The 481895-nt window shown below is 42.7% G+C and overlaps 7 protein-coding genes and 3 long non-coding RNA genes across 28 annotated transcripts; 7 read left to right on the top strand and 3 right to left on the bottom strand.

Moving 5' to 3' along the window:
* The first annotated feature begins 21687 nt into the window (after window positions 1–21687).
* fosl2 (FOS like 2, AP-1 transcription factor subunit) lies at window positions 21688–41085 on the top strand. Of its 4 annotated transcripts, none has more exons than XM_015357473.2 (5): window positions 21688–21866; window positions 22470–22589; window positions 34001–34255; window positions 35103–35210; window positions 37666–41085. In XM_015357473.2, the coding sequence occupies exons 3-5, from the start codon at window positions 34016–34018 to the stop codon at window positions 38215–38217; spliced, it is 900 nt and encodes a 299-aa protein (XP_015212959.1). In that variant the 5' UTR covers window positions 21688–21866; window positions 22470–22589; window positions 34001–34015; the 3' UTR covers window positions 38218–41085. The 4 variants fall into 4 exon arrangements, with proteins under 4 accessions (XP_015212959.1, XP_015212943.1, XP_015212966.1 ...); XM_015357480.2 differs by lacking the exon at window positions 21688–21866 and adding an exon at window positions 21878–21973; XM_015357457.2 differs by lacking the exon at window positions 21688–21866 and having other exon boundaries at window positions 21873–22589.
* Window positions 41086–56452: 15367 nt separating this feature from the next.
* On the top strand, window positions 56453–85982 carry mocs1 (molybdenum cofactor synthesis 1). 2 transcript variants are annotated; one of them, XM_006626337.3, is made up of 11 exons: window positions 56453–56746; window positions 66223–66358; window positions 67206–67373; window positions 72435–72599; window positions 74934–74995; window positions 76080–76191; window positions 76598–76710; window positions 77167–77277; window positions 77435–77555; window positions 79053–79100; window positions 80838–85982. In XM_006626337.3, exons 1-11 carry the CDS (start codon window positions 56456–56458, stop codon window positions 82148–82150), a joined length of 2640 nt encoding a protein of 879 aa, XP_006626400.2. In that variant the 5' UTR covers window positions 56453–56455; the 3' UTR covers window positions 82151–85982. The 2 variants fall into 2 exon arrangements, with proteins under 2 accessions (XP_006626400.2, XP_015212616.1); XM_015357130.2 differs by having other exon boundaries at window positions 79053–79115; window positions 80838–80928.
* Window positions 85983–95311: 9329 nt separating this feature from the next.
* On the bottom strand, window positions 95312–232464 carry daam2 (dishevelled associated activator of morphogenesis 2). 5 transcript variants are annotated; one of them, XM_015357407.2, is made up of 26 exons: window positions 232275–232464; window positions 171810–172012; window positions 157914–158003; window positions 145956–146030; window positions 141507–141601; window positions 131087–131420; window positions 129705–129815; window positions 129116–129219; window positions 128332–128398; window positions 127754–127871; window positions 127154–127292; window positions 124928–124986; window positions 123712–123896; window positions 122994–123326; window positions 121670–121777; window positions 120165–120194; window positions 116768–116874; window positions 114573–114657; window positions 114042–114148; window positions 113291–113379; window positions 110649–110817; window positions 109307–109414; window positions 108908–108968; window positions 105617–105748; window positions 99765–99935; window positions 95312–98253 (listed from the first exon to the last, which is right to left on the bottom strand). In XM_015357407.2, exons 2-26 carry the CDS (start codon window positions 171975–171977, stop codon window positions 98035–98037), a joined length of 3264 nt encoding a protein of 1087 aa, XP_015212893.1. In that variant the 5' UTR covers window positions 171978–172012; window positions 232275–232464; the 3' UTR covers window positions 95312–98034. The 5 variants fall into 5 exon arrangements, with proteins under 5 accessions (XP_015212893.1, XP_015212886.1, XP_015212899.1 ...); XM_015357400.2 differs by lacking the exon at window positions 232275–232464 and adding an exon at window positions 215013–215192; XM_015357413.2 differs by lacking the exon at window positions 232275–232464 and adding an exon at window positions 215013–215192 and having other exon boundaries at window positions 122994–123323.
* Window positions 232465–235144: 2680 nt separating this feature from the next.
* Window positions 235145–358112, top strand: kif6 (kinesin family member 6). Of its 8 annotated transcripts, none has more exons than XM_069199127.1 (23): window positions 235145–235336; window positions 239176–239285; window positions 239719–239793; window positions 252618–252765; window positions 254337–254441; window positions 260616–260745; window positions 263043–263249; window positions 263795–263938; window positions 265278–265364; window positions 275009–275112; window positions 277566–277671; window positions 280875–281025; window positions 287024–287242; window positions 310913–311015; window positions 312952–313007; window positions 333824–333874; window positions 338313–338397; window positions 339753–339888; window positions 343650–343741; window positions 346029–346118; window positions 347783–347875; window positions 349729–349835; window positions 357140–358112. In XM_069199127.1, the coding sequence occupies exons 2-23, from the start codon at window positions 239192–239194 to the stop codon at window positions 357154–357156; spliced, it is 2400 nt and encodes a 799-aa protein (XP_069055228.1). In that variant the 5' UTR covers window positions 235145–235336; window positions 239176–239191; the 3' UTR covers window positions 357157–358112. The 8 variants fall into 8 exon arrangements, with proteins under 8 accessions (XP_069055228.1, XP_015212225.2, XP_015212216.2 ...); XM_015356739.2 differs by having other exon boundaries at window positions 254332–254441; window positions 343653–343741; XM_015356730.2 differs by having other exon boundaries at window positions 254332–254441.
* Window positions 358113–361985: 3873 nt separating this feature from the next.
* Window positions 361986–368988, top strand: LOC102684048 (potassium channel subfamily K member 16-like). 2 transcript variants are annotated; one of them, XM_006626361.3, is made up of 5 exons: window positions 361986–362780; window positions 364827–364941; window positions 366335–366501; window positions 366628–366796; window positions 367606–368988. In XM_006626361.3, the coding sequence occupies exons 1-5, from the start codon at window positions 362571–362573 to the stop codon at window positions 367827–367829; spliced, it is 885 nt and encodes a 294-aa protein (XP_006626424.1). In that variant the 5' UTR covers window positions 361986–362570; the 3' UTR covers window positions 367830–368988. The 2 variants fall into 2 exon arrangements, with proteins under 2 accessions (XP_006626424.1, XP_015212319.1); XM_015356833.2 differs by having other exon boundaries at window positions 361988–362780; window positions 366631–366796.
* Window positions 368989–371413: 2425 nt separating this feature from the next.
* On the top strand, window positions 371414–382882 carry kcnk17 (potassium channel, subfamily K, member 17). The gene is made up of 6 exons (XM_006626362.3): window positions 371414–371647; window positions 375643–375757; window positions 376328–376494; window positions 377942–378110; window positions 380111–380357; window positions 382006–382882. Exons 1-6 carry the CDS (start codon window positions 371414–371416, stop codon window positions 382049–382051), a joined length of 978 nt encoding a protein of 325 aa, XP_006626425.3. The 3' UTR covers window positions 382052–382882.
* Window positions 382883–388934: 6052 nt separating this feature from the next.
* Window positions 388935–412713, bottom strand: LOC138244445 (uncharacterized). 3 transcript variants are annotated; one of them, XR_011193074.1, is made up of 6 exons: window positions 412427–412713; window positions 405170–405194; window positions 399574–399790; window positions 398401–398621; window positions 394454–394593; window positions 388935–392946 (listed from the first exon to the last, which is right to left on the bottom strand). It is a non-coding gene; the product is annotated as an uncharacterized lncRNA (long non-coding RNA). The 3 variants fall into 3 exon arrangements; XR_011193068.1 differs by lacking the exons at window positions 399574–399790; window positions 405170–405194 and having other exon boundaries at window positions 394454–395734; XR_011193062.1 differs by lacking the exons at window positions 399574–399790; window positions 405170–405194.
* Window positions 412714–420789: 8076 nt separating this feature from the next.
* kcnk5a (potassium channel, subfamily K, member 5a) lies at window positions 420790–446740 on the top strand. The gene is made up of 5 exons (XM_006626363.3): window positions 420790–421351; window positions 438614–438725; window positions 439507–439673; window positions 439980–440148; window positions 441566–446740. Exons 1-5 carry the CDS (start codon window positions 421166–421168, stop codon window positions 442408–442410), a joined length of 1479 nt encoding a protein of 492 aa, XP_006626426.1. The 5' UTR covers window positions 420790–421165; the 3' UTR covers window positions 442411–446740.
* Window positions 446741–453358: 6618 nt separating this feature from the next.
* On the top strand, window positions 453359–455342 carry LOC138225593 (uncharacterized). Its single transcript, XR_011184055.1, has 2 exons — window positions 453359–453446; window positions 453690–455342. It is a non-coding gene; the product is annotated as an uncharacterized lncRNA (long non-coding RNA).
* Window positions 455343–470034: 14692 nt separating this feature from the next.
* Window positions 470035–474288, bottom strand: LOC107078571 (uncharacterized). Its single transcript, XR_011184053.1, has 3 exons — window positions 474234–474288; window positions 471688–471817; window positions 470035–470906 (listed from the first exon to the last, which is right to left on the bottom strand). It is a non-coding gene; the product is annotated as an uncharacterized lncRNA (long non-coding RNA).
* Between the last annotated feature and the right edge of the window lie 7607 nt (window positions 474289–481895).

The following is a 481895-nucleotide window of genomic DNA, read 5'->3' as shown; positions in this document are numbered from 1 at the left end:
TGCTGTAGCTGCGCAGGACAAGTGCTTAGTGATAAGTAACATACCATGTGGGTGTGTTAGACATGCAGAACTCCACCAAGAGTCCGTAGCTTTTCAATGTGAAATATCGGTTATCTGTCTAGAAGCTCGAGGGCATAACAAAATTCAGCTGTGCCATAGAAAGAGTAGTAAGTCTTTCTCTGAATGGGTAGCCAGTTAGGAACTTACGACAGGGGCTGTGTGTTTGTGCTGTTGTGCACATGGGTGTGTGCGTGCCGATTTCCATCATTAAGAAAGAGGGTCACTCTCAGAGGTCTTGCTTGGCCTTTGGGCCTGCCCTGTGCTGTATTTATTGTTCACAATGCAGGAACTGTCATGTTTAATTGGGAAGTAAAGGGTGAATGTTTCTGGGGCATTTGTTAGCATCAAGTCTTTTAATAAAATAATTAAAAACAAGATTTTTTTTGTCTTTTTTATTATGCTACATTTCTCATTGTGACCTTTCCCAACCTGCCATCAAAACATTCTTAGCAGCAGTTTTGATTCCATCTGTCTTTTGCTATGAAAAACTCCACTCTCTGCATAAGTCTGCACGCCTTTCATACACAGATAATTCTTACGAGTATTTCTGCACTGCTGTGGTGCACTGATGTCCCATCCTGAGTGAATTCCCCCAGGCACCCCAGATTCCTGATGTCCCATCCTGAGTGTATCCCTCCTGGCACCCCAGATTCCTGATGTCCCATCCTGAGTGTATCCCTCCTGGCGCCCCAGATTCCTGATGTCCATTCCTGAGTGTATCCCTCCTGGCGCCCCAGGTTCCTGATGTCCCATCCTGAGTGTATTCCTCCTGACACTCCAGGTATATAACAAGTATATACTGATAAAGCACGTTTGGTCTTGCTTCCTGTGCTGGTGTTGCATTAGTTAATCTGAAATCACCAAGGTCTGCCTTCCCCAGCCTGTCTCAAAAGTTGAAACACAGGACAGCACAGCATACCAAAACTAACCATCAGGAAAAACAGAAAATCTGAAATACCTGAACCTGCCAACTGCAATGCCTACTTGCTTTTCATTTGATTTTTTATCCAAATTCTGCAAGTTGTCAACGTGTGCTATTTTTTGCATCTCTTTTTATTTTTACAATTCCTTGGAGAAGGGAAAGCTTTCTTCCATATTGACGACTGGGGGGACTTGCTGTGCTCACAAATAAAGACTGACACGCTAGAAGAAATGGGGGAAAATGAATGCAAGGCGATTGTCATGGCATTTGGTATTCAGAGGAGCTGATGCTGCAATGCTGAGGATAAAGAGCCCAGAGGCTTAGCGAATTTGGGAGATGAGGAGAAAGAGATTCATGTTTTTGTTGCCATCAATCTAGGGGAAATTAGCCAGAGATGTCCAGGAAGAATTAAAGATTTCTGCCAGACAGAGATGGACAATCATCTTCATAATGACTTAATCATAATGACAGTAATAACCACAATATGTAGAAATTCTGCCACGAGAGCAATTCTCTCAACGCTTCTTTTAGGAGGTATACAGATTTGATTTTAAGTTTGATATTAATATCAAAATTTGAAATGTTTTAATGCTGAAATCTGATCCCACCACGATAATGCCCCTCTTGTATCGAACATTTGCATACATTTTTGTTTTTCCTCAAAAATATCGTCATATTTTAAAAATATTATTTTTTTGTGCCGGAGCTGCTTTTAAACAGTTGGGATTCTAATGGCTTTCCAGACACAGCATTCACTCGCTACGCTATAGAGTGTCTTTCTACCCCAAACCCCAAAAGGTAGCTTTTGTCAGTCAGAACTTCCTTGTGGACGATTTAGAGGGAGAATCTCTCTGATTTTGTGCATGATATTACTGCTGGTGTTTTCTGCATTGTTCGGAACACCACACTCACGTAACAGAAAAACAAGCGATTACAAAGTGGAAGAAAGTGGTTGCACAACCATTATCATAGCGAATGTCTTGGTTTAGTTGATGTAATGGAGGGCCTGAGATATCCGAGGCAGAAGGGGGGGGGGGTGTACTTTAAACAGAATAATGCCAACTGAAATTGTTGCACAATGCCTTTCAATGGACATGCATTTGGGTGAAGTTAATAGGAAAACGCCTTCTATGTCATTGAACAGCGATGATCTATATTAACTCCCACTGCCTCTGACTCAGTACTGACAGACACTGGAAATGTACTGAGTGTGTCTTAAAATTTCTAAATTGCCTAATCGGCAGTAGCAAGACCCCATTTCCCCCAACAAACACACACCCTATATGGAAAAATGTGCTCTACACTAGGGCACAAAAGTATAGGGGCTGTTATTTATATAGGCTGATTCATGACACACATGCCATAGAGCAGAGAGGGGAAGAACCTCAGCCCTTAATTTAACTCCAGTGGCCTGGGCTCACAATCCTCTCTGGACATAAAAGGGCCACCAACCTTCCATACGTTTCTGTTAAAAAAGTCAGATTTTAACACTGTTTTTAAGGACAGCAGCCATTGGGGTTTGAAGAAGTTGACCGTTTTGTTTCAGGTGTTGAGCTTGTTGCTCAAAGCAAAGAAAAAGAGCCACAAGAGAATACTGCCATCCTCCTCCCCAGCAGAACCGCAGTCTTCAAGAAGACAGAGACGAAAAATAGAAGAGTCAGAGAAGCAGAGATGTCCGTAATTCAATAGACAGAATTACATTTCATTCTTGTCTGACTGTAATTTACAGTGCAAACATTTACAATAGGTGGCACAGTAAAAGTTTGGAATGGTCAACCATTATTCTGATATATTGGTACATGAAGGGAAGCCATTTCCTGATGAATATGTACTGGATTCCTGCGAGGGTGTTGTGTTTTTGGAACACATCCCACAGGAGCTCATGCTGGTGGTGTCACAGGACAGCATTTTAGCATTGCTAAAGAGTTTAGCATTGCTGCCTCAGCACTGGGGCTCTGGTTCAGTCCCTGACCTGGGGTGCTGTCTGTGTGCGAGTCTGTATGTTCTCCCCATGTTCAAATGGGTTTCCACCAGTCACTCTGGTTTCCTCACACAGGCCAAAGAAATCTGGTACATTCATGAAATGCCCAGGTGTGAGTGTGTTTGTGACTGTGCCTGCCTCTCCATGGACAGGCCTCCATGGACACCCTAAATTGGATAAAGCAGTTAGAAAGTGGATGGATGTCGATATCCCTGGAATTGTGATGTTGTGATGTATCTGATAGTAAACAACTTGTGCAAATTGTGTGATGATCCTCAACAATGTTTGTCACATCAGGCATCCCACAGGGTACTGTGCTTGGTCCTATTCTTATTACCTATGTTTACTTGGATTTGATCATTTGTAAGTGTAGCAAAGTTTTCATTTCCATGTTGCTGACACATTTTTGAAGTGTCAGTTCTCACTGTTTGGATCAAATGTGAGAGCCTCATTGCCTCTGGGATTTTTTCCAACATTAATTAACCATTTAATGTTCCTAGACATGTCCAGGAGTTTGGGAGGCATGGTGGCAAAGTGGTCAGCATTGCTGCCTCGCAGCGCTAGGCCCCTGAGTTCAACACCAGGCTAGTGGTGCTATCTTCATGGAGTCTGCATGTTCCCCCATGTTTGTGTGGGTTTCCTCCAGGTGCTGTGGTTTCCTCTCACAGTCCAAAGATTTACAGGCTGCTTCATTGGCTTCTAGGAAAATTGGCCCTGGTGTGCATGTGTGTTTGTGTCTGTGTGTGCCCCGTGATGGATGAGTGTCCTGTCCAGGGTGTATCCTGCCTTGTGCCTGTTCCTTGCCAGGATAGGTTTCAGCTCCCCCAGGTCACTGGGTTGAAAGAAGCAGACAGAAAATGGGTGGATGGATGTACTGGATTGTATTTAATGTCTTTTATACCTAATTACTCAAAACACTGATTTCATTAAAGACACTATTACTAAAACACCTCAGAGCCAATTGGCAGGTATTAAACATATCCAGGTAATTGCACCGCTATGAGGCTCTGAGCTCAAGTTGGAACAAACCCCAGAGGACACGAGTCCTTCCAGGAAGAGAGTCTGACACTCCTGGCTCAGACAATGCTAAAATGGATGAGTGCGACTTTTTTATTTCACAGCTCAACTCTAACAAGACAAAGCTATGCAGGCTGGATCTTTATATTAACTCACAACTGTGCCAACTTTAATCTGACTATTGATGGTTCTGGATTCAGTGCAAGTACACAGGTCTGGAAAGCAGGTCTCTTCTTTGATCTGAGCTTTGCATTTGCAGCTCTTGTAGCACTGTGGTGAAGGTGCTTTTATCTCATTTCGTAACATTGTTTGTATCTGTTCTTGTCTCCTCCAGGAGGATGCAGGAATGCTACTGCCTGCTTTTGTCTTTTACAGGATTGATCACTGTAACACAGTGCTTGCTGCTGTTTCCAAAATGTGTTGAAGCAAATAACCTAAAATGCAAGAGTATACCTCACTTGTTCTAGCTCCTCAAACTGACACTCTTCATTTCAGCATCACATTCAAACCTGCTCATCCTTAAACAGTTTACTCCATTTGCACTCTTTGGACTCTGGCCTTCTGTCAATTCAAAACAATCCCTGGAGACATAGGTGACCCTGAGAGACATTGCAAGATACAGAGAGCCCCTGATACATACTGGGTAACCCTTGGAGACAATGGACAACACTAAGAGACATTAGGAGATGCTGGGAGATACCAGGAGACACTGATATACATTGGGTTACCTTCTCAGACATGGGAGACACTAGGAGACCCTATTGGTGGCACTGGTGACTTCATGGGATCATGGAGTTTCTTCTCTGTCTTCACTGAATTACTGATGGTCTGTTTTTGATATTGTACAGGCTGCCATCTACACAGCCGGTAATTTCCTTTGAATTGTTCCTGTGTGCAATGGCATTTTTGTGGTAAATTCTTGTTGTGTTTGTGAAACCTCTTGCTAGACTAAGGTTGTGATGGATGTGGTATTATAAAAATCAGGCCCATAAAACAGGAGTTGAAGGAGATTTACCACTACTGGCAAGTGCGTAGACTTCAGAAAGCTGGGTTTGGGAGACGCAGAATGAATCACCACCATGGCACAGTGAATCAGCAGCTAAAGAAAGAGGTGGTGCAGTGTTTCCTTCCTCACACGACCACCACAAGACCGGTCACAGTCGATCCTGTCCCCCGTGTTAAAGACTCTGTCTGCGTCTTCATTCCAGGGCCCGTCACTGGCCTGATAGACCTGTCAGCAGGAATCAGGCAACCAGCTTACAAGCCTGACAAACTGGGCACAAACTCCAGCGCTTCACCCTGCAGGTGCCGGGGCCATGTTTCCGCACGGCTTCAGAAAGACCAGCGCCACCCTGATTCCCTCTGTGGAAGGATGTACTTCCTGCTTCGGAGACCCTTTCAGCTGCGGAGGTTTTGCCATCACTGCCCTCTCTGGGCCACTTGTACAGAAACCGCTACCCACACGCTCCGCGTCCACCTGTTTCTTCCTGTGAAGAAAACCACACAATGAAGTTGGGAAGTGTCACAGGAATGTTTTAGAGTAGTCACGAGTTCCTGTAGGTAGTTTAAATGCGTACCTGTTGGTTTTATCACTTTAAGAAGATTTCACCCCTGCTTTGAGAGAAACCTGGGGAAGCTCCCATTGGGAGAGACTGGGTGGAATACTCCCTTATGATCACTTCTGCCAAGTATTTCCCTACACTGTTGTAAACAGCTCTGCGGGGGCTGTTAGAACTGAGCTATTTCAGAAAAGATTTCCTTGCGGGATGGGAAGAGGGTTAGAATGAAAAACTGGAGACAAGGCAGCTCAGGTGGCTCACCCTCTCTAACAGTTCGAAGCTTTGGTGAGGGGAAATGATTGCTTGAGTCGAAATGAAATAAAATGTCTCTTTTTACCACTGCAGGACTCACTTGGAGTTGAGGGGAAATTGATTTTTATCTAGGGCTAGGCTAGGGCTAAAAAACCTATGTGTGTTGTCATTGGTACATTATCATAGGTGTTTTGCACCTCTACAATCGACAACAATACCTCTACAGTTCCCTTCCCTTCCACCCCTGACTAGACTCTCTTCTTCCTCTTCGTCCACCTGTAAACAGGAGCGGAAATCTCTGTTCTGTGTGGCTTTGTCCTTGTGTCCGTCCTGCAGGTGATCTGAGTGTCTCTCTCCCAGTCGGCCCAGTGGCACATGCTTCCCTCTGTAAATAACAGGGCAATAAACCTGCAGGAGTTGGATCACCTGTATTTCCATACCTCCATTACTAGGGAACAGCACAGCACACCACAATATCTGATTTCTCTTTGTTGGCATTAAAAATATGAGGGGCGGTTGCCGAGCGATTGGTTTGGTCTGTTTGGTTTGGTCTGCATGCTAAAAAGTTACGGTGAATTCAAGTCACACACACACACACACACACACACACACACACACACACACACAGGCTGCAGTGTGCAAACAGGCATCTGCGCTTCCGAGACGAGTTAATTATAAAGACGTGCACACTAAAGCCAGCGGAGATAGCAGAATTTGAGCACTACCAGTCGGCTTACATTGATCCCCGCCATGGGCGTCTCCCTTCATGACTGTACGACACGAGATCAAAGAGAAAAACGTCTGTCGGGGCACAGAAGGATTGCAGTACTGAATGAGGGAAAGGGCTCCAGCTACAATTACATAGAACAATTAAAGGAGCTTTAGATGCCTGATAACCAGAAATACTATTTAACTGGAGACAGAAGGCCAATCACCCTCGAATGGCCTGTGTCCCAGTTTTGTGGATACAAAACTCCAGCGTCCTTCAGATGTATTTTACCCCAGTTTTGGTCGCAATGCTGAAAGAAACAATTGTTTCAGCGCACATAAATGCCATCGTGCATACATAATGTAATAATTAAAACACTGCCTTTTTTATACATGCCCTACAGCCTACCTTGAAGGGAGCGAATCCAAACAATTTATCCAATTATGATCATCATTAAGGCAGAGCGATACAAAATAACTCTGGGCACCAAGACTTTCAGCCCAGTTTGCAGCTAAACAGGGATGTCAATACTGGGCGGTGGGTCTCGGCTGGTGAAATGGGGCGCTCCAGCAGGCAGCAGCCTGCTACAATGAGACCTCCACCTCCACGTGGTCACCTCATAGCACTGCAGCCTGAGGACACCAGAGCAAGCAGGGTACCCCGAGACAGCCTGCCTTGTTATTTCACATTCCCCTGACATCTCAGGGATCCCCGGTTTGTGGCACTGCGACTTCAGGGGGACTTGAGTTCCTCTGGGATCTCGCAGCTCCGAGGTGGTTTCCTGTGAGGACAAAGCCATGGAGCGACACAGCTTGTGCGGGAGCTTCTGGGAGGATCCGTCCTCTTTGCCCACTCGGGTGCACAGAGACCAGGAGAAGAAAAGCCAGTGACATCGGGGTGCTACAGGGGACTCTGGGACACATGGATAGAGGAGATGTTGGGCCCTGTCTGGCCCTTACAAACATGACTTGTGCTGCAGTCTGGCAAAAGCACATTAAACGACAGTGAACGTGCTGGAAACCTGATTAATGACCGAGCTCTATTGGGAAAGGATGGATACGAGCAATGGGAACCTAAAGCAGAGAAGGAGAAAGGTCTGTCCTACAGTAAGTGTGGGATTAGTATGATAACCTGTACATCTGCCATGCAAATTTACTGTGGTCATCTTTAAAATCGGCCAGTTCCACACTCCACCTCCTGCAGCTCTGCTCAGAGCGCCGCACGGCACAGACCCCCCTTGGCAGCCTAATTAAATTTTCCACTTTTCCACACTCACATCAAAAATCCATCCAGCTGGAAGCAACAGATGTCCCAGAGGAGCAGGCCTCAAGAGGAACAGTTTGTCTCTCCTCTTCACTGTGGTCTCTCTTGTCCAGTTTTCAAACTGCAGTTCTTGCAGAGGGTGAGACAGTATACCATATCAGAAATGAAACACGCGATGCTTGGAACTTAACAGGGGATGGATTTAGCAAATTTACCGGAAACAGGAGTTTTTAGGTTCTTCAAATAAAAAAAAAACAGTAAGCATGTCCCCACAACTAAGGCATGCGTTTTTATTTTTTATTTGTATTAATTATATACTGTGTAGTACCCTGCCTTGCACCTGCTCCATATCCTCCACGACCCTGTAATGGATAAAGACGTTCAGAAAATCGAGGGACGGATATACACCCGCACTTGTTACAAACGTACAGTAATTTGTTCCTAGAAACCCTTCCGTATAACGAAAATCCGTTTAAAAAATTCCATTATTTCTTATGGTAAAAAACTACAGTCCGTTTCGGACCCCAAAAATGTTACCCCTTCTTTAACATTTTCACCAAAAACTGACAAAAGAAACAACAATAACTAACATCATATTGTGGTTTTACGTAATAAAAAACACTGTTTACCTCAGACATCATTAACCGTACCTACAGTAAGTTCTGTACCACACAGTTACCACTTTATTTGGTTTTTGGGTAATTACACGCACACACATAATTTTCTTAATATCTTTAGGGTGAACAATGAAGTCTAAACCTCAGAATTCCTCACGCAAAAAGTAAGAGCGCACACAATTGCGAACAACGCATGAAGCAAGACGCGGTGAACTGTATCACCCACGTCTCTCCTTCAACTCTGTGGGCTCTGTGCTCTCTCACCCAGACTACTTAGTGGAATGTGATCTGTACTCTCAATATGAAATGAGTCGTATGACGCCTTCCTCTTCATCCTCTACATTGGGCGGAGGTTTCGAAACTTGTCTTTGTATCGCTTCTTCGTAGTTTCCACGTGTTCGTTAGTTTTCGTTACGCGGAATGAGGGTAACAATTCACAAGCCTCATGGTATCGAATTATCAAGCAAAGGACATTCGTAAAAAGGGGTACTGGTGTACCGTGTGGTCCGCATCGGTGTAGCAACACATCCATGTACATGAGTAATACCTATTGTTCTCAACACCTGCAATGAGGGGTGATTAAGGACCAGTGAATGCAGCAGTGGTTATTGATAGGTAATGCTACCATTGCAGCAGTCAGAACACTTACCATCACTGAGATAGGGTGTACTGAAAATAAGTGAAGACACGTGGCACAGGACTCTGGCATTGTTCTCTCGACAAACATGCGGAAACCGCTCGCTGTCACGTTCCATTTTATGACTTCTTTCCGGGAAGTAGCCGTCTGGAGGACTACCTCGCTGTAGATGGAGCTGATGGGAGTTGTCTCTGGCTGGGCGCCTGCTTGTTGCAGGCCGGTGGCAGTGCTTGGACCCACAGCTCCAGTCAATGCCTTCTCCTAGAACATAGAAACAGCGACAGAGCAGAGGAGGCTGTTCTGTCCATCTGGCCCATTTGGTACTGTAGTTACTAACTGAGAATCTGAGAATCTCGTTCAGCCGTTTCTTGAAAGAAGCCAGGGTCACAACCCTTTGTGTAGAGAAGAGCTTCCTGTTCTGTTGTAAATGCAAATGTAGCTCCCACTTGTGTCTTCTGATTTGTGTTTCACTGCTGATTCCGAATCAACATTTTCTAATCACTGTGGATAGAATCGTAAATGTACAATGTAAAATGAGAAAACCTGCGCACAGTCAACACTGTGGAGGCTGAACTCGGCCTGAAAAGCCATATAGGTGCTCTGAACACCAGTGCTGGCACTAACCCGCAGTGCAGGCGGCAGTGCTGTTCAGATGTCAGTGTTAAAGCTAAAGTCACGCAACTTGTTTTCTCCTTTCTTGCTTCTGTCTTCACTGTAGATCAGCTTTGTGTGTTTAAGGGCAAAATCTAAACTTATCTTTTCTTGACTTTCACTGGGAAAGCAACTTCCAAGAGTAGTGTCCTGAAAGGATTATGGAGTGTTCAGTGGACATTTGTCTTATCCTGCTGGGCTGAGGGCCAACCTCCTGGCCAGAGGAAGAGGAGGCCAGGACCCCCCTGCGGAGTGAGGAGTGACCAGGGGGCAGCTGCAGAGGTGAGATGGGGTGGAGATGGGATGCAGAAAGATGTACATGATGAGAAAGGGATCACATACTGTATGGTATTTACTGTATAGTGTTTAAGGAGAGGAAGTGGTATCAGGAGCAATTTGTACAGTAATTACTGACAGCTGAGGCTGATTGAACTTGGTTGCCGGAGGAAAACGGTTAAGTCTTTCCTCACCATCACAGATGACAGAGGAGGTGCTGGTTGGTTGTGTTCCATGCAGCAGAGGGGCGTTCATTTCCACCCGCTGGGGGCTGCCGGTCCTATGGGGGTGCTCCCTATTTTGAATACTCCAACCCTAATTTTGAATACTTGTGTGTCTAGTCCCCCTTGTAGTCTTCTCTGTTCGAGACAAGACAAACTCTGTTAACACACGTCAGGATGGGCCATATGAAACACAACACTGTGCATGTGCAGTTGGTGAGGAGTGTACTGCTCTTGCAAAGCCTGGTCGATAGAAACCCACTCTGGAAGACCACTTTGAACTAAGAGGACTCAAAACTCACACACCACAGCTATTACATCCAACTTCACAAAGCTGCTTATCCCTGGGAATTATGTTGGCAATCTGGAGCCAATCCAGAAAGCACAGGGCACAAGGCAGGACCACGCCTTGGACAGGATGCGAGTCTACCACAGGGCACACACAAATACTCACACAGGCACACGGAAGCACAAAGCAGCACATTAGAGACACCATTTAACTTCAACAGAATGTCTTTAACATGGTGGAGAAATGCAGGATGCTGGAGAAAACCCACACAGTGCAAGTGCAGGGAGAACATGCAAACTCCACACAGACACGTGCCCCAGATTTCCCAAGAGCTGCAAGGCAGTGACGCTAACTGACACACCACCAGTGAGCCTAATCCTCAGCAAATTCTGTCACACATTGTAGAGGGTGCCACCAACCCTGACAGAAACAAAAAGAGAGATGCTTCTCAATTACACAGTGAATGAAACTATTATTGTCATTTTTCCTCTATCCTTCTTCCAATCCGTTCTTCCAGTGCAGGGTCATGGGGGAGCCGGAACACAGCCAAGGCAGGAGACATCTTGCACACAGACACAGACGCACACGGAACAAGGAGAGTATATAACTCCACACGTAAAGCACCCCAGGGCCCCAGCGCCACTGCACATAATAATAATAATAATAATAATAATAATAATAATAATAATAATAATAATAATAATAATTATTATTATTATTATTATTATTATTATTATTATTATTATTATTATTGTTCTTGTTATTATTATTACTGTTATTATTGTTGTTCTTGTTCTTGTTTTTGTTATTATTATTAGACTGCCCTGGTCTGTGAGCGCTACACCAAAGCCTATCGAGCTCACTTGTTTATTCCATTCCTCTACCACACACGCTTGCTGTTTTCCTTTAATATTTCCTTTCTTTTGTGCGCTGCCATAGTAGTTTTCCACTTCTTTTCAGAGGGTTTTTGTCTTAAAGTGTACTGTGACGCACTTCCTTCCATTGTAACAGGCGCAGGGATATTCACGTCTCAGCCACATGTCACGGGCGGGGGGGAGGGGGGGGACGGGGTGGGCTCCTCTTGCTGCAACATGCCACTCTGATCTGCCAGGGGAGAACGCGGGGGTCTAGAAGGCACCACTGTGTCAGGCTGTTGTGGAATGTGAATGGTGTCTCCCAGTGGAGAACTGGCACAAATAACCTCATGCTCTCCTGAGCACCATGCCATCGCAGGACGAGGTACAGGGGTTGCCCATGACCAACAGGGGACTGGGAATCTTCTAGAAAGGGGAATGCCAGGTTGAATGTACATGGCTGTCCGATAATATTCTATATGGAAAAGTCTGATCCAGAAGGCAAGGTCACGCTGGGCAAGGCAACATGTCAGAAACATCCCCACAAGGGGAAGCGACTATGATGTCACTGTCAAGAACTGGATGGATTTGTCCACAGTGTGCCAAAGCTGAGACCTCTCCCAGACCGTAATGGACATGGGGCTTGGTTTCATGTGCCGTAAGCATGACATCACCTCCTCTGGCGAGGAATACTGGGGAGCCGTTTGGGATTATTGGTTTTCTGTCACCGCTCCCTACAGATTAATTGTGTCTTCCTGTTACTAGCCAGAACTGGATGGGCAATGACAGGAATTTCTGCAGAACTGAAAGCAACATGGGTTACAGGAAGAAAGTTCCATTCTAAACATAGAATTCTTCTTAATTGTCATAGTACACCTCTTATCATCATGGATGACTCTTAACTGTAATTGAATTCTTATTCTGAAGTACTGGCAAGGGGGTCATGCTAAACCTAATGTGTAGCAACGTTGTTATTACCACACAGTCACTGTGCAGCCCTTTGTGTCTCCCTGGCCTCAGCTGGTTTTCCTAGGGGTTGGAGTGCAAACACTATACTATTTTATGCAGGTCTTACTGTCCTAAATGCAACGGAATTCAGATTCCCAGTCTCAGTTCTATATATAGCAGGCACCTCTCGTGATTGAAAAGCCAACTCTGCACTGCTTTGTGAATTTCCACAGGCCTTTCACACGCATGGTTGCTAATGGTGCTTCTGTGTCACACACCTCGGGAGGGCTGTGTTTGCTCTGTTAGCTTGTGCCCTGCAGTGCACACGCACACACGTAGGGACGCCTCAGTCTATAACCCATCAGGTTAGCCTGTAAGACTACGCCTGACATTGTCTGGCTGGGAGGGGCAAAAGTCTGTTGTGTGTCAAAGATCGTCAGGAGTGCTGAAGCTTTTTCAAACTTCAGTAGGAAATATTCAGAGGAAAACGAGAAAGAAAGCCTGGGAAGTATTTTCAGTATAGTAAATCCCCCATCCCCCATCCCCCATTTGACTTTCTGGACTTTCTGCAGTAATGAAAAATGCCTCTGCTTCAGTAAAAAAGAAACAGAGATGCATCCTGCACACAGTTTGTAATTGCAAGGTGTGGTGTAATTCCTGGTGGTTTAGGCTCCCGACTGTAGTATTGCCAAAGAGCCCTGGTGCAGGCTGACATCATGGCTAGGTAAACACACCAATCCTGCGCTGGACTGGCTCCAGTGTTAGTACTCCTGGCGCTGGGACAGCTGGCAAATTGCTGGGTGGATATCTTCACCCCTCTCCACACAGAGCACTCGACGCTTCGGCAGAGAAATCTGTTTTCTGCTGGGTATTGATTTTTCGAGCGGCGGAGCATTTTATTTGTTTACAGCCCTGACCTGATTAGAGGCCCCGAAGCGGGGCTCCTGACGGGGCTTGACGGGGGTGGCCTGATAGCGATGGTGCCTCGGTGTCCAGCTCCAGGGCGAGGGGAGCGGCAGAGCCGGATGTGCACAGGCCCGGGGCGGATCAGGGGTGGAGTGGAAGCAGCCGGAGAGTGTTCTTCCAGACCAATCTGTGTGCTGGTCCTAGCAAAGCTTTAGTCCTTGAGAGCTGGTTATCCTAAGGAACTTTGTAAAAGTAATCAGTATAATATGAATTATTATTATTATTATTTGATAATCAAAGGTACCGTCACTCTCTAAGCAATTTGACTGCCCGCATAGCAGCAAGAGAGCAGGAAACCAGCAGTGTAGTTGGTTCAGCTGGGACTGCTCAGTCCCCTTGCCTTCCATTTTTTGCTTTTTGTTGCCATGTGTCGCTTTGCTTCCTTCTGCTCTTCCTTAACTGCAGTTGCAGTCCGTTATCCCTGCTCTTGGTTCCAAGAGGTTCTGCGGCATTCTGGGAATATTATGAGCTATAGAACACCTCCGGCGCGATACTGACGCTGTGCACAGCTACCCCAGCTGCTCTCTCTCTCAGCAGATCCTCCTGTGCTGTCCGGTGACTCCCTGCATCCTGGCCTCTCCCTCATGGCAGGACAGGGCGGTCAAGCATGCGTGACCGTGCACAGCTCTGCTGCTCTGGGAATCAGCAGAGTCTTCTGGGGGAGTGTGCCTGAGCCATTGATCTCCACTGATGAGGAAGCCCCACAGAAGCTTCTCCATGCTGGCCAGATCATGACAGGGTTTCACCCTGCCCTCATCGGCCATGGCACCCCAGCCTGGCACTGACAAACTGCCAGGGTGGAATGAAGTACATGGGCAGCTGTCATCGCCCTCCTGTGTGCCGGCAGTGCAGGAGAAAAGCCTCAGAATAATTGCTTGTCTGTCAGCCATCGTCCCCTAACCTCCACCTCAACAATAAAGCAGTACAGACCAATCTAGCACTGGAACAAGTAAAGGTTTATTCCATGCTGAAGAGAGAAGAAAAGAAACGCAACATTTTGGCTATGGAGAGTCTCTCATACCCGAATAAACCTTCACTGGTTCCTTTACAGCCTAGGCGTGCTGACGCAGCTCCCTATTGAACTACTTGAATCTTCGCATGCTCCTGCCACGGGGGTCACCGACACAGTGAGGAACACTGGCCAGTATGAAGCACCCCTGCAACAAACTGAAGCTGAGCAACTCCCTCCAGAGCAGAAAAGAACATTAAAATAGACAAGGAGAAGAAAGAGGAAGGGGTTTTCATTTTCCTCAAGAAGATGAGCAACACCTCTTTACTTTGTCGTTACCTGTGCCGATTGTAAACAATTGATTATCACCAATACCTGCTGTCCAAGAGCTGGTTCTTAGACTTAGAGAGGTGGGCTTGTACAGCGGCCTCAATCTGGCTGTGTCTCGCACAGCAGGGCTCTGTCCTGGAGCAGGATGACCAAGGGGCATTAGGCCTGCCCAGTCCTCCCAGGGTTAGGGGCCTCAGTTCCAGAGCTCCAACCACTCCTCCGTGCAGCAGGACTACTCTGTGACCCAGGCCCATCTCTTCACCTCTGAACCAGGCAGTGGTTTTTCATGGAACACCCCCAAACAAAATTGCACAGAAGATCAAAGGCACGCGTTGTGTTTCTTTTCTTCTCTTTTCAGCATTGGAATATACCTTAAAAAATAATAATGCATGATGTACAAAAACTGCTGCAATCCTGTCGGCCACCTTTATTTATGTGGTGGATTTCTATACACAGCTTCTCTTTCTGCAGTTTTCCTTATTGCATTGCTTCTTGAAATATTCCTAACAATCCCTGTATTGTGAACTTGAACTTGAACTTTATTGCCATATGTAACCGGTGCTGGTACAATGGAATTCTTACTTACAGAAAGTCTCTCGATTGTAAAACAAGTGTAAAAAACAAAACAAGGTGCAAACAGTGCATCAAGACAATGTACAAACAAACAATAGACAATGTGCAAGTAAACATGCAGACAGTTTGAATGTAAACAATACAGACGTGTAAACAATGACTGGAGACGTACAATAAATAAATTACAATGAGGTAGATGGTGATGGTGTATGTGTGGTCCGAGGGGGATGGCTAAATGTGTTCACCAGTCTCACTGCTTGTGGATAGAAGCTATTGAAGAATCTAGTGGTAAGTGTCCGTATGCTCTTATATCTCTTGCCTGAGGGCAGTGGGGTGAAGAGCTCATGCCCGGGGTGGTGACTGTCCTCTGTGATGGCCAGAATTCTACCACGGCAGCGGTCCTCATAGAGCTCATAGAGCTGTTTGTCCCTGTATCCCTGAGTGTACCTTGTTTTGTTCACCGGTCTGGATTTTCTGCTGGATGGACTGGGGGGTTGGAGGCTGTGAAAGGAAATTCCACTTAATGTTACTGGGCAAATTCTAATGGCAAGTTTAAAACGGCACTGGGTTCAATCTCGAGCGTGTGGTGTCGGTGTCTGGCCGTCTCGGGCTCCATGCTGCCTGAAAAGAGGGATCAGAGGCATATTTATATACTGCGAATATGTGTGTCACTAATGGCTGCCTATTAATATGTATGCTGCAAGTTGTTCACGGAAAATGCACAGGACATCCACGCGCTTAAGCCTATTTGTCAGTAAAAATAGCTCCCGTGCGTATCAGTCCAAGGAGTAATTTCCGATGATCACGGGTCTCTCTTTTTCCAGGATCTTTATTTAGGTGGCGATCGATAATAGATAATAGCGTCTATATCGGAACTAATTCGTCTCACATCCTGCGCTAATTCAGTTTTCCAACTTGGGAGATCATTCCCAGCCAGACGCGGCTGTGACGTTCGAGGTAGCGAGAGACCCGCGTCAGTCCCTGCCCTGAGTGACTCCTCCGTCCCCAGCCCCCCCTGCAACCCTGATGCTAATCCGATCGCAAGCAGCCGCACGACGGGATATGCTGAACTGTACAGGCCACTACTCTACCGTTACTGCTCCGGCGAATAGGCCACACTGTCGTGGCTGAAACAACAAATTATATTAATGATGATAATCTAATACGATAAGATAGGCTTGAACAACATTTTCTATTTCTTTTAACTAAATCTAAATTACAATGTATAGAACTACTAATTTAAGAGCTATTAAAAAGCGTTTAAACTATTGGAAAGCGGGTTTGAAAAATAAACAGCAGTAAGACGAGGGCAGAAAAATCTGGAGTTTGGGGACCTCCTGTCTGCGTCCAAAACTGAAATGGGGTGACAGACGCTAAGTGGTCTTTGAATTGTATTAACAGTGCGTGACATTGCGGTACTGCGCCAAGCCGTGCCGGCACTCCTGATGTCCAAGTAGAGACAGCCATTAGCCGGCGCGCTCTGTCCATTTATCAGTGCGCATTCCTCGCATAGCGCGCGTTCCGATCATTGTTGGTAATGAGTGGGCGACCCCTCATCTGTTCATCAGGCCGGAACTTGACACCGGCCTGGCTCAGCTGCAAGGCTCACCCGGAAGCGCCGATCAAAGAGGCCCGAGGCGTTAAAACAAATGTCGGAGGTTAACCCGCAGGTTAAGCTTTGCTCACCTCCAACGACCCGAATCCAAATTCCGATGTGAGTTTCCAGATAGAGGTCCGAGAACACCTATGTACTATCGATGTGAGCAGTAGAAAACAACTGTTACCAACCGATCAACGAGGAATCAACCAGTCGGTCAATCAGTCGTTTTTGCAGACCACCTAAAAAACACTTTCTCAGTGTGTATGAGTGGCGTTACAACAGGAGATGCTGTAATATAAAAGCGCAATGACGCATAGAAAGTTTAAAACAGAAGCAGCTTTTAAATGAATATTTTGTGTAGTATTTTGAACAGACGAATATATCAAAGACATCAAATGGAATAGTGTTAAAAAATACGGACATCCTCAACCCCTGTCCAAGATGGCGTCCTAAGGTTAACTGATCTGGTTTGATTTTCTACACATTTTTTAGAAATGTTTAGAGAAAAGAAAATGAAAAAAGAAAAAACTATGCTTCCGCCACCAGTCATATCACCCTGCAACTCACAACTGATAATGATAACCTGAAGCTCAGCAGGTGTGAGCCTGGCCAGTACCTGGATGAGAGACCTCTGGGAAAAACCTAAGGTTGCTGCTGGAAGAGGTGTTAGCAGGGGGTTGGACCTCACCCCGAGGTCCACATGGGTCCATATCATTTGTGTTTACCAATCATGGCCTCCTAATAATCCCCATCTATGAATTGGCTTCATTACTCTGCTCTCCTCCCCACTGATAACTATTGTGTGGTGAGCGTTCTGGCGCAGTATGGCTCCCGTCGCATCATCCAGGTGGGGCTGCACATTGGTGGTGGTGGAGGGGAGTCCCCATTACCTGTAAAGCGCTTTGAGTGGAGTGTCCAGATAAGCTCAATATAAGTGTAAGCAATTATTATTATGCATTTTTTCTATAAAGTTCTGGATTCAATCAGACTCCGTTATCTGACGTCCTGATTTGAGCATCAACTGAAATGGGACGAATCCGGTTTTCCTGGGCGGAGGTGCCTCGAAATCTCAGTGGTCGCCCGTCCTCGCGGCCATCGCCAGGGGACCCCTTACAAAAGATATGGTCTTGCCAGCATTGCACAGGCTCGATCTGCGTCATCCCTCACATCATGCATACTTAAGAGTTACCAGCAAGGATGACACGTGTCTGCACAAGACGCCTGTTTTTATTTACAGAAACGTTAATGCATGGAAACGACAACATGAACATTTATTTGAAGAATGAGTCATAATTAACACGAGGGGGCAAGTGGAGTAGGGCAAATTCGAAGTTGGAAATGACTGTTGGAGTGATCGCTTTTATCGGCCGTCTCTCGCAGACGTGCCGGTAACTGTTCCTTCCTCAATTAATTTCTAATTAATAACTTTACTCCTATTACATGCATGAGGATCACACACTTTCACAGTTAACTTTATATTGGAGCCTGGAGTTCCCTAACTCAAGTATCACATTTCTGTGCAGTCACTTTACGTGACTGTATTATCGATACCTAATGAAAAAAAAAACACTCTACTAGGTAAAGAAGATGTGAAGGAAACGCCCAAGCACACCTACTGTTATACCTGAGAAAGCAAGTCTTTCTTTTCAAAGAACAGAAGTTCCTTTAGTTGTGGGATTTATCGAGAATTCGTATCTGCGGGATGTGGGAGATCACAGATCGCAGGGCGGCCTCGTCTCGGCCTCTGAGGCGTGGAGAGAACTCGAGGGCCCGGAGTCGAATTAGAACAGTGACCCACGCGGTTCCTGTCGGCCCATGACGTGCGCGCCTGCCAGCCCCGAGCCACTAGAGCACACTGTGACAGCTGGTTTCCGCTGCCGACCCCCGTCGCCTCCCCAGTCCCCACCTCCCGCCCCTGCGCCGCTAGCCAGGTAGAGGCGCGATTTCCATTCCGTCTCCTCCTGTGAGCGCGGCGGGGCGACAGGATCAGGCAGACAGACTCGGGTTTAAAAGCGTGACTGGAAAGTATGATTTATCACTGTAAGAAAACAAAACAACGCCGCGGAAAACTTTTTTCAAAGAAATTGTGGGATTATTATGCACCACACAATTGTATGGTGCTAATTTTGTATTTTACTGTATTGTCAGCGGGGTAATTCACAAGCTAGTTCATCCTCTGCCTTACAGTAATCACGAACTCCTCAGAGGAAGGAAGGAAAAAAAAGCGAATAGATTGAACACCTTCATTTTGTTACCTGAATTATCTGCACAAAGAAACGGCGGCGTTGTAAAACTATTTTCTTCATATTATAAGGAAGCTCAGATTTAGGATTACATCGAGTGGTACCCAAACCCCCGAGACATCTGCGGGATTCGCTCTTTGCGCAAAGTTGGCAAAACAAAGTGTATCGAATAGGCTTAGTCTGTGTAATGTGCCGGTTATGTTATTCGACCTTAAAAATAGAAACCGTTCAAGATTGGATTTTAGTTCATACTTTCCAACTTTCAGACTGTCCAAAGTGTTCTTTCAGCTTCGACTGAAAGATATGGATCTGACAGAATTCTAATTTCTAACTTTTTTGTTTGGTTTTTACTGCTATACTCCCTCTTCGAATGTTTTTATTCGTGTGTGAATTGTCGGGTTCGTAGTAGGCTAATAATAATAATAACAAAGGTAACGGAAAGAATAAGTTATTTCTTAATTGTAGCCGATTATAAAGAAGTGGTACTCGAATATAGCTCTGACCGTCCGTAAAGCAGCAATGGTTATTTTCTTGAAACAGATTCAACTCGAGGGAAGAGTCTTTTTATGTGCGAATTTCTTCCATCCGTTTTCACACCGCATCTTCAGCGACCCATGGAACCGGCAAGCAACGGGCGTAAGGCAAGGTATACTCTGTACTGGACAACAGACCATTGTAATTAATAATAATTGCTTACACGTACATAGCACATTTCGGGACACACCCGGTAAGGCCCATCCAGACACAAATATGCACACACTCACACCTGGGGAGAATTTTCCCATGAGCCAATTTACCCTACCAGTATGTCTTTGGACTGTTGGAAGAAATCAGAGCTCCTTACAGGAAACCCACAGGAACACGGAGAGAACATACAAACTCCACGTAGCATCCCAGGTCCGTAATTGAATCCACCAAGCAATGCTAACCTCTTCGACAGCGTGTCGCCCTCCTTGCTTATATCAACCAGAATAAGAAAAATGTTTATATAGATCGCCAGACGGATGAAACGATTCCTTACACTTATATAGCGCTTTTCTGGACGCTCCACTCAAAGCGCTTTACAGCTCATGGGGACTCCCACCCACACCACCACCAATGTCCAGCCCCACCTGGATGAAGCGAAGGCAGTCATAGTGCGTCAGTACGCTCACGATAAAACAGGTTTTTTATTATAAAAATAAAAATTGATTCAGATTAATATATTTTAGTGAGGTTGAAAGAGAAGTTATCGGTAGTTTACACGACGCTGCTCAAGATCCAGAAGAAGTTGATGGGAGAGGGAAGTTGTGTGGAGTCAGGACACGTTTGATAAGGCCAGTTGTTATGAAAATATGTAGCTATTATAGCAGGTGTGCACCATATTAGCGCTTCTGTGATTCTGGATGTGACTATTTTTAACAAACATAGCCTCGTTATTTTTTCAACATCATCTTAACACGATACTGACACTGTTGTTCCTTTACAGTCAGTTTGTTTCGCTTGTTTCGAAGAGGAGTGATCTGTTTGTTTTCGCGGAAAGGAAGATAATGCTCATGGAATGATCTTGGCCGGACGTATAATAATATTTTCCTTTCCTCGGTTTCTCAAACCATCCCAAAGCGCTTTCCACAGATGAGGAGACCCCTTGCATCCACCCCGGAAGTGCAGCCCAACTCCCCCACCTTGAACCTGGCTGCAGCCGGATCAGGCGGGGAGGTGAGAAAGCGCTTCGCCGGCTGTGATGAAGGGGGACATCAGAAAAACTCAGATTGTACAAACCCACAGCGATCGCAGCAAGTAGTAATCCGTTGTTGTGACCACCACTTCAGAAATCCAGTTAATCCAGAGAGAAGAGGTGTGGGCGGCGTTATCAGATGAGCTGCTGAAGTAGTTGAGGACTGACAGAGTGGCAGCACTTCTCTGATAATCACTCTTGTACCGCTGGCGACATCTATCTGTTCCTCGGGCTACAGATATGGACAAGCATTAAATTCCTAAAGCCCCTCTGCAAGAAAAGCAAACCTTTCACTTCAAAGCAATGTAGTTCAAACTAATCTCTCCCCTTCAGAGATTAAGCGAGCCCACGCATGAAATGTGTGTGTGAGGGGGAGGAAAATTCATATTTCAAAGCAAATACAAATTTAAGCCTCAATTTCATACGGAACTTTTGCTGCTGTGTATAATATCGCGTAAGTTCGTTTGTGATTGATCAGGAAACCGTCTTCCGCGTTGAGTGTACCGCAGGATTTAATTTGCAGTCAGATGAGCGAAAAACAGGTTTTATGCAGAGGCTTCTCGTTAGCGTTTCACTCTTGTAATACATCGACACCTCCGCATGGCAGGTTCACACACCAAGGCACAGAACCCTTTCATTCTCGTAGTGTAATAGGATGGTGGGGGTAGGAGGGAATCCCTCCTGTCTCTGACGTCTCAATAAACCAAGGAAACCCACACGGCGTGTGCTCTGACGCAACTGCCCATTTTTGGAAACCTACGTCAATCAGGAGGAACAAAGACGGCGCAGTAGTCAGAACGGGGGTGCTGGAAAACTGTAATAATGGCATTTAAACTACAGGACAACACAAATTGCACAGAATAAATGCTAAACGATATTTTGCATCTTTTCTTAAATATTACAGGCACGAAATGGGATTAGATTTCCCTCATTACGGGTGAATAGTAAGCCATGTTGGACGAAGCTCCCCCAATAGTATCTCACGATGGTAGCTCACTCTCCAGCATGGTGACGTGAGCGAGTCCGCATGGCACTTGATAAGGAGAGTTTCAGTTCAATGTAATACCATAGAAGTGAGTCATCTTCGCAGGCGGTCGGCAACATTTTGAGAGAGGGGGGGCACAGCAGGCAGAATTTCCATAGGGATAGAGGCAAATTAAAAAAAAAAGACGCGCAGAGTGTGTCGCAACAAAACGAATCTTTAAAGTGTAGCACGTAAACGTCAACTTGAGGTGAGTCACTCGCAGATCGACTGCACAGTGCGCTACAGTTCAGAGCGAACTCGCGAACCCGCTGACAGAGCTGTGTGACTCGTCCCGTTTGTTCTCCTAGTGCCCAGGTGAACACTCGGCACCGCTCACCCAGCGACCGCTGCGGCAGAGGCGATCTCTTTTTTTTTCAATAGGACAACAATACAGAGCGGTTCTCAGGCTGGTGCTTTTGTTTTTTCGCACTGGAAAAACAAAACCAACAAGCAGGGCAGCTTGCAGTCCACTGTAATCCAATGTCCATACCATTTTTCAACTTTTGGGGACAAAACGAGGAAAAACACGTCGGCGTGCGCAACCAATGACATATGTTGCTAATATTTTGACGCTCTTTTTCTTAAAACACTCGCCTTATTATTCGGAAATCGAAGAAGCATTTGTGCACAATCTGTGGACTACCAGCGTGAGACTCTGCGATTATTTTAGTCTGCTTCACGAACTTTTAAGTTATTGCCTGCAGTCAGTTCGCGTTGGACTTTACTGAGCCGCAAACTGAGGAAAACACTGAGCCCCCCGGAGTTTGCATCCTCGCCTGAAACCTGTTCCTTTCTCTCGATCATGTACCAGGATTACCCCGGGAACTACGACACGTCCTCCCGTGGCAGCAGCGCTTCGCCGGCCCAGCCAGAGTCCTTCACGAGCGGCTGCAGTACCATCGGCAGTCCGATCTCTACTTCCACCTACCAGGTACGGACATGGAGACTGTCTTCAGCTAGCAGCAGCACAAATCCCGTTTAGAACGAGTTAGTGCTGTTTTTTTTCATTATTATTATTGTTATTATTTATTGCTAATGATATCGAAAGCAGGAAAACCATCGATAAAAAAAGGATCAGGTTCCCGTATTTACCGCACGTTTCGCGTATCTGTTCTTTTCCAGTATTTGCACACGCACTCTGGGCTTATTACTGTGCTGTTGTGCCAGTGGCTGCACTCTCGTAAATTGACGGAAGTGGTTGGCCTCCGTGTACTCTTGATGTCCATTTACAGTTCGCTGTCTGCAAACCGCTGTGAAACTGGACTGGGTGGGGGACGGAGGGATCTGCTGAAATACCGACACAAGCGAGCCAGGCAGGATCCCCCCCAGCCCGGGCTCGCTATTAGCCCTTCACGGCCGACGGATTTCACGAATTTGAACTGGCGGTGTTGCCCAATGTCTTGGAATGCGTGTGTTTGCACTTTTGCCTTACAGACCCAGTAGAGCAAACAGCTCTCATAATGAAGGCAGTTTCCTTGGATATTTGCAAAGGGCGTGAAAAACTATTAAAGTGTGCTACATATACATATTTTTTGCCGTTATTGTCAGGACCCCTTTCAGTGAGGCTTTTAGCAGAACCGAGTTGCCTTCGGCATGGATTAACAAAACGCCCACGCAAATGATATCTAGGAATGCAGACTCTCGGTTTAACAGTGGGGTTAATTAAGGGAGGGCCAACCAGGTGTATGTTTTTATGTATTCAAAACCCACGAATCCAGTGGAAAGAAATTACTGCTTAAGTACTACTTTGCCTTTACAACCTAAAGGCAGTAAATAACGTAGCCAGATTACGCGTTTCAAGTACGGGATTCACTAAACAGTGAATCTCAGATTCAGTTGATGGCTACGTCTTTAAACGGGTGAAGTCAGATGTAACTAGTCTTCCGTATGCCATCATTGGCACCGGGAAGTCAGGTAACGTGCCGTGCCCACTGGTGGAGCTGATAGACAGCACGTATCGGGAGCGATTTCCGCAAACTCTTTCTCCGCCAAAACCAGTCGCTGCTTGGGGGTTTTAGTTTTGTTTAATGAAGAGAAACAAGAAGTGGGTTACCAAAGAATACTAGGCTCCAGACAGATGTTTGGATTCGCTGTTCTAAGAGACAACACAATCTTGTATTAAAAACGCGAACTGTGTGTTTTTTGTAGTTTATTAGCGTTTTGACAACAGTTCTCAACTTTTTTTTCGGCAACTTGCAATGGTCATGTACGAACATGACTTTAAAGAAACACTAAATAAGACGTAGAGTAAAGCATTTTGAAAACCCCGGTTTAAGTTTTAATATGGTTCTATAAGCTGCCAATCAGACGTTTTATCTGCACCTACTTAATATGATGCAGTTAAATACTCCGACCCGGCGTTACTTCCGAAAAACGAAGATTTTTCCGCCGCATTTCGTTATCAATAGTTAATAGAGAATAGACGAGGTTTACCATCTCCAACAAAATGCTGTGACTAAAAAAAAACAAGAAAATTTAACAACCGAGTTAAACAAACAAATCGCAATTATTTCCCGGGAGCATATATCCATTGCGATCTGACGGAAAACGCCAGTTAGCTAAGCGGCAAGAATGATACAAAGGCTCTTAGAGAAAGAAACAGACGATATTTTAATATCCCACGTTAAAACAGACGAGTGTCTGCGAGACGATTCTCTAAAAAAGGCGGTCAATTAATAAAAACGTAGGTGATTGGTCGAAGAGTGTTGACCCTCACTGAGTAGTGCTGAATTTCTGAGCCCTTCAGAGTAGCTACATCGCAGTCCAGCTTATTAAAGCGCACCGAGTGGGCGCGGAACAGGACGCGCTGCGCCGAGGCAGGGTTGAGAGTTGAGTGGGATGAGCTGTCCGAACCCTGAAACTGCAACAGCACATCGTTCCTCCAAGTCACTACAGACACACGCCATACAGCGGGATCTGTCACATGCTCTTGTAAAGAATTCCGGCTCCATCTGGCCGCATCGCCGATACTTCTTGTAAACAGACTAAAAACTTACTTGATTCAGTGGCCAGCTTTCCTTGTTAACTCGCTATCAGGATTCCAATGTAACTGCGAGTCTGATAAAACACCCACGTGTGTTTTGTTAGTTTTTTTTTATTCCCGGGGAGGAAGAGAAGGACTTCGAGTTTTTTTTTTAATCTGGCGACGACAGCAGGTTTCTGAAGAACTGAAAAGTACCGCACAGGAATGATTTCAAGTTGAGCTCTAAAGCTGAAAACTCCAAAAACCTGAAGATGCTGCAGGAATCTTGGGTGAGAGCTGATTTTTTTTCATTCGCTTACAATAACATGAAAATTAAATTGGATTAGTCTTTACCCTTATTATGTTGGGTTTTTTTTTTGTTTCGTAAGGTAAAGTTCTAAATACAAAAGCCATAAATACCGCTGTAAATCTAGATTTTGCAATTTGACGGGTATTTAAATAGATCGACGAAGTATTAGTAGAACGAGTTCCGCCGACATACAGTACTTCCTCGGTGCTTTTGGAAGTGCTGTGGGGTAGCTGGTCAAGCGTCCTAAAGACATTTTAGGAGCTAGGAGCGCCACATAACGATATACGTGTTTTTTTTCCTGAGCTCTTTATGTTTATCCAACACAGACTCATGTTTTGATTGATATGACGGAAGACAGTTACTGTTTGACTCGCCCACAGAAAATCGCGAGGTATCCGACAACAAAGGTGCCCTGACCTTCCCGGTCAGGAAAGCTGCGCTTCTGGATAGAAAGCGGAGTGCCCGGGCGCACCGAGCGCACAGGGGAGAGGGGGGCTGTGTCCGCGGGGGTGGTTTCCTTATGTAAATGTACCTGGGTACTTTTTAAAATTCCCAGACTGCTTCTCATGGAACCAATCAAGAAGGCATTAGTACACTGGAACTCAAAATCACAACCAGATTTACTTCTGGTTTTCGTGAAGCAACACAGTGGCGCTGTTTTATTGAAAGCGTGTTTTAGGGTTTCAAATACAGTGGCCCTGTACTGTAGAGAATTTAATAAAAGGATGACATCTAGTGGAAATCCCAATTATACCGTTGTTGCGTGCTGAAGGCCCTGGCATTTGGCTCCACCATTCCTTTACGCACTTATTGCTGATCATTCTGAGACGTTGGCAGTTTCTATAGGGTACAGGTGTAAGACATCGCTTGGTGCTCTTATCTAAACCCCACACAGTTGTTAGCTTGTAACCATGACCAGTCCCACAGCTCGGTCTTGCTTTCCATAACTTTGCGCTCTACACTGTTTGCATGACTTCTACCAGCCAACAGCTTTCCTCTATAGGACATAGAGAGACTTGAGGGAGCTGATGTCCTCTATAGGGCGTTCAGCTGATGATGGTGAGCAAGTGGCAGACTCCGTGCTGGAGGATGATGGGAAAGCATGCGGTTTTTGGTCACAGTGTTTGGGAAGACATTGTCGCTGGGGTGGAGAAGTGCCTGTGTCCCAGCCATCGACCCCTAGCAGGGTAAAACACAATCATGGTGCCAAACTGAAACGGAGCAGCAGGAGTAACGGAACAGGAGCAATCTACTTAAATCTCAGCTGTTACCAGCATGGGTTCTGCCATCATTCGTGGAACTCCAGACTCAGAAGGGTCTCACACTGGAGGAATGTTTGCTGCATATGTCTCTCATCTGTTGACATCAGTGGGAGAATCCATTGCTGTACTAAATGTTGTGTCGTTTTATCAATATATAGATGCAATATATATATAATATAGATGCTAAATAGTCTTTGAGTAATGGATGTCTAGTACTTTATTGATTTGATTAAATGTTTTCAGAGTGGCAGATAGAAAGTTAAGGGGCAATGTCAAATCCCTTGTGATATAAGCAGAGCAGGGCTTTAATAATTGGTTCCTGCAATGCAATGGTTCACCTGTAGATGGCACTCTTCATTCCAGATCCGAAATTTCCCAAATGTCTGAGTGTTGTGACCGGGCATGCAGTGCTGCAGGTCAGGGTATCGTCTGGGTGAGATGTTAGACTTAGGACCTGACTACTTGGTCATTAGAGGTGCCATGGCACTTTTTGAAAGAGTAGGGCTTTTAACCAGAGTGTCCTGGCTGAATTCCACTCTGGCTTGGTACTTGAAGTTCAATTGGTGAAGCTGTTTCTCGCTCCTCCACTCAATCTGCTGTGTAGTGGGGGCTGCTGGTGCAGAACAGCTGCCAGGTGTGACCCAGGTGGGAGCTGTGCTTCAGTGGGTTTTCTCCTATATCTAACAGAGCTTTAAGTGCTTTGGGACAAAAAGCGCTCTAGACATGCAATTAATACTTCTTATAAACTAATACTGGGATGTCCAGTGTGTGTTGTTGAACTCCATGCCAGCTTTCTGCTCTTCCATAACATCTACTAAAAGGCTGAGTTCTGTGAGCATGGCGTGAGCAGAGTCCATTGGGGAACAGTAGGCAGTATTAGAGTATTAGTATCGGCCTGATCCGTAAGTCACTCCCATGACAGCTAATGTGCTGTCCCCTCCATTAGCCTCTCCCCAAAACACACAGTCTACCAAATCCATTTATTTATAGAAACTCGGTCCCAGTGTCTTTCTTTCACCCATGCTTACAGATCCTGATCACGGAGAATGAGCGGTGCGCGAGGCCGTGTGGAATAGCGCTAGCAGACTGTGGTGTGACTTCGGAATGAGGAATAAAACATGCCCGCGATATGTCTCAGAATTTATCCTGAGGGCTGTTTGAATGTTCTGCTTTGGAATTTCCTCCAGATGTTTTTGTTGCCCGATGCAGAGTCTTGTTTTGAACATAATGTGCTTTGAAAGTTATTGTGTTGGATAAGAGAGCACATGCTTTCTAACACTGTAAAATCAATAGGAATTGCAAAGGCATTGACAACAGGGGCTCAGACCCTCAGCGATGCAGCATGAAAACTGGACTGGCTCAAAGTGTCTTGATCTGCTCTGGCTCTGCTCATACAGGGGTTGTGATGAGTCTTGCACAGTATCAAAAGGGCTTTTGTTTGGAAATGTGTGATGATCAGTTTGTTTTTTCATATTTTCATTTGTTTAAGAGAATCGGTTTGGATAGGCATCAGGTAAAGAATTGCTTCTACACCCCTGAGTTTTTACTGTCACCTTTACAGAAGCCTCAGAGCCGTCATGAATAGCTCACATTAAGACCACAGGTCTTTATCGGATTATTGGAAGAAATCATTTTTTAATGGTGGTTTATAAAATCAAGTTCTTGCCATGAACATATTGGCTGTTAATTTGTTTTCATTTTCATTTGCTAGGTACTTGATGAAGGGTTTGGAAATGAATGTGTAGAGCAGTATTATTAATTTGCTTCACAGTCACTCTTATCCATAGAGACTTGCAGTTCGTATGACACTGTGGTGGTATGTGGGGTTTGTTCAGAAAAAGACACAGCCAAAGGGTAGATCTGTGAAGATCTGAGATCTGAGAAGACATAAACTTTGTACACAGTCTTGTTCAGTTTACTGTAGTGTGCTGGACTGGACCCCAGTACTGTCACAAGTACCAGTGCTGTGTCATTTGATCCCATGGACTGATGGTGTACCACAGAAAGTCACCGATATTAACACAGGCTTTGATTGTACACAGGAAATTAGACAAATGTGGGGATATGAACAGGTTCGAGTGGGAAGCCGTGTCAGCATGCATTGGCTTCAAAAGAACAAATTAAAGTTAGTTCCACACAGAAAAGTAGGAAGATGCACATCGTTTCAGCCACTGAGCCATCTTCAGCTGTGAAGCAGAGAGAGGAAGGGAGCAGGGATATAAAACACAGGAGGACGGAGTGCGTCCACAGGAAGAGAAACCCATGGTAAGAGAGGTCTGGGAAGCTGGAATCTGTGAATGAATGGAGAAGGTCTACAAAGCAACCGGAAGATGCGGCCCCAGTTTAAAGACAACCTTGGCTTCTGATGTCTCTCTGGATTAAGAGTCCTGTAATCCTGATGGAAGACTGAGGAAGGTCAGTGGAGGTAGTCTTGGGGAATGATCAGCACGAAGGGATCTTCGGTCGACCACTCAAGGGGAGTGATGTTCAGACCAGTTGAGGACCAGTGAGGATCAGTCTTCCTGTTTCATCAATGTACACGGCTGGCCACTGTCAATGAAATAAGGGAGATTGCTGGGCCCCTGACGGAGCTGGCCTGAGCGAGGAGAAAGGAATAGGACTGCAGAACAACATTTCAAAGTGGAGTGTGTTTGCAGACTCGGGTGTTACTTCCAGGGAAAGAGGCATGACTGCTCATCCCAGGCCCGGTGGTAATTCCCACGAGCGCAGGACCTGCTGGAGTCTTGTTCTCCCGCTGGCACAGCACAGCAGGGAACAAAGCTGTAAATCTTGATTTTCCAGCAGCGGTGGTTCTGCTTAAGGCGGACCTCCAAAAGCTAGAAAAATGTGGGCAAACTGCTTACATTGAAAGAGTTTGTTTTCAAAGCCCATTTAGTGTATGGATAAACTGGAATTTGCAGTTTTATCTGTTAAAAACCTTAAATTCGGGATACATTTGGAAGCTGTTTCAAGTAGCACAAAAGAGAGTTCAGCTGTGTCGGGTCAGGAATGGGAGTTGTATTAGTCATTAATTCTTAAATACTTAACGCTTTATGAATGACATCCTCAGACTTCCTGGCATTCCTGTCGCACCTTCTTTTCAATGTCTGAAATGATGCAACGTTATCTAACAGAAGGAAGTGTTGAAACGCCTTATTTGTTCGTTGGGAAACGCTCCGTAAAGCAGAAAGTGTCTGAGGGGTTGAATCATTGGTCGGTCCTTGGAAAGCTACCAAGCGCGGTGTTTGGGAAGGGGCCTGAAGGGGGGCTTGATTATTGACTGCTTTTAGCGGAGGATGTGTACTGTTCCGGGACTAGAACCCAAATATACGATTTTCCAGGATATTTCCAAGAACAAGCAGAGACTCAACTACGGGGAAAACATTTCACTGTGAAGCACAGCTTGCATTGTACGATTTCCTTTTTGACGTGTTTTTTTTTTAGGTTTTCTGACCGCTCTGGCTAGGTCCCGACTCAGAAGCAAGAATTAAAATTGCGCAACAGCAGCTTCAACAAGATTACGAAAACATAGGAGTAGCGGTTTCGTAATGTCTGGAGGCTGAGGTGCTCCGTATATGCTCAATAGGGGCAAGATCAGAGAGATAAAGTCGCCTCTTGCGAGACAGTAATGAATAATGTTAGGGATATGGGAATAGTGGCCTCAGACAGTACAGTTTTACAATTACAGCTACAAATGGCAACAGACCATGTGGAATCACAAGGATGAGATCTTGCAGATAATAAAATATTACATGAGTCCTCCGCGGTTCTCAAAAGTTCAATTTCCTTCCCTCTGCGTTTTATTGTTCGTTTATAAAGTAACCCCAGGGCAGGGTCTTTGAAATTCTAACAGCTGCCTCATCATCTTCTGTTTTTAATACCCGGAGTCAGGATTCCGCATTGTTAAAATAGACCCTTCCCAGAAGTTACGGTTCCTCCCCATCTCTGCTTCCTAAAATAATCCCCTTGCGCCATTCCCCTGCGTCCGCAGCGCCTCCGCCTGGTTCTGGGAATGCTGTGGAATTTTTATGGCAACCCCGCACGGCTGCAATCTCTTGGCTCCTTGTCCGGTCTTCATTGCGTCATAGTTCTTGCTTTACTGGAATTTACGATTTAGGAATAGAGCACTGACTCAGCACATATTTTACTCACATCGCATTTAAAAAAAAAAGTTATGATGATATTACACGAAATGTCACACACGTAACTGTTTCCCCCGATGCAAAACTTTAAATTCTTCAGAAATGTACGGTGTGTTTTCATTTTTCATTGTGACTTCCAAATTACGAAACACGGTGACGTAAATGCTGTTACAGGATTTCTTGTATTTAGCATTCAACCGTTTTTGACTCCATTAATCCGAGGCGTCATTTCTAAGATTCTGGTCACATAACTGAGGTCTCGACCAAGTGATTTAAAACCAGCTCGTAAAAGAATTCACGCAGAAGTTTCGCCTAAACAAGTGTGCGAATGCGACAATTCATAAAGAGTTCAGACCACTTGGTCCAAAGAACGGTCCATTAAACAAGGGTCTGTCTTCCCATTACCCATTACATAAAGCAGAACGCAGTCGCCTAACATAAGGCCTCTGGCCTTGGGGTGAACTCCTCGTCGTCCGCAGTTTTCTAAATCGTTTTTTCACCTCTTTCGGGGGCTGTTTCACTTTGACTCGAGTCAGTTGTGGCGGCTCAGCTCTCTACGGATTTATCACCTGCTCCGTCATGCTTGTTGAGTTTAGATTAGCCATTGGAAAACAAGAGTGTAAAATGAAGTAAATGACCGTTTTCTCTTGAGAGGAAATGGCTGTGTTTAAACATCATATCGATATAACATTCGTCTGCTTTGAAAATGAGATAAGTCTTGCCTCGGTCTGCTGAAACTGTAGCTTTCTGTTCACTTATTATCAGGTTTGCACATTTATTGCTCTAGTACCGTCAAACCTGCTTAGGGATCAGTTCAGTCGATAATCAGTCGAAAAGGTAAACCGTCACGTGTCCCACCGTTTCGTAATTTAGGCTGTAAGTGTGCACTCTTTGTGGTGTCAGGTTCGAGGGGTTGTCTGATCTGCCTTCACCTTGCTGTGCTGTACTACAATCATCATGAACTGATTATTGCCGTCTAAGAGTAACTGGATTTCACCTGAATCCCCTTATAAATGAAAATCAGCAAAATACTGATGCTGATACCATAAAATACCATACTGCCAGAAAACAACAAAGCCTTTTAAGTGCCCCCATGGAATTTTGCCTTTTCTTGTAATTTTCAAGGTTTAAACCTGTCATTTCAAGCTGAGTGTGGACATCGGCAACAGCTGGGAACGAGCTGAAACATGTCCACTGACCCAGTGTGCTGTGACCAGCTGGTCCTGGGGTCAGAGCTGTAAATTACAGCACCTGTAGAAGGAAATGAAAAATGTTCCAGTGGAGGGTTCGAGATCACTGCAGATTTTTCTGGAGAGCGCCAAACCTGAGTGTTACACAACACAATGTGTGCCAAGTCTCACTGTAATCCCAGGGTATTTTTCCACCACAGTTGGGGATTACTGGAATTAGACATCGGTGAAGATACAAAGCTGTTTTATAATGCTTGTGTTTGTCAATGGGTGCTTTACACTATCAGCACTTCATTATTGGTCTGGACTGAACAATGAGCACTTGTTCTTTGTTGCATGTAAGAAAAAAATCCCCTTTTGTCTTCCTTTTGGTTTTCCCAGATATCTAAGATATGATTCTGTAGGATCAGATTAAGGCCAGTGGCTTTTTACGCTGTGACCTGTGTTAAGAAATGAAGTGCTTAGATTCTCCATTGAAACCTCCCTCCCCTGTTGGTCAGATATTGCTGGACCAAGCTGTCACGGTATTTCGGAGTGCCGCAGTGATACCTAAAGTAACCAGGACGTGTAGGAAAAACAAAAAATAGGATGGGATTCGCCAAAAAAGACACAGTCATGGGGGGAAAAAAAGACTTGAAAGCCCTAAAACCTGGCATGAGATGGCAGATATTGCGTGCCAGTGCCTCAGTGCCAACTTCAAACCTTTTGAGCAGTTTGCCGCAAAGATCTGCAGTGAGAGCAGTTGGCCTTTCCCAGTCTGGCAGGATGGGGGTGTTTAAATATCCTCCAAAGCAAACACAGAACCGGAACAGCAGGATGTGGGCTGCTGGGACTGAAGCACACTGGTCAAAAGGCATTAGTGATGTTGCCTGCGCTTGTCATGACCTGTCAGGCCTGCGTAGGAACGCAGTGCCTTGATTACTTGAGAAGGTGCTGTCCTGTGAAAATATCATAGTTCCCCTGGTGGCGTGTTCCTGGCCTCAGGGCTAGATAGATCTGGATGGATTTTGATTGGAGTCAGGGCACTTTCAGCAGACAGGAGAATTAGACTGCCTGTCCATAACATGCCTGGACTTATCCTACTGAAGCCTCGTCACCACTCTAACCTTACTGTTGTTTTAGAGGACATGGGAAACTAGTGTTTGAGGGTGTACTAATTCTGAGCACTGTGCGAATGTCGCAGATTAGAAATGTCCTATGTGTTTAAGATGCCTGTTCAAGTTATTGCACACTCTTTTCTTGTCCATTGGCCTCAAAATGAGCTTTTTAAGACTGTTTTTTTAATGTCAGATTGGACTGTATTTCCTGGATTCCCCATAATCTAAACTGGAAATTCTACTTCAATGCATAGAACTAATTGTTTTTGTTTTACTTGTTTGTGGTATTATAAGCGTTGAAGTGACATAAAAGCGATGTCACAGATACAGATGTACTGTGTTCTTACACTTTCCTATCTTCTAGTTTGGGTACTGTACCGCAAATAATAAAAGTGAACTGCATATTTGTCTTCAAGAAATCCTCTTTCCTGTTCTCCATGTGGGCTTTGTAATGGGATTTTGCACTGTCCTTCAGTGTTCAAGCACATACTGTAGACATGCTTGAGTTATTTATCTTGGATACAAGAATAAAAACAGTCAACATTTATGGTAAAAACATGTTTGCATATAAATGTTCCCTGCTGTCCCCAAACCAAACCAGACCAGCCTGACATGACCCAGATATCTTAGATGTATTAAAGAGGGAAAGACTGAATGGAATTTGGTTACAGTATTTGGGAGTAGGGGGAGCAATAACTCATTCTCAGTTTGGACAGCAAAGAACTGTTAGCTGGATGAGATTACACAGTGACTTCCATTGCCGCAGAACAGGCAACTAAGTGTAACACTGCCTTACATGTTATCTAAAAGATTTAGCACGAGTGGTTCTCGTGTAAGTTGTCCTCATTATGCTTGGATTTGAGCTTTGGAGCTCAGTTAGTAATCCTATGGATGCTTTTAATGACTAAAAAGGCCTGCTAATGATTCCAGCCTTACCTGTTGTGAAAATCTGAGCAAATCCCTGCCCTCCCATTTCTAGACTCCTGCCAGCAGCACAGCTACATTGCATCATGCTCTGCGATGGAAGCTCTGAGTCAGGGCAGCAGCTGTGGCTTTTCCCAGTGATGCCGCCTCTTTTCTTCCTGAGCAGACTGCATCTTCTCCCAGTTTAAAACCAAGAAGGAGGACTTTCGAATAAATCCTTTGCGTTTCCTCATGTTTTTTCATGGTTATGATAAAACCCTGCGAAGCTGAAAGAAACGGAATGCTGTTCAGGTTTTAAAACCTTCCCCTTTCTGTCTTGGGGAAATTTCCTTGAGGCAGTGTGCCCTGGGACTGGGGGAAAAGACCTGCTTGGCCCATCTGAGGTCTGATTGAGCTGCCTGTTAGCTGCACTTCCGGTCACCCTGGGCTGATGTTGTTCTGTGTTCCTTCCGCAGAAGTACCGCGTTGACATGCCCGGCTCCAGCAGTGCCTTCATCCCTACCATCAATGCCATCACCACCAGCCAGGACCTTCAGTGGATGGTCCAGCCCACTGTCATCACCTCCATGTCCAGCCCCTATTCCCGCTCGCACCCCTATGGTTTGCCAAGCTCCAGCGGCCCTGGGTCACTGGGCCACACGGCCCTTGCCCGGCCAGGGGTCATCCGCTCCATCGGGGACACTCGCGGACGCCGCAGGAGAGACGAGCAGGTGAGGCAGGACTGCGCCCTGCTCTTCATCCCACACATCCCCTTAAAAACAAGGGGATTTACAGGGTCGGACAAGCTTTTCATGAGGCGCTTGTGCCCATGATCACGGATCCGTGAGATCGAGGTTCAAGCCTAGGTCATATCACTAGCCGACTGGGACCAAGATTCGCTAATTGGTCCCGGCATTAAGATAGTGTGGGATTAGTTGACTGGGGCTCTCTAGGACTCCTGGGCGCCTGTGGTGCTGCTGGAGATGGACACCCCCTCCTCCAGTCCGAGCTGATCCTCCAGTATGGGGATGCCTGAGATGTGTTAAGAGATGAGTGGCTCAAAGGTGGGCCAGTCAGGAGAATCTAGCTACACTCCCTTGTCCCTCCCCCGTGTGCGGTCACAGGGATTCGTACCTGCAAGTAGAGATTTGAAAAGCACACAGGTGGTGTGCACAATTCTAAATTTAAAAAAGAAAAGGCTCCTACTGTTAAATATTCCCTGGCCTTTTTAGTTCAGAGTCTGTCAATAATGCAGAGTAATGTAGATGCATCTTGCTTGTAGAAGTCAAATCCTGCTTGATGGTTTATTATGTGTATACTGCATATATTGGGGGACCATTTATTTCAAGTGTATTTTTTAAAGGACAGAGATGAAAGCACCTGGATTGGGCTGTAGATGTGAGCTTTTTTGACAGAGTGCTGGAGTCCTGAACACTCATGTTGAGTCCCCACCTAAGCCAAATTACAGGTACAAGTACTGCTCTTGCACACTTGCTGTCAGTAAACAAAGTGAGGGTGTGCGCTGTCTGTCCTGTGTGTGTGATTACCCCAAGTCACACTATGTGCTTCTTTCCTCAGCTGACTCCAGAGGAGGAGGAGAAGAGGAGAGTGCGGCGGGAGAGGAACAAACTGGCTGCTGCCAAGTGTCGCAACAGGCGCAGAGAGCTGACTGAGCAGCTACAGGGGGTGAGTGTCTGCCCCTGTCCCCCACACACTTGCCCTGTACTAAATATCCCACTGGTGCCCCCTGTCCCCCACACACTGGCCCTGCACTGAATATCCACTGCTAACCTCTGTCCCCCACACCCTGAACCTGAGCTGAATATCCCACTGCTGCCCCCTGTCCCCCACACCCTGGCCCTGCGCTGAATATCCCACTGGTACCCCCTGTCCCCCACACCCTGGCCCTGCGCTGAATATCCCACTGGTGCCCCCTGTCCCTTACACACTGGCCCTACACTGAATATCCACTGCTGCCCCCTGTCCCCCACACCCTGGCCTTGCGCTGAATATCCCACTCTGCCCCCTGTCCCCCACACCCTGGACCTGAGCTGAATATCCTACTGCTGCCCCCTGTCCCCCACACCCTGGCCCTGAGCTGAATATCCCACTGCTGCCCCCTATCCCCAACACCCTGGTCCTGCGCTGAATATCCCACTGCTGCCCCCTGTCCCCCACACCCTGGCCCTGCGCTGAATATCCCACTGCTGCCCCCTGTCCCCCACACCCTGGCCCTGCGCTGAATATCCAACTGCTGCCCCCTGTCCCCCACACCCTGGCCCTGCGCTGAATATCCAACTGCTGCCCCCTGTCCCCCACACCCTGGTCCTGCGCTGAATATCCAACTGCTGCCCCCTGTCCCTCTCTACCAGGTCAAACAAACATTGTCAGGCTGATTCTCAGATCTGCTTATTCTAGAGCCAAATTCTATTTTTTTTTTTAAATTAAAGCAATTGACAGTATGGCAATACATGAAATTTTAATGTATCATTATTTTCATTTTGGAAAAGTCAGTGATGTTAATGTGGAATTTGGAAAAATGAAGCTTTTTTTGTGCGGGAGCAAATAATGGAGACCGCTGTCCTGTCATTGTAGTAGGATAGCCGAGCAACCATACATTCTCAGTGCTCCTGCTGATAAATTACACCAGCAGCATGCCTTAAGTCCCTACCTTGCATTTTACCCTTGTGCTCCAATTCAGTCTCTATTATAAAGTTCAACATGAAACAGCCCAGTGAGACCTCCCAAGCTGTGTTTGGCTTTCTGTATTCATGCAATGAAAGATCAATTCTTTCACACAGGCTGTGGTTCCAGGTTTTCCCTTGTTAAGGTTGGGCTGAGATGAGATCAGCCCTCCTAGCAAGGGCAGACAGACAGCAAATGTTTTAATTGAATTAATTAGGTCTGTTACAGTAATGATGACTCTGTCACTCAAACCCAAGCTGGAATTTCCCTGCAGGGTTGAAGTGTGCACTCCTGGCAGTGCTGGTCTGCTCCCAGCTGCCATACGCACTAAAGAAAAGCCATAAATAGTGCCCCAGTAATACAGCATGGATGTTATTCTGCTTCCTGTGTGTTCATTTCCTTGTTCCTCATTCCACTTTTCTTCTGCTCTGATGTCTTTGCCCATTCTGCTGAGATATGGCACCATGGACTTCGATGCCTGTAAATTGACCTTCCTGAATTTTTTTTAACTGGGGTTTTCCCCTGCTTTTCCAGTGACAGCACACCCTCGGTGTGACTGGATTATTGCTGTGGTATTTTAAGATCTGACAAATGCTAGACTGTATTTGATTTGACTGCAGCAGATTAGTTCAGGAGCTGCAAAAGTTTTACACTACAGTATGCATACAGATTTATTTCCAATCGTTACCTAGAAGGTGATTTTAGTTGTAAGCTTCCCTAAATCTCATCTAAAGCATCTATAGCAGAACTAGCCATCTTGTGCTCTTTCCAATCCAGCCCACTGCTGTTCTTGATATAACCAATTCATTTATTGCTATATCGATCCTATATTGATAAAGCGGTAAAAAATCAAAGAACTCAGTAAGCAGTGCCCTCTGGTGGCTGGTATGAGCAATGCTGCTTGCATTTCAGGTCACATGTGGGGGGAAGGTCGTGACCAGTTAACATCTCTACCTTGTAGAATAGAGAACTGTTCAGACTGTGTGCCTTTCTGAGAAAATGGCAGAGCCTTATGAACCTGAATGACAGAGAATGGCATAGGAACAATATAAGGGCTGTTGAAAGGCTCATTTGACAAGGCTTGGACATTAAGTTCTCTGCCTCTGGATCTGGAGGAGGTGGTTCTGAAAGTGTTTGGTTTCATAAAATAGAGTTCTGTCCAATTCATTCTGTTTGCAATGCGATTTAAGCATTAAAACCGAGTGACTTGGTATTGGAGGAAAACATTTTTGCTTATTGGTTAATGGAGTTTGGAACATTGCAGAATCCTTCTTTCATCTATGGTACCCTTTTTGAAAATTCTCGATGCTTTGCTCCTGCTTCAGAATGTGGGCCTGAGTTCAAGCTGTGCCTTTGCTGGGGCAGCAATCCTGAAGCAGAGAGCTGCAGAGCTGATGCAGGCGAGGGATCCTGTCTTGTCTGACTCTGCCTCCTCTCTCTGGCCCTGTGTGCGCAGGAGACCGAGAAGCTGGAGGAGGAGAAGGCCGGCCTGCAGAAGGAGATCGAGACTCTGCAGAAGGAGAAGGACAAGCTGGAGTTCATGCTGGTGGCCCACAACCCCATTTGCAAACTGCCCTCTGAGGAACGGCACCACGGGGGCGCCCTGCAGCAGTGCGCCCCGCTCTCCCTGACCCTGCGCCCCACGTCCGGCCCACTGCACCCCCTCAACCCCGTGGTGGTGAAGCAGGAGCCCCTGGATGAGCTGGAGGAGGATGAAGGGCAGCTGGACAAGCCCCAGCGTTCGGTCATCAAGCCCATCTGCCTGGGCGGGACGAGCGGCCTCTACTGCCCGGAGGGGGACAGCCTCAACACCCCCGTGGTGGGCACCTCCACCCCCGCCGCCACCCCCAGCGGTGCCCCCAGCCTCATCTTCAACTATCCCAACATGCTGGAGCAGGACAGCCCCTCGCCCTCCTCGGAGTCCTGCTCCAAGGCCCACCGGCGCAGCAGCAGCAGTGGGGATCAGTCCTCGGACTCCCTCAACTCCCCGACCCTGCTGGCCCTCTGAGAGCAGCCCAAGAGAGAGAGAGGAGGGGGGGGGGGGCGGGACTGCTGGAGTCTGACAGGGACGGGGAGGGCCCTCGTCCCAGGATGCAAACTCCCAACCCCATGGGGCGTGACCTCCAGACTCCCTTCCTGCCAGTGTGCTAGAACCTTCCAAGGGCTAAGTGATTTATTTTGTGCTGGGTTTTAGCAAGTGATGTGATGTCGGTGGCTTTCACTCCAACATTGTGCAACGCCCTCCTGTCAGCTGCGTCTCCCACGCGGTGGCATTCCTTTGCTGGGCAGGAGGTGCCCTGCCTGTGTCGGGACCATAGGAAGCACGCCGGGCTGGGAGCAGCGAAGCTGCAGGATACCTGACTGAAGGGGAGGGGTGAGCAGAGACACAGAGCCAAAGAGGATGACTTGAGTTTTACAAAAGGGGTATCACACTCAGGGCCAGGTGCCCTGGACACACACCATCCTCACCATGAAAAGGGAACAAGAAGACATCTACTGTGCACATGGACAGAATGATTGCAGATACCCTCCTGTAACAGCCTCTGCAGAGACACTACATTTCTGATCACAAGAAGGGCTGTTGTGTTAACAGGGATCTGCGATTGCTTCAAAAAATATTTTTCTTTTTTGTTGTTGTTATTGCTTCTGATTTACCCTTATTTATCCCGTTAAGTAATTGGACATCTGATGCTTTTTGTTGTTGTTGTTGTTGTTGTTTTCCTGAAAACGAGACATATTTAAAGATGATAGACTTGGCTCTGTGGATCTGTGCAGCAACCTTTGCTCAGGTCCTCTCTGAAAAAAAACGCTGCAGGTCTGAGAGCATGGACAGGATCCCCAAACCTACATGAGGCAGGTCTTGAGCTTAACTACTTCCTGAAATTTCAGAACAGAATGAGGTTTACAGCTGTGATCTTCACAGAGGCCATATATTGATTTGAGCAGAATTACAGATTATTAACTAGGGCAGTTTTCTGTTTTTCTATTGCTGGTTTTGTACCCCGTGTATTAGCATTATATAAAACAATGTGGCCTAGCAGAGGGAATTTGAGATATGCACAATTTCAGAAACCTGTTAGCAGTTTCTCTGTTTCACACAGCAGAGAAGGGAGAGCGAGTGTTCGGCACTCACTGCTTGTCCCAACTCCAGTTCTCCACTCATTAGGCCACATTGTGTGAGCAGGACATTCCTTAGTATTTTAGCGGGGTTTTTAGCTCTTTCTGGAAGATGGGCACTGTCTCGCTGATGTCATTTCAGCCCTGTGGGCTTTCTGTTTTTCTCTTTTTCGGGAGCCACAGAATGGGGAGAGCCATGCTGCTGGTTTTGTGGAAGTCCTTGTGTGCGATGCGGGAGTAGTTCGGAGGCTGAGAGCCACCGTGACTCTACACAGCTCAGCTGCTGGTCAGCCTGTGCAAATGCTTTCTGCCTGCCTGTTGGGTTGCGGGGGAATGGGCGTGGCCTCCGCTCTGGCTGTGCTTGTACAGTACCTGCTGCGTTTCGGAATCTCCCAGTGTAACTCATCCGCCTGTTAGGAAATCACAACTTGGACTGCAGCTGGGGGCCCCCCACACAAAGCTGTGTTTAAAGACTGATAACAGCCTGTGCCCATCAGCAGACAAATTTGGATTTCTAGAATTGATCCCTTGTTTTTCTTTGGTAGAGAAGAGAGGGCCCATTAGGAGTGTGGGGCAAGGGTCTCCAACGCTGGTCTCGGAGATCCCCATCGCAGTCTTTAAAGTTTTTAAAGATCGGCCACACCTGGAATCTGTCGATGAATCAAGCATCTAAATGGTTTCATTAAGAGAACATTTGTCCTCAAGGGGGTAAAGGGAACTAGTATCTTAGTCCTAAATGATCTCTACTTAATTTAATAAATTGCCGGCTTAATTGATCACAATGGAATCTTAAGAACTTGGTGACTTAATGTAGACCTAATTCTCAATGTTGCTAAGGCTGAAGAGCCTTACTTTTTAGGCAATAGTGCACAAGGTCTGCAGAATCACCCTTTGTGAGCTCTGAGGTTGGGATATGTGTTCTAGGGCACTTTTAGCCTAAAGCGTTCCCACTGCAGGAGCTCATCTGCTGTCCCGGGATGTTAATGCGCCTTCTTTTTCATGTCTGGAACCGACAGATAAAAAAGAGGCCAGTCTGGTTAATGAGACAGAACAGAGGTGCTGGTGGCACTTCATGATAGAGCCACTTGGCATTTAGCCCAGGGCACCGGGAAGATGTACTGCCCCCTGGAATGGTCTGAACTCCGTCTTTTCCAGCCTGGGGGGAGGTGGGGTGGGTGTTTTTTTGTGTTTTATTTTTTTTTTGTTAATGACTCAACCGAGCTGAAGCACTGAATGGATACTATTGCAATATTTAAACATGAACTGTTAACTTAAACATTCCTGGACGGAAGAAAGCCTGGCGAGTCAACCATGCGGAGATCAGAGGAAAGGAGATGACTGGGCACTGTAGTTGTACTGGACACAGCTGCCCAGCTGGACTGCTGGCAGTGCTCTCTGGAACTAGTGCCGTGGATTTTGATACTCGGTCATTCTGTGTAGTGAGACAAAATATTGTGCGACGTTTAAGTGTCAAAGTCCCCCTGACCCTCAAAGACAAGAAATGTTGACGAAGCAGTCGTCATCTGATGCACCGAAAAGAACAAGGTGTTCTTTTTCCACGGAATGGCAAAATGATTTGTCTTTCGGTTTTGTGGGAAGTAGTGTGTAAAAAAAAAACCAACAGTAGTTCAAAGCGACATCTCTCTGGCGGTTTCCTTTCTTCTTCTGGTCCTTTTAAAAATGCTTTAAAGAAACAGCAATATATATGTCCGTGTTTGTTTATTTCTTTAATTTAAATAAAGTGAAACCTACGAAGTGATTTTGTGTACTCAATAAATGCATGTCATTTCCCAAGTCCTCTTGTTGAAGGGCTTGTGGAGCTGTTTCCTTTTTCATTATTCTGAAGAGCCGGCCGTCCCCAGACTGTGTGGGTCATGGGCGTGCGATGTTCAGGATGTGAACCCATGGAGCACACCTGCCCAGGGGCTATTTTGGCTAAAGAGTTAAAGGGTGAAAATATCAGAACAAGAAAATTCAGGTTCCATGATTAGACCCCACTCAGTAGGGAGCAGACTTGGAGGACAGTGGACACCCAGTGTCCAGCTCTCAACCAGGACTGCTTGACACTGACCCCCATGTTGCAGTGCGATTTTTTTTTCTCACCACAAGTTACTCAGCTGGTAGACAGTCAGTTCAGTGTTGGTTTAAGAAAATGGATCCAAAGCCAGTTGTTTAAGAACCCTTAACCCTCATCAGCTCTTAAGAACCCAAACCTCTCGTCAATGTTTTGCTGATTTCTACTTTAACAATTGTGTCTCTCCTGCCCTGCCTGGGCCACTGAGAAATTCGCCTCTCCTGAATCCTCTCAGATTCCTGCAACTGTACACCACCAGGATCCCAGGTCTGCACTTCCATTACAGAATGTCAACTTAAGAGTAGGAACATTCCTCCCATACAGGCAAATAATTCCTTCATAAGATAATCAGGCGCTCAGAGAGGTGGGGTTTCAGGGGAGTGTTTAATCCCTGAGTATTTTTTCTACCTTTTTAAGCGTGTGCTTTTCTTCTGTTGGTAAAGGGGCGAGGCAGTTATTGAGTTCATCGCAACACCTGTTCAGGAACCTTGCTTTCATTCTGGAAAGTCCTGACGGTCCGAGCACAGAAATAAAGTTATTCCTTAAACTGAGCCAGAGCAAAGCTGTAGAACCACTCCTAAAACTGGCAGTGCCAGTTGGACAAGCAATAAATGTGAAAGGTAGCGTACCTGCAAAATTCACACATACAAGCTGTTGTTTGACTGTTTAGCCTATGCCTCTGCAATCTGTACTCCAATTCCCAAGTATGTGTGCTCTTCCCAGCCAGCTAAACTGGGCTTTCAGGTGCTGTCCAGCAAAGGCAGTTTTATTTTGGGTACTGGTGCCAAACTCCTCCTAATCCCACTTGACATACTGCCCGAGATCCGTACATCTGCACACCAGAAGAAAAGCGCACATGCACATGCTTTCAGAACTCAGGGACATTGGGAAACATACACCCAGCTCCCTAAAAATGCAGTGGCCTGATGGCAGATGACTTGAGCAAGCCAGAAACCAGAGGAGACCATCTGGCCCATCTAGGCGGCTGTGTTATCCAGAGAGGAGCAGCTGTACAGGCTGTGGGTGAGAACTGGGGCTGCTCTGGGAAACTCAGGAGAGATGACCGACTCTTGGGGTGTTTAAGGAACATTCTGACAGTGACTGATAATGCAGCACTGCAGTTCACCTGATGTCTTCAGAATGGCCGCTGTCATGACCAATGTTGTTTGTTGGTGTTGTTTTGATCTATTAGCTTGTTTGGTTTTTAGACACAACATAGGTCCTGGAGTTGTATATGAACTGTCTGCTCATAAATGGAAAAAGTCCATTGTTTTTAGTTATTTCTTTTTAAATAAAGATGGTGAAAAATAGCTGCTGTGCATTTCTTCTTTCTCACTCTTGAAAACAAAGACAAGAGACAGGAAAGGGGCTTTTTTAGAACCTGTTGTCTTGATTTCAGGTTTTTTCATTACCGCCCGAAAGCCAGCTGAGAGTCTCGTGCCCTGTGTTTTCCCAGCACACACACTGTGGTTTCCAGAGTTACAAGAGATTACTACACTCTCAGTGAGCTCTTAGGCTGGTGATCTATAAGGCAAGACAAGAGTCGGCCTCCATGCAGTGTCTGATAAATAACTGAATGCAATGAGCTGTGCAAACTGTAAACTAGGATTGTGTTGAACTACCAGTACTGGTACAATGGTATTCTTACTTACAGACAGTCTCTCGATTGTTAAGAAAGTGTGAAAACACAAAGTGCAGACAGTGCATCAAGACAATATACAACATACAAGTAAACAAGTAAACAGTTTGAATGTAAACAATGCAGTCATGTAAACAGTGACTGCAGATGTGCAATAAATGAGAAATCATAATGAGGTAGATGGTATAGGTGCGGTCCGAGGGGCATGGATAAATGTGTTCGCCAATCGCACTACTTGTGGATAGAAGCTATTGATGAATCTAGTGGTAAGTGTCTGTATGCTCTTGTATCTCTTGCCTGAGGGCAGTGTGGTGAAGAGCTCATGCCCGGGGTGGTGACTGTCCTCTTTGATGGCCAGAATTCTACCACGGCAGTGTTCCTCATAGAGCTGTTTAATCTCTGTGAGACCACGGACGATGATCTTTTGGGCCATACTGACCATTCTCTGCAGTGCCTTTCTTTCTCGAGAAGAGTATTGCCGTACCACACGGTGATCCCGTTGGTGAGGATGCTCTCGATGGTGCAGAGGTAGAAGTTCACCAACACAGGTACTGGCATCCCCCATCGTTTGAGGCACCTCAGGAAATAGAGATGTTGCTGAGCCTTCTTCAAGACAGAGTCCATGTTCACAGTCCAGGTTAGATCAAAAGAAAAAAAAACTAAAGCTGGTGACTGTTTCCACTTCTGTTCCATCAATACTGAGTGGGCTGTGAGTGTGTGGCCTGTGTCTCCGAAAGTATACTATTAGCTCTTTTGTTTTATTTACGTTCAAGTCCAGGTTATTGCTATGACACCACCGCAGCAGCTGTACGACTTCATCCCTGTAAGTGGACTCGTCATCATCACTGATCAGTCCTATTATAGTGGTGTCATCCACAAATTTAATGATGCGGTTGTTGCTGTGTCTTGCTGTGCAGTTGTGAGTGAACAGGAAGTACAACCTTGGACTCACACAGCAGCCTCGTGGGGTTCCAGTGCTCAGTAAGTGTTTCTGTAACTTGCTGAACAAAAGTAAGAAAGTGATTCTTATTACATATCTTTTTACATCTGATTTACAAGGTATGCATAACTTTAGCTTGTGCATTCATTGGATTTCTAATAAATTCTTATTTGTATGCAAAATGCAAAGATTAGTTTAAAACTGCTTCCCTGCTGCTTGGCCCTCCTTGTATTAATTCTAATTTCCTTTAAAACAAAATCCATTTTTTTAAATATTCTATTCCCTCTTCCTCTATTATTTTCACTCTGAGGTGGACGGACAAGTGGCCTGATTGCCATTCTGACTGAATGGAACAATTGATGCTTTCTTAAAAACTCCTATGACAAAGTGATGCAGTAATGGCAGATGAAAAGATGAAAAATGACCTGGCAATGTGTGTAGAACATGACATAATGGAAGGTGAGGTAAGCAAATCAGACCATATAATTGTCTATGTCACTTTTCCGGTTGTGCAAATCTTCATCCAGCTCTGTACTACTGTCAGTGTTCAGCCAAAATACACATTTATTTAACAGCAGGTTTGTGATAACTATACAATGATACTTTATTGTCTGATTTCTCAGAAATTCATTTTGCATCCCAGCAGCTATGTTTTACATACACAGAGGCTAATGAAAAATACACAAACAGTACAAATAAACATTACATTAAAAATATAAATATAGCATTACATAAAAGGCATTAACCCATGCATAATCATTACCACATAGATTACCAGAACCTGTAAATTGCTTCCCTCCACAGTCACACTAAGCCTCTATAATCATATAATACCCCTTCATTTTTGCGCATAAACACTAATTGCACTTGCCCATAACCCAATCCTCCTTAATTTTGAACTCATTTATTGAGTAGTTTGATTGGATGTGGGTTAAAGGAATTCCTCCTCTTGTTGCATCTGCATTGAGGGACTCTAAAATATCTTTTTGAAGGCATCAGGTGGTATTCTTCATTCAGAACACATGAGGGATCAGAGATCATCTCTTGCACAGAAAGACTTATACCAGGCGGTTATTCCATACTGAATGACACCTTGGAACACACTGTGTCGGGAAAGTTAGAGCTACTTTACGATACTTATATAAGAATGTGGAGGGAGAATGTCAGATCAGCTAGCGTTAATTCACCGTACAATACGGATCACGGAGTCCAGGAATAGCCCCATTGCCGGTACAGTACTGTCTCACGGCTATGATTTCTACACAGAGTGTAATAGAAGCACAAGACCACTAGATGTCGCGATTCAGAAACGTCGGAAACAAATCCAAAGCAATCCACGTGGCGATAACCGAGACATGTCTGACGGTAATTAGCAATTAGCAGTTTGTCTCTGTGGAGCCGCATAACATAATTAAAGAACTATGAAAGAAAAGCATGTTCCATAACGATCTAAGGGCTGAAGTTGAATTGTTAGCTTGAGGTTGAAGTATCTAAAATAAAAAAAGACTTTTTACCCTTTAATCAATTTATAACCGAAAGATAAAATAGATAAAATAGAAATTCCGGGAAAGTTAGAGCTATTTTACAATACTTATGTAAGAATGTGGAGGGAGAATGTCAAAGCAGCTAGTGCCAGTTCACTGCACAATACAGACCTCAGTGTCTGCACATTTAACTAATTAAAGGGATGTTCTATGATGATCAGCACTATGGTGTTTAACATTGTGATTCTAGGAATATATTAAAGACTAGTAAGTTTGTCTGACAACAGTGTTTTTGAAATATAAACTGGAATGATGATGTAGGACAGAAATGTTCAGAGCTCCAGACCTGCATTCCTGACAATGATACTAACAATTTTTGTGATAGAACATATAAGGTTGAAACTTTTTTGTGCTTTTCCATCTAAATATTTTTAGAATTCGGTGTCACCTCTTCATGCTGACATTATTTCTGACATTTTATTATAACACAAAACAGACAGCAGCCTTATCACCCTGCAACGCCCAACTGGCAGCCCACTGGCAGCCTACTGTTATGAATTATAAAATGCTTTTAAACCAAATAAAATGCAATATACAAAACTGCTTCTGGGAGACGTGGACTGCTTTTAATAAATTAAAACCTGAAGAACAAGGCATTCAAAATGGAACAGTGCAGGAAACCTATTCTGAAAGGTTTTACCAAAAGATATCAAAAGCATAAGCATTAGACTAAAACAACATTTATGAAAAACCCAAAGTCTGGAACTGACTCTTAATTACACTCCTCAATCACAGTGACCACCTCAGTGACCACAGCCTGGCCATAGAAACTGGGTGACACAGGCAGACCTGGCTATCCACAGAGGACAGTCTGTGCTCCCACTGTCAACAGAGAGAAGCAGAGACAGAGATGCACTTTCTGCTGCACTGTGAGAAATACTCTGGGTATAAAATGACAAAACCAATCCCAGAATTCCAACACCTGCCAGAAACAGAACAGCTCCCATTCCTAACGTGAGAGGAAGCTCAATAGAGCTACAGCATACTCTGTTAATACAGTATATCCTGGGTTATATTTATTAACAATCCAAAACATTCCTGTGCGCATACAGCAACTAATCTTACATATACATTCATTACACATATCACTACACAGCCCAGTGTGCGATCTCCAATCACAGCCTGAGGAACTGACGGTGAGCCTGTCTCTCAATAATACTACAGGGAGTGATCTCCTTTCACCCGCTGAAGGACAGTGACCCTGTCTCACAACCATATTTAGTGTGATGTCTGTAAATGCCCAATAATATATATTACTGTAAAAGTCTCTAAAAATGTTTTATTGTTTCTGCTTTGGCGACACTGCATTTCATCACTCACGCTACTAAAGCTCTTCATTTAAACAACGAAAAACTCTTCTTCTAGAATTCAGTCGTCGATTTCACGTCCACAAATCCCGCAGAATGGCCTGCTGGCGGACACATACCGGCATTACATTTCTCAGGAAGTGGAAGGAAACGCTTTCCATCCCCTGTCTTCTGCTGCCCCCTGGCGTTATTAAAGAAAACAACAACTTCATCATCCCGCTCAAGGTCTTTTAATATTAATTTTATATTGCACATTTAATTACAATCTCGAAGTATTTCATAATAAAACAGTAAAAACAAGAGACAGCGCAAAAGTAACCAGACCTGTGTATATATAAATGACTTTGTATGATGAATAGACAAAAATTTGAAACACAGATTTTATTATAGTTTCTCAATTAAATACACGTCCTAAAATGTTATTTACATTTTCAAAGCTGTGAATGCCAGCCCTACAACAGTATGCCATTTATGATTCTGCAAATTTCAAGCATATTGGTGCAGTGAATACAAATCTCAGGAGCTGACACACAAGCACAATAAGTTGTACAGCTGCTTAGGTGGTGTCATAGCAATAACCTGGACTTGAACATAAAGAAAACGAAAGAGGTAATAGTGGACTTTCGGAGACACAGGCCACACACTCACAGCCCACTCAGTATTGATGGAACGGAAGTGGAAACAGTCACCAGCTTTAGGTTTTTGGGAATTCACATCTCTAAAGATCTAACCTGGACTGTGAACACTGACTCTATCATGAAGAAGGCTCAGCAGCGCCTTTATTTCTTGAGGTGCCTCAAGCGATGGGGGATGCCAATACATGTGTTGGTGAACTTCTACCGCTGCACTATCGAGAGCGTCCTCACCAACGGGATCACCGTGTGGTATGGCAACACCTCTTCGCGAGAAAGAAAGGCACTGCAGAGAATGGTCAATATGGCCCAGAAGATCATCGGCTGCGGTCTCACCGAGATTAAATAGCTCTATGAGGACCGCTGCCGTGGTAGAATTCTGGCCATCACAGAGGACAGTCACCACCCCGGGCATGAGCTCTTCACCCCACTGCCCTCAGGCAAGAGATATAAGAGCATACGGACACTTACCACTAGATTCTTCAATAGCTTCTATCCACAAGCAGTGAGACTGGCGAACACATTTAGCCATCCCCCTCGGACCACACCTACACCATCACCATCTACCTCATTGTAATTTATTTATTGTACGTCTCCAGTCATTGTTTACATGTCTGTATTGTTTACATTCAAACTGTCTGCATGTTTACTTGCACATTGTCTATTGTTTGTTTGTACATTGTCTTGATGCACTGTTTGCATTTTTTTTTGTTTTTTACACTTGTTTTACAATCGAGAGACTTTCTGTAAGTAAGAATTCCATTGTACCAGCACTGGTTACATACGGCAATAAAGTTCAAGTTCAAGTTCAAGTTCAAGTTCAGATGGAGTAAAAAACAAAATGAATTCGTTAGTTCACAGCTGAAAGCAACTATTCCCATACGTGTTCAACCTCTCACAGGTACAAATCCTAACTGCCACACTTGTACAACGATCGGTCAGTACGTACCGTTTTACTCAATTGCTTAACCTCACACTGTCTCGGCACATTTAGTGTGGCTCTGTGTCCAAAGTTTCGTGCCAGGACTCCAGATTTTGCTCAAGTATAAACTGGCCTCATCTAGAGACACAAATACATGTGGTGACTCATTGGTCTCTCATTGTGCTCCATTTCTCTGCAAATCCAAGCACAGAATTAGTCTGAAGCACTTGCCACAGGCAGTACAGTATATATTGCAGATGCAGGTCTCCGCCATGGAATATCACTGTAAAAGACAGGACATTCCTGAACCCTGATGAGGCCTCACCATCTCATTTCCTTCACTTTGTGGTTGTTCCTTTAAGAAGGGGCTTTGTACCGCTGCTCCATACAGATCTGCTTTCTTTTGAGCCCTCTGTCAACAGTTGAAATGAAACACGGCTTAATCCTGAAGAAGTTCAAGTAGGTCGCTGTGTCAGCATGTGTAGGCTGCGAAGGACCAGGTAAAGGTTTGTTCCCTGTTGAAGAGAGAAGAAAGGAAACACAACGTGTCGGCTGTGGAGCCTTTCTTACACCTTCCCTTGTGATCTGGTTGAACTCCTTATTCATCAGTGAGCTGCATGGATGTGTGGAGCAAGCTGACCCGCTGTGTAGTTGAAGCCGATTCCCTGCCTCCTTTAAAGACATGGTTGGATGAGACCCTCCTATCAGGACAGGAGTCATCCTTTACACAAAGGGTTGTTGGAGCGTGGAACAAGTTAGGAAGTGATACTTGGATCAATGATTAATAATAACCTAGATGTGCAAAATGGCCTCCTCTCATTTGTAACCTTTTCTTATGTTCTTACATTTGCATGCCTGAGGCAATACATAACAGTAATCTAGGATCACTTGATAACCACAAGGATTCCTTGGCAAATGAATTAGTCTGTGGGGGCAGGAGTTTCAAACCAGGATATAGCCTTGCCTGTTTTTCCTTTGTCCTTCTCACTGTGCTGTGACAGCCTTCACTTCAGTGGCTCTGTGCTGAAATAAAGTGCACCAGCGATGGAGCTCCTGTCACTGTGCTGGCTGCAGCCCCTTTACTTCCCTTGAATCAGGTCTGTTGAAAAGCAAAGATACTCAGTTCTTCTACACCTGAAGGATCCAGGAGATGCAAGGCACAGCAATTGTGTTAGGGTGCCTTAACACATCAATCGCCCTGGTGTTTAGACTCAAGCAAATACCAAGCAAGAATCTCCACAGAGAATGGCTCACCTCTTTCCGAGGTTGAAACTGAGAACATGATCACCATGCATGAAAATGCACTGTTTTATGGAGCAAACCATTTGGTCACAGCATGGGTCACAAGACCCCCTTGAAAGCAGAGTGAGAAGAGCTCTGTACCGTTCTCAGATCAAGAGCCCCACAGCACTCAACATTACCTGGAGGAGTGATGTGGCTCTCGCTGACAACATTGCAAATCAAGCAGTCCGGAGTATCTGGCAGATTCATGCTGAGCAGCACCGCCTTGTGGGAAATCTTGGTGACAGACAGCTAATGATGACCTGTAATGGACCACAGTGCTCTGCTTGTGCCCTGAGTAACTACCGTGACTTCCTTATACTTATTTTTATTCATTCTCTTCTTGGCAGTTAAACCAGCGCAGATGAGATCAGAGGACCTCTCTGATGTGTTGTCTTCAAAGAACACAGGTATGTTGAGATGGTCGGAGTTGTGTCTGATGTCTGCGCTGAAGATATTTAGGAAACATGTAGTAAGCCCTCTTAGTTGGCCACAGAGTTTGCCTGAGTTACTAAATGACCAACATCATGAACATCCCATTGAAAAAAAAAATCACTGTGGAACAGAAGTAAAACCAAATTGGATGTGCATGAGTTGTTAAGTGGGTCTGCAACTAAATGAAAAATGTTATATAACTGCTTTTTACACAGTTAGGGCAAACTAGTTGCATGACCCAAGCATTATCCACAATTCAACAGAGATGAGCTGTTCTGCCTACTGCCCTACCGTGCTCAGATTCTACAGTTCTCTGTCCTACTGTCACACGTGTTATTCATGAATGAATAAGGTCTGGAGCTGCACTCTAAGCCTTTTAGGTAATTTTTTCATTACTGTTGAAAAGCAGATCTGAGATTCAAGTCGCCTCAGTAATTATTTTGGAAAGGTTCTGGAATGTGTTTTGCTGTTCAGTTACAAGCTCACTTGTCCTCAAATAAGCGGCCTCTTCAGTCAGGGTCAGGCCAAGGCACAGCACAGAAACTGCTGTTGCTTCGCTAGAGTATGTAACGATCTGCTGTTCATCGCTGATTTTTTATCATGTACTGTTGGAACTCAGTTCTGCCTTCATCAGTGTTGAGCACTGACAATCTTCCTGAATAGACTGTAAGGGTGATTGGTATTGTTGTAAATGTGGTTTAAATCTAATGAGACTGACAGAAATCAAACTGATCAATGTTCCCTACAATAGGTAGCTTTCTACAGTATGTAATTTCTTTTCTGGTGACACACAAATTTAAGGCATGTCCACACAAAACCAGACATTAATAAAACACTATTGGTCTGCTCGCATGACTTTCTTGACACTTGTCCCTTGTCACTTAAAGTTAAAAATATGGATACAACAAAACTTTCTACATTTAAACTCCTTAGAGGTCCGATGTTACTGGCTTGCTTGGCTTTCTATATCAATTTTGTAAATGTGTCAACCTTAGTTTAATTATTGATGATCCTGGAGTCAGTCCAAGATCAGGAATCTTGGGGGTCATGTTTAACTTTAAGCTTATTTTTGCAATGCTGTGAAGCTGACTTTTTCTTTTTTATAACATTGTGTATCTATCCCAGTCTGAAGCAGGAAAGCTACTGCCTGCCTTTTCTCTTCCCGGGTTGATTCTTTGTAACGCAGTGCTTGCATACTGTTTCCAGACATGTCCAGAACAGAATCCAGCTTTCTCAATAGTAGAATCACATATATATCTCCTGTTTTAGCTGCCTTGCACTGGCTCCCTGTAGATTTCAGAATAAAATTCAAAATATTGCTGCTCACCTTGAGCAGCTTTAACAGTTTGGCTCCTGACAGTCTCAGTGAACTGTTAACTCCTACAGACCCCCATGCCATTGGCACTCTTCGTACTTTTTTCAGTTCCCGAAAGGTGGCTCCTAACCCTGGGAGACACTGGGAGACTATGAGAACATAAGGAAGGAGAGGAATGAGAGGAAGCCATTTAGCTCATCTAGCTGTTTGGTAGTTAATTGATCCCAGGATCTGATCCAGATGTTTCTTGAAGCAAGCCAGGGAATCAGTAACAATAACATGGCTAGGAGGCTTGTTCCACGCTCCTACAATGCTTTATGTAAAGATACAGTATGACTCCTGTTCTTGGTTTTAAATGCACTTCCATAGTTTCCAACCGTGCTCTGTGGTTTGTGTTTCACTTTTCCTTTGAAGTAAATCTGCTGGGTTGATTCTGAATGCTTGGATTATGTTGCCACAAAGTCATCTTTGTTCAGATCTAAAAAGGTTCAGTTCCTTCAGCCTGTCAATGTAGCCCATTCCCTTAAACCCCAGAATGTATCTGACTGTTCTTCTCTGGACCAACTCCAGAGCTGCAATATTGATTCTACTGAGGGACAATGGGTCATCGGGCTTTCTGTCAAGGGGCCAAATATCTCATTGAAAATACATGTCCTGTAGAAGGACCTTAGGAGATGTGGGGCTGCATGAGAAAGATAGATCTCTAAAAGCTAAAGCTGGAGGCCTCTTACATTTTACACAACAATTTCTGTATGTCAGAATTGTAAAACTAGCCACACAACCCTGGCAGTTTAATATTTCAGGGGATCTAGGTTTGGGTGGTAGGCCAGCACTTCCATACAACCCACACTGACACACTCAGCTCGTCCTGTCAAGCCCTGCTGGCATCTGGGTGGCCTGTGATGTCTCTGACGAGAGTCATTTTTCAGGAAAAATGGAGAGATTCCTTTTATGATGCGTAACACACGTCTACACCCACACACACCCTCCGGTCCTTCAGTCCAGGCTCAGCGGCCCAGGAAAGATTTGGGGAATGGGAATAGAAATACAAATGGCGTCGAACACAGAAGAAGATGCAAAAAGGATCCTTGGCAAGAAATCATTTTTAAAAAATAACAGGAGGAGATCCATGAGCAGTAATGTGCCTTTTTGCATAAGCCAAAGCTTTCTCTGACGGAGTTTTTGTTTCTTCGTTGCGCTTATTCTATTGCTTCAGTGGCTCTTGTCTGTAATGCGATTTATGCTTCTTTTGTGGTTCTTGTTTCTGTGGCTTTGACAGTGCCTGTCACTAAAAATTCTGGTGTCTGTTGATGACAGAGCTGCTTCTTCCCTTATCACCAGCCTTCTCCCGACTCCCGGGCCCCAATTACTAGACCGCCGTGCAAGCTCTTCAATACAAGACTGGTAATGTAGGCTGCAGCCCACACCTCTATCTCTGAGTGGCGAGAGCAGTGAAAACACACCTTATCAGGGCCTCCTTCCTCTGATATCGGTTCACTGCAGGAGCTGGGGCCGCGCGCTGAGCTATCGGCACAAGGGCTTCACTGCGGGAGCTGAACTATGTCCAGATAAGCAGGCTCCCAGCTGCCTTGGCTCCTTCTCCTGCCTGAACTGCATTTCACTCATGCTTTTTTTGAAAGAAGTAGTTGCAGTGTATTTTATTAAGTAATAGCGATGACAGTTTAACCTAATTGGATTGGGAAGGCTGGGGCACACTGAATATCTCGACTTACCAATGATTTGTAGGATCATCCTCACAACTGTGTGTGCAAGTTACTGACTTGCACTTGGATAATTGATATTGACTGCAGTGTTCACTGCGTGCGCTGGAAGGTGCAGACAGACATAGAGAATGAATAGAAAAAACCGAAGGATGAACTAGAATTCTGAACCAAACATACAGTGAAAAACGCATTTGAGTGCAGGAAGCTGTGTCGGCCTGCATTGCTTGCAGAAGAACAAAAAGGTTAATTCCTCTTGTTGTGCTGTTGCTGTGCATGGAGGAACCTCATGTTCTCTGCCTCATACAAACATGCTCTGCCATTTACATTGGTGAGACAGGAAGAAGACTGGCATTTTAAGGAAGGCAAGAAGACATCAGGGCAGTGGGGATCAGAGATCTCTCCAGGATGATAGTTCTCCATTTCACCTCTCCTGGCTATTATCACACTGATCTTTCTGTCCCCTGTCATGCTTTTAAAGGGATTTTAGGATGGTTATTCCAGACTGACATGAGAAGCCAAGATCGTCATAGACCTGGACCACACCTCCGATCTTCTCTCAGTGATGGGCTGAATTCTAGCTCGAATCTCTCCGTTCATTTACAGATTCCAGCTTCTCACGCCTCTCACCCACCTGACACTTCCCTCTCCTGCTGTGTCCTCTGTTCTCCTGTGATTTATAACCCTGCTCCCTTCCTCTCTCTCCTGCACACCTGAGGAAGGGCCAGCAGCTGATACTGCGCTTTTTCTTTCTATTTTCAAATGTGGAATTAACCTCTACTGTTCCTTTACTAGGAAAAAGAAACACAGTTTTAAGAGCATTTTAGGATTGTTCAAGTATTCCAGTTCCAGGACGGTGCCTGTGGAACAAGCTACACAGCCATAGTGTTAAGCCAGTACCTTAGCTTCTTTCAAGAAACAGCTGGGTGAGATATTTGGATCAGTTATCTACTAACTACCAAACCTCCCATCTTTTGTAGCTGTTCTTCTGGTCGGACCTGTGGTGTTGAAAACATCAGTGGGCTCTCACGTCTCTCCTCGGACCAGCTGCTTATTGCTGGTTAATCATTGATATCGACAACGGTAGCAGGTTACACATTAGTGAAACCATGGCACTGGCATTATAGGGCAGAGGCAAGTCCAGAGGTGAGCCAGGTACTTTACAGGCTCTAATGCAGTGGTGCACAACTCCAGCCCTGGAGGGCCTGCAGGCTTGGACCCCACCTCTGCTCTGAATGACCACATTGAGCGACTCATTGGCTTACCTGCGCCAGCTTAGCTCTTTACAAAGGCCTTCAGCTGCTGATCTTTCAAAGTGACGAAACCCTGCTGGACTCGGGCCCCCAGAGTTATGCACCTGGGGTCCAATGTGGTCTAACTGGGAGACAGGATAAACTGTCACGGATTCTCCCGGGAGGAACGTTTGCTAGTAACATGGTTACACCCGGCCTGGGTCTCAATGAATGAATGGCGTGGTTTATAAATAGACCCCAGGGGACCTCTGGAATTTATCAACCAGTCTATGCTATGTCTGACGTGTGTGACGCGGGCTCCAAGAACAGCGCCACGCCCGAGACAGCAGACATCTCCGCTGTGCTGACAGCCCGAGTCCCCTGCTGTGGCGATGTCACAGCTGTAACTCTCTCAGCGCACTGAGCCCTCCCTGATACACAGGCACAGAAAGTCACCAATAAAGTCATGCTTGTTGCTGCCACTGACAGCCTTGTGAAGTCGATATGTTGTATGTTGTATGTAGATGCTGTATTGACTGTATATGCTTTGGCAACACTGTAATTTACCAGTCTTGCCAATAAAAAATCTTTGAATTTGAATAGATAGATAGATAAGACTTTATTGATCCCAAAGGAAAATTGATGATCTGTATGGACATAATGTGAAAGAAGTCCACTGCAACTGTGAAAGGGTAGGGTGTCCAACATTGATTAGGAATAAATCCTATAATCTTGAATTCCATTGCTGGACATTTTTACAATTATCCCTGATACTGTCACTACATACTTTTTCTAGCTTAGCAGAGAGCATAGCTGCTGGGCTGTTTTTATTATGGTTTAGGTTAACTGAACTCTGTGTAGGGTTCCAGAACGTAGTGCCCGTTAATGACTCTTTAAAGTAGAGAGGATGTGTAAACCCGGTCAAAGGGCAGTGTCCCTGGCCCTGGCAGTCCACGGGGGTACAGCGTTGGTTTAGCTCTACCGGCAGTCCACCGCTGTGACGTCACGTGTGTTCTTTGGCGGAACCTTCAAAGCCACAGCCGTGCCGTGCGGAGATTCCAGTAAACGGGGCAGTGCGGAGCAGGCTTGATATCTACAGACTCACACCATCGCCCAGTGGAGCAGCAGGGCTGTACGGCGAACATGCGCATGGCACATGGCACATGGCACATGATTCCGAGAATGATAATCATTCACAACCGTGAAGCGTTTCAGGAAGCCAAGCATGTAAATCAATATTTTTTTGTGCGCAACGCTTCCTTTTGAAAGACAAGATTGATTGTTAACGCGGTATACTCGGGAAAAAAGTTGATGCTGTGGACTGCAAAACTGAGAAGAAACGTCAGTCAGAATAATGTCATAGTCAGCGTCCTAAATTCCAATTAAAATTAAGAGAGGCAAAAAAAACCGTGCAAAAAGTCAGGAAAAATGTGAGGATCCAACTTAGGTCTTAGGAGCTGTGGACATTCACAAAAGCTAATGCAGTACGACTTCATATTTCAGGAAGGTAACAAGATAAGATCACTTTATTAGCCATATACAATTTCTTGCATTAGGAATTTGTCTTTTCGCATATCCCAGTTTGCTCTCCATGAGACACAGACAAAGAGAAGCTTGGGGTCAGAGCGCAGGGTCAGCCATTGTACAGCGCCCCTGGAGCAGCTATGGTTAAGGGCCGTGCTCAGGAGCTTGATGGAGTAGGATTCCTCTGTTGGCCACGGGATTTGAACCGGCAACAGGCGCAGATCCCTAGCCACAGAGCCACCGCTCCGCCAAACAGATTTCTCTGTTAACGCGTTCACTTTTTCCTGACGCTACAGCTTGTCAAACCGTATAGTATCAACTGTTCTGGTCGTAAATTATTAGCACTGAAATTAAATTAAAACTCTGAAAACAGAAAATATTAGTATGACCCAGCTCTCTCTCCAATCCGTTAACTATGATTTAGAGAACTACACTACCCAGAGAGCGGTGTGGTGCGTGCTCGACCACGGATGGAGATAATTGGCCAATAGAGCTTTCAGTCACTCCCACCCACGATTCTAATTGGCTGTGTGACTTCAGCACGTGTTGGCAGAGCTGTTATCATGTGTGGGTGCTGCTGGCCACTTTTGGCACTTTTCAGTGTGCGGTCCTCCTGTTTTGGATGCCAGTTTGAACGAGGAGCGATGGCTCTGTACGGTAGCAGGTGCTGCCGCTTTCTCCTGGCCAGACAAACCCAGGCCGGAGTCCGGTCACCTGGGCTTTTGAAACGCATAACCCGCTGCTATCCGGAGAAGATGCAGAGTTCGTATTCGGGTGCAACGCCAGAAGAAAAAGTGGAACCGTTATCGCCGGACCCCACTGTCAGTGTCGCAGCAAAAACTGCGTCTGTCCAGGTAGGCACCCAAGAACTACGCATCGACACAGCGTTTAGTCCGGCTGAAAGTGGCGCTACTGACAACCTGCGAAATGATTGATTTTGGTTCTGTAACCGTGACACTACGACATCCTGCCGTTTTACACATTTGGAACATGGCCTGGAAACTTTACTGCCTCCTGGAAAAGCATGAATATCTGGAACTGCAACATTGTTTCGAATCGTCCCACGGGCAGCCTTCAAGTACCCTAAAGAACTTGCTCAGCATGACATCCTGACTAACACCACCCCTGCTCTGTTTGCAGCATTATTCTTGTGCCGTATCTAAGTTCATTTATGCGACAGGCACCGAAAACTCTTTGAACTTCTCAGCAGCAGTCAGTGGTCGTTTTTGCCCGTGATCGCGGGCTCTGGTTTGATCTAGTGATTACACATTCGTTACAATCTTGTGCTTGCAGATCGATTGTAGTCGTTCCCTTCGTGAAAGAGAGTTGTTGCTCGGTGTAATCCACGATGTGGCCGTGTACTTGTGAAGTATGTGTCGCACATTCAGAATTGCACTTGAGCAGACTTGAAGGGTTAACGCGAACAGGCCATTGGGCACTCAAGCAGGGAGTATCATATTACCGGGAGAGTTAAGTTTATTATTGAGGACAAAGTTTGGAATCGAGTTTTTTTTTTGCAGTGGTGTTAATTGGAGTGGGCGTTGTTGGTATGCGCCTCAGCCGTTTTTTTTTAGTTGAGGTTTCTATCTGGAGCACTTTCTCAAATTGTTTTTCACCATTTAAAATGCAGAATGGGATTTCTAATTGGTGTCAAGCCGGTTGTAGTAGTTTCTGTTACTGCACTGACCACGCCTATCCGGCTCTCAATAGAAAGAAGAAAAAAAGCTCGTTGTGGGAGTGTTTTGATACTTTATTCTCATCGGAATCTGTTTGTCAAACAATCATCACACAATTAGTAACATTTAAACGGCTACAAACGAGAGGAGGCCATTCAGAAGTCAGGGTATCCGTTTCAACAACTTGGCTGGGCACTTGTTCCACACTCCCATGAGCTCCTCCTGCCTCCTGTAGCTGGTTTTAAATGCCCTTCTGCCTCGTTTCCACTGATGTCTGGTTGGTGTTTCACAGTATATTTTGATGAAATCCTCTGGGTTGCCTTTGAGGATTTGAAATACTTGTATCGGCTCTCCTCGCAGTGTTCTCTGTTGAAGACTAAAGAGACTCAGTTCCTTCAGCCTGTCAGTGTAGGACAGTCCCCCAAGCCCTGGGGCATGCGTGGCTGCTCTTCTCCAGTTGGGTTCTTTTATGTGACCACAACTGGCCACAATATTGAGAGCATCCATCCATTTTCTAACCACTTTATCAGTACAGGGTCGCCGGGGAGCTAGAGTCTATCCTGGCAAGCAACAAGCACAAGAGCATGCTTTCCCTTTCCTGCTGAGCAGTGTTTCTGAACCTGAGGACAGAGTGCATAAAGTTTCCCAGTGGTCTAAACATCCAAACAGATGAATTAAAGGCATCTGTTAACTAGAGCTTTGGAGCTCGGTCAGAGGGAAAGCCAGCTTCCTCATGTGGTGCCTTCATGAAAAGAACATTTTAAAGCATGTTTTTTTTTCTCTGATAGCTGCCTCATACTGGAAGAACCCGAAGATTTTGCAGGCATTAAAATAGCATGGGGAAATGATGAATTAGTACTAATAAAGAGTGTTGTAGCACTGTCTTTCTAAAAATGTTTTTCTTCATTTAATTTTCTTATCTTGCTGAAGAATGCTACCAGAACGTGTTGCCAGTGTGTGCTTTAAGTAAGGAATACCGCAAACATCGGTTTATAACAAGCCCATTTAACATCATGACTTAAATTCCTGTTCCTGTCAATGTAGATGGGTTTTGGTTATGAGTGTGGGATTTGAGGACCTCATTTTATGCTGTTGTTTTTGTGCAGTATGTTTTTTAAAAATTCAGGTGGGTAGCTGCGTCAGCATGCGTAGGCTGCAAAGGAACAAGTAATAGGTTTATTCCATGCTGGAAAAAAAAGAAGAAAGAAAACGCAACGTTTCGGCCGTGGAGCCTTCTTCAGGTGTGAGCAATAAAAGAACACCTGAAGAAGGCTCCACGGCCGAAACATTGCGTTTTCTTTCTTCTTTTTTTTTTCCAGCATGGAATAAACCTATTACTTGTTTTTAAAAATGTTCGGGAGTTTATTTCGCACAGAATCACAGCAGTTCCTTCAGGAGGAACTTGGCCCAGACTGTGCTTTGGAAGGACAAACATCCTTTCTTCCATTTTCCAACTGCTTTATCCAGTTCAGGAGCTGGGTGGGGGGAGCCGGAGCCTGCGCCGGCAAGCCTGTCCCAGGGAGGACACCATTCCATCGCAAAAACACTCTCTCTCACTCATGAGGGCAGACCCAGACACGCAAACCACAGCCGGAAACTGTTGACATTAATGAACTACGAAAAAAAAAGAAGTATATTTATGAGTTCATGTGCATCTGCCTAATTAAAGTAATTTCTGGGTGTGCTGCGATTTAAAATTCACCGTTGAACCGGTCTTATGGGGAAAGCATCTCACCTAGAAGTAAGAGAAGATGGCCCTTTATTTCTTCACTGCCTCTTGTCATTCTTCTGCGAGTTAACAGTCTGCCTTTGTCTTCAAATTCATCTTTACACATGCGTCTTCACGTTGCTGGAGCGACAGCTCTTACTTAATGTAGAGGTTAGCCCTTTCCTTTTTCAGTTATTCAGCATTTGCATACATAAGATAAGAAAAATGAGCTCAGCCTGTTTTCTTCTGCAGTGTGTTTGAAGAACTATCCAGCTCCAGTAGAGTGATGGCGATACAGTTCAGGTGGGACATGGACAAGCTCTAGATGGCTTGTTTCCAGTCTTTCCTACTGTAGCTGTGGTAGAGAAATCCCACTTAGTGCCTTAAAAACATGCATGTTCACTATGCAGTAAATAATTCTGCTCTTCAGTTAAATAAATGTTATGAGACCTCCAGGCAAACAGATCGCCACTAGTACTGCAAGGGCTAATCCACTAAAAACGGTCTAAAATGTATTTCTAGTGTTTGTTTGTGATTGTTCTGCAATTCTCAACCAGGAATAAGCAGTTTGCTTTTGAACTTTTGAAGCTAACAGCACTGGAAAGCTGTTCCTCAAATGTCATTGTCCTCTTAGTTGGGCAGTTTGTGCCAGTTGCTGCAAGACACCTTGGTTTCTGTATTATAGCAAGCTATTCGGTTTCTTTTAGATTGTAATGTGTTCCTTATTGTTTTGTAAAATGTTCCTTTGGCATTTTCATGGTTGTCTTATTTTTTTAAAGATTCCTTTTAATTCTTGTTTACTGAATGCAGTTTGTAAGAAGTTGTGGACATGTTACACAACTACTTTCAGGAGCTGTTCACAGCACACTTTTAAAAGAGTTGGTTCTCTCTTCTTTGCAGAACTAACTCAGGTCACCACGGCAGTTCTAAAACGTAGAAACGCTCTTCTGAAGAATGTGGGAATGTGTCGGTTGTCAGTCCACAGAAGATGCTCCTATAGCTTTTTATCTGCCTTAGCAGTAAATGCTAAATTGATTTCTGCATGGATTGCTTTAACAACCAGATAGTTCTTTTCAGCTGAGAATGCCAGTCACTGCCTTGTCTGTCATATGATTCTGCATTTCCTTTAACGATGCAAAATGCAGGTTGATCCTTGTTGGGAAACAGCCCTTTTGCTGTCATAGTGTTCATTTTAGTCTGTTCAGATCACATGAAAAGCACTTTCATGGATTTTGTTCAAGAGCTTCTTAATGTAACCATATCAATCTGACATTCCATCCAAATTCTCATCATCCCTGTTATGCAGAACCTTTCTTAACAAGGGGGTCTTTGTGATGGCTATGTGCCGATAGCCCGGGCTGTGAGGTGGCCTCATCAGTGAATCCCTAACTGTTTCTGTGTAGGTTTGGAGGTTTACAGTGCTGGGGAACAGTCCATTAACACACAGCAGATGAGAAAGGGAGTCAAATTGAATATGCATTCAGATTCACTCTGTGTTGTATAGGGGGTTTACCTGTATTTGTATTTACAGTGAAGGAGAATTCAGTTGTGCACATCAGCACTTGGATAATCAGAAACCTGATTAAAATTTTTACCTGTCCTGGTATTTGAGTACTGATGGCATTGGAATAAATTGCAGCCCTTTTTTAAATTTACCAGGTAGAGTTTATCACTCTTGTCTATTTGGTTGCATAGACCACAGGTTTTGCCTTTGAGTGCCATTTAAGAGTGGAGACTTGACCCGATTTCTTTTTCATGGGAAATTTTCAATAAGCCCTGTAACAGACTGTATTCACTGACCAGCTGGGGGCGTTTTATTATTTAACTATTGAATTGCTTCTGTGAAAGCTAGTGTTGGAACTAACTAGTATTTAAGTACTACTACTAAAAACGTATCTTCAAGTATCAGTTTTTCTTTTCCGAGCCTGATTTATGGATTCATGTAGTCTTTTGCATTAATTGTTTGGATCATTTCATTGCTTTGCAGCAGCATTGTGTTTAACAAGGTTTTTGTAAGAATCTGAACTGGGGTTCATCAGTTCCAGCTCTGGAATCACCCAATAGCGCAAGCTTTCATTTCCAAGATACCCTTTTCATTTATTTAAAGTCATTCTGCCTGCATGTAATTTTAAAAGGGAATTGTAATTTCTTATATGTAAATAAAATGACAGACGGATTTAAAAAGGATGAAAGAGCTGGATATTTATGAGGCACAGGTAGATGGGAGCCCCTCAGTCAGAAGCGTCCCCTGTTACACAAATGCAATGTCAGCAAGCACTTTAGTGACTTTTCCGAATAGACCAGAGATGGATTTCTGTTGTATTTTGTTTTTATAATGCACTTTATATTTATAATGGATCACAGAGTTTTGGTTTTAAAGGCAGTGTATGCAGGAGTTTATTAAAATAAGGAGGTGCTAGGTGAATCCTATGTTAAAAGTTTTGTCAAATAAAAGTATTGCATGATTGAAGTTTCCCTTCCTACCTCAACATCTGCACTTGGATATAGTGCATTTTATTGGACTGATTTTTGATAGACGAAGCTTTCAATCCCACAGGCCTAAACCTTCCTGCCTAAACTTGGGGAGTGTCCCGAGTTTAATTAAAGTAACAGTGTCGTGTCCAGATAAGCGTTTGCAGACCGACTGGCTTAAAAATAACAGCAAAAGATCTGGAATGGTACTAATGTCCCAGGCTGTACACTGCAGGGGTAGGCTAAAGATTGTTTAAATTAAGGAAGAGATGGTCTCATCAGTCAATCAAAGTTTGGTTATCAAATGCACAAAAATGCAGCATGCAGCAGTCGTTGCTGGCAATTAAATGTCTTTTCTACAAGGTCCCCGGGGGGGGGGGAGAAAAATCACAAAATTAAGGTTACAAAATAATAGAAAATAATGTAATAGAAATTGAATAAAATAAGCTCAGACAAAACTCAATATAAGTAGAGCTGCTGTATGTCCAGGGTGTATGCAATATATTATGTCCTAGTAGTGCAGTATTCCGAATACAGTGAAAACTGTATGTCCATGTACAGTAGCCATTATGGGTGATTTGCTGAAGAAGTGGCAGGTTGGCTATTTAGCAGTCTTATTGCCTGGAGGTAGAAGCTGTTCTGTAGTCTGTTGGACTTTGACCGAATGCTTTGGTGCTGTTAACCGGATTGTAGGAGGGAAAACAGTTTGTGACTGGGATCACTGGGTTCCTTGAGTATGGACCTGGCTTTCTTCAGACATCTAGCCGAGTAGATATCCTGGATGTTTGGTAGCTCACAGCCGGTAATGAGCTGCGCTGACTTCACCACCCTCTGCAGTACTTTGCGATCCCGGGCAGAGCAGTTCCCATACCAGGCAGTGATGCAACCAGTCGGGATGCTCACAATAGTGCACCTGTAGAAGCTGGCCTGGATATATGTCCATACTGTATATCCGAACGTCTTTAGCCTGCGGAGAAAGAATAGGTGCTGCCGTGCTGTTTTGACCATGATGTTGGTTTGGTGGGTGCAGGTTAAGTCCTCTGTGATGTTAACTCCCAGGAACTTAAAACTGCTGACCCTCTCCACTGAAGTCCCATTGATATAGATGGGTATGATGTCCTTCCTGGTGTTTCCTATAGTCCACAATCATCTCCTTAGTCTTACTGATGTTCAGAGAGAGGTTGTTCTCCTGGCACCATGCTGCCAGGGTTTCAGCCTCCTCCCTGTATGCAGACTCTTCACCATCTGTGATCATCACAGTCAGTTTGCCTTTCCTAGGGCAGGCTATGCGTGTGCTTCGTTCCAGGGCTCTTGAGACCTGCCACGTCAACCTGCACACGGTTTCTCGCCCTTGTGCCGTGCATGCGTGAAGCCAGGTGCAGGCAGACTCTCTTGTTCTGCGCCCCCATCACTGTAGCTCAGTAGGCCAGCCAATCAGAGAGCCCCCTTTCATTGTGAGCGCCACTCCTACACCCTGCACCCAGTGTCCTCAAGGGGTGGGATGTTCTTTCCAGACCAGAGATTTCAGGAGCTGGACGGGGATGCAGCTTTTCTTTGCCTCCCCTTCCCGATGGGATATCTCTGAGATTTAAATTTACGTGCCCCTTGATAAATATCCCTTGATGTGGTTTTTACGAAATACTGAGCTTTTTGTAATATCCCTTGAGGCATCCTTCAGAGCTTAGCTGTGTCGGAGCTTTCACGAGGACAGCAACCTGACGTCATGTTGGGTAGATATCCTTAGAAACTGTTCACGCTGAACGAGTGCAACCTGTTTCCAAGCCCTGTGAAACAGACCCTTTTTAACATGAACAGATGGCAAATGAAAACCTTTCCGTCTCATTTCTGGGGAAGCCGGAAAAATGAGATTACATTGGCGAAAGCAAGCAGGACTGTCAAACCCCCCGCCCGAGGAATTGGACAAGGCTGAGGGTATACACAGGGAGCAAACAGAAAGTAGACGCTCTGTTCCACTTATCCTGCTGGGGCAGCCATTGTTGTACAGTACCTGCTTGTTTTCTTGTGGACAGTTTTTCACCATTGAGGAAGTGGCTAAGCCAAGCGGCTGGGTGACGGAGTGTGAGGACGTGGCTTACTGTGGGGACTGGGCTGTGCGTCCTTCTGCACCTATCGTCTAGACACACAAGGCACGGGGGCTGTTCCTTACCACCCTATAATAATCCATCATGCTCGTCTGTACCTTGGCAGGTTAAAACATGAGCATCTCTCTCCATTTCAGTTTGGACAGATCAGCAGATTTTTGTATTGGACCAATGGGGAATATTTTCACTGGGAGTGTTATCAGTTTTGTTTTGCTTTGGATACAGTATATGTGGTATAACACTGGTGTTGTCTGAACTGGAGTGATTATTGACACCAATGATTTGTTAATCTGCTCATTTGTCATTATAAGGCAGTAGTAATAGTAATAGCTGTCACTGTCTATCCAAGTATTTTGTTGGTTTTCTCTTACTAGATAAATTATAGTCTAAAGCTTTAATTTCATTGTGATCCATATATGGTCTGCATGCTGCAGCCCACTCATAATTGAATTACGGTGAGTAGGGGATTTTGTAGACGGATCAGTGTGGGTAGCATTTCTTAAAGCTGAAAGTGCTACCCCCGCAACTGGTTTTAAAAATCACCCCTTTTGCATTGTATTTTAGACTTACTGTATGCTGTTCATCCTTCCTCGCTCGTTATCCTTAATCTTTTCTACTCAAATATGGATTTTTGTCAGTGGCTGTCAAGTACTGCATTTAGCTCTGCTCCGTTGATTCAGGACTTCATAATAGCTGTCTGCATGTTGCGTATTAAGAGCTGCACAGTAGCAGTGTTTAATCTATACCTGTCTAGATTTATTCCAGAAACTATTCTCCTGGGGTTAATAGTGGACTGTTGAATGTAATTGGGATCATTTTGTTTAGAAATGGCCAGTGGTGAACAGGGGTCTTTTAATGACCAAGTAGTCAGGGCTTCAGTTTAGCATTTTAATCCAAAGGATATCGTCTCCTATAGCAAGATATCCCTGGTCACTATTCTGGGTCATCGGCTAAAAAAATCTGATCCCGCAGGAAGAGGAACAGCCCTGCCTCCAGCAACAGTCAGTTTTTTTTTACTGAAGGTCGTCTCCGTTCCTGATACTGACCATGGGCAGCTATGCTTCCGAGATCAGACACAAACTGAGACAAGAAGGCTGCATGAAATGAGCCATGGAGGTCGCTTTTAATGTGTCAAAAGTCATTTGTGTAGCACCTAGGCTGACCTAAACCCTGTCAATTAATGTAAAAGTTGCATTTCCCACATTGAATGTGTCTTTGTTTAATGGACACTGCCAGGCTTTTTGCTGTATCAGCTCTCAAGGTAAGCAGATTAAAATCGGCATTATGGCTGTCCTGCCTGACCGATCAAAGCTCTGAAGACTTCACAGTCCTGGGCTGGACAGAGGTGGATTCTGCAAAGTGATGTAGAGCGTTTACATAATTTCAGCTTTGATGACTAATTAAAATAGACGTTTCTGGTTTTACTGCAGTCTTGTTCTTCTACATTGATGACTTAACTATCAGAAAATAGGAGGTTACAGATGAGAGGATGCCATATAGCTCATCTAGCTCATTTGGTAGTTAAGCAATTGAGTCAATGATCTCATCCAGCCGTTTCTTGAGAGAAGCCAGGGTATCAGATTCAACAACATGGTTGGGCAGCTTGCTCCACACTCCCACCACTCTTTGCATAAAGATGTCAGTCGGAAAGCAGGGTAGATCATGTTCCGTGCAACACGGTGGATTGTGCAATACATCCTTTACACCTTCTAAGCCCGAGCTGGCAGGATTCTGATCACAGTTCACAGTGATCAAGATCACAGTGCAGGGGCTGCAGGAGAAATGAAGTAAAACAAAGCTAAATCACAGTTTTATTCATTTATTGCTGATGCATCTTTGGTCACAGGGTGTCTGTGCAGTCTGTCTTGGGGCCTGTGTGTCAGTGCTTTCTGCACTCGACGGTGTAGCCAAGCCAGCTGTACTGCCTTGCCCTGTCCCACAGAGCCTAGCAGATTACATAAAATAAGACATACTGCCCCACCCCCTCTCTCATGGTTCAGGAGGCATGCTTTTCTCTTTACAACCACCCAGCATTGTTTCTTTCTTCTAAAAAGCGTTGAGTGTATACAGTATTCTTTTGCATTAAAGTAATCGTTGATTAAAAAGAGTACATTACAGAGATGTAATATACAGACATCTAATCTCCAACACTGCGCATAGATTAATTCCTGCCCTGTATGATAAAGTAATTGGCTGTTCTGTGCATCATCATCTCTTTTACCAGAAGGCACAGGTTGCAATATCCTGTTTTCCCCTATTCCGACAAGTTACAAAAAACTCAGGTAGGCAGTTCTGTGTTGAAAAGAACAAAGCATTAAAGAATATCGGGGGATATATTCCTGACTTTCTTCCTGCCTTATGTTCTGGATTAGGAGCTGGCGCCCCCTGGTGGTCGGAGTAGGGAGCTGTCGGAAGACCCCCAGCCCTTCTCAGCCTTCCTGACAGACCGCTTTGGCCGGCAGCACAGATACCTGCGCATCTCTCTGACCGAGAAGTGCAACCTGCGGTGTAAGTGAGCTGTAAATGAACAGCATTAAGCTCTGCTCTGTTGATTCCAGACTCCATAATAGCTGCCTGCATGTTGCATATGAAGAGCCGCACAGTAGCAGTGTTTCGTCTATACCAGTGTTTCAGCCCACACATGAATCCCCTGGAGTTCTAGTAGGCTGTAGAATGTGATCAGGTGACCAGGAGTCTTTTACTGACTAAACAGTGAGGACTTTAGCCAGTTTCTCCTGGGGGTATCCCTGTGTGCAGTAGGGGTAATGGGATTGTGATTGTGGGGGGACAAACAGGGGTCGGAGAGGGAAGGAGAGAGGCAGGATGAAAACGAACAGAGAATCGGACTCTTAATAGCAAAGAGAGTGAGTGATTTTTCCTTGTCAATTTCGACCTGCCATGGATGAAAAGACTCCAGACTTCAAAGCCCTGGGGTCTATTGTTTTGGCTCTGCGGGGTTTTGTACAGCAAGAAGGAGACTTGAGCAGAGCTGTCCGTTTTCCTCTGTGCTTCAGGAGGTGATGGGCAGCCCTTATTATTGTTTAGCTTTCTGATCAGAATGGGCAGCTAATTACTTCCAAGTCTCCAGGGGTTTCCGGAGCTTTGAAATCAGTCTCGGATCTCCCAGCTGACTGGGAATCATTCCTTGTTCACTGCCAGTCTGTATTAAAAACCTGGAAAAGACAAAAACAAGTAGCCATTTAGACAGAATTCCTTTTAATCTTGCGCATGAGCTGAGATGAAAGCAGCGTAGCTCCCCTTGCGCCGTGTTGGGGCAAAGGAAGGGGCAGCATGCGGAGTCCAGAGTATTGAAGGCAGGCAGTGGGCTCCGGTGACGGTCTCGCTCGCCCCGCAGGTCAGTACTGCATGCCCGAGGAGGGGGTGAAGCTGACGCCCCGCTCGCAGCTGCTGTCCACGGCCGAGGTGCTGGCCCTGGCCCGGCTCTTCGTGCAGGAGGGCGTGGAGAAGATCCGCCTCACCGGAGGGGAGCCGCTCATCCGCCCCGATGTCGTCCACGTCGTGGGTGAGAGGGGGGTGGGGAGCTTTCTCGGAGTCTGTGGGTAGTGGTGTTGTGGGACGGTGACGGGACACGGAGGTCTTTCATTGCTCGGTGTCGGGGAGGACCACGGTCCCCCGAGCGCGCTGCGGGCACATCTGGCCTTTCGGGATCTTCTGTACCTCTCCTCTGTCTGCCTCTCTGAAAGGGAGAACATTGTTTCTAAGACAGGCGTCTCCAGCCTTGGTCCTGGAGCGTCGCAATCCAGCACGTCATTGGTCAGCATTAAATCACCCGTTTCTGAAGACATTGGAACAATTCCACTGCGATCAGTTCCACAGGTGATTTGTTCAATCAAGCAATTGCGACATCGTTTAGGACTGAAATCTAAGTACTGTCCTCAAGGACTAGAATTCTCTTAATTAAACAGATTGCTTGATTAATTCATCAGTAGCTTGTAAATGTTGCCAATCCTTAGAAACAGATGGCCTGTAAGACTGGATTAGGACCAGGATTGGAGACACCTGTTCTAAATTGATTACCGGTCTGCTGATGTATGATTGTTTGGGAGTGATCCTGAACAAAGCAGATTGTGTAGTTCTAGACCAGAGCATGTCTGTTTTGACCCCTGCTCATCCAAGCCAATTCTGTTAGTCTAGCATAGTGTTGAATTGAACACCAGTGAATTCTGAAGTTGTATTGTTTTGTTTAAGGTCAGCCACATTTCTGTGCCCATTGAGCAAGTTCTCGGTGTCCTAGAATCCACGTTTTAAATATCTTACAATGACACTAATTGTGCCTTGATGCCAATAAAGACCATCAGATTTTAAAATGCAGCAGTCCTCATCAACTGTACGGCTATGTGCATTGAGGAATTCTCTTTTGATATTCTTTCCATGTGCCAGTAATCAAAACTCGGAAAGAAGAGAAGTCTAAGCAATTTTGCTAATCTGTGCTAGAGGATGGGTGAATTCAAAAATGCGTCACACTACACATTTTCCGAACAAAAGCCAGAATAACTTTTATAGGAGCCTGCATCTCAGAAGTCTTTGGAGAGATGAAGGTACTGCCTGAGTCGGAACCTGTCGCCTTATTTTTGGCAATTGTCATTTACAACCATGGCTAACAGCAGCGTAGAGCTGTTCTGTAGCCTTTCTCATTTATGCAATTATGTATGATGAGCTATTGCGTATGATTACCATGCCTTCTTGCAGTACAGCAGTCATAGTTGTACCTTATGGCCTTATCTCAAAACATGAAAGTGTGGGTCATGTTACTTATACATGGAGAGCTTGATCACACAACTAATCATGTGCACTTGTTTAGCATCTCCTGATTCCAATTACCTTCTTGACCGATATGGAAGCAGAAAGGGTGCACTTACATGAGGATTCTGAATGTTGGCTGATTTATTTTAATGAATAATGATAAAGTAAATTTTATTATTATCTGGGACATGAGGTTAGATTTATCTACTGCTAGAGACTGGTGAGGACAAAGTTATGTCTTAATATTTAAAACAGAATCATTATGGGGTGTGCTTTCTTTTTCATATCACTGTATATCTTAAGGCAAAGTCAGCATGCATCTTTAACAATGAAGTGATTCCTTTTGGATCTGTATACTCATGTCGCCCTTCCCTGCTCCCTCCTGCTTTCATGCTTGGCTCTCTCAATAATTAGAAGTGCTTAGCAGATGTCCTTATCCAGGTTGGCTTACAATGATCTACAAAATGCACTGTATAACTACAAGGAGCAATTGTGCAGGTACAAGGCGAAATAAATTGGAGTAAAACAAAAATCAGGCTATAATAATTATTAGGTATCATAATAATTAGGTGTAAGCTGGACAAACAGTGACACACATCACAGATTTATTTTGTGCCCAGTTTAAAGTATGATGATTGTCTGTCATGTCCCACGATGACGATTGTACTTTGTGCGGGTCATCTGTTTGCAAGATGAGCTGCACAAAGAAACCAGTGTGGTAGAGCTTTTTGAAGTGGGAAAGTCGTTGCACTGGGGTAGTCCCACTCTCTCAACCTCAGAAGCCTGGATCCATTGGTATGAGTAGTCATCATGACTGGAGACTTCCTTGAGTACAAAGCATACTGTCACCTTAGAGATCGAAGGGTGTTGTAGGGTTAGGGTCCTCATGAACACTTAATCCTAATCTGTTTTAGTTAAAAAAAAACAAAATGCTAATGATGGTTTGAGAGTGGTTATTGATGAAATGATGATAACATGAAAGAGTTGTGCTGTCTGCAAGGCTCAGTAAACAGTGTTCACCTAAGCAGTTGTTGGGTAGCCCTGCTCCAGGTGCCAGCTCTTTTTGTAGATGCTATCTATGCTCTTGGCGATGCAAATGCACATCTTTCCTCTGCAAATAAAAGGTGAACTTTACTCCAACATCACAACACTTCTCGTCAAACCAAGACTTTGCTCCAAATACCTTGTCTTGCTCTGTTAGGTTTCAGGTGACTTGCTGATCCCAGTTTTGACACCGATTTAGAAGTACAGTAATAAAAATTCATGCTTAGGAGACCACAACAAATAATTCTCCATGGCTTCTTAAAAATGCCTTTTGATCTGCATTCAGTTCACAGTAAGTCCTCTGTAGAGTTCCCAGGTGAAATGGGCTTCGACACAAGTTGTTTAATAAATTCTTTGAGCATGATGATATAGAACTAATGGGCTTTTTGTTAATGTGGCTGTTGGCAGGGGAGGGTTCTTGTCACTGTGGCTGTCCACCACTCTGCAGGGCAGATCTGCCCTGTAGCTCTGGGAGACGTGTGAGGGAAAAAAAAAGGAAGAAACATATCAGTATCAAACATTCTTCCCCCTCCGATGGATTGGTGTCCATCTAGGGTAATTTCTGCCTTGCACCTGTTGCTTGCCGTGATAGGCTCTGGCTCCCTGGGACCCTGAATTGGATAAAGGGGTTAGAAAATAAATACATGAATGGATGAATATCCTTTTGTCATGGCTAAAAGATTTAAAATATTGAAGCTCTGGGTAATCTATATCATTCTTTGATAGAAAGTTGTATGGGATAAAACATGTAAAGGTTATGTCCACGATCCAGCAACTTTATTGAAGTGGCAAAAGATATAAAATAAATGTTACTGTGGGATAAATAACATTTTAAAAAGATGAAAGACTGAAATTGAAAGTAAGGAGAAGGATAGAGAGGTGAAAGCAGGTGATTGGGGTGAGAGATGAGCTGCAGTGGGCTGGGTTTGTGTCGCAATAGAGTTCTCCTTATTGTCAACCATTAAAGACTCAGAAAAGTGACATGAAAGCTGAAGTGAGATAATTCAGTGAAAGGGGACAACACTTGCACTACTGTCCAGGGTTTATGATCTCAAATCAACATTAGCTGTTTCTGTAACTTCTGTTTCTGCTGCTGACGTTCATGCTGGATTTTGAGTTGATTTGAGAAAGTCTGTGGGTCACTTTTTGCATGACTCTTACCAGGAATAATCGGATATCTGGTATTAGACAAATGGAAATGAAATGCTCAAAATCGAGACGTAACATACAGGTACTTCAAAAACAGGATATCAAATTCAGAATTTGGAATATTGCATTCAAATGCACATTTTTACAAAAGTGGTCTTGATACAAATCCATTTGCTTGCTTTAAGAGAAACGTGGGCAAACACTTGAGAGAACTGCACTTCTTGAGTCATTACAGCAGCTGCAATATTTATTTCAGTACACATGTGGGATGATTAAAAAGACCTCTGAGGATGGTGAAAGACTTTATTTTGTTTTTAGAGTAATTTATTTTTAAAACCAGCCTATTTTTATATCAGACTAGCGTGTTCCTTAGTGTTGAGAGTGACACCAGTCCTCAAGTAATGTCCATCCATTCGCAGGGGAGCTGGAGCCCATCCCAGCAAGCGAAGGGCGGAGGACAAAAATACACCCTGGGATGACAGTCCATCGCAGGGCACAGACAGAGACACACACTCACACCAGGGACAGTTTTCCCAGAAAATGAATGTACTAGTGTGTCTTTGGACTGCGAGAGGAAACCGGAGGAAATGTAAATAAAAACAGAGAGCATAAACATTTCATACAGATAGCAACCCAGGGATTGACACAGGGCCCCAGGCTGCAAGCCTGTTGCCTTGTTTGATACATTTCTAATATGGGAAAACACTAATACTTGTTTATATATTGTATATCATATTGCTTTATACAATTATTAAATTGTTGTAAAACCATGTACGTGTCCCAACACTTAAGCTCACCTGTAATGGGGGGATTGAACACAACGGGATAACATTGTTCTAACATGACTAAATATCCAAAATAATACCCAGAAACAAGCGTTGACATTCTGTTTTTTTTATCTGCATTACAAATTTCAGTAGTACACTGCAAAAATATCAAATTTCACACCACTCCCCCAAAACTCGTGCTTTTCACAGGAGTGGTAGGGTTCAATACCTGAGTCTTTCACTGAGGAAAGGTCCTGTGTTCAAGTACTGTATGTCCAGTTTTGTCAAGAATGACTTCCTTTAATTATCTCAGGGTTTGTAATAGAAGGAGCACTTGTTTGAATTCAAAGCTCTGAATCGCAGCTGGACCCTGAGAGTACAAAATGCGGGTGCTGCCACTACGTTCATATCAGTTAGGGAAAAGTTCAAAAACCTGCATTAATTGCGTTGTCATGAAAAATATTCTGCAAATGCTTTTAGTGTCTGCCTCCCCTCACCCCTGCTTCACAAAGGCACGCTCTCCCTCCTCCACTCTCCAGTCCACAGACATTGCAGACTTTACTGTCTGTGCGCGTCACAATGTGCAGACATACTGCCTGGCTTTATCAAAGTCACCATGGTGTTTTAGAAAGATGGCATACAGTTCATTGTTTGCTCAATGATTCTTGGACCCTGGGAATATCCTGCTTGTAAGTCCTCTTTGTAATTGAATCTTAAAATAGTTAACCTGTAAATATGTTTTTTTTCCTTAAATGGTTGAACTTAGAGGAATAACACTTTTTGGCAAGGTCACGTGACCAGAGTCAGAGCTACAGGGTCCAGGCTCTCAGGGCCCTTCGTCTCTTTCACTCCCCCTGCAGCTGAACTGCGCAAACTGCAAGGCCTGAAGACTATCGCCGTGACAACGAACGGCATGAACCTGGCACGGCTGCTGCCCAGCTTGAAGGAGGCTGGCCTGGACCTCCTCAACATCAGCCTGGACTCCCTGGTGCCCGCCAAGTTTGAGTTCATCGTGCGCCGGAAAGGTGAGCCGTCCCTCTGGTCCACAAACACTGGTTCGGGGAGCAGAGCCCACGTTGTGTGTGCCACGCGGAGAAGCACAAACGGCAATTGTTCCGGCCTGGCATTGTGGCGGTCATCCCTGCAATCACCTCAGGTTTGTGAATTATAAACTCCAGGGTCTGGAGTTAAATTAAGGCAAAAGTGAATGATCCGATTGAATGTTAGACAAGGATTCAAAGTAGCATCTCGGAAAAAGTTACACAAGGTTTGATGAGCTCATTGGGTTACAGACTTCATGCAAATATTTCAACATCTTTTACACTCTTTAAAGTGAATGTGTTCCTAAATGTCTGGTTACTTGAAATTTCTATGTTGAAAACAAAGTATAATTTTATGATATGATGTATACATGGAATTAAAAATAATGTATATTACTATATACTTATTTTCCTGTTCATCTCATGATTACAGATGCAAATTACATGGTGCCCTCAAAGTACTTATACTTTTACAGGGCACCATGTAATACCTAGAATTGTACTTGTGTAGTTTGAGGTTTTTTTTTAATTGAACATGCTCAGTTTATGATGGGCTGTGCTTCTCAAAACTGTTTATGAGGTGTTGTGGACATACAAATTAGCTTAGCATCTTTCAGGTGCTTTTTGCTGGGATCTGAAACATTTCAGTTCAGTTGGTGTGGTGGCTCGTAAGATGGCTTCGAAAGGGTATGCAAACAGATGTCTCAGACCACTATCGGTTTTAAAGCAGGGCGTGGAATTTTTATTGTGCATTTATTGGCTTGGAGTTGCCCGTCATAGTATACCCATCAAATATGAAGGTCTCTGTCTGCCAGGGAACCTGAATTTTAAGTGGTTTCAAGAGTAAGGTAAATCTTCCACAATCAGCATAACCTACCAGCCACTACCTGAATCTCCCATCTTGATATTCTTGAAATACTGCAGCATAACAGCAGTTCACCTGAATGCCTGTCGAGCTCATTTGGTTCTTTCATGCACTGGTTGTACTGGGAAAACACCCCCTTCACACCCAGAGAGGAAGGAATAAGAGTAGCCACTGAAATGTAACATGCCTTTGAAAGATAAGAGGTTACTAGATCCCCCAGCAAAAAAAACAACTCATGAACGACCTTCATACAAAGTTGTCCCGAGCTGCAATCACGCCTAATACACTAGAGCTGTAAGGCAGAACTGGTGACCATTACACCATCCAGATTCTGCACAATGTGTGCAAGTGTTTGAAAGACAACTCAATTTAAAATCCAGTGTGTGGAAGCTTTGTGATTATGATCTGTTATTAATCAGGGACACGTGATTTCAGATTTTCAGCAGCCTGTGCTATTGCAGTACTGTGGGCCAACCTGTGCTTTAATTACTTAATTGACTCTTAATTATTTAGCTGCTTCTGCTGCAGATAAGTTGAATAGGTATTCGTTTTCCATTGTGAAGACTCAATGGAACAGAATGTCAAAATCAAGACTGAATGTCTGAATGACATCTTTGATGTTTGTGAGGGACGATCCCAGTTCTACGTGTGGAAAAGGGCTATCCCTTAATCAAGCCATATCTCCTAATCTAACAATATTCACCTCGGGTCCTGAAGAGTTAAGGTTTAATACAGTAGGTGTAGAGGATATAAGAAGCCACAGAGCAGTTCAGCAAAGGTTGGAAATGAGTTTTAATTTGATACAAAAAAGTATATTTCCAGTAAACCCCCCTGAAGATGGTATCCCCTCTGGTGCTCTGAATCCAAGCAGTTTTCAGGAAATTTTACAGTCTGAGTACAGCTCCAGTCACCCTCTGTTATTGCCATGAAGGAGTGTTTAGAAGTGATCATTTCATGTGCATTTGGCCTACAGTATGCTAAATAATTCCATCTACCTGTGCTTTATTTCTGATAAGGTTATCCCCGCCTTTCAGTTATTCTTGAAATGCCACATACTCAGGCCAGGTAAGGACTGAACCCACATGTCAGGCTCTAAGAGGTAACTTGTAACTTGTGAGTAAAGCAGTCATTTCAGATAACCACAAAGAGTTCCCTCCAGGACCAGGAGTTCTGAAACAGAGTACAAATCCAATTCATTTTTTAATTTTGGATTTGTCACCCGGTTTGTAACTACTCAACTCTGTCACCTGAATAGAAAGTTCTCAAAATACAGTATTTTTTTCTGTTCTAGATTTCTAAAGAAACTTACATTTCTGTGCAGTATTTCAAACAGTACAAACGTGTGACATTTATCATGACTAATTATTTCCTGTAAGCTCCTTAGAAGATGTATTTCATAAGAACTGTACCTAGGAAAGCTGCCTGTTCCTGCTAATGCAAAAACTTTCCATTAGGTTTCCACAAGGTGATGGAAGGTATCGATAAGGCCATTGAGCTGGGCTACAACCCTGTGAAGGTAAGACATGATCTGACCATGGGCAGGTTTCATGCATACCAACAAGGTGAAGCATATTTAAAAAAAAATGTGTTATCACCCTGGCTTTTTTTCCCCCCAAGAGAAATACAAAATTCTGTCACAAAGAAAAAAAAGTGTTCACAAGAATTTTTTAGAAAAGGAAATTCTTTTCTAAACTCTTGTTCAGCCAAATGCTGTATTTCCACAGAAACGTCTGTAGTCCATGATGGAATGCTGCATGTGTTTGGCAGCATTCCTGAAGGATGTGCTGTTCTCCTGCTGTTGTCCTACTTGAACTGCTTTAGAAAAATCTGCTCACAGGCTCATGTTTTATTAAGGGATCAAGGTCCAGATATGCCAAGAGGCCATTCACTGTGCAAACACCATGAAATTTGCAGTTACAGTATAACAGTTCACAAAGTAAACTGTGAGCAGAGCTGGAATGTAATGATTTCTGAATCTTTCACCATAGTAAGATGAGCAGTGCATGTTTCCTAATTTATAAAAGGCTAAACAGCTGAGTTTGAGCTAAAAGAGAGAACAGGAGACACTTCTTTTACATAAAGGGTGGTGGGAGTGTGAAACAAGTAACCTAGCCACGTTGTTGAAGCTGGCATTCCGTTTTCTTTCCAGAAACAACTGGGTGAGATCCTGGGATCAATTACTTAAATGCCAAAAAGGCTAACTAGAAGAGCTTAATAGCCTCTCATTTGTAACCATCCTTATGTCCTAAATAACTAGGAGTTAGGCTGACGGTTAGGTCCTCGTACCCTGTTCCAGCCTGTGTGTTGCCGCTGTGTCTCGGTCTGTCTGATGAGAAGCTAGTCTCTTAGCTGAGTATGAATGCAGCTACTCGTCACAGTATGGTTTGTGAATGAACTCCAGCTCCCCGACTCCAGAATCCGTCAGCAAGGGCCTCTTGCACGTCTGCCCTGCAGGGTGTTTCCAGTTAGCACCGCGCACGCCCGGAAAGAGCTGGGGTCTTTCCAAGGCTTGTACGGCAGGGGGAAATGGGCAAGCGGCCTGTGCCCCGGAATGCCCTGTGCTGAGCCCAACGGCCCTTCGCTGCCCTGTGTCCCCTCAGGTGAACTGTGTGGTGATGCGGGGCCTCAATGAGGATGAGCTGCTGGACTTTGTGGCCCTGACGGAGAAGAAGCCGCTGGAGGTGCGATTCATCGAGTACATGCCCTTTGACGGTGAGTGACCTGGTCACCGAGTCTGTGGTGCACCCTGCTGGACTGTTGCGCCTGTTCTCTCCACTCGGTGAAACGCCACTTCCCCTGTTTCCAGCGTACCCTTCTCTCCCCTTTCTCGTTCCTCTTTCTGGAACTGCAGGTCTGCACCATTCTTTTATTTTCCCTGTCACAATTAGTCCCTACATACCTTACATGGTAAGCTGTGGAAATTGTTCCACTTATCCTTCTTTAAATAGAGTTGAAAGCTGATAGACCGGTTCAGTTAGTGTGGAGTTAATTACTTGGTTATGCAAGTTCGGCGCTTGTTTTGGAGTTCGGAGCCAGCTTTATTAGCTATAGCACTCTTCTTACCCAAGTTATGAGTACAGGAGGTAAATAGCCTTCCTTTGCTGCTGTGTTGGAACAGGCAACAAGTGGAACTTCAGGAAGATGGTGAGTTACCAGGAGATGCTCGACCGAATCAGACAACGGTGGCCTGATCTGGAGAAGCTGCCTGCTGGAGAGACTGACACAGCCAAGGTGAGACCGCAGTCCTTTGGATCTTTAGTGCCATCGCTCTCGTCTGTCAGTGTCTGCTTGAATTAATGGCTCAATAATGCTGCCCAAAGTCTTTTATTTTTGGGGTCTGAGTATTTTGATTAGAATTTGATTTAATGTAACTGTACAGTAAGTAGTGGCAGCATGGTGGCACAGTGCTTAGCATTGCTTCCTCACAGTGTTGTGGCCCTGGGTTCAATTCTGAACATGGGGTGCTGGAGATTTAGTTCTCTTCGTGTTTGTGTGGGTTTCCTCCACAGGCTCTGGTTTCCTCCAACAGTAAAAAAAGACATGCTGATTAGGTTATGTGGCTTCTGGGAAAATTGACTCTGGTGTGGTGGTGTGTGTGCCTCGTGATGGACTGGTGTCCCATCCAGGGTGTACCCTGCCTTGTGCCCTCTGTATCGGCTGAAGGGATGGAATGGTTTTTCTCTCCAGATATTCAAGGTCCCTGGGTTCCAGGGGCAGGTAGGCTTCATCACCTCCATGTCTGAGCACTTCTGCGGCTCCTGCAACCGGCTGCGTGTCACTGCTGATGGCAACCTCAAGGTAACCCTGCCTCCTCCTCTCTCCGCGCCGCCTCCTCCCTCTCTACGCTGTGTCCCGACACGCCCCCGCGCCGCCTGCCTGGAGTCTCCTGGTAAATTGTGCCCTCTCTGGTGTGAGTGTGTGGTGACGGAAAGGTGTTCCTGGTGTCTCTCCTCAGGTGTGCCTGTTTGGTAATGCAGAGGTGTCTCTCAGGGACTGTCTGCGCTCAGGAGCCTCAGAGGAGGAGCTGCTGCAGATCATTGGCGCTGCGGTGGGCAGGAAGAAGCAGCAGCACGCAGGTACAGCCGCAGCTGGAGTTGGATACCGACACGGGCAGCGCACTGAGTGAGATCGGCAGGCAGTTTCCAGTACTGGTGCCACAAGTGCAGGCCCAGTGGTTAGCACACTTGAGAGCTTACAGACGCACAGTGCCACTCCCTACACTGCTGTGAGCTTTGTTATGCTATCACTGTGGTGACAGGCTGAGTGCACTGAGCCCTTTTACACTGCCACATGCTAGCAAGCGTATTGGCCCCATACCTAGAGGGGTAACCTCTTGGGTTATCATTTAGTTCAAATTGGGGAGATGTGCAAATCTGGTACAGAGCTAAGGGAAAATTCTGAGTAGTATAGCTCATAATAAGCATTCTTAAATGTGTATTCTTAAATTCTTGTATTGTGTGAAAATTCAGTCTAAATGGAGATTGTAACATGGCAAAGTCACATGTGTGGGATCACGCAGGGGCGTGTTCAGTGTGGAGGCGTTGCCTTAGAAACCACAGCTGACCTGGCTGATTAAGGACAAGCCACAGCTGTGAAGGCTCTATAAAAACACACTGAGCACCCCCTGAAGGAGAGGAACTGCCACCGGCAGTCCTTGAGGGGATTGTACCTGAGCGTAAAGCCATCATTTTTCATTTTCTTTTTTTTCTTTTTGCCTGTCCCATCATGCATCTCTACCAGGGCAGGCTGATCTTTTTAACACGTTGAGGTTTTATTTTGTTTTGGCTTTGTGCTCCCTGTCCTTCCAGACTGGACCCGGTTAAATAGGGTCAGCCCAGCCTTGAAGTCGCAGTGCACAGCGGCGCATTTCTCTTTTTTCTTTTTGTTCTTGTTTTTCCCCTTTTTGGTGTTTTTGGTTTTCGCTAACCTCACGCCAGTTATTCCATCCCTCAGTAGGAGCTTCAACTAAATACCGGTGCTGGCCGCAGCTCCTCCCACTCCCACAGTTACACATGGCAGAGGTGATCAACAAGTCTTTCACTGCTGACTGTGTCCTGCATTAACACAGCATGAACGTTCCAGGCACAGTGATTGAAATCAGTCACACATCTCAGTTATATAACCTCAGGCCCGGGTTATACTAGGACTCCCAGCAAAAAGAGCACAGCTGTTGATTTATAAGTGAAGTCGGAATTTCAGTTACTGCTAAGGGCTCTTTAACTGAACCCGATTGTTCATACACCAGCTGTTTCCCTACTGTCCAACTGTTATGTGCAGTGCACTTCTGTAATGGTAACTTCTGGAGAAGAACAGGACTCCTGTGAAGCGAACCGTTGTGCTGATGGTTCAATTTATTTTAAGGTGCAAGTTTAATGGGTTGACTGTGAAATGCTTGGCATGTTTCTTGTACGTTTGATCCTGAAAGTGTTCCTTTGTCTTCCGTGTACAAGAACCGTGCCTGTACTGCTTTATGGTCCGTGGTCCTTCACCAGCTGGGCCTGCAGCCCGTGTTTGGAGCGATGGTGTCCTGGGGCAGAGGGGAGGGTAACTCTGCTGTCTTCCCTGTCTCCCAGGCATGTTCAGCATCTCCCAGATGAAGAACCGGCCCATGATCCTGATCGGTGGGTGACACAGCAGTACGTAACCCCCTCTGATCTTCTGGGTTCGCTCTCGGGAAACTGAGGCAGAGCTGCTGACAGACAAACGTCACCCACGTCGGGCCCCTGGATGAGTTCTTGACTCTGAGGTGTTTGCGTGGTGCTGACCTTGGTGTCCGGGCTGCATTCAACTTCAAGATTTCTCAGTTAGTCCTAACTACAAGAAAAATACATTTCTTCAATCTAGCGAAAGCTAGCTAATAAAGTACTTATTTCTCTCTTTTTGGTTTTGTATCTGAGCTGGTGTTGCAGGACAGTGGCTGTACATTTCCTTTTCAAGGATGTTGCCCATGGGTTTTAGTTTCCCATAGGTCAGTGGTAGCTTTCCACAACTATAAAGTAATGTAATAAGCATTTCTTTTTGACGATGTTTTGAGTTATACACATCCCAAAACAAGCTTTGAAAACCTGTCAGATGGGCCAAATGACATCTTCTCCCTTTTAACTTAGTATTATTTTTTATAGTATTTCATAAGATTTCCAGCTGCCTACATGTCTGATAAAACACGACAAATAAGTGTGAGGCTTATAGCTTACACACAATAGAGATTGTTTAATAGCATCCTTACTGCTGCATTGTTCCAGAACAATGCCAGTGTTTTTTGGAAAAGAAAATCATTAACACCAGTATCACTCCTTGCAGTTGCACCCCTCCTAACACCACGGTGATAGTAAAATGGGGTTTCCAGTGAAGAGGTAGGAGTGTGGAGGAGTGGTAAGGAATGTGGGCTCAGAACTGGTTGGCTGTGGGTTCGAATATAAGCTTTAAACAGAGCTGTTGTACCCTTGATCATAGCATCAGCAAAATTACCCAGCTGCATCAATGGGCACTAGTTGCTTTAGATAAAAATGTCAGCCAAGTTGATATTAAAAAGAAAAGGTTATCATGAATCTTGCTGCTAATAAACTGTAAACTCCCACGATTCTAAGCTTCATCTTTGCTTCTGTAGATGGAAGCAAAAGTTGAGAAATTTACAGAGGGCTAGAAAAGGAAAACGAAGGGGCGACACCAGACCAGAATGGGATAAAGGCCACAGTCCAGCTGTCTGCAGTCAGCAGATTGAAAGAACCCTTTTTGGTCGAGTTTATAAGACTGGCAGCCTCCCAAACGTTAGTCTGCTGTAGGCTGTGGTGCCAAGGGAGTAAATGGGAACCTTCTGTCTGTTCCCGTTAGTTCTGGGACAGAAGGCCAAAGCAGGAAAGGACTTGGTCTCCAGCACCGGCTGGAGAGGGAATGAGCTGGAGCCGTGTGTTGGAAAATGTGACTGTTGGCCTCGACACATGATACCACTGGCCCCTAGAGGGAGCCCAGGAGCTAAATAATTCTGTGTTTTCTATAGCAAGAATATAGCAGGGAGTGTGTCCAGCTGCAGGGTTAGAGATAGTTGAGGGTGATGGGAGGCGCAAGGAGCTGGATGGCAGGGGGTAGTGCAAGTGTCCTGGGGCAGCACCCTGAGGTTACTGAGGTGCAGTAATTGGATGGCTGGTAAAAAGAGCAGAGGATAGAAAAGAAGTGCATCCTGTTCTGGCTGGACACAACTGTAGTGTTTTTTCTTGGTCTTTGAGGTGTGTGTATGCAATGTATAGGTCTATGAAGAAATTTAGTATTTTAGGGCTTTGTGCCTGTGGCTGGCTCTGTGTGAATTGTGGTATACTGATTCGAAACCACAGACTTAAAAAAAAAGTTTCTCTCTTTTTCAGGGCTTGGGATGCAAAGGCTCTTGGTGCTGCACTGTTTCTCTGTCTCCAGTCTCCGAGGCTCCGAAGGGGCGCTGTCAACACTTGCCGAATTCAACCCGACCGCAGCTGTTCAACTGCATCTGTACCCCTGTTTCCACCAAGTATCCCCAGCATTGCTCACCACACCGATCTCTCTCCCTATTACAGACCATATGGTTAAGGCAGACATTGGGTGCCTTAACAGCAATAGTTTCTGCACTAAGCAATTCCTACACTGTGAGGATTGGGCAATTGGGCACCCCGGAGAGTTCTGGGTAATTTCTCGTGTACCAGACAGTGGTACTCACTCTCACACGTATTCCTGGAACCAGGACGTGACTTTTGGGAAAGACCTTGGACTCGGTGAAGCTGGCAGAGAGGCTTTGGCCGCAGCAGGGTGGGGTTATGACAATCTGACAGCAGGAAGCCACAGATTCTCCTGCCTGGAAACTGACAAAGCTGAGTCAGGCACACGCACAAACAGTAGCAGCCTGAGAGCTCACCTCCAGGAAGACAGAAGCCCTTTTAATAGAAGTCAGATCCGCACCATCTTTACTGCAAGCCCTAGCAAAAGGAGAGAGGTCAACCCTTGTTTAGGAAAGACAGTGAGGAGCCCCTTCTGTCACAAAACGCATAGCAATGCCAAAAATGGACTCCCGTGGCTCTGTTGCAGCACTGAAAGGAAAATCCACAGATGGGCACATGTGATCCAAACCAGGACACACCCACGTCTTGCCACGCCCACTCCGGCTGTCCCACATGCTGAAGGACCACGAGCGCTGCTCACGTCAGGGGTGCATGGGCCTTCTGATCACCTGACCCACACTGATGCCCAGGGCCGGGCCTCCATGGTGGATGTGGGCGGGAAGCCTGTCAGTCGGCGCACAGCTGCAGCCAGCGCTACCGTTCTCCTGGGAGAGAAGGCATTCTGGCTAGTGAAGGAGAACCAGCTGGCCAAGGGCGACGCCCTGGCGGTGGCGCAGATCGCCGGCATTATGGCCGCCAAGCAGACCAGCGCCCTGATCCCGCTGTGCCACCCGATACCGCTGGACCGCGTGGCCGTTTCTCTGGAGCTGGTGGAGCCGGGGTGGCGCGTCGTCGTCACGGCGACCTGCGTGGCCAGCGGGCGCACGGGCGTGGAGATGGAGGCCCTGACTGCTGCCTCCCTGGCTGCCCTCGCCCTCTACGACATGTGCAAGGCCGTCACCCGCGACATCGTCATCCAGGACGTCAGGCTGCTCAGCAAGACTGGGGGGCAGAGAGGAGATTACCACCACGCCGTCCGACCCCAGTGACCCGGATTAATCGGAGCAGGAGGACGATCCACCCTCGCACAGCACAGAGCACGAGAGACAGCGCTGCAGCATCACTTGCGCAGCACTTAAGCCCCAACCCTTTATGGTGAAATGGCGCAGTCAGGTTCTGAATATTGGCACTGTGATCACGACCTTCAGATTTCCAAACTAGGCACACAGATGAGACTAGTACGAGGCTGTACTGTAAAGTCTGAACTGATGCTTTTTGCATGTCTGCACTTTGGTGGTTGCTGAGGGATTGCATGGTTGTCCACAATTTCTAAAAGAGGAGATTGCCACATTGCTTAGAGACTTGAGCGCTGTTATAAGCCCAGGGAAAACTGCACCGCATACCTCTTGGAAGTGATGCTCCATAGGAACAGTGCTTCCATATACAAGTAGTGCTTCTCCTGGTTCACACAACTTCTACGCAGGATATTTCAATGAGGGATGGAAATAATAGGATCTAGGGTCTGAAAGGACTGAGGGGCAATTGTTTATAAATGTGAAACTATGCCCCCTGTACCCCAAAAGGGGACGTTTTCCATCATCAAGGTATTCATGGGTGCAGCTAGCTTATTCACACTAAGTGCTGTACTGCTCATCATGCCATTTCTGTACTGTTGTCTTGTTCACCCTGAAACTGAACTACCTTGTAATTACTCATTTATTAACAGACCACAGAGCTTCGTAAGCCAAGCTCAAATCACAGCAGCTGACCCCTTAGCAGCTGTCACTGGTTCTCTCTACCGTTTCACCAAGAACTGTGCTTTCAGAGTTGCCCTTCTTCTGGACTATCCTAAACTAGTGATTTCCCCCTGAAGGCCCATATTGTTCTCGAACGTCTGTACAGCTCCCAGATTAATCTAAGCTAACGGCAGATAACTCTGTAAAAAAAACAGTGATGTGGTTAGTGTGACGTTACAGGTTAGAGGTTTTTCTGCTTCTGTAAGTTCTGCACCTCGGCTTTTTGTTTCGTTCTGCCCACCTGATGTGTAGCAGCTGTGCGTTTTTCACGTTTCAGTTCGCAGCCATGAACCTCCACAACCACACACTGGTTAGTGAGGAAGTGTGGGTAGATACCTCCTCCCTCTCACCTTTGAGCTCATTTGTTTTTAACACAACGCTTGCAGCATCGCCTGGTACTGCAGGTTCAATTCCGACTGGAGGAGAGGTGTGTCCCTCACCGACCGCACTGCATGCAGAACCCTGGCTGTCTGATCCCACCCTACCCCTGGCACTGCTCAGCCCAGTTGTGCACTACCACCTGGAGAATACCAGTCACAGTCAGCTAGTGCTCTGACCCAATCTCTCTCGAACCCTGATCTCAGAGCTCAACCTGCAGTCAGTGAAGCACCCTTATTGCCCAAGACACTCGGGAGGGGGGGCAGCTATACAGTTGGCTTGTGACCTTACGCACCCTCAAACTCTTGACTACAGAGTCCTTTCAGAGGTCCAGTTACCCAGTCAGCTAGTGACATGAACAGTCTCAAACTGTGCTCAGGCGAATGCTTTGTACGTTGATTATTAAAGTTGTGCTTCGTTACTGACATGCAGTAGGCCATTTACTGCCTTTCTTCTGTAAACCTGTATTAAAATGCAGATCTGGCTCCGCTATCCATCCCATCGCACAGGCCTGGATGACATCTCTGTTTTCACACATGAAGGGAAGTGGATATTTTTGGCCAAATTTGTGTTTTATGGTAACTTGCTGGAGATCTGGTTTGTTATTTTCCATGTATTTCTAGGGAACTGGGAAAATGAAAAACATTTGGTCTGTTTTTTAAGCATGACATGACAGTCTTAGAGAACAGTTCTGTCCTTGAGGGCCAAAATTCTGCATTTTTCTGGAATATAATAAAACGTGCCAACTACTTCAAGCAGGGAAAATAAGTCAAACAGTTCTAAATTGTTTCAAGCCAGTTGAGGCTTGTGAGAGTTTTCACATATATGAAGCCTTGGGAAAATGTTAAAATCTTTTAACTGTATCAACTGTTACCCCATCATATTTGTATTACAACCCTTCTCCCTACGTGGTTTTCAAGGGAAACAGTGGTATGCATTGAGGGGATATTATATCATCTTCTGACCTGTCTGAAGCCACATGTGCGCTGTAGATCTCTGGATCTGGACTGGGGTCATTGTCCTGGTCTCCTGACGTGGCTTGAGAGAATTTTGAACAGACCTGCTGTTGTACGTGACAGAATAAAAATAGCTGAAAGGAGAGACAGCATCATCTAGAATAGCCAGTAGACCACACGTAGAGTGTGGGCTCTTAAACCCCCATTCGTGGGAATAACGTGGCTGGACTGGGACTATAAAATCCTCTCTAATACTGTTGCATTTCGGGGCACTGTGGGAAATACACCTCGTATGCAGGTCTCCTTCAGTGATCTCCGGAAGTGGCCATTATCATTGCAATTAAACTCATCCCAAACCTTCACTGGACTGCGTTCTGACATCCCTACAGCCCCGTGTTGGAAATTCGAAACCAGGAAGAGCTGCAGTGCTGTAAGCATAGATGCCAAGAGAACTAGTGGCTCATGAGCCTGTGCTTTATTACATAAAGGGGACTTTACCCTTCACCTTCCCAAATCGAACAGATCGGGTCAGGTCTGCTCGCAGTCCACCCCCTTTGCTCCATCGTTCCAGCGTGCTCATCTTACCTGAGGGCTGTGCCTCTGGCCCGTCACACACCCCTCATTCCCATTCTTGGGAGCTGAACATCCGATGGACTGATCCATGTATCCTTGGATAACTAGACTTCAGTCCAACCGTTGCTTTGTTGGGAGTTGTTAATACCATAGGCTGGATTCTGACTACAAATTGCTGTAACGCTGATATAATCTGTGTATTGTGGGGGATATGCCTTGTTTGTCACTAACCTTATCTCAAACCTTCACTGAATTGTGCTGTGACTCCTTGCATCCCTGCAGGTCGAACTTTTTATTCAGTTTTTATTCAGTATTTTTTTTACTTCAGTAAAGTATGTTTCTGGAAGTTGAAAACTATGCATATTGGGACGTTATCATAACCTGGTTCAGGTTCAGGCATGATAGTTCTTCACATTATTTAGATAATCCCCATTGGAAAGCATCTAAAGTTTTTTTTTTTAAATGTGATCAAAATACTTTTTGAGAAATGGAATGCTTTTGCAAATTCATGTCAAGAACTCTTAACTGTGGTTGATGTTTGGACTATCTTCTCTTCACAACTGTCTTTTACAAAACTGTTTTTTAGGTGATTTGCACAATAAGCTAAATGCAAACAAATGCAAGGGCAGTTGAGCATTAAGAAGTCACTAGCTGCCGTTTTTGACTCTGATAAAGTGACAGATTGCCCTTTTCAAGTATAGCAATGAAGGACAGGGTGTATTTAAGGATATGCATTGCTCAATGTTTTGACTATCGGAGTGAAATTCCACATTTCAGTATTTATTGCAACATTTTACACACATTTTAGATGTGCTTGACAAGCTCTTCATATTGTAAATCTTTGGGGTGGACTTAAATCATTAATTTAGCAGGTCCTGTGCTGCAGCATTTCAGGAATGTTTTCTTAGTAAAGTTCAGCTCTTCTGCTTCTCTTTTTGAAGTTTTTTGCGATAGTAATTCCAGGTTTAATGCTAAAAAAATCACTGAACACATCCCAACTACTATTCTTTAGTGCAATTTTGAGGGAATGTCAAATGCCTCAGAATTTGTAATCTACTGTAATGTTTATTCTGTATTTTTGTATTGTAATACCATACTTTATGACAGATGTATTTGACTTGCAATGCTATGTTTGTATACCTCAGTGACAATAAAGGAAACACTAATATGTCCTTGCACATGTTGCAAAGTTGTTTTCGCAGCAGTGTTCGCATCTTGCAGCCTCACCTCCTCTGATCTCAGAAGCTCCGTAAGGCTGGGACTGGCCAGTACTGGGAGGGGAGACTTCCAGGGAAAACCAAGTTGTAGCTGTACAGTAAATGGTGTGGTGCTTTTCCGTCTGAAGCACAATTTCCAAACCAAACCAATGTCCCTCTGTGGCAGTGACCAGCCCAAGTTTTGGGGGAGCACTCTCTGCTGGTTTTCGTTCCAGCTTTCCAGCTGAGTTCTACATCTCCACTGTTAATTGATGACTTACTCGATCTGCTTGCTTGTTTAGACTTCTTTCCTACAGTATATCCTGATTGTCAAAAAGGGTACTGTTTCCAGCAATCGGAGTACACCGGATTTCATGCAACCCTCTCCTGTACGTACTTGCTGTTCTATCTGATTAAACAGCTCTTACTAGTTAATTTGCTGATGAGCAGACACAGATGGGCGTCTCACTGTCAGACACACCCACAACATTTTTTTTCCTGCTAGCCCAAATGTTTACATTTTAGACAAAATGCTTTAATTACGGCAGTTCTAGAAAACTGAAATGTGAATTGGGTCAATTTCAATCCCAATTGGAGCTTTAAAGAGATGAAAAACCCTGTCCAGGGTTGGAACTCTATGGTGACAAGGTAGCATGTTTAGAATGAGATCTTAAACCCAGATACTTACTCCATGGTCATTAAAGATCCTTTCTCAAAGAGTAGTGTTAACCCCCTATGACCTAGTTAAATTTCTACAAAGCAAGGCCAAATCATAAAAGAGCTTGTTTTCCCTCTTTAGCCGGTGAATCGGTTTTGCTCTCCTCCCCTTGATCTCCTGTGTCACTTAGGTGGGGCTGTGCTTCAGTGGGGGACGAAGTGAGTCTCTTTTTGTAGGTGAAATGATTTGGGACCTCTCAACACGAAATGCACTATATAATAAATTACAATAAATTAAGTTTAGAGTGAATTTTTCACTTATTTTGATGGCTGAATCGGTTGAGTGATTTAATTGAGTTAAAAGCTGTCGTTTGTTTTTCCTTACATTGATTTTTTTTTCTGAACACAACTGGCAGAATTTCTGTCCCCCTTATTTTTGCACTTCGTCCCTTCTATGGATTTTGGACTGGGAATGTATTTAAATAGGTTTCATGCAACGGATATGGAAGTCTTCTCCCAGTTCCTAATAATATCAAAGTGATTTACTACACTTAAACTAGAATAGTACAGTTCTTGGCAAGAGCTCGGGATTACAGCTGTTTTCTGTTATTGCCTGAATAGTATTTATTAGGTATATTTTTCATATGTGCACACACAGGTTATGTCAAGGGGGCCTTATGGCAGAGTGCAAAGATGAGCAGTGAATCTGGTTCACAGAAGACACTTGGCAGTCCACACTTTGTCATTTTGCCTCCGCCCCCCCCAATTCCAGCTCGTTTCTGGTTTCTCAAGTTCTTAACTTTTACTGGCAGCCTCTCCAGTCCTCTCAACTGCCCATTTCTTGTAGTACCAGCTTTCCTGTTATTTTATTAAACCCCCCCCAAATAAAATCTAAGCCAAGGACAATATTTTACATCTTAGTAGACGGCTAGCATGCCATTTAAATGATCAGTTCTGAGCTCTTCCTGTCTGATTTCAGTTTTACTTTCCACCGCTAGATGGCAGCATCGGAGCGCTGATCAATGGTGTCATTTCCCTGGTAGTGCTGTATTTCACCAGCCAGGCTCTAACTAGTGAATTCAGGACAGTGTGGCTTTAGCCTGGATATGCATGCCCGATTGTTATCTCGGATCTGTGGATTAGGGAGGAAATGACTTGGACTCTGCACCAATCCTGTTGATGCTCATTTGCCCCAGGTGGACAGCTCGGCAATTAATAATTTGTTCTAAACTGCAGGGAAGTGCATTGCAGTTCAAATGAGGGTGAACCTTTTCGCACACCCCTTTGAGGGAGTACAAAACGAGCTGTCCAGCCATTCAAAAGCTGTTCAGAAAAGCACTGGTGAATCTTGGATTAATTAACAAAATGATCTAGATGGGCAGAATGGCCTCCTTTGTTTGTAGCCTTTCTTATGTTCTTCCATGCTTTCCCTGCTATGCAGCTGTTCTGTAATCGGTGTGTCCTCCCCTTCCTGTGGTGTGTTAACGTCGTCTTCGGACCATTGCACTTGATTTCTCAGCTCTCTCTTCTACAATGGGGGCAAAACCTTTAAAAAAACGGCTTAATTAGTCTTCGAAAACGGAAAGCGGGAGACTTCAAAGAGCCTAATGAAGGAGAAGCAATGAGACCCAGGGGAGGGGAAAGAGTTTGATGTCAGGGAGTCGGTACTCTTCAAGCGCTCATGGTTTGGAATAGCTTACCCTCTGAAGTAAGATCACAGAGTTGAATTTATGTTTTTAATAAACTAATTTTGTTTTTAAAAACAGAATGCTCTTGCAATTGAAATCATTCTACCCTAATGCATTTTCAGGTTTGATTTATACCAGATACCTTTCACAGCAGCTACTGTAAATTGTATTTTTATTTTTATGTTTTCTTTTTTTTTTTGGATGTATCCTTGCAGGACCCCCTCAAAAGCGAGATGATGCATCTCAAGAGGTGTAGTCTTAGAAGAGTGTCTGAGCACCAGGGCCGGGAGTGACTCCGACCACCCGTTCACCCCACAGGTTAACAGGGCACAGCTCTGCAGTACCTCTGGAGGCCCGAAACAAGCCGGGCCTGCTCTCCCGAGCCGAGACCGGAGTTTTAAATCCTGCCCGAGAAGGTGTTTTTCTTGACGAAAGGGCACTATTCAGGGAGGTTCAGGTAGGGTGCAAGTGTAAGAACCAGGGGGAGGAGGGCAACTGGGAAAGAAGAGTTTTGCTGAGAGTGATTCTATCAGTACAGCCCTTCTACCAAACATGCTAACTAAAGTTAAGCCTTGCAGGTCAAATGTAGCTGATTTAAACATGCGTGCAGTATTCATTCAATCCATCAGTCAGGACAGCATGCTCTTGGGTGTTTTAATATCCCTCAACGGACAGGGTGACCCTGAACAGTGCAGCCCAGTGCGGGATCCTGCTGTCCCTCAGTGCTAGTGGACCTGTGAAGCACTATGGGACTCAAAAGAGTCAGCAAAAGCTGTACAGTTCAAGAGGGCATTTGTAGGGAAAGCCACACAGTTTGCGTCCCTCCTTGCCAATACTGGGGTTGTAGCAGTGAACCTTGCCTGATTTGACACTTGGAAATACTAAACATGAAGGGTATATAAACTGTAATTTAGTAGCCTATTTTATTGAAAGGAGAAAAGACACCCAGGACCTCAGTTTGAGAATAAGTGGTGTTCTTAACTGTATAGGTTCAAGATACAGGCACCTCTTGGGGATTTTGTGCAGAGACTCCAAATTGTCACTGTGCGCGTCTGTCCTGAAGACTCATGTGACAATGTGACTGTCTCTTCCATCATTGCCAAGTACAGATGACTGGTTATGACATACCATGAAAGATGCTATATTCAAAGCACAGGGTATTGCCATGGGCTGCTAGCCTCTCCCTGCTCTCTCTACACTAACACAGTGAAGGGACTGGACTCTCAAGACTCTCAGAGTTGAAGCAATAAATGATAAAAAATGGAATCTCCCTGCTTAGCAAGATGTGTTCTAGGATTCATAGGAGAGGCGACACCTTTCCGTTTTTAACTGCAGTTCAGAAAGTCAAAAAGCGGAGATGTAACCGTACCGACATGCTGGAGGTGTGTTAGGAAGCAGGGAGCAGGTCCGAGGCTCTTGACTGGAGCAGCAGTTACTGTGCGTGCTCAGACAGCCACGTAGATCGCTGTGGTGTCAAGATGGCCACAGTGGCATGGAGCAACCGCCCAGAACATTGTGCTGCTGCCGAGAGAGGCTCTGGCTGACTCATCCTAATTTTCTTCAGTGCTTAGCCAATTGTGCATGGTGGCTTAGAGGAATCCCAGTCACAGTCGGCTACTAACATGACCCATTCTCCAACATGCCACCACGGGAAATATCCGTTGTGACTATTGTCATTGGTCTCCGGGCAGTTTTCAATGATTTGTTCTGAAAGATGCAGGAAAGAATTGTCTAGGACATAATCTAGAGAGGACTAAGACATCAAGGACAATAGTTTTCTTTATTTTGTCGTAATCCTACAAAATAAAACAAGCAAAAAAAAAAAGGATTCCGAACAGCTCATTCTTATACTGAAACTGACCAACAAATACAGACAACAGTTTATAATTATTTATATATTTATACTTTTCATATATATATATAACATTTTTAGCATAATGCCGTGTATACATAAAAATATAGCAAACTAAATAAGGCAAATAAATAGAGGTACAATTTACAGGCTGATTGGACATTCCTAAACAGTTTTTATTCCACTTCTCATCAGCTACAAAATGTCCAACTGTACATGTTTTGTAAGAGGAGAGGTTTAAAACTAAATTCATCCGCAACAACACCTATTTCTTTGACTTAATGGGCTAGACTGGCCGAATGGTCTTCTCTTGTCTGTACGTAACCTTTTTATGTTCTTATGTCCTTTTGGATTCTAATGCCATTTTCAAAGGGATGCAACAAAGGATAACACAGAGTGGGAGCTACTTCAGTGACCTGCACATTCATTGATTAATGAACTTATTATTAAAAGTGAAAAATACACAACCATTTGGCTATAGCACTGTGTCTATTTTTCTTCTTTGTTTTCAGCTTGGAATTAACCTTCACTTCCACACTGGATATAGATCACTTCAGTGGTAATTATTGTAATTACTGTGGAGTTTTCATGGTGGACTTATGACGCATCAAAAGCTGTGGTTTATATTGTTATATGGAGTTCTTTCTTTCCAGGCATTAGATTAATTCAAATGTATTACCACTGACTGTTCGTGGAATGCTTAAAGTAGTTAAAATGTAATCTGTGTTCTGGTGACTCCTGCAGATTCTGTCTTAAGACCAGATTCCGCAATCCTGCAGTCTGAAAACACGTGCCAATTCTTTGTTTTTAAATGATTTTAGACTACCGATACAATTCTGATTTTTTTTCTTTTGAAAACTATGGGCAATGGATATCACAAAAAGTTCTACCAGTCGAATTGTGAAACTACCTTCTACATCATCACTATCTACCTTATGTCTTTCATTCAGTTTTTGTGTAGCCTGAACTGGGTACCATTTGTCACATACTCCAGTCTTTCTACTTCAAGGTACTACTCTCAAAACCAAATAATGATAGGCCTTTACTGATCAATATAAACTGAGGTGTCATATGACTTTGTGGCAAATTAAATAGCCCAAATGAAAAGCATATATTTCAAAACCATGTCATTAGTCTGCCTGGGTACCTCCTCACTTTAGTTAATGCTACAGACATTTCAAAGAGACTTATACAAAAACTGTTCTTCTGAACAGTTTCAATGTAAATTGATTAAAAAAAGATAAAAAACCCTATAAATAGGTTTAATTTTTTCTTGTTTTATTATAACAGTAGCTCTTAGAAAAGTGAAGTTGAAAAACAGTCTATTATTCCATTATAAAACCATTATTCGTTGTAAACTGACTCTGAGTAATTATTTGGAATGTGGGAATTCTTGTGTGGTGACGGAGGTTTTGGGAATATGGAACAAGCTACCTAGCCATGTGGTTGGTTTCTTTTAAAAAATGGCTGAATGGGACCCTCAGATCAATTCACTGTTACCTAGTAAGAGGGAAGAAGGGCTCCTCACGCTTATAACCTTTCTTGTGCTGATAAAAAGAATGTTAATTTTGAAATAAAAGTCGTAATAGTGACAGTGGCACTTTATAAGCCACTTGCCTTATTTTAGCCAAAATGCTCTTAAAGTTTGACCAGAAGCTGTTACTTTTCTTCAGATTTCTTCTTTATCTTGTCAAGACTGTAAAGTAAAAGTAGAATCCTCCTACACCTTAATTACTGTACCATTAGAGTTGGACTTTTTAGTTTGTTAAGTTTCTGAGAAGCCACGTTCGTACAGTCAAAGAGCCTCCAAATTTTCTCTTGGTTTTGCAACTGTTTACAAGCTTTGTAAAACATAATCCCGCTTCAATGCATAAAACAATGCTTTTACTTTTAAAGATAAGTTTGGATGAGAATGGCAAGCTTCAGAACTTTGTCTCCAGTAACTCTTCAGTCTAATGTCTCCAGTCATTCAAATTCATGACAACCGTCCTATGTCACTACTGAATACAGACTAGAAGACTATTCTCTAAATAGGTGCAAGCTCAGAATTCTTCTTCGCTTGTCACACTCTATTCAGACAAGCTGTGAGAAAGACAAAGAAAGCTGTTTCTGGTCACACTCAGAAAGCTGTGTTTAAGGCAAATAAAAATATTAAATAACTTATAATACTTTTAGAACTCTTTAGCTTTGTTTGACCTGTTTCAGTGGGGAGGTGCAGGCTGAACAGTACCTGTCAGTTTATTTCAGTTGTAAGGTGGGAAGAACACCTGTCAAGATAAACCACAATTTTGTCATAACAGATAATGTGCCAAGGATAGAGTTTAAAAGTCTCTGATAAGTTGCAACCCATTAAAATGGCATTTTTACAGAATGGTTCCTTGTAGGAAGATGACTCAACACCAAAGACAACAGCAAGGTACCAGTCAGAAAAATAGGCACTTTACGGTAAACAAAATGCATAATATTTATCATAATGACAATAGAGGAACAATGGGAGTTCTCACCAGAAGCTTCTTGCAGTGGTGTAGATTGGAGCCATTACATAATTCTGTTTCACTGCTCTTTGAGGCATTGGTCTAGGTTTCTCTTTATGCACCAAGGGAGCTGGCTAAGGTACTAGTCCTTGATTCACTTAAGAAACTCTGTGGCCACCGTTACTCTGCTATATCTAACCTCGGGTTATATGGACCGTTTGCATGTCTTCACAGTGGGAGCCAGTGAGCTGCTTTTAAAATGCTGCAAGTGGATTTTTTTTTTACAAAATGAGACTTTCCTTATTTCCAGAGGTGCAGTATGTGGCAGAGCATTTAACAAAGGATGATAATTTTTTCTTTAGATTTATAAAAAATTGTAAAAGTGAAATTGGGGAATCTGTGGCATATCCTTATTCATGAAAACAGAACGTACCAACTCCATGCAGTATTAGCATTACTAGATGTATAATGTATATCAATTCTTATTGCAGAAAGAAACAGGCCTCTCTATTTAAATCAGTTCATCAGTGTTCCCTGGGGATTGCTGGTCTGAGAGGTCTTCGGATTGCACGCTCATTTCCTGGTCTCTCTTTGTTCCACAATCAAGTATGTTAACCATACTCACAACAATGTCTTTGCCAACTTGTTTGCCTTGTCAAGGCACAGGCAGAATTCAGTCAACAGCTCAGAGCTGTTGCTGCCTGTCCCCGAATTGAGACAGAGTTTCAAAAGGAATTCCCAAGACCTCTCAGAAGGTCTTAGTGGAAATACTGCCTTAACAGGAGTCTCTAGCCTTTCAGCTGTCAGGCTGCGTCTTAGTCTATGTCCCTCCCCATTTATAGTAGGTGCAAGGAGTTGCATTAGCTTATAAGAGAAACTGAGCAGCTCCATAGAAAACAAGTGGCTGTGCACAGAACCCACATCGAAATGAACCAAGGACCAGACCAGGTGGGAGCCTCACAGTTACCCGGTTCATCAGTTGCAACCACAGTGAAAGCCTTTGTTGTCAGAGTGTGTAGAGCAGTGTTTCCCCATTCCAGCCCTGGAGTCTCACTGTGTCCCCAGGCTTTCAGTTCAATCAGACCCTAATCAGCCAATTTATGTTCTACAGCTGTGGGAACAATTTGCTGAACTCCAGCATTCTGTGTTTTTAAAAGCACATAACATTTGAGAACTGGGAAAAGGCACAGTCTTCTTCTGGCCCTCTAAGATTAGAACTGGGAAACTCTGGTCTAGACATTTCATTACTTGTTAACAAAATAGTGCAAATTAACCACTAAAGGATACCATGATTATATCTATTCTTGTGGTTTGTGCTGTTCTAATATTACATTGTATTTATATTGTGCTGTTCTATACAAATAATTAAAAAAAAATGTAACATTGGAGAAAAATATTGCATCTTTTGTCAACGGATCAGGTTTTGAAGAGTTTTATCTATGCTGTAAGATGACTACTGTTAACACACCCTGGCTGGAAAACGAAAGTAAAGCCTTCCCCCAATAACACTTGCTGCTACAAGGCCCTTGTAGGAGCACAGCCTTAATGTCGGTGAATGATTTGCCATTTTGTAATGCCAGTTAATTCCACGTTTATCACAGTGTAAAGACAGAGGACCTTCATCTTGGACAGAAGCTACACAGGGCAGGGCCACACACTGTGACAGTTCACTGTCCCCCCCCCACCACACAGTCCCACAGGCACAATCCCAAACCCGAGCCCGATGTCAATGTACCGTATGTCTGTCTTCTAGAGCTGGGAGGAAGAGTCCGATCGTGGCGGTTGTGCTTCTTTCACTTTGTCGTGGTTCTGCGTTGCTTTTAAAATGCGGAGAGTTGGAATTCCCCAGTGCCATAAACTCACTAGAAATCAAGGACTTTGATTTCATGTCGGGATTCCCCCAACCCGTGTGTCTCCAGTCTTCTGCTGAAATCTCATCTGCCATCCTCCTATACTTTTACTTAATCTTCATCCAAATTACTGGGGGACTGCCAAATACAGCACTGCATTGTGGTACGTTTTCATTTAAATCAGACCGTCCACTTCTGACCAGCTGGACATCGCTTTGAAACATCTAAAGATGGGCCATGCACCCATTTCAGCAGAGCTCAGAAGTGATCTCTGGGGCAGATGAGCCACTCACCATCAATCTCTGAAAGCAAGCCAGAAGATACAGCCCCTTGCAGAAGGAGCTTTTCAGTTATGTCTCCTTTTAGAGACATAAGAGACATTCTCCTCACAATGTATTTAATTCAGTCTGCCAAGTGAGAAAACGAGAGGTGTGATTTATCAGCAACTCAACTGGTATCATAGTGTTTGAAGGCGAACCAGAGAACAAGGAATTTCATACCTAAAGAATGAATGCAGGATGTATTTTCAGTTTTTTAATACTGAAGATAGGAAGGTTGTTTTTGTTCTGTCACAGGACAAAGTATACAGTTCAGGTGGGTAGCTGCGTCAGCATGCGTAGGCTGCAAAGGAACAAGTAATAGGTTTATTCCATGCTGAAAAAAAGAAGAAAGAGAACACAACGTTTCGGCCGTGGAGCCTTCTTCTGGTGTCAACACCTGAAGAAGGTGATGACACCTGAAGAAGGCTCCACGGCCGAAACGTTGTGTTCTCTTTCTTCTTTTTTTCAGCATGGAATAAACCTATTACTTGTTCCAAAGTATACAGTTTACTCACTGCTGAGAGATCCATTCTCTCTCTCATGTTAAAACTGAAATAATACTTTCAGAAGAAACTGAGATCTAATACTCGCAATTCATCACTTCTTCAGAGTGACTTGTATCCTTTGAGGTTTAGCTCAGCACACAACGTATATTTTTTGATCTTGTTTGTACTGTCCTGGTTCCAAGCTATAAGTGGGAGTGTTTCTCTGTGGTTTGGTTCTCTCTGCCTGAAAGGCTTTCTCTGCTCCAGTTTTCTCACAGATGTTTAGTGATTGTTTGGGAATTACTTTTCCAACCTTAATCTCCGGAATACAGCAATCCCCACACCCCCACCAAGAGTGCTGAAGATACTGAGTCCCAGCAAAAGCTGGAACACTGGTGGCCCACTGCAGATTGGCACCATACAGCCCAGAGTGGCATCCACCTCACCCAGCTCTCTCCTATCCCTAAGAGGATCAGATGTGATCCAAAGCAAGTCGAATGGCAATGTTCATGCAACCTTTGTCCTGGTTAGGTGGATATTTTTTGAAAACAGGGAAAAAAATGAAAGGTCTTTGCGATTCCCTGGAGTTCTCGGGCTGGCCAGTAGCTGACAGGAGGGCCTTTTGTTTCATGAACTCCATTCCTCGAGGTGTTCACAGGTATTGCATTGCTCTCCCTTCTTCGTTCCTTATTCCCTGTGCTCTCTTTTTGATCAGCCGTGAAGAAAGCAAGTTCTTGTTGAAGGGTGACATACAATATTGCATTCAATACAAAACTGCAGTTAGGGATCTGCTCTGTACTCCAATCTGTGTCTTTTCAACCATTTATCACAGGGAAGCTCTGTTTGCAATCATAGCAATCACACTTGCCCTGGAAGAGGAGTCAGATCTCACAGACCTTCTTAACCACATTATTAGATGCTGTTGGCTGGACGTTGGCCAATCTTGACAAAGAGGAATAAAACTAATCTATAATCATCTTTAGCCACAGTAGAGCCTTTAAGCTCTGATCATTAGATAAAGTGAGCAGAAAGAACACTGGTTAATATCAGCTTATACTGAGATGGGATCTCATTCTAAATGCTAATGGGATCATGCATTCTAAATAACACTGATCCAGTTAATGTAAATCAGAATGGTCCGGTTTAATAGTTTGAATTGAATGTGCTGTTTTCTCAAACTCTGATGGAAGGCTGGGGTTCATGAGAACGAACACTGGCCGTGCTGATGGTACACGTGCAGTGTAACTATAACTGACTGGCTGTGGCAGTGCCTCAGACGTTGGTGGTAATTATTTGTGGCTCTTGGATGATTATAAAAACATCCTCCTTGCAGAAAGGATGCAGGGCAGAAAGGTTTCGCATTAGGATAACAGTGCAAACAAGGTCTTAAAGTGTGATCTTTCCCAGAGAGAGGGGTCTCTTTCATGAATACACATTGACAGCACAGAAATAGCAATGCTAAAAGGTGACTAAAACACATACATACATCTTAAAACAAGGCTAAAAAAACAACATTATAAAAATAACCAAAACATAATTTTCCAAGGTAAGCATGTCCGTTTCTATATATAAATATATAAATGCCATCTTTTCTATCTTCTTGTGTGAAGCTTTGGCACTGGCAAACCAGTAATAAATGGCTGTGTTTTTTTTTTTTACTGCTTCTTCTTTTTTTTTACAGTTCTCATTTCTTAAAATAAAAAAAAAACAAATGACCCCCTTTTTCCATCATAACACTGAGACCTTTCATTCCCAACTGTGTTGGTCTCCTTAAGAAATTCCCAACCAGCTCCTCCTCAAGAGGGCTGGGTGGAAGACAAGGCACTTGAAAAGCATAGTACGAAATCAGGCTCGAGCTCCAGTTCCCTACCGGGGTAACTTCTGTGCAGCTGCTTTGTTGCACAGAAAGCCCACAGCTTTCCCACTTGGAGGTGTGTGCCGGGCTTTAGGCTTTCAAGCACTGCTGGGTCCATAGCTGGAGATACAAATGCCATATGAAAAGGAAACTCTGTTGGCTGCTGCTTCTTCCGAAAGTGCACTCTGGTCATGCCTTGGCACAGCTGTCAGAAAAGACAGTTAACCTTAGCTGGCGGCCCTGGACTCTAGAGAAGAATGCCACCTTCGAGAAGTCCTTGGTCACGCTGTTCAGTCAGGCATGTGAGACAAGGGGAAATGAGACACAAACTGAAATGGGGAGAAGACATGTTGTGGACAGTTTCCGGGCTGGCGTCCCAACACGGTGAAGGGGGAGGAGGCCACTGGGTACTGTCTGCTTTTGTTGATGTAGGCCGTGCTGAAGAGAACACTCTCTGAGGAGGAAACGGGGGCGGGCAGGGGGCAAGGGGCGGGGGTCACTGTTCTCAATGTCCACTGTACGAGCTGGAAAGAACAGGTGGTCCCTCCCTTCAGGCCGAATTGTGACAGGAAGGAAGGAAGGAAGAGTCTGAGGACAGCCGGGGCTTCGGGAAGCGAGAGTCCCCGAGCAGGTGATGCTCTTGAGATGGGCATGAGCTCTGTTTCTGGCACTTCCTGTGGGACAGTCACGGCCCTCTGGCTGTCCGAGCTGCAGAGGTGAGAGGGGTGTACGCAGGGATTGGAGATGGGTGTCAGGCTGCCCTGGTGCCTGGAGGATACGGGTCTATTGTGGGGGTGGGAGGGGCCCCCCCTGCCCCTGCCCCTGCCCCTGCGCAGTCTGACGGCCCCTAGTGTCAATAGTTGACCCTGGTAACGGGCCTCTCGCGGCCGCAGCTCTCCAGCAGCTGGCTGCCTGAGCGCTTGCGGTTGCGCTTCAGCTTGGACAGATCCTTGTCGAACACCTCCCCCGAGCGCAGGGCCGACACCAGGTCGTCGAACTCCCCCACCTCCTCCGACACGCTGCCTGCCTGGCTCTTCTTCGCCCGCCGCTCCCTCTCCCGCTGCTCCTTCAGCTGCGTGGACAAGACGGACACGCGGTCAGGAAACAGTGAGGCCTCTCTTTCCCCTAATCCTAGCCCTAGATCAACCCTAAATCCTTGTCCCAGACCTGCCTCTAACCCCAACCTTTCCCCTAATCCTAGCCCTAGATCAACCCTAAATCCTTGTCCCAGACCTGCCTCTAACCCCAACCTTTCCCCTAATCCTAGCCCTAGATCAACCCTAAATCCTTGTCCCAGATCGCCTCTAACCCCAACCTTTACCCTAATCCTAACTGTAGATCCAACCTTAACTTTAATCCTTGGTACAGATCTAACTCCATCTGCAAATTCTCCCTGAATCCTAAACCTAGATCCAATCCTAAACTTAATCATTACTCCAGTACTATCCCTAAAACCTGCCTACATTCCAGACCAAAGTAACCTAATGCAAGCACTTATTCTAACTCCAGTTCTAATGCTAAAACATTTTTCAATCGAATCAAAATCTGAGGGCAGTAATCCAAGGTCTGTTCTGGTATGCTTTTTAGAACTGCTTTTTAGAACTGTATTAAATCCATGAATGAATGTGCAAACTAAACAAAATCACATCCGTAGTAACATTTAGAAACTATAGGGTATAGTAACTATAGCAAAGTTTTTTTGTTTTCTCATAATTTTTATTCCTGTTTTTGGAGAAAAAAGCAGTATTGTTATGTCACTCAAATGCAGCTGAAATATACAGTAGATCCACCAGGCAAGATTCTAATATATTATTGCAGTGATTTAACTTGCTGCTTTTTATTATTTACTTAATATTTGGATCCCTACATTTGATTCTACAAGGAGGAAAACAAAATGCAATCTGTGTATAGTGTTTTGTTGATCGGAATGTAAATAAATCAATGCAATATTAAGGTCACAAGAAGTTCTTGGGATCTTTAGAAAACAAGAAATAAGTGTCTTGGGATAACAGATCCAACAAAACATGCTTTGGCTGTTGCACAGACTTGAGGGGGACTCTTTTCGAGACCAAATGATGCATCTGAAGAACAGTCTTCAAGTGTTGATGCCAATCATTCTTTATCCTTCACGATTTGTGTGCTAAATGCACAATTGCATTGTGCTGTGTTCTATTTAAGGAAAAGGCATTATTTACTTAAGTTATATCAGGGCAGCTGTTGCTGCTTGGCTTGCACACATCGTGCACATTTGTCCTGATCTCTCCAATGACCCTATCAAGCAATTAACCCTTTACATGGCTCCCTAGGCACCACAATCATGCAAACTCCCTCCACAGTGGCAGCTACACTATATCACTAGCATACTGGGAAAATAAGCTCTTAGTGATTTCATTCTACTCTCTACCTCGCCTTCTCTCCTGAAGCACTCCAGCACCATCTCTTCTCATTCAGATTCAAAATCAGCTTTGAAAGTGCTTGATTGTCATGACAAGGTGACAGCTGTGTGGCTGAACTAGTGCAATGGGCAAGGCATGCACCAACGGTTCGCACAGCACCCTTGCTCACAGGTGCATGCTCTCTCACCATGGCCTCCATGCGCGCTCTCCTCTCCTCTTCCTCTTTCCTGCGCTGCATGTTCTCCAGGTCCTGCCTGGCCTCGCTGAATGACTGCAGGAAGGTGTCGAACATCCCAAAGAACTCGTCGGGCTGCAGGCGGCCCTCATCTTCGCCAAAGTGCTTCAGTGCCTTGGAGAACTGAGAGAGACAGAGGGAAAGAATGACTCCAAACCAACACGGTTTCATTGCCGAATGAAAGCACAATAATGCGATACTTGAATTCGAACCCGGGTCATGATGATATAGCTGACTGTGACCAGGCTTCCCCAGGCAGTGCCGGCAGGGATCAGTCAGCCAAACTCTGTGAAACAGCTAGGCCTGTGACGTCCGGGTGTATGCAGACATGCAGTGACATCAGTGAGGGATGCACGGCTCCTCCAATAGGCACTAACTCTCCTGTCGGGCATCGTGGAGCTCACGGGGTGTCAGTATCTATCAGTATTTCTCATTCCCTTTGGGCAGCACAGGTGTTCTTGATGTGACCCGAGATAGGTATCAGACGAAAAAGATGCGCAGAAAGAAAGAGCAACACAAACTGTGCATCAGCCAAGAGAAGAGCTCCCAGATACATCCCAGGAGTTACGCCGACAGGCTGAAGGACCAAAACCCTTTTAGTCTTGAACAGAAAAGACGAGGAGCGGACCTGGTACAAGTATTAAAAATTGTCAAAGACGCTGACAGAGTTAACCCTACAGATCTCCTCAAAACAAGCCTTGAAACACAAACCAGGGGAGAAAAGGGGAAACTAGGCGGCAGTGCAATTAAAACTGAGAACAGGGGGCACTTCTTTACACAAAGGGTGGTGGGAGAGTGCAAGTTACCAAGCCACGATGTTGAAGTCATGGCCCCAGATTCTTTCAAGGAACAGTTTGATGAGATTAGGAGGTCTGGCCTGCCTTTAATTACAGGACGAGCCACCAGAGCCATGCCAGCCCACCAAAAAAGCAAAAAAGGAGTGCTAGCCTGCTTGCATATATATAAATAAAAACCCTGCCAATCTGCAAATGCTCAGCAAGCAAAGCTTTCCAAAAACTCCCTGTGCAGTGTATTGAAGCAATTAATTCAAATGACTCTGTTTTTCCCAAACTATGGATACATGCTTGACTGAATATATGGTTTATGCAGCACTGCTTGTTTATAACGGAACCTCAAAGTTCAATCACATGATTGTTTAGCTTACATACTGTATATGTCACTAGCAGAGCTCAGTTAGCTGTGCTCACAATAACTCGTCTTTTTTTCCAGAGAAAGACCAGGAGCTCAGACCTGAGTTGTTAAAATAATCACAATCAACAAACACAATGGTATTTAGACTGGTAGGAAGAACAACCTGATACATTACTGGGCTTAAGTGACTGTCCTGTTCTGATAGGCTGAAGGAACTGAACATTTTTAGCCTTGAACAGAAAAGACTGCGAGGGGAATTTATCCAAGTATTTAAATTCCTGACCAGTGAACTCATTCAGAATGAACAGTGAACAGGTTCTTTACACAAAGGGTTAGGGGAATGGAACAAGCAACTCAGCCATGTTGTTGAAGCCTGTGTCCTGGCTTCTTTTAAGAAACAGGTGGCATGAGATCCATGAATCAAATAGCTGATAACTCTCAAAATGGGCTAGTTGGGCGAATTTCTCCTTTGCAACAGTTCGTACCGATCCAGTTTTGTCCTACAGATATTATACAGTTTTAGCCCTGGGCATGATAATCTACATCTGCTTTGCTGACACAGTCGGAGAGCTGCTGTGAGTCTGCTGCTTTGCCTAAAGCAGCAATTCTGCACCACAACACTGTGTTCTCTACCCAAAAAAGTGATTCATTTAAAAATTAAAAATATTGAATTTGCAACTTGCAAACTTGACAGCTCTGTAAGTAGCTAGCTCCCTTTCCTCCCAGCCCTTAACAGGAGCAGAGTTCTGCCTGGCCTGCTCACAGGGCTGATGAGCTGTGTGACACGCCAATTCCTGTCCATTAGTGCAAAGCTGCTCTTTTCCATCTGGAATCACATTCCTCCAATGCTGGCCCCGCTGCCAAATTCCTTCGTTGGATGATTAGTCGGGAACAACTGAGCAATTAATTATAGTGCGCTTGAATATTGCAGTGTCCTGTGGGATCCAAATTAGCTGGAATAATTACTTAATGCAGACATACAGTACATTACCAATGGCGAACCTGCTAGAATGGAGGAAACAAATTAATTTGGTTTTTAATCAGTGAGTGAGAGGCTCACTTGACCAAAATAAATGACCAAAAGGGAAGTTCGCACGGTCACCTGAGAACAAGCGGACTTTCACCAGAGAAGCTCACTAAAAGTGTGGGTGGAGGGGTTTTTCCTCCTTTTGAATGACTACATCTTTCCTCCGTGCTATAAACTAATGATTCTTAGCTGCTTGTTTAACTGCTTCACCTCAGACCCTTCTTTTTCCCACTACATCAGCATTTCCATCATTTCCTCTGATACTCATCAGGCAGCTCATCCCCACACATTCGGACCGGGGCCAGAACTCTTCATGCATTATTCATGAAGACAAATGAAAAGAGACCGACTAACATGACTTTAGGTGGTTTATGCGCAGGCAGAAGGTTAAACGCTTGCTGAACGCACATTACTTACACAGATTAGTCTAGGGGCTGGTAGTACACGCTATGTTGGAATTTGCTTTCTCTGTATCCGATTTCCAAAGTGGCACACTCCAGAACATGCTGACAGAAACAACAACTGTTAACTGTTGGCTCTTCTCTGAATGGGACACAGGGGTTGTGGAAAAAAGGCACCGAACCCCACCAGTACATATGTTTCCATGTGCAGAAGCATGTGCTGTTTGTACATGCAAGCACAGGGCTTGCCAAGTCTACGTAGACCTGAGTGCGCGTATCTATGCTTGTGATATTGTTTAAAGAATGTTAAACAAACCTGTTACAGCTAAGTGCAGTTTATGCGGACCATCTAGGCTATTTGGTAATGTTTTGTTTACCAGAGGAGCTGCTAGAATATTCACACAAGGGTATTTTTCCCTCCAAGATGTTAGAGAAAGAAGATATATGTGGGATAATCAGCTCAGTGTGATTCATATGAACAAACCACACGCAGCAGAGGGGGATACAGATATCATTTGCGGTGTGAAGCACAGGGATTGGTGGGTGTGTGGAGGCAGGGGAGGGGGGGTCCCAGGCTGTAGATTTCGTTTCAGTCTGTTTTAGCAGCCTGTCAAACGACAGCCATTCTTTTGTTCACATCCCTCCTTGCCAATCTTTCTAGAACCCAAACCTTCCCCTCTAACCTCTCCCACCACTCCCATTTCAAGTACAGGCAGGAGAGGCAGGAAAATATTTCTCCTCTGCAGCCTTCAGCAAAGCCCCATCGGGCTTTCTGTGCTACCCGTCCGCCTCCATTTGGGTCTAGATGATCAATTTTGTACAGGGAAGGGCACTTAAGTGAGAACAGGAGGCACTTCTTGACACAATCAATTGTGAAAATATGGACATCAAAACGCACCAAGCACAAAAAGCAGATAAAGCATCCTGTGATTCAGTAAAAAAAAAGAAGACACACTGTTCCTACAGGATGAAAGTTTGGAACCACTGCACCAGGATTACTCTGCCTTCCATCCAATATCAGAAAAAAATCTCACAGCAACCTGGTATCTATCCAAGGAGCACAAGGTGGAAATTGTGACTACACCCTGGACAGGACACCAACCCATCACAGGACACACACACACTCTGGACAGGACACCAGCCCATCACAGGACACACACACACCCTGGACAGGACACCATTCCATCACAGGACACACACAAACCCAGCACAGGACAACATTCCATCACAGGACACACACACACCCTGGACAGGACACCATTCCATCACAGGATACACACAAACCCTGGACAGGACACCAGTCCATCACAGGACACACACACACCCCCTGGACAAGACACCAGCCCATCACAGGACACACACACACCCTGGACAGGACATAATTACATCACAGAACACACACACACCCTGCACAGGACACCAGCCCATCACAGGACACACACACACCCTGGACAGGACACCAGCCCATCACAGGACACACACACACCCTGGACAGGACGCCATTCCATCACAGGACACACACACACCCTGGACAGGACGCCATTCCATCACAGGACACACACACACACCCTGGCTGAGATGCCAGTCCATCTCAGGCCACATACACACACTCTGGCTGAGATGCCAGTACATCGTAGGGCACAAACACACCCCTTGGATGGAACACCAGTATGTTGCAGGGTACACACACAAGCACAGAGGGAATGACACTGAAGTCATGTGTTCAAGCTCTTGAGCTGCTACAGACAGCCCCCCCGATGCTGCACCCCGGAACACTGCCTCTCGTTGACACCTGGCCCAGCACTCCCGCCCTCACACTTTTCACGAAAGCCCAAGGAGCGAGGGATAGGAAAAGATGAGAAAGCTCGGTCACCACCCCCTTATGTCAACATTACCGCTAGTGTCCCCTGGAGAGCTTAAAATGGCTTCCTTTTTGTATTTTCAAAAGACTTGGGCATGCCAGGGATCCTGGGCTGCCCTTCAAAATAAATACGCCTGACAAGAAAAGAAGGGAAGAAAAAGAAAGGAGGGAGATGAGGTAGAACAAACAGACGGATTTCCCTGGGATGTTTAAGTCTTTACTCTGCGCAGCGGTGCACAAAGGCTTCTCCTTTTTCATCTCTCCCTCTCTCCCCTGCCGCTCTCCTTGCCAGGTCTCTGTTGCTTGGCTGTGTTTGGCTTTTACAAAGCGTGCTGAAAACATCCAATCTCCAACCCACACAGACCTCCACAGAAGACAAGATCAGTGGCATTTCACTGCGTTTGTGGTTCTGTGCGTCAGACTGGACAGGTACCACACTCCTATTTTACTTCAGCCTCATACTGTTTCTCCTGAGCTTGTCTTAGAGACCTCAGTAGTTGGAAATTACTTGGAATCTAGAGCTTACTGTATATGATCTCTCACATTAAGGTCACAGTGTGACACAGCAGTTAAGACTGTGGTCTCCACACCTGAGGGTCACAGGTTCATTTCCAAGGTGGAAACAGTCCTTTTGTAGCATGCACCAAGACAGTTTTCCCAGAATGCTCCACCAGATATTGATGTGTAAATATATATACAGCGTAAAGTTAATGACAGGAAGCTTCTGTTACTCAGTTTGGCTATCTATCTGCTGGATAAATACATACTAATAAAAATGAGAAGTGTCTTGCATTGTATATGCAACATACAAAATACAGGCTCTCTAACTTTCCACTCTTTCCTCCCTCACTGTTGCTGATCACTGATTCACTGATTCAGTGAATGAAAGACCCAGTCAAGGAATTTCAGGGATCAATTAGCCCCTTTTATGTAATTGTTTACCAAAAACAAACAATTTTGTGCAAGGCAAGGTATGATCTTCGTATACTGAAAATGGCAAGAGTACTGCTCTGTGAAGCAACATCTGAAAGGACGTTGAGTTGTGTTGAGTGGTGTTGAGTGCTTGGATGGGAGGACAATTTCACAGAAAGACCAAAAGGGATATTGTAGAATTGGGAAAGGCAGAATTCAATTTTCTAATTGAGGATTCACAAAGTTCCAATGACTTGAATGCGTGGGAGGAAGAGCAAGGGAGGAAGATTTGTTTGATTATTAAAAAGTTAACAGCACAATGACTAACAATCTAACTTCAGGCCTGTTCAGTGGATGTTTGATAGAAATGAAATGGGATCTAAGCTGAAATTCAGTTTCTAGATTCGTGCTCCTGGTGGTGTGATGTGCCCTGACTCTTCTGAAGCAGTACCTTGTCCTTGGCTTCACTCAGCTGTTCCTCGAGCTCGGAGAAGCTGAAGCTGGCCACTGTGATGAAGTCGCTGACCACCAGCACAAACTTGTCCCCAAGTTCCTGGATTCTGCTTTGCTGATAATGCAGTTCCTGAGGACAACACCAGGGGGCACCAAGTTAAAGAAAGCTCAAAATTTCTTAACATGTAAAAGACTAACATAACATAAAAGAGGAAATCTGATTTATATATTTAAACATCAATCATGGACTGACAGTAATCACATACAACCAGGATCCCTGTACAATATTTAGCATTTTGGTGGGGAAAACTACCTAATCCATGTGACATTTGTAGGATAATTCAAGATACTTGGTTTTCAACTAATAAGAAGCCCCAAATGGATTTACTTTTAAAAGCCCATATCCCTGTGCACAGGAATTTATCCCTGACAAAGCTGAAAAAACTGTCTGTTGATGATGATGATGATGATAATAAGAAGAAGAATAAGCACTACACAGATCATACATACTGGAGTAAGAACCTAAAAGAAACCATCGGATTACAGATATTTGTGCACTTGAGTGCACACATCTTTTTAAATTAATCAAATTCCAGGAGATGAAGCCTTAGTTTCTTACTCATTCCTTTCAGTTTTTTTTCAATGTGTAAGACATTTAACTGCGCTCCTGAGGTGGTTGGTGAGTTGTAATTAAAATGAAACACCTACAGGCAGGTTTGCAATTTGAGAACTTAATTTATCCCATCAAACCTTAGAAAATTGCTGACCATGAGTCAAATGAAAAGATAGCCTAAACAGGTGATAGTTTATGCCTTTGTGTTTGCGTGCAGGATTCTCATCAACGTCGAGCCTCAGACTTGACAAGCATCTGTCACACATGTTTAAAAAAGCACCTGGCAGGGTCAAACAGAAGGAAGCATTTCACAATAATGTCTTTGACACCTCATTCACATTCCGCAGTGACACGTCCACAGCCTCTCTTTCAGTGGGCCTTTGGATAATGCCTAACAACATTGTAGAATTAGCACAAGTCAGCTGTCTGTTCCACACATCTTGTACAAAAATTGTATACTCCTGGAAAAAAATAACTTAGATGAGACTAATATGTCCCCTACTGTAAAACTCCTCTTGTTTAGCAATATCACTGCTGGTTGGTTCCAAATTCTGGGTATTCTTCAGGTCATCATTGCAAATGATAATATGTTCCCAATTGATTACTAAATAAAGGGTTGAGAAATCAGGATCTTCCTATTAAAGATTCCTTAATATCAGCTAAACATCCTGGGATAGATGAGAGTAGATGCAGGCTTTGTAAGAGCAGAGGTGGTAATCCCAGTGGCCTGGCTATAATCCCCTCTGGGTTTGCACAGCAAGCACAGCAATCTGGCCTCCCTAATGTTTGTTTTGCATTAATTCAGCAATTTCTTATTTCTCTGCCCAATCTGTTGTGCAGTGGGGCTGCTGGTGCAGGGTGGCTGCCTTGTGTCATCCAATGGAGTGCGAAGTGAATCTCCTCCTATAAGTGAAATGCTCGATGATGATGATGAGTATGATTATTATTTGTTATCCATCAATCCTTTTTGTATCTGCTTCATCCAATCAGTGTTACAGGGGACGGAGGAGGTGGAACCAGCCAGCCAACAGGTACAAGGAATGGTACACCCTGGACAGGACACCAGTCCGTCGCAGGACAGGCACAGACAGACATACTCACTCTCACACCGGGGCCAGTTAACCTACCAGACTGTGGGAGGAACCCCACGCAAACACAGGGAGAACATACAGACTCCATACAAATAGCACCCCAGGAATTGAACCCAGGGCACTAGGGCTGTAAGGCAGCAATGCTAACCAGCATGCCACCCGTTATTATCTACTACTGACTGGTAATTTCCGTTTGCCTAAACACTGTAACTGCTGGTTTACTGCTAACAGAGTAGTTAGTGTTCCTTTACTGCCGAATCCCACTGAGTAGGACAGAACATAAAGGCCCTGAGATGTGAGGACGGGGAAACAACCCACAGTGCTTCCTTTCAGCTAAAGGACTGCTGCAGGAAAGTGGTTTTAAAGTACGGGCATCACCAGCCAAAGTCTGATGCCTCCTGATTGCTACACAGTAAAGCAAATTATTTGCTCAAGTAAAGCAATTAATACTTTGCAGGTGATATGCAGTCTACATAAATATTCAAAACCCGTAGTACTGAGTCCCTCTGAGACTGAGGCTTGTCATCCTTGTAGTACACAGCCATGGGATATGATAGCAATTACTCCAAAGCATGCCAGCCTGGATCTGGGCCAAACCAGTGATTCATGCAGCATTTTCTTCTTGCGCAATGCAGCTGGGGAAGAAAGTGAATGAGCCCTTCCAAGGCCTAGAGAGGAGGTGGACCGCTGGACTGACATGGTAACTGGGACCCGCCGAGGCACGCAGCCTGGCACTGGGGCAGGGAGGGACAGAGAGAGGCGGAGGTAACGCAGAGCTTCATCATGCGCGACGTTTGAGTGGACTGTCTGGATCTCCCCTGCGGCTGGTCCTCACATGCTCAGCACAAATATGGCAGGCCAGCAGTAACTGGGCTAATGGTTTCAGTTCACCTGCCACTAGAGGTCATTGGGCTCCATTGTGTGTAAACACGTGCACATGTGGTGCATTAGTTGATTAACAGCTTAACTGTGGAAAAGCCTGAGAGTCATATTCTCACACGGGTTTAATTTAGACTAAGTCAGGTATAAAATGGTGTTAGTTGGCTAAAGTAGCTTTTCATTTGTGTATATTACAGAGCCTTGGCAGAATCAAAACTTGTACAGTATTGCTCTTTGCATTGTGGTTTGTCCATGTGCTCAGGCTTTGTGAGCCACCTGCTGAGAGGTAGGCCTCTCACTGTGAGATTTTTCCCATCTGTTCTCAGCTCCCAAGCGGCTTGGGTGTCAAAACCTCAGTGCCAAGGAATCTTAGTGTTTCGGGCTGGGCTGCACTGCTCTTATTGTTCCCCACAGACCTCATTAAATAGCCATTACCGAAGGCTTTCGGAACAGAGCATAGTGGTTGAGAATAACACGACAGTGCACCTCTAATGGTAAGATTGTTCCACATATTCAAACCACAGGCCAGTTTAAGGCATAATGTGTTTGACCAACACCACCTAAAACGTAAAAGATGCACTTTTGGAATCTTTACCAAACCAAATTGAAAACAAAACATGGGATTTTAAACTCTCATCACATGTTTGGGGGAAGAAGTGCTAATGAGTCAACTAAGGAGATGCAATAGGAAAGAGAAGCTACTCACAGCCTCCAGAGCTTTCAGACCACTCTTGATGCTGTACACTTCCTTCTCCAGCTCAGCCAGGCTGCGGAGGAGCGAGGAGAGAGGTGGGGTTAGACTCCACACTCACACGTATGCAGAGAAAAAGATTCAGTCAATTCAGACACTCTGAAGGCACAAATAAGGCACACAACCATCCATTTATCTTTCATTGTGTAATATATTTTTTTGTCATTGGCTTTCATGATGTTTTGATAAAAAGGGTTTCTTCCCTGGTGATATTATTTAAAGGAAGATGAAAAGAAGTAGTGGGATTTGCTCATGTTCTGCCCCAGACAAGGAGTGTTCAGCAAACCCATCAACGCACTGTCCCGACTGGAATTCTAGAGGAACCCAAGCCTGCCCGTGTCTAGGGGTACTCACTTGACTTTGGCTGCCTCTGGGATGCTATTCAGGTCCTCGGGGATGTGGAGGATATCAGGGTAGTTCTTCTCAAAGATCATAATCAGGTAGTGCAACATGGTGATATTCCTGAAGGAGACACGCACACTGTTGGAGGGCACACAGGGGAGCTGTCCTCTCCTCACACCAAAGTTACAGAACGAAGAGCACAGACAAGCGCTGTGCAAGTTTTAAAAACACCCTTACAATCCATCCACATCAGAAAGCCAGGAGTTCATGGCAAGTGTAGTAGCAAAACAGAGCTGATGTTCGAAACAGGGCACGTGCTGAGACTACGCCCCAGAGGGGACACCAGATGGATGGTGGGAGAAAACATGGTGAAAACTTATGCACATATAAAGTAAGAGAACATGCAGACTCTACATAGACAGAACCCTGGATCCAGGTGCCGATACTAATACCAAGCCACACTACTGTCCCGCCCTGAGTTTTTATCCAGTTCAATCCTTTCAATTTGAGCATCATCCACTTATGTAATGTAATCTAAAACGATCAGTGTTCTTCGTTTGATGGCCACCCAGCAACAAAATTCAAACAATCTGTTTTAAACGTTACCCCAAGAACAAGGACGTGAAATCTGAAAAACAGTTTTCCCGTTTCACTGCTGTAGGGTTAGTGGATCTGAAAAGCAGCCCCTCCCTGACAGCATGACAGATCAGCAGTGAGCTGAATGTGAGCAGCCACAACTGTGTGTGAAGACATGCGCTCTGCTGCTTCTGCTGCCTCCTTTCACAGCTCCCCTTGACTGTCTTCCAGAGCAGCAGCAGTTTTTCAAAGCCCCTGACACAGGCTCAGCGTGCTTCACGTTACTGCTGTGTACCCTTCTGCTTCTGCTCCCCCGCTGCGCAGTACTCAGCTCACCAAAACCTCTGGGTACACCAGGGAGCTTTCACCACAAATACATTGTACTTTACTCTGCGTTCCTTTTTATACAGTACCACATTTATGAGCAAAGTCTCTTCTTCTGGGATCTCGGGATTCTTCTATGAATTAATTGTTGGTTGTCATTAAAAAATTAAATAAGTCACATACTGTACCTACACTGTCCTCATTGTGCCTCAGTACTCTGTTGTTGCTTTGTTAGGCAACAGAAACCTGTAATGTTCAGGTGTTTCTCTCCACCAATCAATTGTGCTAATTATATCATGTCTAGTAAGTTCTGTAACAGGAAACACTCACACAATTCTTACATACAGAAAGTGGCCATTCTCCTGCCCTGCATGTTCTTTCCCCCCCCCCAAGTAGGAATTTCCTGTTTCCAATAGTTCTCCTCAAATTGTATTCCCAGCTCCCAGAGGCTGACCTGTCTATGCTCGACTTGGTGTCAGCAATCTTGTTGAGGCTGGAGATCTTGAAGCCGTAGGCATTCCCCCTCTGGCCCTTATTCATGAAGTTCCCAAAGGCCAGCACCACTTCCAGCACCTGCGTCAGTCTCTTACTGTGCATGACCTCCCGGGAGGCTGACAGGATCGCTGCAGGACAGACCGACAGAGACCAAGACACTTATCCACAGATGGACGACCACACCGCCAAGAGGACACTCAGTAACAAGGGATATCTCCCAAAATCTTTTTACATTGTATTGCGAATACGGCATACAACACAGGTCACAGACGAGAGCAGGCCATTCAGCCTATCTAGCCTGTTTGGCGGCTTCTGTAGCACTCAATTGATCCTAGGATCTCATGCAGCTGTTTCCTAAAGGAAGCCATGGTATCAGCTTCAACAACATGGCTGTGCATCTGGTTCTACTCCCACCACCCTTTATGTAAAGGAATGCCTCCTTTCTTGTGGTTCTGTGGTCTTTCTCAGTGTTAATTCTCTGCCACTCTGATCCCTCTTGTGCCCTGTATGTCTTTGAGAGGACACTGGAGCACCTTGTGGAAAACCACACAAACACAGGGAGAACACACAAACTTCACACAGATAGCACCCCAAGAACTGAGCCCAGGGTTTCAGTGTTGCGAAGCAGCAATGCTAATCACTGCGCCACTCAGTCACCTGGCTCCCTGTCATCTTAAAGTGAATTCGTTTGCAAAGTCAGGCCTCACTGGAAATCATCTTCTGATAGTCTTCAAGGGAAACAAAAACAAAAACAAAGCACCCATTATATCATTTCACGACGTCAGATTTGTTCCCCCTTCCCCTCCTTAGTTAATAAAAAAATCGCTGGAAACTAAACAAAGCTCAAGTCTTTTTTCAAGGAAATGCCTTTGCCAGGGTGAAATGTGAACACGCCGGTGTGTCTGCAGACGCAGTGTCGCGAACGGGGCCTGAACCCTCATTCTAGTTACTGCTTTTTAGGTTTGCGCTGCGTTTCTCATCATGCTTCACATTTTTGAGGCAAGCGGTCTGATTACAGTGGGAGCGAGGGAGAGCAGACAACAGCGGTGTGTCCTTGTTCTGCGCCGCTCCAGAGGGGTGCCGCTTCCCAGAAGGAAGATTAGCTTGATGGTCTTCCAGAACAATAGGCAAAAAAAAAGAACGTTGTTGTTTTCAGTGAGAGTGGATGGTGGAGCGGACTTCTGGCAGCTTTTTCTGCAGTGAAGACCCTTATTCTGGTGCCAGCGGTAAGCCTGATAATCGTATCTCGAGTGTCAGCCATTTCTGATGCAGGAAAGGGGTCTTATAGCTGAGGCTCCCGTTCGAACCTGGGCCTGAACCAGGAAGATCCTGCCAGACTGCGTGGGCGTTTTTTGTAATGTGAAAAAACATCCACTGGGGCTGAAGGCTGAGACTCATTTTACTTGCGGCCTTAGAAGGAATAAACCCCCAGGCTCCTGCTTGTTAACAACCTACTGCCAAAATCCGTGGAGGACGACGGGGGCCTTTAGTCACGACAGGCCCCTGGGCTTCTGTCGCCTTCGTCAACACAGCCGAAGACAGGCCAGCTTAGGAAAGCCTGTTGCCAGCCAGCTCTCATTTCACGGTGAAAGGTGAAAGGTGAATGGATGTCCCGTTCCATCCAGTCCCCTTCAAAGCGTGAAAGAGTCCTCAGAGTGCTCCGCTCCAGAGCTGTCCTTGTTCCTCGCTCTGGTAGACCGGAGAATGCCCACGCCCTACCTCCCCCTGTCCCCCCCGCGCCCTGCTAATGCCCAGCTCTTGGATCAGGTCCCGGGCCTCAGATCTGCTCAGCACTGTTTAAGAAGAAAAGAAACTTTCCCGCCTCTTAACATTTGCCAGCTTTCCAAAACAGCTTCCCTGGTAACCCCATTCTTAATTTTTGCTGGAGTTTTCAGAAAGGGTGATATCATACACACACACACAAAGGAAATCCAAGCTGCATGTGAGGCATTCCAACAGAAGCATTAATTCCAGCCTTTTTTTCTCAGGCCACTTCTTACTCTGATGTGTAGAGATTTCGTGCAGATTCGCATTAACCCGTTGCAATGCTAGTTTAATTGCTTGTCTTTTTGCCTCCCTCCTCCTCATAACTGCACTTTGTTTTATATAAAATACGAGGACACAAGAAAGGTTACAGATGAGAATAAGCCATTCAGACCCATTAGCCCATTTCCTAGTTACAGTAGTAGGTAACTGAGCCAAGGATCTTATTCAGCCATTTCTCAAAAATGTGTCACAAAATCAGCTTTAAAAACATGGGTCAGTGCCTTGTTCCATACTACCACAACTCTTTGTGTAAAGAAGTGCCTTCTGTCGAGTTTAGAGGATCCAGATGTTTCTTGAATGAAGCCAGGGTATCGACTTCTTCAAACAATATGATGGTTTTACCTACATCACAATTCACTGAAATGAGCCCTAAAAACTAAGATACAACTTTACAGTATATCTAGGACAGGAAAACAAAAGTATGATACAACGACTGGAGAAAAAAGTCATGAAAGAGAGAATGGGTTTTAATAATACGTTCCTAAGAAATTCAGTCTTTATAAATATTCCTGATTCTTCATCGCCGTTACAAAATGTGGAGGGTTAGAATCCTACCTTCCACTTTGGGCTTGGCTTCTGCCAGGCGCTCAGCGAACTTCTTCTTAAAGAAGAGGGCTTGTAGTCTCTGCTGGTAATGGTCAATCCTATTGGAAAAGTGAGAGGAGAGGATTGTGAGACAGTCAGTGGAGCCAACAGGTAAAGGAGCTACAGTATTTCACACCATTCTGTGTCCTGTTCTGTTTTCTAAGTTAATTTTCCCCAGCCCAGTCAGAAATCTGGAGAAATACTCATTTGAAATTCTAGAAGAGCAATCTTACAGGAGTGTGGGCAAAAGAGGAGCTCCCTCAAGCAGCACCAAGCTTGCTGCCCTGCAGGAAATGACAAGGCACTGGTAGATAAATGATAAAGATGTAATCAAATCACTTAATGTATTATCTCCTAATTTCTAAAAATCAATTCTGTGGGGACATCCCATGCACAAGTACTTAGAAGAAGATCTGTGGTTATTCTAGTGTTTCCTAATTTCCCAGAAATCCTCCCACGATCTTTAAAGTTCCGCCCAGATACATTTTTTCAGAATCAAAAATACAGTTTTCTTTTTTTCTTAAAGCTGTTGAATTTCTTGTCTTTCGTCAGGTGAAAACCACAGAAAGGACACATTCTTGCTCTGATTTTCCTGGGATGTCTGGCACAACAGCTGTGCAGCTTCTCGCGTTCTCCAACCCTCACTGAATCTCCAAGCCTTCTGATAAGCCTTCTCTCCCTGAGACTCTCCAGTCCCCCCCACCCCCACTCCCCAGCGTACCTGCTCATCTCGTACAGGAAGCGGTCAGCGCGGGCCATACGCTCGATCTCGTGCTTGTGCTCCTCCAGCAGGTCGATGTCACTCTTTTCAGGGATGAACTTCAACAGCTGCCGGGCGGACACAAGGGAGTTATCGTCACAGGCCGGGGAGTCAAGCATTGTAAGTACAGACCGTAGTACAAATGTACAGACGCCAAGCTTCCCCAGGTTAGTGGGATCGTCCACCTTTTACCTGGTTTTCAGCACATTGCAAACTATAGGCTTCTGCATGATCGTCTGTGTCAGACTCCACATGACACACAAAGATGAGCAGCCACTTACATAACAAATGAAACCAATCAAAAGAAGACCTGTCCATATGAATACTGATAGGAATCAATCAAGAGAAGACCATTCACATGAACATAAGAAAGGTTATAATCGAGAGGAGTCATTCAACGAACATAAGAAAGGATATAAAAGGGTATGTTCTTGTCTCTTCACACTGCGCTTGGCTGTGCTGGTTCGAATCGTCTTTGAGCCTATTCAGTACCTGTTCCAGCATATCCTTGGCCAGCTCCTCCTGCTCATCCATTTCCAAGATCGCTCGTTTGATCTCATCATTGGTCATCTTCAGTCTGCAGGGACAGCCCAGAGCAGGACAACATTAGCCAAACAAGTGCCAGGACTCCGACTGTCTCAGTTAACACCTTGTGGCAGTGTGGGCTGGACTGCATCATTCATCATCACAGAACCAGAAAGTGAAGGAATGTGATGCCATTCCCAGAACAGAAGGAGGACAAAAGTTACAGTTTTCCTGGAGTTCCTTTACTTCAAGGCTACTCTATGTTTAAAAAGGACAAACAGCCTTAAATCTGTAATTGTATTTGATAAAAGAAATTTTTTTTTCTTCAATAACGCACTACATTAAAAATACTGTACAGTGTCCTTTTTTAGGGCAAGACGCAGTGTATCTTTCCATCCAGTGTCAGACCTGGACACAGAGCTCACATGTCCTGGTCTCCTGATTTAGTGAACAGCTGCTGGACGCCTCATTGCAGCACACAGAGTGCCTAATTCTTTCAGGGTGCCTCGTACTGTAACTACTGTATGTACAGAAGCAAGGCTTTTAAACTATGTCACCTGGCCCAAATTTTCTGCCATGTGCATTGTGGGCTTGGAAATCCTTTACTGTGATTAAATTAAAGTACCCTTTTCAGTGCAGTATCCGTATTTGTTCCAGCCTGTGGTAATAGGGTTTTTGGGTATTCTGAAAAGCTGTCCTCATTGAGTCAGTGAGTCAGCTAGCCTGAGGCTGCAGCAGAGAACATACTGACATATCCATCATCGACTGGGGTGCTGATCAATTCCAATTCATGTTATTCTAATCAATACATCCTTCGGTTCATGGCACAGCTTCATTGATTGGCCACTGACCTCAACACAGGGTCAGTCACCCCTTAGTCAAGTAGCACTCAGAGAGCAGTGTTTAAAAGCACATTTTCTTCACCCTTGACAGCCAAACAACATCTGTGCAACTTCTGTATTGACACCTGCTAGAGACTGTTTTATTACTGCCTCACATGCAGCTTGGATTTCCTTTGTGTGTGTGTGTATGATATCACCCTTTCTGAAAACTCCAGCAAAAATTAAGAATGGGGTTACCAGGGAAGCTGTTTTGGAAAGCTGGCAAATCTTGGCACTTCAGTAATACACATTACTCATCTTAAAACTAAATAGATATTTGGCCCATCTAGCTCAATTAGTACTGTAGTTTAGTAGCTGACTAAATCTCAAACTTCATCCAGATGTTTCTTAATTGTGCCCAGTGTTTGGGCCTCAACTACCTGGTTGAGAAGCCTGTTCCAAACACCCACCACTCTTTGAATAAAAATAAGTTTCCTCTTCTCTATCCAAAATTAATTCCCTTTTAGTTTCCAATTATAATCCTGTGATCTTGTTTCACTACTGACTGTAAAAAGTGCCCTGCGTTAAACCCATCTATACCCATGCAAATCCACAGTGTTTCAGTGTTGCTACTGTAACTAGGGTCATTAAAATGCCCTGGGACAAAATAACTTCCTTTACATTTCAGCTTATCATACCAACACTGGCCAGTAATCACAGACTAATTATTGTTCTATCAATCTTTTCAATATATTTTAAAACATGTGCACCTCAGCTGAATCCTGTATTTTTTTTAATCATTTTATAAAGCCCTTTATTTCTCCTTTAATTTTCTTATGTTACGTTGAAGAACACCACAGTGCTCTGTTTAAGATAAGAGGTAAGATCTTAATAATAATCTTAATAGGCTGGCCATGCTAAAAGTAGTGGGGATTTCAGATAGAAAGAAAAATGAGTTCTTTTTAATGGGGACACCCTGCTGGTGGAGTGGCTGACCCCAGAGCTGCCTGTCACGAAGCCTACACGCTGCACTCCCGGCAGGGCTAAGGGGGGAGTGGAGTAGCATTCGCCCTAGACTTTCCCTGGACACTAGAAAGTCTAACTCGCATACGAGCTTCTCAGTTCTGTCTTTGGTCTGAGCTCTGTCTGTTTTTTACCACTGAGCACCGGATAGTTTTGAATTTACATGGGAAACACCTTAAGCTGCAAGAACCCCTTTTCACTCAGAGCCAATCTAATGTACAGAAAACCAGCAAGAAAACCTTTTCCTAGATCCTGGCCCGTATTAAATCAATACTTAGAGCCTTTAGACAATCTAAGGGTCCTGTCAGAGGTACGCACTTGGACAGCAGGATGACGCAGTTCTGGGCTCGCCGGCCATCGATGACGGACAGCTCCTTCACCTTACGGGTGGTCAGATACAGGTCATCCATGGAGCCTGATTCCTTCTGCAGAGGGTGACACACAAGACAGAGGGCAGTGAAGCACCACTGCACCAGGCGGCGGGATCCTGGCACAGCGGGCTCATGTATCTGCTGGATTGGAGGATGAATTCAGTCACACAATTAAGGGTTACAGTGGTGATCTACTCCTGTGCACGTTTACCCCAGCCAACCAGTCTGGCATTTCTGCACAATTCCCATGATGTCACCATGCACTTACTCATTTTGTCACCACGCTTTCTGGAGCTGTACTCTGTTCACCACAGAAGGTATTTTTCACAGTGCGGGAACTGAATAAAGGGACTGGTTTGTTACCGCACCTGCCCTATTCGGCACTCACTGGCAATACTGTGTGGACACTAGACTGCCAAAGCACAACCTGACTGAGAATGAACCAATTAACCAATCAAGTAATTCATACATTAATTAAGCAGTTAATAGCACTTTTCAACTCAAGGGCTCTCAAAGTGCTTTAGGTGTAGGAAGGGACCCACTTCATCCATAACTGAAGTGTAGCACTAACCTGGGTAACAGCAGACATGGTGTGCCAACAGCCCCACTGTACCCCAGATCAGGGGAAGGAGTGAGAAACTATGGTAGCAGGTGAATTAAGAGGGAACTGTACAGAGTTCTGTCTAGAGACTGTGGCGAGGGTGACTGTGCAAGACCAGAGTGGATTTTATCCAAGACACTGGAATTAACACTCCTCCTCTTATAGACAGTGCCATGGTACCACTACTGACCCAGTGGTCAGGTCCTTTCTTGGTTTAATATCTCATCCAAAGGATATTTCCTCCTCCAGCACAATGTCCAGTCACCATACTGGGTCATTGGTTTTGGAAATTATGATCCAGTAAGAAGAGCACCATCTACTGGTCCACCAACACCAATGACTTCCTCTGCCCTCAGGAACATTTGCACCTATCAATGCCTTACATTTCATTATTAACTTGTCTGACTGACTGTTCCTGTGGCACGGTGCTGATGTTACTTACAGCAGCTGGTCTTGGCAGTCTGAGCCCAGGTTGGAAAATAAACAACTAATCAAAGCAGAGCTGATTAAGACAGCAAGTGCAGACGCATCATGAGCATTTAGGCCCAGACTGCTTGAGCATTGAGATGAACTACTGTACACTGAACTGCAATGCACTCAAATTGGCATGACCTGTCATCCAGGCTAGGAAGAATCATCAGGCAATATGACCATAACTAGGTAAATGGGTTAATGCACTGATGTACTCTGCTGAAAAGGATTGTAAGTACTTATGAAATGCCTTCTGTGATGCTCTGTGCAAAAGCCTTTGCACAAATTGAATTTAAATTGACAGCATATACTGCTTCATTTTCTGTTACATACACTGCTTTATGAAAGTATTCAGACACTTGCACAGTTTCAACATTTTGGTGCTTCAAAGCTTTCAGTAATGACATTTTGAAGTAGTAAATAATGTCACTTACACAACATACTCCAAAATAAAACTGAAATAAGCAGATAACAAATATTAAATCAAAAAGGAAATGTCCTGACTCCATAAGTATTCAAACATTTTACAGAGCAATTCTAAATTAATTTATGTGCAGAAAATTAAATTATTGAGCCACACAGGCTGCTTCTGTGTGCAATAAAAGAAGTTCTTATGATTTTAGAATAAATACACCTGTCTCTGTAAGGTCAGCCAGACAAGTAGATTCAACCTTTTAAAGATCAAGGAGATCAAGAAGACTCTTAACATTTGTATAAGTCGATCATTAAGAAGTGGAAGGCACCCAGACACTGCCTGGATCAGCCTGTCTCTACACACTGAAAAGCAGGAGGAAACTGGTGAGGGACAACACTGTGAGGCCAACAGAGGCTTTGAAAGAGCTACAGAGTTCAGTGGCTGAGATGGGAGAAAATGTCCAGGAGTCAACAGTATTCTGGACACAAAGGTGAATTGTATGGAACTGAAAAAAAACTCTCAAATCAACAAAGCTCCAGTTCACTACAAACATGGTAAAAGATTTGGATGCAGATCCGACAGGATTTGATTTTTTTGGTCTGAATGCAAAGTATGATACAAACACAAACACAACACAGTGCATCACTCATTCAACACTGTCATTCAACATCCCTCCTGTCAAGCATGGTGGTGGCAGCAGTCTGTTCTAGTCCTGACTCTCATCAGCAGGCACTGGGAAGCTTGTCAAGACTGATGAGAACATACTGTAGGTGGAGCAAAGTACTGTACTGGCAAATACTAGAGGAAACCTGCTTCAGACATAAAACCGGGACAAGAATTCACCTTTCAGCAGAAAAATAATCCAACAAGCATAAGGCCAAATCCACCCCGGAGTGGTTTAAGGATAAGAAATTAAATGTCCTTGAGTGGCCCAGTCCAGACTCGAATCCTATGGAGAATCTGTGGAAAGACTTGAAAACTGTTGTCCATAAGCAGTTCCCAAGAACCTTGAGCAAATCTGCCAGTAGAATTGGAGTGAGTTATGCCAAGTCAGTGTGTACAGCTGGTAGAGATCTACCCAAAAAGACTTGAGGCTATATTGCTGGCAGAGCTGCTTCTACCAAATATTGTGTTCACAGGTTTGAATACTCATGCAATCAGCATGAAGTTTACTCTCTTTAGTTTTTGCTGACATATTTTGTACCTTATCTTGCCCTGAAGTCTTCAGTTTAAGCATTCAGGTTTTGAATGAAATGTTAAAATAAAAAGGATATGTGCACGATTCAGTAGCTTCACAAAATGGGACACCATAGGAAGGGTCTGAAAACTTCTGCAATGAACTACATATATATGTACTGTACAGTATATGTCATAGTTAACACACACAGTTGAAAACATCTGAAAATCTTTTCTAATATATGATATAAGAGGGTGTTTGTACATTAAATCAGTGAGGTCTTCTGGAATGAATTCAATATTTCTAAAGTCATTCTGTATCAGACTGCATTTCCATCATATTCATTTTGGTTGATTAAAATGCATGTTTGCACACACACTACTCAAAGTCAGGACTTTCCAGTCCTGGTTCTGCAGGGCCAGTGCATTTCCAGGTTTGCTAGGCATCTTTCACAGAGCAGCACTTGAACTGCTCGGAGAAGCTGTTCAATTTGGCCAATCAAGCCAGTAATCATCTGATTTAGCTCTTTAGGAGCTGAACTGGAATGAAACTCTCTGACCCTCCATGACCAGTATGGCACAGCCCTGCCCTGTGCACACAGCAGTAGCACACCCCCTGGGGGTGAACACACAGCAGGAGTACGCCCCCTGGGGGTGACCAGTGCACTTCGCTTCACTCACCTGCTTGAAGGAGGGGTTAGTGACCACGTCCTGCCCGGCAGCCGCAGGCGCAGAGAAGACAAAATTAAAACACATGCAGAAATTAATACCTTCAGCAGCCAAGACTATGAGAGCAGGAGATCAGATATCTACTCAACGCAGGCTGATTCCAGCCTCCTGACCAGCTCATGCAAACAAGGAGGCACTTTAACAGGGGATAGCTCGGGTGAGGCCAGCCACTCACCATGAAAAGCAAAATAAAATCATTTCTCTCTTCTCTGCAAGGGAGACATGCACTGAAATGCACTGGACAAGTTTCTTTTTTGAACTTGCCTAAACAGGCCATGTTTGTGGATGCCTAACTCTGGGACTGACTGTACAGTGAGAATCAGTATCAACAGCAGCAACAGAGTGCAGGGGTAGCAGCTCTTACATGTATTTTTGTACATCCCATTTATACCATTTCAGGATGCTGATTAAAGCTGGTTGCTACTTTATAGAAAAAAAAATATCTGTGCTCTGGAATCAACCAGATACATTCCAGCAATGTCCTACACTGACAGGCTGAAGGAACTGAGTCTCTTTAGTCTTGAACAGAGAAAACAGTGAGGAGAGCTGAAACATATTCAAACTCCTCAAGGACAGAATGAACTGTGAGGACACAGGTGGAAACATTTAAAAGGCGTATCTCTACCCAAAGAGTAACTGAAAGGGAGTCAGGGTAAGGAGGCTTGAGAAACAAGCTACCCAGGCATGTTGGTGAAGCTGATACACTGGCTGCTTTCAAGAAAAGGCTTGTTGGTATCCCTGCATCAGTTAGCTACTAAAAAAACAAACAAGATAAATTAGCCAAATGGCCTCTTCTTGTGTGTAACATATCCTCTGAAGTCCCAGCAGCCTAGTGACACAAAATAAATTTGTCAATGTGTGCTCTGGAGAACACTGGTCCTGTACAGAACAGTCCCTTGATTGCTGCTGATACAATTCTGGGAGCCAGTCAGGAGGCTGTGAGCCCAATTGCTCTACAGTTTCTACAGCATGCTTCAGCATGACAGCAACTGGGAAAGCCGCGACAGAAAGACACAGCTACTAATGCTAGCCATCAGCCAGGCTTTAGGCTAAAGGTTATATTCCATTCAAGTTTATCTCAAATTATATCACGGCCCAGTTTTCTACTGCTCTCAGAGGGCAGGGTTATAAAAATTGCTGATGTGCCTTCAAACAATGAAAGCAATTAGGACTGCAAGGCTTATTCAGAAGAAGAGGCAAGCGATCAGTTTTATCAAAGCCATTCTACTGTATATGTGAATTCCTTCTACAACTCCAAACAAGAGTCTGCTGTAGATGGCCTCACACCGTCCCCGGCTGCAGACACCTGTACCTGCTGTCTTGGGTAGGGGGAGTCAGACCCCTGTACCTGCTGTCTTGGGTAGGTGGGGAGAGATTCTTAGACCTGCCGTCTCAGAGATGCGGAGACAAGACTCCTAGACCTGCTGTCTCAGGGAGGCAGTGACAGACCCCAGTACCTGCTGTCTCTGGTAGGCTGAGAACATTTTCTCAATGTCCTTGAGATCCAGGACCTTGAAGGCTCGCATGTCGTCAATCCTGTGCCAGATAGTACCGCTGATCTTGTTCTGAAAGGAGAAAGAACAAGCCAGGAATCAGAGGACCTGCGGCAGAGTCCCACTCCACTCATTTCTCTTAGGACCCCTTCCTTATGATTTCCCCACCACATTGCCCACATTGTATAACATTAAATAATACAGTTACGTTGAGAATACATGACTAGCTTTTTTTAGTCACAGATAATTTGGTGGAAAAAATAGCAAAGCAGTTTAGGAAAGTGGTGGAAGCTCTCCAATGCAGAGGGAGCTGTGAAATGTGTCCCTAGGGTCTTTTAGATGAGCCAGGATCTGCTGTCCTCACAGTGGATCAGTGGTAAATGACCGAGAGGATCATGAAAGGATGAGCCATTGACCAATGGGACTGGACGGCCTCCAAACACTATCTGCTGCAGGTTCCAATAGCACGGTTCTCATCCAGATGGCAACAGCCAATTTTTCTTTTACACACAGCGAAGGTGATGTCACCCAACAACCTCGACTGTAACCTTTGGGTTTTGTTTCTTTCTCTTATTTTTAGAATCTCACTCTGAACTCTGACTTTGGCTGTCAACAAACCCATTGTGAGTGCCTGGGAATAAGGGAGAGAAGAGGTTGGGCTTCTGGACGGGAATGTTGTGGGCTCAAATCCCAGGGAGACACTGCTGTAGTACCCTTGCATAAAAAGTGCTTTACCCGAACTGTCCTGGTAAAGAAATGCTCACGGGCAGAGAGCGACAGTGAGCTCAGCAGTCACAGTCTGATCTCCAGCAAACTGATGCCACAAAGATGCTGCTCTTTTGATAAACAGGGGATCTTCCTCAAGTGTTTTTTCTTCTTGGTTCTTATCAGGTGTGACATTCAAGAGGTTACATTGCCTCATCACCTGTCGTCAATTAGCTCCCTCCCCAATGAGGTGATTACAGTAGGTGCTTATGCAACTGTCCGAGCATATCATAGTCGATCTCGAATTAACAATTAATCAAAATGACATCAAGGAATTGTAATCAATATGCCAAATCAGTATACTGTACTTTATATTCTTAAAACACATGCACGCAAATTGATATTTTTCTTGATGCTCAGTGAGAAATAAAAGTGATAAAGTAAGTAATCAATTAAATTACAATAAATTATACCAATCCCGATCAGGTGAAACACAAAGACTTGTGACCTCTTTGAAAGGGTGGCTGATTTTTCCTGGACACAGGGCCAGTACATCCCTCTGTCCACTGCGTGACGAACTCACCTCGCTCAGCTTGGACCAGTTGAAGGACTTGAGGGGGTGTGAGGGCTGGGGGATGTTCTTGTTGTGAAGGATGCTGGTGGTCGTGCCCAGCGCTGGGGGGGCAGGTAGTACTGGGAAGCCGGGGGGCAGCGGGACCCCGGAGCAGAAGAAGGGAGGAGCTCCCGGAGGAGGGGGAGGGCCCCCTGGAGGCGGGGGGGGAGGAGGAGGCGGGGGCGGGCAGGAGAAAGGCAGGGGAGGCGGGGGAGGCGGGAAGTCGCCCATCAGGGGAGGGGGAGGAGGAGCCAAGGGGTCGCCAGGGGGAGGAGGAGGAGGAAAAGGAATACTGCCGCCCTGCTGGTGGAAAAGAGAGATGTGTTAATGAGTATGTCAGAGGTAACAAATCATCAGAGGTTATTCAACACAAAGGAGCTGAGCAGAAACCTAAAAACCTCAACAAAACGTGTGAGTGAAGCGATATGTGAAAAAGTATATTTTAATTATTTATTAGAAGAATATCCAAATGCAGTAGTGAGGCCATTTTAAATTGTGTGCAGGACAAACTCATAATGTTTTCTTGCAAAGGGATAAGAGGCACTGATGCCTCTACAGAGGATAAATGATTAAGTAAATAAATACACGAATAGAAGGATAACTGGAAAGTCTGCAAATGAAGAAAGACACCCAGACTCATAAACGGGCAGAAGGTGCCATGCCGTGCCTGGTGTCCAGGCCCCCTCACCGACAGGTGGTTGATGCGGGAGGTCAGGTCCAGCATCTGCTCCCTGGTGGCCCGCAGCTCCACGCCCTCCCTCTGCAGCTTGTCCTTCATCTTGTTCAGTGTCCGCATCATGTCCTCCTTCTCCTGCGTCTTGGTTTCACACTCCCGCTCTTTCCTCTCCAGCCGGCCCAGGAGTTCTGCATGCTCTGAGGGGAAAGCAGCAGAGACACATGCAAGAATCAGCATCCACACATGATCTACACTTGATCTACTGTACGCTTGATCTTAGCCAAAAGGCCGAGAACACCCCAGTCCACCTCACACTAGCCTCAACACCCCAGCCCACTAACACTAGCCTCAACACCCCAGTCCACCTCACACTAGCCTCAACACCCCAGTCCACTCACACTAGCCTCAACATCCCAGTCCACTCACACTAGCCTCAACATCCCAGTCCACATTCACACTAGCCTCAACACCCCAGTCCACCTCACACTAGCCTCAACACCCCAGTCCACCTCACACTAGCCTCAACATCCCAGTATACACTCACACTAGCCTCAACATCCCAGTCCACACTCACACTAGCCTCAACATCCCAGTCCACCTCACACTAGCCTCAACATCCCAGTACACACTCACACTAGCCTCAACATCCCAGTCCACATTCACACTGAGCTCAACATCCCAGTACACACTTACAGTAGCCTCAACATCCCAGTCCACCTCACACTAGCCTCAATATCCCAGTCCACACTCACACTAGCCTCAACATCCCAGTCCACCTCCCACTAGCCTCAACATCCCAGTACACACTCACACTGAGCTCCACATCTCATTAAACACTCACATTAACTGACCTCAACATATGCAGTATAGTAGTAGTAGTCAATATCACTGAACATACTCATACTGAGCTCATTTCAACTGATTTAACTTTTTTCAAACTCCAGTCACTGAGGAACCCACTACAGGAGATACAGAAAATGCTTTAAGCAACAAACTGCTTTTAAAACCTGCAATGTATGCAACAACTTTACCAGCTTCAGGAAAATAGTTAAATTCAGCCTTGGGGTGCAGAGGGCTCGAAACCCAGGGGGTACAGCAAGTACCCATGCCTTACTGGAGTGTGTAGCACTGGAAATATCAGTTCCCACTAAGCAGACACTAAGTAGCGCAGTAGACAGTGCATGCTCTTCAAGCCACACTGCAGAGTGTTGGCCAACAGGTCAGTTACCTTTCCTGAATTTCTCTGCCTGGTCTCTCCACTGCTTGACTTCATTTTCATTCACTAGCCTGTGAAAGAAATTAGAAAGCATTAGAGAGACCGACAAACCTTCCTTCAGCAGTGCATTTTAATCAAAGTGAATGTAGAGTTGTGTGGTGGCTCTGTGGCTAAGGATCTGTGCCTGTGCTTGGAAGGATGCCAGTTCGTATCCTGTGGCCAGCAGAGGAATCCTACTCCATTGGGCCCCTGAGCAAGGCCCTTAACCCCAACTGCTCCAGTGGTGCCGTATAAATGGCTGACCCTGCCCTCTCACCCCAAGCTTCTCTCCCTGTCTGTGTGTCTCAAGGAGAGCATTGGGGTATGTATATGGCCACTAAAGTGATCTTATCTTATGTACTGAAAACATCAGCCCATTTAGACCTCTTCCCAGCGAAAATTCTGATTTGCTGGTGAAATCTGGATGCAGCCTGCATGTTGGAATGATGTGTTTAAACTTCATTTGTTGTCAAAATTGTATTTCTAAGCCTGTCAACTGGTCAAAACATACAATAAATGATTATATTAAGAGATGTAGCTCAACAACCACTTTTCAAACGTCAACTAAACTCCAATAATTGTTTTTTCAAAACTACATTTACCTGGTAAAAAATATTTATTTTATCCATTCTCATGTTGGCATGTTGTATCCTGCTACATTTACACTATTAATCATCTTAATCAATGTTATCATCTTTTTTGATCTTCACTGATCACTGTTAATCAATGTTTATATCTTCACTTACCAAGACAGGGTTAAGAGAGTCAACTGCTTGTTTTATTTAAGCACATTTAATAAACAGGACTGCTATATATTTACTATACATGGAAAATCACAATTATTACACAGTGCTTGTTTGTTAGTGCCAAAGCTAATGGTAATCAAGGCAAAGTTCATACCAGTCAAATACAGAGCTGCAATGTTCCTTGATAAAATTCCTTGAGGATACTCTGAATGAAAGGATCTATAAAAGGATCAAATTGATTGATTCACAGATTCCTGAGCTCTTAAATCTTCTGGAGTTAAACCCAAATTCAGTTTTGTCTGATGGCCTTCAGTTAGATGGCAACAATAAGAGAAGCTCCATGCAATTTGGAGTATGATCTGATTCTGAAAGACTAGGAAGAGACAGTAAAGATAATGATTGCACGCTTTCCTGATGCAATAATATCTGTGGCAGGAAATGTTGACTAAGCCATGTGACTGTGTTGTTTACAGGGCTTTAAAGCAGACAGAATTGGAGCACTGCTCATTTCCCACAGAAACATAGCCTCAAAAACATGAGTCTAATTAAAACAATATTCTGACTGTAACTATACCCTTCTCTCATAATGAACTATTTCTTTTTTTATTGTACAATCCTATTATTTTATTTAAAACTCTTCATAGACGCTGCAGGAATGGCTCAGTGTGCCACAAAGTATACATGAGCTAATTTCTTCAGAGCTGTAAACTGTCAGAAACTGTCAGGGTTCTTGCTGATTGTGCTTCATCTTCATAAGAAATAGGGCACCAGAAGGCTGCAGTGCCATGCTGTATACATTACTTGTTTGGACCACACACAACTGCCCTAGGTTAGTGCATTAAAATGCAACAAAATTAAAACTAAAAAACAGGGCTTGTCTTTGTGGTATTTTCATATCACATCAGTTTCACTAAGAACAAAACAAGCCATTATTGAGTTCTTTGTTGTCTGCTCATAGGCAATGGTTTCCTTACTGTTCCACAAAGCCTCCCAGGTGGGGGACTGCTCTTGTACCCTGGCTTCAGAAAAATGCCAAGCTGTGTCAAAGAGTGCTAATATAATATTTGGATAAAAAGTTATTAGCTCTGAGTTTGAAACCCTGATCAACTCCACTTTGATGATGGGTGATGGGTTGTGGCCTGTATTGTTCTATATTAGCCTTGACCCAGTCCTATTCAATCCCTTCAAGACCTGAGCCAATGGACCACTTGGTGCAACGAGCCTACTATCAGGCTTGTGTTTAGAATTTTCCAGCATGAGCACAAAGCAGCGATATAAAAAGTAGTCAACTGAATGCACACTCTATACACCCAAAACCTTATCTTTCATAAACTGTCAACATTTTGGCACAGAAGCCCTCATCAGGACAAAACACAAAACAACAACATGGAACAAGGCCACCGCTTACAAACCCTGGCTGGGTCACAGATCCCACAGGAGGGGCCATACTCACATGCGGATGATGCTCTTGACGCTGAAGTTGTCCAGGGGGGCCATGTCTGGGTCGTCGCCCTTGTCGTCCTGCAGGACGATCTGCTGCAGGAGGCGGTCCAGGAGCTGCCAGTGCTGCAGGCTGCCAGCGCCCCGCTTGTCTGGAGGAGGAGAGGGAGAGGAACGGTGAGAGGTGGGGCCGAGTCCGCTCACATCACCGGGGCCTACCTTCTCTGCCGCTGATACAGGCTGTTCTCCCAGAATCCGGCACATTCAGGCCTCTGGCAGATCAGGCCAGTCCACCTGAAGCCCCTTCTGGCTCTCATGATCGATTCAGCACGGTGACAAAGCTAGGCAGACCCCTGCACCACTCATCAGGGCTGAAAGGTGCTTTTCAGTGCAATGCATTCAATCCAGTCAACCAGCACGTGTGTTAGGATGCCCTTCTAGAAGGGTTTGCATTGTACATAATAAAGACAGATCTTTATTATGATTATTTAACAGATTATTTAACAGAAGGAGGAACACTGTCACAAAATGCACACGACTGCACTTCCTCCTAAAGAACAGCCCCGGCTGAGCCCTGCGACCACTGAGCGGGCATGAGATGGCACTGACTCACATGGCATCTGCAGGCAGTGCTGCAGTATGGACAGCAGGTAGGGGTAGGCGTCCGTGTGAGACAGCTTCTTCTTTATCACCTCAAACATCTGGCTGGCGCTCTTGGTGTCGATGTGCTCCTGGGGGAAATCAAATCACACAGCCCAATGCACCCGAGGCCGCTGTCTCTCAAGCTATCTGGAGCTCTCACCAGCACCAGCAGATCGCCAGCTGAGCTGAGCTGAACCACAACAGAGTTGGGAAAAGCTGCCACAGCCATGTGATGACTTTAACTGCTGAGTGTGGGGGAATTGTTCTCTCATGCTTGCATGGCCACACCTGCCTGCACCCCTGCAATCCCACAGCCCTTGTCTGACGCCCCACAATCCCCCTGGAATCCTGTCGCTTCTGACCGCCCTCTGCACAGACAACAGAGCCGAGGGGCGATGAGCATTCTCATTTGCCCATGTCCGCCTGCGGCTTCCAGAAGAAATCAGATTGGGTTTCTCTTCCCTTGTCTCTATGGTGTGTACATATTGCAAATAAACAGTGAGCCCCTCTGTCCTGCTTTGACAAGGAAAACCAGCTTCTCCGACTCACCGAATCAAAGCGCTTGGCAAGTTCCAAGTCATCCTCATTCCGCACCATTTCAAAGAAGTCTAAGTGCCTGCAGAGGGATGGAGAGCAGGAAGAAGCAAGAATGTCACTGTCGGTGACAGAATGATAGCAAATGTGTCCGCATGGTCGTAATACACTTTGTCATGTTGTCAAACTCGCATTAAGAAGCCCAATACATGAGACTGACATAAACCGAGCTGTTCTCCAGCTTTGAATGTTTTAAAATAGAAATGTTGCTTTGCCTGTATTGTTATTATTGAGTCTAGGTTTGCTGATGTTGCCTTAATTCTCAGTTCCCATTTCTCATCCTAGGGACGCCCTTCCCTTGAACTCTTGACTTAAACACATTCTTTCATGAACCAATCAGTTGCTTGTTTGTAATCTTTGCAATAGGAAAGGTTGGAGCTTTTAAGTTATTTAAGAAGCAATAGATATAAAGTGATCTTTGACATGGTTAGGAACTGAGAACAAGTAGATTGGTGGAAGTAAATCTACAACTTATTCTATTGAGGAATCAAAGATTTCACTGACTGCTCAGGTGGAACAAAAGTCAGGAGGCATGTGGGTCTCCCAGACCAGGATTACTATGTAAAGTACTCAGCACAACTGAGAAGATGATACCCTTCTTGACCTGAAAAACTTGTCTCTAAGATCAGTACAGTTAAGGCTGAGTTATGTCCCGTGGGCAAGATCATGGAAATGAGCTAGGATCTTTTTTGCAAGCACAAATAAGCTCTTAGGACAAAACCAAATCCTGAAATCATACCTGTCCAGGGTGGCATTCTCATGTTCCCTCAGCTTGTCAATCACTGGCTGAATTCCTAACATCAGGAACTCGTACCTGAGATGGAGGCGGAACTCCAGATTATCCTGTGGGACAGCACAGAGAGCCGAGTAAATGGGGATGTTCAAGCTCCCCAGAAGCTGTGACTTCTGTAGGTTCAAGGACCAAAATCTCCACTGTCTGGAAATGTGTGTCCAGCTGGAGGAGTGTGTCTGGGAGTGTCATGAAAGTCTGTCTGTCTGTAAATGTGTGTTCAGCTGGAGGAGTTTGTCTGGGAGTGTCATGAGAGTCTGTCTGTCTGTAAATGTGTGTTCAGCTGGAGGAGTTTGTCTGGGAGTGTCATGAGAGTCTAGCTGTCTGTAAATGTGTGTTCAGCTGGAGGAGTTTGTCTGGGAGTGTCATGAGAGTCTGTCTGTCTGTAAATGTGTGTTCAGCTGGAGGAGTTTGTCTGGGAGTGTCATGAGAGTCTGTCTGTCTGTAAATGTGTGTTCAGCTGGAGGAGTTTGTCTGGGAGTGTCATGAGAGTCTGTCTGTCTTTCTGTTAAGATGTGGAGCAGCAGGCTGTACTCACCTCCCCAGCCCCAGCATTCAGCACAGCATTGATGAAGGACATGATGGCTGTTTTCAGATTGACCTCGTCCCTGTAACGCCCTGTGCTCCTGTCCAGCTCATTTAGTAGCGTCTACAGACAGAAAGATCAGCTTCCCTTTAGTGCAACAGAATTTTCCAAAGGACCCATCTTCTAATTTTTGTCCATCCTTTTAGCCTGATAAAGCTTTCTTGGTTATAAGGGCGAGCTGCATCTCCTCATTGATCTACCGTACCACACCAATGAATTTCCATTGCTGCAGGTTTTCTACAGTATTTATTAATTTTAATATAAGGGATTATAACCCAATTAAAATGGAGGTTGCATGAGGCTGATATGACTAAGAAGAGAAATGAGACTAAGGATCTGATCTTCACCTTGGGCAGATTTGGAGTAGAATGCCCACCTAACCTATTTCCTGTGCAGTGAACTGTTTGCCATCATCATGGCCTAAATCCTGAGCTCACATGTTTGAGTGCATTATGTCCTTTGATAGAAGCCCAGTCTGCACAATAACAAAAACGCCTGGCTCATCGACTTAGCTCACTGGCTCACAGGCCAGAGATGTGAGGGTATCTGGTCATGTGTCAACGAAATCAATTTAGACTTCTTTTAGAAAAGGCCTGATGATGAAAGTCTGACTCATTTAACCTGACACAGCTGCTCAGTTGCGGTTCTCCAGCTGACCAACACAGGACAGCCCATGTCCAGTTTGTTCAGTCAGCCACTGAGTAGGCTGCTGCAGGCTTTGCTGACTCAGGATTGCATCCTGCCTGCTGTCTGTGATAGTGACCTGCTTTTATATGGGATTTGCCATCGCCAGAAAAGATGCCATAAAGAGTTAGGAAGTTATATTCCCAAAATAAACCTGTCACTATTGATGAAATGCCATGTTCCTAATATACTAATTTGTTTTTTCTTGGAAAAAAATGTTGTTTTTGTGATGATGCAAGCATGAGCCATGTGGGTCTCAACAAAATCAACACAAACTTCTTTAAAATGAACAGCCAACCCAGAGGGTGCAAGTGGAAACTACCTGGAGGTGCACAGTGTATCTTAATCTGTGAAAAGGAGGCACTTCTTTACCCAAAGGGTTGTGGGAGCATGGCACAAGCTACTCAGCCATATTGTTGAAACTGATACCCTGGTTTCTGTAAAGAAATGGCTGGATGAGATCCTCCAGTCGGGAAAAGATGCACTACTTTACACAAAGGGTTGCTGGAGTGTGGAACAAGCTACTCAGCCATGTGGTTGAAGCCAGTAACTAGGTTTCTTGAGTTGCCAGATCTTCTGGATATAAAAACCCCTCAATGAGGCTGTGTAAGTGAAAGGGGGGGACAGTAAGATGCTGGTGGCAGTCCTACCTGGAAGCGTGTCCTCTCAGCGGCGTACTTCTGGTAATGGATCATGGCTTGCAGCACCTTCTTGTGTCCCCCCGGCACCAGGCATACGGCGCCCAAGATCTCCAGCACCGCCACCTTGGTCTTGATGTTGTCCAGCCGCAGGCTCTGGGAGATGATGCTGATGCTCTGGGGGTGGGCCAGCACGTGGGCCCGGCCTTGCGAGTTGTTCATCAGGGCCTTGATGCAGCCGATGATGGAGGTGTGGATGCGGCTCTCGGAGGTCTCATAGTCCATGCTCTTCAGGAAGTTCAGCAGGCAGGTCAGCCCGTCCAGCTCGATGAAGCGCGTCACAAACCTGCAGAGGAGAGCTGGATGTCACAAGTGTCGGGGCTGGTTCCTGACTTGACCTGAGGGCATTCTTAATATAGCCAGCTCATATATTCCAGTACATAACCCATAGAGTCCAGTATACTGTATTATGCATTCCAGTGACATTTCAGGAATAAATGAAGGGGGGGATGGACAGGAATACCTAATCAGAAACAGCTATTGTGCCATGTGTGGAAATATATTGTATAGTTCTAATTCATATGCAACGATCACTTCTGAACACCCATTCATGCTCATAACAGAGAGTGGCTAGAGTTGTACTCGGACTGTAAAACGTCCTGAAAACCACTTGGATTTACAGCTCCAGGGGGGATACACTTTGTGTGTGTGTTTTCCTAAATATTCTCAGGAAAATAGTTGTTCTCGTAACAAATTAAATCTCTTTGCTAAACTGCATTGTCGCTTCTTGCTTCCTCTTAACAGGAGTGGGAACATCGGACACTGAAACAAATTGGTTGCCTCTTGCCTCAGTCTAGAGGGGGACAGGGAAGCAGAAATAAAGAGTAAATCTTCTCTACAAAAGTATCAGGAATGAAAGTTCTTCCTTCTGTGAGAGCCGTTTCTTCCGGTTAACGTCACAAAGCAGCAACCCTCAAGAGTTCTAGTTCTCAAAAGCCACATTCTTGAAAGTGCAAGTATTATTGCAGGGAGCTCTTAAAAAAAGTAATCCCTGGCACATTTTTACTTCTCTCAAGAAATGTTTTATATAGACATAAAATCTGTGTTTATGTAAAAAAATGGACCCTCCTTTTATAAATTGGCCCATTCGTTGTTGGCCTAGTGTTATTAATAAAATGTTATTTTCTATCCTGATAAAATGTTCTTGTGAGACAAGTAAAGATGGGTGCAGGATTTTGTTTCTATTAAGTATAAAAGCCTTTTCAAAGGGACTATTTTTGCAGGATCATAGAACACTTGCTTTATAGAAACAAGTCCAGAAGACTGTATGCAGACGTCTTCGTTTGAGTTGAGTTATGACTGTCCATCTAATTGGATTAGGTTTCAACATCATTAATTGGGCAAAGGCCAGGCTTTCTATAATCCCACTGCGGCTCTCTTTCAACCCCGGTTTCAAGTTGTGTGCGGCCTCACTCTTGCCCTGTTTCGCCTCTTGTGTATATCTTCTCTTCCGTGTGCACTTTGTAGAATCTTTTCAGCAGTTGTTTTGCCATATTACCCTTCAACACATGGCTGAAAACCAAGACAGCACTAGGAACTAAGGTACGTGAAGGTCTATCTTCTATTTCACAATTGTTTGCAATGCTCTTTGCTTCAGTTAGTTTTATTATTGAAAGTACTGAACAGTGCTCCAAGTTCGCAATACGCTGAAAGCAATCCTTTTGCAAGTCTGGGAGCACCTATAGCCTTCTTCCATCTATCTGTCTTCTTACTGCTTTATCCACTACAGGGTCACAGGGGAGCTGGAGCAATGGGCATGAGGCAGGATACAGTACTGTACATACCTGATGGGACGCCATGTCCATCGTGGGGCAGACACACAGACAAAATCACCCACACTCATGCACTCACACCAGGGCCAATTATCCCAGAAGTCAATTAATCCACCAGTACAGTATGTCTAAGCACTCTGGGAGGAAACCAGAGCACCTGGAGGGAACCCACACAAACACGCAGAGAACTTACAAACTCCATGCAGATAGCACCCCAGGAATTTAACCCCAGGAATTTAACCCCGGGTCCCAGCACTGCATTAGCAATCCTCACCACTCTTCCACTATGCAAAGCCTGTAGTCTTTTTCTCACATAAACTATGTTATTAATGTTTCTTGTAGTCTTCTGTATAATTCATGACCTACAGTGCCACACCTGAGTGAGTGTCTTTTGTGGGTGCCCTACCACTGTCAGATCAGAGAACTATTTTTGTTCCATATTTGGGAAGTAGGGAAGAGAGCAGCTCTGCTGCTGTGTTGTGCTTGCGCAGTATGATCCCAAAATCTTCATACACTAGACAGAAAGAAACTTGAAGACAACCCCCCAGTATGGGAAAAATTCACTGCCTACTGCTTTTACCACACAGTCTGCAGGATACCCACAATGCAGAATAAAGTCTCACCTCCTCTGACCTTAAATAAACCCTTCCCTAAGAAATCTGAACAACCTTGTTCACAACAAAGCTGTGAATTTGTCTACAATAACCCGACACTGACTTCATCCCACTTAATTACTTGATTGTATATTTGTGTAACAGCAGACTGAGTTATGTTTGCTTTGTTGAGTTAAGGAAAAAAAAAAACAAACCTTGTAGAGATACACTATCTGTCATATTTGGGGCATTGTTATTCCGTAGTTTGTGTGGGATGTTGATGTAAGACACCCAGGAAGACCAGCAGTGCCAACATTCAATATTGGAGAAAGTTGTGCATGCAGCATTACAGTCACAAGTTACTGGTGCAACAAATTACTTTTTAAACTTAACAAGACAGTGTGGAAAATAATTTTTAAAAGTACTGTACAAGTATCAGTTCCTGTGTCATATGCAGTTTGTGTACAGTTACTGTACTACAATATGTAAAGTATTGCACTACTTCTTAAAATAGCCACTGGTGGATGACACACAGGGCAAGATCAGCCTGAGTCAGCAATGTGGCCCACATTAATCCTGCTTTCACTTTCTCAAACACACATAAAGCCCAGCAAGGTTTTGGAACCACATATTGTACTGTATCTCTACATGAAATGAAAGGATCTTCCTGCCAAACATACAGAAAGACCAAACAGCATGCCACATGTGGAAGTATGAACTCATAATCTTCTAATGATTTCATAAATGTGCCTTACACTTTTTTTATGATGTCAAACCTGTATTTTACAGAAATGTATATACTGTATGCACAGCAGCCTGAATGCTGATGCAGGAACTCACTCGAAGCTTAGTACTATATATATACTGTATATTAGGTATTATACATAGGAATAAGTACTGTAGAGGTTAATGGTTTGGACACCTTAAAACACACAATACAAATACTTAATACATACAATGAAAGCTGAGCAGGACTGTGAAGGTAGTCAGCAAAATTACTGGTGCACAGCAGCTACAGCTTTCACACATTTATGTCGAACTAATAATGCAGACGGCCAATATAACCATTGACTGTCATGACCACCCACTGCACAGTGAATCTGAGCTCCTTCCAACAGTGTGCAGACTTAGGCTACCTAAATTCAAGGGCAATAGAATTAAGTCATCTTTTATTCTCACAGCTTTTAACCTGCTCCATTTGGACAGTTGACTGTATATTTTACTTTATTTATGTACATTTTCTTTCTCAACATACATGCATGTCTCTTATTTGTTAATGGGCTCATTTTCAATGTACTGTGTATTGTGTTGTGTGTTTTGCCTGCCTGCAAAGCCAATCTCCCATCTGGGACTATACTGTACAGTAAGAAAGTAATGTCATTACATTTTAAAATTAGTATCTTTCAGGAGTGTGATTTTCCCACACATTTTTCTGAGCTTACATCGTCTTGTAAAATGAACCCTGGATGTACAGTGTCGTTCCACCATGAAGATCAGTTATCAGTGATGGCACTGCTGCAGAGGCTATGTATCCAAGTGACAGTAATTTATCCCATCAGTCTGGCAGGGCTGCCAAAGCGCAGGCTTCCAGCTCAGCAGCTGTACAGCCCCTGACAGTGATCAGTGCAGACAGGGCTACATCAGGATGATATACACTAGTGCCAGCAGAGCACTGGATACTGGTGACCACAAGCAACGAGGAAGCTGGGGCCTTTCCTCAATGGGAAATGAAACCAAAGCACCATGCCATGATTCAAGCATGGGGTGGGTTACCATTATTTTCCGTCTGTGTATCCCTGTGTTCCATTATTACTTAATAGAAAAGACGCGTATTGGCCAAGGGTCTGGCTCACCAAAGAGGGGAGCTGTCATCCATCTGCCTGGCTTTGATTCCAGTGCCATGATGGATTCCGCTGGGATCGCGTTCCAGAAGCAATTGAGCTTGACTGACCCGGCTCTGCACCCTGCCACGAGGAATGATTTCATCTCCCCCTCCGCTGAACCTTGTTTTTATTAATATACGACAAAAATATTTCTTGTTTTTGTTCTACTGTACAGTGCAGAGGAAGGGCTTTGGACCCAGTATAAGCAAGAGAAAGTGTCCATAATTCTAAGGGAAACATAATCTGGTACACAAAGCTGTTCAAAAATAACAAGAGCAGCCTTCGCTGTTGCACAACTCGTAACTGCTCTGCGACGGCGCTCAGCGGGACTGGAGTTCAGGCGGCTGCGGAGAGCTGACTTCTGAGGCAGGAGCAGTGCAGGGTCGCTTTAATGACCTTTAGCTGTCATTCCTGACCCAGCCGCTTTCCTTTCAGAAGACTGTATGCCTGGCCACAAATGAGAGGAGGACTGCGGCCCCTTCTGGCTCGTTTGGTACTGCAGTTAGTAGCCCATTGATCTTAGGCTCTCACCCAACCGTTTCTTGAAAGAAGCCAGGGTATCTAGCTGCAACAACACGGCTTGTTCCACACTCCCACCTCCCTTGGTCCAAAGAAGTGCCCTTGTGTTTCAAATGCCCCTTCAGTCAGCTGAAAGAACGTTTCTCTGCCTGCTGGCCCCCTTCCCTTTCACCTGAGCCACTCCGGACAGAGTGCGAGGGCACGGAAGGCCTATTGAAGCAGTGTGGAATTACAACCCTGTCCCAGCGCCAGAGAGAGCACAAACAGCGGGCCACCCTCCCCTGCGCCGCCTGAGCCGAGCCACTCTCTGTTTCTGGAGAATGCGCCTGCTCTGCCAGCCCTTTATAACCACGTCCAATACAAACCACAGTCAAGATCATGGGGGGAGGGGGGAGGGAGGGGGCTTGTCGGATAAACACTCGATGGGGTCGCACTCTCTTGGCGTTTGTAGAAGTTCAGGCTGAAACTCTGTGGCTTTTTTGTGTTCTCTGCCTCCCCTTACTGTGCAAAGGAGAAGCACTTTAAGGAGCTGGACACAGAGCTGTCTTGCAGGGCTATTTGTCTGGATGCAGAACAATCATCCCAAGCTCGGCCTGCTACCGATTTTTTCTGTACGTTGATGGGCGTCTCAAGAAACAGGTGGTTTCAAGGCAGTGTCAAGAATTCTGCTAATCAAGGGACAATATGAAAAGCTGACAATCACAGTCTAACATAAGAATAAAACAAACTGAGTTCAAAAGATAAATGAATTTTTCCAGAGAAAACAAATGAAGACTTCAGCAACCGATATGTTCATGAGCAGGAGGTGTGAAAGTGTCAATTCAATAATAACCTACAGCTAAAGTATCCTGGCGGCAAGCTAGTCAACAGGATAAGACAAATAATTATTTAACAGGCACCGCCTTAGCAATACTGCTGACGTGGAGCTTCTTCTGAGATTTAGATGTCAGAAACAGTGGTGGTGTGGTGACACAGTCTTTGAGAGACCCAACGGCCCAGCAGCAGTAAAAAGCAGCCGTTTGCCAGGCAGATTAGCTGAGCTCTTGTTGTGCAGACCACATCATTTGCATCAGCATGCCTGGTGCATATTGAACTCAGATTTCCAAAACCTCCCAAAAACATCCACTTGAAAATTCCATTTGTAACACAGCCTAGCCTGGCATTCTGATAAAGGCTTTATGTTTAGTGCACCTTACCCAATTCATAATACAATACAAATTCCATATGTTTAATAACAACAGCCCAGTTCTACAGTAGATCTATAAGATCCATTGAGTGCTAAAGCAGAATGACTAGCTACACATACTGTACTACATTGTGAAGCAATAATAAATGCATTATTGTCAAGCCATTTCCAAAGGGTTCACACTAAATCAGTTCTGTCTTCAGACACTGATATCGTCGGTTCTTGACCTTGTACATTTACTGTAAGTGCAGCATCTGACACTTTCAATGATAAAACACTAACTGCTCAGTCGGCCTCTCTATCTGTGTTTTCTCCTAGCTCATATCATACCTCACAATCTGGTGTTATTTATCTCATTACATGCTTGGGCCTACACTGGTTTCCCTATACAGTACATGCTCTAGCTAGGAGACATGACCAAGAAACGCAATGTTAACTTTCACTGTAATTCTGATGACACACAGCTGTGTTTGTCTTAGAATCCCATTGACTCCTCAGCCACAAATAAGCTATCGTCCTGTCTTGCTGACATCAAAAACTGGATAGCTATTATTTTTCTCCTACCATATTTAAATTGAGATCAAAGGGAATTGTTGCTGTTATTTTCCGCAGAGTTAATCACCCAGCTGGGTAGACATCCTACTCTAGGCGTAATGTACCAAATTATTTGTCTGACACTTGCATAGAAATTTATAATTATACTTCTTTAAACATAGCGGTATTTTACTGGAGCAATCGGGTGATGTACCTTGATCAAAGGTACAACAGCAGTGTCTCACCTGGGAATCCAATCCACAACATTCCAGATATGAGCACAGAATCCCAAACCTCTGGAAACCTTAACCTCTGGGAAATGCAGTACAATCAACATGTTACCTTACCGCTTCTATACTATAACTACAAACTACACTATTCAGAACTGGTCTGACTGAGAGAAATCTCCGCCGGTGTTCTTTATTCATTTAAAGTCAAACCTAATTTTAAAATCTCTCTGTTGCACTCACATGCAAATGCAAGTAAATGTATTTTCTCTCTAGATTGTCCTGAAGCACCCCTCCTGTGGCTTCAAGAAATATGGCTCGGAAAGACAGATACAGTGCACTGAGCATGTTACAGGAGTGATGCCCCCTCCTGAAAGGCCGACAGTGTTGAATTCTCTCTCAGCAGCAGAGTTCGCCACTGTCTAAGGCGTGGAGATGTGTGGCTCAGGATTCACATCCCAGCAGAGGCAGAGTGGGGCTGCAGTCATGCTCTGTCAGAGGATCTGAAATCACTGCTCAGCTGCATCTGCAGCGATTCAGCAAACAAAGTTCCAGATTGGGATTAAGAGAATCAAGGGCTTTGGACAAGTAAATACAGGCTCTGATCTATGATTTTTAAGGCATCTTACTGAATGCTACTTTTCAAAAGCTTTTAAAGTCCTCTAAATCAGTCTATATTGCATTGCAGCAAACATGAATTCTAAGAAATACCACGGAATCAAATAAAACCAAGAGCATGAGCAGAGATTCGACCTCACTCTGAAACACCATCATCAGTCCACATTTAGCAGGGATTAGAGAAGTCAGTGCATTACCTGCAGGAAAGTGACAGCCTTTGCTTATTTATATTAACAAAGTAAACATTGCTCAGCAGCAGGGTACAATGGAGGGATTCACAGGAGAGGAAGGGGCAGTTTGTTTCTGTTTTGCTGTTCACTTGTCTTGCTCTTGGTATTCCTGACAAGATGGTGCAATTCTCCAGGGACCATCCCAGCCGTGTGTTGACTTACAGGAGGCATGTGGCTCTCCGTGTCTTTATTTCAATATACATTTCACTGGTGGCTGAAGAGAGGATTAGCACCTCTTTACTGCACCTGTTTCCACTCATGTGTGGGTGAGAAAGATTCAGGTCAGCAAACACCAGGCTGCTCTTTTACTCAAATCAGCACTCAGACAAGAGTGACACAAGCCAGGACCTGTTAAATCATGGCTGATGAAGTATCCCAAACATAGGCTTTTGCTATAATGGAGCAGGGATTGTGTGTTACTGTGATGGCAAGATTCTCAGCATTCATCACAGTAGCTCACATATGGGATATTGCATGGCATTTCACAATTTATTTGCAGAATGGTCTAACAAACACTGATTGCATAATTCAATTACTTAACCAGTAGCAAGCAAATATATACATTTTAAACTGACCTCCTAGTGTGATCTGCTGGCTGTATTTAATTATTGTCTAATTCTGGATATGTGAAAAGCAATGGGTGTACTGTATAGTAACCAAGTTATGATTGAATTAAGAACACATACTGTACATGCTGCCAGTGCAATACACAGATCTCAAGGCTCTGCAGGCTCAAGAACTGATTATCTTGTTACCAGACTGCCTCTCGGGGTGTTTGGTTGTATGTTTGGGGACTGACACTCCACCCACTGTGAATTTGTCAAAGCTGAGATAAGCCAAGTCCAGGCCCACACCTCCAGGGAAGAAAGGTGTTTTTCATTTGTTTTCTAGTGCACTGTGCTATACCACATGGGCCTGTTTATATGAATCACTGTAGCAGAGAAAGGAGCTGGTGTTTACTTAGTGCAGGAGCAATGAGAAATGATGCACAGCAATGTGGAAGTATATTTAAACTGATAGCTGGAGGCACTTCTTTACCCAAAGGGTCGTAGGTGTGTGGAACAAGCAAGCCAGTTGTGTTGCCGAATCTGATAATCTGGCTTCTTTCAAGAAACAACTGAAAGAGATCCCCCAGTCAGGACTGTAGGCATTTCTTTTCCCAAAGAGTGGTGGGAGTGTGGAACAGGCTGGACGAGCTCCTCGGATCACAATAGCTTCCAGCAAACAAAAAAGGATAAAAGGGCTGATGCCCCCCTCGTTTATAACAGATCTTCTTCTCTTTTATTGCAATTCCATTACTTATTGCATGTATCATAACATGCAGCCCAGTAGCAAGTTCTGTCTATACTTGTATATCCTGCTCAATACTGTATTTTATTGATTAAGAGCTGGTCTATCTCTTACATAATTAAAAGATAATCCTTTTCACCAGTGCTAAAAGACTCATAAAACATTTGGGAATGTTAGGTTAGCTGCAGCGGACACTGTAGCTGAATTTACCTCTAAATGACCTGAACTCCCAAACACCCCACTGCCCAGCATGGATAGACTAAACTCAGTAGAGAAGAAAGGGATGTGGGCTTCTCCCTTGTGAAAACTAAATTAAGAAGGCAAAGAGGCAGCAGAAAGAAGGACCATGTGTATTTTATTTAGACTTTAATGAAAAATTTAGTTTGGAAGGCAGGGTGATACTTAAGCCTCTCAAAACAAAATAATAAAAAAATAAAAATAATCCCCTTTTGGACCTTGAAGTGGCCGCTGTTTGTGGTCGTTTTTAATCAGGTGTGGCATTTTGCCTTTTTTTCGACATTGTAAAAAAAGCGTAAAAACATTTTTTAAGGAGGCCATGGGGCTACAAGACCTGGATGTCAAGGACAGTGCCAAGAAATCAGGAAAACCCTTTGACATCAAGGTCTGATGTGTCGGTCTAGTTTTACAGAGGGTGCTTTAATAACTTGCACATTTCTTGGATTATCGTGCTGGCTCGTCAGGGCTGACTATAGGCTGACATCAGAGGGAACAAAAGAACAGTTACAAACAGGAGGAGGCTATCAGCCCATCTGACCCATCTGGTAGTTAGTACAGTAGTTAATTAATCCAATGATCCCATCCACCTGTTTTAAAAAAAGAGGGCTTCATAATCATGGTTAGACAACTTGTTCCTGGCTCCCACCACCCTTTGTGTAGAGAAGAGCCTCCTGGCCTGACTAGATGATCTCATCCAGTGGTCTCTTGAAAGAAGCCAACCACAACGCTTCTATTGGCTTTAACAACATGGCTGGTTAGCTTCTTCCAGACTTCCACAGCCTTATACATAAAGAAGTGCCCCCAGTTGTTGGTTTTACATGCACCTCTGGGCAGTTCCCATGTGACATCAGATTTGTGTTTCACTGTTGATTCTAAGGAAGTCTACTGGGTTGATGTCATTAATGTTTTTGAGGATTTTCAAATACGTGGACCTAGGCCTTTCACCCTGAAACAAATTTATCTGTTAGAGAGTATAAATATATGAGTGTTTATGTAGTGCTCCTCACTTGTGTACTGTACTGTAGAGTGGCTGGTAGCTTGAACACATAGGCAGCCTTGCCGTGGCAGAAGAGCTGATCATTGTAAAAGCAATGGAGACCAACCAATCTGAGTGGACTTCACTCGAGTGAGAAAAAAGAGAAATCAGAGCCACTCAAGAGGGCCTCCCAAAGCCTGTCCCCAATGTGGACCACAGTGACACCTGGTGGCAGGTTGTTGTCAAAGCAGGATGCCCTTCCCGCCATCCCAGCAGCCCTGGCTGAGTAAAACGGGACGTACTATACCTCATTGGCTGAGTCCGCAGGGCTGTCTTCAGGTCCTCCACCACTTTGTTTCTCATCTCCATCTCCTCCTCGTCGAAGGCAAACAGGGTCTGCATCTGCAAACACGGATCAGAAGAGCCATGATGGAAAGAAGACAGAAGCCGAAACGTCCAGATTTTCTGGGGGCTGAAGAGACAAAGTTTATGTTTTAAAACTCGGCGAGCTCACAGCCACATGTTCACCTTCGTGCCCTCTCCAGAAAGCAACTCCAGCTACGGGTGCGAGTGGAGACCTGCCGATCAGAGCACGGGGCCGGCGTCTGGCAGGGGACTGATTATAGCGCAGACTGGGGTTTTGGCTGTCCCGTGCACTTAAATCCTTAACTCTGGGACAACAAGTCGTTTTTTTTTTGAAAACTTGAAAGTGTAATAAAACTCAAGGCCATTTCACATTAAATGAACAAAAGCACATATATTTAATTTAATATGAATGTACATGATGTTGGTTTAACCTGGCAGCCTTTCAGTCTGTCCCTGTTAGCCAACACTGCCCCAATGGAGAGAAGTTATTTGAGAAAAGTGGAGATTTATTTTATTTGTATTTTGAAGCTATCCTGCTTCAGCAAGTGTTGCTCACATTCATTTTACCATCATCCTAGGTAGCTGTGTTCTACTACAGTACCTCTAAAATGTAACACAAGAAAGCAATATCTTAGCAATGGAAAATAATGTCTGCTTGCAACACTTCCTCATTTGGCTTAGAAACTTTTACTCTTCACAAAGCTTAAATACCGCAGTACATTACATATTAAGTACAGAATGATGTATCTTTTGAGCCACAGCAAGAAAATGTAATGGAGGTCATACAGCTACAACACAGCTATATATAGAGAGAGTAGTAAATCAGCAGTGATAGCAGGAAACTACAGTATTCAGGACACTTTTCAAGAGCTCCTGCCCTGTTCTGTGATCTCAATGTCAAATCCGACAGATGTTTCAGTCATAATATTCATCTGGAGGTCTGGCTCCACTTGTCCAGATGGCTCTAATAACCTCGGCCAACTGCAAAATCTCCAGCTCCTGCTTTTCGAATTAATATGTGCGCTCTTGTTCGTGGGGATTACACATCAGCATCGCCGGCCTGCTGTGCACCCCGGCTCTGGTTTTCAATTCTCTCCCAAACGGTAATCCCTGCTAACCACGGGCTGCTGGACCGGGGCTGGCTACCAGCAGCTGGGCCAGCGATGTGTCATGGCTCCCCTGTGTTTGAAAAAGAGCCCCCTGACTTACCTAGCCAAATTAACAATGCCAGAGCTGGTCTGGTATCCCTAATTGCTTTTCACAGGAAACTGTACAAAAGTTACAAAAATAAAACATCAAGGTTCTGCATTACACTCTGCAGTAATAGACAAAAGCAACACAAACTGAGATGAAGAACCAGAGGCAGTGAAAGCTGTGTTGTGATGACTGCACAAACTTGCTGAAAGCCATGCTTTCACGCAGACCTGCCTACCATTTCTTTACTCATTTGTTTGACTAATGCTTTTCTGCAATGTAACTTACATTTGTACCCATTTATAACAAGCTGGTTTTAACCAGAACAAAGTCATGTGAACCACCATAGTCAAGGGTATGACAGCAGTGTCTCACCTGGGGCTTGAACCCCCAACCTTGCAGTGACAAGCCCAGATCCCTGACACTGCTCTACACAGCTGCCCTCAAGGTTGCATCTCATCTTGCACTGAGTCAGCACTGGCAGATTAACAGCTACCAGGAGTTCCCTGGAGATCGCTTTGGTTGACCTCAAAGTCTGAAGCCATGATGCAAACTCTTCTGTCCCAGCCAGGACACTGTGTAACAGTAGAGCAGGAAAGCACAGGGAAAAGACCTCATAGCTTCCCACATCCTTCTGAATTCCACACACACTCTGCTCTTTCTGAAATGAGTGAATTTTCCTTGTAAGTTTCTGGACATGAATGTGATGTGAACAGAGGTGAAGCCATAGACATATACTGTAACTGCTACACTTGGCTGGGTCCTATTTGTCAATAATTATTATAGCTAATCCTTACAAATTACTGTTTGCATTATATATGTAGTACTGTACTTTTCACCCCAGGGGATCCCAGAGCACTTTACGTATGGGACGGGGGACCCATTTCATCTACGACAGGAGTGTTGCGCAGACGGGCTGCAGCCATTCTGGGACAGTGGCTTCACTAGTCAGCAGATCAGGTGGAGACATGAGGAACTTCTTCAGGCATGGAATCAAGCGGGAACTTCAGAGAAGCCAGACTGTTGAAAACCTATGTGGAATTCAGCCAGGACATGGGGGTTAATCTGATTTTAAGAAGAGTGCTGTGAGATCTGGACCAACCAGAGTGTCAGTACTTTGGCTTGACATCTTTAATTGAGGGAGGGCACCTCCGGCAACCCAGTGTCCCAAGTCACTCACTGGGACATCGAGTTTGGAAATTCCGGTTCTCTTGTAGGATCCCGCAAAACCACTTAGAGCAGCAATCTGGTTTCCTTGGAAGTCATCCCAATAATGACTGGGCCCTGACAAACTACCTTCGGAGATTTAAAAAGATCAGACTGCAAGTTAGTGACATTGTTGTCACCGGTATTATATTGTCATATAAGCAGAACCGACGTATAAAACATATAAGTTCTATATAATACATATAATACATATAAGTACCCACCTGAACTATATAAGTATTGCAAGGACAGCAATATGAGGACTTTGCTTTTACTTGTTGTTTTTCCTTATTCATTAGCCTGCTGTATCTGGTTGTTATTAATTCTTCTGAATCAAGTCAGTTATCACTAGCATTTTATATTTTAGAATAAGTCTATAATTCTATCCTTGAAGTAACAGCATATATAAACCTTAATCTTGGAATGCTTTATTGTAATTGTGCCTGATCTAGGTTATTCTATCTGAAAAAAGAACACAGATTGTATTACTTCAGGTAATGTTCCAGGAAATTATTCAATATTACCTCAAAGAGAAAACTATAGCATACAGCACCACTGCATGGCTAAATGATGGATCTGTAGCAAATGTTAAACATTCATTGAACATTAGCCTTTTACACCTCGATTAAAAATAATAAAATATTCTATCCAGTGGGATGCTGTACTCTGTACTCACAAGCTGAGCTTTCTAGTTTCAGAAGACAGATCTTTCAGTATTTCATAAGGCCTGCTCTATTTGTGTCTCAATCCTAAGTATCTGGTGATCCATAATACAACACTTCCTAGATGATTCTTTTTTAAGGAGAAATAATTTTCTTCATTAGCATGTTTGAAGGTGAGATGCTAAAATGTCTGCTTCAACCTGTGTGTATGTGTGCATTTTTTCTGCAGGGTTGCTGATGGAGAATTTGAAGTCATGGATGTTCATGTAACTGCCCAACATGTTGATGAAGCTCAAATAGCATCGCGTTGAGCTGTGTTTACACTAGGACAGCCAACAGCCACAGCCCATGGATGGTAACCAATACCTTTCTCTCTTTCAAATTCCCCCCTCACCCCACTCCTGCAGGCTCTTTCAATCTGAAAAGAAATACCTTTGTTTTTCTTCTTTTCATCCCCTTACTCATTTTAATGGCCTTGACTTCTGGAAAAATACATTCATAACACTTTGCTCTGTAGCTGGTCTTTTATATTCTGCTTGGCTTTTGGATAGATTGTACAGCAGGCTCTGAATTGCAGCCATTAAAATAAACACTGCACACACGTCAAAGTTTCTTTTGGTGTTTTGATAATGAGAAATATGGGAGAGGAGCTGTGTTTGGTTAGTCATGATGATTAGTTCTTTGTAGATCTACTGGAGCGTTGTGATACAGCGGGTGAAACGAAACTCTTTATAGTGTGTGTTGGTTAAAAAATGAGAGACAGGACCCACGTTAAGATCCCACGAGTCAGTGGTTTATTCCCAGCCCAGCACAGATCACGGCACTCTGCCTGCATCCTGCTTGCAATGGTAAGTAGGAATTTATGCACCTTGCAAAAACATTTACCCCTTCCAATGATGTCCCATTTTGCTGAATTGATGCATACGTGTATTTCAAGTGGTGGTGCTTGACGTCTGTGCCAAAGTTTAAATTCCTTCACCCCAAAAAGCGTGAATCCAGCTGCGATGGCCAATATTCAGTTTAAAACATTTGGAGTCGTCATTTGTACATTGTACACAAAATGGGACGTCATCATTGGCGGGGGGAGTAAATATTTTTGCAAGGCTCAATTTTAAAGAAACAACACGAGAAAATGAATGAACCTAAGGCCTTTTAAATGCCCGCTTTAGGGCTGGTGTAGTGCAGGCCCACGAAAAAGAATAAAGTGCTGTTAATGTATGTCCAATGCAAAGCCGAAACCTCTGCACACAAGGTTTTACCATTTAGCGCTAGACAATGTGGACGCTGTTTGCAAGTTGTGAGGGAGCTGGTGATGACTGGATACTCACAGCAGCCATGGAGTTGATGCGGTCGATGTAGTAATCCGGCCAGCTGGTGGCCAGCTTGTTGGGATCCTCCTGCTCCTGCAACAACAGAACGGGGAGAAATGTGGGCATGCTGGGAAACAAAGCAGCTGGATGGACTCTGGGCACTGCCCTGGGAGACGGGAAGCGGAGACAGCTCTCGGAACGCAACTCCAACAGGAGCAGCCACGGTACACAGTCATCCTCAGATCTGGACTGGGCACAGGAATCGCTTGCCGTGGTACAATTACAAATAATACTATACTACAGTGCAATCAGACAGTAAAAACAGTAAAACCAAGAGAGAACAGGCATTACAAGAGAAAGACTTTACTAGAACATGATGTAGGTAAGCAAAAGCATAGGGCAAATAGAGAAAGTGCAACTAGTTCTCAAAAATGAACTTATTCCGACCTCATGAGTCTCAGTCAATAAAGAGCTGGTGCACAGGAGATTTGCAGGAAGTTTGGAAGAAGCTACCCAGTCATATTGTTTAAATCGCTATCCTGGTTCCTTTTACAAAACAGCGAGATGAGATCCTCTAATCAGGACTTTTTTACACAATGGGTGGTGGGAGTGCAGAACAAGGAATCCAGCCATGTTAATGTTAATGTACAATCCAGTTGATACTGGATGAAATACCTGGATTAATTAGGTATTATCTACTAAACAAGCTAGATGTGCCAATTGTCCTCTGCCTACTGTACTGTATGTTCTTACATTTTGCCTTTACATACAGTAGCAACATATTTTGGTTCACCAAAGTTCTACACATTTTAGAGAGCAAAATAAAAATGAAACATTCCCCATCACATCACAGGAGCTACTGTCAGGAATAAAAATCACAGACATTGCAGTTAAATTTAGTACAATGGATTATCCTGCTGTTTCAGGATTCAAAACTCCCTGATAAATGCTCTTGCCTTCTTGGTTTTTAACATTTTTCTTCTGTCTTTTCAAGAATGTGAAGATTATGCTTTGGAGAGACAGTCCCAGTCTGTGCGGAACACGTGCAAACTCAAAGCAGAAATTCTGTCTTACACTCATACAGATTTGCAAGGAGGAAATGCTCAATTGTTGACTTTAATCTAAAGTAGGCGTCCCTAGGCCTGGTTCTGAAGGGCTAGTTATTTGTGTCTATGGGTTTTCAGTCCTGCTTGGCTTATAATGACCTGAATCATCTTATAATTATCTTAATTGGACCAGTTTACAAACGTCTCTCAGTTCTAAAGCTGCTGCTTTAAGAAAACCTGAAAACCTGCAGACATAGCAGTCCTCCAGAATGGATTGGGGACACCTGCTCTAAAGAATTTTGGAAAAATAAATTTTCTTGTCTTCTGGTGCTTGTGAAGGTTGTGAATGGTTAAAGCCATTCAACTAACTTGAAAGAATCAAAGCAGGTAAAGACACACTGTTATCCAAGAAAACCAGGACCAGAGGACACAGATATGCAGATAACACAAGACCATTTAGGCCAGAATATAGCAGACTCTCTCTTCAACAAAGACCTGGGGGAATTTGGGACACACTAAACATGCCAAGAAAACCGGATGACTGGGATCCTTTCAGACGCAGGATGAGATCTTGGATTAGGAAGAACCACTAATGACCAGACATGCAAGATGACACAAATGGTCCACATTTCTAAAACTTCTGTTACTTTTTAGATTGCCTCTGTTGTATTGCAGATCCTGCCATGAGGTATTAAAATAAAATGTGCATAAAAAAGGGAGGATGGCTCAGGAGAAATTTCCTTTTTTCCCATATCCCCTAACCCTGGGTTCTGTCATGGGTCTGGAACTGAGCCCCAGGCTTGACTACCAGGCCCTGCTGCTGGTCATTCTCCACAGCATTCTGTCTCCACTGCTGGGAAAGGAGTTCTTTCAGCACAGCTAACAACCAGCAACAAAACAGGAACTCATTGTCATTGCCCCAAAATTTCAAGTAAGAAACCCCTATAGGTCTGTGCTTACAGAGCAGCCTGTTGTTTTCAAGAAGAATTCAAATTCATTTTGAAGATGGCCTGGAGAGCTGAGCTGCAGGCAAAGCTTATCAAAGAATGCAAAGGGATTTCTGACATTTTCCACTCAAATCATTTTTGATTTTATTGTTATCACCATCTTGCATTAAACTCGCATGGCTGTCAGTGAGGGCTGGTTTGTTTGCTACTGCCAATGATCTAATAAGTCAAACTGTGTGTTTTCAATGCAAAATTACAGCACTGTAACGAGTCTGCAAGTTATGCAAGTACATGTAGTTTCCTTATTTAACTAAACTGATTTTACTCTAATCAGGTCATTTTTGCAGTCAAGTAAAATGTGGGGATTTATACCTTGGATCACAGATTTGGATTAGATGCTCGAGTCCAGACAGACCCACCTTCTGTGTGGAATTTGCATGTGCCTCCCCATGTCGCGCAAGTAACCCACAATATGTGAGCACTAAAAGTAAACGAAACAGTGTGAGCCCCACCTGGGATCATTATGACTGTTCCACTGTATCTTCAGGAAATGGGATAGGAAAATAAAATTTCCACACCTGGGCTACACGCCTGCCTTTCAGCATTTTTGAAAGCTTGTATTTGTCTGCAAAAGCAGTCTCGTTGTCTGTCATTCTTCAAGCCTCCCAGACTAGGTGGCTTGTATAAATATTCCTCAAAGGGAATATTTGCACCAGCAGGCATTTTGTGTAGGGGAATCAGAAGCTGAGCTCATCGCCCTGCACTGGGAGCGTGAGGCAGGATACTGGACACTATGTGCAGCAGGCTGCAGGGGGGCACTTTCTGACCACTCTGGCTGTCAATCCAACCGAAAGAGTTTTCCCTCATTGTAGCTCATTTTTTATCCGCCAAGACGTGTAAGTCTAAAGCCGGTCTGCGCTTTCTCTTCCCAAGAGCAAAAACCTTGTTACTGTCAGAGGAGGCGCTATCTGCTGTTCCATTCAGAGAGATACGATTCAAGGACTTTTTTGAGGGTGAAAATGGGTTTTGCCTCTGTGGCAGATCTACTGAGACTCAATGCTGTTTAGACAAACTAAAAACCTGGTACAAAGCAGATCAGGCAGAGAAGTGAGAAGCTGCCTCAGCGATTAAATTAACAAGGACTTTTAAGCAGGCCAGATTGCTAATGACCACGTTAGTCAGGACTTTGATTTAAAGCTGGGGTCTCCAACCCTGGGCCCTGGAGAACCCCAATCCTTCTTACAGGTCACACTAAATAACTTGTTAATTAAAGATTAAGAACACTTCTTTAACCAGTTGATCAATAAGGCGTGTCACATTTCAATGAGGTTAACACTGGTCCTTGAGAGCTGAAGGATATTCTGATTTGAAATTCACTCTAAATTACTTAATTGAACACACTGCCTATTAAATTGATTTGAGTTCAATTGTTCCAGGCCTTTCCAAACGTAAAGGCTGTCTATATACACTGCTGTCATGGGGATCTCCAGGCCCAGGTCTGGAGCTGGTTTAAAACTCTTCGGGAGAATGGCACCTCTGACAGCAACAAACTGGAGCCCTGTTTTTGAAATTCTGGTGTAGGAAGGAGAGTGGCACCTTACTTTGTCTTTCCTTTGAAGTATTTTCTCCCAGCACTGACCAGGCCCAGCCTTGCTCCTTCTGAGGTCTTCCGAAATTAAAATGCAATGCTTGCAAGGTCAGGCTGGCGCTAATTCTACTTTCTGTCATATTGTAGCGATGTTAGTCCTCATCTGAACATTAAAGGGGTCTCTATGGTTGAGTCTCAGAGCTGGGCTCAGTACCCTGCTTTGTCGTAACCGTACAATGGGGTCCGCCTCTCATGCCGCTTGCTTGACTCATGCTGTATCTGTTAGCATTCAGGACCCCTGTCTGCTGAGAGAAAGGCATCCCACCCAACCTGGGAACCAGCCCCTGCAGAGCAGCGATCACTGTTCACAAACCCTCCTGAAGTGTTTGCCTTTACACTAGATTTGCAACGTGGAATGTGCCATCGATTAAGCCCCTGCACGCTTCCACGCTCATGAAAAACATCTTGTCAAATGTGCGCGCAAGTTATGAGTCTGTATCACTCAGCGTCTCTTAAAGGCTTACAGCCCAGATTGTTTGAACTGAGAGAGGAGAGGTGAGATCTTGTCAGAGCAGCACCAGTGGTTAACACTAAGCTATGTCACTGTCACATTCGCCGTCGTCACAACGCTCCGTTATTATAAATAAAAGGGGCTTTGTCACATTTATGCCCCTCAAGCTGTCTCCGCAGAAAAGAAGCTGGATGATGTATGTGTTTGCTTCGGAGATTATTATAGACTCAGTCTGACTGATCGAGTTCCAGAGCCTCGCTGACTGTGCGACACACAGCTACAGGAGAGAGAGAGAAGCCAGCTGTGTGAGTGCGAGGAGAGGGAAGCCTCTGGAGAAAAGAGACAACAGCAGTCGCTGTCTGTCTGAAACCCCCAACCCAGCCACCTCAAGTAAACGAAACCAGCCCATGCAGCAAGTTACCCAGCCACGCTGGTGGGCCTAGGCCCATTCAGAAAATGGCTGGGTTTGATAACAAGATCAGTTTAGTTAATAGCAACCAAAGGAGCAAGGAGGGCCTGTTCTTCTGTGTCTGATCCGACAAGAAACAGTGGATATCTGTTGCACTGTAGCAAAACATCATGAATCATGGCTGAATGATACCCCACCTCTATCTTAAAAGGCTTGTGACTCATACGGATTATCTACAGCTCAGATGGAAGAAACCTGGAATTGCATGTGGAATTCTGAGATGAGCACACTCAACGTCGCCATTGACGTTCACTAAAAGATCCTCATTGCTCAACCCAGGCTGCAGTGTTTCAGCCGACCTGAACTCCCCTTCCCCCTCCACCAGCGCGTACACGCACCTTCTGACATGAAACACCGGCCTCTCCTTTGTGCTAAAGTAGGGTTCTGGCACTGACAAACCTCTTTACAAGAACAGGACTTTTCTCCTCGAGCCGCTGTTTACACTTTCCATCCCTGCTCCCTGGGCCTGGCTGAACTCACCGGTGAAAGTGAGAGCCAGCGCAGGCACTCCAGCTGTCCAAACTCGGAGCCAAGCCCCAGCTGCCTGCAGAGAGAGGAGACGCGCTCCTGCAATCGTGCGGGTCGGAGCACTGGGCCCGTGTGACAAGCCCGGCTCTCCCTGCTCTCACCGGGGTTCGAGGCCTGTTGCGCGCACCATGGGGGCCACTCCCTAGGGAGCGGGCAACTGGCCCAGGGCAACTGTCACGCCACAAGACTGTGTCCTCTGACACAGCTGAGTTTTACACTCATTTCAGAGGGGGGTAACGTCACTTCATAGGCCAGCAGCTATATCACCCTGCAACTCCCAACTGGCAGCCTGCTGAAGCTCAGCAGGTGTGAGCCTGGTAAGTACCTGGATGGGAGACCCCCTTCGGATGAGACGTAAAACCGAGGTCTTGACTCTCTGTTGTCATTTAATCAGAGGGAGTTTCTCGAAAAGAGGAAGGGTGTTACCCCGGCATCCTGGCCAAATTTCCCATTGGCCTTGACCAACCATGGCCTCCTAATAATCCCCATGTATGAACTGGCTTCATCACTTTGTTCTCCTCACTGAGAGCTTGTGTGTGGTGAGTGTACTGGTGCACTATGGCTGCTGTCACATCATCCAGGTGGGGCTGCACATTGGTGGCGGTGAAGAGTCCCCATTACCTGTAAGGCACTTTGGATGGAGTGTCCAGAAAAGCGCTATATAAGTGTAAGGAACTATTATTACTTCTATAACTCACTCAGTGCATGAGCCCTGTTGTGTTCTCCCCTTCCGAATTACTCCTGCTTATGCTCATGCTCAGGGTGCCTGATTTGTTCACCTCTATGCCAACTTTCCTTTACCTGAGACAGAACCTGTAATAACGATGCTGTATCTTTGAAGCAAATTACCGACAGCAGTTAGTGAAACCCCGGGTCTGCATTCCCTGACATTATTCCAAACATATCAACAAGAACGCAGCAAGAATCATATGGACTTGGTAAGGGGAATGCAGAGCAAAAAGATCAAAATGTTTGCAAACATAGATTCATTTTATCTTTGAATCACAATGACTGCAAAGGGGTACCCCAGGGTTCCGGCTGTTATACGGAGCCCCCATTGTGTCTGATAGCAAGTCCCTCTTTAAATTAAAAATGAAATGTAATGCCATCAATGTTTTTGTAGCAGAAATCAGACTGTATCAGGCAGCACTCTCATGTTATTCTAACGTCAAATGCTGTTCCACCTGTCTGGATATTTCCACTGATTCCTTTGATATGGCTTTCCCGTGTTAGTGGGCCAGACCTAATTTAGAATTTCTTTCAGGCTGACGTGAAATTTACTGCCCGCTCCAGCAATCTTTTGAGAGCATTAAAGAAAGGACTGTGATATATAATATATTTTGTCTGAGAGCAGTGATCATGAGAGGTCTAGGGTACACTGTGAGTTTGATATTTATAATACACGTTTTTACAAGGACCGCAGTCAATGCATCCCAAGTATTCCTGAGGCTGTTCCATTTTATTCTGTATGACTGCTCTATTCAGGAATTCAGAAAGTCAGAAGGTTAATAGATCACTTCTCGTAACATTTACATAGCCTGGTTCCCAAGAATGTCTTAATTCATTGCTATACAAATCTATTTTATTTTAACACCTAGTTTAGCCAATGACATTTTTGTCAAAAAGATATGCAGCCCTTTAGATGAAGTGTGCTTGAACTTTTTCGCTACATTTCAAGATCAGCTTTTTTCTCACAGGAAAATTTGAATGAATTTATCAGAGTCAGAGGGCTCCTATAGAACAGTAGCTGCCCACAGTCTTAAGTTTTAAACACGTACGTATATGTACACGTACTATATACAGTTACATGGAATGGTAAGATGTAGCCGTATGACTATATAAACATTAATTATTTTGAAGTGTGAAAATGTTTAGCAAACACTGAAATTAAGCAAAGGAGGCATGATGGTATGCTGATTGGTGCCTCGTAGCTCCTGGGTTCTAAGATATGGTACGTTCTATGCAGTGTTTGCATGTTCTGCTTTACTTCATGTGAGTTTTCTCTGGATGCTCGAGTTTCTGCGTGCCTTGCAAGCTGGCTGGGTTACCTGCTGTCTCCATTTTGTCCCTCTGTGCCCAACAGTCGACCAGTATCCTGTCCAGGATATACTCCTGCTTTGTACCCAGGAATCCTGTGTCCCACACCAATAAACAAGTGTGTTTCACATAATGGATGGATACATGGAGGAAATGACCTTAGAAAGTCAGCTAATAATGTTTCGGGCAAAGAAATAGAAAACAGATTTTAATATATGTCCTTAAATGCACTATTGGGATATGGATTGTAGCTCCAGGCTTTGAGTGCAATTTGTTTTCTGTTTCAGAAAATTCTATTTCTCAAACATGTTCTGTAACTTCTACCGCAGTTGTAAAGAAAACAAAGCGAAAGAGTGTTTTTCACTTATATCAGCCACTGGATGGGCTGATATAATTTTTTTGGGATCCTCAGAGCAAAAGCACACAGCCACAAGACACAGAGTTGAGGAGCACTCTTGCCAGAAGCTCGCAGGAAGCAACAGGCCCAATGCTGTGCAGGATCCAACAGAGCAACGACACGGAAAACAGGATCACATTTGTTTGTAAATGCTTTGCAAAGGCAATAACCTGGAGATATCATTCCTTGATTGCATAGATGTCTTCACCTCCAAGAGGTTAAGTTTTGTTTCACTAATTATTGTCACATGCAATGAATCTGCCTTCAGCCTGGATCCTCACTCTCCGCAGAGCAAGGACTGCAGCCAGTCAGCCCTTGACCGGTGTTCACACAAAAACACACTCATGTCATGTGCTTCCAGGAAATACATCAGCTGCTTGATGTGTGCATCATCTCTTGAGAAGTTCAGCAAGACTGCTGCAAACACATGCTTCATCCTTCTATCCAATTTTTTAACCAAATATTCACAATATTCAGCACAAGGAAGCATCAGTCCATCACAGGGCAGACACAGACACAAACACACACACTCCCGCCAATTGTCCCAGACGTCAACTAACCTGCTGCATTTCTTTAGATGGTGAGAGGAAACCAGATAACCCTGAGAACATGGGGAGAACACAAACTCCATGCAGATAACACCCTAGGAACTGAACGCAGGGCCCCAGAGCTGCAAGACAGCAATGCTAAACACTGAACCTGCATGCTGCCCGCATGTCTTCTAGATCTTTTTATTTCATCAACAGTTTAAAGCCTTTGCTCGAATAGTCCCATTTGAGTCTAATTAACTAGGACAGATTCTGTCATTCTGCATGTATCTGACTGGGCCATAGATGACATATAGATTTTGAAAACCGGTTGGATTTTGGCCCATGAGAACTGGGTTTGGAGCCCCAGGCATTAGGTGGAAATTTAAAGCAGAAAGAGTTACGCCTCCAATAGACTTGTCAGGTTTTAGTGGATAAACAAGGTTGAATTACAGGCTTACACGGGTTCAGCCCTCCTCACACTCATTCTCAGTCTCACACAAGTCCATAAAGGACCCCCCAAAATCTTCTCTCCTCTTTCCATCCTGGGGAACCACTGTCCATGGTTGGAAACCAACCAGCCAGACAGTTATCTGTTTAACAGAGCCTCGCTCTCTAGCATTTGTAAATCAAATGTTCACATTGTCTGGAACTTACACACACTGAAGAAATTTACTACAGATCAATTCCAAGAACAATGGAAAAGGCAGAATTCCAGGCTACCAGCAAAAAATGAGATTCTTCGCCCTGCAGCACAGCCTAGTGTATGTCAACAACTTCTGATCCGTCAGCAATGATGAAGGACGATGTGTGCCATTAGTTTTAAGGAAGCAAGTTATGTGCAAGGTGTGGAATCATGTCCACTGTGCATATTTTCCCATTGTGCACATTTCTTGCATGCTTGAATTTACGATTCTTAGGTGCAAGTGTTTTGCCGAATGAGTTTGCATTGAGTTTGGTTTTCACTTCTGTCTGAAGACAGGTAGAAGATCGCCGCCCCAGCTCTGTGTAATAACAATCTCAGTGCCAGCTTCCATACCAAACACAACTAATATTGCTCGGAATAGCGCACAAGCTTCAGCTAACCATATGTCTAACAGGGATGCTATACAATAAACACTAAATTGATATTTAATTCAGGATATACAGTACCATTCAGAAAGTTCAGCCAGGCATGTTCCACTTGTTTGTAAGGTTTGCATATGTTTTGAGTTTACTGGAACAGATTTATTTTAGGAATATATTGTTTTGCTTTCTTAACATGCAATATTTCTTGGGTACCGAAAGACTAATTACAGCACATGGATCCTCGGTGAGGTTCTGCTCAGTCCCAGAGCTGGATGAATTCTGTGAATCTGGCACGGTCATGCACCGCCTTAGAGAAAATGAAATGCTAGTTCACAGGACGTCTGGTAGCTTCTCCAAAACTCTACCTCTAATTGCCTTTGTTTCTCAGTGACGTCCTGTTGTTATGCTATATGTTTACTCCGAAACAAAAAAAACTGTCACTATCAATAACATCAAACAGGCCAGACCACTGCAGTGGAAAATAATGAATGGCTCTGCTTCCAGCTCAGTCATGCAGTCCCTGCCAAGAACCCTGGTTTGGTAAGGCCGTGCATTCATTAAAGTTTGTTTCTGAAAGTTTACAAATCATCTAAATCCATTATCTAAAATCTATGGCTAAGGTACTGGAGGAAGCTGACCACAGACAATTCTTCATGCTCCACCCAGAGGCCAGGCACAGGGAGTCAAGGGTGGAATCCGGAAATGAATGAAGAGAATGGAGGGGATGTAATGAACTAGGAACCACATTTTGACGTTAATTAGTTTGAGGGTAATTATCATCCATTAATGCTTAAAAGTACAAGAATAAATAGGTTTTTGGTACTGGACAAGACTGATGGATGGATGATTTTATGGTTTTCCTGTGCTCTTAGGGTGACTGAAAGCTTGGTAAAACAGACCCAGATGCGATGGCTGTTTGTTCAGGTCAATAACCACAAGCAGTACAGAGACATGACAAAGCTAAATCACTTCATCTCAACTTCAGCTACTTTGGGCATCTGATGATCTGTGAATCGGGTGAGGTGGATGAGATTTTCTGAACCAGTTGAAGTGATGTTCTGTGTTGAAAGTGTCTTGTGATTGCTGCAAACACAAAGTGAATAAGTAAGTGAACCCTTAGATTCAGTAACTTGTGGCATCTCCTTGTACATCAATGATCTGAACTAGATGTTTCCTCTAAGTGTCTATCAGTCTCTTGTATTAGTACTTAGCGATTGTGTCCCTTTTTGCCCTACAGAACTGCTTCCAGTTGGACAACAATTGAGTGCTCACTTGCATGAAGAACTTGCTTCAGGTCCTGCTATAATATTTCAATGGGGCTTAGGTCTGGACTTTGACTTGTCCAATCCAAAGGCAAGAGTCCTTCTTTAGCAGTGCTGCTGGTATGTTTAGGATCACTGACTCCGAATGGCTGCATTGCACTTTCTACTTTCGGCTCAGTTTCAACTGATGAATGGAAGGAATGACAGTCTCCTCCAGAATGTGCCGACAGAACTCCAAATTCATAGGTCTGTCAAAGATGGCAAACTGCCAAGATCCTGAGGCAGCAAAGCAGCCCTAAACCATGATACTCCACCACCCTGCTTGACAGTCAGGATGAGCTTCTTCTGTAGAAAGGCAGAGTTTGGTTTTCGTCACACAAACTGTTTCACGCTTTCATCAAAAAGGTCAAGTTTTGACTCATCTGTCCAGAGAACACTCTTCCAGTAGGCCTGTGGATCGTCCTGGTGCTCTTTGGTGAACTTGAGACGTGTGACAGTGTTCTTAGAGAGCAATGCTTTCTTCCTGACTGTCCTCTCATGAAAACCATTCTAATTCAGTCTATTCCTGAGGGTTAAGGCATGAACACTGACATTAGCTGCCGAAAGAGAGGCCTACAGATCCTTAGATATTACTCTGGGATTCTTTTTGATTTCCGGGTTTGCGGGTTTGGGGAAATCTTGGCAGGAACAAGTCTGGGTAGAGTCACCGGGGCCGTGAATATTTTCCATTTGTAGACTATCTGTCTGAGAGTGGATGCAGAGCCTCAAATTTAGAAATTGTTTTATAACTCTATCCAGATGGATGAGCATCAACTGCTCTTTTTCTGAGTTCCAGTTTAATCTGCTTTGATTGCGGCATGACGTTTTTCCACTAACCTGCATTATGAAAACCACTCACAATTTCTGATTATTATGTAGCATAGGGTTGCCCAAACACACCCTTGTTTACCTGTTACTCAATCATTTAATCACCTAATTCTAATTACCCCTTCATTGTGCTAAATATGTAAAGTATGGTAAGGATTCACTTATTACAACACTATGCCTCAAAAAACAGTGAGTTGGTAAATATAAGCTTTCTTGGCTATTTAAGAAACAACCAGTTACGATATAAAAAGATAACTCCCACAATTACATGTGGTGGGGGTGGGGGTCACGTACTTTTTTTGACTGTATACCTTCTAGCAGATGGATCTGGACACAAATCTGCCCAACTAAACGTGGTTCCACACTGACTCAAGCTTAATTTATTTTTATTTTTCAGGACTTTTCTAAGACACCTTATCTGTTTTTCCATTATAGCCTTGTCATCACCTCTCTCAACCAACTAATCCTCTCTGCGCTTCCACCTTCAGCCAACATCTTCCCAGCTGTTGTGTACAAACATTAACACCTGCTACTACTTGCACCCCAGCGGAAACGTCAGTCCTACCATACAGAACAGTTCTCCATCGCTTTGCGTGCATGCCCAGTGTTTCTTTTATTGCCCATGACTTTCCAAGGCTTGGGAATTGCATTTACAATTTCCCAGGTTGTGGAGGTCCTGCAGGACTTCTACCCAGGTGGCAGAAGTAGCCCTGGACAGCGGTCACTCACCTTCTTTTTGCTGCAGTAGATCTGCCATTTTTTCTCGGCTGGCAGAGCAAACATGGCCTCTCTGTTCTTATCTGTGAGGTCCAGCTCATCCTGGAACAAAAGAGATGGGAGAGTAAGGATTTAGTTAATTCCCTGTGGTTACTGCATGTTAAATGAGAAAATAACCAGGAATTATCCACAAATATTCGGCATATGGATATTATTGACTGTGATGTATTATGGGAGTCATGGAGGGACAGTTGTTAGCGTTATTGTCTCGCAGCACTGGAGCCCTGAGTTTAATTTCAGACCTGAGGTGCTAGCTGTGTAGAATTTGTATGTTCTCCCTGTGTTCATGTGGCTTTCCCCTGGCTGCTCGATTCCTCTCACAGTCCAGAGACATGCTGGTAGTTCAACTGCCTTCTGGGAAAATAAAATTGGTCCTGGTGTGAGTGTGTGTGTCTGCATCTTTCCCGTCCCTTCCAGGGTGTATCCTGCCTTGCGCTCACTGCTTGCCGGGAGGGGCTCTGGCTGCCCTGTGACCCTGAATTGGATGAAGTAGTTAGAAAATGGATGGATAATGTATTATACATCACAACATGTAAAGACAACAGTTCTGTATGCTTGACTGTCATTAAAGCACTGTGTGAAGCAGTGTGGTCAGGGGCTCAGGACCTATAACAGAAAGGTTGTGGATTCAAACCCCAGGTCATACACTGCAGTTGTACCCTTGAGTAAGGTGTTTCAACTGATGGCAGTCTTAATACTGTCACCCTGGTCTCGTCTCTTTGTCAGTCCCTTCCAGAACTTCGTTTTTGCAGTGGGGGGGAAAAAAACATTTAATTACATCGAAACATGAGATGAGGACTCCACTAAAGAAATAAAGAATTATGTTTAAAGGGGTGTTGGAAGAGTTTTTCTTCATGTGCATAAAATATGTGCATTGTTAATTTGTCACTGGAATGTCAAATGTACTGCAGAATTCTACCACACACTGCAAGAAGCATGCACCCAGGGACCCTCTGTGCCAGCTCTTTTGGAAAGCCATTATTCTGTGCAGAAATATGGAAACCAAAAGTTTAAATGATCAATTACAAGCTGATCAATTACAGCCGTCAGTTAATACCGGACCGTGTCCTGCATTCCGTTCCCTGGGACCAGGGTCCGGAACCACTGTAGCACAGGATTCCCGTGGCCATTGACAAAGCAGTGTTATCATGTATTTAAGCAATTCTACCTGGTTTGCATGACATTAAACCTATCCATCCTTCCTATGTTAAGGGTTATCAAGGGTTAATGGACACTTACAAGCAGAAGTACTATGATTGACTGCTACAGCCTGACTGCCAGGTTGAAAACCCCTTGGTGCACAGGTAAGAATCCATTTGAACCACAGGCAACTCAGGGCTGTAAATTAAATGGCGCACTGGATAGGAGACAACAAACACAGCCATGGGAATAGCTGTGGATCCACAGCAACAGATAATACACAATAAACAAGGGACCCAAATGCACACAAACAAAAGACAACAGCCAACTGCCAAGAAGGAATAAGAACAATAACAAGAATGAGGATGAATATTCTAATAATAATGTCCTTTCCAGGATGCCGATGAGGATGAGCCTGGAATGGATGAGTAAATAATGCTGGGTATGTATAGGTGTGAAGCCATACTGAAGGTCAAGCAACAAAGGCATGAGACAGGCCTTCATCACAACATTGCAACCAGCAATGGCTTCTGGAGTCGCTCCACTCTGGGCTTGTACAGTCTGTCCTCCCTGAAGTTCCCCCTTCATTCACCTGGTGAAGAGCCTGGGATCCCTGCCAGGTGGCCGAGGCCCACATTTTCAAGAAACAACAGGATGCAATTTTATTTTCTCTTATTAAACTATCACACAAGCCAGACGGGCTGAATGGCCTCTTGTTCGAAGCCTTTCATATGTCAGTATACTGTGGCTTTCCACTGGGGAAGAGACTGACAGTCAGACAGGTACTCCTCAAGATCTCCTATGAACTGATTTTACAACATGGGGTTAAGCTTAGGTTTCAGAAAACTATGGGAATCTAACGAAGAAACTTTCTGTGCTTCCAGCTGATACGATCTGCAGAGTAACCAGAGAACAGAGCTGCTAAACTCTAACTGAGTGCAGAGCAATCCCGGGCTGGAGCAGCTGGTTGTGCCAAATACAGACTGGAGAGGAAAACACGACTTTCGATACGCACTGACATTGACTGCTGAGAAAAAACAAGAAAAGAAGAAAACCGAAGATGTGACATATCGGAAACTGATCTATGCTTAAAAGAGCGTTCCTGGTATGCTAGCACCTCACAGATTTGAGCCTTCTTCGAAGTTCTGCTTCTCCTACTCTATGTTGCCTTGGGATGCCCTTTACAGGGCCTTTGCTAAGGGACCCAGCTTTTATCAGAATAAAGTACCGACACGCAGTGCAGGCAACATGCACATAGTTTCCATTAGAACAACAGCACTGATTAAAAAATAGGTTTGTGGCGATCTCAATCTTTGCTCAGGATTGGAGATCAGATTTTGTGCAGCTGTGTTCTCCTTCTCCCGATCTGTATCTGGTTGCATTTGGACCCAGATGAACCTGAACTTGAACAGCGCAGAAGGCTCGGCTGCAAGCCGTGCCCGTGAAAAGCCTTTGAGGGTGAACCGAACCTGGAGCAGCTCTCGGAAATGCACCCCAGCTGTACCAGGGGGACTTGCGTAAGGAGGGAGGCACTTGTTAAGGCTCTGCTCGGGGAAAAAAAAAAAAGTGGCCTATCAGCAGAATATCAGCGCTGTAATTTCATGGAATTTTTGGAAACTTACACAAATATTGATACACCTGCAGCATGGGAAGGAAAATATTCTTTTTCGAATGACGGCCTTTTTCTCCTACAGTACTGTGTGTGCACTAAAATGAAAAAATAATGAAATAATAAGAAGAATAACACTGAAAATGGGTGGTGTGGATTTGACACTGAGAGCTCGGGAATAAAACCCTCTTTCAGATTAACCTTCGGTTGATTAACACATGCACTGGAGGCCACAAATAACCATTGGTAGGAGCCACTCTGATCGGCAATGTCACAGATCAACAGGCTCCCTCTCTGTGGACGTATTGCAGAACAGAGCAAGCCCAGCAGACTGGGGAAGCTGTATATGTTTATGTGGCACACAACCGAGAAGCCCACGAGGCAACCTGATACAAGAAATCAAAATTCTCAAAGACTTTGATAAAGTCAGCCCAGAGGACGTGATCAGTATAAACAGAAACTCAAACCAGAGGGTACAAGTAGAAAATATGTGGAAGTACATTTAATACAGAGAAGAGGAGGCATTTCTTTACACAAAGAGTTGTGGGAGTGTGGAAAAAGCTACCCAGTCAGGTGATTGAAGCAAATACCTTGGCTTTCTTCAAGAAACAGCAGTCTGAGATCAATGGATCACTCAGCTACTGACTACCAAAAGGGCTAAATGGACCCATGGAGTAAAAACTGCTCTTATGTCCCCAGGAAAGACAATTCTGAAAAAAATCAAAGTTTACTGAGGGGGAGATGGTACGGAGCTGTTTCAGCTTGAAACCCTAGATGTGATCAGTTAATCATGTCACAACAAGAGAACCCTGCCTGTTTAGTGGGGGCCATTTATAAAATCCAGATCACTCGTATCTGTGTATGTACGCTGAAAAGCATACCCAAGCAACCTAGTAATAAATTAAAGTGAGTGCCACTCTTTCAGTTTCCCAGACTCCCAATCACTCTGGGGTACAATGACACCCACACACATTAGTTTCAATAAATAAACTGATCAGGCTCATTCCAGTGGCTCAGAATCCTGCACTGAAAAGGCCCAGAGGATTATAGAAAGAACAAAATCATTTTGAAAAAAAAAATGGATTGATTGGAAGTAGAAAGCAACAGGAGTATTAAAAGCTGAGGAAGCTGATATTCTATTTAAAAGCCACTGTTGAAATTGACTTCATGATCATCATTGCTAGCAGAGCTTAACCTGGGCTTCATGCCTACTGTATATGTCACAGCTTGTAACTCAGACAAGAGGGAGGAGGTAGTGGAATAAAAGGAAGGATACAAATGATAAGAGGCCATTCAGCCCATTTAATATCTATATTGATCGCAGCTTATTAGTCTGCCCATTTCATAAAGGGAGTTTCTTGAAGTATAGACTTCAACCATACGGCTGGGTAGCTTGTTCCACACTCCCACTACCCTTTGTGTAAAAAACTGTCCCCTGTACTTAATTCTAAATGCACTTCTGCAAAGTGTCTACTGGTGTCCTGTTTTTAAAGTCTGTTTGGTTGACTATCTAAATTCCCCTAAGGCTTTTGAATACTGGTGACAAGTCTCCTCATAATCTTCTTTCTTCAAGACAAAACAGGTTCAGTTCCTTCAGTCTGTCAGGATAGGACAATCCCTTAAGAATCAGAATGTACAGTATCTAGTTGCTTTTTTGTGGACTGATTCCAGTGTAACATCCCTTGATTTGAATTCTGCACTTCTACTGTATACATACATACAAAACTTTTTAATTGCTTCAATAGATGTCTAGATGGTGTTAATTCCAAGTCTCTTCCATGAGCATCCTCTAGCTAAGCTCATCTAGCGGAGTGGTGTGTAACAAGTACTACAAGGGAGAGGGAGAGGTACAGAAGAGGCTGCTAACAGTGCAGCACTTCACAGAAAAACATGTCTGTGTAAGGCAGGCCACAGTGGAAGAAGCCCAGAGCACTGACAGAAGGCAGTGGGAAGGCAGAGAGCTGAAAATGAAGACAAGGAGACAGAAAATGAAGTAAGCTAAACATGGAAACAGCAAAAAAGTGGAGAAAGGCTTCTACAAGAGCCTACAAGAGTTGACTTCTACAAGCTCAGGCAAAACAGCACTGAAACTCAGCCATGCTGAGGAAGCTGATACTGGCTTTTCACTAGAAACATCTAGAAGATCCTCCAATCAGGACAGGAGGCACTTCTCTACACATAGCTTGATGGGAAGCTACCCAGCCAGGTTGTTGAAGCTAAAACACTGGCTTTTTTCAAAAACTGGATGGATAAGATCCTTGGATCAATTAACTACTAACTACCAAAGGGGAAAGACAGTCCTAATGGCCTCCTTGCACTTGTAATGTCTCCAGGTTCTTCCGCATGAAGGAGCAGAGAAGGAGACAGGAATGGGAGATGCCACACTCTGCAGTACAGTGCATCCGGGGCAGGGAAGGAAAAGTGACAGCAGGAGGATAAAGCTGAAGGAAGGAGAGAGACGGGAAAGGGGGAGAGACATCAGCGAAGGACACGCAGCTGGGTGTGCCTACCGCAAGCAGCTACATTTTTGCCAGTTTCAAAGCGGGGAGTTGTTTGCATCACGAAGCACCTCTAGTTGTTGTTCAGGACTGCTGTGCGTGAGAAAGTGGACGTGTGTGCCCCGTCGACAGAGCACTGGAGGACAGGAAGGCGATTGCTCTCAAGCCCTTCCGGCCTTGTCCTTTCTGGGAGGGACAGGAAAGGACACAGCAACACTCGAAGCAATGGCAGGAAGTCATATGAAGCCCCCAGGGACCCAGAGGAAGCAGTAGCGGCCATTAGCGACCAGACCAGACAGCTGCGTGTCTCACCAGGGAGCAAGCAGAAAAGAATCCTTTCACATTGTGCGGCATCTCACCACAACAATAGAATCGGACTTGAAAGGGCTCGGTAGAACTGGAACTTTAAACTGGTAAGAGACTGAATTCAAGAATCAGGAGCCCTGCGTGGAACTGCAATTACATTCCATGAAACATGAGTGTTTGTCAGACTTGCTGTGTTTCTAACCGTTTGTCCTCTTTCCTTTTGCAACATTAAGAACCAAAAAACAAACCAATTCCTCTTTGAATTATAGTCAGACAGCAATCTGACTGCCTGTGGATTTCAATCTATCTCAAGCCTCTGCAGGAAGCAAGCTGCTTCTGCCTCTTGTTTAAAGAAACACACCTGCCCCAGACCGCCTAGTTCAGATTGTTTCCATAGTCATTGCCCAGGGAAGGATTTGAGCAGGGACACAAATGAAAAGGTCAGAGATCTCTCCTCGTGCTAAATCAGCACTTCCCTAACGACGTGTCAGGATGTCGTCAGGTCTAACGCTCGTTACGGCGCTTTGCTGATCTTGGCTTGGGACAGGCCAGGATTCAGCTGAACTGACTTCCTCGCTCTCAGGTGCTGGGGAGGGAAAAACACATCCCCTGCAGCCTCGGCGACAGGCCAGAGAGAGCTCAGCCGGTCCTCGGGGGCCCACAGCCCAGCCCGGGGACCGGAGGCAGGCAGGAGAGGAGCAGGCAGCTCCTCTCTCCGGAAGGGCCAGTGTGAGGGAGGGGAGGCCTCCCTCACTGGTCAGAACTTGTACATTTAGACCAAACCTGTCCTGGTCTTTGGTGCTTCTACAGAGGACCAGTTGAGCTGCGTCATCCAGCCTCACAGAGGGGTAAATCAGGTACTATTCCCTTTTAAACTACCAGAAATATTACAGGCAAGAGGAAACCAATCAGCCCATCTCTTCTTATACCCACTAGGTTAAAGTAAGGCAGCAAGCCTGGCTTAAAGTTGAAGAGCAGAAAGGAAACTAGACCCCAAAAAAAGCAATTGGTAACTAACAGCCTACATCAGACACAGAGAAAAGTCAGGTGGAGCATACCGACAAAAACAGGGATCAATGTTTGGAAGGCCTTTCTTAAACACTGTCCATGGGAGTACTAGCAAAGTGAAACAAATACAGAAGGGCTCAAGGGAAACTAGGTGGAAGAGCATTTAAAACCAAGAGCAAGAGGTACTTCTTTATACAAATGGTTGTGGAAGTGTGGAACAAGTTACCTAGCCACATTGTTAAAGCTGACAGAAACAGCTAGATGAGAGAGTGCCATTTCATAGGCCTTGTTGGACGGGTCAGCAGATCTCAGAGGCCGTAAACACTTCCTCTAGGAAAGTTGAACAGTCATTACCAATGCACACCACAATCACCATTTAGATCCAATGGAGTCTCAACAGGATGAAACCAAGGAAATTTTGTGTTTTCTTCTGTGAAATATGCACCACAGACGTAATTGTTCCACAACCACCCCTGTCGGCACTGAATGCCATATAAAAGCCATACCACACCAAGCCTAACCACGCTATTTGATGCCTACATGTGCCACATCATGCCATGCTACTCATTCCAATCCATGCCATGCCATCCTGTGGCAGACAAAACTACGCCAAACAATACCACGCCATACTAAGCCACGGTGTTCCAAGCTGCGAGAGACCAAGCGATGCAATGCCAACACATATGCCACACCAGGCCATAACACATTTAACAAGCAAACAAGCTTCAGATTGAAAAGCCTCCTCTGGCTTGAACCCGTCTTACATTCAGAAAGGCAGAAGGCTGTGACTGGGGCAAATATGTCAGTTATTTGGAAGTCAATGGCAAAGTGTGTCACATTGTAAGGTATAGTAAAGTACCGTGAAGCCACAGTAAGAGTACGGTAAAGCATAGACAGTGCAGTAAAGTATGGTACCAAGTATTTGAAACTGGTACACATAAACATGGTGCAATACAAGCAATACTATGATCATGGAATCATCTGTGAAAATGGCATGCAAATTCACCATGGGAAACGTGCAGCAGAGAAGTTAAAATGTTGCCAGAGCTGGCCCCTTTCTGAGCAGCGTTGTATTTAAGACTTGCTTTTATGTTTTGGAAACTCTCCCCTCTCCTCACCCTTCATTTCCCTAACCCCGGTCTTGGTTTACGACAGCCGTGCCAGTCCAGGCTTGGCACGGGACTGGGTTACTGAGCATTGCAGACATATGGCGACCACATGGGCAGGGTACATTACAGAGATTTCCAATATATCTTTTTCCCTAAAAGCCCATATTGCAACAATGTCTCTGTGTCACTCTGATGTCCTCAGGCAACCCTTTTGACTTGGAATCTTAACGCGAAATATTCTACTTCGCCACAATGGTCTCCCAAAATGTGCACACACTTTGTGTGCAGTACAGTAAATCCGCTTCAATTTCCATGAATAAGAAATTAGAAGAATGAGAAGCAGAGAGTGATTAACAGCCTATCCTTTTTAAAAAAACTGCATCACATTACACAGGGCAGTTTGCATGTCCTTGCACAGTCATACAGTGATGTAACTGCTTCTGCTATGAATGCTTCTTTATCTTTGAACTTATCTGGTTTCTGTCTTGATCCCACTATATAATCACGGTCGGCAGAAGGCATAGGAACAGGTCCGCACTGCCTTATTGACCAGCACTTTTCTACAAAAATGTGCCCAATGAACAATGGAGATCATAGAATTAATAACTTTACACACAGTGCAGGGTTTTAATTTTTCATTAATGGTAGAAAAGCCTGCTCTAATGTATGCTGAAAAGCAAAAACTATGTTGAGAAAATCACAATAACATTTTGTAACATCGGTTGTTCAAAAGACATATTGTATATACTGTATTTTCATCGAAGATTTCAATCTACTGTAGATTTCCCTAATCAAGTCATTATAAGTTGATTTCTTCCATGTTAAGAATACTTTATATTCTGCTAGAAATGAATATGTTATATGACTCCACTTCTCTTTGATTATTTAAAAGATAGTTTTGATTAGTTTAAAGATATCGCCTTTTGTGTTTTCTCTGGGTAGAATCTTTGTTTTTAGTGACTCTTTGGAAAACATGTGAGTCACTGACGATGAACATGAACACAAAGGCTATGTAAGAATACTGGAACCGTGGACATGAGGAGACCATCTGGGTATCCTGCTCTCTGTCCCAGGGTTCTCTTCACGGAGGGTCCCAGGGTGGTCCGCTTCCACAACATCGGTTGACGTTTGTAGCAATGTCCCCGAAATGTCATTCATACTGTACTTCTGGAAAGGATCTCCGGCTCTGTCATTGATGTGGAAACTCTGTGCAGTAGGCAGCGCAGGCGAGGGGTGGCTTTGATCAGATTTTTCTGCACTGCAGCGGAGCAACCCTCAAAGTGCCTATAAATTATGCATGAGGAAGTTAAAATTTGAAAAAGACAATCCCTCTCCTGCCTTAACAAGCTGGGGACTGACAGAGCCAGTGTTTTCAAGTGGGCTGCTTGCCTTGATATATTTGTCAGACTCCAGTTGAGCTGAGATATTTACCATAAATAAACTCCAAGCCGTTTTGTTGTCTCAACCATGTGGCTGCCTGATCCTGCTAAGTATTCCCATATGTGTGGCATGTTTCACTTCATTTTACTTTTTGAGTAATCTGTTTCCATTAAAACACCCCCAAATAAGATCGGGCCTTCAGATAAAAAAAAACAGTTTTCTTTTAATTGATGCTTGACTTTCTCAGTGTAGTGTAATGGCTGAGAAGCAGCTCATACAGTTCTGTACAGCTGACTCCATCTTCATGAAAGCTCTTCTTTTTCCTGCTTTCCCTAGTGCCAGCCCTGGGCATACAGAGGTGCTGCCTCCTGTCCTATAGACAGCAGACATCCTCTATCTGCCTGACACAGAAAGCTTCCACTTCCAGCTTTTGTCATTGTTGCCTGACCAACTGTCTTCCATCAACTGACCAGGTGACGGACAGCAGCAGCTTATTCCCCCAGAGGTTTCTGGGAAACGTGGTCCAGACAAAGTTGCCATCTTGTCTGGGCTGTCTGTGCTCTTACAATAAGTGGAAGGTCGGCTGTGCAGTGTGACAAATGCAGCTCAATACAATGTGGGTCAGGTGGTTAAGCCTATACAGTATGTGGCATGTCTGGGGTCTGGATCATTGTGCTAGCTCACTGTGACTTGGATTTCCTAAGATGCCAAGTGTAACAGGCTCTGAGCTCTGAGTAAGTGAAGTGACACCACATCCCTCTGAAATCTAGACAGTGTAGAGAATCCCAGAATCCCAGAATCCCAGCAGGGGCAGGGAGAGCTACCTTCCACACACCAGCACAGCTAGCTGGGACCCACCAGGTGCGGGGTTGGGATTATTCAGCTGGGGAACTCTCCGCATCCTGCGTGCCTGCAGTGATTAAAAGAGACAGGCACTGCTCCAGCTCTCGACTGTAACTCTCCTGTCAGAAAGCACGTCTACATTCTCCTTCGGGAGTACAAGAGTGGCTGGTATGAGCTGAGGCGTAAAAGAACATAAGGGCATGAAAAAGGTGACAGATGAGAGGTGACCATCCGTCTCATCTAACCCATGTGGTAGTTAGGAGCAAAATGATCCGAGGATCTCATCCAGTTGGTTCATGAAAGAAGACAGCGTATCAGGTAAAGGCTTCAAAAACATGGCTAGGTAGCATGTTCCACACTCTAAAGATGTGCCTCCCGTTGTCAGTTTTAAGAATACTCTGTGCTAAAGTGCTGCTTTGCAAGATGTGACTAATGAGCACTATGCTGAAACCCAAATCTACAGGCCTTCAGACACGAGTGTGTTCTGCTTGTGTAGTGTTTTTTATGCAGCTGGTGATCCACACTGATTGTGTCTCTGAAGTGCAACCTGTTCCACTGCCCTACTGCTTAACAGGAGATCCTCAGCCTCTTCGCCATTTTGTTCTTTAGTGTAAATGCTAGAATACAGAAACTGACAGCATTGTGTAATCAGACGCCATTCATTTACTGTACGCAGACTATACCTGTAGTGAATGAAATGACAATTCTTCTTTTAATTCTATTACTGTCCTAGCTACCTAGCCATACTTTATTCTTGCCATCCACCGGTGACATAAGAAAGTCATCCAGACCAGATCTTTTTTGTGGTGTTGCTGTCTGAAGGACTGAGGGGAGCACTAGAGCTCTATCTTCTTCTCCACCTCATCAGCATGTTTCATGTTGTCCATCTGTGGAATAAACATTTCACTGCAAGCAAGCAGGATCAGGGACATAATCCTGCTTGATACCTCATGTGTCTCCTCGCCCCTGACCTCACCAACCGGTCAAACACAATGACTGCATCCCTGCAAGCATCCCATAATGTCCAGGAGGCAAGTGGGCCTTTGGGACACCCTATTGGGATGGGATAAAGGAAAATAAACACTGACTTTGTATTACATAGTTCAATAATGGGATTTTTATGCTCCATGTAATTTACAGAAAAACAGACCTGAGGAACAGGATGTGGAGCCTCCTGCTTTACTGCCCTGCTGCTGCGCTGCACATGCTGCCGGTGCAGACTGCAGCACTGCCTACAGTGGGCGCACAACTCCAGCAGCACACAGGCTGTGTGTGAAGAAACGAGTCAAAAGCGCGGCTGGTGGAGATCAGCCATAACCATCTTGAGCTGATGTGAAAAGTTACAACTCATGTTACAGCACTGGCTCATGTCTTTTTCCTACGAAGGACCAGTGGGACTACTAAGGACATGTAGAGGGCACTATACTGAGTGTCTAAGGACATCTGAGTGCCAGAGCTATCAGGCAGAGAACGTCTATTGGCTTGGAGCTGCAAAACATGATACACGACTGTGTTTTGTAATAAGCCTCTCATGTACATCAGTTCTCCTAGACTAGGGAAAGGGGAACAATTTGAAACTTGTTTGTGAGGACAAGGTCAGAAGACCCAGTGGAACTGAGCATGTCACTTTCCTGGGCAGCCTCTGACAGCATCCACCATTTATGTTTAAAAGGTGAAAGGAGGATTTGGTTGGGTGGGGAAAATAGGACACTAATCTGCCTTTGATTTTTTGCCATTACTCACATCTGCACTGCATCTCCACAGGGAGAGAGACTAAAATAGTCCAGGGAAATGTTGCGTCCTTCAAAAGAAAAGGAGAGAACACAACCAAGCCAGCCCCTGTGCCCCGAGGTGTATCACGTGGCCTCTGTGTGGTTCTGTTTAAAAACAGAAAGGTGTAGGCAGTGGCTTGTCTTTTCTGGGAAGATTAGGAATAGACTAATGAGCCAGTGTTCTGGGGAGGTCAATCCTAGCAAACGTTTGTATCCCCAAGAAGCCCTGGACAGCACAGGCAGTTCTACAGAACAGCCAGGTTGGCCTCCATGCATGTCAACAACAGAACCCTTTTTACCAAACAGGGATTAGATCCAACAGCTTCATGCAAGACCCACGCTGCTCCATTCACATCTGGGCACAGGCTAAAGAAGCACAAGCAGATTGGGATGACAATCTTCTGCTTCCTATTATCTAAAGGAAAAATTTGGGGCTTCCGCCAGACACATCTCTCCCTGCTCCTTTATCCAGTCCCCCTTAATCAACATCATGTTACCTTACAAACCAAGTAGCTGACCCATACAGGGGTTAACATCTGCAAGATGAGGTGCCAGAAACATGGACTGATTAAGTAGTTGTTCGGGGAATGGGAAAAGAAAGCTGTCTTAAGCGTAACAATGGCAGATTCCAGGTCAGGGATTCTAGTTGCGAGGAGAGATCCTGTTATTTCCACACTGGGAGGCATGGAGAAGCCGCAGAACACTGCGACAGGTTAGAACAACAGACTGGCCCAGACCAGCCTGAGCTTGTTCGACTCCTGGTGGCATCGGCAGCACAGGAAGTGAAGCTGTCGTCCAGAAAAGGCAGTCCTTGTATCCAAGCTGATTCTGGGAATTGCGAATTGTGCAAGTACTGATTGATCTCAGTTCAAAACAGACAGGTGTAGTCTGAGGGCCCAGTCTATGGTATGGATTAGAAATTAATTCATAAGCCAATCTACTCCTGAAGACATCGGTGATGTTTTTAGTCAGGTTTAACAGCTTTACTGTGATGTTTCACTAAAAACTATAGAAGAGGAGCTCTCTTCGGGGCCAAATGTGTGAAGCATGGTTCTAGAGCAAAGGTTCTCTAGGGATAAGAGGGCAAAGCAAGGTTCTAGTTTTGGTACATTGTTATTAACGTTTCCTTTATTCGGCTCAAGGCAGTCTTGGGCAGAGCTAATCAGTTCTGAATTACAGCATCCTGGCTCTGTAAATCAATCAGTCAATCCAGCATATTGAAAATTGATTATTTTCATAACCATGTCGTATTCTGGCAGGTTCTAATCAGCAGCCTTTTAATCTGACACAGCAAAAAGTCACCAGCGATTACACGAAGCAATCGAGTAACGGGAAGGAATGAGAAACTACTGCTACCCTTGTAAGTTTGATGACCAAGGCTCGTTGTTATTCCTTCATTTTACCAAGTAAGTCAACTGGAAAAAAATCTCGTTTACGATGACCTGGAGACCCATTTATACAGGGAGGCATTTGCTGGAGCAACGTGAGCGAAATACCTTACCCAAGGACGCAACACCAGCGTCTCGGCTGGGATCTGAACTGCTGACCTCGCAGGTCGAGAATCCTAACCCCTGCTTCACACTGCTGCCTGCAGCCCAGGGCAAAAGGTGAAGGAAGAAAGACAACCACCAACGCAAAACACTGATCTACTGTACGCTCTGCTCAAGGACCACTGAAATGAATGAGCCTTTTCTTCCGGCTCGTGCTGTTCCGAATTCTCTTGTCTCCTCTATCCCTGACTAATCTTCTGTCCCTCGACCCCCTGCACATGCACAGGCACAGGAAGGGCTCCAGATGCCTTCCCGACCAGCATGGTGTCCCTTTGAGCAAGCAAAGTACAAAATACCTGTATTAACTGTTTTGACTGTATTGAAAAAACGCTACAACATTTACAGGAAAGCCCTGTTGCTGACAGAGGTCCAAATGATGTAATAACTGGAATAACTTCATGTTGCAATTGCTTCTGCAACCCAGGTGACAGACAGAGCTCTCCCTGAAGCAATGTCTAGCTCCCAGTGCAGGCCAAACCATTCTGCTCTTTCGGATCTGGGGTTCGTGTTGGAAAAAAAAACCCTCGGCAAATAAACTGCAAATAAATGAAAAACAAAACCGTCTTTCTCAATATGTGGCTTAAAGAACATGGCAGGTGCCGTCTCCCTGTGCCTCCGGGGCGGGCGACTCACCACCAGCTCTGAGAAGCGGGCGTGCAGCTCGTCGGCAGGGGGCATGGGGACGGTGAACTCCAGGAGCTGCAGGGGCACGCTGTCCTTCAGGTTGATCTCTGGGGGCTCGCTGCTGCCGAAACAGCACAGGAGCCCCAGAACGGGGCGCGTCCGCTTCCGGGGGGGCATCCTCTCTGCCAGGCCTGCTATCTAGGGGGCATGATCTGCAAGAGAAGCCATCAACCAATTAATCAATGAATCAATCAATCAATTAATCAACACGATAGGTATGCAGCAGCCCTCACATAATCACATGACAGGGGGTGTTACATTGCAGATTTAAATGGATTTAGCTCCGTACAGAACTTGTCACTCATGAGTCTGGGTAGAATTAGTAATTGAACAAGGATAGAATTGCTTGCATTCCTAGAATACTTTTCACCTTCTGCATGATCTCACAGCACTTCACATCCAGGAGGGTGCCCAGTTCACCCATCACTGAAGTGCAAACCCAGCTGGGTGACATACAGCAGTCATTGTGTACCAGCAGCCTCACCTGGGCGATACACTGCACTCATTCAGCACCATGATCCCCACCTGGGCGATACATTGCACTCATTCTGCACCAGGATCCCCACCCGGGCGATACATTGCACTCATTCTGCACCAGGATCCCCACCTGGGAGATGCACTGCACTCATTCTGCACCAGGATCCCCACCTGGGCGATACACTGCACTCATTCAGCACCAGGATCACCACCTGGGCGATACATTGCACTCATTCTGCACCAGGATCTCCACCTGGGCGATACACTGCACTCATTCTGCACCAGGATCCCCACCTGGGCGATACATTGCACTCATTCTGCACCAGGATCCCCACCCGGGCGATACATTGCACTCATTCTGCACCAGGATCCCCACCTGGGAGATGCACTGCACTCATTCTGCACCAGGATCCCCACCTGGGCGATACACTGCACTCATTCAGCACCAGGATCACCACCTGGGCGATACATTGCACTCATTCTGCACCAGGATCTCCACCTGGGCGATACACTGCACTCATTCTGCACCAGGATCCCCACCTGGGCGATACATTGCACTCATTCTGCACCAGGATCCCCACCTGGGAGATACACTGCACTCATTCTGCACCAGGATCCCCACCCGGGTGATACACTGCACTCATTCTGCACCAGGATCCCCACCCGGGCGATACACTGCACTCATTCAGCACCAGCAGCCCCACCTGGGCGATACACTGCACTCATTCTGCACCAGGATCCCCCACCTGGGTGATACACTGCACTCGTTCTGCACCAGGATCTCCACCTGGGAGATACACTGCACTCATTCTACACCAGGATCCCCACCCAGGTGATACACTGCACTCATTCTGCACCAGGATCCCCCACCTGGGTGATACACTGCACTCGTTCTGCACCAGCAGCCCCCCATGAGTGACACACAGTGAACATTCTGTACAGCAGAACAGTGAAGAAGTCACAAACTTGTTTGACCAGATGAGTTAAGGATGTCATTTAGGGAAGCCTTCTGGGAAAACTGGCCCTGGTGTGAGTGTGTGTGTTTGTGTCTCTGTGTGCCCCGCGATGGACTGGTGTCCCGTCCAGGGTGTATCCTGCCTTGCACCCTTTGCTTGCTGGGATAGACTCCAGCTCCCCCGAGACCCTGTATTGGATAAGGCGGATAGAAAATGAATGGGTGGATATCCTGGATTCTTTCAGAAAACAGCAGGCTGAGATCTTCAGGTCAATCAGCTGCTAGTGAGCAAATGAGTTACGAGTCCTCTCTCCTGGTACCATTCTTATAATAATAATTGCTTACACTTATATAGCGCTTTTCTGGACACTCCACTCAAAGCGCTTTACAGGTAATGGGGATCCCCTCCACCACCACCAGTGTGCAGCCCCACCTGGATGATGCGACGGCAGTCATAGTGCACCAGTACACTCACCACACCCCAGCAATCAGTGGGGAGGAGAACAGAGTGATGAAGCAAGATTCTTATGTCTACTTGCCATTCATTTTTATGAAATCCCAACGTCATTTTATGACAGAGAATGAAGGCAGAATAAGCTTTACTGACTTACATTAATGCCCCTGCACTATAAAATCTGTTTTTTTCAACTCAAGTAAAGGAAGAAAATGAATAATTCTTACTGATTTGAAACAAAAGCCTTTAAATGCTTAAAAACGTCTCATGCCAGCACGAGTCCTGGCACTGGCTGGCATGCCTAGGCATTATGCCCTCTCGTCAACTCTGCCCGTATCGGCTCAACAATGGCACAAGGGGGAGCGCAGAGTGGCAGGGGTGCCTAGAAACAGAGGAACTGACAGAGCCACCAGGAGCAAACAGCACTGCTGACAAAGAGAAGCTGTTCCAGGCTCAGACAGCTCCCCTCAGGCTCTCCTGGGACGACATCGCTGCTGCAGAGTGCTTCAGTCCATGTTTAAAGATCCCCCAGCCCCTTGAAAAGCAAAACAAAATTTGCAACAACCTTGCTTCCCTCTCGGTGTGTCGGTTCACGTGTCACATATGCCATGTTTGTGAACTCTGTTTTTTTTTTTTAAAGCTTTTGCAAATCTGCAAATGCTCCTGTGTGGGGAGACTCTGACAATTCGGGGCGAGTCAATGTGGAGTATGAGCCTGCAGGGTCCTTTGACTCTGAGGGCACTCCCACAAGACAATGGACTCTGTCCTGTGTTGCCAGGGTAACGGCAGAGGACATCTTCTGCGTGTCTTGGCCAGGTTGAAGTGGCACATGCGACAGTTCTGAAGGACACGGGTACCAAAGGATGTGTTTCTCCACCTTCCCTCCCCTCTCCTCTCAGCCCCAGAAAGGGCTTAAGGCTCTGCATGGTCACTTCTGTGGCTGCCCTCTGCCCCGACGCAGAGACGGAGAGCCCAGCCATGTTTGTTTTTCTGGGTGCAGCAGGCAGAAGCCAGGCGCAGGACAGGGCACGCGTCTGTGCCACCCTGCCCGTGGAGCACAGTCAGAGGAACAGCAGGGCTGTATGGGCAGATGGGTAGACACGACCGCCGGAAGGCAGACAACTTTGGGACCTCAACTTGCTTTCTACAGCAATCAGCCAGGTGTCCAGGCCCTGGTCCTAGAGGACCTGGTGTACCTTCCAGCTTCAGTATCATAGTTTCTTAAAAACTCAGCACTTGAAGAGCCAGGAGTTAAAAAGACAAGACAGGGTATCAAGGAGAGAAGGCCATTCAGCCCGTCGAAGCCCTTATACTTTCTGTTGTTCTTACCTTCTTAAACTCAGGATTTGAGGGAATTGGTCAGAAAAGGAATGCTCGATGATCATTCAGAACTGGCTGTTCAAAACCTTTTCTGTTCTAGCATTATGATAAATAGCAGTGTTTTAAATACTCTTGAAATTTAGCTTTGATGAGGCAGAGATCCACAGACGGTGATCACAAGGGACTGGAACTGGAGAGCTGCTCTGGTAATCTTTGAAGTTGCCTGCTTTATTGTGCAGCGTTGGTAATATTCTTTTTATGTGCAGATCAGCCCCAGCCTGGAGGGTTCTGGAGTGCAGCAGTGGCTTTCAGCAGCAATCCCAAACAAGACAGCACACTCCTCAGTATAACAGCAACTCCGGGCCTGTGTGAGACCAGAGTCAAGCTGCCCAGGACTGTGCCAAGAGACAGGGCCTTGACATCACAGTGAGAGGCCCACACAGGATACTGTGCATGGGAGAAGCACTGATTGCCCTTCCTGTCTTAATTAGAAGTTTCATCTTTGAACAAAATCCGGCAATCAGAAAGTTTTTGTTATGACACTCTGTATGCAGGATCCCATTAGGATCACACATCATGTTCATGCCAACACATGGCAAATCCCTGAAGCATAGATGACAAGAGAGATCATGCCATGACCTTATGCTGATGGACATTATTTCAATTGGCTTCGCTAGGGCCATCATATGCCACTGCAATTGCTAGAATTTAAGCAACTACTAAATTCTGTTTCCTCTCCAGCAGACAAAGATCTCATGAGCCCTTGTGAGTCACTGAATTTCACCATTCTGCTTCAACTATTTCAGCCCAGGCAGGGCTGCTGGTATAGCAAGTGCAAAAGGCCTGCTGTATGTCGCCCATGAGTAGCTTTACGTAAATTGTGGATGAACCACAGAATAACCATGCCCTCTACAAAGGAAGGAGGCAAGTCATAGCTCTTTCTCTCTCCCTGAAATCACTTCTTTCTCCCTGTCCACTGTAGCACCAGGGAGCTGTCCAGACTCACAGCAAACAGCAGCCTCCTCTGGTCACTCACAAACAAAATTCCCATTGTCCAATTGTGCATGGCTTCTCATGGCTAGACCTACCAGAGGTTATCCAGGAGATTACCTAGGGAGAATTTAGTGAGCTCAATGAGAGGCAGTCTGCTGAGGAGGCTGCCAGAGGCAAGCCCCTGTGTTCTGTGTTCTGAATGGACAGCTTCCAAAGTGACTGGGTCATGGCGTGAAACGAAAAATAAATCACTGCCCCCCCCTTTAAATGATCAATTAACCAATATAATCCCCACCACATTCAAATCAACACATCCCCTGGGGAGGGATTAATCAGAGAGTATGTAATACCTCTGAGTCCAATCCAGAAGCTGTGCGATGTTAGCCTATCAGTCCGCTGTATGTGCACAGACACACACTGCAAGCACTGAGTAAAGCACACTCGGGCTTCACCTGGCTTAATGGCCAGAGACAGATGAGGGACAGTTGAGGGATGAGGAGGGGTCCTGACACTTCTTTTTTAATCCCCTTTCTTACCACTTCAGGCAGCACTGGGAAACAGACCAGTGGAGAAGGAGGCTGTAATAGCAGTGTGAGGAGGTTGTGTGCCTGTGTTTCTAGCAACTCTCTGAATGCTTTACACACACCCCCGTCAGTGACACCAGCAGCGCTGTATGGATGTGAAGTAAGCATTTGATGATGGGATTTCCTTGCAGTCACCTCCATCCATCCATTTTCTAACCACTTGATCCAATTCAGGGTTGCTGGGGAGCTGGAGCCTCTCCGTGTAAGCAACAGGCATAAGGCAGGATACACCCTGGATGGGACACCAGTCTGTTACAGAGCACACACAGACACAACAACACCCCAGAGCCTATTTAGCTACCAAATGTCTTTAGACTTCGAGAGGCAACGGAAACACTGGCGGTAACTACATGAAGATGGGGAGAACACACAAACTTTATGCATGCAGCAATCCAGGAACTGAAGCAAGGAACAGCGCTGCAAGGCAGCAATGCTAATCCCTATGCCACTGTGTCTCCCTGCAGCTACCTTCCTTATTCAGAAGTTCAGTTCTTCAGCCATAGCACCAGCAGAAAAACACAAAAGTCGAGACAGCCTTAGTTGAAATATGGTAGACTGCCCTGCCAACTACATTAAGCATCTAGTGTCAGGTTCACAAGCTGTTTCTCCTGACCAAGACCTTGGTGGTATATCACCAAGTCCTTCCTCGTTGAGTAGTGAAGCATACTGTAACTTAATGCAAACATTCATTCACCACACTGGGAAACAAACACACTTCACCTCCAGACTCCAGACGTCACAGTCATAAACACTCACTGCAAAGAAAATGCATTTGCCACATGCTTTCTGGATAGACATCCTAAAGACAGCAGAATCCCTTCCTATCTGTTTGGACCTGAGGTCTCATTTCCTTGCTTGAAAGGATTAAAAGAGAAGAGCAGAGATTGACAGTACAATACACTGCTACACAAACAGCTGCAGATTAATAACATTCTAGAGATGCGTTCAGGCGGATGAAACACAGAAGACAGAATGCTGGAAAGGAAAGATTTAACCTTTAAAGTTAAAACTTTGCACAACTGGATTCTTAAAAAATAAACACATTCTTATAGATAAAAGTATAAGAAATATTTCAAGTTTCTGATCAACGTCCTTTCAGTTAAATGAGCAAGCTGATCTATATTATAACTGGTTTAAACACATGGCTCAGTCCTGGACTTGAGGGCCCCTTTATCTGCTGGTTTTTGTTCCAACTGGACCCTTTTGATTTGCTTGATTTTCAATTACTGATGTCTTTGAACATATCTTAGTATTTTCAACAACATCCGCACTCAGAACTTTACTTTATGTCTTTCCTCAACTTCTTTTTTGCTTCCATATTTTTGACTGAATAGCTCAATAATTGATTATGAACTGAATGGAAGGGTGTGCTTTGGAAGAAATGAATTGTGAAAGTGAGGGAATGGGTTAGAAATTGCCGATTTACAGATGACTCATAAAACCTACTGAATTGTGGCCTCATCTTCTTTGTAACCATTCTTAAGTTCTTATTTAGTCATTCCATTAAACACTATTGCCTAAGATTATTAAGATTTCTAGACAGAAAACCCCTTAAACAGGTAATCCCAGATCTTCACACACAGTTAAATGGCACAGAAGCAGAATCACTGACGCCAATTGAGAAATCTCAATAGGATTTTTGGATCACTGAGCTACTAATTGCCCAATGTGCAAGACGTCTGCAAACTTTATTTTTTCATCTGACACGGCTGGACAAGAACTGATTTTGCACAAAAGAGAGCATTCGGCGTTGCCATTAAGAGAGGGCAGACCTTGCTCCTCGCACGATCGGGGGCTTCTTTTAAACCGAATTCCAGCCAGCAACATCCCATGCTCAGAGCTGAGGTGCCCCCGGGCCACGGTCATTCATCCCAGCCACTTGAAAGGTGCTGTGAAGACCCAGTCATGCCCCCTGCTGCCCCACCCCCTGGGGCTGCCTGCACTGAGTGTGGAGACTAACGGGGCCTGGTGCCCTCTGGCTGGGTGCCCACTCGCCCTGCGATGAATGGGCTCTTTCTCACTTCACAAAGCCTCAGCCCACAGTTCAGAGGGTCTTCCATGACTCAAGACACCCTGACGCCAAGCAAGACAGCTCATGGAGGGGTCCAAGTAAATCCCTATCTCAGCAGGACAGCGTCAGAGTTACATTTTCACTGGCCGCTGAAAGGACATTTCTCATCATTATTTTCTTTTCTGGCCCAGTAAATTTACCCTTCTATTAACCACGGAAGGTCATTATACCAAGAGCTGCTTTCCAGAGAAGTAAACATTTTATTCCACACTTATAGTGCTAAACATAAGAACCTAAGAATCTTTACAAACAAGAGGAGGCCATTCTGTTTGGCTGCCAGTAGGTTAGTGAAAGAATTCATGATAGGAAGATCAACTTCCACGACATGGCTGAGCAGCTAGTTCCAAACTCCCACAACTCTTTTTGTAAAGAACCACCTCCTGTTCTTGGTTTTAAATGGCTTTCCTCATGTTTCAGCATCAATTCTGATGAGGGACTTCGTTAAAGCCCCAAGGACCCCTCATAGGCTTCTCTGTTCAAGACTACAAAAATGACGTTCTTTTAAACTGTCAGTGTAGGCCTTTGAGTTTGGGTATGCATTAGGTCACTCTTCTCTGGACTGATTCCAGTGCACTCATTTAAGCCATTAACTATAAAATAAGAACCGCACTTCACTAAAAGGTTAAAATCTACTTTTGCTCATAAAAAACAAAACCTGAACTACTTAAGAAATAATAATCCGCAACAATAAATCCAAATTTCCAGGTGTTGCACTGGAGAACATACACTGTTTTGGTTTTTTTCTGTGGGAAAAAAAATTGGATCCCTGAGCCATAGCATCTGGCCCAGCAAGTCAAAGAAGCTTAGAAATGAAAAATTACACTTCAATTTCATTTTGGAAGAAGCTAAGAATGCACCCAGTACTTTTCAATTATGTTTTAACATATATGTGAGGAGAATGGCCATTTTTGGGCATTGGCTTATACTCCCCTTTTTGAAACACATAGAATAACAAAAAACCGCAGAGGTCAGCGCACGGGAGCTCTTTCCAGAAATGTTAACCCCTGTTGGTGTGACTGCTCTTGGTGTCCACATGGGAGCCCTCTCCTCTGACTGTTTTAGGACAAGACAGAACACAGCTCTTTGCTGTCTTGGCAGATGTTGTATAAACACAGCCTAAAATAAGCACCAGACCACATTCCCTAATCTTTAGCTCATGAAATATTTAAAGGCAATATTGATGAATCACATCACCCTTCCTGATGCAGAAATGTTAATTCTCAAGCTCAAGTTCTGCTAATTCTGGGAGAAGATTGTCTGCTTTGCAGTTTTAGTGTTTGATTCATGGCATGCTCCGACCACAGTTGTCATTTTCAATCACACATGTTCGTAGCTTACTTCAGAAAAAAAAAAGAACCACAGTTCTTTAAGAGGACTGCATTTGAGATCGAAACAGTGATGTTTTTGATTTTTAGAAGGTAACGTTTAGTCTCTTCTTTTTGTGACTCAGGCGGCACAGTGGCACAGTTGTTAGCGTTGCTGCCTCACAGGATTGGAGCCCTGGGTTAAATACACACCCTGGGGTGTTATCTGTGTGTCAGTATATTCTCCCTGTGTTCACCTGGGGCACCTCCGGGTGCTCCAGTTTTGCCCCACAGTCCAAAAACATGCTGGTAGGTTAATTGGTTTCTGAGAGTGTGTGCGTGTTTGTATCTGTTTCCTGTGACGTACTGGCATCACATACATCCCCCACAACCCTGTATTGGATAAAGCAGTTAGAAAATGAAATGGGTGGGCGGATGTCTGTGACTCCCCTGTGGGAGCAGTGAGTGTCGTCAGGGCAAGAGGCTGTTTTGGGGGCCTGCGCGGGAAGGCAGGTAAAGTACTGTATGTGCATCTCTGTGGACGATCTCGGGGAGAGAAAGCCCACATTATCTTTCGCCTCGCCTCCCTTTCCCTCTCTATCAGATAAGCTGAGCACAGGAGCAGGCAGGAAAAAATAAGGACAAAACAATGATCAACTAAACACCACAGAGTTCAGAAACAGAAGTAAAAACAAAAAGCAGATTCAGTCACTGTTTCCACAGCATCAACAGGTCACCTTCACTGACGCACGTTCTAATACCACGTGGAGTCACACACCATTCTCCATCGGCAAACTATGACGGCTCTATCAAATTCATATGCAATCATGCAAATGCAACCTTAGTTTTGAATGGACGCTTCAGCTCTACCAAACTCACAATCTTCCACTGTGAAGCATCCCTTTCACCCGGAAAGATGCCCTGGGCACCCCAGGAAACTGCTCCTCACCTCAGAGCAACGGCTCTACAGTCATCAGTTGTCATATACTGACCTGGGAGAGTGTATGAGGGAAGTAAATGACTCTGACTGTATTAGCAAAAGCCTTGTCAAGAACTGAAGTACTGAAGCATGACCTAACGCAAGCAATTCAAGAGCTGCTTCACTACATAGATTTATATAGAAATATTAGACACAACTCAATTTACTTCTTCCTTACAGGAGAAATATCTTGTTATAAAAAGAAGCAGAAGAGAGAAAAGCTCTCTGCATTTCCTGCTAGGGAGGATATTAGTAGGATATTTTATTAGCCTTGCAGAAGAAACACTTATTGCGGGTCTATATAACCCCATCTTTTATTGTGAAAATAAAAAAAATCAATAAAAAATCCTCTTGTAATTCTGTGTTCCTGATCCAAAGTACAGTAAATTCACTGAGTAAAAATGGAGCTGATTATCTCTTCTGAAATCCTCAGGACGTCCTTGTTGAGTGTTGTTTGAACCCAATACATACTGTACTGAAAAACACTATACACCCACAAAAAGAACAATATGCAGACCAGTGCCTTTCAACAAGCGCTTTTAGCTGTAGAAAATACAAATAGATCAAAGAAAGACTATTATCAGCTTCCAGCATTTTTTAACGTCTATTTCAAGAAATGAGTGAGAACCTTCCAAAAATGCTTCCTGCCTGCAATAGATTTCACTGGCTGCAGTGCCATCAGTTGTGTTGGAAAAGATGTACAGTTTGCCTTTTGCGTCCAGCTGTGTTTTCCAGGTTTCGCTCCAGGACTTAATAAATTTGGGATCGGTTGCTGGTGCTCAGTGACCTGAATAGTACAGATGATTATTAGGTCAGTCTTTCTCAATACAGCTGGGCAGCACTTGACATTCCCAGCAGCCTGTCAGCTCTGTCTGACCCACTTTTCAAAATCAGACACAGTCCGGCCCCCCCAACACAGAGAATGAACATTGCCGAGGTTACAGCTATTAATGTATCAGCTGGAAAGGGGAACTCGTGCATTCCTAAGCCGGGAATGTGCAGATTCAAACAAAGGACCAGCACCAATGAGCAAAACTGAGATCCTATAGAGTTCTAAGAATTTTTATTTTCTTTTTTCTCACTTAAGCAATCAGTCTACAGAAGGGGGACAGTGAACAATGCTCTGCCCAGTGTAGTCATGTAGTGAATGAGCAGATAAATGACTTTCAGCATAGTGCCAGGCTGCTGGCAGACAGACACACTGCAGTAGCAACACTCAGGCTTCTGTGAGATCTAGTGTAAATGTCCGGATGGCTCAAGGCCAGCATGGTCCGAGTGCCCTGCCCGGGGCAGGGGTGCAGCTGAGTGCGGGCATGGCACACCGTTCGCCTAGACTATCCTCACAGGTCAGAGGTCAACAGCTGCCGAGTGGAGGAAACGACACCAGTGGATTGTGGGTAATGCCTGGAATGTCATTCTGAGACTTCTACAGGCAGTGTCTTTCTGTTGGCATCACAAGCTTTAAAATACCTCCCCGAAGCCCTCTGAATTGAAATACGAAGATCTACTTACACATCACAATCAGTGACTTGACTAGTAACTGGAAACACATAATCTGCTCTACATTAAATAACAGTATGTAGCTTTTTCTTTATTGGGGTAGGGACAGATTTCCTTCGGGTTTATGATGGGCCCAATAAAAAAAAAAGAGAATAATAACTAACGTTTCTGACTGCAGTGGTGTTACTACTGATGAAATCTGCCACTTTTGCATTTGATGTGTTCAAATCAGGTCTCACCTCTGCTCTTTGGGGTTCAGCATTATCTTGTCATCGGCATTTATTAACTCTTCCCATATCACCATGTAATGTGTGGCATTCAGGATCAAAACAGTTCAGACTGAGGACTCCAAGACTCTTGTCTCGGAGGTGAGCGCATGAAAGTATTACTAAGAGATGTCAGAATCCTAGTTCTCTGGGATTTGACATGGAACAGCTTCCAGGAATCAAAAGTCACTGGTAAGGGAATAACCACGATAGGCCTAACTTCCTTTAATTCCTCACATTCTTAATGTTTCTGAGTTCCTAATAAGGATCCCACAATTCACAGAGGGACATCGGGCTCTTTTGTTTTTCGAGCCACAAGAATTTCTGCACTCTCAGTGTGTTGCACTGGCAGCACAGCAAGGCTGAGCCCTTCAGGTCACTGTCAGCTCTTCAGAAGACCAGAGCCAACCGCTGCTTCTTTTCTTCTGACCTGTTTTGAATTAACTGAAAACGGTTTTCTGTGCTGGGAGGGAGGAGGGGAAGTTCCTCACAGTGACCTGACAAACAACATTTGCGATATTTTAAAAGGAGCCAATTTAATTTTGCAGCACTGAGCCTGAAAGTGGTGCTTTCAGGAAAGGAAACTCACCGTTCTGTGCTTTTAACCTATTGTCATCAGGTACTGCATGAGGTGATAATGTCTGCCAAGTACAAGGTCCGTGCTTGTTTTTATAAAGGGCCCTGACATCACAGGGTGTTAGAACCAGTCAGAACAGCCCGGGAGTACGAAAGGCGTTGTATACAAAGTGGCTACCTGACCCCACACAGCCAACACAGCACTGAGCATCACCTACTGCTGTAACACAGCACCAATCCACCATGACGGGCCACAAACAGCTGGCATAACATCTTCCACACAGGAATTCTCATTACTGTTTCAGACCCCTCTGATCTCCACCGCGAAATCTGAAAAACACTTAAGTGTCTCCCCAAGTCCGTGAAGGACACAGTCATCAAAAAGGTCGGTGCCAGTGTGCTTTCGACAGCGTGGTAATTTAACACATTACCCCGCTGAATCAGTATCTTGACCAAATCTTCATTTTAGTCGAGATCCATTACTTGTCTGCCGCAGAATGCTTTCTGGCCTTCATCTGCGGCCAGTTCCCATGAAACTCTCCTCCCTGCTAAATCACAGCAAACCGTATCATACAGAGGCAGGGATCCGTGTCAGATGTCCAGCAGTTCCACCTGCAGAGATCTCCTGGGTGACAGCAGAAAGCGCTGACCCCTCTCTCCCTGCCTCAGGGGATCGGCATGTGCTGTGTTACATCTTCAGGCCAGTGCTCCACCTCCCTTCTGCCCGCTGCAGAAGACAGCAGGTCTTAGATGATTTTGCTCGGATCTGGTGTCAACATGGGCCCCTACCACTTTCTCCACCCTCCTTCCTCCAATCTCCGCTGGACTCCAGACCCCACTCCTCCGTGTCTGCGTGTAACTGTGTGTGTGTGTTCTTGTGTGTGTGCGTGAGAGAGAGAGAGGAAGTGACCCTCTGTGTCCCGTTTCCCCTCTGTCTGCTCAGTGCCCACCCATCGCATTCCCCTGATTGGGTCACTGCAGCTGAATAGGGCTGAGGGAGCCTTCAAGGCCTCTTCAGTTAATATGTTTACTGACTTCCTCTCCTGGTTTTGCACAAAATCAAACCCATGTACAATAACAAAAGGCTTCAGCAGCTGCCGGTTACGAAGACTACCTGAGGTTTTACTCTAGCTCTTCGTAGTGAGGTAAATTCAAAATGGGGGCATGAGTGTGTTCATGGATATCCCAAAAAAAGCAACAGGTCACCAAGGCACACAACCTCCATTTCACAGGAATTAAAGCAATAGAACTCACTCTAACCTCCTTGTTTGTTACCATGGATCTCCAGGACATGAAAGTCCCATAATTGAGGTGTCACCTTTGGCCCAGGTCAGGCTGCTGAACCAGCCATGTGGATGAAGACCAGGCCCAGAGTCTTTTCAAGGAACAGCTAGAGGAGATCCTCTAATCAGTACGAGGCTGTTCGTTACACTAAGGGTTGTAGTACCATGTAACAGGCTTGCCAGCCCCGTAGCTGAAGCTGACACGCTGGCTTCTTTTAAGATAAGAAACTCAGGAGGGGAGGCACTTCTTTGCACAAAGGGTTGTGGAAGTGTGGAACAAGTTATCCAGCAATGTTGTTGAAATTCACATTTTTTCCTGTTTAATGTTATTGCATTCACTGGAGAAAGACTGTTAATCCACAATTTAAAATATACCATAAGGGTCATTAATCCCTATTGAGAATTTTGATACTCTTTCGCTATCATACCACATTTTCCCAAAAGTACTCCAAGTAAAACTGTGCCAGACTACTCAGTTGTATTTTCATAGTAGTGCCTTAAAAAAAACAACATCATTTAAATCAAATTTGATGTTATGACAAAAGCAAATTTGTCATGACATCAAATTAACATAACCCTTGGCTTCCTTCCTTAAACAGCTGGACAAGATCAAGTAGCACTAACTGCAGTACAATACCACGACACGACAGAAAGACTGTTAGCGCTCAGCGGAAGTAGGGTAAATAAAAAAGAAACAGCAATTAAAAAACCTTTCCTAAGAACAAAGGTTTTCAAACACTGTAGACACTGCCTCTTTAATTGTGAATGGCCTAGGCAATGCATTTTTATAATCGATCGAGGGAAATAATGGCAATGTTATGCTTTATGGTCCATACAACATTATTTTATTTGTTCTGGCTGTAGAATCCTGTTGGCCAACCCTGTTTGTGCTGCCTCAGGTGAAATTCCACTCTGAAGGGCTCTGAGGGGGTCTCTCATGTGGAAATTCATACATAAATCAACAATGAAGCCATGCAAATTCTTCCTATTAGATATTATTGCACTAACTGGAAAATGACTATTAATAAACACTTTTAAATATACTATATAGGTCATCGGTCCCTATTAAGAATTTTAATAGTTATCAGTTATCATGCCACATTCTCCCAAAGTTACTCCAAGTAGGCTGTGCTGGACTACCCAGTTGTGTTTTAAAAATGCCGTTTTAAAAAAAACATCATCATTTAAATCGAATGATGGTTAGGCTCCTGGACATGTAACTGGAAGGTTGTGGGTTCGAATCCCAGGTGGGACAAGGCTATAGTACCCTTGAGATAAGTACTGCACCTGAATTACTCCAGTAAAATACCTAGCAGTATAATGGGTGCAAATGACAGTCGCTTTGGATACAAGTGGCAGACAAAACAAATAGAAAAATTAATCAATAATTTGCTGTGTGAAAATCCTTCACAGGGGTGGCATGGTGGCACAGTGTTAGCACTGCTGCCTTGCTTCACTAAGGGCCTGGGTTTAATTCCGGGGAAACTATCTGTTGGGAGTTCCTATGTTCTCTCCGTGTTCACATGGGTTTCCTCCAGGTGCTCTGGTTTCCTCTCACAGTCCAAAGATATACAGGTAGCTTCTGGGAAAACTGGCCCTGGTGTGAGTGTGTGTGTGCCCTGTGATGGACTGGTGTCCTGTCCAGGGTGTATCCCGACTTGCGGCTCTGGTTCCCCCTGCGACATCGTACTGAATAAGTGGATTCGAAAACGGATGGATGTGTGGATGAATGTAAAGTCCTGCTATTGATCACCGATCCTCAAATTCGGTCTCCATTGAATCAGTACATCCAGCTGCTGAGGGGTTTCAGAACCCAGCTGCGGCGGTATTGGTTAGCTGGTGTGTGCGCCGCACTGCGTTAGGGATGGCGAGCGTGGGAATGAGCAGCGACTGCACGCCGTCCACACAGGGCCGGCACCCTGGCACACACCCGCTCCAGTCCAGAGTACCTGCCAGAGAGGACAACACCCCTCTGACCTCTCTCTACCTCCACCCTCCCAGCCCGGTGAGAGCAGAGCGCACGGGCACTTGTCTAGTCTCTCCTCTCTCTAAAGGCCACGGTGCTCTCTAGAGGAATTCCTCACGTGGATACACCGAGTTCATCCAAATTCAAAATCGCATCCCACAAAGCTCATCCATATTCTCCTCTGTGCTTCCACCCCCACAAAAAACTAAAAAGCGTCGCTGTCAGGCTCTGCATGGACCGCAAGGCCCAGCTACCAGATCCAGACATGTTTTCCCAAACAGTCTTGTTCAGCGACATCTCCCCCGTGTGTCTGTCCCAACGGCAGGCGAGGTGGAAGAAGACTGGGTCCCCCGGCAGGCACGCGCCGAGCCTCTCCCCAGCACGCTTGTTTGCTCAGCTGACGAGGCGCGCTCTCTCGCGCTTTCAGAGAGCCTTCGCACCTGCGCGCTGCAGCCCTGAATCAACCCGGGCCAGCCGAAGAGCCACTCTGACGTGGAAATAAACCGGCGGCAGACTCCCTCGTCTCTTCACACATCCCCCCCCGTCTCCTGATGGATTTCCCCCCTTTTTCTCTCTCTCCGCCTCTCCTCTCTCACTGCCTTTGCCCTTTCCATCTCTCTCTCCCACTGGAAGACACAGCAGAGCAGGCAGGAAGCTGCAGACCTAACCACCGTGCTACTGCCAGTAATTAGTCAGAACACTGTAGTGAGCGTGACTTCATTAGCTCTTAATTCTGCAACTTCCAGTTAACGAGCCGAGGGCAGGCTCTTTGCATTAGTCTCTGTCTTTCGCTGCAATGCTTAATGAAACATCACCGGCTTCTTACTAAAAATGTTTAAGAATGCTTGGCTTTAATTAATAGGTGACATCCTATAACAGTGATTGAATCACACAATTTCTGACCTTAAATCCTATTCAAATTCAATGTCATTTCAATGCACTAAAACAGATGTCTCAACCCCAGTCCTAGAGATCCCCAATCCAGTTAAGTTTGTGAATCACCTACTGTAAGCAGCCTTTATAAAAATGGAGTTGAAAGTTATTGATTGATGAAGAGAGAAATTAAGGAAATTCTGGTGCTTGAGGGCTGAATGTTTAGCACTTCACCAGCTTAAATTGTTTTGATTCATAATATTTTGATTGTGTAAGTCTTTCAGAAAATTATATTTCATGCTTAGTCATAAAAAACTATTTGACTGGGGATACTGACCCTTGGCTGCTCCAGTCCATGTCACTGCAAAACCTTGAGCCCATCTGGACCTTAATTATTTAATTGTGCCTTTATTGACCTAATTGACCTTGCTGATGGGGATCCCTTAAAGACTTAAGTCTAAATATCTGGAACACAGACGTACAAAGTAATAGGATGAAAGACTGCCAACACCAGCCCTAGAAAACTATGGCTATAACTACTGATTCTTCTGACTGTCTAGGCTCTGGTGTAATTAATACTCCCTTTCACAGGTCCAGAGCTGGTCCAGCACATCACTGCAGGTCATGACATGGCTCTGTCCTTTGACCAGAGGCTCCTTGCATCTAGTAATGGAAAACTGCCATTTGTTCTCAGCTGGAAATAAAGTTGACCCGTGAAAAACAGAGCAGCTGTGTTTGAAACTGCTCTGGATCTGAAGGGAAGATGTTTTATTTCTTTCCCTTTAAAGCATGCACAGATGAATTCCCATCAGAGCGAAGGCTAACTCCTGGAATGAGACAGCGGAGGGGGGATTTCTGGAGGGGAAAGCACTTTCTTTCCTGAACTTGGTTAGTGGCTCCTCTCTTTTCCAAGCAAAGCTGAGGGGCGGTGCACCAGGGAATGCTATCCTGTGAGAGTCTGATGTGCCCCTGAGAGAGAGCAATAGTGTTGCTTTCACTGCCTTCTCTGTGGGCTTCTGTTCTGCAGAGGCACATTTCCCCTAAGGATGCTTTATCATTTTCAGCATTTGTTTGAATTGACACCAGCGTGCATAGACTTGAATTCTTTTTAGAAAAAGAAGAAAATTGTAATTAAAAAACAGCACCAGAAAGAAGCACATTGACTTTCTGCTGTTGCTTTTGCCCAAATATATATGTGACACACATAATTATTGTATTCACTTCCTTGTTGCAATAGCCAGTTCTACAGCTGGGTTTACTGTAGCAAAGTGGGAAAGATACTGGTGGATTTGAACTTGCAATCCTCTAAGGCTCTAAGTGGTGCACTGGTGCAGAGTAGCAGTGTGAAAGACACAGCAGTGCATTGCAGAGCACTCTGTGAGGAGCAAGCAGGGTATTGTGATGACTCCAAGTCTGCTAACACACAACTGAGCATCACACTTCTTTTGGGCATTGCCACAATGTTGAAGAAGAGGTGCCACATCCTGTATGTGGATCCATGCACAGCTTCAAGAGGGGACAAGACTAAGTCTATGGGCCTCATGCACGGGATTTACCCAAACACATGAAGAGAAGTGGGCAGCACGGTGGCACAGCAGTTTGCTGCCTCCCAAACGCTGGAGCCCCGGGTTCAATTCCTGTGGGTTTGTGTGGGTTTCCTCCAAGTGTTCTAGTTTCCTCCCAGTCCAAAGACGTGCTGGTAGTTTAACTGGCTTCTGTAAAACTGGCCCTGGTGTGAGTGTCTGTGCCCTGTGATGGGCAGGCAACCTGTCCAAGATGTATCCTGCCTTGTGCCCAGTGCTTCCAGGAACAGGCTCTGGACCATTGTGACTCTGAATTGGAGAAGCACTTATTGAAAGTGATGTGCTTTTGTGGTTAAAAAAAAGCGCAGAGAGATGATGTATTCACGAACCACTATCTTAGAGTATGTTAACAGCCTGAACACACTGAGCGCACGCTAATGTTTTCAAAGGACAGGGAGACAAGGCAGTAATGACAGGCACAGGGTACTTACAAAAACTTCCCAACCTTAAAGCACACCTCATCCAGCTTAATAGGGAAACAGGTGCAATAATCTCAGATCCGTCTGAGAAACGGCCGCTGGCAGCACGAGTGTTATCTCTCATCACAGCGACAACTCTCTCATACAGAAAAAGACACCATCAACAAAGCAGAGAAGAAAGAAGATCTGGAGCCCAAAGACCAGTGATAGACATACATTATAGGGCAAAGCACACCTTGCTGGAGATGCTACGGATGGAGGACAAATCCAATACTTATCTAATCTATCTTATCTTTGGCCTTATCTTATTATCCTAACTTCCCTATGAGACAAGGTGTGCCTTGTGTTCCAGTGCTACTAAGTGGAAGAGCTTCTCTATGTGTAAGCTTCAGACAAGGTCTGCCTTATTATGTTAATGGTGCACTAACAATTTCCATTAAGTCATCCAGTTTTCTTTGGAAATGCAGGCTTATTTACAGTTATTAGATAATCTTAAGAACATGATGTTTAAATGCATCATGTGTGGATTTCTAAGAGCCTTTTGTGAGAGCCCTAGGTCTCTTGGAAATGAGCACAGAAAGCTGGTCAGCGCACTATGTAGTGTGGGCACCAGCAGACGTCAAGATGAGTGGTGTGTGTGTGAGAGCAGTGGGCTGACAGAGGCACTCTAACAAGTTTATGAGTTTTCACTGTTGTTTTATTGGCTGACCCACTGCAAGTGTTCAGTGCCGCACAAGTGAAAATGACCCATGACCCCTGCTGTTTTGGGGTGGTTTGCCTGAATGTGCCTGGCAGACGTCACAATGATATTTCAGCTGAGCTAGACATGACACACAAAGGCCTCTTTGTCACACAGCCAGACTAGAGAAAGTCATGGTTCACGGTTCTTCCCACAATGCACCACACTGCCCTCAGTGCCACCCACCTACAGGACAGCTGCTTCACCACACCATTTTCTTTCAGGTTGGTACAGAGCAAAATTTGATTGCAGTTAAAATCACAGCACTTCAATATTTAAAAGAGAGACCAGAAATGCTTTTTTCCCCCATATTTTAAGCATACTTTTGAAACCAACCTCACCAAGCATAATCATTGACTATGGCTTTAGAATGCAGCTGATAGAGTGCATTGCTATGCAGCCAACAATGCCCGCAGATCCTTAGGTGTCTGAGAAGGCTGCTCCAGTCCCAGTCCTGCTGCAGAGAAACGTGTGGCTGGTATATGAGCTTTCTTTCTCGCTGCACTTCAGTCAAATCCTGTGACTGAGTGTTCCACATACAGTGCAGCCCTTTCCTCTCACCGTGCACACTGACAGGTGAAAACTGGAAGTGATTTTTCCAGATGTACCGATTCAGAGCAGCAAAAGTTTCTATGTTACAGCTCTGTCACTGAACCTCTGATTTAAATGCAGTTTTGAGGTGTAGGCAAAAAAAAAAGACATCAATCCCATTTCCTTTAGGCCATAGGAACGTGGTGTTCCGGACTTGGCGAGCTTTCAGCTCTTTCCTGAGTTACAGTACCATTCCAATTCGAGAACATCAAACTTCAAGAGGAGATTGTTTCTCCAGGAGACTCAGGCTTAGTCAATTGATCTTTATTGGCGGGAGATACTGACTCAAAGAACAGCAGACAATATGAACAGAAAACCAAAGAAGTGTGGTTTGAAAATGTGGCCTGTATCTTGTTTGACACCGAAGAATGTTGTTATTTCTACACTCATTCAGAATTCATCTAATGTGCTGCACAGTTCTTCTTTTTAACCATTAACACTTGCAAAACTCCACACTTAATTAAGGAACTTGGGATCTGAATGGTGTGATGCCTGCTACAGGCACAAAATACCCCACATGTGGGCAGTCCTCTTTCCTCACAGCAGCATCTGTGTGGTGATTGCTGAGGGAAAGCAGACCCACAGGGCTCTGAGTGCAGGAGGAGACAGGTGTGTGGAGCAGCTCATCTGGGGCTCACTGTGACCTCTGACCTCTGGTGTGTGTGGCTTTGAAGGTGATCATCCCCTTCTCCACCCCAGTGGCTTAACGAGGTGAAAACAGGACCTACACCAGCATGACCTCCCAGCCTCACAAGTACACTCATCTCACACACTCACACCCATTCATGCACATATACACCCAGAGACTTACACACACAAACTCATGTATACACTCACACTGACACACAAACTCATGTATATATTCACACACTCACGCACACACAGATGTATATACTCACACAGTCATGCACACTCACTGTCACCCAGCAGAATGATGCTGTCTGGGGAAACAGCTTTACAGCTCCACCATTTTGCTCAAATCTACATATCGTGAATCCTTGGCAGAGAGAGGTTTCTACAAAGTGGTAAACGAAAAGAAGTTTTACAAGTTGGAAAATAATATTGACCAGCTCTAATGATGGTATTTGTACACAGGTTGTGGTCCAGCTGTTCAGGGTTCAAGGCATGAACAGGAAACTCAAAGGCCTAGAAAGGCTCTCTCTCAGCTGTTTTGAAATCTCCCCCCTGGCAGTTTTTGCGTTCTCTGCTTTACTGTATCTGGACTGCCCCCTTGTCACGCCATTCCTCAACTGTGCTCTGTAAAATCTCTGCTAACATGGTTCGGAAAAATAAATACTTCCTGTTTTTAGTTTCAGATGACCTAACCGATCTATTCCAGTCCTGTTTCACTCTGATGCTGCATTCCTTTAGCTCTGTGTTTCATTACAATCAATTACTTAGTAATCTGAGAGAAACAGAAGGCACAGAGGTTTACAATGCTGATTAATGTTGTTTTTCTCACTGCAGTCCATCTTATGACTGAGCAAAAGGCTACAACCCAGCACTGACATTGAGCTCCTCAGCACACTGCAGTCCAGCATTCTTAACAGTAACTGAACACACTGCAATCCAGCACCCTTAACAGCTACACAACACACTGCAGTCCAGCACATTTAATACAGACTACTGTATTGCAGTCCGGCACCAGTAACACTTACTAAACACACTGTCGCCCAGCGCCCTTCATGTTTATTGTTGAAACACTAAACACACCACAAAGCCCTTCACAGCCCATCACTTGATTGAAGATTGCATGCAACTGTAGCCATCTCTTAACTTCTTAACTACAACATTCTTTAGATGCACTGCATGACTTTGACCTCCTATCATAACTCCACTGCACCTACTGCAATAAATCTTTAAAAGGTCCACCCCTAACTGTTCATTTGAACTGAAAGCTTAATCAAACTCTATATAAAAATCAGGGTATCAACATCCCCAAACATATTGCACAACTGCAACTAAAGATCTTGCCAATCGCAAAGAATACAGTACGCTGGACTTTCAGAACCAGCACTGAAGCCCATGCCAAAGGACACCAGTAGAAACTATGGGGAGGTGCATTCAAAACTGAGCACAAGAGGCACCTCTTTACACAAAGGGTGGTGGGAGTGTAGAACAACCTACCTAGCCATGTTGTTAAAGCAGATACCCTGGCTTCTTTCAAGAAAATAGCTGGATGTGATCCTCAGATCAATTACAGTACTGTAGGTACTAACTACCAAAAGTGCTAGATGGGTTGAATGGTCTACATATTTTAACCTTCAGTTAACTGTTGTCCCCACCTACTTAACTGAATGAGATAAAAGGCAAATATATTCCAGTGAAGAACCACCAGATACTAGGGCATAAGGGTCCATCCTACACTGACAGGATGGATAAATGAACATGTTTAGGCTTTAATAGACTACTAAGGGGCCTGATACAAGTATTCATAATCCTCAAAGACACTGAAAAAATTAACCCAGCAGATTTCTTCAGATTAAACCATGACACACATTTAAAACTGAGAACTGGAGGCACTTCTTTACACAAAGGGTGGTGGGAGTATGTGACAAGCTGCCCAACCATGTTATTGGAGCCCATACTCTGGTTTCTTCAAAGAAACAGCTGAACAAAACCAAACAGGTCAGATGACCAAATAGCCTCGTTCGTAAATGTTGTTGGTAACTACCACCATCATCTTCTTTTATTTGACACTTTTATCCACAGCCTCTTACATTTGGACTCATTTATACAGCTGGGCATTCTACTGAGCTACAAGGCCCACGCTATAAAGTTTCTCCTCAAACAACGAGCTGCCTGTGGATTTTTTTACTTTTAATAGGTTTTACTGTACAATTGGGGATCGCAGGAAGAACCGGAGAAACAAAAAATAAGAAAGAGAAAAGGAAAAAAAGAACACAGGAAAATAAATGGAGGTTTTCCTGGCCAGGTCTAGAGAGGGCTGTCTGGACTGATTGAAAAGAGGGAGCTCTTTGTGCTGAGGTTATTTTTAGCAGCGCGGATTGGAACCAGCTGCGGCAGACTAACCCCCCCCCAACACCCCCGACTTCGCCGCACGACACGCCTTCACCTCGGAAATACCTCCCTCGCCGTACCGGAGACGAACCAGGGAGCACGGAGGACCCCCTCAGCCAGGCTGAACGGGCTTTTAGAAAACCGCGCTTTCCATCTTCCCTCGCGCCAACTCACAAGATTAACTAGAGGGATCTCAGCGAGGTCTCTGAAGTCCTGATGGAGACTGCCAACAGGGCGCCAACTCCTAAATCCATCTCCGTGCGGAGTGTGGGAAGAGAGGGCGTGCTGTTCGGATCGGGTTCAGGACGGGAAGTACTTCTTTACAAATGGGAGGCAGGTCTGTGGAACAGTGTACTGCACAGTACCGTATGTACAGCTGCTCCTGACCTGTACTGCACAGAGCTCCTTTACTTTTACTGTACTTGCCTGCAGTCATCTTAGAAGAGGTTTCACAGACAAGTAAGCATAGCTCATCAGACTGCTTCTTAAACTGAAATCTGAGCATCAACAGGTGTCAGGTTCAAGGTGCCATTACTTAGGCCCACAACTGTAAATTGATCTTTGTACTTATTGCAGTTTTCACAACATCCATTCATCTTCTAAATGCTTTATCCAATACAGGGGTTTCCAATAAAAATTGACAATAACTGAATCAATAATATCAATCATTTAAATTCTACTCAAGACTGATTAAAGAGGATATAGTGTAGCCATTCAGGTCTAGTCAAGTAATAAGGCTCTTGACTGAATAAGCTACAGGGAGCAACACAAACATTATGCATTAACTAACCTCCCAACACACATAATCGTCCACTCTCCTTATATTCCTGAGTTTGCGTATATACAGATGTCACAAACATTGTCTTAGCCTGGCAGAAGACATCATGTCATATCCATGCAAGTCGTGTGAGGGAATAGGCAAACACAGCACGACTGCATTTTAAAAACACATCCATAAATATATAAAAAGAAGAGAGATCTGTCCCTCGAGAGGTCCTGAAACTCCCCACTCTCGTTTTGTTCTTAATCTCTTCCAGCCATCTCTTCTGCTGCATAGATCCTACAGAAAGCTGAACTCCCTTACAGAGAAACACTAGCACAGCCTAAAATGGTAAAGAAGATGGAAAACATGCCAGAAATAAGCAGCATTCCAGTGCAGCATGGCCCTCAAAGATCAAATCCGGGGAGCAGGAGCCTGAAATATACCCCAGTGCCTTTCATACCATCTGATCAGAGCTGGACAGAGGACCCCTCCACCTCCCACTGTACCCCTGCTCCTGCGGTGCGCTGTCGGGGAGACGTCTGCTCAGGGCAGCGCTGTCACCACACACCTGCCCTGGCTGAACGGAATTACTGTACAAGCACACAGCAATGAGTCGCTCCAACACCAACAATAAAAGATTTCAAACCTTTAACAGCTTCCTAACACATGCAGACAAGATCAGAAACAACTATTAAGGGAGACAGCTGACTCAATGGGCTTGTTGTGCTGGGCTTTACATCAGTGGGGTCCTCTGTCCCCCCCACGGCCCCCACCCTCATACATAGTTTATGTCGCCGAGGAGCCCCAGCACCCCTCGAGTTTGAGGGTTCGCAGTTTCACGGCTTCTGATCATTTCTGATTGTCAGACAGATACAGTACGCTGTTGTACAAAGCCTGGGCAGTCCCACGTCTGTCTGGATCTGGTGCCTGCAGGACGTTTCAAGGAAGTTTATTTGTGGAATGTGTTTACAAAACAGGGAACACTTCCAATTTCCCCTACCTACAGTATCCCAACAAGGCCCATCATGATACACAGAGAGGCACCCATGGCCGATAAAATTGGTCTAACAAGAGATGTATTGCAAGAAACAAATTTGTGGTGAGATTCACATGTGAATTTTTCAGTTGTGCACTCTAACGCATGTCCTGAAAAGCTCTCTCTCAACTAGAGCAGACAGCAGTGGAGTCATTTCTTGGCACAAGCGTTTCGTCTTGTTTCCCACCGGGCTTACGGCTGTCCAGTGGAAGCTATGGAGGAGCTATACCTCCCCCAGTTGGCTTTGCCCCTGTCCTAATAACTGCCAGGACTAAAATACATGGGCACACAGCAAAAGACAATGGGTAGGAATCTGTAATTGCACCCAATGCCTGCCAGATGCATTGTTCTTCAAATTCCAGAAGTGTTCCCCAAACCCAAGCTCTTATTCAGTTGCCTTCTTTCCTCCATTGTAATGTTTAATTCCTACATGGAAACTGCCCTGAGGTCAGTGCAATGGAAGTTGCTATAGAAATGAGTTGATGTCATATGGCCAAAACATAACCAATTACTCTGAGATAGGTTCCAGTGTTGAATGTTGTCACAGGTTTCTTAGAGTAACTTCAGAGGGTAGTGAAGTTCTTCCTCTGGACTGCTCAGCACGTTACTTAAAAGGTTTATTTTGTCCTGCTTTCAGCTGCTTTGATCTCGCTGATATATAGACCAGCTTGATCATGTTCTTGTCAGCTGGACACAGTTGAAAGTCAGCTGCTAGGAGATCATTTTCCTGTGTAATTGCTGCAGTTAGACCTCTGTGTTTGGCGTCCTCTCTAGTTCAGGTGTCTCTGTCCTGGCTTTAAGTCTAAAGCATCTCTAGTGAATCATACCAGAAATGTGTAATCAGACACATCAAACAGGAAAATCAGCACAAGCTGTTTCACAATTAAGGGTGAGGCTTTGTGTTCTGAGGGTTAAACATACAGCAGTTTTCTATTTCAAAACTAGCGTTTGATTCTCTGTATTTGTACACTATTTGGAGTACAAAGGTCACTTGTGCAGTACTCCTCTGGGACCCGCGTATGAGGAGGGAAAGAGGCAGGTCCTCTGATCACAGCTCTTCCTCACCTTAATGAACCGCACACACTGGAGAAAAGGCATAATGGGAAACTTTTAATGACTCAGGAATCGCCATCTCGGGTCCCTTAGGGACAGAGGGGCTTCCAGTTTTTTTTTCCCTTTCAACCCACAGTCGCTTAACAGAAACAGCTGTCTATTAGGCTGAGAAAGTCCAGCATCGCTGCCAGGTGGTGAATTTCGGATACATTATCTGGAGGAGAGCTCCAGGACCTGGGCTGAGCGAGATACTGTATCAAAGCGGCACGCTCAGCCCTTCAGTCTAGCTGCCCACCTGCCCCTTCGCCATCATCTGAGTGCTGCTGCAGAAAGGGCTCCTCTGCCAGGAGTGGAAAATGTTAACAGTGTATTTGTTACTGTAAATCCCCTCGGTCGAACCAAAGCCAAGATCGTAATTTTCTTCTTCTATTATACTTTTTTTTTTGGTATAAAAAAGACAAAGATTTTGTTTCAGAAGCCACTCGTTACAGTAAAATATATCCAGAGAGGTGCCAGGCCAGGATTCCTATGCAGTCCAGGCTGACTGAACAAGTTTTATGACTCCACTCCGTTTACAGCACCAGACTGCACAAAGACCCCAGACAGCCCTAATCTGTGGCAGGTACTTAACCTACTGACTACTGTGGAGCCAACTCAGCGCCCTGAAGACCTGTGCTACAGGAAACCATGGGCTCAGGCCATGACCAACCCTCACAAATCTTTCCAAAAGCCAAAGACTAGCCTTGAATCACCAACGCCATTGCTTGCGAGTGCCAACATAATATACAGTATTGAAAACCGGAAAGGGCGCAGTGCGTTTCTCTTGATCCGTTCAGATCAGATTTTGAGGGAGAAGCAGAGGTTTGTTTCTTCTGAAAAGCAGAAAGAAAGAAGAAGAAGGAATAAGCAGGAGGCTCAGGCTGTGGAATCTCTGCGGACGTGACCTCCTGAAGACATCCTCTTCAGGTGAATTGGCTCCAAGGCTGAAAGGTCACTTTTTTTCCCTCATTCACTCTGCTTCTCAGCGTGAAATTAACCTCTACTTCTTCCGTTACAGCTCACTCCCAGACACAGTTCGTCCCGCCACGTTTTTCAGGAGATCCTGATCCTGACATGCCTAATAAAAAACAGGATCATCAGCTTTCTCCTGATATCAGAGGGCAAAGTCCTAACACTCCAAGCTAAATGGTGTTTAAGAACACTAGCACTAAGTGTGATCATCCTTCCAGGTGCTTCAGCTGTTAGCAGTCAGCTAATGAGACCCACACAATACCTTTTCTGGGCCAGCTGCTCAAGCAGGAGTCAGACAAGCCTGACAGTCTAGAGCTGCTTTTAGTTTTATCACAGGATTTCCATGCAAGTCCGATACCCAGATGAGTACAAAAAGACAGGAATCTGATTTTTGACACCAAGTGTTGTCTTCCTCTGCCCTTGATCAATGCTTTTGTCACTTGGCAGCCAGATTAATTTACAGTCAAATGACAGGACTTCCTGTGTGGTTGGATCCAGGCCACAAGGAGAATACAGTACAGTATATTGGGCTTTGAGGAGCAGCCCTCTGATAAGAGAAACTGGCAATGTAGTGTTAGATTTCTGCCCTACACCCACTTCTCCTCAGAGAGGAGACAGGCACTGCTTTCTCACCTATTATTAATACAGATATATTAATAATAAATATAGATAAAGTAAATAATAAAGTGGAAATTACCACAACCAACATACAGTATAATAAGCTAATCAGGCTCACTTCATAACGATCACATGTATCACATGTCATTTTTTGTTTCTATAATTTCCCTACTATTAGTATACAAGACCTAAAGACCAGCTAATGTGTTTCATTATCTCACTGGCACCTTGCTTTTCAGCAGTTGTGTTAAAGTTAGAAAGGCAGTAAAAAAAAAAGACAAAAATAATAATTGCGATGGAGTGACTTTTTCTCTGTGCCGCCTGAATGAAGTCCAAAGGGTCAGAGATAAAGAATGCGAGAGATTTCCTGCTCCGTGGCCCGTAACTCCCCAAACATCTCCCAGTTTATGTACTGCGGCCTGTAGCTATGACAACCTGGCAGCAAATGAGGGCCCAGCACCAGTGATCCAGTGTTCCATAAGGAAGACGCAAGCAAGTTTTAAAGAGACACACACCCACTAAAACAACAGAGCTTTATTCTTACGATGCCAGGTGTAAAAAAAAAAAAAAATAGAGCCACCAAATTTGAAAAACTGTGTCAAAACCACAACATCCAATGTATAAAAAATGAATTTCTTTCACACCAGGTGAGCAACTGCATACTCGAGTCTTGTCAAGTCTCAAGCTCTAACTTGATAAATAAAAATAACTCTAAAAATAATCTAAAAAATAAAGAAATATACACTTATTAATGATGCTCACAGAACCTAATTTCCATGGAAAAGTGATGAGGGAGGGTATTTATTAGAACAGTAAATAAACATTTGGCAGTCCTAAGGTAGGATTCAAGAAGAAGAATATTTTGTCACAGTTAAAGAAGACTTTAAAAAAAACAAGATGAAAAGAACATTACCAAATGCCAAAAACTAGCTACACTACAGCAAAACTAGCTTATGAGAAAATCTCTCTCCCACCTGCAGTTAATAACAAAAACACTGATTAACCGAACAATAATGAAGGATACAGCTGTACTGTAGCAGGACAGGAAAATTAAATCTGAGCATTAACAGTAACTAAGACAAAAGATGTCCTATATACAGTACCACAGCCTGGGCAATAGCAAACATATCAAAGTACACGAGAACTGGAAACAAAGTACAGGAGACTGGGAAACATGTCCAGAAGCAGAGACCAATGTTGTCAAAGCTTGCAGTGCATTTTTAAGAGAATCAGAAGGGGTAAAAAGCCACCTGAAAGGCCGAGACCATGATGGCTCCCGAAAACAGATTTCATTAGAACACAACTACAACTCAAGAAAGAGCACATTTACAAGACCATGGCTTTGATACTGCTGGGTATCAAAGACGCACGCAGGGATTGCAGACATTATTCTTCACAGCAGTTCAGCTATTTAATAACTTCACAGTCAGAACCACGATCTAACCATTTTTCAGATGTACACAGCTGTTGACACAGGGATAGTGTCTGTAAACCCTGAAGTTTCCAGCTCTCTGACTATTCTTGCCCAGAGCTTGGTCCAGGGGACAGCTGGGACAGCTTTCTAATCAGAGTCTCATGGCTCTAGTTCCTTCCATTTTTCCTATTGTCAGAGGTCCCACTTTCCTTAATGGCCATTTTAACTGAGCTAAACACATGACTTGATGATTATAATCATCTCTTGAAAAGCTGCAAATCTCAAATAACTCCATGGGACGCTCCGACACCTCCATCTGCTGAAACAAATGTAAAGGATTAAGCAGAACTTTTCTTCAATTAAGGGTTCAGGTTAATTCTGTTTCAATCTTTTACCTAAACAAATGTTCCTAGAGTTTACAAAGGCAGACAAAAATCCATTTTCAGACACTAACGTCTCAACATGAACACACTACATAAATACTTTGATTCCTGCCAGACCACACAGGGCGCAAGCAAGGCACTGTCAAGAGTGCAGACAGAAGCTGCTGCAAATGCATGTGCCCCACCAGCACAACAGCATCATGCCTTCGGCTGACCATGTGAGCTTCACTCAAGGGCACCCATGATGCAAGCTCTTCGGGGATGGTGGGCTGAAGGTGTTATGTGGCTTGAAAAATAATATGCCAATCGGTCTGGGGGAAAACAATGAGCCTCAATCAAGTGACCTTTTAGTCCATTTATCCACCTAATTTCTGATCAGGGCACTGTGCGCTGTGCGTGCCTGCACTGTCAGCAGCAGAGGAAAGCAGATCAGGGGAGGTGACGCTAACAGCCGCTGGGTGATTAATGATGTTTGGAACAGTGCTACCTCAAGCAGATCCAAAGTCACTCACACAAAAATGCACATTGGCTCAGGCAGAAGGATTAGCAAAGCGTTTTACAACTGAAAAATTATCTTAGAAACTGAGTCAGACAAATGTGTTGTGAAAACTGCGGTCCAAAATGTGGTACTATCGCCAAAGTTCCTATGAGCAACAATATAACAGCCAAGAGGGCGGTATACAGGTTTCACGGGACCACTGGCTGTGTCCACGATGACCTGCAAGCATCCTCTGGCAGACTCAGTGTTAGTGCCCTTCCGTGTTTGCGGTGTTCCCCATGGCTCCATTTATGTACCAAATTTCATTACTCCTCCGTACCCTGTTTTCAAAACAGTACAGTTTCACTGGAGGCACAAAGTTTTCTTTATCTAATTTCTTTCTCTATGCTTAATTACACCCAATTACTTTTGAAAACGTTTTCTGTTATCTAATATGCAATATATATATATTTTTAAAACAAATCAGTGTTTAATTGCTAACATGAATAATGTACAGGATCACTGTACTACAGTATGTGCCTGAGGTCAGGGACTAACTGATCATCAAATCTTTTCATTTAAAAGTAGATACAAAAGAATTGTATATTTTATCCAGTCTTATTTTTTTTGCCATTTCACACACAAAGGTAACATGTGAGAAGACCAATTTAATAAAGAGATCCACATTTTTTTTTAGATATTTGAATCAGACCAATACACAAAGATAAAACAGAGCAATGTATCCGAGTCAGACTGACAGATACTGTATATCTACAGTACATATTTTTAAATGATTCAATACTGAGCATCACAATGAGGAATACCATAAAAAGCAATAAGAGATCTTGAAACAATGAGCAAAAGTGAGTCCGTATCTTCCTGTGAAACCTTAGAGGAAAATATCTGACATATTTTATTCTGAAATCTTTTCTGTCTATGGGCTAGCGTTTTTTTTAACCGATTTTAATGTGCCATTGGCTGCTGATGAGCAGCTGCTCTAGCAGCCCTGCCTTCTTATAGTTTACTGAGCTGCACCAAGTCTGCAAACACCACACCTTACCAAATGAGCTGACTGCACAGTATCCAGCGCACAGAGAAATCATTGTCCACATACTGTATAAACTGCCGTGAAATACAATTAAGTTACAGAAATTATTTTGATTTTTTGAAACTTTGAATTGGCATGATCTATTTCGGCTGAGACCTCAGCATCCCCTGAGGAATCTGCAAATTGTAATTAGCTGGAGATTCCTCCTGGGATGCTGGCTGGGGGGAGGATGAAGGCAGTGCCCTCATCATCTCTGACAAGAGAAACAAGGCACCATTTGGTCATAAGAGCAGAAGAAAGGTTACAAATGAGAGGTGGCCATTTGGCCCCTCCAGCTCTTTTGGTTTGTAGTAGTTAATTAATCTGAAGATCCCATCCAGCTGTTTCTGGAAAGAAACCAGTGTATCGGCTTCAACAACACGGCTGGGTCACCTGTTCCACACTCCTCCTGTTCTCAGCTATAAACACACCTCCACGTAAATTCCACTCGTGTCCCCTGGTTTCATTGTTGATTCGAATCACTTCATTTGACTGGGTAAAAGCCTTTGAGGATTCTGAATAATTGTATCGGGTCCTGTCCATCATCCCCCCCTGTTCAAGAAAGGCATCTGTTCCTTCAGCCTGTCAGTGCAGAAAACTGCCCCGCAGTGCTTGTTCAGTGCCTGGTGTCTTTTGGGCAGCTGTAGTCCACCAAACCCAGCTGCAGGCCCAGCTGAATAATGGCACGGCCCAGATTTGATCAACACACCAGGGGCAGGCTTTCCTGGCGCTGGCGGGCCGGTGTGTCTGCAGGTGTTCAAAACAGCAGCATCAGAAGAGCTGGGAGCTGTTTTTTAAATTGGCCCCGTTAAGACAATTATCTAGTTACACTCATAGGAGCCGAGCTGGAATGAGAACCCGCAGTACTGTACACTGGCCCTCCAGGACTGGGATTGCTCTCCCTTAATTTAGACTACAGAGCTTAACGTGCCCTCTAAACAAACAATCTCTTGGTGGAACCACTCTGCAGTCAGGAAATACAGGTAATTTTCTGATTGTGTTCCAACTGACTAATCAAGATACACGTATGTGGGCTCAGCGCAGTCTGAAAAGAAAACCAAAAGATGTCCGTGAGTCAGAGGAACTTGCCCATCTAAAATAAAGGATTCGATCAGGACAATCTGATCTGGCATAAGGCACAGCAGGATTCAGATAGGATCGTCTCCCTTCATTTAGCAAGCAGTGAGGTTCGAGAGTGTTCACAATGGCTCCCAGCTCACGCAGCCCTTTGCCAAGGGAACGGTTTAATGATGTGTCAGTGGCATGGAAATAACTGACTGTTTCGTGTGACGCAAGATTTTTCTCTCAGGGAGAGAGGGGGCAGGGCTGCTCTGACACTGCCACCAAATGCCGAAAGTCTGGGGTAGTCTGACGCTAGGGACACGGGTCTTATAGTGGGTTACTCGGGCGAGGGAGAAGTGGAGTAAAAGGCACATTTACTAGGTCAGCTTCTCTAAGGAGGAGTCATTTCAGGGGAGTCTGATCTGGACAGCTTTCAAGGAATGAGGAACAGAAACGTGCTTTGTGCAGACACAGGCTGCTTCAAATTCAAATGCATCGTCGCTGTACCCTTTTCATCCTCCACACCTCGTATTTTAAATAACGAAATGAGTGAAAATGTCTTAGCTGTCTCTCTGCGGGCTCTTTTGATGCCTAATTTATATGCACTCTTTGAGAAAAGCGAGCTCCGTCAACACACGTTCTGTTGCCAAGCCTGACAACCTGACAACCGGCACAGAACTGCTGCTCTCGCTAAAACCCCACCTCTGCAGGTGAAGAAACACTGACGCCAGCACTGCGAGAAAGCCGAGGCTTGTCAGACCTGTGGCGTCGCAGCCCGGCCTGCGCTGTCGAAGGGGGGACGAACTGCGCTGGGAGCTCGGCAGAGACAGGCCTCTCCTCGTTGGCTCCTGGGAACTGGAGCCCAGGCCGGAGCTCTCACGAATGCGCAGGAATTTTCCCACAATAAAACAAACAAACACAGAGCCGCGCGGGGCGAGAGAAAGGCATCCATCTGCAGGGGGAGCCTTGCGGGGAGCTGGGGCTGCTAAAGACATCAAGACACAAAGGCCCGGACCCCCCTCCTGCACGGAGAGACCTCAAAGGCCTCAACGGCCAGAGTTTCTGCACCACTGATCGCAAGGAAAGAGGCTCACAAACCAGCCCTTGGAAGAAACAAGCACGTCAGTGTCACGACACTGCACAGGACCTAGGACGTAACTTTACATCACGGGCAACATTCTGGTTTTTATTTCATCAGAACTATGGCACTATTAGGCACAGCTCGCTGATCCTTGCCCCCAGTTTGCAACACCACACACCAGCATTGCCACTGGGAAGCCAGTGCGCCCATGCAGAGGGCCCATCTGCTGCGCATTAGCAAACACATCTGGGGTCAGAGCCCAGGTGGAGGTACTGTACCGTTAGTCTCCAGCAGCCAGGCGCAGAGAGACCAACCAGCTACAGACCACTGCAAGAAAACATGCCGCCTCCATAAATAACCGCAGACGGGGATATAAATAACCCATTACAGGTGTCATGACCATGAAGACGCAGTTCAGCACGTCCTATATTCACACCATACGGAGCAGCATTAACAGCCTCGCATAATTTAATACTAACCGTGTAACGAGCCTTGACACGAGCAGAAGAGCAGCTGCTCTGGTGAGGCAGCGTTCTGGAATGGAACACTTGGCACTGCCTCCTAGAGGTGGGAAGAGGGATTGCGGCAGTAGAGGACAAAGTGTGAGAGAATTACTGCATGGTCCAAGAGGCAATTATGTAGCTCACGAACGGATTAATGACACAGCGGGCCTTGAGTGTTTATAAAACAAGCCATCGCTTCTTGAAAAGTATTATGCAGTTAGCATAAAACCTCAAAAAGGGTTAAGACCTTTAAAGACCTTAAACCTGAATTATAAAATTACTATGTTGGCTGATGTCTTTGTCCAAAAGGATTGAGGTTTGTGTCCATTCATACAGCTTCCAATCCAAGCGAAAAACCTTGCTCAAAGTTACAACAGTAGTGTCCCACCTGGTATTTGAACCCACAGCCGTGTAATTACAAGACTAGTGCCCTAACCACTATCCTACACTGCTGCCACATGATGGGTTAATTGAAGGTTCTTATATCATTCAGCACACAATATAGTCATTACACTTCATTTCATACCAGCATGCACGGCTCCTTTTTAGTCAGTTGAGAATCAACCATTTTCTTAGACTCCCTGAACCCCTTTCTAAAGCAATGTCCATGGTATTACGCAGAAGTGCTGGAGTGGCCCTGTGAAAGCTCCACACCGCTCAGAGCTCTGGATTTCTCGCCATCATGAATCACAACAGCGTATGTGTGACCCTCAGGTAATCAACCTCGAATCAGAACTGTGCCACGTCACAGGACGTCCCTCATATCGGGGACGCCTCGGCTTACATGATGGCCATAAGGCCACTGTGTGAATAGTATGTCTCAGTGATTAAACTGACCAGTATAACAGCATCATGAGTAAAAAAAGTACATTTAGCAATGTAAGAACAGTTAGAGATGAGAAAAAACCATTTGGCCTCTGTGTGCAAAGTAATACCTCCTGTCTTGATTCAAGGACATCATCCACGCATTCTTGAAAGAAGCCAAGGTATCAGCTTCAACACCCCAACTGGGTAGCTTGTTACACACTCCTACAATACTTTGTGTAAAGACGTGTCCCCCGGTCTAAGTTAAAATGATGGCAGTGACTCAGCCTGTGGTAGTGGTAATTCCATGCATAGGTTTGATTATATTAGTTAATTAATGCATTCACCTTCACAGTGTCCCACAGGAAAAACCCAGAGATACCAGGGCAAAGCAGAACTACTGTATCTCACAGCATCATTTTACAAATGAATGTTAGATGCATATTTGACTAATGATCAATGCAGTATAATTTGAGGTTCTATAGAATGTAAACAATGCATCTCTGGATATTCAGTAATGATGGAGTTAGTTTTAGGGTTGGGATCAGAGTTACATTAGTAGGACCGTGACCATGCATTTACAGTACAGATGCTTTATTAACAGTCAATAGTGCCTTGATTGAAAGGAAATTGATCACTAATATCTGCCAAATCTCTATACTGTATATACACTAAATCATTAACCAAAACATCTTTGGTTCAGCATAGCAAAAGACTAAATGACTAAATGCAGGAGAGAAGAGTTGCAGAGAGACAGAGTGTTACTGTCACCTACAGTATAAGCACATCACTAATTTCCGACTAGTAAATGTCACTTCTGAGCGACTCGGCTTTTAGAAGCCAGTAAAGCAAACCTGCGCGAAAAATCGTTCCATATGTGACCTGGCTCCCCAGTGAAAGAATAGCTTTGTGCTGAAGTATGCCGCACGCGCCCGGAATGGACCAGGGGATATTAGAGTGAAACCCAAGCCAGGTGCGGGACACTGTGTGGCTGATCCAGGCATGGCCATGTTTTGACGGTCTCTAATTGTCTGTGACAGAGGGGGAACAGGGGCAGAAACAAGCAGGTCATTGAGAGGGAAGGCGGGGGGGTGTATCTGGCAGGAATGCAAAACAAGTTGTGAATTTCTCCAGCTCATTACTGTTAATAGATTCCCAACAGCAAGGCCCTCAAGCAGCCTCCCAAGACTGCTACTAAACGTACGACGACACTGAAAAAGAAAACCGGTGTGAATTAGAGGATATCTGCATATGCAGCACCGTATAGGGATACGAACATGGTACTCTGAATGGGGCTTGCAGAGAAATGGCATTATTGATTGCTCTGAGCAGATACGGACAGGTCTCCTGATTGAGGCTGAGGTTGTGGGCAGCACAAGCTGTTATACTGGAGCACTGTGAGTATACTGGGGTAGCAGTCCCAGGTAAGATGCTGCTGTTGAACCCTCAAGCGAAGTACTTCACCTCACTTGTTACAGTGAATTATAAATGAGTGCAAATGTAAGCTCTTATCCAGAGCATCAGCCAAGGTAGTTAGTAAGTGCTATAGCAGCAGGATGACCCGAATTACACTCTGGGCTTACATTCAAAATATATGATAATAATGTGTGAACAACAATAAGCCTACAGACAAAGTGTGAAATATATGAAACCTTTTTGAAAGAAGCCCTCTGGCGATTCTATCCCACAAAGGGACGCCACAGAGGGAGTGAAGTCCTTCTATGTTCTGCATCAGTCGCTACCTTTCTGTTTTCCCTTTCTTCTACCAGGTAAGCCGACTGAGAATAAATTTACAATAATGACATGGAGACCTATTTATACAACACCGCACTTATTGTAACAATTTGGGGGGAATATCTTATCTTGAAACATTAGCAAAAAAACACAGGTGGCACAGCGGCACAGAGTTTAGCATTGTTGCCTCAAAGTGCTGGGGCCTGGGTTCGATCGTGGGTTTCAATTCCTAGGGTGCTATCTGCTTGGAGTTTGAATGTTTCCCCCATGTTTGTGTGAATTTCCTCCAAATGCTCTGATTTCCTCCCACAGTCCAAAGACATGCAGGTTGGTTAACTGGCTTCTTGAAAACTGGCTCTCGTGTCAGTGTGTGTGTCTGCTGTGTCTGCGTGTGCCATGTGATGGACTGTCATCCTGTCCAGGGTGTACCTTCCCTTGTGCCCAGCATTTCCCAGAATGGGCTCCAGGCCACTGTGACCCTGCATTGGATAACCAGTTCTTGGATGTGATGTGATATGAAAAAGCACACTTAAAATCAGCCCAAGAAATTCAAAATGACATGACATAGAACAGATAACCATTAATAAAAAGTTCTTACACTTATATAGCACTTTTCTGGACACTCCACTCAAAGTACTTTACAGGTAAAGGGGACTCCCCTCCACCACCACCAGTGTGCAGCCCCACCTGGATGATGAGAAAGTACACTCACCAAAATCAGCTATCAGTGAGGAGAACAGAGTGATGAAGCCAATTCACAGATGGGGATTATTAGGAGGCCATGATTGGTAAAGGGCAGGGGAGAATTTAGCTAGGACATCGGGGTAACACCCCTACACTTTTTGAGAAATGCCCTTTGGTTTTTAATGACCACAGAGATTCAGGATCTTGGTTTTACATCTCATCCAAAGGACAGCGCCTATGTACAATATAGTCTCCCCATTCCTATGGTAGGGCATTAGGACTCAAACAGACTGCAGGGTGAGCGCCCCCTGCTGGCCCCACTAACACCTCTTCGAGCAGCAACCTTAGTTTTCCCCAGGAGGTCTCCCGCCCACATCCTGACCAGACTCACACCTGTTGAGCTTCAGTGGGCTGCCATCTGTGAGATGCAGGGTGATAAGGCTGCTGGCTTAACATGACATGCTCTCCAGTGTCAACTGTTGCAGTTCTACAGACTATGTGATCTGAGAGATAGAACGACTGACGTTTTGGATGAGGGCTTGCATGGCTGACTGCTAGAGGCGAACTGCAGGCTGTGTACAGGGTAGCATGAGAGTTTCCCTCAGTCTGCGCTGCCTCCTTGCCCTCCCTCTGCCTGCCCTGCCAGCTCCTGTCTGATCAGATCTTGTGAACCAGAAGAATGTACTGCAGAGAAGGAGGTGGAGAGGGAGGCCTGTGTGGTTGCAGGGGAAATGCTACAGGCTGCTATCGCAAACATCATTCCATGGATGGATGAGACCAGCCTGGAGCAGCAGCCAATGGGTTTAAATGAACGGCTGGCACAGAGCCGCATTCCTGGTTGCTGGGTGTTTTTCAAAGTGATGCCCGGGCTCTGGGGTGTCATCTGATTCAGGGGTTTCAAGGTGAAGAGATTAGATCACAGCCTGATACCTCCCCCCCCACAGACTTCCTTTCAATACATGACAGCAACCTGATGCAACTCACAATCACTCACGAGCCATCAAGAAAAAGGAGCAGAAACTCAGGAGCTCCTGGAATGATGACATATTCATTTCTCAGGGTAGGAGGCATGTAGGAGGCATTAGGTGGATCTCAAAGCACACTGCATGAGCTAACACAGGTTGCTGCCAAACTCTTTCTTTACAGGTACAGCCTGAAACTCTTCCCAGGCACCCGGGGAGATGACTTCACCTGCAGCACAATAACAACTTTATCTCTGACATCCATGAGTCACCCCGGTGTGACTCAAGCCACCCCTGATAAATGCACTATAAAGATACTGTAACTGTTCAAGTCACGCGCCAGCATGTCTCTGTGCAGGACGTCTTACAATGATCTTCCCAGGCACCTCATTCTTTCAGTACTTTTTCATAGTTGGTTTCGTTAATATTGCGTGTCCAAACTAAGTATGATTTTGAGACATGCTGCCAACATCTCAACTACTTTCTTTAAAAAATCCAAGACAAAAGTGAAGGAGAAATCCAAGTAAAAGATTCCCTACTTGTCAGAATTCTGGCCAGTGACAAAAGCAATTAGTTATGACATAATGACTCTGAAGCAGAAAGGGCTACTGCACTGGGCACAGCACTAAGCAGGCTGCATTTATTAAGCTGCCTACATCAATATATGCAGATTATAATATTTCGGGCCGATCATATTGCATGTTATTAATGTGCGTGTAGTAAGCAATATGCTTTGTCATGACTATGATGGAGCAAATCTTCCATTATATCACAGAAAATGGCAAGAGCCAGCCTCTCTCCCAGTGCATGGAGCATTAGCAAACGTTAGGTCCTAGAATATCTTCAGCTCTCCCTTCAGGAATAATTGCCAAGACTGATAAAACTCAGTCAGCTACAGGACGTCCTGATGAATGAACGGCACACTGCTTCATTACGTCCCATCAAAGTGCTCAGTCCTCTCCCCGCACGCAGGATCAAAGGTGCCCTTTGTGCCTGTGCTCACGCAGCACCTCAAGCCAGCCGGCGGGGCTGGTCGATCACGTGACCACACCTCTGAAGAGGAATTAAAAAAAAGGGAACATGGGCTGAAACAAAGACAGGCGGTGTCTTGGCACACCCTCACCCTTCAAATCAGCTTCCGTTTTTCACTTAAAACATCAGTTCCAACTCAAGCAGGAAGAAAGCCCGGCTGGTCTAGGACATGTAATGTGAGATGATTAAGAAAGAGAAGGCAGGAGATGCTATACTGTATATGCTGTGCTATGGGACTGCACAGTTGTGTGAATCCGCTGGCACAGCTTCTGCCCAGGCAGGTGCAAATGGCCTTCACACACAACTTTAATATGACTGGGAGCCTCCTCATGTCAATACTGTGACCCACAGTCCAGAACTGATACTTGAAGGAAGCTCCCTACTTCACAGTGTCTATTCTATACCATGAGGGAATTAGCCATCAAGTCTCAAGTATACAACCTCTTGTGACTGCGCTAGAGCTGCTTCAGGGCTGCTGTCCATCAGGCCACTAACAGCTAGCCTCCCACCCTAATGAGGGCAGGGGGTCATGTGCGGGCGGAAACTATCCCAGAAGCACAGGGGCACAGGGGCTGAAATCACATGACCGCTCTCCCCGGAGGAGATGCCAGTCCACCAGAAAGAGACGATAAGAAGGGCTGATCACACCTAGCCAGCATGATTTCAGAAGGTGGGAGGCAAGAGTAACTGGCAAAATTTTTCACATAAACAAGGGGAGGATCAGAGCCGGAACAGAGCCCAGGACTCAGTAGAGCTAACCACCACGGGGGCTAGTGTTTATATTTGTTATGGCAATGAAATGCATCCAGTGACATCATTGGGAAGATTGATGCTGTCTGTGGGAGTTTTGTTTCTTCATCAGCTAGAGTGTGCCATGTGAACCATGATGGAAGTCCAGGATGCTGATTGCACGTCAGTGAGCTCGTGCGTGTGTGTGTGTGTGTGTGTGTGTGTGTGTGACTGTGTGAGAGCGTGCACAGAGGCAAGCACGCCCTGCTGGTTTCGCTCTCCCACCATGCGCACCACACCAGCTTGAGCCCCTGCAGTAACTCCGGCGAGCTGGCAGCCAGGCCCCGCAGACGCCAGCTTCTCACCTTGCCCAGCGAGACAGGCAAGACTGGCCACCAAGGACAACATCTGGCCAGGGGAAGAACCCTGCCTCGGCACCTCTCCCCCAGAACCGCGGCTCCCGGACTCTCCCTGTGGCTGTCCTCCCCCAGCAGGCTGGACGTGCTGTGAGCGCTGTGTGAGTAGGCACGTGCTGGAGCACTGGACCGAAACGGGGCGTCACGGAGGTGCAGTGGTTAGCATTGCTCTTGGGGTGCTATCTCTGTGGAGTTTATATGTTCTGCTCCTTTCCTCCCATAGTCCAAAACCATATTAGTAGGTTCGCACGTTTTGTGAAAACTGGCTCTGGTGTGAGTGTGTGTGTGTCTGTGTGTGCCTGTAAAGCATTGGCATCCCATCCACGCTGTATCCTTGTGCCTCTTGCCTGCCAGATTAGGCTCCTGTGTGGGATAAAGCTGTTAGAAAACAGGTGGATGGATGTAAGAATCCCTGGGGCAGCTCTGGATATGCTGGCACACTGCACCATGCCAGTGGAGTCTTCACATGATTCTCACAGCACTGGAGCACACAATTAACACACGACGCACAAAGTCGCACAAAGAGATGATGACATGACAATGAGCAAAAAGAACCTCACACCGATAGACACGCATCACAGTTCCTTCAATTTTTCAAGCTAAAGGACGAAGCTTGAGAAATCATATAATTTATATTTTTATAATCAAATGCTCTGCACGCCTGCCTCAACAATAAACATTTCCTCTAAAGGCCTTCAATTATTTTCCAACGAGATCAGTGCAGAAGATTTTATTGTGTTTGTGAGGTAGGCTGAGCTTTGTGATGGATAAATATTTCATGTTTTTAAACATTTCCATAATTACACTTTCAATACTAATTTCTATATTTTTCACTATATATATACTGTACATACTCACAAATATATGCAAGCATTGCCACTAGAGCATTTTAATTACCTGCACCAGCGACGGAGCATTTAATAGACCTAGATGGTGTATTGTTTACAAAGCAATATTTACTGCACTGCTGTGCAAATGTCTTACATCTAAGACATATTCATGAGTTAAGTATGTGTAAGTCGTGAGTATCAACGATGCATACAAAACCTCCACTAGCTGTTTGTACTGTTGGGCCTAACAGCTCTATTAGTCATACAGTACATCTGAGTGGTGAGGAGAAACCAAGCATTTCATTTAGCGTTTATTCATTCACACTGGTCAGAATGTGACTGACTCAGACCCTAAGGACACCAGAGTGTGGCTTGAGCCCTGTGATCCAGGTGTCACGGGTTCGAGCCTGGGATATGCCACTAGCTGAGTGTGGCCTCAAGTGGTGGCACATGACTGAGCAGAGCCAGGGGTAGGGTGGGATTAGCCAGCCAGTGATCTCAGAGAGACACGGCGCCCCCTGTGGCCTCCATGGAACTTGCAGGCCTGATGATTGCCTGGAAGGTAGGCGTGTCAGAGGGGCGTGCCTCTCCTCCAATTGGAGCTGAGCATCCTGTAGGGGGAGCAGTGGGGCCTGTGAGGTGTTAAATGACCTTTGTGTGAAAGGTGAGTGGCCTGGAGTAGGGTGTGAGTGGAGATGGGGGAAAACACGGAAGAAACAGGTGGGAAACACAGAATAAGTTTGTCTTCAAAAGCTTGATCGCAACGTTCTGGCACACTATGACTGCCATCATATCATCCAGATAGGACTGTACATTGCTAGTGGTAGAGGGGAGTCCCCATTAGCTGAAAGTGCTTTGAGTGGAGTGTCCAGAAAGGCGCTATATAAGTGTAAGCAATTAATGTTATGATACATGAGCAGCCAATATAAGTGTAGGAATTTCCATACACTTCCGATCTATCGTGGGCTATCATCTTAGAAAACAGTGTGTAGTTTCAGGCGATCACCACAGAATTATGTGGAACAGTGCAGAGTGTCAAACTTTTGCACACAAGCTTGCCCAGTATCATGAGTTTAGCATTCTGGGGAGTTATAAGGTCAGCCCCACTTCCAGCAAGACCACTGACACACAAATGGGATCGAGCCAAATCCGGAACAATTTATTCACGAGAAGATAGAGAGTATGTTTAACGCCCAACTGCTCCAGACACGCAGCCCTTCTGCAGCTGTTGATGTGATGTGGTAATTGAAACAAAACAAGTCTCCAAATAAGCTGTCGCGACATAAGCACATGCTGTATGAGCCAGACAAAATGGTATCTTTTGGATCGTAACCACCACTTCCATATACAGTATAGAGAGGCACCCGATACACAGCATCCAACCCAGAATATTACCAAACAACATCAAAATCCCTCGATTTCAGCTTTATTCTGACTCTCCACAGCAATCTGTAAAACACTGTTTTACTGGCTGCTTTAATGTTCTTTTGACAATCTTGGGTTGAGCTGACACCACACCTGCATGCAACTGCCACAGTCCTCGCATGCAAAACCAAGTAAGACTTTTAGAGACGGACTGATTTTTAGAGACAAAAATACATGCACAGAGCAGGGCGGCTTTCTAAGGTGGACTGTTTCCACCATAAGAATCAAGCGCGGCTTTAAAAACTAAAGATACACAGTAATAAAGAAGAGAGCAGTAAAGGATTTCTTCCAAGAATTCATGGTATCTCTTCTTGTACTTGCACAATTTCAGATGTTGTAAGTTCTTGAAATGAACGAATGGGCTTTGTAAAAGCTGTGAGACATCAAACTTGTTGGTACAGTTTTCTTTAAAAAAGCATGAAAGTTAACACAGAGTACCATGATATGTCAGCATAAAAAGCTTCAGAGATTGCATATGCTACATGAACACAGCAGGAAATCTTAACCTGATTGCACTGTATTCAATGACCAGGCACAACATCTGTATACAGTACACATATACTATCTATGATATACTGTACAGTGTATAGTATTGTAACGCAACGGGGGCTCAGGCGGGCGCCCTTGCCGCATCTGGTCGGCCCAAAGTATAGGTGGCTCGAACCCGGGACTTCCGCGTCTCTCTGCAGCGACCTAGCCCCGTGAGCCAAAGAGAGATCTCTCCACAGCCCAGTAGCTGTGGTCCTGCTATCACAGGGAAGGGCGGTGACGTCACCCGCTCTGGTACGCCGGCTCTTACACACAGTGCTTGTCGGCCGTAAGCGTTACACTATGTACAGTATATAGTAGGTACAGTACAGTGAATCAGGGCTGTCCTGCTCTGGTTCTCTAGGGCCGCTGTCCAGCAGGTATAATAGGTCTCTTTGAACCCCCAGATTCTTAAGAACAAGGAACGCCTTTCACTTGTCATGTTAAGCAAATAATGAGTCCAATTGGGTAACGACGGGCTCAGATATAAAGAAAACTAGAAACCTTTTGACCTTCCAGGACCGGGGTCGTGCGCCCCTGCTGTAGAGCAGCCCCGGCAGACAGGCACCCAGCTCCTGCCGTAGCCTAACCCCGCTTCTCAAGAGACCTGTGCCTTTAAGATGAAATAGCGCCCTCTGCCCAAAGACAACAGAACTGCCAAACGTCAGTCCAAGCAATTCATAAAATACAGAGAAGGGTTCAGGAGCAGAACTCTCCTGCAAGGACACCCTGTGCACACTGCACACGACTTCACATACTCACGCTCTACACAGACACACGTGGTGAGGACGGCAAGATCCCACTTAAAATGGGGTGACTGAAATTTGTAAGATGCACAACACGACAAACTGACACCCCTTAAAACTTCAGCTCCGTTTCTCTCCATTAACTCACCGACGTGATAAGATCAGTATGGAAAACACACACGGGCTTGCCATATTCTCTCATCCCGAATTCTCTACGAATGCATACGCAAAGCAACGGCTTGATACGCTGTACTGGGAATTAAAGTGGTGGGTAATTGCATATCTCAACACCATGTTTCCATTCAAAGCTGTCATGAGACGGGAAAAAAGGGGTTCAGCTCTGTTCGGGTCTTCTGACGTTGCCCTGAGATCGTCTTTTCAAATCAAGGGTTTAAACTAATGAACACTCTCTGCTAGGTCTGCATGCTTGCCATCGTGCAAAAAAAAATGTTTTGCATTTGACGATCGATAAAAAGACATGTAAAGCTGCAATAAAAATAATTTCACATCTCCACTTACTTAACCTATCATTCGGACTGCAGTTTAAGCGAACTCTACGATACAATGTAACGTCTTTCTGAGGCAAGACACAAGCTGTGGAAATGTGCCACAACCGTGAAAAAATCTGATTTAAGGAGAGAAATTTGCTCTCTGTCAACACTCAGTCGATTCACTCAACTGCACAAGCTGTCAGCCCAAATCTCGTTAGTTGGCTACGTTCACTGACTTGGCAGCGTTTTGCAAAATATCTTTTCTAACCTGAAATACCCCTGGCTAGATAGAAGCAATTAATTTGGCAAGATTTTTTTTTTCACTTACCAGCATTTCACACCAAAACGAGATCGAAATCCGAGCTTGACTAATGACACTGTCCTCGTCGCCTCCACCTCTCCGTGATACGGAGACGGGCGGAGAGAAAGTCGTCCCTTATTCACAGCGAAATCAGCTCCTGCGCTTCCAGATTCATTCAGCCGCCGCGGCTTCGCCAGTGCGACTGAGCGAGCGAGCGCACAAGTGACTTGAGCGTGCGAGCGAGCGCACAAAGCGAGGTCAGTCACAGCACCGAACGCCTACCGCCTTAAAGGCGCAGCGCGCTTGAGTGCTGTCAGTGGAGGAACTTGTCAGTGCTGTCACTATATTGAAGCAGCGCACTACAATTGCAGAACTGTTTCTCTCAAATAGCATTAATATTAGTAACCGTCTTACAGCCTTTACAACTTACACGTTTCAAAAACTGTATTTGTGAATTGCAATCGAGTTTATACGTACAATAACATGTAGAGAAATGTTTTATCGGAAACACCTCATCATTCCACATCTCTTGAACAGATTGAGAGGGGCAACTTCACTGGTACATACGTCATTAGGCTTCATTACAGATAAATATTGGTGCATTTCACTGTTGCTAACACACAAGAGACACTGGTTTATATCCACGAATCATTTCCTGTCAAAGAAACAGAACTACGGGTATCGTTGCCTCAGCTCCTAAAGGACCACATTCTGAAAACCGGGATTTACTCAATCTGCTCGGGCGTTTACTTAGCCCTTACGTTCACCTGCTAGTATGCACAGTCTTTAAATCAACAAACAGGTTAAAAGACTTTTCAAGATTCACAACTCCAGCTTTTATGAACCTATTACAAATGAGCTGAACAGGACTTCTGTCACACTTAAGCTATCCCAACGATATATACAGTAAAAGGAGAGACCTTTTTTACATACAGTAGGTTATTTTTGGCATGCGCCAGAGTTTGTAACTGAATCCACGCTTTAAAATCTGTTTTTCAAACGCAGTGGACGACCTTTATCTCAATTTATTTCAAATAACAGGAACATTTTGAAGGGTGGTGTAATGTGTGAAGTCAGAGACTTCAGAGACTGAGAGAGTTCTGCGGACTCCGTGCGGAAGGTCCTGTATCTCGTCCTCGACTCACTGGTAGCGACAGTCCGCTCGAGACCCCGTCGCCCTGGAGAAGGCTGACTTTTAGTGTTGTACGATTCTTACTAATATTGTGACAACGCCAGCGGCGGAAGAGGATTGTCTTCCTTTGAAAACCCGAAGACCTGCGCAGCACCCTCAGGAAGGGAGGCCCGCTGTACAGGAGCCATACACTGCTGCCTCAAGATCCCTGACGTGATGAGCCAGCGGAAGAGAAGGCACCGCTCCCTCAGCACACACACACACATTCGCCCCAGATGAACATTCACTTAGAAGAAGTATACTCTCTTCTCAACGAAGAAATGTGCGAAGTTTCTTAAATACAATGGTGGAATCAGATTTAGATTAACTTAATGCCGCACCTGATCCATCAACATGTTTCAATGGAAAGAGCAGCATTGAGGAGTGGATACTTACAGACGTGAGAAAGTTAAACGTCATTAAGAGTGATAACGAGAGTGCGCTCGATGGTCTTGGACAGACATCCCGGTACTGAAGCTAGGGGGGCCAGGGCTTGCCTAGACACCGCAGCCACAGCATCTTCCACATCTTCTTCTGCTCCGGTCCTGCACAGCGCACAGCACACAGTCCATCAGCAAGTGGAAGGATATTTAAAAGTAAGAGCAGGAGGCATACCTTTACACAAAGAGTGGTGGGAGTATAGAACAAGCTACCGAGGCATGTGGTTGAAGTCGATACCCTAGTTTCTTTCAAGAGATCCATTGATTAATTATCTGCTAATTATAGTACCAAACTGATGGCTTGAATGGCCTCCTTTTGTTTGCAATGTCCAGTTCAATATAGAGCGAGTTTCAATAGCAACTGAAGGCTGGGGGTTTACTTCTTTTCACTGGTAAAGCAGTGACCCCTGTAGCTTTATGCTTTCAGTAGTGTTAATAAGTTAAGGGCAATAGTGTGACACTCACAGCAAGTCCATGACTAGAGAGGGAGACGCACGGCAAAGAGCTAACTTACCAGGCGACAGCTCATACTGCTTGAGAAATCAAAGTGTTGCATCGGAAGAACAGAGAACTGTGGGTTTTTTTGCAGAATGCCACAGGCAATAAATGTTCTTTTGTCTTGTGATCGGTTAACTGCTGTAGGTTCTGCTAAGGCGCTTCTGCATATTGTTTTTGAACACGGCACCAGGGTTAACAGCACTAAAGTAACACGCGAGCTCCAGGCCTCTTGCTGGAGGGTCTGACATGAAGCAAAACCAAGATGGAAGGACAGGATCTGGGAAGCTAGCATTAAAGGGGGAAAGAAGCCGGAGAGATGTCACCTTTCATCATGATTCAGGGCTGGAGGAAGCCTGTTGTGAGCAAACCACAGAGCACAGGGTACTGTAGATCTCATGGCTGCAAATGGGAGCAGGAACAAATCAGATCAACCTGAATGCCCTCTCCAAACAGAGGGCTGCAAGGAAAGCCAAGAGCATTTGGAGTGAGTATCTCACACTCCTCCCATCTGGGAGACGCCTCTGTGTCCTCAGGTGTAACAGTAACAGACTCAGGAAATCTTTCATCCCCACTGCAATCTCACTCTCAAACAATGTACAGTAAAGAAACTCTCTTATCTCCTGAAACACTGTTGTCCTGAGCTCTTTGTTGGTGGTGATTGTTTTGGATGTCTTGTTGTCTTGGACTCTGTCGTAAAACACACTCACCCTCAGGGATAACGAAGCTGGAGTGGCATTCATATCTGCGTCAGAACCCCAGAGACTCCCTGTCCAGAAGGGAAAGAGGCTCTACGACCTTTCTGTCTCACCAGCCCCACACTGGCTCACTGGCACTACGCTGGGTCTCTCATCTCGCCACTCTGTCACAGGGGGCTCTATCTCATCCCTGAACCATGCTCTGGGGAACGGTTCAGAAAGTTTCTTATGCTAACAGGACCCCCCTGTTCTCTCACACAGAGTCACAGTCTGTCTTGTAGCAGCTAGTTCACTAATTTGAGAAGAGCAGTCGCTTCCAAGAGGCCAAACGTGCCAACAATCGCATGGCCTGATCCATAGGAGTGCGCAAAAATGACCCAGTGGACGAGGACAGTGGTAGAAGGGTAATGGAAAAGACCTCAGGCAAGAACTTTCAGGTCTCTTGTAGTGCCAGAACAATCTGATTTTACTCATTAGCCATGCTGGGGCTGCAGCCATTACTGTGTGTGGATAAATCCTGAATTGTTCATAGCCAAATACAGGAATAAAACAAACAGTGTGTTTCTCAAACTATAGGATCATCATGGTGGGCTTAAGGCACTTCTGAAAATTAACTGTAACAATGCTGTAACATTGTTTTGTGAGTAGAAACTGCTCAAAATATAATTCAGGACTGCTCTTCAAAGCATTTTTTATTATTAGATACTGAAACATAATACAACACAAACTTAATCCTTTATTAAGAACAAGGAATTCTATAGAGGGTATCAATTTCTGAGAGCACCACCAAAAAACATATGAGCAAATGTCAGAAGAATATGCCTGTGTCAGGGCACGTGAGTCTATCAGTTTGCACTGAGTCTCACTGAAGCCTGGACATGGTGTTAAAAGGCCAATGGGGACTTGTCTTGGGGATATCTTGGGAAGAACAGCTCCAAGATTCATTCTGGGTTAATGAAACAACAAATCTGGGTCTGTATCGGTAGCAGCTCCTGATCCAGAGAGCTGACAGACAGCAGCTGCCTGCCTGATCACCCATACTCCCTAATGTAAAGTAAGAGATCACATTACAGCTTCCTGGGGGACTTATATTGCCATAACAACTCTGTTGACGTTAATGTTACAGCTCCTTGTTCTCCTGCACTCCAGATGCTGCGTCCTGCTTGCTTTCTATTTGGAATGGCTTCTGCAAAGCTTTCCCCTGCAGCGAGTGGATGCTTCTCCCTCTCTCTCCCTCCCTCTCTTGGTTTTCCAAAGAGGCGCTGGAGTTTCTGTCAAGAGCCCGAAACCAAGACTGCTATTTATACCCAACAGCCAGTGCGGTCAGAGATGGGCTCCAGGCTTGGGCTTGTGTTTCGACAGACACATGCCAAACACCAGGCAGAAATCAAGGCCCACCCCTGCCCACCTTCTAAATTTAAAACCACAGGCAGCAGGAGGAGGCTGAGCCCTAGGCAAATTCAGAGGAAGAGTCCCTTGTCGCTCCTACATAAGAATATAAAAACACAAGGGAAGTTACAAACATCAGAGTTTGTTTGGCCCACCTAGCCCCTTTGGTGGTAACAAGTAGTTAATGGATCCCAGGATCTCATCCAGCTGTTTCTTGAAAGAAGTCAGGACACCAGCTTCAACAACATGGCTGTGAAGCTTGTTCCACAACCCTTTGTGTGAAGAAGTGACTGTTTTCAGATTTTTAATGCACTTCTGCTTCATTTCCACTTCTGTCCCCTGGCTTGTGTTTCAGTGTTTATTCTGAAGAAATCCTCTGAGTGGTCTTTGCCTTTTGTATACTTGTATTGGCGGCCCCCAATACTAAAGAGATTCAGTTCCTGCCTGCCTTTCTGGACTGACTCCAGAGCAGTAATCGGTTTTACATAACAATTCTGTGCTTTTAAATGCATATTCTGCTTTCATTCAGCACAATGTTTCCACGAGCCCAATTATCTCTTGCTCTGGAGCCCCCATTCTTCCTGAAACCATGCCTCCTGCAGGGCAGGTTTGGGTCTGGGTCTGGGACTCCAGGACGAAAGACAAGATTGTTTACTGTGCACCCTGATCTTCGCTCTGCACTCAGCCTCTTTCATGCATCTTGTTATTAAATAAATGCACAGCTAGGGGAAAACACACTTTACGATTTCACGCTGTGCTGTGGAAGAAAGCATTTTAAAAAAGCCCAAGCATAAACTTCTCAAGCACAGCAAGAGACATATTTACTCAGATGTTATGCTGAGGCTTCCGGAGGAGAGAGGAGAAGTTGACTTCAACATCGGGCACATGAGATAACTTTTATTTGTGTTCAGTGGTTGTCCTTATTGAAAAATAGGAAATAGTAGCACTGTAACAGTTACATGTCCACTCGGCTTGTTATGCCTGGAAGGGAATTGGATTATTCTACTTCCCTTCTTGAAAAAATAAACAAGGGAGCATTATACCCCAGTATAACGCCGTCTACAGAATCCGGACTCTGCTGTTTGTGGCTGGATCACGCTCCCCAGGGGTTTTAATATTGGCTGCCTTCTACCTGTAGGAGCGGCTCAGAATCTGTGGGGGAGTTACGCACATGAAAGCCAAGCTCTAGGTCTTCCATCCCCCCAAAAAACACGATTTTCATCAGCAACCATTTGTCAACAAGTGTCGAAAGGGAATACAAGTGTGTTTTCATGGCGGAAAAGCAAGTTACTGCAAAGAATTTCTTGCATGGAAAAAAAAATGTTTATTCGAAAAGCATGTGCATTTGATGGCAAGAGTTTGAAGGGTTTTTACTCACTGAACTCTATGTTAGTGCATTTCCATAACCTCGTTTTGACTTCTGAACAAGAGGAGACCATTCCGCCCATCTTGTCTGGTTTGTAGTTAGTAGATAACTAACCCCACGATCTAACCCATCTACAGTATGTATTGAAAATAAGGCAGGGCACCAGGCCAAGAAGGCTGTTTGGCTTGTTCCACACTCCCACCACCCTTTGTGTAAATAAGTGCCTCCTATTCTAGGTTTTAAGGGCACTTGCTCATAGTCTTCCCTTGTACTCTTGGGTTCATGACTTACTATTGATTCTGAAGCTGTTCAGTGTCTTATCTCAGGAGGTCAAGAACTCCAGTGTTCAGCTGGTAAGAACATTGTCAGCAATGCCACAGTACTCGCTGGGATTTGGTGAAGACAGAGGTGGCTGTGAGAGAATGTCTTTCCAGTCCCAGAGCTTTTAGATCGCTAACTCAAGAGGATAAAAAAATGTTAAAGAACTCTTTATTGTTCTCACATCTAATCATGGTTTTCATGACCTTATGAGCTGTGTAAATCAGAGTTATCAGTCCATAATTACCTTGCTCAGTCCTGTGAATTTTGATATTTAACCCTTGATTCCCGTGAATGAACTGATCAATAAGGAAACACGTTTACTGGTTGCTTGAAAGGTAAGAAAAAAACCTAAGATAGCAGAATCAAGGAAACTTTAGAATTAATTAATTCCAGCTCTGCTAACATGAAGTCTCAGTCAAGTTCTAAACTCGTTTAGTGTACAGGGGTACAGTGAATAGACAATAATGATTTTAGGGATCTCTTCAGTCAGCACAGCTCTCAAGACCTGTGTTGGCAGGAAGGCAGGGCAAGCACTGTGTCTACACACTGACTACATGCCTGCCGCATTTTCTACTCATCTACAAAACAGCCAAAAGAGCAAATTACTACTTGCTGGACTAAATGTGCAGTCGAAAGACATTAAACAGAAACACATTCAATAGCCATGGTGGCAAAGAGGCAAATACATTATTTCAAATTTTTTTCAAGGCCTATTACTGAATCTATCCAATCTACTCAGCTGTTTTCCTCCGTCTATAAAACTATAAAACTATGTGGACTATAAAGTCTATAAAGAGATCTTCTAAGAAGGCACTTCTTTCCACAAAGAGTTGTGGGAGTGTGGAACAAGCTACCCAATGATGTTGCTGAAGGTGATAACCAGGTGGCTCTCATGAAGTGGCGGGACGAGATCCTTGTATCAATTAACTGCTAGCTACCAAACGGTCTGCATGTGCCGAATTGCGCCTCTACTCATTTGGAACTGATCGTGTTCTTCTGTCAGGAGCGAGTTCTCAGAGCCACTCAGGAGGTGTGCAGCAGAATTATCCTGCCCCCTCGCGAGGTCCTACCAACTTTCGTTTCCGTTCGCGGTTTTTGCTCGGACAAGACAACAACCCCGGCGAGGCGAAGGCAGACGTCGAAAAAGGCCTCGCTCAGCGTCGGCTCCCCACCCCGCGGACGGAGAGCTGGAGTTTCCCAGGTCGTGAAGGGGTTACTCGGCCCTCGCCGGCTGCCAGTGGCAAGCGGCCCGCAGTCAAGAGGCACACGTCTGTAACACATTAACGTGCACTTTTAAGCACAGCCAAGGGCTTCCCACCCCTGCTGTCTAACACAGCACAAGGGCCAGCCATGGTTTGTATTGGAATTAGCACACTGACAGCACACACAAGAAGAGCAGCACAGTGACAATGCAATGTGCAGAAAACATGTAGCCTCTCGACCTTCCCATTGTTAAGAGTTTCCAGGGACTGTTTTGTCAAGTTTAAAACTCTTAATGTCTTGGCAAGAGGAAAGCAACAGCTCTGAGGATACCTTTACAAAGCTGTTTTTAGGCACAGTGCAGTAACTCTTTTGACGGCAAGGAACTAAGGCCTAACTCCTCAAAGGTTTCAATGAATAGCTAACTGATGAATGGTCTCAAATGCTCACCAGTATTTTTACCTAGAGCAATGGGAAATTCCTGTTACCGTGGCCGATAATAAACTGATAATAAACTGAGAACTGGGATTAAAGCTCCGTGTCCCTGCTGAAGACAAAACAATTTTACTCCGAACTTTCACAACCAGATCACCTCGAGGGATACTGAACGCCAGCTTGTGAATATCAATAATCCTAATCAATAACTTTGCGCCCAGCTCAGGTCATTTCAAACCTGTACTGTGCTGAAAAAGATCATCATTTCATATTGTGCAATACAAAAGTTGAAATGTCTGTCAAATAAATCCCTTCTTTTAAGGAATATGAAACAGATTGCATAAGGAATTGATTATGCAGCAGAGAGCAGCCTTTACTTTATTGAAAGCATAAAGGCAGGGACTGCAGCGCTGACAAAGCCAGCGGGCCAGGGTTCAAGGGGACAGAGCCTCACCCTCTAATTACAGTGTTTCAGAACTGTGCAGTGGTTGCGTCTAATGAGCTGCTATCCTCAGCTGTCTCGTATGAAGTGTTCATGAATGCTGGATTAATCGTGAGTCTATGTATTTTGGTATTTTTACTTTCTTTTCTGATTAAGGAAAGCATGCCTCTTTTGCACTGAAGGGCATTTTGCTTTCATTTCCTGCATCAGAAGTGAAGGGAATAAAATGCTATGTGGTGTCCAGTGGGGTGTATACTGTATCTTATTGTAAAGTCTGAATTGCATACTTTATTGCTGTGCAGCGGGACTGCTGGGATATAATGGCTGCCATGTGTCACTTAAGTGGGGCTGCACTTCAGCAAGGGATGACCAGGACCCCTCCTATACAGTATGTGAAGTGTTTTACTTAGAAAGAAAATCCCAAGATAAATGTATTTAATTAAACAAATAATTCATAACCTAATTACCTCCCTCCTGAATCACTTCAAATATGAGTATATCCAGGATTGTACATACTGTAACAGGGTGAGAATGATGATTATTGCTGTGATTTTGCTCCTTCACTGCTCTCAGTTAAACATTAAATTGATTTAAAAAATTTTGAATTCAGTTTTGGAAAGCTTAGATTTACTAAGGTCTTGATGAGGACCTTGTGTTAAGCAATCAAAAGATTGGCTCACATGTCTTTTTCTCTTTTGTAAACTTGTCTCATTTTTTTTTTTTGCTTGCTCCTGTAACATTTCAAAGGTCTGTTGTCTAGATGCCCGGAGAAAGCTACAGAAAGCTTGAAGAAGTCCTTTGTAGCTTTGGTAAACAACTGGCTTTAAGAAAACATCAGGGAAACAGTATTTCAGAGCAAGTCTTTAGAGTGTCTTTTTAAGACATCATTTCCTCCAATCACAGTACTATGCAAATTAAAAATGATCCGTCCAGATGAGTTTGAGGTTGTCTGCTTTTACAGTTACAGCCTTTCCCGCAAATCAGAATTACAGATAAACTTGGCTCACTGAACTGAAAAAACTGGTTTGTATCAGCATCACCATTCTTAAGGCTTCCCAGAAAATTCCACCCAAAAGTATTAATGCAGCGTTAATTTCACTTTCAAATGCAACTGCAGTCTCTCGCTCAGGCTGTCAGGATTGTGTGAAGATCACTGGGCATATTAACAAACGATCTCTGCAGCCCTGTCAGTATTACTGAAAAGAGAACTGGGGAAGTACATGTGTACTGTAAGTCTCACTTCACTGCTTGTCACCCAAAAGAAGGCATCTACCTTCCCGTAGCAAGAAAGATTTAGAATTAGTTTTGAAGGCATAGTCCAAAGAAGATGTCAGAAAGTGGCAGTCAGAACGGTGAGGCAGGTTTTGTATGGGTTGATCAGAGTGGTGCTGGTTCTGAACAGGGGCTGGTTCTTTTACATTCACCTAGCTTGCCACATAACAGAGCCAGTGTCCTGCCAGCACACGGCCAAGGAGAAAGAAACTGTCTGGTTATTGTGCTGGACAGAGCAGCTTCCCATAAAGACCTTAAAGGCAGCAAACCCCGGAAACTAAAGTAATGAATTCAAGACAATAGGAATCTGAAAATAGGAGATGTACTAGAATAGAAAATGCATGATGTTCAAAGTAACCACAGGTCATGCTTGTCTATGCTTTTTGCTTCCAGAGAGTTGGGAAACAACTAAAAACTCTTAGAAGATAAATAGAAAGTGACTGTATAATCCCAAATTGTCCTTAAGAGGAATGTACAGTGTATGTGTGTTTATTTTCTTTACACAGCATTTGGGATCAAAACCATTTTTAACACTCTAATGCCAGACATCTGTTGCTGAAATGCATGCATGACTATAACTTCCTGCACAAAGTTCGATGAAGGGAATGATGAGGAAAATAACATTTCCCCATCAGTAGTTCTAGTTTTCCCAACAAGATTTATTTAGGCTGGTAATGAATACATGAGGACAAAAACAAAACTTGAGACGCTCATGCAGATGGGGTGTTAGCATATGAAGGAATCAGAAAGGATTTAACAGAACAATCTATCCCTACTGAGCAAAACCTGAGGTTCCCCTCTGTAGTTCAAGACTCTCCTGAACTAGGCGTCAAGGGTCAAGTGTTTCTAGAATTTGTCAGCGAGCATCATGACTTAATTGAGTCATTAAATCAAAGATTTAATGCTGGAGGGGCTCCACCAGTCTTTATCAACCTGTGACGTGAGGCAAGGGTACAAAACATCTTGCCAGATTGGACTGCTCATATCCTCTAGGCCTATGAAATTCACACCTACTGAACAATGTACCCAGCCATGCTGGCATTGGAATTTAAAACAGTGTAGTGGGGCTCTAGGACTGGGCTTTAAGGCACCATATCAGAAGACCTAGTGAACACGTTTCTCAGGTCCAGACAGCAGGCAGTGTGTCAGAAAACCTAGTGAACACAGTGCTCAGGTCCAGACAGCAGGCAGTGTGTCAGAAGACCTAGTGAACACAGTGCTCAGGTCCAGACAGCAGGCAGTGTGTCAGAAGACCTAGTGAACACAGTGCTCAGGTCCAGACAGCAGACAGTGTCAGAAGACCTAGTGAACATGGTGCTCAGGTCCAGACAGCAGGCAGTGTGTCAGAAGACCTAGTGAACATGGTGCTCAAGCCCAGACAGCAGGCAGTGTGAGGGAAGACCTAGTGAACATGGTGCTCAAGCCCAGACAGCAGGCAGTGTGAGGGAAGACCTAGTGAACATGGTGCTCAGGTCTAGACGGCAGGCAGTGTGAGGGAAGACCTAATAAACACGGTGCTCAGGTCCAGACTACAGACAAGGAAGAGTCAAAAGGAGTAACAGAAGAAATACAATCAGTTTTAAAAAAGCAAACCTAGTTCATCTCACCAACCACAAGTTCCACAAACTATTAAATGCTCAGTATTTTCACCCGGGAAATGAATTCGTCTGAACATGATGCTGTCTGAGCAAGGTCTCAGTACAGAACGTGCAGAAGCATGAAGCTGGTAGTTTCCAGGTATAGAAAGGAGCATTTTTAAAGCCAGCCTCTGCAGTACTGAACATCACTACCAGACATCAGTTTGTACACCTCACATCTCCAGGGCCACAGGGACTTCTTGGCTTGATCTATTGATGCATTTTCTGTGCCTAGCTACTATACCAGCCAAAAACTCTTAGTACCAGGATTTGCACTATTGCATTACAGACTTGCAGAAATAAATGTAATTCAGTTCCCTATCTAAATTTTGTACAGAATAAAGTGGGGGAAAAAAAATAAAAAATATAAAAAACAAGAGCATGTTTGTGTCTCAAGATAAGTAACAGTAGATATCATGTTGATGACCTGGATATTGTGTAATGAACTCCAATCCCAATCTCCTGCATTTTCTTTTAGTGACAAGGTCTGAATTAGAAGTTGCCTTCTTGGATTAAGGAGTTGGATGCCACTTTGTGGCACTGTGTGCTACGACAGCAGTGCTTTCTTGGGGAGAATTCCTGTAAAGCAACATGGAGTATCACATAAGCAGGGGACACACCACTAAATCATAAACATTAACAGGATAAACTGCTAACTGATAAAGATTTTTGTGGTCACTGAACAGTTCAGTCAGTCTTACATATTAAATCAGAACCAGATTTTATAAATATAGTATCTAAGGTTCGGTGGAGAGCACTGTGATACCAGTGGAAACAGCAGAAATGGCTGGTGGACAGCTGTCTTATTCATATTCACTGACACAAAGCAAATGTCTTACAATGCTACAACATGTCAAGCACAGCACCACATGCAGAACTGATCAGCGCCCTGCTTCCCTGGATGCTATGTGCCGTAAGCCTGAATGGTAATGATAAAACATTGTCCAGAATGTGAGCCCATGGTCAGCACGCTGAAAAAGAAGAGGGATAACAGCTCACATGTATTGGAGTATACAGTGCCTTGCATATGTAAATAAATGTTTGCTATGGTGTCCCATTTTATGAAATTAAATGCAGACGCATTTAGTTTAATTTTAATATTTCATTCAAAACTTGAATGCTGAAACTGAAGACTTCTAAAGGTAAGATAGGTTACAGTAAATGTCAGAAAAAAGAAAAATCTGGAATACATGGATTGCTGAGGGTTCAGACCCATGAATTTAACGATCATGGTGGGAGCACCTTAGGCAGTTATAGCCACAAGTCTTTTGGGTAAATCTCTACCAACTTTGCACATTTCCTTGGTATATTTTCCACCCATTATTCTTTGCAGGTTTGCTTAAGCTATCTCACTTTGCTCTGGGGTTACCTATGGACAGTAGCTTTCAAGTCTTTCACAGATTCTCAATAGGATTCACGTCATGACTCAGACTGGACCACTCCAAGAGATCCACCACCTTATTCTTAAGCCACCGCAGTGTATCCGGTGTATGAAAGGTTAAATGTTGCCCCAGTTTTAGGGCTTCAGGTTTTCCTTTTAGATTGGCCTATCCTTTGCTCCATCTATGTTTCCATTAGCCTTGACAAGTTTCCCAGTCTCTGCTGATGAGAAGCTGAACTAGAACATACCGCTGCCACCACCATGCTTGACAGCAGAAAATGTGCTGACTGAGTGATGCTCTATGTTGGGTCTGTGTCAGCCATAATGCTTTGCAATTAGACCAAACAGTTCCAATTTTGTCTTGTCTGACCGCAAAGCCTTTTGAATGGGCAAGCTGGCTTAGCATGCATCGGCTGCAAAGGAGCACATAAAGCTGCATTCTGAGCTGAAGGAAGAAAGAAGAAAGAAGAAACACAGCACAGTGTGAAGAAGGCTCAACAGCCAAAGCATTGCTTTTTCTTTCTCTATGTGGAGTAGGTTGTGTACGGACCAGATATTAATTGCTTTATTAATAACCTCTAAGTATAACGACAGCAGGTTTTTAAGCACCAAAAACTGAAAACTGTGCAATGGTATGCATATTTTTGCAAGGGTCACCCATACAGCAGGGCATTTTGCTGGAGCAATCTGAATTAAAGGGGAACTGCAACGCTATTTGTTTATTTCTGAGTTAGAAAGAATCAGCATTTATGAGTGCTTTTCACACCGCAAGAAGAGTAAAATGTACACCTCCAATTTACAACCCAAAATAGTCAAAATCTCCAGGTATGAGCAGCGCCATATTCTGCCAAGTGGTGCTATTACACTGTAAACAAGCAGGCTTGTGAATACATCTCTTTTAATCCAATAGAAATAATGCTCTTGACTTCAAGACGGTTGTGCAATAAATGGAACGTATCTGTGAACTCTGCATGCAGTTGCAGATTACATTAGCACCAGCAGCCATATCACCCTGCAACTCACAACTGGCAGCCCACTGAAGCTAAGCAGGTGTGAGCCTGGTCAGTACCTGGATAGGAGACCTCCTGGGAAAAACTAAGGTTGCTGCTGGAACAGGTGTTAGTGGGGCCAGCAGGGGGCGCTCACCCTGCGGTCTGTGTGGGTCCTAATGCCCCAGTATAGTGAGGGGGACACTATATTAAACAGGCGCCGTCCTTCGGATAAAACGTAAAACCGAGGTCCTGACTCTCTGTGGTCGTTAAAAATCCCAGGGTGTTTCTCGAAAAGAGTAGGGGTGTAACCCCGGCGTCCTGGACGAATTTCCCATTGGCCCTTACCAATCATGGCCTCCTAATAATCCCCCTCTATGAATTGGCTACATTACTCTGCTCTCCTCCCCACGGATAGCTGATGTGTGGTGAGCGTTCTGGCGCACCATGGCTGCCATCGCATCATCCAATTCTCGCGAACTCTTGCTCTTGCCCGTTGCGAGACCAGGGGTTTGCAACAGCTTGGCAACTTGGAGTACTTTCACAAAGTTCACGGTTTTGTGTTTAATTCAAAATTTGTAAAACGTTTCTGTACCGTCAATGAATTTATTTTTTTATCGAGATATAATGACTGGTCTGACAAACTGGGTCTGTAGTACCCCTTTAACCATCTTGCTCAAGGGGTACAACAGCAGAGCCCCAACGGATTTGAACCCAGATCCTTCCTGTTATGCATCCAGACCCTTAATCTGGCTACAGTAACTGTAAGGGGACCACCTGTCTATTACTTTTACTGTGTTGGTAATGATGGACCCATTATGCACCAACGGCACCATTTCACAGGAGATCAGATCGAGAGAAAAACCGAACTGAATTAATAGAGGAACTTTAGGTCCAAGTCCAGAGTGGAATTCTGCCTGTCATTTAGCCATTTCAGCTACTCTTACCTGCAATGCTAGATGAAAGGAAATGGCAAAGCATTCAGGACCTTAGTTTTTTACTCTCTTCCAGAGGACACCACCTCCCACAGCACAGTGCCCCCACCACTATATTAGGATAGTGGTTTGGGAGCTTCAGTCCAGAGGAAAGTGCCATCTATATGTCCACAAACACCACATTTGGTAGCAACCTGTTTTTTCTTAGAGGTCTCCCATCCCAGTACTGACAGGTTCCGCATGACAGCTGAATCTAAAATACTGTATGGTAGCTCCCAGCAGGTAGCTCAAGGTGAGATTTTCATATCATTGCATTAATACTCATCTATCCAATTTTTAACTGCCTTCTAACCAGTATAGGGTTGCGGGGGAGCCTTTAATATCAGAAGACCTGCTAAACAGAGCCTATCCTGGCAAAGAAAAGGCACAAGACAGGATAGATCTTGGATGGGATGCCAGTCCATCGCAAGGCACACCCAGACACAAACACTCACGCCAGAACCAGTTTTCCCAGAAGCCAATTAACCTACCAGTGTGTCTTTGGACTGTGGGAGGAAAGCAGAGCTCCTCAAGGAACCCCACATTAACACGGGGAGAACAGAGGAACTCCACGCAGGTAGCGCCCCAGGAATTGAACCCAGGGCTTGCGATGTAGCAGACCCAACCACTGCGTCCCCGTGCCACACATTTCCTTGCTATGTAGTAACTTTATCGTTTCATGTCGTGCATCTGGCAAGTTTACCTGCTGCCCTTCTGATTTCAATGGCACTGGAAGCTGCTGGAGTAGCAGCTCAGCAACCACCACTCTATATAGAAAGCACATGAGAGTCTGGGCAGTCAGGGTCAAAGGGCACGTGCTGCCAGCAGAGCTGAGAGAGTAAGGGCTGCAGGCACCAATGCACAGCACGCCAGTGCACGAAAGGTCATCATGCTGCCTATGCTGTTCCAGTCACTATGTCCTGTAAAAATAGTTGCTGGGTACAAACAGTATTAATAGGTATGCAAGTGGAAAAGTCTCTCTGCCACATTTCCAACTACAGATCTGGGGCTGTATTTTTTAACTCAATCTTATTTGAGAATCAGTTAGTAATTTTTAGGAAACAAGCTGGTAAAGGTTCTTATCCTTTTATCTTGAACACACGATAAATACATGAACAAAGACATAATGAGGCTTTTCTTAAGGTTACATGAGGAATCCCACTGATGCACCTTGCAGTGAACTGAGATCATGTCGGCTGAACCAGCACAGAGCATTTATTTATGGGATTGATCCCACAAAGCCAGACAAGCACAGCCCAGCACACCTGCTGACCCTGAGCACAGGGGCTCAGCATGATGCTGCTTCAATTGCGTTGGGGTTTGCCTTACAAGTACCTATTTACCTAATTGTCAAACTCAAATTAACCAGCAGCAGACACTGCCTGCGGTCACTGTGCTGTAGGTCTGGTGGGATTCACAGTGCGTCTGGAAAATGGTGTTTTGCTGGAAACGCTGTTTCTGTTTAGAACTCGTAAACACTTGATTTGAAGGCTGTCAGGACTGTTTCCAAGTTCACAATCTTATTATGATGCAATCCATTTAAAGACATGTTTTCTCTTATTTGGCCTACACACCTTTAGGGACAACAGCCTGCGCTCATGATATTGCTTCCTCTGCTGTGTTTTCACCTGCTGGATTCCGAAGACCCAATGGGAGGGCAGCACAGAAATATTTCTGAATGCTAACTTTAAAGTCCCAACAGGCGTGTTAGCCTTTTTATCTGCAGCTTTGGAACAGCGAGGGTTTATTTTTCCTTTAGTCTCTCATCTTGGCATGGCACATCATACTTTAAGAGCATGGCTCAGTGTGTTTCATACGCCTGGTAAATATAACATAGTGTTGCTTGAAACTGATAACATACTGCCCCTGCAAATTAACTGTGACTTTTTTTTCATTGATACAGTAAGTAAGTAGCAGAGGTTGACTCCATTCTGAAAACTGAAAAGAAACAATAAAACACAAAGTGTTTTGGATGCGAGGTCGTTGTCAGGAGTATAAGGAAGGATCCAAAGCCAAAATGTGGAGTTTTTCTTGTTATTCCTACTTTTCAGAGCAGAATTAACATCTGCTTCTTGCTTGCAGCTTGCCCATGACATTGTACAGTATAAGGAATCATTGTCCCACCTGTGGAAAGCCAGCGTACTGCCAACTATTGGCGCCATTGACTGCAGGCGTCGGGCCTCTGCTTGCTTTTTAAGTGGATAAACTCTTGTTCACGAGAGGCACAGCTCTCTGGTTTGCTGGTACCTTGCAAGGCTCAGTTTAAACAGTGCTAAAATGCACAGTTGTTGTTGTTGTTGTTGTTTTTTCTTGCAGTCCCATTTCAGTAAAACAAAAGCAAAGAAACCTGTATTGCACTTCTTGTTCTTGCTCGGTTCCAGAATCACAACAAGCCTAAGAACACACCCCGCTGAGGATGCAGCTTTAAAACTTGGAATTTGCCTCGACACAGCAGCCTGAGATGAACCCTGAAGATTCTACAACAGGCAGGTCACACTGGCTAAAGTGTGACTGTGCTGATGATCCCAGTCCTACGATATATTCTCACTTGTCTCTCCTCTTTCCTCTCTCTTCTCTCCTACAGCCAGCGGGCATCCCTCAAGATCTCTGCACTATCCTGTCCTCTGCACAGCTGCAGACTGGCTGCAGAGCTTTAAATCTTGACTCTCGGAAAGGGTAGCGTATCAGAACATACACACAACCCCTCCGCTCCCACTCAACCTGCTGCCCTGGTGCTGGTAGAAAAAAGGATCCGTAGTTCAAGCGCTTCAGACTGAAGGAATGATCATGTCTCTGCGACTCATGAAGGCTTACTGTACATGCGTTGTGTGCGTGAGACACAAATTCAGACAGGCTGTAGTATATCCTTGCTTATCGTAGCTGCCATCTGGGGAGCTACAATAAGCAACATCTAGGGCAGAAGCACTTTGAAGTTAACATGAGAAAATAAATAATGATTGGAAATAATGTACAGTTCAAGTTCATTTCCTGGACTTCGCGACTGAATACTTTGAAACTGACTGACGAATCTCTCTCTTTTGCTCTAGGAAATGAACGAGAGGATTAGAAAGGACGGTACCTTTTGAAACAGACCCTTGGATAGAGCACTTCTTCCCCCTCTGTTTCTCCTTGGCTGTCCCAGAGCTGAAGGTTCAGGCAGGACTCCAATTCCGACCCCAGGATCCCTTTCCACACAGGGTATTCCCAGTGCTGGCTCTCTCCCGGACTGTGCCGCAGTAATCCAGTGACCAGTGTGCTGTGCAGAGCTGAACCACAGCCTGCTAAGCCTCCCAGTCCTCACTCTCCCCTCCCACCCTCTCTCTCTCTGCCCTTCTTGTGACATCAGCAAGAAGCAGATATTTATGGCACTGAGTGAGGGAGAAGGAGAGTCCAGAGTATAAACTTCCCCCTTCACACTTGAGGCAGATTGTGAGATTTGTATCCTATACAGATATCTCATCCCATAAAATGCATAGACCACAACAGGAATGGGAGGACTGTAATAACTCTATGTTATGTAAAGACTGAAAGTTTAATATCTAGGTCTTATACATTGCTTAACATTTTCAATTGCCCATTCCTTTGTTCATACAATGTGACTTTTGAATATGGATAAAAAGCCATTTTTCATTTTATCATAGTATTCTGACTGATGTAACGACAATAAAAGGGGTACCATTTCCACTACCATTATAAGTTTTAGAAACGTTTTCAAGATACAGATTGAAACTGGTTGTCCGAGTCAAACCATTGCTATACTGCATAAACACCAGTAGATGGGGCTCAAACAGACCGTTTTCGACTGCTGCTTTTACCGCTGGAACCAATTAAAATTCGTTTCAACAACCAGGTTTTGTAGGGCAATATGCACGATTGATTTCGGACTTATTGATAAAACCAAAATGTTTACTTATTTTAAGAACGCTTACTGTTTTATCCCTTGGATAAATAAAACAAAACATGATCAAATCTAACACCCAAAAAGTAGATCTACATTTTACAACTACTATTACTACCACTACTAATAATAATGGCATGACATCGTGAGTATTATTAGATCTTTTGTATTGATTTTCTTACAAATCATGCAGCGTGAATTTTCTCTCCTTCTGGTTCCGGGTCTGGTTTTGTGGTCTCGCAGCTTCTCTTAATCCATATTTTATTAAAAACTAACCTTAAAGACACTTTTACGTCTCTCCAAAAAGTTACATTGAGGAAAACAACCGAGGTTTTGGTCAAACAAACGTTTCCCGAGCCTTTTCACGTCATAAAAAGCCGTCACATTTTTTTAGATATTCACAGGTGATCAATGGCTTGATAGGATTCACCTTCTACGTCGCTGGCAGCTCGTTTCACCCCCTGCCGCTGTATATGTACTGTAGAGACGTGCCTCCTAACTTTTGTTTCTGGCCCCTTGTTTCGTTTCTTAAGATGTTAGATTAAACGCATTAGCTGTTCCTTGTTCATACTGTACATTAAGTGCGTACTGTGGATCTGAATTAAATTTAATACCTTTTCTTTTGACTCTGATACCACCCAGAGTAACACTCAGAGACTTCTAAAACAATTTTCTAGGAAACTAATGCTCTCTACCATTTTCTCCCTCAAAAAACAGATTATCCTTTCCGACAACAACATCAAAGAGGCTAAGGAATTTCTACGGCTGACAGCTCCACATCATCTTCCCTTCATAACTAACCTCATTAGATCTCTCAACTCTAAACTCTACCAGTTTCTTACTACAGAGAAGGACAAGAAACTCAGTCATCTTCTACAGAAGAAAACCATCAACACCCCGAACACCCTCACCAACCCTAACCTTGTTGACACCATACCTTCTGACCTTTCCCTTTCACAGGATGAGCGATCCCTCCTCAGCAAAGGGCTCAGTTCTTTCTTCTTTTTTTTCCAGCATGGAATAAACCTATTACTTGTTCCTTTGCAGCCTACGCATGCTGACACAGCTACCCACCTGAACTACTGTGGATCTGAAGACGCAAATGAGACGAGGCCGTTGGGTCCATCTTATTTGGTTACAACACGAAGCAGAGGACACCAAGTGGAATCTGCATAGAAGTGTTAATAAACCCCAGGAACATGAGGTGCTGCTTTTTACACAAAGGGTGCTGGGGGTGTGGAACAAGCTGTCCAGTTAATTTGTTGAAGCCGATACCCTAGTTTCTTTTAAGAATCGGCTGGATGAGGTCTCCCAGTCAGGACAGGAGGCACTTCTTTACACAAAGGGTTGCGTGAGTGTGCAACAAGCTGTCAGGCCATGTTGTTTTTAAAGCAATTATTTTAAGAAACAGCTTTATCCAATACAGAGTCACAGGGGAGGTGGAGCTTATCCTGGCAAGCAACGGGTGCAAGGCAGGATACACCCTGGATGCGATGCCAGTCCATTGCAAGACACACACAGACACAAACTCACATGTTCACACCAGGGTTAATTTTCCCAGAAACCAATTAACCTACCAGTATATCTTTGGATTGTGGGAAGTAACTGGTGCAGCTGGAGGAAAAAATGTGGACACAGACTCCACGCAGATAGCATCCCAAGAATTGAACCCAGGGATTCAGACTGTGAGGCAGTAATGTTAGCCTTCGTGCTACCGCGCCGCCCTTCTGTTCTTTTTACGGTTCATAAATAAATAGATTAACCTCTAATATGCTATGTTCAAACAACAGAGCTCATCCCTGTGTTTTAATGAACACAGATCTCGTCTGTATATGCACGCACGTGAAAAAGCAAGGTTGACCGGGTTCGCTGACCCGACCTAACCCCGCCTTTAGGTCCCCAACAATTGAGACCAATCAAAGCACTCCGTGGCTCTACTTCCGCAGGTCATGCGCCCAAATCGGGACCAATCAGACTCCACCCCCCACCTCTCCGATCGGGAGCGTCTCCGTTCACATGGCAACTGTTGGAAACAAACTACCGGAGGGTATTGGGGGCTGATAGGGGAAGTGCGGCGTCTTCGTTGTGTTTCTGGTGCCGCCATTGTCGTCTTAAGGGACAAGTTAAAACTTCCTGTTCAACATATCTAGCCAAAGGCAGACCCTTTTTCTAGGATAAGGAAGATGGTTAAGCAGACTATTCAGATCTTCGCCCGAGTCAAGCCTGCGAAGAGAAGCACCGCGGTGAGTGAGGCGAGGGCGCTGAGCTGTACCGCCGGTCAGTGACCGCAGGATACTTTCCCGAACTAGCGCAGAGCATTTTCACAGCATCAGCCTGCAAGGCCAGATGTTCCTAGTCGAAGGAACGTCTTTTGTTGTCTTTAGCAATGTATAAACGTTCCTGTCCCGAACTGAGCTCGTTTCGAATTCATTTTCAATGGCCCAGCTCAAATAGCTGTGTACATAAAAATAAATACAAAGTTTTGAAAGTGCACGTCATTCCTCATTACAGAAACAAAAGTCTAGTGTTATTTGCTGGATGAGCTCTTCTGACATGGTGTAAATACGATAAAACGGCACAGGTTAAGTCAGGGACAGTGTAATAAATGACAAAATATAATGTCAGTCGTCTGCAACAAAAGAAGTAGGACATAGACTGTATTATTATAAGTTGTAATTTCCTTACGCACTTATATAGCTCTTTTCTGGACACTCCATTCAGCATACTTTACAGGTAATGGGGACTCCCCTCCGCTAATGTGCAGCCCAACCTGGAAGATGTGACAGCAGCCACAGTGCACCAGTACACTCCCCACACACCAGCTATCAGTGGGGAGAACAGAGTGATGAATCCAGTTCAATGATGAGGATTATTAAGAGGCCAAAGACCAGAAAGAAAAATGGAAACAATATCCCTAACTTTACAGTATAATTACAATAGGAATACCGAAAAATATGGAATAAGAGTACTAACATTTAACTTAAATTTTAAAGGCAGAAGTAACTTAGTGTGTAAATGTCCTATTGTACACAATAAAAGTGGAATGACAGTTCTTGTCAATGGAGCAATGTTTAAGCTTTTCCCCAAATACAGTGAAAAGCATAAGTAGTGGTACAGAAATTAAATTTGCCGTTTTTGCAGTGTACTGATGAAATTTATATTTCAGATTAAAAGATAAATGAAGCAGAAGTACAGTACAGACTGTCTGCTTTTATTTCTGGATATCTTTGTGCGTACTGTACATATTAAAACATCTCAAAACCAATGTTTGTGTTCAACACCCCCCCCCCACAGTTTTAGATTAGGATAAGTATTCGGACAAATTAACAAAGTAAATTAAACTAGTGTGAAGTGTTTGGTGGCATAACCCTTACATGCAATGAATGCTTCAAGACTGCGCCCCATCGTCACCAGATATTTTCCTTTGAGGTGCTTTGCCAAACCTTAAATGTAGCCACTTTCAGCTGTTGCTTGTTTGTGGGATTTTCTGACTTTTGTTTCCTCTTCAACAAGTAATATGCAGCTCAAAAGGATTTAAATCAGGAGAGGCAGCCATGACACTACCTCTACCATGCTTCCCAGATGAGGAAGTGGGCTTAGGATCATTTGCACTTCCTTTCTTTCTCCACCCTTTTGCCGTTCCATCACTTTGATAAAGATTTAATTTCTTCTCTCCAGCCCATCAGACTTTGTTCCAGAACGGTTCTGGCTCATCTTTGTTCGTCTTTGCAAATTCTAACCTGCCTTTCTGTTTTTAGTGCTGGTGAGAGGTTTGCAGCTTGCACTATAGCCCCTGTAATGCTCCTGTGGGGGTTTTCTGCACACTTTGAACTGAGATACCTTCACCGCTGCACTCTGGAGATTGTCTGCAATGTTTATGGCTGTTACCTTTTTCATGTTTTTTCACAGCTCTCATGATTTTTCTGGAAATGATCAGCTGTTCTTTGCAGATGGCTTACTCCTCCAGTAGTTTCTCTCTTTTTGAAGAAGTGCCATATTATTGATAGTGAGATGCCCAATCTCTCTGGAATGGCTCTAATGGGATGTTTCTTTACTCACATTCACAATTGCTTGCTTTTCTGTCATAGAATAACTATGTATTCTTCATCTTAGTTTATGTCTTCTAACTCAAGAGGTAGACCCAAAAATTAAAGTCGGAAGGAAACATGGCTGTACATTCACAGCTCTTTTCACAATGAATGCAACATGGACCACCAGAGCAGTTAGAATCACCTGTCAGCCATTTGTCCCCATACTAATGCTCATCTGAAAAGGGAGGATTCAGCACAACAAATGGCATTGTTCTAACATGGTTAAACACATGTAAAATAATACCCAGAAACAAAACCTGAAATTCTTTAATTTTGTCTCATATTAATCATTTAATCCGGAATAAAAATTTGATTAGTATACAGCAAAAACTTCACTTAATTGTCCCAGTCTTCTGGGACAATTAATTGTACCTCTGTCTAATTGAGGTGCTTTTTATCATTTTTATCTCTCATAAAGTCATGTGTCATGTTACATCTAAAAAAACTTGTACTTAAACTGAAATCTGCATGTTTTTAGGAGCTAAATGCCTAGAATTCTGGCATGGCTTAAAATGAAAAAGAGATAAGGGATCGAGACCCTGCTTTAGCCTCTTCATTCAACTAAGTGATGTCGTACTGGGCAATATTCAGCAGGTCCCTTTCTTCTGTGCTGGTATTATCATCTCTTTCACAATGCTGATGATTTTTACACATGTAAAAGATCCCTGCAGGAGGATGGATTGAAATGCCAAGTATGTGACTATTCCAGCCATTGGATTTGTAATGCATGCAATTCTACTCAGAGCTGTATCTCCTATGTCCACCTGGGGCAGACCTGTCTCATTCCTTCTCCCTGCAGTTCCTTGTTTCAGACTTCACAGGTCGGAGTTTTACAGAGCAATTTTGTACTTCCCAGCGGGAGACATGGAATTTGGTGGAGGAATTTGTAAATTCTCCCTGTATTAGGTGTAAAGGAGACGTTAGATAAACTTGAGCATCTGGTACTCTTTAATTCCATTAATCAGTCGAACGGTTATTTGTTTAGCCAAACTGTTAGAATGGTCTGCCATTCATCTCTTGAGTAAAAAAAGAATCGGAAAAAAAACCTTGCAGCAATACAATGCAGAGTGTTCATCACAATAATATACAGTCTGACACTCCCTGGATGTCTTTTATGACTGTTTCAGAATGCTTTGGCTTTTCTACAGATTCTGGATGTCTTGGCAGATCGTGATGATTTTGTAGTGTGAGACTGGGGAATATCTTTATGATCTGTGCCACTCTTTCTGACAGCTGTTTAAATGGTTCTGTACTGGAGACCCGTCTCTGTTTTGCAGACTTGTTCTGTTCGATCAAACACGGTTTGATTGGACACAGCAGTGGAAATTAACTGGGCTGAGGTCCAAAAACTTTTCCGCCCCCATCACAGACCTTGTAAATCAGCATTTATTGCCCAAGTGGACTTACAATTGGAAATGTTATTGAATTTCATGGAGGGTGTCAATATCGCTTTCTGTGGTTCATGTTAACTGAATGTGGTGCAATCAGGGCTGATCCTTCCCTGGGCTGAGCTTGCTTTGGGCCACAGGATCTGTAGGCCCGGAGGTTCCCTCCCGTTCTCAAGGGCTAGACTTCAGCACCAGACTTGGAGAATTAGATCATATTATTTCAGTTAAGTTATTAGTAATTACCGTAAAAGGGGTCCTCAGGAGGTGGCATGGTGGCACTTTGGTTAGCAATGCTGTCTCACAGCGCTGGGGCCCGCTGGAGTTTGTATGTTCTCCCCATGTTTGTGTTGGTTTCCTCCCACGGTCCAAAGACACACTAGTGGGTTAATTGACTTCTGGGAAAATTGGCTCTGGTGTGAGTGTGTGTGTGTCTGTTATGGCCTGGTGTACCCTGCTTGGTGCCCAGGGTTTGCTGGGATAGGCTCTGGCTCCCCCCTTGGCCTGTAGTGGACAAAGAAGTTAGGGAACCTCACAGCAAAAATGAAGTCATCACTACACAGGGTCCATGTCTGCAGCATCTGGTGATTGGCATGTGTTTACCAGGTATACTCAGTGGACCATGATGAACATGGCAGCTCTAGCGTGGAGTTCCTGGTTCCTCGAGACCTTGCAGATGGCTTCATCAACAACAAAAAGGAGAGCTACAGGTTCAGGTGAGCGAGTGGACTTCATGTTCGCAGATGGGTTCAGATCCAAAAAGCTGACTTTCTCCCCCGGGTACACTGTCCCAAACTGCTGCTTCAGTTCTGTATGTATATGTATATACTCAGTATCTAATAACCTGTTAATCATGCATTTTCACAGAATGTAATAAACAGTGTTGGTTTTCCAAGGTTTCTTTATGTAAATCAAAACAGTAGTAAAGTAGTACTAGCTTTTAGTGCACTGCAATGAAAAGACATGAAGTATGTTAACTTTGTCAATACCTGAAGGGGTTTTCAAATAGAAAATGTATCAGTCAAATTGCTTCTTAATCCACACATGTTCCTGAGGAAGCCCGTGTTGGCCAGTGCGCCTCCAGTGTAGCAGACAGTGATTGCTGTGGTCTGCATCCTGAGCTCTGTGTTTATGGTGCTGCTTTGACAGGTTTCAGAAAGTCTTTGATCAAGGAGCCAAACAGGAGGATATTTTTGAGAACATTGCCAAGCCAGTGGCTGACAGGTGAGTGGACTGAATACTAATGAAGCTAAGATAGATTCTGTTCTTACCGTATGCTTAGTTGACCCAAATTTCCTTTTTTGATCTCAAGACTATTAAAGTACTTCACCGAGATTGCTGCCATGTGTTCAGACTGCCTAAACAAAGTTTAATTTGTCATAAAAAGGATTTTTGCCTAGCTGTCTAGCTGTTGAGGTACCAGTCTTGGACACTTTGCTGCGGTGAAATGCTGAGTCAAGGGAACACACCACACCAGGTGACGCACGGCACTGTTTTTACTGGCTGAAAGACACGCAGAGTTGGGCAGCACAATTGCCGTTACGACAGAAATAAAACATTGCTGTTAGTGCTGGCCTGTCTAAGCAAGGAATAACAGAGGCATGTGCAGGTGGGGGCTCAGGCTTTGAGTATTTCAGACCACAGCCCGTGCTTTGCTGTGTTGTACCATACAGCTCCAGTTTTCTCTAAGAGCAAATGTCCTTGTCAACAGTAAGGTGACACTAAAGAAGAAACCCCCTCTGTACACCAACAGATGAACAAATAATAATAATAATGTTCTCCTATAATTATTTTAGGAAAACAGAGTAATGATGCCAATTAGATGGGGGATTATTAGGAGGTCATGACTGGTATGGGCCAATGAGAAATATGGCCAGCACACCGGGGTTACACCCCTTCACCCAGGGATTTTTAATGACCACAGAGAGTCAGGACTTCGGTTTAACATCTCATCTGAAGGACGGTGCCTTTTTACAGCATAGTGTCCCCGTCACTATACTGAGGCATTAGGACCCACATGGACCGCAGGGTGAGCGCCCCCTGCTGGCCCCACTAACACCTGTTCCAGCAGCAACCTTGTTTTTTCCCAGGAGGTCCCCCATCCAGGTACGGACCAGGCTCACACCTGCTGAGCTTCAGTGAGCTGCCTGTTGTGAGCTGCGAGTGATATGGCTGCTGAAACATGGAAAAGACAAAAAATACATTTTAGACTATAAAGAACTTTTTTACTCTGCACTCTTCATTGTTCCCTCCCCTTAGTTTCCCACAGACAGCATGAAATGACTTGAAATGCTGGATGTATTTTGCCACATTAACTGTACTCTTGTTCTCCTTTAATTTCAAATGCATAATGCAGTCAGGCTCTTGGAACCTCGTTGCAAACCAGAATTTGGAAATCGGACCAGTAAATTCCAAATTCCTTTTTTAATTTAAAAATGTCCTTGTGCTCCTCTTCCTCCTCCTCGCCCACCTGCCTGTGCCTGGAACGCTTTCTGATCGGCAGCCCTCGCAGGGTTTACTCGGAGCCTCGGGGATGGGCCAAAAAAGAAAAGCCAAAGCAAAAAGTGTAAATTTTTTTGTGAGCTTTATTTAGACAAACGTTTTCAACAATGCATTACTCATAGTTTTACTTTGAAGTACACAAGGCCCCACCCTTTCAGAGATGGCTGGGGCTGTAATTAGCTCTGAACGGGATGCCCAGGCTGGAGCACAATGCGTGTCCCTCTCTCCCTGTTTCAGAGTGTCCGACGCTGGAGGGATGCTGTGACACATTCCAGTTTGTTGTTTATGTTGACACATTGCATTGCGCCTTGCAGTCAATGCGGGGAAGCAGGTCAAAAGGCAAAGAATTTGTTAGGATGCATAGTCAGTGAGATCAGGGGATGTCAGCTTACAATTGTATAATGTTCTAGTAAGGCCTTCTTTAGAATATTGTGTACAATTTTGGTCACCATACTTCAAGTTTTTAAAGTGCTCAAAGGCATCGACATAGTCAACCCAGTGGACTTTTCAAAATAAACAGTGAAACATGAATCAGAGAGAACAGGTGGCACCTCTTTACCCAAAAGGTGGTGGGAGTGTGGAACAGCTGGAGGAGATCCTTAGATCAATGAGCTAATAACAACCTTCTCTTGTTTGTAACCTTTCTCATGTTCTAAAATGGACCAAAAAACAGGCTTTTCAGCCCTTCCCAACCCCTGTGCTGTGATCATCTAGTGCCTCATGTTTGGAAGGAGGAAAGGCTTATTTGTGGTGACAGTGAACTGCAGCTTTGACTTTCTAATCCCGCCATACAAGAGGCTGTGAAATGCATTGTGCTACTTCTTATCTCTGCCTGTCGTATCCCCCAGGCACAGCTCTTGAGACTTCTAGCATTCTCCCCTGTGACCTCTCCTCTGGAAGCACTTTGTCAAATCTGCAAAATCCTAAAGCAGTATTCAAATGTTGAAGGTTTCTGTTCTCAAACTGCCATTTCCTTCAATGCATGCTTATATTACACAATCAGTCTTATCCAATCTGTCAGATTTACTGAGGAGATCTTGACCGAGCCGGCTAAATTTTCCATTCCAGCTTGTTTTGACTGCTTGTTAATTCTTTTTCCTATTCCCCTTTGCGTTACATTACATCTCTTGCATATATATACATACATTTCCCTGTCTGGCACAGGGTGCAGCCTGGGACCTGCGCTGTATCCTGGTTGTGGTTTAAGGTATTTGTTGGTTGGAGTTTTCTTACTTGGCACCCAAGGCGGTCTGCAGTCTTCATGCTCTCATATCCCAATAATAATCCAGTCAAGTCACTGAAGAGATTCATCGCTCTCTTGCAGTGCTGCCAGGTATCGGTTGTATGCGGCTCAGTTGATTTAAACTGGAAAAAGTCTCAGCAGTGTAATTTAGTCAAGTGTTGCCTGGCTTTTGTCACATCAGGGTTACACCTAAATTGCTGTTTAAGCTCATTTTACTTGGAATGAAGGGAACTGGTAAAATCATTGACCATGTGCTGTAATAAGGCACATTTCAGTCAAGAAAAAACACTTTGATTTGGTTTCCACAATACAATTCAGCAGCACAGCCTTGACTATAACAGCAATTTATCTAAAAAAACATACAATACTGATGTGACTTGCTGATCTTGGGGATAACTGGATTCTTTTGTGTGCCAGTTTTTAAAAACAGCTTGCCTTTTTTCATGGAGCTTTTCACTTTTTTAGTATCCCATCCAGGGGGAGTGACTTGCTCTATAGCACACTTAACACTGTAAAAACCAGGAGGAGCCCTGGCCTGGTGCACTTTGTGGTTCTGGAATAGGCATTGCTGTCCCTTTAGAGACCTTTTGATCTTTCTGTTTTAAACGTATGTGATAAACTTGGCTACTTGCACTTCTGGGTCCTCTTCAAGCTGGCTTTTGTGGGTTTTCATATTGTTTTGGATTATCTTTATGTCATCAAAACCAAAGGTTATTCCACGTCTGTATTCTTACTGTAATATTTACATATACTGTAGTATTAAGATTACTAAGATTATTAAGTATTAAGATTATTAAGATTAAGTATTAAGTGTTTTAAGATTTGTTCTAGTTCCACTTCAGGTACTGTCCATTGTTAATAACTGAGTATTGACTGTGATACGGTGATACTGTATAGATACGGATTCTCTGTATTCTCACAATAGAGAAGACTGTGTGCTTGGCTTGTGTTTTTTTCCGTGGTTTGTGGTTGTAGAGGTGGTGTGGGAAGAGCTGCCCAGGTCAGGGCTGTAAATGTGAAGGATCACTTGAGGCGATTGTCTGCTTCGTGCTATGACAAAGGGTCTGGGTATGCAGTACATTCCCCCTGTGCCCAGTCAAACACTTCATAGCCATTTCCTTGAGCAGAGGGGATAGATTTAGTCCCCGCAAGGCACTTTCATTAACTGGTGCAGGCGCTTACCCTGGGAAATTAGCTAAGCAACAAACCTAATTGAGGCTGAGTGATCTGATGAATGGGAGTGTGTGATTGTGCATGTAGGGGGTGCTGAATTCATCTTCCGGCTACATGACACATCTCCATTCGCTATGTCTGCAGTGGAAAAGAGTTCGTAATCACAGTGGAAAGCAATCAACAGCTTAGTTCTAATGACCGTGGAGGGTGATTAATGTGCCTAGCATTCAGTCCAGGGGCAAAGGGGAGGGAGTATATGGGAGATTAAGCCCAGTTTTTAGGTCGCTTTGCTATGCGGTTTTTCTCAAGTGGGAGATGTTGGAGGCTAAGGCATTTTCTTGGTATTTCCTGTGATCAGTTGGACTTGTTATCTAAACTGAGCTCTTCATTTCCTCTCCCTGTCTCTTGTCAGTAATAAAGGATAAAGTATGAATTCCAGCACTGGCACACCGTAATTTGTGGAATTCACAGCAAGAAAAGTACTGCACATACACGTCAGATTGACAGTGTGTTTCAGCAGGATTTCTGACTTTTGATCTTATTTTTTATTTCTGTTAAGTTCCTCTGGGAAGCATTGAAGTATTTATGAATGTGTATGTACGTATGTATGAAACTGTACATAAGACAAATACTCTCAGGCAACCACAGCAACAGCAGAAAAAAAATGCAAACGCTTTTAACATGCCAAAACATATCGCATATTTTGACAAAAAATATTTGGGCACCATTGCTTGCCCTTTCTTTTACAGAATGTTGAAATCTGTTCCCGACATCTTTCAAGACATATTATTTTCCCATTCTTCAACGCACACACAGCTTTGAGGACTGCCTAGCCTCGGGTCTCCTCTCGACAAAGCCATCCACATGTCAATGGGATTGAAGCCCACGATGGGGTTAATGGGCCTTGACAATAATCTTTTCTTTTTTAAGACACTCCACTGCAGACTGTAGAGTAACTGTTAGGATCATTGTCCTGTGTAACAGGGCTCAGCGTACTGAGCGAGTTACAGAAGTGACATTGTCCACTTAAAACTACTACTTAAAGATATGTAGAATTGTCCAGCAACAGAGGACCTGGTCTTGAGGAGAAGCTAGCTGCTCTCTAGAGTGTGCACTGAGCGTGCTCTGAGCCTGCGAGCAGCTGGGATCAATCCCAGCAGGAGCAGTCAGAGCTGCACGTGTCACACCTGCTGGAATGAGAACTTTCACCAAATATGCATTCTAAGAGTAACTAATTTCTCGGTATATTGTAGCATTTACTTGACCTTTCAACACATGAAAGGAAACCTGAGAAAGAGACTCGCACAGCCCCAACCATTACCTTGGATTTGTCAGACCACAAACTTGGTTCAAAGAAAGTGTGCGTCTTCAAGTAATCACTGCCAAGGTAGTGTATTCGTTTTACAAAGGTTTTGCATGTTTTAATTGCTCATAGACATGCCTTAGCTTGTTAAGAAATAGAGCAGTTGAATTTGCTGTGCAGAAATGTCTTTTCCATCTTTTCACTGTTCTCAAGTTAAGGTTATTGCTGTAATCCAAGGTTTTGCTGGGGTAGAAATGTAACTTGGTCTTTTGGTAGCAGTGCAGTAATGTATGCAGCATTGCTGTTCAGCAGGCTGCATCTTTCTACTTTGTATGCACTGCTGTTCTAAAAATTGCTGTTGTACTCTTTAGTTCTGGGCTTTTTTTTAGGTTGTTGTTGTTTTTCATGAACCCCACTTGGAGCTAACATACAGCACTGGGTGAAGGGTTATGTTCGGCTGTGGTTTGATCATAGAGGTAGTCTTCATTAAATAAAACTTTGATTTTTATGCTGACAGCATGCTGGATTTCATTCCCAGGAGCTACAGTATACAGTACCACACTGTTCACAAATCCATGGCAGCATCACCGATATTCTTATATAGGAACCTAGAAGTGTGGGACTTTTCTGACCTGTTACCTGAAGACAAATTATATTGTATCATGTCAGCATAATAGAATATTAGGCAACACTTCATTTCTACGCAAATATGACATATTACATACCTACTTTTTCCTTTGTTTCCTTAGTTATTTCCAATACCTTAGTTTAAGGATTTCAATAAGTTTCAATAGCTTCTTTAGAAATACACGATTGTTTTGTAAAGGTATAATTTACACCTTCATTTTTAATGGTAAATCTACGTTTAGTTACAGTTCTTGAAGACTTTGAGTAAATATATAAACACTGCAAGTGAAGGAATCCTCCAAAACATTGAATGCCACCTATCAAAACTGGCCTATGAAAAATTTCAATTCAGTTCAAACTTTATTATCTCCTGGGGGAAGATTGTTATACAGCAGGGTCCTATACAACAATACGCCAAAAAACACATACTGTACAGTCAAATATCACACACAATGAACAGTGTTTTAGGAGATAGGAGAGTTACAGTACTTTACATTGAGATTGCAGCACAGATGAAAGATGAGTCTGTTAGTGTTACACCTGGAGACACAGAGGGTTCTCCTAGATGGAAGGAGTGTAAATTCGTAGTGGAGGGTTTGTGTTGCACAAAATGCTCTTGGCCTTCTTTACAACCCTTTGTTTGTTGAGGGGATTTAGGTTTAATTGACTTTCCCCAATGATTTTACAGCTACTTTTTACTACTTGTACGAGCTTGTCATGTCCCAACCTATTACAGCTAACAGTAGTGATGTTTCCAGACCAACAAATAAGACAATTTGTCAAAACACTTTCACTCTGTGGTACTCTTCCCACTGGACCAGATTTTCCAAACCAGTGCCCGATTATGGTAAATGGGCACTCTGTGCTATGGGAAATGCTATGCTTCAGGAAAAAAGCAACATTAATCCAAGGTCCAGACTGCTTGGTCTGTAAAAGATCTCATGGCACTTTTGGAAGAGGTGGAACAATAACTCTGGTCATAGTAGGCATGAACAGTCCCTAAAGTTCTCCCTTAATTTGCTTGGTTAAGCACTTTCTTACTCCACTGTCTGATTTCCTGTGGGGATGCTGGCGCAGGATGGCTGCCTTCAGTAGTGGAAGATGTGGTTAGGTCCTTTTGTATACGTGAAGGGCTTTGAGTCCCCTTGAACTTATTTTTGTTTTCTTACCAGTCAGGTAGTGGTAATGAAGGGCCACACCAATGGCTTTTATAGCAACTCTCTGGCATAAGTGCACCAGTGCCAATTTCATAATATTAAGGCTGTTGTTCAGACCGTTTCCCAGAGAAAAAGGCAGTTTCTTACACTTCCCAAGATTAAACCAGCTATACTGTACCTCGGTTTGCGTAGTTCCAGCTGGCAGAATATCTCCTGAAATTTGTATGGATATGGATTGGCTGTAATGTCAGACTTTTAGATTGCTTATATGACCAGTGTCTCCTGTCTCTTTTTATTGCAGTTATTTTTAATAGGACTGAGGGCTGTGAGTCAGTAAATGAATAGACTGTTTCTACATCTAGTTTTTTCTCATTCCGGTTTGGATTTGCCCTTTGGGAGCAATGAATTGCCTAGTCTGGGATGTTAGATAATATTACTAGATAGCGATTGCATTATGGATTCTATTCCAGCCTTCGTTTTTTCTGATTCTGACGATTAAGAAAAGGAATCTGGAATTCGGATGTTCTACATAGGCAGGCTTAAGGATGAGAATCTCTTTCGCCATGAATGGAGAACATAATGTGGAGGGTTTACATTATGACTGTAATAAAGAATTCCAATAGAATTCTGCAGGATCGACAGTGGAAGATAAATCAGAGGGCAGAATTGATCATTAAAAATAATCTGGCTGTTCTGTCAAATAACAGTGAAAGGAAGAATCAGTTCTGGAATGATCCCTGAGGTCAAACAAGAAAAGATTGGATGGGATCTTTAGAATAATTAGCTACTTGCAAGCCATAGTCACATACTGTAGGCTAAATAGCCTCTCCTTGATTGCAACCTTTCTGCTATGTCTTGTATTTCGAAGGCTATCACAGAGGAGCCTCAGATGGGCGTGGACTTCATTCCAAACCAGAGATCATGTAATAGATGTCTTTACCTGCTGGTTCTAGATGTCAAAAGCATGCCTCAACAGACTATCCCTCCTTTCCAGGTACAGTAAGGGTCCTGTTATTAAAAAAGAAGTAGGCAAAAAGAAGAAAGAAAATAACTTTGCAAACAAAACCTATCCTAAGCATCTCTTTTTCAAAAGTGATAAGGTGTTTAACCTTTTCTGCAACTGCCAAGGCTGGTGAGCTCCTGCCCAGCTATTTCAAGTGCTCAAAGGTTTACAATATAAGCTATTGATGCCTTTAGCCAGCTGTAACCAAGACTAGGCAGAAACATACAGATGCAATTTACAGTAAAAAGAAAGAAAAAAACAGTTAAATATAGTTCTGTTGGCAAGACAGTTTTTCCAAGACTTGACAACATTTCCTAATATTACCAAGACTCAGAATGGAGGCAGACGTGGTGTGGTTGCTGTATGTTATTAACACAAGTGGAAAAACACAAAACCCCGAATGGAGCTGCCAACTGCCCTGCAGCTGAGTGCCAGTCTCCAGGAAGAGTGAGCTGTAAACAGGAACAAGCTTCAGGAAAACGCCCAGGCTTGAGTGGCAGCATCCAGGCCGCATCGTTAGCCCTGACATTTTAAAACAGGCCAACCCGGTGTCAGCTCCCTGCACGGCGTAAACACACATAATCAAAAACACCGCTCTCTGTCAGCCAGCCCTGAACCGGCTGCAGGGGCTCGCTCTTGTGTCTTTCTCCATGTTTTCAATTTAAGTGATACTTGATTCTAGTACTGGCAACCCTGTTTTGTTCAGTGTTTTAAAAGGCTTTCGATGATGATTTTAGTTCTGAATGACTGCAAAACCTCAGATACACAAGCGTGTGCTGGCATCCGAGTGCAGGACTGCCTGTCTCACTTAATTACTGCTCCATCTTCGTCCTTCCCTCTTTTCTTATTTTTTGCTCTGAATATAGATTTTTGGGGCTGTGTAATGGAATCAGATGATGATTTGTCCTTGTCCAGTTTCTGTCAGTTTAGACATTTTGTCGAGTTTGAGTTTCAGTATGAGAACAGGCTTTATTTAAGAAATATTTTTTCCCTTGTACTGTAAATTACCGAAACAAATTATTCTGACTTTTTGGTTTGAAATAATGAATTTGATTTTTGGTGTTGAGTGACATCTGTGGTGGTAATTTGACTACAGGCAACCACCCCATCACAGAGCTACTCAGTCTTGTCTCCTACTTTACCTCTCCAGCTCTCACTCAGCTCAGCTCTCACTTTTAACACATTGCACATTTAAGGAGAGACTTCATTGTTTCTAGTGAGCACTTAAGCATCATTATTATTGTAAGATAACATAGGGAAGGATACAAATGAGAGAAGACTATTTAGTCAGTCTTGCCTCATAGGTAGTTAACAGTTAATTGATCCAAGTATTTCATTGTTCCTTGAAAGACGCCATGGTATAAGTTTCAGCAGCATGGCTGGGCAGCTGGTTCTATATCCTACACAGCACATTGGGTACAGAAGTGCCTCCTCTCAGTTTTATAGTAAATGCACTTCATCATGGTTTCCATTGTGTCCCCTGGTTGGTGTTCCACTGTTTATGCTGAAGAAATCTGCAGGGTTGACTTTGTCAATGCCTTGAGGATTTTGAATGCTTGTATCAGGTCTCCTCAAAGTCTTCTCTGCTCAAGACTAAGGAGACTCAGTTCCTTCAGCCTGCCAGTGTAGGGCAGTCCCTAAAGCCCCAGAATGATGCTCTTCACTCAACTGATTCCAGAGAAGCAATATCTTTTCTTTAACATGATAACCAAAATACAACATAATATTCTAAATAAGCCCCTACTAGTGCATTGTACAATTTTAACGTGACATTCACACCTGAAGAAGGCTCCACGGCCGAAACGTTGTGTTCTCTTTCTTCTTTTTTTCAGCATGGAATAAACCTATTACTTGTTCCTTTGCAGCCTATGCATGCTGACGCAGCTACCCACCATTTAATTTCTATACTGTGAATCACATATCCTAACGTTTTGTTTCCCTTTTTATTTGCTTTCCTATAATAATGTAAATTACATGTCAACATAAGCCCCTTAAGTCTTTTTCATAAGTAACCTCTTCTAGCTTGGGGTATTCCCAATTTGTGTTTTTACTACCTGCATGCAAAATACTTCACTTGTCTACATTAATCTTCAGAGAAAAATATGCAACTTTTCTTCAAGTTAGGATAAATGAAACATGACAATGTTTCAAGCTGTGGTAGTTTTTGTAACTAAATTTTCAAATGACTTCTAATCCACTATAATAAATTACATTTGATTACCCTTTTTACATGATTATTACTCAATTTTGCTGACACCTTTTGTCCAAGGTGATTTTTAAACACCTTTGTATATATTGAAAACTAAGTTCAGAATGCTATATGGAATCTAAATGTCTAAAAGCTTTAGAGCTTTAAAGTAATACAAAACCTTTAGGAGATCAGAAGCACGATCTTTCTGTCCTACGGCTCAGAAACAACTTTGTACCACTGCAGCACCCGACCGGAGTATCAGATTAAAGCAGCACTTTGGAAAAGCAGACAAACAGCAAGGCTTGACCTCAGCTGTCGGACAACAACAAGCTGTTTACAAGGATCAGAAAAATATTTTTTTCACATGGTTCACATTGTTGTTTTTACAGTATGTGCGTGTGCTCTCGCCCACACTGCCACTTTTCCAGTCGGGCCCCTCACCCCCGTGCTTTGCTCAGAGCGCCCCTGTGTCTCAGACAGTAACTATGAGTGGAATCCTCCAGAGATGGCAGGGCGCTGCAGTCTTTGAGTTGGCATGGGAGAAAAGGACGAGTGTTTTCCCTGAATAAACTACCACATACATTTTTTGGAAAAAAATGTCTCATTAATGGCGGTAATGCCATTAGGACAATGGTTTGTGAAATGCACGCACTCTGTGCTTTGGGGATTATTAGCTCATACCCCTCTTTGTTCATTAATGTCAAATGTCCTTCAGACAGCTGAGGTTGGAAAAGGTTGGAGAGGCAAAATTACTCAAAAAGGAACTCAAATCCAACATCAGAACAGTGTACTGTATTTCAGCCATGCAGCAGATTGTTTATTATTATTTCTCGAATTTCCTGAAATTTCCAGTTTTTCCCCATGTGGAAAAACTGGCAAAAGCCACTTGGTGTTTGATACAAGTCCCCGGACACAGCTGCTCAGGGAATTAGGGCAGGCAATCGCCCTGTGTCCAGGCTCGGTGCTAAATGAGGCCGTCAACCAGAATAGACCGTTGCCTGCCCACCACTGACCTGGCTCTCAACCACAGAACTTTATATGGTCACATTTCCCATGTCTTGCCAGGGATCTGTATAGAAGTTATCCTATTTGTCACTTTGCTCAGTTTTTATAATGCTGCCTATAGATACCTCACTTTGGATTATTCTATTTTTCACGTGTACATATTGTAGGGGCAGTAATGGTTTTGCAGAAACATTGTGCACTTCTTATGAAGAATGGTTGCATATCAAAGCAGGAGCTTTATTAAATGGATTACTTTAAGTACTTTAAGAAGATTGTGATGGAGGGTAGGCATATAGTTAGAGATACTTAGGATAATAGGAGGACAGTTCTGCTGTATAACAGTCTGACCAAGATCTTTAAAAATTGGAGTGTCTCAGGAAAACAGACACAGAGCCATAAGGTATAAACTAGTACCATTTTTTGCATTGCAGCAATTGAAATCCATCAAACAACAAATTCTAACCTCTATGACTCTTCATTAGTCCTTCACTATAAGTACTGCCAGTTAGTAAATCAATCAAATATAATTTGTAGTCTCACACATGGATTCTAACTATACAATATGCAGTTTATTGATAAAACTCCCAAACATGCATAGCATACCAGCAAGAGTTATAAAATATATTTGTAAAATGATCTGCTGTTATACAAAAGACTGATCATTCACTCAGGGATTACAAAGCTCAGAGTTATTTACTTCATCTTTAAAATATTGACTATAACATGTTATGGTCTGCCTTGTAGATTTTATGCATTTACTACAATGAATAATTATCAAACACGATTGTAATAATAATCCAACTCTTGAGAATTATAATATGAATAAAGAAGTTTTACATTTGTTGGCCAAAGGTCCTTGATGAGTTTAAAATTCCTGCTGGAAAGTCCAAACTAGACTGAGTTGGTCTGTGGTCAACCTGGCATCGGCCTGGCATCTTGGAGAAAAGTTGTAGTGACTTGGATTTCTTGCAGTCGTGTGGCTGGTAAAATTAAAGAGCTTTTGAGCTTTGAGCTTTTAGCTTTTAAGGTATGACATCACAATTGTTAGGATATTATCAAGTAAAATCCTGGTACCAACCAGTGAATCATCCATTGGGTGATGGATAGTGACCTCTTACCCATTGTCCTGGACAGAAAGAGACTAAAAGACTTGCGATGTCCTGGTCTGTGGACATCTTGGAACATCCTCCTTATTATATGGGACTATTTTAACTACATCTGCTTTTACACAGAGGACCAAGCTGCTTTGTCAGGGCAAAATAAAAAATATTTTGGAATGTTCAATAACACTTAACTTAAAGTGTAATAATAGGTCTTGTTGCTACACCTGTTATTCAAACAACTTTCAAACACAAGTCTCTCTCTGAGACTATATCCTATATTGAGAAGTTTCTCAATCCTCTCCTAAACATTAGTTTAAAACTCACATATCCAAACAGAATCCAGAGCTGAATAGGTTGGTCACTTCCTCCCTTCCACATCTTGCTATGGAATGTGTGTCCTCAAATGGCAGATAAGAATGATCCTGGAAGCTTCTGATTCCCGATTTTTCAATTATCACCTGACCAATCATCTTTTCAGGACTGGTCAGGTGACTGACGACAGGAGCTTGTTCCCTACAGAGTTCTGATCCAGATAAGGCTTTCTGTCTTGTCGGAACCTACTGGTAAATTTGGACTTGGTTGCAGTGGTTTAGGATTGATGGAAGCTTGCTGGGTCATGTTCAGTCTCTGCCACAATGAGAGAAGCGTTTCCACACCTTCTGTTTAGTTTCTGCTGAATGAAGTTAACAAAGGTGTGGTGTGAATTGATGGAATTGTCTCTTCTGCTTTTGGTGTTGGCAGCGTGCTGGCGGGCTACAATGGCACCATCTTTGCTTATGGCCAAACGGGCAGCGGAAAGACCTTCACCATCACTGGGGGGCCAGAGCGCTACAGTGACCGCGGCATCATCCCACGCACCCTCTCCTACCTCTACCAGCACTTCAGCAAGGTGAGCTTCTCTCTGCTGACATCTGCTTGCATAGAAAGCACGAGTGTCTGACACTTACCGTAGGCACTGGATGGAAAACAGCAGAGGGAGATGAAACCAAGCTGAAGGTTATTAAGTGCAACTTTTAAATTAGCGGACCAACAGGATCAATAGACAAATCTGGCTAGTGAATGAGCAGCTACTTGTCCCCTGCCCAAGTGCCCACTACTCAGCGTTTGCATCTCAACATGGTCTTTTTTCATCTTGTAACGAATGCTCCTGGTTCTGTGTTGGCGGCTTGGGGAATGACAGGCTAGAGATGACTTTACAGGCTCACTGACAGTTTTATTGTCCTTTTTGTTACAGTGCGGTGTGCTAATCATGGAGCAGGGAAGTTTGTGATTACATTTTTTTGTTTTAGTTCATCTAAATTTAATTTAGTTAAAATTAAAGCCTACAGTATACATTAATATTTTCATTATCATGTAAGGAAGGGTGACATTTGTGTCTTTACCATATATATTTTATACTGTATTACATTATGTAACGGTATAGGGTTTGACCTGGTTACATGTGAATTTGGCTATCTGCTACAGTTCTTTGCACCGAACCCTAGCAAATGTCAAGACCCTGCTATAATCTTAAAATACAGGCTATAAGAGAACAAGCTCATATTTTAATTGTCTTTGAAGTTCCCATTCTTAGCTTGTATTGTGTGTTGTGTTATCTTGTACACATACTGACATTACCTTGAAGCTATCTGCTGCAAAAGGGATGTCTTGTGTATGCCTTATGGATTCAAGAAATAATGAACAGCGAAGTGTCTTAAAATCCATCCATCTTCTCACTACTTTAGCCAATAAAGGGTGGTGGAGGAGCTAGAGCCAATCCCAGCAATCAATGAGCACAAGGCAGGATACACCCTGGACACGACAGTCCAATGCAGGGAAGACACGCACTTAAACCAGGGTCAAATTGCCCAAAAGCCAATTAATCTACCAATATGTCTTGGACTGTGGGAGGAAACAGGAGCACCTGGCAGAAACCCAGGCAAATACAGAGAGAACATACAAACTCCACACAGATAGCACTTTAGGTCAGGAACTGAACCCAGGGCCCCTGCACTGTGAGGCAACAAGGCTAACCACTGTGCTGTTGTGCTGCCTGTGTCTTTAAATCTCCAGTACTAATTCTTGCAAAGTTTTAAGTTAGCTATAGGCAATTTACAGCCAGATTTCTGTGAAAGTCCCCCATGTTTGTAACATCTCTTCTGTTCAGTGTGCATTCTGTTTGGTGTGTGACATACCTAATTAGACTGTCATTAATTGAATTGTTTAATTAATTTAGTAAGACATTTAGACTGGGAACTAGTAACCACCATCTTCAGAGTTGTATTAGATGAACGGTAATAATGGTATTAGAACTGAACACTAAAAGACTGGCACACTAGAACACTTGAACTGAACTGCCTTAATAAACCCTTTCCAAAATCCAGAAATCCAGTTGTAAGGGCAGCCTTGAGCTGCTGGGGCACTATTGAGCAGAAGTGTGCCACAGCCCTGTTCTCTCTCTTCTTCCTTTAACCAGGACAGCAGTAAAGTCTATACTGCCTACATCTCCTACCTTGAAATCTACAACGATTGTGGCTATGACCTCCTGGACCCCCGGCACGAGGCAGCCCGCCTGGAAGACTTGCCGTGAGTGTGTATTTCCAAGGAAACTAGACTCTAAATGCTTTTAGGATTAAAAGGAGAGCTCGCCACTGTACCCTATTTGCACGAAACGTAAAAAGTAACTTCAGTTACCATGATGAACATTTATTTATGATGAATGAAAAACTTCAAAATGAAAAAAAGAGCTTATCAATTACCCAGAAACCCACATGGAGAAATTTCAAGCAGTGTTCTTAGCTGATAGGCAGTTATTATGATGTGCTCCTCTTCAGAGCCTGGTGTCTTGCTGTGGTTCAGGCATGTTGTGAACAGGTGATGAAATTAGACTTTGGCAATTGCTCCCTGCTGTGAAAGGTGGTTTGTATTTTTAGTTCTTTTCTTAAGTTTGCCTTCTTTTGGCTAGCCTGGGTTTTGTCTTTGTGGTTTACATCTTAGAACTTTGTCTGGAACTCAATAGCCATCTTGGCAGGTGACACAGGAATAGCATCATTGATGCATTCATCAATAAACTGTTTTTTTTTATTGTATACAACTATTATATTGCCTGGAATGGTCTGTCACTGAACAATTTGCACCATGGAAATGACATTGGTCTAAAAGTGATCATTTAGGATATTGTGTACAGTTGTGGTCGCTATGTTATAAAAAAGATATTGGTGCTCTGGAATCAGCCCAACAAAGAGTAATCAGATACTTTCTGGGGATTAAGTGAAAGACAGGCTGAAAGAAATAAACCTTTAGTCTTGAACTTGCTTTTACAGTACTTCATTTTGCTAAATTTATTCACAGTTCATCGCTGGATAAATGAACATCTTTGGCTTCACAAGATGACAATGGCTCTAAGATCTCTGTTTCTTGTAACGATACTTATTGTCTTCAAAACCTGGCCGATGATCTCTGACAAACCACCATGAGCATTGATAAAAGGAAGACTGACCGTAAACAAAACCCTAAGGAAAGCAGCTTTTTGTAGTGATTAAGGATTGTAAAAATGGGAGCTGTCTGGCAATAAATTAACTTTCTTTCTTTACTTTATCACCTTGGAATGTTGTAAACAAGAAACCCGTGTGACTTGGTGGCTGAAGAGCTGCGACAGTCTTGGTTTGGTTGAGTGATCACACATGGCACCTTCCAAGTTCCAAGGTGTCTAGTTTTGACCACAGCACTTGAGCTGTAATTGATGGGTGTTGTTGGTGTGGTCAGGCCCTGAAGGCTCACTGAAAGCAAAGAGTACTTGTCGTTGACTCAAGATATGTGCAGTTTTCTTTAGCGGCAGCGGTAACAGTATGCATTCCAGCTGGACTTACATAAGTGTTGCTTTTTTGAGGGAAAATGCAAATTGTGGGCTGAGCCATGGTGACTGTCACTTGGTTCAGTTATCATTTCAATACTTGTTTGTATGTTGTAGACTCTTTTTTTACATTGAGTAGCATCAAATCTTTCAGGTTTTACTGTCATTTGAAACTCTAGTGGATGTTGTTAGTCAGTCAGTGGAGTGTAGCTTGAGCTCTAAGGCAACCTTTCACCCATCGCTCACAGCTCTTGTGGTTTTCCAGCTACATGAGTTTTAAGTGTAGTGTTTTAGCTGGAGCTTTCTTCTACAGTTCTAGGCTTTGCTGCTCCAGGAGACTGCAGGTGAATGTTCAATCGATTCTCCCTGTCTCTAACCATCATTTTAGTTAGGAGGTCTAGCCAATTGACTAGTTCTTAACCAAACGAGAGTTATTCAAACCAAAAGTCTCCTTTAACATGTTGGAGCAGAAATCTAACCAGCACCAGCTTCTGGTGAACCCACATGCAAATGTCTAATTTCACTAGTCTGCAAGCGTCCCGCAAGATTTCTTTTCAAATCCTTAAAACCTCAGCCTTGACACCACCCTCCAAGACACTTAAACTAATAAACCCCACAGAAACATAGCTGTTCTGGTAGTGTTTGGAAGAGGATTGCCATGATTAAAACAATAAACTCTTATAGTGGCTTCATAAAGCTTTTTTTTACTGTTGCACCAAACATCTTGAAATCACTGTTTGTCATTGAAGAGATGTTGAAATCTGAATTTCCCAGGGTGATGGTAGGGATGACTCCCATCTGATGACAGGCAATCCTGCTAGAGAAAGATTTTTCAGTGGCCTTATAGCCCCAAACCTCCCTACTTTGCTGGGGAACATTATCCAGTTTTGTCTGCCCGCTGAAGACTCCTGGCCACAGTCAGAACCAGACTGGGTTTGAATTTAGTTAGAGATGGCTTAAGCACATAAGAACAGTTACATGAGATGAGGCTATTTGGCTCATCAAGAACATTTGCTAGTAAGTATCTAATTGACCCAAGGATGTTATTTAGCTGTTTCTTGAAAGAAGTGACAGTATTGGTCTCAACAACATGGCTGGGTAGCTTGTTCCAAACTCCCACAACCCTTTGTGTGATGTTGTTCCTCCTGTGAGGCACATTTTATCTTTTTATCAGGAGGCCTGAAAGGACTGAAGTCTCATGTCCCTCGATTTCTTTCACCTGGATATGCAGGAGGTCTCACAGGCTGTGGCAGATAAGGACAGCTTTTGTGAAATTATGGCCTACCTGTCTTTTTCTCTCCCTCCATCAATATCTTTGTATGTCTTTCTCTCTCCGCCTCTACATTTCTCTCCATCTCTGTTTTAATCTCCAAGGCCTTGAATCAAGGCTGTCTCCTTTTCTCTTCCCTCCAAATTACACACTGCTGAAAATAGACAATACTTGTTGACCACGTGGTTCTGATTCTTGTTTTGAGGAGAAGTTGCCACAAAGACAAACCACTGGAGACGACCGGCGTTTTCTCTTTCTGTCTCTCTCTGACAGGAAAACTGAAGTACCCTTTTTATGTCTGTCGGGGGGCTTGTGGTTGTGGAGCAGCACTTTTTTTCTCTCTCACATATAGCTTAAGTCTCTCCCATTACAGTGGCTTAATGCATAGTTGCCTGATTCTGCCTGACGACTTGATGACCTTTTCCAAATATTGTAATGGTGTTAATTTACATTATGGGTTTGGTCAATTTAATATTTATATCACTCATGAAGATTTTGTTCCAACTTTCTTTTCTTTTTCTTATGAAAGGCCAAAGCACCCACTAAAGTTCTCAAATCAACTATATACTGTACATCTTAATCCTTTCATTTTAGTCTCATAAATACTTTTAAAATGTTTCTGATTAAATGAATCAGTTTAATTGTTATACTGATGCACTGAAAAAAAGCATTTTTGCATCGTTAGCTCACTGTACACATGCTGAATGTGGTTTTTATTTCATTTTAATTAGTGCAGATTGAATAGTATTGTTCTTTGACAACAAAATACTGAGCTAAAGTCTTGTGATTTTCTAAATACACCAAATTCTCAGTTTATGGTATTTCAGTTGAGTTAAAATTGTTAAAAGAAGATTATTAGAAATCTGTAACATTAATTCAAACAGACATGGCTTGAATTATATAAAGGAACAGGGAATGATACAAACATACCCTGCTTGAGTAAAGCAGATTGCATTGTTGGTGTGAGGTAGGTCCACAGTCATCTGACTAATCCAGGGAAATCAGGAAACCATCTGTCAGGATAGGGTCTGGGAAGTAAAGTGGCACCATGACAGCTCAGGATGGCACAATGCTTTGATTTGCTTTTTTTTTTTTTCAGTCTCCAATGGCTACAGTATGAGAAATTCCAGGAATACATAATTAGTCCTTTAGCAGAATAACTATAGTTCACTGTCCGCATCAAAATGATCTGTGTGCTTGAAGGGTGCTCTGAGTTCACTTGTTTTTGTGAGACAAAGAAAACCTGAGGTGGTGACAAAGAGTTACGGACTGTTTTATTCACTGATGAATGCCATTTTGCTCTGGACAACCCTGCTTTTTTGTTGCGTTGTTCAAGCCCATCAGCTGGTGTTGGTATTGTGATAATAACACCACACAAGAACAACGTTGGTGCAGATTGAGGGCAACCTCCCTGCCCAATGATTCATTGACCAAGTCCTTGGTCCCTCTAAGCTATTCTAGTGCTGACTTTCCAGGAGGACAGTACCCGACTGTCTATGGCCAGCCTTTTCTCCTTTCCTGAGAAATATAGAAATCTTAGAGAATTTCTAAAGAACAAACTTAGCAATGCCATCAGCTGGAGACAACTGGGGCTGATTAATTTCCCAGCTGGTAGATGCTGATACAGGAGCATCAGAACATCCCACAGCAGTCTCTCCAGAGGGTGATTAGGTCCACATGTCAATACTGCCAGGATCGTGTCACTACTCAGGGGGGTCAAGTCCAGAATTTCCAAGTTAGTATTTTTATTTTGATAGTGTGTCATATCTCATATTGGAAACATCTAATAATTATTTTTGTGATCAGATCATTTTGTATGGTGTGTGTGTGTGTGGGGGGACAGTACAGCACAAAAAAAGCAATTCAATTTTCTCCCATATTCCTCTCCTTCCGTCCCTAAAAGCCGTCCTCAGGTAGTACTTGATGACTTTTTATCTACATTTTCTTTGATTTTGTTCATTTATATTTGAAATATTTGATTGAATCGATTAGTCTGTGTCGCTGTGTTCTTCTATGGGTTAGTGTTATTTAGTTTTGCCTAACTAAACCAATCTGAAAATGCAAAAAAAAGATCATAGTAGTATCTGTCTTCGTTCCCACATGAAAGGTAATAAAAACTAAATACTGAATGCTGCAATTTTGCTAATTGTTTTTTCACCTAATCAGAATTTAGTTTTAGCTGTTTGTGCTGGGTTAGTGTGGAGAAGATAACATACTCATATTTCAGCTGCATGCACTCAGCTATAATAGGGTACAAATTATTTTTAGTATTTGTGAGGAGACTGATATTGGCTGTTTTAAATTGTGGCTGACATTTGTTTTGCATATTTAAATTAACAATTTAGATTTAGACAGATTAAGAAATACAGCAGTACATAAAATACAAAAGTAATGGGCTTGAAATGGCTTGCAAATATGAAAAATTGTGCTTCGTGATCCATACTGTATATTTCACTGAGGACCTAATGTAAGTTGTATCAGTGGTTGATCAGCAGATCAGCAGAACAGCTTTTAGATTGTGGGGTCCTGTCTCAGCACCTTCAGGTCTGAGTGCAGACATCCTGAGATTGGCTCAGGACATGTAATGATCATGATCTACCTTTCATGGGATTGCTGTATTTATGGATTTTGTTTTTTCTTTCAATATATTTTTACATTTCTCTTAGTGACAGTATGATTCAGTAACTATGTGTGTGTGTGTAATGACAGGCCTATTTGAAATGGCAATAAAACAGTATTATTATCCCATAAGTAAACAAGCACAAATCCCTGGCTGGTCTGTGTGTGTGGGAGTTAGTGCCGCAGCATGGATGAGATTCCTGGCAGTGTAAAGCCCTTAATTTCACCTTCGCTGAGCCCTTTCTGGCGAGAGCAAGTGAAAATGACGGCTGTGGCACTGCGACACACCCGGTAAGGATGGAGGAGCAGTGTGCACTGTGATACCACTGAAATGGTTAATGACCTTTGTGTTGCTGTGATTCACAAAGGATGACTTCATTGTCTCTGGGAGAGTCATCTGTTGAACAAGCTATGCTGGCCTTGTCCTTTACAGCACAAATAAGGATAACTGGACAGCTTCCCCATGAATTATATTTAAATAACTGTAATATGTGTCTAATTCTTTGTGGATATCATGTTACCCCAAACCACTGTGGGAAAACTTGAGAACTGAGTTGTTTGGGAAGGAGTGTAGAAACCCTGTCAAAAATAACCCTTTCTGTTCTTCTGTTGAAAGGCGTGATCTAGACCAGTGGTACCCACCAGTGGCCCTGGGGTACCTTAGTTTCTGTTTTCTTTCCACCTAAGCCTGTTAGTGACTTTTGATTTGCTTGCTTCTTTAGCCTTTCATTCACCTATTTCTGTGCTACAGCGTTGGTTTTTCAAAAGACCCACCTTCAGCTGCATCCTTTCAACTCCTATAGCACACAGAAATTCACCCTCTCTGCTCATCTCGTTAGTTAAGAAATGTGTCGTTTTCAAAATGTTGAAATGTGCCTAAACAGTCCTTAGTAGGTGATCAGTGCATGATGAAGAGCAGACACAGACCCCAGCTGTTGCAGTTATCTCTTTGTAGTCGGCGTGCTTTGTCTGTTTTCTGTTTTGAGATGAAGTGTCTGTCTGTGCTTGGTTGGTGCAGGAAAGTGACCATCATGGAGGACCCAGAGCAGAACATTCACCTGAAGAACCTCTCAATCCAGCAGTCAGCCAGTGAAGAGGAGGCTCTCAATTTGCTTTTCCTGGGTGACACCAATCGGATGATTGCCGAGGTGAGAGTACGAGGCATGTTGGCAGAAGGCAGAGAGGAGTGGAGCTGCTACCCTCAGTGAAAAGGGCTTCTCCGTGACACAACTGTGCTCAGGCTTTTTAACAGAATTGAACCACCAAGGCTGGTGAGTTCAGCTCATGGCTCAGTTTAACTTTTCAAAATACTGCACTTGTTTGCATGTGGCAGTCAGTGAGCATCATGACCTAAGGGATCTCCTGAGTCCCCTGGCTTCTGACAGGCTGTTCAGAAATATAAAACCTTTTGTCAGACTGTGTAGTCTATGTGAGCTATTGAACTTTATAAAATGGTTCAAGATTTGGTATCAGTTCATCATGTTGCTGGAATACCTTGCATTTCACTGGTATGTTATTTTATTTATATTTCTCTCCTGAAGAGTTTTCAAAACACATTGATTTAGTAAAATGTTGATAATAACTAAAATTATTATTGACATAGGCGCTACCAAACACAATGGAATTGTCTGTTATTTTACAGCACTTCTGTGTCATAATCTAAGTAATAGTCCCGACCGTCTATGACAGACCTAAAGCAAAAGCTCTTTATGTCTAACACCACACCACACTAGCTTGCCAGATGTAGATTAAAGTTATTTTGTATCAGCATTCAGGTCTATAAGGAATTAAGACGAATTATCTTACACCTATGCTTAAAATGCAGATCTAAATTAGGCCTGCTCTGTGTTACTGGGACACACCACAGCTTCTCTTGGACTTCCTGGAGGTTTAAAAACCTTCCTTTAAGCTGGGGCGTGATTTGAGAAGTGTGCTTTCCATTCTGGGCCTGGTGCTGCAGCCAGTTTTGGGTGGCCAAATTGTTTTCTAGGAGAGGTCAGCACATACTGATTCTGTGCTATTCCTTTCTGGGGATAGTTATCCATCAATAATCCCTGCTGCTTTTCCAAGGAGCGGGTGTATAATTAGCTTGTTGTAATTGAGCATCAGAATGCCAGATTTCTCCCAGAACGGTATTTCGCTAAATGTTTGGACAATTGGAGTAGAAAAAATACTTTTTTTCAAAATCAATTATAACCATATGTTGGACTTGAAAGATGACACATCTAGTCCAAATGGGGAATATGACATAAAGGAAGGAGGCTTTAAGGCGCTTTCCAGGGGGAGTTTATTGCTGGACAGGAAGTTAGCCATGCGTCTCACGCCTTTGATCTGTTTCCCTTGTTTGCTACTTCTTGCCACCCACGTGTGCGTCCTTTTTTTCCTTCCCCCGTGTGCTGGACAGCTGTGGTCCCCTAACCCCTGAGCACAGCACTGCCATTGTTACCATGGACGGCCTTGGCCAGAGCTCATATCGCACTGATCCTGCACAGCCCATGGGGCGATTCCCTCGTCTTGTGTGGTCACTGGTTTGTTTGTGGGGCTGGCTTTATTTGTAAACAACATACGTCTTTGATGGCAGCGTTCGCCTTTTTTTGTACACAACAGAGGATAGCATATTGTATTGCTGACACTGTAGTGTTTTCATGTGGAAAATGCATTTCAAACCAAGAAAAAAAAAGGAGGCACTTCTTTATTCAAAGGCTTGTGGGTTCGCAGAACATGCTACCCAGCCATGCTGTTGAAGCCGATAACCTCATTTCTTTCAAGAAACAGCTGGATCACTGATCCAATTAACTACTAACTTCTTAATTGACTAAATGGTCTCAATGGCCTCTTCTTGCTTGTAACCTCTGTCATCCTTTCATCATCCATGGCTTTGTGGCTGAGAAGTGCTGTCATAATCTGAATCATCATCCTTCGTATCCATCATCATTTCTCCTCACACCTCAGTCCTCTAAACCAGCTCTGATTTCTGCAATGTAGCATCCTGAGCTGACGTCTTTGTTCCATATTGTTAAATTATATCTCTAAAGCAGTCAGCCACCAAGATGGATACAGTTCGTATGCATTTCAGCTTTACTGTTTTAATTTGAAACATTTTACTTTTCCCCCCTCAAAAAATGTACATTCTATCTCAGGTGGTTTGCACGTAAGAAAAGAATGTAACTGTTTTTTAAAGAGGCTTTGTAGCCATGAACTTACAGAGAGGGATCAAAGACAACATTTTTTATCTGCCTGCAAGAATATTTGTGGGCAATCAGCCTGTATGAAAACAGCCTGAAGATGATGACCTATAGGTTTTTACGGGGAATTAGGACATTTGTATCGAAACCTTTAGGCTGTTCTGATAAGGGAGTGAATTGTGAGTGTGTAATGTAATAGTGACTATAGTGTTAATGCTGTTCTTCTGCTTGACCAGCCTGTGCATCTCTGCCTCCATTAGACCCCGATGAACCAAGCGTCCACTCGCTCTCACTGCATCTTCACCGTTCACTTGTCCAGCCGGGAGCCCGGCTCTGCCACGGTCTGCCGCTCCAAGCTGCACCTGGTGGACCTGGCTGGCTCGGAGAGGGTGTCCAAGACTGGAGTGGGGGGTCAGCTCCTCACTGAAGCCAAGTACATCAACCTGTCTCTACACTACCTGGAGCAGGTACTGGATCGGCCGACCAGACCCTCCTCCAGCTGCCGGTCTTCATTAGCACTCAGAGGCTACCACACAGCCTCTGGAGATTCTCCTCATCGGATGACTGTCTTCAACACAAAGAGCATGTGCTCTGTTCTCTGATGTCTGATGCCTGTTTTCATCAGTTCAGCATAAAAATATGCGTTTGGTGTAACATATTATGAATTTAGAAACATTTTTGTGAATCTGGCCTCCCTAGAAAATAGCTACTGTGGCTTTTACTTCTATCTTTACTACTGAGTACAGATGTAACCTAGAGAGTGGAGCTGTCTATTTCACCTCTCATACTGTACTACACAGTTTTCCCAGCTATATTGGTGATATATTGCTTTTGTGTAATGCTAAGGTACATCTTAGAAGTTATGAAAGTCTGTCTTTTAATTTCTGTTTTTTTTGCATTTTTTGTAACCAAATAGTTCATTTCACCCTTCTCTAAGAGAGTCTCATGTAGTGCAAATCTGTTATTTTCTACCTTAAATTTAACAGGAGCTCTATGCCATATTTCTCCACAGGTGATCATTGCTCTTTCGGAGAAGAATCGCTCACACATCCCCTACCGCAACTCCATGATGACCTCAGTGCTGCGGGACAGCCTGGGTGGAAATTGCATGACTACGATGATCGCGACGCTGTCCGTGGACAAGCGGAACATTGATGTGAGTCCTGTCTCTCCGGCGTCTGTCCTCTGAGGGCCTGTGCTGGGGCAGTGCACTCTTTTACCTTTGTGCCCCAAGCCTGCATTACTTCACCACATTTTGTTTTACATTTATCATAAAAGTAGTTCCTTTTGAGTGCAGCAGTTTGTAACTTCACCTCTGTGATTTCTATTTGGAAAGCTGAAGGGTTCTGAGATATCGTAGAAGAAAAGAAGAACTATTTTTCTGGAGGGATATATGAGAATGGTCTGAGCTTTAATACAAGCCTGTCCTGCTTTTTTTAGTTTTGCTAGACCCTTTGGGTTATTCATGTAGACATTTACAGGATGAGTGTGGTTTGTCTAAAAATAATACTGGTTAAAAGGATGGGTTTTTCAGAGTAGGAGTAAGGATTTCAGGTAAGTCTCTTTAATCTCTGTGACAAGCTGACAAATGCGTCTTTACTAATTTTTGCTATAGATGGGGAAAAGAGAACATCAATGTACAGTACAATGATGTTTGTTGTGGTAAATTTTGAATTTTTCCTTGCTTGTTACCATCTTAGTTTAAATGCTTGATTCCTTTTATAGCACTGTTTCCCAGTTGTTGCCCTGGAGTATTTCTTAATCAATTAAGCTTATAATTACCGTAATAATAACTTAATAATAAAAATCCATGCTTAATTAAACCTGTTGATTTGTAAACAGGACAATCTCACAAATCTTCTTTATGTATATCATTTTCAGGAAATAAAGTTGTAAGAAGTTCTCTATTTTATCGTTGTTGCTCGATAGCTCTATGAACCACTCTTTTAACTTATTACATGGAAATGACACAAACAGTGTAATGATAAGCTTTCCTAGTGTTGCTTGAGCCTATTGGTCACATTCAACCACGTCATTGAAACAAGAGGGAGAGGGGGGCTGACACCCAGCACCTGGTACAGGTTTCATGCTAACTTCTGACCTCCTTCTACTATTTAAGAACCAAAATGGTACAAGTGCACAGTTTGATTTAATGGCTTGATGAGTTAAATAAAACAACAAAGTTCAGTTGGGATAACAATTAAAAAACTAAAAAAGTAGAAAGGAAGACACAGGGGTCCTGCAAGACCAGGTTTGGGAAACACTGCTCGATCTCATTCAGACAAGATGTCTCTTCTAGATGTCACATAAGCACTTTATTGTATCTCCTTCTAAATATTATGTGACTGAATGGATGATGATAATCTTGCACCAGACTGTCCACAAGACTCCTTGATTAATCCATCCAGAATGATTTAGGAAGTCGTTTTCCCCATCGGGCCAGCGTTGCAATCCCTGAGCTGCTGTTGGAGCGTGGCATCGTCTCTCTGTTTCAGGAGTCCATCTCCACGTGTCGATTCGCACAGAGAGTGGCGCTCATCAAGAACGAGGCCCTGCTCAATGAAGAGCTGGACCCAGCACTGGTAAGCTACAAGATGACAATGAAAAGAGGGGAGTCTGTGGAGGAGTCAAACACAAAGTCTCACAAAATATAGAAAATGTTTTTAATTGCACATCGTATTTAATAGATCTTTCCATTGTAGGCTTCACTGCTGTGGGGAAAACAAAAGTCAAAGGATATTATGTTTCTTTCCAGGCCATTGCTGGTTAAATGCTGTAGCAGGTGGCATCATCTCCCAGCAATGTGTTCCATAACAAGAAGTGTTCTGATGGAACAATTGTAAGAGGTTGTTTTTTTTTTTTATGAAGTGACATTTATCCTTGTTAGATAAAGGATCCCTCAAAGGACAACTTACAGGCCTTGCCATTGTGCTAAAATACAACTGCCTGGAAATGACAGGAGCAAGCACAGCAGTACAACGACCACCCTGAAGGAAAAAAAACACGGCTATTACAAAATTTGGACGAGGCGGGACTCATTGTTGACTTCATAGCTGATCAGGTTATGAACTCCATACGGTGCTTTAAGGATGTGTGGCGTGCATTGTTCTCTTCATTACTTAATTGACTGTGTATTCTGATACTGATCTCAAGTTTCATCTTCCACTGATCCATTGCATACTGAGAGGCATTAAAAGCGCAATTACTGTAAATGATTGAGCTTCTAATTTGTTGCATTATTATGCCTACTATGCCTAAAGGGTCAATATATATTTTCTATATGTGCGGTCTATCTTTGTGAAAGCAGGGCAAGCCGGTCAGAGGCACTCATGCAGCCCACATACTGCACAGTACAAAAGGAACACCCCAATGATGGAGTCAAATCCAAAGCATGCAGCAGTGCGATCAAAGTAAGCTCTCTATCAGGCTGGGTCTCCTGAGCTGCGAGCTGTTTGTTTCCCAGCCAGGGCTGGAGCCTGTGAGCCGTTCCAGCCTCTTGGCCATTGCCCTGGACTCGGGCTCCTCACCCCAGCCCACTGCTCCAGCTTTGCCGCAGTGCACATGTGTAGTTATGAGGAGAGTCATTAGCCTGTGGCCTGGTCAGATGTGACTCATTCATTCTCAGTCAGGCTCAAGTGTGATGAAAAAGTTACTTTTTTTTCCTCTTTTTTTCTTTTTTTTCTTCTTATGTGGTAAATAATCCTTTCCATCCTAAAGATTCCATTGAAGATTCATAGCTGGATAAAAAAGGAACACAGTTGTTGTCACATTGGTGTTGATGGCAGAAACAAGGCTTGCATGTGCAAGGATTCCTGCTGGCATGGACATGTGCTACAGTATACATTCAGACAACAGCTATGCTAAGCAAGTCCTTTTCACAGTAATCTTCTGTACCGTTCTGGTAGAAAGTTTTCTGTGAGCTGCTGTAATACTCAGTACTGTGGATGGGACAAATGGTATGTTATCAGTTAAATCTATGGATTAATATCCGTTTTATGCTGCTTAATTGCTCAGATAGTTTGATTGAACTGCATTCAGAGTCACAGGCCAGATTAGTGTGTTTGTTTTACATTGGCACTTTAAAGAGAACCAGAACATGGCTGTAGCATAAAGCTGATGGACTGGAAAAACAAAAGACTGAAAATCTCCCTCATGGCTACTCCAAGCACAGGTGAGATTGCTGTGAGATAGACTGAGTGACAAGGCTGTCCTGATTTGCTCTTACATTTCCCTTGATTAGCCATTCCCTGCTTTTTACCAGGATAAACTCCTGTACGTGTGCATGAAAACAATATACAGTACTGTATGGCAAGTCTGGTTAACTGAGAGCCTGGGTTATCTTTCTCAATCATTCATGGTCTCAGGCATTGTAGATTAAATTAATTTGCAGTGCCCAATTTGAACCCATCATAAATGTTTTTAAGACAGTCTGCGGTTGCTTGTTACATGAATTGGTGTCTGGCAGGAAACTAATGAACAAAAACTGCTACAGGATGCTGCTGCTAAGTATTGCCCATTGCTTACAGACTTGTTTTTTTTAATATTGAAAAATAGTTCGCTAAAAAACATGAGAATTTATAAACCAATTGGTAAAAAGGTTTGGACCATTTGGAATGATGCCAGAATTGCTTTATCGACTTTTCATCATCTCAGACGTTGAGAAATAATTCTACTTTTTCTCCTACTATTAAGTGCCTTGTGAAATTTCATGTCTCAGTTCCACCTACTATAATGCTATAAAACATTCAACCTGAATGTTCACCTGAACATTTTCACCTGAAAACATTCAGAACATTGCATTGTGGAACACTAGATAATAATAATTATTATAATAATTGCTTACACTTATATAGCGCTTTTCTGCACATTCCACTCAAATCGCTTTACAGGTAATGGGGACTCCCCTCCACCACCACCAATATGCAGCATCCAAGTGGATGATGCGACGGCAGCCATAGTCCACTAGAACGTTCACCACACATCAGCTATCAGTAGGGAGGAGAGCAGAGTAATGTAGCCAATTCATAGAGGAGGATTATTAGGAGGCCATGATTGGTAAGGGCCAATGGGAAATTTGGCCAGGACGCCGGTGTTACACCCCTACACTTTTCGAGAAACACCCTGGAATTTTTAATGACCACAGAGTGTCAGGCCCTCGGTTTTACGTCTCATCCGAAGGACGACACCTGTTTACAGTATAGTGTCCCTGTCACTATACTGGGGCATTAGGACCCACATGGACCGCAGGGTGAGCACCCCCTGCTGGCCCCACTAACACCTCTACCAGCACCAACCTTAGTTTTTCCCAGGAGGTCTCACATCCAGGTACTGACCAGGCTCACACCTGCTTAGCTTCAGTGGGTTGCCAGGTGTGAGTTGCAAGGTGATATGGCTGCTAAGATGACCTTGTATTATTCTCAGACCATACTTTGGGTAGTTTCCTGCAAAGGATCGATGGCCAAAGTCTCCGCAGGTTTTCTAGATCTCTTAAAAGTGTGAGCATCTTAATTGGTTGAATTCTGCCAATAGTAAGCTGGTTTTAAGAACAGGAGCCACCTCCTTATTCAATGGATTATTGGGATCTGGTACAAGCTGCCCAGGAGTGAAGAAGATTAAGTGGTGAAGTAGATGCCCTGGCTTATTTAAAGAAATGGCTAGATGAGATTATTGAATCAATTAGCTGCTTGCTTTGAGATGGGTCAAATGGCCTCCTTTGGGTTGTAACCTTTCTTGTAATTAATGCAGTTCATTAAAGGATGTCCTAAAAACCAGAAGTACTTCAGGATAAGAATGAGACACCCCAAAACTGAACTATAAAATAACAGCAAAGAGTTGATTAATCGTTTGATTGATTTGAACCAAATTAGACAAAATGTTTCTTTTGCAAAAGCAACTGATTCTCCAGACATAATGGTGCATTAAAGGACAGGTTTGCCGGGGTCTCATAAACTTGATTTGAGTGCCGTGGGAGCTGGTCCTCTCTGCCAGCCCAGCCCAGTGCTGAAATCCTGTTTCTGTTTTGCAGAGTACACGGCCTCCATGGATTACGTGCTTGTTTGTGGTTTGTGTCATGGTTATTACCTGGGTGTGCTTACAGGGCTCTTCTGAAGCTGGGCTATAGAAGTTAGCATCCAAATTAACCAACATCCTTCTTTGTACAGAGGATGAGAGTGAAATTCCATGGAAAAGTACTTCCTTCAGAAGATCCTGAGCCCTGTGGGCCTCCAGAATTGCACCATGCTGACCAGACAGCCTTATTAGCGCATACCTGCAAGCCAAACATTCCACCATTAGAGTCAGACAGAGAAATGGTCTTGAAACTGGGTGTTAAAATTCCTGTGGGCTCATCTTGCCAAAGTAATTTACAGGGCAGCTCGGCGTAATGGTGCATTTGTGTGCTGTAGCCATGTTAGCAGTGATTTAATGGACAATTTTTGTAGAAGTCCCTGAGACAACCATTCCAGCAGATGGGCTCTCTTCTTAAGAAAGAGGATACAGAGAGAAATGAAAGTTTTTTTTCTCCGTGCTCCGTTCCGATTTGACAGTTATGCGAATTAGGAGGTGGCTAACTAGGACTGGACATATTTCAAATATTACTGAGTTTCTCTTTTTTATTTCTTTAGCCAGTAAAATGTTTTTTTTTTAATTTATTGTATTGAGCTGCAGTTCTTGAGGAAATCACTAAAAAACAGAACAACGATTTAAGTGTGGGAGTCATTGAATACAATCTATCTTTTCTTTGACTGACAGACTTTAATTTCCCAAAATCTATATACTGGGGCTGTACTGGATACATCTGTGCTTTTAAGTGTGACTTTGTCGTTTCTGGGCTTTGAAAGACAGGGAGGGGAACGCCAGGGAGGGAAGGCTGTGGCCAAGGCCTCTGTCCCAGGAACCAGGCCCTTTGAAGACATGCTGTGTGAGGACACTGATGTCATCTGTCATAAGGCATGTGGCAGGCTAAAGGACCCATTGCCATCTAATTACCACATTCAAGGCGGTCACCAGCTTAATTGATTTCTGCCATGGCTTCTGGATGTAAGAGTCTCTTTCCACTGGTTATGCAGATCCAGCTGATTCAGGGCTGTGAATAGGATGTGTTTTGCTGTTTTTAGCTTTATTCAGTGGTTTTGTTTGAGTGGTGACATGCTAACGTTGCATCATTCTACTGTACATTTAACTGTAGCGTGACCACTGCATCAGTTAGAAACTGATGTTGTTTGACAATGAATCATAATAACTACAGTTTTATACATTCAAAGAACATTATATTAAAAAGTACAAGAATGTAAGGAGTCCAGCATGGTGGTAGGGAGGTTAGCGCTGCTGCCTCATTTGGGTCCCGGGTTCGACTATGGTCTGTCACATGCTTCTAATTGGAGTTTGCATGTTCCCTTATGTCTGCATAAGTGAATTCATTCCAAGGACTGTGGGAGGAAACCAGATGCTGAAAACGACAATAAAACTAGTATGTTCTTCACTCAAACGTTTAAAATGAGCTCTCTTTCTCTGGGCTTTTTGAGAGCAAATCTGTGCAAAATCTATGCTGGTGTAAAATGCTTTGAATGCTTTAAATTTGTCTTCTGCTGTTTTGACCACCTTGCACCTAGACTAGGTCAGGGTAAAGCTTACAATCTGATAAATGGGCTTTTGCAATATCTAATGGCAATAATCAGAGTCAGAGTCTGATCTTGGAATGACACAGAGTTGGGAGCTCCAACTCAGGCTTGGGATTTTGCTTTGATTCATCACAGAAAAGCATGTTGGCTCACTGACAACATTGAACCTGATTCCGATGACTGTTTTGGCACAACGACAATATTCAAAGTAGAATATTGTCTTTGAGAAAATCGTAGTTTTTGGCTAGATTGACAAATCAGGTTATTTTTTTCCTATAGAAAGTTGCATGGGGTCCAGGATGAAGGAGACTGTGTCATGGATGATAAAGAGAAACTTTCATATAATTGAACTCTGCGATCGTGGGTCACAAGTCAGCTGTGACTGGGTGCCCCCAGACAGCTGGGCACCAGGCAGGGCAGGGTAGATGTACAGTATCTAACCATAGCTCTGTCTGTATCACAGCGATCTCCTCTGTGCTTGCAGGCCCACAGGGCTGTCCATGAGGGATGTGCCTCTCCTCTGATCGGTGCTGAGCCTCCGGTACAAGGCTGCCTTGCCAGTGTCGTGTTAAAAGACGAGTGTCTTGAAGGTGGGCGGGGTCCCTTGGGGTAGTCTGTCCATGATCCCTAATTATTACACTAAAACAGGCGTGGATGGCAAATATGATTGCTGATTCTACAGGAAATTAAAAAAGGGACACAGAAGTGAACAAAGTCAAGACTGATAAGTCTTACAGTACATACACTACACTTATGATTATGAAAACAATGATTAGAACTAAACTAGAGGATCATCTTTATGACTATGATTGAGGGGCCAGTCTTGGACCCAGGGAGCCTTTGTGTCTTTTCAGTTGCATTACCTGAAGATCTCGAGAACTTAAATTGGTCCCATTAATGAGATGACTCAGAGCCTTAAGAGTTGAATTGGAATCAAAAGCTGGACCAGAAGCTGTTTTAGGGGATAATTGACACTGATTTAGAAAAAAAAACTAAGTTACTTAACTGACCTTTTCTTTACAAACTTCTTTGAACAAATAGTAACAACAATGAATACAGACATTGAAAAGGAAATATTATGTCTAAATATTTATAATGTGTTTGATAAAATTCTTTATAAAAATGAATTCTCAAATGGCAGTCAGTAGGCATTCGGTTAATGCTTGGTTTTGGACAGAGAAGTGATAAGATAATTTTGGATTGAGGAGCCGATGGTAAACAGTTCAGATAAGCGGTGGATGGTGAGATTGGGTTGGGTGCAATTTGCGGAGTTCTACAGGGATCTGTATTATGGCCAGCGATCCTCTTAATGTATAGCACCAATCTAGATTTTGGGACAGTTGGTAAAGTAATCAACTTTATCAATTACATTTATTATAGATTGGTGCAAAGTGTTACATTCTGGTAAGTAGTAGGAAATAAAGCAGCTTGATACTCTGGCCTCCTCTCATTTGTAACCTTTCTTGTGTGTTTAATGCATGCCATTGTCTTCTGAGGTGCACATTAGCTCTATGCCTTCAGAGAAGTCCTGTAACTTTAGATATCTCTAGGATTTGACTCTTCTCATTTTCATGACTTTGAAACCACACATCTAAGCTTTATACTTTGTTTCTACATCTCTGTAGTTACAGACTTGAAATCTGTGGGCAACCTCAGAGTTGACTGGAGTGCTTTGGTTTGTGATCTCTGGAAATGGACTATTCAAGTAATTGACGAGCTCTGCAACATTCAGCACTTACTGACAATTAGAGTGTATTTCAGCAATACAATTTTAAAGCACATGTATGGTTTCATTTGAGCAGTATCAAATGTGTGAAAGTGCAGATCGAGACACAGTAGGGACACATGACACACCAGAAAGGATGTGAGCAAGGACCAGAATCTCGTCACTGAGAATGGGTCTCTTCTTTTGCCAAAGCTCTAAAGCAGGGCTCAGGGCTCTATAAACAGTGCCTTTGCTAACATCTGGGATTTTTATTTAATTGCTCTGTTTCCTTTCTGAGTGCTCAGTGTCAAGCATTAATTAGCTAACTTTCCGAAAACTGTGTTACAACTCAGAGCTACCCCAGTTTAATAGATTTACTACTTGGAAACACATTAGCTAATCTGTTCACTTGATTTGTATTTTGTACAGCCCTATCACCTAGTTTATTTCAGTACTCTAGAAATACACCTTAGTGGGCCATAAAATATTCCCATGGAAAGTGGAGCCATACAGTGTTCAGCTCACCCTTGCTGCCTAACCCTGTTTAACCTCTGGTGTTTAGCATCTCAGTGTCTTGTGTGTTCAAGAGTGTTTGCAGAGTTCTGTCTCCTGTGCTTGAATTTCAGCACCTCTGTCTGAAGCTTGAATATACTGAAACCCATCAGTCACTGTGATGGATGGGTAGCTCCACATTATGTCACAGCAGGTGACTGGTCATTCGACTCAACACCTTTTTTTCTCAAAAGGCTTCACTTGAAGTCTGTTTAGACTAAAGAAAATAAGCTTGAAGCCAAGCTTAGCCTATGTAAAAAAATCAGGCAAAGGGAAAGTGCTAAGTGGACGTACTGTACTTTGATGCTTTATGCCACTGTGTCTGCCTACATGTGTGTAAAAAACTCCAGAAATCAGATCCTTAGGAGTCTGCTGAGTGATTGAAGGCAGAACTGTGCTCAGTCCCCAGCTGTTGCTTTTGACCTTGAATGTTTCATTGAAAGGCTTGGTTGCTTTACACAGCTGTCACATTTTAATTATCACTGTAGCTATATATTCACCCTGGCTCCAGCAGTTTGAGTATTTGTGTGCCAGGTATACACAAATATAAAACAATATGTGTATTGTTGGCTCTCTGAAGTGGGCAAAAATAAGGAAATGTATACAGTCAGCTTATCCACCCATCCATTTAAAGTCAGAAAGCCCACTCCTTTTAGGTTTTCTGATAACCCTGGAGCTCATCCCAGAAGCATAGGGAATGAGGTGGACGGGGCACCAGTCCATCGCAGAGAATCAGCGTTTATGTTCTGGCTTCTGTGAGAGTCCTTTAATGTGCACAGAAATTCTTTCCCATCGGTATAAGTAAATCTAATGAAAGAAGTCTGACCAGAGCTGCCGTTGTTGTTTCAGCTGAGGACTGAGGTTCCCACCTCTGCAGCGACAGCGTGTGTTGGGAAGTGTGAGCTGGAACGAGAGTCTTGATGAGTCTGCTGCCATGGTTGTTGTTTTTTTTTCCTAAAATTGGTGATAGCCCAACCTAGCTCTCTTCCAGGAACTCCAGCCCACCACAGAAACCTTAATCGCTGTATAAAATAATTACATCCTTTTCAAAGCAACTGCTGATGAAGGGATTTCAGATAGGGAGTCCTGTTGCTGGGTGGAAGGATGTCTCAGAATGGTGAGAAGTTTGGAATTTTTATTTGAAGTAAGGCAATGCCACTGATATAGTGACAGCCTCTTATTACACTGCCAGAACTTAACCAAATGCATGTCAACCCAAGATGCATTTTTGTCTCAGTTGTCAAAAAACATTTTTTTCTTCAGCGTGATGCCAAACCAGCCTTTGCCAGTATTTTTCCTTTTGATCCTCCCAGTTTTCTTAATAACATCGGATGTTCTTTAAAACCCCCTTTATATGTTTAGGGATAGCATTGCCATAACCACGTAATCTTAGCACTTTGTTAAAGCTGATGTTCTATTTAATGAACAGAGGCAAGGGACAGGCTGTTACTGGAGAAAAGCACTTCTATTGTTTCAGATCTGGGCAATAGAAACTGAGCTGTCTTCAAGGTGTGGTGGGCAGTTGGCTTCTGATGGGGCCATTGTATTGCTTTTATACCAGAATTTCTTCATTGTAGTGTAGTGGGTAAGACGTTGGACTTAAAGAATGACTGACAGATTGTGGTCTTTGATCACTTCAAACCTAGAAACCAGGAGCAGCTTTGGCCCAATGAACCTTTGTGTGAGGCTGGAATGGAATTATCTACCTGTCTGTTTCTCCATTGATCTGTATTATTGCTGTTTAGGATATTGCTTTTTCTTATATGTCACCATAACAGACCACCTTACAGATCTTGCAAAGCCACAGTTTTTCATGGGGTTTCCAGTAGATCCTTCTCAGTCTGACTTTCCTCTGCCAACTCTTTCAAGACGAAAGCTGTGTAGGTGGCCTTTGTTTGTAGACCACCAAGAAATGTGACTTGACACCCACTGAAAGTGGTTGCAGCATGGCAGAGGGTCTGCCATTTGGCGAGACCGTAATCCAAGGACGGATGTCAGAAATTAGAATACAGACAGAGAAAGCAGTATTTAACTGAGATTGACTGACTTTTGGAAGCACAGCCAGAGGAAAGAGGGTTCTACCCCTGTGGTTTGTATAAGTGAAGCTTCAAGAAATGGATTTTTAAATGCAGTCATACATTTCCGGCATTCATTGTTGATCTACTGATAGCAGAGGTAACCTGACAGGCTTTCCAGAAATAGAGAGAACCGACAGCCAAGTGGGATCCAGAAAAAAAGAGAGGGAAGGGGACACTAGGGAATGGGAAGGAAGGGAGAATTTAGGACTAGATGACAAGAAGGGAGAAGATGCACAAAAGGGAAAGCAGGCTGACTGGGGCTGTGCTTGCAGATGATCCTGCGGTTGAAGAAGGAGATCCAGTCGCTGAGAGAGGAGCTGGCCATGGTGACCGGAGAGCAAAGGACTGACCAGCTGACTGAGGATGACTTTCACATGTAATTGTTTTTTTTTTCTTGGAAAACAGCTTACATCAGGCTTCCACACAGTGACAGTCTCTTTTCTCCACAGCCAAAGGTTATTCCTGGCAATACGTTTTAAATAAAAACACACAGAAGAGGCTCTATCTGTCATAATGCTATATATATGAAATAAGAAATTATAGAAGTTCACAAACCACATGACATCATTTTCACTCCTTGGTAAATTAGAATAAATATTGCTAATACAGTTACAGTAACATTCTGTCAAGTGTCTATTATAGGTATTTTACAGTAATTACTAACAAACAGAAAAAAACACACAGATTTAAATGGCTTCTTTTTTTAAATCCTACTAAAGTCATACAATCCCTCCATAATTTGTGCTTCTCTAATGGGATTTGCCCGGATCTTTTTCTTCCACCGTCTTTTTAAAATCCATGCGCTCCACGTATGTTGGCTTCAAAACTGGACAAAATGAAAATGGGATTACTCAGATGGGACCTGGCAAGAGGAGCTAAATGTTTGCTCAGATGCGGATTTGCTGATTTTCCTGTGTTTTACCTTTTGTTGTTTTCCGGAATCAAGAGAATTGCTCTTTTAATGAAAGCAATCTCCAGGTGATTAGGAGAAATGAATAGAACCATAAAACACTGTGAGGGAAAAATTGCTTTCCTCTCCTGTCAGGTGAAGCAGATTCTTTTGTTTCTTCTTAAGCAGCTCTTCCTAAAATCTAAGCCTTAAGTCCCTTAATCAGGACCATTCTGAAGTACTTCCAGAAGACTGGACAGGCAAATAATTGCTGCACACACATACTCCTTTCCTTCATATCTGCAGACCAACAGTGCAAACCTCCATGAGTAGAGATGTCCCTGGTCTTTTGTAACAGGTTACTGCAAGACTGCTCTTGTTCCTGGACCAGTCTAGCCAACCTATCTTTATAGTTTCCAGCAATATGACTGATGTTATACTGTACAATGGAATCAATGATAGGATTGATCCTTGTTTGATATCAATGTGCTGCAGTATTGGGAATATAGAACCTCAATAGAGATTCCCATGGTCTATAATGCAGACCTGTGTAGCACGGCTGTAGTTCTTATCTTCTTCTAGAGAGTGCTAACAATTTAATATCTCAACACATTTTTGTTTCGTTCATTTTTTTATGACCTGATGATATTATTCTTTGTACAATAATTTAATAGCCTTCTGCAGCCAGTACGACTCCTTCCTGTCAGTTATATCCCCCCTGTCGCTGCTTCACTTGGACCTTGGTATGACACCACACACTCACTTGCTGGCAGTGTGTAGTGGTCCGGATATCGGAATATCGCTCTTCCCTGTTCTGCGAACAACCTACACCCTCAGTGACACAGACTGCCTTGTTAAAGAGTTGTGACTGAAGTTGTGAAAGATGAGTTTAGAAAACAAGCATGCGTTTTACCCAGCGTGCATGGGTATAGAGTGCTCTCGTTTCCTTGTCTCACAAGTAAGAGAAGAGCATCCTTTTCGCTTCCTCCTGGTAGAGGTTCCGCATGAGCGCCATCAATCAGGACCTGACTTAGGAAAGAAGTGCTCAGCTGAGCCAGCTCTGCTTCTTGATTCCCCATCACAGCCCTCCCACTCACTGGACCGGGGTGAGCTTGGCAAACCAGCTTGCTGATCACTTTACCTGTCTGCCCCGGCTTTCAGCGCAGCTCTTCTCTTCAACTGCCAAATTCATTAGCCTCTTTTTTTGTCACACTTACATGAGGGAAATGCTCGCGTTGTTTAAGACCGGAAAGTTGTTTAAAACAGAAAAAAGGTTAGTACTCTTTTTCAAATAAAAAACGAATGATGTGTTATGGAGGTTAAATAAGAATGAATATTTATTTTACTCAAAGCAATAATGGGAAAATAAAAAGTAAGTTAAATTGGGGAATCCAGTGCTCTGTTATTAATTGAAAGTGAATAAATAGTGGCAGGCTAGCTAAGCTCAATACATATGTTTCCTAAAAGTAAAAACAGTAGAATTATTGTATGTCTTTTAAACACAATTATTTTGTTTTGTTTTTTTACAAAATACTGAACCGAGTAAACCGAATTAAAACATGACTTCACTTGGTCTCAGAAATTTGACTGTTAGAGTAATAATTCCAGTGACTAAGAACAAAGATAAAAAACTGTGCCATAAACTATTAAGGATTCTATTAAGTGCTTAAGTATTCTCTAGACTCCTGCTGTATTAAAACAAGTGTTTTCAAGCATCACAGAATTATTCTGTTTTCCTAATGCTCTGCCATATCTGTGGTAAAAGTGTCAGGCTTTTGTATAAGGCTCTGTATGTTTGTTGTGCTTCACGCTGTATACAGTATACTTCAATGGCAGCATTTAGTGAGTGCGCAGATAAATATGTACATTACCTGCAGACAGATGGTTCTTTTAGCCAGTGCCCTGGGTGACTCTGTGCTGGTGTCTCTGTTGTTCCCCAGGCTGCAGGAGAAGGTTGCGCTCTTCCTGCAAGACTCTGACCCTGAGGCTGCTCTGGATCTGGGTCCTGACCTTCGCAAAATCCAGCACTGCTTCAGACTGCTCAAGGTGAAGGCTCTGTTTTTAATTCACTAGTTCCTCAAAAGATTGTCTGTGATAAAGGCATGCAATACCAGTAAGTGCTGCGTAATCCCTTGTCAATTGTAGCCATAAATCAATTTGAAGGAGTTGGTTCCTGTGGACACTATCCTTGATTAGTTATATTTAGTCCCAATGGTGATACATCTACAAACCAAAACTTGACTCCTTTTTGCGTCTTTGGTTATGCCAAAAGCCTCTTTTATTAGGTCATGTGAAAATATTCGTCATACTCATTGAATGACAACCAGAATATTGTTTTGTGTTAGATGGACACCTCATATGTCTGGACTCATGTCATGAAAGAGAAAATGAAATATTTTTCTCTTCCTGAAAGGATTAAACATGACGAGTGAGGGAAGGGCATGATCTAGGTTGTTAAGCATCAGAATGTTTTCTCAAATGGAATGAAATAATGGGAAAAAAATCAGTTATTGTTTTGGTAATCCCGTATTTGTCTGAAGTCTATCTATTGAAGTAAGAAGTGTAAAGTTTTATTTCAGATGGGTCGTCCTTTTCTTCCTTGGGAACTCATCTGAGTTACGTCTAGGTTTAAGCCCCTGTCCTGTGAGTGCTGCGAGTTCAGCAGTTTCCAGTTGGTGTGAAAGTGTTCCATGTTAATGTTCTATTCTGAAGGTCAGCACAGATCTCCTGAATGCGGCAGCAGGGCATGCCCTCAGCTCTTAGCAGAGGAAAGACTGCCCCCTACTGACTACAGAACTGAAGTGCACAATGAATTTCTCATTGAGGTCACATGGTGAGCCTCTGGAAGCTTTCTTCTCAAAACATTTACTGGATGAGAGTCAAAGCTTTATTTTTCCAAGGCAGAATATGCTTCCACATTTTCTGAAAGTGGCATGAAAACTAAGGATGGAATATTTTTTCCCAGTTAATTATAGCTTGGAAACAAAAAAGCCAGAGTTTTTTGTGAAATTTGAAAATGTGGAGTGAATTTTGCACTGGAGTAAAAAAGTCTGTGAATGTCATTCTGTTAGATTTGGGCGCTGATGATGTGGTAGATGGCATGTATTGACAGAAAGGGCTGTGCCTCTCATGGTGGTATCTCTGAAAAGAGAAAGCTCGCTGAGGGATTGCTGGGCTAAGACCAGAAAACAACAATACTGCTGATCCCAGGAACTGGCCCAGACAGAGCTAAAAGTTTGGAAGCAGAAAAAAAAAAATTATAGATTGACTGAGAGTAGGTGCGTGTTTGTGTCTGTGTGTGTCCTCTGATGGACTGGTGTCCAGTCCAGGGTGTATCCTACATTGCGCCCGTTGGTTGTTGGGATAGGTTCCAGCTCCCACTGCCCTGTACTGGACAAAGTGGTTAGAAAAAAGATGGATGAACTGAGAGTAGGTCATTTTCCCTTGTCCTACAAAATACATGAATTTTCCTGGACAGAAAACAGCCATAGCTTCTGAGCTGCAGCTACACTTTTAAGATAACTTTTTGTATAGCATGTTTATACAGTGAAGATAGTTTTCTATTTAGAGAAACTAGAGTTTTTGGTAAGCCAGGGGGATCTTTTTTATTACTTGTATTGCTCTGACATGTAGTTTACATAAACACTTAACACAAGGCCACGGTCTCCAAGCACAATCCAAATGCATCATACTCTTAACGGGCGATTGTTATTCACTGGCACTTAATTCAAAGGAACACACTGTCAGCCCAGAAGGACGACATGTTCTGAAACACATAAATGAATTATAGTATTTGAACTAAACCCAATTAGGTTGAATGCATGTTTGGAAGCAAAGTGTTTACACTATACTTTGAGGAATTGTGCTTTTTCAAGATGGTCAGTTTTAGAAGGTTTGAGTATATAATCTGTTTTTAAGGGATTTTGACTCTATAACATGGCTTACAAGTGGTCCTCTGATTCAGATGTCCACAGTGCAGTGTAGAGTCAGATCTGAGGACAGGCAGGGCTCTGCTTCTGCCCCTTGTCCCCTTACCCCTTGACGGAGGTCTCCTGGGAACACAGACGGGAGCTGTTCTGAGTCTGTTTATCTCTCTTCAAATTTGTTATAGTTCTGTGGCCAGGCCTTCTCCCTGCACGTTTACATTCCTCTACCCTGCGTATATGCTGGATTCAGACGTCTTGCATGATTAAGGATTTTTTTGTTGTTGTTTTTCATTTGTTATTCCAAATGAACAGTTCATGTTTATTATCTGGCTCCAGGTCACAGTAATCTGCTCTTTTGCTTGTACATGGGTATCAGATCACCACACTAGCTAACCCTGCGCATTGTGCAGTTCAGACACCTATCATACTCTGCGCCCCACCCACGTTCCTAGGCAGGTTGCTCCACCTCTTCGGGTGTCTGGGCTGGACGTTCATTTCTTAAAGCCAGAAATAACCTTTGATGCTGCTTCTTTCTAAAAGTAAAGTTGTTTCAGGTTTCCTCCTTTGTATTTACTAGACAGTGGTGAAGTAGATTTATTGATTAATGAATCCATATTTTCCCTCCAGAAACAATTCAGTGATGCAAAATCATTTAAGCAGTTATTCAAAGTCATTTGTAGTATAATTTCTCTGCCCAGTATGGAATCAATGTATTTCTAAATTGAAGTGTTGCAAATATTTTCCCATGGCTGCGTGAGTTTTTTTTCTCATCCAAAAGCCCAAAGGGGGCATTCAGTGTCTCTTGTCGGCACCTACAAAGTCCAGACAAGTACCCTATATGACCACCTGCGGAGAACTTGAAATGTAATATGTCTTACTAACATGGCTATTGTGACAGGATCTCTGACGTTGGCATCTTTATCCCAGAATTTATTTGGTTAAGGCATTGTAGTCAACTCAGTGATAAACTACTCATGTGCTTTGTACGCTTCAACATGTAACCTTGTTTGATCAATGAGAACTGTTCACTTCTGATTTGGAGGAATCCATGCATTTATAGTGAAGGACTGAATATATGGATGCACAGTACACTGCATTCCATCTCTCCTCAGCTCTGCATTTCACTAGGAGGATCATCATGCGTCAATTTTACTCTTGCAGGAGGAGGTCATTGACTTCATCAAAGGCTGGAGTGCATACCTGATCGAGAGAATCGCAACCTGGGTTCCCATGATCCAGCCAAAAATACTCTAAATATGGGTTATTTCTCATACAGATGATGTAGACTGGCACCCCATGTAATCTACTGACTATCTTCCCTAGGGGATGGTGACAGAGCAGCAGTGTAATCAGGGCAGAGGAGATGAGCACCCTTCTTCCCTCCACCAGGCTGACCAGAAGGACCAGGATTGTCCCACTCCTATGGAGATGAAGAGACTGAGAGAACTGCTGCAGCAGAGGGACAATGAGATCAGTATCCTTTATGACTGTGTGAAAGTCCAAGCCCAGCGGAGCATGCTTTTCTTCAGGTCATTACTACATCTAGTGTAGGAACAAAGGATGCAACACTTTACCACAGAAACAGCTGGAAATCTGGGTATGCTGATCGGTGACATAAATTTAAAGGATGATCGATGAGTCAGTTGACAGAAGCTATGAGATTTTGAGATTGTTTGGACTGATTCAGAGTTTGACTGCCTAAAAAGCTGCTCATAATTTCTTTCACGTTAGCCTATAGATATGCTCTTGGATACCCTCAGAGATGTAACGTTGTTACACCACATGTATTTTATCTTTAGATTTCTTGTAATGGCTTTAACTGTGGAGGAGGGGGAAGGGGAAGGGTTGGAAAACAAAAAAACAAAGAACGGGTACTGTAGGTCTGCATTTTCCTATATTTAGCCATCGTATAGTATTGTCATCAGTAAACATTAGTATTAATTAGAGGCTCATTTTTTACATTCTGTAATTCAGAATACTTTGCCAAGGGCTGTCCTTGTGAATGCTTTCTGAAACACAGAACTGTATGTACGAGACTTGCTTGCAAGAGGTAAAGAAACATCGTCTCTCTATCTTACAGGTGCAGTGTGGTGAAGACCTATGATTCTCACCTCACCAAAGTACATGCTAGAGCATCCTGTGTGTGTCTCAGAGTGTTTTACATACAGTAGATCAATTAGAACTCAACATAAAACATGATTTTTAATACTGAAAACAGGAGGGGCTTTTTACACAAAGAGCAGCAACAGTGTGTAACAAGCTACCTAGCCATGTTTTGAAGCTGATACCCTGGCTTCTTTCAGGAAACTGCTGGATAAGATCTTGGGATTAATCAGGTACTAACTACCAAACAGACCAGATGGACTGAATGGCAACTGAATGGTATCTGTTCTTATGTTAATATGACAATAAATACCCAATTAAAGGCCTGATCAAACAATCAGTGTTTTTTAACCTGGTTTTAAATGGGTCTAGCCCAGAAGTGCCCCTAATGACTCTAACTAGAGTGCTGGGAGATGTTTAAAAGGAGAGCTACCGTGTCAAGTCAGCTTCAGACAATCACATTGTTGGATTCAGGACATGAATGGCTGTATGAGTTCAAAGAGATACAGTAGGAAGATGTCCATGTAAGGCCTTGCAAGGAGCCCGTGGTGATGAGGCAGGATCGGGGTGATATGGTAAGGGATTTTTTTCGTGGCTGGTGGTCTCGGCACAACGGACGAGGATGATTAACTCCGGGTGTCTCGAGCCTAACCAGCCTCACACTCCCCGTAAACTCCCTAGCCCTTACTCAGCACCCTGCTATGCTGACATTTCAGAACTGCAGTTCAGTTAAGTAGACGCTATTAATAATAATAATCACCACTGGGGTCTTGTGGAAAACAAAAGGCAGAGACAGTGTGTGCTGCAGTTTGCCTAGTCTATCCTGAAGCTTAATTGTTTCTCATGCGACCTTACTATAATCTAACCATATTTAAAGATCTCAGCTGTAATGCTTCTCATTAGTGTAGCTTTTGCCGTGACTGAGGTAAATCCCCCTCGTTCCCCACAGAGCCCTACCCTCTATAAACCCACGGAAGTGCCAGCTTTTCTTTCTCATTTAGGGCCATGTAGAAACTGCCCCGAGGACTCCTTCCACCTGGAACCTGTTAAATTAGGGAATCCTCCCCTCTTGGGGCCTTTAACAGTGAGGGGAGTTCATTCTTTATCACTGTGAAACAGTGAGGCACTACAGCATTAGTGCTGATATTGTCTGTCATCTTTCCAACACCCAGTTTGCTTCATCACGTCAGGACAGTTTGGCTTGATCGTTTTCAGATACTGAACTAGGAACATGAACCACTTTCATTTTGTCTCTTGGTATTGCAGTTGTAGACAGTTATGGGCTCCCTTGGTGTCACTCTTTCTTCCCTGTAAGCTGTACTTCAGCCAGACTTCTGTAGAGATGCCAAAATTAGCATTTAAACTCTGTCTCTTAAATATAATGCTCAATTAGAAATTGTAACTGCAATTGTCCTACAACTGCAATGTTTATTAATTTAACCAAATTAATTAATCATATTTGCTCACTGATGGAAACCTACTAATACCATGTGGCAGTGTAAAACTGAATCATAGTGCACTGAGCCACGCTAGGATACTCTGGGTGAAGCAATGCGCCCTCATAAATCAGACCTGACATCTGCTAAGAAACAGCCGTGAGGCCACAGCAGAAGACAGTCCGAGGTAGCCAGGCCAGACTAGTGGACTGGCTGCACCGCTGTGGTTAGCTCGGCAACTTGGCAACTTTTAAGTCTGAAAGTTTTCAGTTCCTTTTATGGTGAGTGGATTTGTCCTACTCCAGAAAAAATTAATAGAATCCTGAAATGTATATACAGTATATTTAATGGTTGGCTCCGGTCCAATTTCCAATGTCCCAGTGTGGAGCAGAATATTTTGCCCCTTTATTAAAATTGAACAGATTGCAAGGAAGGTTAAGAGTTTTGTGCTTGACTGATACTTAAAAACCAAAAGACAGGACTAACAGCTGGCTTGAAGCAAATTCCACAAGTAGTTGATCAAGATCCAGCAACTGAACAATAAGACAATATTCTGGTATAGTTAATAAACTAGTTACGTTTGCAGGTTATACCTACAGTATATAGAAGGAGTAGTATACTACTAACAGTATAGAATATATAATGTATAACAGTATAGAAATTAGAATTAAGAATGATCTAAATACTTTTAAATGTAATTTGTAGTCAAACACCTAGCAGATTGACATATAATAAAGGTAAGTGTGAAATATTACAGGCAGGTAGCAAAATTATATACTATAAATATACATTGATGAATGGTGAGTTTGAATCAGTCCAATGGGCTTTGTCAGAATCAAAAGCACAAACCAGAGAAAAGTGGAACTACATTAAAGCGCTTTTAAAACTTGAAACAAGGGGCACTTCATTACACAAAGAAGTGTGGGAGTCTTGAACAAGCTGCCTAGCTATGTTCTTGAAACTAAAAGTGTAGAGAAGTAACTGAATGAGATAAGCAGCTCACTTTGCTGGTCCTTACCAAAATGCGATAAACTGCCTTTATGTTCTTATCTACTTCGGCAACAAAATGTCATAGCTTATTCTAACAAAAAGTAATAAGCTCTTGGATATTAATAAAGATTACTTTAAAAATGCTCCAAAGCAGCATGAGAAGAGCAAAATAGTTGAAAATGTACATTGTTTATGGAACCTCTCTGTTGACCCCAGTGAGATGAGAATGGTGTTCAGGAGCATTCAAGAAACTAGCAGTAAAAATAAATAAACTTGGAGAGTTTTGAGAAAGCAAAAGTTTTGTATTTTTTCTGGTTTTGCTTAGACATAATCTTCCCTCAGCATAGGAATGAGAGTTTCACACCCTCTGATCACAGTGGATATACTTTATATTTGTGTGTGTGTAAAGATAATAAAAATATCAAAATAAAACTATTTTTCACCTTGGAGGGGTTATCTGTGTTGTGCGCATTTTCCCCCATAGTTCAGTAAATGACCAGTTATGTTTCAGGATATAGGTCACTTTGGAACTGCAAAATTTCACTTAAGATTGAGATTTTGTTTTCCAGCAGTTTTAGGCCACATCATGTGCCAAAGACGAAGAAATGTAATCTGCCACTGTTGTTAGCATTTAGGATAATATTTATTGTAGTGTGGTCAGAAGCCTTAAAATACAACCCGACAGCAGGAAGAAATAACAGCAGTGCAGATTCTTAAAGACTGGCACCAGGTCATCCTTATGGAGTACAGGAAAGGAGAGCTGTGCGCCCTCGCCACAAGCCATTGAATTGGCACTCTGATTGTTGGCTGGCCTGTCGCAAACCCTTTTGTGGTGTTTTTTATTAAATTAAGCTAAAAACTGACTGCTAAGCACAGTCTTCTCTTTGCTGTCACTGATAATTCTGGAGAAGCCATCCCGCCATGGGAAGATACATTACTTTATTTGTCGGCTATAAGAGCTGCGTATTCATGAATGCGGAGGAATATAAAAAAAGTTACAGGTTTGTCTGTCTGTTTATATGGCAGCAGACGTGGATCTGGGGAGCTGCGAGCAGTGAGAAAATCACCAGCCAACATCACCAAATAAAAGAGGCAGACACACCCAGAGTCCCTGGTCCCAGTAATCTACATCTACAGTACAAGTAGTCTTCTCCGTCTGAGCTTGGGTTCTTTCAGGACCAGCTGTCTGCTTTACTGCTGGGAACTGAAGAGGAGAGGAGACTGTGTCAGCTTGTGCTCATTAACGCTTGCTGCTTTGGCCTAGATGCTTCCCCCTTTGCCTTTCCTTGGAACTTCCTGGCAGCCACATGGTGCTGTAGGCATTGCAAGGTCTGCCTCTTAGAGGCCAGAAAGGAAAAGTCCTATAATTCTATCTATTACTGTGTTGTAATGCCCTAAAGCAAAGTGCAGGCCTGTCTACTTTAGAGATGTGCAAAAGAATTGAGGACGTCAGTGACAAAGGCAGGCCTGACACTTTCTCTTGATGCATCAGGACAAGGGAAGAAATCTGCATTGTAACCTTTTGCTTGTGCGAAACCAAGGACACCGAACTGTCCTCTCACACTTGGGCACACTTCAAACCCGTGTGTAGGGAGATCTCCACAGTATCTCACACAGGTGGGCCTTTCTCCAAAGAGATGAATTAACCAGTCAGAAGAACATCAGAAAGTAGACACTCTTGTGGACTGGACCTCCTGTTTTTGCAATGTTTCATACTATAGAGAAACTTACTTGATGCAAGTCAGTCCTTTCATTCTTCCAAGTCATTTTGAAATGATTGCAACTCTTGTGATTCCGCTTCAGGGATTCAGCTTGTTATTTTAACTAAGTACTGTTGCCCAATGAACATCAGCTATTAGAAGATGTTCACCTAAATATTTGCATTCACAACTGCATTCCAGATTTCCAGCCAAGGGTGATATTCTGTGGAAAATTATTAGTAAGTTAATTAGGCAGCATATTTCTCTTCTAAATCCTTTATATAATGAGTATTTCATAGGACACAGTTTTCATTATACTGTATTCTTATTCAGTTCTTGTATTTTTTTCTCTGTTTTGTTCCCTGTAGGTATGAAATTAACAGAAAAATGTTGCTTCTTAGTTGGTTCCAAAATAATGATTCAACTGTGAGACACTGTCATTGGTTTTCAGCACTCCTGGATATTGCAACTGTGAGGGACTGACGTGACCATGTTTTAAATATAGCTAAACATTTATCCAATAGAGCTTAGGTGATTCCATTAGTGTTTCCTTTGTTTTTTCTAGCTAATATACATTTCACTTGTCTGTGTGTAGAGTATGCGTATTGCCTCTGATGTGTTTGAAGATAGTATTACGTCTTGTTGAGAAGATGTCAGGCTGTGTAGTCTGGGCACAAGAATAGGTAAACCATGTTCTAGAATGTGTCCTCTGTAACTCTCTTAAGTATATACATATTATTTATAAGACCTATCGGAGGACTCTGCACTTCTAGGCCTAAATGGTCTTAAATCTTCCATAGAGAGTGTTTTAGGATTTTGAATACAGTGGTAGCCCTTGATTTTATATTCCTTTTGCAAATGTATTCTGTATCTGAAAGCTGGAGATCTGGGCAGTGTTTTAATAGCAGAATGACATGTGTATGCAGGCTACGATGTTCTGGAATTTTGGCAAGCGCTTCTCGACAATGGCCTGTTTCTTCATATGTGATTTATAACAGAGCCATGACAGCTCATGGTGGTTTATTGTTAGAGGCACATGGGGTCTGAGTTTTAAAGTATGTAATTTTTTTTCTCCATTTTTTTTTCTGCGGATCATAATGTAACTGAACATTTATACTCCTACTGCTTTATTTCATGGATGCCAAGGAAGTAAAGGACAAATTATTGTCCTGAGAAATTGGTGGTAGAATTGTATACTTTTTGTATCAATTGTACCATTTTCCCTAACTCCAAAAAACTCCAGCTATACTAGTGAATATGTTAAAGAGAGAGAAGAAGAGAGCTCAGGATGCAGTTTCTCAGCTGGAGCTGGGCTCCAATGGCTTCGTGATCTCTCGGAGCTCCTACCGCACATCAGATGCGGAGAACGCTGAGGGCTCATGGGAGTCGTCCAATCCAAGACAGACCAGCGGCAGCATCTCTTCTGTCAGCACAGTACCTCACCCGCTGCACAAGAGGAGAGGTAAGAGAACACACATCTTGCACAGACACACCGTGGTGAGCCAGCACTGGAAATGAGTCCCTTATGACATTTTCTTCCACGCTCTGCAGCAAGACCTTGAAATTTCAGCAGCACAAAATCTCCAATTCTGAAGTAGTCTTTGAAATGCTAATTCTACTCTTTGTTCTTTGTTCATTTTAATTCTGAGTGCTATCAAGAAGCTACATCATCACATAGCTTGATCTCCTCAGATCTCAAAAGCTAAGCAAAGCTGGGCCTGGTCAGTACAGGGAGGGAGATCTCTAGGGAAAACCAGATTGCTGCTTAAGTGGTGTAGTAATAACAGTAGAAATAATAATAGCTACTTAATTAATAGATCAATCCCTTATTGAAAAAGTCAAGTGCGTAAAAAAATTCTCATTTACAATGAAAACCTGACCTTAGACGATCGATGCACAGACTGCAAAGCACTGAAAGAAAGAAAAGAAAGATCAAGAAAATGTAACATATCAGAATGTGGTAGAGTTAACAATTACAAGCAAGTGTCAGGTAGTAATGTTTTAATTATACATCTGACAAGTTCCTACTCACTCTGCAGTCTGTTCTAGTCACCGGCAGCGGAAAGTTGCAGAGACTTTCATCCAAAGTCAGTAGTTGGTATTTTTAGGTTCAATTTGAAAAAGTGCCCTCTTGCATTGCAAAATAATTTTTCTTAATCGTTTACATGCAACTCCTGGTAAATTGTCTACATTTTCAAAACTGTGAATACAAACCCCATGTGGTGTTCACTCAAAACATAAATATCAAGCATATTGGTGCAAACCAGTGAATGTAAATCTCTTAAGTTGACAAACAAACCAAAAGAGTGATTTTGTTTCACAAGTCTTAATTCTTTAGTTCACAACTGAAAGCAACCAATCCCATGTGTGTCCAGCCTCACCTCACAGATACAAATCTTAACTGCCAAAATTGTCCAGTGTTCAGTCAATATTTACAGTATATTAGGTTACAAGTGAGTTAGTGTTGCTGAATGATGGAGCAGGAACCTATAGTAGTGGGTGAAGTGGGTCCCCTCATCTTTTTTAATCTGCTAATCCTAGATTGTTTATGGCTTTATATGGCTGTATTGTTTGCATCCATTTGTCTGGATGACATTACTTTAAGAAACAATCAGCATGCAGCTTAATGTTTGTTGTATTGGCACAAAACATAGTCTGAAGAAAACATGCAACAACTAGTTTTCTTCAAGCTAAAATCAGTTCCTGGAGCATCTGCTTTTGATCAATGTAAATAATTAAACTGCCTAAGATGTTGGCATGTGCCATATTGTTTTGCTTAAGGGAAGAATGCTACGTGTTGAGTTGTGTGTGGAGATCTGTCGCTGAGTCACAGCATTGCTGGAGTGCTGGGCATGTACTGTAGCAATAACCCAGTCTCTGTTCCCTGTGTTATCAGGGCTGCTTTTAATGGAGCTGTTTCTCGGAGAGATGGGGTGATCTCTCTCTAAGAGGAAAATTCCTTCGCACAAACATATTGCAATGTAAACAGGGGAGGACATTAGGAAATTAAGAAAAAATCAATAATCCATAAACCATGGTGAAGAGGAATGCAAATGCACCTGATTATCCAGATGAAGGCTATTGTGCCGAAACATTGGCAGTTTGCCAAATAATAAATATATTTTTGTGTCTATAGCGTGGGTCCAATCGACCCTGTTTTTTGAACAGGAATCCAAAGGTGTGTTATTGTGACCATGTTCCTTCTTCCACTGGATTTCCTCCTTTCAGCAGCAAAGTCTTCATTACAATTCACTGCAATAAGAGTGATAAGTATATAATATGAAACATTATGGACCGTCACAATGAAAGCATTAAAATGTTAGTATCTGGTATGATGTCTCTGAGCATTAACAGACAAATCTGTTGGTGTTACAATATCTATTGATGCATGGACCTGATCAGCTTCTGGATATAATGCTTTTTGATGTTCCTGGTTCTCAAATTTTCTGCTGGACTCAGTCTGAAACAATTGCACATAGATTGGATGAATAAGACAGCTCTGTGCTGGTGAAATTCTTTTCCTGGTGACAGTCTTCCAGGACATGACCTGTCTCCTGCAGAATCCTGGTGTCCCTGGACTAGTCAACTAATTGTTGAAGTAGAACATCTAATTTTCCAAAGAGGTTCTACCACAGACAGGTCACTTTCAAGCTGATCTTCATAATTTAGATTGAATTAAAATCATGAAAAGCATTTATTTAGATTCTTAATGCATTTTGGGAATTCAATTTTAAATTCAAATACAGAAATAAACAACTGACATTTTTAATAAATCATGGCCAATATTTTGAGGTCAATATTTTGTTATCTCAAGCAACAGTACATCTCCAACCTCATCTCACCATTTAAAATGTGAATATGATTGTGTACTGTATGTCCTCTGTAGAGTTGTTGTCTCAACAAGTTGCATAATAGTTTCCTTGGCATTGCCATTGTTAGACTTGTTATTTTAAGCATTGCTTAACAAAAAAAAGGTGGCACAGCAGAGTTTTGAGTTTGAGTCTAGACTGGACACATTCTGTGTGGAGTGTGCATGTTCTCTCTGTGTTAATTTGGCTTTCACAAAGTGCTTTATACTGTTCTCCACCCAAAGACTTGTTGGCTCAGTTAATTGGCATCTTTAAATTGTGTGCCTTTGTGTACTATGATGGATTGGCATCCTGTCCAGGGTATGTGTGTGCGCTGTCATGGACTGGTGTTTTGACACACCTGAAGAAGGCTTCACAGCCGAAACATTGTGTTTTCTCTCTTCTCTTTTCAGCATGAAATAAGCCTATTACTTGTTCCTTTGCAGACTACGCATGCTGACGCAGCTACTGTACCCACCTGAACTACTATTATACATAATGACTAAGGTTGTTGTTTACTTTCCCCATGTGTTTCTGATTTTTGTACTGTATAGGATGTTAAACCTGAACTCCTAATAATAAGAGAAAAGATAACAAACACAAGCCAGCAACTCATCAGCTGAGTCACTTTGTTCATATCACAGAAACCACAGCTCTATCATTCTTCCCTGCAAGACATTTTCAGATAATGATGCCCAGACCAGTGCTGGGAAGAGTGAATTATTGCATACGGGGTTAAAAGTAGAGAAGCTTTTAAAAATCAAACATATGTTTGAATGGCCTCCAGTTCATGCTAGGAGAGAGAGTCAATCATTCTCTGAATACAGTTTGCAAAAGTTTGATAAATGATGTACGTGGCACATACATCCTGCACTTTTCGTTACAGTATGTTTCGTATTCCAGAAACACTGTAAATCTCGTAAAGCTGAGCGTGGGTACAGTTCACATCAATGTGACTTCTATTCCATTATTTGCTCTAATAGATGATAGTCTAATCTCTGAAGCCTCTCCTTCTCCTGCCTCTTCTCTTGTCCCTTCCATATTCAGCTGGATATTTCATTTCCTCTGCACTCCCACAGTTTTACTGTGCCAATTATGTTTGCCAAGACCAGTGACCATTTTCGGGACCATAGGATGCAAATTGGCAGAGTAATTCTGCAGCGGTAGTAAATTAAATTTAAGGTGGCTGTGTGCCTGAGGATGGATTACTCATCTAAATTATTTTCTTAGATGTTACAGATATTCCTGCTGATAGCCCTGGCTTAAGACAAAGATTTGGTTGCACATCCAAAATGTCATGTGTGGAATGTGTACTGAATTAGTGTGAACTGATATATAATAGACACGGAAGAACATAAAAACAGTTACAAATGAAAGTAGGCCATTCAGCCCATCTAGTCCATAGGCTGATGTCTTGAAAGAATCATAATTCACTACAATACCAATCTGATAAGTTGACGTCCTCAATATCAGCTAAAGTAGTGTGGTTGGTTAGCTTGTTTCATACTCGGAAAACATACAGTACTGTGTAAAAAAAGTCTTTCCAATTCTTAATTTTAAATCCAATTTCCGTTTGTGTCCTGTTTGGTCATCTTTTGATTTTGAAGATGCCCACTATCATAGTCCAAAGACATACTGGTAGGTTAACTGGCTTCTGGGAAAATGTGTCCTGGTGCGAGTGTGTGTGTGTCTGTGTGTCTGCCCTGTGATGGATTGGGGTCTTGTGCCCGATTGCTTTGTGAGATAGGTTTTGGCTCCCCCGCTGCCCTGTATTAAAGAGGTCAGAAAATGAATGGATGGAAGGGTAGAGTAGCTCATTGCAAGATGGTTTTCTGTTACTATCAGAGGTCACATCAAGTGCAGGTACTGGGTTTTGTTGCTTTTTATGTAGGACTGTTTTTCCGAATTATAAATAAATATTGAATTATAAAAGGATTCATTTCTGAAATACATCTCCTTTTCATTTTTCATCCTTTGCCAATGGATGTCCTGCATGGACACTGATCAAACATTGTTCTAATTTCATTATGAAAGTTTGTTAAATGTCAAATCATCTGAATCGATATTAAGTACAGTACCAGTCAGATAAGTTGACTACAGAGTCCAGGACAAGATGTGCACTCCTTTGGTAATTTCCCAAACAAAGTAAAAATGCTTTCATCCCTGCTGTAACAATAAAATGATCTAAATTATTGGGGGTGCCTGACCACACACAGCACCCACAGAACTGGCATCTATCTCCCAGGCAATAAAAAATGCAAACTAAATGTTAAGATGTATATTTAAAACATTGAACTTAAATCTAGGGATGTTATCTTAGAACTGTACAATGCCATAGTAAAACATACTTTAGAATGCTGTTTTGGACAGCTGTGTGCAAGAAAGATGTTGCTGTTCTGAAATCAGTCCAGAGAATAATGACCAGATATTTCCACTTTTGACAGAGTGAACTGTACCTTTTTAGTCATAAACAGAAGGCAATGAGGGGGACTTAAAACAGTTATTAAAAATCTGAGGCTTCAGTCAGCCAGTGGACCAGTGGATACCAGTGGAAACTACAGGGAAGTGCTTTTAAAACTGAGAATAGGAGGTACTTCTTTACACAAAGGGTTGTGGGAGTGTGAAACAAGCTATTAAAAGAGGTTGAGCTGAATGTGCTCTTCAGAATAATTAGCTACTGAAATAAATCAAGAATCAAGAAAGAGATTTAGAACTTAAAAATGTAACTTTTTAATATTCTTTTTATATTATAGATTAGGGAAAATGTAAACGCAAAAGAGGGGAAAAGCTTTATACTTGACAGGTCTTGCTGTGGCTGGGATGTAACAGACCTGCAGTCCGGAGTCTGACAGCCAACTGAACCTAGACTTAGAAGAACTCCATTTTTCCCCACAAGGTGCTTCATTTGTGTCGTTGTGTATATTAAAAACACATTGTTCAAACACACATGCATTAAAAGCACATCCCTCATACATATAACATAAAACAAATTGCATAATATTAAAAGACCAATGCCAGCAGTCCAGAAAATTCTATATTTATACTGTATATATTTGACATCACCCAATACTATTATAAAGCGGGCAAATTAATTGCAAGGGAGCCGGTGAAATGAAGAAAAGGTTGCTTTAATTTTGTAATGGCCAGCCCGTCGAGGAACTCTTTTAAATGTTCTCGTTTCTGTTTGTATGTTTTGTTGTGAGTTGGGGAGTCAACGAAAAGTGTCACAGTATCTCTAACCATCCTGATTCCCTCTCCCTCTCATAAAAATACTTGGAAATTCCCAGAGTGACCAGATTTAATTATTACCATACTTACAGCCCAGCTTTGGCTCTTTTCATCTGCCTGCCAAGCCCTTTGCCAGCAGTAACTTACGCAAACATGTTATTTAAATAGCTCACCCAAATATAACTTCCACTGACATGAGGCCGCTTCACGCACCACCTCATTCTTAAGACTTACACAGACCCCAAACATCTCGAACTACAAAATGCTTTCTTAATTGCATACCAGCAATCCAGCCTCTGAGATGCTGGAGCTGACTGCCTTCTCCTAAGAGGCACACAGAATTTTTTGTTTTCTGCACTGTAGCCCAGTACGAGTGGCCTCTGAACCCACTGCATCCCAGCACTCTGATTCACAGTAGCTGAACTCACTGCATCCCAGCGCTCTAATCTCAAATAACTGAACTCACTTCATCCCAGCACTCTGATCCTAAATTACTGAACACACTGTTTCCCAGCACTCTAATCCCCAGTTACTGAACTCGCTGCATCCTAGCACTCTCATCCTGTCTTACTGAACTCACTGCATCTCGGAATTCTCATCCTCAGCTACTGAACTCGCTGCATCCCAGCACTCTCAAACGGAGTTACTAAACTCATTGCATTCCAACACTCTAATCCTCAGTTACTGAACTCGTCACATCCAAGACTTCTAATCCTGAGTTACTGAACCCACTACATCCCAACACACTATCAATGAGCTGTTGAACACTCTTACCCAGCACTCTGATACTGAACTACTCAAAACACTGTATCCAACCACTTTCATCTCGAGTTACTGAATCTACTGAAGCCCATCAGTCTTAATCCTGAGTAACTGAACCATTGTACCTCATTGTACTTTATGCTTAGATACTGAATGATGATAGAGGTGGATCTTAAATAATTTAAAATAATGACATTAGGAATGTATGTGTAAAGGAAGATCTCTGGTGATCTCTCTCCTCATTTATATTGGGAAGAACCATCAAGGAATGGAGCAGCTGAAACTCAAACTGTACACAAGACTAATAACTGCTTACTAGGTTTTTAAGAGCATCTGCTAGAGGGAATGTCTGTATTGATCTAGATTTTCAAACAAACTTGGTAAAGAAAGAGAACAATTTGGGAGCTGTGGTCATAATACAGTAGGCTTTGTACTATATTTTGAAACTATGCAGGTAGAGTTGAAAACAAATGTTTATAATTTCAGACAAGTGGACTATGAAGGAAGGAAACTGATCTTAAGAGACAAATGAGACAGGATTAATATAGAATCAGTGAAAACACATGGTGGCAGCTTAAAGGCCACCAGTCTTCTTCATTGCTATCAGTGATTGCAGTCATATCACCCTGCAACTCGCAACTGGCAACCCACTGAAGCTCAGCAGGTGTGAGCCTGGCCAGTACCTGGATAGGAGACCTCCTGGGAAAAACTAAGGCTGCTTTTAGAAGAGGTGTTAGTGGGGCCAGCAGGGGGCCCTCACCCTCCGGTCTGTGTGGGTCCTAATGCCCCAGTGTAGTGACAGGGACACTATATTGTAAAAGGCGCCACCCTTTGGATGAGATGTAGAGGTCCTGACTCTCTGTGGTCATTAAAAATCACAGGGTGTTTCTCGAAAAGAGTAGGGGTGCATCCTGGCCAAATTTCCTATTGGTCTTTACCAATCATGGCCTCCTAATAATCCCCATGTATGAATTGGCTTCATCACTCTGTTCTCCTCCTCACTGATAGCTGGTGTGTGGGGAGTGTCTGGTGTACCACTGGTGGTGGTGGAGGGGAGTCCCCATTACCTGTAAAGTGCTTTGAGTGGAGTGTCCAGAAAAGCACTATTATTATTGTATTATTATCATCTACATTCTGGTAGAGTCTGTAATCTAGTCATATTCTCAGATGATACCAGAATAGGAGGATTATTTCAGAAACTGTGAAAGGAACTTAAACAATTAGCATGAATTGAAGCCTGGACAAATATCAGGCAGATGATAATGTGGACAATTGTAGAGTATTACATGGATGTAACATAAATTCACTGCTGTGATAAGCAGTTTATATTAATGAAATACTAACAATAATGAAAAAGTATTATTGTTTGTGTTAAAGTTTAATCAGATTGTGTTTATCTCTTATTATCACATTTTAGGGGCAATTATTGCAGGAATATAGATAATTCCAAAGGCTTCACAATTTGTTTCTCACCACAGTAAACTGTAAATTGGTAAACACTGAATTTGGGAGAAAATATTTCGGAAAAAGTCTTTTAGACAACGATTGGAAACTACACCAAGGCAAACAGAATGTTGGGTATTTAAAGATGTATAATTTCAACAAATAAGTATTATTTTAAATATATACAGTGCAGTAGCAAGACCTCATTAAGAATATTGTGTACAATTTTGATCACCACATTTTAAAACAGATATTGCTGCTCTGGAACCAGTCCAGAGAAGAGAAAACAGATGCATTCCTGGGTGTAATGGAATGTCCTACACTGACAGGCTAAAACAGCTATAGTCAGGAACAGAAGAGTACAGCAGTCTTAACAGTGAACCCACTGTACCCCAACACTCTTAACACTGAGATACTAAAGAGCAGTATCTTCCCAAGCTGTATTACAGTGGTGTTTCTCTGCATAATTTATCATCAAAAAGGTAGACCATTGAATGGACATAAAGTCTAGCCCTGCACACAGTGGTCAGAAGAAGAGGGATGTTTTGGATATGACAGCTGCTGGAATGTATTACTGCCAGAATTAGAGGCTGTATTGTTTTTTTATACACTGTTCCAGTTCCATTATGAACCGCCAGCAACACTGTCTGGGAAACCAGCAGGTTTGGCATGACATGTTGTTCTGAATTCCTTTGTATTCAATTAAAAAAAGAAAGATTTGCATCATAGAGATTAAATATGCATGAAGTAGGTCTATAAAAAATTGTGCTATTTCTTTTTGGAATTATTTTGCTAACCCCTTTTTTAAAGGGCAGTCGTTACCCACACTGTGTCCTGCTGTGTTTCTGAAAGGCAAAGAATGTGGTATGTTTGTGCCTGTGCTCCTATTTGTCTCTTCTTTTTGGTGTCCCTATAAGTGAAGTGTAGTTTAATTGTACAAGGGAAATATTCTGTTAACTATATGTTTTACTTGCTCCTTATCTCTGAGAGAGACAAATAGCCCTCCTCTTGGTGTGTCAAGCTCCTGGCCTGTCGTAGTTAGGACCATATATTCCTGTATGTTGTATGGACTTAGTCTCAGAATCACTGGCCCACTGTCTGTGGCAGCAGCCAGAGATCACTGTTCTGAAATATATACAGTACATGTCTGCGTTTCTCAGTTTTAAGATGTCAGCTCATGTACAGCTGCTATTCAGTCCAGGGTTGTGTCCTCAAACTTGTGTCCAAAGTGTCCTGTGTGAAAGGGCTGTTGTGTGGCTGAGGTGTCAGACAAGTACTAGACACACCAGCTTGGAACGACAGCAGACAAAGCCCAGCCTCAAGAGCGCTTCCTAAACAGCTGCTCACGGTAACATCCTGAAGACATCATGAATGACATCATTCAAGATGAAGCAGACAGGTGCCTAAAACAGTGGTAGCAAATCACTTTGTAAAGATATACTGTATAGTGCCGTGTTTTGGGGAATTTCTCTTCTTAAAAGAAGTCCTTAAATAAGACACTGTACAGGAGGACGTGTACTGGTGAGGGCATGATTAGATGGCTGTCCGGTTACATTTTCAGAAGAGCTTGGCAGGGATAATAAAGAGGTGGATAATATACAAAAGGAAGTTATTGAGGAGCAACATTTAAAAAGCTATGGATATATTAACTCTTGGAGTGCCCTGTGGCATTTTGCCATTCCTGGTGCTAATGAACGGTGGTTTTCAGAGTGGAAACCATTTGCCAATCTGGCTTGAACGTGCCTGGCAGTGCCACCCTGTGAACCAGGCACTGTGAGGAATTAGGAGACAGGGAGACCGGATATCTAGCCACTTTCCAATGGTCTGTTGAGTATGGAAACAGAACATATAGGAATCCTGAAATTCTGTCAGATTCCAGACAGTGTAATTCAGGAAAAGATGCAATTTGGTCTTTTTTTCAATGTTTTTATCATCAAAACATTTTTGTAAAATTGAATCACATACACATGGGTTGAATTATAGCTTGCCCTTAATGAAATGGAAAATGGTAATGAAGTTGTTGATAATAATACATTTTCTACATTCTCTCCCTCCACGTTCAGACTGTTTTCTAGAATTCTATGAGTTTAAAGCTTATCTCATAAATGCAATTCATATGGCACTGAGATCACATAGACTTTAAAAAATGAGAAGCAACACTGTTTATAATAGCAGTGCCAGAATTGTTCAGGGTCCAAAGGGGATTTACTGTAATACACATAGTTAATATAATGGTTGTGTGTAGACGTGGCCCATAGTGCTTACTGACATTATTGCCTGACTTTGGCCCTACAGTAAGTACTATCTGTCTTTATACTTTCCAGTGTTAGCAGCAGCTGGTTAGCTTTCTCACTGACAGCAGCGAGGTCCACTCTGCTTGAGTCCTTCTGCACAGCTAAAAGCTCTTTGTTGTGTGCTTCTTTGTACCGTGCTATGTTTTTCTTTGATTTTCTTTCTTTTCTGATGCTGATACAAAGGTGATACAAATCTTTTGGATTGGTATTTCTTGAAGAATTAAAACTTAATTGCTTCCTGCTTTTTATTTATAATGTGGATTAACAGAATATATCAGGTTATTGAATTAAGAATTTGAGGAAATGCATATAATTGAATTTAAAATTGGTTGACAGAAGTAGTACAGAGGAGGGGAGAAAGCTCCAATCACAATTATTTAATTTGTGGTGTACCACAGGGATCTATGCTAGGACCAGTGATCTATCTATGTCTAGATTTTGGTATAGATTGTAAAATAGAAAAGTTTTCAGATGATGCTAAAATAGGAGGCTTTATATGCAGCGAATGACATTCAAAAAGATTTAAATAAAATTAAATGCGATATTTAATGTAGACAGTCTTCCACATAAATTTGCATGACAGCATGCTAACAAACAAATTGTAAGGATGTAAATATAATGTGTAGTCAAAAGCTTAGAATTCAAGCCAATGGATGTCATGTTGAAATTGTAGATTGCCACCTGAAAGCAGGTGGTTAGCGAAATTTCTTCTAGAACTTTAATGCCAAAATGTTGGTATCACAATACCAAAATCACAAATCACTGTTAGCTGCATGAAACATCACTGAACCTATTTTTGTAGAACTACTGCTTAAAGATGTTTTAGATACCCACAAGATCTCAATAACAAAAGAATTTCTCCTTTCCAAATTCAGATGTTTTTTATAAGCTATTTATAGTGCAGAAAACTCTTTGCTCCATGAAGATGATTCATTACTTCTTGTATCAATTACTCTGGAATGTTTAAAACAATAGCTTTCATATTTGTAACACAGTCTCGCGCATTAGTTTAGATAGTCAATCTGAGAATCCCTGGGTTTCTTCCTAAAAGATTTATAAAAACAGAAAAGACATACAACCCTACTCTAAATGAAGAATTTGCTTACAGTAATAGAAAAATGTGAAGGGGTGCTTTGCCAAATAAGAATCAGTGAGATCATTATAACACAAATTGTACTTACACAATATAACATGATGAAATGTTCCTTGCGGATAAATATTTCAGGAATGTTCTGTTTTTAAAAGCAGACAGAATAGATTTCCTTTTAGTCACTGGAATTTTGTTTAGGTTTGTTGTAAGACTTATTACTTAAATGTTCCCTTGTTGGGATCAAGATGATGTAAAAAGAAAATGCCTTACATTTGTTTTGCATGAGATTAATCACATCACTAGTGCTGCACCTCCTGTAATCAACTATTATTGTCAAGAGAGTGGTTTAATAAACACATACACTGTCTCAAGGAAAGAGATCGATATCTTGATTAATATACTGTGATGGGAAGAGAGAATAGTACCAATACAATAAGAATTGCATTTTTTTTTCAGATCCCATGAGTTCCTTTAAATAAATAATGGAACGTGTATAGCATGTGTTTCCTTGTAAAGAACAGCTGTTATTTGATCTAAATTTAGCATGCATTTTAGTATTTCAAAAACATTACCTAAGGATAAAGTTTAAAGAATTTTTGCTTGGACTAGTATATAAAAGATCACTGACATTGATAATTTTTATCACGAGCAAGCATCTTCTGTGGTAACTATGAACTGTGAAGTTGTAATATCTTATTTCCAGTGAATTTCTGAACACAGGAAAAGTATAAGATAAATGTGACTGACCCAAAATTCACAAATAATGGCTGTTTATGGTAGTGGTGTGTGATGGAGAGGGTTGGAAATTAAACATAGATGATTGAATTTTGGATTATATTACCTAAACTCAAGATTGATAAAAAGAAAACCAGTTCTGCTGCTTTTAAAGTACTTTAATTCCCTTTGTTACAACATGGTATAACTGTTTGGCATATTGTGGCATATAACCAGGCTTTGAATCTTTTGTAGTGGAAGAGATTATACACTGCAATTCATTCACAACACAATGTGCCAGATGGTATATACTGTAGTATAGTTTCTAGATTATTCACTGGTATACATTCACAACGCGGTGTTAGTTTCTAGATTTTTTACAGGCACTCAGTGTCAGTTTCTAGATTATTGACTGACATTCGTGCATCACACATGGTGTCAGGTTGTAGATTTTTCTCTGTTTTGTGATTCATAGTTTATAATGAAGAAGTCCACTGGGATGTAGGATATAGGAAATTATTTTAAGCCCTCTTCTCTGGATTGATTCCACAGCAGCTTTATCTGTTTTGTGATTTAGATCTTGTGCACAAGATTTTTAATGAGACGTTACTAGCATTTTAAAATTTTAACCTTGAGTCAGGTTCCCTAACAGTCTGTTTTTTTTTACCATCTAATACCATGTAGGAAAAAAGAACAAAGCTCCTAAATGTTATTTAAGATATGTGATATTAAAAAAGATAAAGGTTCTTGTCTTGTTCTGTAACTGACTGACGGTTTCAGAATGTGCTTAGCGCAAAATTATTCTAAACCCACAGCACGCTTTCTTTGAAATATTCACAGCAGGCTGTAAACTTTCATTAGGGATATAAATAACTTGCTTGCCTTCTTTTTATTTTTAGGGAGTGCATAACCGTTGCTTCCACAAATCAAATCTCTTTGTTCTCCTTGGTTTGTCAGTCTTTCCGATTGGTTTGTGATCAGTGCATCTTCTCAACTCCCCCCAGACAATTTTGTTGCAATTTATGAAATTTGTGTTTGTTTACAGCATATGTACCAAACTGCACAAAACAGATGTTATCCCAGATGTGGCAGTGACCACAAGTCCATAATGAAAAAGTATTCTGTTAAGAGCCAGAGAGCAAGCTGTCCTGTCAGAGGGAACCACTGTCTGATCTCTGGTGATAAATGAAACTACGAGATTTAACACTGCATTTCATTCATTCTGCTGTCCCAACACAGCACTTACTACAGATCTAGGGTTCCATGATAAAGGATTTAAAAACTGGGAAGCAAATACTTAACAACATAGAAAAGTTACAAATGGGAAGCCATTTGGTCCATCTGGCCCATTAGGTGGATAGTTTGTTCCACACTCCTACAACCCTTTGTGAAAATAAGTGCCTCCTGTTCTTTGAGGCTGTTACTGTAGCAAAAAGTTGTACCAGGAAGAACTATGAGGTGCAAACATTTCTGTAAGTATTATATGTATCCCTTTAAAATCTCAAAACTATCTTTAGAAAGAATAAGGTTTTGATAAGGTTGGCTCTGTCATACAGTAGCTACAGTTCTGAGAATCTTCCCTGGATAATTGTGATTTTTACCCTTGAACATTATGAGTGCCCACTGTAGCCTCTAGTAGTGTCCAGTCATCATCCACATCAATAGCAAGTTTGACCAGTTGCTGCTTTGAGATGTCAATTCTCTGAAGGCCACTCTGGTGCTTAATGGACAGAAATCATATAATGTCTTGATTGACCACTCACGTGTTCAAACAGCGGTTTTCTACCATATTGACATTAATATTTACAAATAGTGATCTGCTTTTTGACCTCAGATTTTAGAACTATGGAGCATTTGTTTTTATGTCTGGATATTAAAAGGTCTCCAGTGAATCGTTTCATTAATGAGTCCTGTGATCATACAGATCTTAAGGCATAAATGTTAAGACTGAGAACAGGCTATCAGACTTGTTTGTTTGTTGGGGACTTAATTGATCAAAGGATCTTGTCTAGCTGTTTCTTAAAGGATGACAGGGAACAAGTTTTCAACAACATTGCAGTTTGCTCCACACACTCACAACACTTATATAAAGCAGTGCCTTCAGTTGTTAGTTGTTTTTTAAATATATCCCTCTTAGTTTACACTTGGTCCTGAAGACTGGCTGTATCATTACTTTTCTGGGATTTAAACTTCTCCAATTCATCCATGCATCTTCTAACTTCTTAATCCAATACAGGTTCACAGGGGAGCTGGAGCCTACCCCAGCAAGCAATGGGCACAAGGCAGAGTGCACCCTGGATGGGATTCCAGTCCATTGCACAGCACACACAGACACACAAACCAATTTTCCCAGAAGCCAGAAGCCAGTCAACATACCAGCATGTACAGTATTTGGACTGTGGTAGGAAAGCAAAGCTGGAGAAAACCCATGAGAACACAGGGAGAACATTCAAACTTCACACAAAGAGCACCTCAGGTCTGGAATTGAACCCAGGGCTTCAATGTCGCGAGGCACCAACGCTAACCACTTCGTCACCATGTCGTGAACCTTCTATTTAAAACCAAACCAAATATTTACAGTAAATGGAATTAAACGTTGGTTCCTCACTGGAAAGTCAGAAGAAGAAACACAATATTATGGCTGAGTCTTCTTCAAGTGTGAGTGAGGAAGAGCACTAAGTCCTTGGCAGACAAGACCAATAAAAAATTGCTTTTAAGAAAACGAATTGGAAAAAGGACTGCATGCTAAAAGCCCTCAGCCTTATTGAAATCCACTCCTCCAACCCCCCAACATTCCCTCTCCCAGTTCTGCTGCCTTCTGTTCAAATTGCTGTCACATGTGAGGACTTAAAGGGTGCTGGCTCACCACACTCTGCAGCCTTATTCCATAAAAATACTTTCCCTCTGATCACACTTTCGCCGCCCGCGCACACAGCTGCTTCCACCATGGCCCCACAGCTCCTGAAGATCAGACTTTCAAGTGCCCTCCAGGGCATGGTATGAGCTCAGCTCGTAAGTGCTCTGCAGTTAAATAAAGCCTGGAGCGCCCCACCTTTGACACCTTCTTCCTCTGTGCTGACATTCCTCCTCAGCACTTGCAATACAAAGTCACCACAAACACGTAGGAGTGACCACAGCTTCAACGAAAAACCTCTGAGAATACCTGACACCCTGTAGAACAGACTACTACGATCCATGTGTTCTGTATTTCATTACATATTCAGATTTCCCAGAAAAAAAAACAAGGTTTTTTTTCTAGATGGAATCTCATTGTATGTGACAAGTTGTGTCATAGCACCGTTTGGTCAAAGCAGATCACAGATATTATTAGCAGGACTACCTGTAAAATTACACCATTCTTCTTCTTATTATTATTAGTTATTAGTTATTTCAGTTATTAAATATGTCCCTTCAGACTTTCATACCCTGAAATATGATTTTCATAATTTTTTAGCAGTAAAAAGCTCCAGGGTCAGACTGAAAAAAAGTACAAGGTGGGGGGCTGTGTCAGTGTGTGCTGGCTGTAAAAGAACGCATCAAGGCTAATTCCATGCTGGAAACAGGTGACCTATGAGAATAACTGGATTGGGGCTCTCCAGGATGCAGGTTGGACCCCTGATGTACTGTATGTAGTCCCCAGACCCCACATGTTTTCTTTCTCCTGAAGTTATTTGCAAGGTTGTGTAGTTTGATATGGGAGGATAATGAAAAGAGGTGTAAATGATCCTTTCTGTGTGCTGTGGATAATGTCTGACATGTTGTGGAAGCTGACACCCTGTCTGACACCCTGGCTTCTTTCAAGAAGAAGAAACGTAGTTTCCTCAGACCAATTAGCTTGAGGTCAAAGAGCCACTTCTTGTTTATAACTTTCTTGCTTTCTAATATTTTTGTTTATGTTAACACTTCAGTATTAACTAATTATTAGTTTAGTTTTTTTTAAATCTTATTATTCTTTCCAGTAAAACTACTGTTGGCTGTCAAACGTCAGTGAAAGATATACAATATTAGTCTGATGGGTCCCTGTTTAAGAATTCAATATCAGCCAGAGGATTGCACCTGTAAATAAGTGAATGTGCTTTTCAAACTGAGCGTGCTCATATTAAATTTACACCAGGATATTTATATGCTTGGCTGTGTTCAGATGTGGCAGGGAGAGCTTTCCACAATTAGAAAACAGGGAATGTGTTATTCCTGAAGTCTCTCATCACAGTGCTGCCAGCACAGACATACGGATGAAAAAAAAAATCAGATCACGAACACAGATAAACCACAGGGATCGGATTTGTTTGCCCATAAAAACAATCTCCAGAAAATAAACAGCAGTCATGCTGCTTTTCATCCAACTGTGTGACTAAGTGCTGGGTTTTGTTCCATTATCTGGCATTAATATCTGAGATGCTTGATTGTGAACGTGTACATGTGACGCCTAGTTGAATGTGATACAGTTAAGGACGTTCATCATGGCAGCTAATGGAGGCTTCACGTCTTGTCCATTTTCTGGTACTGTTCTGTGTTACCACTGGTACTGGGGAGAATCAGTGGGTGCTGTTACTATACAGTACCAGCTGTATGATATCAGGCTCAAGGAGACGAGGAGAGACTAGCACTCCCACTCTTGAGTCTGTACTCATTTCCTGCTTTGGCTTTTTATAGGTTCCCCAGAAAACCTTTATCCTGTCACATTCATTTTCAATTACTTTGGGTCTGTTGGATATATTTTTGGAGAGCTTCTTAATACATAACTTGTAACAGCTGAGAAGCCTTTGTCAATTTTGTTAGCCCACAACCTGGTTCATGTATTCATGTACTAAAATCTAAGCAGCGGTTATTGTTTTTATTTCATGAAAAAGTGTAACCCATTAATATGCTCTCTTAATTAATTTCCATTTTTTTCATGATGAACTCAACCATGAGATGCCACTTAGGGAGTGAAATAGCTCCAGACCATCCCTTAGATTCAGAATTTGTAAAGCACTAGTACAGTAATAGTAATTAATAATAATTGCTTACACTTATATAGCGCCTTTCTGGACACTCTACTCAAAGCACTTTACAGGTAATGGGGGACTCCCCTCCACCACCACCAGTGTGCAGCCCCACCTGGATGTAGATGTAGATGTTGCTTGTCATGTAAACTCTTCAAATAACAAAAAAATATTAATTGTTGCACATCCTGTGGTCACTTTCCACTGATATGTTGAGGATTTTACTTCCACGTGAAGTTTAACCAGAGTGACATGGTGGTTAGTGCTACCTCACAGCTCTTAGGTCCTGGGTTCTGTTATGGTCTGGATCACATTGTGTACAGTTTCCATGTTGCTCCTGTTTTCTTCAGGTACTCTATTTTGCACCACCAGTAGAGTTTAACTAGTGTCTCTAAATTGCCCTCTGTACTCATTAGGCAGCTCTAGGCTATTTGAAGAGGGGGTGTCACCATGTCTCGTGCTGAGAGCATTGCTTTGCTTTTGTTCCCCATTTCCTTACATCTCCTTGCCGTCCTGCAGCACTGTAGCAGTCAGAGGAATACCATAAGGAGCATGTCGTGTATTTCACTGTACAGTTAGTCAGTCGGTAAGGGAGGGGTGAGCTCTAGGCTTTCGTGCATTTGTGGTCTGCAGTCACTGTCCCACTGACAGTCCACCAGGAGGAAGAGTTAGCCTGAAGTCATCATGGAGCCCAAAGCTCTCTATCCTCAAAAGCAGCCACCACCCTGCACTCAGCAGCTCTGGTGTGGCAGACTGGGTCAGGAAAGACTACAGAGAAGTTGAAGTCTTTAGTTAGAAGTTACGTAGAAGACACATTCACACAAAGAAATGTTGACTACTTTAAGGGCCTCACTGTGTTAGTTGGTGGTTGTGCTTTAGAATAGTAAAACTGTTTTAGTATCTACTGTAGGAGGACTTTGCAACAGTAAAGATTCCTGCACTAACCAGTACAGTCAAGTCACTATGAGTTTCTAATATGTTCAGACCCTTTATAATAACATAAGTGATTTTACAAATGAGAGGAGGCAATTGAGCCCCTACTGTATATCCCATTTGGTAATCAGATACACCTGTTTCTTGAAAGAAGCCAAGGTATTGGCTTTTTTAACCAATATGGCTGGGTATCTTGTTCCTCACTCCCAGAATCGTTTGGGTAAGAAATTGTCTCATTTTTAAATGCACTTTTACCAAAGTTCCACTTGTGTCCTTATTTCACTATTGAATTCTACAGAAGTTCCCGAGGTTGACTTTGTCAGTGCCTTTGAGGATTTTAAATACTTGTATCAGGTCCCCTCTTAGTCTTCTGTGTTCAAGACTGAAGAGTTTCTATTCCATCAGTGACAGTCAAAACAAACTCTCCATAGTTCTAAAATCGGAGGTCAGAAAGCAGAACATTACTATTTGTGAGTATTAATGTCAATATGATTGACACCCTCAAGGAACTGAATCGTTTTTGTCGTAAACTGACAACACTATGAGGTGGTTCCCCTGAGCCCTTGCTCTCTTCTGCCATGAGATAAAACTGACCATTTAGATTTCAGCTCCAAATGCGTTCACAGTCTTTTTCTGCGGTTGCAGAAAGTTGTGGTTGCCACAGGGTGTTTACAGCGAAGATCAAAGGCTGTCCATTCCTGTTGTCTTTTTGTTTCTGCTTCAACAGAAAGAATGTGATGTGAGTGTCCCCCAAAAGACACATGTGCTCGTTGGGTTTTTCACCTCTCGCCAGTCACCCTGGATAAAGGTGTCTTCATAAGCAAATAGATAACAACAACAACAAAAATCCTAGTCATCCTAGTCAGTTTTACAGCGCTCATCCAATAGTAGCCTCAACAGCTCTAATCCAATAAAAAATGAAAAATAGAAGTGTCAAGTTCTAGACAACTAAGCCTCTAAAACTACAGTATATATATCGTGTTATATTTATTACCAGTCATTATGTCAAAACTATTTCCCCAGTTACTTGTCTGTTAAAATAAAGAGGCTTTCATGCTGGTATTGAATGATAAGTGCGCACTGTGCAGATTCATGCGTTTAGAACTCTGTGGCCATAAATCCTTAGTCAATACACCACTAAGAGCCTGTTGCTTATCATGTGGCATGAGACGCATGATCAGACAGACAGGACACATGCATCAGCGGCTTTATATAAATCTATTTTTGCTGAATGTATGTATTTTAAGCACATCTGTCTTCAGTGTGTCATTCTTGATTATTTATAATACAATACCAATTGCTTTGGCCCTTCTGTCTCTCTCCAGATCCTGGGATAGGACATGCTTTAGAGCCCTTGTTTTTTTGCTTCTTCGTTTTGTATTTCTGCTTTTCCCTGCAAAACTAATTCCAAATAAATAAATCATGTTTTTGGAATAATGCAGTGAATCACAGGAGACAAGCGTGGGGGCTGTAAAATGCTCTTCAGCACTGTCCAGGGCCAGAAGAAGAGTGCCTGCAATCTGGGCGTTCTTGTGAATCCACTTGTTACAGGAAAGCAGCGTCATGATGCTGCACTTTGTGATGGAGTTGCAATTATCTGTTAAACTAATGTGTTAAAAATAAATTTGATTTAAAATGTGTGAAATTCGTATTTATTTGCCTTTGATCTGTAATTGCAAAACATTTCCCTTATTATTTGGGTGACTAGGAAGATATAATAAATTGAAGATCTCTAAGCCTGTTTAATCAGTGTAATTGGACTGTCATTCTGAAACCCACAGGAGTATAATTACTATGAACTAGAATCATCATGTCCATCCCCATCCTCACCTATGGTCATGAGCTTTGGGTGGTGACTAAAAAATGAGACTGTGGGAATAAGGACCAGAAATTAGGTTTCTCTGTAAGGCTGCTGGGTTTACTCTCTGTGACATAGTGAGGAGCTTGGAAATCGGGGAGGAACTTGGACTAGATCTGCTGCTCCTCTGGATGGATGCGAGCCAGTCGAGGTGGTTTGGGCATCTGATGAGGCTGCCATTCAGACACCTTCTGCTGGAGGCATACCAGACGTGGCCTTCAGGGAAAAGGCCCCGGGGCAGACCCAGGACACACTGGAGAGATTATACAGTATGTCTCAGCTGGCCTGTGAACACCTGGGAATCACCCAGGATTGCTGGGGAAAGGAAAGTCTGGTGTGCCCTCTCCAGCGAAAAGCACTGAGAAAATAAAATTAGATGTTATGAGAATAATCTTCATTGAATATACAGTAGCACCTTTCATGATAAATCCTCATGAGGTGCTTTACAGTAAAATCATCAAACAGTATAGACAGTGCTATACAAGTGAATACAGAGCATTATACACGATTGAAAGTTAGAATAGAAAAATGAGCTTTAAGACAGGATTTGAAAGTGCTGACTGATTTGTAAGATTGGCTGGGAGATCATTCAACAGCCTCGGAGCAACAGCATTGAAAAGCCCACCAATGAGACCCTGCTGACTGAGTCAGAATCCTTTTATGTAAATGTTGTGCTGAGAGGTATCATTGTCTTCAAATAAGATGATTATTTCCTGAGCAATCTGTGCTTTTTCCACCGGGGCATACATGGTTTTTGGCTTTCATCATAGTTTTCAGGACTGCAGCAGATTGATTTCAAATCTTCATTGTTTAACTAGGGACTCAGGAAACTGGTTTGTACGCAGAACTGTGTTATGGTGATTTTCAGATCATGTTTTGTAAATTTAGAAACAAGCTGTTAAAAGTATAGTGGTAACGCTTTGCTAGAATGAGTCTAGAAACATAGCTCCTTTAGAAAAACTAAACAACACGATTAAACAAAATGCGTTGTCCTTTAATACCATTTGTGAAAATGACATTGCAGGTGTGCGATTATTTATAAAGGTTCACAGCAAGATCTGAAAGCTAGGAGCGGGACTCCTGGTGGAGTGATGTCAGGTGGAAATAATGAAAGAAACCATGAAGGACTTGAGAGCTGACAAGGACTTTCTGCAGGGGTAGCTCAGTTAAAGTGGTCCTGGTGTGTTCTTATGTACTGTCTGTTCTTTTATCGCGTTGTGTAGTGTTTTTGAAAGAGTTATGATGAGCAATGATTTTTAATCTCATTCAAGTATGGTCTTAATAGAACAGTTATCAGTATTAAGATATGGTTTTGTAGCTGTTTCTTTCAGGTTTCTTCTCAGATGCATTCTTTAGGCATTACACAGCACTCGTCTTTTAGCCATTACGCACATTTCCACTGCTGCACGACAATCTGAAGACGATTCTTTTCTTGAAATCCAATATCCAATTACTGTGATCTGTGATTTACAGCATTTGCAACATTTATGTTTGTATGTGTTGTATTAGACGCAGAACATGAGGACAGACCTTCACATCCATGCAATAGCCCTATACCCTTGTACTCCTGGGTGATTTAAACCATCCAATGATTAATAAATGGATCCAATAGTATTTTGTGTATAGAAACCCATTTTGAAAGATAAATAGATCTCATTGTATTTCCTTTGTCTTCACATCGCCTGTCCGGGATTCGACTGCTTTCTGTTGATGGGTCAACAGCGCCAGGGCGGTTCCTCTGGTGCAGTGACTCAGTGCCTCCGTATGATACATCACTTTCCCACAGAGCAGACTTTTCCATGGGAAGTCATTGGGAATTGAGAACATGACGAGGAAAATTGAAGGACTGGGATTAAGTAGGAGTGAGTCAAAGAAGCTTCAGACTAAACTCATGCAAAACAGATGGGTATCAAAGGCAGGAGCATTGAGATAAGCGTGTTGTAAAGGACAAAGTAGTTCATCTTCGGGATGCTCAAGTTGTTCCATAGATTCCCTCTTCTCCTAGTATCCTTTTCAAAATGGGGGAAAATAGAACTACAATTTTGTTTGACTTGTTTGAATTAATGATAAAACACCAATTGCCTTAAAGAAACAAAACTAAAAATGTATATTCCATTAAAACTTTATACAGCAGACAATTGTAATTATTATGCACTTATATTATACTCCAGCCAGCAGCCATATCACCCTGCAGCTCTCAACTGGCTACCACTGAAACTCAGCAGGGTGGTGCCTGGTCGGTACCTGGATGGGAGATCTCTTAGGAAGCTATGGTTGCTGCTGGAAATGGTGTTAGTGAGACCTGCGGAGGGTGCCCACCCTGCGGTCTGTGTGGGTCCTAATTCCCCAGTATAGTGGTGGGGACACTATACTGTGGTGGGTGCTGTCTTTCAAATGAAACGTTAAACTGAGGTCCTGACTAGGGAGTTATCCTGATGTCTGGGCCAAATTTCCCCCCTCCGCCTTTACCGTGGCCTCCAAACTGTCCCCATGTATGATTGGCTTGCACTTGTCCAGAGTGTACCCTGCCTTGCGCTCGTTGCTTGCCAGGTAGGCTCCGGCTTCCCGTATGGTATAAAGCAGTTTGGCAAATGACATGACATTATACTCCTGACAGAAGACAGGAAGAAAAATATTCTTGGATGTAAAGGAACAAGTAAAGGTTTATCCCATGCTGAAAAGAGAAGAAAAGAAACACAATGTTTCGGCTGTGGAGCCTCCTTCGAGTGGGAAGAAGAAGAACCAGACGAAGGCTCCACAGCCGAAACGTTGTGATTCTTTTCTTTTCAGTGTGGAATAAATCTTTACTTGTTCCTTTGCAGCCTATGCATACTGACTTTGTAGAGTGGTGTCATCTTAACCATCACCATGTTAACACCAGCAAGACTAAAGAAATGGTCATGGACTTTCAAAGGAATAAGTCTCCGCTGAACCCTGTTTCCAACCAGGGTGAGGACATAGAGGCAGTACAGTACAGTCCTACAAGTACTTAGGGGTACACCTGGATGATAAGCTGGAGTGGTATGTTAACACTGACGCCCTGTACAAGAAAGGTCAGAGCCGACTCTATTTTCTTAGGAGGCTCAGGTCCTTTGGTGTGTGTGGAACACTGCTACACATTTTTTATGAATCCGTGGTGGCAGCGGCCATCTTCTACACTGTTGTGTGCTGGGGCAGTAGCATCATGACAAGAGATGCAAATAGGCTCAATAAATTTATCAAGAAGGCTGGCTCTGTGTTGGGGATGAGCCTTGACCCCTGGAGGTGGTGGCGGAGAGGAGAATGCTGACCAAGCTCACAGCCATCATGAACAACGCCTCTCATCCGCTACATGGGACTGTTATTAGGCAGCGGAGCACTTTCAGCACCAGACTGCTCCAGCTACGGTGTTCAAGGAAACGTTTCCACAGGTCCTTCCTCCTGGCTGCTGTCAGGGTGTATAACACTGCCCTAGACTAGGACTGTTAGCCCTCCATCTGCTCGTCTATGGACAGCATGTTACACTATTGTACTTTTTGGACACTCAGTCTGTATGTACCTATGCACATTTTGCACATATTTTATTGTTTTTTTTTATCTTGTATTGCTGTACTTATTGAATTTTAATTTTTAGTCTATTCTGATGTCTATTTTTGCTTGTCTTGGGCTGGGCTACTGTAACACCTCAATTTCCCTTCGGGATCAATAAAGTCTTATCTTTCTATCTGACACAGCTACCTGCTTGAACTATTCTTGGATGTATCTGATTAAGTCAGCATAATAGAAAATATATATTCTCATTTTTAATTTTATATTTCACAGTGGAATCACAAGTTATTTGTGTCTCTTAACTGGCATTTTCAGTAACCTCACTTTGCTACACAGGCAGTCCCCCTGTTGGCTTTCTGAACATGCTGCCTGCTGAGGACTTGAAGAGGGCAGCTTGTGGGAAGTGGGTCGTCTCATGTTGTCCTTCTTGTCTTTTGTCATTCTTGTAGAGGTGGAGATGTCACTGGGACGGAAAGAGGCTTTTGAGATATTCCGGAGGGACCATGAGGACAGAATCAACATTGAGGACAACAAGGCCCTACTCAAACAGAGGTGATCTTCCAGAGGCTAGCCTGGGATTGCTTGATCATGCAATAAGCACTCCGAGTGGCTTTCAAAAAGCATACTCTACAAGATTAGGTTTCCGAATCTTATATTCCAAGATTACCCAGCCCCATCTACAAAAGTGACAAGATGAAAATATTGGCTGTGATTCCTTCAGTGTTTGTGAGTAACTACACATGAGAAACTGGCTGCAGAGTGCATGATTGTGGCAGTGCAGGCCACCAGTGCCATGAAGAAACAAGCACAGGTTTGAGCTTTGTGTTGGGTATGACCTTGAAATCTGAACAAACTTAATTTTTTTTTAATTTTCATATGTTGCTGTGGGCCCATCGCTAAAAGACAAAAATAAGCAGTGCTAACTCTTCATGTTGAAGAACTATATCCATGGCCTCATATTAAGAACATGCAAAAGGTTACAAACAAGAGGTGGCCATTTTGCCCATCTAGCCTGTTGGATAGTTAGCAGATGATTGATCTGATGATCTCTTTCAGAGAATAGGTAGTAGTAATGCTAAGATTGTATGTGGAATTCGATGGGCTTTGTTGAAAGCTACAAAGTGCAAATCCTATGAAGTGTTGGCATATAAGGTGAGATCATACAATATGAGTCATACAATATGCTCATCGGGATATTAATTGCTCTGTGTTTCAGAAGGCTATAAGATTTGAAAGGAAATGATGGTAGATCATGTCATTCGATGATGCCTCTCGGATGTCCTGCAGACAGCCCGTAAAGAAAAAAAATAAATGTATCTTTCAAAATCCTACCTGATCTGGCATGAGCATACCAGAGAGTGGGTCACGTATTGCTATGGGCTAGGGAGGTACACATTGTGTACCGCTCAGCATCTCTTGATGCTGTGCAGTCGCGCAGAGACAGGCTGAGCCTGTGTGTCCTGTGATCCTGCCGTCATTCAGTCACAAGAGGTGACTGGGGAGCAGGAGCAGCAAAGATGCTTGGCTAGGACTTGGTTCTGTTGTTTGCAGAACTGGTTTTGTAGGATTCGTTCTTTGTAGCAGAAAACAGGATAAATCAAATCTAGTTGAACTTTAAAAAAAGCCAGCAGAAAGACGAGAAGAACATCCAGCCTAGACTGCTCTGGTGTCTGGAGCCTCTGCTGGGCTGAGTCTCCTCCTCTCTCCTCACGGGATACAAAACCACACTTTGTATGAAAAAGACAGAAAACAAAAGAATTATGATTTTTGGGGGAGTACAGTAAATCATTCCCAGGGTGTAATAATGCCTTTTATTTTTCATTTCCCCTTCCAGTCCTTTTGATGTTGGCATGATTTAAGTGTCCAGATTCCCAAAGTCTGCAATTAATTGTGTTTCCAAAAGCATTGAGGTTTGCGCCATGCCTCTGCAGGGCATGAGTTCTTCCTGTGGATTCACTGTATGCCACGAACATGTGCCCTGGTGCCACACAACAGCTTTCTATGGCACGCACTGGTTCGCAGAGGTGCTGAATGAGTACATTATAGGCACAACCATCAGTTATGTTTTTAATACACAAACCCTTCTACACTTTAGTTTACATGAACCTTAGTCTTTAGCAGGCTGCATAGTGCATTCCAGTGCCTGTGTGTGTCTTTACTGTGATTAGGCTGCACAGTACACTTCAGTGTCTGTGTGTGTGTGTCACAATGATCAGGCTGCATAATGCACTGCAGTACCTGTGTGTATCACAGTTATCATGCTGCACAGTGCACTGCAGTGCCTGTGTGTGTGTGTCTTCACTGTGATCAGGCTGCACAATGCACTTCAGTAGCTGTGTGTGATCAGGTTTCACTGTGCACTACATATCTGTACGTGTGTCATAGTGATCAGGCTGCACGGTAGCCACAATGCAGACTAGCTCAACTTAAATGCTGACTACTGAGGTGACTTTGCTATTGACTTGCCTCCTCTGGGTTTCTCTGACAGGTTTGCTGAAGCCAAGGCCTTGGGGGAACAGGTGAACAAGGCCAGGGGTAGAGTCAGTAAGTATCTCTTCTTCTCACCTAAATCTGGATTCTGCTGCTTTTAGCATATTTACAGGCTAGCTGCAGGACAGTGTGCTCATAATTGTCACTTGACATTGGAAATTTGTATTTTCACTCTTTGGTGTCATTTAAGGATGAGTTTAGACAAAGACATTAAGGTCTTGGACCGTGGTTGTGTTGGTTTGGACAGACACCTTCACCAGCTTGTAGTGAGGGGAGCTTGGAACGTCTGTGTGCCACAGACAAGCTTGATGCTCTTTAACTCAGTAGACAGTAAGACCCAGGGATAATATTTGCCTTTAACAAAGGAAATATTGTATAAGCATTTTTAAATTATTGAGTGGACCTACAAAATGGCAAAAAAGCATGATACATGATATATTATATATATATAAAAAAATGAATACTAATGTGTGATAGTGCCTAAGAAACAGTACCCCCAGTCATCAGTTGATGATGGTAAAACAGCATATTCTCTCTCACAGCTCTCTCTGGAAGACACAGCCAGTTCAAATACAGTACTCAGCCATCTCTAGAGCACACACAACCTGTTTACACACAGAGCCTGTTAAACACAGCCCTCTGCAAATACATACAGCCTGTTCACACACACAGCCCTCTCTAGAGCACCCACAATCTGTTGACACACACAGTCTGCCTCATCACACACAGCCTGTTCACACACACAGCCCTCTCTAGAGCACCCACAATCTGTTGACACACACAGTCTGCCTCATCACACACAGCCTGTTCATACACACAGCATCTCTAGAGCACCTACAATCTGTTTACACATGCAGCCCTCTCCAGAGGACACACTGACTTTTCACACACAATCTGTTCAACACATACAACCTGTTCACACACACTGCCTGATATCACACACGGTCTGTTCATACACACTGCCTCTTCACGCACAATCTGTTCACTCATACAGCACAGTCCTCTCTAGAGGAGGGTATTACTCTCTCTGGCGGTGATACAAATGTCCAGATAAGCTCTCCTGTGCCTCTCCCTTGGACTGCCAGAGGGCAGCAGGCTCAGCAGGTCACAAAACAGCATGAGGCACCTCATAACATTTGGATCCAAACTGCCGACAGAAGGGTATGTTTTGAAACACATACTATACTATTTAATTAATTAAATAAATTACTAAGTGCACCTGAGTTTCTAAGGACTGAGAATACATTTTTCAAAGTAATGTTTAGAGCACAGGCACAGACGTGCTCTGCCTGTTAAGGAAGTTGCCAGAAATTTACAAAACCATGGTAAGTTTAGGTGATACCAGTTTGTCATCTTAATTTTGCTGAACTTTGTGAAGTCACAAAATATACTGTACTCATCTGATTCTTTTTAATTGAACAATTGTAATGAAGGATTCTAATCTCATATTTCACCAATGGAGCGATTCAGTTATCCAGACAACATAGTGTTTAGGGCATCTATATAGCTGCCTCTTCTGGAATTAAAATCTTTCTCTGTTCGTGTAAAACCAGGAAGTTTAGAAAGAAACAATAGGACCCATTCCAAAAATCTAATATTTCTTTTTCAAATGTGGTACCTGGTTGCCATGCCATATTGTATCATTCTTTTTTAAATTGCAACAAAATGAACTACTACCTTGTGTGAAGCCTTTAACTTGTTCAGTGTTACCGTACAATTCGGATGGCATTATGTGATGAGCAGGTAGTTCATTTCTGTCTTTAATGAGAAAGAATTCAAGGGAACTAAGCTAAAGTTGGTGAATTTGTATTTCCAGACAGAATTTTCCTTTCCTGCCTGGACAATTATGGAAGAATCCTTCTCCCTACTTCCAGCATTCTGCCTCTTTTTTATGGTTGATTAGTTATAAAATGGGATGAGGACCACGGACTGCCTTATAAAACAGGCATGTAGGTCAGAGGTCAGAGCTCAGAGCAGAGGGGTGAGACTCAGCAGTGACTTTGCCTCTATTTGTTTCCATGTTAAGCCATGAAAAATAAAATATTGGCTGTTAACACCAAACTATTATCGCAATTACCCTAATTGAAAACATGCATGATGTTGTGCAGAATTTACGTGACCTGAATCCCCAGACTGCCCCCCTGCCTCAAAAGCAAGCTGTGATAATGAAGGAATAAAACTTGTACGGTTTGCTGTGCTGTTCTCGGTCCCCTGAGTGCACTTTGCCTTTTTGTTGTTGAGTTTTATTTTCCATTGCGCTGACACAAAGTCTTTCTCTTCCGCCTGTTTCTTTTATTGGCCTGAAACTAGTGGTTTTATGACTATTCCGTAAGCACTTTTTTGGGGGTAAAATATCCCTGACAGGTAGAGTGTGTCTTCCAGATGATTATGGGATCTGCCTTAGCCAGGAAGGCACAATGTCATTTTTAAAACGCTGAATCTCATGGCAGCGGGAAGTAGATTGAGGCTAGACGTGAAATTTAACTCTAGGATGGGCTCTATTTAGGAATGTAATCTCTTTGGCTAGCTCTCCCCCTAATTGACAAAGAGAAAAAACTGGACCTAATAACAGGGTAAAGGTCATATCTACACTTAAAGCAAAGATGGTCACATTACTACAGTGCATTGTACAGTGCTCTTATTTTTACAAAGGGGTGGTAGGAGTTTGGAACAAGCTGCTCAGATCTTTCAAGAGCCAGCTGGAGGAGATCTTCTGATCAATTAACTACTAAATAAGAACTTGAACTTGAACTAGATGGGCAAAGACGAACTCTGGAATCAAACCAAGCCCCTTAGAGCTTTGTGGCAGCAATGCTAGATTCCACTCCACTCTGTCACCCATTATTATTGTTTGTCCTATAAATCTTGGTATAATAACTCTTCTTTTTCAGCTATGGAATGGGTCCTGTCTTTCAGGACTTCCACTTACAGTAGTTGTCCTTTTCCTTCAGTTTTTTTTCCTGCAGTGTTCCAGGTGCGGCCTAACTAATGCATTGTGTGGTTTCAGTATAACTTCTCTGTGCAAATCATCATTCTGCCTGCATTTTGATTTTTACAGCATGTCTGTAGAGAATTTATTACAGCTCTAAATCTGTTTCATTTATACACATCTGTGCCACCATTTCTACAGTATAGTGGTGCCTCTTTTTTTACTTAAATGCTAAACTGTTGCATTTTGGTCTGTGCCATCTATATACTGTATATACAGTATTTTCTTTAAAAACATTGGATATGCTTACTTTACATTGAATTTACAACCTGTCTAATTTTGAATATTTGAATGTATTCTGTTTTTTTGTATTTTTCTTAAATTATTTATGCTTAACAAAAGAACAAAAATTACAATACAAACAAGAGTACATATAACAATTCAAAACAAAAATATCGTCAGGGCTACATACTACAACATAAATTCAAGTTATGAAAAAAGATTAAACAAATTAAATAAAAATAATGTCCGCACCACTTTCATATTTTTGCATTTCGAAATAGTCTGCAACTACTCCTTTATTTCCATTTTAAAATACTCAAACACAGGGTACTTCCCAGACCACTTCATTTTATGTACGTGATAACGTGCCAGTATAATAATTAAATTTATTACAAACGAAATTTCAATATTGTTTTCAATGGGGCTGAAACTTAACATAACATCTTTTTCAACAAAACAAACATCAGTATTGGTCTCTTTTTTAAAATAATTCTGCAACAGAACATTTTTACCCTGGGACATAACCAAAACAAATACTGAATAGTTTCAGGGCTATTGTAAAAAAAAACACTTTTGTCATCTATATTAATTTTAAATCGTTGGGTAGAATATTTTTATGTATTCTGTATTAATGCATTGTTTCCTGGATGTAAAATTTCAGAATTCTTACATTTCAGAAAATGTAACTTAAGTGTTAATGATCCCCAAAAACTACAATATGCATAATTATACTGTATATAGTTTGGAAAGGTGTCAAGTTCACTACAGTTAATGGTTAACATCTTTCTTCTTCAGAGGGATTTTCATATGAAGTAGTCTGCTTTTTCTCTTTTTTTTGTGCTCAAACTATTTTCTGTTTTTCTAAAAGAAGAAAAGAAGTGTGATTGTGTTTGGGGACTAAGGCTGGGTCAGGGAGTTGCTGGTCATATCTCTAAGTGCCTGTACTACTACAGCTCAGTGGATAAACAGAACAGCCCACATTTCCTTTGATTGACTTTTCACGCACATGTAAATGTACAGTACTGTGTTGTCAGATTAAACTGGAGCTGTTGTTCGTCCCAGATACAAACGAGAATAGTCACTGATGAAGATGTAATTCCAGGCCAGCTCTCCCTTAGCCATAGTTTACAGGCTACAGTAGCTCAGCGGCTCTGACCGCAGAGCCGTCATCTTGGAAGAGGTCGAAGGGTGTGCGGGAGGATATTGGCATCAAACTGCCTTTATCTTTTTCTTCCTAGTGTGACATTACGGGCTTTTTAGAGCAGTTTGGTAATTTGCTTGGCGAAAGTGGCGATAATATAAATCAAATTAGCATGACGACTTGCACGCCCTAGATGCTAACAAGCTGTGGCCTGTGGCTCTTTATGGCCCCTCCTCTTCTGTTCTCATCTCTGTAATTAAGAGCAGATTCTTCTAATTAGCATTTTATTAAGAATCCCCTCTGACTGATGGTTTTTTTATTAGTTTTAACTTATTTCACGGTCTCCATATGTGGCTAGGTTACGTTTGCTGCAAGGAAATGTTTCCAGTTAGCTTGACTTGTAGAGTTTCTTTCTTAATCAGGATCTTCATTTTGTATAATAACATCCAAACCCTTGACTGATACATGGGGGTGTGTTTCTTAAGAACATAACAATATAAAGGTTAAAAACATGAGGAGGTCTTTTCCTCACTATCATTGATTGCCTGTATGGTGATTATTAGTTAATCGGTCCGAGTATCTGATCCAGCTGTTTCCCATTTCTTGAAAGGTTTAACAACTTTGAGTCGCTTGTTTTGTACTCCCACAAGCCTTTGTGTAAACATTTGCCTCTTGTTCTCAGTTTTAAATGCACTTCCACATGCTTTCCTCTTGTGTCTTTTAGTTCATGTTTCATTGCTTATTCTGAAGAAGTCTGCTGTTCTAACTTTGAGGATTTAGAGAGTGCGGATCATACATCTTGGTATCTGGTTTATCTTCAGAGCTATTCACTATTTCAGTGATTAGCTCTATAGATGGACAGCAAATGAGGCACGTCTGACAGGCCGAGCACTACTGGGACACATACTGTAGGCTGAAGTGTACCTGTTTTGAAGGGTGAAACGTCATTTCTGAGATGTTTTGTCTGGATTTTAGCATACAGTAAGAGTGAAATATCTAAATGTATGTCTAATAAAGTAACACTCTTACACATTTACACACCTCTCAGTGTGTGCCAGGAAAGGGAATAGGTACATTTTTTTTGTGTGATTATAAATGCATCTATGCATTTGGGGCGGTGCGGTGGCTTTATGGCTAAGAATCTGCGCCTGTGGCTGGAAGGTTGCCGGTTCAAATCCCGTGGCCGGCAGAGGAATCCTACTCCGTTAGGCCCTTGAGCAACCCCAAGCTTCTCTCTCCCTATCTGTGTGTTTCATGGAGAGTAAGCTGGGGTATGCGAAAAGACAAATTCCTAATGCAAGAAATTGTATATGGCTAATAAATTGATCTTACTGTACATGATGTCAAAGATGTCATGTACAGTAAGATTACAGTAAGATCAAGATGTCAAAGAAGCACAGCTTCTGTCACGGATGTCGGAAAGGACGAACCGTGGAATGGCAGGAGAGCGGAAAAAGACCCTATTAGTAGCAGCGAGACGGGGGTTAGCTCGGGCTCAGCAATTCAGGAAATGCAGTATAGAAACCTACTGTATTTCTATTTCAGGACATCTGAACCTCAATGCTGAGCCAGGAGCAGAGCAGAAACAGGAAGTAAATTGCTACACAACATGACACACCAGAAAGACAAGAATAATCACAGGGAACTAGGAACAGGACAGAAGTAGAGCGCCCTCTAGGTGTGCTGACAGCTGACAGCTTCTGCTAGAACAGAGACACAGGAAGAGGAATAGATAGAATACCAATCCGGGACATCCCGTGAAAGGATCTGAAATTTCTGGGCTGCCTAGGATATTCATTATAAAAATGTCCAATGGTTCCATCTCAATAAGCAAGTAATTTCAGATTTATATGATGTTAACAGCATTTTTCACAAATTCATTATTTGGCTGGAAAACTATTATTGCACACTCAATTCAGGATCAATGAAGAATACTATACTCAGGAAAGCAGGTACTATATAACTAGCCGCTCTCGGTTAAGACACAGTGAAGTTTCAGTGTTTCTTACATTCAGACTTCATCTGATTCTCAGTTTTTCAGACTGAGATTTTTTATCGAATGGGTTCACAGATTATCACAGTGTCTTAAAATAGACAGTCATTAAATCTTGTAAAACATGTTAAGGTGCCTAATAAAGAATAAAGCATAAGAACAATTACAAATGAAAGGAGGCCCATCTAGCTCATTTGGTAAGTAGTAGCTAATTGATTCCAGGATTTCATCCAACTGTTTCTTGAGAGAAACCAGGGCTTCAGCAACATGGTTGGGTGTCTTATTCCATACTACCGCCTCACTTTGTGTAAAGAAGTGCCTTCTGTTCTTGGTTTTCAATACATTTGCATGTAGTTTTGCTGTGCGCTCTGGTTTATGCTTGACTGTTGATTATGAAAAAGCCATCTGGATTCACTAGGTCACCTATTAATCCTCTGTTTATGAAGCAGAACGAAGAGAGCTCAACTTGCTGAATGTGCACAAGGAATGGTGTTGGTGATGTCAGCATGAAACTGTGAGGCAAAGCCATCATCAGCAAAGGACAACAGTGTTAGGGAGCACACAGTCCAGGATTGAGATATCTGTGCATTAATTCAAAGTACAAGGTAAAACAGGTGAGCAGCTGCAGATCAATTGACTACAAATTTCAAACTGGAGTGTGAGCAGACTGTTTCATTATAAGCAGTCCTCTGAGTACTCCACAACACAGGATGCCACAAACACATCTTCCCTGGAAATCCATGTTTGTAAGTCCAGTGGCGCACAGGTGGTGGAGAAATGTGATGAGGTCAGATGAATCATCCTTCACCATGTCCTCAACAATTGGACGAGTGCATGTGTGGCGCCAACCTACAGTGCCTACAGCTCTGAGTGCCAGTTCTAGCAGTCAAGAGCTCTGGATCCATTGCTTTTACTGGCAAGGTTTGGGTGCACTTGTTCCCTTTGAAGACAAGGTCTGCTAATCGCTAATGATGGCACTGAGGGATCATCTCAGGGCTCATCCCATTCTGCAGCGTTTCTTTCCTGCCAGGAAGGGTTTCATCCAGGATGACAATGTCCCTATCCACAGAGCACATGTGTTCACCAAGTGATTTATTGAGCCTGACAGTGATGTTATCCATATGTCATGGCCTTCTCAGTGTCACCAGAACTGAATCCAGTTGCACATTTACGACAGTGTTTTCCACCTCCGTCAACCAGAGTGAGTGGAATTACTTTTTGTTGAAGAATGGTGCTGCACCTTTCCTGCAGAATTCCCGATGCTGGTAGATTCTACTCCACGGCATACACAGGCAGTGCAGGCCACACAAGTACATTTACATTGGCTTTTCCATTTTTCTTGTGCACTACCTATATCTATCTTTAATTGCTTCTATGCTATATATAAAAAGTGATGGATGTGTGCATTTTGTAATCCTATATAATTTGGACTTTATATAATTTATAATATCTAACAGGTCCAAGTAACCTCTTTGTACATATACATTAACGTCCCATATATGTTTAATTTAATTGAAATTTTTATCATGCCAATGTAAAACAACTGTGCACAATGTTTTTCTGTACCAGAAATATAAACCAGTTAACAACTGGATCATCTCAGGCTAGTAATTAGGCTCAGAAGTGCACAAAATGATGTCATCCCAGTGGCCTGGGTGGTTTTCTGTGGAGCCGGAGGACTGGGAGGTGACTGGAGTAGTCCGTGACTGAGGCTGCCTCTCTTAAATCACCCTGCTATCAGTCCTGCATATACTTGAAGGCTTTTCACACAAACTGCTCCTGCTGCTTAAGATACACATGTGGAAAGAATCACCATAGCAACTGGAAATTTACTAGGTGCACCATTTTTAGAAAGAAGCCATTAACAGATTTTGACTGTCCACTGATTTAAGCTCCATTCTAATTTTCTTTCTTTCTGTTCTCTGGCTGTGTTTAAAGCTGTAACAAACCTTGATTTAGTCAGCAGACTTTTGAATTTGACCTTAAAAGCAGTACTTGTTATTCCCTGAACTGTCATGCTATCTGTATGGTAAAGTGCTTATTAATTTGAATTTTGGTAGCAGTATGTGCAGATGATTTAAGAGCATGTCATGCTTTTTAATAATCTTCATGTTTCAAAAGTTATTGCATTTCTCAAACAAGAGGAAGCCACAGTTGTCGGGAGCGCAGATTTGCAGTTGCATGATTTGGTTTTGCCTTGTCCAAACAAAGCATCATGTCTCTGTGTGGTTGAACTGCAGTCTTTAATAAACCGGGAGGCTACCTCCATCCACAGTCTGACATACTGATGGCTGCATGGGTGGTGCACTTCCTTGCTAGTAGAGACATAGAGGAGATAGTAAGAGTGAAAGAGAGGACAGAACATGAGAGAAAGTAAAAAAAAAGATAGGCATTGCCTCCTCCCAGCAGTGGAGCTCTCTCCCACTCCCCAGCCCCAAGCACTCATGTTGTGTTTGGCAGGTTTACAGGTTTGGAATTTAATCCTGTTGGACTGCACGCGTTCCAAATTGCTTTCAAAAGTGGTGGAACAGGTATATTTGTCAGAGGCTGTGTGATGTATGGCCTTCCCAGGATTAAGGACACAGGACGAGCGAAACAAGAAGCTGAATCTTCTTACCAGATGTCCAGGGATTTAGGGCTTCATGTCCTGTGGAACATTGGTTAACCTCTTAGCTTTCCAGCATCCAATACACTTGATATACTTAAGGCTGAGACTAGCAGAGTTACAAAAGCAGAATCAGAGATTTGCCATACAATACATTTTACAGAAAAGCAAATGAAACAATGAACCAGAGGAAAAGAGTGGAAACTGCATGGAAATGTTTTTGAAACTGATAACAGGAAGCACATCTTCACACAAAGGATATTGGGAGTATGGAACAAGCTGGCCAATGTATCCTGCCCTGCTCCCAGTGCTTCCCTGGATAGGCTCCGGGCCACCATGACCCTGAATTGGAATAAGGGGTTATAACTTTAAGCCCAAATATAAATGTGAGGCCAGAAGATTGTTTATTTAAATACTCTAGTTCAACGGTAATGGTAGTTTTAGTATTCGTTACAATGTAGCACCTTTCATAGTAATAACTTTTATTTTTCTATACCTCAAAGAGATGAGCATTGCAACATACTGTACAACAGTACTGAACATTGAGAAAAGTAAGCAATGAAAATACATGGAGTATAAACAGTTGTGATTTAAAATCTTAGAGAGATAATTGCACTGTTTTGGGTTTATACAGCAGACTTCCCATCTAGCCGCACGACGGAAGTCTTTGCAAAACAGACCACAATCTATAGACTGTGGTGAATATGTGAAGTGTGACAGCAAAAAAAATACAAAATATACTAAAGATACATTGGAATAAGGCCATTTAAAACATTAAACAGTGGCATCAGGATCTTATAAATCCATCAAGTCACCAATGTTAGGAATCTGATCAGGAATGATATGCGAATGTGCACCACTGCTATTTAAATCCTGAGCATGCAAATTGTATAGCTAATTCAATCTATTGGGAAGATGTCAATATGAAACAAAAAGCATTTTTTCCCTTCCCTCTGTTTCAATATGGGCTTGAACTATTCAGTGAGAATATTGAGAACCAGTGAGAGAATTCAGTGAGAACCAAAAGCTTTACCACCCCCACTGTTTCCTGATATTTATTTGCTTGGAACTTAGTTTTAGGTAAAAATATAATTGAACTTTGATTGTTTAATGCAATTTTTAATTGCATTATAAGCTGTTGAAGTGAAGAAAAATGCAATTTTATGCTTAGGGCAGCAACCATGCCTTTGAAATTATTAATACGTGCTTTTGATAAATCTGGATTTCATTAGGATGATTTTCCCTCTTTCAGATTTAGAAAAAAATATTTCTGGAGACTTTATTTGAGCTGGAAAGTAAGAAACATTTTAAATTGAGTAAAATAAGAAAGAGCTGGGAAGTAATGTTCATTTTTGGGATATAATTCATGCAGCATGCTAAGTAACATTCTGAAATCATTTAAACAGGAGCTCATAAAAATGTGAAAGCTTAAAATAGGTTCTCATTCTCAATCCACTTTTGAAAAACCTTTCCTGTATGTGACAGAAGTCTAACACTTGAAAAAATATTGTCAGGATTAAATGCTTGCATGCTATCCTGTTTCCAGTTTACAAGACTTGCAAACTTTTTTGCAAACCTTAATTTTTTATCATTCATTTTTCACTTTGTGATTTGATATACCATTTCCCTTAACTATGTTCCATTACTTGCAAAGGGCGTTCAGCCTTTTTTGCAAATGTGAAATGTCTAATCTAGTCTACCTACATATACCTAATTAATTGTGTTTCAGGCCCTATAAATGATGTAATTTAACCAAATAACACTCCTGTGTTCTAAATCACAGACAGCTTTAATTTCATGGCAAGTCTTTGCTTATAACGGGTATATGACCAAATACTAACTTTACATTAGTTTAATTTATTTTGAATTTATTTTTCCAATACTTATGCTGACCTAAAGTTGGTATGGGATTGAACACAAGAATATTTTTGTTCTACCCCATCACCCCATCAGTTTCACCAGACTCTTGATATGGTCCTTTCAGATGCTTTGCCAAGACTGCAGCCACTTTCAGCTGTTGCTTGTTTGTGGGGCTTTCTGACTTTAGTTTCCTCTTCACTGCGATGCACTGGCTACCCGTCCAGGGTGTATCCTGCCTTGTGTCCTTTGATCCCCAGATTACGCTTTCTGTACTGGATACGTAGATAAATGGGATTTCCTTTTCAATAAGGTAAAATGCATGGTTAATAGGATTCAGATCAGGAGATTGACTTCTGATGTTTCCACTTCTTCCTCTTGAACTTCTATATATAGAAGCCCCTGTAATACTCCTGTGGAGATTTTCTGCACACATTGAATCGAGATACCTTCACCCCTACACTCTGCAGATTGTCTGCAGTCCCTTTGGCTGTTACTTAAGGATTTTCTTCACAGTTCTAAGGATTTTTTCTGTTATCTGCCGTTGTTTTTGGGGGGTGACCGGTCTGGTCTTTGCCTACTTGTTTGCTCTTCCAGTAGTTGCTGTCTTTTTCAAGATGTTCCACAGTGTTGCCTATTCTCTCTGGGATGGTCACAATCTGAATTTTCTTTGCTCTCATGTTCACAATTGCTTTCTCTTCTGTCATTGACAAGTCGATGTGTTGCTGTTGTTGTTTTTTTTTTGGGGGGGGTTAAACACAACAATGGCATTGTTCTAGCATGGCTCAACATGTATATATAGTGCAAAATAATGCCCTTATATTAATGAGGCACGATCAATTTGATCTGAAATACACATTTTAGTAGTACATGACAAAAATGATCAATTTCACCTCACTATCCTTTCACTTTTCACTGTATATATAGAGCTCATTGGGATTCTTTAGAATCCCAAAATTAATTATTATATACTGTATATATTATTTTGCTTTACTGCTTTCTTCTATCCTTAAGTGATTTGTGGTCCTACCGCAGATTAATGTGGCTGATCTCATTTAACCTCTTGGCCACAGGCATTCACAAATATTTGTAGAGGTTTTGCGAACTAAACCTATAATTTATAACAAACACAAAGTTTATTTCCTAAAACATTATGGATGGCCTGCGTTATAAAAAAGAATGCAGCTCTGGCTTCTGGAGCTCTGTGCCTAGAAGCGGTCCCTGGCTCAGGGCCGGTCAGCGGGATGGGGAGATGAATCCCCTGCAGATCCCTGCTGTGCACATCCTCTGCCTGCCAAGCTGTGGACTCAGCAGATCAACAGAAGATCACAGGCACAGCCCAAAAATGTCCTACTCCCTGTCCCAGTGCCTTAACAAGCCCTTTACCCCTGGCAGGACAAGGCGTAAGCATAGCAGGGACATAATAGTAATTAGAATTAAACATAACGAATAATTAAGACATCCCTGTACTACAAAAGAAGCACTGTAAAACTTGCTCTTGGGGTTTTGACAGCATGGATGAAACCACCACCCTTCAATTCAGAAGAAAACAGTTTAAACCCAGTGTGGGTTTCCTTCAAATGTTTTTTTTTTTGCTTTTGATACAGCTCTTTATTTTTTAAATGTTGATTGAAGCTTAAAAACCTTGAAATAAACATCCCAGCAGCAGCTGTTACAGATCTCAGCCAGTGATCCCTTCAGATACAGTATATGAACACAAGAATGGTACAAACACGAGGAGCCATTCAGCCCATCTTGCCTGTTTGGTAATTAGTAGTTACAGTAATTGGTCCAAGGCTTTCATTCTGCTGTTTCTTAAAGGAAGGCAGTATATCAGCTTCAACAACCTCATATGAAATAGTCATTGAATGCAACATGTGCTGCAAATTATTCAGTCACTAAAATTGGATCCATTGGATCTTCTTTGACTTATTTACTGGCTTAGTGTTAGTGTTCATGATTGAGAATGCATTCGTATAGCAAGCAGTTGTTTTACTGTTGAGTGGAAAATTTTGTAGTAACAGTACTTGGAACCGTAGTTCTAAAACCTTAGAAATTACTTAGAAATGCTGCTCATAGGTCATGGAGTCTTTTTCACTATATAAGTGACACCATTTTGCACCAAAACACTCTGTCTGAAACTTTATCTAATGAGGGCAGCATAATCTTTTAATATACAGGTAGAGTACATACAAGGCCTTGCTTTGGGAAATTACTGGAGCCAATATTTTTCTCTACACAGGAGTAGTCTGTATTCTCTCATTAATTGCTAATGGCACATTGACTCCTTTGGCAACACACAAGATTTTAACACCTCATTTTTCATGTGAAGTAACTGTTAATTGCCACACTGTCCACTGTGAAAACCTTTTAGCATAGTTTGACCTGAACAATGGCCATGTGTTCTTTTCCTTTAAAACAGAACCAACAACAAAATAGAACCTGCACAAGAAATCACTTTGCTTTAAAAGAAAACCAAACTACACAAATAACATCATGTACTTGTTGATTTAGTGGTTCTTGTGTAGAGGTGACATTGTATAGAAAGAGGCATGTTTGCATGGTAGTAAAAAACAGATTTTGAATAAGTATTTTTCATTCTAGACATTTAACACTCTAGAGTTTACTGCTCCTGGAGATGAGATCAATGTATTTTTGCAGCTGTAGAAGACACGATTTAAAAAAAATGGAACCCTTTTAAACATTTTATGGCCTGTACAGCATATAAATTATGCACAGTTATTTGGCACTTTACATATACACTGTAGCTTTGTTTCTTTGGTTGTCCAGTCCTGGAGTAGTGGTGGAGTTGCTCAGTCTGTCAATGGCAGATCATTCCAGCATCTGTGAACAGTGTTCAGTCTGTCTGAGATTGTGGAGAACAATATAGCACATGAAGTGATTTTTTCCCCCCAGAAATGTTAAACAGTAAGCAAGTAACTTAAAGTTTTATATCCTGAAAGGAGACCAAGCTGAAAGAATTCAAAGAATAAATTTTGGCCTAGTGTTTAGTCTCTTGGGTTTATGAGTCTGTGTAACAGCACAATGCTGACAAGCTCAGCAAATAAATTTCAATTGCATTAGTCACTTAGGCAGCAGCAAACCAGTGTGCAAGATGAAAATCTGATGCTGTGATAACTTGTTTTCTTGACCTGGAAGTGGGAACACTTGACTGAAACATGATATAGATAGATATCACTAAATGCACTGTGCCAGCAAAAGCAGGAGCAGACTGAACTGAGGACCTGTTAATCATTTTATTCTTGATTACGTCCCAATTTGCTCTTTAAGGTCGATTCTGCCTTTCAATAGCTGCTGTCAGCCCAAAGACAGCTCCAGTCACAGTAGTGTGCCCTGTGATTAATGTTCATTTTCTTTTATTACAAGAAGCGGATGAATATAACAAATGCATAGTGCAACTGCATTATTATAGCATGCTTGTCGCAGAGCTGTTTCAGATTGCTGGCTAACAAGAGTCCTAGACCCATGCATAAACTGGAGAGGCTCTCTGCCACCCTAACAGTTTTCTCCCTCCGTGTTTGTGTACATTGTGGGATGAAGATGAATAGGGAGAGCAAGCTCCTGCTGGCAGAGTGTTTGAGGAGCTGCGGTGTTTATGGAGAACAGGCTTAAATCTTTTCACATCGTTGAAGAGCTCTGTGATTAAGTGCTTCAAATTATAAAGTGTATGCAGAAAACAATCTGCTTAGTTTTGCAATTTCAATGTAAACTGTTCGGTGCGTTTCCCTCTGCTAAAGTACTTAAGTAAAGCATGTGATGGGTTCCAGCCACCTGGAAGATAAGTGTTTAGACATCCATGTCAGACCGTATTTAGCAGTGAGCACAAAGGCAGGGGAGTGTTCTCCATCAGCAGGCCCACAACAAACAGCTTCAAACTTGAGAGAGATGCTCCTGCTTCAAATCTACTATCTTCCATGTATATTACTACTCCTAGCATGTAATGTATGATTCTCATTTCAATTACAGCATCCTGCGTGCTGTACATATTCACTCCTCCCTTGTGATGTCCCATTTTGTTGAATTAGAATTGATATCTACATTCTTTTCTTAAGTGAAAGTTATTTTCAAACTGAATACTTTTATGTGGGCTGCACTAGAACTAATGTGGGGTGCCATGGGGGTGAATGCTAATACAGTCAACATACAGCAGTTTAGCTTTGATTTTTCTTTGCAGTTTTTGCCAGCATCTTCTTTGATCCCTAAAAGAGCATTTTTTTTATTAAAAAATAGTAACTGTCCAAACATGATTCAACAAAGTGGGTCAACGTTGGAAGGGCGTGAATAATAATTCACTGTATTTTGTGATCATGTTTAGTCCATCCTGAATTCACCACACTGTATGCAACTGCACACGTTGACACAAGTCTGTACAGTGGAAAACAGTAGCTTGTATATTTCTGAAAAAGGTGACTTATGCTCCTGCACTTTGTTAAGCTGTGAATTGCCCTTGGACTGTCAAGCAACCATGATGAGCTACGACTGTCCCTGTGCATTCAGTGCTTTGAAATGTTCTTTTGACCTTGGTTTGCACCAGCTCAATTCATGAAGGTTTAAAGCTCTGACAGGATTTTGTTGTTTGGCACTTGTCAGTTTTTGGATACCTATGGAAAGATGCAGGAGCAGATGTCGTACAGCATGTAGGTGTTATGTCAGGGTTTATGACACACAGTCTTTGGCTTGTTCAGTGCTCCTGTGAGCTTCAGACACAAGAATATGAAAGTCGGTTTTCTTATTCAAGCCAATGTTTTCACATAAGAACATAAGAATAGTTACAAGTGAGAGGATGCCAGTCGGTCCATTTAGCCCTTTTGGTAGTTAGTAGTCAATTAATCCAATTATCTCATGCAGCTGTTTCTTGAAAGAAGCCAAGGAATTGGCTTCAACGTCATGGTTGAGTTGCTGAAACCATACTCCTACTACCCTTTGTATAGAGATGTGCCTCTTGTTCTCCATTTTAAATACACTTTCACATAATTTCCACTTGTGTCTTCTGGTTCATGTTTCATTGTTTATCCTGAAAAGGGCTGTGTTGACTTTACCAGTGCTTTTGAGGATTTTGCATACTTGTGTCAGATTCCCTAATCTTCTCTGTTTTAATGAGCTATAGGAAAATCCAGACATGTATGCCTGTGGTCACTGCTTCAGTTGATATAAGGAGGGAAAACGATACCAGAGCTGACTCAAGCTGCTTAAATGAAGTGTGTTCTGCAAAAAACATTCATAGGCATGCAAATCCAACAGCAGCACTTCAGACATGATATCATTAACACTGTCAGCTGCTGGAACTGGTCCTTCTCACTGATAGGAATGGAGCAAAGACAAAGTTCACACCCTTTTCTTGCCTCTAGAGGGCACACCTCAGTTTTCAGCTTCCTACTGACATTTTGATGATGGCGAATGTCAGAAGCACAGATGACAAGACATTGAAAACATGCAATACCTGCCATACTGTAATGTCTTAGAAGTGTCCAATCTGAGCTGAGTTCTCATTTTTCTCCACTGCTTCCCCCCACTGAAGAGAGAATTAGTTTGCTTGCTGATGCTGAAATGTGGGACCACTTTTTTCCAGCACTTGTTATATACAGTGCCTTGCGAAAGTATTCGGCCCCCTTGAACTTTTCAACCCTTTTGCCACATTTCAGGCTTCAAACATAAAGATATAAATTTTTTATTTTATGTGAAGAATCACCAACAAGTGGGACACAATTGTGAAGTGGAACGAAATCTATTGGATTTTTGAAACTTTTTTAACTAATAAAAAAATGAAAAGTGGGGCGTGCAAAATTATTCGGCCCCTTTACTTTCAGTGCACCAAACTCACTCCAGAAGTTCAGCGAGGATCTCTGAATGATCCAATGTTGTCCTAAATGACTGATGGTGATAAATAGAATCCACCTGTGTGTAATCAGGTCTCTGTATAAATGCACCTGCTCTGTGATAGTCTCAAGGTTCTGTTGGAAGCGCAGAGAGCATCATGAAGACCAAGGAACACACCAGGCAGGTCCGTAATACTGTTGTGGAGAAGTTTAAAGCCGGATTTGGATACAAAAAGATTTCCCAAGCTTCAAACATCCCAAGAAGCACTGTGCAAGCAATCATCTTGAAATGGAAGGAGTATCAGACCACTGCAAATCTACCAAGACCTGGCCGTCCCTCTAAACTTTCAGCTCAGACAAGGAGAAGACTGATCAGAGATGCAGCCAAGAGGCCCATGATCACTCTGGATGAACTGCAGAGAACTACAGCTGAGGTGGTAGAGTCTGTCCATAGGACAACAATCAGTCTTACACTGCACAAATCTGGCCTTTATGGAAGAGTGGCAAGAAGAAAGCCATTTCTCAAAGATATCCATAAAAAGTCTCGTCTAAAGTTTGCCACAAGCCACCTGGGAGACACCCCAAACATGTGGAAGAAGGTGCTCTGGTCAGATGAAACCAAAATCGAACTTTTTGGCCACAATGCAAAACGATATGTTTGGCGTAAGAGCAACACAGCTCATCACCCTCAACACACCATCCCCACTGTCAAACATGGTGGTGGCAGCATCATGGTTTGGGCCTGCCTTTCTTCAGCAGGGACAGGGAAGATGGTTAAAATTGAGGGGAAGATGGATGCAGCCAAATACAGGACCATTCTGGATGAAAACCTGTTGGAGTCTGCAAAAGACCTGAAACTGGGACGGAGATTTATCTTCCAACAAGACAATGATCCCAAACATACAGCAAAATCTACAAAGGAATGGTTCACAAATAAACGTATCCAGGTGTTTGAATGGCCAAGTCAAAGTCCAGACCTGAATCCAATCGAGAATCTGTGGAAAGAGCTGAAAACTGCTGTTCACAAACGCTCTCCATCCAACCTCACTGAGCTCGAGCTGTTTTGCAAGGAAGAATGGGCAAGAATTTCAGTCTCTTGATGTGCAAAACTGATAGAGACATACCCCAAGCGACTTGCAGCTGTAATCGCAGCAAAAGGTGGCTCTACAAAGTATTAACGCAAGGGGGCCGAATAATTTTGCACGCCCCACTTTTCATTTTTTTATTAGTTAAAAAAGTTTCAAAAATCCAATAGATTTCGTTCCACTTCACAATTGTGTCCCACTTGTTGGTGATTCTTCACATAAAATAAAAAATTTATATCTTTATGTTTGAAGCCTGAAATGTGGCAAAAGGTTGAAAAGTTCAAGGGGGCCGAATACTTTCGCAAGGCACTGTATATCTATATCTCTTGGAATCTCGAGGTGTTCCGCTACTCTGTTTGCTCTGCCAAACTACTCCCCCTATCCACCCTGTTCTCCTTTCAGTTAACAACAGTGCCTCAGCCCCAGGGGTTCTCTCTTTGTGTTTACAGCCTCCTAGCAACATATTCTCTTTTCAATATGTGTGAGTTACTCTGCACATCCCACACTCCAAAAAGCTCTAAATGAGTTGTGCATGTGTTGTACCTGTGCCACCAGCAGAATCCTGACCCTCACTCAGTTCCAGAGCTCTCTCCAGGCCTTCATATACCTCTTCATGACAACAATCCATTTTATAACCACTGCCAGGCTGTTTAGTCTTGTTGCATTCAGTGCATCAGTCAACCAACTAGGTGTCTCGGGTCCTGGGACAGATTTCCTGACAGATTCCCATTCCCAGGGTATGGAATAAGCCACTCGTGCTGTGTTGTTTATGCTGATAACCCTGGCTTCTTTCAAGAAATGTCTGGATGAGATCCTTCGATCAATTAAGTGCTAGTACAGGAGAGATGGCCTGAATTGCCTCCTTTCGTTTTTCAGCCATTCTGTTACCATGTCCCCCTCAAGGTGAGGGCATTTTGACTGTATAAGCACCAGGTGTCATGCAAGTGTCTCGTTGTCATGACACCACGCCCCAGGTCTCTAGAGCATGTGCTGAGGCACAGTGGGTTTGGCACTTGTCTGGCCTTTGTGGTTTTGTTACATGGAGGTGTGCCTGGGGTTCGAGTTTAGTGTCTGACCGCATGCGCTACATGCGATCAAATTTATTCACAACAGGATTTATTATTTGTTAGATGTGACATATTTAGATGTGATATATATTTTTAATTAATGGAGCTTCTGATCATCTTTAGAGTGAGAGAATGGAGATCCAAACCTTTTCCATGTACTATATTAGTCGTATTTTATGCATGAGAACTACCAAAAGCTTCACTGCTCTGGTAGGTCTGTAAATAAAAAACTATATAATTAAAAACTATAATGTTTCAGTTACTATGTCTATAGCTCTTACTTATTTTTATTTAATATATTATATACTCTTTTTAGTGTGGAGATGATACCTTTGAAAAATATCAAGAAGTCAGAGTCAAAACATTCCATGTGCTTAACTCAGGTACCTGCAAAGCAGCACTGGAGCCGTGTATATTCTTAAAAGTAGAGAAACATTAAAAAGAGAAATTGGGTACTAGAATTATAGAATCAGTTCCTGCATGGAATGATATGAGAGTTATCCCTATAGTGCTATTAGATGATGATACTTGAATTTAAGGCATACTACTAGCATTAACTAATAAAGCTAGGTGTTGTGGCTCGTCCTATAGGGCACTGGTCAGTGGCTGGTACGGGTCTGGGTTCAATTCCGCAAGTCTCCACAGAACCCAAAGCATTTTTTGGGGCGGTACGGTGGCTCTATGGCTTAGGATCTGGGTCTGTGGCTGGAAGGTTGCCGGTTTGTATCCCATGGCTGGCAGAGTAATCCTACTCTGTTGGGTCCCTGAGCAAGGCCCTTAACCCCAACAGCTCCAGGGGTGCCGTATAAATGGCTGACCCTGCACTGATCCCCAGCTTCTCTCCCTGTCTGTGTGTCTCATGGAGAGCAAGCTGGGGTATGCGAAAAGACAAATTCCTAATACAAGAAATTGTATATGGCCAATAAAGTGATCTTAAAAAAAAGGATTACGCTTACCAGCTGTTTTTGTGCCAGTTTTCTTTTCCTTTCAGCGGGGTCAAACTGTGTACGCTGCCTTTTGAAGATGGGGACGCTGGCAGATTTGTACTTTTTTTTATTTTTCTGTTTCATGGCTTTTCCATACCTCAGAGATCAGGAGCCTTCCGATAAACAGCTGCCAACACAAACCCATCCATCACCGGGGGGGACTGACAGCGTGCTGCACGCAGCTGAAACTTCCCAGCCCCCCGAGGCTTGTGGCCTGCCAAGCAGGCCCACCGGCTCTCTCCTTTCTTCTTCTCTGAGCTGTTAACGTTTTACTGCCTCTCCGGATTAGCTGCTTCCAATTTCTGCGGAGAGCTGAACCTGAAACAGACGCGGTGCAGTAGCTAGCGTGACTGCACAGACATGGCAGCAATTTAGGGAGCACAGCTTCTGGGAGGGCTCCCGCTTTCCTGACGTCTCAGCACATATAAAACAATGCTTAACTAGAGAGGCCCCAGTTAATTGAGGTTACGGTGATACCTGGCAGGATTGCAATGAACTGCCTTGGTCCCATGGTGCCTTGTTCCACAGTTACGCTCACGCCCATACCAGCCTGCTTCTGTCCGCCTCCCTTCCAGAGGCAAATGGAAACCATCCTCAGTTCCACAGGTGAGGACCGAAGGGCACCCCCTCTCCCTTCAGTTGTGTAGTCTTTAGGAAGTGAAAAAAATAAGACCGTCCAAATTAGGATTTTCAATTGGAACTCCCCTGGTTCTGTTCCCGGTTTTAAACAAGATTCCAGTCCAGAAGCTGTAAATGGGCCAGAAGCCTCTACTGCTGTGCCCTGTATTTGGCTCTTCTAGTTTTACACAGGTTGGGCATCTGTCAGACTGACTTTTTTGCACAGGTCTGCATCTCCAGTTAAATTCATATGTGTTTTTGATTTTTTACACAAAGGCTCGACTTTTGGATGCAGAGTTAAAAAAAACAAACTCTCTGTGACTTTCCTAGTAAACTGTAATGATTTTTAATCAAATAATTTCAGGGGTAGTCTGATATTTTTTTTTTCTTTTTGCTGCGCCCTCTTCCTTTAATTCAAAGTCTAGGGTCCGGGCTTGTGCTCTACATGTGTATCTCTCTTTCTATCCCAGATGAACTGAAGGCTCAGCTGGAGCAGCGAAGGACACGGAGGGCGGCTCATGGTGAGTTAGATGCGGCACACTCTCACTGGCCTGACAGCTTTCTTACTCAGACAGACTGGTTGAAAGTATATTTAAGTATACTTTAATATAAGTAATCTCTTATATTAAACCATTGTTCTAATGAGGCATATTGCTTTTACAATAGGTAAAATATAAGTTTTGATTCTGAATCTAGATAAACATGAAGAGTGGTTTAATATGCATCACCTTTTTATTCCTTTTCATATTAAATTTTGTTGAAGTGTGTTTTTTTTTGTCATTACCTACAATAGCAAACTGGCTTCTTAACATTAAACATGTCATGACTCACAGGTACAATCACTTGTTGGCTAAGGACTTAAAATTAAGCAATTATGTGATCCAAATAGAGTAAAAAACAATACACTTATTGATTCATAGGCCCTTAATGGAATCAGCCTTAGGTTACCAGAACTCAGAACTGTGTTACAGCAGAAATCAGTCATAGTGCTGGAAAGCACTTTCTTTGTTTTTTCTTCCAAGATAGTTTGGCAGTGTACAGAAACAAGTTTTAGTGCTTGGGAAGAGGCAAGAATGTTATGGAAACGTTAGAAATTTGGGTACAGTATCAAATAATTAAAATGTTTCTTTTTATTCCTACTTCTAAAACACATTGAGAATAAAATCTTTGATTATTCAATTAAAAAAAAACTTATAATACACAATGCCTATAGCAATAATGTAAAAAGACAGAATTCCTGCAGGATGTGGAGTAGTTCTCTGTCTTTTGTCACCTTGTGTGAGGAGGGCAGGGATGTGTGCTGCCTGCAGAAAGAGCTGTAGGCTTGAATCTCAGTTGAAGCACTGCTGCTGTTTCCTCGAGGATGACCTTGACCTGGTTTGTTCCTGGTAAAATACTCACCAGTACAAATGGGCCCAAATGTAATTCACTTCAGATAAAGGTGTCAGCCACATCAATAATAATTAAGCTAGGTTAAAGTGAGAAAAAGAGAGAGGAACCTATACTGATCAGAGCAGTTCACTGAATTTTGTGAGCCTGCCCTGATCTCAGTATTGTGTGTGTACCTCATCTTAGTGCGTCTCTGCTTAGCACCTTGATAGTGTACATGCTGATCTGAAATGCTGTAAAGCATAATCCAGGCTAGTGATGAGAGTGCAAACCAGTGTGCACTGCACGATGAAGAAGAATATCTTTGATTTTTACAACACTGGACATGTTCCATGACCAGTCCCTAGAAATCCCTCAGTGAGTGAGGCTCTTCAGCTCTCACAGCTGCCTTCCATCATCTGCCTGCACGCCAATGTACTGATTGCTCTGTTTGTTTGCAGAGTCCTCTCTGTATGTTATTTGTCTCTAAGCGAGGCACACTTCTGCATTGAAAAGCTTGGTTTTGGAATTGCAATGGAGGAAAAGTCGGAGAAAGGAGCAGAGCTGAGGCTGAGTGCGTGCGGCCTTTAGAGGAGCAGGCAGCTTGTCGGATTCCTCGGGATTCCAGTCCAGTCCAGAGCGCCTGACTGGAGTTACTTACACAGGGGCCTGCCTCCTGCTCAGCAGATATGCATGCATATCGCACCTGCTGTAAATCAAAGAGGGGACAAATAAATAAAAAGGGTCTGCTTTGCGTCTGACTCTTAACAATTCACTGGGATAGATCATACTAGGGTTTTTTGGTTAGATTACATAGAAAATTCCAAATCTGTCATTTGGAAGGGCAGATACAGCGCTCCTCCTTGACTCATGTGGACTGTTTCAGCAGTGAGCATCCAGCAAGACAAGTTTTTTCCCATTGCTATAATCCATTAATAAATCCAATGCGATTCTGCAGGATCTCCAGTGTTTGTGCAGTAAAGAATTTTGAAGTAATGTATATACGGTATATAATAAATATTTTGGGGAAAAATCACCTTTTGTAATTAAAATTGTAATTTTCATGTCTAAACCACAGTGGCACATAGGGCCAGAGCTCATCCTGATTTCGTTAGTGTTAAAGTGTTAATCTCAAGAAGGGACTCTGGTCCACAGCAGGGAATATCTCCGGCAGTGCTGGTCCCTATTCACATAGGTGGACTGAAGCAACTGAGGTAACGTACCCCACTCAAGGTACAACAGCAGGAACTAAAATCCACAGACCACCATTTTGAATCCAGAGACTTACCCACTACGATATGCTTATCTATTAGGATATGTTGGTATCATAAACAGTGTGATTTACAGAACTTATACATTCATAACAAACAGCAGTCAAATCCAAACCTTTTATCCACAGGGCTTGAAGTAAGTGAGCAGGTGTCTAACTTATACCCAAACCGCTAATATTCTTTCGTCGGCTCCAAGTGTTGATTTTATTTTACGTAAGGTCATAATGTTGTCTTCCAGGCACCAATAGCATTAATGAAAATATTTAAATGCTTTTCTTGAGTGAAAAGCCTAACTTTGTGGAATTATGGTGTACTGTACACAAGCTACTGTTCCAGTCAGGATCTCAGTCCAGGTTTAATCACTTCTGTTTACCAAAAGACCTGGTTGGTTATAGGAAATGTGACAGTTCTGGAAAACCTCATGCTGTTGCTTTAGTTGTTTCTGATTTTCTAAATATCAATTGAATAGTTTTACATAAAATGAGATAGCTCTGATCCCCAGGACCCAGTGAGTTCTCAGAGTGCTTAAGACAAAAAAAAATCTGAATTAGTCTATCTGAGAAGATTGCCTAGATGATACTAATTAAGTTATATAAGCAATAGCTCAATCAGAGCAAAACAGGGCTTGACATGACCAATCACCTTTCAAGCAATATTATGATTAAGGTTGATAAGTAGGTCATAATTTATATTGCCAATACAATTCACAGAAGTGATCAGTGAAGAACTGACATTTCTTGGTAAGAGCCACAGGAGCCCAGTAACTCCAGTACTCACCCTTCTATGTTATCCTACAAGGGGAAAAGCAGAGGAATAGCGAACAGAATGACATGGAATCTGATCTTTCTCAGGTTCAGTCCCAGAAACTGTAGAGTTGGACTGTCTACTGTAGATGATAGCCACGCGAGCTGTAGAACTGAACTTTTAAAAGAACTTTTACCCATAAGATATTCACAAGACCTAAAAACACAAAGAAAGCTACAGACTAGAGGATTGAGCCATTCTGCCTTAGAAGATATTGGATCCAAAGATCCCATCCAGCTGTTTCTTGAAGGAAATGGGCAGCTTGTTCCATACTCCCACAACCCTGTGTGTAAAGAAGTGCCTCCTGTTCTCAGTTTAACTGCCAAGTAGTCTTAACGAATGTCTGATTAGAAATACAGGAGCCTAAGTCATAATTGTGGGATTTGCTGGATTAAATTTCTAGTCCAGATGTGACACAAAGAAGTTATATTTGGTTGCTTATATAGAGATATGTCATTTACTGTATTTATAGACACGACAAAACATAGCTTTGTTTCCATTTTTCATCCATGCTGGATGTTTAATCTGCATATTTGGTTTCTGTGGCTTTATTAAGTGCATCACTCAGACATGTCATTGAGAAGCCAGATCAGATTAAGTACCTTCCACTAAATGACAGTCAGAGTTTTTCAAACTGAGAATGGAATAGTTCTGCTATGTTGCTTGGTGACATGCTTTATTATTTAACAGTGTCGTAATTCATATTAGAAGTGCTGTGACCAAAGTGAGGCATTTCATATTTTTATAGTTTAACATGAAACCCACTAAATTGAAGTCAGTGAATTCAGCTAAAGCTTTTCACTTTAACACAGATTTTAAAACTCAGAAATTAAAATGTCACATCTTTACAGTACTGCTCATGATTATGTGCTGAGACAGAGGCACCAGAATGGAATTCACTAGTCTGACTGACATCATTATTTTCATATACGAACAACGTTTCTTGTTTGAATCCTTTCAGGAAACCCACCTTGCGTCACAAAAGACAAGGAAGCAAGGCTTCAGAGAATTGCTACAGTTTACTAGTTTCCCTTCTAGACTAACTTAATTTTTTTAACATTCATGTGCTAATGAATTCAACAACAGTGATAATTCATGCCCAGATAAAAAAACTGGCAAATTGTTTCAGTTCACAAGTTTTAACTTTAACTTGTGTCAATAATTTCAGAAATCTTATTCCCTTGCCACCAGGTTTTTGTACATTAGAGATCAGTGAGCCAAAGCCTATGAATAACATGATTTTAAAGTATAATGTGTTCTCTTGTGTCAGATGTGTTTTTATTTGTTCTAATTTTAGCATCTAGTATTATTTATTTAAACAAGATGAAAGAGAACACAATTTAAAATGTTATCACCCATCTAATTTATAGTATAGTCTAGTGTGTGACCTCCGGGAATAACAATAGTATCTGTTGTTTCCTTGTCTTTGTCTCAAACTATGTAACCTGGTACTGTACCACTCATCTGTCTCCCTGCATATCCGATCCCACTGAGTCAGAACTTGTGCTCCCTCTAGGGGTGACTGGCGGCACTGCAGACCCGGCTGAAACTGACCCAGTGGAGGAGCAGCTCCGCGCTCAAATCGAGGAGGAAAAGAAGAAGTGAGAACAACTGATTGCTCGTGGGGATCACTGTTAAAGTCCCAGCACGTTTTCTAACCTGAATCCACAGGCCCGCCACACCCATGTTTCAAATACCTGCGGGGAAAGGGTGTGTCTGACACAATATCGAATCCTGTTCCAGATTGAGTTAATCTCTAGCAAGGAGACAGCAATACCACTCTGGCTGCACTGAGTAAGGTGACCTAATGAGCACTGTGTGTAAAGTGCAAGGCCTCTCTACAGTGCAAATGGGAGTGATTCCAGATATCCATATTGATATAACATGAAAACACCCCATGCTGGATGCTTTTGACTACAAAACAGGCTAAGTGGGAACTAATGAAACTGTTAGAACATAAGAAAGTTTATAAATGAGAGGAAGCCATTTGGAGCTTATTTGGAGTTAGTAGTCAATTGATCTAAGGATCCATTGAGCTTTTTTTTTAAAGAAACCAAAATATTTGCTTCAACAGCAATTTAGCTTGTTCTAGACTCCCACAGCCCTTTGTGTAAAGAAGTGCTTCCTGTTCTTATTTTTAAAATAACTTTTTTTAGTATTTCCTTTTGTCGTTGACTCTGGGTTGACTTTGTCAGTGCCTTTGAAGATTTCAAATACCTGTGTCAGATCCTCTAGTAGTCTCCTCTCTTCAAGACTAAAGAGATTCATTTCCTTCAGCCTGTCCTTGTAGGACAGTCCTTTAAGCCCTAGAATGTATCTGGTTGCTCTTCTCTGGACAGATTCCAGAGCAGCAATATGTTTTCTATAACATGGTGACCACAATTGCACACAGTGATCTAAAAGAGGTCTTACTGGTGCATGCAGAGGAACTGAAAAGCTGTTTGGTTATGTTGGTTTCTAAAGCCTCTGTTTTGCTTGTTTCAGCCACTGAACAGTATAACACTACCCTACCATTCCTTTTCCTGCTGGGAATGGGACCTTGAGCCTGATTTTGTTCATCCTGAAGCAATATCTTATCTGTCACAGCATTTTCTAAGTAGACTTCTTGGAAGTAACCTCTAATTGTTCCTAGTCCTCCAGTTGTCTTAACGTCTGCTTTGCAAACATCTGAGTGAGAGACAGAAGAAAAAAGGGGTTGTATTGCAGAGTTATTTGGCAATTAAAGCCATGTAAGCTTTGTTATTAGCCGCAGCTAATTCACGTGGAGCCCCCTACTTTCATTATGGCCCCAGAGATAACCGTGTCTTACTGGTGTTTGGTTTCACACCTGCTTACTTTCTCACATAATTCTCACGGCAACCACCACAAGCACATTGTTAAAGTCAGGAAAAGAAACTGCCGCAGTCTGGCTGTCAGTCTGATTTGCTCTGTTGTGACTCTCCCGCCACCCCGCCAGTTACAAGGCCACCTTCGGCAGGCTCAAGGCGCTGAAGACCGAGATCGAACACCTGCAGCTGCTCCTGGAGCGGGCCAAGGTGAAACTGCAGAAGGACTTCGAGGAGTGGTGGTCCGAGGAGGCATACAGATTGCAGGTATCAGGTTTCTAACTGAACCCCGCACTGCATTGACTGTGCCCCACTTACAGAAGTGTCCCAGGCTGCTCTGGGGCGCAGACACTGCCCAGGTACAGGGACAAGCCTAGAGCCTCCACCATACTCACCCTTCACCACTTCTTTCTAATCTTAGAATCTCCTTTCTTCAGAATAATACTTACTTAATGCTTACACTTAGTGCTTTTCTGGACACTCCTCTCAAAGCGCTTTACAGGTAATGGGGACTCCCTTTCACCACAGTCCTGGATGATGTGACGACAACCATAGTGCACCAGTACTCTCACCACACACCAGCTATCAGTAGGGAGGAGAGCAGAGTAATGAAGCCAGTTCAGAAATGGGGATCATTAGGAGGCCACGATTCATAAGGGCCAATGGGAAGTTTGACCAGGACACTGGGGTAACACTCCTACTCTTTTCAAGAAATGCCCTGGGATTTTTAATGACCACAGAGAGTAAGGACCTCGGTTTTACATCTCATCCGAAGGACGGCGCCTGTTTACAGTATAGTGTCCCTGTCACTTTACTGGGGCATTAGGACCCACACAGACCGCAGGGTGAGCACCCCCTGCTGGCCCCACTAACACCTCTTCCAGCAGCAACCTTAGTTTTTCCCTGGAAGTCTCCCATCCAGGTACTGACCAGACTCACACCTGCTGAGCTTGTGAGTTGCAGGGTGATATGGCTGCTGTCAATACAAGCTAAGAGTTAAGAGTACCTCCTTCCATCAAGCCTTAGAACATTTAAGTCTTTCTAAAAACCCTTAATGTTTCCCTAAGCCCTTAGTGTTTGTTTAAAAAACATTTAAATGTTAATCAGATTACCAAAAGAGAATCATTTGGCCTGAGACAAAATCGACCGAACAAAAGCGGGTCATTTTTTCAGAACGGTTTTCTTGAGTTAAATGTTTTTGTCTCCTTTGTTTCAAGAAGATTGATGTCTCTCAGTATTGTGGAGATGGAACTAACTTGCTCTGTAAAGGGTCGTGAAGTTTCTAAAGCCTTAGCTACCAATATATATTTTTGTCTCTGCATAATGGATCACAGTCTGCTCATAAAAATGCTTCTGCTTAACTCTGTGCATTTCTCCTGTCTCAAAGCTGAGCTCACTGACAAATATTCAATTTCTGCCATCTCAAAGCTCCCATCTGAATGTGTTCCACTCAATTTCCTCAAGGTGAACCACAAGAAATTAGGGCTGCATGGAAGAACTGCATTTTCCACACTTAAACGTGCATGAAATTAATCCACACAGCATACTGGTTATCACTTGGAATGGGTGAGAAGATACCGTCCATAAATCATCACTGACGAGACAGTTTCAGTGTGCTTTTTATCGCTCAATGACATCACTCATCTAATATTTGTATTCTGTGTGGAGGTCGGCCTGTCTCACAGCGCTTCAGTGCTCAAATGAGCAACGTTCACACGATATGCTTGTAATGAGGTAGCGGATTTTGCAGGACATTTTTAGAATGCAGAATAGTGCTGTGTGTCTCCAGGTGGGGCTGCTGGTACAGAATGGTGCTATGTGTCTCCAGGTGGGGCTGCTTGTACAGAATGGTGCCATGTGTCTCCAGGTGGGGCTACTGGTGCAGAATGGTGCCATGTGTCTCCAGTGGGGCTGCTGGTGCAGAATGGTGCTGTGTGTCTCCAGGTGGGGCTGCTGGTGCAGAATAGTGTTGTGTGTCTCCAGGTGGAGCTGCTGGTACAGAATGGTGCTGTGTGTCTCCAGGTAGGGCTGCTGGTGTAGAATGGTGCTGTGTGTCTCCAGGTGGGGCCGCTGGTGCAGAATGGCCATTGTGTTTCTCCAGGGTGGGGTGCACTTCAGCGGGGACTGAAGTGGGTCCCCTCCTGTATATGTAAAGCGCTTTGGGTTCTTTAAGGATGAGAAGAACAGTATAGATGCAAAGAACAATTATTATTAATTGTCACCCCTTCAAGTGCTTTCAAGGAGACAGGTGACTACGAAGTTCCTAGCCCTGAGCTGTCACCAATGAGCCAGGAGGAACAGCTGTGATTGCACTGGACGAACATGTTGAATTTTAGGTTGCCCAAGAACATCCTGTTATTGGTTGGGGTTTGTTAACCACTATAGAAACTGAATTTCACAACAGGAAATATCCCGGAACTGTTCATTGTAATGGAATTTTTAAAGGCAGGATAAATACTTATTTTATTTTTCTTTTTTTTCAAATTTTTTAAACTTGTAAATAAAATGGTTAATTATGTTTAATAGTGTTTTTGATCCAGTAAAATTCTAAAAAAAATAAAAAAATATACTTGTAATATACATTACACTACATTACTCCACTCTAATATTTTTATATTTTTGACCTTAAAAATTTCACAGTTTCAGAAGGGTGTGTGTTTAGCTTGTAAAATGGACGTGTGTAAGTGACAACTACTGTTCTCATAAAAAGGCTGGATCATCCTCCCAGTGTGTTGCAATTCCATAGAGAACCAGCAACAGTGTTTCCTTGGAAATTAGTGATTTTGGCATTTGGAGCATGTTGTTCTGGATAACTGTGTTACCAAGTACTCCAACTACTATTTTTACAATTATAGCAGACTCCCTTTTGCAGTCTTACTCCACATAGGAAAAAAAACATCAAATTAATCAGTGGATCAAACAGGCCGGTACAAAAAAGAGGCATTAAATATAAGAGGCAAGAAAATGTTCTATTGGGATCAATAGAATTTGCAGTATTTTGAAGGGCTCTCTCTATAAATTAAATTAATAACATGGCAGTAAAGCTAGCAGAGACAGGAAAAGCATTGGAGGCCCCATAAACACATAAAACAGTGAAAACTACAGCAGTGTACAGGTAGTGTAGACACAGCAGTGTAATGAAAAGTCCCTGTTGGTGTGTATTCCATGTTTACAATGAATACAGTCAACTTGTTTCATCCAGTTAAAAAATCTCCTTAGTTGTCTGTGATGGTAGATGGGGTTTGGGGAGCATTATCGTTAATGGGCTGTAAAGCAGTCATCATGCTGCCTGCCTTGTAGATACATATTGTACTCCAGAAAGCTCCAGTCAACCGTGCCGAACTTTTTCACAAAGCGATAAATGAAACACACAGGAGAAGACTTGGGTCCTTTGCACATCTGCATCTGGCAGATAGAAAGGTTCCTCTCAGAGTAGCTTGCAGTTGTTTTGGTCCTCAGTGGCTCATTAAGAAGGGAAGGGAATAAACCCATTCTGACTCAGGTCACTGGTCTTACATCCTGCACAGTCAAGGGCACCCCATCCATGCATTAAAAGACATGACTTTTCACAACAGCTTCAGGTTCTTTTTTTTTTCTTTGCAAGGTGGTCAGCTGCTTAAAAAGATGACATTTAATCATTTCCTCTGAAGTTTGCATGCTTGTTTTCCACTGAACAAGAAGAGGCCTCCTAAGTGTGATCTTAGGTTTTCACATTTCAATTTCACACAAGCCAGACCTGTGACTTCATCTACGTGACTCAATAATACAGAAAAACAGGAATAGAAGATCACCGGAGAAGACCTCTGCATAAAACACTGGACCTTTTCAAGATTTTGTTTTTGCTGAACATTGAATATTGCAAATTGTCATTGTTAACCAGGCTTGATATTAGTTTCAGTATAAAGTGGCAATTAAATAAATCTTGAAGGGCCGCTGTATTGGGTGTCTCCAAGAGTCATCTCCACTGAGAGCTGGTCACTGTATGATCCAAGACAGAGCCTTGATCCTGTCTCCTATTGTTTTCACAGCAGGCGCCACCATCGGAAGGACTAGGTCAGACTTCAGGGTGGACTCCCCAAGAAGATGCTCCAAGATTCCAGCCCAAGCCTCTCATCACCAGGTTAGCTCTGAATGGACAGACATGGCCCGAGTTCTGTTCAACTTGTACTTATCTCTACCCAGATTCCAGTGCAGCACTTTTCAGTCCTTTCTGAGGTAGGGTCAGCTGCGAGTGATTGACCCGTCAACTTACCAGGTCCGTATCAGGGAGAGTAGATTCAACACTGCTGAACAGAGTCACTGGGAGAAGAGTTTGGGGTGGATTCTTATGAGTCACGTGGACAAGTAATACACTACCTTCACTGCCCGCTGCATGAAATGCAGCTACAATAGTTAGAAAAACAAAAGGAGAGCAATAAAAAGGGGAAGGAGAAACCGAAATTAAACCTCCAAATATATTTATTTCAGTCTTATTTGCACTAACAACTGTACCGTACCGTCACGTTGTACCGTTGTCATGTACTACAAAGGGGTCCAATGTTCTAGAAATTCAAGGAGTTTAAATAAACCGTTATTTCCACTGTTTTGTAGATGTTTGCAGTCCAGTCAAGATTCCTGTAAGGATGTAGACTGAATAAGTGTTATCCCACAGCCTCATCATCAGGCGTCTGGTGATGATTTTATCATGTCTGTTACAGCAATGGATCACTGACCTCCAGTTTCTGTAATAGAAAAAGAGTAACCTCATTCAGGGGTACCACTAAAAACATCCGAAGGCCCGTCAACACGGAGTCCCCACTGGGCAATAAAGGCATCACAAATCTCATGAGCTGAAATGCAGATAGGCACATTCTGCAAAACTGCTTTAGAAAGACAAACTCCTGATAGTATTATTTTTCATTGCATTTGCCGCAAGACCATAATGGATATTTAAGATGCCCTTTAAGCTCTGCTGAAACACTGAGCTTTGGCTGTGGCAACATTCTTCATTCTAAATAAATTTCAACCAAAAAAGTCTGAAAGTCTGCTGGATCATGGCTTCCTCTTTCCTTCAGGTAAGCAAACAGTAAAGCAGCCCAGTAGACATAAGTGTGTTGCTGTTTGCTATCTGTGAAGCCACTGGCAGACCACTGCCAAGACAGTAGGTCATTGTGCAACATAGCAATTTCAAGTAGAAAGCCTTGAGCTTCTGCTTGAAGACAATGTGGAGTTTCGTCTTAATAATCCTTTAATGATGGGATTGCATTCCTTTTCTGTACCAGTGGGTGGAGTACAGGTCTCAGACTGGTGAACTGGTTTAACACCAGTAATAGGCATCATATTTGAGCTGGCAACCTCACAGCCACAGGCCTTTTCGCAAGCTGAGTATTTCCCAGCTTGATAACCTCTAGTAGGACTGACAGTGGTTGATCATTTTCTTTTCCATTTTGACAGACTTATCACACTCTGAAAAACTCTTAAATGACTAATACAGTAGGTTTAATGGAGGCAATATGTATTGGTATTTCTGCAGTTTTATTCCTCAAATGTCTACATTTGAAGGTGATGCGGAGTTGTGCTATCTGTTCACTGTCATTTACCAGTCTGTTCTCCTGTGCCTCTGTGTTGATGGAATCTAAGCTGTAGAAGCAGCCGTCTGCAAAGCCTGGCAGCAGGGCTTTGGAGAACGGTTGAGACGCAGTGTGCGCTCCTCCCTTCCCGCTGCCTTTCAGTCCCCAGTTTCCAACAAGCTACACTCATGAAAGACGTGGCGGTTTTATGGTGTGGGGTAATTACTTGTGGGGGCTAAGCAGAGACCACCAGAAATTGTTTTTATTGCAGTCCTGGCCCCTAGTGCTAAAGTCACAGGCGGCTTGTCAAATGTCCCGCTTCACCACCTTTATAACTGGCAAGAAAAGAGCAGAAAGAGTGGTACTTCTCAGAACTCTGTTGCCCCCTGGTGCTCACGGTGTGCCATTGTCGCTAGTAAAAATGGAAAGATTGTGTCTGACTGAGGAAAGCCTGCATTACTGTTACTTAACACTACTGTCTTTCAAAATGCTTTTTTTTTACCAAACGAATTCTTGTTCTCCTGTGATAGGCTGATGTTTGCTTTTAGTAGAATTCAAGTTTCATTTTCCAGAAAGCCAGCTTGAAGAATATAAGACGGGTGACAAATGAAATGAACCCATCAAGCCCATGTACATCATCTTGTGAATCCAAGGATCACATCCAGCTGGTTTATTGAAAGAAGTCAACAACACGGGAGGGTTTTTTGTTCCATACTCCCCCAACTCTTTGTGCAAAGATGTGCCTCCTCTTCTCTGTCTTCTTTTCTTCAAAAATAACCTATATTAAATAAATGCTAAAAACCTGTTGCAAGGTCAGTTAACAGTGTTCTCTCTGCTGTCCTTCTGTGTGTTATACAGGGAGTCCAGCGTAACTAGTGGTGCTTCTGAGAAAGAGTTCCCAGTGAGAGGAGTGGCGGAGCCCTACAGCCCTTCTGCTAGAGATCTGAGGTGAGGCCCTTAGTGTGAGTCCCACTGTTTACAATCCCATGTGTTTGAAGCATCAGTCTTGCACCACAGCAGTGTTGTGGAGTGAAGCAGTGCTGACAGAACTGAACTATGGAATTCCTGTGCTCAGCTTCTACAAACGTAACAAGAGGGGGTTATTCGGCTCGTACCTAAGCAGCTGGTCAATGAGGAAGCTGGTTAGTTGGCAACTGTGAGGCCATCAGCCTCTTTGAAAAAGCTACGGAGTTTACTGTCCGAGATGAGAGAAAATGGCAACAATATTACTGTCACTCCACAAACCTTGCCTGTATGGCAGAGGGCACAACCTATCTCAAATCCTGCATGACCTGTCCAACAAAGAAATTAAGTAATACTGTAAACATGGTAAAAGGTTCTCTGGTCCAATGGGACAACTGGCACTTTTTTGGTCTAAATGCAGTGTTACATCTGACACAAGCCCAACATAGAGCATCACTCAGTCAGCACCATCCCTCCTGTCAAACATGGTGGTGGCAGCAGTATGTTCTAGTCCTGACTCTCGTCAGCAGGGACTGTCAAGCTTGTCAAGATTAACAAGAGAATAGATGGAGCAAAGTACTGGCAAGTCCTAAAACTAGGAGAAAAACCCACCTTTAGTAGGAGAGTGATTGAAAGCACAAGTCCGAAGCTCCACTAATATGGCTTTAGTATAAAAAAGTGGATTCCTTGAATCAATTTTCAGTCCATTAACCAGCTTCCAGTAAAAATCAGAAGCCTAAATGTTCCACAAAAGTCTAAATTTACAATATCTAATGCTGATATTGTATTCTTATAATGCTGTAGCTTGCTCAAACAGCTCATTTCTGAATCCATGTTGACTATTCCCTAGTATCTGACTTCCCTATACTGTAGGTGATTCTCTAATTTATATCTAATACTTGTTCCATAACCTTACATAAAATAGAAGTCAGATTTGTTGGTCTATAATGACTTGGATATCAGTATTTCCTGCCTTCTTATGGATGTGCACTACATCAGCACTTCTCCAGTCCCTGCATACTATCCCTGTCCTCAGAGACTGTTGGAAGAGTTCTGTCAGTGTCTTCTGAATAACATTTTTTGTTTCCTTGAGTATAGTTGGAAAGATACCATCAGTCCTGAGATTTCATTTAATCTTGGGTGGCTCTAGTACCCAAATATTGCTCCCTCTTCTATGCCAATACAGTTTAACACAGACCTTTGTCCTTTGTCCTGCTCCTGAGACCTGTTCTGGACTCCTTCGTGAGTGAATACCTCTGTATGTGGGTGGTCACATACTGTATAGGAAAGTGAATTTAAAGAATTTAGAGAAAACTACCCGGTGTACTTTGCAAATAGCTTGCATATAAGTAGTGGATGTACTGTAGTTAATCCCCCAAAAAATGTATCGGTCATGAAAGTAGAAACTGACCACATCCTTTCAGGTAAAGCAAAGAGGTTTATACAGTTATGCTTTCAAACAGAGAAATAACTATTCCACTGCTAAATCATCCCCAGATACAGCACATTCTAGAACTTACCTACCCTCTGAGATATTACACTAGGAATAACCAAATGGCAAAAAAAGAGAAATCCATAAGTAATAATAATATCACTATTCCCTTTGTTTGCTATTTAACAAAATGATCTTGTTTATTTTTCAATTCCAGGAACTTTAACCCAAGTTTATCTTCTACATCCAGGGGTTCAGCAGACAGAAGCGCTTTAGTTAGTCAATCATCTTCATTGTCATCAGAACTAAGGTAATGTGTGTGCATTGTGAGCAGTCCAGGGTGTGTAATCAGAGAAGAAGGATGCAGTGTGTTCAGAGTGCAGTGCAGGATGTGTAATCAGAAGGAGAATGCAGTGTGCAGTGCAGGATGTGTAATCAGAAGGAGAATGCAGTGTGCAGTGCAGGATGTGTAATCAGAAGGAGAATGCAGTGTGCAGTGCAGGATGTGTAATCAGAAGGAGAATGCAGTGTGCAGTGCAGGATGTGTAATCAGGAGAATGCAGCGTGCAGTGCAGGATGTGTAATCAGAAGGAGAATGCAGCGTGCAGTGCAGGATGTGTAATCAGAAGGAGAATGCAGTGTGCAGTGCAGGATGTGTAATCAGAAGGAGAATGCAGTGTGCAGTGCAGGATGTGTAATCAGAAGGAGAATGCAGTGTGTGCAGTCTGCAGTGCAGGATGTGTAATCAGAAGGTAAATGCAGTGTGTGCAGTGAAGGATTGTGTAATTAGAGAAGGAGGATGCAGTGTGTGCAGAGTGCAGTGCAGGATGTGTAATCAGGGAAGGAGGATGCAGTGTTAGGAGTGCAGGATGTGTAATTAGAGAAGGAGAATATAGTGTGTGCAGCGTGCAGTGCAGGATGTGCAATCAGAAGGAGAATGCAGCGTGCAGTGCAGGATGTGCAATCAGAAGGAGAATGCGGCGTGCAGTGCAGGATGTGTAATCAGAAGGAGAATGCAGTGTGCAGTGCAGGATGTGTAATCAGAAGGAGAATGCAGTGTGCAGTGAAGATTGTGTAATCAGTATAGGAGGATGCTGTGTGTGCCGCGCGCAGTGCAGGATGTGTAATCAGAGAAGGAGAATACAGTGTGTATATTTTGAATGTGAGTGCTGTATGTCAGAGGTTATATTTTATTCAGGCTTGAATAATTTTGGTAAACAATAAAAGTTCTGTCAAGTCGCATTGCACAGGTGCACCAAGAGATTTTCTCAGTGTAAATACAAATTTTCTTTTTAAATGCACTATGCTAGGATTTTTTTACTATTCTCTGAGTTATTTTTTGCATAAAATATTGTTTAGCATGCAATAATTTTTATTTGATATTCAGATTTTGTGTACTGTATATAGAACATATGATTATGCCCTTTGTAAAATGGAGAATTGGAGTTTCTTTCACAAGAACAGTCACAAACGAGAGGAGCCAATTGGCCCATCTGTTAATTGATCCAAGGATCTCACCCAGCCATTTTGCGAAAGAAGCTGGGGTAGTAACTTCAGCACTATAGCTGGTTTACTTGTTCCATACTTCACAACTCTTTGTATAAGGAATTACCTCCTCATTCTCAATTATAAATGTGAAGCTTCAATTTATGTCCTCTGTTTGTGTTTTCCTGCTAATCCTGAAGGGGTCTTTAAATGCCTTTGAGGATGTTGAATACTAGTAGTCATCTCTGTTCAGACTGAAGAGAATCAGCTGGTTGTGTAGAATGTTACCTTAAACTCCTTCTGAATGTATCGGGTTGCTATTCTCTGGACTGACTCCAGAGCAGTTACAGTACTTTTTTGGAAAGTGGTTAACAAAATGCTGCACAATATTCTAAATGAGGACTTACTAGTGCATTATTCAATTTTAACATAACATCCCTTGATTTGAATCCTGTGATTTTAACTATATATCCCAGCTTAATGTCTGTTACTACCCCACAATGTCTAATAGATGTTCTTTATGCATTTTGTATGTATAGTTCTGCATACAGCACCTTGCACTTGTCTACATTAATCATCACGTGTCAGCTGTTTGCCCGGTTGTGAATGTAGTCAAACACCTGGCAGATGACGTGCCCGGATCTAGTACCCGGTGGGTTTAGCTGTCTTGATTTGCAGGACCCCGGGGTACACAGACTCCTCCATCCCGCTGACGGGAGACCAGCAGACCGACGCTGACATCCTGGCCTTTGTGAGGGCCAGGCAAAACCTTCTGCAGAGGACAGGTAGGCCTGAGACAGACACCCCACTGGGTCCTCAGAGAGCGACATGGACACTGAACACTCGAGTTAAAAAATAGCTCAAATAAACTGGAATGCTTAGATACTGGTGACAGCTCTGGGAGGGAACAAATATCCTTCTATTGCAATATTTAAAAAGGGAGAGGCACTTATAAAATTACTAGTTGGTGAAAGAGAAACATTTCCATCAGATTTTTTCTGTTAGTTGAAGTACTTTATATACTTCCACCCATTCATCCATTTTCTATTTACTTTATCCAATTTATGGTCATGGGGGAGCCACAACCTATCCCAGCAAGCATCAGACAGTAGGCAGGATACACCCTGGACAGGACACCAGCCCATCATAGGGCACACACAGGCCCAAACACAAACACTTAGCCAATTAACCTACCAGTATGTCTGTGAGAGGAAACTGAAGCACCCAGTTGAAACCCACACAAACTCAGGGAGAATATACAAACTCCCCACAGATGGCACCCCAGGTCCAGAATTGAACCCAGGGCCCCAGCACTGCGGGGCAGCAATGCTAACCACAGAGCCATCGTGCTGCCCTTTTATAGACTTCAAGAACAGAGATTTGTGAGAAGAGTTACGAGCCAGGTGTAGCCATTCAGCTCACCTAGCTTGTTTGGCCCTGAATACTGAAGCTCATTTCTCCTGGACACTCAAATTTTAGAAGCTCTAAATCCTGCCCTCTAGTGAAGAACGGAAGTAAAGAGTCAATGCCAAACCAGTTGGCCTTCTGTTGTATCTATATGTCATCATGTCTTTAACTTAACTACTGACATTTGCTTCTGCCTCTTAATGGACTCAGCACGTTGAATGACAGATTATAAACTTTTCAGCAGTTTTGTGTTTTATGCTTGACCAGTAAAGAATCCTTGCTTTCTTTGGCACATGAAGCGTTCGACTTGGCTTTTGTCTTGTAACTCTATAGTTACAAATTTCATCAGAGCTGCAATTATACCTCCTCCGTGCTCAGACAAAGAGTGCATATTTTAGCCAGCAGTTGCAGTGCTTTTCTGTAACATAGAAACATAATGATCTGAAGCAGAGAAAGTCTTTTGATATACTGTATATAGCCCCTGCTTTTGGTAATAGGCCCTTCTCCCAGTTGCCAGTAGTACTCATATTCTTGATAAGACAGGTTGACTAAAAATTTCCACATGGCTGAGAGACTGTCTAATGAAAAGATCAGAACCACTGACATACTTCTTGAAGAAACTTATTGATCAATAGCAGTAAGATGACTTGGAGATGTATTCTATGAGTTATCCAAGCACTGGGGGGGGAAGCAAATTTAGCAGTATTTAGGGTCTTTAGTTTTTGTCAGGCAGAGGAGATTTTGTGACACACATGGGGGGAACTCAGTTCCCTGCTATGAGTACTAATCTGAGCACATGAGAGGAGCTCCTCTTCACCAGTAAGACAGAAATGTGAGGTGCCTTTTTATTTCCAAGGTGCAATTTTCAGACAGCGTCCATTCGCTTTAAACTCTTTCTTTAGACGATGTGATTGACTGACCATTTTTGAAAAACTAAAGATTCATTACTGTTGTGCAGTGGTTATGAAAATAATATAAATTGCATCACTATGTGATTATTAATGCCAGCTATTTTGAAGTAGAACACATATCTTTCCTCTTAAAGACTATTGATGTAGACCGCAGAAGGGAGCTCACTATGACACAAGCTTGGTGATTTTGCCAAAACATAAGGTGGAATACACTGAGATTAAAGTAGTAGAACTATGAGGGACAGTTGCAATAACCAGTCATAAATACTGTAGTTTATCGCAATTTGTAACCTCTAATCCAGCAGCCATATCATTCTGCAATTCACAACTTGCATGTGGGTCCTAATGCCCCAGTTTAGTGACGGGGACGCTATACTGTAGACAGGTACTGTCCTTCGGGTGAGACGTAAAGCTGAGCTCCTGACTCTTTGGTCATTAAAAATCCCTGGGCATTTCTCGAAAAGAGTAGTGGTGTAACCTCAGTGTCCTGGCCAAATTTCCCATTGGCCCTTACCACTCATGGCCTCCTAATAATCCCCATCTCTGATCTATTGGCTTCATTACTCTGCTCTCCTCCCTACTGATAGCTGGTGTGTAGTGAGCGTTCTGGCGCACTATGGCTGCCGTCGCATCATCCAGGTGGATGCTGCACATTGGTGGTGGTGGAGGGGAGTCCCCATTACCTGTAAAGCGCTTTGAGTGAAGAGTCCAGAAAAGCGCTATATAAGTGTAAGCAATTATTATAATAATAATAATTATTATTATTACATCTTACTTTTCATTCAGTGAACAGCATCAGAATTTCAGGGTTATCTTTTTTGTATGTTGGGCTTCCTGGCATCAGATATACAGTAGAAGAAGTAGAAGCACATACAGATTGATAGGGTTTTTACTTTACAAAATGTCCTCCTGATGTTATCCAGACACATCAACCACCTGATGCAGCTGCTGTAACACTCCAGCAGTTTGGAGCTGTCCAAGTGAGATGCATGCGAGCACATTTACAATGTAGGGCCTACAGAGTCAGGTATTTGTACTGCATAGGGCCCTTCTAAGAATTGGGATAGCAAAGTCAAAACCCATTTTATTTGCTTTACAGGCAAGAAATTTGTATTTGTGATTATGAATAAGTGCAATATAATATCTTTTACTTTTCACCCCATTCATACAATGGCTCACAGATATCATGCAGTTATTGGGTCAAAGGGATAATCAGCCACATAACTGACTTTTACACTCTAAAATGTACTTATCGTCACATTAAATCACTGGGTCAAACACAAAGCATGTTTTTGTTCTAATATGTAATATGATCAAATGTATGAATAGAGCTTACCAAAAACGTATGTATATTATACTTCTCTTTCATATTATGTTATGATCACAGATACAAATTGCCTGAATATAAAGCAAAAATATACTAGTTTTAACTCTGCTTTCATTTTGGAGGGCACAGTATGCTTTTAACACCAGTGTCGCAGGAAAACAAAAATCAAATATACTCTGTTTCAGTGTGCTCCTGAAGTATTGTAATAATAGTCTTCTGCCCACTGGTCTCTGTGATGTGAAGTGAGATGGACAGGTGACATTATTGGACTGAGAGAATCACTGTACACCCTGAGTTTAGAAGTCGCTCAGCTGAGCCACACAGGCAAATTGGATTGGAAATCTGAACCGTGTAAATCAACGGCGCAGGAATCGAAGGTTCCCGTTTTGACAAGGAACCATTTTCTGTCACATGGTGTTTGAGAACATATATATTAAGCAATTGCTCTTATCACAGCCCGACTAATGGCTTTAGGGTTTACTGAGCAATGCCTCTGTGTGTGTGCAGTGTCTCCCAATACATGCTGCTGTGTCAGTGTGTGCGACAGGGGGAGAGAGACAGATGGCCTTATTACTAACACCAGGGAGCAGTGAATTATCTCCTCTGCTGTTCGGGATCCTCTCTGTTTAAACACTTTGTGTGTCAGACTACCCTGAAGGAGAGCAATTAGTCATTCCTAACAAACACGCCAGGCACTTCATGAGCTTCAACTCCCTACACTTCCCTTTAGTTCAACTGGGGTTTGAGAGGAAGGGGAACATTTTTCTATTTGCTGTTGTTTTGTTTAATCAGTCGGTGACTTGTGGTGGAAAAGCAAAAAGAAAATGTAACCCTGTTGAGGTGCGAATTACCCATTCTTGACCTTAATGCTCTTCATCCTTGAGCTCCGTGGAGCAGCTTTCTCCTCTGGGATCCTCTTTGATCTACACATTCCTCCTTGCCACTGGACATTGTTGGGATGTCATTCCCATTTGACCTCAGCACAGCACCCAGCCACGGAAGTTGATCACCCTTGTGCAATAGACTAGGCTCCTGTCTCCTGGTAATGCTCTTTGTTTCATATCTCATTGAGGGCTGAAGATTTATCAGGCTTTCCAGCAGCTCCTGTTGCGGAAAGTAGCTGGGGAGGTCATGTCCATCATTCAATCCCATTTGGACAGCGAACCGACATGGAATTTAGTCAGCCACTGCTGCGATTTGGATCTGTAGGACCCGGGGCGGAGCGGTGGCTCTCAGGATAGGGGCCTCTGGCTGGAAGGTTGCCGGTTTGTATCCTGCGGCCGGCAGAGGAATCCTACTCCGTTGGGCCCCTGAGCAAGGCCCTTAACCCTAGCTGCTCCAGGGGCGCCGTGTAAATGGCTGACCCTGCCCTCTGACCCCAAGCTTCTCTCCCTGTCTCTGTGTGCCTGTGTGTCTCATGGAGAGCAAGCTGGGGTATGCGAAAAGACAAATTCCTAATGCCAGAAATTGTATATGGCCAATAAAGTGATCTTATCTTATCTTTTGTTTCAGGACAGCAGAACGTTACAATAGAAATAACTAATTTCACAGCTTTTTTGTCACTATATATAGTATATTCTCAATCGACCACAATGAATAGAAGCTATCAGAATGGTCATGGATGAGAGACTCTGAGAAGGTTTATCTTAAAAAAGTATTGAACGCGTTAAGTGAAAGGAGATAAAGCGAAGATAGCAACAAGAGTCATTACAAAAGAGGATGCTCAGTGAACTTTCTGTGTGCACAAAGTGTGTTGCAATACTGTGTACAAATTAATACAGCTGATGAATGGATGGATGGGCACATAAATACTTAAATGGCTATTTAAATCTAGGAGTGGGTCAGTTGATGGGAGCCTCAGAGGCCTCTAATGGTTCAGATCTTTGCTACATTAAGCACTGAGATGTGTAACCTAGCACGCAAAATCTGTTTGCATATCTCATAGTGACTCAACTGCTTTGCAAAGTGTCACACACCTCACCTAGAGGTTATGTGCTCCAGTTTCCACTGGGATTCCTTTTCCATTAGAAAGTTGACACCTGCTGGGATGTGTTTTTCTGATGTGGAAATCTAATCTTTGCAATAGGTAGACCAACAATACAAAGTATTCACAAATGGATTATAATTAAAAAAGAAGCCTGACTTATTTATTGATAATCTCCTACACTGTTCCATATATGTCTAGCAAAAGCTTAGCGTGTGTCATAAGGTCAGGCAAAAGTATTAATGAGAAAAAAACACAAAGAAAGTCTTATATATCCTTTTTCTAATTGTTTTGTTGAAAAATAAAAAAACAGATTCAACCTTATAATAAAAACTAAATTAGAATCCTTAAATAAAATAGGTGTATATTTCCACAAACATATTTTTGTAAACAACATGTTCCACGTTTGTTGCAAATTGACCACAGTTATGAAATATAATTAAAAAGCAATGGCTGACAATAATTTTAAAATAAATAACAGCATCATAAAAAAAATTATGAAAAAAGCATAATGGCTGAAATTTGTAATAAAAAAAAACATTGAAAATGGTTCAACTAAAAGTACAGCAAAAAATCTCAAAATGGCACTGACACAATTTAATACAGGAGCCAGTGGAAAACTGAGAATAGGCCCGAAAAGCCTCAGTGTGGTGCTGTTATTGGCCAACACAGATCAGGAACTACTGCAGCCACCCCCAGGTTTGAAGAAACACAAAGATTTATGCAAAACTTTGAAGAAGAATTGTTGGAGCAGCCTGGAAAAATCTTTGGTTCACTGCAAAAGATTTGAAGCAAGATCCGAGGACAGACACGAGCTTCCCGAGCAATTCAACGACGAGATCTGAGACTTTCTGGGAAAGCTAAAGTTGCTGCTGGGAGAGCTGCTAGTGGGTCCAGTAGGGTTCTAATGCACCTGTATGGTGATGGTGACCCTAAGCTGTAAAAACCAGGCTCTGTCCTTCGGGTGAGATGTAAAACTAAGGTCCTGACTCTGTGCTCATTAAAAATCTCAGGGCATTTCTCCACAAGAGTAAGGGTTAGGGTATTACCCTGGTGTCCTGGCCAAATTTCCCCCTGGCCTTTACCAATCATGGCCTCCTAATAATGAATTTGCATGATGACTCTGTTCTCCTCCCCACTGAGAGCTGCTGTGTGGTGAGCGTACAGACGCACTATCGCTGTTGTTGCATCATCCAGGTGGGGCTGCACATTGGTGGTGGTGGAGGGGAGTCCCCATTACCTGTAAAGAGCTTCGTGTGTATTGTCCAGAGTATGATTATTTAAGTGTGCAGTATGTTTTGTCATTGTCTTACTGCAGGGTAAATTGTTACCTGAAGGCAAAAGATGTCCAAAAATTGCCTCCTTTTTTTTGGGATGTGGGCACATGATGTGTCTGTACACTGTAAAATGTATTCTGCTGCTGCCATCATCAGTTACATCGTCAGTAAAGATAAGTGAGCAAGTTCCAGAGGCAGGCATGTATGCCCAAACCATGATATTACCTACATGCAAAACCTCAGCATTTGGAAATACCACTAATCACCAGAGCCTGGTTGTGTGCTTAGTGCTATACCAGCCACAGACCATGATACCACACTACAGTTTTGCAAGTAATAATCAGCACAGCTTGCATTATACAGTAGGTAAAAAAAACAAATCTTTGTTCAGCGATGCTGCCAGATATTCTGTGGTACATCTTCTTTTATATTATAAGGTCCTGTTAGATATCTTTTACTACTGTATATCAATGCAATTAATTATTCCTAGTTAAAATTGTATTTACCAATTGACTGAATTGATTAATGACTAATCTAAACTATAGAAAAGCATGAAAAAAGAAGTGCCGATAGCCCTTTCAACCTGTCTGAATAAATATAATGTTCATAAAATATTTGATGGAAACTTTAGCGTCAAATAAAGCAACACAACTGAGATGCTCTGTCTTTGGTAACAGGCTCTGAAAATAGACATTTGCCTCACTTGATTGTATATTATCTTTATGAGTGCGGAAAACTAATTCCTATATTCACTCTTAAAAAGGCTCAAAACGTGTCTGAGGAATGTCAAAATAATTACATGGGAAAGAAACATGTTTGTTGAATGTCTTTTTACTGTATTATCTCATCTCAAAGTATTAACATACAGGATTAAAAGGCATACTCGTATTAGAGTATTCAGTATTACACATATAACATGATGTGTTTTTAGTCTAACATGATTAAAATGGTGAACAGTGGAATTACAGTATTAGAGAATTTATTTTACTTTGTGAACTATTAAAAAGTACTGGGAGGTAATATTAAATCCAAAAGTCAGATGTATAGGTACTACATAACAGACTGTACTGGCCCAATTCAAGCACTGATACTACCATAGAGAAGCCATGTTTTTTTTTTTGTCTCATGTAGTCTGCTATTGATTTGGTTTTTGCAGTAACCCTCCTCTTGATGTGTATTTCAGGATCATCTCATCAATGAAAGCTATGATACTCGCAGTGGAAGTGCTTCCCACAAGCTCTCCCTCAGGCCTAGTCCCTCCCCGGAGCATTGTGCATCTCTGACAGGACACTGCAGCTGCATGAGTTGGGTGTGAGGTGCCAGAGTCATGCCAAAGGCAGAAGAACTACACCATTCCTGAACAGCTTTGGAGAACACGACAGTGCTACACTTTTACCAGGGTTTACACCTTGTACCTGAGAAAGAAAGACATCTTTGCCATTACTGCATATTTTGGCATCGCCCCTCTGTTCCCCTGTCCTCGATGTTGAGGTTTCTGGCCTTGGGCATACTTCTTAATTACCATTTGAGAACGTACTAAAAGCTACAAATGCAAAGACGCCATTCTGAGGATCTCATCTGGCTATTTTTTGATGGAAGCCGAAGGGTGAGCTTCAACCAGGTAGTTGGGTAGCCTTGTTCCAGACTCCCACAACCCTTTGCATAAAGAGGTGCCTCCTGTTCTAAGATTCAAATGAAGTGTCAGTTAGTTTCAACTTGTCTTCTGGGTTGTGTCTCGATGCTCATTTGGAAGTAGCAGATCTTGGAAAGCATTAAGAACAGTCTAATGCTAAAATGACAGTCACGCCTACAGGTCAGCTGTTGAGGACCGTGCTTGGCCTTTGTGTTAAGAGTCCTCAACCAATGGAAGAGAGCAGAAGATGGGAGAAAGACTGATGTCAAAACAGCGTTCTTGGCCAGTAGGCTGCCACTGGAATTGCTAAACAGTGCAGAGAAATTTGGAACTCAGTTGCTTCATTTTTCTGCTAAGAGGCAAATGTCTGCAGAATTCATGAGGACAGGAGTGAGTTCCTACTTTCTGATGCTGCCTGAGCTGATGGCATAAAATAAGAGAATTGTATTATTTTGTAGTATTTCAGATGGGTAGCTGCGTCAGCATGCGTAGGCTGCAAAGGAACAAGTAGTAGGTTTATTCCATGCTGAAAAAAAGAAGAAAGAGAACACAACGTTTCGGCCGTGGAGCTTTCTTCAGGTGTGGTTCCACACCTGAAGAAGGCTCCAGGGCCGAAACGTTGTGTTCTCTTTCTTCTTTTTTTCAGCATGGAATTAACCTATTACTTGTTCCTTATTTTGTATTATGTTTGATGTGCCTCTAAATAGCTTTATTTTGAAAACAGAATTGTGAAAAATACAAAGTTTTCTTAATAATTCAAGTGCAATTAGTTTATTTCAATAAAAAAACAATGTGTTTTGTTTGCATTGTTACCCATCCTTACATTTTTCTGGTCATGTGTTAAAATTGTCAACAAGTTGACAGAACTTGGAAAATGCCTCTGTTTGCTAATTTCAGATTGGGGCTTTCCACATTTAAATTTCTTCATGCAGATTAGAACAGAGATTGACTGTGCTATTTTCACACTGATTATTTTAAACACCTTCTTTTTGCTTTTTCTTGTATTCACTTCCTCCTTCTCAATTGAGAAAATTATGTCTCCAAATAATTTTGTACGCTTGAATTAAATGGTTTTATTTAACAAATGTTCAGGAGGAGGTCAAAGTCTAAGTTCACATTTCCACTCTTCTGCGTATAAATACTAGCTGAGTTCAGTGCTCATCTTTTGCAGAACTCCTCCCTCCACCCCACCTTCACCCTTGTAGCAGCTCCCTGGTTCATTCCTGGAGTGCGACAGTGTTGATCTTCAGCTAGGACTGTCACTCCAAAGTATTAAGTAATCTGTCCCTTTACATTAGTTCGCTTGTTTCGTTATCTAATAAATCATAATAATTTGACTAATCTATGGAATTCAGGTTTGCATTAGCAAAGGGGTTGAACATTTCTGCAATCAACATGCTTTAGCTTTTGATTTTTCTCTGCAGTTGTTGGTGACATTAAACATCTTTCACCAGTAAATCGATTCAGTCTGAGCATTCAAGTTTGGATACAAAATTAGTATAAATTACACCAACTTGTAATTCAACAAACCGAGATATCGTTGGATGGGGTGAATACATTTGCAAAGTGCCCTACTATCAGGTGAGTCTGTGGCTTCTAAAAAAGTTGTCATTTGACAAGAGACACTCTGAACAGAACACTACACAGATTTAATAATTTTATCTGTATCTGTAGTTTTGTTCATTTCACTGGCGATATCCGTTGCCACCTCTATGTCAGTTCTAGACACTTCCATTGTGTGTGACAGTTAAACTAACCACACAAGTGCCCTGTGATTGCCGCCTGATACAAACTAATAACAGCCATGAAGTCAGTCTTTGTTTTCAGAACACTTTTGCCTGGTCATGCTAGTAAATATTTCAGCTTGCCTGTCCCCTGTGGCTTCTCTGAAAACATCAGAGAGGCTGCTCCCTCTCGGGTCAAGCAGAAAGCCACTTCCCCATGATAACGCTTTACCTCTGCAGTAACTATTTGGGAGATTCTGTGAATGCAGTTTTACATTGGCTGACTGAGCTACAGCTGCTATGTAATTAACACGTGCTAGTTTTACGAAGGAGTTTGGAGGTTTTTCTCCTATGAATGTATGTTTTTATTTTTGGTTATATTTTATGAGAATTCCAGGTCAAATTGTAATATGTGATTCATGTTCATTTGTAATTGGGGAAATATCACTAGCTCATGTTTGGTCTGAAGAGTCTCAAGTGCTGTTTATCAGTCAGCTTACGTGGTTCACAGGACTCAAAGTGAATCAGTACAGTGATTCTCATTGATTATTGCTCGTTACTCTGTTGGGGCACTGTGGTTATTCATCCACGAGGCAGCAGATTGCTGAGAACGTGAGAGCAAGAGTTTTAAAAGCCCTCTGGTTTCTTCTGTATTTGTGGAAGCAGGTGGAGGAAGATGCAGCAGTGCTAGTTAGTGCCCAGATAGAGTGTGGATACAGTTTGCAAGGCAACAACAAATAGAGGGGAAATATGCAATATAATATTTTAGATCTAACCTGTATTTTTGCTTTAGGACTGATGTTCGTTCCAGGCAAAATTCCAGTTTGCATTTCCCCGGACTGATTTGTTTAATGAAATTTAGCCGTGCGGCTGATGCAATCCCTCCGAATGAGATTTGCATTCAGAGAAGAATCTGAGTAGAGTCCGTAGGAAGGGGGTGTCCCAGACACGCCCCCTTACTGCTGTCCTTCGGCGCAGGCTGTGCCATGTGCCAGAACATTTCAGCACCGGGGGCAAAACTCTGAAAGACAAAGGAGGATGTGGAGGAATTTGAGGGGAAAAAGAAAAAGCATGGCATAGATTTCCTCATGAGTGCCATTATACAGGAGTTCGCTTCCCTCTCCCTAATCTGGTGGGGAGTGCCGTTACAATCACCCTGTAGAGTTCAGAGCTTTTCAAGATTGAGGTGAAAAATATTTTTTTTTTACTGCAAATGCATTGAGGAGTCATGAGAAGCCATGGGGATTGAAGCTTTCTCATGTGTTCACTCAGAGTGAATGAAAGGACAATCGGGACCAGTGCAGGGATAACAGGTAGAGTTGAACTCAGGATTAGGTTAGTTGTTCTGGGCTCAAAAGCTGCTGACGAAATCGCCAAATTTATATTTCTGCAACACTGATGTCTCTCCTTTCAAGCAAATAACATGTTAGATTTGTTGACTTTATTCTCCCCTGTGAACCTGAGAGCTGCATTGATCCTACTAAGGATATCTCTGGCAAAGCACAGAATATGTGGACTATAGCTGCTGATGGAGGAATGCAGACCTATGATAATATAAGTGGATGGTGTTGATACATGCAAAATAAATCTTCACCTATCAACCAAAAGAAGAGACATTTTTAACAGTTTTCTCATATGTTCATTTAAATAAAGAACAGTTGGCGCATCTAGTCCATTTGGTAGTAGCGTATTGATCTAAGTTTCTTATCCAGTTGTCTTGTGAAAGAAGGTAGGTTATCGGCTTCAAGAACATGGCCGCGTACTGTAGCTTGTTCCACACTCCCACCACCTTTTGTGTGAAGTGCCTCTTGTTCTCATTTTTTAATTTCACTTTCACGTAGTTCCCTCTTGTGTCCTCTAGTTTCACAATTGATTCTGAAGAAGTCCCACTGGGTTGACTCTGTTAATGCCTTTGAGGATTTTGAAATCCTGGATCAAGACTCCTCACAGTCTTCTCTGGTGAAGACTAAAAATGTGCTGGACACGAACCTATTCCTCAGAGAGCTCTTTATCTGTTGTCTTTATTCATCCCTTGTCTCTCTTGCCTTCTGCCACACATACAGTACAGTGAAGCAGGACTCATCTGCTCCTGTAAGTCATCCATATGGCCATGCAAGGGAAAAGTCACCAGTTCAGATCTCTCTTTAAATCTCCACCTCTAGAAAATCCCCATGCAGTGATTTACATTTCAAAGTGCATCGTGGGCATATCTACATTTTCACAACTGCATTAAGTCTGGGCTGCAAGTAACTTCTGGAAAAAAAGTTGAAAAATGCCTTATTCTATCTGCTTAGCTATCCTCAACACTCCTTTCTTAACTGCAGTATCTTTAATCCTAAAAGGATTTTATTGTTTTATAGAAAGAAAAACTGTAAAAAATTGGAGACGTACTGTACAGTACAAATACTCCCATGTGACTAAATCATTAACAACAAAAAACAACTGTCACAACTGTTGTCTTTCACAAAACGTTGTGTCTTTAACAACAAACTCCTTGCTAACCAAAAGTTTACAGAATTATATGTCCTTGTAGTTTCTTACCAGGCTGCAGACATACAGTATCAGATGAGCACACAAATGAATGCAGGAGTTAAATGAGAGTTGCTAAGCGGTGTGGTGAAATAGGATGCTCATCTCAAAGATTCATGCATGGACACTCAGGATGTGACAGGTCAAATATTAACTAGTGTTCTGCTGACATGAGGCAGCTTCCTCATCAGTGAAGTGTGAAGGGGGTGGTGATTGATAGAGTCGCTTACCGTCTAGAAACAGCCCGGTGTCCCGGACAGAAAGAGCCTGCAGCTCCTCAGTCACATTGGAAACCCATCTGATGCCTGTGCAACAGCTTGATGGAAAGGGCATTGTGTTTTCTGAAAGGGTGCTTCCTTGCTTGAGCTCTACTTGAAGTGTGCAGCAAAAAGGCATTCATCATAGCACTTGAGGGACTTTGGTTCTGCCTTTACCCAAAGACAGAGGGAAACAACGCAAGTATTTATGCAGTTTTTAAGAGAAGATTCCTTGTCCTAAGTCGTCGCGAGCAGTGCGCTGCAGGAATGGGAAACTGCACAAAGACATAATTATTTCTCTTCTGCGCCTGCGGTTCCATGCCACGCCTTTCTTATGACTAACTTTGCAATCTAGAGCCCCTCTGACAGCTCTGCTGTCTGAATATTCTCCTGGAGCGGCTTCAGCGCCACCATCCCTCTGACTCCTGCAGCCCCCTCTCTGGGTCTGACGTAACCCTGCGCTGGGGGATTATGGCTCGCTTCCACGCCAACATGCGGGTCAGCTGGACCGCCCTGCTGGTTCTGGGCTACTTCCTCTACCTGCTGGTCGGTGCCACAATCTTCCAGATCCTGGAGAGGGCGGCGGAAAGCCAGAACCGGAACCACTTCCAACTGGAGAAGCTGACGTTCCTCAAGAACTACAGCTGTCTGGACGGACCAGCTCTGGAGCGGTTTGTGCAGGTAGGTCTGCTCTGTGAGGGGGGGAGTTATGTGGGAAGAATTTGTATTAGCAAAATGTGTGGAAAAAAACACAATCTGCTGGTCTGACAAGTATCCAAGCTTGCTGATAATAAACCAATTTGCCTGGGATTAATCTTCCATATGACTGCAATTCCACACTCAAATTCATTTTTTGTTTCCTATTTTCCTGACTTTCTCCCTTCAAAGAAAAGAAAAAAATGATTAAGAGAAACTGATTACAACTGTGGGTGTAGACCATATCTAGGGAAAAACAGCCCGAAAACCCACCGATAAGACTGTGTTCACATAAATGGTAAGTGGTTCAGAATTAATCTAATTAAAAGCAGAAAAACACAATTAAATGTGTGGCACTACAAAACCCTTGGATTTATTAAGTTGGTTAACCAAGATAAATAAAATCAATGCAATATTTTTCCATGGCAGTTACAGATTTGTTTGCTGTAGTAATGTATAGTCTCATTAGAACATCATTGATTTTCACTTTACTGCACTTCATCCGCACGATCGTTAAAGAGTGTAGCAACAAGACGAACAATTAGAGCTTTCCACGTAAGTCAGGACCAGGATGTCCAATCCTGGTCCTGCAGGGCCACTGTGTTGAATTTCTTTGTGCCAAGAAGACAGGTGCCCATCTCATTCTGGTATAATCCATTTACGTCTGCAGGTTTTCTAGGGCTCTTCAGAGCAACGTCATCAGAAGCGATCTGAGCTGAGAGTTGTTACAGTACAGTACAGCTAGTGTTGAGTTGGAATGAAACCCATGCTTGGGAGGAGGCCTGCAGAACCAGGACTGCACACCCCTGATTTAAATAATGTTGCTGTATAGCAGGAGTCTGCAGCCCTGAGCCTTGAGAGCCCCCAATCCAGCACGTTTTATACTGGAGGTTATCATTAAATCATACATTTTAAAGAATTGAACAATTTCAATGCAACAAACAAGTAGGTGATTTGTTAATTAAATCATTCAAAGATGATGAGGGACCAGAATCTGAGTACCCTGCAATCCTCAAGGACCAGTTCTCCTAAAATGGAAAGGTAGGTAAGTTCATTCAAACCATATAAAATAGATGATCAGGCCAGAGCTCAACCGGTTTCAGGGTATGAAGTGGTCAAAGACCACATGACTTCCACCCTGGATAAGACACCAGTCTGTCACAGAGCCTACAACCAGCAGTGCTGGTCCTTGTGTATGTACTGTAGCTGGGTGGACTGGAGCTACTGGGGTAAAATACTGCACTCAAGATACAACAGCAGTGTCTGCAGCGGGGACACAAACCCACAACCTGTCAGTCCTGAGGCCAGACATTTAGCCACTGTGCTCCTCTGCCCCATAGACAAAAATTATTCCCTGCTTAATTCATAATTTTCTGCTGTTACCAACCTTTAGAAACAGTTGATTCATTTTTTGGCTCTCTTGCAGATCAGGTTTGAAGAAACTTCTATACAGCAGTTGTAGGGAGATACACTAACTCCTTTCCCTTGCTACAGTATGTCCCTTGAGGTTGTTTGCAATAAGAAATAGTATGTAGAACTTAGAATGTGTCAGTAAAACTGATATTAAGACAATCTAGATCTTTCGGTTTCTCTCTGCAGGCGATTCCTCAGACTGGAGTTGAAAGTCCTCTTTTCTGACATTAAATCAGTTGCCCCCAAAGGCAGAAATCAATCTTGAAATTAAGTTTGCTTGTACATGTGAACAGTGGCTTCTGTGTGTATCCCACAATGCCATCTTCAGTACAGCAATGGAAAAATATCATAAAGTTAGTTCTTTGGAGGAAAAGAATTAACAATGTCATCTGTTTTTCTGCAGTCATTCCTAAATTTTACCGGGAGATCAGCTGATGGCTTACAAACCATTATGATATATATCCTTTTCAAACTTTGGCCGTTTTTAGATTTTAATCATAAACCAATTGGCAACACGTTGGAGAAAGCTTTGTTGAGGACATTTCGAATTTCAGCAGAAGCTGGAGAAGTACCACCCGGTGCTAATTCCCCTGCCTGTGTCTGCTCTGTCCTGACCAGGTCATTCTGGATGCCTGGGAGAAGGGAGTGAATCCATCAGGGAATTCCACCAACCCCAGCAACTGGGACTTCAGCAGCTCCTTCTTCTTTGCTGGGACAGTCATCACCACCATAGGCAAGTCTGCAGTCCCAGCAGCCCCTGCCTTTGCTGCGCTGGGCATTCAGGAAGCAGATTAGCCTGTTATTCCGCATATCCATGTTATTCCGAACTGCATGTTCTGAAGCACAGTAACGCAGAACACTTTTTCTCACACTGAAATCTGCTGGACTCTCTCGACTCTCGACTTGTTCCATGGGTATTTTTTTTTTTGTCTTGGTTAGATATATTTTTCAGGCCCCATACCAATACACCAGACAGGATGTCTTCATGGTCTCCATTAAAGAACAGGGCTGCTGTGCTCGCTCGCTCCTCCACACTCCTCCGTGTGGCGGGCTTGATGCCGAGTGATCAGCTGGGCCTGGGGGTTTGTCCCCTGTGGCCTGATGGGAAATCTTCCTTGGCGGGAGGAGGGAGCCCCTGTGTGACAACAGAGTGAGAAATAATGAGAAAACATACTGTAGGCAAGAGACTCAAGTTTTTGTGTAACTGAAAAATAGGGATTTTACTATCAGGCTTAACTGAAATGGACCTCAAATTGATTGAGATATATTCTTGCATCTTGTTTTTTTCTGGTTGCTTCAGTTTTCTTGCACAGTCCAAAGTCATGCTGGTATGTGAATTGGCTTCTGAGAAAATTGGCTCTGGTGTGAGTGTGTGTCTGTGGACCCTGAAGTGGATAAGCAGTTATTGAAAGTGATGTCATAATGTAATGTGAGTTTTACCTCATTTTATACTAAGAAGACAGATCCATCTTTTGAATTGCAGTCTGAAGTCTTTGGTGAGCCTGCTATACATCTGGACATGTGTTGTGTGACAGAGTCCTGCGCCTGTCTGTTTGTTTTTCAAAAGAATTAGTCAAGCGGATTAAAAAAATAAATACAGTAATATGCTTGCAGTGGAACACCTGTTGCCAAGGTAAGGGTAATATACATCTCGGTACAATAATGTTTACTTTAAAGATTTTTTTTTACATTAGATACAAGAGGGGGCTCTTGATTTAACCTCTTAGAGATTGACAGGAAAACATACAGTATGCTTGTTTTCTATGAGGCTATAAGAGTTCTGAAGGTGGGCTTACTTTTCCAGCCCTGGGAGGTGTCAGCACACAGTACTGAGACACACAACCAGACGGCACAGGTGGAAACTACGTTGGACTGCAGTTAAAACTGAGAGCAAGAGGCACTTCTTTACACAAAGGGTTGTGGGAGTGTGGAACATGCTGCCCAGCCACAAAGTTGAAGCCAATACCCTGACTTCTTACAGAAAAGGCTGGATGAGGTCCTCAGATCAGTTAGTTGCTAACCACCAAATGGGCTTGATGGGTCGAATGGCTCCTCCTGTCTGTGCCCGGTCTCATGGTCTTCTGAGAGGTCTGTCTGACTGGGCTCGCCTGACGTTGTCGTTACAGGTTATGGGAACCTGTCCCCTAGCACGGTGTCAGGCCAGGTGTTCTGTGTGTTCTACGCCCTGTGTGGGATTCCCCTCAACCTGGCATTCCTCAATCAGCTGGGCAAGGGCCTGACCGCTCACCTGGGCCGCCTGGAGAGGAGCGTGCTCACCGCAGGCCGCCACGAGGTACGCGCCGCACCCGCTGTCCTGGAGTTCCCCTTTCTCTGCTTCTCTCTGTCGGCTTCTTCAGGCTGGAGCGGGTAGTCTCGACACTCACATTGCAGGCTTGTGCGATTGTCCCTGCTTCCCCAGCAGACAGTGAAGGTCCTGGCCATGTCTTCGTTCCTGGTGATGGGTACCCTGCTGTTCCTGGTCTTCCCCCCCGTCATATTCAGCTATGTGGAAGGCTGGAGTTATGGAGAGGGATTTTACTACGCCTTCATCACTCTCAGCACCATTGGCTTTGGGGATTATGTCGTAGGTATGACCTGATCGTGGAGGGGTGCCTTTCTTTATGGGCTAGATGAGCAGAGGGGTCCTTCCCATTTGTCAGCATTAAACACTAAGACGAAAGTCATAAAGACTAAAGGATGAACAAACACTCCAGCCTCCTTGCCAGCTGGCAATTGTGACAGTACAAGTCACAATCGAGTTCATGGACAGGAAGGGATGGGAGTGGGGTGACACAAGATCAGGGTGCAGAAGTCAAGAGTCAAGGCTTGAAGATGGAAGGTGAGCACTGATATTATTACTGACCGAAATATCTCATCCAGCTGACACTTGAAAGAAACCAGGATATAGACTTCAACAGCATGGTTGGCAGCTTGTTCCACACTCCCACTACCTTCTGTGTAAAGAAGTGTCTCCTGTTTTCAGATTTAAATACAGCTCCAAGCACTTTCCACTTGTACCCTCTGGTTCATGTGTGACCACATGTCTACTGCTAAGTCACATGCATCTTTAATGAACCAGACAGCTGAGGAGCTCTCTACAAAATCTATGAGAAACCAAATGAGAATGATTTGAAGATGTGGGATGGCCCACATCTTCAAATCTGTGAAGTAAAACTATTTGCTAAATAATTAAAAAAGTGGAAACTTTGTGTGCCCACACATGAAATTGTCAGCAGTTGAGCAAGGGCCCGGGCCCATACTGACAAAGAGCTAAGGCGGCACCTTGCTCAGGCTGAAAGGTTCACGTGCTTATAGGGTGATAAAGAGGAGATCATATGTTTTTTTTTAAAAAAGGTTTAATTGTCACTCTTGATTCCAAATTGGCTTTGATCTTCAGGGACGGATCCAGACAAGCACTACATCTCCATCTACCGCAGCCTGGCTGGCGTGTGGATCATCTTCGGCCTGGCCTGGCTAGCCCTGCTCTTCAACCTGGGGGCCAGCGTGATGGAGCACCTGTTCCAGCTCAGGCACAGCCCCCGCCGGCTGCAGCGCCAGGCAGGGGGCCCCAGCAAGCAGGGAGAGGTCCAGGAGCAGAGACCCGCCCAGCAGACAGTGTGAGGGGCGGCCCAGCAGGCAGGACCCTGTGGGGGCTGTGCGCCTACGTGAGCTCCAGAACGGGTCGATGGGGGGGAGTAGACTGGAGCCCCAGCGGCTATACCCGGAGCAATGGAAGGTCCCCACCACAGGACTCATGGTGCTGATCCGTGGGTGAGCCATGACACCCCTGCTGTCATGAAGTGGAGGAGAAAATGGCTGCCACTGGGCTCTCTGATGCGATGGCCTTGCGGGTCTCTTCTCAGCTTCTTGAGGAAGCTCATATATCCAGAAATGTTGTACCTCTGTAAAGTACGATGTGCATACAACACACGATACGTTTAGAACTGTCAAGGTTCCATTTACAAGTTTGTTATGTCTTTTTTCATACACAGGGTTCGTTATGACAGAGCCACACCTGTATACCGAGCACTGCCAAGCACTCTGACAGCTGAGCTGCTGTGCCAGGGTTTCATCTGCTGTGAGCAAGTCTTCAGCAGAGGAGCAGGAGACAGCCTTGTGCAAATTCAGCCGTTATTGACCCCAGCACACACAGCCACACAGCGCTGGGACTGCCCCGCAGACAGTGCTAAAGTTTTCTAATTCTTTTACACAGTACAGCCTCATGAGTACATGAAAGTTTGGTTTGTTTCAGGCTCAGGTGGTTTTCGTCATTTCCTTTTGAAGCTGATCATTTCTTAATGACCTAGTTATGAGCAAATTTACTGCTGTTTTCACAAAGTCATTTCTTAATGTACTTTAACAAACCTTAAGGCAGTTTAGTAACTGACACAGAGCTGCTTAGCTGAGTTAACATATTCCAATAATAAGTCCACAGAAAACAAAAAGAAAACATTTGAACTGCGCCATAAACTAGTGCTCAAAGAAAATCGCTCAAAGAACAGACTGCGGAATTTAATTGAGTAATGTCAAGGCAAAATATGTGTTGCTTTTTTGTTCTCTTAAATCACAGCCTTTTTAAACAATGTTGTGTGTATATTCCTGGGTGCTGTCAGGAACAAAACCTTCAGGAACAATGAGGTCCCTATCATAGCCAATAATTAAATAACACACCTGAAGAAGGCTCCATGGCCAAAACGTTGTGTTCTCTAATCTTCTTTTTTTCAGCATGGAATAAACCTATTACTTGTTCCTTTTCAGCCTACGCATGCTGATGCAGCTACTCACCTGAACTATTAAATAAATAAATAAATAAATAAATAAATAAATAAATAAATAAATAAATAGGTCATGTTCTTGTGTACTGACCTGGATGCTGTATGTATTGACTTGGTCATTTTCTCATCAGCCCGGGAATGAGCACATCTGGGCTGCAAACTGCTATTGCATCCCCCCGTGCTGCCATGACCCCCCTCAGAGATGAGCCAGACTCCAGCGCAGCAGAGTCATGGCTGGTTCTCTTTCCCACTTGCTTTCCAAAAAGCCGTTTCCATTTTCTTCAGGACTGTATTTACCTGGCCTGCCTCAACCTCTCAACCAAGATGAACCAAACTCACTCTGAGTTTGATGAAAGAACATAAGAAAGCTTACAAACAAGAGAAGGGCCATTTAGTCTGTCTAGCTCTTCTGGTGCTTAGTAGTCAATTGATCTAAGAATCTCACCCAGCCATTCCCTGAAAGAAGCCCAGTTGTCGCCTTCAACAAATGAGTTGAGTAATTTGGTCCACTTCCCCACAAGCCCTTCCTTAAAGAATTGTCTCCTGTTCTAGGTTTTAAATGCACTTGTGCCCTCTGGTTCATGTTTTACCATTCATTCTGAAGAAGACTGCTGAGTCGACACTGTCAGGGTCTTTGATCATTTTCAATACTTCTGTCAGGTCCCTCTCCTCTGTTAAAGACTAGAAAAAGGTTCAGTTCATTCCGCCTATCAGCGTAGGACACTCCCCGTAGACACTTGTGCTGCTCAGGATGGATCTCCTTGAAAAAACATCAACCCATCCATTTTCGAACTGCTTTGTCCAATTCAGGGTCGCGAGGGAGCTGGAGCCTATCCCAGCAAGCAAGGGTGTAAGGCAGGATAGATGGGACACCACCTCTTCACAGGGCACACACACACACACTCACACACACTCACACTAAGACGAGGCTGGAAACACCGTGGAGGACATGCCAGTTTGCCCATGGCTTGCCAGGATAGGCTCTGGCTCCCCTGCCACCCTGAATTAGATTAGAAGCGGAGTGGATGTTCAGCAGCTCACATGGTTTGGTTTTGGGCAGGAGTGGTGATCGACTGATCACTGTTGCATGTTTACTGGGCATTAAGCATCAATTTCAATCTCAAGATAAGACTGTCACATCTTCTTCAGAATGAGCATTAAAACACAAACCAGAGGGCACAAGCGAAAATTACATGGAAGTGTACTTAAAACAGACAACAGAAGGCACTTCTTTAGATAAGAGATAAGATCACTTTATTGGCCATATACAACATCTTGTATCAGGAATTTGTCTTTTCACATACCCCAGCTTGCTCTCCATGAGACACACAGACAGTAATCAGAGCTTGGGGTCAGAGCGCAGGGTCAGCCATTTATACAGCGCCCCTGGAGCAGTTGGGGTTAAGGGCCTTGCTCACGGGCCCAGTGGAGTAGGATTCCTATGCCAGCTGCAGGATACAAACCGGCAACCTTCCAGCCACAGGCGCAGATCTTTAGCCACAGAGCCACCACACTGCCCTGAAGAGTATAGGATAAGCAACCCAGCCATGTTGTTGAAGCTCATACCCTGGCTTCAAAAATTAAATATGATTTGTATGCTGAAGTATGAGCTTTTATAACACTATTGTAATATATTATTCCTTTATCTTACCAGATAATTCAATTGGGTATATATTCATATTTACAAAGATGATCTGGAGACCCTTTTTAAAAAAAATTGGACTTAGTGGAGCAATTTGAATAAAGTACTGTACATTGCTCAAGGTAACAAGGTTTCAGCAGCCCTCTAATTTATAGTGATATAAATGTAACCATCATTTTATTCCTCGGATTTACAGTATATTGCAATTTGCAGCCCAAAGGACTTTGCATATAATCATCTAGCTTCTAAGATCTGACGAGATCAAGCTGTAGTGTGCTAATGCCTCTGTGGAATTAAGTACACTATTGTGCTTACACTATTGTGCAAATAGTGTATTACACTATATTACTATATTACACTATTACACTATATTACACTATTGTGCAAATAGCTTAGAGTACACTGAAAGCGCATGGAAATGGCTCTTCATTGTCATCCTTCACTAGATCCCCTGGTGGTGTAAGACCTCCAGAATTCTTCTTCAGACTTCTTCAGTTTTAATGCACATGGACTTTCACTGAGCCACTAACCCACTATTCTTACCCCGAAGACTGTGGAAGAGAGAGAAATCTCTTTGTGCGAATAAATAAAGGGCTGACACAAAGGTTTTGAGGATGTTCTTCCCTGCTCTCGGTGTTGCTTTTCCTATATTTGCATGAAAGTGAAGCGTTTGAAAAAATAATTCCTTCACGTGGTCGGGCAGATTTGACTGCCGTGGGTCACCAGAAAACTCGCTGTCCTCAAGCTCTTGCACCACATGAGCCTCGTCCCCTTTGGCTGCCACTAACATGTGGGAGCTTTTATATGGCAGAATGTTCAAAACTTGTGCTTTGATCAAGCTGCCTTCCATCCTGCTCCTGGGGGCGATCTATGTGGCTTATGTCATGGCTGGGGGGGCCATTTTTTGGGTCCTGGAGGGGAACACTGTCCAGCAGAAAATGGACCGTCTTCAAGAGGAGAAGAACGAAGTTCTAAGAAAGTTTGCTTGTATTGACCAGGCATCGCTGGATGGCCTGGCAAAGGTAGGGAATGAGGGAAGACAGGCGGAATTCATGTGCTCCTTTCTGGATCGGTGTGGGTGTAGCCAGACTTTGCTTGAAGCTTTTCTGATAGCTGATGTCACTGAATATATTTCAGGCCGAAGTGAATCTGAAAAAGCAGGCTCTCCTCACCACTAAATACCCCCTGAACCTCCTGAGAATGAGACATTTTCAGAGGATCTGTGGGTACTATCATGTTACTGAACTGTTGGGTACCTTAAGAAAACAGTCTGGTGACTTCTAGCCAAGAACTGCAACATAATGGAAAGACGTTTCAGAATCAGGCGTATCTATGAAATTATTCCGGCCTTTGGGACAAAGAGAGAACTAGTCTGATTGTACTTAGTTTATAATGTTTATCAGTAACTCACTCCTCTCTTCAAGAAGAGTAAACCAGCACATCTTTAACACACTCTCCATCTTTTTGCTCTCCAAAATCTGCGATTTGGTAATTGTTAATGAGTTACAGAGATTTGTACAGTTGTTTATACTTTACTCTAATAAATCCTTTGCACATGACTTTTATCAACATTATTTCCTTTCAATAGTAATATAGACTAAAATCAGAGCAGAATTAAAAGCAATAAAATGAGATTTTCTAAGTTTACAACTTTTTCTACTTATCAAGGAAATATGGAGGATTTGTATGTGAGAACAAGCATTCAGTTGCCTTATGTATAATCATCTGGCCAGTGAGAGAGCTCAGTGCAATAGCAAATCAATATGACTAATGGCTACAGTAGAAAGCATGTGTTTTAAAACAGCACCTCTTGGATAAGAGTGACGCTAGCATGCCTGGCTCTTGAAGAGTTAAACAGGGGTTTTGAATAATTAAAGTTCAATTTAGTTTTCAAAATAAACCCTCTTTTACTGGAAAAGAAAAGTTTCTGATATTTTTCAGTTACAAGGAAAGCAGCCTGCTTTACTGACCAGGCTACTTGCAGCAAAAACAAATGTTAAAAGATTGACTGGAAATGGGAGAGAGACTTCTTTTCAAATCAATGTGGTTTTCAGAAGTGGACAGTGTTACCACACCCTGCTGCAATCCCTTTTTGTTACAGCTTTTCATTATGTTTATTCTCTCGTCCTGCTCATTCTATATACCATGGTATATTCATGATATACCACTCTGTATAAAGTTGTTGGCACACGTGTTTTTTTTACAGTAGGTTCCAGGTCACTTTGCCCTGGTCTTTAATGCATAATGATTATTTATGAAGGGTATAAAAGAATTGTTATATTTTCCTTATTATATTGATTTCTGTGCATTGTACTCTGGAGTTTCTGGATTTCAGTTTGATATTGAATGAGAGTCAAAATTATTTACCGCATTTTCAGTTAAAGGTTATTTTTAGTACTAGTGATAATAAAGATAATACATTTTATTGATGAGCGATGTTCAAGATATGACAAGCTGAAACCTGTGTGTCTGTTAAGAGACTAGAGCTCCCTGGCCAAAGACTTATTCACTTTTAATAATGTTCTTTGATTATGTCTCATATATTGCTTAGTTCAATGCTCAAAACAATTTTCCCTCAAAATTGTTAGATTGCGGTTGTGACAGATTTATACTCATAACCCACATTTATCATGAATGACAAACAGTGAAATTAATGCGCATAGGCAAATCACATATGACTCAGCATTACTTCCAGCCCAAATAACATTTCATATAAAATACTGAACTCTTTCAACGTATAGCAGAATTCCTTAAAGCCTTATCAAAACAATCTAGTTTCAGAAATACATGAATACCTTTCTAATTTTATCATCCAGTGTAAAAAAAACACTCATTCTATCTTTCAGTAACAGTTGCAGATAGTCACTATTATAAATTAAAAGTAAATACTAATTCCTGCAATCGACGCTGTTTTCATGCAAATTATTTTATTTTATTGTATTATTTGAGCTTACCTATTTGCATTCTGTTTTTATAATTCACTTACTGCTGTGGCTCATAATTACAGCACTGAATTCAAACCCACAAGCGATCAACAGTCCAATCATTTTCAGCACGTTTGTCCTTCCGGGAATCGCAGTGCTCTGAGGACTCACGACTGCTCGAGATCTTAGTGCTACAGCGGCCCATGGGTGTACAATTTCTTCCTGCCAGCAGAGGGCACGCTATGCGCCTTTCTCTTTGTGTTAGACTAGATAAACACGCTTAAAATCAAAATCCGAGTCAACGCTCTTGTTCAAAAACAGTAGGAATTTTCCTTTGGTCTCACTGAGACAATAAAAACACTGTATATGCAGAGTACATAAAACATCCAGTGGATTTTACAGATGTATACAATCAACATCATATAAATAACAATACCATAAAATAAAGTACAGCACAAAAACCATACGATAAGGGTGAGATGCATGCATCCTGTTTACAGTACATGCTGAGAATACAGTGCTCTGAAGGAGCACATAAATCAGACTTTAAAAGAGTCACTGCGCTTTGAATGAGTGACTTCTGAAAACCGTTTTCTGTAGCCTTTTGTACTCTGAAAAGTCATCCAGATGGTAATTTTTCAAATAGGGATGTAAGGCATCACCTACAATTCACACTGGTTTCCTGTAAACTCCACCAGTATCGGTGTGGTTTAGATGGATCTGTTTCAGACCAATAATTTTGCTGCCCATGTTTAAAATCCCTGAGACCTTGGAGAAGAGCAAGCTCTGTCATTGGGTCTGGCCTGGACCCCCTGGAGGTAGTGGTTGAGAGGAGAATGGTGTCCAAACTAGAGGCCATCATGGACAACATCTCCCATCCCCTCTATGACAGGCTTATAGAAATGAAGAGCACATTCAGCAATAGACTGATCCATCCACGGTGCGACAGGGAGCGCTACAGGAGGTCATTCTTGCCTTCTGCCATAAGACTGTACAACGCATCCACTGTGTGTCTGGGCAGAGGCAACATTGACAGTGACCTGTTTCTGGACTGAAGTGTAAACTGATACATCTGTCCTTTTTCTTTTTCCCATTTACAACCGTTTTTGTGCAATATATGCCAGGGACTAGTGCAATACATTTATATTTATCTCTTCATTTATATTATGCAATATGACTTTTTTGTGTACTGTTCTGTTCTGGTTTGTTCTGTTCTTTGTGTGTTCTGGACTGTGAGTAACTCTTCTTAGTGCACTTCTCACTGTCCTGATTGTATTGTATGTATTGTATTATTATTATTGTATCATTCGTTACACTGTTTTGTGTTGTCTGTGTTAAGCTGCTGTTGCACTGCAATTTCCCTCACAGGATCAATAAAGTATCTATCTATTTACCCCCCCCGGCACCACCAAGACTCCCACACCACGTGGAGATGTTAAAAGAGAGCTCTCTCTCTAGCAGACTTGTGTAGGTCAACTCTAGGGTGCGTTTTCTCACAACCAAGCTCCTAAACTGTCTCAAGAGAAATAATCTCTGGCTCATAATAATAATCACGACTTTTTAAAAACATGCTCTGTGTTGTCAGAAAAGTTTTGTTTGTAAACAATGAATGTACTGAGTTAACTGCTAATTGTAATTGAATTGATACAGTGCCTTTTCATCCCAAAGAATTCCAAAACACTTCACGCGTAAGAGGAGACCCATTCCCTGCCACTGCAGCGCAGTATCCACTTTCTGCTCCAGTAGCCCAGCGCACAGCAGCTCAGGTGAAGTGCAGAGAAACTGTATCTCCAGTCAGATTAAGCCAGATTATAAAAATCCATGGATACCATACTAGGGAATGCTTTAGGAAACTCTGGTCCAAAGGAAAGAGCGCCACCTACAGGTCCAGCAGCAAGCTGGTATCTGGTTTACCTGACAGGTGTCCCGTCCCAGTACTGTCCAGGCCAGACCTTGGTTAGGTTCTGGCATCTGATAAGGTCATGTTACAAGGCTGTAAAAAGTTCTGCAGCAGAACACACAGCCAAATGAGCTTAAGGACAACCTCTCCTTTTCTCTAATTTTAGATTATTCGCTGTTTTCTCTTCTACTAGGTTATCCTTCAGGCCACCAAGAGTGGGATCAGCTTGAAAGGGAATCATACAGTGGATGGGTTCTGGAAGTACACCAGCTCTGCAGCGTTCGCTGCCACTGTGGTCACCACTATAGGTAAGTGTGGACAGGCCCATGGCGCAGGTTCTGGGTTCTGGACTCTGGGACAGGCCCATTGTTGGTGGTTCTGGACTCGGGGGCAGTCTTGTACTGGTGGCTCTGGGCTCTTGGATAGGTCCTGTACTGGTGGTTTATACTGATACAATGGTTTACTATTTTCTACAGTCCTGTCAACGTTTGAAAGAAATTAAAGAAAATTGCTATGGACTTCCATTTTTGTTCTTCCTACCACTCCATAGTGTGACCCAAGCATGACTGCACCAGTTGTACCCCCTACATCTCCACCGCTAGGATTAAGGGATCCTAAAGATTTTCGAATCCCTTTCCATAGAAACAGCTGTGTGGACTGGGCTCTTGATCATTAAAAATAATATTTTCGGTGTAAAGTATTTGTTTCTTAAACTCTTTTCTGCCTTCATCTTTGAAATGTTCCATAAAAAGACAGAATTAAGGGACAGTTAATTAACAGAAGCGGTCTCCTTCTGTTAACAAAAGCTGCCTGGATGTCCCTATTGCCTTGATCAGCAGTACACACAGTCACCACAGGCTCGGGTTTGCTGTTTGCAGGCTATGGAAACATGAGCCCCAGCACGGTCAGTGGGCAGATCTTCTGTGTGTTCTTCGCTCTGTTCGGGATCCCCTTGAACGTGGTGGTTTTGAACAGGATTGGCAAGTACATGATCGCCATAGAGGAGCACCTCTGTGACTTCATTGGGAGCAAGATCAACTACAGGGTAAGTCTGGAGAAACCCATTGGAGGGCTCCTCTTACTGTTTACCTGCCTTTGTGAGGTTGTAGAGCAGCCAGATGTTGCAGTTTAACTGTCGAAGAACTTGATATAACTATTTCTTCCACAGTTCTGTAACACTTTCTCCTTATGCCAATGGCATGATTGGACCTCTAGACAATGCGAATGAGTTCCTGAGCCCTTGTGTTCATGACCTTGACACGGCAGATACACTTGAATCTGACAGAATATGGCTAGACTGGAAAACTGCTGTCCATTCACAATTCCCAAGCGACCTGTTGACAGAGCTTGAGGAAGTTTGCAAAGAAGAATGGGCAAATACTTCACCATCTTGGTGTGCCAAGTTGGCAGAGATTTATCCAAAAAGAATCACAGCTGTAATTGCTACCAAAGGTGCTTTTAGGATCCAGATCAGATAGAGATTTACATTAAGGTGGGACATTGATCTTGGCTGACGGCTGACAGAATGTGTAAGGAATCAGTGCACAGAGCAGAAACAGGAAGTAAAGAGGGTACACAATAAGACACACCAGAAAGACATGAATAATCACAGGGAACTAGGAACAGGACAGAAGTAGAGGCCTCTAGGTGTACTGGGCATGACAACAGGAGAAGGGCCCGAGCACTTGGCTGACCACCTCAGCCCCCAGACTCCAGTCCCAGCGAGATGCAGCAGGTAGACTTGATGGCTGCAGTTTCTAGGGCAATGTCTGACATTGACTGAAGGAACTGAACCATTTTAGGCTTGAATACAGAGACTACAGAGGGTAGTCTCAGTTTTAAATGCAACTCTACATAGCTTCCATTTGTGTCCTCTGGTTGGATTTTCACTGTTAATTCTGAAGTCCTCTGGGTTGACTTTGCCAATATCACTGAAGATTTTTAACACGATTCTTTATCCAAAGGGCTGTGGGAGTGTGGAACACGTTACCCAGACATGCTGTGCATGGCTTCTTTAGATACAATCCTCTCAACTGGCTAACATGGACCAAAAGCCCTCCTTGAGTTTTTTAACATTTCTTATGTTGCCAAGAGTTAACCCAAGTCAACTGCAGAACTCAAGAGATTCTATCTTGAACAGTAAGCAAAATATCTGAGAGATGCCAGGATCTAAGAACTTCTGCTATAAAAGAAGCAAAGGAGGGTTGGAACATTAAAACAAAGGCACCCAAACCCTTTTATCAAGGTACCAAAGTAACTTTTGTGTGTGTGGTGTTGTTTAATTATAAAGTTGATTATCTTATTTACATATTTCAAAAGGAGAGTTCTGGTTACACCTGTAGCTTGACAAACCTGTGTTGTTTGTGAATCCTGGTTCCAGTCCTAGCTGTTGCCAGAAGGATAGGTTGAGTTGCTCTTAGCGGCAGGGCACTACAGCTCTTGGCATTGTCATTGGGTTGAGTGGTACTGACACTGGCTCTGCACTCCCACAGAGAACCACGCAGTGGACGATGCGGACGATCTCCGTCGTGTCGGGTATGGTGACATTTTTTGTCGTGCCCATGATGCTGTTTCACCAGTATGAGGGCTGGAGCTACTTGGAGGGCATGTACTACTGTTTCATCACGCTAAGCACCATCGGCTTCGGGGACTACGTTGCAGGTACACAACTCTGCGCTTTGCACCATGTGTTTCAAATGCCAGTGTAAAACCACATCATTATGAAGGCTGTGCTGGCAATATTTTGAGGAGGGGGATTTTGATACTGGGTTGTTCTGAGCTGTTTATAAATGATCAAACTAATGGTCAAAGATTAGTTACATCCCAGACAGGAAAAACTTGTCTAAGACTGCAAACCGGAAAATAATATTAACACTAGTCATTGTCCAGCTATAGTGTGAGTAACCCAGAGTTCCATACCCTGTATGACTTAAACCAGAGGTGCGTAACAAGTCGATCGCGGATTGCTTCCCAGTCGATCGATCGCAAGAATGTTTGGCAAAAAATAAATGGGCTATTTGACTATTTACTTTTTTGCTAGCCTAAAAAATCATTCAGATCTGTGCATGTAATGTCATATATTTTACTGCCCTTGTTTGTATTTAACCCTTGTCGAATGGGTTGTAAAAATCTATTCCCTGAGTGCTGGCTGACACTGAAAAAAAAAGGCTGCAGGAGCTCCGTAAATAAAGAGTGTTGTGGGCGCTGCCCAAGAATGTTCTCTTGGCTATTGCGTCACGAACCCCACATTCGCTACTGTGCATAGTGGAGCGAAACAGACTGGCCGTGACACATTCGCCAACAGTTTGATAAGTTTGATTGCCTATTTGATAGTTGTAGTGTCTGAGCGAAAATGATGAAGCAAAGAGACCGAAAACTTACCGTTACCACAAGGAATGGAAGCATGATTATTTTTTTGTACTTTCGCATTCACATCTGCAATGCTAGTGTCTATGCGAAAAATAGAACAACATTTCAAAACTGCACACAAAACGTATGATGTGGACTTCCCCACTAAAAGTGAGACACGGAAAAGAAAAGTGGAAAAATTAAAATCTCAACTAGCAGCAGTCGGTTTTCACGAGGCCTAAACCAAGAGGAAAGCGACAATTATCGCACCGTTCCGTGTGAGCCACGTCCTGGCTAAACACAAAAGTCATTCAGGGATCGAGAAGTAATAATAAAAAAATGCGTTTGCTGAGGCTGCTGACCTGCTCTTTGGAGATTTGGCGAGGTTCAGACAGGTTCAGCTGTTGCCTGAAATCAAAGAGTTTCTCAAGTCGTCTAAAGATGAATATGCCCAATTAGAGGATGACCAGTGGCTTCTGGATTTAGCATTCCTCACAGACCTGACTGAACCGCTAAATGAGCTGAATGTCGAGCTGCAGGGACAAAATAAAAATGTCATCGACATGATCAGCAGTGTCAACACGTTAAAAAAAATTACAAGTGTTGTCAAGTAAGCTTCTCAGAGCCAATGCTCACATCAAGGTAAGATATTATTTTTTCTAAAATGTGGAACATTACTTGTTTACTGTAGCACGAGTCACTTGCTTTTATTTGCTGTCATTTTAGTGATGGGTATCGTTATTTTACTGATGTGCCCACAGTCTGTTTTTCCTATATCAGAGCTTCAAATTCACACTGGTAGATCGCGCTGGACTGGCAAATGAAAAAGTAGATCTTGCATTAAAAAAGGCTGGGCACCCCTGATTTAAACAAACAGCTGTCCATTTCTTCATAAGGAAATATAATTTACCTTCTTCTTAGGGGACCTACAGTCTACTTTGAAGATATTTGTAATTTGCCAGAGTCAAAAACATAATTTGACCTCAGAGAGGCTCACACATGTCATAAAGCATTATGCTTGTTAAAAATGTGGATGTTAGATGGTTCCTTACTGAATCCAGTTTCCTTTAATAAAATAAATGAATCATGCTCCATAAAATGTGTTCACAAGGAAAAGGTGCTTTTTATAGACCTATGCATTGTTGGGGAAAGATCTGAATGGCTTTGACTGATGGGTTCTTATTTCTGCCTTGGAAAGGTGTGGCCCTTTAGAGAAATGTTTTTTCTTCTGATAATTTTGAGCTTTTTTTTATTGTGCCCCGATCATTGTCCTCACTGTTTCTTTTCTCTGTGTGGATTTTGTTTGTCTCCAGTCAGTAACCCCGACCGCTTCTACCCTGACTGGTATGCCAAGATCCTGGCAGCCTGGATCTTCTTCGGGCTGGCGTGGCTGGCCCTGCTCATCAACCACGGCATCAACGGCCTGGAGCATTTCAGCATCTTCATCAAGCAGAGGCGGGCACATTTCTTGGAGAAGAAGCTAGCTGGGCAGGCAGCCGAGGAACCCAAGGAAAAGACGACAGATGTCACTGACTCAACAAGCCCGGAGAAGACTGAACAGTAAGCCTTTCGTTTCTGTGCTGTACCCCTAAAGCAGTCCACACAGTGTGGGAGGTCACAGGAGGGAGGGTGCAGGATATTACGAGAGTGGGGTTGCATCTGCTGAGTAGAATTTTAAATAGTAATAGCTGGAGGGAACACGGCCATTTCAGAATGACTTGTCCCAGTGCAGGTCATTGAGAACAAGATGTTGATATTCTATTCCATGCGCTTAGAGTTTGTACATGCGCTCCAGTCATCTGAATATTGTGAAATCCAGAAGTTAAGCAAGCAGATTAAAAATAAATACATTCCACCAGAGGTTTGCGCCAGAAAGTCTGAGGAATGTCTGGAACCTGTAAACAGCATCTTTCACTTTGAATGTGAAACCATTGCCTTTGAATCTCACATCTGATGTGTATGTTACAGTAGCTTGGATAAAAGAGCTGTGTGATATGCACATTCTCTTTGGGGATACAGGAGTTTGATTGCAAAGGCAAAACTCACAGCAGGGAGCCAGAATCTTCCAGGGAAGTAGAGTACAGAAGCGCAGACGAGCTACAGCTGTTCACCCTCATTTGTATGTATGTGGGAGCAGCCCTGATATCTCCCCACTCCCACCTCCCTCATCACATCGCACTGTGTGCAGGCTTTCTGTTGCATGGATTTCATGGGATGTTCACAGGCTAGGGAGATTCTCATTCACGTTTTGGTTTCAAGAACATTTCACAAAGATAGTTACAGAAAAAATCAAATTTCTTGCAGTTGTATAGCACTTTACATTCCAACCGATCTCAAAGTTCTTTAAGTATGGGAAAGGACTTAGTTCATCACCCCACTGTAGTGCAGCTCTACCTGGCCGACATACAGCTGCCATTCTGCACCTGAAGCCCCACTGCACAGCAGATCTGGGGAGTGGTGAAAAACTGCACCAGCTGAGTTGATAGGGGACTTTAGGAGGGCCAGACCTATAGTAGAGTTTAGCAGGAGACCGGGGTTAACACACCTACTTTTTCAAAGAGTTACATGGGATCTTTAATAACCAAGTACTTACTGTAGGAGATCAATTACAATCTCATCCAAAAGTCAATGCCTCGTACAGCACAGTGTCCCAGGTTGCCCTGCTGGTCCAGCATTTACAGCAGCTACCTGGTTTTCCTCAGAGGGACACACATCCCTGCAGTCTCCAGATACAGCTTTGCTTAACCTCTGATGATATCAGGCTGCAAGATAATAATTCTACTGGCAACATTTAACTCATTGATCTCTTAAACCTTTTCATCACCAACTTCACTAGGTAATGTTTGCTTTAAGGTTCCATAACTAAAAGCACTTTTGCTGTAAGGTACTGCAGTCAGTTTTGTAGCAGGACTACAAGACTACAGTTTTGATCATATACACACACCTGCACATAGGGCAATGTGCTGTATAACATTTGTGTTTGATGGATAGTGTATTTTGTAATACCTTGTGCATGTTTCTTACGTGTGTAGTGCATGGTGGCAAAGCAGAACCTAAACATATTTTATGGTGTCCTTTCACTATCTGCTGAACAATGTGTGCTGCTGCGAGACATGCAGAGCATAATGTTCAAGTACATGTGCTTTAATACAGAAGCAGTTCCAGTACTACAGTACCTTTCCAACATGTCCTTTCTCACATACGACAGGGCCGGTGAGGTGTCAAAAGAAGCCGGGGAAGCTGTGAAAGACTGAGAGAAACTACCTATAGAAACCATCTGTAGGAGCACAGGGACATCCTCCATCTTGGAAAAGAGCACACCATCTTCATCTCCACATTCTTTTCTCTCTCTCCTTTGAAATACTTCTGATAAGGTGATAGTAAAATGTTCTCTTTCTGCTCCAGAAATAAAACTTATATTGAGGGCAACTGCAAATGTTTAGAAGCCTAGTTGTAGCAGAGACAGCAAAGGCACAGAATGCAGAAACAACTCATGTGCATTGTTTGGGATTTGCATTTGGTAGGGGAATGTTTTAAAAGTATGGACAGTCCACCAGCTGTTCACTGGGGATTTGTGGCTGTCAGTAATTGTTACTGGAATTCGCCAGGAAACAGAGGGACCCTTAAAAAGAAAGAAAATGCAGTTCTGGCAACTCACAGAAATCTAAGAGTCATTAAAGCAAAACTGCTTCTTGGAGAAGATGAATACTCTTAATTAATTAAAACCTGCTAATGCAGAAGCGTTAGTCTAAAACAACATGTATGTAAAACCTGGATTTGACTATTAAAGACAACTAAAGCCACTTAGACTCCTCAATCACAGAGTAGGAGCTAATAGGCAAACTCCAGGCCCTCAGACCACAAAAGCCTAGGGATCAAGATGGAGTCAACAATGAAATGCTGAGATACAGCTGACAGCTGGGAGTTAAAGTAAACTCTGCTCAAACATTAATCTCATCCTTAGAACCAGGTGTTTCTCTAAGGTCAGGAATCAAGGACTAATGATTTTTTACTGATCAGCCACACATCTGATCACTATATATATACTCACTTATTAATTAAAATGTCCAACAAAAAGTGAAGGAAAAATATTTGACTATTTTATTGCCTTTGAAGAATTGTTTGATTTAAATTGGCACGAAGGACTGTTTTGCAAACTTCTTCAACATGGCATAGGAGGTAAAGTCTGTGACATAATTATATCAATGTACTTGGGGAGAAAGTGTGCAGTGAAAACTGGAAATAAAAGAACAGATTTCTTCACTCAAGTTAACGGAGTTAGACGAGTGTTGAAGTCTGAGCCCTGTATTGTTTAATATCTATATTAATGAGGTAGTAGAGATGTTGGAACAGTCTGCAGGGCTTGGTCTCATAAAACAAGACAACAGATCAAGTTCCTTCCCTACACTGACAACCTGCTCCTGCTTTTGCCCACAGAACTAACATATTGTGCACTAACAGTCACTCTGAACAACACCAGAGTCATGGGTTTCCAGAAAAAATAGATCTCAGGGAAAGTACCACATTACACTAAATTACACATTGGAACGCATAACCAGCTACACATACAGTACCTTGGTCTGATAATCAGTTCATCTGGGAGTTTTGACCTGGCAGTGAGGGCACTAAAGCATAAGATATGCAGGGCATTCTATGCCATAAGAAGGGAGTCTGCAATATCAACCCCCCACAAGAATCTTACTCCAAATATTTAAATATGTAATCTAACCCAATCCATTGCCCATTGGTAGTGAAGTGTGGTGTAAAAAAAACCCCACAAGGTTCTACTGTTCCCACAGTAGAGCCCCCTGTACTGAGCTACACCGACACCAGCCAGCCTCAAGACAGCACTGTTTCAATGCCACACATCAGAGTCCACCAAATCACAGCACAAGCACAAGCCAAACAACACTACCTCACCCACTGGCACACAAGCACAGCACATGTTGGAATACTGCTAACTCTAAAACTCTAAAAAACTGACTGAATAGACAACACACAGTGGACAGCAAGGGGAAACAGACTCTGATGAAGTAGTGACTCAGTGACCACAGCCTGATCAAAAGCAGACCTGACTGTCCAGAGAGGACTACCTCATTGACCACAGCCATGCTGTGCTCCCACTGCCAGTAGGGAGAAGCACTGTGTGCTGCACTATTCCAGATTACAGGAATATTCTTCCCTATAACAATACATCTAATACCAGATTTCCCATGGCTACCAGAATCACAACAACACTCAATCCTACTCCAACAGAGCTGGCAGACTAGTATGTCATCTGCTGTCACAACTTGAGGAAGTGAGCTGTTGTAATTCTTCAACAAATTGTTATGATTTGGCAGCACTGTAATTAATCAGTAAAGCTCTTTGGTTTTGAGAGTCAGAGATACAGTATTCAGGTGCTATACCTATGCTATTCAGTAAGAATTCATTATGAATTATTATCTTAGGACAAAAAAAGATGGCTTAGATGTCTGAAATCTGATGTGGGTGTTATCTCCCAACCACTTGTCATTCAAAAGAAGCCCAGTTCAGTTCAGTAGCTCCAAGATAGACATGCAGGTATTGCATTAATCTGGCTTCATGCAAAGGCTTGAAATCCTAATATTAACTGACCATTCATTCAACAGTTAGTGCGAACTGAGGCAGCACTTCACTAATAAAATTGCTCTTTCTATTCAGTCACTGGTAGGTTTGTGGTTTGTGTAGTATTCAGTTACATGTACACGAATTTATGATTTCTGTGATTTAAGAAAATTACATTTATATTGGGACTACACAAGTGATTAACTAGCCATTTTGCTCCCCAAGTTCACCTGAATAGAGATCTGAGAGCTTTATTAAATTTCAACAATTATTTAAAAGTAGCTAGCAGATGATAGACACCATGTTACCTAACTGTTTAACTCTCTGATATTACATTTTCAGTCAGAAAAGAGTTTAGAAAATACCTGTTTTAAGTCCCATCTTTGTGTACACTATGGGTGGCTGTGATCTTACCTTTTTTAAGTGTTATTAACTTTGGAACCAGCAAATTAAAAGACATTATGTACCTGTCTTAAGCCGAGAAATGACATTAGTCAGACCAGGGGTATCCATTCCTGGCCCTGGAGTTACAGCTGCCAGTGTATCTGCAGGTTTTCATTCTTTCTCAGCTCCTCACAAGCTAAACCAGCTGGTTACCGGCTTTACTGGACCAGTTTAACAACACCTCCTAGATCTGCAGGTGCTGATAAAGAGACCTAAAGGACCTGAAGACACAGCGGTCATCTAGGAGCAGAACTGATCATTTCGCACAGTTAACAAACATGGGTGAATGTAAAATGTGACCGGTAAAAAGTGATTAACATGACCACTAGATGGCGGTATACCCTATTGTCATTAAAAGAAGTCAATTTGAATTTGAGAAACGGGAAACTGCCTGCAATACAGTAGTTTTTCTTTAATTTCAGTACAGTACTGTTATTTTAGTAACCCAGCTCATTCTGCATCTGTGTCATTGATAAAAGGTAGGTAATGATTTCATAAAAGGAACAAGTAATAGGTTTATTCCATGAAAAGAGAAGAAAGAAAACAACATTTTGACTGGAGTCTTCTTAGGGTGTCAACAGACGAGAGATATTAATTCAATCTGTCATTACTCGAATCAGGTCCATCACAATCTTCTCTGTTGTTGACCTAAAGAGGCAATGAAGCTGAACATTAAAGCTTAACCTGAATGCTATGGTGGGACTAAATTCCTGCATTTACAATCCTCAAAGGGCTGTAGGAGACCTGTTGTTTAAGGCAATATCCTGGTTCATTGCAAGATATAGCTAGATGAGATCCTCCTGTCAGGACAAGAGGAATCTCTTTATTAAAAGGGTTGTAGACATCTGGAACAACATACCCAGCCATGTTGCTGAAGCTGTCTTCTTTCGAGAAACAGTTGGATGGGATCCTCTGATCAATTAATTACCAAGCCTGCTATTTGCCTGGACATCTCTGAAGATGAGAGGAAATGCTCTGTGGAACCTATTGCTCTGTATAACCAATTCCTCCTTCTCCAACATAGCTTGTTTCATTCTCCCACCACCCTTTGGGTAAGGAAGTGTTCTCGGTTTTTAATATATTTCCAAAACGTTTACGCTTGCAAGCTCTGGTTAATTTTTACTTCATTCATTATGAATGCCCCAGGTACTGTAAATCTCACAGTACCTGATGAAAATGATGAATGCTCAATGACAAGTGTGTTGGAGGAGAGCGTATAGCGTTCTTATTTCCCCAGAGGTTGCAGGACTGACACAGCTATTGATTCCAAATTGGAAGAGGTTAGAAATAAAATACTTTGAAATGTTCTTCACTATTCTTTCTTCACTACTGGCTTCACTATTAAAAATGGTGTAGATCTAGATGGAAATTGTAAGATGGAAAACTTTAAATGCTTCTTGATGGCTTAATCAATTAAATTGTAACTAACTCTACAAAGTTGCAGCTGCATATTCTATGACCAAATGTCAAATAAGGAACACAAATGTCAATGAATGGGTAAATTTATTTTGGTATTTTTGGTGTGTTTTCATGATTGATAAAAATGTACTTTACTGTATATATCCAAACTCATTGCTTTTCAAAATCACAGTTTAGTCTGGGTGTTGCAAATTATTATTTGTCAATGATTTTCTTTTTTCTATGGATGAATAAATGTCAATGTTTTGTAAACAATAAACGAAACTGGCAAAAATAATGAGTGAGCAATCATTGTGGTTCACTGTTGGCAGAAGCCTTTGGTCAATTAGACTTCCAGATTTTACTTCATGTCCAGTTTTCCAGCGAGTGCATGGAAGGGTTAACACTGTTCTACATTTGTTTGTTTTTAAACTTTTGTTTTGGTAAAACAAGCTAGTTGTTTAGAGATTTTCATAAATCCCTTGGGTGGTGGATTTTCTTCATATTCATAAATGTTTACTTTTTTTTTCTAAACTGTAAAACTATTTCTGCTGTTTCTTTAACAAACAAGTATGGAAAGACCCTGTATCAACAGTCTTTTTTATTCTCATACAAAGATTTTATCAGCCACTTCAACCTTGTTGAACCTTAAGGAAGAAGCAGTCATTTAAAACTGTTGGATATTCAGTCATGCTACTGATAACAGTAATCTGAACCCTTGTTATTTCATCATGTTAGTATTTTTATAGAAAAGATATTGCTGTTGTGAAGAACGTTCAGACACATTACGGGGCTCCAATGAAAGTCCTATTCAGACAGTCCGAAGGAACTGGGCCTTTTTAATCTTGAACAAAGAACACTTTGCATGGAGCTGATACAGGCACACTATCACACCATTCTTAAATTACTGACAAAACCAAGCCAGTGAAACAAGGCCCAGAGATCACAAGTGGAAATTACGTGGAGGTGCATTTAAAAAAGACTACAGAAAGTACTTTTTTACACAAAAGGTTGTGGGGGTTTGGGACAAGTTGCCCAGCCATGCTGTTGAAGCCAATACCCTGATAATGTACAGCAGTTCACTTACTATGACTTTCAAGAACCAGCTGAATGAGATCCATGGATCAATTAGATTAGTAGCAATCAAGCTCAATGGGCCCATTGGCCTCCTCCTATTTGTTACTGCTTTTACGGTCTTTATGTTACACTGCATGTTGCTTTGCGTACCTCACTCTTACCTTTAATAATAATTTCTGACAGGTCCATGACATGTCAGCACAGATACACGCACAAAGTAAACTTTTGTACATGGTCTAGCACGACATTATTTCTGAGCAAACCCAATCTGCCCGTGGGGAAAAATGAGACTTTTAACTAGACTGGACTTTTCTGAGCAATAAAGATGCACCTGAATTTTGCTTTACTGCACCTGCTCTATCTCCTATGACAAATATGCCTTCTTTCTCAAGTTCACTGTGGTTTGAGATATTTAAATTCAGGACGTGTCTACTGCAGCTCACACACTGGAAAATTAAAGCATTTTCAAAGGCACAGTGCTAACGCGATGCTCAGTAAACGTTGCCTTTCTGCATGATAAACTGAAGAAATTCACAAAGGGCCAACTGTCACCAAGTAACTTAAGTGATTAACTCCTGAGGGCACAATGTGCTCCAAAAAATGTAAACAATTCCTTCAAAGGAATGCTGTTGATTAATGTCTGTGAGCAGGAGCAATACAGAGCAGCCATCAATATGACAGGGCGCAAGGATTATAAGCAGTAATCTGTGATGCGCACTCTCCTTTTTTCAAGTTGGCTTGAGCTCCTGAGTGAGTCGCTGCCCTAACGTTGCCCTAGGAAGGTAGCAATGTGTCACAGTGTTTTCTAGTGTGCAGAATGTAACCTAGAAGTCTGACAAATAGACTACTCATACCAGGGGGGTTTGTTTGCCTGTGGGTGGTTCTGGTCTTTTCTCATTGGACTGTGTGCTGGAGGCCTGACCAATCGTAGCCCGGGGATCTCTGGCTGTGCCCAGGGGACTGATTAAGTTGTGTTACTCCCAGCAGGCAGGCAGAGTTAGTCACCCAGGCTGGAATGCTGACAGCCCTGCTAAACTTCATCTGCTCCATTCCAGCTCCAAGACTGCTTCTTGTAAAGAAGGTATTTTGTTTTGTTTTGCTTGGTGCTGAGAACAGCTCCGATCCCTTTGTTCAAGTACAATGAGTCCATACAGCCTCACTTCCCACAGCCTATGCAGAGATAATGAAATAACACTATTGACCATAGTAATACACATCAGTTCAATACCCTCACCCAAGACATCTGTCTAGGCCCAACTAGTAATCTTTAAAAACAATTTTAAAATCAAACCAAAGGGAGGTGATTTGGTTCATTGATCTAAAGTTCCGTATGTAGAAACAAGTGAATTGTGAAGTAATTTAACAAGGGGAAAGTGAAGTAATTTACTACTAGGTCATTAAAGGTCCCATGGCACTGTAAATAGGAGTAGAAGAGTCAGCTAGCCTTGGTGTCCTGGTTAATTGCACTCTGCACAATCCTGCCTATTTAAAGATTCTCCTGAATTCTAGGGTTTCTATCTTCTCCCATGCTCTGCTGTGCAACACTCATGTGGGTCTTCCTCCTATGTGTAAGAGCTCTTTGGTCTCCTCTGGAATAAAAGGAGTTAAAAAAATGCGAGAAAGTACTTTATTATTGTAGTTTTTCTTTAATGTTTCCAAATACAGATCACTTGACTCTGCAGTTCATGAAATTATTACATATATGTATAAAGCAGCAATCGCCTGGAAAGCACAATATGTGAAGGAGAGACTATTAAAAACAGGATTAAGCAGGATGTCTGGTGGTGCCTTGGACAATCCTTTGGCCTGCAAATAGAGATTTACAGTTCATGCAACACGTGGCACAGTAGATCTTTTTCCAAGTCAGAAATTCGAACCGTAACAGAATAGATAAACATTTTTATTTTAAAGTTAAATGTGATGGTTTCTGACAGCTCAATAGGAAACTGAGAGCACATCAGCTTGTATTCGTGCGAATGACAGGACTCATTACTCTTTCCAGCCTGGGATAATACACATTCCAAGAGGCTTCAGGCTCCGAGCTTATGTAATGGCGATGCTTCACATCACAAACTTGTCAGCCTACTTCTACGTCTATGGCAGTCCAAATGTGTGTATAAGCAAAGCCCAGCTTGTAGTCAAGCCAGAATTTTAATTGAAGCTAATGTTGCTTTTATAGGGTTTGGTCTAATCTTCAGTCGGTAGAATGGGCTGTCCTGACTCAGCATTGGAGACCACTGTTCAAGGCTGAAGCACACCCCTGCTCTGGGCAGCTTTTCAGTGTGGCAATAACAGCTGACTGCTAGGATAACACAGCTGGCAGGGAGCACTGAAATGCAAACAATGGACTACGTGGGGAAAGACGACTCATTTGCTATTTTTCAGGCTCTGATTTGCATCATCATTCATTTTTGGAGTTCTCTGCCCTTTAGCCTTGAACCCTCACAGAGAAGATACGCCCACAAAGTGAGATGTTGTGAAATGCGCTACCCATGTGAGAAGATCAAAGCGGGCTGTTCCTATTATGACGGTGAATGATGAGCTTCAAAACAAAAGGACCTGTTGATTGGAGAGACAAGAAGCACATGACTGAGTGGGAACCTGAGCTTGAAAACAGAATCCCAGTGCAAAACACAGCTGTTGAGAGAGATATTGGATTGAGCAAAAATCTTTCAGGGGACAGATCACCTTCATCTAGAGCTCTTCTGTTCCACTTCAACACACAGTCTCCTCTTGGTAAGAATTGGGCTAACCATTTAATAACCCTTCATCGGCATTTTTCCAAAACTGGCTTTGCCTGGCTGAGCAAACAGATCATCAATGATTAAGCCATAAAAACGAAATATAAAATAAATCACGAATTGCAAAACTCTTGAGTTTTTTCGGCAGGGGAATCTCGATAAGCCCTTACACTTCACTGTCACAAGGCAAAAATGTTTAATATCGTGGGGCTAGGTGCACTTCTCCAGCAGACAAACCCAGAATGCCCTCCCTGTGTGCCACCCTTATCCTATCTTGTTCAATATTCTCACCAAGTTGGCCAACTCTGATAATATCATGCACTACTGACACTTTCCAACAATGGCACCTATTGACCAAGATAACAGCAGTAGACACTGGCAAAAATCCCTTGCTCTCTAACTCTGGAAGTGGAGCATGTCAATTGTCTTTGATAAACCCCCAAAATGAATCTCAGCGGAAGAGGAAATTTGCACAGCTTCTCATGAAGCGAAACCTCAACTTTACTTCACTTTACCAAGATTTCTTATTCTTCTCAAGGTCTGCTTAAAAATCAGGTAGTTGGTGTAAGTTGAAAATACATACAAGTCTATGGTCCTTTGTGTGTAAAGGGAGTATAGTTACAGTCATCAGGTAAAAAAAAAAACAAGTATTTCTTCAAATTCCTCAGAAATTTCCACCCCACAAGAGATCCGTGTCAATCTCTCTTTCTGTTTGAAGGTTGCAAGCATTGCTGAGTTGGATAAGCTCGAAGCCGAAAAACATGAAACGAAACCTGAGACCCAGAGGCTTTTCTTATCAGTAACCTGTTGACAGCTACTGTAGAATCACTACTGGTACAGTATGTTTAGTCTTAAAGAGGAAAAAATATCAAAGATGCCGCAAGCTGTCTTATTCCTGGAATGGGATTCACCTGTTCCTGTCTGACTTCCCGTAATGTCTTCTTTGTGATCATTACAGGTACCACACAGTGTACAGTTTTATGCAAAAGTTTGGGCACCGCTGACCAAATTACGTTTTGTTGATTTTCTAAGTGAAAACTTAACACAACCTCTGCAGCGGACAAACTTAATATTTCTGCAAATATTAATCCACAGTTGCTGTTTTTTTGCTAAATTTAACAGATTGAAAAAAAAACATAACATTAAATGTGGCACTAAAATGTGACTGTATATATCACTGTGCCAGAGCAGGGAATCAAAAATAGATCCAGGAACACTGTCACTTCATACTCTTGCCAATCAATTTATTAATATAGATGGAAGATGTGTTTTTATTCCCGAATAGAATATTTAAATATGTTTAAGGGTTTTTATGGCCCTTGTGACATGAGCGGTTTTCAATTATTTATAAAGACACACTGGGTACTCTTGTACTGTATGACCAGCTATGGTCTCATTAATTATGATAGACGTATTTATTAGTTGATTGTTCCATACAACCATTAATTATTGCAGAGTGTATGTACTGATCAGCTTGCACCACTTTGAGGAGCAGAGGTTAAGACAGACACATTATGTGTTGAATGATTCAAGCCTGAGTACATGATCTAAATGGCAGGAGATGTGAAACGTTGCTTAAAAAAAGTTTAAGAAAAAATGTCAGATTGTTTTTCTAGGTGGCCGTAAGAGCTTTAAAAAGTTTCAGTGAACTTGGCTGTCTCTTGTTGTTTCTCTTTCTGAAATGATAGGCTTATTAAACCTCACTCGTTCAATTCTAAAGACCAGAATAGGCTTCATCGTTGGAAAGCACATCGCACCCAGTATTGCTCATCATGCAGCAGAGCATTTCTCCAGGAAATTTGGGGGAATGAAAAAAAACAGCTGTATTAAAGGGGTCTTTCTGAGTGAAGAGCAGGTGCATTTGAATTGAGTCTAATCAACAGATCGTTAAAAAATGAGTACATTATAATATTACAGTGCAGAAAATAAAGCAGTCACCAAAAAGTCTTCTCTTAATTTTTAGGCTAGACTTTGAAGCTTCCAATGTAACATCCAGATTCCTTTTGGGAAGTTGATCCAAAGTTTTGGGGAACAGGAACATAAATTTATGTCACCTACAGAGTGCAGGAAGAAAGTCAACAGCAAACAAGTTAGCTAAACCACAGGAAAAGCCATTATGAGTCACCACAGAGTGTGCAGTTACAGTATATCCACATAACAACACATCTCCAATGTGTAAATGCACTTCAAAAATAAATGACTCACAATTCATGTTTTGATGTTTAAGACATGTGCTCAAAGGGCTTGGGCTCACTCACTCGAGTAAAGTTTCCAAAACAAATGAAATGGAGAATCTTGCGTTTGTTTTTATTACAGTTTCTTCTTGTCAGTGGCTTTTTGTACATCCTGCCAATGTTTTGCTTGTTTTTTTTTCTGATAGAAGCAACTTAAGAAAAAGAACTTGACACCCACAGTTCCTTTAAGATCCATGCATTACACTTCAGTATGTCAGGTGATTGCATTCTGAAATTGTCTCAGCCCACTCTACAGAGGTGATGTAAGATAAGCAAGGATTTTAGAGGGAAGGAAAGAAAAAAAGATTCAAGATCTAAATGCGGATCATTGAAATGGAACTGGCTCCACTGAGTTATTCCGGATGGAAAGGAAGAATTTGCTCAACAATTGTCTTTCCTCCCAGGGATTATAAAGACTGAAGAGGTTTCATGGTGAGCCTCAGCGCACAGGGACAGAAACAGTCCAGCTAATTAGCTCACATCACAGCCAGCGCGGATTCGACTTGCTTGTTTATGAACGGGAATGAACAAGTGAAGCAGCTGGGAAAATTCTGAGCCTCGAAAGTTACATCAAAGCCACTGAAAGCAGGTCTTTTCGGCTTTTCTGGATAACGCACCTCCTGTGCTTGTTTTCTGTTCTCCGTTGAGGTGTGTCAAAGAGGATTCTGACTGAAGCCAAGCAGAAAATTGTGAAAAATTAGAAACCAGAGAGGAATTCAAAGAATTAATGGTTGCCAAAGCTGCATGACAGTGCATTTCACTGCCATTAACTCATGTATTTTTAAAATAATTAAACAAATAAACAAGGCATTTTTTATTGTAAAACAATTAGAAATAACAATAAATAATTATATGTCACTTCTTGCTGTGACTTACTTATGTGGTTATGTGTTTCATGCCTATAAGTGCACCAAGCAGGAAATGTACTACACAAAAAATTGCTCTTTGCCTCCTTAAGCCCCTTTGACGTGCAGGGATATTTCTGCACTGCACTGAAGCAGCTCATTTCAGATTTGTCATGCCCCTGGGACCTTTCTTGTTCAGGTTGTAACCCTGATAAGGTATTGTTCTTATCTGGAGACCCTGTTTGAGAACTAAAAAAAACGACATGCCTTTTCCCAGTCCTGATGAAAAACCATCTGCCATTCACTGACCATGGTGCTGGTGAATGTGAACACAGGAAGAAAATCGAATCATTGAAGATCTGTCCTGTGGCTTGGCAGTATCCTCAGGGGAGGTTCAGTGGAGGGGAATAGGAGTCTGTATTGGCAGTGGTACTTGAAGACAGCCACCTGACTCTGTAACCGGGTTCAAATAACCTCCTTGCCTTTATACTAAGACAGTGCCATCTGTATAAAGCAGAAGATCCAGGGGTGTCCTGGGAAACCATATTATATGCTCATCCAGACTCTAGTCACACACTTGTAGTAGACCAGAGATCTGCAGTAACAGGCTGGTTTTATTCCTTTAGGTAGGCAGATTAACTGTACACATAGGGGGTCTTGCCTTGTTTTTCCTCATTTCGGGACCACAGTTAAAGCAATCCTAATCTTTAAGGCATGTAGTGAGGATTACCTTTCTTAAGTAAAGAATAATCAACCAGAGGTGGTGTGACATTATGTTTTTAACCTTATTGTCCCAAAGCCATTTACTTCTGCAATTGAAATAACATAAAATCCCAGCAGTTTACAGATGGTTAAACTCAGGGAATTTTCCACTTTTTAGGACTGACCTTTTTATCTGTGTACCACATCATAGCATTTGTGCAGCCTTTTGTGAAAGACTGGGGAAAGCTGTTTGACAGAGAGCTGGTACGAATATTATTCCTCCTTGCATAGTAAAAAACCCCAATTATTTCTCAGTAGTTCAGGTATAGATAAGAACATAAGGAATGCTACAGACAAGAGTCCCGTGAAATAGCTGAGGATGTCTCAATGGTTCATAAAGGAGTTTAGAACCAATCGAGAAAGTGCCTCATTCTAATGAAACAGTCCTGGGGAGGTGTTGTAATTCCTGGCCATCCACATTGTGACCTGTGATGAGTGGTCCTGCTGCTAGCAGGTTTCTTCAGACATTGTAAACAAGGTCATAATACAGTTTTCAAGAAGTTTATTTATCTGTGAATAAAAATGTATTGAAATACAGCGACAAATGATGCAGGAGAAGCAATACATACTGTATCTGCGATCACCTTCAGTGTCTGGAGGTTGACTCATTTTTGCAGTACATTCTCCTGGACTCTTAGCCAGCTCTTTGGTTTGATGTTTGTATGGTCTGTCTTGTCAAGAGCATCACACTTTGGCACAAATTCTACACCTAAAAAGAAAACAGTTCAAGCTGCATCAAAAAACCTAATCAGAAACCAGATCAGTCTTTTTCCCGTGTGATTTTACAAATAATTTCTTAGCATTATTTTTTAGTGGTCCTAAGGAAAGTGGGATAAGCTCAGCCACATAATACTGTGAGTTTTCCAAAACAACTTAAAGTGCTTGTGGTTTTCAGCTTCCAATATTCCTCAAAGGACCCCTGACTTTGTGATGTTTGTTTCTGTGTGGGATGACTGTGGTTTGGTACCATTGGACATTCCAGAATTAACTCTGAATGTGCAACATGCACACTGGTAGCTCTTGGGGCCAAAAATGACACTTCAGGGATTCACTTGCTGTGGGAAAGGAGATGGTATGAAAACAACATCAACAACAACAACATCAACATGTTCAAGCTGAAAACCCCTGAAGCAGGTGGCAAAGGGTTGATCTTTAAAGCTTTTTGCATCCGAACAATATTTTCAATGCCAGCTGCAGATGTTGAGCAGTCATGCAAGTATAGTAAAGTGAGAAGATCTACACACACTTTGGGAGAGGAGGAGCTGGAAGCTGAAAGTTTGTCATAAGAAAAAAAGCTATAAAGAACCAGTTAATACAAAAGAAAGAGCATAAAAGTGATACAATTAAGAGGCTTCTGTCCTCTCTAGCCTGTTTGATTTTTCAGTAGCTAATGCATTCTCAAACTAATGGCTAAACTCATCCAGCCATTTTCTGAAAGATGTAAAAATGTCAGATTTCAAAACTTGATGAGGTAGAGTAGCTCCAAAGTAGTATCTGAGGTTGGGTTGCTTTCCTCACAACAAAGACAACATAACACATTTGTAAGAGAGTTGAAAATCTAGCCCCTCATGTCTTGGCTTGTCTTGATGGACAAAACCAACTGTGCTGACAGATGGGATTAGAGATGGGATTAGAACTTCCTTCTCTGTTATATGTCGGAGATCACCTGATGACAGGAAGCTGTATCTGCAATGAAAGAAGTCATGCACAGGTACTTTCTTGCCAGCACAGAAGGTGCTCTGCAAGTTCCATGTTTCTCCAGCATTTCGTTCCAATTGAGCTCTCATTTAACTAGATAAACCTTTAGTGGAATTCATCACTTGTACTTGCAGTCTGGGAGATTAAGATATCTGTAAAGAAAGAAAATAAGCAGAGGATATAGTATTCAATGAAAGACCTGAGTGCTCAGCTAGGATGAAAACCTTGAAAAATGCAGCAACAGGAAAATTACTTTAAAGATACTTTAAAATAAAATACTGTTAACATATTTATACTTTACACCATCTACTTTACACAGCTGTCAATCTATTCATTACACAGTTTTAAAAGTATTTAATTATCACAAATTTAATCCTGAAGTATCTGAAAGTGCACAACATATAAAAGGCCAGAGCCCGCCCCAAGGGATCCCTGACTGATTAGTCCCACCCTAAGATTGATGGAGCTCAGTGAAATGGGTACTCTTGATGTGTGCCCCTGCCACTTGGGGAACCCCAGTCACGGTCACTGGGAACATGAGCCAGCCTGAAGAGCCTCTTTTAGAGGCCTAAAAGAGCTCCTACCACACATTGTCTCTGGTCTCCATACAGGGGCAATGGATAAGAGGTAAGAGGTAAACATGTCCCCTACTGGTTCACCAACACCACATGCAGCAGCAAACTGGTTTTCCTAGGAAGTCTCCCATCCCGGTACAGACCAGGACCAGCCACACTTAGCTTCCAAGAACAGACAAGACAGGGCTACGAGGTGATAACCCCAGGCAATTGTTTACATTACTGCCTGGTTATCCAAATGTTGTAGTCATTTTCATAATGCTACAACACCAGCACAATAAGTCCAAAGCTACCAGAATGTGACTTTTTTGCATTTTTAAGTGGTCTGTCCTATTCTTTCAGAAAGCCTCTGGGATTCTCTCACAACAGACCACACAATCATTTTCCTTCCCAGTTGCTTTTTCACTCATTTCTACTGACACAACCAACACTTAATCTTAAACCACATACAACTGAACTGATATGAAAACAGTAGAGAGGAACTCTAAAATCTCTTCTCCAGTACCTATTGATTAACTAAACTCCATACACTTCATGTTGCCCATTTATTACCAGCAGTATTCACTAAAATAAATCGCTTTAACTGAAATAGACACTGGAACATTAAACTCAGTTTAAAACCGAATGCCCAGTTTTCAGTCTTCACTGATCATTAACCACTTTACACAGGATACTGGTATATTGAATTCAGCTTAATTCCCCAAAGCTCAGTTCTCAGTCTTCACTTCACTAAAACCACCTCTGTCTTTACCAAGCACCAAATCATCATTAGCAACTACCAACCTTCTGGCTTATCCTGTTTGGCCAGGGACACAAATCTTTAATCAAAACCTTCACCATAAGCAGACGCTTGTTGGCAAATTTCTCTGACATCACTGAGACAACCCACCTGTTAATGCTAAGGTGTTAAGTCTTGCATCATCTAGACTCCTCTCTCTATTGCCTTAGAGAGGAAAGCACCCTGCCACATTGTCAAGCAGTACTCGGCTTCTTCGGGTCCTAATGCTCCCCATCAGCTGTGGTAGAACTAGCCAATCCTGTTACTCCACAATGCATGTCAACCTCATTGAGCCTGGCAAAACAGTATACCCATCAGCCACCTGTGTCACTCCACACTACAGAACTAAACTGTAGTTCTCCCAAGTATCACTAACTCCTTACAGACATATACACTACCTTTACATCGATCTGTTGCTAATGAAACCTCCCCACAGTACAGCTCTCAATCATCTTCACCTGGAGTCTAGACACAGCCTACACCTCGTAGCTGTTCAGATAAGCCTCTTAATTAGCTCAGAGGAGCAACTAATTCCATTTAGAGCCTATCCTGTCAGCTCCAATCCCTCATGTGGAGTTGTACCCCCTCTGAGTGCTTATTACTCAATCAGACCAGGCGTACCACATTCCCCAGGTTGTTTTCCCATTAGCAAACCCTGAGGGGTAGGGAGAGGGGGGCTCTGTGAATATTGCACTCCCATTGTGCCAACACAAATTAGTAGCCTCCAGAGGATGTTGTCTTTCAGGTAAATACTGCAACATAGCTGTATAATATGAGTGTGGACAACCTCTAGTTTGAAGACTCTAAGGCATGTTGACACACCATCTGATAATCTGCTGACAGCCATTATCAGATGAGATCTCCATGGCATGTTGTAACCTGTGGGAGTTGCTATAAAATCTTGCAAAAGTAAAATAACTGCGTCTACCTGTTCTTTCTTCTTTAGGTTTAACCCTGCAGTGACACAGATCTGGCTAAGGAAGGTAAATACAACTGGAATATCTGAAGGCTGTGGAACTTCTACAGGGCCATCATATTTGGCCACATTAGCATTTTGTCACTTTGTCCCCCTGAGCATGTTAATCACAACACTTTTGTTTAAATTCCTTCTCAGCTGTCCATTCTTTCCCTAAGATATTGCCTGTTGCACACTCTGTCTTATTATGCTTTATCTTTGATTACTGTTCATGAAAGAAATCTCTCACCACATCAACAAAATATATCAGATATATATCAACACAGACACTTATCTGAGTTGGGGATTTTCAAAAAAAGCAACAAGATAACATAAGAAAGTTATAAATTAAAAGAGGCCATTTGGTTAAAATAATTGTGAGTTCTTACTGCAACATCACACACATTTACCATGTTTGCATCAGAATTACTGGCAAAAATTTTACTATGAGAAGACATTTATTTTTTCAACAAATAAAATAAAAAGCCTTATAAATTTAAGCATCCTTACCCTGCCTGTGTAATGGTGCGGCTAAACTTGTCACAGACGGTGACTTCACTAAGTTCTGTAAAGGCATGAGGCCCAGCTTTTTGGCGCAGACGAATTCTCCACTGTCTGGGAAGTCGGGTTCTGAAGCTCATGTGTTTGAATCCCAATGTGGCCAGCGCCATGGGTGTCACATCGGTACCAAACAGAGACTGATGCTTGTCGGAATCATCCTGAAACGGCTGCTGAGGAGAAGGAGGAGTGGAGAGGGGAGGATTAGTGTTTAGTTGGGACAGCACCTGTTACAGAAAGCAATGTTGCAAACTTGGAACCTTAATAATGCTGAATTCCTCCTGGGCTGGAGGTCAACCTTTTAGGGAAATTAAGTTTTATAACACTCCAGTATCTTCACAAGCTCCCTAAGGGTAAACTGAAAATTTAGCCCAGCTCATATTTTACTGAGGTACTGTAGATCCTTTTAACTTTACACTCTTGAATAGATAGACAGTTGCAAGTTAATATTGGAAATCAATATACAGTTTTGAACGTAGTCACATTATTAGTCCAAAAAATGTTTCAATCAATTAATGCAAAGCTCAACAGTGTTGAAAATAGGAAAACAAGGGGTTAATGAGGACCAAGACTGGAACTCCCTCATTAATTTAAATGTAATATCTGCTTCTAGTCCACATCTGATCTGTCAGCTGTTGTAATTCTTACTGTTGAACCATCTCCTCAACTTTAGATGGCTTTGTTGCTACAACTGAAATGCAACCTGGTCTCAAAAAGTTTAGAATATATCTTATCCAAAGAGTGTTTCACTTCACAACAGGAGGTGTTGCTGTAGTGTAAACACTGATTAAAATGCTGATCTCTTTTGAATGCAGGGTGTCAATGATTAGCCAAGAAGTAATGTGACAGAGCTCAGTGCACAGAACAGGTTACACCTGAAATCTGAACATAACAAGATTATTAGTAATGTATCTATATACAATTGCTCTGTATTTACAGGATTGCTCAAATAATTCATCCATGTTCTTACCACTGTATCCAATACAGGCTTGCAGGGGACCTGGAACCTGACCTGGCAAGAATCAGGCAAAAGGCAGAACACACGCCAACCCATCCACAGACACAAGAACAGACATGCACACACCCCTACCAGGGCCAATTTTTCCCAGTAGCCAATTAACCTACCAGTTTGTGTTTGTACTGTGGGAGGAAACAGAGTTCCCTCAGGAAACCCACACGAAGACAATGAGAACAGAAGAACTCCACACAGACAGAATCCCAGGAACTGAACCCAGTACCCCAGCACTGCAAGACAACAGTGTTATCTACTGTGCCACCGTACTGCAATGATGTTCTCTACAACTCTCATAACTGCAGCGTGCTAAAATTCTCTTTTGTTCTCCTGTAGGGAAAAAAAGAAAAAGCACATCTTTGTGATGGAATGATTAAAAATTCCCCACCAACTGAAGTCAAGAGGGTGTTTTCCAAAAACTAATTTGCCAAGTTACATTTTTTCTTTTGTGTGTCTCCAATCTTCTCCCTTTTTAGCTTGCTGGGAAATTGAAAATCCCCTTTCTTCTTTATATGATATTCAATTACAGTAAATAATAAAATTGTACACTTTGTCTGTCAATATATTTTAAGGATTACGCAAAATACAAGAAAATAGCTACTACTACTACTTACTGAAAGCTATTATCTTAAACTATGTTTTTTTTAATAAATGCGGCATTACTACACAGTGGCACCTTAAAAATCTCCAGACGGTTCATCACTGTATTAACTGAAACTGTTTTCAGTGGTGTAATCTGATGGTATTTTAGAGTGCCAGAGAAAAACAGTGATTAGGGTTCACAAAGACATCTTAGCTGATATAATTCAGTAGTTCAAAAGCCACAGTAGACAATATTCTAAATGTTAGCACTTCTAATTAGGCTCCAGTGAGTTTTTGCATATTGGTACAGCACAGAGAGCTCCAAAGTAAGGTAATGCCTTTGCTTCACATATGCATCTATTATAGGACTGAGGTAGACATTGCTGTGGTAAAATACAGGCTGGGCAGCGGTGTGGAGTCTCAGTTAGGGTTCTGGACTTCTGGATGGAGGTTTGTGGGCTCAAATCCCCAGCGAGACATTGCTGTTGTAGCCTTGATCAAGATATTTCAGCCAATTGCTCAAGTGACTTAGGTTGAATAACATTTGGTAATTAGGAAAAGTCTCCAGATAATGACACAAAAAACAGGAGCTGCCATAAAAATTAAACTTTCACCCAGAAAGCTCAGGAATCCCTGTGTCCTTGTGAAAGTAAAGTGAGAATCCTGAAATAAAGTCCTCTGAGTTAAAGTGCAGGTCAGGGCTCTTCAGAAAATTGCCCTTGTTGAAAAGACAGCAAGCAACTTAAAAAAACAAATCAATTTGTGCTACCATATCTCCGGAAAAGAAATAGTTATGAGCTAAGCAAAAGCCAGAACACACTGGAAAATTAAAGTCATAAAAGATAATAAGCATGTTTTGAAAACTAGCAAAAACAGAATGGAATACTGACTGTGCTATTTTTAGGATCTTATTAAATAAAATAAAGAAAACCCATATTATCCCAGATTTTCTTTGTCTCAAGGAGCAGTAACAAAGCAATTATCTGTCAAAATGCCTTCACCACTAAGTATTTAGAGTCATTTTGTTGTTGTGTTTGGTTATAATTTTACAAAAGGTGCTCATTTCACTTTATAACTCAATATATTTTCCCTTTCACATGTTTATTGGACTGTACTCCTTTGAAAACAAGTAACAGTTCAGAAGTTGGAACTCAATGCATGGAGATAGAAGGGTAGGTTAATGAGGTGAAAAAGCAAGCAGTACCATTAAGAACACAGAAGTCCAGAATATATCTTGAATAAGAAGGATGGTTTCTGAACCAGCAACACAACCATCACACTAAAGAGTTTCAGATCCCATCTTCCTTCCACTTGGACACTGATATCTTTATGGACCAGGTATTGATTATTTTGAGACTAATGATTGATCACCCATCCATCCAATGTCAATTCACTTTTGATCTGTTAACCCTTTCTTAATGGTGGTATTCTGAGAATTCACTTTTTATGAGGAACTAAATCAAAGGGCTTTTAGAAATCTGGATACTGAATACTCTATTACAAGCTCTGTACAGGTATGTGTCCTTTTCTATTGCTCAAAGAGCTCTTACATGTCAGTTATGCAAGAACTACCTTTTCTAAATCCCCTTTAATGGTCCACTACGATTTCCCTGTAGGTGATCCTCTAGTTCTAAATACTGTTTTTATCATATTACATGTGATAGAAGACTTATTGCTATGTATTTACTTTTTCAGTTTTATGGGTGAGTACCGCATTAGCGATTTAGGTGAATGGGTATGATACATGTTCATGAGTATGACTTGTTTCCTTATACACAATACCACCAGGACCTGGGGAATAGTTTATCTAAAGTACTTCTGGGACCTACAGTATAACACATGCTTTTCCTATGATGATACAATTTAATACGGAACTTTGTCCTTACGCTCTTTGAGGCAGGTTGTTGATTACATCCTCAGTAAACACCTGAGTGAAATATTAATTTAATACATCAGCCATTTCCCTTTCATTCTCCAGATGTGTCAAGTTATTAACCTGGAGACATTTCACCTCACCCTTTACTGATGTTGTCATACCTGACAAAACCCTTTATGATTTACTTTTGCTTCCATTGCAATGCTCCTTTCCGTCTCTCTCTTGGCCTTTCTAATATTCCTCCTCGGCTGGGTTTGCAGTTACACTCCTTTTATAACTGGATCATGTTCATTTTTGCTGCTTCTGGTGCTTTCTTGTGCTTCCTCTTGTTTCAGATTTTCTTCTTTGATGAAACCCTTTGGGATGCTTTCCGGCCTTTCACTGAATCACTCTTGGGATCGATTTGTTCTGCGCTTCAGGCAGAATGTCATTAAACTTTGGCCAGCTACTTTCGACTGATTTCACACGCATCTTATAACATATTATTTTCACCCATAAAAGTATCTGGTTTGAGCAATCAAGGTCAGAATATACTGTACAGTAATATTCAATTTAAAGAAAATGTGTAGACATCCCTGGTAATTCAACAGAAGAGGACTTCATTGAAAGAGGGTCAATACTCTAGCAAGGTGCTGTATGACTGCCTAAGTTGCTTGTATAGTACGTATGCTAATTCTATGCCCCTCAGCAAACCATTCATATGTAATTCTAATTTTACCAGTGTATGTATGTGTAAAACAGTAAATTCAGCATATAACATACATTACTGCACACCTTGGAGCCATTTCTTCAGTATAATTTATAGTTCCCTATTTCTGTTGATTGTTTTTTTACTGGAGAACCATGGCTACTTGCTTGGCCATCCCCATTAATTTCTGCCTCTGCCATACTAAAGCCCCAGATAGAACAAGAGACAAAAGTCGCCTTGGCTTAATTATTATCAGTACTCTAATTTACTTGGAGTGAGCCTTTTATCCAAAGTGTCTGACATTTATACCCATTTATTCACTGGAGCAATCTGAGTCCAAGGGTACAACTTTCCAGTTATAGGCTCAGAGCCATCAAGCAGTCTTCCACAATGCTGCTCAGCTTGAAGTTGCCCAAAAGCTTGCAGTCTTTCCTTTTGGAGCACAGTACCTACACACTGTACCTTAACTCAATCTTGGAGCAAGTCAGTGCAAACCGCCCCGCCCAGTTCCACACGTTCCGGAATTTTCTAGGCTGAACAGAAAGGGCCAGCCCTCTGTCGTGAGAGCCCAGTCTTAGAAATTAGGTGAAGCTCTCTTTTATAGCACCAAGCATTTATTTCTAGGGAAACAATGCTGTAAGGTTATACTCAACAGGTGTGCACAGTCAAGAAGACTGGCAACCTGCAAAGTGTCTATTCTTCTATAGAACAGCGTATTTGTTCCCCATTGTCTCCAGAAGAGGTCTTTTGTCTTGTCTTCCAAGTAAGATGAGAATCAGGCTGGACCTGAATGAATACTAAATAACACTTTTGCTGTTTCTAAATAAAGTAAAAGATCTTTAGGAATCAAGAATTGCATTTTTTTCATGTACAGAGATGGTTTAGTTGAACACTAAGGCACACTCCACACTCCAGGGCAGCAAAAGCTTGTAAGATTTGTCACAAAATGTGGATAGAAAGCAATCTTCTGTCTAGGCAGGAAGATATGTCTACACCCCTTTCCATGAATCACATCTGGGAGCTGTTGCTTTTTATTACTTTTTTTAGACTAACCTTTCTTTAGGGTGACTCACAATATTAAAAATGTCTCTTAAACAGACTTACAAGGATCTACAGTATAGGTACAGGTAAGGAAGAATGTCGTTAAATCAATAAAATAACAATGACCCTGGCACAGTGTCAGTCTTTCCTGTGAAGGGAGCTTTGCTTTGACAAGTTACCATTTATAACAACAAGCAGCTCTTGTGCTCGAGCAAACATTGGACTGACATTAAAAAAATACATCTTAAAACTACCTGTGGCAACTCGATCTCAGGTGTATTGGTATGTGAGATGAGGCTTCAACATGTCTATCTTAACAATTTCACAGAACTTACTTAAAATGTAAGTATATATATATTATTTTTAGAAATAAATACATTCTGGATTACGCAGTGAAGTGCAACAATTATGTCGAAATTTCACCTCTGGGATACAGTATACTGTATGTGAATGTATGTGAATTACACACTGTTTTTGGGAGTGTAAATATGTTTTCTGTCTTCTGCAGCCTACCTGTCGTCAAGTGCCCGAGGGTTATAATGTTCCTGGAATGTTAATTTTCCATGTCAGAACCCCCAATAAAAATGTGATTTAGAAAGGATCCTGCTTATTCCAGTTCAATCTGGTACCACATGTACTGCATATAGATAGATAGGAGCTTCCCAGAGACCTGGAACACTTTAAGGTGTAAAGTCTAGTTATGAGGCTGTGGATGCACTGTAGGACAAGGTGAGCAGTACTGGAGAGCCTGTGTGTCTGCAGGTATTTCATTCAGAAATATCTGTTAACAGCTTAAATCAGCTCATTAGTAGTTAAATGGGACCGATTTAATGATTTATTCAGGTGCTGGTGTTCAAAGATTTCTTGAAAATCTACAGAGTTACTGACCCTCCAGGTACAAAATCAGACATGGCCTCTCCTGATTTCAAGTATAGTTCAAGATGAAAACAATACCATATTATCATTAGCACTATTATCATATAATAATAACCCACCTCTGTTATATTGCATACTCCATCCATATCTGTATTCTTTAGTATGGTGTCTAAAGATAACAGAAGCTTGAGGAATTCACATTGATTTTTTTTCACAGAAACAAAAAAGTGATACAGTAAATGATCTTCTAAATAAAAAAATGTAGCTTAGTTAACATTTGACATGCAAGTTCACTTCTTTTAATTCTAGATTAATATTATACTGCAACAAATCCAATTAAGTTTGCAACTAATTCAAATTAATCAGTTAGAAAAGAGGGATTTATGAGGTACTCGAAGATTAGTCTCTAGATTTGTATACAATAATCTTGTTTAATCCATTTGTGAATCAACTATTGGTTGAAGCTAAATAGGTTTATGAATACAGAGCACTATTTTAAAGCTGTAGGCCACTTTGTGATACCGGGTATAAAGTTAAAGCTATATCTAGACATAAAACTAAAGTAACATAGAGTAAAATAGAGTAAAAAAGTCATGTAGTGTTGAAATAGAAAGTCATTTTAACAGAGACAGTGATATTTAATTACCTGCGTCAGCATTGCAGCCAGTTTCCTGAATAAAACAAACAGAATCATAGCTGTGATTTTTTGGGGGTGTAATTACTTTTTTTATCTCTCATTCTATTGTCTTCTGACAGCCTTCTCCACCCAGATGACTTGACTTATGAGATTCAATTAACACGTAATTGTTCTGTACTTGTTGAAAGAGACAACACAAGACACTGGGTGGAATTAGGTTATTCACACAAACTGAGTAAAGTCAAATATGCAATGCGCTTTTCTTGTGCAATTGGAAAAGCATCACATGCTGCTAGTTTTGGATTTAGTACAGATGAGTTCCTGGAATTGTTTTCATCATATCTTGTGAGTGTCTGTCTTTAAATTGAAAAATTAAATCCCAGATAAATTCTGTTTTGGGTTATAGGTTATAAACATCATTAGATAACCTTTGAGTGATCTGCTTATTCAAAAAAGATGATTCATTATATCCAGTATAAATATTTGTATGGGGTAACAATACCATAAAAGTGAGAATATAAATCTGGCAAACCCAGATCTGGTTTATGTAAGTTTGTATTACACCATGTCTGCTTTTCAATTTCATTTTGAAATACAGAACTGTAATTGGATTAAAGTTACAGGAGGGAAGTGTAGTTATTATACATAGACATTAAATATATATCGTGAAGAATGAAATAGAAGCGCTGTTCAGACCAGACCGAAGTCAAGAGGCAAGACAGACATTTTATTCCAATTACTAGAATGAGCTTGTGTAGCTATAGGTACACTTACTTTATAGGTTTTTATCTGCTCTTGCAGAATATATATCTATATATATACCAATATATCTGGGAAGTATTTGATATAATTTTTCAGTAACTTCCAGATGAGAAATGCAGTTTTATAGACTGTCTTCTCTGCAAACTCACTTAACACTACAGACACAATACAGGGCACAAGACACCACAGCACCCTGGACAGGAAACACACAAGTACAATTTAAAGATAGCAACGAATCTAGTGGGCAGGCCTTTTGAAGATGGGAAAAAACACACAGACAAAAATACAGCACTTAAACACGCAAACAGGGAAAATGTGCAAGCTTCACATAGAAGGTGCCCCATCCTGGAACTAAACCTGTTCAGCAGATGAACAAAAATGCCCAGAAAATTAAGCATTGTTTTCAGAAAAATCTTTAAAGGCTGCTTTGCTTCATTGAGGTGTAAAAACACGGAACAGGGAAGCAAAACCATTGTTAAGAAGTCTGAGAGCTCCAATAACGCTAGTAAAACAAAAAGCGGATTGTCTGATAAACAAGGAGATAGCTAAGGATAGTGTGGGTGGAGTAAACTAATTTCAACACGATACCCCAAAATACGGAAACAACAGATCTGATTGCCCAGGGAGTTAAGAGCATGAGGCACAATCAAGGACAGCGTGGGAAAATTGAGAAACATGAAAACAAACCAAAAAAAGACATGTTTGTTTTCAAAACAGTAAGCTGTTAATCACGGCATAAAAATAACCTGTATGCGAAAAGGGACAACAGCAAAACTATATCCGCATTCTGTAGAACAATTCACTAAGGAAGTACAAAACTGTAGGGAGAAGAATGCTGTGCTTGCATCTTCCTATTTTACCGCAAACCACAACAATCAAGCCTTTCGCTCAGAAATAAAGGAAGCAAACCATCACAATATTACACGGATCGGTTTATCACCTGCTTTTGACCACAAAAGACTGGCAGATTACTACAGGTGAAGGAGATGGAAACAGAGTGCCCGTGGGGGCTGTACTGAAACACTTCACATCAAACCATTAGAAAGGTCTGAGGACGAGAGGGGGGCATTTGGCCAGCCTGGCTTATTTGGTAGTTCACAAATGAGTGAATCTAGAGTTTTGTCCAGCCATTTCTTAACGGAGACCAGGCCATCAACCACACTGCTGGAAATCCTGTTGTAGTCCCATACCACTCATTGGAGAAAGGAAAGGAAAGACTGTGTTTTCTCTTCTTTGTCCTGAAAGAGCTCTCCTTTAATTTCTAATTGTGACCCTGTGTCCTTGTTCCACGGGTGTGAGCTGTAGCAAGTGTGAAACAGTCCCCTGGGTTAAACATCTTTATACCTCTTAGGCTTTTGGATATTCATACTTTTTTTTCACTTCCGTAACCTACAGTGCATGGAAGGAATGTTTGTCATGCGATGATGAATCAAGACAATTTGACTATGCAAATAATATGGGGAGAAACAGAAGATTAAAAAGGATCTGTAACATTTCTTCTTTTTAATTCCTAAAAACTCAACACCTTTTAGTTTGCAAAACCTGAATACATCCCCACACTACCATGCAAAGTGTAGGGTGCTGCCTATGGGTTTTTAATGGAAGCCTGCACGTACAGTACATGGTGTTCTCCTGACCTGTTTAATGGTCACCTCACACATTACTCTTGCACTCGGTGAAATTCCCCTTGTACGTGTCAGGTTTCAGTATGGTGCATCTTCCTACCATTGCAATGCTGCAGCCTCGCTGTGATATGAGCTGAGCAAGGAGACAAAAAGTGCTTATGGCTCAACATGAATGATTTAATAATGGGTCATGAGAACCCAGTGTCCTGCTGTATCTGGGCAGTAAGTGCTTTTGCCATCACCTTGATAGGGATCATTGGAACATTAAGAACACAACAGTTTAAAAATTAGAGGAGGTGATCTGGTTCATTTAGTCTGTTTGGTAGTTAGTATTTCATTTATCAAAATAACTCATCGTTCTGTTTCTTGGATGAAACCAAGGTATAGGCTTCAACAACATTGTTGGGGTGTTTGTTCCATACTCCTACAACTCTTTGTGTAAAGCTTTCTGTTTCTCTGTTGATTCTGAAGAAGTCTGCTTCACAAAGAATCAACGCAAATTACTTAAGGCAAAATCGTTTTACAAACCCATCGTCATGTTAGTGTTTTCTCAAAACCTTTTTAGTAGTATCAGTGGAAAACTGCAATTTAAAAAATAACTTTTATTTAATAAAATTAAAAAGATGCTTGTGAATTGAACAAAATTAATTGCTGTATTTTATGGAGTGCTTTTGTGAAATGTACAGTATATGGCTGTGAGATAAGAAATACAGGTAAATTTTGTTTTTTTCTCATGTACACTGCTAAAAACTCATATTTATGTTTCACTATTCTGTGATTTTTTACAGTTACTGAAAGATCATGTTGCTTGTTTTCAATTGAGAGCAACCATTAGTCCATAACCCCAGCTTCTCCTAAAGCAGCAAGAGTAATTTTGTTAAAGTCAGTAATAATTAAAATATTCCTAAAGTGAGCAGTCCCAGCCCTATTTGTAATCCCATGTCAGGGGTGACCAACTCTGGTCTGTGGAGTGCCAAACTCCAGCAAGTCTGGGTCTGGTCTACATTCTTACCTCATCAGATTCTAAATACTTTGAACAATTTTAGTTTGAGTGCTGAAGAGGGGGTTCGTTATAAGTAGTTTGGAGTTAACTGGGAATGAAAATGCTAGGAGCCTCTAACTCTCAAAAATCACTTGATTGAATTAACTAACTTATTAAAGTGATCAAAACACTTTGAAAGCTGTGGCTCTCCAGGATCAGGGCTGGTCACCTCTGATGTATATACTGTAGTATTAATGATGTATATACAATTAATGAGTAAGTTTAATGAAGACAAGAGTGATCTTGGAGTTTTGCAAGATGCCCTGTCTCCAGACTGCAGTCCCACTGTCGATACAAGACTAAACCAGTACAAACCCCCCCAGGTCCCTGGATTGCTAGGCAGATATCCTTCTGACTTGCAGCGTCATTTCGGCTCCGCCTTGATTTGCAAATCGATTTATTCACTGTGTCAGAACTGGTTCAGTCAGGAAAACTCAAGAAATTCTGCAGTCGTGGAATAAAACTGGAGCCTGTGATGTTTAACTCTGAAGGAGATGAAAAGCGAGGTGTAATAGAGAAACGCTCTATCTACACACTGGCGGATCAGACACAGACCTGGCAGAAATAACCTTTTGGAAATAATTATATGTTTATCACTGCAAACACCTGACTCGCCGCAATTTAGGTTGGAGGGGGAGCCAGAGTCTCTCCCAGCAAGCAACGAGCTCAAGGCAGGGTACAACCTGGTTGGGACACTAGTCCTTCGCAGGACACACACAGACTCACTGACGTACATATACTTGCACCAGGGCCAATTTTCCCAGAAGCCTGATAACCTGCCAGTATGCCTTTGGACTGTGGGAGAAAACTGATGAACTTGGAGGAAACCCACACGGACACGGAGAGAACATACAAGCTCCACACAGACAGCACCCCAGGTCAAGAACTGAAGCCAGGGCTCCGGTGCTCCAGGCAGCAATGCTAACCCCTTGCTCGTTGTGCCCCCCTGCCTATTAATTTGACGAAAATAAAATTGTTCCCTGTGTTTCTCTTCCTCCTCCTGCTTCATTTAGAAGACATGTTTTATCATGTGTTAACTGCAGCCAGAAAAGAAAAGAATGTTATTAAGGTCACCTGTGCAACAGTCCTAGGTCCCAAATACAGAATGTTGTGAGCTTTAAAACCAAGAACAGGAGACACCCTATTACGTAAAGGTTTGTGGGAGTATGGAACAAGCTGCCCACCTGTGTTGTTCACATTTGTAGCTGCTGTTGTGCTTTGACACTTGACGGTGAAATCATACATGTCTATCGACAAAATGTGTCCCTGTGAATAACTGGAAATGGTCCATCAGCAGCTACCTTGGTAATATAAAGAGTAAACGACTATGTAGGAACTAAAACATTCCTGTGACTTGACACTCCTTTTTTAACTAGTTTATGAGTCCTACATTTTCTAAGTTTGAATTGAGTTGGGTGGTTTGCAAAGTAATAAAAACCGGTTAGGCCAATCGATTCAACGATTCAATCTGCACCAGTTCCAGGAGTCAAATAAGCAGTAGGTTCCCCAGGTTAGGGCCGGAAACAAAGATAAGATGTGAAATAAGATTGCCTCCATCCTGCCTCGTTATTCCAGGCACTGAGCGCAGTCCAGTGAGGAGCACGGAAAACTGTAACTAAGTCTAACTAAAGGACACCTTCTGGAGAGCATTCTTGTGGAAACTGGGGTCATGCAGGGGGCACGTTCATTTATATTATCCCAGCAATGTATTGTAATTTCCCTGCATGTCCGAGATTTTATACACTCTGAATTTCAACTGGCTGTTTTCTTCAAGAATCAGAAAATGTGCAGTCATTTGCTTTGAATGCCCATTTCACTTTGCCAGACTAAAACTGCACTTGTCAGTGCCAGGAAATGTGACAGTAAGGGCTCCAATGAATATCTCCCTTTACAAACCCTCATGTCTTTTGAGAAGGAGAGTTGTGGGATCAAATGTGGCTTGGGCACACCTGACTGAGGTACAGTACTTCACTCAGATCCCTCCAGTAAAATACCCTCCTGTATAAATGGGTCTCTGGGCCATCATAGTGAAGGAGAGTTTGCATTTCACTTTACTTTTATCTTTTTAACATTTTATCTGTTTATCATTTCACTTTTCACTTAATCTGTTGAAGCAAAGGCAGCGATATGCAGTGGTTAGTATTCAATGGGGTCAAATCCCAGGTGGGGACACTGCCGCTGTAATACTGAGCATGGTGATGTATCCAGACTGCTGCAAGTCTGCATCGGTGGGTACCAAAATGAGAGCATTAAGAGCATGTATGGTTACAAACAGAAGTCTGCCATTCGGCTCACCTAGCCCATTTGGTAATTAGTAATTAATTGATCCCAAGACCTCAGCCAGTCATTTCCAGAAAGAAGCATGGGTATCAGCTTCATCAGCATAGCTAGGTAGCCTGTTCTGTTTTCCTACAGTACCTATCTCCTTTGAGCTAAAAAGGGACTCCTTTTCTCAGTTTGAAATGCAATTACCAAAATCGCAAAATGGTAATTTTGGCAAAAATTGGCAAAAACTACTGTCAGCATCTTGTATATAACTAAATAGTGAAACTGTGCACCCAATCACAATTACCAATATCCCACTGCATTCTTCATCCACTGTATTTCTGAAAGTGCTACTTAACAAAACAAATACAGCACCAAAGCAAAGGCTGATGTTGACTTTCATACCTCTCAAAGAGAGGTCATACTTTGTAGGGAGCTCAGTTCAGCACAGCGCAGGCAAGGCAGGGGAGAAGTGGTCTGTGAGAAATAACTTACTGTAGCTTGCTCAAACACAAGCAGCAGCTACCTATTGCCTAAGATAAACACATGAGAGATTGCATTTCTAACTTTCCCTGAAGCCCAGCCTGTTTGAGGAAACACCACCGATACAGAAGTACCACTGGAACTAACAATCACGTGGGCCATTAGCACAGGTCAGCAGAGTACTACTATACATATCAGTACAGGAGGCCTGACTATAATACACAAGCTGAAAAGTTCAAACTTTCCTATTACTGGTTTACAGAATCTTAAACAATGACCTTTGTCAAATATTTTGTAACAATTTGAGTTTTTAATTTCTATTAGGAAAACCCCCCAAAAATATAAGGTCATAATTTAGAAATCTGGAGGCAATCTGGTTTTCTTCCATTTTTGAAGCATCAATGCTAATTTGCATAAGGACTTAATGCAAGCGCTTTGTTTTGTAAAAGACATTTAACTTTAGCCGCTGATTTAAAAATAGATCAAAGCGCTTGATTAGTTTTACATCTGAACTTGATGCAATAGAGAAGGTGATCCTGAAAACAGCTGTCACCGGCAACACAAAGGGGGGTGGAACAAGCTGCCCAAACCTTTTTTATAAGCCGATACTCTGACATCTTTCAAGAAATGACTGGATGGTATTCTCTGATCAATCATTTTTTACCTTATCATGACGTCCAGGTGAGAAAAACAGTTGTATTGATCAATTATTAGGCTAGATTAACCAAATGGTATCTCTGTTTTCATGTCACCACAGGGTACCACACTGATTAGGATCATCTCCAATACTGTACTTCACGCTTTCATGCACAAGAGGACAATACACAATGATTAGATTCCAAATAGTGTACTCAGGGATTCTTAATTAAACCACAGATCTCATCAATATAGATGACCTACTGTATAATGCAACAGTATTAATGAGTTAACAGAAATTTTAAACAGAAGACATCTGTTTATACATGGATTGAACTGAATATTTTACATGAAGAATTACAGGAAAAAATGATTTGCATGAGAGAGGAAATTGACAATAAAAAAAGATCTAGTTCTTCTATATTCCAAAGCAGTAGTGATGGAAAGACTTACTGTAGCTCTGCACCATGAAACATCATGGAGTTCCATGCCATGGGTGTCGTTAATCCTTGCCATTGTAAAGTTTTGTGTAGTATCATATGAACAGAATTGAACTGAACCATGAAGTCTTAAAAGGAACAATTTGGTTGTGCACTAGCTAACCTAAGGAAGGTTTCAAGTGAAAGGCTGTTCGGCCCACCTAGCCTGTTTGGTAGTTAGAAGCTTATTGGTCCCAGAATCTCAAATCTTAGCATAATGATGTGCCTCTTGGTCTCGGATTTAATAACAATTCCACATGGTTTCCACTTGTGACCTCTGGTTTGTGTTTCACTGTTGATACTGTAGGAAGTCAGTAGTTGGCTTTGTCAATGATTTGTGAGAATTTTGAAGATTTGCATCAGGTTCAGTTCTGTCAGTGTGGGACAGTCCCACAAAGTATCTAACATTGCAAAAGACTGCAAGTCATTCATTAGGAAGCCTAAAAAGCCTACAGAACGTATTTCCGGGGAATGTTTTAATTTATATGAACTGCTCTGTTCAAGAAAGTCCCCAGTGGAATTTTTGGTAAAGCACAGGTGTGTGATAAATATCATCTTCTCTGTACAACCTTTTAAATGTCTGTATGCCTCCCCACTGACCATCTAGTCTCATGGTGCTGTTTCCTCTTGAAAAGCAGAAATAAAATATGTCATCACCTTCAGAAAAAAAAAAACCTAGCAGTGCAACAAATATAAATAAGATTAAACTGTATTCTGTTTTTAATATTCTTGAGGAAGTATCTATACCAACTGTAAGCTGTTATATGACACCCTCATCCCACTGACAGTAACTCACTCATTGGTGCCTGCATCTCTATTTTACCTCTATTTTATAAATACAATTATTTATTTTGTCTCTCCAGGGCATCAAGTGTTTTAACAAGGCCTCAAGCTGGGTGAGAACTTTATAGATAGCCAATTCTTCTCTTATCACAAATATTAAATTAAATCATTCAGGAGCTTTTTGTCTTTACTGTTTTGTTCCTGAATGCACAGGCAACATGTACTTGACTTGCAAGAAACTAACTCAAATGGACAATCAACACTCATTGATCATTTACTTTGTAATGGGTGTAAATCCCAGAAAAACAAGATTGCATCATCTACAGTAACTATGGACATAGAGGAAATGAGGCAGAACACAGACCAGAACAACTTTGTAAATGTTATTGTATAAACCCAGAAAACAATCAGTAACAAGCAAAATTCTACTCACTCTTTGATTGCACTTATTCTGCTTGTTACCTGAATCTATTACAGCATTCTTCTGCTTATTTACTGAAAACAAACCAGGCCTGCAGAAGACTGCAACGTGGGAGTACGTGCTATTCAAAGTGTCTGTGACTCACGCTGTCACACAACATGTTCTAAAGCCCCGTCTCCAAAACGCTAAAAATAGAGAATGTGCAAAAGTGAGGCTGCAGCGTGCAGGAAGTGAGGGGAACCGGCAGCGAACAGCGAGCGGCGGGCAGAAACGGAGGAGCTGGCTGCCATGCAGACGCAGCTCCGGAAAGAGGAAACCGAGCGAGGCGGGCGGCCACAAGAGACAGCGCCGAGAAAGGAAAAGCACACCGCGGCCAGAGACCGGGGCCCGCACACTCTCGAAGACTGTGCGCAGTCTTGAGGACAAGATTGAAGACCACAGGACTAAAAGAACTTCATCTCTTCAGATCCTCTTGTCTGGAAACATACACATATGTTCAATATGGTTGTTATATCTAGACTATAAAAATAATAGACAGAAAAGTCTTTACTGATCCCGAAGGGAAACTGAGGTGTTACAGCAGCCCAGCCCAAGGCAAGCAAAAACAGACATCAGAATACACTAAAAATTTAAATACAATAAGTACAGCAATACAAGATAACATATATAGAGTTAGGTGTGTGCAAAATATGCTCATAGTCACTGCAAAACAATAAAATATGTACAAAATGCACATAGGTATATACAGGTTGAAAGTACCACAGCATAAACAGTATATTAATGCAGTGTCCATAAAGTACAATACTGCAACATGCTGTCCATAGATGAGCAGATGAAGGGCCAATAATCATCATCATCTTTTAATGTTGATGATATAAGAATAAGGGATTTAATATTGGACGGAGTGTAGTTCCTTATTTAATTTGTAATATAGTTTAAACTAGTTTCACAATTTCTTCTCATCCACATTTTTCTAAAAATTTCTGGGGGATTAAAACTCTTAAAGTCTAAAGTTTTAAATTCTGAGCTATCTTCTGAATCAGAGCTATTAGTAATGTTTATAATATGTGGAAAGGTGAATGAAAGAAAACACCTTAGTGAAATTAACTGTACAGGCTGTATACAAGTCAGCTTTTTACGAAATAGAGGTTTTGAAAAAGGGAGTATTCATATCCTGTCATTCATCGAGCGGAACCACAACTGTTACTGATTTAGCTGATGTTTGGTAATATCTCTGTTTTATGAAAACACATACTCATTATGAAGGGACAATTATTACTCCTCTACATAGGATACATGCACAAAGCTGAACTACAACAGATTAATCTTTTTTCTATGAACTGTTTGACTGTCTTCAGCTCCTAAACATGTTTAAAATAAAATCCATACATTCTTAGTAGAAAAAAATATTGCAGATACTCTGATCAATTAATTTGTCCAGACTTCAATTAAGTAATAAAGCTTGTGCAATGACATGCACCAGACTGGAAATCAGACTGCAATCAGGCTGGTTTCAGGAATGCCTAATAATTGTACTCCCATTAACCATAGGGCATCCAAGATTAGTAATAGTCAGGGTATGAAGCTACCATTCAGAGTTTACTTTGAGATTCAAGCTGAAACACGATGCCTCACTCTATCTCAGGAAACGATACTGCCAATGTCTGTTTTTGTATAAAATTATTGTTTACTTAGCTCTTGACGGCAGGTACTGAATGTTTTTCCTCATCTAAAGCCATTGTTAATGCTTTCAAACAAAATAAAGCAGGAAAGCAAGTCTATGTTCAAGAGCAGCATTGACATCATTTTACTTTGAAGCCTAAGATTTTCTTTTAAGTTCTAAATAAGTACTGATTTTTTTCTTTCTTTAAATATAAATATTTAAAATGGTTGTCCAGCAAGTTTAAACAGTGGATTTAATGTGTGAAGCGTCTTGACATGACAAACGCTCTTGTTTGTAACAGCTAACCCTTTTAATAAACAACAATTAGGGAATACAAGAGACTTAGAAATGATTGAAGAGTACTTTACTAAGATTTGCACTTAAATTTTGCTCACGGACTGAATTTGGTGAGAGCTTATTTAAAAGCTCAGTAAGCGTCGGTTTTGGCGCATAACTCAAAAGAATTGTATAGAACACACAGAAGTAAATCTTTTAACAACTAGGAGTTGCTCTGAAATAACTTTAAGAGCTCAACAAAAAGCAACTGAAAGAAAACAACAAAAACATTACAATAAAATGAGGAACAGGAGAGAGTTCTGGAAAGTGTGATAGTAATGATCAGGAGGAGCAATCTTACTTCTACATTATAAACATGTCCACATCGATGGTATTGACAAGACTGAAATGTAAAAATGTAATTATGAAATACTTTCTGTTTTTTAGTTAGAAAAGGTGAGTCTCAGTGATTATAAACACAGCCACAGCAATGTAGGATCGTAATACCAGAACACTAAATAATATGGCTACACAAATAAAACACCTAATAACCTAACAATGTTTGATACAATTGGAATGATACAAGACATACAACAGGAATTAAAGCACCAAATGGAATGCAGGAGGTACATCTTGGTTTTTAAATTCGTACTCCAGTTTATTGTGCTAGGCATGGCCATATTCACCATATGGCGATGGGACATTCCCACAGGTTATGGGGCAGCGAACGAGCGCATCTCAGTGTTATACAGTAAGTGCAGCTCTGAAGATACAGGTCAAGCAGACCCCAGTGCAGATTTAACAGCGCTACAGAGAAAGACCGTACAGTGTCTGAAACCACATACAGTACTTCAACAGAAATATGTCTTTATTTTTTAATGACATGTTTCTTAGAGGACACCCTCACAGTACAAACAGCTTAGACCTTAACTCTACAGTGGTTGATCGTGCAAAGGCTCTTTATGAAAGATATTTTGACACACCTGGTTTTCCCAGTAAACACTAATGTAAAAAAATGTGTGACGTACACCACACACTACCAAAGCAATAATTAACAAGGAGTTATTGTCTATTTATTTAGGAGTGTGTAAAGCAAAAGTGTGAATCTGTGTCATCCTTCCACAATATATTGACGTACCTCCCGCCTGGCCCCGGAGTGTAAACACACGCAGTGAGGATATGAAGTGCTCGTCAAAACATAACCTTCAGGAGTGAATCAACATTCACATACAGCCACTCATCTGTTCATACACCCAATTAGACCTGCACTCTCAATTTGCCTTAAGAGAAAGGTTCCCCAGACCTGGTCCTGGAAGGTTTCGGCCAGTCCAGCTAGGCCATTAACCAGACCTAATTCAATTCATTAAGGGCTTAAGGGGACCAGTTTGACAGCTTGGCACGGCTCTTCAAGTGCTGGTGCTTAAGAAAGACCTGGAACACCTGCAGATTCTTTATCCATCCAGGACCAGGATTGGGCATTCCTGCTTCAGGGTCCTGGACAGCCCCAGTCCAGTGCTGTTTATACAGCAACTAGTCTTTAAATAACTGATTTTTCAGGCTCTGAGCCATTTTACGATAATCAATTTAACAGGTGGCTAAATTAAGATATCATTAGAGATCATCACATCACATCACTTTCCAGTGGCCCGAAACCTATCCCGGGAAATACTGGATGCAAGGTGGGATACACCCCGGATGCCATTCCATCACAGAGCGCACATGGACACACAAACACACACACTCACACCGGGACCAATTTTACAGAAGACATTTAACCTACCAGAAGGTCTTTGGATTGTGGGAGCGAACAGGGGCATCTGGAAGGAAACCCAGGTGAACACGGAGAGAACATGCAATCTCCACACAGATAGCAGCCCAGGTATTGAACCCAAGGCCCCAGCACTGTGAAGCAGCAATGCTAACCACTGCACTACCATGCTGATCAATTGAGAGATCACGTGAAACAAACAAATCAGAACATTCTTCAGCTCTAAAGGACCAATGCTCCTTTCATTGAGATATGACCCGTTTAATTGATCAACTGCTTAAACAGGTGTTTCTAATCTTTAAATAGGTGATTCAGAGTGCCCTATGAATACCTGGAGCTCTCCAGGACCAGGATTGGAGATCCTTTGACACAGGGCGACCTGTAATATTAACTGAACTTGGGCTCCAGAACCAGGCTAGGAGACCTCTGCACTCGAAGATTTAATCATGCCAGTTAAAAGAGACTTTCAGCCCTAAGCATTGAACTACATCCTTGTAATTCATCCTTGTAATCACATTCTGCAGACAGATAAAAACAGTTCTGTGAAAAAACACACATGTTGCAGCAACGCTACTTGATGTTGTATTTGTAAGCACAATAACATTGAGCCTCCACTGTGCGGTTTTGCCTTGTTTGTGAACAAGCGATTTCTGGAGTCGGGGTGGGGAACGGTAGTGTGTTTATGCCACAGCTGTGTAAACAATAATGAAGCAGATACACTCATGAGAGGTGTAAATATCATAATTCCAATTTCGATTCCACTGCAGATGTTAAAGAGGCCTAATATTACACGTCATTTTGCATTCTTCTCTAACCTTAATGCTAGGTTTTAGATTGAGGAAGGCAGCCTTCCCAGACTTTTTTTGGAAACCCTGTGAGAAATATAAATGTTTAACTTGTGGGGGAAAAAAAAGAAAGGCAATTTTCTGGAGAATTTCAAAATTGATTTTTTATGATAGTCGCCCCATGATAAGAGTAGTATTATTTTTTTTTTTTAAATGAGGTGGACAGGCCCAGCCTCTGCCTCTTCCCCAGCGAAACGCGACTTAGTTTAACTCTGGAGTCTCCCCAATTTGCAGATGTGGCAGGAGATAGCTCTTGTAACGTGTCTGACTCTGGGATGTAGAGGTCCTGTATCGCCAGTTCCACTGATTTCCAGAACTCTTGTCCTGATTGAATGTTCCCTAAGTCACTTCTGTGGTGAATGTGTAATAATTTGTGATAGGTCACGGGTCTTTTTTAGCTTGATTCATCCACAGCACAGAGACATGGTTTCATCACTGAAGTGCCTGGCGCAGGGAGCTTGGCTGGCACCGAGCAGCCAGTCGGAGCAGCTCATCACACAAAAGATAGACCCAGGAAACTGCACGAATGGGGTTGAGACAGGACGTAGCCTTAAACTCACAGTCAGACAGGAACTGGGGCAGCTCAGATTTCTAAAATGGACTGCACTAGGCTGTGGTGCAGCACCTCAGGGTTTCATGAGACTGTCACAAGTTGTGACATTCAAACACTGCTTCGGTTTAATTTCTCTCCTTGTCTCAAAGTCATAGCCATTGAGACAAGAGTCCTATTATCCCAGCTCTCCACACGTGGCCTGTTTCCTCAGACCCCTACACAAGAAGAATCTTCTATAACATGTGGTACGTCCGATAATCCGCATTTCAATTGTTTTAAACAAGTTGTATTTGGATGACCGACAAAGTCATTTTTGCTCGTAGCAGGTATTCAAACTCCTCCAACCTCACTGACATAGTGACCCCACCGGACCTCGCCAGAGTGAACAGTGAAACACGAAGCAAGTGGAAATTGTATGGAAGCCCATTTGAAAACCGAGAACGAGGCTCTTTTTTCCTCTGAGGGCCGTGGGAGTGTGTTTCGATCAATTACGTACTCGCTACCTAGATGGGCCGATACCCTGGCTTGTAAAAAAAAAAAAGCTGGATAAGATCCTCAATTTACCACTCACAAATGAACTAGATCGGCGGAATTCCCTCTTGTTTCTAACCTTTCTTATGTGCTAGTGGTCTTAGGTTGAGGAGTGGCTGAATAATCATTTGGCAGAACATACCAGTGGTATGATGGGCAAGGCTAGTAGTGTACATTTGGTTGTCAGCTAGTACCAGGCTTCCCATGTAGGGCAGTTTCTTGTTTTCATTGAGGACCTCTTTCCCAAGGCAAGACCGGCTGTGCCCCATCATACTCTGTCTTCCTGGTTTTTAAAATAATCTGCATCCATGCCATTTGGTCTCCTCTCACTACTGCAATCGAGTGAAAAGCCTCGAGATGATGCATCATAAAAGACACGATAGAAAATAACAAGTATTAAGACACTTACATTATTTTTCAGTAAATAATTGAATAGCCAATGGTATTTAATAATAACGCACCAAGAAAGAAACATACAGAAATGAAAACAGAGCTCAGGTTTCAGAAATGTACATTAATTCTCTATGCGTACATGGACGCAATAAACCTACTCTTGATGAAACATTAGTGCACGGAAAATCAAATCATTGTTGTGTTGCTTTGATTGTTAGCATTGACAAAAATGTAATCATTTTTGCTCTAGTTAGGTTTATCATTGAGGTCCTGTGCTAGAAACCAATTAGAAGTAACATCCTAATAAAATTAAAATTCCACTAATTGTACTAAACTGGTTGTATAGTTAAGCATAGCAGTTCATTGTCATTAACCTCTTCTATGACGTAATACAGTTTACTACTTCCAAGTTTGTAAGATAACATTTTAATATACTGTACATTAAATGTATACATAAAACACTTTGAATTGAAACATTTTTATAGCGTAAAACAAATATTTTTAACACCTGCAGTTTTACTACACGCTTGTAAAGCTAACAAAATGCAAAGATCAAGATCGTACTTTAATTTCCCTTACAAAAAAGTGATGTAACCTAATAACACGTTTCCTGTGCGAGTCTCAACCCGACAAAACACAAAATATTTATTTGATCATTCACTGAACACAAAAAGGGGATAAAAAGACGTCTATCTCTTAATTTCCACAGGTAGTGTACGTTAAAGTATCAAAAGGCAGCAGTTTTTACTTGTTCACGTCTTTTAAGTTTTCCCAGCTATACTGTAGTTGTACTAGATAGTAATCAGATTGGATTGATTTAATCAAACGAACTATGGTCTTTTTTCATATAGTGTTTTGGATGATTAAACGAAACGTATTTAAATTAAATAATGCCTTTTGCGTTATCTTGTTTTTTGTTTTAATCTTTACATGCATTGCATTTGCGCGAAGGAACATTTACTCTTTGCGCTGTCTCACGCTTACCTGCCAGTAAACTTTTTTTTCTCTTTGTGTCTGTACTCAATGGGCGGTTCTAACTCTGTGGATTTTTTTTTCTAAAATCTCCACCCCTCTTCCTTAACTTTTTGAACTATTTCAGCCCGGTGCTAAAGTTGAACTCAAATTGAAGGGAGAACGCACGTGGAGCGACGCTACTAGCAGAGCTCGGGAATAAGTTTGAGACTCCGCACAAACTTTAATTAAAACTTAGTTGATTAGTTGAGACTTAACAGAATGGTTAACGTTCAGCTCTGTTAAAAATGTTTCACCCTTCTTTATGTTACTGTCGATAGTGACGAAAACTCTTTCAAGAGCTTTCTTGAAAATTTTGAACTGAAGGATATTTAGTTTGAAACTTTCTGGCACAATTGAGACTGGGCATGCGCCTGCTTTAGTGATTCCAAATTCAAAATCTGGAGTCTCTCTGTGAGCAATACCTAAACAGAGTGACCCGCACCACAGGGTGAAGAATCTAGTCATCATGGTGGACAAGGGACCGTTACTGACTTCGGCTATAATTTTCTACCTGTCCATCGGGGCAGCAATATTTCAAGTCCTCGAGGAGCCCAACTGGAAGACCGCCGTGAACAAATACAAAGACGAAAAGAAGGACATTCTCAAACGCTACCCCTGCCTCAAGAAAGATGATCTGGACTATATTTTGGAGGTATGAAAAAAAATGGGCACTAACTTCTTTTCTTGTATATGTCGAAATAAATCCGGATCTTATAACAGCATTATGTGAAGATGTTGCACAATTCGGTTGCTGCATCATTAGGAGCAAGAACTTTTTCCCCCCTCTTAAGGGAAACTCAGTACCACACACCCAGCATAACTTTAGTTACATCTCTTAATCATATTATGCTGCCAATATGCACATCGGCATCCCTGTACTCTTGTTCTGCTGTGCTACGAATTCAAAAAGGTTAGAAAGGTAGCAAAAAAAAAAGATCGCAAATATCGTTTAGAAGAGAATTAAAAGTTGCCTTTGGGGATTATTGTTTGGTTATTTCTGGTTTAAATTGAAACCGCCACTCCTACCCTCTCTTCAAGTGCATCACCTTTCTGATGGAGTTTGGGAGAAGCCCTTCATATGGAATACATTATTTAGGCACATAATATGATCGTGCAAGCCAACCAGTGGGACTCGGTGCGTACGCCTTTCATGAACCCCGAGCGCAACTTTCTTTCTGTACTTCCCGCGGGTTTTATTCTCTTATCAAGTGGTGTGTGTGTGTGTGATCTTGCTTCTGAATGTAAACAGTGATACTCATTTTTATCTTCTGGGTTTCAGCCCAGGATGTTGTTATATACAGCTTTTGAAGCGTTGCTTGCCTTGAGAGCAGAATCAAGTGCTAAGTCTGCATTTAAACTGCACCGTTTCAGAGTACTGTCTAAAGTACTAGAAGTGTAGTTTAAAGAAAAGGCGCGATCCCTGGCCTTACAGTATACAATATTCTCCTGTGGGTCTTTGGCATATTCAACTTCAGACTCCCCAGCTCTGAATGAATCCACCAATTGAATAGCTGACGTTACAGAAATGCTTCAGACAAGGAGGTGAATTGTCTGGCTACCCTGGATTTACAGTTTTTTAATAGTTGCACTCAGGATTTCTGGGCAGTTTAGTAGTCCACAACTCTTATTGTTTTTTTTTTTCCTCTAAAGCATCTTCAAATGTACAGATCTGTAAGAGTGTCCCATGCCCTCCTGTCCTGTGTTATGAAGTTCAGGTGTAGCGGATTCGAACCAGATCTCCCAAAACATTGTTTTCTTAAAACCTTCTGATTTGAAGAAACACCCTAAACAGCAGTAGATGCCTATTTGTTGCATTAGCAAGTTGTGGTAACAGTTTCTGTTAATCCATCCGTCAACTAGTCATTTGATGAAACTGTTTTCATGAAAAACACCATCTCGGAGTGTGATGAGTCATTGGACAGAGGCGGTGGTTGAGTTTCAGGTAAAATGGGAAGTACAGTCAAGGAATTAGGCTTCACAACCTGCAAAAAACTTTATGGAAACTCTACATGAGAAACTTAGTTCCTCGTGGACTGCATGTAGTTTATTCGCCAAAAAATTCTTTAGGTGGGGCAGGTATTTTGATACCTGTAGAAGCCTGCCTTACAGCTATAGGCGTTGCTTCAACGTTGCATATGAAAACATAAGTAATTATGGGGTTTAAATGATACTTCTAAATAGAGGCTCACTAACGGCAGTTGAGGAATGCATCCAGGCTAAATGGATGTCTCAAACCACGCAGGACTGATCTGTTTATATTCCGTTTCAGTTGTTTCAGGTTCCTCAAGTGACTCGAATAACCTGTTTTAATAGTCAACACCTAGACGTCTCTTGGCCTGCAGGTTCCCATGGTGTCTGTTTAAGGCGATGCCCTGTCCTTTGTTTGGGAGCATAAAATTGGCCTGCGATTGGCACAGTCTGAGCCCGGGGCATGATCCGAATAATATGCTGACAGGGCTCCTGTGGAGAGCTGGGATCGGTTGCTTTCAGCCTTGTCGTCTTCACAGGTGGGCCTTATCATTCATTCCGGTGTAGCGGTCTTTGCTTTGTCTTTCCTGGTCCAGTGTGGACAGGAGAGGGAGCAGTGGCGAGCTGGGCAGTGCACTAGGGGGCTGTGAGACGCGTCACCAGAGCGGGTCTGCAGGAGGGGAGGGTGGAAATGTACTGGGGCCCTGGGGAGATGGCAGTGGCCCAGCAGAAATAATGGCGCTGGGTGTGATGTCTGTAACGGAGTGTCTAGCCGGTCCGATTACCTGGCGTGCAAGTGAGATTTCTCAGCAAACGTGCAAATTTGTGTTCAGACTGTACGAATTTAGCAAGGGTCTGTGCAATATATTTACCCCTGCATTTTAAAAAAAAATTCGAGCAGAATTAGGCCCATTTGCAGGTTTAGCGTGTCAGTGTCCTTAGTTACTACTTCAGGTCGGTCGAAATGATTTCTCATTTTGTTGTTCAGAAAAACCCAGTGTAGTGCAAATGTCTTTTTGCCCTCACTGGGAAGTGAGCGGTCACAACTGATTTCATTGGGCTTGAAGCTTGGTAAGATAGCCGTGGCTTGTCAGGGTCTTTGTCGAGAGAGGGTTGAAGACCAGATTCTGGCTGTTTATACCGGTCACACCCGTCTCTTGAGGTGATTAGTGTGCTCAAATGTGTCCTGGGGTTTTAACCCTGGGCTAAAAGGGACACCACTCTGTAATGCAAATCAGGAACACAAAGCAAGGAAGGTTACATCGAACGTCTCAGCCCTTCTCGAGTTTCCTAAACCAGAAACGTGCCTGAACAAATCCCCAGTCGAGCAACTGCCAGTGGTCCCAGCAACACCAGGCTAATTTACTAGTCGCCCTCCTCCCCCTCTTCTTGCTTGCCAGTGGCCTGGAGGGGGAGGATGCATAGCTTAGTGCACACCCCCCACTCCTGTGACTGGGGAGGGATGGGGAGGTTGGGAGTTGAATGGGAACCTGAAGCTTCTCCTGTCTGGGCTGTGGATGTTGCTGAATGCAGCAGCTGTTGAGGCAGCCTGACGCTGTGGTCTCTTTGCAAGTGAAAAGGGCACAGAAGTGAGATCATTAAAGTTTCAGAGAGAAGTTTGGTGGGGGGTCATAACACTTGGTATTAGCTCCCATACAAAGAATGCATTGTACTAGCCTCCAGATTCTATAAAGCCCCGGACTGAATGGAGGGCTGGGAGCCGAGCTCTCACAGTTGTAGGATTTGTTTTTCCATCAATGCTCAGATTTATTGACCATGCCGGTTCATTATAAAAACTCTACCTGATCAGGAGTTTGGAATTTTCTTTTGTTTTTATGCATGTTGGCTTCGCCTGGTAGTTGCCGGAGCCAGAATTGCGATCCGCTTGTTGAGACGCGTTCAGAAGGCCTCTACTGAGTGACCCTCGGCACTTTTACTGGACGCAAGAAATGTCGTGCGCAAGTGGTGAGGTCATTGGTTGCTAATAGCTAATCAATCCCTGGATCTCATCCAGCTGTTTCTTGAAAGAAGTCATGGTATCCGCTTCAGCAGCAACATGGCTGGGTAGCTTGTTCTACACTCCCACAACCCTTTGTGTGAAGACCTGCCTCCCGTTCTCGGTTTGAAATGCATTTCCCTGCAATTTCCACTTGGGTCCTTTGGTGTGTCTTTCACTGGATATGGAAGAAGTCCACTGACTCTTGCTAGAGCCTGTGAGGATTTGGGAAATGTCAATACTTAGGTCCCTCTGCAGTCTGCTGTCTACCAGAATACAAAGGTTCAGCTCCTCCAGCCTATCAAGGCACGATATTCCTTTAAGCCTGCATTTGGTTGCTCTGGACAGAACAATTGTGTCTTTTCTGCTGTGTGTTGACCACAATTGCAAACAATATTCTTAAAGTTCGAATGTTACGTTTTACAAGTGCATTGTGAAATTGTAACCTAGCATCACTGTGTTTATATTATGAGCTTGCAGTTCTTTCGAACATTCTGCTTGGTTTATTGCTTGTCAACTTGTAGATGATGTCAGCATAAACACCTGTCGTTTTCCTGCAGTTTCCCCTCTTATATTTCTCATTTGTTTCTGCTTCCAGCACGTAGCAATCTGCACTGCCAGGTGTTTTTCCCAGTCTTGATTTGTTGTCTAGGTTTTTAGCTGTTTTCTTTGCAGCATTTGGGTATTGCGTGAGGTTTATTTCAGTTGAAGTTTACTGCAGTCTGCATTGAAAAGGGTGAGATACCAGGGTTTTATGACAATGTAGTGCAAAGTGCAACAAATAGATCCGGGATCTGTGCAAAACCACATTCAGCTGGTGGTCTTTTTTTTTTTCCCTCCGTCTGGGAAAGGTGATGATGCGAACAAGAAGGTGGGTTCCTTCAGGCTTCAGGTTATTAATTTAACCAAGGAGTGAGAAACAGCTCTGGTAAAGGTTAACACCAGGCCCACACACTGACTGCCTGCAGACTTGAAAATAGAAAATCAGGATATCTTTTCACTGAAATTGCTCTTTGATCTCAAGGATTGACTGATGTGGCAAGATATAATGGCCTGTTCACTAGTTGAAGGTAAGAAAAGTTCCAAAACCAGCAGACATACCAGACTAGGATTGGAGAAATTTGCTTTGCAGGCAGGTCAAAGATGTAACACCATACTTTGAACACAACATGAGCACATTAACCAAAAACTAACATGCATGGCCAGGATTAAAAAAACAAAACAAGTTAGTTAAATCCTCACAGTCCAGTCTGATTAGAACAGGTAAATAGCCATGGGAATAAAGAATAACCTAGTTGTATTGTACTTAAATCTGGGTAGTCGATATCTGCCCCTGATGAAAAGAGCTCACATTCGCTGTGCATGGGGTGGTAGGGATGATATTGTTTGGTATGGTGTCTGCCAGCTGTAGCTCTTGTGCACCGGTAACGCTGCTGGCTATGTTTACTATCCTGCTCAGTGTGTTTTTATTGGGTGTGTTCAGGTTACCAGACCAGGTTACCACAGTGAATGTTAACACATCATGGTTGCCAGCCTTAACCCAGCTAAAGGATCAGGCACCAAGCACTAGGACAGTTTCACAAGAGGCAGCTACAGCTTAGCTTTTGAAAACATGCAGAAAATCTGTGGCCTGACTCAGCTAAACATCAGATTTTGATCTTCAGAAGCACTTTCACTTCATGCTCTTTGATTTCTTTATTTAGCCCTACCTATCTTCCAGCAATCTGAGGCTGATAGTGCTTAATCAACAGCAAACTCCTGGCCAGCTGCCCTCCGGGTACTTGTGCTCCTTGTAAGCTGAGACGGTATAAGGAAATTTCATCAGAGTTATTTTGATATCTGAACCTGCAGTAGGTGACCGGGCCAAAAGGAAGTTCCAAAACAACCCACCTGTTTTGGCAGGGCAGCAGTAAAGGTAGAAGACGGACCCAATATTCAATTTGATTGGGGAAGGTGGGTAACCGCATAGTGTGCTTGAGCACAATTTGTTAAATTACAAATGAGCTACTGCACATTTTTTGGGAAATTTCTGAACAAGATACAAAAGACCTGGTGGAGGGGGGGGTAGTAAAAGACGACCTGCAAAAAAAGTCAAATATTTTTCCCCATTTAATTAAAAGTTTATTTATATAGAACCTAACATTGATCAATTTTAAAGGGAATTTTGGTCAAATCGGATAGGGTGCGATAATACCCTCCTGAGTTTTTTGGGGGGATTTGGTAACGGCTCTTTTGTGGCAATGATATTACTTTGGTAGCAGTGACGTTTACGTATGTGAGATGTTAATTCTTACCGAGCAGTTAAGCTCGAGTTAGCAATGATTCATGCTTGCATAAAGTACATGACTGGGAGGTTGCAAAGCCGAAAATGGAAATGATCGAAATTCCTGCCAGCCCTTCTGATTTCCCTTCTGAGTCACGCCAGTTTTAGTGCCACGAAAAGAAGAAATTAAATTTCGTGTTTGCACCCTAGGCATCGCAGTATATGACTTGTGGTTTAACTTGGCGACAGTGGATGTGGTCTTTATCTTGTCTTTTGATCTTTCAGGGATGTGTCTTGTTATTGATTAACCTAGCTTGTCTTTTACTTGCAATTCTGGTGTATAGGACAATGACAGCGCTAGTCTTGCAAAAGTGGAAATGAAGTACTGTTTTGAGTCCTTCTTCCTTCAGCTGAGAAATGCAGAGTGTTTGCCGAAGGGCGTTGTGCGTTGGAGCGTTGTCTCTCAATAGTATTCCTTCTCAAAAGCTTAAAGTTTGCTGGGGGGGTGGGAAAGGGAGCACAGTTCCTAACTTGTGGGTGTCATCTCCGAGGCCTTTGGTACACTTGTCTAAATGAATGACCACTAGCCAGAAGCCTAGACTACAGTTCAAAATTTAGCTTGGTCAGTGCATCAATAAAAGCTGGTACTGGCATCACAATAAAAAGTGATACATGCTTGTTAATGATATTATGATAATGATATGAAAATTGCTTCTTTAATTTCTCAGACTTCACATACCGTCATAAACATGTTTATGACCATGACTTAGACCTTGAGCTCAATTTGGGATGTCATTAAGAGCCAGCTGATTACACGAACGACTTGTTTTGCACAGGTTTGTTTTTCAGGTTGTAGCCGTTACTACAATATGCAAACTTGATATTGGGCGAGAGGTTTTCTGTAGTTTATACACAGTCCTATTTTGGGTGGGTCTTTCTGCTGTCTCTTGCTCTCAAGATGTGAAAGCTGCTGTTCACTTATCTTTAACCTGTTGCACAGGCTAGAGACCATTTTTGGGTGTTTAGAGTATAATATTTTCGAGCAAAACACTGTGTGCTTCAAGATAGTTAGGCAGGTATGAGACTATTGAAATACTTGTGGTACAGTAGCTCTGTAAATATTCCATTTATCCGGAGCTTGTCACATGCTTAGTGTAAGTTGATTTTAACAGATCTGCCATTTGACATGTTATACATTTTCTGTGGCCAAGTTCAGAATATTTTTTTAATCAGAAGAGGGATTATTTCAGAGCTGCTATAGTGTGGTGTATGTGCTTTCCTTTTTTAGTCAAGCCTTCTATTTACTATGTAATTATTGGGATGTTTGTGTATAATTGATTTAGGATTTTCATTGGATTCTCTTGTCAAGTTATCTTGAGAACTCAGACTAGAGAATGCATATTTTTCTGTAAATTGAGATTCTGTGCTAGATGTCCCTTGAGTCCAATTCATTTGAAAGATCTGGACTTCACTGTTTTTCCTGGGAAAGAAAGAGCAGTTACAGAGTAGGCGACTCAGTTTGCCAGGTGTCAAGGGATCCTGACTGACATGGGCGTTTTTATTCTACCTTTGTCAGCCATGTTTGTTTGAAACGATAATTAGCAATTGTTTTGCTGTCAGACACTTGCAGGTGTTGTGCATTTTTTTGACACCTGGCGTGCTGAATGTATCTGGCAGTTAAAAAGTGGAAATGCAAATAGAGCAAAACTACCAGGCGCTGGGCAGGGAGTGGTTTCTAAAGAAGAGTGTGCGTGGGGTTCTTATCTTGAAGGAAAAGCGATACACAAAAGCTGTCTTTTTCCACAAAGGGATGGGGGATGGAACTCTTTGACACGCAGTGTGGGGTCTAAATTATTTGAAACCTTTTATCGCCACTGCAAAAGACAACCATTAAATGTTGAGTGAAGCCACGGGAATGCTTGCTGTGAAAAAAAGAGCATGATTTTATGATTTTACACCAGCGGAACGATAGACATTATTGTGTGCAAGTGTGGGGGCTGTCACCTGGGGTCATTCGGTGAAGCAGTAAGCAATAGGAAAGAAATTAGTACGCTCTGATGAATTGTTTTGCTTATAATTGAAAAATGTTTTCACCTTCACCTCTAAACGTTTTTATAACTGCGAATGTTCTGGAGCTTGCAAAGTAACTTCACCGATTTTATTAGTGAGGTTCAGCATTTCAACAATCCCTCCCAGTTGTGTGGGCTGCATCTTCAAATGAGCTTCCTTGTTAAAACTCTGACCCTTCTGTTATTGATTTGTATAGTATTTATAGTAGCCTTAAAACAACAGACCACTTGTATTCAAAGGGTGTGCAATATGCCTGTGGCGGTTTGTGTACATGACATTGGAAATAGTTTTTTAATGACTGCTCTATTGACCTCATATATTGAAAACTTACAATTTGGTTCCATATTTAAATGGTAACTTAAGGTGTGTAATAAAAGATTGTTTAGTAAATGCGGCAAACTGCTTGTGAATAGTTCAAGCATTATTGAGTAATTTGCTCAACACCATAAACTTGCATTTGTTCCCTCAGTTATTTTTTTTTTATACTAGCCATATTCAAAAACGGGTTGTTTCACGACGGACCCCCAGAGCAGGACGGAATAAAAGTGGCCTTAGTCTCTGAACAGCAGTGACTGAGGGCCAGCTGTTTCACATTGACGCTAGGGCCCTATGAAAAGCAGTTCAGAAATGTAAGGGTTTCTGTCCCAGGACAACTGTGGGTTGGAGTTTTCTTCCAAGCTGTGAACATGTGCCAGTAGCATAATCCACTCTCCAGTCCTTCACAAAAAGATTTTTGAAAAATGCTTCCCAAAAAAACATAGAGACAATGCTGTAAAACCTGCTCGGGGGTGCTGCACCCTTTACCCGTGCAGCTGTGGAACAAGAACAGTCTTTTTGCTTTTGTCGAAGTGGAGAGTGGAAAAATACAGCACTAAATATGCTTTAGAAGTGACTTTTTACTTGGACAGTGAAATTCGAGTGCAACATAGCTTGCAAGTCATTGTGGTTTTAAAGAGTTTTGTTATCAGACCACTCCAGTTACAGTAGCAGGCTAGAGATTCCTTTCTCAAATGATATAATATTACAAAGCAAAATATTATTTTTGCTGTCTTACCTTATTCATTCATGTACCTTATTTATGGTGTAGTTTTTCATTTGCACTGGGTTATTCATTTCAAATGCGTACCGTTCAAAGATGAAACATCCACTTTAGCGCAAATAAGTAAAGGAATTATCTCCTATATTTATGAACAAGTGTGGACTGGATGCTTCCGAAAAACTACTTGTGCTCCTATTGTAAGGGGCTGCTTTCTAAATGCTTCTCTGTGTCAGAAACCAGACACTCTCTGAAATTCAGAGATTTAGCAACAGTTGGCAGTACAGCTGGTAGCCACGTTTTCTCTCCCACGTGCGAAGACCCCAGTGTTAAGTTGAAATGCTTTTAGGGAGACACTGGATCAAACAGTATTTTACAGTTTATCTGAGACCCAATTCCACCCTGTAGCAGTTTCTAACATTTAAGCTCCAATCCAAAGCCGTAAACCTAGTTGACGAGCAGTGTGGAAAAGGGGCTAGGGTCCTAGACTTGTAACTGAAAGGTAGCAGGTTCACATTCCAGGTGAGGCACACTGCCGTCATGCCCTTGAGCAAGGAACTTCACCCGAATTGCTCCAGTAAAATACATTTGTATCCATTTACACAGCAGGGTAAATTGCTTTGGATTAAAGTGTCAACCAGATTAGTAATGATGACAATGCACTTGTATTTAGCTTAGAAATCTCCAAAGCCCTGCACAGTCATGCATACTTAATATACATAAACCCCTCAAAAAGAAGACCGACGCACAGAAAATACTCATCCACCCTTCTGTTTTCTAACCACTTTATCTAATTTGGGGGCGCAAGGGATCTGGAGTCTGTACCAGAAAGCCACAGGCACAAGGCAGGATAGCCCCTGGAAAGAAGCCAGTCCATCGCAGGGCACACACGGGCACAAACACACCCCAGGGCCAGTTGAGCTACCAGCATGTCTTTGGACTGTGGGAAGAAACCCATGCAAACTAGGGAGAACGTGCAAGCTCCACCTAGATAGCACCCCGAGAATTGAACCCAGGGCCCCCAAAGCTGCAAGGCAGCAATGCTGACTGCGGAGGCACAGATATTCAGGAGTGTGGAAAAACTCCGGAGCTGAGAAAAGCTTGACTGGACGGCACTGGAAAATCTTGCAGCTGGCTGCTGTGGCGTCTCTTTCCAGGGCTCTGCCCGGCGACCTGACAGCGCGTCTCCGAGACAGGCTGCCGAGCCTCATCGCTCTTCCCCGCTCTTTTTACGACAGTGTGGAAACAGCTGGAAGATCCAGACCTTGGGGTGGAATTAATTGTGCTTGACCTCCAAGGGTTCCCACAGACGCACGAGGCAGCATCCTGTTGTTGGCAGTGAGTGGTCTGGGGAGGGTCGGCACCTTGGGGATTTCTCTTTAAAATCCCAGATTTGTCATGGGCCTGCTGTGACCGAGAGCCGTACCACTCCCTCAAACTGAGCCTCGGCCTCCGCAGCGTCGAGCAGGCGAAAATAATATCCACTCAAACCCCCTGGTGCTCGATAGGAGACCCTTAGCCAGCTGGTTAATTTTCAGAACTGGATGCAGAAATTTGGAAGTGTATCCTTTCTAACTCCACATACTAATTAAAGTAACTGGAACCTTCAAAGGCACCGGCCAATGTTTTTTTCCATGAAACAGGGATAAATAAACGGACTCTTTTAATTTGATTACTTAATTTTCCAGTTTGAATTTCAAATTTGAAAGAGAAGTGTTGTTTCTTTGGGGGTTTATTTAAAAGTCATTTTACCATCTAGATCATGTAAGATGAAATTCTTGTTGGCAGTCTGTCAACAAGAGTACATATTACACAGCAGTGTATTTACAGGAGCAGTTTGAAGTATATGCTCAGTACCTCCTTGGCCAGGATTTGAACCGATACCTGATTCAAAGTCCAGAGCTCCAACCGCTTCTCCACATCGCTGCCTGAGAAAACATTTCTTATAGCATGAAATGTTTTTCCTTTATGTAAACATTTCTCTCCTTCCTAAAGGCCTTGATAGGGACCATTTTCTAATAGGTACAGAAAGTAATGATGTAGTTTGTTGCATTACTCCCTCTCATTAATTGATGTTGAAAGGTACCTGTAAGAAAATTGGGCTTGACTGGTTTCTTCTTGTTGACCTAACCTGGATGTGGTTTGAAGGTTTTAGTTTTCTTGCTCCAGTGTGGAGTTACATTTTGCAGAGGTGTGAGGTGTGTCCTCCAGTCCTGTAGTGAAGGTGGATGTTGAATATGCACTACTCTGTACAGGCGATATTCTGAACCCTTCACGGAAGGCCAGGACATTGCTCTGTTGGAGCCAGGTCTAAAGGTTTTGTCAGTTACTGTAAGTCTGAAAGAACACAAAATACAAATCTTTATAGCCCTGGGAACTTTGCTTCTTTTGATTTTAAAGTCCACTACTTTTGCTGCCAACTTCCTTATTAAAAAATGACCTTTTTTTATATAGCGCCTGTTAAAGCAATCATTTCTTGCACTTTTTCTGGAGAGGGTTCTGCTGCGGTTTTCTATAAATCCAACCTTCCCTCACCAGTGGCTAAATCCAGTCTTTCCAGTAGCATCTTCCTGCGGCCAAAAACGTCATTTTCCATTCGGAGACTTCTAAATGAGGATGATGGACAAAGCAAACAGTAAATAATCCAATCGGGGAATTATTGAAATTGAAATTTTACAATCCGCTAAATCTTTGATTCCTCAAATTTGTTTTGGATCCTTGCAGCTATATTTTACACACACAGAAACTGTATAGAAAACATACAAATAGTGCAAACTAGAAATAAATACAACAAACATTGACGCATACATAATCATTCATTGACATGATAAATATAAGTAATAAGCCCAGGAGGCTGTCTTGACTTGGTGATTCCCAGCCCTAATCTTAGGGGAGTTCAGCTGAGCTTTAAATCTCCAGTGCTAATTGATGCTTTTCATTCTTCTGCTGGCTTGTTTAGATGTGACATGTTTCTTCTCTCAGTCTGGAGTTTCACACAAGTTCCAAATTTCAGCATGCCACATCGTATGCAGCTTTCCCTCATATTGCTCGCCCTTATTTCTGTCTGACCAGTGGCATTCCCCTGCTGGTCAGTTGGTGATGAACAGACACAGACGGCAGAGATATGGGATCAAACATGCCCATGAGGAGCACTTTTCTTTCCCATCTGCGGTGGCCCAGTTGGTTACTTTTAGGCCACAAGCCTGAAGGTTAGAAACTCAGAAACCGGTATGGGGTTGATAACCATCACAGATCGCTTTTGAAGTTTTGGAGGACGAATTTTTTTTAAAGTCCCAAATGGGAAGTCCATTACCCTTCGCTTAAGAACTTGGTTGGAATTGAACCTCAGGCGACAGGGGTCCCCCAGGAACAGATTTGGGAACCACAGGATTTGTGAATCCTGTTTTTGTTTGTTCCAGGTTGGATCTTTATCAGAGATTATCAGAGATGTGAACGCATGTGAACTTACTGGTAGTGACTGGTGGCTCAAGGGGAAATAATGTTCTCTCGCTTTCACCCGATGCATCTGAGGGTTAGAGTGGTTTGGAAGGAGTTCAGCAGAGGAGGTGGAACGGTGTACTTGTTTATTTTGTACGCATTCCACGATATCGGGCAGTTCTGGAAATGTACCAAGTCGGTGCCCAGCTGCTAATTTAATTTTAGAAAACTGGATCTGTGACGCAGTGGTTATTGTTGCATTGTTGGTGGTTGCAGAATGTTGAGGTTAGTGCACGGCTGGGGTCAAGGTGCTCGTTTATAATGCAGGAGGAGGTGTAGCACCGCAAGTATTTACAGTTAGGTTATTCTTAACACGGATACAAACTCCTCTTGCTGGTACGTCGTCTGAATGTTAAAATCTCTGATAAGCTACCGCGAATCTGATATGAACCTGCTGCGTTGTCAAATAAGAAACATTCTTTATTTGGTAGTTACATTGTCAACAGTTCTGCAAGGACATTTAGGTCATAGTGACTAAAGACTTTTTTTTTTTTGCTTTCCCAAATTCACTGCTTGTTGTTTTGTAATGGTAGACTGTAATAGTAGTCAATTCTTGATCTTGGTCAGCTACAGACGCATTAAATTGCAAAATTTTGTCGGAGGACTTTTTTTTACAATTAAGTACAAGTGCCAATTCTAGTGAAGTTGATTTACCAGTTTTTACCTTTTCTAATGTATTCCTTTTGTTGAAATAATTTTAAATGATATAAATGTTTTTGACAATAGAGAATATAACTGTTGCATGTGACGGCAGGCCATTTGGCCCTTTGTTGGTAATTAATTGATCCAGGGATCTCTTCCAGATGTTTCTTGATAGAAGCTAGGCTGTCAGCCCCCCAAAACATGGCTGGACAGTTCGTTCCATTCTCCCACAACCCTTTGTGTAGAGAGGTGTCTCCTGTTCTCAATTTTAAAAGCACAGAGTTTGTACTTGTGTCCTCTGGTTCGTGTCTCACTGTTTATTCCAAAGTCCACTGGGTTGACTCAGTCATTGCTTTGAGGATTCTAAATATTAGGTATATGCAAGATTTTCCTAAAGCTGTTTTAAAGATTTCCTGTCATAAATATTGGGATGACATACTTCTCTGGCATCATTGTAAGCCATCACTTGATTTCAACCTGTATTATTGCTTAACAGGTCCTTGATCTTTATTTGATAACTTGAACGAATATCATAAGTTTTTTTTGTGATTCGTTCCCTCCAGACCTTGATGTCGGTTCCTTTTGGCGAAGGAAAAACTGCATCATTTTCTGTAAATGCCACCCAGAACGTAGATGCTATAAAGGAACGAGTTAAAAGTTTATTCCGTGCCGAAAAGAGAAGAAAGGAGCCTTCTTCGGGGGGTGTTTGTGTTTTTCTTCTCTTTGTAGCATGGAATAAACCTTTTACTTGTTCCTTTGCAGCCTGCACGTGCTGATGCAGATACCCACCTGAACTACCACAGATGCTATAGTTTCTTCAGGTCACGCACAGCAGCTCTGTGTGTTGTATACACAGGCTCTCTCACTGCCCTAAACTGCTTTCCTTGGTCCTGGAGGACAAGGCTGAGTTTCAGCCTTTCCCTGTCTGAGCTGGGTGCTGCTGGCTGCCTCCCTTCCGTTGTCTGTGACCTTGGAGCAACCCATCAGCCCCTGTCATTTTCTCCAGAGGTGGCTGCAGTGTCCGAGTCGGTGCGAGGCACTCCAGTGTCTGTCCTGTCATTACTGCCATCCGAAATCAGCATCTCATGTCCTCTGCAAACGTGGGTAGCCAGCCCTGCAATTAAGCATCTATATAATCCTACTGCTGTGCTGTTGCCAATTTTTAAGGAAAAAAATGGAATTTTGGTGGAGAACCAGAGGACAAGTGGAAAGTATGTGGAAGTTCATTTAAAAAAAAAAGACAACAGGAGCCACCACTTTACACAAAGGGTCGTAGGAGTGTGGAACAAGCTGCCCAGCCATGTTGAAAGAAGCCATGATCTTTCTTCGGTTAAAAACTGGTTGAGGTCCTCCAATCAGGACAAGATGCTTCTTTACGCAATGGGTGGTGGGAGTAGGGAACAAGCTTTCCAGCCATGTTGTTGGTCAGTCAGTATACTTTTAAGAAATGGTTAGATGATATATTTGGTTCAATTGCTAACTCCCAAACAGGACTCGTGGCTTTTTCTCATCTGGCACCTTTTATGTTCTCATGCATTTATAGCGCAGTGTGGAGTATTAGTCTTCATGGGTGATCAAGCTAAGATATTCTTATGATGAGCAATATGTTCAGGTCTTCACTGCTGCAAAATCATTTGCTCTTCTGCCTTAAGGGTTTTCTCTTTAATAAGGGTTTCTTTAATAAGAAGCTGCTATGATATTCGGCTTTTGTTCTAACCTCTCTCATGGTTTAACATCTAGACAGCTTCTGAGAGGCTACTAAAAGCCTTGCATAAGGGATCGTGTGGTTAACCATGGTGCTTATTAGAGTTCTCGGAGGCCTGCTGCAGAAGTTGGTGCGATAATAAAGATTTGAAAAGGCTAAATGAACAGAAGGAGGAATCAGGTGGGGGTACTGTACGTATAAGGGACTACACAAAAATATTGTGCATTTGAACTTTCAGTAAAGAATGGCTTTCAATGGAAGTGCTGAAAAGGGAAGCACTGTATGCTGAGCGGATTTGGGAAGTGCAGTAAACAAAAAATTAATTTTGTAAAAGCTGAAATGAAACCTGGACCATGACTGTGTAAAATGCTGGATGTGTTGCAGATTTCAAGGGTGCCTTTAATGTGATGAAGGGAGACCATTGTATGTGTGCTTAACCCTGGTTCTCTTGGTCAGAGCTGTCCGTTTTTCTGATCTTGTGCTTGGTTTGGATGAAGGAAGACCAGAGCAAAGGCAAAGTTCATTCATCAATGAGCTCTTGCTTATTCACACTGAACAGCCATGATGAACATAGGTCTTCGTTGTTAGGGAAAATTTAGGACCCAAGACCTATGGCTTTGAAATTTCCTTTGAGCATTCCTTGCACACACATTTATGAAACGTATCTACTTTGTACAATGAGTCTCTAGCTATATACAATCCATATTTTAATGTTTACTTGAAGTAACATTTTTTTAAAATCCAAAATTGGTTTACTGATTAACTGTATGATCAAGATTGTGATCAAGAAGCTTTTTTTGCAAGATACTTTTGTGTGTTTGACACACACAGCAGTCTTTCACATCCTGATGTGTTGATTAGACGATCACAAGTGTTGACAATGGAGAGATTTGTAAATTCAGTCTAATCGTTCTTTCCAGTGTCCTGTAATTACAGACATTGGACAAGTTTTATTTTTTAACTGGGAAGGGCAAGACGGACATTCCTGGCTTCCAGATTGGCACAGGAGAGCACAACTGGGGCTTGGTTCTAGCTATTGCTGTATTATGAAATCCTTTCTGCTGTACAAGTTGCTCTTGAGAAGAAGACTGCTTTAGATTCAAAATGGACTATTACTGAGCAGAGATTAATGTGCTGTCAAAACATACCCATTTATACAGCATAACCAAAGTCAGTAAAATGGAAGTTTACAGTACATCAGATTTGGTTATCTAAATAAAAGGTTCTGCACACATAAAAGAACAGGTTTCTTTGCTGATGTCATTCGGTTTTATATAGTTTAATGTTTATTAAATGAGGAATAGAACAACCAGATTATATAATAACAATCACTTTCATCAATTTGCAAGGCCAGTAGTTTTCTCTGTATATACAGTAATGTAGAGTTAAGTGCATGACTTCACTTTATCATATCCGAATGTGGGTAGGGATCAGGGAGCACCTTGGCCAGCCCTATAGTGTCTGTTAACATCTGTTCCTAATGGTTCAGAGTTATGGAAAAAAAAGTAATGTATCACTGTTACGTTTCCCCGAGACCTTTACTTTGGACAAGTGTCAAGGAAAACATGTAAGGCATTGGAGGGTGTGGGTTCTGGGGCTGGATCCAGTTTTTCCAGGAGGTGCCACCCTGCCCGTTTCCCACACATCAGCGCCTCTCTCCACAGTCCTTTGCCGAGATAAAGAATTGCAGTGCCACTGAAGGTAGGAAGTGAGCTTTGACTTGGCAGCAGTAATCACAGTAAATGTAGGGCAGTTTATAGACCTTGGGTTCATTTTCGGCGACCTTTTGCTTTTCACTGGTACATTCCCTTCAAAAGTAGTTTGTAGATGGTACTTGTTTTCTGTAAGGGGTTTACAGTAGGTGCAGCCTTGTAGACTGCTCCTTCATTTTGCGCTAATAAGACAGCTGTCTTGCGGCAGGACGAGCCTGGCATCCTCGAATTGGTAGGATGCTGGTGTGGCGTTGTTGGCGTGTCTGCCTAGAACTGTAACCCCAGTATTGTTCTGCTGATGGAGGATGCTCGTCGGAGTTCCCCGGCAGCATCTCGATTAGTGTAATTGCGCGGAACGCGCTGATAAAATCACCACTTGTCAGGAAGGATGTGGCTGGGAAAGGTCAGGCATAACTTGGGAAAGGGAGGCAGCTCTCATCACTAAGGATTTAGTGTCGGTAGTCTAAACGATGGAAGTGTGGAATATCTCTTCAGCATTTGGCATATTGTATTTCGGAGTGGGAAGACGTACCTCATGGGTGTATGGTTTTCAACAGCCTTGATATAGGACAGTAAGGGAAAACTAGAAGGGTACCTGATTCAAGCTTCCAAAATCCTCAAAAGCTTCGACTGTCACATCCGGCAGATTTCCACAGCATGAACAGTCAAGCATGAGTCAGAGGACAAGGGGAAACTACATGGAGGTGCATTTAAAACCAAGGATAAGGCACTTCTTTACACAAGGAGTTGTGGGTGTATGGAACAAGGCAATCAGTCATATTGTTGAAGTTGAAAGCCTGTTTTTTTTGAAGAACTGGGCAGGTGAGACCCTTGGATCATTTCACGTCTAGCTACCGAACAGGCCAGGTGCACTGAAGGGCCCCCTCTCATTCCAATTCTTCCGCTCTTAATTTACAGGAGAGCTTTGAGATGATGCTATGAAAAAGGCAATCTATGATCTAGTATGCTGTTGCTCATGACGCCACTGGGTTCTAATCCATGTGTTCTGTGTTGTGGTTTACAGAAGGTGTCTGAAGCTGCTGGACAGGGTGTCACCATCACAGGCACTGAGCCCTTCAACAATTGGAACTGGCCTAATGCTGTCATCTTTGCTGCTACAGTCATCACTACAATAGGTGGGTCCCCTCCTGTTCCCAGCCTGTATGTCGGAGCTCTCTTTCTGAAGGAATGGGAGGAAATGTGGTTTGGTTGTAAAAGATTACCAGTCACTGGAAACCCAGCTACATTCTAGGCTAATCTCAGTTTTTTTTTATTTTAGCATAATGTTTAAAAGCTAGTTATTTACCATTAAACAGAGAAGAATGTACATGTAGATTAATGCTTTAGAATTCCTATGTATCAGCATCCCTTTAATCAGTGCAGATAACATGGGAACTAAAAATAGGTTGCTACAAGGATAACATTACTTTTGAAACTTTATCAGATCTTGTCAGGCAACTATCACATTTTAGATTATCAGAAAGAGGTTGTTTTGTATGCTGCCTGGATTATGTTTCCACTGAAACAAAATGGATACAAATTAAAAATACTTCAAATATGCATTCACACATTTTGAAAGATTTTTAATTGTGGGGAAAGCAATTTTGAACCAGTGCTTGACAACAGTTAGACTCATGCAGCCTATTATAAAAAGAAAACACATTACATAGTTTTAAAAAATGACATTTTACATTCTGTTGCCGAGTGCTGGGCTAGCACAAGGTACAGTCTTGGATACCATAGCTGCTCTTAGCTGGATATTGATGTAACCCAAAAAAAACTCTGCTGCTGTGTGCACTGATGCTTTGTTCTTGCCTACTCTATTTAGAAATAAGCATATGACTGAATTCAAAGTTGAAGAGACTAGCAAAGTAAAACCAAACTTCACTGAAATATTGCTTCTGATGGTCCCTGTAGGTTATGGAAACATCGCTCCCAAGACGCCTCAAGGCAGGGTCTTCTGTATCTTCTACGGGCTCTTCGGCGTCCCTCTGTGTCTCACCTGGATCAGTGCGCTGGGCAAGTTCTTTGGAGGGAGAGCCAAACACTTGGGTCAATACCTGACCAAGAAAAGAGTCTCTTTGGTAAGGTCATGCGCCTGTCCTGGCTGTAGGACACGATCTTGCCTTTCCTGCTGTGTGAGTGGGGAGCACTGCCTGTCCATGAGTGACCATGGAATGCGATAACCTTGCCTAGTCACATCTGTATTCACTAACTGTATATTATTTCCATTAATCGTGCAAACTGTTTTGCAAGTTATTTAACCTCAGTGATTTGATACCGAAGCTGTTTTTGATGCTATGCTTTTTACTTGAGCCTCAGGTGTTTTTGCTCTGCATGTCTTTATGATCAATGGTTTCCTCAGAACTCTTTCGATCTTCTGCTTTCAGAGAAAGGCCCAGTTTACCTGCACTGCCTTGTTCCTCCTCTGGGGGGTGGTGATACACCTTGTGATTCCCCCCTTTGTCTTCACCGCGTTTGAGGGCTGGACCTACATCGAGGGGCTTTATTTCTCCTTCGTAACCATAACGACCATCGGCTTTGGGGACTTGGTGGCAGGTATGTTATGCAGAAGATGTGTGTGCAAACGACTCTTAATGAGCCACAGAGCTCTGCAACTTTAGGATAATGAACTAGTTAAAATAACTTCCCCCTTCAAATTCCATGGGAAGGAACTCCTGGGGCTATTTTGACTGTAGCTGCTTTACTTATGTATACAATTATGGATGTTTTCCTAATCTTCTTTTCAGGACAGATGCTTTTTAATCAGAGGGTAAAATTTTAAAGCACTGTAAGTGCAGTTAGAACTGACAACAGGAGATACCCCTTTACATAAAGGGTTGTGGGAGTGTAGAACAGGCTACTCAGCCACATTACTGAAGTCGATACCCTGGTTTCTTATTCTCCTTGTGCTTTGGAACATAAGCCATGAGAGGTTTCATACAATAGGATGCCATTCAACCCTTCTAAGCCATTTGGTAGTAGCCAGTTGATCCAATCATCCCATCCAGCCATTTTTGGAAGGAAGTGGAATGACAGGATGTCTTGTTCCATCCTTTTGCAACCTCCCAAGTAAAGAAGTGCCTCCTGTAGAGAGCACAGTGATCAGGAGCGTCTCTCTCTCTCAGCTGAGCGTGTAAAGAAGTACCTGACAGGTGTTTCGGTATTCCATTGTCTCCACATACCCACTGTTTTTGTCCTTGAACTGTCAGATGTTAGTATTTGCTTGGCCATTGAATTAAGAACTCGGGTATGGCTAACAAACACCCCGGCAAGCCGCCTAGTCAAAATGGCACTTAGTACATGATGTGGAAAAAGCATACAGATTATTCTGTCAGCACTCAACCACTGCTAATCTGCAGTTTGTGCTGATAGCAGGTTCTCAAAAACAACGCTGTTGGCCATTTCTCCACCCCCCTTTTAGGAAAACTTGCATTCGGCTAGTTCCCTTTATTAAGGTCTTCCATTATCTGTAATTCCACATTAGAAACCTCAAATGCAGTTGAAATTTGGAGGGGGGGAAAGGGAAAATAAATCGCACAGCATTAGTCATAGTCTTATCAGATACATTAGGTCACTTATCAGATATTTAAACAATGGAAATACTTTTAAAAGTACTATGTCGATACCATTGCATTATACACAGATTTGGCCAGGTCAGAGCTGTTGAAGCATTAAAATCTATAAAAGTACAATCTGATGCTTATTAAAACTGCATCATAACCCAGTATTGCAAGCCTTCCCATTTACTGTTACAGTCAGAAGCACTGGAGATGATAGCCCAGGAATCTGTGCAAAGCAGAGTGGCCAGGTTTTCCAGGAATGTTTACCAAGCAAGGCAGGGGATGAGGACAGAAAATGTCTCAGTTGGGGGGGGGATGCTAGCTTATTCTAAAAGGGAAGTAAAAATAAATTGAACACAGAAGTGTGGTTTTCAAAAGAGCTCTAAATAAGTGGTTGCTGATTTTCTTCCTAGGTGTCAACCCAACTATTGTGTACCCAGCTCTGTACCGCTACTTCGTGGAGCTCTGGATCTACCTGGGCCTGGCCTGGCTGTCACTGTTCTTTAACTGGAAGGTGAGGATGTTTGTCGAGGCCCACAAGGCCCTGAAGAAGAGGAGAAGACGCCGAAAGGAGTCTGAGGAGGAGATGCGCCACTGCAAGGAGGAGAACAAGAAGGCCCTGCACCTTGCGTGCAACGCCAACGACGCCAACATTTTCAAGTTCCTGTCCAAGAAGGAGGAGGGCTACAATGACCTCATCAAGCAGATCGGCGTTAAGAACGGAAGTGCCGGCCGGGGGGACGGCGGCAGCAATGTCCGCAGCAAGAGCTGCAACGGCAACGTCAACGAGATCCTGAAGTTCGACAGCTCGCCCCGCCAGCGCCGCCGGCACAGCTTCGGCGACAGCGTCCTGTTCTCCAAGAGGAGGTGCCTCCTGACGGAGGAGGAGGAGAACCGGGAGCTCCTGCCCGACCTGAGCGGGAAGATGGACCTGGAAATGCGGGAGCAGGCGTACGAGAACCAGCTGGACAAGGAGGGCAGAGAGGGCAGGTACGGCTGGGCCTGCAAGGAGTACCAGGCCCTCATCTTCCAGAACGCCAACATCACCTTCATTGACGAGGAGAACCTGCTGAACGACGACTCCAAGACCAAAATCTCGACGGACGAGAATGTCGAGTCGGAGTCGGACTCGCGGGAAGAGAGGGCCTCGGAGTCAGAGGGCTCCGTTTTCACCATAGACAGCTCGGACCGCTCCCTGTCCTACGAGCAGCTGGTGGAGGAGTACTCCAAAGTGGACAACACGGACATCCCTACGTGAGCCCCGGAGTGGGTTTCAATTATTGATGATTGATTTATTCTGCTTTTTGGACCTAACAAGAGACTTTCTCACAATCTGCCATGTTGAAATGAGCAAGAAGAGACCAATACTGTATACGCATTAAAAAACTTACTGGTACTAAGCCCATGCGCGGTTCTGTGCGCAGTCCAGTCACATGAGTTTAACATGTGAAGGCAGGAAATGGAAAATCAGTCTGTCAGTCTTCAAGATACCAGTGTTTTTGGGCCTAGTAGAGCAAAACTTCCTGTGAACTTGTAATCCATAGAAGATCCATATCCGAGTCTGGTTGCCCTGGTGGCCAGCTCGTAAGGGACTCATGGGTTTTAAGAAGGACCTGAAGTGGGGGGTAAATGCAGCTTCATCCTGCTTCTAGCGTTTTTTATTAATCAAAAGTTTTAATTGTCTTTATGTGGGCCTTCTAGGATCCAAACAATTTCCTGTTTTCTCCCATGTCTTCCACTGTGGAGTTCTACGCAGAAATGGGAGAACTTGACTTCTGCGCTTTTGTTTTAGATGAGGGACCAACCAGGCTGTGTCCTCCGCTCAAGTGCCAAGAGGACAGCCATTAGGAGTGTTCCCGGGTGCAGAATATCCATTCACCATATTGGTGCATCTTGAATTATTTCTTGAAGGAATAAGTCTGTCATAATTGTGTGGTGTGCAGGAATTTCTTCTGCTCTGGTTCTGAGCTCTAGATCAAGGACTGTAATGGCCTCGGGGTGCTTTGATCTCGGACTGTTCGCAAGGCTTGGATTCTTGCACCACTTGCTGCGCTAACCAAATTGTCGGTTTCTCCCATACACTCCTGTTTCTTATCCACGGTGTACCGCTCTTCCTGGAACTGCTGCATGTGTTCCTGTTTTTGTAACACTCTGGTTGCGACACTGGTGTCTGGGCTAAGATTCAGTGGTAGAACTAGTAGACACCTGCTGTCTTTAAAGTCTTAAGTATGTCATCCCTTCCAAAATGGGATGAGATGGAGAGACAGTCTTGTGCTTGGTCATGCTGGGATTGCGATTCAAATAGGTGGACTGGCACACTAGTCCTCGTCTCTTCTGGTTTTTACTCCAGCTGAGGTGATCAAACCTATTCACCCTTTAGTTGACTTAGTTGCTTTAAAGTCCCTTTAGCCTTTGAATATCTAGAGAAGTTTGGAAGTTAGCAGTAACTTTGTTTCAGAATTACCTTCTTATTATTTTTGCTTATTTCAAGATGGCGTTTGAACAGTGGGTCACAGCGGACTATAAGTGCTTGTAATGTGGGTGTTGGAGACTTTATATCAATATTTAATAACTGATTATCGGTTTCCCGTTGTTCCCACTGATATAAGAAAGCAATCCTTTAACCATTGGAAATAGTTTCAGACATATCCTTCATATGTGTTATTTCAAAGAAACACTGCAAACAGTACTATCAAGAACAGAGAACATTTTTAAAAATTAAAAGGTGGTTCAATTAAGACTATAAGCTTAATCAGTAGCCTCAGCTGGAGCAAAAACATGACTACTGATGTGACTTTGTTTTTTTAGATTTGCACAAAGGCTTGTTGAAAAATAGGCCAGCCCTGCCAGGTGATCCATTAACAGTGATGCCATTGCTCGGTGCAAGCATAAGTGCCTTACGTTTAGGATTCAGACTCGCACTTTCTTTGTAGTGCCAAGTGAGGTGATTCAGTCATCACTGCCTCTAGCAAGGAGACCTCTGTCTTTTTTAGGGGGGGGGCTTTGTGAAGGCAGAACTAAACAGTACATTTTCTGGTTAAACATTTTGAAACCCTTGTGTTTGAGTAAGAGATTAGGTGCTCTTTCCTTGCGAGTGGAAGTGCTGAACTACCTGTTTTTTATGTCAGAGTGACACAAAAAAGTGAAACTGAAAGTGAAAAACGTTACTGCTTTTGTGAGCAGTGGATCAATTCTTTTATACCCCTTTTGCGTTGTTCCCAGTAGTTTCTTTTTTTGAACAGTTCACCTCCTGAAGAAACGAACCTGTTTTGTTTCAATCTGTGCCATCAAGTGCTGTAAAACGGTTGCTTATGCATTGCATCAGTTTTGCTTCTGATGTGGACTGGGAGTTGCATTCAGGCTGAAACACGTTTTTGCATGTTATACTTGTTTTTCGCTTTGCACGGAGAGCTTGGCAGCATGGAATTTCTTACATTTGTGTGAGAGGTCAAGCTCGGTGCGCGGCCTGTAATTAAATTATTGCAACCATCTCCAACAGAAAGAGCAGACTCCCCATCTGCAAGAATCCTTCTTCTATTTTTAGCACAGAAGCCCCTTCCACTCCACTACTTCTAGCTTTTATTAAAATCACAGGTTTCCCTTGTGAGTCCCGGAAATGAACAGGATGAACATGTGCTGGAAAAGCATGCAAGCTCATGACCATTCCTTCAGTGACTGAGCGATAGCAAATGCTGTGGAAATGTTTAAGATTGTAGTTAAATGGTTGCTTACTTACAGCTGTCAGCTTTGTACACTGCCTCATCAGAACAGGAAGTGTTGCTGCAGTTGTAAGGCAAGTAAAACCACAACCTCAAAGTGGAACATTTCTTACAGTATATTTAGTGATTAGTGTGAAATGGACATTTTTTGGTTTTTGTTTGTTTCTGTTTGCTTGTATCTTTTGTGAATTAATTGATATATTCCTGGTCCTAACAAGCTTTCCCCGTGTCATGCTTTCATGTTCACTTTGCAAATGCAATCTTAACAAAATCACAAGCCTTATTTCATAAATAAGGCTTGGTTGTTCAGTGGTTTAGCCAATAGTGCAAAGATGTCGCTGAACAAATTCAGTGAAAATTCCTGTAGGAACTTCCTTACACTCCACGTAGCATTCAGCTGCCTATCTGCAACCGAACTTTGAAATTGGAAAGAAATCAGGGAATGATTACCAGGGGATAGTAAAGGTACATCATTATCAGGCATGAATACGTTGAAAAGAGGTGATTTGACTGGACTCCTTTTCTGTGTCAAGCACTGCCAGAAATGCCCCGAATTAGCAGGGTGAAGTGATATTTGCTTGCTTGAAACCGAGCCATGGGAGTGTACAGCAGCCGAATAAACCCTTTCAGATCCCGGGCCCATGGGGAGGCAGTCAGTTTCGAAAACAAGTGTGCTTTCTTAAGTGGAGCACGAGGATACATGTAAACGAAATAAATAAAAATGCACATTGGCCCACACACAACCACGCAACTCAAGTGCCGAGAGTTCGGCCGCCGTGGTGCGACAGCAGTTTGACTGCTGTCCCTTTGGGCCATTTTATTCCATTTTTCAATAAGGCCTGCTTAAGGATCTGAGATCTGCTGACAACTAGTCCCCTCAAAGCTTGTGAGCAGGATAATAAAAATGGCACTCAAAGCCAAACGGAAGTCTCATAATCTAAAACGAGAAGGAAATGTAAAATCCAGAATGTCGTTGTGTGCTTCTGGTGTATGAGTGATTACACTTATTGGAAATCACTGTATTTGTATACCACTGGAGAGGAAAAGAACCCTTAAGCTCCACATAATGACAGGCTAATGAGCAATGTTTTTTTTTGTTCAGTTTCTACAGGCGGTGGTTTCTGTATCGATTTGCACAGCTGATCGATGCCACTGCGTCCCCAGTGCGGTGGAAAATCCAAACCACCGGTGGCCTTCAGAGTCGTGAAATTCCAATCCGAGCCACGGGTTTTAAGCTGCTGAGGTTTAAAATGTACAGAAGAAAGTTTTATAAACGAGAGGAGGCCGTTTGGTCCTTAGCTCGTTTGGATTTTAGTAACTAATTGAACACTTGTAATACTGTAATTCTGCTCTGGCTATGATATCATGGTACCATATCTTATAGGATTATGCCAAGAGTCTCTGCTTCTTGAACAGGAGCCATCCTTAATGATTATATCTCCGCTTCTGCATAGCAGTGTTAACAAAGCCCTTTCTCGGAGTCGAAGTCTCGTGTGCGTTTGTGATTTCTCAGGTGCCCATCTTAGGGCACATCTTACCATGTCACTTTTACTTTGGATAAAAGCCTGCTCATGATTTTTAAGTATCCAGTCTTAAATCAGCTTTAAAAAAAATGTATAGGTACTGTTGAGGGCTCTGAATGACATGAAAACGAAAGGGTTTTGATTCTTGGAGAGCATGTGATGTTGGTCTAGCAAAGTTTTTTTTTTCCACAACTCCATTAGCGTAAAACGTACTCCGGCGTATTTGTTTTGCTGTTGTGGTTAATCTGAATTATTTATCATTGGGGAAAAGTGTTCTGTACATATTGAATGGCTTTTTAAAGTATAATTTATTTCAATATTTTAAATAAACTTTTTATAAAATGTGTTTTGTTGGTGTGTTTTTTTTTTCTCAAACTTCTGAAAGTGGTGAAAAAACGAATGAGCCAATATGATGACGCTCGAGTGTGTGTGTGTGGGGGGGGCAGGGGTGAATTCTGCATGGAGGAAAGTAGGAAAAGAAAAGGGAGCTCCAGGTGTCACAGAAAGTCTTGAATTGAATTGGACACAGACAAATCCCAGGGTGTTTCTCAAAATGAGTAGGGGTGTAACCCCTTGCATCAACCAGCTGGGGCTGCACATTGGTGGTTTGGAGGGAAGTCCCTGTTAAATTAGTCTCCAGAAAAGCACTACATAAGTATCAGGAATCATTATAATTAATATTCAACAAATAGAACTGCATGTACATATTGAGCAATGATAGAAATCAGATTCCTTAGTTTTTCTCAGTGACTGATGTAGCCTCCTAATGTAAAGAATACTAACTGAACTTTGACCTCCAGGAAAGACTTTCATATTCATCGTTCATTCCTAAGAAGATGAGCCAACATTTACCAAATTGAACTTAAATTTCTACCTCACCTTTACCAGCATTTCCTGAATTCCTACTCTTAGAATCCTTGCTAGGCCCCAGATCAAGCCACATCTGAGTGAGTTCACAACTCTTTCTTTATTAGGTGTCCTAGGTTTTGTCATTTAGCAGATACTACTGTATATTGGTGTTTTTCCAGCCAAGCTACTGTATAAAGAGGAGGTGTCCAGTCCTGGTCCTGGAGGGTCAGTGTGTCTGCAGGGTGTCCAGTCCTGGTCCTGGAGGGTCAGTGTGTCTGCCAGGTGTCCAGTCCTGGTGTCTACAGGTTTTCACGGCGTCTTTTGAGCAGCAGCATCTAAAAAGCTGGGAGAAGATGTCAGTCTTGAACTTGAACTTTATTGCCATATGTAACCGGTACTGGTACAATGGAATTCTTACTTACAGAAAGTCTCTCGATTATAAAACAAGTGTAAAAAACAAAACAAAGTGCAAACAGTGCATCAAGACAATGTACAAACAAACAATAGACAATGTGCAAGTAAACATGCAGACAGTTTGAATGTAAACAATACAGACGTGTAAACAATGACTGGAGACGTACAATTAATAAATTACAATGAGGTAGATGGTGATGGTGTAGGTGTGGTCTGAGGGGGATGGCTAAATGTGTTCGCCAGTCTCACTGCTTGTGGATAGAAGCTATTGAAGAATCTAGTGGTGAGTGTCTGTATATCTCTTATACGGACACTTACCGCTCTTATATCTCTTGCCTGAGGGCAGTGGGGTGAAGAGCTCATGCCCTGGGTGGTGACTGTCCTCTGTGATGGCCAGAATTCTACCACGGCAGCGGTCCTCATAGAGCTGTTTAATCTCGGTGAGACCGCAGCCGATGATCTTCTGGGCCATATTGACCATTCTCTGCAGTGCCTTTCTTTCTCGCAAAGAGGTGTTGCCATACCACACGGTGATCCCGTTGGTGAGGACGCTCTCGATAGTGCAGCGGTAGAAGTTCACCAACACATGTATTGGCATCCCCCATCGCTTGAGGCACCTCAAGAAATAAAGGCGCTGCTGAGCCTTCTTCATGATAGAGTCAGTGTTCACAGTCCAGGTTAGATCTTTAGAGATGTGAATTCCCAAAAACCTAAAGCTGGTGACTGTTTCCACTTCCATTCCATCAATACTGAGTGGGCTGTGAGTGTGTGGCCTGTGTCCGAAAGTCCACTATTAGCTCTTTCGTTTTCTTTATGTTCAAGTCCAGGTTATTGCTATGACACCACCTAAGCAGCTGTACAACTTCATCCCTGTAAGTGGACTCCTCATCATCACTGATCAGTCACTTCTGTCCAGTTGAGCTGAATTGCGACAAAATCCCACAAACACACCAGTCCTCCAGGACCACGACTGGACACTTTTACACTATAGTTCCTGTATAGTATGATATTGCTATGCAATTGCTATAAAGCTGTTTGATTTGTATGTTTCCCCTAAAACCAGGATCGAGAAGCAACAGGGCTAAGACAAGCTCCCAGTGCTTTACTTTGTTTTATCTAGCTTTTCGTTCTGCGTATTCTGGGTTCCCTGGCCCATCTGTGTCCAGTGTGACAAGCCCTGGCGCAGCGTGCCTGCATAGCTGCACACATTGCAAAACAAGTGGCCACTCAGTACAACCCCACGACGTGCTCTGTTTGTTTTGCAGTTCCTGGTTTTGGCTGCAACAACTGCATGGGCTTTCGTTCCAACTCAAGTCAGGTTATCCTTCTTCCACATGGCTGCTGGCCATGGCTGGTTTTGTCACTTCTTCCAGATTCCTCTTTTCTGATGCAAGAGCCGGTTGGTTGGTGCAGATATGACAGGGCTCAGTGGTCTGAGTGAATTCCAGCTGTGATGTCATCATCCTCTGACATCTAGACAGTGCAGATCTCGGCCGCAGGAGAGGAAATGGGCTATTCGCATGGCAAAGTTATCTGCTGTCTAGACTGGGGAGCCAGCACAGCAGGTTGGCGCTGTGCACTCTCAGAGACCACGAGTCTCTGAAATTGTACCCTGGAGTTCATGTCAAGAGAAGTTATTCTAAAGTTTTACAGTTTAAGACTTGTGGGAGTATAGAAAAGTCTGCCAGGCCATGTCATTGAGGCCAGTTCCCTGGTTTTTTTCAACAACTGGCTGATTGAGATCCTCCAATGTAGACAGGAGGAACGTCTTTACACAAGGGATTGTGGGTGTCTGGAACAAGTTGCCCAGCCAAGTTGTTGAGGCCAATACTGTGGCTTTGTTTGAGAAACAACTGGATGAGATCCACCGATCAATTTCCTACTCACTAAAACATGGGCTAGATAGGCTGAAAGGTCTCCCTGTTGTTTGAAACCTTTCTTATGTTCTTAAACCTACACATTGGGAGGATGGTATGCTGTTATAAAATGGAGATAAAAACCTGAGAGAAAGTCTACAACTAGACAAAGTAACACATTGTAAGGGCCTATGCTTAATGAAACAGAAAGATGACATCTCAAAGGAATTTTGATCTGGCTTTTCTAAATTTTAAAGAAAATCTATTAAAGTCATTAAAGCTGACCCTTGGAACTTTTGTTTAAAATAACAAGAGCACAAGGGCAGCACAGTGGCTCAGTGGTTAGCATTGCTGCCTCGTGGCACTGAGACTCTGGGTTTCATTCCTGGAGTCCTATCAGTGTGGAGTTTGCATGTTCTCCCTGCATTTGTGTGGGTTTCCTCCATGTGCTGCAGTTTCTTCCCACAGTTCAGTGACATAGTGGTAGGTTAATTGACTTTTGGAAAACTGGTCCTGGTCTGACTGTGTGCATGTCTGTGTCTGTGTCTGCCCTGGTGATGGACTGGTGTACCATCCAGGGTGTATCTTGCCTTGCACCTTGTTGCTTGCAAGGATAGGCTTTGGCTGCCACATGACCCCGTTTTGAAAATGGATGGATGGACACATGCACAAGGCCATCACTGGAAACTAGTGAAAAGTAAATTTCTCACCAATACTTGACAATACCCTTTTTACAGTGAGAAATAAGTAAACCATGAAACAGATCTAACAAGGCACCATGATACAGGAACCTTTTAAAACTGAGCTTGACCATGTGGCAGAATCACTAAGGGCAAATAATGAAGCAAGTTCTGAAGGGTACATGGCCTGTTCTGGTCATAATTTTCCTGCTCTTTTATCCTGTTAAAGGTGTCTGAGATAGATCCCACAACAATCCGATCAGCTGAATCCTGAGAAGTGTCTGCAGTGGGAAGGAATATTGCCAAGTGTCATCATGTGATACAGAAGGTTGGAAGAAGTTCTGAGGGAAGAGACCAGATTAACACAAAGCCTAGATTAATCTAGGTCCTAAAGGGCAAAACCTGAATGCACAGTTTTACGTCACTTAGTATAAATCACTGCAGCAAAAATAAAAAACAGGACAAAGGCGACTCTAACAGGAAGACTGAACGTTGTTAAAGGATTTTTCAAATGAGTTTTGTTAATACTCCCTTACTTGGATGTAAGTACTTCAAGCCTGTTGAAAAACTAAAACATGCAATTCCAGAGTTTAAAACTAATCTATTTCTCAGTTAAAAAAAACCCCAATGAATGTGTGGAAAATGTGTGGCAATTACATGGAGAACTAATTTCTATTCCTTTTGTTTTTAATGACTTATAGAAATGCAGAACCCCTTTTCTCAGCTTTAAGTATAAAATCACGTGTTGTCATACGAGGACAGAACACAGAGCTGTGTACGCACTTCGCTTTAAGCAAGCAAAATTGAAAATGTTCTAATTTGGTTGTAATCCTAGGTGCTTAAAAAGCCTGAAAACCAGCCATATGGTAGTAAAGTCGGATGTCAGACACAACATACTATTTTAAACACATTCCCATTCACTCCATCAACACAGGCCAAACAAGCATCTAGCCCACAGAGCTGAAAAAGTGTTCCCTTGACTGGGCACAGGGAAAGATGTGGAGCGTCTTCAGAGCTCAGGGACATAGCAACATTGCATAGTCCTTTTAGACTGGCACTTTCTATCATTCAGTTCCTCCAGCAACTACAGTGACCTGCGAATGTCAATCTTTTTTAATCAAGTCACATGAGACAACTCCACAGCGTCTCGAGCCACACTGCCCAAGCGCGTGTTTAGCTCCTGACAAGGAGGAGCTAAATTCTCTTGAGAAGCAAGGTACTGTATGTGACAACACCACAATTTCCTTATTTTATACAGAATGAAGTTTCAGCAGCACTGAAACTATACCAAAGTAAAGAAAATATTTGCAGTATGACAGTTCTGTGGTATCATACTGTACGCATGTTTCACTCGTGCAGACAAAGACATGATGCAGTACCAGTCTCCTGAACTTTTTAAATTCCTTGGGTGAATAAAGACCAGGCACTATTAATCATTAATACTCCCAGAGGGCATGTTACACAAGTGCATAGAGACCTTGAGAATTTTGGCACAGGATAGACCATGAGGGATGATCCTGCAGCACTGGTACTTAAAAGCACAAGAGGAAACATTCTTTTCATTCTTTTCATAGTGTTGGGATTGTATATGGTGTATGTTATAAGGAATCTAGCTGATTTTTAGAAAGTTCATGTTTTTAACTTGTATTTTTACAATACTCTATAGACTTCAAAACAAGATAAATATATCCTCTGGTATGCAGCTACTGTAAAAATAATGTTTGAATCCCTTCTTTATTATGTGCAAAAAACATCTTATAAGATACCATATAACAGCTCCACTGTGGCAATGATACAATGAAAAATTGCTTGTTTTCTCTCAAAACCTTCCACATTCACAATTCTTATTATGCTATTCTATTTAAACAGGGTAACAGTATTCTTTGTAGATAAAATAGCACAAGATACTTCTGTTTGAATCCTCTTTGCAGTAGAGCCTAAAAGTCTCTCTAAAATGCTGCATGAGTGAAGGAGACATTTTACTGAGACTCCATTATTCAGTTTTAAATTTATATTCTGATTCTGCCCTGATCTAATGAAAACATTTCAAGCTTATGGTGGACACGTGAGTAGACTAACTTTTGAGAGACCAACAATACATCTCTTTGTCCAAATGTCTTAAAATAAAATCTCTTTAGTTTCATGGTACGGTTTAGTAGCAGATATTATGATCACATTTTCCTTTTATGCTTTGAAAGTCCTCTATTAAAATTATTAACAGTATTTCTAGAAATAAAACACCTGAGCTTTTATTAATTAACTTGCAGGCAATTAGCATTATGCAGATGTTCACTGCATTGACTGCTCTCTAATGTTTAGCAATGTTTAGTTTAAGAATTTAGACCAACATGCTTCTTTGGGATCTTCTAAAAAAAAAATTAATTCATGGTAGCTAAAAATGTACAAATTTTGAATTAAGAGACAATCACGAACATTGTGAAAGTATTGTACAGTTGTAATGTTCATGAGTCTTGTGAATGTGACCCTTCCCACTCACTAGTTGCTGTAAGCAAATGAGAAACATGGTCTTATTTATTAGTGTATTTTAGTTGGTTGGCTGGTTACTCTTTATTTGCACTACTTAAAAGCATCACAAAAACGTTGCCTTTTAAAGTGTAGCTTTAATGAAAATATTAACTATTATTATAGTAGCAAAATTCGCCTCGTTTAAAGCATGTTTACAATGTCATCATGCTGCTTTTGCATTATTGAAAGTTTTGAGGTTACAATTTAGTAGTTTCAGCTGACCTACAGTACTTAAAGGTATTTTATGCCTCTATTGTGTGTGTGTGTATATATATATAGGTTCAGATGTGGTACATTGACTGATTAATTAGTTAATTGGTGAAGGGCAGACAGCCACATTTTCACATGGGTTTATAATAGAATTACTTTGGTATATAAAAGGATTGCAGTGGTTGTTAGTGTTAGATTGTTGTGAGTAGATGTTGGGCTTTCCATTATATTTTATTAATGTTCTCAGGGCCCATGAGCCGCTGAGGCTGAGGCTGAGGCTGAGGCTGCCTGTCACAAATATCTTCTGAGTGTGTTTTAGTTTCTGTCTATACAGTGTAAAGTAATCCAATCAGTATTCAATTTCAATAAATATCATATCTGTCTGGTTTCATGGCAGACATTTGTCACCTGGAGATTACAGGTCTGGATCCCATTGAGGTCAGGAGTCAGGAGAGACAGAGAAACCTTACGTGTGACCTGACATGAACCGACAATGCTGTCATGAAATCATCTCAAGGTACCTAACAACAAAATAGGGCAAGGGTTAAAGCAACAGAGATACAACAATTTATAAACAAAGAAGAACAGAATGAAAAATGTATAAAAGTTACTTTGTAAGACCAGAAGTGAAAGTGTTGCAGATGTTTACAATCACATTTGTGCTAGGAAATCATTCCAAAGTTCTTGGAGCAATAAAAACAGAAAACCTTTATCTCAGGTGTAAAAGATGCAAACAGTTCATGCGTGTTCATGTATTTAGTTTCAGATCTGAGCAGTACTGATCATGTTTGGGGACTCCAAACAAGCAAACCTGGAAAAGACAAGACCACACAGTAACTTCTCTGCTTCACGCTGGACAAGATAATATTCTGAGAATAAGGAAGGATATCTTCACACTAGAAAGAAGGGAAGCTTTCAAGATTCCAAGACATCAACAGTCAACTATAGTTGATTACCTTCCTGGCAAACTTGAGTACAGGACATTTTAATTGGAGCACTCGCCAGTGTCTGTCCCACCTGGTCCATGTAGCTGATTCAGTAGCATGATGGAGAATATCAGATAGCTGGAAAGGGGGAAGGATTACAAATCTGTTTCCCAATCAGGACAAAAAAGTGACAATTATTTACTATATCAAATCTTTGCAATATAATAGTTATGTGGAAAATGCTACAATAATTAAACTGCAAAGCATGCCTTATTCAGCATGATACAGTAATAGCTCTGAATGCAGCACACCCTTACCTACTTGTGCAGTTGAGATCTAAATCTTCCAACACAAGGTGTTAACAGTATGATACAACCTGTTGTTCAGGGTGATTAATGGAGTGTGAGGAGGACTAAAGCAGCAGTTAGTAAATTGGCTCTAAATTAAAGCACAGCCATTTTTATTGCACTCATTAAACATCCTGTGTACTTCAGGGAGATTACAACTCCAGCTGCGGTCTGTGTACCACGAGCGACTGAAATGACATGAGACGCTTGAATCCAGAAGCCACAAATAATTCCTCACAATACGTTAGTAAGACCCCAGCGAGGCTGTTGTGTAAAAGTTTACAGAGTTACAAAAAGATATACTGTAAATATATTATAAAGTCACCTTTTTCTGTATGTGCGGCGTGGTGGCTCTGTGGCTAAGGATCTGCGCCTGTGGCTGGAAGGTTGCCAGTTTGTATCCCGCGGCTGGCAGAGGAATCCTACTCCACTGGGCCCCTGAGCAAGGCCCTTAACCCCAGCTGCTCCAGGGGCGCCGTATAAATGGCAAGTTGGGGTATGTGAAAAAATACAAATTCCTAATACCAGCAATTGTAAATGGCCAATGAAGTGATCTTAACTATACACTTACAAGGGTTGTTGCTGAGGTTTCCTTTTGCTGTATTAATCCAGGAAAACAGGTTTCATTTCATTAACAGAAAACACAAATGTTATTTTCTAAAGTTTTTTATTGAAATTCTGGGTAAAATGCATTTTCAATCATGTAATCGTGTATTCACTTCCACGTTCACAAAAGGGCCTTTCAATCAAACTTTAAATGGCAATAACATCAATTCTGTGTTTGTACTGTGGCTACATTATGAAGAAACAAACAGAGGATTTTTATTGGGAATACGAATGTCTGCTGGTCACATAGACACACAGCTTTAATCTGCATGTGGTGCACCTTACCTTCTGTACTTACACCACATGGAAATTGAGCTACTGTACAGTAGCTGAGTAAAACATAATTTTTTTTTATTAACAGTACCTTAATAACTGTCAACATACTGGAACATCACAGTCCTTTGTCTATGATGTTCATCCAAAGTCTATGTTTGGTCCCCTTCAGGCCATTGAAGAAATGTGCTTTTCATCACTTAAACACTTCTGCAAACTAATTTTAACTCTGGAACATGCTGCATGCAATTTCATACCAGACAGTGTGGTATGACCTCTTCGAATCTGGGGATAGCATGGTAGCCCCATGCAGATAACACCCCAGGAATTGACCCTAGGGTTCTAGTACAGCGATCACTACACCACTGTGCTGCCCCATTAAGTATAACAATTTCTTCTTATTCTTATGATTATTGGACCAGGCTCCATAAGTTATAAATTATTGAAAAAAGGTCAGCTCAACACAACCCTAGAGATAGTCAGGCAGTGTATCTCCAGGTAGAGAGAGGCAGTCAGTGGAGGAGGAGTTATTATCAATGAGTTATGGTGGAAACTAGAGTGAAATTGCAAAACCTGCTGAAAGCTCTTTCTCCTTACAAATGTGACAACTGCTTTTAGAATCTCAGTCTAGCTTCTGTACTACAAACTGCTAGAAATCTGTGTTTAAAGAGGTCTGTTGTGTTGTTGCATGTGAGGCTCTGAATGGTCTACTTTTTTGGGAAAGGGTGTGTCTAATTATTTTCACCATATTTTTAAATTTTTAAATGGGGCTCAGGTGATTATGCTGTATATTGCTTTGCTCCTTATTTCTTCATTTATTATTTCAGCTTTGGTAGATCCTTTCTTCTAACGGTTCATTAAAGTATAGATAAAGTGAAAAGGCTGATTGATACTTCGCTCGCAGGGACACTGGGCTAGTTCTTGGTGAGACTGCTGATCAGCTGTTCTCTTGAGAGCTTGGCAACGTGAACTTAAACAAATGAGCTGTAATGTAAACATTCTGAGTAGCAAGCAACCCTAAACTGAGTTCGAAAGAGGAGTGTGGCGTAAAAGATGAGTCTTATTTACAGATAAGTAATGGGAAAGTGAAAATGTTCCCAAATTCCAAAAAGGTAGGTCAAGGACCGTGAGATTTGCCTCAGACATACACGCTACAGGCAGTACAGTACAGTACGTCCATATGGTCCTTCAAAATATGGCTTGATGAAGCTTTAGGATCAACAAGCTAGCAGCAACCTGACGAGTTTACAGGAGAGATCATAAAATATACAACAAAGGAGGTAGAATTATCTGTAAGAAGAACTAAAACTGTTTTGTATGAAGCATTTAGGCTAACCTAAATTAGTTTCATTTTGTGTGCAAGGAAACCTCAGTGACAGTGCATTTTAGCCAATGGAATGCTGACAAGTCAAAACTTGATACTGAAACCATTCCTCCCCAATATTTTGCTGAGTACAATGGAAAAATAGGCACTTAACACCCACAGCTACCTCAAAGCTCAGAACAAGCGCAGCAGAGCCTGGTTCAATATTCATATTGACAGAGCAGAAAATAGATCTTGTGTTGTGGATGTTCTGTCCTTCTTACGGTAAAGCTGTAAAGGCTGCCCTATTCAACCCATACTGTGTTCTCTTTTTTAAAATTTATGATGATGTTCGTCCATCGATGTCGATGCAGACCACGGCTATCAAGAGATTATTAAGATTGATTCAACTGTGTCCCGAGGTGGCTGATGAGTCCAATCTGGCCACAAATATGGCATGTAAGACCAGTGTTTGCTGTGGTATTTATAAGTTTAAATAATACTGCTGATAGATACTTGCTGTAGACATTTACAAAACTATTGGATTGTTTTCACTTTTACACCTTGTTCAGCCAAGAAGCTGTCCCGCCACAATGAAATTTTCAGAAAGCGTCAAGTTTTAAATTATTTCCTGATCTTCCTAGGGGGACTGAACCAACTTCTCAGTCATCCTAGTTGTGTTCTCAGAGACAATTAAGCACACATGGTTACTGATATTCCTGTATTGCTGAGAGCCAGTTTTAAAGTGCTCTTTTGAACGTAAGAGCAGAAGAACGGTTACAAATTAAAGGAGACTATTTGCCCCATCTTGCTCATTTGTTTGCAAGTACAGTAGCTTCCAGAACCAAGGACCTCATACAGGGTACTTGCTTCAACAACATGCACAATCGCTTCTGTTTTCACCCCCAAATACATGGCCTTTCTCTTTTCTTTTGTTGTTTTTTATCCTTGCTTGATGTTTGGCCCTGATGTTGTCCTCTGAGTTCACTTTGCTTCTGCTTTCCAAACTAATAATTCTATCAAGGCTCCCCTTTTGTCTCCGTTACAGGTTAATCTGAACTTTCAAGATATTCTTTGCAGATCACAAATTAACACTGTTGATTTTCTGAGAAAAGATTGCAGAAGCACAGGGTAGTGAGGTCTTGTTTAAGATTTGAAAGTGCATAATTCATTCCCATTCATAGTACCCCTGAGAAATGTATGTCAATTCACACTTGAGCTGGAAATGGATGCCCAAGCTATCTGGTGTGTAGACGAGGCTGATTCAACGATTTGTGGTTTTTTTTTCAGAAACATTATTGAGTATCCCATTCCTGTTACTGAATGGGCAAGAGTTTATTGATTGCCTTATGCCTTAAGTCATTTCATATCTGGCCTAAAGTTAAGAAAGCCATCCTGTGTGAAACGGTTTTAGAACTATAGAATTTGAGTCTGAGGTTCTGTATGTCGCTGAAGCTGTATGAAAAATCACCAGTTGCATATAATGGTGTATAGTGCTATTTAGTGCATGCTCTAAAATACTGATCTGAAATAAAGTTATTGGCAACACTGGAATCCATTCATATCCATAAATACGTCATTTCTGCCAGTGAAGGATAAAATTAATTATTTGAAATCACTGGTCATTTCTAATATTTCAAGATAGGTTAGAACTTTAATATTTGAACCGTTCAATGATTCCCTTTAATTTGTGAGGCCTGCTGTATTTTTCTGTAAGGTTGGCCACTGTAATGTTGCAAATGTTAATATTTCAAAGAGTCTGAATATCACCTTGAGCTTTAATATCTGATCCTATTTTTAAGAACATTTGAATTTTACTCAGCACAAACTATATATAGTAACATCTGTAAAAACTGAACTTATGAAATCCTACATTGTAGTGGAATTAATTCCACTAATTCCTCTAGTCCCACATACTATAAAGCATACAGTAGTATCATATGATCAGTGCCAGAGATTTGGTTTTGATACATTTTATTTCACAGTGTGTTGCAGGTCATTTTCTTTTGCTGTCTCAGTGAATGAACAAAGACTTCTGCAAACGCCCTGATCGTCACACCACTCTGATTAGTTGGAATGACTCAGGCTTTTTCCAAGTTTGGATCATGGCATTTTTTCCCCAAAAATTACAGGTCAGCAGAAAATTATACACACTCAGAATCAAGCCAGCATTCTGCAAATTATACTAAGAAACCATTTTTTATTGTTCTGCAAGCCCATAACCTTGTCAGTGTCACATTTCATGCTGTAATCTTAACTTTCACCACAACTGTGAAACTTTGGATTTTTTATGTCGACAAAACAATGCTATGTTACTTCTATAAAAATAACAATGGGGTGGCCTAAATTGCATGCTGACTTAATATTGTTTCTTTCCCTGTGTCTGTGGAGCATAACATAATTAGTTTTTAACACCTTTTCTTGGTACTACAAAAATCTAATTTGAAAAAAACTAAATGTGGAGCCCTATGTATAAATAGAATTGGGTGTATCATGGGCTGTAATAGGTGCCTGACATCACTGGATTATTTTCCTGTCTTCCTACGTGACTAATTGTGTAGTTGGTGTTGTTAAGTTGCGTGTTCTCCTGATCACCCAGAGCGAACATTAAGAAGTGGTGACATGCGTCAGTCAAGCAGCCTGAGGCTGTTCCGTTATCATTCTGCTAAAATATGTAGATTAGAACTGTGTTACAGCTCACATATCAGGACACACAACCAGTTTGTGATGTAAATATTTATTGCATGTACTGTAGATATTTTTATTGTTTGTTACAAAGCCCTGTACAATTTGTTATTCTGTTCTCTAAACGGACACAGGGCTACGATTCTCTAGCTAATTTACCGTTTCCTGTATGACTGCTGAAGATAAAAGAGTGACCTTGATATGTGAGAGTGCTGGTTTATTCTCACACCTGTGGGTGGGTTTGGGAAGACGTAGCTGGGAGATAGAAAAACTGTGCAGGCTGCAGGGTAGAGAAACGTTCTTTTTTTCCTCTAAGTTATAGAAGGGAAGTATGGTGAGCCGCTGGAGGTTTGTGGAGGGAAGCTCAGAGAGATTGGAGAAAAGCAATACTATGGAGGACAGCAGAAATCAACTTTTTTTCAGCCCGGGTCAAATAGCCCTTGTCTCATTAGCAGCTTTCTTATGGGAGTGTTTTCAGCAAACAGTCTGCAAAGATCTTTGAGATCCTCAAAATCTTTAGATGGGCTCCTGAGCAGTTGAGAAAAAGACTGGTTGAATTTGAGTGGTTAACCTGGTATCCCACAGTTACCCCTGTAACATGCAGGATGCCTGTGAGTTGATGCAAGATGTTCTGATGTAGGTACTGATGAAAAAAACACCACTGCACCACAATGCACAATTTTCACAGACTTTTTGTAGTTCTCGACCCTCCAGTTCTGGAAAAAAGAACTTGTATGTACTTTATGCATAAATACTTTCCTTAGATTTGTATAGTGTAGTGCTGTAGGAATCTTCAGGGACCAGATAATCTGGAACCTTATCAACTCCTCTGAAAGTTGGCACCTACTACATCAAAGTGTCCCCACTTACCATGTGCAATCTTCCTCCACATTCCTGAGGTCCCCAAGCACCACATACTGTGTAACAGTGAGCTGAGTTGATTAACATTTATCTCCTGCAAATCGCAGGTACGAAATATGATTCCAAACATAAAACAAAAAGAATCTGCTGACTGGAAGACCAAGAAAAACATTTTGTTTTGTACATAAGATGTCTGCCCTTGAAGACAGGAAGTTAAAAAAACAAAATATTATTCTCAAAGTGCAATGAACGTGCAGCATGCCTGTGATAGCGCTGATATCAGTAGGCTCATGGGTTTCAGTGTGACCTCTGTGGTGACATGCCCTACCACTGTGAAACAGTTTATGCAGTGCTCAGAGAAGGTTTCTGCACATGCATTGTTATTGAATGTATCAGAATTATGTAAGGCGTCACCACACTGGAAGATAAAAATAGAAAAAAAAATGATATGATGTGTAGGTGTGATACCACCGTTTGTCTGCTACTGTGCAAACTCTAGATGGAAATTTACAGCATTTCCTGTGAAAGACCTCACCTGCCCTCCCTTGCACTTTGCAGAATTGTATCTGCTCATGGAAATTTACAAAGAAAAACCTTGGAATAAATGTAGGAATACAGGAAAATAAATTAAACGGTCTGGGATAATCCTAGGGCAGCAGTGTGTCAAATGGCTTGCTGAGTGAAGCAAATTAGCTATTGTTCAGAATGTACATTGACTGTTTACATTTTGAACAAATGTGTTCCGATCTCTGCCACCCCTGCAAGTGACTTGTTACAGTTTTTGAAGGAATCACTAGAATGTTATGCTTTGGACTTTTGTTCTTTACTTTTACTACTGTTAGTGAGTAAAATATCCTAATGTAGGACTGAGACATTGTGCCATTCATTCAGTGGTCTCCAGCCCCAATCCAGTTATTCTTATAGGTCACCTGAATCAGAGCCTCTGTTTATATTCTGTTTAGGACTAGAGTTTAAAGAATAGCATTTTCTGAAGAAACAAATGGCCATAGGTTTCCTTTGCTTCTCAAAAGATGGATATATTATTTTAAGTGGACAAAGAAAATTCACACCTTGCCTTGATTCCTCATTTAAACTGCTGTAAAAATGCTTACTGGGGTGCATGTTTTCAACCCCAGAACATACAGTAGATGCAAGCAGAACCAAGCTGTCTGACCACAAGGTACCTTGTGAAAAGTACACATGTGTCCACTGGTGTTTTGTACTGAAGGACTGGAAGGCTGGGATGAGTACTTCAGAGGAAAAGTTTCACAATTATGTTATGTTATTTCAAAGGCAGAACAACATGTACACTATTGCTTTAAAGTGACCTTAATAGAAAGCTACTAAGATGTGACTCTCAAACAAACACTAACTGAATCCATAAGATTTATTTTCTTCCTGTAAGTCTGAAGCCATGATCACTATGTCCTTGAAGGCCTTGTAATGTGTTGGCTGGCACAAATTCAGTGCAGGACGTCTTCTGAAGGAGATTGTTTGCTGTGATTTGACACAGCAGGCCAGCTGACTGTGACCAGAACTTTACAGCAGTTGCATCTATTCATGGGGGATGGTTTTGAGCAACCAGAACAAGGTTATATTGTGCTTCAGTGCCACTTTGATATTTAAGTGTAATTTTCCATTCATACAAATTGCTTTCCACTCTCCTACATTTTGCATGTTAGCATAATTAAAGTGTACAATCAAAAATAAATGGTCACTTCCTTCACAAGCATATCTTTCTAATTTGAATATCAGTAAATTCTCTTTTGCTGTAATTTTGCAATTCTAGTTTAAACAGTGCAACAATCTTCTCTAGATAGATGTTTTTGTCTCAATGGATATTTCCCTGAACAACTTTACGTTTGTCACTTAAACAAATTTGTTTCCCCCCTGTTCATTTTAAAAGGAAAAAACATGTTTTATGTTGTGCCTTTGCACTTTAGGACTGCATAAGAATTTCTGTCTTCAAATTGCAAAATTAGGGAAATTGTGTTTATGTCGGTCACCAGAACCATGAATATCGTGTGATTATAACTATTCATTTTCCAGCTGAGCTAAGTACACACAGGTGTGATTCTAGATAATAGCACAAGCTTTTCTTTATTGCTGAGATCATGCAGATTAGTCACATATTATAGCAGTCGCAGGTTGTTTGTGCAGTCAGTGAAGAAACATCACAAACGTTATCAAAGTTTGATATCCCTCAGGTCAATTACTGAATGACTAAATTAGTGAAACTGAACCATTTTGGAGGCTGTTCAGTAAACCGGTCATGCAACTTCAAAGCATAGCTGTGAGGATTAGCCACCTTTTAGGGAGAATCTTGATTTAAAAACTCCTCAACTAAACACAGACACCAAGTTCAAGTAGGTAGTAGCTGTGTCGGCATTTGTAGGCTTCAAAAGAACAACTAAAGACTTATTCCATGCTGAAAGGAAAAGAAAAAAGACACAACATTTTGTCTGTGGAGCCTTCTTCAGGTGTTAACTTCAGATTAACTTAACGTACCTGACAACTGAATGTTTCACCACAGTTGAAAAATTGTGTCTCTTTTCTTATCCTTTCAGCAGGGAATAAAGAGGACAACAAGTGCATGAGCTAGCTATTTCTCTTGTCTTGAGCAGGATTACTATTATAGCAACATATCATCAGCAGGGTATAACTGTCTCAAGAGCTGGTCTTATCCCAGCTCCAATTCCCCGTTGATGGGTTAAAAATCCTGCTCCAATGCTTGGTGATTTCTGCTTCACAACGATAGGAAGACTTATGGTGTCAAGTCTCATATTATGCATCCATTTGGGTATCAAGCAAACTAGCCATGTTGTTAAAGCTGACAACCATATCTTATTTCAATAAATGCCTGGATGAGATCATCTAATCAAGAAAGGAAGCACTTCTCATGTTGTTGAAGCCGCTTCGTTCAAGAAATGGCTGGACGAGATCTGCGATCAAATGACTATTAACTACCACACTAGCTAATTAGGACAAAATGGCCTATTCTTGTTTGTTTTATTTCTTACTGTGTATCTTTAAATATAGTTTTCAATGATTCATTAATTTAATGACCCTAACTCCATAATATGTCATTTGAGCACATGATCTTAGAATGACTCAGTTTGCAAAAAATCAACTGCTGCAGTTTAATTTTAGCTGCACACCTGCCTGATGCTTATCTTCATCTTGGGACATCTGCTCCTTAGTGCAGAGGAGGCAGCTCTGTGCTTTCCTCTTGTCACACTGCACTGTCAGACTGCTCATTGCATACAGCAGACATCTGGGCTTGACTAGCACACTGAGCCTTGTTCTTTAGGTTTCAGCTGTACACTGGATTTAATTGAATCCTTACGGTTGAGCTTAGTCTCTGTGTTCATTTATCAATCAGTTCCTAATCTTGTCTGTGTGTATGCATGTTCTATACTAGTCTTTTACTGCACATTTCCTATTGTAACATGGACTTACAAACGATTACAACACCAATAAAAACAAAACAAATTTCATTCATTGTTCTACTGGGAAAACAGCTGTTTCTTAGCTGAAGAAACTTGCTAACCATCAGCAATTTTTATTGAACCTCAGACTAGGCAAACTGACAAAGCAAAAGGGAAAGGTCTGCTTTTCAGATTTCCCTGTCACACTGCTTTTTCAAGTGTAAAAACAGCTTTGCTGCTGAATTTGAAGAAGCATTTGGATGATGGGATTGGCCTGTACCATTAATGCTATTAAGGAAAGGGATTGTTTTCCTTCTTAGCAGTACAGATGGAAGTGAAATCAATATCAGTGACTTGACAAAGGCGTAGCAAACTGGGATGCCATACCCACATGAGAGCTGGAAACGTGGCCAAGGCTGGTGTCAAATATTCTGCTGCCAAGATAAAATATTAACTAGCTTAACAAAAGTTGCCTTTACACTTATCTGACTCCATGTTCGTGATATAAAGAAGGGCTCTGTGCTACAGGCGCCTCAGATGAATTGTCTTGGGTTCCTATAAGCATGTTAGTGGCAAATAATTGTGTGAAAATAGTTGATAAGGTGAGTCAATGATCCACCCTAATATTAAATCCCATTGTGTTTTGATTAAATCAATAATAAATTAAAGTGCACTCTTTTATTTTTATTCCTATTTCTTCTAAGGCTAATTTGAATTTCATGAGATCTATATATCTTTACAATGGGACATTCAAGTTTTATTTAATCTTCTTATTCAAGCTTTATTCACTTTACATCTAAACTTTCCACTCATTTCTCCACAAAGAGCCACTCTTTTTCTTTCTGTTCCATGCGGAAACAAACCCAGTTCTTCTCTTTCTGTCAAGAGCTAGGCCTCATCATGGTACTCCAACCTCAGAGCAGTGAGAGTTATTCATCCTGGGATAAGAAAGAGTCTGGGAGATTTGACTGAAGTGTTCAAAATCTAAAAAACAAAAACAAAGCCAACCTGAGCATGTCATTCAAAATTTAGAGACCAGAAACTCTCTCTGGAGTGGAAGGGACAAACTTAACCAAGGCAATCTGTGGGTACTGACCATCTTGCACTGGTCAAGTAGACATTCTTGGATTATCAGCTTTCTAAAACCCTGATGGGTCTGATTGGTCATCTGTTACCTTACTTGAGTTCTTAAATGCTCATTAGGATATGGAGCAGAACATTAGCCTTTACCAGTTTCTACCTCTGTCCCTCCAAGGTTGAGTCCTGGGTTCTTACAGCTCCTAACATCCTATAAGCAATTTTCTAAAAATGAGACGTTGCCTGGCTGACCAGCTGTGGTGTGCTACATTAAAGGCTTTGTTACAATAATCAAGGCATTGCTGACTCAGCTCATTGACATTAAACATGGTTCGCTTTAAGCCAGTGGTTCAGTACAAAGAGCAAATCAAACAATATTTTGTAAAAGGGTAATAAAATTGAGTGCTTTTGCAAACAGCTCTTTTTTTCTGTCCCCAATAATAATATGGTATGGGAAAATAGTTTTGTTGACTTGGTAAAGAGAATAAAGGAGTGTTTGACGAAAGAAAGTAAAAATATAATCTTGCTAAGATGACCCTGGTGTTAATAGCGCTGGTCCCTTGGACATCAGACCCATAGAAACTTTTCTTGAAGTGGTTTTGGCAATCCAAGAGTGACCTAGATCTTCTTTCAGTACAGACCGACATCATGCCCTTGACATCCCTTTGTTTTCTTTTCTTATTCTCTGGAAGTGAAGACATGGCCTCACAGGCCATTAATTAACTGCTGCAGTACATGAGGTTTAACTGAGCTATTCCAAGACAGGCCTAATAAACACAGATAAAGCTTGAAGTCACACAGACTCAGGTGACACATTAGTGGTATTAGTGCTGTTGCTACGCCCAGCGTGGGCTCGCTGGTGGAATATTTGCTGGTTTCCTTTTAAATCCGGCTATATTCAATAGACTAAAGAGCATTCATAAGGATTCAAATGTGAGGCTGGCAGAGCAGTGCTGTTTGAGGACTGCATATATCAATATTCAGTATATGTGCAGTGGCATCGCAGGTCTAGACTCCGTGTTGACATGTTCAGATTAGGAGCTGAAGGTGCAGGTGAAGGGTGAAGACGGGAGCTGAAAAACATTGGGAAATGTGGAAACTATTGGGATTCATAAGCAATCAGGGGACTCAGTCAAGTTAGACATCGATACTGTGTGTCACAGTAATATCAAGAAAATATCAAACTTCCACCAAATGCATCATATCTGCAAAGGCCCTGTCTTTTTCTACAGCAGTGATTAAATACTATGCTCTTTACGACTCTGATATAACTATAGGAAAAGCCATAAACTGCACCATCAGGAGCCATCGGCTCAGCTATCCAGAGTGTATGTTAAAGGCTGTGATGTGTGCTTGTGAATTGATTAGATCAGGTAAGAATTCACCAGCATGCTGCAAAGCCCATAGTTCCTCAGTACATCCCTAACTAGGTCAGTCTTTCCGACAGAGCAACAAGAGTCCTGTTACCTGATTAGGACATGAAATCCTGCACGTTTCATCCTGGAGTTTGGGAAGTTTCCTTATATTGTACCACTATAAACCAGACCTAAAGGTATGCTCAAGTGTTTCACTTAATCTTATCTGCATGCTTTCTGTAAATTACTTGACCTGTCCTTGATTGCACTGTATACCTTGGTGAACACAGTGATAAACAAAGTATGTGACTAGGTTCAATGTACTTGCTACTGTGTTGTAAAACATTGTTTACAAGTGTATTGTATGTCCTTTGTTTTGCTGGAAATAGCCATTTATGATGAGCAAAGTTTTCACTGTTAAGATGTGCAGTAACAACCTGTGAAATGTTTTAAACATGACTGTATTGGCAGCAGCTAATTTTCTTAGGTAAATTGCTCCACCGCCTTTTCCCGTGTGAAATGCTTTTATTTAAAAGAAAAGTGGAAAGTAAACTTTCAAAACAAGTGAAGAATCACGAAAGACAGGATAGTACTCTTTCACAGTTCCTTATACCACAAAGAGTCAAAACTCATCTGTGATTATTAAGGGAGGCAAATGGAAGGCTGACGTTTCTCTGGAGAACAATGACTGCACATTCTTCTTTTTGCTGAATAAGAAAGTGAAAACATAAGCCTTTGCTCATCTAGGCTGTTTGGTAGTAAGTAGTTAGATGATGCCAGGATCTCCTCCAGCTGTTTCTTGAAAGAAGCCTGGATACCTGCTTCACCATCATGGTTGGGCAGATTGATCCCAACTCTACCTTTTGTGTAGAAAAGTGCTTCCCACAACCTACTTTATACTCCCTTTCAGATATTGGTGTATTCTACTATGCCAAAAGGCCTGGCATCTTTTTATTTGCCAAAAAAGAAAGTCTGCCATTCTGCTGAAATGATTGTCTGTGTGTACTTCTCTCAGAATTTTAAAAGTTAATGGAAGTAACTTTTCCTTTGCAGTTCTCTGCTTGAACCTGGTTTGCATGCCGTTTGAAAGCATTAAGTATTTAATTAAGTATTTTTCTTTTTTATGCATATGAAAGGGAGATTAGGATTGTTTGAATTAAACCAGTCAGGTGTAATGAATTTAATGGAGTATCAAACAAGATCAAAGAAAATGAGTTATAATAGAGATTTGAGAATTCTTGTAAAATGACAATATGAAGTGTGATACAATGAATAACAATACAAATACATACATAAGGTATGACTTTGGTGAGTACTGGCACTACCCTAACAACACTGACACTTACATCTGATTAACCTCTGGTTAGACTGCTATGGGATGGTCCATCACCCCTCCTACTCGGGAAGAAAAGATGGCCACAGCAAGATGTCAGCATTGTTGTTTTAAAGGCGTCATTCAAAGTAATCCATGCACTGTGTGTTTTTTTTACTGTCCTGTTGGAAGATCTTCATTTCCACATTGACATGCAGGATGGAAAACTGTTGACTCAACAATTTTATTAATGGTTCTCTGGAGACAGGAAGTTGGTTGGGTATCTGGACTAGATCAGATGGTTGTGGGTTCTAATCCATGCATGCCCTTACTCCAGTGAATGTCCTGGTGTGTCAATGGATCTTCGGGTTGTCACTGTACATAAGACTTCATCACAGTTGAGAACGTTATGTAGATAAATCATTAAATGTTCCAAAGTCTTTAAAATCTTTGTACGTTCTGCTCAATGGATGTAGATTGTAAGTTGCTTAAAAAATACAATAGTTAAAAGGTGACTCGCCGTATATTTAGAAACTGAAAAGAACTAAGGAGTTCAAATGAAATCTAGAATTTGGTCTTTTAAGGGTTCAGTTATTCAGTGTGTCACCTATTCTGTCAATGGTAATGCTACATTTTGTGGAAAATAGAACTTGCCATCACCATCTCGCTTGGCTACCTCTGACATTCTATGACCCACAGAAGGTGGCAAATTTGCCTCTCAGCTGTGAACATTACTGCAGAATAACCCAAAACATACATGTACAGATCATGTCATGCAGATCGGAAACTCCTACCATGCTGTTAGTAGAATTTTTCATGCTGAAAACAATGAGACAGGCAGATCAGACAGGTGTGATGGTCCTGGATGGGTTGATGAGGTCTGACACTCACATCTGCTGATTAAACCATGTGATCTTCATTACTCAGATGGGGTATTATAATATATTTTGCTGTTCTCATATTAATTAAAATTACAGTGTCTTTTTGGCAGGCTATTTATACAGGTTCTTAATCAACTTATTTTGGCAAAATGAATTCAGCTCGGCTTTTGGTGGTGGTTTTATGAAATAACATGACTTGAGCATCACATGTCACAACCTTGTTTTACCAGGGAACAAAACTACACAGTCAACAAATGTCTAGACTCACCATTTAAAATATGAATAATGTTATGCATGTGCTTAATGAGCTTTTGATGGAAAACATAATGTTTACATTATGTTACGCCATAGGAGAAACAGAAAAGAAGGACAGAAGAAACTCTAGGTATTCTGCTGACAAATCTGAAGTGTTTTGTATTTAACTGTACACAAGAACATAAGAGAGATTACAAACAAGAGCAAGATATTTGGCTCTTCTGACTTGTTTGGTAGGTACAGTAGTAGCTAATTATCCAAGGATCTCATCTAGTTTCTTGAATGATGTCAGGGTATCGGCTTCAACAACAAGGCCAGGAGCCTATTCCATACTCCCAAAACCCTTTGAGTGCCTCTTGTCCTTATTAGAGAATCGTATCCAGTCATTTCTCAAAGGAAAGCAGGGTATAACTTCTTAATCAAAATGTGGGAGCATGGAACAAGCTACCCAGTCATCTAGTCAATATTCTAGCTTCTTTTACAGAACAGCCAATGTGACCCATATATACAGTGTAGTAGCTAGCAGCTCCTTTCATTTGTAAAGTTCCCTGTGTTCTAATGAGAATTCAGAAGAAAGCTTTGTTACCGCTGATGCCTTCCCTGGAGTCCTCTGAAGAGCTCTTTGACTCACCTTCCCACCACAACTGCCTGATGAGGACAAAGTAGAGCCTGTAGCTGGTGCTTTCCTCTCAGGACACGGCCTCGGTCAGCTGGCTCCAGACAGTTCAATAACATCTGGGCCTTGATCAACAGGTCATCTCTGCGCTAATGTTAACAATCTGTCACATTTATATAGTGATTTTCATCCCGGAGAATCCTAACTGGCTTCACATATAGGAAGGGACTCGATGGTATTGTTTAGATTCCCATGAAAGAACTCTAAACTCTGTTAGGTTTTTCTCCTCTGAAGTCATTTTGTGGTTGAGGGATAAGAGTTGGAGGTTCTAATCAGATGTTTTTACATCCCAATCTCCAGCCCTCAATCCTGTGGAACATTCTTGTTATGAACTAATGACAACAGTTTACAAACACAAGCAGATGTAATCTGCATTTGTCATACTCACTCGTGCCAGACTGCTGGAAGATGCTCCCCAGTAACCATGGCAACTTATGTGACTGCAACAGCCCATCAATCAATTACCACGACAATGCGGTCTGGTAGAAGATCAGTCCCACCTGTCTGCTATTAAGAATTACTTACCTCATTCCTGCGGGACATTTAAGCCCAGGTTTAACTTCACTTCCCTGCTCAGTCTTAGAAAGTTCAGTCTCAGGTTTTGACATTAATAGACCATGCTTTGGATTCTCTCCTGCACTTGCTTGGATATGATCTCTGTCTGTTTTTGGGATTTCACTTGTGTTTGAAGGCTGGCTTTGGACCCTGTGTTTTTATTTCTTGTTTTCACTAAGCTTATTGAATTCCCTTGTGTGCTTCATTCTGCGAGTTCCTGGTTATGAACCCTGCTACTTTTCTGATCACAATTTCTTCCTGTGTTTTTTTATTTTAGTTCTTTCTACAGCTGTCTGCTTCCTGCCATTTCCTGGTTCTGCCTTTGCTTTTGGGCTCTTTTCTCCAAACTTGACCCTGACCACTACTCTCATTCATGCAGAGTAGCTTCATTACAGAATTAGCTGGCAGAATTCTCAGTAGGAACTTCTGACCTGTGCTTAACCAATTACAAGGCTACAAGAAGCACCTTGTCCATGCTATCAAGGCAAAGAGGGATCAATGAAATACTGATTGGTGGGATGTAAATAATGTTAAACATCATGTATTTAGAAAAGCATGCAATTTTTGGACAGATTTGTTTTTACAATATCTCATACTCACAGTCTTGCAGATTTTTATGTTTTCACTTACAGTATTTATGCAACAAATACTGAATGCACACCCGCATCTTTTTCTTTTGCTAAAATCGACCCTCTGGCACAAATTGTATCAAATTGGAAGCCAACAGTATATTATAGGTAGTTATAGAAGAGACAATAGTGAAATCCAAAAACTTCTTTTCGTGAAAACAAGTCACTTTCTCTCATAGAGCTCATCACTCGTTTGGCTCAGTCCTCATCTTGGCACGTGTAGGAAGTTGTATTGCTCATCCTCTTACAGTTCCGAATTAAAAAGGCAGAGAGGTGTTCCTGGACAAAGCTCCCTTTTCCATGATGGTGCTCACCCTTCTTGTCCAAACAGCTTCCACTGTTCGGAAACTCAGCAGTAAACACGAAATACTTGTGGATACCCTTTTCCTTTGTCCACTCATCACTAAATGGTGGGTCATTTAAAAGGTCCAGTGTGCTGCTTTTCAAGCATGGGGAGCGCCGGGTGAAAAAGATCAGGCATCCCTCGCCATGAAGCCGGTTAAACTTCACCTCGTGCTGGCTGGCGAACCAGTTTGGGATATCATTCCTCAGCAGGCTGGCCTCAGCGCATCGGCCCCTCTTTACAGGAAACAGCGCCACCAGGTTTGAAGGCTCGTAGAAATGCGACGGGTTCTTGCCTATTATTGGATGAAATAACTTTTTCCGTCCAAAGCTGCAGTAGAACGTGGCGATGTACATTGGAGGCATGTCGCCGAGACACTCTGTACCGGAGAGCGCCAGCAGGAAGGAGAACTCCTCCCGGAGCACCAGCTTCTGCTCCCTCTCTGCCTCAAGCTCACTCATGAAGCTGAAAATTCAAGGAGGCTACAGGTCAGGAACGGCGCAGCACGTGGTGGTAATAAAATACCTCTTGAGATTTCTTTAGTGACTTGATTTAAGCTTTAGACAAATTTTGATTGGCAATTTGGCAATGTTTTGCTTATTAATAGAAATACTGTATGTTAAATGAGAGAACTTCCTTCACCAGGGGTTTGTAGTGGTCCTGGTGACCCCACCTGTTGCAAGTTTTTGTTCCACTGAGCTCTCAATTAAATAATTGATTCCTTAATAGGCCTAATTTTCAGTTTCATTACACACTGAGACACAAACACACACACTGACACCAGGACCAATTTTCTCAGAAGCCAATTAACCTACCAGCATCTCTGGACTGTAGGCAGAAAGCAGAGACCCAGAGGAAACCCACACAAACACGAAACACATAGCACCCTGGGAACTGGACCTAGGGGAGCAGTGCTAACCAGTGCTACCCAAGGCTAGTCTCCTGCTGGACTAGATGTATTAAGGATCTAGAAGGATTAAATTCCAGCACCTTCACAACACAAGTCATTTTATTGTATGAAATTGTATATTGTATTAAATACGAGAATGAACAATTGATGGAATGCCACGTGGTCATTTTGTCTGAGGGGCTGTCATCACAATTCTACATCTTTAGCCACCCTTTTTGTTCAAAGTGAGCAACCCCTGTGTAAGCATTTCATTGCACTTTATAAGCATTTCATTGCACTTGTGCATATGACAATAAACTGAACAGATTTTAGCCATCATTTCATTTGTAGACTTACTTATGTATAACTTCCTCCAGGACGTCTTTCTTCAAAGGAGTTCCATTAGTCAACATCAGACACATCATCGCCAGCAAGGAGCTGCAGAGCACTGACATTCTCAAGACTTTATCCTTGTCCAGTTGTCAAACTGAAACAGAAACACAGGCATAACAAATAATTATAGGCCTCACACAATTGTTCTGTAAAAAATAAAGAACGCTCATTGCTTGTAGTGGGAAATCACTTGAATTGGATTGCTTTGTTTCATTTGTTTCAGGAGTCCACTGGGATCCATTTGGAAAAGCAAATCATCTAAAATAGCTTAATAGTTTTAAAGAGACTTGATCGTAAATGCAGTATGATGAAACAGGCTCCTATTTTTATTCATTGACTCACCGACAAAATAGTATGTTCATACCAACTGTAGAACAAAAGTGTTGTAGACATTGGAGATCGCACACTTGTACGGTATGTGGTGGCGTGTGGCAGATATACTCTATAGTACAGTATATACACTGTACTGTGTCTGTCAAAATGATAGAAATATTGAAATAAAAATTCAGCCTTCCAAACCCTGTTTTTTATAAAATTGGGTATGAAGGCCCAGGTGTTTCTGGAATATTTTATGGTGTATTCAATCCATGTCACTTTCAATATATAGTACAAGCAGTATAGTTCCAAACATTATAACCTCCTTATACAGTACATGTCCATTAGACAGTTTCTGAACTCACACAGCACTGTGTGGCACCCCTGGAGCACCTTCATTTTTAAATCAAAGCAAGTCATTTATTGGAACCAGTAGAGGTTAATTCCAAAAAAGAGACAAAATACAACATTTTGGTTGTGGATCCTTCCTGTGTTTCTTCTTTTTCTTTCTACTTTTTGGTGTGGTTCCACTGCAGCCCAGGCCCTGGCACAGCTCCCCAGTAAAAGATCATCTAGCATCGAACACATATCCTTTAGAAGATCTGCTGAGAAAGCTACACAGCTTGTTTGTGATAGTTCTTCTCCTTTTGTTGGCAGAAGTCATTCTCAGAGAGATACTGTAAATCAGGACATAAGGACAGGGGGTCTTTCTTTACACAGAGTGTGGCGGGAGTTGTTGAAGTCAATATCCTGGCAAATGACACACATGGGCCTTTAGTCTTGGAAAGAGATTTTATGAGGCTGGTAAGGAGCTCAGCTGACTTGTTTATGACTGGTTATTTATAGAGTCATCAAGGAGTGTAGTTTGAAGCTTAGGTTTCAGTTTCCTTTCCTTACTCTATAAATAAAGAGTGCTGTTTTACCTTTACAAGTGCATCTGCGTTTTTTTTCCCTGGAATCTGCCTGTTTTAAACACCCTACCAGGGCACAGCAGCCCCAAGTGCATTACACCAGGTAGGCAAAATTTACCGGTTCTTCTAGGTGCTTTAACTTGGATGATGCACCACTCTCCCTTGTGAAGCTAACTCATCTGTCAGAACCTGAGAAGCTCCACAACCCCAGTTGCATCAAATCCCAATAGTGTCTCCGGTGGCCTTCAGTCATGTACAGTAGCTCCAGCAGTGTAGTTGTGTATCTCCTTCTCTCCTGAGCAAGTATACTAGTATACTGGTCAATGCTGAAAAGCACAGGCTTAAAACAACTGGTGATTCCAAATGGGGTGGTTATATACAGTAGGAAAAAAAGAATCGACTGTTCACTTTCTTTTAAAGGAAGCTCAAATTAAGAACTCGTTCTTAGGTGAGGTTACAAAAGAGTGAAGGACATTCGAATCAGTGTCTAGCTCATTTAGTTTTTAGTAGATAACAAGGTTATGTTTGGAAAAAACAGCAGTTTCTTGAAGGAAGCCAGGTGATCATCTTCAACAATGTGGCTGGGTAGCTCGTCCCCTACTCCCACGACCCTTTGTTTAAAGAAAAAGTTTGTGCTGTGATTCCCACCTGGGTCATCTGATTCCTGTGTATTTTTTCCTGTATTTTTCTTGTTTTCTTTTCAGAGTCGGTGAAAACCTTTATCCAAACTGAGAGACGTGGTGTAAGTGGAAAAATGCTGAAAATAAAGTTTTGGGAATAGTAAAGATTTGCTATATCTCCACCCCCTCCGGAACCCATCCTGACACAGAGACATCCATCCACACACATACTGGCACCAGAGCCAATTCTTCAGTGAAAAAAATCAAATTGGGAAAAATGCTAGACTAGAAAACGTGACTGAAGTATTCAAAATCCTGAATGGCATTGAGAAGTCAACCCATTGCATTTCTAAAGAAACACAAACCAGAGGACACAAATGGAAAATAAGAGGTAAATTCAAAACTGAGAACAGTAGGCATCGTTTACACAAAAGGTTATGGGAGTCTGGAACCAGCTGGAAAGCCATGATTATGGAATTGATACTTCTCAAAAGCTACTTAAAAAGAGCCAAAAGGCTTCCTCTCATCTATAACCTTTTTGATGCTCAATGGTGAGCTTTTCTGGTTCAGCTATACATATCAATGTTTTTTAACCTGACAAACCACAGAAATATCTAAATGGTGCAATCTGAAACCAAAATCAAGGATAAAGTGAGGTACTTACATTCTGTTACTTACGAATTTTGAGCAGCTTCTAGAACTTCTGTGAAGTTTCTCCTATTGAGAAATAGAGTGTGAATAGAGCCGCCTTCTCCCGTTTTTGCAGAACATCATGCAAATCATCATTAAAAAGACAAGATTACAGTAATTTGAATTGTCATGCCTAAGACTGAAAAGTCATACTGCAAATGCTTTGAAGCTCTTACATGGCCGCACAATTTGTTTGACCTTGCAAATTAGTACCTTCCTGTTATTTGAATAATGTACAGTACTGGCCATGTTTTCATCTGAAAAAGACTCCCCTTTTACTGTCCCCAGTATCTCAGATGCTTCAATGAATGCTAATCAATGGGAATTTGCATGTTATTTGACATTCTCTCATGGTTTTGCTACAGTTACACTCTATCTTGCTGTGCCTCTCTATGCTATACCATGCTTCCTTCAAGTACGAAAGGGCTTTGCTTCATCTTAGTCTCCTCTTTCCTGCAGAATCTGTTGCAGCACTCAGCACCCCCAGGCAATGGAGTGAACCCATGACCTCTCCCCTTTAACCTCAAGCTCACCCTTTTCCTGTCTTTTCTCTTTTTGAAAGCAGGGATGAATCCCCTTTCTTTCTCTTTCCCTGCCTGCTCTCTTTATCTCTGCTTTGCCAGCTATTTCCCTGCTCCGTGAATATCACACCCTGCTGCTGTAATGGAACGAGCAATAAAACTGTTAGGGAGCCTGTAAAGCTGTCTACAGCCTGCCATTCCCCGTTCTGGTGACACAGAACCAGGAACACTCGTTACATTGGTGTAAGACAGGGATGCCCCGACTCAGATTATGAATGGAACCGGGGACACAGGGGAACGGGTGCTGCTCAGACAGATGGCAAATCAGAGTAGCTGAAGGAGCAATGGATTAATACCTGGTAGCCCTTCTTCAGTCCCCATGTTGTCCTCTCTGGAGAACACAGGCTCTGGCAGCAGGGTCCAGCAGCTCATGGTTGATGGGAGACTTCAACCCACTGCATCCTCTAGTTGAACAGGTGCTCTGCAATTCTTCTGGCTGCTGTGGGAGGGGAACGGCGCTTGATTTATGGGGTGCTGGGTGTTCAAAGGCTACCACACGGATATAATGGATGAATTCAAGGTTTTTTGTCTTTTTAGATTAAGCAGTCCAAAAATGAAGATTGTATTAGTAATTACTAATGGTATGAAAAAGGTTGAAGAACATTTGTCTGTTGTCTAACTGCTTTATCCAACACAAGGTCATAGGGGAGATGGAGCCTATCCTGACAAGCAACAGGCACAAGACAGGATCTACCCAGGACATGATTCCAGGGTGTTGCAGGGAACACACAGACACAAACATGTACACACTCACACCAGGGCCAGTTTTTCCAGAAGCCAATTAACCTACCAGCACGTCTTTGGACTGCTGGAGCAAACCGCAGCACCTGGAGGAAACACACATGAACACAGGAAGCACACACAAACTGCATGCAGATAGCAGCCCATGTCTGGAATTGATCTCAATTGCTAACCACTGTAACTGTGTGCTTGCTGCACATTACAGGTTATTACAGGTGAAGAAGGTTATCCAGGCTAAGTTGGCATTCTTGTGCTGCCACCTGGCAGATTTGACAAGGTGCTGCAATTAGTGATAAAGTTAAGTAAATGTTTTTCATCTCGTAGATGATGATGATGATAATAATAATAATAATAATAATAATAATAATAATAATAATAAACCCCGTCTCCTTAAGTTTTATTTCAATCAACAAGGTACTTTGAAACAGCTCACACGCTACAATGTCAAAAGAAGACCAAAACAACAATGCAGCAAAACTGCCGCTGGACTTTTAGGATTGGATTGGATTGGATTGGATTTTTCTTGAGAAATTATCCCACGCTGAAAACAATCGATTATGCCGTGCCATCTCCTCTTTTCAGTAGCCATGTTCCACATGGCTCTAAAAAATCACAGACTTCTTTGCCTTTGCAGTTGGCTAGAACTTCCTGTATTTGTAATGTAATGTAATCGTACGGTAGCTACAGAAAGCTCATCTCTGTGAAATACTACGAACAAAATAAAAGAAATTGCAGACCAGAAAGACATAATAAAAAAGGATGAAAAGCTGGGTTTTTCAATACTCTTGGCCTATCCAGAATGATAACTATTAAAAATAGTTCAGTTTTAATAGGACGCTCTTGAGATCGGTCCTGCAAAAATAACAGGGCTATTTGACCTAAACCACTTTCCAAGCGCCACCTAGCGTTCCCGACCAGTAATGAAATTGAAACAAAAGATTCAGCTAACTAGACAGCGCTGAAGAGAGCAGAGCTAGAGTACAAGTATAGACAACTGGGTTTACAGCCGACTGAGGAAATATGTAACAGCTGCATACATTTCTTCTCCACTCAAAATTTCTAATTTTTAATTTCAGAATACATTTAATTTTTTAATGTCCTAAGTAATAGAAATGAGTGTACATTTCTGATCTAATCTGGCACATTTAACCACTCCTTGGTGTAGCGATTCATAATTTTCCAAAAATTGAGGCGACCCTTTTACAGTTCTCATGGATAGTCCAAAAAGTCATCAGCCTTAGAACCTGACAGCTAAGAAATATTACAATCCACATGACGACTACATCAGCTTATATCAATAACATACATGACCCATCATTTACTTCAGGATTCTAAGATTTTTAACGTAAAAAAAAGCAGTGCCATTATAATTATTGTCCAACAGAGGGCGACAAAACATTCATAAGTACTCTGCAGCACTTTCAGAGTTTCTGTTCATCTTCAGTTCTCATATCCAGTAATTTCAGGACATAAATTGAAAACATTAAAAGATGACCAAAAATAAAAAAAACAATATTGTTTAAACAAACTTCACCAATTAGAGCGAAACACAAATTCATTAATCTTAAAGAAATTGATCTTTCATTAACAACACCCCTTACTTAAGGACTAAATTAAATAAATTGTTAATACAAAAACACATATATCTAAAGAGAGAGTTCCAAGTTTCATGCACTCCAAACAACTCTCATTTACAATTTACAACAATTACAATTACAAGTACCTCAGCAAGAGTTCAACGTATGAGCTGCCTAGGTGATTTCAGCAGCATAGCAAACAAATCACATTGAGAAATAGTAAAATTAGTGTGGATCCCATTTACTCAATGAAATGAAGACCAACTCCATTATCTTCTGAAAAGAGAATATAACTTATTTTAATCACATAGTCTTATAGGAGTACTGCTGTTTTCTCTGTAAGAATATATACAGCTTAGATGGAGTGCAGAAAAACAGAGCACAAAAAAGAACTGACTAGATTTGTCAGTTTTGACAACGTAAAAGAACTCATTGTTGCACACCAGTGATGTCAGGACCTAAACTCAAAACTTCTGTACTATTAGAGTGCTGTACACACAGTACACATCTGTTGGTTTTCAGTCCAGCCCACCTTCATTAGATAAAACAAGCCTTACATTATACTTGAAGATGCTTCAAGTCACAAATTTGTGATTTTATTTCACTTATACATTAAAGCAGTTAAAATTTCCATCATGTTTAGGAGCTGGGAACAAACAGCTCAAATTATGTTATTATTATTAAATTAGTGAAGGGTTTGATGGTGTAACTGAGGGCTCATCTGGAACAAAAACCAGCAGGTTTATAGGATCACTGGGACTGGGACCCACAAGATCAATGGGGGTTTCCAACACTCCTAGAATTCCCCTCAGCCCAGTGGCATTTATAGGTAGCCTTTAAATGAATCAACAATTTCTAAAGGTCTGGAACAATTAGTCTGTAATCAATTAAACAGGTGGTCTGCTCAATTAAGTCATTTACAGATCTTTTTGGAACACATATCAGAATCTTCTTCAGCACCCAAGCCAGAGTTCCCTTCATTCAGGTTTGACTTGTCAAATTGATTTTCCGCTTAAACAAGTGTTCCTAATCTTGAGATGACAGATGATTTTGGGGGACCAATAAGAATAACTAGAGTGGGGCTTTCTGGGGCCAGAACTGGAGACCCCTAGACTGCTTTAAACTGCACTAAAGAGAAACTGCCTCATTCGTGCATAAAATTGATATTGACTGATACAAGTCATTCATTATAAGAAACTGGTTTGCTTATTTTCCTTCTGTTCACATACTGTAGGTTTTTGTCCTCCCACCTCCCAAAGACATGCTGGCGAGGTGTGATCAGCCCTTCTTATCGACTCCTGCTGGTGGACTGGCATCTCCTCCGGGGAGAGCGGTCATGTGATCTCAGCCCCTGTGCTTCTGGGATAGGTTCAGCCTTGCCAAGACTCATCAGAGTAGGAACCTAGCTAATTGTGGGTGGATAGATGTACTTGTATTTCATTTCCCAGGATTAAAACTTTCAAGAACTGTGCAGATTAATGAGATATTCAGCACTTCTTAAAAACATTCTTAAATAACTCTGTATGTTTATTATTTTATTACGTAGGCTTGTCCTGGAAACCTAGACCCCTCACTGTTTCGTAGGTGTTCCTTGGTACAGCAATAACGGCACACCTGGACCAAATTCACTTTGACCAGTTAAGCATGTGATTTATTCAAGTACATCTCAGATCGTTTGAAAAGAAAATGCGAACGACCTTCTGTAATTGAAAGGACTGACTTCCTAAATAAATCAAAAATCAATATAAGCTGATGATGGCTTTTCTGTTGATAAGGCCTGCAGGCTTCTTCCCTCTTGCGGAGTACTGTTGTCAAGCAGGTGCTCAGAATTGGATCTAATCACTAGATTTCCTGCTTATGCTGTCTTAAAATAGTTCTTCCTGTTTCTCTTTCTCTCAGTGCTCAACATCACTGCAAGCCGAGCTCAAAATAAGCAATAACCCAACTTCCAGCTACAGCGGTTGTTACAGAAATCCTGTTACGTAAGCCCTGTGTTCTCTACAGCGCTGTGGCACTCCCAGATCCCAGGCCCTTGAGATTATGAAAGTCTTAACAACGAAAACACTCTCATTGTCAAATCAATCAGTCATGTTCTCCTGATTCAACATGCAAAAGATGGCATGGAGCACTTTATTTTTCAGGATTATTCGTTGCTTTTTGATTTTGTGTACACACTGTTAAGTACATTTAAACGTTTTTAAAGGCTGCAAAAGACTGGTCTCAAGATTTTAATTAGCCTGTACCATTTCAAAAGCTATGTGTCCAACAATTTCTGCTTCTTTTACTGTACTTTATCTATCTGACACTATGGAAACTATTGGACTATATTATACAGTACAATAGTACTGTATTGTACTGTAAGTCATTATACATCAAACTTCCAGTAGTAAAGTGCAATATAAACAGTACATGAAATTTCTTTAACTGCATCCTTTGTATAAGACATGCTGTAGATAACAGGTCTAACCAAATAATTATCAATATCAAAACATCTGCAGTAGGAGTGCTTTTTCTTAGAAAGGAATGATTCATTTATTAGAAACAGAAATACAAGCAATAGTGAGTAAATACAAATACAGGCACATGATCAGTAAACAAAACACAACAATCAATATTAAAACAAGACAATACCTGAAGTTTCACACATGAAAGCTAAAATTATTGGTTTCTCTGGTGAGTGGCAAAGTGGTTAGCATTGCTATCTTGCACCACTGGGGCCCTGGGTTCAATTCAAGGCCTTGGGTGCTATCTGTGTGGAGTTTGTATGTTCTCCCTGGGTTTGTGTGGGTTTCCTCTGGCTGCTCGTGTTTCCTTCCAAACTCCAAAGACAGAACTTATATGTTCTGGGAAAATTGGCTCCAGTGTGAGTAAGTGCATGTGTGTGTTTGTGTTTGTGTTTGTACAGTATGTGCTCTATGATAGACTGGCATCCCATCCAAGTTATATCCTGCCTTGTGCCCGTTGCTGGCTGGGATAGGCCCCTGCTCCACCTTGACCTTCTACTGGATAAAGACAATGCACACATTTTTGTACAAGGTAAAAAGTCTTAAGCGTACCAGGGTACAATTTTAGAGGATCTACACAGCTAGTTGATTTTCTGAAAAGCATTTCTAAAGGTGTAATCCTGGTTTTATCAGAATTAATCTAAATTTACCCAATTTCCCATGTCCTTGAGACATAAAACAAAATGTCAAAGTGTTCGGTACAGGCATTGCTTGTCTGACACAACTATGGCGGTGAGGAGCAGTGGTTAGGTCTCTGGACATCTGCTTGTAAGTGTAGGGTCACACGGCTAAAGGGGTAAAGTCAGTGAAATATGCATCTGTATAAATGAGCACAAATATAAGGAGCTTTGGAGAAAAGCAACAAATAAATTATATACAATTTAAACTTTCTGCATAAAAATTGGAATCATCTTTAAAATACTCTGTATGGAGTTTGCATATTCACCATTGAACAGATAACTGGTTAAATCCTGGGTGTATTAATGAAGCAATCTGAGCGAGGGATCTTACAACAGCAGTGCTACCCAGAATTTAAACCTCCAGCCTTTCACTAATAAGGTACAGTCCTAACTGCACATCCACACTGCAATCCCATAGATGCAGTATAATTCCCTCAGAGGAACATATACTGTACAATAGAAGGGTGAACATAATGAGTCTAAGATTTGCCTAAAAGCAAGCTGGCATGCTCTCCTGTCTCATATAGCAGCTTCAGACACCTACTGTGCCCATCAGGGCTGGCCCTGGAAAACTAAATAAAAACAAAAGGGTTTGATTGACAAGGTGTTAAGCGGTCAATGAACAAATATCTGGAAAGCATCATTTCTTGATTGATTCAGTGAAGATCAGATGAGGTCTCACCAGGTTCGAAACCCAGGTGACACTAGGGCTGTTCAGAACCAGTTCTGTACTGTTACATTTAGTTTTTCTCTTTTATCTCCCCACTGAAAATCTAAAGACTTTCAAGGCTTGGCATTTTCCCTTGTGACATTCTACATCTTTATTAAACTCCTCCAAATCAATCAAAGGATTTCCCTTAAGGAAGGATGAAAGACAGAGAAGTTAAAAGCATTTCTAATTTCTCTCAAATGAAAATCCTCAAATAAAATAGATTTTTTTTAGTTGATATCCAGACAAAGTTAAACTCTATGTATATTGCTTTTTAAAGAAACATTTGAAGGGTCTCTTTAATGGAGTGTCATTGCTGCTTCATGAGAAAAGTTTTAACTAAATAACAAATACCTCTAAATCATAATATTGTCCCAACCTTAGGAACAAAATACAAAGTGCAAAAACATTCATTCTGGCTCAGTCTAGACTTTATCCAGACTGTTGAACTTCAGTCTTTTGGCAGGAATGAAGGTCACTAACAGTCAGCTAGTTACCCAGCTTGATTAAATAAATATTGAGCATTTAGTATGTTTTAGAAGTAAACATAGTTTTTTGAAAGGAAGTTCTACCTGTTATTATATCATCTGTCTTTAAGAAAATTTCTAGGTTTTGAATCAATTTATTTTAAGATCTATGGTGCCTTTTTATGATAAGGAACATCTCAAATGGCTTGACATCGAGGTGTGAAAATTCATACCAAAAACAAGAAGAGGTGAGATCCAAAATAATTTACATGGGACAAACCACAACCATAATGAATGATTGTGGAAGTGATATGTGGGATCATAAATTACCACTTAATCATCAGACTTTCCCAAAGATCTTTTGAAGAGAAAAAAAA

The sequence above is a fragment of the Lepisosteus oculatus genome, chromosome 2, assembly GCF_040954835.1.
Source record: "Lepisosteus oculatus isolate fLepOcu1 chromosome 2, fLepOcu1.hap2, whole genome shotgun sequence".
NCBI classification, from domain to species: Eukaryota; Metazoa; Chordata; class Actinopteri; order Semionotiformes; family Lepisosteidae; genus Lepisosteus; species Lepisosteus oculatus.
Note: the sequence above shows the minus strand (reverse complement) of the source record. Positions and strands in the feature narration are given on the sequence as shown.

Bases quoted from the DNA above. Each gene is read 5' to 3' on its own strand.
- fosl2 (XM_015357457.2), top strand. From the start codon at position 22,461: ATGTACCAGGATTACCCCGGGAACTACGACACGTCCTCCCGTGGCAGC. The intron at 22,590-34,000 runs GTACGGACATGG...TTCCTTCCGCAG, and splicing joins TCTCTACTTCCACCTACCAG to AAGTACCGCGTTGACATGCC. The intron at 34,256-35,102 runs GTGAGGCAGGAC...TTCTTTCCTCAG, and splicing joins GCCGCAGGAGAGACGAGCAG to CTGACTCCAGAGGAGGAGGA.
- mocs1 (XM_006626337.3), top strand. From the start codon at position 56,456: ATGTGTGGGTGCTGCTGGCCACTTTTGGCACTTTTCAGTGTGCGGTCC. The intron at 76,192-76,597 runs GTGAGTGACCTG...GTGTTGGAACAG, and splicing joins CGAGTACATGCCCTTTGACG to GCAACAAGTGGAACTTCAGG. The intron at 77,556-79,052 runs GTACAGCCGCAG...CCTGTCTCCCAG, and splicing joins GAAGAAGCAGCAGCACGCAG to GCATGTTCAGCATCTCCCAG.
- daam2 (XM_015357407.2), bottom strand. From the start codon at position 171,977: ATGCCCCCCCGGAAGCGGACGCGCCCCGTTCTGGGGCTCCTGTGCTGT. The intron at 141,602-145,955 runs GTGAGTATCCAG...CCGTGTTTGCAG, and splicing joins GCATCAACTCCATGGCTGCT to ATGCAGACCCTGTTTGCCTT. The intron at 123,897-124,927 runs GTAACTGACCTG...CTTTCCCCTCAG, and splicing joins GGCAGAGAAATTCAGGAAAG to AGCATGCAGAACTCCTGGGC.
- kif6 (XM_015356730.2), top strand. From the start codon at position 235,277: ATGGTTAAGCAGACTATTCAGATCTTCGCCCGAGTCAAGCCTGCGAAG. The intron at 263,939-265,277 runs GTGAGTCCTGTC...TCTCTGTTTCAG, and splicing joins TGGACAAGCGGAACATTGAT to GAGTCCATCTCCACGTGTCG. The intron at 277,672-280,874 runs GTGAAGGCTCTG...TATCTTCCCTAG, and splicing joins ACTGCTTCAGACTGCTCAAG to GGGATGGTGACAGAGCAGCA.
- LOC102684048 (XM_006626361.3), top strand. From the start codon at position 362,571: ATGGCTCGCTTCCACGCCAACATGCGGGTCAGCTGGACCGCCCTGCTG. The intron at 362,781-364,826 runs GTAGGTCTGCTC...TGTCCTGACCAG, and splicing joins CTCTGGAGCGGTTTGTGCAG to GTCATTCTGGATGCCTGGGA. The intron at 366,797-367,605 runs GTATGACCTGAT...TTTGATCTTCAG, and splicing joins CTTTGGGGATTATGTCGTAG to GGACGGATCCAGACAAGCAC.
- kcnk17 (XM_006626362.3), top strand. From the start codon at position 371,414: ATGTGGGAGCTTTTATATGGCAGAATGTTCAAAACTTGTGCTTTGATC. The intron at 375,758-376,327 runs GTAAGTGTGGAC...TGCTGTTTGCAG, and splicing joins CACTGTGGTCACCACTATAG to GCTATGGAAACATGAGCCCC. The intron at 376,495-377,941 runs GTAAGTCTGGAG...GCACTCCCACAG, and splicing joins GGAGCAAGATCAACTACAGG to AGAACCACGCAGTGGACGAT.
- kcnk5a (XM_006626363.3), top strand. From the start codon at position 421,166: ATGGTGGACAAGGGACCGTTACTGACTTCGGCTATAATTTTCTACCTG. The intron at 421,352-438,613 runs GTATGAAAAAAA...TGTGGTTTACAG, and splicing joins ATCTGGACTATATTTTGGAG to AAGGTGTCTGAAGCTGCTGG. The intron at 440,149-441,565 runs GTATGTTATGCA...TTTTCTTCCTAG, and splicing joins CTTTGGGGACTTGGTGGCAG to GTGTCAACCCAACTATTGTG.